The sequence below is a fragment of the Phacochoerus africanus genome, chromosome 6, assembly GCF_016906955.1.
Source record: "Phacochoerus africanus isolate WHEZ1 chromosome 6, ROS_Pafr_v1, whole genome shotgun sequence".
Lineage (NCBI taxonomy): Eukaryota > Metazoa > Chordata > Mammalia > Artiodactyla > Suidae > Phacochoerus > Phacochoerus africanus.
Genome location: NC_062549.1, coordinates 105988621 through 106460455, shown reverse-complemented (window position 1 = coordinate 106460455; position 471835 = coordinate 105988621). Strand labels below are relative to the sequence as shown.

At 39.2% G+C, this 471835-nt stretch overlaps 8 protein-coding genes and 1 long non-coding RNA gene across 20 annotated transcripts; 1 reads left to right on the top strand and 8 right to left on the bottom strand.

Annotated features, from left to right (window-relative positions):
- Positions 1-18309: 18309 nt before the first annotated feature.
- On the bottom strand, positions 18310-44774 carry LOC125128935 (uncharacterized). Its single transcript, XR_007135352.1, has 3 exons — positions 44511-44774; positions 19089-19211; positions 18310-18776 (listed from the first exon to the last, which is right to left on the bottom strand). It is a non-coding gene; the product is annotated as an uncharacterized LOC125128935 (long non-coding RNA).
- Positions 44775-50822: 6048 nt separating this feature from the next.
- On the bottom strand, positions 50823-63019 carry BCAS2 (BCAS2 pre-mRNA processing factor). Of its 2 annotated transcripts, XM_047784950.1 has the most exons (8): positions 62812-63019; positions 62610-62702; positions 59617-59733; positions 59447-59517; positions 58340-58501; positions 52993-53043; positions 52309-52389; positions 50823-51120 (listed from the first exon to the last, which is right to left on the bottom strand). In XM_047784950.1, exons 1-8 carry the CDS (start codon positions 62902-62904, stop codon positions 50994-50996), a joined length of 795 nt encoding a protein of 264 aa, XP_047640906.1. In that variant the 5' UTR covers positions 62905-63019; the 3' UTR covers positions 50823-50993. The 2 variants fall into 2 exon arrangements, with proteins under 2 accessions (XP_047640906.1, XP_047640907.1); XM_047784951.1 differs by lacking the exon at positions 59617-59733 and having other exon boundaries at positions 62812-63016.
- Positions 63020-66082: 3063 nt separating this feature from the next.
- DENND2C (DENN domain containing 2C) lies at positions 66083-160592 on the bottom strand. Of its 2 annotated transcripts, none has more exons than XM_047784948.1 (19): positions 160494-160592; positions 104762-105773; positions 104032-104168; positions 103504-103616; positions 102810-102980; positions 98524-98620; positions 93324-93368; positions 90611-90798; positions 86884-86993; positions 82300-82369; positions 81693-81770; positions 80981-81121; positions 80353-80501; positions 78584-78761; positions 72440-72481; positions 71103-71208; positions 67429-67668; positions 67104-67190; positions 66083-66390 (listed from the first exon to the last, which is right to left on the bottom strand). In XM_047784948.1, the coding sequence occupies exons 2-19, from the start codon at positions 105583-105585 to the stop codon at positions 66359-66361; spliced, it is 2808 nt and encodes a 935-aa protein (XP_047640904.1). In that variant the 5' UTR covers positions 105586-105773; positions 160494-160592; the 3' UTR covers positions 66083-66358. The 2 variants fall into 2 exon arrangements, with proteins under 2 accessions (XP_047640904.1, XP_047640905.1); XM_047784949.1 differs by having other exon boundaries at positions 67429-67665.
- A 2881-nt stretch (positions 160593-163473) lies between these two features.
- Positions 163474-188234, bottom strand: AMPD1 (adenosine monophosphate deaminase 1). Of its 4 annotated transcripts, none has more exons than XM_047784945.1 (16): positions 188073-188177; positions 186432-186443; positions 182523-182703; positions 180543-180708; positions 176464-176629; positions 172296-172515; positions 171694-171823; positions 170293-170487; positions 169868-169999; positions 169023-169186; positions 166920-167046; positions 166578-166741; positions 165787-165907; positions 164563-164736; positions 164276-164386; positions 163474-163650 (listed from the first exon to the last, which is right to left on the bottom strand). In XM_047784945.1, exons 1-16 carry the CDS (start codon positions 188092-188094, stop codon positions 163492-163494), a joined length of 2244 nt encoding a protein of 747 aa, XP_047640901.1. In that variant the 5' UTR covers positions 188095-188177; the 3' UTR covers positions 163474-163491. The 4 variants fall into 4 exon arrangements, with proteins under 4 accessions (XP_047640901.1, XP_047640902.1, XP_047640903.1 ...); XM_047784946.1 differs by having other exon boundaries at positions 186432-186440; XM_047784947.1 differs by lacking the exon at positions 186432-186443 and having other exon boundaries at positions 188073-188234.
- Positions 188235-199493: 11259 nt separating this feature from the next.
- On the bottom strand, positions 199494-210950 carry NRAS (NRAS proto-oncogene, GTPase). The gene is made up of 7 exons (XM_047784942.1): positions 210744-210950; positions 210106-210233; positions 207591-207769; positions 205038-205197; positions 203586-203709; positions 203231-203272; positions 199494-203127 (listed from the first exon to the last, which is right to left on the bottom strand). The coding sequence occupies exons 2-5, from the start codon at positions 210214-210216 to the stop codon at positions 203590-203592; spliced, it is 570 nt and encodes a 189-aa protein (XP_047640898.1). The 5' UTR covers positions 210217-210233; positions 210744-210950; the 3' UTR covers positions 199494-203127; positions 203231-203272; positions 203586-203589.
- Positions 210951-211000: 50 nt separating this feature from the next.
- CSDE1 (cold shock domain containing E1) lies at positions 211001-252183 on the bottom strand. Of its 6 annotated transcripts, none has more exons than XM_047784936.1 (21): positions 252084-252183; positions 243875-244269; positions 237421-237567; positions 235608-235806; positions 234043-234152; positions 233515-233607; positions 232798-232895; positions 229439-229520; positions 228993-229121; positions 228751-228876; positions 227914-228126; positions 225834-225974; positions 225584-225748; positions 221175-221282; positions 219978-220153; positions 219257-219369; positions 218154-218273; positions 215201-215379; positions 213548-213711; positions 212679-212811; positions 211001-212303 (listed from the first exon to the last, which is right to left on the bottom strand). In XM_047784936.1, exons 3-21 carry the CDS (start codon positions 237556-237558, stop codon positions 212256-212258), a joined length of 2535 nt encoding a protein of 844 aa, XP_047640892.1. In that variant the 5' UTR covers positions 237559-237567; positions 243875-244269; positions 252084-252183; the 3' UTR covers positions 211001-212255. The 6 variants fall into 6 exon arrangements, with proteins under 6 accessions (XP_047640892.1, XP_047640893.1, XP_047640894.1 ...); XM_047784937.1 differs by lacking the exon at positions 252084-252183 and adding an exon at positions 251966-251983; XM_047784938.1 differs by lacking the exon at positions 233515-233607.
- Positions 252184-269205: 17022 nt separating this feature from the next.
- SIKE1 (suppressor of IKBKE 1) lies at positions 269206-276363 on the bottom strand. Its single transcript, XM_047784935.1, has 5 exons — positions 276126-276363; positions 275787-275892; positions 274525-274667; positions 272663-272776; positions 269206-269914 (listed from the first exon to the last, which is right to left on the bottom strand). Exons 1-5 carry the CDS (start codon positions 276282-276284, stop codon positions 269813-269815), a joined length of 624 nt encoding a protein of 207 aa, XP_047640891.1. The 5' UTR covers positions 276285-276363; the 3' UTR covers positions 269206-269812.
- A 40896-nt stretch (positions 276364-317259) lies between these two features.
- LOC125128934 (heterogeneous nuclear ribonucleoprotein A3-like) lies at positions 317260-318253 on the bottom strand. The gene has a single exon (XM_047783077.1). It carries the CDS (start codon positions 318245-318247, stop codon positions 317273-317275), a length of 975 nt encoding a protein of 324 aa, XP_047639033.1. The 5' UTR covers positions 318248-318253; the 3' UTR covers positions 317260-317272.
- Positions 318254-322526: 4273 nt separating this feature from the next.
- SYCP1 (synaptonemal complex protein 1) lies at positions 322527-470963 on the top strand. 2 transcript variants are annotated; one of them, XM_047783074.1, is made up of 32 exons: positions 322527-322704; positions 323167-323296; positions 324865-324949; positions 325128-325171; positions 325342-325398; positions 326885-327049; positions 328219-328286; positions 332928-333001; positions 341945-342003; positions 343322-343391; positions 343998-344071; positions 351328-351436; positions 385380-385474; positions 385969-386153; positions 387349-387416; positions 397637-397698; positions 405662-405766; positions 406830-406933; positions 409084-409201; positions 410249-410319; positions 413583-413664; positions 423860-423922; positions 424077-424139; positions 434317-434433; positions 434847-434957; positions 436066-436158; positions 436964-437038; positions 447341-447409; positions 454149-454328; positions 462553-462696; positions 470298-470387; positions 470484-470963. In XM_047783074.1, exons 2-32 carry the CDS (start codon positions 323189-323191, stop codon positions 470619-470621), a joined length of 2946 nt encoding a protein of 981 aa, XP_047639030.1. In that variant the 5' UTR covers positions 322527-322704; positions 323167-323188; the 3' UTR covers positions 470622-470963. The 2 variants fall into 2 exon arrangements, with proteins under 2 accessions (XP_047639030.1, XP_047639032.1); XM_047783076.1 differs by lacking the exons at positions 322527-322704; positions 436964-437038 and having other exon boundaries at positions 323176-323296; positions 470484-470708.
- The last annotated feature ends 872 nt before the right edge of the window (positions 470964-471835 follow it).

Below are 471835 nucleotides of genomic sequence, written 5' to 3'. Positions count from 1 at the left end.
ATGGCACGGGTTTGGTCTCTGGCCCTGGAACTTCCACATGCCACAGGTGCTGCCACAAAATAAAAATTCCCTATATCTAAAATGCTGACTTTTAACTTAATGAAAGACATTTTAGTTTGGTTTATGTATGATATCAAAGGATATTTAACCCTTTTCACATTTTGTAGATAATCTATAAGGTCAGATGCTTTTAAAAATCATTGTGAGGGGTTCCCGTCGTGGCGCAGTGGTTAACGAATCCGACTAGGAACCATGAGGTTGCAGGTTTGGTCCCTGCCCTTGCTCAGTGGGTTGACGATCTGGCGTTGCCATGAGCTGTGGTGTAGGTTGCAGACGTGGCTCGGATCCCGCGTTGCTGTGGCTCTGGCGTAGGCCGGTGGCTACAGCTCCAATTCGACCCCTAGCCTGGGAACCTCCATATGCCACGGGAGCGGCCCAAGAAATAGCAAAAAGACAAAAAAAAAAATCATTGTGACAAGTCCTGTTGTGACTCAATAGATTAAGAACCCAACTAGTGGGACTTCCTGTTGTGGATCAGTGGTTAACGAACCCAACTAGTATTCATGAGGATGCAGGTTCAATCCCTGGCCTCGCTCAGTGGGTTAAGAAGCTGGCGTTGCCATGAGCTGTGGTGTAGGATGCAGATGTGGCTTGGATCCCTAGTTGCTGTGGCTGTGATGTAGGCTGGCAGCTACAGCTCCGATTTGACCCCTAGCCTGGGAACTTCCATATGCTGCAGGTGTGGCCCTAAAAAAAAAAATCAGTGTGACAAGATATGATAGCAAGTAGAGGAGATATACACAAATATCAGCACAAATTTATAACTTTTGTGCTCATAAGGCTTAAGATAAATAAAAACAAAATCATAGAAAAAATAAGGTTAACTTCTCAGCATTTCATGATGTTGTGCCAAGTGCACTTTGATTTCCAGGTGCTATGTCATCTGAGTTTGAGTACCACTAATACCAAGAAAGAGAGACATATGGCAGAGTCTGAGTCTAATTGCTAGTGCTTTGGCTTTTCTATATTTCTAATGCCTTCCAAGGGCACATTGGTAAGCGTATTAATAAATACAACATTTGAACATTAGTTTACAACTTACAAACATTTCACAAACATTCTCTCTAATTCTTGCAACCAGTATGATATGTTCCAGTTTAGACAATAAACAGACTTCATAACATGAATGTACTTTGATGTATTAGCTGCTTGTTATTACATAATAAGGTTGTTTTCAATTTTTTGCTATTGTAAAAAATACTGTGATAAACATTGTGATGAATAATACTTTGCATGTCTACAGTTTATTTTTTCTGAATATTCCTAAAGATAGAATTGCTGGTTCAGCAAATATACCCATTGTAAAAGTTATTAATAAATAAATTCAGAGGGTTCTTATTAGATTATTAAGTAACTAGTTGCATTTGATGTATTTTGCTACTATAAATAAAGGCAGATTAACATGCAATCTTTTTTCAAATTTGTTGCTCTCTCTGAAGTTCTCTATTTCTTCACATCACACTCATTTCTCAATCTACTCTGGCCTGGCTTCCATTCCCTTCACTCTCCTAAAAGAGCTTTTATGAAGGTCATCATGGTCCTTTCATGGTTTTGAAATCCAATAGATGTACTTTATTCCTAACCTTACTTCTCTCCTCAGTGGGATTTAACACTGTTGGCCATCTCCCCTTCTGGAACCACCTACTTCCATGGCTTTCATGATACTACAATCTGCTGGTTTCCCTCCCACATCTCAGACTGATGTTTATCTTTTACAGACAGTGTCAGCGTTCCCCAAGATGAGACTAGAAGAACTCACAGGACTCAGAAAAGCTGCTGTACTCATGGTTATGGTTTATTACAGTGAAATGATGCAGATTAAAATCAGCAAAGGTAAAAGGTACATGGAGAAATTTCCCAAAGAAAAGCAGGTACAGGGAGTTCTTGTCATGGCTCAGTGGTTAACGAACTTGACTAGGATCCATGAGGATGTGTGTCAGATCGCTGGACTCACCCAGTGGGTTAAGGATCCAGCATTGTCATGAGCTGTAGTGTAGGTCACAGACATGGCTTGGATCCTACATTGCTGTGGCTGTGGTGTAGCCTGGCAGCTACTGCTCCAATTTGACCCCAGCCTGGGAAATTCCATATGCCTTGGGTGCAGCCCTAAAAAGACAAAAAAAAAAAAAAAAAAAAAAAAATAGAAAGAAAGAGGCACAAATTTCCAGGAATCTCCTCCCAGTGGAGTGCACAGGTACTAATTCTCCCAGCAATGATGTGTGACAACACATTTGTGAAGTGTTGCCAAACAGGGATATTCACCCAAGCCTTGGTATACAGGGTTTTGATTGGGGGGGGAGGGTCTGTCTTATGGTCATGGATCACCCACATAACTGACCCCAGCTTCTCAAATTCCAGGCCACAGAGGTCAAAATGATTGAGCATGATTCATCATAAATCACATTGAAGCATAAACTATTGGGTCAAAGTTATACAGTGTCACCAAAGGCAGAAGGCATACAAACCAGAGCATTCCAAGGGCTCAGAGGTTATCTCCCAGGAGTCAGCCAAGGACCAGCTCTAAACACTAGCTTTTCTTTGGAATGGGCAGGTTTTGAGCAAGCCCGGCCTACTATAAAGTTAGCCCTTTATTGCACTTAGAGTTATTCAATGTTGTACTTTCTGAAATACCAACTCTAGATCCCCTTCTCTTCTCAATTTTCTTTCCCTAGGCAAACTCACCCATGCTGCAGCTTTACTTGCCATCCATACATTGATAACCACCAAGTGTATGACTTTAGCCCAGGTCAATTAATATCTCCACATGAATATCTCAAAGGCACCTCAAACTCAGCATGTCCAAGACTCAATAATCTTTTCTCCAAACCTCCTCAAGTAAATGGTGTTACCATTAACTTACTCGCACCAGAAAGGATATTTAGAAGATACATTAACTGATTTTATTGACATCCTTAAAACCTCCAATTTCTCATAGCTCATATTCAATCTATTACCCAGTCCTGACACTTTGACTTTCTAAATATTTCTCCAAATCCCTCCATTTGTCTCTATTTCCCCTGTCACCACCCTAAATCAACTTACCACCCTCAAGATATCACAACCCTCATCTCTGAATTCCCTGTGACGCCCCTGTAATCCATTGTCTAAACTGCAGTTAGAGTAAGCTTTTCAAAGGAAACTGATCCCTGCTTCCTCAATCTTTATCTTCATGGCTTTCTCTTGCTCTTAGGATGATAAGCAAAATCCTTAAGGGCCAATAAGGCCCTGTTTCAGCTGGCCTGGACCACCTCTCTAGCCATGTAAAATTCTACTTTTCCCTCTAGATTTCTACATTCCAGCTATATTGGCCTTTCAGTCTCTTCACTGTGCCATACTCCCTCTTGCCTCAGGGCCTTTGCACGTTCTGTCCTCTAGGTGAAATGATTGTTTCTACCACCACCATCACCACTTACTTTGCACATTTAATGCCTATTCAAACCTGGGGTCTGAGTACAAGCCATACTTCCCCAGAGAGGTCCTGTCTAGATTAGTTTTCTCTGCAGGATATTCTTATAGATCCCTGTTTCTTTCCTTCAAAGCTGCTTGTGAGAATCAGTATACTATAAGAGCAGGTGCTAGGCTCCCTGGGTTTGAATTCCAGCTCTATCACTTAATGGCTGTGCAACCTTGGATGAGTTACTTAACCTCTTCCTGACTTAGTTTAGTTATCTGCAAGTGGGTATAATAGTGTTGGGCATACTAAAACTAGATATATATTATAGTACATATAATACATTATTTTATGATTAAATTAATGCATAGAAAGAGTTTGGAATAGGGACCAGCAAATGTAAGTATATAATATTTTATCTTTAAGATCTCAATTTGCAATAATGCATTCATTACTGTATCTCACTGATATGTGTCTCTCTCATTAAGCTTCACGAAATGGTGATATCTGTTTCTGCTTATCATTTTATTCACATTCCCTGGTACATAAGTGCTCATAAATAGTCAATAAACTAATGAGTGATTATTACTATAGTCAATACCCTATAATAAACCATAATGGAAAAGAATATGAAAAAGAAAAAAAATGACTCTTAGAAGTCAGAGTTCCCACTATGGCTCAGAGGGTTAAGAACCTAACTAATATCCATGAGGATGCAGGATCGATCCCTGGCCTTGCTCAGTGGGTTAAGGATCCAGTGTTGCTTCAAGTTATAGCATAGGTTGCAGATGCAGCTTGGATCTGGTGTTGCTGTGGCTGTTGTGCCAGCCAGCTGCAGTTCTGATTCAACCTCTAGCCGGGGAACTTCCATGTACTGCAGGTGCAGCCATAAAAAGAAAAAAAAAAAGAATTATATTGAATCCAAAAAAAATTGTACATCTCAAATGTTTTCTGCTTGGAGGAAGATTTATCATGGTTTATAAGAAAGGAGAGACTTAACTATGTTTGCCCCTTAAAGAAAAGAACCAATAATAATCCAGAATTTAAAAATAAAGAAAGGAAACTTTTAACAAAGCAGACTTCCTAAGAATCTGGGAGAAAATTGGATAAACATAGATGGGTAAATTAGCTTTGGGTGAGAAAAAGAATATCACTGCCTGGGAGTTATGGGCAAGAAGATCCCTACTGTGGAGATGGAGACGGTGTTGTGCCTTAAGGGATGTGGAAAGAAGAGCAGGAAAAGCCTGCACAGCCTCTGAGAAAGAAGCAAGGCTGTGCGCCATGAGAGGGCATCAGTAGGCTTTGTTGGGCAGTTGGAATTCTTTTGGCTGCAGGTAATAAAAGATAGTGAAAAGAATAGTTACTGAGAAGGTAGTCAACTATCTGTTTTAATTGACAAATATTAAAAATAGTCACTGAGCTCTTCTGCTTCTTACCCTTTCCTTTTCCTTCGTCAGCCCCAAAGCCACTGAGTAGGGGTTCAACAGTAGAGATGTTTGTGCCTGAGAGGGAGGGCAGCTGTTCTCCAGAGCAGAGAGTCAGAGACTGAGCAGGGTTCCACCTCTGCGGGATGGGAGGGAGGCTTCTATACAGGCGGGTGGGCCATCACGAGTGTGGGGAACAAGCAGGGTGAAGAAGGGGTCCAGGCGGGGGATTATCACCTGGCACAGACAGTCAAAAACAGAGCAGAGTGGGGGCAAGCGGCATGGGACATCAGAGGCAGCACAGGATGCGGAGAGTGGCCAGGCCCAGGGGGAAAATGGTCTAGATGAAGAAGGCATCAGTGTGGAAGGAAAATCCAGTGTACAGGGATGGACCCTGAGCAGGTAAGGAAGACATCCAGGGGGAGGACAAATGGCCTTGCATGGGCAGGGGTGAGCCCAGCATGGGATAGCCCGAGAGGGTTAGGGAGAGCGTCATTGCAGGAGTGGGACCCATCACAGTGTGTCAGAGCCTTGGTGGGGTAAGGACATCCTCCTCAGTTACACATGCAGAAGGAGAAAACTAGAGTGAACTCTGCAGTTCTGGGGTGGAATTGTGGTATCTATGTGTCCTCACAGGGGTCATGGCACAGAGGTAGGTAGAGAAATCACAGAGAAATAAACACAGACATAAATGTGTGGTTGTGTGTGTATGTATATAGAAGGGGAGAAAAACTTTACCTCTACTCTCTTACGGTCTCTGGGGGACCCGAGAGTTAAATTGACATCAGATGCATTAAGAGGAGAAAAGCATACAGATCTATGTAAGACAGTTTTACATGGCATGGGCACCTTGGTAAGGAAGTGGAAAACTCAAAGCAATGACAGAACCTAAGGGCTTATATATTAGATTGAACAAAGAGAGGCAATTGGGGAAAAGTAACTAAAATCTGTGGGAAAACTAAAGGAAGATCAGGGTTATTTTATTTTAACAAGACCTGTTTGTATAGCATTCTCTCGGCCTCAGCACCCCGTCTCTGGTGATAAGAATGTTTCTTTCTTCCTGGTAAAGGGAAGCCAGCTCTCTCATGGGCGGTTCATCTCCTGCTTTCAGGTAGAAAAGGGGACATCAGAGCAGCCTTCTTGCACCTACTGTTGTTTAAGAGCCTTTTGCTTAAAATAATCCTGAGGCCACAGTAGCATATTTTGAGATGGCATATTCTGGCCCTTTTATGTATATGTGTGCATATAAAATATACACTTCTTGGGCCTGTCCACTGAGAGGCTTGGGGGTGACAATACCCCAATAGAAACATACTCCTAGCACATATTGTACATCAATAATACTTCGATCAAAAATTAAATTAAGGGAGTTCCCGTCGTGGCGCAGTGGAAATGAATCCGACTGGGAACCATGAGGTTTATGGTTCAATCCCTGGCCTTGCTCAGTGGGTTAAGGATCCAGTGTTGCCGTGAGCTGTGGTAGGTTGCAGATGTGGCTCGGGACCTGCGTTGCTGTGGCTGCGGCATAGGCCAGCAGCTACAGGTGCGATTCAGCCCCTAACCTGGGAACTTCCATATGCTGCAGGTGCAGCCCTAAAAAGACTGAAAGACCCCCCCCCCAAAAAATTGAATTGAAAAAATAAGATAGATGTGACAGATTCATAACCTCTTGTTTAAAGTTCCAAAACCCAGGAGTTCCTGTTGTGGCTCAGCGGTAAGGAACCCGACTAGTATCCATGAAGATGTGGCTTCGATCCCCGGCCTCACTCAGTGGGCTAATGATCCAGTGTTGCAGAGAGTTGCAGTGTAGCTCACAGGCACAACTCAGATCCCTTGTTGCTGTGGCTGTGGTGTAGGCCAGCAGCTGCAGCTCAGATTCAACCTCTAGCCTGGGAACTTCCATATGCAGTGGGTGCAGTCCAAAAAGCTAAAAAAAAAAAAAGTTCTAAACTTCACAGATTTTGAAAATCAGAAGGCTTTTTTTTTTTTTTTAAATAAATTTTGGCAGTAAAATCTGACTTTTGCTATTTAAAAAGAAAAGACACCTAGTACCCAGATCTTAGCCTTTTTTGGCTGTGCCTATGGTATGCAGAGGTTCTTGGCTCAGGGACCAAATCCACGCCACACAGCAGTAATCCAAGCCACAGCAGTGACAATGACAGATCCTTACCCTGTAGAGCCACCAGGAAACTCCAAAGTCTGGGATCTTGAATCCCTATCTATTGATCAGGAACACTGATTATGGAATTTATGGGAGTGATAAATAAACTTCTGCTTGAGCCACTACTCATTTGGAGGAACAAAAGCAAAGGTATCTAAGTCAGGAATATCAAGGGAAGTCTGATGAACTATTCCAGACTGAAGGAAATTAAAGATGTGACAGGAAATTAAAAGATGTGAAGGAAATTAAAGAGAGTTTTCTGGTGGTCCAGTGGTTAGGAGTCTATGCTTTCCCTGCTGTGGCCTAGGTTCGATCCATGTTCTGGGAACAGAGATCCCATATCAAGACGCTCAACACCATGGCCAAAAATAAAATACATTTTTTATGGCCACGCTCAAGGCATATGGAAGTTCCTGAGGCAGGGATTGAATCCAAGCTGCAGTTGTGACCTCAATCACAGCTGTGGCAACGCTGGGTTTTTTAACCCACTGTACTGGACCAGAGGTGGAACCTGCACCTCTGCAGCTACTTGGAGCTGCTGCAGTCAGATTCTTAACTCACTACACCACAGCAGGAACTCCTAAAATAAATTTTTAAAATATATAGGAGTTTCCGTTGTCACTCAGCAGTAAAGAACCTGACTAGTATCCATGAGGATATGGGTTTGACCCCTGGCCCCACTCAGTGGATTAAGCATCTGGCATTGCTGTGAGCTGTGGTGTAGGTCACAGACATGGCTTGGATCTGGCATTGCTGTGGCTGTGGCATAGGCCAGCAGCTGCAGCTCTGATTTGACCCTTAGCCTGGGAACTTCCATATGCCACGGGCATGGCCCTAAAAAGACAAAAAATACTTCTAATAATAAATAAAAATAAAAACATGTGACAAAATACAAATCCAAACTACCCTGAGAGAGCCCTTCACACATAATAGGGATAGATCTTACCAAAAGAAAAGAACAAGTGTTGGCAATTATGTAAAGAAATTTAAACTCTTGTATCTTGCTGATGGGAATGTAAAATGCAGCTGCTCCGGAAAACAGTATGGTAGTTCCTCAAAAGTTATACTCAGAATTACCATGTGATCTACCACTGCCACTTCTGGATATGTACTCCAAAGAATTGAAAGCAGGAACTCGAACAGATATTTGTACACCAATGTTCATCGCAGTATTATTCACGATACCTAACAGGTGGAAACCACTCAAGTGTCCACTGATGAATGAATGGATAAACAAAAGGTATATACAAACCATAGAATATTATTTCGCCTTAAGAAGAAAGGAAATTCTGACATATGCAACAACATGAATAGACCTTGAAGACATTATGCTATGTGAAAAAAGCTAAACACAAAAAGACAAATGTTGTATGATTCTACTTATGCGAAGTGCCTAGAGTAGTAAAATTTATAGAGACAGAAAGTTGAATGGTGGTTGCCATGGTTGGGAAGGAAAAAATGGGAGCTTTATGGGTATGGGATTTCATTTCGGAAAGACGAAAAAGTTCTGGAGATGGATGGTGGTGATGGTTGCACAACAATGTGAATATATTAATGCCGCTAAGCTGTACATTTTTAAATGGTTAAAATGGTAAATTTGTTTTGTTCGGATATCTGGTATAATTGGTAAAACTTGAATGGGTCTGAGGTAGTAGTGACGTATGGATATTAATTTCATAATTTTGATGGTTGCACTGAGGCTATTTGGGAGAATATCGGGTTTGGGTTTTTTTTTTTTTTTTAAGTTTTTGTTTGTTTTGCTTTTCAGGGCCATACTCGCAGCCTATGGAGGCTCCCAGGCTAGGGGTTGAATCAGAGCTGTAGCGGCCAGCCTACGCCACAGCCACAGCAATGCCAGATCCGAGCCACGTGTGCAACCAACACCATAGCTCACGACAACACTGGATCCTTAACCCACTGAGCGAGGCCAGGGATCAAACCTGAGTCCTCACGGTTGGGTTCGTTACCACTGAGCCACAACAGGAACACCCTTAAGTTTATTTCATCTTATTTTTTGGTTGCACACTTTGCATATGGAAGTTCCAAGGATCAAATCCAAGCAGCAGCTGCAACCTACACCACAGCTACATCAATACAGAATCCTTAATCCATTGCGCCACAGCAGGAATTCCTAGAATATCCTTGATGGCAGGAAATAGATGGAAATATTTGAGAATGATGGGACATTATATGTGCTCTCTGCTCTCAAATGACCCAGGAGAAAAAACAAAACAAAACATTTTTTGTGCTGTGCTTATAACTCTGCCACATACTTAAGATTATTTCCAAAAAACATATTTTTTTTCTTTTTAGGGCCATACCCAAGGCATATGGATGTTCCCAGGCTAGGGTCAAATTGGACTTACAGCTGCCAGCCTACACCACAGACACAGTAATGTCAGATCCAAGCCACCTCTGGGACCTACACCACAATTCATGACAACGCTGGATCCTTAACCCACTGAACAGGGCCAGGGATCGAACCTGCAACCTCATGTTCCTAGTTGGATTCCTTTCTGCTGCGTCATGATGGGAACTCCCTATTTCCAAAAAAAATTAAAGATAAAATAAATAATGGAAATTAGGGTAGTTCCCTAGTAGCTCAGCAGGTTACGTATCTGACATTGTCACTGCTGTGACTCAGGTCACTGCTGTGGCTCAGGTTCAATCCCTGGCCTGGAAACTCCCACATGCCATAGGCATGGCCAAAAAAAAAAAAAAAATGGAAATGAGCAGGTATCTGTTAAACAATTGAGAAAAATGAATCCTGGGTTAGTTTTTTTTTGTCTTTTGTCTTTTTTGTTGTTGTTGTTGTTGTTGCTATTTCTTGGGCTGCTCCCGCGGCATGTGGAGGTTCCCAGGCTAGGGGTCGAATCGGAGCTGTAGCCACTGGCCTACGCCAGAGCCACAGCAACGCGGGATCCGAGCCGCGTCTGCAACCTACACCACAGCCCACGGCAATGCCGGATTGTTAACCCACTGAGCAAGGGCAGGGACCGAACCCGCAACCTCATGGTTCCTAGTCGGATTCGTTAACCACTACGCCACGACGGGAACTCCCTGGGTTAGTTTTAACGTCAGGATTTGAGCACGGGTCTCCTGAGACATAGTCTGGAGCACTTTTGCATGTGGTCAATGCAACAGTAATATAACTTGGACTCCAAAATATGTATTTTTGTACATATGGGGTTTTATTTGTTCAAGGTTGGCTTTTTCTAACTACCTGGCACATTACTGTGTTATGAGTCCCCATCCTCCAGACAACACACCCTTCGGAAAGACAGCCATAGTTAATATTAACGAAAAGAGACTAGACATAGAAAAGCAAGTCTGATGGACAAAAAAAAATTGTATCTGGATTCTGAAACTCACCACAAATGATTTTTAATTTCTTTTTTTTTTTAGGGCCACACCTGCAGCATATGGAAGTTTGCAGGTCAGGGATCCAATTGCAGCCATAGCTGCCAGCCTACACCACAGCTCACAGCAACGCTGGATCCTTAAGCCACTGAGCAAGGCCAGGGGTTGAATCCACATCCTCATGGATACTAGTTAGGTTCTTAATCTGCTGAACCACGATGGGAACTCCAGTTTTAAATTTTTGTTGTTGTTGTTGTTTAACTTTTAAAAAAATTTTATTGGAGTACAGTTGATTTACAATGTTTTGTTAGCTTCAGATGTACAGCAAAGTAAATCAGTTACATATACATATATCCATTCCTTTTCAGATTCTTTTCCCATATAAGTTATTACACACTATTGAGTAAATTTCTCTGTGCTATACAATAAGCCAGCCTACACCACAGACACAGTCATGCCACCTGTTTTACATATAGTAGTGCATATATGTCAGTCTCAACCTCCTAATTTATCCTTCCCCCACCAATGTTTTTCTCCTTTGGAATGCCTAAGTTTGTTTTTGAAATCTTTGAGTCCATTTCTATTTTTAGTAAGTTCTTTTTATCAAATTTTTTTTAGATTCTACATATTAATGATCACATATATTTGTCTTTGACTTACTTCACTTAGTATGATAATTTCTAGGTCCATTCATGTTGCTGCAAATGGCATTGTTTTGTTCTTTTTTATGACTGAGTAATATTCCATTGCATATATGTACAACATCTTTTTTTTTTCAGTTTAATTTATATTGAATTTTATCTAAGCTCATAAAGCTGACATTGGATCATGTTTCTAAAATTAGCCATAGCACATCTCACTGCTGTCCTTCCCTCAAAGAAGCAAAAAGTTCCATCACTATTGATTTTGGTCACAAGTGGACTGCTTCCTTGAGAACTTCTCTTTGGAAAATTTACAGTAATCAAGATAGCTAATCTCCCCTTTCAGAGAAAGTCAGGTCAGCAGAAAATATTTCTCCTGGCAGCTTCTCCTTCAGTTTAAAGTTTTATTTTGTATTATACTTGTCATAGGAATGTGTGGAGTTACTAGAGGATGTGCTTTTTAACTTTCCTTAGTTGTAAATATATTCTGCAAAAACAGGAAGTGCTGTCCACCTATTTTAAGTTACTTTTACTTGGCTTTAAAAAGACAGCTTTTTATTATGACAATGTATAAATTTATCACTGAATAGTCCAGGAAGCTCATTTGGGATTGGAACTGAATTGCTAAATAGACTTATGGCTAATGTCACCGAAAAAGCAGGCAAGAATTTGGAAATGGAAATGGCCTTGGTGGGTAGGAAGGATGCTCCTAGGGCAGTTTTCCTCCAATAAATGGATAGAAGGAAGATGTCAAAAGTCAAGGGCTAAATCTGGCCTGTTTTTGCAAGGTCCCAGAAGGTCATAGTGATTTTAATGGATGAATATTTGCAACTGATCTGAGCCCCAATTAAGTAAAATGTTATTCCCCCCAAAAAATTTTTTTTCAGTCTTCTCATTAGAATGAATTACATAAAAACCCATGTAATATCCTCGATTTTGCCTCTTGGCCTTCAAAGTCTAACATATTTACTATCTGTCCCTTTACAGAAATGTTTGCCGAGCCCTATTCTAGAGGTAGATAGGCAATGGTCTGTGTTCATATGAAGAATAGATTTATCCCAAAATTTGGAGGCTTGCTGGTGTTCCCATTGTGGCTCAGTGATAACAAACCCAACTAGTATCCATGAGGACATGGGTTCGCCCCCTGGCCTCACTCAGTGGGTTAAGGATCTGGCATTACCGTGAGCTTCGGTGTAGGTCACAGATGTAGCTTGGATCCTGTGTTGCTATGGCTGTAGTGTAGGCCGGCAGCTGTAGCTCCAATTCAACTCCTAGCCTGTGAACTTCCATATGCCACACCTGCGGCCCTAAAACAAAACAAAACAAAAAAAAGTTACAGCCCAGGGATCAAACCTGTGCCACAGCTACAACCTGAGCCCCAGCAATGACAATGCCTAATCCTTAACCCATTGAGCCACCAGGGAACTCCAAAAGTTGGACTTCTTGACATACTTGATTATTTGTGAAGATCTGTCTGCTGAGAGTGATGGAAAAGTGGTTGACATGGGATAAAATAGGTATAAAGTTTTGAAATAATTGCTGTGGGAACTGACCATATATGATAAAGGGACAGTTCAAATCATAAGAAAGAGTTAAAATCTTTTTTTTTTTGTCTTTTTATCTTTTCTAGGGCAGCACCTGTAGCCCTAGAGGTTCCCAGGCTAATAGGAGCTGTAGCCACCAGCCTATGCCAGAGCCACAGCAACTCATGGCCTGCAACCTACACCACAGCTCATGGCAACGCCGGATCCTTAACCCACTGAACAAAGCCAGGGACCGAACCCGCAACCTCATGGTTCCTAGTCAAATTCGATAAGCACTGCGCCACGACGGGAACTCCAGAAAGAGTTAGAATCTTAATAAGTGATGTGTTATGTCACTGGCTGATCATATACAGCAAAAAGAAAATTAGGTTGTTGCCTCACTCCTTTGCCAAGTAACTTTGCATAGATGAAAATTTTATAGGTGAAAGAACAAAAACATTAAAGTATCAAGAGGAAGTTTGAGTAAATATCTTTCATAAATTTGAGATGCGAAACGTCTTTTGAATTTTTTTTTTTGTCTTTTTTTTGCCATTTCTTGGGCCGCTCCCGCGGCATATGGAGGTTCCCAGGCTAGGGGTTGAATCAGAGCTGTAGCCACCGGCCTACGCCAGAGCCACAGCAACACGGGATCCGAGCCGCGTCTGCAACCTACACCACAGCTCAGGGCAACGCCGGATCCTTAACCCACTGAGCAAGGGCAGGGACCGAACCTGCAACCTCATGGTTCCTAGTCGGATTCGTTAACCATTGTGCTGCGACGGGAACTCCTTTTTCTTTTTTATTTTTTTTTGTCTTTTTTTTTTTGAATCTTGATTAAGATTTAAGAAACGAAAGTTGAGGCTGTACATTTGACTCCTCCCAATTAAAAAAAAAAGGTATTCAAGGCTAAAAAGCAATTCAAATGGAAAAATATGTCACAATATACATGAAAAAGGGTTAGGATTGTATCTCTTAACATAATAGGGTTTTTTTTGTTGTTTATTTAAAATTTTTAATCAGATGAGGTTGATAGTCTTTGTTCTATGAAGAGTCAATTAAGTGACTGTTTTGGTTATGCAAATGTATTTGGAGAAGGTGCTCTTTGGACTGCAAAAATGTTCTAACAAAACTTTTGCGGGGGGGGGGGGGGGGGGTGTGCGTTTGTGTGTGTGTTTCTTTCCCACTTAGCAAAAACTGCCTCAGCTTTTGTTGTGCCTAGCGAGTCATGGGGAAGAAGGTGAGTCAATTTGCACTAGAAGCCTAGCACCATAGGAAAGAGGAGACCAAGAACCCAAGTTCTGCTCACCAAGTTCTGAAGTTAAAGAGGATCTATTTGGATGTGCAAAGACCCAGTGGCAAAGGAAGATTGAGTAGAGACCCGTTTTAGTTCTCTCTGTATTTTGCTATTAAAGGAGGGGTCTGTTGCCCTCTGGGCTGAGTAAGCCCCCGTCAGGATTCTTGGATGATCAGTGGAGCAGAGGAGAAACCACAGTGGGAAAAACTGGACTCTTCTAAGAGAGCAAGTAGGAGGCCTCAACCACAGCAGAGAAAATTAATGGATGTAACTGACCACATTTCTAACTTGAGTTTGTGAAGCATAGCATACTAGTTACACTAGTATAGAAAGAATTCTTTCAAAAATCGAGAAGAAAACACCATTCAATATAGAATAGATAAAAGCGTGACTAAGCAATTACAAATAAGACTAAAAATGGGAGGTCTCTGGTGGCTCAGCAGGTTAAGGATCTGGCATTGTCACTGCTGTGGCTGGAGTCCCTGCTGAATCCCTGGCCTCAGAACTTCCACATGCTGTGGGCATGGCCAAAAAAAAAAAAAAGGGAAGAAGAAGAATAAAAATAAATGGACGTTAATGGTATAAAAAATGTTTAAGGTGCACTGTTAATTAAAAAAAAAAAAAAAAAACCGGGAGTTCCCATCGTGGTGCAGTGGTTAACGAATCCGACTAGGAACCATGAGGTTGCAGGTTCCGTCCCTGCCCTTGCTCAGTGGGTTAACGATCCGGCGTTGCCGTGAGCTGTGGTGTAGGTTGCAGACGTGGCTCGGATCCTGCGTTGCTGTGCCTCTGGCATAGGCTGGTGGCTACAGCTCTGATTCAACCCCTAGCCTGGGAACCTCCATATGCCGAGGGAGCGGCCCAAAGAAATAGCAAAAAAAAAAAAAAAAAACCTAGGAAGTTCCCATTGTGGCTCAGCTGGTCAAGAACCCAACTAGTGGGGTTCCCATTGTGGCACAGTGGAAACGAATCCAACTAGGAACCATGGGGTTGCGGGTTCAATCCCTGGCCTTGCTCAGTGGGTTAAGGATCCGGTGTTGCCGTGAGCTGTGGTATAGGTCACAGACGAGGCTCAAATCTGGTGTTGCTGTGGCTATGGTGTAGGCTGGTGGCAACAGCTCCAATTAGACCCCTAGCCTGGGAACTTCCACATGCCACAAGGGCAGGCCTAAAAAGACAAAAAAAAGAACCCAACTAGTATCCACAAGGATATGGGTTCAATTCCTGTCCTCGCTCAGTGCACAGCAAAGGAAACCCTACACAAAATGAAAAGACAACCCACAAATGGGAGAAAATATTTGCAAATGAAGTGACTGACAAGGATTAATCTCCAAAATATATAAACACCCCCTGCAGCTCAATACCAAAAAAACACACAACCCCATCAATAATTGGGCAGATCTAAAGAGAAAATTCTCCAAAGAAGACACACAAATAGCCAAAAAAAACACATGAAAAGATGTGCAACATCACTAATTATCAGAGAAATGCAAATCAAAACCACTCTGTGGTACCACCTTACACCAGCCAGAAGGGCCATCATCAAAAAGTCTACAAACAACAAATGTTGGAGAGGGTATGGAGAAAAACCCTCTTACACTGTTGGTGGGAATGTAAATTGGTGCAACCACTATGGAAAGCAGTATGGAGACTCCTCAGAAAACTAAAAATAGAACTACCATTTGATCCAGCAATCCCACTCCTGGGCATCTATCCAGAGAAAACCATGACTTGAAAAGATACATGTCCTCCAATGATCATTGCAGCACTATATACAATAGCCAAGACATGGAAGCAACTTAAGTGTCCATTGACAGAGGAATGAATAAAGAATATGTAGTACATATACACAATGGAATATTACTCAGCCATAAAAAGGAATGAAATAATGGCATTTGCAGCAACATGGATGGACCTAGAAATTATCATGCTAAGTGAGTTAGTCAGACAATAAGACACAAGGGTGATATGCTATCACTTATAAGTGCAATCTAAAAAAAGGATACAATGAACTTCTGTTGTATAACAGATACTGGCTTTGAAAAACTTATGGTTACCAAAGGAGACAGGTTAGGGGGCAGAGATGGGCTGAGGGTTTGCGATGTAAATACTGTAAAATTGGGCTGTGACGATCGTTATACAACTATAATAAAATTTCTTGAGTTTGAAAAAAAAGAAAAAAAGAACCCAACTAATATCCATGAGGATGCAGCTTCAATTCCTCACCTCTCTCAGTGGGTTAAGGATCCAGCATTGCTATGAGGTGTGGTATAGTTCAAAGATGTGGCTTGGATCCCACATTGCTGTGGCTGTGGTGTAGGCCAGCAGCTATAGCTCCAAATCTACCAGTAGCCTGGGAACTTCCATATGCTGCAGGTGTGGCCCTACAAAGAGAAAAAAAAAAACCATACGAAAAGAAAGTGATATTATTTGTCACAGATCAGATGGTCCAGGAAAATATTATTCAGTGCTGTATGTGTGAAAAAATATATATTCCCATTTACTATAACAGTAAAACAAACTGCCATTATGGAGTTCCCGTCGTGGCGCAGTGGTTAATGAATCCGACTAGGAACCATGAGGTTGTGGGTTCGGTCCCTGCCCTTGCTCAGTGGGTTGACGATCTGGCGTTGCCGTGAGCTGTGGTGTAGGTTGCAGAGGCGGCTCGGATCCCGCGTTGCTGTGGCTCTGGTGTAGGCCGGTGGCTACAGCTCCGATTTGACCCCTAGCCTGGGAACCTCCATATGCCGAGGGAGCGGCCCAAGAAATAGCAACAACAACAACAAAAAAAAAAAGACAAAAAAAAAGAAAACAAACTGCCATTATGTATTAAAAATAGTATGCATATTTGTTTAAATTTAGAAAATAAATAGAAATAGAAGGATTTATAAGGAAATAATTGTGCAAGCACCCAAAGATATGAGAATATTTGCTGTAGCACTGTTAGATAATTTGTGCCTTGGAGTAGAGGTCCATAAAAGAGATTGGTGCAATTCCTTCCAAATTTATGAGCATCCCAAGATCTCCATTCAGTTTAATGTCTATATTATTGGAAGCTCATTCCTTGTCCTCCAATATCAACTCCTACCCCCAACTATGCCTAAGTTAAAGAAATTCTGTCAGATGTTCTAAACAAGAACAAAAGAAAGTTAAATGGAAAGAAAAGAGGGTGAATCTGAGGCTAATCATCACATCTATTAAATATAACTCGCTTAATAAGCAATAAACTGTAACCTGCTTTCACTGATCAAACTCACTTTGTTTTTATAAAAACTTGCATATCCTACAAGCGTCATGTCGTCTAAACAATAAGTCATGAGTCAAGATGTTTGCCCAAGTTGTTTTTCCAGGAGCTTGGAGTTAGCTGTTGTCCATTTCAAGCCAGTTCAAACTGGTTGGGGCCACAGACCCCAACTGGGCATGCTCAAGTGTCCAACGGTTGACCTTTTGGGGCCAGAGGGCAAACCTCCCCCCTCAGAACCCACTAATGCCGCCATTTTCTGAACATGTGTCCCATGAAGAAGCATGTAGCTTAGGTTCGCCTGTCAGTGCAACAATTACTTCATCTTTCCCTTAGTTCCAGTCTCGGTGTTTGGCTTGCTGTGTATCAGGCAAAGGAGCCTGGTTCGGTAACAGGAGGAACTGGGATTTCCCAGTCTACACAAATTGTGACGTTGTCTGTGGCTGTAAGGAACTGAAGGATGCCGCCTAGTCTTCTGTATTAGCACAAGGGAAATTCTAGTGTGCTTCACGTGACATGTAAAAGTGATTTACTCTTTTCTGGGAAGTAGACTCTTCAATGGCCCTTTCCAAGTCATTACCAAACAGTTCCACTTGGACCAGTTCATTTTTTTGGTTGTTGTCGTTCTTTAGATATAATGGAAACCATATAACTGATCATCTAAACCAAAACACTTAAGAATGAAAGGGGATGCTATTAATAATTATGCTGTGACTGTCCTGGGAAAAACAGATCTAATTGACTTTAGATATTAGTAGGTGTCAATTGAAGTAAATTAAAGCACAAATAAGATAGATCGTACCTAGCAAGGGAAAATGTTGACTGGTTTGTGAAAGATGTAGAGACATATGGCACAATAATTTTAATAGAGATCCATTTCATAGTATAATATAGTTCACTAAATTTTCTTCTTACCTGGATTCTGCTTCACAAATAGGCTGCTTTTTTTAAATTTTTTGTCTTTTTGCTATTTCTTTGGGCTGCTCCCGCAGCATATGGAGGTTCCCAGGCTAGGGGTCTAATTGGAGCTGTAGCCAATGGTCTACGCCAGAGCCACAGCAACGCGGGATCTGAGCCACGTCTGCAACCTACACCACAGCTCAGGGTAACACCGGATCATTAACCCACTGAGCAAGGGCAGGGACCGAACCCGCAACCTCATGGTTCCTAGTCGGATTCGTTAACCACTGCGCCACGACGGGAACTCTCGGCTGCTTTTATTATAAGCACTTTAACACTTTTGAAAAATGCTTGTTGCTAATTCTTTAGATTCCTGTCATTTCGTTACCAAACCATGTTCTTTTGCCTGACAGACGCTGACGTTTGCAGCAGTGAGAGGGTTTACTCATGAGACAGGAGAACAGATCTCGAAGTCTGCTCTCCCAAAGGCAAGAGGGTTGGGATATTTATGAGTAAAGGGCACAGTGCCGGCAGAGGTACAGGGCAAGGCGACTGTGGGTAAGAAACGTGAGGAAGGATTGAATGGTTGCTCTGCGCAGTGCAGATGGGCTTCATGCTTCTGGACAGGGTGTATGTTCAGAACACCAGCGGTGTTAGCATGATCCAATGGAATTTTCAGCCCTCTGACTCAAAAGGTCACCTGTGGAACACTCGAGCAGGCCCAATTGAGGGGTCTGTGGTCTCAACCGGCTTGAACTGGACAAGAGCTGACTCAGGGTTCCTGAAAAAAAAAAAAAAGCAATGTTAAGCACACATCTTAAGACTCATGTCACAGATGCTATCTATAGTCAGATGTGAAGGGAATCTCCTGATACATTGTCTGAGTTACGTGAAGCTTGAAGGGCGTGCAGTTTCGGAAGCTCGATCAGTGAAGACAGATTACAATTTACTATTTACTAGACAAGCAAGTTATAGTTTAATGAGTCTAACTAATGACCATCTTCAGTTTCACTTTTAAAAAATAAAAGGGAAGTAGTGGCAGATGCAGGAGGTTGGCTCATTCAGTCTTCCCTCCAAACGCTTTTTTACTCACCTTCATCTGACGTAGAGGGTTGTGCTCCCGGGGCCCTCTTGTTGCTAAGTGTGACCAGGTGACTCAGTCCAGGCTGATGCGATTAAAGTGGAAGTCTGCTGCTCCTTCTCCATTTCCTTCTTCCTGTTTGGAATATATAAAATATTTGATACACAATACCCATTAGCAAGAAAACAGAACAGGACTGTTAAGGAACTGGTTTCTTCTTGCTGCACATGTGTGTTGGGTTTTTTTTTTGGGGGGGGGGAGTGCGTATATTCATATTGCTCCTTTTTATTGCACAAAACTCAGCTTACCATATATACTATTTTGCAGCTTACAATTTCACTCCTCATTAGGACATAGAGATCTTCCTTGATCTTTTTAATGACTACACAGTACTCCATTATGTGAATTTTATTTTTAATTTTATTTATTTGTTTATTTTTGTCTTTTGTCCTTTTAGGGCCACACTTCTGGCATAAGGAGGTTCCTTGACTAGGGGTCTAATCGGAGCTGTTGCTGCTGGCCTACACCACAGCCACAGCAATGCTGGATCCTTAACCCACTGAGCGAGGCCGGGGATCAAACCTGCAACCTCAGGGTTCCTGGTCAGATTCGTTTCTGCTGCGCCACGATGGGAACTCCTCCGTCATGTGAATTTTAAAAGCAAATTTTAAATTTGAATAAGAAGAAAAATAAACTTAATTGTATATCAACTAATATAAGCTCAGAGAAAAATAATTCAAGTCATTTGAGTGCAAGCTTCTCACTGCATTCATTTAATGGGATATGATTTGAAGGCAAAAAGAACTAAAACGAAATCTTAAAATTTTACTTAGAAGATCCGTTGTTGGTAGTGATATAGGTGTTGCAATCTTGAAACTCTTGCGTATAATATAGGAAAGAGCAAATGAGTGATATTGAGACCCAGGGTTTTCCCTGTAGGGGGAGGAAAATGAAATATGGAGTGGGAGAAAGTGAGAAAAGACCTTGTGATGTTTGATTTGAATTGAAATCAGTGTTCCATCAAGGAACGCCTATATCCTTAACTATTTGCTTAGATCTGCCCTGAATTCTAAGAGTCCTTAATTAACGATAGTTTCTATTTCAGAAGGCAATCAGTACCATGGGTCCATGCTCACCAGGTTCCTTCTTAGACCTGGTTCTGTGAACAGTCATGGTGCCCAAATTCAAGTTCACTTTCCCTGCTCTTCAGCTGTTGTCTAGTCAGCTCCTTTAAACTTAGTGTAAATCAAACAATAGGCCGTCTTAAGACATCGGTTCCTTAAGTTCTCATTACACAACTATGCCTTCCTTCTCCAAAAATTAACATTTATTGACAAGTAACATGGTATCTTTATAAAATGTTGGAACATTACAAGTTAAAATGGCTGTGACCATTTATATCTTCTGCTTATTCTGGGCTGGGCACCGTCCTAGTAATAAATTAAAAAGACAAAAATCCTGGAGTTCTCATCGTGGCTCAGCAGAAACAAATCTGACTGGGAACCACCAGCTTGTGGGTTTGATCCCTGGCCTCAGTGAGTTAAGGATCAGGCATTGCCATGAGCTGTGATGTAGGTTGCAGAAGAAGCTCGGATCTGGAATTACTATTGCTGTGGCTGTGGCGTAGGCCGGCGGCTACAGCTCTGATGGACTCCTAGCCTGGGGACCTCCATATGCTGAGGGGTGCAGCCCTAAAAAACGACAAAAAGACAAAAAAAAAAGACAAAAATCCTTGTTCTTGTGGAATTTACATGCTAATATGGGGGAGCCAGATCCCAAAATATTTAAATTGTATAACTCATGATTGTTCTAAGAGCTATAAAGAAAATAAAGGAGGGAAGTGGAAAAGTGACCACAAAGGAGATTATTTTGTGTAATGTTCTATGTTTTTAAACTATAAGCCTCTTGGGTTAAATTTATTCCTAAAAATTTTAGTCTTTCAAATGGTATTATAAATGAAATTGTTTTCTTAATTTTCTTTTCAGAATGTTCACTGTTAGTATATAGAAATACAACTGATTTTGTGCACTGATCTTGTACATGCAAATTTCCTGAATATGTTTCTTTTTTTTTTTGTCTTCTTGCCATTTTCTTGGGCCGCTCCCGAGGCATATGGAGGTTCCCAGGCTAGGGGTCGAATCGGAGCTGTAGCCACCAGCCTAAACCAGAGCCACAGCAACGTGGGATCCGAGCCGCGTCTGCAACCTACACCACAGCTCACGGCAACGCCGGATCGTTAACCCACTGAGCAAGGCCAGGGACCGAACCCACAACCTCATGGTTCCTAGTCGGATTCGTTAACCATTGCACCACGACGGGAACTCCTGTTTCTTAGCTTTAATAGTTTTTTGGTGGATATTTTAGGATTTTCTGTATATAAGATCATGTCATCTGCAAACAGGAATAGTTTTACTTCTTCCTTTCTAATATTTTTTCTTTTTTGTTATTTTTTGTATTTTCCTTCCAATATTGATGCCTTTTATTTCTTCTTCTTGCCTAATTTCTCTGGCTGGAACTTCTAGTACAAGGTTGAATGGAAGCAACAAAAAGAGATTCCTTGTCTTGTTCCTGATCTTAGAGGGAAAAGCTTTCAGTCTTTTACCACTGAGTATGATGCTAGATCTCAGATTGCTATAAATGTCCTTTATTAGGTTGAGGAAATTTCCTTCTATTAGCAATATATGCCATTGATTGGATTATTCTGTTATAAAGTATATTATTGAGACAACTGTTGAAACTTGAAAGGGGTCTGAAGTTTATACAGTGTTAATTTCCTGATTTTGAGGACTGTGATGTAATTATATACGAGAACACCTTGTTTATAGGAAATCACACACCAAACTATAAAAGACAGATGGGCATCAAGTCAGAAAGATATGCTCAAATGAAAGTTCTCTATTGCTATATATCTTGAAATATTTTTTCCCATAAGCTCCAAATTGTTTTCAAATATATATATTTTTAATATTTTGTTCAAAGAAACCCACCACGAAGTTTAACAAATGAATGAATGAGATAATTGCAATCTAAATGCAATAAGGGGGAGTTTCTGTCAAGGCTCAGAGGAAATGAATATGACTAGTATCCATGAGGACACAGTTTCAATCCCTGGCCTTGCTCAGTGGGTTAAGGATCCAGCCTTGCTGTGAGCTGTAGTGTAGGTTGCAGACATGGCTCAGATCCTGTGTTGCTGTGGGTGTGGTGTAGCTTGGCAGCTCCCATTTGACCCCTAGCCTGGGAACCTCCATATGCCTTGAGTGTGGCCCTAAAAGACACACACACACACACACACACACACACACACACACACAAATTCAGTAAGGGATTAATTAATATCTAGAATACAGGTAATTCTGATAAATCAACAGGGAACAAAATCAGCAACCGCAAAAGAAGAATGAACAAAGGATATGAACAGATAATTTAGCAAAGAGGAAACTAAAAAAGCTACAAATCATATGATGTTCAGATTCATTGATAATCAGAGATATTTGGAACAAAAATAACTGGGAACCTCCATACCCTGCTGGTGGGGAGTGTGGCCTGGTGCACCCTCCTGGAGAGCACGTTTGCTCAAACAGTCAAATTACCCACCCTCTGTATCCAGCAAATTCCCTCGTGGGTATATCTCTCAAATTCTCCAATGGGCCCATGCAAGGAAATAATCAAGACTATTCACTACAGTGTTATTTAACTGTGAGTAACTAGAGGCTGCCCTCATGTCCCTGGCTGGGAGACTCTCACCATGGAGATCGGTGCATAAGTTGATAGCAACAGACTAGGTTTAAAGCTGGCTACACAGACGGTTCTCAAAATAGTAAGTAAAAATAGTAAGAAAAAGAATGATACTGTATATTTTAAAGTGGAGATAGTAAATTTTACTGTTTTTTTTTACAATAAAAAAATGGAATGAGAGGTATTATAAAACATAATTTTCCATCTTTGTTAATTAAAAATAACTCATACCAGGAATTCCCGTAGTGACTCAGCAGTTAATGAACCTGACTAGGATCCATAAGGATGCAGGTTCGATCCCTGGCCTTGCTCAGTGCGTTAAGGATCAGTCCTGCAGTGAGCTGTGGTGTTGGTCACTGACGCGGCTCGGATCCTGCGTTGCTGTGGCTGTGGTGTAGGCTAGCTGCTGTAGCTCTGATTCAATCCCCAGCCTGGGAACAGCCATATGCTGCAGGTGCAGCCCTAAAAAGATAGACAGACAATAAAAAAAACCCTCATACTAAAAAGGTATACACACTTGTTAGAACAAATATAAAATATGAAGATGCACTTTTTAAAATGTTTATTTAAAGTACTTATCATCTGTTCTAGTTCCTCTGCTTCCCTTGACAGATGTGGTTTCCTCCCCTACTTTTTCTTCCTTTCTGCTCAGTTCTACTCTGTTTTGATCTGTGAGTCCATATTTCCCTGCGTGTGATGGCCAGTCTCTTTGCCACTGCCTGTTGGAAAAGGCTGGGAAGCCAGACCACGGTCTTTGTCAACCCAGAGAAACTGCTAGGATGGGGAGCCCAAGGCACTAGCAAACCAGCAAATCACACCACATATCCTTGTTCTAAGCAGCAATCCAGCATTTGGACTTTACTGTCAAACCTTCTGGGAGAAGAATCACTGGGAGGAAGCACTCTCAGGATTGCCATCCACCAGCCATGGTGGCTGGAGGCTAAGAAAACAGGAGTCGTGCGCATGGCTGGCCCATCCACTTTTTCCTAACTCTTCACTCCAGCAGGGTTTTCCTACTGTCATAAATTGATCTCTGGACCAGAAGTCCTGGACAGTAAAGATTTCTACAGTAAAGGCTGGCAGTGACTGCCCCAATGCCAAGGGGATGGACAGGCGAGAGCAATGTAAACTGTTTTTCTCCAAGTTACCCTCTCATAGCCAAGGCAACATTCTGTCCCAGGATGCAACCACCACCACCACTACCCCCTCAGTTCACCACCCCCAACACACATACTACTTCACACAACCTTTTATCTGCTCAGGGGGTTCTTAGGGTTGGCTTGTTCCTGGAAACTCACAGTTTTCCCAAGGTTAATCTCAAGGGGAGGAGCCAGCAGCCTATTTCACCATACTGGTCAAAAGATGCATTAAACACATTAGAACATTACTATAAGAAACAAGGGGGGAGTCCCCCTCGTGGCTCAGTGGAAATGAATCCGACTAGGAACCATGAGGTTTCCGGTTCGATCCCTGGCCTCGCTCAGTGGGTTAAGGATCCGGCGTTGCCGTGAGCTGTGTTGTAGGTCACAGACACGGCTTGGATCCCGTATTGCTGTGGCGTAGGCCCGCAGCTGTAGCTCTGATTAGACCCCTAGCTTGGGAACCTCCATACGCCATGGATGCAGCCTTAAAAAGACAAAAGACCAAAAAATAAATAAAGAAAGAAAGAAAGAAAGAAAGAAAGAGAGAGAGAGAGAGAGAGAGAGAGAGAGAGAGAGAAAGAAAGAAAGAAAGAAAGAAAGAAAGAAAGAAAGAAAGAAAGAAAGAAAGAAAGAAAGAAAGAAAGAAAGAAAGAAAGAAAGAAAGAAAAAAACAAGGGGAGTTGGTACTGGGGTATGGAGGTAAAAGGGAATGAATGACTACTCAGTCATAAAAAAGAACAAAATAATGGTATTTGTGGCAAGATGGATGCAACTAGAGGAGATTCTCATCCTAAGTGAAGTCAGAAAGAGAAAGAGAGAAATACCACTGATATTACTTATATGTGGGATCTAAAATATGGCACAAATGAATCCTATCTACAACACAGAAACAGACTCACAGACACAGAGAAGAGATGGGCGGTTGCCAAGGGGGACGGGGAGGAAGTGGGATGGACTGGGAGTTTGGGGTTAGTAGACACAAAACTAGTACATTTAGAATGGATAAGAAATGAGGTCCTGCTGTACAGCACAGGGAACTACATCAAATCTCTTGGGATAGAACACGATGGAAGACAGCAATAGAAAAAAATGTCTACATGTGTGTGACTGGGTCACTTTGCTGTACGGCAGAAATTGACTCAACACTGTAAATCAACTGCAATTTTTTAAAAAAGGTAATGAACGAATAAACAAACAGGAGAGGGGCCCTGAATGGAGCAAAAAGCCACATATTATACCCAGGGTTTATTGTAAAAAATAGTAATTCCCCAGAGTACCCATTGTGGCTCAGCGGGGTAAGAACCCAACTGGTATCCATGAGGATTTGGGTTCGATCCCTGGTGTCGCTCATGAGGCTTGGATCTGGTGTTGCTGTTGCTGTTGCTGTTGCTGTGGTGTAGGCCTGCAGTTGTGGCTCTGATTTGACCCCTAGACTTCCATATGCCGAGCCGAGTGTGCAGCCCTAAAAAAAAAAGAAAAACTAGTAAATCCTTGCCCCAACCCACTCTATGCCAAGTCTCACAACCACAAATATTCAACTCTTTCAGGTTTTTCTTTTGGTACTTACTTATCATGTTTTTCTAAGGAAAGTTTTTCAACTCTTATTTCTTCATTTTCCAATTTTAGATGCTTTCTATTGACCGCCAGAGGGAGGTTTATTGTGAAACTAATACAGCTTAAGTTTCAGAGTGTCTCACTTTCAACAGGCCCTTTTCAAGGCCCCTTTCTTAACTTCAAACCTGTAATTTTGTACTACTTTTTTTAAAGAACCCCTCAAATCGTGTTTCTGGCCCTACAAATTTCTAATTCATTCCTCATTTACTTCTGATTTTGGACAATGAGGACTTTTAGCTAAACTACATTCCACTCCCTTCAATGCATACACAAAAACACACCTATTTCCCCTCCTCAATCTCCCACAATTATAATGATTAAAAAGCTTTAGAAGTTCCCTTGTGGCACAGTGGGTTAATTAAGGATCTGGTGTTGTCGAAACTGCAATAGGGTTCAATCCCTGGCCCAGGAAATTCCACATGCTACAGGTGTGGCAAAAAAACCAACAACAAAACCTCATCTACCATGTTTTAACCTTCGGATGCTCTTCCTTGTTATCTTTGCCACATTTTCCTGTGTTGTCCTGTGGATGCAATATTTCCTCTCCCTGGTAATATTGCAGGGTTTGTTTTGTCTCGGTTGGTTTTAGAGCTTAGTTAACTCCCTAAATAGTCTGTTTCCTTCTTTCCTCTCCCTTTAGGCCTCTCTCTTATACTGGAGACTTTTCCTAAATGGTGGTAATCCAATTACATGTATCAAGCCACTTAAAAACTGACAGGAACCCAGCCTGGGGAAGTTATGCGAATTTGGGGTGTGGCGGGCAGGCTCCAGGAGGTTCCCAGTGATCCTTATCTCCCTTACCCGCCTCTACAGTGAAGGATCCACCTTTTTCTAAAGAGGTCTTGGCCCTCAGTTCCTGGAAGCTCATTTCTATGCCCTTGGAGTATTCTCCCTGATAAGAGTATCTTGTTTACCTGGGGGCATAGGGCCATGCCAGATAGTCTGTGCTAACAATGTGATGGATGGTGGTGGCTCTGGGCGGCACAGTAACAGCTCAACCTCCAGAGGGGCTGGAGCCTGAGGCCAGCCAGGCAAGCAGTCAATCATATCTCCATGACTAAACCCCAGTGCAAATTCTGGACACCAAGGCTGGGGGAAGCTGCCCCAGCTGGCAGTGTTCCATGTGTACTGTCACACATCTTTGCTCTGAGAAGTAAGTGCTATCTGCACAATGTCTGCGTGTGGAGATGATCGATCAGATGCTCTGCCCTTACAATTCTCCTGGACACTGCCTTATGTGCCTCTCCCCTTGGCTGCTTTTGATCTCTGTCTTTTCATTGTAATAAACCGCAACCATGAACATAACAACTTTTAGTGATTTTTTTTTTTGCCTTTTTGCCTTTTTGCCATTTCTTGGGCCACTCCTGCGACACATGGAGGTTCCCAGGCCAGGGATCGAATCGGAGCTGTAGCCACCGGCCTACACCAGAGCCACAGCAACGCGGGATCCGCGGGATCCGAGCCGCGTCTGAGACCTACATCACAGCTCATGGCAACGCCAGATCCTTAACCCACTGAGCAAGGCCAGGGACCGAACCCGCAACCTCATGGTTCTTTGTCGGCTTCATTAACCACTGCGCCACGATGGGAACTCCCAACTTTCGGTGATTTTTATGAGACTTAGCAAATTATCAAACCTGAAGGTGGCCTTGGGGACCCCTAAATTTGCAATGCCTTTGTGTAGTCCTCTCCTTTTGAGAGTAGGCTGGACTTACTGACTCATTTCTAGCAAACGAAATATGAATGAAGCAATAGGATGTCAAGTCTGAGATGAGTTTATGAAGAGGCTTCCATCTGTGGTGCTCTTTCTTGCATTGCTTGCTCAGGGAGAAAGCTGTCACATCCTGAATCCACTCCATGGAGAGAGTCCAGCAACCACATAATGAACTTGGATGCGGATCTTACTTCACTTGAATCTTAAGATGAAACTGCATCCCTGGCTGACAGCTAGACTGCAATGCCAAAAGAGACCTTGAGCCAGAAGTACTCAGCTAAGCCATACCATGATTCTTAACACAGAAACTGGGAGGTAATAAATATTTGGGTTTATTTATTTTATTTGTATTGTTTGGCCACTCTCACAACATGTGGAGGTTCCTGCCAGGGATCAAACCCTCTCCGCAGCAGTGACCTGAGCATCCGCAGTGACAATAATAGATCCTTAACCCACTGCACCACAAGAGAACTCCACATGTTTGTTGTTTAAGCAGCTAAGTTTTGGAGTAATTTGTTACACAGTGGGCTACAATGTTAGGTGATCAAGAAGTTTTTATATATCGAGTATCCAGAATTGTTTTTCATCTGTAGGTATTTTTCCTGAGGCTATTCAATTTGTTCTCTTCAATCTCCCAGAGACCATATGCCTGGCTTCCTGAGTTCAGGTGCTAGAACTGAAAAAGGGACCAAACTTTCATCTATTCCTTCCATTTTTAGCCATAAGGCAAAGCCCTGCCCTCTAGTGTGTTTCCTGTGTCTCCTTTTGAAGACTTTCAGAAGCATCTATCTGGAGGTGACCCATCCATCTATCTGGAGAAGTTGTTGTAATCACACCCAGGGGGAGAAGAGACCAATGGATCTACCTGCTTTGCATACAGATTTTGAGCCCAGTCCTTATTCTCCCCTTTTAAAGTAACTAGCGTTTTTCACAAAAAGCAGTCCCAGAAGAGCTACAGATCTACCATGTAGAACAAAATTATAAAGCTGCAAAGATAATATAGAAGAATATGATAAATGTCTTCCTGACCTAAGGATAGAGAAAGATTTCTGTGAGTTTTAAAATACGTAAATTATTAAAAAATTATAAAATGGTGTACATGAAATAGAAGAACTTCTGTAATCCAAAAAACCCTAAAAAAGAGTAGAAAGACAAGACATATATGGTTACAACACATATAACTCAAAAGAAGTTCGTAACCTAACTATTAAAGGTATCTTTAAAATCAATTAGAAAACAAAGGCGACCCACTGGGGAAAAATAGGTGAAAAGCGCTCCACAGGCAATTCACAAATGAGGACATTTAACAATCATCGAAGAAATGCTCAGGAGTTCCCAGGCTCAGTGGTTAACAAACCCAACTAGTATCCAGAGGATGCAGGTTTGATCCCTGGGCTTGCTCAGTGGGTTAAGGATCCAGTGTTGCTGTTGTGGTGTAGGATGTAGACATGGCTTGGATCTGCTGTTGCTGTGGCTGTGGTGTAGGCCAGCAGCTACAGCTCTGATTTGACCCCTAGCCTTCGAACCTCCATATGCCACAGATGCAGCCCTAAAAAGACAAAAGACAGAAAAAAAAAAAGAGCGCTTAATGTTGTTGGTAATCGGTAAAATGCAAATAAAAACCTAGGTGAGGTACCAACACACTGTATAAAATGCAAATATCTATGAGCAGAAGCATGGTGAGTAAATTGCTATGTTCACACAATCAAATACTATCCTTCTAAGACAATGTACAAAAGAAAGCTATATGTGACATAATGGATGAATCTTGATACATGTTTTTGATTCTTTGTTTGTTTTCTCTTTTTAGGGCCACACCCACTGCATATGGAGGTTGTCAGGCTAGGGGTCCAATTGGAGCAACACCAGGTCTGAACTTTGTCTGCGAACAGCACCACAGCTCATGGCAACGCTGGATCCTTAACCCACTGAGAGACACCAGGGATGGAACCTGCACCCTCATGAACACTAGTCAGATTCGTTTCTGCTGAGCCATGAGAGAAACCCCCCTCCTTGAAATGTGTGGGGGTTTTTGTATATTTATTTTGGCTGAGCCCCAGGCATGTGGAAGTTCCTGGGCCACAACAATGACCCATGCCACAGTAGTGATGATACCAGCTCCTTAACTGCTACGTTACCCCGTTACCCCGGAACGCCAATACATTTGTTTCTGTTTTTCTTTTTAGGGCCTCACCCAGGGCATATGGAAGTTCTCAGGCTGGGGGTAAAACTGGAGCTGCAGCTGCTGGCCTTTACCAAAGCCTCAGCAAAGCCAGAGCCGAACAGTATCTGCGGCCTACACGGCAGCTCATGGCAACACCAGATCCTTTAATCCACTGAGCAAGGCCAGGGATTGAACCCGCATCCTCATGGATACTAGTCAGATTCTTAACCTGCTGAGCCACAACATGAACTCTCTCCAACACATCTTTAAATAAAAGAAGGAATTTATAAAAGAATATATATCATATGATTCTATTTACATAAAGTCCCAAATCAGGCAAAACCAGAAAAACATAGATAGTGAATACACATACACACATACACACACACACACACTCATACACATATATATACAGGCATACCTCAGAGATATTGTAGGTTTGGTTCTAGACCACCACAATAAAGATCACAATAAAGTGAGTCATATGAATTTTTTGGTTTCCCAGTATATATGAAAGTTATGTTTACACTATATTGTAGTCTAAGTGTAAAACAGCATTATGTCTAAAAAATACACATACCTTAATTTAAAAATTCTTTTTTTTTTGCTATTTCTAGGGCCGCACCCTTGGCATACGGAGGTTTCCAGGCTAGGGGTCGAATCAGAGCTGTAGCCACCTACGCCAGAGCCACAGCAATGCGGGATCCGAGCCGCGTCTGCAACCTACACCACAGCTCACGGCAACGCCAGATCGTTAACCCACTGTGCAAGGGCAGGGACTGAACCCGCAAACTCATGGTTCCTAGTTGGTTTCGTTAACCACTGTGCCACGACGGGAACTCCTTAAAAATTCTTTATTGCTGGAGTTCCAATTGTGGTGCAGCGTAAATGAACCTAACTAGTATCTAAGAGGATGTGGATTCGATCCCTGGCCTTGCTCAGTGGGTTTAGGACCGGGTATTGCCGCAAGCTGTGGTGTAGGTTGCAGACACGTCTCAGATCTGGTTTTGCTGTGGCTGTGGGGTAGGCTGGTGACTGCAGCTCTGATTCAACCCCTAGCCTGGGAACCTCCATATGTGGCTGATGCAGCCCTAAAAAGACACACACAAAAATTATACAGTGTGTATGTTACTTATGTCACAATAAAACTGGAAGAAAAAAATTTAAATAAATAAAATGAGGAAAAAAATGGGTCTGTTAGACATGTTCAACACAGGATTGCCACAAAACTTCAGTTTGTTAAAAAAAAAAAAAAACCACAACAAAACTGCAATATCTGCAAAACACAGTACACCTGAAGCACAAGAAAATGAGGCATTCTTGTGAAAAATCATCTCATTAGCATAAAAGTCAGGGTGGTGGTTATCTGTGTGGGGAAAGAGATTAGGATCAGAAAGGAATGCTAGTAATGCTGCATTTCCTGACTTGGGCAGTGTTCACCCTTTAGGTGCTCTGTGGTGTTTGGTTATTCTGCAATTCATATTTTATATATATTCTTTTATATTTAGTAACAAGAAGTTTAATTCTTTTGTCTCCTCTACATTTTTTTGTTACTGTAGTTCTACTATTTAAAATGTACTGTGATATTTTTCTCATGGTTGCCTTTACAATATATATTATAAGAATATAATACTACTTTCCCCCTTCTTTGTTTAAGCAATATTTATTACTTCCAACCCATGAACGATGTGATCCTGTAGCTTCTTCTTGTCTCATCTCCGTCTCTTCATCCAATTTCAATCAGTAATATTACCTGACTCAGGGCTTCCTTTTGTGCCATTATTTATCCTTTTCCTACCCGATTTGTCACCCTTAAATAATACCTTTTACTCTTCACTATTTCAGATGAGGTCTTCAAAACTTACTATACCTCCAAATTGTCTCTCTCTTGCGTTGCCTTCCAGATTTTTGGTGGTTCTCATTTTCCTACATTGTAAGAGCATGTATGTTTCTGTCATGCTCATTTCCATCTTTATTTTTCTTACATCTACCTTTAGTTTTGCATACTTGATTTTTATCTGAATTGATTCTCATGGCCAGCCTGTTAGCTATAGTTTGCCCATGTTCTCTGCTGGCTGCGGTTTTCTCAAGAAAGGTTCATTTGGAGTTCCTGTAGTAGCTCGGTGGAAACTACTATCCATGAGGATGTGGGTTCGATCCCTGGCCTCGCTCAGTGGGTTAAGGATCTAGCATTGCCATGAGCAGTGGTGGAGGTTGCAAACATGGCTCCGATCCTGAGTTGCTGTGACTGTGGTGTAGGACGGCAGCTGTGGCTCTGACCTGGAAACTTCATAAGCCACAGGGTGGCCAAAAAAGAAAATAAATAAATAAAACCCATGGCAGAGGGAGGTTCCTGGGCCAGGGATCAAATCTAAGGCACAGGTGCAAGGTACACCAGTGTACCAAGCCAGGAATTGAAATTGCACCTCAGCAGCAACCTGAGCCGCAGAAGAGATAACACCAGATCCTTAACTTGCTGCACCACACCAGGAACTTCCCCTGGGTTTTTATTTATTCATTTAAAAAGAATTTCTTTTTAGGGCTGCACCCCCGGCATATGGAAGTTCCCAGGCTAAGGGTTGAATCAGAGCTGCAGCCACCGGTCTATATACCACAGCCCATGGCAATGCCAGATCCCTAACCCACTGAGCAAGGTCAGGGATCCAACCACATCCTCATGGATACTAGTTGGCTTCATTATCACTGAGCCACAAGGGGAACTCCTGTAATTTTTTATTTATCTAGAATTTATGGTTATACAAAGAATAAAGAAGAAATTAAAGATATATATATATATATTTTTCAAAATGGCCTTACAATTTCAAGTAATCTATCTTTCCCTACTGATGTAAAAGAGATTTTTTTTTTGCTTTTTAGAGCTGCACTTGCAGCATATGGAAGTTTCCAGGCTAGGGGTCTAATTGGAGCTCCAGCTGCTGGCCTACACCACAGCCACAGCAACACCAGATCCGAGCCACGTCTGCGATCTACACCACAGCTCACGGCAATGCCAGATCCTTAACCCACTGAGCAAGGCCAGGGATCAAACCCTCAACCTCATGGTTCCTAGTTGGATTCATTTCTGCTGTACCACGACGGGAACTCCCTGAAAAAGATTTTTAATGCATCCTAAATTTTTGTGCATTTCGGTCTATTTTTCTACTTACAATGTTTTCCTTTGATTTGATTCAGGTCCATTCCTCCATCAGTACCAATATTCATAAATTACTACAGCTTTATAAGTTTTATTATCTGGTTATTTGGTTTGGCTTGCCACCTATTATTCATCTTTGTTAGCTGTTACCTGGCTCTTCTCAAACATTTACTCTTCTAGATAAACTATAAAATCATATCATGAAATCCTAACCAAATAAGCAAATAAACGTAAACCAATTAGTATCTAGATTTAGAGCTACACTGAATTACAGATTGATTTTGTGAAAAAAAAAAAAAGGTATACTTATAATCTATTTTAGCCTTCCTAGCCAAAAACATTTAAAAAAAATTTTTTTTTTTTTTTTGCTTTTTTAGGGCTGCACCCAAGGCATATGGAAGTTCCCAGGTTAGGGGTCTAATCAGAGCTGCAGCTGTCAGTCTACACCACAGCCACAGCAACACCAGATCTGAGCTGGGTCTGTGACTTACACTACAGCTCACGGCAATGCAGAATCCTTAACTCATTGAGCAAGACCAGGGACTGAATCCACAACCTAATGGTTCCTAGTCAGATTTGTTTCCACTGAGCCACGATGGGAACTCCTTAAAATTTTATTCAATTAAAAATATATATTTGTTTTTGTTTTTTGCTTCTTAGGGATGCATCCGCAGCATATGGAAGTGCCCAGGTTAGGGGTTGAACTGGAGCTGTAGCTGCCAGCCACAGCCACTTGGGTGCCAAGCTGCATCTGCGACCTACACCACAGCTCACAGCAACGCCAGATCCTTACCCCATGAGGCCAGGGATCGAACCCACCACCTCATGTTTCCTAGTTGGATTTGTTTCTGCTGTGCCACAAAGGGAACTCCCCTAAAAACATATATCTCATTTTATTTTATTTATTTATTTATCTTGTCTTTTTGCCTTTTCTAAGGCCACTCCCACAGCATATGGAGGTTCCCAGGCTAGGGATCTAATTGGAGCTGTAGCCGCCGGCCTTCACCAGAGCCACAGCAGCAAGGGATCTCAGCCGCATCTGCAACCTACACCACAGCTCATGGCAACGCCAGATCCTTAACCCACTGAGCAAGGCCAGGGATCAAACCCGCAACCTCATGGTGCCTAGTCGGATTCGTTAATCACTGTGCCACAACGGGAACTCCTATCTCCTTTTAATAAATAGTTCTTAAATGCCCAATATGTATTAGGTGCTGTACTAGGCATTAGAGAAATAAAAATTAACACATGGCTTCTAGGAACTCATATCCTGGCTGGGAGGAGGGACAAGTAAACAGGTAGTTCTGACATAATGTGTGACAGGCAAATACAAAAGTGTATCTAACCTTAAAGAATAGATATGAAAGAATGCAACTGGCACATGGAAATGGGTATTAGGGAAGGCTGCAAGGAGGCTATGACCCTATCCTGTTCCTTGAAGGATGAGCATAAATTCATCAGTGGCAAAAGGGGGAAGGTATTCTCCGGAGAGAACAAAGCATAAGACAAGGGACAAAATAATGAAAGGGCATGTTATGATAGGTTTCAGAATTAGGAAAATTTCACTGTGGCTTAAGAATTGTATTCAGATAATACATTGGTAGATGAGACAAAAGATAACTTGTCTTCAATTTAGGAATCGTAGCAGAACTTAATAACTATGTACTGTTCCACACACTTGATGTGTATTAATTCATGGGTTCCTTACAACAACTCTGGTGCATACATTTCACATGGGAAACAAACATAAAGAATAAATAAACTTGGAGTTCCCTCTGTGGCTCAGTGGGTTAAGAACCTGACTGTAGCAGCTCCGGTCGCTGCAGAGGTAAGGGTTCAATCCCCAGCTTGGCACAGTGGTTTAAAGGATCCAGAGCTTCCATATGCCGTGGGTGTGAAAAAAAGAATAAACTTGGAGTTCCTTTTGTGGCTCAGCAGTTAAACAAACCTGACTAGGATCCATGAGGATATGTGTTTGATCCCTGGCGTCGCTCAGTGAGTTGAGGATGCGGCACTACCATGAGCTATTGTGCAGGTCACAGACGAGGCTCAGAGTTCCTGCTGTGGTGTAGGCTGGCAGCTATCATTCTGATTCAACCCCTAGTCTGGGAACTTCCATATGCCATGGGTGTGGCCCTAAAAAGCAAAAAAAAAAAAAAAAATTTACTCCTGGAGGTTTGACTTAACCACTAAGTTCACTATCTGCCTCTCTCTTAAAAGCTTTGTATGCCATGGTAAAATGTTTCACTTTTAATTATTGGTAACAAAGAACCAATAAAGAATTTTCAAGAAATGGAGGCGTTCCCATTGTGGCACAACAGTAACGAACCTGACTAGTAGCCATGAGGTTTCGGGTTTGATTCCTGGCCTTGTTCAGTGGATTAATGATCTGGCGTTGCCTTGAGCTGTGGGGTAGGTTGAAGATGCAGCTTGGAACCTGTGTGGCTGTGGCTGGCAGCTGCAGCTCTGATTTGACCCCTAACCTGGGAGCTTCCATATGCCACAGGTGCAGCTCTAAAAAGTAAAAAAAAAAAAAAAAAAAAAATTTCAAGAAAGGAATGATTTACTAGGTAAATTTGGGTGGTGGGGGTAGGGGGAGGCAGATTACTTTGGTAGCAGTTTTGAGGGTGAGTAGAAGGAAAAGGTGGTTACAAGGGGCACAGAGAAGAAGCTGTTCCTATCATTCAGAGATAAGGAGGACCTGAATTCATAATAAATGGCAGTGAATACAGAGGATATACAGGATTAGTGCGGCATTTCCCAAGTAAATGAATAGGACTGTGTGGCCAGTTCAATGTAAGGATTAGGGAGATATCAGGGACAATACGTTCAGTATTAGAATCTTACAAAACATCCAGGTAGAGTTGGCTGAAGAGTCATCCAGCTTATTGGTGGTAATTGAAGCCTCTGGGAATGGAAGCCCCAGATAAAACAACCCAACAGAGCCTTAGGGAATTCCAGCATGTAAGCAATGGGCAGAAGAGAAGTAGTCTCTAAAAATACAGGTAAAGTAAAACAGGTAGGCAGATAATTAGCAAAAAATAGAAAGCAATAAATACTATAAAGAGGTACAAAGTCCTATGGGAGTTCAAAGGAGGATTACAATTTAATCTTTCTGAGCCTCTGTTAAGTCATCTATAAAATTAGGTTGGACGAAATGATCCCTGAAGTCTCTTTTGTCTCTAAACCTCTGAATCTATTCCATGCCTGTCATATGCCCACTAACAGGTCAGATGTTATGGGAAGGTGCAAGACAACACAACCTGCTACGGAGGAGCTTTCAATCTACTGGGGATCCTAGCCTATCCTCCTCCGCCCCATCCACACAGACTGGAAAAACACTGCAGATGGAGGTCATTTATATAAATAAGTAAGGGATTAATTTTGTGGCAGAGCCTATGGGATGCAAATTCAGCGAAGACAGTAAGATAATGTGTGTATAGAAGCTTAATGGAGAGTGGAATGGGGCTGGATTTAGACAGAGAAGAGTGCAGGCAGAAATAAAGATATGAGTCCACTTCCGAATGAACTTGAAGATCTCAGTTGGAAGTTCATGGGAAGTAGAGTTTTAGGAGGTAGCATAAGGTCAGATGATGGTGGTTTTTATACGCCAGAGAATGGGGTTTAAAACTGACCTGGAAGGAACAGAGTGCTACTGTGGGTTCTTGGGCAGGGCTGTGATATATTTAAGCTACAGGACATATATGATCTTAGCTAGTGTTACTGTACAAAATGTTTACTGCTATTACACTCTTTCCCACTGCCAGTTTCTGCGTTGTGGATGCTGTGGTTCGGCCCAGATCACCCCCCACCCCCACTCTAGGTCTGAAGCACTCCAGCTTCTGGGAGAGTAGACAGCTGGCAGCTCTCAGTTAAGTCCCTTTCTGGAAGTTGCCCTTGGCTAAAGACAGCCACCTTGTCCAATGTCAGGCTACCTCACCAGGTGCAGCCCACATTCAATAACTGGTTGACAGTATCTACAAAGGCCCAGAAAACACACACCAGTTCAGAAAAGCTGAAGTATCATCTCAGCTCCAGAGCTCCCAGTAAAGATGGACTGAGGTCTTTCTTGTAACTGTATCACAGTGTAACTACTCCTCCTGCCCACTCTTTTTTCCTGTCACTCCCCCACATATGTTGATCCTAAGAACATTCCCTAAGAAACTTATTACACAGTAATTTCAATCTCAGATTTTTTTCCCGGGGAATCAATCTGCAACACCCATGATAATTATATTTTCACTCAATTCTTCATCTATGCTACTTATTAGTTTAACAGAAAATTTGTGAACCCAGATTTTGGTTTGAGCAGTTTTCCTCAATACTGTTGACATTTGTTGGATAGAACATCAAGATCTACCTTTTATAAAATCATGGCTTGGCAGGATATATCCTGGGCTAAGTGAACACATTGCTGGGTGCCTTGTAGAGTACTAGCTATACTTGCAAGTCAAAGCTGCTTTGATAGGAGCATAGCCGAAGATTTTACAAAGTGCGGTTTCAGCTTACAAAGAAATTGTGACACGATTTGATTTTTTTTTTGCAGTTGTCCAAAATAACTTTCTTTTATATATTTTGCACTTAGCACCAGTTTTTTTTGTTTTGTTTTGTTTTGTTTTAAATCACCAACCATTATACTACAGATGGCTCTCAGCAGAGTGGATTACTGTCCTTCAGTCTAAAAGCACCATGAGGAGGGAGTTCCCATTTTAGCTCACTGGTTAATGAAACCAACTAGGATCCATGAGGATGCAGGTTCACTCCCTGGCCCCGCTCAGTGGGTTAAGGATCCAGCATTGTCACAAGCTGTGGTATAGGTTGCAGATGTAGCTCAAAAGCTGTGGTGCTGTGGCTGTGGCATAGGCCAGCAGCTGTAGCTCCAATTGGACCCCTAACTTCCATATGTCTCAAGGGTGGCCTTAAAAAAAGCAAGCAAACAAACAAACAAACAAAAAAACACCATGAGGAGTTCCTGTTGTGGCTCAGTGGTAACGAAACCAGCTAGAATCCATGAGGACTGGATTTGACCCCTAACAACCTGGGAACTTCCATGTGCCCTGGGTGCAGCCCTGAAACAAACAAATAAAAGCACCATGAACAAAGTTCATACATTTAAAACTTGGAATTAAAATGGGCAACAAAACACTGTCATTCTACGGAGTTCCCGTCGTGGCACAGTGGTAAACGAATCCAACTAGGAACCATGAGGTTGCGGGTTCGGTCCCTGCCCTTGCTCAGTGGGTTAACGATCCGGCGTTGCTGTGAGCTGTGGTGTAGGTTGCAGACGTGGCTCGGATCCTGTGTTGCTCTGGCTCTGGTGTAGGCCGGGGGCTACAGCTCCAATTCGACCCCTAGCCTGGGAACCTCCATATGCCATGGGAGCGGCCCAAGAAATAGCAAAAAGACCAAAAAAAACCCCAAAAAACAAAAAAACACTGTCATTCTAAATTGGTGGTAAGCCAAAGCAATCTTGAGAAAAAAACAGAGCTGGAGGAATCAGGCTCCCTGACTTCAGACTATATTACAAAGCTAAAGTTATCAAAACAGTATGGTACTGGCACAAAAACAGAAATATAGTCAGCAGAAGAGGATAGGAAGTACAGAGATAAACTCACATAACCTATGGTCAATTAACCTACGAAAAAGGAGGCAAGAATATACAACGGAGAAAAGAAAGTCTTTTCAATAATTGGTGCAGGGAAAACTGGACAGCTACATGTAAAAGAATGAAATTAGAACATTCTCTAACATCATACACAAAAATAAGCTCCAAGTGGATTAAAGACTGAAATGTAAGACTGGATGTTATTAGGTCCTTAGAGTAAAACATGGGCAAAACACTCTCTGACATAAATTGTAGCAGTGTCTTTTTGGACCTACCTCCCAGAATAATGGAAATAAAAACAAAAATAAACAAACAGGACCTAATTAAACTTAAAAATTTTGCACAGCAAAGGAAATCATCAACAAAATGAAAAGACAGGGGAGTTCCTGTCGTGGCTCAGTGGTTAACAAATCTGACTAGGAACCATGAGGTTGGGGGTTCAATCCCTGGTTGCTCAGTGGGTTAAGGATCCAGCATTGCCATGAACTGTGGCGTAGGTCACAGACGTGGCTTGGATCCCATGTTGCTGTGGCTCTGGCATAGACTGGCAGCAACAGCTCTGATTAGACCCCTAGCCTGGGAACATCTATATGCCATGGGTGCGTCTGTAGAAAGGACAAAAAGACAAACAACAACAACAACAAACAGAATGAAAAGACAACCCACACAATGGCAGAATATATTTGCAAATGAAGTGACTGACAAAATATACAAATAGCTCACACAGCTCAGTATCAAAAAATGGGCACAAGATCTAAATAGCTATTTCTCCAAAGAAAGACAAAAAGCGCAAGAAAAAATGCTAAGCACTGTTAATTAGAGAAATGCAAATCAAAACTACAATGAGGTACCACCTCACCCGTCAAAATGGCCATCATCAAAAAGCCTACAAGCAAGAAATGCTCAAGAGGGTATGGAGAAAAGGGAACTCTCTTACACTGCTGGTGGGGAATGTAAATTGGTATAGCCATTATGGAGAATAGTATGGAAGTTCCTCAAAAAAACTAAAAATAGTTACCATATGATCAAGTCATCCTACTTCTGGATACATATACAGAGAAAGACCTAATTCGAAAAGATACATGTACCACAATGTCCACTGCAGCACTATTTACAATGGGCAAGATATGGAAGCAACCTAAATGTCCATCACCAGAGGAATGGATAAAGATGTGGTACCTGTATACAGTGGAATATTACCCAGCCATAAGAAAGAATGATACAGTGCTATTTGCAGCAACATGGATGGACCTAGAGATTATCACACAGAGAAAGACAAATATATGATATCACTTATCTGTAGAAACTAAAAACATGATACAAAAGAATTTATTTACAAAGCAGAAAAAGATTCATAGATTTAGAGAACAAACTTTCAGTTACCAAAGGGGAAAGTAGGGGAGAGGGATAAATTAGGAGTTTGAGATGAATATATAGTCATTACTATATCAAAAATAGATCATTAACAAGGACCTATTGCATAGCACAGGGAGCTCTACTCAGTATTCTATAATAACCTAAATGGAGAAAGAATATGAAAAAGAATAAATATATGTAGGAGTTCCCGTTTCTGCTTAGTGGGTTAAGGATCTGGCATTGCCACAAGCTGCAGCATAGGTTGCAGAGGTGGCTTGGATCTGGCGTTGTTGTGGTTGCGGTATAGGTAATTCCTACCCTGGGAATTTCCATATGCTGCAGGTGCGGCAGTGAAAAGAAAAAAAAAAACAGAAAAAGGATAAAAACATGTTTATGTATACCTGAATCACTGCTGTACATCTGAAACTAACACAACACTGTAAATCAATTATATTCCAGTATAAAATAAAAATTAAAAATAGGGAGTTCCCACTGTGGATCAGTGGCTTAAGAATCTGACTAGTATCTATAAGGACACAGGTTCAATCCTTGGCCTTGCTCAGTGGATTAAAGGATCTGGCATTGCCACTAACTGTGGTACAGGTCACAGACCCAGCTCAGATCTGGCATTGCTGTGGCTGTGGCCTAGGCCAGCAGCTGCAACTCCAATTTGACCCTTAGCCTGGAAATTTCCATATGCCATGGGTGTGGCCCTAAAAAAAGCTAAAAATAAAATAAAATAAAATAGGTAGTAAAGTGGTTAGCATGGATAGACCTATTGCCTCAAAAAGCCTATAGCATCAAAGGGCCTGTGGATAAATATACTGATAAGACAATGATTGGTCTGACAGCTTTTGAAGGAAAGAAGTGGTATGGAAAAGATACAGAGAGATTGGTTGGCTATATTGCTGATAGGCTACAGTCACTTTTTTTGCCTTGTTTTACAAAATGTCCTTTTTTCACCGAGATTAATAGATGTAGTTTAGAAACAAGTAACATTCAGTACTCAGTGAAATTGTCAAGTTTTTAACCCTGAAGTAAATAGGCTTACAGTGCACTTTTCAATACATACAAATTCAGTAAAGGGAAACATCTATTGAAAATGCTGGATTTGCAATTGACATATTGCCAAAGAATAAATTATATCCTGTGCGGTAATTATGTATTCAGCAATAATGAATACTAGGAGAAAAGAGCAAAGTAGTAATTATACCAATTACAATTGATTAGTTGGTATTAACATTAAAAAATGCACTCATTTATTATACTATCTTATGCTGCAAGAAGGCTCTGATGTATGAAGATATCTGATTCCTCTTTAAAATCCCTTTTTATAACTGATTAAATTCAGTGAACTTGGAAGAATACTGGGAATCTGTATTATTACCCATGATGAAATTTATTTAGCTATGCTATAATTTTCACTGTTTTATGTTACTATGTTTTCTAACTTTCTTATTTCTTTTTCTTTCTTTCTTTCTTTTTTTTTTTTTTTTGCTTTTTAGGGTCGAACCCGAGGCACATGAAAGTTCCCAGGCTAGGGGTCCAATCCGAGCTATAGCTGCCGGCCATAGACACAGCCACAGCCGCAACAACGCCAGATCTGAGCTGCATCTGCAACCTACACCACAGCTCATGGCAACCCTAGATCCCAGACCCACTGAGCGAGGCCAGGGATTGAACCTGCATCCTCATGGAGCCTAGTCAGATTCGTTTCCACTGTGCCACAATGTGAACTCCCTGGTTTCTAACTTTCTAATCTGTTTCTACTGTGCTACTAGAATACTGTCATTGCCTTTGTTTTAATCACTGCTTTTTTTTTTTTTTTTTGGCTTGCCTGTGGCATACGGAAATCTCTGGGACTAAACCTGTGCCATAGCAGCAACCCAGTGACAATATCGGCTATTGTTTACTTTTTGTTAGAGATTGAGATTGAAGGTGGCAAAGTAATTGCTATTCTATATAAAGTAGAACACTGTTCCTTTGCAGATCTACAAAGTGTGAATTTAACAGTTTAGCAGGACAAGTTGATCCTCTGCTGAGTCTGGTGCCCTTTATATTTGTAACAATGAAAGTGAAGTCTACGTGAGATTAAATTTAACCTTGGGGGGGGGAAGTAAGTTTAACCTTGCAAAGAAACAGAAGAATCTTTCAATATGTGACGTATCAGAGTAAATTAATTATCTCCATTTTCTCAAGCCATGAAACGGGGGAACAGACAGGTATTATGAATTGGTGCCTATGTAACATACTTAACTTTTTAATGACCTTGTGCCCTCTGTGGTCAGACAAGAAAACTACAAGAAATATGCAGTTTCTCTGCTTAACAGAATGTGGATTGAAACCTTCAAATTTAGTGAAAAGTACAAGACATAAAATAACACAAAGGACATTTAAGCATGACTAAGTAGATGTTCTCAGGGCCAATTTTAGTGAATCGTTACGACTTAATTACAGCTATAAGCATAAATCTAACATATATGGTCATTAACAGAATTTGGTTTAAGAGTTATTTTCTAAGCTGTATACACATCTTTCTTTTGACAAAATTTAATCGTACAGTATGGAAGACAAAGGGAAGACTGAGGAAGGTGAAACTGAGGTTTTTACTGTCCTGAATTATGTAACCTTAAACTCCATACCCAAATTACTGGACCAAAAATCTTTAAGATCTAGAGAATGAAAATTTTATATTAGGCTATTAACCCCTACTGCTCCTATTTATTTATTTAATCTGTTTTTCTTTTTGGCTGTGCCTGCCACATACAGAAATTCCCAGGGCAGGGATTGAACCCACATAACAGCAGCAATCTAATTAACTACAATGACAGCTTAACTAGCTGTGCCACAAGGGAACTGCCTCCTATTATATACAAAGCATTTTTCACGTATTGAAATGTAATGGGACATTCTGCTTACCATTCATTTCATGTTTAGATTCTGTAGAGTGAGATTATATATTCACATGAACAAAGCTTGGTTATATCAAAATGTTATGCATTTTAAAGGCATTTTATCTGTAGCAAATTGTATATAAATTAGTATTACTGGTGCGTGTCTTTTGGCTGTACTCCTCATGGCATATGGAAGTTCCTCAGGCCAGGGATTGAATACGAGCTGCAGCTGTATCAGACCCGTAACTCTGCAGCGACCTGAGCTGCTGCAGCAGTCAGATTCTTTTTTTTTTTTTTCTTTCTTTTGTCTCTTTAAGGCCATACCTGCAGCATATGGAGGTTCTCAGGCTAGGGGTCTAATCGGAGCTTCAGCTGCTGGCCTACACCACAGCCACAGCAACGCCAGATCCGAGCCACGTCTGTGACCTACACCACAGCTCATGGCAACGCCAGATCCTTAACCCACTGAGCAAGGCCAGGAATTGAACCCGCATCCTCATAGATACTAGTCGGGTTCGTTAACCACTAAGCCATGATGGAAACTCCTGCAGTCAGGTTCTTAACCCACTGTGCCACTGTAGGAACTCCACTAGAATATTTCTTTCTATTCTCTTCAACTCTTGTAATTTTTTTAATGATAGTGCAAAATCAGCTTTGCAAAAACCAGAGCTTAACTGAAGGAAATTCTAAACATTGAGGCTGATATTAATGGGGTTTTTTTCTGTTCAGTAAAATCCCATTATAATGAATATGAATTACTATGTTGTATCCAAATCTCATTAAAATGGAAATTTCCTGCTACTGTGCACAGACTAATCATTTAAGTAAAATAAATACTAAGCATATTGTTCACATCATTATTAGCACAGAATTCTCCTTTTTCCTTGTTTATACACCACCCTTTCTTTTAATGAAGCCCGACAGTAATTTAGCGTGTGATGTTAGATAAGTCATCACTACCAGGGATAAGATTCCTGGTTGGTAAAATGTAGGAATCAAGAGCATGATTTGTGGAGTTCCCATTGTGGTGCAGGGGAAACGAATCCAACTAGGAACCATGAGGTCGTGGGTTGGATCCCTGGCCTTGCTCAGTGGGTTAAGGATCCAGCATTGCTGTGAGCTGTGGTATAGGTCCCAGACATGGCTCAGGTCTGGAATTGTTGCGCCTGTGCATAGCCTGGCAGCTGTAGTTCCGATTAGACCCCTAGCCTGGGAACCTCCATATACCGGGGGGGGGGCCCTAAAAAAACAAAAGCAATAACACGAAAAAGCATGACTTTCAAGTTGCATACATCACTTCAGTTCTTATCTCACCGAGCACAATCTAGTTACATGATGCACGCACATGATCAGATGGGAAATTGGTTTTAAGCTGAGCATCCACGTGCCCAGAAGCTAAAACTTCTAATATAGAAGGGGATAACACAAACTAGAGGATAAGTAGTAGTCCCTGCTACAGTAACTCACTGCAAGTGAGCTGAGTTTACCCCTTTCCCTCTCAAAAGACATAAGAATCCAACCAAGGCAGACAGAGATGAGAGGGGGTAATCTTGAATTTGCATAATATCTTTTTTTTTTTTTTCCTATTGGCCATGACCACAGCATGTGGAAGTTCCCGGGCTGGAGATCAAATCCATGCCCCATGCCACAGCAGTGACTCAAGCCGCTGTAGTAACAACACTAGATCCTTAATGCCAGATCCTGAATATTTTGCACCACCAGAGAATGCCTGTATAATATCTTTCGAAAGACAGTTATTAAAAAATTCAGATACTGACCTCCGTTTTTTTTTTCTTCTTCTTTTTTTTTTTGGCTTTTTAGGGCCCCCCTCCCCAAGGCATATGGAGGTTCCCAGATTAGGGGTCTAATTGGAGCTACAGCTGCTGGCCTGTGCCACAGCCACAGCAACACCAGATCCGAGCCGCTTCTGTGACCTACACCACAGCTCATAGCAATGCTGACCATATCCAGCTGCTGCCTATAGTACCCTGCCACAAGGCCACAGGCATGTGCCCTGAGTATGGGCAATCATAGTACCTCAAACCCCCAGCCATACCTCTGAGTCCAAGGATTGAACATGGAATCCAGACGAGGTCAACTGAAATTCTTCTCTGGAATTATGTGTACTGATAGCCTTGCTTTCCTCTGGGATTGCTAAAGTGGGATGATGTGCATCTGCAGCTGCCTCGTCTTTGGCTCAAGTTATCCTGAGGAAACCTCTCTGCAGGAGAAGAGAATAAGGTGAGAAAAGGAGAAACAGAAAAGAGAGATGAAAAACAATGAGGATGACAGGAATCCCTAGATTTCATTGATCCTGAAGGCACCTCCACTTCTCCATACCAGTTAAATGAGCCAATAAAGACCCTTTTACTGCTTTTTTTTTTTTTTTTTTTGCTTTTTAGGGCCGCACCCACAGCCTATGGCGCGTTTCCAGGCTAGGGTCCAATCAGAGCTACAGCTGCCGGCCTATACCACCTCCACAGCCACACAGGATCTGAGTTGCGTCTGCAACCTACACCACAGGTCATGGCAACGCCAGATCCTTAACCCACTGAGTGAGGCCAGGGATCGAACCCACAACCTCATGGTTCCTCGTTGGACTCATTTCCACTGCACCACAAGGGGGAACTCCTGCTTTTAACTAAGTTTTAGTTAGCTGTCACCTGCAAATAGAGTTCCAATATGCAGAAATACATTCGAAGGATGGAAGAAGCAAAGAGGATCTGATGTAATAAACACTAGTCCTTGGGGTAGAAAACAGAGTGAAACAGACATATAAACATCCATTCATAAATATTTACAAAGTGTCCCATTAGTCCATTTGATTAATTTTTATTCCGTGGTAGCCAATAAACTTGTATTGAAACTAAATGAAATGTAGGGTTTCCATCTGTGACTATGTGCTCTTCTGACATTAAATAATACCTTTGGATGCATAGAGTGACTGTCTTTTTTGGCCACACCCATCATATGCATAAGTCCCTGGGCCAGGGATTAAACTGGAGTCACAGCAGTGACAACACTGAATCCTTAACTGCTAGGCCACCAGGAAAACGCTGGAGTGGCTATCTTTGATTGGTGGGTTTATGAATAATTTTTTTGTACCTTCATTTTCTGAACTGCCTATAGTAAACATTTTTAAACCATTTTAGTTAGAGTTGTTAGTACTGTTGTATTAGCTTTCTATTGCTGCTGTAGAAAATTACCACAAATTTAGTGGCTTAAAGTAAAAACTATTACTTTACAGTTTTGGATATCTGAAGTTTAAAACCGAACGACAAGGCTGAGTTTCTTTGGGAGAACATTCTAGGGCAATTTGTTTCCTTTTCTAGTTTCAAGAAGCTACTCACATTCCTTAGCTCATGATCCCTTTCTATCATCTTTAAAGCTAGCAGTTCACATCCTCTGTCCTCTCCCACCTTCATTCAACCTTTGAAATATTGCCTCGTGCTCTAGCCTGAATATTTGTGCCTTCTGCCAAATTCACATGTTGAAACCTAATCCCCAGTGTGCTGGTATTTGGAGGTGGAGCCTTTAGGAAGTGATTAAGTCATGAGGATGGAGCCTCATGAATGGGATTAAGGTCTTTATAAAGGAGACCCCCAAAAAGCTCCCTCCCACCTTCTGTCATATGAGGACAGAGAAGCCTGCCCTGAACCAGGAAATAGGCTATCACCAGACACAAATCTGCTGACATCTCGATCCTGGATTTCCCGCCTCTTGAACTGTAAGAAATCAATGCCTGTTGTTTAATCCAGTCTGTGGTATTTTTGTTACAGCACCTCACATGAACTAAGACACCTTCTCTTTACACAGCTAAGTGCTTACCTCTCAGTTCTTGTGTTACCTTGCACATTCACTCACATGTAGATATTTACGGTACCCTGAATAATGGCCCCCAAAGATGTCGGGTCCTAATACCTGGCACCTGTAAACATGTTCCTTTCCTTGGCAAAAGGGATTTTGCAGATGTGATTAAGTTAAGGTCCTTGAGATGGGGAGATTATCCTGGATTATCTGGGTGGCTCAATGTAATCACGAGGGGGTTGGGGAGATGGCAAAGAGACAGAGGAAGATGGAACTTGATGTCACAGAACAGTCATGTCTACCAGATCTTTCTCTTTTTTTTTTTTTTGTCTTTTTGCCTTTTCTAGGGCCGCTCCTGCGGCATATGGAGGTTCCCAGGCTAGGGGTTGAATCGGAGCTGAAGCCGCCAGCCTACATCACAGCCACAGCAACTCGGGATCTGAGCCACATCTGCAACCTATACCACAGCTCACGGCAATGCCAGATTTTTAACCCGCTGAGTGAGGCCAGGGACTGACCCCGCAACCTCATGGTTCTTAGTCAGATTCATTAACCACTGAGCCACAACGGGAACTCCTACCAGATCTTTCTTGTATACAGACCTTTTGGGAACCTGATGTAAATTATACTATTTAAAATGCCTTCATGGCATTTTCTTGTGGCTCAGAGGGTTAAGGCTCTGGTTTTGTCACCACAGCAGCTCAGGTTGCTACTCTGAGTCCCTGGCCTGGGAACTTCTACATGTCCCAAGTGCAGCTGAAAAAGAAAAAAAAAAATGCATTCACATATACCTGTCCCAGGTGCGGCTGGATGGTATGACCTATGCTGCGGCTCAGGGTAAGGCCGGATCCTTAACCCACTGAGTGAGGCCAGGTATTAAACCTGAGTCCTCATATATACTAGTTGGGCTCTTAACCTACTGCACCACAATGGGAACTCCATCCCTATAACTTTTTTGACTACATTTTGTAAGTAGTTCATACATTTCTCTAATTTATTGTCCTCTGCAATTGAGCAGTCAACAGCTCAAGACCAATGAGCCTCTAACTGAGGCTAAAGATTTGCCAGTTCCAGCAAACTCGTACAGCTCAATATCAAAGAAACCAACAACCCAATCAAAAAATGGGCAAATCTGGAGTTCCCTTTGTGGCTCAGCAGAAATGAACCCGACTAGTATCCATGAGAATGTGGGTCCTATCCCTTGACTCAGCGGATTAAAGATCCAGCATTGCCACGAGTTGTGGTATAGGTCGCAGACACAGCTCTGATCCAGTATTGCTGTGGCTGTGGAGTAGGCCTGCAGCTGCAGCTCTGATTCAACCCCTAGCCTAGGAACTTCCATATGCCTCAGGTGCAGCTCTAAAAAGAAAAAAAAAAAAAAGGCACATCTAAACAGGTATTTCTCAGAGTTCCCATTGTGGTGCAGCAGAAATGAATCTGATGAGTATCCATGACAATGTGGGTTCAATCCCTGGCCTTGCTCAGTGGGTCAAGAATCTGGCAGTGCCATGAGCTGTGGTGTATGTCGCAGATGCGGCTCAGATCCCATGCTGCTGTGGCTGTGGGGTAGGCCAGCAGCTGTAGCTCGGATTGGACCCCTAGCCTGGGAACTTCCATATGCTGTGGGTGTGGCCCTAAAACCCAAAACTAAATAAAAGAAAATGAAATAATAGACATTTCTCCAAAGACATACAGGTGGTGAACAGGCATATAAAAAAATGCTCAACATTGTTACTTATTAGAGAAATGCAAATCAAAACCACAGTGAGGTATCATTTCACATCTGTCAGAATGGCCATCATCAAAAATTTACAAGAGGAGTTCCCTGGAGGCCGAGTGGTTAAGGATTCTGCCTTGTCACTGATGTGGTTCAGGTTTGATCGCAGGCCTGGGAACGTCTTCATGTCATAGGTATGGCAAAAAAAAAAAAAAGTCTACAAATAATAAATGCTAGAGAGGTTATGCAGAAAAGAGGAATCCTCCCACACAGTTGGTGGGAATGTAATTTGGTATAGTCACTGGGAGAACAGGATGGACGCTCCTTAAAAAACTTAAAAATAACAGATGAATGGATAAAGATGCATCAGAATATTATTCAGCCGTAAGAATGAATTATCTGGAGTTCCTGTCGTGGTGCAGTGGTTAACGAATCCGACTAGGAACCATGAGGTTGCGGGTTCAGTCCCTGCCCTTGCTCAGTGGGTTGACGATCTGGCGTTGCCGTGAGCTGTGGTGTAGGTTGCAGACGCGGCTCGGATCCCGTGTTGCTGTGGCTCTGGCGTAGGCCAGTGGCTACAGCTCCGATTTGACCCCTAGCCTGGGAATCTCCATATGCCGCAGGAGCGGCCCAAAGAAATAGCAATAAGACAAAAGCCAAAAAAAAAAAAAAAAGAATTATCTAATATCATTCGGAGCAACATGGACGGACCAAGAGATTATTACACTAAGTGAAGTCAGAGAAAGACAAATATCGTCACTTATACATGAATCTAAAAAAGTATGTGTGTACTTATGTGTGTGTATATACATACATATATGTAAACATACACACACAAAGAGAAAAGAACCTATGTTCAAAACAGAGACTCACATTGAAAACAAATGTAGGGTTGCCAACAGGGCAAGTGGGAGAAGAGACAAATTAGTAGGAGCAGATTAACTGCTATATACATAGTAATCAACAAGGACCTACTGTATAGCAGAGAACTATATTCCCTTTAGAACCTCTAAAGGGAAAGTATCTGAAAAAGTATACATGTAACTGAATTACTGTACTATACACCTGAAACTAACACACTGTAAATCAACTCTACTTCAACATACAGCTGGTGGGGGGAAAAAAGCACTGAGCCTTATTTTCAATTATACTTCAAAAAAAAGGCACTATCATCAACATAATGGGTTTTAAAAGTTCTAGATTTCATTTGCATTACTAATGCTAAACATCTTTTAATTTTTTTCTGGTGGGAGTCCACCTCTCAGTGATTTATAAAAGGTCTCTGTCCTTAAAGATTACTAATCCTTAGATATGTTGTAGGTATTTTTTTTGAATTAGGCAGTAATTTTTAATATTTTAATCCCTTAAAATATAGATGGTTAAGAACACAATCATGGCACTAGATTAGTGGGTTCAAAACCTGGATGATGGGGAGTTTCCATTGTGACACAGTGGAAATGAACCCAACTAGTATCCATGAGGATGTGGGTTCCATCACTGGCTTTGTGTTGCTGTTGCTGTGGCAGAGGCCAACAGCTGCAGCTCTGATTTGACCCCTAGACTGGGAACTTCCAAATATCATGGGTGTGTGGCCCTAAAAAGCAAATAATGGAGCTCCCATTGTGGCTCAGTGGTAACAAACCCAACCAGTATCCATGGGATGCAGGTTTGATTCCTGGCCTTACTCAGTGGGTTAAGGATACAGCATTGCCGTGTGGTGTAGGTGGCAGATGCAGCTCGATCCCACATTGCTGTGTCTGTGGCAAAGGCCAGCAGCTGCAGCTCCAATTCAATCCCTAACCTGGGAATTTCCACATGCCACAGTTGTGGCCCTAAAAAGGAATAACTGCAACAACAGCAAAAAAACTCCACAAAAAACCTGGATGATCCTCTCTAGCTTAACAAACTTTGGCAGATTAGTTAATCAGTACCTGTTAAATGTATGGGAACAAATTTTTTGTGAGGATCAATTTTTTTTGGAGCTCCCATCGTGGCTCAGCAGAAGCGAATCTAGGATCCATGAGAATGCAGGTTCAACCCTGGTGTTTCTCAGTGGGTTAAGGATCTGGTGTGGTCGTGAGCTGTGGTATATAAGTCACAGACCCGGCTTGGATCCTACATTGCTGTGGCTGTGTGTGGTGAAGGCCAGCAGCTACAGATCCAATTCAACCCTTAGCTTGGGAACCTCCATATGCCACTGATGCGGCCCTAAAAAGATAAAAAAAAATTATTTTTAAAATTCATGTAAATTTGGTTCATCTACCCAAAGTGCCTAGAAGAGTGCTAAGCACATACTAAGCTTAATGTAACTGTTACCTGTGGTGATCATAGGTGATATATGAAGCCACTGTATTTCTTACTGTTTGGTAATCAAGAATTTGTTTAGAACCACCTCTTTATTTCAAACACTTATAAACCAAAGGTTTCCAACTTCTCGTACAGGTTGAAAAAACTTTTTTTGTCTTTTCTTGAGCCGTTCCCGCAGCACATGGAGGTTCCCAGGCTAGGGGTCTAATCGGAGCTGTAGCTGCCAGCCTACGCCAGAGCCACAGCAACACGGGATTCTGAGCCGCATCTGCGACCTACACCACAGCTCACAGCAACACTGGATCCTTAACCCACTGAGCAAGGCCAGGGATTGAACCCGCAACCTCATGGTTCCTGGTTGGATTTGTTAACCACTGCGCCACAACAGGAACTCCAAAAAACTTTCAATAAAGATCTCTTGGGTACAAAAAATATGGTCCTAGTGGCTCAAAATTAATTATATAACCATTATTCTAAGGTCATACTTACTTGGAGACCTAAAGATTTTTTCTTTAATAGCAAAAACAAAAACACCACCATTTTGAAATTTTTTATTTTGCTTAAATGTACAAATAACATATAACAGTCCACATTATATGGTTTCCACATTTAACCTGGATGATTTTCATAGGATGTTATTGTTCCTCATAGCTCAGATGCCTGATCTTCTGTGAAAGCCTTCCTTCCTACCCGCCAAATTAATCTTTTTCAGAAGTCTTGCCGTATGTTTTCTTTGTTTGCCTCTCCATGTTGCTGCTTCATTTGAAAGAGTTCATTTTCTAATTGTACAATAGTCCTTTCAATCTCGTAATTCTTACTGACCAGGGATACCCAACTAAAAAAGAAGAAAAGGGGGGAAATTACTTAATCTCTCTTATAAGATTTTTTTTGGGGGGGGGTCATGCCCACAGCATGGGGAAGTTCTGGGGCCAGAGACTGAACCCTCCCCACAGATACAGCCTGAGCCACAGTAGTGAAAATGTTGGATCCTTAACCCCCAGCGCCAAAGGAATTCTTTCTTCTTTTTTTTGCCAGACAGCATATGGAGTTCCCTGACAAGGGATCAGCTTCGAGCCACAGTTGTGGCTGATGCTGCAGCTGGATCCTTTAACCCACTGTGCTGCGATGGGGATGGAACCTATGTTCAGGTGCTGCAGAGATGCTGCAGGTCCTGTTGCACCACAGCAGGAACTCCAGGAATTCCTCTTAGAAGATTTTTATAGTATATACATTTTCAGCTGGGATCATTAAACTCACTTTTACTTCTAGCTTTACATTTTCAAAAACAATTAAGGGAGAAAGTGAGTAAAGGGTGTACAGGATCTCTTTTATTTCTTAAAATTGCATGTGAACTTACACTTATCTCAAAACAAAAAGTTTACAAACTATCAAGAAATTATCTCCCTCCTGCAAGAATCAAAAAGTAAACTTTTTTTCTTTTAAAAGGAGAATATACATAGAATCCTATTCAGAGCAGAATTACTGAATGGATAACAGGGTGCTTAAGACCAGAATCAATTAGAAGTGATTCAGTTTTTGTTTATAACTCTCATTTCCTTCCAAGCCCAGACTTCACGAAGAGGCAGAGGCAATGAAGAGTGGGATTTAGAAAACAGCATTTTTAAGGCACTTTTGGGACCCCATTTGAATACTGTTTTCATTATATTGTTGAATTTTTATTTTTTTTTTGTTCTTTTTTTTTTTTTTGCTCTTTAGGGCCACACCCTCGGAATATGGAGGCTCCCAGGCTAGGGGTTGAATGAGAGCTACAGCTGCCGGCCTACACCACAGCCACAGCAACATGGGATCCAAACCATGCCTGTGACCTATACCACAGCTCATGGCAACACTGGATCCTTAAGCCACTGATCGAGGCCAGGGGTCAAACCTGCATCCTCATGCATCCTAATCAGGTTTATTAACCACTGAGCCATGAAGGGAAGGGAACTCCAATCGTATCACTGAATCTTGATGTTAAAATGTACTAAGCAATTTAAAAGATGATGGAATTGTAAATACTCACGTTGACTCCATTTCTCTTAATTTAGATCCAGCTGTGAGCTGCATGTTCTTTCGCTGCCAATTTAAATCTTGAATATGTTTTCTGAAAAAAAAAAATTTATATAACCCACCTACATTTTAACATAAGACCAAAATCAGCAGAAAAATCTATAATTAATACATCTTTAATCACTGAGAAGAACAGATACATAAAGTTATGGACTAATTCTAGGAAGTAACTTTCTTCTAATTATTTTTCAATTACAAATTTCATAAAACATGCTCACAGTGGAAAATACATACATATACACACATGTACAAATTAAAAATTGAAAGTCCCTCCTCCCATGTGTTTCTCCTTCTCCCTGATAACTTCTGTTCAGTTTTTGGTGAGTGTTCCTTCAGATTTTTTCCTGTATGTACATGTACATATAGAGATCAGGGCTTTCATTTTGACATAAATCAGGTTATACACATTATTCTACAACTTTTTCCCCTTCCAAAGGGGACCTTTCAACAACTGCAGACTTGCAGATAGCAAATGACTTGGTAGAGATGCTTTCAGACACCAGGTCTTTTGCTCCTCCATTCAGGTGAGGCAAACTCGACACTAAACACTGGATCATCAATTGTCTACTCTCATATGACAACAACCCATTGTTCCTTCTTCCCACTCTATTTATTAAGGATTCACCTAACAATTTACCTTAATTTCTGGAGTTCTTTCTGTGCATGTTCAATCATATGAACTAGATTTCTAAGGAAAAGAAAAAGGAAATCAGATTAATGTACATTAAAATCAAATACCACCAGCTAAAACCGAACTATCTAGTTGATACAAAGTCAAGTTTTTCTGCTAAAAATAGTTAATATCTATTGAGCTCTCTGTGCCAAACACCTTGTTAGGCACTCTATAATACTAGTTAATTTAATGCTAAGTGTCAGAGGTGAATTCTACTTTAGATCCAAGCTGTTCACCGATATTCTGATTTTGTGTACTCACATTACTCCTTAAACTGTTATTACTTTTTTTATAAAGAAGAAGGAAAATACTCATTTAAACCCCTTTTAATCTTTTTCATGCCAGAGCTCATGGCAACAACGGATCCTTAACCCACTGAGCCAGGCTAAGGATCGAACCTGCATCCTCATGGATACCAGTTGGATTCCTAACCCGCTGAGGCACAACGTGAATTCCTTTTTTATCTACATTTATTGCATTATTCTTCTCTCCTGTCTACTGCTAACTAAGAAGAGACCTGTTGTGGAGGGCTGCAGATTCAGATTCTAGTCCAAGCCTGCTCTAAGTACAGAGGGGAGAAGTTGAGTGATAACAGAATTCCATGAGATTATTATCATTAGAGAAGTGATTCAAGGCAGAGTTCAACTGTCCTCTTTTTCTTTTTTTTTTTTTTCTTATAGAAATTCCCTTACATTTTATTTATTTATTTTTTTTTTAATTTTCCCACTGTACAGCAAGGGGGTCAGGTTATCTTTACATGTATACATTACATTTTCCCCCCAGCCTTTCGTCTGTTGCAACATGAGTATCTAGACAAAGTTCTCAATGCTATTCAGCAGGATCTCCTTGTAAATCTATTCTAAGTTGTGTCTGATAAGCCCAAGCTCCCCATCCCTCCCACTCCCTCCCCCTCCCATCAGCCAGCCACAAGTCTCTTCTCCAAGTCCATGATTTTCTTTTCTGAGGAGATGTTCATTTGTGCTGGATATTAGATTCCAGTTATAAGTGATATCATATGGTATTTGTCTTTATCCTTCTGGCTCATTTCACGCAGTATGAGAGTCTCTAGTTCCATCCATGTTGCTGCAAATGGCATTATGTCATTCTTTTTTATGGCTGAGTAGTATTCCATTGTGTATATATACCACATCTTCCGAATCCAATCCTCTGTCGATGGACATTTGGGTTGTTTCCATGTCTTGGCTATTGTGAATAGTGCTGCAATGAACATGCAGGTGCATGTGTCTCTTTTAAGTAGAGTTTTGTCTGGATAGATGCCCAAGAGTGGGATCGCGGGGTCATATGGAAGTTCTATGTATAGATTTCTAAGGTAGCTCCAAACTGTTTTCCATAGTGGCTGTACCAGTTTACATTCCCACCAACAGTGTAGGAGGGTTTCCTTTTCTCCACAGCCCCTCCAGCACTTGTTATTTGTGGATTTATTAATGATGGCCATTCTGACTGGTGTGAGGTGATATCTCATGGTAGTTTTGATTTGCATTTCTCTCATAATCAACGATGTTGAGCATTTTCTCATGTGTTTGCTGGCCATCTGTATATCTTCTTTGGAGAACAGTCTATTCAGGTCTTTTGCCCATTTTTCCATTGATTGATTGGCTTTTTTGCTGTTGGGCTGTATAAGTTGCTTATATATTCTAGAGATTAAGCCCTTGTCGGTTGCATTATTTGAAACTATTTTCTCCCATTCTGAAAGTTGTCTTTTTGTTTTCTTTTCGGTTTCCTTTGCTGTGCAAAAGCTTTTCAGTTTGATGAGGTCCCATGGGTTTATTTTTGCTCTAATTTCGATTGCTTTGGGAGACTGACCTGAGAAAATATTCATGATGTTGATGTCAGAGAGTGTTTTGCCTCTGTTTTCTTCTAGGAGTTTGATGGTGTCCTGTCGTATATTTAAGTCTTTCAGCCATTTTGAGTTTATTTTTGTGCATGGTGTGAGGGTGTGTTCTCGTTTCATTGCTTTGCATGCAGCTGTCCAGGTTTCCCAGCAATGCTTGCTGAATAGACTTTCTTTTTCCCATTTGATGTTCTTGTTTCCCTTGTCAAAGATTAATTGACCATAGGTGTCAGGGTTTATTTCCGGGTTCTCTATTCTGTTCCATTGATCTGTCTGTCTGTTTTGATACCAGTACCACACTGTTTTGATGACTGTGGCTTTGTAGTATTTCTTGAAGTCTGGGAGAGTTATGCCTCCTGCTTGGTTTTTGTTTCTCAGGATTGCTTTGGTGATTCTGGGTCTTTTGTTGTTCTCTTTTTCTTAAATAACAACTTCACTGAGATATAATTCACATACTGTATCAATTTCCTCTTAAGGCAGCAGACAATCACTTTTGGAGTCCATTTCAACCATACTGACTACTATGCTCTTGCTGTAGATCTAGTATTGTTTCTCTGCTTTTGTGACTCAAATTTCCTGCTGTTCTCCTCTCTCTACTGACAAATTTTCTGTAACTAACCCCAATTCTCTAGAGTTGATCTTCAAACAGCTGTGCCTCTCCAGGCTTTCCTTTAGCTCATCCCACTTTCCTTGACTTTGACCATCATTCCATGCCAAGAACAATGAAGCTCAGTAGTCTCTTCCTGACCTCTAACCATTAACCTTTGCTTTTTTTTTTTGCTTTCCTTTGAATTACCTCTTCCAGAATGCCCACTTTGTTGTCGTCTCCCTTCTTCCAGCCTCCCTCTTAAGTACCTAGGTCCCTCCTCAAGTACTCTGAACCTGAAACATCTCACATTGTGCCATGGAGTCAGAAGACTTGGGTTCTAGTCCCAGCGCTTCCCTAAATAGGTATGTGTCCTTGAGTCACTTGACATCACTGGGCCCAAATCTGCTTATTTGTAAAACTGGGAGCTGACCTTGAAAGTTTACTCCTCAGTTTCATGTACAGAATTCTCTTATTAATGAATGAAATATACATATATATATATTCATACACATACATATGTTAGCAGTCCTGCTAAAAGCTAAAAGCACTCTGTCTAGCCTATTTGACACCCTCAAATCCTTCCACAAGGAAAGAAAATTTACTTTGTTAAGACATAGTACATTTCTAGAGAAGTATCCACTAGGTTTGGAGGAGAGAAAACACGGTGCACAGGAGAACGGCCAACACTATAAAGTGTTACATAATTAAATGGAAAACACGTGCATGATTATTTGTAAAGTTACTAAGAACATGAAGAGAGTATCAGAGGTAGAATTTCAATCAAGGAAGACAAGGAAGCAGATCAGAGTCGGGCTCTAAATAAGCTGAATCTGGGTAGAAGAGTTCAAGGTATTCCGGAAGGAGGCAATGCCTGAGTAAAGGCTCAGGGTTTATGATAATTACCAAAGACAGGACTAGTTTGGCTGGAGTCGAAGTCTACAACCGAAGTATAGCCTTTTGCTTTGAATACCATGTTAAAGAGCCTGGACCTTACCTTGTAGGTAAGGGAAAATTATTAAATGGTTTCTAGGCAAGTTGAAAGCAATGTTCTCTTCAATGTAATATTCCAGGCCCACCCTGAAATCTATGCCCTCCTCCATTCCTGGGATGTGCTCACTCTTTTCTGGAACGCTTGTGCACTGTTGGTGGGAATGTAAATTGGTCCAGCTACTTTGGAAAACAGTATGGAGGTTCCTTAAAAAACTAAAAAAAGTGTGATACAGCAATTTCATTGCTGTGCAATTATCTGGAAAAAATGAAAACTCTAAATTCAAAAAGATGCATGCACCCCAATGTTCATAGCAGCACTATTTACAACAGGCAAGACATAGAAGCAACCCAAATGCCTTTCAGGTGACAGGATTAAGATGTGGTATGCATATACACACACAGTGGAGTATTAGCCAGGAAAAACAATGAAATACTGCCATAGGCAGTGATGTGGATGGCTCTACAGATTATGAAGGTTAGTGAAATAAGTCAGACAAATACTGTATGAAATCACTTTTATGTGGGATCTAAATGTCCCTTCTTTGAATCTCAGTACTTTATGGACCACAACATGCAATGCAGCAGTTGCCCCCGTATCACCAAAATGAACTAGTGGTTATCTGCCACAGAATATATTGTCTCCTCAACTAGATAAAGCTTCTTGAGGATAAAGAGGACATTTTTCCACTTAGTGAAAAACAAACATTTTTGGGAATGATCTGCTCTTTTATATTTCTTAACCCTTCCAGCTCCATTTCCCCTTTATTCTGCTTGTAATATATTCACAGTAGAAAGTGAATTGTTCTGTAGCTTCTTAAATGCTGGATTTTGCCCACAAATCTCTATATGGCCACAGAAATTTAAACATAATTCTGAAAATTTGGAAAAAGGTTTTTATCATTTTGTAATTTTGCTTTACAGTTTTAGGAATCATATTCTTTAACAGTTTTATGCACACTCATGAGGTTCAATGGCCTTTTCTCCTTAAACTGTTAATAGAGACTTGGGATTTTAGGGCCCAAAGGGGCCATGGAAATCATCTAAGCACTGACTTACAAATAGGAACTGAACCCTAAATAAATAACAAAACCTAAAGCTAATTATATGGAACAGAAATAGGAACTCAGTGGCTTGTTTTGGGATTTTTTTGCTGGTGTTAATTCTCTACTTACAGTCGGGTCTCATTATTTGCAGATTCTGTATCTGTGAATTTGCCTATTTAGTCAAATTTTTCTGTAACCTAAAATCAATACTTGCAGTGTTTTGTGATCATTCATGGACATGAACATTTCTAGCTAGAGTGGAACAAGGTGATACTCCGCCTTCTTGTTTCAGGTCCCATACAGACATGACCAAAGGAAAGAGTTTAATTTCCAACTCTGGTAAATTACTTAACACTTCTCAACTTTGTCCTCTCTTTTATAAAGAAAATATAGAACCTGCCATGATAAGTTGCTTTAAAGTATTTAAGATTATAATCTATGTGAGAGACATGTATATCTACATATGTATGTATTTCTCCCAGGAGAACTGGTTCATTGTTTGCTAATTCAGTATTCAAGGCCACTTTATAAAGCAGAACATGCAACTAATGAGAGCTGACTGTATAAGCAATCCCCTACGTTCTACCATGCTGTGATTTGTAAATCTAGACCTCAGAACTCACTATTGCAATATTATACAATAAATGCATTAGTTTTAGGTCCCTTTAGTATTTTCAAATGTTGAGATGGGTCTCAAAGCAGTAGCCTTTAGTATGAATTCTAGTTCTAGGACATAATCCAAGTGAAAGTCCAGTTATAATATTTTTAATCCTACTTCCCCTAGCAAGACTATGGGTGGGATGGGTTAAAAAAAAAAAAAAAAAAAAAGCTTCTTACTCATTATATACTTTCCAGGCATTGCATCCATGCTGTGACATTAGTTCCAGATTCTCAATTCGAACTGCCTGATGCTCCAACTGAGCCATAGAATTGTTTACACATTCTTGCCATGCAGTAATGTCATTTTTCTGACCTGAGGAAGGGGCCGGAAGTTCATATCTGAAATTAAACAACAATGAAATAAAATCACATTATTCTTCCAAACCTTTTCTCTCCTCCCAACAGGATCATGGACCTATACACATTGAAAACTACAGAAGACTTAGGTTGCAGACCTTGCAATAATAAGAAACCTATTTATCCTAAGAAACAAGCAATTGACAAACTTCAATGTGAACTGATTAAATAAGCTGCAGTACATTCATATAAATGATTATTATAATAGCTATTAAACATTACTAAATACCTAAAACATTAAAATGTTTGTGATATCTTAAGGGGAAAAAAAGCAGGATATGAAGTTATCATTTTGTAAAACATACCTATATCCACCCCACTCTCACCACCACTTATCCACGCTTCTAGAGAAAAAAAATGGTAAAGGGATACAGTAATTTTTTACACTTGGAACTCAGTCTTTATCTTCATACTACTTCAATACTGCCAATATAGCCAGCAACATAACCTCTTCATAAATCTCTGTTCAGTACTGAATTACTACAAACTAACTTTTAATTTCTGAGTTTTTGGGGGGATGGGGGGGCCAGAGGGCGCCACAGCTTGCAGCAGCTTGATGTGGGATCTCAGTTCTCAGACCAGGGATTGAACCTTGGCCTCAGCAGTGAAAGTGCCAAGTCCTAACCACTAGACCACCAGGGAAATCCCCCCTTAGGAACTCTTAAACGTGAACTGTGTTTTAATTTACTCTTTCCCTGTTAGGTATTTTAAAATACTTTTTGTATTAAAATAACGGTGCAAAGAATATTTCTGAATATTAACACGTGATTACACGAACCACTATTATAACTTTTATACAGAAAAATGTAAATATATAAAAAACAGACAAGAATTTTTTTTCCATATTTAACAGTTTACAATAGTTTGACTGATAATTTAAAATTAAACTATGATTTGAGGGCATCTGAATGCAGAAATAGAACTTACCGTTTCATACTGAGCAATTCAATTGGTTGTCGAGCAGCCAGTCTTTCAAATTCATTTCTCATTATGTCAGTCTGATATATAAATCAGAGAAAGAATTATTTCCAAAATCATATCAATAAACTTATATTAACAACCATCAAATAACGGATCTAAGCTACTTAGGTATTTACTTTATGACTGTCCACTATAGCGGAGCACTTCCCTTCTCCCAAGTCTTCTCTGGGTTCAATGCTTTCTAAAGTCTGGAGAAATGCACAGGCACACACATACTTCATATGTAAAGGAGCCTATAGAGAAAAGGATTAATCCTAGATCAGTGGTTCTCAGTGCCAGCAGCACATGTAGAATCATACAGGAGCAAACAATTCTAATACCAGCCACATGTAGCTCCTCTTCCCTACTCCGAGAAATTGTTCTAAGGCAGAGACTGGACACTATAATAACTTTTTTAAAAAACTCACCAGTTGTCTGTAAAGTGAAGGCTGTGCTGAGAACCACGGCTCTAAGGATTCACTGGGGGCAGGGGAGAAAGAAGATGGCCTGGACATACATAATTTGCTTTAGAGCTATGAGCCTAAATTTACACTTCCTTTTTGATCCTTGCTGCTCTTTTTACACTTTACTCTTTGTAAAGAATGGAGAGAGAGTTCCCATTGTGGCTCAGCAGTAATGAACCTGAGTAGTATCCATGAGGATGCTGGTAGATCCCTGGCCTTGCTCAGTGGGTTAAGGATCCAGTGTTGCCGTAAGCTGTGGTGTAGGTCGCAGATGTAGCTTGGATCTCGCATTGCTGTGGCTGTGGTGTAGGCCGACAGCTGTAGCTCTGATTCGACCCCTAGCCTAGGAACTTCCATATGCTGTGGGTGCGGGACCTAAAAAGAAAAAAAAGAATGGAGACTAGAAGAAGGGACAAAAGGAACTGGTTCTGCTGTTTGCTCCAACAATTTTACTACTAAAAAAAAATGTGGTAAAGCTCTACCTCTTCAGGCCAATGTTTTGGTCAACATTCTATTCCGTTTAGACTAAAGAGTAAGCTAAAAAGGACTTCCAGAAGCCCACATTCTTTGTTTAAAAGTTCTGCATTAAGTATGTCTTGTTGGAGAAAGCTTTTTTTTTTTTTTTTGGAATACTGCTGAGCTGCACACACCTCTAAGAAAATGTGGTTATTTTGTTTCCTGCAGACACTAAGGCATTCTAGCTAGAAGGCTATGCACAGTGACAGATAAAGAGTAAACACTACTAATTAGGTGAGAGAAACTACAAAAATACAGCACACACAACCTTGAGCCACGTAACATAGAAGCCCTTACCTAACTCACATGGCCAATAAGTGAGAGATCTGGAATTTTAACTCAACTCTCTCCAAAGACTGAGCCAACACTCACAGGGCTGTCATATAAGAAGTCCAGGCATGAATGGCACACAGTAAGCATTCGTTAAATCAGAATGCCTTAGGAGCTCTTCATACATTCAACTGACAAATATTTGGGTGCCTATTGTGTGCCAGACACTGTCCTAAGGGATGAAAATACAGTGAAGAAGACAAAAAGGATCCCTGCTCATGGAGTATCATCTCAGATTACATAGGCCTTCCTCAACCATCCTATCTAAAGTAGTCACCCAGTCACTCTGTATCACATCATTACTTTAATTCTCCATGTAGCTTTACCAATAATCTAATAATTTCTGATCCATCTCTACACTCTAGAATGTAAACTCCTGTTCCCCAATAACTTAAATAGAATGTCAGAAATAGCTGTTAAATGAATTAATGAAAGAGCAGCTTCAAAGGCAGTTTGAAGAGTGGTTAAGATCACGGGGAAGTTAGTAAGCTGCAATTTTCCTATCCAAAAAACTGGCATAAAAAACATACAGTTTACAATTCACAGGACTGCTTTTAGGACTGAGATAGTGAGCTCAGTACACTATTAGCTCCTACTATTAAGAATCACTATACTAATTATAAAGATAGAAGTATAGGTTCTACTTAAGAGACCGAAAAAGAAAACCTGTTCAAGTGTTTAAAAGTTTGTGATTGAATGAAGTTATCTGAAATTTTCAGAAATCAGGCTAAGAAGGACTTATTATTACTGTACCTAGTTCTTTTTTTTTTTTTTTGTCTTTTTGTCATTTTAGGGCCACAGCCTTGGCATGCTGAAGTTCCCAGGCTAGGGGTTGAAACAGAGCTGTAGCTGCCAGCCTATGCCACAGCAACGCAGACTCAAGTGGCCTCTGCGACCTACATCACAGCTTACGGCAACACTGGATCCTTAACCCACAGAGCAAGGCCAGGGATCGAACCCAAGTCCTCATGGATACTAGTTGGGTTCGTTAACCACGTGAGCCAGGACAAGAACTCCTGTGCATAGTTCTTAATACTGTAACATCTACATTTGGGTGACATTTAGAAAAAGCATGGGAAAACAGGATGCCATAGGAACATCTCTCTCCTACTTAAAACTTAACCGATATATTTTTTTCATGTTATTTCAATAGAAATACTGCTTTTTATAAGAGATTTCTTTTGTAAATAAATGGTTACCAGATATGGGGGAAAACGGAACATGTATATACTAAAATGCCTAACAGAATCCATTAATTTAGAAATATTTTACATTTCATTTAGCTGATTAGACCCTAAATAGTATTACAGATGCACTTCTAAATATTTAAACGGTGCATTACTTAGATACGGTTTGTCTCTTCAGTCATTCTCACAGATTCAGAAAATACTTAAACTTTGGTTCAAAGACCGCCCTCCAGTGGTTCTCAGAAGCTTAGGTAACTAGGCTTTTGTGTATTTAAAAAACCCTAGATCACTTGTTTTGCAGTAGACCTTAAAGAGAAAAGGATCCCTTTGAGAATTTACGCAGTGAACCTACCTCGGAAAAACGTTAACATTCGTTTTTGCATTGTTAGATCAGTTCGCGAAGCCCTAGAAAGTCCTTCTGTGGCTCTAAGAATAAGAACCCGGGAGACAGTTTATCCATGAAGCTATTTTCAATTGACTGACACTACCTATACCAATGAGTAAGCTGTGGCTAGGCAAGTAACAGTTAAAGCTGGAATCTGAAATTCACTTTTGTGTGGCTAAGGCTCTCAATCCAAAACAAAGATTCACAAGATCCTGGTTTATAAGGTGGACTCAAAATATCACACTCACTTCAAAAGCGGAATAATCTGGGGCTGTCAGGTAGCTCAAGTAGTTCTTGGTAGGTCGGTACCTGCGAGTTTCCTCCTCTACCAACGCCGCGGCCTAAGAAAGAGAACAGAGGCCAGAATAAGAGGAGCACATTGTTAGGTCAGTCTTCCAGCACGAAGTGTCAGCGAGCGCTGAGTCAGTCACACAGACAACCGGAACTTACCGCTTCCCGCACACCAGGCGCTTCATAACCCTGGTCAAAATACGGCAGCGCGTCCACAACAACCTCTCCAGCCACCAAACCGGTGCCCGCCATTCTTGGGCTCGCCTGACTTCTCTGAGTCTGCGCGGGCTCAGGCTCGCTTAAATAGGCCTGAGCCCGATATTAACATAATCTCGTTGCCGACGTCCGACACCTACGTAATCACGTCTATAGTCAGCGCCGACACTGACCTAAGCACGTCGCTTGCGTAATAGCTTTTGGCGCATGCCCAGTTAATTCCGAGGGCGTGCTAACTAGAAATTGTCCAGCCTTCTTGTTTTGGTCGGACGTGACGTCATGTTGTGTGGCTCCTGAGTCTGCAGGAACGTTTCAATTTCCTGTCCCCACGGGCTGCGCTTTTTTGCCTCCGATTGGCAGCCAAGTGGAAGAGTTGGGACTTTTGGTTTCCTCCGGCTCGCTGATATCTGGGAGGGGAAACCCTTTAATAAAACTTTTGAGGGAACTCGCTGCAAGATTTAGCGAAGAGAAGGATCCTGGTTTCCCACCTCGGCTTTATTCCCCTAACCTTCCAGTCTTCGGTTAAACTACTCTCCCTTTTCACTTCCTTGCTGTATCTGCACTATTGTTCTCCGCCCCTTGAGAATCTTTGCACCGAATAAGTGCAGCTCTTTCGCAGACTCTAGAAGTGGGCGTTAGACTCCAGTGAAAACTGCGAAGCTTTGGAGTCTGGAGTGTGCCTAACAAAAGGAACCTGATCTTCCCCCGGGGCGAGATTGGTAACTGCCCACTAACCTCATCTTTTAAAAAACTGATTTTTGCCTTCAGGGCGTGTATAAAATCCAGTCATTTTGCTTTTAGGGCTTCTGGTAACAGGACAATCTTTCTCATTGCATCCTAACACTCGTGATACTGCCAGTACCTATTTCTAGTCCCTAGCTTCCAGCTCCCTTTGATTAAGCAGGGGAAGACTAAATAAGGTAGGTAGGACTCTATACCGTGTCCGGTGTGCAAATATCGACCCAGACTTTGCCAAGAGCCTGGAAATGTCGGCCACGGTTATTAAGCTTGAACCTAGGATTATCTTAGGTTAATTAACCTACCATTAATTAAGTGTGCTAGCTATATAGATTTAACTGAAGTAAAAAATCTACAACTTAAGCCATTTAAGATTCTCCCAAGAGGAGTTCCCGTCATGGCGCAGTGGTTAACGGATCCGACTAGGAACCATGAGGTTGCAGTTTCAGTCCCTGCCCTTGCTTAGTGGGTTAACGATCCGGCGTTGCCGTGAGCTGTGGTGTAGGTTGCAGACGCGGCTCTGATCCCGCGTTGCTGTGGCTCTGGCGTAGGCCGGTGGCTACAGCTCTGATTCAACCCCTAGCCTGGGAACCTCCATATGCCGCGGGAGCGGCCCAAGAAATAGCAACAACAACAGCAAAAAAAAAAAAAAAAAAAAAAAAAAAGACAAAAGACAAAAAAAAAAAAGATTCTCCCAAGAGATCCACGGAATTTTTTGTTTATTAAAAGATCTGTAAACAACATTTTATACAAATCTTGAGCAATTACTTTACAAACATGTCCAGAATTTGTAATACTTTACAAAAGCAAAATAAAAGACTTAAGAAAAGGAAGCAGCTTCAGATTGCAGGGATAAAATAAGACCCCCATCCCTGTAGCAAAGCAAAAGTCTCCTCACAGAGGGATGGCCAGGATCCACCAGTTACACCTTCTATCCCCATTTTATAAACACTCAATTCCCAATTACTAACTGTTCCCTCAGGATTGGAGTTCCCTCAGAAGTGACCAAATGGGGAGATGTCTGGTAAGATCCCCACTGGGGTAAGCTGCTTAACATGTTTTTTTTTAAAAGACATAGGCTCAGTTTTATTTTCTGGACCCACATATATAGGAGTTGTATTATACAGCACCCATCTTAAATGGTGTCTGCTTCAGATCCATTCAAGCAAACCTGAATGGGTTGTAAAGACAATACTGCACAGGTTAATAAGTTGTATCATACTGTAACTTACAAGGTTTTAAGTTTGAATAAATATTTTTTAATGCCAGTTCAAGCCGTCAGCAGGAGTTGAAGAAAACAAACTGACACTTGCTGGAACATATATCAATGAAAATTACACCACTGCTGACAAATTCTTCTCTCCAATCACTGTGACAGCTTTAAATATTAAGAGTAGGAGTGATTATGTGGTGTGTGCCTAGGAAATGTCCCTATTCTGAGTCCAATTTAATGAGAACAAAAAGCCCAACATTTCTAAGGGAACCAAAAAAAAAAGTCTCCTCTAGACACCAATAGCCTTATCCTCAGAGCAGCAAGTTGGCTCTGGTACAGTTCAGTTTAAAGAAAAAAAACTTTCAATAGCTATAATCCCATAGAGCTCAAATTTCCATCTGCAAAAGTAACCAACCTTCTCTATGTTCATAAACTAATAGTCCTAGCTTCAGTTGGGCAAATTATTTAATCTCTTTGAATTCCATTTTCCTTGTTAGTAACATGGAGATGCAAATACCTCATGAGATTATTTAAAGATTGAATAAGATGACATCCATTCATGGCACATGGTGGATACTAAAAAAGAAGGTAGTTCTCATGCCCTTAAAGGGCATTTTCCTATTAGATATAATTCCACAAAATTTAATGTTGACACATGAGGGACAAGCTACCCAAGTGCCACATAATATGGAAATGGAGCCTCAAGATGTCTACTTTTATAAGATAATTAACAGTGCTAATAAACAGGGTTTCCATGTAAGTGAGATTCCCCTAGACAGAACATTAGACTTATAAAAAAAAAAAAAAGGAGCTATATAATGAGTATATTCTTAGTTCAGCTCAAACAGCCCAGCTTTAAAGCTGCCATGATTATTTCGGTGATGAGAATTACGTATGAAGGGCGAGTGTCCTCTACTTCTATCATGCCCCTCTAGTACCTTAAATGCAGCACTTTTCTCACTGGGCTCATTGTGAGCTGTTTTTTTTAAATGCAACACCAAGTCATTCTCTTGTAGAAGACTAAGCACAAAACACAAAGAATGAATCCAAGAATCAAAAAGAAAAGGCCACTTAAAAAAAAAATCTGGGGAGGTCCCACCGTGGTACAGTGGGTTAATGATCTAGCTCATCTCTGTGGAGGTGCTGGTGCATTCCCTGGCCCAGTGCAGGGGGTTAAAGAATCCAGTATTGCTGCAGCTGCGGTGCAGGTTGCAGCTCTGGCTGGGATTTGATCTCTGGCCCAGCCCAGGAACTTCCATATGCCACGGGAGCGGCCAAAATAGAAAAAAAAAAAACAAAACAAAACAACCTGGAGGCAGAGTAAAGAGAGCTTTGGGCAGTGGTTGCAGACCACTCTCAACAATTCTCCAGTGATCACTACAGCAGCAACAGGAGAGTCCTCCTCCAAGAACTGGCCCGCTTGGTAACCTTTCAACTTTCAAAATTTTGTAGAATACTTCATAGCATCCTGACTCTTGGAAAAATAATTTCTTTAGCACTTTTTGTTCTATTTATGATGGAAGCAGTCAATCAAAGATTTCACTTCTTCTGAAGAAATTTCATTTTACTTCCTAAAGGGAGAAAAAAGTAGAGTGAACTCTCATTAGTTCATTTTTATATTGTATATTACTTGAGGCAAGGATTTAACCTAGTCATTCAACCAGGAGGAAGCTGACACCTCAAGCTATCAGTTGATAGGTTTAACCACCCAAAATAAAAACAAAACAAAATACCGCCCCCCCCCAAATGTGTCTAACTGCAGAGGTAGAAGAGAACTCAGGCTTCATGTAATTCCATGGTTTTCAACCCTGACTGTAGGTTAAAATCACTTGCCCTGCTCCCTGGAGATTTATTGTAGCCTGGTATTGGTGTGGGGTGGATTTTCAATATATTGTTAATCTGATTATAAAGCATTTTAAAAAACTTTTCTTTTCCTTCTTTTTAGGGCTGCACCCATGGCATATGGAAATTCCCAGGCTAAAGGTGGAATCAGAGCTGCAGCTTCTGGCCTACACCACAGCCACAGCAACACAGCTTGTGGCGATGCCGGATCCTCAACCCACAGAGCAAGGAGGCCGGGGACTGAACAGAGCAAGGAGGCCGGGGACTGAACCGCATCCTCATGGATATTAGTTGGGTTCTTAACCTGCTGAGCCCCAATGGGAACTCCCTGATAATAAAGGTTTTGTGATGAGGCATGTTTACTGCAGTTTTTTAAAAAACTACATTTATCTTAAAAATATAAAAAACTACATTTATCTAACAGGAAAACACAGCAACTTACCAAGACTTCGCAAAATTCTATTCACCCCACTGGGCTCAGACTCAGGAATTGTTTCCAAATACTGGAGGGCCCGGACTTCAAACAAACCTACAAGGAAACTTCATGTTAGTGAAGCTGTCACATATTCAAGACTGAAAATCAATTAAATAAAAGTCTGTGCTCACTACCAATGTACTTCTGTAGTCAAAACAATATCACAAAATGTTTCCCACAATAAATAACTCATAGTGAGCCTTTGTAGCTTTATGCTGTTTTTGTTTACATTATTTTCAAATCTTTCAAGTGCCCCCGAAATACAGAAGGAGAACGTCATGATGAAACTGACCTTTTACCCCACTTTTCCGAAGCTCTCGGTCCTGGATGAATCCTGCGAACATCTGAGTCTCCATGAAGAGATCCAGGAAGTGGCGTACACTTCGGGAGGTGTGGGATTTACGAAATGGCTCCCTTTGGAATACACGCTCCCCGCGCTCAGTGACAGTCATATTCAAAGAATAATGTCCCACCAGCTCCACAAAGAACCTGACAAATGCTTCAGACACCAGAGAGTTGAGTGTCACATCTTCTGCAAAATGAAAGAAAAAAGAAAGAAAGGGGGAAAAAAAAAAAACCCTAAGTTTTATGTGTATAGGGACACTGGCTCTGGTATGAAAGTGATGCATAAGGAATCATACATTAAAAGAGAATAAAGGCAGGAATCCTCATGCTTAGCTTTCTTGAACTCTCCATGACCTGAAAAAAGCAAAATGGCTTATATCTTAACCCTCATTTTCTTCCCACATATACTGTGGTTTGCACACCTGTGATTTCACTGTAACTGTTCTTTCAAAGGCCACCAGTGAGAACCAGCCAAATTTAACATGATTTCCTATTGTTATTGTCCTTTGAGCTCTCTGCTGCACTTGAGTGACCTCCTCATTCCTCGTCTCCCTTTCTACTCTCCTCGTGTCCCGATTCCTCTCCTGCCTTTATGACCAGACACTGCTTTGCTCCTGCCTCTTCTTCCTCTACCTCAGCATGGTCTTCAGACCCCTTCTCTTCAAGATTCCCTTCTGTAAAGAGCTAACTGGTATAAAGAGAGAGCTGGTTTTTTATGTTGATAATTCTCAACCAGCCCAGATCTCCAGCCCAGGCATTTCGCCAAAATACACCTACATTTTCAGGCTACCTACAGGTGATCACTGTTTGGCTGTCTCTTGAACACTTACATTCCATTTGTCTAAAAGTCACCATTGCAGCTCCTGTCATGGCTCAGTGGGTAAAGAACCTAACACAGTGCCCACAAGGACGTGGATTTTTCCTCAGCCTCCCTCAGTGGGTTAAGAATCTGGCACTGCTGCAAACTGTGGCCCAGGTCACAGATATGGCTTGGATCTCAGTGTTGCCGTGGCTGTGGTGTAAGCTGGCAGCTGAAGCTCTGATGGGATCCCTAGCCTGGGAACTTCTGCATGCTGTAGGTATGGCCCTAAAAAAAAAAAAAGTCACCATCTTAGGTCCTTTTGGAAAATTGTAGACTATGAATCAAATAAATAAACAATACATGCCAAAACCAAATTCATCATATTTTTCCACCAAATCTGTTTCTCTGTCAACTTTCCCATATTACATCATGATTATTCCATAAAAATAATAACAATTACAATTACAAACATGATAATCCAGTGAGGTAGGTATATTATTTCCTTTATATAGCTAAGGAAACTGTTGCTCAATCAAAGACATTCTCCAAGGGAGTTTCCATTGTGGTTCAGTGGTTAAGGATCTGACGTTGTCTCTGTGAGAGTGTGGCTTTGACCCCTGGCCTCGCTCAGCGGGTTGGGATCCGGCGTTGTCATAGGCTGTGGTGTAGGTCATAGATGCGGCTCGATCTGGTGGTGTTGTGGCTGTGGCAGAGGCTCCAGCTGTGGCTCCCATTCAACCCTCAGCCTGGAAACTTTCACATGCAGGTGCAGCTATAAAAAGAAAATGAGAGAGAGAGGGAAAAAAAAAAAAAGACACTCTCCAGGGTCACCTCATGTAGTGCAGTGGAGACGTTGCAGGACTCCCAAGTCAGGAGATTCTTTTTGGGGGACCATGCCCACTGTATATGGAAACTCTTGGTCCAGGGAGGGAGCCACAGCAGGGACCTGAGCCACAGCAAAGACAAGGCCAGTTCCTTAATTTGTAGGCCACTGAGGAACTCCAGTCAGGTCACTCTGAACCACTACAAGATATGCTGCCTTTCAGGTTCCAGGCTCAACTTAAGACTCCTCCTTTTTCTTTCATACCCAAATGGTATTTTTTTCCTTTTCTTTTTTTTTTTTTGTCTTTTCTAGTGCCACTTCCTCAGCATATGGAGGTTCCCAGGCTAGGGGTCAAATCGGCCTATGCCACAGCCACAGCAACACGGGATCCTTAACCCACTGAGCAAGGCCAGGGATCGAACCCGCAACCTCATGGTTCCTAGTCAGATTCGTTTCTGCTGTGCCATGATGGGAACTCCTATTTTTTTCTTTAGGGTGGACCCAGGGTATATGGAAGTTCCCAGGCTAGGGGTCCAGTCAAAGCTGCAGCTACACCACAGCCGCAGCAATGCCAGATCTGAGAAGTGTCTGAAACCTACACCACAGCTCATGGCAACACTGGATGGATCCTTAACCCACTGAATGGGGCCAGGGATCAAACCTGCATCTTCGGAAGTTCCCGTCATGGCTCAGTGGTTAACGAACCCAACTAGGATCCATGAAGATGCTGGTTTGATCCCTGGCCTCACTCAGTGGGTTAGGATTTGGCATTGCTGTAAGCTGTGGTGTAGGTTCCAGATGCAGCTTGGATCCTGTGTTGCTGTGGCTGTGGTGTAGGCCGGCAGCCACAGCTCCAGTTAGATTCCCTAGCCTGGGAATTTCCATATGCCTGGACTGTGGCCCTAAAAAACAAAACAAAACAAAACAAAACCAGCATCCTCATGAATACTAGTCAGGTTCATTACTGATGAGTCACCACAGGAACTCCTAATCTAGATTTTTGTTATAGTTTGTTCAACAGACTTCCTTCTCAGGTCTTTCCTTCTGGAGCTGAGAATCCATGGTCTGTCACAGCTTTTATTGTCAACACTTCTGCCCCACTCTCCATCCCCTCCAGTCCTATTTCTCCCCCACTCCGCAGCAAAAAATTTCTCTCGAAGAGTTGTTTACACCTGTTGCACTCACTTTCTTACACCTGATGCCATTTTTTTTAAAAAAAATTTTTTCTATAACTTATCTTCCACTCTTTGTTTCTGTTTTAAGGTATATACATTATACATTCTTTCACATACGTGAATATATCAGCAGTGAAATGACCACACAAGTACCCACCACAAAGCTTCAAGTAGAACTGCACATGCGTCACTGTAGTTCCCTGTGTGATGCGCTCTCAGGGGGGTTCTTCCCCCACCTTCCAGTAGAGGGTGATGATTCCTTAGAATCTTGTGTATATCGTTTGTTTTACATTATAATTTTACTATATAACACAACCTCAACAACGTACGGTTAGATTTCGTATGTCTTTGAGCATTATATAAAACTTTATGTTCTTCTGCTACTTACTATTTTATTCAATGTATGTTTAATGGCCACATCCACAGCATATGGAAGTTCCCAGGCTAGGGGTCAAATCAGAGCTGCAGCTGCTGGCCTACGCCACAGCTACAGCAATGCCAGATCCAAGCAGCATTTGTGACCTATGCTGCAGCTTTCAGCAACACAGGATCCTTAACCCACTGAGCGAGGCCAGGGATCGAACCCGCAACCTCATGGTTCCTAGTCAGATTTGTTAACCACTGTGCCACGACGGGAACCCCATAGGTGTATTTTCTATGTCTGCCATAGGTTTATTTTCTGTGTCTATGAATCTCTTTGTTTTGTAAATAAGTTCATTTTTATCATTAATGCTACTTTTTTATATGCTTTGGCAGGGTGCTAAGCATTTGGTAAATACTAACCACCTTAACCTTAAATCCTCAGACCACTTGTCTCATACCTTGTGAAAAATTCTGCTCCTGAGCCAAGATTTCATTTCGTTCTTCCAAAATCTGCATCAAGGCAGCCTGGAGTTTAGGTGGTAGAATCTCATCCTCATCAGATACCTTAAGAGAAGAAATTGAGATTTTCATGAGTTGTGAAAGAGAAAGTCTCAAACATGCACTAGTTAAGTCCCCCAAATTGTATACATTTTGGCTGAAGAATGAGTCTGAGTTAAGTCCTCTAAATTGTGTATATTTTGGCTGAAGAATGAGTTTGAAGCTTCCTTCCCCATGGTGAGCAGAATCCATGATGTCTATGGTGTATATATCTTAACTACATTTAAGAAAAATAAATAATACTCCTTATAAGATTTTCTGCCACTCTCCCACCAAATATTCCTCATCTCCAAATCTTACGCTATATTACAAACAATAATAAATGAAATGAAATATGATGAGCTGATGGACTTTTTTAAAAAGACAGTCTTGGGAAACATTCTTTTCTCTCTCTGTCCAGTGCTCACAAACCTCTATACAGGTGACATACAGAGGGTTGCTCTAAGGCTTCACTCTCTCCTCTACTTCACCATCCAGAATAAGTGACCACTTCTTTTCTACCCCTACTGTATTCGGTATAAGTATCTTCCCTTCCTTCCTTCTTTCTTTCTTTTGTCTTTTTAGGGCTGCACCCACACCATATGGAACTTCCCAGGCTGGGGGGCGAATCGGAGTTGTAGCCACTGGCCTACCGCACAGGCACAGCAATATCAGATCTGAGCCGTGTCTATGACCCACACCACAGCTCATGACAACACAGGATCCTTAACCCACTGAGTGAGGCCTGGGATTGAACCTGTGTCTTCATGGATACTAGTCGAGTTTGTTACTGCTAAGCCACGATGGGAGCTCCTATAAATTTCTATCACACCACTTTTAAAACTTTATGGATATGTCTTCTCCCCCTCCCCTTTCAACTACAAGGCCTGAGGGCTCAAAGTGTGTCTTACTCATGTTTAGTTTCTGACTGACAGAATATCTAGAAATAATTGATGCTATATGCTTATTAAATTTAATTAAATTGGAGGCCTACATACACTAACCCATGAGACTTGAAGGGAGGGTTAGCTCTTTTGAGAATGACATTTAATCTGCTTCCTCCTTCCTTAAATTGGGACAGATAGCTGTGAACCCAAGCCAAATGTTTCAGGTCAATCTTGTATGAATGGCCACCATCTCAAATCAAGTATGTATGGGAACCAAAAGTCTTCCCTGAGTCATCTTCTCTAACTACTTTCACATATTTTTCTGGCCAATTATTCCCAAACATTATGTAATCACCTCCTTTGTCACTTACCTCCTGTAAGAACTTGTCGGCACAGAGATCAACTATCAGCACCTACGGAATAAAGGAGCCAGGCAGGTTAAACCAGAGACCTTCACAGAGCAATATATTAGATACTGCTAGATCAGGAAGAATGTTTTGATTCTTTCATGCAATAGAAATAGCTTTAAACAAAATTAACTTACAGGGGTTTTTTTGGTTTGCTTTGTTGTTTTTTAAGTTGACTTACAATATTATATTAGTTTCAGGTCTATAACATAGTGATTAGACTCTATTATACATTTCCTGGCCCAGAGAACTTGTGCATGCTGTGGGTGTGGCCAAAAAAATTTTTTTAGCCTGTTTAAAAGGTAACTCCTCAACATGAGCAGGGCGGGGGGGGGACTTGGAAGAGGAGTTCCCATTGTGGCTAAGCTAGTATCCATGAGGATGCAGGTTTGATTCCTGGTCTTGCTCAGTAGGTTAAGGATCCGATGTCTGCTGAGAGCTTCAGTGTAGGTTGCAGACAGCCTCAATCTGGCATTGCTGTGACTGTGGCCAGCAGCTGTAGTTCTGATTTGACCCCTAGCCAGGGAACTTCTATATGCCATGGGTGCGGCCCTAAAAAAACAAAACAAAACTGCAAGCCAAAAAAAAAAAAAAAGAAAAAGAAAAAGAAAGAAATACAAGGAAAAAATGATGGCAGGCACACCAACAGATTAAAAGCAACTGAAAAACTACATCGACCAAATGCAATGCATGGACTTTACTTGGGACTTAATTCAAAAAGAAATAAACGAAACAATCCCATTTTCAATTGTATCAAAAAGGAATAAAATATGTAGGAGTTCCTGTCATGGCACAGCAGAAATGAATCCTACTAGGAACCATGAGGTTACAGGTTTGACTCCTGGCCTCCCTCTCAGTGGGTTAAGGATCCAGTGTTGCTGTGAGCCATGGTGTAGGTTGCAGACGCGGCTCAGATCTTGCACTGCTGTGGCTGTGGTGTAGGCCAGCAGTTTGTAGCTCCAATTCGACCCCTCGCCTTGGAACCTCCATATGCTATGAGTGCAGCCCTAAAAAAAGCAGGAAAAAAAAAAGTAGAAGTAAATTTAAACAAGGAGGTGAAAGATATTTACATTGAAAACCATGAGATATTGATGAGAGAAAATGAACAATACAGAAATAAATAGAAAGATAGTCTTTGCTCAGGGATTAGAAGAATAAATATTGTTAAAATGTCTAAAATACCCAAAGTAATCTACAGATGCAAGGCATTCCTTATCAAAATCCCAATGGCATTTATCACAGAAATAAATCTAAAACAATCCTAGGAGTTCCTGTCATGGCGCAGCAGAAAAGAATCCAACTAAGGGAGCTCCTATCATGGCTCAGTGGTTAACAAATCCGACTAGGAACCATGAGGTTGCGGGTTCGATCCCTGGCCTCGCTCAGTGGGTTAAGGATCTGGTGTTGCCATGAGATGTGGTGTAGGTTGCAGACGTGGCTCAGATCCCGAGTTGCTGTGCCTGTGGTGTAGGCTGGCAGCTATAGCTCCAATTAGACCCCTAGCCTGGGAACCTCCATATGCCTCGGATGATGCCCTAAAAAGACAAAAAAATAAAATAAAATAAAAATAAAAATAAATAAAATAAAAAAATAAAACAATTCTAAAATTTCTATGCAGCCATGAAAAGCTCGAAATAGTCAAAGCAATCTTTTTTCTTTCTTTTTTTTTTTTAGGGTCGCATCTGCGGCATATGGAAATTCCCAGGGCAGAGGTCCAGCAGGAGCTGCAGCTGCTGGCCAGAGCCACAGCCACTGCAATGTGAGATCTGAGCCATGTCTGCGACCTACCCTACAGCTCACGGCAACGCCAAATCCTTAATCCACTGAACGAGGCCAGGGATCGAACCCACACCCTCATGGATACTAGTTGGGTTCGTTACCACTGAGTCACGACAGGAACTCATCAAAGCAATCTTGAGAAAGAAGAACAAAGGTGGACGCCATCACATTTTATGCTTTCAAACTATATTACAAAGCTATACAGTAATCAAAGCAGTGTGGTTCTGACATAAAAACAGACACATAGATCAATGGAACAGAACAGAAAGTCCTTAAATAAAGTCCCACACATAGTCAACTAACTTATAACAAAGGAGGCAAGAATATACAATGGGGAAATGACAGTCTTTTCAATAAATGGTGTTGGGAAAATTGAATAGCTGCATGCCCCAAAATGAAGTTAGATCCGTATCTTACACCACACACAAAAACCAACTCAAAATGGATTGAGGGCTTGAACATAAGGCCTGAAATCATAAAATTCCTAGAAGAAAATATAAGGGGTAGCATCTTTTTAAATTTAATTTAATTTTATTTTTTGGCAGGTGGAAGTTCCTGGACCAGAGATTGAACCCTTGACACACAGCAGTGACCTGAGCCACTGCAGTGACGATGCGGGACACTTAACACAAGGAGCCACCTGGGAACTTCCAAGGAAGGTAGTGTCTTTACATCCACTGGTCTTGGCAATGATTTCTTTGATTTGACACCAAAAGCAAAGGCAACAAAAGCAAAAATAAACTGGGACTACATCAAACTAAAAAGCTTCTGTACATCAAACTAAAACGCTTCTGTACAGCAAAGGAAATCATCAATAAAATATAAAAGAAACCTAGAGGAAGGGAGGAAATATTTTCAAATCATATACTGGATAAGGAGTTAAATGCCTCAAATATATAAAGAACTCATACAATTCAAAAGCAAAAAACCCCCCAAACAATCCAATTAGGGCAGAGGAACTAACATTTTTCCAAAGAAGACATACAAATGGTGAACAGGCCCATGAAAAGGTACTCAGTCAGCATCAGGGAAATGCAAATCAAACCCACAATGAGATACAATCACCTGTTAGAATGGTTATTATCAAAATGTAAGAGATAACAAATACTGGCAAGAATGAGGAGAGAAGGGAACTATTGTGCTCTTGATGGGAATGTAAGTTGATTTAGCCACTATGGAAAACAGTGGCGAGGTTCCACAAAAAAATTAAAAATAGAACTAGCATATGATTTAGCAATCTCACTTTGGGCATATATCCAAAGGAAACAAAACCACTATCTTGAAGAGATCTCTGCACCGGCATGTTCACTGCAGTGTTATTTATAACAGCCATGACATGGAAACAACCAAAGTGTCCATCAACAGATGAATAAAGATGTGGTCTATAATTATACAATGGAATATTATTCATCCATAAAAAAGAAGGAAATCCTGCCACTGGTAACATGAATGCTAAGTGAAATAAGGCAGGCAGAGAAAGACAAATACTATACGGTCTCACTGACATGTGGAATCTAAATCAGCTGAATTCACAGATACAGGGAACAGACTGGTGGTTGCCAGAGGTGGGCATGGGGGATGTGCAAAACGGGTGAAGGGGCTCAAAAGGAACACACTTCCAGTTATAAGATAAATAAATCCTGGATGTGTAATGTATACCATGGTAACTATAGTTAATACCATATTGTATATTTGAAAGTTGAGACATTTCTACTGTGGTGCAAAGGGATCAGTGGCATCTTGGGAGTGCTAGGACGCAGGTTCGAAACCTGGCCTGGACAGTGGGTTAAGGATCCAGCATTGCTACAGTTGTGGCTTAGGTTGTGACTGCAGCTTGGATCTGACCCCTGGCCCAAGAATTCCATATGCCATGCGGCAGTCAAAAAAAAAAAAAAAAGAAAGAAAGAAAAGAAAAGTTGCTAAGAGTCCATCTTAAAAGTCCTTATCATAAAAAAAAGTTTTATAAACTAGGTAATAGATATTAACTAAACTCATTGTGGTAATCTTCTTGAAGTATACGCATGTCATACCATATCATTATGTTGTCCATCTTAAACTAATACAATGTTAGATGTCAATCAGCTCAATGAAACTGGGGGATTAAAAACAGTTAACCCAGCAGAGTTAACAGGGAAGAAGAGTTTTTTCAATAAATGGTACTGGGATAGTTGGCTATACATCTGAAAAAAAAATGAAATGACCTTTACCTCCTACCATACATATATAAAAGAATCAAGCACTAGGCTTAGAACCAAAAATTAAAGGCATAATAATAAAGCTTCGAGGAGATAATACAGAAGGATAGCTCTATGAAGTTAATATAAAGAAAAACTTAAACAGCTCACAAAAACACACAAAAACATTAACCATAAATAAAAAGATTGATAATCCTAATCACACTAAAACTAAGAACGTCTTGGAGTACCCACTGTGGTGCAGCAGGTTAAGGATCTGGCATTGCTGCAGCTGTGATATAGGTCCCAGCTACAGCTTGGATTCAATCCCTAGCCTGGGAACTCTATATGCTGCAGGTGAGCCATAAAAGAAAACAAAACAAAAACGAAAAACCAATTTAAGAATACCTCTGCATTGAAAACACATCATTTTGGAGAGTGAAAAGGAAAGCCACAAAGGGGTTCAAATTTAGAGTATAAAAAATCCTCTTAGAAATCAAGGGTAAGCGATTCAATAGAAGGATAGACGATGAATTTTACAAAAGATGATATTCAAACAGCCAATAAACATATAGAAAGATGCTCACCTTCAACGATAACCAGAGAATGCTAATTAGACCACAATGAGAATACAACTACATACCCACCAAACAGGCTAAATTATACAAACTGATAACAAAAGTTTAACTTGGCACAACTACGTTGGAAAAGCTTGATTTTGCTTACTGAAGTTGAAACTATGTCCATCCCATGACCTAACAATTCCAAATCCAAGCATATTCCCATAAAACCGCAGGCACATATGTACCAAGAGTCAGGTACAAGAATATTTGTAGCAACATTATTCATAATAACCCCAAACTGGAAACAACTCAAATGTCCATCAACTGTAAAATGGATAAGGAAATTATGGTATATTCACACAATGGAATGCTACACACGATAAAATGATCAAACTGCTGTTAAGCTCGTCAACATGGATGAATCTTACAGACATAATGTTGCTCAAAAGAAGTCACACTCCCTTCCCCCCAAAAAGAAAAGAATATATAAATACTATACGAGTCTATTTATATCAAGCTTAAAACCAGGCAAAACCAGGAGTTCCTGTCATGGCACAACGGAAACGAATCCTACTAGTGACCTGCAGATGAGGGTGTGATCCCTGGCCTTGCTCAGTGGGTTAAGGATCCAGCACTGCTGTGAGCTGTGGTGTAGGTCGCAGACGCGGCTCAGATCTGGTGTTGCTGTGGCTGTGGTGTAGGCTGGCAGCTGTAGCTATGATTCAACCTCTAACCTGGGAACTTCCACGTGCCACAGGTGTGGCCCTAAAAAGCAAAAACAAAAAACAAAAAACAACCCAGCCAAAACTGTATTACATTGTTTAGGGATACATGCCTAAAATGCTAAAATATAGAGAAAAACAAGAGAATTTGCATCATAAAAGTCAAGATAGCGGTTACCTTTTATGGGAGGAGGAGAGAGCAGTGATTAGAAGGCATGAGGGGACTTCTGTTTTCACTGCCGAAATGTTTTCATTCTATTCCAGTGTTGGTTATATAAGCATTCCCTTTGTGATAACTCACTCAGGTGTACATTACAAGTGTTTGGGGCACTTATCTGTATGTGTGTTATATTTGAAACAAATTTTTAAATTAACTCAAAGTCATTTTTACGTATGATTTTTAAAAAAAGACCTTCGGAATAATACAAGAATTAGCCCATGGTTCAATATCGTAAATATGATACAAGATGTAACTTTTTTTTAATGGCTCCACCCACGCACAGCATATCAAAGTTCTTGGGCCAGGGACTGAATTCAAGCTATAGATGTGGCAGAGCCAGATCCTTTAACCAACTGTGCCGGGCTGGGGATTGAACCCCTTCCTCCGCTGTGACCCAAGCTGCTGCAGTTGGATTCTTAACCCACTGCAACACAGTGGGAACTACTAAGATACAACTTTGCATTCATGGGTACTAAGAATTTTTCTTACTTAAATGAACAGATACAAAAATATGACAGCATAATGTATTAACAATAATAATCACAGATTATTATTAATTAATGACATATCCATCACTCTCAAAGATCACTTGTTTTCATTTGCCAGTGCTCCAATCTTTTCCACAGGTACCACTACCTCTCCCATCTCACCTCTTCAATGGGCAGGTCCTGGAGCTGTGGTAAGGAGCAAGACAGGATCCCAATGAGGAATGGCGTAGGTGAGCACACAATGTCGATCATAGATGCTGGCAGGACTGGGATGTAGGTGTGCTGCCAGGTGAACGGATACAGGGTGGCAACCACAGCGTGGCCACATTTTGACAGGGTGCTGGCCAGAAGATAAAGCAAAGGGGGTTACATACAGAGCAACATGCAGAGGGCATTTCAGATATCATGTTACAGAATTACAAATCCATGCCAGTTAGTGACCACAAATTAACAATTCTGTCATTGCTCATTAACTTTTAACATTTTATTTAAAATTTTAGGAGTTCCTCTCATGGCCCAGCGGAAACGAATCCAACTAGGAACCAAGAGGTTGCGGGTTCTGTCCCTGGCCTCAAACCAGTGGGTTAATGATCCAGCGTTGCCCTGAGCTGTGGTGTAGGTTGCAGATGCAGCATGGATCTGGTGTTGCCGTGGCTCTGGTGCAGGCCGGCAGCAACAGCTCCGATTGGACTCCTGGCCTGGGAACCTCCATATGCCGCGGGTGTGGCCCTAAAAACGACAAAAGACAAATGAATGAATGAATGAATAAATAAATAAATAAATAAAATTTTAATTTATTGAAAATCTTTAATCTCAACTCAGTTGTTTCCCACAATTTTTTTTTTGGTCATACCTATGGCACGTTGAAGTTCGTGGGCCAGGGGTTAAACTTGCACCACAGCAGTGACAAACAGGAGTACCCTTAACCTGCTGAGCCACCAGGGTACTCCTGTTTCCCACAATTTATACTGCTAAAAACCAGTGTGTACTTAGAAAAGCAACACCAATTTTTAACAACAGTTAAAGCAAAACACATTTTGAATGCTAAATTAAATTGGAACCCCCTAAAGTCATCGTTATAATCTAATCATCCATGTCACTATAGCGTCAGGTAATTGAGATCTGACAGTTTTTTTAAAATTTTATTTTATTTTTTTCCCACTGTACAGCATGGGGATCAAGTTATCCTTACATGTATACATTTTTTTTTCCCCACCGTTTGTCCTGTTGCAACATGAGTATCTAGACATAGTTCTCAATGCTACTCAGCAGGATCTCCTTATAAATCTATTCCAAGTTGTATCCGATAACCCCAAGCTCCCGATCCCTCCCACTCCCTCCCTCTCCCGTTGGGAAGCCACAAGTCTCTTCTCCAAGTCCATGATTTTCTTTTCTGAGGAGATGTTCATTTGTGCTGGATATTAGATTCCAGTTATAAGTGATATCATATGGTATTTGTCTTTGTCTTTCTGGCTCATTTCACTCAGTATGAGAGTCTCTAGTTCCATCCATGTTGCTGCAAATGGCATTATGTCATTCTTTTTTATGGCTGAGTAGTATTCCATTGTGTAAATACACCACATCTTCCGAATCCAATCATCTGTTGATGGACATTTGGGTTGTTTCCATGTCCTGGCTATTGTGAATAGTGCTACAATGAACATGTGGGTGCATGTGTCTTTAAATAGAGTTTTGTCTGGATATATGCCCAAGAGTGGGACTGCGGGGTCATATGGAAGTTCTATGCATAGGTATCTCCAAACTATTCTCCATAGTGGCTGTACCAGTTTACATTCCCACCAACAGTGCAGGAGGGTTCCCTTTTCTCCACAACCCCTCCTGACAGGTTTTTTTTTAATATGCTCAAATTTTAACATAGCAAGAACAAATAAAACACCAGTCTGAAGTGACACATTTTACTTATTTCTCACCTTAGGCTGTTGGCAACAAAGATTACCCTCCGCTCCAAAAGAAGAGACGCACAGACCCGGAGGAGATGGCACACACTCAGGCACTTAAAGAGGCATTCAAAGTCAACATGTTCCAATCGGGAATCCAGGGGTCGGCACAGTTCAATTGACTGAAATGCAAGAATTTCAATCAGGGGAGCGGAGGTAGGAAAACAATCCCTAGTGACCACACTAATGGATCCCCGTCATCCTTGTACAGGTTCCGTTCAAGAGAGAGGGTCTGCTACGAAGAGTCTGTGGAGCTGCCTACACTAATCCCAAAACCTAATACCTTATTTTCGTGCTGTAAACTTCTGGGAACATCTTCCATCCCACCTGACAATAGTAAGTATAATTTTCATTTATCACACTGAAGCTGTCCTCATGAAGGGCTCAATCCATGACGGGTAGAAAACCTCTACTTTCTGGGTCTAGGATCGACTGTCTCACAGATAACTGGCGATTTCCCCAGTCTTTGTGTGACTAAAACATTCTGGGCATTTTATGAAAAAGGGAAAACTATCCCCTGAGGCCTCTACCTGGTAAGGCCTATGAGCGTAAGGCCTACTTTTTGGCAGCTATCAAACCTTTTCAGGATGAATTAATTTACCTCATCTCCAGCCCCAGGGAGGTAGCTCTTCACTGTGATGGTGCGTCCGGGGGCTGGGAAAGGTGCTTCCATGACACTTCTCATGAATGGGTAAACCAAGGCCGGGGACATTTCTCTTCTCTTCTCTACTTCATCCAGAATCTGTATACACCAAAAAAAAAAAGTTATTTTTTTTATTAGGGACTCAATTAAAAAACATAAAAGAGTCCTATTAAAGGAACTGCTAAGCTGGAAGCACAAACTTGAAAATAACACCAACAGATTTTAAAACAGATAATCTTCTGAAACCAAGAGAAGTTCATTAAAGGCATCACTTCTCTTGGAGGTAGCTTTAAATCTTCAAGGAAAGTCACTAAAATAAATAAACTTAATTTTAGAAGAGGAGGCCCTTTTTATTTCCCTAAGATAGGGGCAGAGATAATCTCCTGAAGTCTGTGGTCTGGGGAGACATAAGATAAACTTCAGGTAATGTTTTTTAAGCTGAGAGGTTGAGCAAACCAAAATGAGGATGACAGGGAAATATCATCGGGATTAGAGATCCAAGTTGAAGCCTTTAAACCTGTGGTTCTAATCTACAAATGGGGAACCCTTTCTAAAGTAGTGTTAAAATCTATGCCACTTAACATTGTCTAGTGAAGTCATCAGAAACAAAAACTTACTCAGAGCTCAGAAAGAACACCGTTACTTTTTGTAAGGCCCATTCTCCACTCACCTTTGAAAAAAGGTTGAAGCAGCCAAGGCGACTGACCATGCAGTACACCTCAGGGAGCCGCTTTCCTTTGCCTTCTGGCTAAAAAGTAAAAGAAAAATAACAACAAAGCAAAAATTAAGCAGCACAAGTCTTTACTAATTTGGAGTATTAATACTCTCTTAATACTCTTTAATACAGAGTAGGAACCAAAGCTCTCATCCTCAACAAGCACTGAAAGATGGGAAAATGCTAAGAAAAAGTTAGAGTATCATTTATTCCAGTTTAGTGAAGGCATCTAAGCAAGAAAAAAGTAACTCAGAGCTCCCTCTATTGGCTCCTTGTACTCCAATCCTCAAATATACCCAGACTGAGAGCCAGCCACAAAATCAGTGCTTTCTTCATCAATTACAAACTAGCAAGTAAAATAAACCCATACTCTTTCTATTCTGGAACACTCGGTGGCTAACCTCTACCTTGATCTTACTGTTTAGAGCTAATGAGTCTTCTTTATAGTACACAGATCACTGAGAAGCCCCCAAATTCATCTAGAGGTTATATTTCTGAAGTTCCTAGTCTGACTCTATTGTTCCTCAACTAAACTTGCCTGTAGCACAAGTCTGGGACTTACCAGGAGCTTCTTACAGTAACCAAACCACCGGCTGCCATCTTCTCCAGTTAGGACAAAGGAGAATGTTTCACTGAAAAAAAAAAAAGGCAATAGTTTGAGATCCAAACAACTGCCTATGTTATTCCTTGGAATAAACAATTAACAATTAGAGTCCAACAGCAGACATTCTGAGATGGAAGAGGACGCATCGGTATTAGATTTACTGCAAGCCACATTCCTCCTGAGGGAGAATGTCCAGGCCTTGAGAATATCTTGCTTCATACTGGAGTGAAAGGAAAGGCATAGGATGAGCTGTTGGTGCCACTGCCCCCTTTTACTTTCTTATTTATCCAGTCTTGCTATTAATTGTCTACTTTCCTTTTGCTGACTGTCCAGTTTAGTCAAACATCTATGTAAGCTATATGGATTTTGATAAGCTATTTTCCCTTCCAAATTCTTCTATTTAGTTCTGAGAGGTCATATGGAACAGTGATAGGAAAAAGGTTGTATCCTTAGTATATAAAAATTAATGGAGAAATTATTATCTCTTCACTAGAAACACAAACAAAAGATATGCATGGATAACTTACAAAAAGAAGATGTAAAGATGCCCAAGAAATAAATTTACTAATAATTGAAAAATTCAGAAAACTACTATAGCTCATCAGTGAATTCAGTAAAGTTGCAGGATACAAAATTAATACACAGAAATCTCCTGCATTCCTATATATCAACAATGAAAAATCAGAGAAAGAAATGAAAGAAACAGGAGTTCCGTTGGGGCCCCTGTGAGATATGGGTTCGACCCTGTCCTTGTTCAGTGGGTTATGGATCCAGCATTGCTACAAGCTGTGGCATAGGTCACAGACGATGCTCAGATCTAGCATTGCCATGGCTGTGGCACAGGCCTCAGCTGCAGCTCTGATTTGACCCCTGGCCCAGGGACTTCCATATGCCACAAGTGTGGCTGTAAAAAGAAAAAAAGAGAGAGAAAAAGAAATTAAAGAAAAAATTTCATTTACCATTGCACCAAAAAGAATAAAATGCCTAAGAATAAACCTACCTAAGGAGGCAAAAGATCTGTACTCTGAAAACTACAAGATGCTGATGAAAGAAATCAAAGATGACACAAACAGATGGAAAGAAACACCATGCTCTTGGAATGGAAGAATCAGTATCATCAACATGACTATACTACCTAAGGCAATCTATATATTAATGTAATCCCTATCAAATTACCAACGGCATTTTTCACAGACCTAGAACAAAAAAAAATTTTTTTTTGCTTTTTGTAGGGCTGCACCTGTGGCATATGCAAAGTCCCAGACTAGGGGGCAAATCAGAGCTACAGCTGCCAGCCTACGACACAGCCACAGCAATGTGGGATCCGAACCACATTTGTGACCTACACCACAGCTCATGGCAATGCCAGATCCTTAACCTACTGAGTGAGGCCAGGGATCAAACCCACATCCTCATGGATCCTAGTCAGGTTCTTTAACTGCTGAGCCATGAAGGGGACTCCAGACAAAAAATTTTTTAATTTGTATGGAAATACAAAAGACCTTGAAGAGCCAAGGCAACCTTGAAAAAGAAAACAGAATTGAAGGACTCAGGCTCCCACACTTCAGATTATACTGCAAAGCTACAGTCATCAAAGCAGTATGATACTGGCATCAAAATAGAAATATAGATCAATGGAACAGGATAGAAACCCCAGAGACAAACTCATGCACCTATGCCAAATTAATCTATGACAAAGGAGGCAAGAATATATTATGGAAAAAAAGGCATCTTCAATAAATGGTGCCAGGAAAACTAGAAAGCTACATGTAAAAGAATAAAATTAGAATATTCTCTAACACCATACGTAAAAATAAACTCAAAATAGATTAAAGACCTAGACATAAGGCCAAATACTATATAACTTCCAGAGGAAGACAGGCAGAACAGTCTCTGACATAAATTGCAGCAATATCTTTTTTCGTCCACCTTCTAGAGTAATGAAAATAAAAATAAAATACACAAATAGGACCTAATTAAACTTAAAAGCTTTTGCACAGCAAAGGAAACCATAAAAAAAAAAATGAAAAGACAACCCACAGAATGGGAGAAAATCTTTGCAAACAAAGCAACCAGCAAAGACTAATCTCCAAAATACACAAATGTCTCACAAAGCTTTATATAAAAAAATCGAGCCCAATCAAAAAAGGGCTGAAGATCTAAAGAGACAATTTTCCAAAGAAGACAGACAGATAGCCAAAAAGCACAAGAAAACATACTCAACATCACTAACTATTAGAGAAATGCAAATCAGAACTACAACGAGGTCTCACCTCACATCAATCAGAATGGCCATCATCAAAAAAGTCTACAAACAATAAATGCTGTTCAGGTTGTGGAGAAAAGAGAACCCTCCTACACCATTGGTGGGAATGTAAATTGGCACATCCACTATGAAGAACAGTACAGCGGTTCCTTAAAAAACTAAATACAGAACTACCATATGACCCAGCAATCCCACTCCTAGGCATATATCCAGAGATAACTGTAATTCAAAAAGATATATGCACCACAATGTTCATTGCAGCACTACTGACAGTAGCCAAGACATGGAAACGACCTAAATGTCTATCGACAGAGAGGAATGGATAAAAAAAGATATGGTATAGCTGCTCCCTTGGTGGCACAGTGGGTTAAGGATCTGGCACTGTCACTTCTGTGGCTCAGGTTTGATCCCTGATCCCTGGAACTTCCACATGGCGCAGATATGGCCAAAAAAAAAAAAAAAAAAAGATATGGTACATATATACAATGGAATATTACTCAGCCATAAAAAAGAATGAAATGTCATTTGCAGTAACATGGATGGACCTAGAGATTCCCATATTAAGTGAAGTCAGACAAAAAAAGACAAATATCATATGGTATCACTTATATGTAGAATCTAATAAAAATAATATGAAAGAACTTATTTATAAAATAGAAACAAACAGATTTTGAAATCAAACTTAGGGTTACCACAGGGTAAACCATGGCAGGGAGGGATAAACAGGGAGGATGGGATTAATGCATACACTCTACTACATATAAAATAGATAACTAACAAGGATCTACTGGATAGCACAGACATCTACTCAGTGTTCTGTAATAATGTATGTGGGGAGAAAAGAATGGATATATGTATATGTAGAGCTAATTCACTGTGCTGTAAAGCTGAAACTAATACATCATAAATGAATTATACCCCAATAAAAATTTTTTTACATTACTCAAAGCTGGAGTTTCTGCTGTGACGCAGTGGGTTAAAAATCCAAATGCAGAGGCTTGGGTCCCTGTGGGGGTGTGGGTTCAATCCCCTGCCCAGCACAGTGGATTAAAGGATCCAGTGTTGCTGCAGCTACAGCATAGGCTGCAACTGTTGCTCAGATTCAATTCCCGGCCTGGGAACTTCCATATGCCGTGGGTTCAGCAATAACATCAACAACAGAAAAATTACTCAAAACTTCTTAATAAAGTAGGGCCTACACTTCAAAAAAAATGTAAAAATTCATATCTGAACAATAAATATGGTCTATCTAACAATAAATATGGTCAATAAATATGGTCTTGGTCTATATATGGCCAATAAAGATTGGAAGGGAATACTTCAAAACATTTACAGTGATTATCTATGAGTAACCATAATGCCAGTGATTTTCAATTTCTGCTTTTTCTTTACTCCTCTATTTCTTCCAAATATTGTAGAATAAACACACATAACTCTTGGGGAGGTGGGGAACAACCAGGCCAATAGTAAAAGAGCTGCCTATGCAGTTAGCAGTGCAACTGACAGAACGAAAGCATCAGATTGTTGGCTTAGAGATGAGAGTGGTAATCAGGCTAAACTGGTTACAAGAGAGCAGCTTAGTCTGGAGCAACATGGGCTGGACAGGCAGAGCTACTTAGACAACAGGTGAGGCTGTCTTCCAGCAGGTCACTGGCACATGATATGGTTCACATAATCATGCTTTTCAGCCTAAATACATGATCAATAATTAGTTTGAACAAAACAGTTACCTATTTATAAGGAGGATATGAAATTATGATGATTAGTTGAAAATGGTAATTTCCCCTAGATACCGGGAAGAAATTTCTCATAATTCCCTTCTCAATGTACTTACACCTTCTAAACTAGAGCCCCCTCTTTGTACAAGTTTGACAAGAGAACATATAATCCGGCTATGGCTTCTTCTAACAACTTGAAGGAGAAATAAGATGCAGAAATTGCCATGTTTTATCTCTGTTTCTGAGTCCCTGAGTTGAAGTCTTTTTTTTTCCTTTTTTGACCACTTGGTGGCATTTCTGATTGTGTGTAAAACGGAACTTTTTGCAGAATTGGCAAATTGAAGAAACTCTCAAACTTTTCCCTTTGACACTGTGTTTTTCTTTTTTGAGCCCTGAACAGGAAATGCCCTAATTCTGCTTCTTCCTTTCCTCCCACTGCATCCTTGATCTGCCACTGGGTCCATGTAGCTTCATTGTTTGCTCTACCCATTTCTCAAATGTTCTGAGTCTACTTTTGCAGTTCCAACAAACAGAAGTCAAATAAAGCAGCCTATTTACCTCTTGAGTTCTGAGGTTGGCACCCAGTCCTTTGAATCAGGAAAACAAAATTTGGGGATAACTTTGAGCCTCTCTTCAGTGTCTTTGGATTGCTTAAAGCCGTGATCACCCTGCAAAAAGATAACACTGTAAGTGACTAACATTCTATATAAGTGGAGAACAGAAATAATAATAAAAAAAACTCAGCCTGGTCTCAGGAAAAGAGGTCTCTGATAAGTCTAGGTAGTTGTCTCAGAGTGGTTTTGTGGTTTAACAAAATAGGAAGGCCAAGACTGGTAACCACTGAAAGTGCACTGAGGACAGAGTCACTAAGAATAAAGAATTCTGTTTTTACATAGAGAAGGTACTTAAGGAGATCCTATAATCTGATGTAAGAAGAATGCCGGAAAAATTTCTTATCTAGAGGTGGAAAAAAAAATTTTTTTTGGCCATGCCCACCCACAGAAGTTCCCAGGCCACAGATCGAACTTCTAGTAGTGACCTAAGCCACAGCAGTGACAACCCTGGATCCTTAACCCATGAACTCCTAGAGGTAGAATTTTAATTCAGAATTCACATAGTAGGGATAATATTTTTAGAAATCATGGGACATAAATGAGAGCCTACTCTATAATACACTGATAACAAAAACCTAGTCAGCTCAGGACACTCTCTGATCAATAATCCAAGATGTTTTGAAAAGGCAGATAGAAGAATATTATTTAGAAAAGATTCTATTTAACAAAAATTTTTTGGTAAGATTTTTATTTTTTCTATTATAGTTGAGGAAAGACACTATTTTTAGAATACATCCCATGTATAATCATTTCCCTTAGCATATAATCTTTGCAACCTAATTGGTGGTTTGCAACTTCCTGTAAAATTTTAGCATGGAAGACCCTTTTGTCCAAGTCTAGTATTGTACTTTAAAGGTCAGTCTAAATTTAGTTAAACCAAAAGCCATTTAAAAATCAGTATAAAAATGGAGTTCCCTTGTGGTGCAGCAGGTTAAGGATCTGGCGCTGTCACTGCAGTGGCTTGGGTTTGATCCCTGACCAGGGAATTTCCATATACTGCAAGTGCTGCCTCCAAAAAATTAGTATAAAAACAAGCAGATACGTTTAATTACCGTATTGCCTTCATGTAACTAATACAAATGATATATCCTTTAATTTTTAAAACAAAACATATAGCCATTCTAGGTCACTTAGATACTAAGTTTTGTTGTTGTGTTTTTTTTTTTTTTTTTTTTTAGGGCTATACCTTTAGCATATGGACGTTCCCAGTTTAGGGGATGAATCGGAGCTATAGCTGTCGGCCCACACCATAGCTCACCGCAATGCCGGATCCTTAACCCACTGAGCAAGGCCAGGGATCGAACCCAAAACCTCATGGTTCCTAGTCGGGTTCATTAACCACTGTGCCACGACGGAAACTCCCGATTTTCTATTTAACGTCATGCTCCCTTAGGTAGAAAGATCCCGGGGACAAATACAGACCCTTACAGGTGCCCATGGGCTCTGGCTTGCATCTGACACACAAGTGGCCCACCAGCTGATGGGGTGCTCCTCTGGCCAGCCACAGGACGGAAATTCTGTCTCTCTGACTAGGGGTGGGCAAGTTCAGCCAAGGCATCTCCTGTTGCCACGGGCCCATCACTCAAACCCACAGCAGCTGGGCAACCCTCAAGGGGTTGAAGCCTCCACACAGGGATGCCTTGGTACTTGGATTGGGGTGGTGAAAACATGTGCCCCACCAAGCCACCCACCGAATACAAGAGGCACTGCCCAGGCAGGGAAGGCTTTGCTATATGTTGTGGGCTTAATGCTTGCCTGATCCTGACCCTCTCTCCATGCCTGTGCAGAGGGAGGCAGCTGTCAATGAGTGGGGACAGGAAGGGGGAAGCCAGCCAGAACCCCAGAGCCTGAGGAACCAGGGCGTAGGCCTGAGGACAACTAGCGAAGCCATCTGGAGGCGGCAGAAGGTGAGTGCATCCATGAACCAAGGCTTTAAGACCTTGGCAGGGGCCCCACTGTCCCATCAGATCTCACTCCTCACTTACAAAACAAAAACATAAAATTATTAAGAAATTCAGTGGCGAGCAGGGCGCAGGGCCCTTCCAAGTGAGGGGCCCTGTGTGACCCCGCTGGTCACACGCCCACGAAGATGGTTCTGCTCCTTACTCAGCTTCAGCCAATTCATGACACTTAGGAATGTAGGCTGAGTGCTGGCAGTCTTTCCAGTTTCCCAACAAAAAGTAGATATACAGATTTGTATGTGAAATTTGATTTTTAAACAAAAAATAAGCAAAAAAAAAAATGTATTACTATTTTCACAAAAACACTGCAAACCCCAAAAACATGTCTGTGGCTCAATTTGCTCAGAGGCCACCAGTTTGCAAACCCTGATGTAATGATTATGTTTCTCTGTTACTGTCACAGAGCTCAGAGCCACATTTGGGGTCTACTTGGTAAGCTCTGTGAGGGCAGGGACCAAGAAGATCTATTTAAGTTGTGTTCCCAGTCCTAATCTCATCCAAGAGTAGGTATTTTGAAATACTGATTAAATAAATGAATGTAGCATTTTTTGAAAAAGGTGAGTGGGGTTCCCATTATGGCGCAGTGGTTAACGAATCCGACTAGGAACCATGAGGTTGAGGGTTCGATCCCTGGCCTTGCTCAGTGGGTTAAGGATCTGGCGTTGCCGTGAGCTGTGCTGTAGGCTGCAGATGCGGCTCGGATCCTGCGTTGCTGTGGCTGTGGTGTAGGCCAGCGGCTGCACCTAAGATTGGACCCCTAGCCTGGGAACCTCCATATGCCGCAGGTACAGCCCTAGAAAAGGAAAAAAAAAAAAAAAAAAAAAAGAAAAAAAGAAAAATAGTTACTATTTATCAAGTGCTTGCTATGTGCCAGGAACTGCATTAAGCACTTTACGTACATTATCTCATTAAACCCTTACTGATAGTGGGTAACTATTACTATATGCCAGACAGTGTTCTGTGTGCCTTGTGCTAATTATAATTACCTCATTTAAAAAACCTCACAACTCCGTGGGGTAGACACTATTACGATTACCTCCACCTTACTGATGAAGACACCGAGGCACAGAGCAGTGTAACTGCTCTAAGTCACAGAGCTTATAAGTGGCAACTGCAAATAGCTGGCTCTGAACTGCTACCCTATTCTGCCACATTTTTTACTTCCTTCATTAGGGATGAGAAAATTGAGGCTCTGTAACTTGCTAAAGGTCACTTAAGGAAACAGAACAAAAAGTAAAAACCTAACTTGGATAATGGGCTTTATTCCTCCTTAGCTGCAGCTCATGCCTGACGTAAGATGTCATCAGAGTCACCTACCAGATCCTACAAGAAGTATAATACTGGCGGAGTTCCTGTCGTGGCTCAGCAGAAATGAATCTGACTAGGAACCATGAGGTTGTGGGTTTGATCCCTGGCCTTGCTCAGTGGGTTAAGGATCTGGCGTTGCTGTGAGCTGTGGTGTAGGTTGCAGTCACGTCTCAGATCTGGCAGTGCTGTGGCTGTGGCATAGGCTGGTAGCTGCAGCTCCGATTCGACCCCTAGCCTGGGAACCTCCATATGCCATGGGCGTGACCCTAAAAAAAGCAAAAAAACAAAAACAGTGTAGTACTGGTAAAAGCTGATGGAGACAACAATAAACAAGAAGAGAGGGAATAAATATATGGAGACTCAAGAACTTTCCTGAATGCCTCACGGCTTCCTTGCACCTACCTTGCTGGGGAACTGCTGTATGACCTGGGGACTGTAGCTTATCTCTGATGGCTTCTTTTGTAGAGACACCACCACAAAAAGTTCAAACAGCTGCTGCTCCTGTAATTCAATCAGATCCCGCTCTAAGGTCTGGTAGTGAGGATTCCTCTTGGAAGACTGCTGCAGCTGTGCTATGCGCTTGTGGCGGTCTGCAATGACATCACAGAGTGTTGTTTTCCTTTGCAGCCCTGTCTTCCGTCCAGTCTCCAGCGGTCATGACCCCCGCGGGGCTCATCTTCACTCAGTCGTTGCTAATGAATGCTGACTAACCAACGTCTGCCACACAGACGGGCTTGTTAGGGCTGTGACACACCTGGAGGACAAGCACCTGGGGGCCCTGCAGTGGGACTGGTGTTCTGTGTCCCAGTCCGTACTCTACACCATCCCATCTATCACAGGTGACACCAGGACACATGGAAAACGTCAAGTAAAAGCACTGGCTGACAACAGATGCCACTGTTGGGACCATGAAATCACAGGTAGGGGGGAGATTTGATAAAAGGACCGAGTCCTATAGAAGGTAAGTACATAAAGGGATAAGTCTGATAAAATTAAAACAAAAACTATCCTCACATTAAAGAAACTATTAATTTCCCTTCTCTTCTTGGTATATATTACTAATAATGGACACATCTTGTATTAATAAATGGTGGTAAATACAAGAGGAAAAAAACTGAAGTATAAGAAGACATCCAATAGCAGACTATTTCTCAAAAGAAAGAATTGATGGAAGTGTATTATTTATTTATTTATTTATTCATTGGCTGCAACCACAGCATGCAGAAGTTCCTGGACCAAGGATCAAACCCACATCACAACAGTGACCCAAGCCATTGCAGTGAATGCCAGGTCCTTAACCTGGTGTGCCACCAGGGAACTCCAAAACAAACTATTTAAATAGTATGAGCAATATCACCCAAAAGTGGATAGCATTTATCTTTTATTTTCATTTATCTCTAAATTCTGAATAATTTGGGGTAGTCTCCACTAGGGAATAGGCCATAATTGCCAGAAGAAATAGTCTAAGCATCCCAGAGATTTACTAGGTGTCATTCTGAACCAAAGACTGAAAGACTCATCCTCTAATTATTATTATTATTATTATTTTTTGTCTTGTTGTTGTTGTTGTTGCTATTTCTTGGGCCGCTCCCGTGGCATACGGAGGTTCCCAGGCTAGGGGTCGAATCGGAGCTGTAGCCACCAGCCTACGCCAGAGCCACAGCAACGCGGGATCCGAGCCGCATCTGCAACCTACACCACAGCTCATGGCAACGCCGGATCGTTAACCCACTGAGCAAGGGCAGGGACCGAACCCGCAACCTCATGGTTCCTAGTCGGATTCGTTAACCACTGCGCCACGGCGGGAACTCCCCTCTAATTATTTTGCTTTTCTTTTGAGATATGATGCATTCTGCCCCCAAAGAAGTTACAATGTAAATCAAAATATTAAGAACACTTAAAACATAATTTTGGGGTGCCCCTCCAAGATTATTCAGTACATTTAGGAGTTCCTGTCGTGGCTCAGTAGTTAACGAACCTGACTAGCATCCATGAGGACTTGGGTTCAATCCCTGGCCTCTCTCAGTGGGTTAAGTATCTGGCGCTGCCATGAGCTGTGGTGTAGGTTGCAGATGCGGCTCAGATCTGGCGTTGCTGTGGCTATGGCGTAGGCCAGCAGCTACAGCTCCGATTAGACCCCTACCCTGGGAACCTCCATATACTGCAGGTGCGGCCCTAAAAGACAAAAGGACAAAATTACCCAGTACATTTAGTTCCTAGGCATAGCTTACTTATTCCACAGGGCTCAGTTCAAGTTAGGAAAGTTTTAGGGTCTGTTTCTCAGTAGCAGCAGCACTAAATTAGTCATCTTTGCATATCCAAGCTGAACCTGAGGAGATGATGACTTAAGTTTCACCTTCAGCTGGCTACAGAATCAAACGCTGGAAGCAACATAGGCTATTGGTAGGAGCACATGGTTATTAATCATAAGATGGGAGTATCAGACCTTCAACTGCCCTGTACTCAGCCTTTATAATTCACGTCTCCTATGTTTTCCATGCCTCAGTACGTCAGTCAAACAGAAACTAAATAATTTGCTGTGAAAATCTATAAGATGAAGGATACAGAGCACTACGAGTACTTGAACAAATATAGCCCCAAATGCATGGCATATTCTGCATTCTAACATAAAAGTGAATGGCACAATAATTTAGAATATAAGTGTCTGAATAAGAAACAGATCAGTGTTTCCTATCTCAATATCAGAGATATTTATGTTTTTACTTAAAAAAAAATCACACCTGAGTGACTATGAAAAATCAGATATTTAATGCTAAGTATTTGTCTGAGAAGATGACTCACACACTCTGTTTTGGCTGCTGGAAAACTACTGTACAACGTCTGAACATGCAGCTCTGCCACTCCCCAAAGAACATTCCATCTTAAGAGCCACACTGCTTTGCCTCCCTCCACCAGGGAAGGTATTTAATGCTGTCAAACACCTGACGGTGTTCTACTTAGGTCCCCAGATCTCAACAGGTTCTTATAATGAAGAAATCACCGACAAAGTGAAACTTGGTGTAGAAAAAAACATGCTTAATCACAAAGGTAGGTACCACCCCGCCTATAGCCAGGATTGTCATGAAAAAGGGAGCAGCCCCACTGACTCACTCACTCTTTGGCAGGTACTCGGCATCACTTTCGTACCCACTGGTTTCACCTGAAAAGAGAGGAGTTTCCATTTGTATTGGCCAACAACAGCAGGAAGTACATGGGGACGAGGACAATTTAACAGCTCCTGCGGGACCTGGAATAAGGAGTACAAAGGACCCTGAGCCTCTCTCCAACCACTTACAAAAAAGAATGAAGGCTCAGGGAAGAAACCACTCTTTTTCCTCCTCTTCCCACACCCACCTCCCTCCTCAGTTCCCCTCTCATGCCTAATTCTATAAATTAAAAGCAGTTCAGACCAGTTTTAGCAAGTCTAGGTCAGAGTGGATCCTATTTCTGCATTCTTACCCTTGCCTTGAGATTCTCCAGTAAGGTATCAAAGGTAGAACACCAACCCGGCTAAACGAAAATGTCAACATGGAACAAACTATGAATTTGGATTAATAGGAAAATATGTGAGGCTAAGAGAGATTACTGACTAAATTCACGAAGTAACATTCTGCCTCTTTTAGGATGCCTCTAAGCTACTTTTAAGGCCAAACCGAATGAACTTTACTCTGAATTCTTACAGTACTCAGATGGCTTTGAACTGCCCTTATTTGCCACAATCAGATTTTTAAGTATCTCGAGGATAAGGGGCTTTGCTTTTACAAGAGAATGGTTTGTACAATACTAGGCACATTGTAAGTTTATCAAAAAGGACCAAAACTTCATGAACAAGTGAGTGAAAAATGTCTTGATTAGATCTGAAAAGTCAGAGCAAAATTTAAAAATGTAAAGAAAAGGGAAAAAAGTTTAATGTATCAAGAAAAACAGGGAGTTCCCATTGTGGCTCAGCAGGTTAAGGACCCAATGCTGTCTCTGTGAAGATGCAGGTTCAATCCTTTAACCCCGCACAGTGAGTTAAGGATCCAGTGTTGCTGCAAGCTGTGGGGTAGGCCACAGCTGCAGCTCTGATTTGACCCGTGGCCTGGGAACTTCCATATGCTGTGGGTGAAGCTGTAAAAAGAAAAAAAAAGAACAGAAAAACAGGGACCAGGAGTCATAAATGAAAATATATGTAAGTTTGATTATAAAAAAATGTAAAATTTTCTAATCTAATAAAAAATCACTAGTAAATGCAAAAGGTGAACAATAAATTGTGAAAATATTTATAATACACACTGCAGACACAGGCTAAGTTTCTTAATATTCAAATAGCTGTTACAAATGAATAAGAAAAAAAAGCACAACAAAAAAATTAATAAAAGAATAGGAAATTTATAGAAAAGATTTCTAACTATTGATGAACATGATAATTATCCAAATGTATTATTAAAGAAATATAAATTAAAGCAATAAGATATAGTTTTCAGTGAAGATACTGGCAAAAAAAAAAGATTTAATAAAACATTATTAATGAAGATTAAAAGGAAAAAAGTAATTTTCAAAAGCTGTTCAAAGAAACATAAGTTTGTACAGTCAGTTTGTGGGACAATCCGGAAGCAGTTACAAAAATTTTAAATGCATAGATTCTTTAAGTCCACTGCTAGGAACTTATTCTACAGATGTATACTTATCAATATACAAAAATATAAGCAAAAAATGCAGGTTATATCACTGCTTTAAGAGCAAAAATTCAAAGTTCCCATCGTGGCACAGTGGAAACAAATCCAACTAGGAACCGTGAGGTTGCAGGTTTGATCCCTGGCCTGGCGCAGTGGATTAAGGATCCAACGTTGTCATGAGCTGTGGTGTAGACTGCAGAGATGGCTCGGAGCTGGCATTGCTGTGGCTCTGGCGTGTGCCAGAAGCTACAGCTCTGATGAGACCCCTAGCCTGGGACCTCTATATGCCATGGGTACAGCCCTAAAAAAAGAGAGCAAAAAATCCTACATCTGTATCTATTTATCTATCTATCTAAAACTTAAATATCCACAGGTTAAACAAAATGTTAGAAACAACCAAAATGTCTACCAGCTAAATAAAATTATTTTATATCTATATAAAGAAATACAGTACAGCTATGTAGATCTCTATGTGTTGATACTGAAAGAGCTCCAAAATATATTATACACACACACACACACACACACACACACACACACATATATATATATATATATTTTTAGAAAACAGGCATACAAAGTCAGAGTTTCCACTGTAGTACAGCAGTGTCTCTGCAATACCAGGACTCAGGTTCGATCCCCAGCCCCACACAGTGGGTTAAAGGATCCATCATTGCTGCAGCCATGGCACAGGTCACAATAGCACTCAGATCTGGTCCCTGGCCCAGTAGCTCCACATACCACCAGGCAGCCAAAAAAAAAAAAAAAAAAAGACATACAAAGTCTGAATAGTATAAAACTATCTGGGGAGAAAAAAATATTTGCATGTGCATAAAATCTTCTGGGAGTAGGAGGAGGTTTGGGAAACTTTGACTTTCCATTTTATCTATTCTATAGTATTGTAGTTTCTTGCTGTGTTCATTTTAATTTTGTAATAAGGAAGAAGAGAACATTAAAAAAATACTACCTCTTCTTATGTAGGAAAGGAACACAAGAGATGTTGCAGAAAAAGTAACTATATAAATGTTGCGTACTATATACATTTTACAACTTCAAACTAACTACAATGACAAAAATTGGGGCTATAAAATATTGTTCAAAACGAGAGAACAAACACTGTGAGCTCCTGAGTCCTATTTGTATCCTTAGCACCAGGTACCTCTCAGGAGCCTATGTAGTGTCTGGAAAGAAAAAAAGAAAAGAAGGGAGGAAAGGTAATTTACCCAGAAAAGACCTTACAAAAGATCATTTAAATAGTTCTAACATATTCACATCTGTGGGTTTTGATGATCTGCATTCCAAGACACTGAGTGAAAGTTAAGGGGTTTATAAGCCAGTAGAAAAATCTATTGAGAATCTGTAGGAATCAAAAAGGTACTAGCTTGTCCCTTTTTTACATGTGACTTTGACACACAAAATTATAATTTTGAAGAAGAGCAATAAATCATTTTGTGATACCTGATAACTAAAGTTAAGAAATGCTTAGGCTGGAACAGAGTCAGTAAAACTTAGCATGCACTGGCAGAGCAAGTAAATGTAATTATCTGGTATCTGGTTCTACAAGGCATTGTTTATATACCCAGACGAAAGCTTAAGGAGGAAAACCAAAATCCGAGAACTGTGACTATGGAGACACAAGATCCTCAGCCATTAAATTTCTCCAATGCATTGAAGAGGTTGGTCTTAAGAGACTGGGTAAACACATATGTTCTTTGAGCCATGCAAAAGGAAAAAAGCTGGTGGGGTCCACTCCTTTTTTTGTGAGGATGTGTTAGAAGTTGTCATTCCACACTGTTGAATTTTTTTCTTTTCAACGATACAGTGGAAAAAAAGGATTTGGCTCTTCAAAAACTTTTCTTAGAGCCAAATTTACTAAAGTTCCCAACCCATAAAGCATAAAGCATACAAATAAAATAAAAAATTGGTAATAATCTACCTCAAGCAGCATATCTGGAGAACATAGTTAACAACAGACTATGGTTTTTGTTTGTTTTTTGTCTTTTGTCTTTTTTTAAGGCTGCACCTGTGGCATATGGAGGTTCCCAGGCTAGGGGTTGAATCAGAGCTACAGTTGCCGGCCTACACTACAGCCACAGCAACGCCAGATCCCGAGACTCGACTGCAACCTACATCATAGCTCACAGCAATGCCGGATCCTTAACCTATTGAGCAAGGTCAGGGTTGGAACCCTCATCCTCATGGATACTAGTTGGGTTCGTTAACCACTGTGCCACGATGGGAACTCCCCAGACTGCTGTTAATCTGAGAAAATGATAATGTTTTCTAAGAATGTGTCCTGGTCCAATGTCTTGATACTTCACATAATCTGTAATTTATTATTTGTTTCCTTACTGATAAAATAATATTTGCTACCTGGAGGTATTTAGAAAATTAATCATTTAATGTATCTTAAAGTAGCCAGCTAATATCTAGCATCAGTTTTCATCTACTGTATGTCATCCTGAATTATACAAATAGAAAGCATTTAACCATACTTTACTGAAGATATGAAAACACATGGAGAGGGGATAGTTAAACTGCTAAAAATCAAGGTTTAAAAGAAAAATGAGAGTAACTGTTGGTGAGAGAGAAGAGTAAGACTTCGTGCTGTCATGCTCCTTGACTCAAAAGGATGCTTCCTCCTCTGGCTCAGCTGCCTTTGTAAAATTAGGATAGTCCCTACCTCCTAGTGTGGTCCTATGTTATAGGCCAGACAAAATGAAGAAACTACTACTTCGTTCCATAAACAGAACATTTTAGAAGACTGAAACGTTCCAATAATTGCTTTTGAAAATATGAAAACTCACATTTAAAATGGTGACAAGTTGATTTTAATCATCACAAAGTAATAAGAAAGAGTTTTGAATTACTGCACAGAAAAGATTATTTTCACATAGTAACTATTAGAATGTAGAATAGATTTTTAATGGAAATTCAGAAATTTCTGCCTTTGGAAATCTGTAAAAATCAGAAATATTCTTCTCTGGTATGACTTGACTGCTGTTTCTCACTCATGAATCTCATAGACAAAAACTGCTAAATTCTATATATTCTTTGCCAGACAATCAATTTCAAGGTATAAAGAAAATTCTAATTAATTCACTGTGGATGTTGAAAGTTCCTTAAAACAATATAAGTTTTATCTAGGCATTTGCAGGATAAAACTACTAAACTTAGATGACTATAGATTAAGTGGCACACATCTTCAGCATATATATATATATATAAACACACACACACATATATATATACACTTAATATTTTCATTTCTCCACTAAAAGAGTCTATACTGACAAAAGACTTTTTTAATAATGATTTTTATTTTTTCCATTATTGACAAAAGACTTTAAATCAAAGTAGGACTACAAAATAAGGATGCAATCTGCCTATGAAAATTAGTCTCATTGGTTTATAACTATTTTTTAGTTTTATTTATTCATCCAATAGTTATTACTTGGTACAGAACTGACTAAAAGGGATTTGAGGAAGAGTAGGAAATGGTGTCTTAGTGCAAGTAAGTTTTATATTTAAGTGGGACATACAGGAAAGTAAACTAAAAATTATAATTCACATCAAATGTTACATTATATAATGATTCTCCCCTGTGAGAACCATTATATAATTGTTCCAGCTATGGTCAGCTGGAACAATTCTTACCTTTTGAGGGAGGTACATCTTTTCCAGTGTAAGGGTGTAACTTTACTCTCTTCTTTCCTCTCTTAGATTCAAATATATCATCTATTTTCAATACAAGCTGAAAAAAGACCAGAAAAATACAAGTTAAAACCAATACCAACAAGTATTACAGCTTACCAACAAGTATTAACTTATCAGTCATTCTCATTTAGAGAAAGATTCATTTTATAAATAAAAACTCTTACATTTTTCAATTTTGAATCTAGAATTATCTTCAGTAAGATGACATGTTGTTCTAATACAAAGTCTGCTTAACATGGGTAAGAGAAGTGGGGAAAGGATATTTCTTTTCCAAAGAAACCCAGCAGAGGCTATTAGAGAGACTGCTGGGCATTCCATGCCACCACGTGCAGGAAATCTGGCTACTGCATTCCATATGTTGAACAAGCCTTATTCATGGACTCAGGTTTTTGCTTGCCCAGAGTAGGAAGTGGAGTATTTATTCACTTGGAAGGCAGGGTGATGCTCACTTATTTCTGTTCCTAGTAATTTTTTTGCAAAGAGAGGATAGTCATGCTTAGAAAGTTTTAGTCAAAAGGAATACTCTCTTTGCTCCTGGGAGCACTGATACTACAATTTATTTTAGACATGTTATAAATACAAGTGACTCTGAAATACGCCAAGCACAAAAACCATGCTCCATTTAATATGCATTAGTCATCACAATTCTTTCTTTCTTTCTTTCTTTTTGTCTTTTTTTTTGCTATTTCTTGGGCCGCTCCCGCGGCATATGGAGTTTCCCTGGCTAGGGGTCGAATCGGAGCTGTAGCTGCCAGCCTACGCCAGGGCCACAGCAACTCGGGATCCGAGCCGCGTCTGCAACCTACACCACAGCTCACGGCAACGCCGGATCATTAACCCACTGAGCAAGGGCAGGGACCGAACCTGCAACCTCATGGTTCCTAGTCGGATTCGTTAACCACTGCGCCACGACAGGAACTCCTACAATTCTTTCTTTGACAGACACAGAGATAGAAAGTTAATCAATAGCCACCCCCCACCTCCCCATTTTTTTTTTTTTTTGGCTGTGCCAGTGGCATGTGGAAGTTCCTGGGCCAGGGATTAAATCAGAGCTGCAGCTGCAACCTATGGTGCAGCAGCAGCAATGCCAGATCCTTAACCCACTGCGCTGGGCTAGGGATTGAACCCAAGCCTCTGCAGTGACCTGAGCCACTTCAGTAGGATTCCTAACCCACTGTGAAACATCAGGGACCACCCCCCAACAATAACCACTTTTTTTTTTTTTTGGTCTTTTTAGGGTTGCACCCAAGGCATTGGAGTTTCCCAGACTAGGGGTCCAATCGGAGCTGCAGCTGCTGGTCTACGCCGCAGCCACAGAAACATGGGATCCAAGCTGAGTCTGTGACCTATACCATAGCTCACAGCAATGCCCGGTCCTTGACCCACTGAGCAGGACAAGGGATCAAACCCACATCCTCATGGATGCTAGCTGGGTTCATTAACCACTGAGCCACAACGGGAACTCCAAACAGCCACTTTTTTTTTTTTTTTGTCTTTTTGCCATTTCTTGGGCCTCTCCTACAGCATATGGAGATTCCCAGGCTAGGGGTCTAATTAGAGCTGTAGCCGCTGGCCTACACCACAGCCACAGCAATGCCAGATCTGAGCCTCGTCTGCAACCTACACCACAGCTCATGGCAACGCCAGCTCCTTGACCCACTGAGTGAGACAAGGGATCGAACCTGTGTCCTCATGGATGCTAGTTGGGTTCCTTTCGGCTGTGCCACAACAGAAACTACTTTAACTGTTAATTTTGATTTAACAGACTGAATGCCCAGAATTACAACTGTTAGCAACATTATATAATATGAAAACCAACAAAGTTGCTTGAGAAAAATACTCTTGTTTTTTCCTTTGTCCTTCTTTCTCTAGCAGTCCTGGCAATCCATAGGCAGTGAATCAGTCCAGTGCAAAGAAAATAACAGGAGAGAAACATGTGCTTCCAATATGCAGATTATTCCCACATTTTTGGATGAGTTTATTCTTTTAAAGATTTTTATGGCTGTAATTCAAATGAAAAGTTACCAATATTCTTAAATACTAGCACTATAAAAAAATAAAAGAACCCAATATAAAAAGGTATTGTTCAGGCCTACAGGAAAGACATAGGAAAGTAAACACATATTTTGGGTACATAATGACCAAAAATTGTATAATTATTAATGTGCATTTGAAAAGTATACTCAAATGTTAAAAAGGAAAGGGAACTATGTATTCTAGAAGTATGAGCTAAAGTAATTGAATTTTGATGACGAGCTAGGAAGAGGAGCCTACAATTACCTTCTACTTTCAGGAAATAGTGTAGGATACTCGTCTAAGGAATGGTGGAACCCATACTGCTGTACACACTTGACACAAACAATATAAAACACTAGGAAATCAACTCTAGCAAACAGTCCCTCACAGACTTCCACATGAGAGAAAGAAAGGAAGGGTGGGGAAGAGGCATATGGACTATATCAGTTATTTTCAAGCTATGAAACCAGTTTCCCTTCCAGGGACAGCTCTAGTCATCAAAGAGGAAATTAATGAAAATGGCTTTCCTCATGGAATGCTGTTGCTGAAGATACTCCAAAACCAAAATTTGTATTGCAAATGGAACATCCTAAAAGGATGTCATCCAAAGAAGGTCAAGGGTAGAAATGCTAACAGTCAGTTCCTGCCTGAAAATCAAGAATCCATCACCATTTTTCTCTTCCCTACTTTGCCAAAAAACCTCTGGGAGAATATTGGAGCAGGAAAAGTTGGATCATCTCACTTAAAATCAGAAGGAGAACAAACTTTGAGTTCTCAAGGGAGCCACAGTACATAAACTCCTAAGGCATGAAATCAAAAGCACTGCAAATCTCCTTGGGTCTCATTAAGCTCTGCAATCCATAATTTCTAAATATTTGTTGATGTCATTCCAAGAACCACATCTTAAATGCAATCCCTTATGTGTCTGTGTTCCAGGCCCTGTGAACACATGATGTGTTGCTCCAGGGACACGGAGGAGGCTGCTTTCTTGTGCCAGCATGATTTATCAGAGGAGAGAACTACTGCAGAATGCCTGGCAAGTCTTTCTTTCTTTCTTTTTAATTGTCTGGTGTACGAGAAAGTGATTCAGTTTTATGCGCACACACACACACACACACACACACACACATAAACATACATCTTGTCAGTTTTTAAACCTCTGATTTTTAAGTATTCCTCACCATACACAGGCGAATAAACACCTAAAGATTTTTTTTCTACTCAGAGATCAGTTTAGTGCTTTTAAAAAACCGTGTGTCTTTAAAACTTCACACATTAAAGAGGGAGGGGCAGGAAATGGATCAGAAGAATTAAAGTAATTGTGGAACTAAGTATTTTGCAAGGAACCAATCAGCAATAACTAAACCAAGAAAGAGTTATGACTTCTGTTTAGTATTAAAATCTGGTACAAAATTCATGCGCTAAATGAATATATAGTTAATTCGGATGTGATTAAGGAAAGGAATATGATTTAAATAATGTTGTATCTTTATTTCTGCATAATAATCCTGAAAACATCCTGAATTATAGAACAAAGTAACATAAAGGACTTTAAAATATTCTCATGTGATATTCCTTAAATGTCTCTCCCGAAAAAACATACATTAGAAATAGTCCCAATTTCTTCATTTTGGTTCCATGGCTCTAGTTGGAAGGATTTATTTATAGACTTACTGCTTTTTCTCCTTTGAGACAGAGTCATTTATTTAGTTTAATTGGTAAAAATTTCTATTCTCAACTAGTAGTAGAATTTATTTTTTCCTTTCTCCGAATGGAAATTCTTGGCATATATGTTGTTATGGCTGAAAATCTATAAACTCAGGTTCAAAACTGAATTAACTTCAGCTATTATACAAATGAGTGAGACAACGCTGTGGCCATCTTAATAGAGGTCCTTTTATATGGAATTCTAGTGCTTCCTTCAAATATGCGGCTGTTTTAATGAGAATTAAGGTATAACGAAAGTAAAGTCCTCCACCCAAAATCAATTTTCCAAATATGCACACACACACACACACACACAAATCTTGGCAAAAGCCATTCATGCATTTTTCTTGCATGAGCAAAAACTTAAAGCTTAAGGTGGCCTTCCAAATCTTCTAATTCCAGTAGGTTAGTTCTAACCTATTATTCATTTCAGTTGAAAGCTTATTTCTTCTCATCTATGGAAATGCTGAAGAGTCAAAGAAAGAAAGTACTGGCATCTTTACCCTCGGAAGATTCTTCCTTTTCCTGTTTGCAACTTCTCCAGCTCGGAAAAGCTTCCATTCAGTTAAAGTGACAGGCAAAGTGGTTTCCTTTGAGAGCTTTGACCGTATATAAGCTTGTGAGTTCTTCAGTTCCATAGTCTTTCGGTGAAGGAACTGAGGTTTGGGAGGAAGCTAAAGCAGAAGACACACTGGTAAGCATAAGACCGTCTCGTTAATGCCTATGTTCTCAAAGTCAGAGCTATCCCCAGAAAATATTTATCTTGCCTTTAAAATCATCTCAAGTGCAATTTCTTTTTCGCCAATTGAAAAGAAGCGTCTCAAGTTTCTTTTACAACAACATAATCAAATTTCCAGAAAACAATGGCTCAGAGTCCTCATTAACTCAAGGTAGCCTTTTTGCTTTTGGGGGTGGTGAGCGCTTTCAGGGACCAGGCAGGTAACTGAGCCCACAGGTTGACCTGACACTGGTACAGAGCTGCAAGAACTGCAGTGAACTGAAGAGTTCACGGCCTCTCTAAAGAAACCCCTCCCAAAACCAAAGAAAAGGTTTTGTGCTGCCCCCCAAAAACAAAACAAAGAAGAATAAAACCCACATTTCCGTGCCTCTTAGTTTTGGCCTTCAACTATTTTAACCTTTCTGAATGAATCACAAACAAAACTCGAATGTCGTCTCAGATTAATTCTCTGGTTATACCTTGGGTGCTCTGAAAGTACTTTTAGGGGGCGGTAGCTTCCACGCTGAAGGGGATCTCCACATGGGCAGAGGCTGCACCGGAATATCTTCATATGGATTTTCTTTGGTGGGATCTTGAAAAATAACGAAAAAAATAAGTTTAGAGGAACATAATTAAATGGAAACAAAGTGACTACATAAATGGAAAAGAAAGAAAATCCTGACTAAATATGTTTAGTTTTCTACTCTACGTTGCTGTAGGGATGTAGGTCTTAAAAATCAATGGTACTTGACACCACTCAGGTGTCCAACCAACCTAAAAAAATTCTCAAAATACCATACCACACAAATCTACTTCTGAACTAAGGAGTCTGCTAAACTCGTTGTAAAATCCATTAGAGAATAAAAGTATCTATACAGCAAAGGTTTTGATGTTAAAAAGGAAAACCTGGAACGAGACATACTTGATTGTAAAAGAAAATACCATACTATAGCGAAGGGCCCCACCAACTATATATTCATTTAATCACAAACTGTATGGACACCTACATATGATATCTTCATAGATATTGTCCTCAGACTGTGTGTAATAAAGTGCCGAGCCAGAGTTTCTTCCAAGTTCTTCATGAATCTTCCGTGAGTTCCGATTTCGAAAGTGCTGAACGTCCTCAAATTCAAAGGATTTCCTAAATAAGGAGATATTTTAAAGTTGTACCTTTTTTTCTTTTTGTATTATTTTTAAACGTTGTACCTTTTAAAACTCTAGATTCTTTGATTTGGCATGAGAGACAGAACTTGATAAGTAAAGGACCTGTGTACAAAATTACAAAGGTATCTTATCAGATACCTAAGAATAATAAATTAGGCTGGTGTCCTATACCCACCATGAGAAACTTGGAGGCTTTTAGCCAATCACATTCATGTTCTTCTTTATTAAATTCGCTCCCTAATGAAAAGTGAAGCTAAGGGCAGCATGCCCTACATGACAAAGGAGAATGTACTTGTTTTCCCACACATCTTAAAAGATACAAAATGGAAGTTTTTCTACTGCTCTCATGTCAGCAGACTGTCTTAGATATCACCTATACTCCTACTATTTCTCTTTTTTTTCCCCCTACTATTTCTCTTGTATATATTTTCCCCTCAGGTTAGTCAACAACTGTATAATGAAATTAGAGGTATAATTCAGATATGAAATGGAAATTGGGTTTGAAAAGAAAAAAAAGCTCAATAGTTCTGTAAGGAACTTGCAAATTACACCCATCAAGTAAAAACATACCTTTTGGATCTCCCTTTGATTTTTCCACCATATTTCTTTGGTTCAGGTTCCTGAGAAGCGGTTAAAGAGGACTCTGCACAAGAATTCTTTTCACAGTATTTTCTGTCACAGTTTCTTTCTTTAAATGGTGTAACACCAGATTCAGATAAATATCTGAAAGTCCTACGAGGTTTTGGCAAAGGATTAATAGAAGGTCCACATTCTTGTCCCTCGGGTTCAGAGTAAATATTTTCCAAGCTCTTTGTTATTCCATATGAACTATCTAGAACTCTGAAATCCAGTTCTTTTTCTGAAGAGTCACAACGTTCTAAAGCCAAATTTAAGACTTTATCTGGAGGAAGTGCTTCTATTTTCTTCCATAATATTTGTGAGGTATAGAAATTTCCTGGAGGTAATGAAGTCTCTGGATCCAAAACTTCTTTCCAACTTTCAATTTGCTTGACCCGGGAACATACCCATTTGGATTCTGATTCACTTTTACAGAAGCGTCTATCATTATATTCATGTTTCTCGCTTTCATCCTCACTTCGATTTCGGCTTTTGGCATCTTCATCAAGGCCTGGATCAACATTGTGAGAGCCGGTTACATCTGACTTTTTGCTCTTTTCTTCAGTAACAGGATTTGTCTTAAGAAGAATCTCTTGATTATAGTTATTATATTTCACTCCAAAGTCCTTTGGATGCCATTTATCTGGACTAGATATACCATTAGTTCTTCCTTCCCACTGAGAAATTTTTTGTTTGATGTTTTTGCAGTGGCTTCTTGACAGTGTCTGAACAGCAGAACGAGAAAAACCAACATCCATGTTCCCAGTTGGGTGCATGACAAGCGATGAATTTCACTAAGGTTCCATTCCAAGTAACTGAAATACTGTATTCTTTATCCCATCAGTTAGAATCCAAACAATTCCAGTATTTTCCTTTCATCTTTAACTTGGAAACCTCTCTTTAAAAAGAAAAATTCTGATCATTGATCCTTGTTGAAATAGCTATAACTTTATCTTGAGTAATCCTATTAAAATGAGATAAGAATATGTTAAGAGTTTTGTAATTTTCTAATTTAAACTCCACTAAATCACTGCCCATATCCCTAAATAATTCATTTATACTACATATGTAAAAATGTACCTGTCAGCCATTAAGTTATTCAGATTCATAACAGTATTCCCAAGATAGTGATTTAACACTACAGAGAAAATGTTACTTAGGGTATTTCTTAAATTGTCTGCTTTAATGTTCTGCGTATTTAATTTCCTAAAGTTAGGTAGAATGAGGTTTTACAAGAGATTACACACAGTAATAGACAATATTATTTTGTAATAAATCAATTCTTTTTTTTGGAGGGGGGGTCTTTTTAGGGCCACACCTGTGACATATGGAGGTTCCCAGGCTAGGGGTTGAATCAGAGCTATAGTCACTGGCCTATACCACAGCCACAGCAATGCCAGATCCAAGATTCGTCTGTGACCTACACCCAAGCTCATGGCAACACCGGATCCTTAACCCACTGAGTGAGGCCAGGGATCAAACCTGCATCCTCATGAACACCAGTCAGGTTTGTTAACCACTGAGCCACAACAGGAACTCCTATGAAGCCTTCTCTTAATGAAATAAAGACCAACAATGTATTATAAAAAGTATACAGAATTACATCTCAAATAACCAAAAAGTTTATGTATCCATCCAAAGGAAGAGCCAGTTAGTCTGGAAACACACTAATAAGCTGATTTCCTTCTCCAGTTCTATGTTGAGAGGTAATATTGGCTCACCACATACCCTCACGTCAGCTTCACTACTGGCAGCAGAGTTCCACACACACAGGGCTAAAGACCAACCAAGGGGCCATTACCTATCTGTTGCTCTGAAAAGTAATAACCGAGTTTGTCACTGACTCTGAACTCCCCATATCTCTGCCACCACACCCTTGACCCAAATCAGCAAAAATACTTACAGTCCCTGTCACATTCCTTCCTTTCACATAGAGGCTTCACTCATGTAGGCCCATAAACTGTTTCCTCAAATGCAAAATTTGCCAGAGAACTTTTCCTATGAACTGAGTAAAGACCTGATCTCAAGTTCCACTGTCTACTGGTTATAAATAACAACTGATTCAATACTTCCTGAGGCAGGGGTCATCCTTCCTTAAGCTTTGTCTGTGTGGCCTTGATTAACAGGCAGGAAAATGTCTTGGGCCAGTTCTGTCAGTACAGCTGACCAAAACTGATACACACACAACATACACACAAATTGAGTCCAGGCAGAGCAACTGCTAATCAGGACTCCCATCAACTTCCAATTAAACCATTTCTGCAAGTTGTAGCTAAAACCAGCTTTGCTAGGAAACAAACTTTGATGAGGGTCTGAGGCAAAGAAAATCATTCCAAAAACCTCAAGAAATTAAACTCATTTGGGTAGAAAAACAACACAAAACAGCATGCAAAATATAAAAGCTATCATTATAGAACTCATGATAAAAGACTAATGCATAGAATTTGAACATCTACTCAGCTACTGGTCATTATTAAAACTGAAAATCCTTTTCTTGTTTCTGATGTTTACAGAGGATTCCTAAAGATTTTAGGGTGTCCCTGAAACTCAGGTTTTCCTCACTATAGATGAGATGGGAGTATTTTTCTCTCTCCTGAGAGCCTAGTCAAGGCTTTTGGCAGTCTTTGTTAACTCTTTCATTACTCTTCCCTTGTTAATGTGTTTTAAGTATGAATGGGTCAAACAAAGAAAAAGACAACTGCTTGGGCCGAAAAAAAAAAAAAAAGTTTAACTTGAAAAGTACTGGCAACAAATGGCTCAAAGTACAGAATTCACTTACAAACATAAATGATGTGTATTAATGGTGTTTCAGCGGCAAAAGAGCAGCATAGCGTCATGACACTCCTAAGCTAGGCAGGTATTACAAAGAGAAAACTCCACTTTCTTTGACTTGTATGTGTTAATACACTGGAGCTTTTTAAAAAATGACAAATTATTTCAAAACCAAAAGTTTTACGGCATTCTAATTAGATCAATGCCTGTATTGATATTATAGAGAGTTTGTCTTTATACCTGATTGCACAGCTCCAATTTTGGCCAAATTAACTTAAATGCTTTATAAAGCGGCTTGCCTATTCTTACATAGGAGCTGTAATTTTGTCCCATCCAAAAAATAAGATTCACTCACCAAACCAAGAGTTGTCTCAGTTTTTTTCTTTTTCTTTCTTTCTTTCTTTTTTTTTTTTTTGTCTTTTTAGGGCACCCGTGGCATATGGAGGGTCCCAGGCTAGGGGTCTAATCGGATCTACAGCTGCCAGCTTACACCACAGCCACAGCAATGCCAGATCCGAGCCTCGTCTGTGACCTACAGCACAGCTCACGGCAATGCCGGATCCTTGATGCACTGAGCGAGGCCAGGGATCGAACCTGCAACCTCATGGTTCCCAGTTGGATTAATTTCCACTGCGCAACGAGGGGAACTCCTAGTTTGTTTTTTTTTTTTTCTTAAAGGCATCTCACACTGGACTTTCTTTTCCTAATTAAATTCTGAGCCACTTTGATACCCAGCACCTTCTTTCCCATGGCTTTTCTAACTTGCAAGATTCTTTATACACCCCTCCCACCACCTCTCAAATTTCTTGCCTTGACCTCTACTGTCAGTAGACATTCTAATCCCTAAGTGCTGGCCCAGTGTTTAAGTCTTGGATGTCTCTAAGCTTCATCTTTTGAAAACTCCCTAAAGCCAACTTATTCACATATTTGTCCTTAGAGATTACCATCTCAAGCTTGCTTCAACAGTTCTAAAAGAATCATAGGTTGAGAAACTATAACAGCTTCAACAACTTCTAAAATGTTGTTTCTTAACACACAAAATGAGTTAAAGGCTTTTCCAACTGTTCAAGACTATATATCAGGCAGGATTCCCACAAAGAGAAGCTAGAGCTCATGATAACCACAATGGCAACTTCGACATAAGAAACAGCAACTCAGTTCCTCAGGAGCGAGCAAAAGAAGTATAAATGTGAAGATTAAGTATGATTTTAAAAGTATAATAAGAAGTTCCCTCATGGCCCAGCTGGTTAAGGATCCAGTGCTTTCACTGCCATGGCTCTAGTTACAGCTCCAGCATGGGTTTGATCCTGGCCTGGGAACCTCCACATGCCGTGGGCATGGCCAAAAAAGAAATTTGTGTGTGTGTGCGTGTGTGTGTGTGTGTGTGTGTGTGTGTGTGTGTGTGTATAAAACAGAACACCTGGAGTAAAGGGTGCGTGCGTGTGTGTGTGTGTGTGTGTGTGTGTGTGTGTATAAAACAGAATACCTGGAGTAAAGGGTACTAATCAAATTTGTGTCCTATTCTTTGTTGCCAGAGAGGTGATTCGTAATCATGTCCCTTTGTTTTTTATTTTCTATTGCTTTTCTGACTATTTACTTTCATCCAAGAAATATATCAACTGTAGTTTATCAGCTTAAGATGTTATTTATAGTATAGCACAACCTATCATATATAGGATTCTGTGTTCTTAGTACATTAAAAGAATTCAACCTAAACCCATTCAGGTAAATGAAATTCTCTTTAAGAAAGAGAATATTAATGCTCTATTTTACTAACTGACGTCTACGTAGGGAAAGTTTCTTGTTCCAAACCCTTTAAAATATTTTATTTGATTAAATATAATCTGGCAAAATAGGAAGAATTTGGAACATTCTAAAAGTTGACTTAAAAACCAGTAAGAGGGAGTTTCCATTGTGGCGCAGTGGTTAATGAATCCGACTAGGAACCATGAGGTTGCGGGTTTGATCCCTGGCCTTGCTCAGTGGGTTAAGGACCCGGCGTTGCCGTGAGCTGTGGTGTAGGTCGCAGATGTGGCTCGGATCCTGTGTTGCTGTGGCTCTGGTGCAGGCCAACAGCTACAGCTCCGATTCCACCCCTAGCCTGGGAACCTCCATATGCCACGAGAGTGGCCCTAGAAACAGCAAAAAGACAAAACAAAACAAACAAACAAAAAAACCCAGTAAGAGGGTATACTTTTTTTTTTTTTTTTTTTGCTTTTCAGGGCCACATTTGTGGCACATGGAGGTTCCCAGGCTAGGGGGCCAATTGGAGCTGTAGCCGCTGGCCTACACCACAGCCACAGCAACACAGGACCCAAGCCGCATCTGCAACTTACACCACAGCTTACAACAATGTGGATCCTTAAACCCTCTGAGCAAGGCCAGAGATTGAACCCACAACCTCATGGTTCCTAGTCAGATTCATTTCCATCGAGCCACGACGGGAACTCCAAAAAGGGTACACTTTTAAATGGTTACTTTTTCATTTTTACCTCAATTAGAAAGAAAACTGATGAAAGGGACCAAGAAGACTCCCATTCCTGGCATGACAGAATAACTGGACTAGACTGGCCTTCCCAACATAAATGACTATAAAACTGGACTTGTACATAAAATACCTTGGTATTTTGGATGACAACAAAAGATTGTGATCCCTGACAGACGAAAAACAAATGAGGTGGGCACCAAGATGGCCCTGGAGGCTCTTTTCACAAAACAGCTTAGAACATAGTAACTACGCCAAGTCAAAGACAAAGAGGTTGGGTGTGGAAGGGCAGAGGTAAATGAAATTTTCAGGGTGGAATATCAGAAAGAAGGGAACAACACAGAGGAACAACTCCAGAAACCTGCATAAGATCTACTTGAGTCTTGGGCTGAATACTAAGCTGGTAATGCAGAGAGTAACATTGCACAAGGCCGAACATCAAATTACTGGGAAAGAACAACTATGGGGATCCTATAAGTTGACTAATACGCGGAGCTCACAAAGATCTGGGAAACATTCAACTTCCAATGATCTACAGAAGAGAGGCCTTGTCAAACACCCGGGTAATTCCATAGAGACAGCAGGTCATGGCTTGCCAGTTAGATGAAACTAACTGGGTCGTGGCTGGCCCTAGAGTGAAGGCTACATTAGAGTCACCATGAAAAAGCTTTTAAAAAGCCTCAGAAGGATTGAGTTGATTCATAAGTAATTTAAGTGCCCATAGAAACAAAAGTCAGTAATTTTTACATAAGCACATCAAAATCAAGACATGCCATAAACCTAACATTTACAATACCTAGCATCTAGTCAAAATTACTAATCATGCAAAGAAGCCTAAAAAAGAGACCCATAATTAGGAGAAATATCAGTCAGTAGAAAGAGAATCAAAAATGACAGACATGCTAGAGAAGGAATTCATCAGATATTTCAAATATATTCGCAAAGTTAAAGGAAGACATGAAAATAGCAAGTAGATAAATGGAAGATGTAAAAAGGAAAACAAATGGAACTTAGAGTGCTTAAAAATATCCCATCTGAAATGAAAACTTCACTGGATTGTTTGAATAGCAGATTTTAGATACTACAGAAGAAATGATCAATGAAGTTGAAAAAGGTGCAACAGACACTGTCAAAAACTAAAAAACTGAGGCACAGGGAAAAGAAAAGGCTAAAACAAAAACAAAAGTCTCACTGGGAAGTTGGTGTCATTGCGCAGTGGGATAAAAATCTGACTGCAGGGAGTTCCCGTCAAGGCGCAGCAGAAAAGAATCCCACTAGGAACCATGAGGCATATGGAAGTTCCCAGGCTACGGGTCAATTTGGAACTGCAGCTGCTGGCCCACGCCACAGCCACAGTAAATTCTAAACACAGGAACCCCACATCTGAGCCACATCTGCGACCTACATACACCACAGCTCAAGACAACACCGGATCTTTAACCCACTAAGCAGGGTCAGGGATTGAACCCACATCTTCATGGATACTAGTTGGGTTTGTTACCTCTGAGCCACGACAGGAACTCCTGATAAAGAGAAAATTCTTAAGAGCCAAAGGAAATATATATATATTACCTATAGGGGCAACAGGTAAGAAAGTCAACAAGGGAAAATATTTAACGTCCTTAGAGAGAAAAACTGTTAAGATTCTAACATATCCTTAAGATGAAAATGAAATAAAGACATTTTCAGTTAAACAAAACTGTTGCATATTGACACAGCAGACCTGCGCTCAGGGCCAGTAACATAACTTCTGGGTCCTAGAGCAAATTCAAAATGTAGGGTCCCTTTTTCAAAGTGCTTTAAAGGAATATAATAAGCTTTTCCCTTTTTTCTGCAGTCTCCCTTTCAACCTGTCACGGTGTTCTAAATTTACTATTTAATATTTTATGTAAATAAGTTAAAATTTTAGTTCTTTTGTGGCTCAGCGGGTTAGGGATCTGGCATTGTCATTGTAGCAGCTTGGGTCACTGCTGTGGTGAAGGTTCAATCCACAGCTCTGGAACTTCCACAAGCCACAAGTGTGGCCAAAAAAGGGAAAAAAAATTAAACATTTAAATTGTTAGCATGAGTTCTACCATTCATATTGTGCAATGTCATTTTAGTTATTTTACTGCATGTGGAAGTTCCCAGGCCAGGAATCAAGCCTGAGTCACAGCAGTGACAATGTGGAATCCTTAGCTGCTAGGCCACGGGGGAACTCCTTGTACAATGTCATTTTAAAAGCAAATATCAGAACATTTAACTTGAATGCAGAATTTCTGAAAGTAAACAACTCCCATTTCATGGCCCGTCCTGAAGGGTGCCTCCAGCTGGCCGCAAGAGACAAACACAGCCAGATTTAGGAAGGTTGGAAGGAGGAAGAGAGGGTCCCCTCAGACATGGGAAGCAGCCAAGAGAAAGTTCCCAGGCCTAGGGATACTTGTGAGGCGAGTGAAGATCCTCACGTGGACCTGGAAGCCCAGCCCTGTGATGTGGGGAACACACACGCCGACTTGGGCCTAATAGCTGCTGGAATCCCCTCCTGTCAGCCACTAAACTAAGAGGCCATGCTCTAGCTGAAGTAGGATCTGGGGAAGTACAGCCAGGTTATCTCCCCATCCCACAGGCCTGCCTTCTAACTCATGACAGACGTGCAATCCTAAGGATCTTTAAACCTCTGTCAGAACATACCTGCTATCTGGATTGAGGTGGGTGACAGACTTGCCCCTGCAAAACCAAGGCCTCTGCTTGGCTGTTTACAAGATATACCATTGCTGCCAGCACAGTGTGGGAAAGCCATTCATTCTCCAACCCAAGACATCATGGAGTATACATGCCCAACCTCCACCCTCAAACACCCAAGCTTCTGTTGAGAACAGAAGGTAACAATGGTCGGAGGGTAACAGGGGGCAGGGAGGGGGGGACCAGACAGGGCCAGGGATGCCAGGGAGTCAGAGAGAGGACAGCTGAGACTCCATCCCAGGATTCAGACTGTGGGTGAATTCCATCCCCAAGCCCCTGGTGAACACTACGTTGTCCAATCAGACTTCACTTGCAAAACCAAAATTCAAAGATAAAATGATCAGAATTTCAAGATGGCTACTATATAGCAAAACCCCACAGGGCACTTCTGAGTGAGGGACCCAATGCAACTACACTGATCATATGCCCATGAAGCTGACCCTGTTTATACCGTAAGAAATGTTAAATAAAATTATTCATGTCAAGGACCTATATGCCGAGAACTATAAAACTTTAATCAAAGAAATCAAAGAAGATGTAAAGAAATGGAAAGATATTCCATGTTCCTGGATTGGAAAAATCAATATTGTAAAAATGGCCATACTACCCAAAGCAATCTACAGATTCAATGCAATCCCTAGACATTTTTCACAGAACTAGAACAAACAATCCAAACATTTATATGGAACAACAAAAGACCCAGAATCGCCAAAGCAATCCTGAGAAAACAAAAACCAAGCAGGAGGCATAACTCTCCCAGACTTCAAGAAATACTACAAAGCCACAGTCATCAAAACAGTGTGGTACTGGTATCAAAACAGACAGACAGACCAATGGAACAGAATAGAGAACCCGGAAATAAACCCTGACACCTATGGTCAATTCATCTTTGACAAGGGAGGCAAGAACATCAAATGGGAAAAAGAAAGTCTATTCAGCAAGCATTGCTGGGAAACCTGGACAGCTGCATGCAAAGCAATGAAACTAGAACACACCCTCACACCATGCACACAAATAAACTCCAAATGGCTGAAAGACTTAAATATACGACAGGACACCATCAAACTCCTAGAAGAAAACAGAGGCAAAACACTCTCTGACATCAACATCATGAATATTTTCTCAGGTCGGTCTCCCAAAGCAATCGAAATTAGAGCAAAAATAAACCCATGGGACCTCATCAAACTGAAAAGCTTTTGCATGGGGGAAAAAAATGTAATTGTAATGTATACATGTAAGAATAACCTGACCCCCTTGCTGTACAGTGGGAAAATTAAAAAAATTATTAAAAAAAAAAAAAAAAGCTTTTGCACAGCAAAGGAGACCCAAAACAAAACAAAAAGACAACCTTCAGAATGGGAGAAAATAGTTTCAAATGATGCAACCGACAAGGACTTAATCTCTAGAATATATAAGCAACTTATACAACCCAACAGCAAAAAAGCCAATCAATCAATGGAAAAATGGGCAAAAGACCTGAATAGACTGTTCTCCAAGGAAGATATACAGATGGCCAGCAAACACATGAGAAAATGCTCAACATCACTGGTTATAAGAGAAATGCAAATCAAAACTACCATGAGATATCACCTCACACCAGTCAGAATGGCCATCATTAATAAATCCACAAATAGGAGTTCCCGTCGTGGCGCAGTGTTTAACGAATCCGACAAGGAACCATGAGGTTGCGGGTTTGGTCCCTGCCCTTGCTCAGTGGGTTGACGATCTGGCATTGCCGTGAGCTGTGGTGTAGGTTGCAGACGCAACTCGGATCCCGCGTTGCTGTGGCTCCGGCATAGGCCAGTGGCTACAGCTCCAATTCGACCCCTAGCCTGGGAATCTCCTTGTGCCGCGGGAGCGGCCCAAAGAAATAGCAAAAAGACAAAAAATAAATATAAAATAAATAAATAAATAAATCCACAAATAACAAGTGCTGGAGGGGGTGTGGAGAAAAGGGAACCCTCCTACACTGTTGGTGGGAATGTAAATTGGTACAGCCACTATGGAGAACAGTTTGGAGATACCTTAGAAATCTATACATAGAACTACCATATGACCCCACAATCCCACTCTTGGGCATATATCCGGACAAAACTCTACTTAAAAAAGACACATGCACCCGCATGTTCATTACAGCACTATTCACAATAGCCAGGACATGGAAACAACCCAAATGTCCATGGACAGATGATTGGATTCGGAAGATGTGGTATATATACACAATGGAATACTACCCAGCCATAAAAAAGAATGACATAATGCCATTTGCAGCAACATGGATGGAACTAGAGACTCTCATACTGAGTGAAATGAGTCAGAAAGACAAAGACAAATGTCATATGACATCACTTATAACTGGAATCTAATATCCAGCACAAAGGAACATCTCCTCAGAAAAGAAAATCATGGACTTGGAGAAGAGACTTGTGGCTGCCTGATGGGAGGGGGAGGGAGTGGGAGGGATCGGGAGTTTGGGCTTATCAGACACAACTTGGAATAGGTTTACAAGGAGATCCTGCTGAGTAGCCTTGAGAACTATGTCTAGATACTCATGTTGCAACAGAACAAAGGGTGGGGAAAAAAATGTAAATGTAATGTATACATGTAAGGATAACTTGATCCCCTTGCTGTACAGTGGGAAAAAAAAAAAGTTATTCAAGTTGAAGAAAAATGATACAAGATGGAAATCTAGATATAAATAAAGGAATGATGAGAACCAAAAAAATGCTACACATGGGTAAATAATAAACACATTTTTCTCATTATTAATCTCTTTTAAAAATGACTTTAAAGTAAACATAAAAATGTACAGTGGCATTTTAAAACAATGTCAAAGTAAAGACAAAAGCGCAAAGGAGGGAAAGAAAATGGAACTGTAACACTGAGTTTCTTTCTTTATAAATGAAGTAGGTAGACTATAGGAAGGGGATAGGTCCGAGTAGTACGTTGCAAAATCTAAAGCTACTACTAAAAGGAAAGAGGAACAGCCAGAAAGTTAATAAAAAAGATTCCATGGAATTCTAGAAAATACTCATTGTAGAAAAAGATGTGGGAGTGAGGAGAGGAGGAAGAAACACAAGAACAACAGCAACCACAAAATAACCACAAGACAAACAGAAAATGAATAGTAAGATGGTACACTTAAATCTGACCATATCAATAATTACGTTAAGTGTAAATGAGCGAAGAAGCTCTAAATAAAAGGCGAAAATGATCAAACTTGAAAGAAAAAAAGCGAGACCTAATTCTACCCTTTTTTAAAATTGCACTTTGAATATAAAAACACAGATCTGGCTAAAGTAAAGAGATACAAACATTACCATAAGAACATTGGATTGCCTATACTGACATCAGACTCCTAGGCAAGAAATATTATATAAATAAAAAAGGACATTTCATATAGATAATAAGAGTCAATTCATCAAGAACTAGCAATCCTAAGAGTTCCTGTTGCAGCTCCATGGTATCAAACCTGACTGGTAACCATGAGAATTCGAGTTTGATTCCTGGCCCAGTGGGTTAAGGATCTGGTGTTGCCATGAGCTGGGGCGTAGGTTGCAGACATGGCCCAGGTCCTGTGTTGCTGTGGCTGTGGCCGTGGCCAGTAGCTACAGCTCTGATTTGACCCCAGCCCAGGAACTTGCATATGCCGCACATGCAGCCCTAAAAACAAAAACAACAACAAAAACAGCAGTCCGAAATGTTCATGCACCTAATACTAGAGTTTCAAAATGCAAGAAGCAGAAAAGGTCAGAACTAAAAGGACAAGACAAATCCACAACTTACAGTGAGGATTTCATCGCTTCTTCATTAGTAGTAACTGACAGAAATGTAGAAAATCAGTAAATATATAAAAGACTTGAATACCACTATCAATCAACTTAAGTAACATTTTAGAACACCATTCCCAACAACAGAATTGAAGTATACACAGAACATTTACCAAGATACTCTAAGTTGGGCCATAAAATAAGACTTGATAAATTTAAAAGGATTGAAATCATTCTGAGAATGTTTTCTAACCCACAATGGAACTGAATTGGAAATCAGTTCTAAACCAAAAGATATCTGGAAAATCCCCAAATATCTGGAAATTAATGCTTATATTACAAAAGAAAAAAGTTTAAAAACAATGAAGGAGGTTATTTTTCTTGGTATTTTAAACTGAAACACATTTTCTCCCATTAAGTTTCAAGTTCCAGATTAAATGCTCTAGCCTAACATTTGTTTAAATTATTATATGGTCAATCCTGAAAAAAAATGTACTATCCTTTTCTTTTCTTTCTTTCCTTTTTTTTTTTTTTTTTTGGTCTTTTTGCCATTTCTTGGGCCACTCTCACGGCATACGGAGGTTCCCAGGGTAGGGGTCTAATCGGAGCTGTATCCACCTGGCCTACGCCTCAGCCACAGCAACGCGGGATCCGAGCCACATCTGCCACCTACACCACAGCTCACAGCAACACCAGATCCTTAACCCACTGAGTGAGGCCAGGGATCGACCCCGCAACCTCATGGTTCCTAGTTGGATTCATTAACCACTGAGCCATGATGGGAACTTCCTGTACTATCCTTTTCAAAATTACATGTTTATAAACCATGCAGTGAAATTTGAGTGTCATTCCACCTAATACATGAAAAATAAATGATTTAAATAAGGCTCTTCCTTAAGAAGAAAAAAAAACAAACTAATCCCAAAGCAAGCAGAAGAAAGGAAATAATAGTGAAGACTGATGAAATAGCAACAGATGAGCAATGGAGAAAAATCAATAAAACAAAATAATTTAAAAAGACTAATAAACTGATAAACTTCTAGGCAGGCTGAACAAACATAAGAGAGAAAAAACACAAATTCACAACATCAGGAATGAAAAAGGGGGCATCACTGCGGATCCCACATTAAAGTATATAAAGGAATATAAGAATGAATCTACACTAATAAATCTGATGACTTAAAGGGACAACCTTCTTGAAAGAAACAAAGTTACTAAAACTTATATAAAAAGATACAGGAATTCTGAGTATCTCTATATTTTCTTAAAAATTAACTTTTTAAAAATGTTAATTAAAAACCTTTCCATAAATAAAACTCCAGGTCAAGAGAGAGTCACTGGTGAATTTTATTAAACATGTAAAGAAGTAATACCAATTGTACACAGACTATCTCAGAAAAGAAGAAACACTTTACAACTCATTTTATGAGGCCAGCATTACCCTGTCAGAAAACAAGACAAAGATATTACAAGAAAAGAAAAACAAAGAACATAACTCATGAAAGTAAAAGTCGTTTTAAAATATTAGCAAATAGGGAGTTCCCGTGCTGGCTCAGTGGTTAACGAATCCAACTAAGAACCATGAGGTTGTGGGTTCGATCCCTGGCCTTGCTCAGTGGGTTAAGGATCCGGCCTTGCCATGAGCTGTGGTGTACGCTGCAGACGTGGCTCAGATCCAGCGTTGCTGTGGCTCTGGTGTAGGCCAGTGGCTACAGCTCCAATTCGGCCCCTACCCTGGGAACCTTGATATGCCGTGGAAACTGCCCAAGAAATGGCAATAAATAAATAAATAAATAAATAAAAATAAAATATTAGTAAATAAATTCCATAAATAAATAAAAAAGGATACTAAGCCATGACTAAGTATAGTTTATAACAGAATACAAGATTACTTTAACATGAAAAGCCATCTCATTTATGTCATTAAGAGAAAAAACTCTCACACTGGTCAGAATGGCCATCATCAAAAAGTTTAAAATAATAAATGCTGGAGAAGGTGTGGAGAAAAAGGAATGCTCCTACACTGTTGGTGGGAACGTAAATTGGTGCAGCCACTATGGAGAACAGTATAGAAGTTCCTTAAAAAACTAAATACAGACTTACCATATGTGCCAGCAATCCTATTTCTGGGCATATATCTAGAAAAGATAAAATCTCTAATTCAAAAAGATATATATACTCTAATGTTTACAGAAGCACTATTTACAATAGCCAGGACATGGAAACAATCTAAGGGTCCATCACCAGATGAATGGATAAAGATGGAATATTCCACACAAAATGGAATATTACTTGGCCATAAAAAAGAATGAAATAATGCCAATATGATGGACCTAGAGATTACCATACTAAGTGACGTAAGTCAGAGTGAAACAGAATATTATATGATATCACTTATATGTGGAACCTAAATAACAGTACAAATGAACTTTTATACAAAATTGAAACACACTCACAGACACAGAAAACAAACTTACGGTTACCAAAGGGGAAGTAAGAGGAAGGATAAACTGGGAGTATGGGATTAACAGATGCATACTACCATATATAAAATAAACAATAATGATTTACTGTATAGCACAAGGAAGTATATTTAAAATCTTATAATAATGGGAAAGAATTGAAAAAATATAGATACATACATATATATGTATAACCAAATCATTTTGTTATACACCTGAAATGAAGACAATAGTGTAAATTATGTCAGTTAAAAAAATAAATATATGATTATCTTAATAGATGCAGAAAAAGTGTCCCAATGGCAGAGGAGAAAGACCCTACGTTCACCTCTTGTCACAGGCACACCAAAATTATAACTACTTACGGAACAAATATTGATGAAAAGACTGAGCCATACCAGAAAAGATATTCTACCACTAAAGATATAAAGAAGGAACCACAACAAGATGAGAAGGAGGGGCAGAGAGGCAAACTCTCTGCTAAGATTCTAACACTCATACCTCGGGGTGGGCAACCCACAAATGGGAGAGTAAATACAATTGCAGAGGTTTCCCAAGAAGCCAGGGGTCTGAGCCCCACATTAGGTCCTTGGTCTGGGGTTCCTACACCAGAAAGACAAGCCCCCAAAATGTCTGGCTTGGAAGACCAGCAGGACTTAATTTTGGGAATGTCAGAGGGCTATAGGAAATAGACTCCACTATTAAAGGGAGCACACAAAACTCCACATATTCCAGAACCCAGGGAAGAAGCAATAATTTGAAAGGAACCTGGGTTAGACCTACATCCTGATCTTGGAGAGTCTCCTAGAGAGGCAGGAGGCAACTGCAGCTCACCCTGGGGAAAAGGGTCCTGGTGGCAGCCATTTAGGGGAGATTTTCCTACCATGTGGACACTGGTGTGGCAGGCACCATTTTGGAATCCTCCTTCTAGCTCATTAGTCTCAGGATCCCGCTCACTAGAATATAGGCAACAGTACTGGGATACCTCAGGCCAAGCGATAAACTGTGTGGGGACACAGCCCCACCCACCGGCAGACAAGCTGCTTTAAGATCCCCTGAACACACAGCTGACCTTGGACACAGCCCTGTTCAACAGAGGACCCAAGATCTAGCCCCCTCCACAGGATCCAGGACACTTAGGGCCCAGCCAGACACCCTAGAACCCAACTCTGCCCACCACTGAGCAGGTGACAATCCTAGAACCCCCTGGGTCCCAGCCCCACACACCAGAAAGTCTGAACTAGCCTCAGGACCAGCCTCACGTACCAGTGGGCAGACACCAGCCCCTGGACAACTGCAGCTCTGCACCCTGCCATGGCAGGACCCAGCCCACCCACCAGCGGGCCAGCAACATCCCTGGGATAGGCTAGGAACTGATCCTGCCCATCAGCAGACCAACACAGGCATTGGGCCACTGTGGACCCCACAGTCAGCTGTGTCAGGAACAGGCCCCACCCACCAGTGGTCCAACACCAGCTCTGGGGCAACTGGGATCCTCAGACAGATTCCAGGACCCAGCTCTGCCTGCCGGTGGGCAGGCACTAGCTCCAGAATCTGGCTTCACTCACTGGTGGGTGAGTACCAGTCCTGGGACTTCCTGGACCCAGACTCCACCAGTGAGCCAACACTAGCCCTGGGGCTCTCCAGGGTTCTGAAGCCAGCTGACCCATGACCAGCCCTGCCAAACAGCAAATGACGGCCTCTTCACAAGGCAGAGCCTGGCAATCAACCAGACTGGGGGCCAGCCATGCCTACCAGAACTGACCACAGTAGTCAGCCCACCACAATAGAACTACCCACACAACCCAAAAAGGGGGCAACCCTAGTTCTGGTGATTAGAGAGAGCTGTACCTCCAGGGTGCATAGGATGTCTCTTTACAAAAGGACATTTTTTCAGCATTGAGAAGTATAACCAACCTACCAAGTACACAGAAATAAAAACAGCAAGTGACAAAGGAATCTATTCCAAACAAAGGAACAAGATAAAACCCCAGAAGAAGAACTAAGTAATGTGGAGACAGACAATCTACTCAAGAAAGAGTTCAAGGAAATGACTGTAAAGATGACCTCAGAACTCAGGGGAAAAAAAAGATGAACAGAGCAAGAAGTTAGAAGTTTTTTTTGGTTTGGTTTGGTTTTTTGTCTTTTTCCATGGCTGCACCCACGACATATAGAGGTTCCTAGGCTAGGGGTCTAATTGAAGCTGTAGCTGCTGGCCTACGCCAGAGCCACAGCAACGTGGGATCCAAGCTGTGTCTGTGACCTACACCGCAGCTCACGGCAACACCGGATCCCTAACCCACTGAGCCAGACCAGAGATTGAACCCGCAAACTTACGGTTCCTAGCTGGATTTGTTAACCACTGAGCCACAACGGGAACTCCATAGAAGTTAGAAGTTTTTAACAAAGATTTAGAAAATATAAAGAACAACCAAACAGAGATTAAAAATACAATAACTGAAACAAAAAAATATGCTAGAAGAAATCAACAGTAAACTAAACAATAAAGAGGAATGGGTCCATGAGCTGGCAGATAAAGTAGTGGACATCACTGAAGCTGAACAGAAAAATGGAAAAAGAATTAAAAGAAATGAGAACAATTTAAGACACTTCTGGTACAACATTATGCATACTAACACTTGCATTATAGGGGTCCAAGAAAGAGAAGAGAGAGGAAAAGGGGCAGAGAACATATCTGAAAACATAATAGATGATAACTTTCCTAACCTGAGAAAGTAAACAGAAATCCAAGCCAGGAATCACAGAGAGCCCCAAATAGAATCAACCCAAAGAGGATCACATCACTATACACTATAATTAAAATGACAAAATTAAAGATAAAGAGAGACTATTAAAAGCAGCAAGTGAAAGGCAACAAATTACCTACACGGGAATTCCCATAAGACTATCAGCTGGCTTTTCCACAGAAATTCATAGACCAGAAGGGAGTGACACAATACAATTAAAATGATGAAAGAGAAAAATCTACAACTAAGAATACTCTGCCCACCAGGACTCTCATTCAGATTTGACAGAGATAACAAAAGTTTTGATAGAGGCAAGGAAAAGCTAAAAGAGTTTAGCACCACCCAACCAGCTTTACAAGAAATGTTAAAGTGACTTCTCTATACAGGAAAGAAAAGGCCACAACTAGAAACATGAAAATAACGAAATGAAAAAGCTCATTGGTAAAGGCAAATATATAGTAAAAGCAGTAAATCAACCACATGCAAAGCTAGGAGGAAGGCTAAAAGACAAAAGTAGTAAGATCATCTGTAGCCACAATAAGCAGTTAAGGGATACATAAAACAAAAAGATGTCGAAAACAGTAATTGTGAGGAAAGGGGAGTACAAAAGCAGAGTTGTTAAAATGAGTTTAAACTGAAGAGATCAGCAACTTAAAATAATACATATTAACAATACATACTTAAAATACATACATATGTATGTAGGGACGTATGTGTCTATATATGTATGTATAAACCTCATAGTAACCACACACACAAATGAATCTTAGATAACAGACACAAAAGAGAAAGGAATCAAAACAAAACACTAGGAGTTCCCATCATGGCGCAGTGGTTAACGAATCTGACTTGGAACCATGAGGTTGCGGGTTCGGTCCCTGCCCTTGCTCAGTGGGTTAACGATCAGGCGTTGCCGTGAGCTGTGGTGTAGGTTGCAGACGCGGCTCGGATCCCGCATTGCTGTGGCTCTGGCGTAGGCCGGAGGCTACAGCTCCGATTTGACCCCTAGCCTGGGAACCTCCATATGCCGCGGGAGCGGCCCTAGAAATGGCAAAAAGACAAAAAAACAAAACAAAACAAAACACTAGAGACAGTGATCAAATCACAAGAGAACAAAAGAAGGAACAAAAAAGAACTACCAAAAACAACCCCAACACAATTAACAAAGTAAGTACATACATATCAATAATTACTTTATTTTTTATTTTTATTTTTATTTTTTTGTCTTTTTAGGGCCATACCTGCAGCACATGGAGGTTCCCAGGTCGAACTGGAGCTACAGCTGCCAGCCTATGCCACAGCCCGGCATTGCCAGATCCGAGCCATGTCTATGACTTACACTCATGGCAATGCCAGATCCACTAAGTGAGGCCAGGGACCAACCTGCACCCTCATGGATGCTAGTTGGATTTGTCACCACTGAGCCACAATGGGACTCCTAAAATTGATAAACTTTTAGCCAGACTCATCAAGAAAAAAAGAGGGCCCAAATTAATAAAGTCAGAAATGGAAAGGAAGTTACAACTTACAGCACAGAAATACAAAGGATCACAAAAGATGACTACAAATAACTACACGAATGAAATGGACGACCTGGAAGAAACAGATTCCTAGATATGTACAATCTCCCAAGACTGAACCAGGTAAAGACAGAAAACATGAACAGACCAAATACCAGTACTGAAACTGAATCAGTGATAAAAATAACAAACAAAAAACTGCCAACAAACAAACGTACAGGGCCAATGATTTCACAGGTTGATTTCACCAAAGAGTTAGAGAGGAGTTAACACTTATCCTCAAACTACTTCCAAAGGTGCAGAAGAAGGAAAACTTTCAGTCATTCTATGAGGCCAAAATCACCCTGATACTGAAATCAGACAAAGATATCACAAAAAAAGAAAATTATAGGTCAATAATACTGATGAACACAGATACAGAACCCTCACCAAAATAATGGCAAATGGAATCCAACAAGACTTTAATATTAAAAGGATATACACCATCATTAAGTGGGATTTATCCCAGGGATGCAAGGATGATTCAATATCTGAAAATCAATGTGGTATATACCACATTAACAAATTGAAGAATAAAGACCAACTAATCACCTCAGTAGATACAGAAAAGCTTTTGAAAAAATGTGACACTCATTTATGAAAAAAACTCTTCAGTAAGTGAGTACAGAGGGAACATGGCTCACATAATAACGGCCATATATGATAAGCCCATGACTGACTAATATCATACTCAATAGTGAAAGCTGAAAGCATTTGCTCTAAGATCAGGAACAAAACAAGGATGCCCACTCTTGCCACTTTTATTCAACATAATTCTGGAAGTCCTAGCCATTGCAATCACACAATAAAAGGAATCTAAATTGGAAAGGAAGAAGTAACAATGTCACTATTAGCTGATGACATGATGCTACACACAGAAAATCCTAAAGACACCACCGAAAAAAACTACTACAGCTCATCAATGAATTCGGTAAAGTTAAGGGATACAGAGTTAATAATCAGAAATCTGTTGCATTTCTATACAGTAACAATAGATGATCAGAGAGAGAAATTAAGGCAACAATCCCATTTACCATCACATCAAAAGAATAAAATACTTAGGAATAAACCTACCTAAGGAGGTAAGACTTCTATTCGGATACTATAATACATTAATAAAAGAAATCAAAGATGAAACAAACAGATGGAAAGATATATTGTGCTCATGTAATGGAAAAATTAATATTGTTAAAATGACCATACCATCTAAGGCAATCTATAGGCTTGATGGCAATTCCTATCAAACTACTAATGATATTTTTCACAGAACCAGAATAAATAAAATTTGTATGGATACACAAAAGTTCCCAAATAGCCGAAACAATTGGGAGAAAGAACAGAGCTAGAGGTATTATGCTCCCCGACCTCAGCCTCTTCCTCAAAGCTATAGTAATCAAAACAGTATGGTACTGGCACAAAAACAGACACTAAGTTCAATGGAACAGAACAGAACCACACACCTATGGACAATTAATCTACAACAAAGGTGACAAGAATATACAATGGAGAAATGTCAGTATCTTCAATAACTGGTGCAGAAAAAGCTGGACAGCTACATGTAAAAGAATGAAATTACATCATTCCCTAACACCATATACAAAAATAAACTCAAAATGGATTAAAAACCTAAATGTAAGACCAGAAATCATTAAGCTCCTAGAACAAAACATAGGAAGAACACTCTTTGACATAAATCATAGCAATATTTCTTTCATCTATTTCCTAAGGCAAAGGAAATAAAAGCAAAAATAAACAAATAGGGAGTTCACATTGTGACTCAGCAGGTTAAAGACCCAACATAGTATCCATGAGGATGTGGATTCAGTCCCTGGTCTCGCTCAGTGGGTTAAGGATCCAGCATTGCTGCAAGCTGCAGCGTAGGTCACAGATGCAGCTTGGATCCAGCATTGCTATGGCTATGGTAGCTCTGATTCGACCCCTAGCTCCAGGAGCTTCTATATGTCACATGTGCAGCTGTGAAAAGAGGAAAAACAAGGAACTTAATTAAACTTAAAAGCTTTTGCACAGCAAAGGAGACCACGATAAAATAAAAAACAAAAAAACAACATACTGAATGGGAGAGTATATTTGCAAATGATATGACCAATAAGGGGATAATACCCAAAGTATATAAGTAGCTCATAGAATTCAACATCAGGAAAACAAACAACTCAATTAAAAAATGGGCAGAAGTCCTGAACAGACATCTTTCCAAAGAAGACAAACATATGACCAACAGGCATATGAAACATCATTTATCATCAGGGAAATGTAAATAAAAACTACAATGAGATATCACACCTCACACCTGCCAGAATGGCTATCATCAAAAAGACCATAAATAACAAATGTTGGTGGGATGCTGAGAAAAGGGAACTCTTGGACACTGCTGGTGGTGTAAACTGGTGCAACCACTGTGGAAAACAGTATGGAGGCTCCTCTGTAAACTAAAAATAGAACTACCATATGATCTAGCAATTGGACCTGGGTGTGTATATATCCAGAAAAAATGAAAACACTAATTCAAAACATACATGCACCCCAATGCTCTTCGTAGTTTTTTTTACAATATCCCAGATATGGAAGCAACCTAAGTATCAAAAAACAGATGAATGGATAAAAAGGATGCTGTGTCTGTGTGTGTAGTGGAATAGTCCTCAATCAAAAAAGAATGAAATTTTGTCATTTTCAACAACAGGGACAGACCTAGAGGGTATTATGCTTAGTTAAATAAATCATCAAGAGAAAGACAAATACTGTATTTTATCACTCATATGTGGACTCCAAAAAATAAAACAAACCAGTGAATATCACAAAAAAACCCAAAAGACTTACAGATACCAAGATCAAACTAGTGGTTACCAGTGGGGAGAAGAAGGGATGGGGGAGGGACAAGATAGAGTTAGGGGATTAAGAGGTACAAACTACTATGTATGACTGAGTTCCCTGGTGGCTCAGCGGGTTAAGAACCTGGCACTGTCACTGTTGTCACTTGGGTCACTGCTGTGGCATGGATGTGATCCCTGGCCTGGGAACTTCCACGTGTCAAGAGTGTGGCCAAAACAATCCTACTATATATAAAATAAATAAGCTACAAGGACATATTGTACAATACAGGGGATATAGCCAATATCTTATAACAAGTATAAATGGAGTATAATGTATAAAATTTTTGAATCACTATGCTTTATACCTGAAACTAATACCATATTGTAAGTCAAACTATAACGAAGTACCACCTCACAGCAGTCAGAATGGCTATCATTAACAAAAAATGCTAGAGAGGGTGCAGAGAAAAGAGAACCCTCCTACACTACTGGTGGGAATGTAAACTGGTACAACCACTATGGAAAATAATATGGAGGTTCCTGAGAAAACTAAATATAGAACTACCGTATGATCCAGCAACCCCACTCCTGGGTATATATCCAGACAAAACTTTCATTCAAAAATATACATGCACCCCCATATTTACTGCAGCACTATTCAAAAGAGCCAAGCAAGCAAACTAAATGTCTACTGACAGATAAATGGATTAAGAAGATGTGGTATATTATTCAGCCATAAAAAGAACAAAATAATGCCATTTATTGCAACACGGATACAACTAGAGATTATCATCCTAAATGAAGTAAGTCAGAAAGGGCAGGACAAACACCTCATGATATCACTTATATGTGGAATCTAAAATATGGCACAAATGAACCTATCTACAGAACAGAAAGCGACTCACAGACATAGAGAACAGACTTGTGGTCGCCAAAGGGAAGAAGGGAGGGAGTGGGATGGACTGGGAGTTTATAGATGTAAACTATTACATATAGAATGGATATACCATAAAGTCCTACTGTATAGCACAGGGAACTATATCCAATCTCCTGGGATAGATCATGGTGGAAAATACTATTTTAAAAAAGAATGTAAAAAAAAATATAAATCAACTACACCCCAATAAAAACAAACATGCAGAAAAAGCATGTGAAAAAAATTCATTCTCATTCATAATTAAAAAAAAATAACCCTTTGGCAACTTAGTAATTAAATTTCCACAATCTCACAAAGGGCATCTATAAAACAAACTACTGGCAATATCATACTAAGCAGTAAAAGACTGAACATCTGGCATTCCCACTGTGGCACAATGGGATTGGCAATGCCTCTGCAGTGCCAGGATGCAGGTCTGATCCCCAGCGTGGCACAGTGGGCTAGAGGATCCAGTGTTGCCACAAGTCAAAATTGTGGCTTGGATCTGTTCCCTGGCCCAGGAACTCCATATGCCACAGGGCAGCCAAAAGAAAACAGAATGAAGAGTTCCTGCTGTGGCGCAGCAGAAATGAATCTGACTAGGAACCATGAGGTTGCAGGTTCAATCCCTGGCCTCACTCAGTGGGTTAAGGATCCGGCATTGCCGTGAGCTGTGCTGTAGGTCACAGACAAGGCTTGGATCTGGCATTGCTATGGCTCTGGTGTAGGCTGGCGGCCAATTAGACCCCCAGTCTGGGAACCTCCATGTGCCACGGGTGCGGCCCTAAAAAGACAAAAGACAAAAAATAAAATAAAAAATAAAAAATAAATAAAAAAAAGAAAACAGAATGAACATCTTTCCCTGAAGACACGGAAAAAGGCAAAGATGTCTTCTTTTTCCACTTTTACTTCTCATTTTAGGAGAATAAACTTCTCTGTTGTGAGAGAATAAACTTTTCACTGTATAAGAAGTCAAAATCAATGTCATCAGATTGGAAAAGAAGTAAAAGGTTTGTTTTACAAACTGTAAGATTTTGAATTTAGTTACTTCCAAGAAAAATATAACTACAAGCTACTAGGGAATTTAGCAAGATCTCAGTATACATGGTAAGTACTTAAGAATTAACTGTCTTTATAGATACTGAGAATAAACTACTGGAAAATAAAATTTAAAACAACATTTATAGTAGCATGAAAAACAGGATATACCTAGGAGGACAAGACTTTTACCCTTAAAACTATAAGATACTTCTGAGGAAAAAAAAAAGAAGAAGAAGAACTAGGAGTTCCCACTGTGGCACAGGGGTCAAGGACCTGGCATTGTCTCTGCAGTGGCTTAGGTTGAGGCGCAAGTTCAATCATCAGCCCAGCACAGTGGGTTAAGAATCTGGCATTATCACAATGGATGGCAGTTGTGGCCTGGATTGAATCCCTGGCCCAGGAATTTCCATATGCCTAAGATGCAAACAAACAAACAAAAAAAGAATAATTAAACAAAGAAATCTATCACATTAAAAAACCAAAAGATTCAATTGTAGATATCTTTCAAAATTGATTAGTAGATTCAATACAATCCTAATCATTCATAACAGGCTTTGTTCAGAAACTGAAAAGCTGTTCTTAAATTTATATGGAAATGTATTTACTTATTTAATTTTTTTTGCCTCCCCCCCTTTTTTAGGGCCGTACCCACAGCACATGGGAGGTTCCCAGGTTAGGGGTTGAATCAGAGCTACAGCTGCCAGCCTACATCACGGCCACAGCAATGCAGGATCCGAGCTGTGTATGGGACCTATATCACAGCTCTTGGCAACGCCGGATCCTTGACCCACTGAGCGAGGCCAGGGATCAAAACCTCAACTGCAACCTCATTGTTTATAGTTGGATTTGTTTCCACTGAGCCACACTGGGAACTCCACATATGGAAATCTAAATGACCTAGATTAACCTAAAAATTTTTCAGAAATACATTTCAAGGCATTATAAAGCTATGGTAATCATGACCATGTGTTAGTGAAAGCAGAGACAAATGCATCAGTAGAACAGTATAGAGTCCAGAAATAGACTCACGCTTATATAGATAATTGATTTCCACAAAACTGGGGAAAGAATAATCTTTTCTGTGAGTGGCACAGAAGAAATGGATATCCATACAGAAAAAGTGAGCCTTGACCCTAACTCATACCATTTACAAAAATTAACCGGAAATACAGTTACCTGCATGTAGTCTCCTCCAATAGCCATGATATACGGAGATACATTCTAAGACTCCCAGTGGATACTGAAACTGCTGATAATACCAAATTTTATATATACTATGCTTTTTCCTATACGGAGCAGCAGCATAATCGGTATAGATTTTCTAGACAAAGGAACTGTTCACGTCCCTTGAGGGACAGAGCAAGATGGTGGGAGATTTGATCATGCTACTCAGAACATCATGCAATTTAAAAGTTGTGAACTATTTATTTCTGGAATTTTCCATTTAATATTTTTGGATCATGGTTTACTGTGTGTCACTGAAACCACGAAATTAAGACCATAGATAAGTGGGAATTACTATATCATAAACCTAAACCTAAGAACTAAAACTATAAACCTTCTAGAAACAACAGAGGAAAAAAACCTTTGTAACTTTAGGGAGGGAAAAGATTTCTCACAGCACAAAAAGTATTAACTATAAAGGCAAAAAATGGCTAAAATGGACTTTATCAAAATTAAGATCTTATGCTCTTCTAAAGAAGATTTTAAGGAGTTCCCTGGTGGCCTAGCAGGTTAAGGATCTGGCATGGTCACTGCTGTGGCATGGGTTCAACCCCTGGCCCCCAAACTTTTGCATGCCATGGGCATGGCCAAAAAAAAAAGAGAAGATTTAAAAAAGAAATGCAAGCCACACACACACAGGGAGAAATTATACACAGTACATATATATGACAAGTATTTAAATCCTTAATATATAAAGAACTATAACAACTGAATAATAAGTCACACAATTAAAATGAACATTAGATACGAATAGACAATTCAAAAAAGATCTTAAGAGTTGGCAATAAGTACAACAGAGCATGTGAAAAATGCACACTATCATCAGTTATCAAAAACAAGCAAATTAAAACACAAGATACCACTATATACATACTAGAATGGCTAAAAATGAAAAAGAATCACAATACTAAGTATTGGAGCAAACAGAAGCCTCAAACACTACTGGTGTAATACTGTGTAACTACTTTGGAAAATAGTTTGGCATTTTCTTATAAAATTGAACATGACTGCCATATTAGATAGCAATTTTGAGGCTGGGACCTGAGACCCTTTACTGTGGTCCTTACACCTGGACAAACATCTCCTCCAGCAACAACATACAAAGAAACTACAAGGAACTAAAAATAACTGCATGCATGAGCAGTTGGGACAAATTGTGAACAACAAGATACAAAAAGGCCAAAAACTCAACTCCTACTTCTGAGGTGTCCTGAGAAACAGCAAGGTACTGCATACAATCCCATGGTCCACCACTACTCTCACCCCATTTAAGGGACCAGCTCACATCCCCTTCAGGAAGCAAGAAAACCTGTTACTTGTTTCCCCTCTATGGAGTCCCATTAAAGCCCTGCCTGAATTTCTCATCTGGCCCCTTATCAATATCCCATTGATTGAACAGTCCAAGAACACTCGTCAGTGACAATCTCACTTTTATGTGAAAGTATATGTTCACATAAATGCCTTTACATGAACATTCATAGCAGCTTTGTTCATATTAGTCCCAACCTAGAAACAACCAAAAGGTCATCAGGAAGTGAATGCTAGAGTTCCCTTGTGGCACATTGGGTTAAGGATCTGGCATTGTCACTCTATCAGGTTGGGTGCTGCTGTGGTACAGATTTTTTTTTCAGGGCTGTACCCGGGACATATGGAGGTTCCCAGGCTAGGGGTTGAAATGGAGCTACAGCAGCTGGCTTACACCACACCTGCTGGCTTACACCACAGCCACAGCAACACAAAATCTGAGCTGCATCTGCAACCTATACAACAGCTCATGGCAACCCCAGATCTTTAACCCACTGAGCAAGGCCAGGGATCGCATCCACATGGATACTAGTCAGGTTTGTTAACTGCTGAGCATGGCACAGATTTGATCCCTGGATGGAGAACTTCCACACGCTGTGGGCATGGCAAAAAAAAAAAAGTGAATGCATATGCACACTGTGATATATTCATACAATAGGATACTAATCATCAATTAAAAAGAATAAGCTAATGATATGACAATAACTTGAATGTCTCTCAAAAACACTATGCAGAAACAAGAGTACATACAGTATGATTCCATTTACATGAAATTCAAGAATAGCCAAAACTAATCCATTACAATAAAAGCAAATCAGGAATTGCCTAGGGCTAGGAGGGTAAGAATCAACCACAGAGAAGTATTAAGGAACTTTCTGAAGTGATGAAAATATTACATATCTTCAGTGGGATGGAAGTTGCATAGGTGTATATATTTGCCAAAATTAACTAATCATAGGAGTTCCTGCTGTGGTGCAGTAGGTTAAGAATCTGATTGCAGCAGCTCGGGTCTCTGCAGAGGTAGAGTTCAATCCCTGGCCCAGAGCAGTGGGTTAAAGGATCAGGCATTGCAGCAGCTGCGGCACAGGTTGCAGCTGCAGATTGGATTCAATTCCTGGCATAGGAACTTCCAATATTCTCTGGGTGTGGCCATTAAAAAAATTAACTAACCATATACTTAAAATGGGTGCATTTTACTGTTCGAAATTGTATCTCAGTGAAGTTAGTTTTTAAATGTGAAAAAAAAAATCAAAGATAAAATTTCTAGTACACTCTGAAAATCCCATGCATTTTCGCTCGTAATTTGAATGAGAAAATAATCCTGACTTTTATTTATTTTGTCTTTTCAGGGCTGCACCCGGGGCATATGGAAGTTCCCAGACTAGGGATCAAATTAGATCTGCAGCTGCCAGCTTATGCCACAGTCACAGTAAGGCAGGATCCAAACCATGGCTTCGACCTACACCTCAGCTCATGGCAATGCCAGATCCTTAACCCACTGATTGAGGCCAGGGATCAAACACTATTCCTCATGGATACTAGCCAGGTTTGTAACCCACTGAGCTACAACACAACTCCATCATCCTGACTTTTAAAACAGACTTAAAACATGTCATTGATTTCAACATTAATTTGCATCGTACTTCCAGTTACAAAGCAGTTTCAGCTTATCTTCTTTACTCCTCATAACAACTTTGATTAGTATGATATACTATTGTATACATTTTTATAGGTGAGAATACTTATGTTCAGAGAAGATAAATGACGTACTCAGGTCACAAAGCCCAGAGTTTTCTTCTATATCACAATGACTATTAAAAGTTGACAGATGAGTTTATTTCAACCTGTTTTTCCTCTCCAGAGCTAGAGACACTGAGCTCTTTAATTGTTTCCCAAGTCAAAAAAAAAAAAAAAAAAAGGCCAACAGGATTTAATTTCCTGAATCTGAATGCTTTAAGGGAAAATACTGCAATATCAAATTGAAAAATCTCTTTTGTTGAAGTTAATGCCCCAAAACAGGTGTCACTGGTCTTCTGGATCCTTAATAATGAAGTGACAATCATTTAATTAAATTGTGTTAATAAACTGGTTACTAAAGTAGACAAAATCTAAACATAGTGAATTTCACTTTGTGGAAAATCTGATTAGCTTTCACTTAAATAATCTTCTATTCAATTTTCACATAAAGCTTACTGCTTGGATGCAAAGGAAGCTTTGGACTTAACAAGGGTCCATTTATGTCATGAATTTCAGACCCATATACTTGTAATGAATATTAGACCTTTTGAGAACAGTGAATGTATGCTGGGTAAGACAAGTTAATTATTCCAAACAAAAATCACTCTGTATTCAAGCCTAAATTCTGTAGGACCAGTATTACCTTTCTCTGAACAACAGATTTTAGTCAGGAAATCTAAAACAAGTTGTCATGCAACCATATTTTTAAACATCTAAATAATCTGATTATTTTTCCTCATAAGTGAATTTAGCACCCAGGAATACCAATACTCTTCATTGCAGATTTACTTTAAGCTCTTAGCTCTTCCTTTGTCCAGGAAAAAAGGGGGCTTAAGGGGTAAAGATGCCTATTTTTTAAATGCCAGTTTCAAGTTTGTGCCAGAATGACTGGTGCTCTCTGAAGAAAATGGGTGCTAAAAGGATTCCAACTATTCAGATACTAGTTGGAACATAGCCGAATGGAGACAGACTCACTATTGGTGTCTTATTTCAGAAAAAAGTTAAGACTGAATATGATATTCCTAGGGAATAAATAAATGCATACATACATACATATGCAAAGTTAGAAAAAAAATTAAAAAAAAAGATAAACTCTCTTGGAAAGATGACAGTCGTCCCGCCCCCCCCAAAAAAAACCCTCCTCTATTGATTTTTTTAAAAAGACATCATAGTAGGAATTCCCTCTGTGGTATAGTGGGTTAAGAATCTGACTGCAGGAGTTCCCATTGTGGTGCAGTGCAAATGAATCCGACTAGGAACCATGAGGGTGCGGCTTCGATTCCTGGCCTCGCTCAGTGGGTTAAGGATCCGGTGTTGCCATGAGCTGTGGTGTAGGTCACAGACAGCTCGAATCCTGCATTGCTGTGGCTGCGGTGTAGGCCGGCGGCTGTAGCTATGATTTGACCCCTAGCCTGGGAACCTCCATATGCTGTGGGGGCAGCCCTAAAAAACAAACAAACAAAAAAAGAATCTGACTGCAGTGGCCTTGGGTCACTACAAAGATGTGGGTTCAATCCCTGGCCCAGTACAGTGGTTTTAAAGGATCCCTCATTGCCGAAGCTGTGGCGTAGGTTGCAGCTGCAGCTCAGATTCAATCCCTGGTCCAGGAACTTTTATATGCTGCAGGTACAACCATAAAAGAAACGAGGTATCATAGGAGAAAGAGGGGAAGAGTATTACTATTCATATCATTCCTACAGTATGCAAGATCCTTTAACAAACTTTACGATCCTCCTCTCAACCTTATGAAACAGAATAATCTCTGTGCATTTTCTCCATCTGAGAAATGGAAAGAGATTTTCTCAATAGTCCAAGGTCCCAGCAGTTGGAGGAGCTGGGATTCAGACCTGAATATGACTACTCCAAAGCCATTTGCTTTTCCCACTCATTATGTTACACTGTTCCCCAAACAAGAATCACTAGACTAGAAATCAGAAGAAAAGGACTTTAGTCCTAGCCCTGCAATATATTAGCTGTGCGACCTTAGGAAAGTCACTTTACCTTTCTGGGTTTCAATTTTTTCATCTATAAATTCTGATTAATCACTGCTCTCTGTGTACTTTCTTGAATACTTCTTGTCCTGCACATCTGTGGTGAACAAATTTCCTCCTATTTCATTAATCTAGAATAGTTGTTTCACTGTCATTTTTGAAAGTTTTCTGGATACAGAATTTCAGGTTGGTAGTGTTTTTCTATTTTTTAAGGTTATCGGTCTTCTGACTTGCACTTTGCATTGTTTCTATAGGATGAGAAGTTTGCAGCATTCTTAGCTATTATAATGTAGCTTTTTTCCTCTGGCTGCTTTTAAAATTTAATCTTTTATCTTTGTTTTTCAGCAATTTGACTACAATAATCTTTTTTTTTTTTTTTAGCTATTTCTTGGGCCTCTCCCGCGGCATATGGAGGTTCCCAGGCTAGGGGTTGAATCGGAGCTGTAGCCACCGGCCTACGCCAGAGCCACAGCAACACAGGATCCGAGCCGCGTCTGCAACCTACACCATAGCTCAAGGCAACGCCAGATCTTTAAGCCACTGAGCAAGGGCAGGGACCAAACCCGCAAACCTCATGGTTCCTAGTCGGATTTGTTAACCACTGCGCCACGACGGGAACTCCTGACTACAATAATCTTAAGTGTGGTTTTAATTATACTTATCTTGCTTGATGTCTGTAGAGCTTCTTAGTCTTGAGTTGGTGTTTTTGATTAAATCTGTTTTCCGCCCTTGGCTATAATTTCAGATATTTTTGGCCTAACCATTGGATTCAACACTAGTAGAGCATCGCTGCATAAATATAGGAGACTGAACAATTTCTTTGTGTCTCCCACACTCTCCTGCAATGCTGCTTTATTAGTAAAAATTTGAAGACAGCAGACAGAGCACATAATTGTCGGGCCAATTTATTTGTTTTTGCATTTGGGATCTTTCAAATTCCAATTCACATTCCAAGAGATCTTACTGTTAACTGAGGCTTGGCAGATCTCCCCTTGACTCTTTATAAGGCCTCAACATCTATGTCAGGGCTACTTGTATCCAGATCATGTGCCTGTCCCCAGGTATGAAAGTTGCTGTGGTTTTCCACTCACTTTAAAAGGAATCCATTTTGGAGCTCAGCTCATCAAAGTTTTCCTGTGCCCACTGCTATTCACTGGGGCCAGAGAAATATAGGATTTTTGTTTGTGCAGGATTTTCTTGCTAATACAATTTTTCAAGTCCTTCTAAATGCTAAGGAATGTTTCTGGCAAAATAGAAAACGTCAGGAGTTCCTGTTGTGGTGCAGCGGAAACGAATCCGACTAGGAACTATTGAGGTTGCAGGTTCAATCTCTGGCCTCACTCAGTGGGTTAAGGATCTGGCATTGCCGTGAGCTGTGGTATAGGTCGCAGACATGGCCTGGATCCTGCGTTGCTGTGGCTGTGGCATAGGCCGGCAGCTGTAGCTCCAACTCTACCCCTAGCCTGGGAACCTCCATATGCCGTGGTGTGGCCCTAAAAAGGAAAAAAAAAAAATCAGAATACACTGCATGTACATAAAGGAAAGTATTGCTTCAGAGATGTTTACTTCAGATGTATGTATATATAATGGATTTATAATGTGTTTAAATGTAGTTATTATGGTCCGTTGTGGTCAAAAAATTTTGGAAAGTCTGTTCTAGAGATATTAAAGTCCTCTTTAGTAAAAGCACACGTTTAGAGAAAGGATATTAGGATACCAATCTGTAAAGAGAACAGTCTACTGCTAGATCAACTTCATGCATTGCAACTTTTCAGAAACTCAAAGGCTTTTACATACCAACACAGAACCAAGTACGTTCCTATAAAAAATGTAAAACCATAAATTATCACAATAGGCAAATGCTATTAGAGAAGAATAAAATACATCCAGATATTTTATTTTTATAATGATTTTTATTTTTTCCATTATAGCTGGTTTACAGTGTTCTCTCAATTTTCTACTGCACAGCAAGGTGACCCAGTCACACATACATGTATACATTCTTTTTTCTCACATCATCATGCTCCATCACAAGTGACCACAGTTCCCAGTACTACACAGCAGGATCCCATTGTTTATCCATTCCAAAGGCAATAGTTTGCATCTATTAACCCCAAATTCCCAGTCCATCACTTCTTTCCCCCTCCCCCTTGGCAACCACAAGTCTGTTCTCCATGTCCATGATTTTCTTTTCTGTGGAAAGATTCATTTATGCCGTATATTAGATTCCAGATATAAGTGATAGCATACAGTATTTGTCTTTCTCTTTTTGACAACACTTAGTATGAGAGTCTCTGGTTCCATCCATGTTGCTGCAAATGGCATTATTTTGTTCTTTTTATGGCCGAGTAGTATTCCGTTGTGTATATATAACACATCTTCTTAATCCAATCATCTGTCGATGGACATTTGGGTTGTTTCCATGTATTGACTACTGTGACTAGTGCTACAATGAACATACGGGTGCATGTGTCTTTTTCAAGGAAAGTTTTGTCAGGATATACATCCAAAGGTGGGATTGCTGGGTCATATGGTAGCTCTATATTTAGTTTTCTAAGGCACCTCCATACTATTTTCCATTGTGGTTGTACCAATTTACATTCCCACGAGCAGTGCAGGAGGGTTTCCTTTTCTCTATACCATCTCCAGCATTTGTTATTTGTGGACTTGTTAATGATGGCCATTCTTTTTTTTTTTGTGTGTGTTTTGTTGTTGTTATTGTTGTTGTTGTTGCTATTTCTTGGGCCGCTCCCGCGGCATATGGAGGTTCCCAGGCTAGGGGTTGAATTGGAGCTGTAGTCACTGGCCTACACCAGAGCCACAGCAACTCGGGATCCGAGCTGCGTCTGCAACCTACACCACAGCTGACGGCAACGCCGGATCGTTAACCCACTGAGCAAGGGCAGGGACCGAACCTGCAACCTCATGGTTCCTAGTCGGATTCTTTAACCACTGCGCCACGACGGGAACTCCAATGATGGCCGTTCTGACTGGTGTGAGGTGGTACCTCATAGTGGTTTTGATTTGCATTTCTCTAATAATCAGTGATGTTGAGCATTGTTTCATATGCCTCTTGGCCATCTTTGGAGAAATGTCTATTCAGGTCTTTTGCCCATTTTTCAGTTGGGTTGTTGGCTTTTTTTGCTGTTTAGTTATGTAAGTTGTTTGTATATTTTAGAGATTAAGACCTTGTCAGTTGCATCATTTGAAACTATTTTCTCACATTCTGTAATTTGTCTTTTCATTTTTTTTATGGTTTCCTTTCCTTTCCCTTCCAACACTGCTGCCAGAGCACCATTTCTAAAACGTAGATATGATCAAGTCATAATTCAGTTTAGATCTTTTAGTGGTGCTCCATAATCTACCAAGGTGATATGCATTTTCAAGAACTGACCAAGTTCTGCTATCAAAATTGCATAATATCTCCCCTATCAGTTTGCAGAAAGAAGTTAAATTAGTGGGCATAATTTCCTCAATATTAAGTTTTTTCCTCCATAAATGTATCTTGAACATATGACCCTTGCTACTATTCATGGTGATAGTCAATACTAACAAAATGGCAAAACAGGAGTTCCTGTCATGGCTCAGCAGTAACGAACCCAACTAGTATCCATGAGGACACTGGTTCGATCCCTGGCCCTGATCAATGGGTTAAGGATCTGGCGTTGCCATGAGCTGTGGTATAGGTCACAGACACAGCTCGGATCCCACAGCATTGCTGTGGTTGCGGCTGTGGTCAACAGCTGTAGCTCCTATGTTAACCCCTTGCTTGGGAACTTCCTTCCATAAGTTGCGGGTAAAGCCCTAAAAAAAAAAAGAACCCAAAACAGGAGTTCCCGTTGTGGCACAGTGGTTAATGAATCCGACTAGGAACCATGAGGTTGTGGGTTCGATCCCTGGCCTTGCTCAGTGGGTTAAGGATCCAGTGTTGCCATGAGTTGTGGTGTAGGTCGCAGACACAGCTCAGATCCCATGTTACTGTTGCTGTGGTTGTGGTATAGGCCGGTGACTACAGCTCTGATTAGACCCCAGCCTGGAAACCTCCATATGCTGTGGGAGTGGCCCTCGAAAAAGCAAAAAGACAAAAAAAAAAAACCCAAAATGGCAAAACAAATAAATATATGGCCAACAAATATTAATGAAAACATTGGAACAAGCCAATAATGAAGTTACAGAGCTTTAAAAATATGTCATGAATACACACACATCTGTATTTTTACAGTGCATGCACACAAATGGTCACAATTTTGCTCTAAAATAGTTTCTGGTTTAAATGATAAAAATTAAACCTGTAGATATTTCATGGTTGTATCAGCGACAAGATAAAGTCCATACTCCTTAACATGACACAGGTCTTTCGCCCTCTGATTCCAGCTCTGACTCCCTCCACCTGCCTTGTTCACACGCCACGTTCTAACAACATTGAATCCTTGTCATCTACTAGTGGTTTAGAGCTAGAATATTAGAGTTAACACAGAGCTCAAACACCATCAGACTTGCTTCTGGGCTGTGTAACCTTAGTCAAATTACTCTATCCTTCTAAGCCTGCTTCTCTATCTACGGGATGGTCATAGTGATTATAGGTAATAACATATTGAGCACCTACTATGAGCCAGGAGCTACTCACTTTACCAGCACTAACTCATCTAATTCTCATGACAATCCATTGGTAAATACTATCTTCATTTTTCAGATGAGGAAACAAGGCACAAAAGGGTTAAGCAACTGATGTTTGGCTGAGTACTCTCTGCCACAAAAAGACATAGGTTTTTATTTATTCTATAAGATGGCTGTGGGAATTCAAATAAAATGTTTAAGACAGTTCCTACATTTAGTAACTGCTCAATAAATGTTAGCTACTATTAATTCCTTCGTGAACATATAATACACTTTCAAGATCAGTTCAGTTTTTCTGTGAGATCTTCCTTAGCTCTTTACCCAGAGTTAATCACTCTTTCTGTGCACTCCCATTACTCCCAATAATTTTCTGTAATTGTTTCCCAATTTTGAGTTCTCCTTACAATAAATACTTCTGTATAACTTTTCATGACCTTAAGAATCTTAATATTCTAGATTCATTCTAGAATACTTCACTCATTCTAAATTTATTTATTTATTTATTTATTTTGTCTTTTTAGGGCCGCATTGTGGCATATGGAGGTTCCCAGGCTAGAGGTCGAATCAGAGCTGTAGCTGCCAGCCTATGCCACAGCCATAGCAACAGCAGATCCGAGCCAGGTCTGCGACCTGCACCACAGCTCACAGCAACGCCGGATCCTTAACCCACTGAGCGAGGCCAGGGATCAAACCTCGTGGTTCCTCGTCGGATTCGTTTCCACTGCGCCACAATGGGAATTCCCTAAATTTATTTATTTGTCTTTTTAACTTCACTCATTCACTCTAGAATGATTCTTGAGTCATTCTTGCTGGGTAAATTTAGAAAAAAAAAGGAAACTCAGAGTTGCAGGGTTGAAAATGGAAAGAAAGACAGCATTAATAGCCAAGAGGGGTAAATGCTTTTGCAATGCTGTCTTGAAAGACCTAAAGTAAACCTGAATTTCAACATGTCACTTCTGTACTTGTTACAGCAGAGGATGCTAAGACATGAGTCAGAGAAAACTGAACATAATAAAATCTGCTCAGGAAGACAGGTAGGAATTTGAACTGCTCATGGTATTTGCTTTTTTTGAATTTTCTATTAGGTACAATTAATTAAAATATCAATATAGTATTTAATTTTAAAGCCTCTCTCTATATTTTTAATAAAACCCACAGGAGAAAATCTTGCCTAAATTTTTCATTAAATTTAACTAGAAATATTTTAAAGCCAAGAATAAAGGAACAAAGCAAGAGAGGAAAAAAAGTAAATGTCAGACAGGCTTCTGCCTTTCAAAACTTTTGCCATTTTGCTGACTGGTTCTGGAATAACAAATCTTCAAAGCAAGCACATACAGGATATCAGCCTTTTATCTCACTTCTATCAGAGGAAACAGCCTTATAGGTAACTAAAAATGACTCCCAAAATAGCAAAGAAACTTTAAAAAATGCCTAATATTATGAATAATAGACAACATAAACATCTCAAGCAGTTATTGTGCCTAAATGCAAAGCAAGAAATATGATTCTTGAAAAAAAATTGAATTTTAACAATTCTATCAACTCTGTTGAAACATCTGTCGTGGGAATGCTGTAAGGTTTTTCTAAAATATAGTTGATTTGTTTTTAAGAATTTTTTTTTTCCTTTTCTTTTTAGGGCCACACCTGTAGCCTATGGAAGTTCCCAGGCTAGGGGTTAAATTGGAGCTGCAGCTGCTGGCCTACACCACAGCCACAGCAACAATGGATCCGAGTGGCATCTGTGACTTAGGCCACAGCTTGTGGCAACACCGGACCCTTAACCCACTGAGTGAGGCCAGGGATCAAACCCGCATCCTCACGGACACAATGCTGGGTTCTTCACCCACTGAGCTACAACGGGAACTCCTAATAGTTGATTTATTGCAGATTATATTCAGAATTTTGAGGCACAAGCCAAAGACTTGGAATAATACTAACTTTGTGATTGTATGGCAGATGGTTATCCACATTATTCATAAGACTTCCATATGATGACAATTCTTCCTCTTTGCTGTTCACTGATTCTACTGGCACTGCTGGAGGTTTGTTTATCACAGCTGTGTGACCTTAGGAGTCATCCCTGTAACTAAACTAATGCTGTTATGGATTGAATGTTTACGTTCCCCTGAAATGCAAATATGCTGAAGCCTTAATTGCCAATGTGATGGTATTTGAAGGCAGGGCTTTGGGAGGTAATTAAGTCACGAGAGTGAAGCCCTCGTGAATAGGACTAGTCCCCTTATGATAAGAGACACAGCAGAAATGGTCCTTCTCTCCACTTTGGGAGGATACAGTGAGAGGATGGCCATCTCCAGACCAGGAAGAGGCACTTCGCCAGGAACTGGACTGGATGGCACCTTGTTCTTGGACTTCCCAGCCTCCAGAACTGAGAGAATTAACTTTTTGTTGCTCAAGCCACTTGGTCCACGGTGTTTTTGTAACAGCTGCCCAAGCGTACTAGGACAAATGGTAATTCTTCTTAGTTCCACCTTCAAAACATATCTCTGACTCCACTGACCACCTTCACTGAGGCCACACTAATCCAGGCCATCACCATCATTCCTCCCTTTCTCATTTTTTGGTTTCTACTCAGTTTTCACTTTCCCTGTCTATCTTATCTCAAATAAGGCTTCTTTCCCCAAATATTTCTTTCTTTTTTTTTTGCCTTTTGGCCTTTTCTAGGGCCGCTTCCAGGCTAGGGGTTGAATCGGAGCCGTAGCCCCCGGCCTACGCCAGAGCCACAGCAACGCGGGATCCGAGCCGCGTCTGCAACCTTCACCACAGCTCACGGCAACGCCGGATCGTTAACCCACTGAGCAAGGGCAGGGACCGAACCTGCAACCTCATGGTTCCTATTCGGATTCGTTAACCACTGCGCCACCATGGGAACTCCCTTTTTTTGTCTTTTCTTTTTTTGCCCAAATATTTCTCTATGCCTTCACCTAGCTATATTTTGTCCATAGAATTTATCATTTACCTGAAATTCTATTTTTTGTTTGTTTACTTGTTTGTCTCTTTCTTACTGGAACATATGCTTTTTCATTACTGTATCCCCAGCACCTAAGAGTATGTATGCATCATGCAGTAATCCCTCAGTAAATATTTGTCAAATGAATAAGTCCCCCTTTTTTTTTTTTGTCTTTTTAGGGACACACCCGCAGCATATGGAAGTTCCCAGGATAGGGGTCGAATCAGAGCTATAGCTGCCGGCCTACACCACAGCTCACGACAACACCAGATCCTTAACCCACTGAGCAAGGCCAGGGATTGAATCTGCATCCTCATGGATACTAATCAGATTTGTTTTCCGCTGAGCCATGATGGGAACTCCAAGTGACTAAACCCTGAACGTAAGTAGGTATAAAAAGGAAAGGTTTCTGAAAATTAGCTATGCCTACTACTTTAAGGGCCTCTAATGATTTGAAATTGCCTCATCTGTGGAATAGGAAAACATCTTAGACTACTTTAAAGTGAATAACACCAAAACAACTTATTTAAATGATTATAAGCACCACAATAATGACTTTTTTGTACATTTCTTATTTGACAGCCACTACATGCATAATCTCATTTAATCCTTATAATAATCCTTAGAGGAAGATATCTTCATTTTCTAGATGAGGAAACTCAGGTTTAGAAAGGTTAGATAACTTTTTAAGGTCATATTCATTACTATAAGTGGGAAAACTAGAATTTAAACTCAAAAACCCCTGTTTTTTTCTTTTTTTCTTTTTTTTTTTTTGGCTTTTTAGGACTGCACCCGTGACATACGGAAGTTCCCAGACTAGGGGTCAAATCAGAACTACAGCTGCCAGCCTATGCCACAGCCATAGCAACACAGGATCCGAGCCTCATCTACAACCTACACCACAGCTCCCCGACCCACTGAGCAAGACCCGGGATTGAACCTGCATCCTCATGAATACTAGCTGGATTTGTTTCCACTAAGCTATGAAGGGAACTCCTTGATTTTTTCTCCTGTTATTATTAATAGCACTTAACATATTCCCTTCAGAATAGAAACACATTTTTTTTTTTGGCCACACCCATGGCACACAGAAGTTCCCAGGCCAGGGATCAAACCCACCCCACAGCAGTGATATGAGCCACAGCAATGACAATCCAGAGCCTTTAACTCTTAATGCCACCAGGAAACGCCATAGAAAGACATTTTTAAAAGGGGGCAAGGAGTTCCTGTTGTGGCTCAGAAGTAATGAACCTGACAAGTATCGCTGAGGATGCAGGTTCAATCCCCGGTCTTGCTCAGTGGGCTATGGATCTGGCGTTGTCATGAGTTGTAGTGTTGGTCACAGATGCAGCTCAAGTCTGGCCTTGCTGTGGCTGTAGGGTAGGCTGGCAGCTGCAGCTCCAATTCGACCCCTAGCCTGGGAATTTCCATATGCTGAGGGTGCAGCCCTAAAAAGCAAAAAAAAAAAAAAAAAAAAAAAGGCGGAAGCAGGGGGCAATATTTAAGTCAGGGGTCTCCAAACTTTGATTCTAAGCTCCTTGAACAAAAAGAATGATTTCAACTCTAGTGCTCTTTTCACATCCTAATATATCATCTTGGGCACCCCCAGCAGACCATGAGTGTAGAGTAAGGTATTATAACTTACATGTGCGTTAACTTTAATGTTCACCATTTTACAAAGGTAAATTGAGGATATTCAGGGGTCTGCCAAAGTAACCAAGTGGTTAGACCCCTGAATTCTATGAACAGAAAATGTCAACAACTCTTCCTGCTGAGACTCAAGAGAAGTAGTGTGAAGCAGGAAACTATTTTCCCCCACCTTTTTTGAGATATAATTGACATATAAACATTGTGTAACTTTAAGCTACATAACACAGTTTCAAACATACATATACTGTGAAATGATCAGCACAATAAGGCTGGTTAACATATTCATCTCCTCACATAATGACTATTTTTTTTCAATGAGAACATTTAAGATCTACTCTCTTAGCAACAATATTGTTAACTATAATCACCAAGAACTATTTTTTGAAAGGTGCAAAAGTACATGCTCACAGGACATTTACATCTGGAGAGTGTGCAGGCTTTCCTCAATGATGGGGAAACACAAAGGAAGCCTGCAGGAGATGGGCGGACCTGCACTACAGGCAGAAGAAAAGAAGAATGTGATTCGAGAAAGCTTCCTCAGTCTAAATATCAACGAGGCTAGAAATCACAGCAGTAGCTGTACTTCTGCTGCAGCTGGACCTTAATCTAGCGTTCCAGCTAGTAACCTAGTTTAGAGACAACCTAGCTTTGGTTACTGCAAATGATTCGGTATCCAGAAATGTACTGGTCCCCAAATGCTGGATGGGCCACTGGAGAAAAAGGCCTTAAGTAATGTTGGAAAAGAACTAACTTCCCCAACTAGCTTCTTAGCCAGGATTATATCAGGACTTAAAGAAAAACGAACTTTATTTTATTTTATTTTTTGTTGTTTTTAGGGAGGTTCCCAGGCTGGGGGTCGAATTAGAGCCGTAGTCGCTGGCCTACACCACAGCCACAGGTCTCAGCCACGTCTGCAACCTACACCACAGCTCATGGCAATGCTGGATCCTTAACGCACTGAGTGAAGCCAAGGATCAAACCTCCATCCTCATGGACACTAGTCAGATTCGTTTCCACTCCAAGAAAAACTAATTTTCCTGCTCTAACGTATATGCTAACCAGTACACAGATTAAATCACATCCTTGAACTGAAACACAACAATTACACTGAATAAAAGAGTAATATAATGCAGTTGGCTTATAAGGTTTTACCAAATAGGAGCATTTTAAAGGTCTTTGACGACATTTACTCAAGAAAAATAAAGTTATAAAGATACTTTGAAAACTGGAAACTATATCGCATCAAAATTTTTAAAATATTTTCTAAATAATCTAATGATATGGTTCATTAACCACATCACTGCTCCTCTCCCATAAGGCAATACTTTAACAGGAGAGTGTTTAATGTTATCTAATTGCATGGTTGAGGTCAAAACAGTCTCTCAGTCTAATTCAATTCTTACATATTTCTGATCAGCAGTAGAACCTAATTACCACTACTCAAATGTTTTCAGCAAATAAAATGTAAGGAAAAACTCCAGACGATGCAGAAGAGATGTGTTTGTATAGCGATATGATATTTTAAATGATGATATTCTTATTTATTAAGTGCTTGTATGTCCCAAGCACTGTGCTTAGTACCTACTTTCATCGTTACATTTAATTCTCACAACTATGAAAGTCATTATTATCTCTATTTTGTGGATGAGGAAGCTGAGACTGGTTAAGTACATTTCCCAAAGTAACACAAATTTAGTTCCACTTTATTCCAAAGCTTGTGCATTTAACCACTATATATTACTTGTTTTGGTGGTAGACATAACAATAATATCAGCTAATATAACAGGATGTCAAATGCAACTTTTCCTGTCCTGAGTTTCAGCAGGGGCCTCACCGGCCAAAATCAAAACAATAGGAGTCAAACACGTTCCTATTGTAAAGAGAAGTGCAAGGCTTATAAGGTCGGGGGCCAAGATCTAGCTCTGCTGACTTCAGTTCATTACCCCTGTCAAGACTATACAAGAAGAATTTCAATTCCTTAATTGTAAAGATCACAAAAGACAATAGAGAGGACTTCTTTTAAAAAACTAGGAGGTATATGTTTCTCTGTCTCCTAAGGGAAGAGGGGGAGATATGTCCTGCCCACCTCAAGCCAAGGGACTGAAACCTCAAGATAACCACTCAGCCTACTTTCCTATGCATGCTGAAGGAGGAGGCACAGGGGCCAAGGATCAACTCCTGGCTAGAGCTGGCTCATAGCTAAATTTTAAAGGCTGCTTAGGTACCTCAGTCATATAAATGTCTCAGAGGAAGAGGAAGTTTTACAAACAAAAAAATAAATAAATAAAAGCAATTTCAAAAATAAAAAAAAAGAGGAAGTCTTACAAAATGCTTCGATGTGGAAAATTACACATAAAATTAACTTTTTTTTCTTTTGGCCACACACGCAGCATGTGGAAGTTTCCAGAACAGGGATTAAACCTGCGATACAGTTGCGATCCGTGCCACAGCTGCAGCAACACTGGATCCTTAACTGGCTGCGCCATGTGGGAACTTCTTAAGATTAACTTTAATAACATGAAACTTTAGAATTTTATTACATTAATGCAATGTTAGTAACTGCATAATTAAATGAAATTTATCTTTTTTTTTTTAATCTTTTTAGGGCTGCACCTGTGGCCTATGAAAGTTCCCAGGCTAGGGGTCGAATTGGAGTTGTAGCTGCTGGCCTATACCACAGCCACAGCAATACCAGATCCGAGCCGTGTCTGCGACCTACACCACAGCTCATGGCAATGCCAGATACTTAACCCACTGAGCGAGGCCAGGGATTGAACCTGCATCCTCATGAATACTAGTCAGGTTCATTACCACTAAGCCACAACAGGAACTCCAAAAAATAACCCAGTTTTTAAATCATAAACTCAAACTTGGCTAAATTCTTAGCAAGACATTGGAAAATAAAAACAGCAAAATTCTTCCTATAGTGTTCAAAGGTTGAAACAAATGTCCAGAAACTAAAAATATTTTTTCAAAGTTTTAAAGGTCATAAAGTAACACTACTACTTTTTAGAAATTTTGAAAATATAGAAAACAGGGGAAAAATATCTGTAAGCCTACCACATCCAGCATAATCACTGGTATATTTTGGTATATTTCCTTCCTGTCTTATTTCATAAGCACATTTTTTTTTGTCTTTTTAGGGCTGCACCTGCAGCATATGGAAGCTCCCAGGCTAGGGGTCGAATCAGCACTGCAGCTGCCGGCCATAAGCATATTTTTATATATTGCAATTACAGTGTATATGTAATTATATCCTGCTTTTCTTTTTAGTGTTGTATAAAAAGATGTACTTTTCAAGGTTTAAAACTAAGACATAACAGGCTCTCCTAAAAATGCATATTCATATCCATTATACAATGTGACTTCTTACTTCAAACTAAAGCTTTTTAAAAAGCCAGAAGAGGGAGTTCCCATCGTGGCGCAGTGGTTAACGAATCCGACTAGGAACCATGAGGTTGCAGGTTCGGTCCCTGCCCTTGCTCAGTGGGTTAACGATCCGGCGTTGCCGTGAGCTGTGGTGTAGGTTGCAGATGCGGCTCGGATCCCGCGTTGCTGTGGCTCTGGCGTAGGCCGGTGGCTACAGCTCCGATTCGACCCCTAGCCTGGGAACCTCCATATGCCGCGGGAGCGGCCCAAGAATTAGCAACAACAAGACAAAAAGACAAAAAAAAAAGCCAGAAGACAACTTCTCAAGTTTTCAAATCACATCCCCGAATTATATATCCACTGGATATTTGGTCACTTGACAACATAAAAGCAACAAAAGGTAAAACCGCATTTACATGGATATTAAACACATCTCCTATCCCTCAAACTACCATTTAAAACACATAAAAGTTCTGCCAGGGTAAGGAGCCTCTATGAGATGTTAGTGTTGGAACAGAACGAGGGGGAGACCAGCCTGATGGGTGGCCTGGTGTGGGTTTTCAGAGCCAGAGCGGGGTGAAGAGAGGATCCTTGTGTTAAGGGCAGACGGGCACAGCATTGACAAGTGGCCCTTGGGCTAAATTTCAGTCCCTCAGCTGGGTGTCTATTTGTAATACACAAACTATTCAATTACATAGGCATCCTGACTGAATATTATATGAGTATTAAAACAATGAGGTAGAGGAGTTCCTGTTGTGGCTCAGTGGCTAACGAATCCGACTAGGAACCATGAGGTTGCGGGGAACCCATGGCCTCGCTCAGTGGGTTAAGGATCTGGCGTTGCCGTGAGCTGTGCTGTAGGTCGCAGACGCGGCTCGGATCCCGTGTTGCTGTGGCTGTGGCACAGGCCGGGGGCTACAGCTTCGATTAGATCCCTAGCCTGGGAACCTCCATATGCCATGGGAGCGGCCCTAGAAATATCAGAAAGACAAAAAAATAAATAAATAAATAATAAAATAAAACAATGAGGTAGAGATTTGTATGTAGATATGGAAAGATGTCCAGAATAAAGTGGGGGGAAAGCAAGGGGAAAGTATTTCTCTATTATGGTTCCTTTTATATAAACTTTTAATTTATTTATTTATTCTTTGGCCATGTCTGCATCATGCCAAAATTCTCCGGCCAGGGATCAAACCCACACCACAGCAGGGACAACACTGGGTCCTTAACTCACTGAGCCACCAGGGAACTTCTCCAGAGACTTTTTAAAAAGGACACACGTATATCTATATGCATAATCACCCACCCACATACACATAGATATCTTGTAATAATGTGAATTTGTATGTTACACAAGTGACTCCTACCCTCTGTTGTGCCCTTTTTTGAAAGACGCCTGGGTGTGATAGATCAATCTTCCTCAAGGTGGAGGAAGGAGGTGGTTAGGAAGTGATCATCCTATCCCTTGGACATTAGCTCAGGATATGGTAGTTGGGTCAATTAAAGTTTCATGGCCTTCACAATGGTAGTTTTTATGCACTCAGATCATATTTTTTAAACAGTTTTTGAATACGGTCAAAAAAGGAAACAATTTTAAATACAACGCTTTAAAGCTGGGATTGAAAACTATGTATTTTTTAAAACTACAGCAAAAAAGTAATGAAGGATATAATAAATACATGGAAGAGGGAGGGGAAAGTTAAGTCACATGGAAGAAAGAGGGGTTAGGGGTCTGAAAAGGATGACAATCTTATGGAACTGGGAAAAAAATGAGAAGATCTGTTTATGCTTACGACCCAGACCAAATCAGTTAAGCTTGCTCATAACTTTAATCTATGAAAATGATAATAACCATGTTAAGAGATAGAGGAAAGCTCTTGAGGATAAAATTAAGAGCTGCTCAACAACAAGCAGCTGAGTAATTAACAGATTAATGGTAGGATACTCAATTGAAGGTGCAAACAGAATTCAGAGAGTCTGGCCTAAGTGGTTCTTCATCTGTTTCCTACAGCTGCGCACGAGAGTGAGCAAAGTAAACTGGGGCCAGAGATAGGAAACCTAGTAATTATGTCCAGTAGGGGGAAGGCCCTGCTCCTCAGCGTGTATGATGGAAGATCAGCGGAGCAAAGGAACCCAGGGATATAAGAGCAAAACCGAAGTCGAAGGCATTGGGTGAAGGAGAGGCATGCCTGCTGGAAGCACAAGCAAAGTGGGCACACATACTATCAACAGGAAAGGAGACGGAGGGAGCAATCATAATCGGCGGAGGAATGGAAAATCAAAAAGGAATCATCTAAGGGCAGTAACAGGCGAAGTGTATGTTGGTATGGTTTTACGGACTATAAAACACACACTATCCGCAAGGGCCTTGAGCCTGCTTAGTGGGAGAGAAGGATTGCTTAGCAAATCAAATCCTTTTTCTCTTGCACTGTAGGCCAGTGTTTCATGAATTTTCCTCTGACCAAAACCCAAGGTAAGAAAGACGTTTGATTCACCATACGCACACATACAACTGAAACAGAAGTTTCACAAAACAATAATTAACCTTACTATATATGATAAACATAAAGTTAACATCAAATATTATGTTATCATTATTTAACATAAATATTAAAATTAGAAAAGAGTCAATGCAATACAATGTGTGAACCTGCCTGTTCATAAATTATTTCCAGACTGGAAAAAACACAAGGACAATGCTGTGTACTTCTCAGGTTCCCTACAGTCTTGTATTCTTTTGATTAAAATTGGGTCAGGGTTGAAAACTCTAGATGAAACAATAAGTTGTTGTGAATGGTAAAAATAGTACCGTACTCATTCTGCTTAGTAGTGGAAATTCTTTGCTCTTAACATGAAATGACAGTTAGTGTCATTCATAATCACTTCAGGGTAAATTAAGAATAAATTGTACGAATTCATTTTCTTCTTGGAATACACAATGAACTCAATGTTTTTGGCCACAGCATGCATCTTAGCACATTAGAGCTAAAGACGGAATCTGTGCCACAGCAATGACAACAATTGATCCTTAACCCACTGAGCCACAAGGGAACTCCATGAACTCAATTACTGATACAAGGCAAAAGGATTTTTTAGCCAAATGTTTTTCTCTAATGTTTCAAACCTGCCCTCAGGAAAATAATAATTAATAGTGTGCAGAGAAAGAAATGAGATTCATAATATCCCTACATTTTATTTTGTTCAAATTTCCTTCAATGATAATGCTCTCTTCCAAATGTAGCAACAATGTCTAAAAGATATAGTGGCTAGAAAGTATTACTTGCCATAACAATATCTTGGAACTTTTAGACATATAGCTTCAAATTTAGTTCATTAGGTTGCCAAAAATATCAGTTAAATATTCAAATTTTGTTATTCAAAAATATTAGAAAACACTGCCAAATGAGCTTGCCTTTCAACTAGAAAAATTCTACATTCACACAATCTGCTTAGCTTATCTCTTAACAACTATTAAACTCTGCTGTGACATAGTAAATAAGTATGACTAGCTCTGAATAAAACATTTTTAAAACTTGGCCATTCAGTAAGTCTCCTTTATAATAATTAATAACATTTGATGTTTTTCAATATATCCAAGAGATTCAGAGAGTTTTTAACAAATACCAAAGTTTTGTGATACACAAACCAGAGATTCCCAAGAGCACTCTAAGCCCTTAGAACAAATGGAACAGAAAGAGAGACCAGCAATGATCTCCTGGCAGTGTGCTCACTCATGCCCCAGCCTGCCGCTTCTGCTGGAGGGAAAGCTTCCAGGAGACCAGTGGTCCTGCCGCTCTGGAGGTCCAGAAGAAAGCAGGAGGATGCCTGCACTGTCACTTGTGCTGCTTTGACTACTGTCTGTATGGCCATCTCTCTCAGTCTCTGTCTCTCTCTCTCCCTCTCTTTGAGTGCTAGAAGGGTGCTTGAAGGAAACACTCAATAAAATATTGTGTGCAAAAAAGGCAGCACTATTATCACTAGCTTCAAACAATGTTTAGATAACTCCTCTATGTTTTCTAATCATATTTGCTATGCCATTACAATTATTTCAAAAAATGTTCCCAGTTTAACTTACAAGGATCAACAATTAACTTTTCTATAAATATGCTCATTACAGCTGGGTTAAATTTAAACTACACAAGAAAATCTTCCTTATTAATTATACTACACAAGAAAATCTTCCTTATTAATTATCTCGCTTTCATATGGGGTAAACTAGAAGCATAGTGAAAGTTGTATCAGTGATCTCATTAATTTGGATTGTAAAATCTACATCAGACTGTAACCACCTTACAAGCATTGTTGAAATTTCCTATAATGATACAGAATAGAGGTATGTCGATATGAAGAGGTGTAATTTTCAATTTTCCATATCACAAACATAACTTACATGCATTCTAGACAAATACTTTTTCCAAGAAATATGCAGCCATTTTTCTCTTATGCCACTGATATGAAACTAAATTTAAAAAACTAATATTTCTCAGAAATGGCCCTTATATAAAAGGGAAATCAAGATAATTTTATATTCTCTTCTTTCTTTGAAAATATTTGAAACAGTTTCTTGAAAAATCCAATAAGTGAGTTAAGGATCTGGCATTGTCACTGCAGTGGCTCAGGCTGCCGCTGTGGCGCAGGTTTGACCCCTGGTCCAGGCATGCAGGTTTGATCCCTGGCCCAGGAACTTCCACATGCTGCGGGTGCAGTCAAAAAGAAGAGAAAAAAGAAAAATCCAGTACACTATTTCCAAGAACCTTTTCAATTTTAAAGATTTTAATTTTCAGAGTTCCCCTCATGGCTCAGTGGAAACGAATCTGACTAACATCCGTGAGGACACAGGTTCGATTCCTGGCCTTGCTCAGTGGGTCAAGGATCCTGAGTTGTTGTGAGCCGTGGTGTAGGCCAGCGGCTACAGCTCTGATTCAACCGCTAGCCTGGGAACCTCCATATGCTGTGTGTGTAGCCCTAAAAAGAAAAAAATAATTTTAATTTACAGCATGAATACAAATACACGGAGTCTGTCATTGTACTCAGGCTTTGCACATCTGATAAACTCATTTTTAAAATAATCTTCATTAAAGTCTTACACTTTTCCTCATGTCACCATTTCCTCAACATTTTTGTACTTCTAGATGCATCTATTAACATAGCTCTGTATTTTTTTTTCTTCATATTTTCTTCTCCTAATAATGAAACAATACATATTAAGGGCAAATTGATCTGGTTTGTTATTAAATAACAATTGTCATGGAATTCTTAAAAATACTGCACTTGAAGAATGCATTTAAAGATCAAAAATAAAGCCTGGTTAGACAGTGACTCACCATTTTTACCAACTGCAGAGAAAATCCTGCGGCATTCTGCTTGACCTTGAACTATGTTAATGTAAATTAACTGGGCGACGCATTGCATTATGATCATCATCAAATAGGCCATCACTCTAATTCACATAATGTTGTTCTTATGTTCCATGCTACCCCTTACAGTTTAAGTAGAAACCAGGGAAATGGTGATTTGTAGTAAATACTCTTGCAGAGCAGGCTGTGTCATTTCCTCACAGCAGGCCCTATTATCATCAGCCTTAATAGACTCTTATTTAATCAGAGTACCAAAGAATACAGATAAATATTTAAATACAAAATTATGCTTCATATTGCTAAGTAACCAATTCAAAACTATGCCAGACAGCTGGAGTTTCTTGGTTTTTTACTCAAATGGGAAAAAAGAAAGAAAAAAAGCACATCTCTTTTAAGTAGCATCAACACACACACAAACATACACACATCCCAATCTGTCCTACATTTCAACATACAACAGAAAAAAATCCACAAATATGCCATTTCTATGAATTTAAACTTTGAAATAAAATTCATAATTGTCCTCCACATCCCCTCTTATAAACATTTATTGCTATGAAAGCCATGAAAGTCAGAAATCTAACTTTAAGAAATAGAGCATAGGAGTTCCCGTCGTGGCGCAGTGGTTAACGAATCTGACTAGGAACCATGAGGTTGCAGGTTCGGTCCCTGCCCTTGCTCAGTGGGTTAACGATCTGGCGTTGCCGTGAGCTGCGGTGTAGGTTGCAGACTCGGCTCGGATCCCGCGTTGCTGTGGCTCTGGCATAGGCCGGTGGCTACAGCTCCGATTAGACCCCTAGCCTGGGAACCTCCATATGCCGCAGGAGCGGCCCAAGAAATAGCAAAAAGACAAAAAAAAAAGAAAGAAATAGAGCATAAATAATAACCTGTAACTAAGATAAATGGATTAATACTGCTTAAACAGAAGATTAAAAATGATATTTTCAGGCTGCTAACAAGGAATCTAAGATTTATAAGCAAAAAAAAAAAATCATAAATTTACTCCTCAAAAATAGGAGGTACAAGAGAAGCACTGGGATGGATGTAAAAATGTAAGAACTTTAAGTTTCCTTCTTTTATCTCACCATTATTTAATCCTTCAACCTTAAAACTTGGTGTAACGCCCATGAGGTGAAGAAAAACTGCATCTTTTCTTTTCCTTAGGGTAAAAATTATTCATGCAACTCAAAGAGGAAAGACAAAAGATTCCATCCTGCCCAACCCTCTGGGAACCAGTGCAGGACACTCCTTCCAGTTTTGGTCTTTTCAATGTCCCACTTTCACTGAGGCTGAAAGACTGCTGTTTTACAGTGTTCAGTAAGGAGTACTGAACACTGTAAAATATTTTCAAAGATGTTTTTTATTCTGGCAATGTACAAGTTAATCTGTGTTCATATTCACAACAGGTAAGTCATGGAAACAACCTAAATGTTCATCAACAGATCAGAATATTATTCAGCCATAAAAATAAACTGAAATAATGCCATTTGCAGCAACATGGATGGACCTAGAGGTTATTACACTAAGTGAAATAAGTCAGAAAGAGAAAGACAAATATCATGATATCACTCCTGTAATAAATCATAATGGAAAAGAATATGAAGAATATATATGTAAAACTTAACCACTTCGCTGTAGAGCAGAAATTAACACACTGTAAAACAATTCTACTTCAATAACACTTAAAAAAATAAAAATTTTGACTTTATAATGGTACCAAAGTAATACACATTCAGTAGAAACCATATTTCAAATTTTGAATTTTCATCTTTTCCCAGGCTAGTCATATGCAGTATGATACTCCTGATGCTGGGCAGCAGCAGGGAGCCACAGGATCGCAAGGGTCAAAAACCGATACGCTGGTCAAAAACCCTTCATGCTGTGGCGCAGTGGGTTAAGAATCTGACTGCAGGAGTTTCTGCTGTGGTGCAACAGGATTAGCAGTGTCTCTGAAATGCTGAGACACAGGTTCGATCCCCGGCCCAGTATAGAGGGTTAAAGGAGCCTGCGTTGCCACAGCTGCGGCATAGGTCACAACTGTGGCTCAGATCTGATCCCTGGCCTGGGAACTCCATATGCTCCAGGGCAGCGGGGGGAAAAAAAAAAAAAAAAGAAAAGAAAAAAAGAATCTGACTGCAGCAGCTCAGGTCTCTATGCAGGGGTGCCATAAAACAAACAAAAAAAACCGCAATACAATGACACCATTCTGCTTTCCATTTTTGGTATGGTATTCAATAATTTATTGAATACATGAGATAATTGCATTATAAAACAGACCTGTGTTAGATGATTTTGCCTAACTGTAGGCTAATGCGAATGTTCTGAGCACATTTAAAGCAGGTTAGGCTAAGTACAATGTTTGTTGGGTTAGACGTATTAAATACACTTTCAACTTAACGTTTTCACTTTCCCATTGCTTTATCAGGACGTAACCCAATGGTTAAGTGGGGGAAGACTCTGATGAAAGCCCATTCTATACTAAAGTGTTGAATACCTCATGTAATTTACTGAATACTGTACTGAAAGTGAACCACAGAATGACTGCATGGGTACGGAACGGCTGCAAGTGTCCTGGTTGTTTACCCTCCTGACCATGTGGCTGACTGGGAGCTGCTGCCTCTGCCCAGCATCAGGAGACAGCATCGTACCACATATTACTAGCCTGGGAAAAGATCAAAAGTCAAAGTTGAAGTTTCTACCGAATGAGTACCGCTTTTGCATCATCCTGTAGTTGAAAAATCAGAAATGGAACCGTCAAGTTGGGAACCATCTATATAAGCATGGAACCAGAAAGTACAGAGGAGGAAAAATAATCCTATAATAAAGCCAGAGACCTACTTTCTTGATTGGCTGTGAACCTGCTATAAGGGTTTTTTCTTTTTCTTTTTTTTTCTTACAAAGAGGCACTCCAATAATAGTATAAGCAATACACTTTGGGAATAAATGAGAGATTTCCAAGTGAAAGTTTAAAAGAACAGGATTCTTTGGATACAAAAGTTATTCAATCTCCAGTTAAACCCATTTAACTGCTTTATAATCACGATTAATAAAAAAAATTTGGCATAAATGAATTAACAATCCTTTCCACTATACAAAGCAAATCATTTATCACTGGCCCTCTTCTCTTCTAATTCTTTATGCGCTCCCTGAACAATTCATCTGCTCTTACAGCTTCAATGACTACTTACTGGCTAACTCTGAAATTTGAATCCCCAATCTCTGACTCTCTTCTGGGTTCTAGAACCTCTCTCCACCTCTCCATCTGAATGCTCCACAGACACTTCAAATTCATTGTGTTCAAAACCCAAAAAATTATCTTCCTCTCACATTAAAAATTAAATCAGGAGTTCCCTTCGTGGCTCAGTGGTTAACAAACCCGACTAGAATCCATGAGGATGAGGGTTCATCCCTGGCTTCGCTCAGTGGGTTAAGGATCATGGTGTTGCCATGAGCTGTGGTGTAGGTCACAGACACAGCTCAGATCTGTCGTTGCTGTGGCTGTGGCGCAGGCCAGCAGCTGTAGCTCCGACTGGACCCCTAGCCTGGGAACTCCCATATGCCATAGGTGCGGCCCTAAAAAGAAAAAAGAAAAAAAAAATTAAGTCAAAGATTTCCTGCGTGGGGCACCAGGACTGGCAGTGTCTCTGGAGTGCTAAGGATGCATGTTTGATCCCTGGCCAGGTATAGTGGGTTAAAGGATCCAGTGTTGCCACAGCTATGGTGCAGGTTGAAACTATGGCTGGGATCTGATCTCTGGCACCAGGGTGGCCAAAAAAAAAAAAAAAAAATTAAATCAAGTTCCTCACCCATAGTTTCCCAATATGAGAAACTAAGTTTTTACTTTTCTGTTGACTTTCAAAGCCAACCACTTTTTAAGCCCTATAAATTCTACATCTTTGGGAGTTCCCGTCATGGTTCAGTGGTTAACGAATCCGACTAGGAACCATGAGGTTGCGGTTTGATCCCTGGCCTTGCTCAGTGGGTTAAGGATCCAGCATTGCCCTGAGCTGTGGTGTAGGTTGCAGATGTGGCTCGGATCCCACGTTGCTGTGGCTGTGGCGTAGGCCGGTGGCTACAGCTCCGATTCGACCCCTAGCCTGGGAACCTCCATATGCCGCAGGAGCGGCCCTAGAAAAGGCAAAAAAGACAAAAAAAAAAAATTCTACATCTTTATCACCTATCTTCTCTTCATCTCTATTACTATTTTCCTACTCAAGGACCATATCCTATCTTATCTGGGCCATTTCAATAGCAACAGCCTTCTAACTTATCTCCCGTCTGCCTCTCTCCATCCAATCCAGCCTCTACACCATACCACCACCGTGCTACCTTTCCTAATTACTTAAAGTCCTTCACTGCTTCTCCATTGTCTTTGCAATCAAGTCCAAAGTCCTCAGCATGATACAAAGGCTCTTCATGTGGCACCACAGACTCCATTTTTTGAGTCATAACTTTTTACTCGCCTAAATCTGTATGTTGTTTTATAATATATCCTATACGTCAAAGTATTAACAACTACCTTTAACACCATGTTCTAGAGAGTTCCTGCTGTGGCAGTGAGTTAAGAATCCGACTGCTGTGGCTCAGGTAGCTGTGGAGGCATGGGTCAGTTCCCAGGCCCAGCAAGATGGGTTAAAGGATCCGGTGTTGCTGGCGGAGGTGTAAATTGCAGTTGCAGCTAGAATTCAATCTCTGGCCTGGGAACTCCCATATGCCTTGGGTTCGGCCATAAAACAAACAAACATTAAAAACCCACGATAATCTATAGTGAAAGATTTTGCCAAACTGGACAAATCTTTATTCTTTCAAATGAAAGGCACTGAAATCCCACACTTAACCAATTTCTAGAAATGTCAGTGATGCTAACATGATTGGCAACTACGCTCAGCAATTTTCTTTTTTCAGCTTATTTCCAAGTACCATCTCCTTTAGCCCAATCCTCATGTCTAGTCACGAACTTTTAGTGACAAAGTGGACCACAACACATTCCTCAAACATAAAATATAGTGTCACATAATATTCCTGGTTTTCATCCGTATCTTCTGTTCCCTTTCCCAACTCAGGAAACTCCTATTCATCCTTCAAAGCCAAATTCAAATATGGCTCTCTCTAAAATATATAGAAGTATTTTCCCCCATCAATGGCCCCATTAAATTCTATATCTGTTATAACTTTTATCACACTGAAATTGTAGGGATTTATTTCATGTCTGGTTATAAGCATCTTGAAGGCAGGAAAGCATTTTATTTTCTTGCATCTAACATTCAACTTATGGTCTAAGAACAGACATTTTAAACTTCTTATTGAAAAACAATCATCTCTTGTAGTATTAAGATAATGCCATAATTGTAGTAACTGAGTGACTGAGAGCTTAGAAACAAAAAAGAATCCCATGTCATTTACCAGGGGAAAAATTCTCCTATATATAAAGTATAATTTAATTGTAGCTTGGATATGCCTTAATCTACACCTTGCAATACCAGTTTCTTTCTTTCTTTTTGAAGAAGTTCTTTACATTACTTCCTTTTAAATACTTGTTGGATTTCATCTGTATCTCATTTACAGAATTTTATTTTATTGTCTTTTTTTTAAGGGCCACACCTGCAGCTTATGGAGGTTTCCAGGCTAGGGGTCAAATTGGAGCTGTAGCTGCTGGCCTACAACCACAGCCACAGCAACACAGGATCCAAGCCACATCTGCAACCTACACCACAGCTGATGGCAACACCAGATCCTTAACCCACTGAGCAAGGCCAGGGATTGAACCTGCGTCCTCATGGATGCTAGTCAGATTCGAATCCGCTGAGCCACGACGGGAACTCCTCATTCACAGAATTTTAAACTCAGTGTAGTGAAGAGGTTAAAGTCAGGATTTCTGGAACCCAACTGTCTGGTCTGAATCCTACCTAGCTCTGGTACCTCCGCTGATATGGGAGTTATTCAACCTTTCTATGTCTCTCAATGAGGAAATCACAGTAACACCCCTCAAGGTGCTGTTGTAAGATTAAATAAGCTAATGCATGTAAAGAATTTAGAACACTGTCTGGCCCAGAGCAGCTCCCAATAAATGTTGGTTGATGTTATTGTTATCATCAGGTTTCTTTTTTTTTTTTTTTTTGTCTTTTTGTCTTTTCTAGGGCCGCTCCCGAGGCATATGGAGATTCTCAGGCTAGGGGGTCTAATCAGAGCTGTAGCTGCCAGTCTATGCCAGAGCCACAGCAACTTGGAGTCCGAGCTGCGTCTGCAACCTACACTACAGCTCATGGCAACGCTGGATCCTTAACCCACTGGGCAAGGCCAGGAATCGAACCCTCAACCTCATGGTTTATCATGAGTTTTTAAAACTGCTTTCACTGTACTTATGTTGGTCTGCTTAGTACAGAGCACATGGAAGGAATTATATCCTGCCCATACATGAATATAAGTGCTAAAACTGCCTTGGAATGTAATAGGTGCTCAATAAATAATATGAACATAAAAGCTTCAGTCCTCCTAGATCAACAAATTATAAATCACAGCAAAATTTATATGTGAAGTACGTATTTGAAATTGGTGTTCCAAAATACCAATCTTACACTGAACTGTTGAAACATATAAAACTGTTAAAGCACACACAAACTATATTCGCCGAGAATTTTTCTCTATTCCACTTATCCAGAGGCCTAAAATTCTTGTCTACAATGTGAGATTCACTACAGATCACTTAAAATATAATTTCCAGCTTTAGAAAACTGTCTAATGTTACATCAGATAAATAATATTATCCCTTTATATCTGCATTTAAAAAAAATCTATTACCACATTCAACACACACACAAACAACTAATGAGAAGCCAAGAGACACAATTACTACATTTCCTGGTTTCTGCCTGGGAAACTACTTTAGAACATGCCTGTAAGTATCCTTAGTCAAAGTTTGCTGATTATAAACTTTTTAATTTCCAGTCTCCCCCACTTCTCCTCAAATGCTCACATACCCACAGAAAAGAATGCAAATGTCTATAATAAAGCCTCTACAAAAAAAGTTAAAAATGCAGCTACATATTAATTTTGTTTTGGAGGACTTAAATCTTACAAAAGCAAATACAAGTCTTGATTTGAAGCAATACTCCCTGCTTACTTTACCAGGTAACTCAAATTACAACTATTTACCTCAAGCAAGGCATAGATTGACTGCTACCAAACAAACTGCTTGGTAAATGAATCAGTAACAGTGTATGGATAAAGAGTGCTTCTAGAAAAATTGATTAATCAGTTAAAAGTGGACCACACTTCCAATAATGGTGATTTGTGGAAAATAAGCTTATTTACTTACAGAGTAAACAGAGATGTAGGACTTTAAAACACTCTAGGTGGATCACTAGCTTTAGGGTAAAGGTTTACAAAGTGCCTACTATGTGCCTGGCACTCAGTAGTTGTTTTACATAATACCTAATACCTAACATTTATAGAATACTCTCACTCATCTCATTTGACCCTCAGAATACCCCTAGGCATGAGCATCTCAGTTTTACAGCTAAGGAAAGAGAGGCCCAGAAAAGTTGACTTGACGCAGGTATCACACCTGGTATGTGGGTCCTGGCCGAGAGGCCCCTGACTCATAATCCCATCACCTCCTGCCATACTGTTAAAAGCTCTTAAGTGTTCCAATGTCAGATTTTTAAATCTAAATCCTACTAGACGACTTTCACTATTGTGTTCGTCATATTCTGTTGACAATCAAAACACAAAAAAAGCAAAAGTATTTTAAAGCCCATTCTCTCCGCCTGTCGAAGTTCAAGCTCCAAGGCTAATCCTGGCCAATGCCCCGCGTTTCCTCCTGTATGCCGTCGCTCCCTCCCACTTCCCCGGGACTGCCGAGCGCGCCCGAGTGCCACCCGGCCGACGGTTCCGGCGCTCCGAAGTGAGCGGCGAGGAGACCCTCAGCCAGGCTCCTCCACAACCGCCACGGCCGCCGAGCGGGGCTCGCAAAGCCCGGCGTCCCTCCAGGCCCGGGAGGTGCTAGGACAGTGCGGCCGACACCTCCGCCAGCCCGCTCCCGCACCGCCTGCGGACGGCGCCCGACGTCCCGCAGCCCGGCTCCCGACAGCCGGCGTGCGACACCCGCCGCCGCGAGAGGCCGAAACCCTTGTCTCACACCCCGCCCCGGGTCGCCGGGCTCCTACCTGCCCTGGGCCTCGACGCCACCTCCGCGGCTGGGCTGCCAGGCTCTAGTTCTTTTGGCGGAGGCGCCTGGTCTGCTCAGTCCCGCTTAGGGTGGGCTCTGTCCCGCCCCCGCAGGCCCGGCCGCAGGCCCCGCCCCGGCCCGGCCAAGCTCTGTCTTTATTGGCTCCTGTTCCCACCCTTCATGCTCGGGCCCGCCCCCCCGGCGCCTCCCTGGGACCTTCCAGAGGGGAACCGCCCCCGTCTGAGTCCTGCGTAAGTCCCAGAACCTTGCCCAGAAACCTGGGCACTGCCATGTACCGGCCTCAGCAGGTAGGCGACCCGCGCTACTATTATCCGGCCGACGCCTCTAGCCTAAGCTCCTTCGCGGTCGCTGCGCCTGCTGTCCGACAGGCCCACCAGTGATGGACCAGAACTTAACATGAAGGTTGACTCTTCACAGCCATAAGGAAAAAGCCTTGTTTAATTAAGGAATCCAAATGGCAACTCTCTCAAGGAAACCATAGAAATGTCTCCTGCCGCCGGAGGCAGAAGGCCTGGTGTTTCCAGTGAAAGAGTAGCACCATTTCTCTGGCTGAGCTCAAGGAGCAAACATTTCTCTGGCAGTTGCACTACAGCGGCAACTTGAAACGTAGACGGATGGAAGTAAAGCTCCAGACACCTGAGGCTTGAAATCCTGGAGCAGAGGTGCCTTGACACTCCTAGTGTCTGAGGTCGGCTCCCACGCCCTGTTGTGACACACATGCTTAAGCACTGCGCCTGCAACACGCTCACACTCAGGTATGCGCATGGCACAGTGCCTACTTCGAGCAGCAGCCCAGTTTCACTAAGGCTGCGAGTCAAGGATGAGTTGAGCCTGTTTCCCAAGCGCTCTCTAACCACCCCACCCCGCCTCGCCCCGCCCCATACCGCCCCACCCTACCCTACCCTACCCCACCAGAGCCTCTTGGATCTTTTGACCAAACTCTTCCCACATCTGTTCACAGAGAGGTACCAAAATAGAAGACGGCCAGAAAGAAAGTGTTTGGTCACACATCACAGATGACAGTCACAAGCCAGCTTAGCCAAAGCAATAAAAGCTGCATATCCCACACCGTCGTGAAACCACAAGCTGTGGACAGTAAGACAGGAATTACCTTCTATGATGGAGGAAAATAAAGAGGAACGACAGGTCTTTTTTAGTCATGTCCCAATGAGCAAATAAATGTGAATACTGTTTGTAGTAAATGTTGAACCCTGATCTTTATGGACTTCTCCCCGCTCCCCCCCACACACACCAAAAAACAAAACAAAACAAACACAAACACAAACAAACAAAAAACCTTACATATTTAGAAATCTTTCCAAACACTTGCCTAAAATAAAATTTGGGGCTAGAATAGCATAGTTCTGGAACTTATTTCAAAATTCAACTTTTATTTCAAAGTTCAAACTTTGCATTCAGGAAGGTCATCTGCCAAAATGAGCAGATTGAATTCCCAAGTACCAAATTTAAAACCAAATCTTCATGGATTCTATGGATGGAATAACTGAATTAATATGTATGTATTCTACTGCCCTCTCATGGGTAAGTTGGAGATATACATAATGGTGGTGCCTTTTAGAATCTGAGAATAGAAAGTTTAATTTGGCAATTTATATTATTTTGATGACAAAGAGGCCAAGGTAAAATAAAACCAGGTTCTCTAAGGGACCTACAAATACTCAGCAAACAGAACTTCAACTTCAGAAACCAAGGAGAGAATTCTTACACTAGGACTAGTACAGACATGCTGTTGAGATCACACCTATGCTTACGGCTACCTGTACAGAATGAGGAAGCATGCAGGAATCTGCTTTTTTTTTTTCCCCCATTTTAAATATCATTACTTTCTAAAATATTTCACAAAATGGTTTTTTTTTTTGGCTTTTTGCCATTTCTTGGCCCGCTCCTGCGGCACATGGAGATTCCCAGGCTAGGGGTCGAATCGGAGCCATAGCCACCAGCCTACGCCAGAGCCACAGCAATGCGGGATCCGAGCCGCGTCTGCAACCTACACCACAGCTCATGGCAACGCCGGATCGTTAACCCACTGAGCAAGGGCAGGGACCGAACCTGCAACCTCATGGTTCCTAGTCGGATTCGTTGACCACTGCGCCACGACGGGAACTCACACAAAGTGTTCTTTCACATTTGTATCCACTCATGCTGTACCTTCTGGCTGTGAACCTTTGCTGTTTAGAGTAGTACTGGATACTTTAGACCTCTCATCAGTTATCACGGTGAATGAAGTATCAGCCCAACCACTAGATGGCAACACAACTGCATGTGCATGCAAGTGGAGTCTGGCTAATTGGAATGCCACCTGACCTTGAGTGACAGGAATGTTTCTAAAAAGTTACACATGTATCTTATTTTGGTAAGTGAAATCATTTAAAATGTACCACTACAGCTAACTATAATTGTATTGTCAATTACATCCTTAAAACTAAGAATTCTTTCCTAAGATAAATTCTCCCTAAGTACTCTAACTCAGAGTTACAAATTTTCTATAGGGGGCACACCTGTTCCTTTTTTGTCCAAGAAAGCCACACTTCAGTTGTGTCCTGATAAAAGGACTTTTCATCAGTCTAAGTGCCTTTAGCAAGTTTCATTCTATAAGTCTAAAGCTTATATTCTCCCTGTAACAAATTGTTTGCTTCTATTTGTGCCCTGCCTCAATGACTGTTTTGCCTGAAAGTCAGGGAGACTCTCGAGTCAGACAAAACCAGGTTTTGCTACTTCTCACGAAGTGTGTCCTTATGCAGATTATTAACATCACTAACCTCAGTTTATTCATCTTCCACCGAATGGCGATAATAATATTTATAAAGTTGTGCAAAGAACTAAACAAAACAATGCCAACGGAACAATATCTAATACAATCTTTGGCTTATAATAGGGAATCAATAACTGGTAACTATTATTATTCACAGTCTACAACGAAAATTTCACCGATATTATTGATTGGTGTATTTGTTTTATTCTCCTGATTTAATGCCTTCAACAATTAAATTAAGTTCATAACACCAGGTTTCATAGCGATAGGCCATGCGGATTTGGGCCACATTTGTCTTTCGGATATCATTTCCGATAGGGCCTTCCTCAAGATAATTGGCACCCAGAAACTTTGCTTTCTCCTGTAAGAGAAAAAGAAAGAGAATGGCTGTTTTCTCTTTTCACCCTGATATAGACATTTACTACATCCCACAAAGATTCCTTCCTTATGTTCGCTACAGGCCAAAGGAAAACAATAAACCATTAAAAGCGCTCATCCAGTGCCTCAATGTGCATGGGCTGCTGAGAAATCCAGGGTATTTTCTTTCCCTTGCCCAAAAAGCATGGCCAGAAAAACAGAATAATTCCTTCTAGTCCCTATCCATAGTAACGTCATATGATTTATGAAATAAAAAATTTTTTGTGGTCTTTTTAGGGCTGCACCCTTGGCATGTGGACGTTCCCAGGCTAGGGGTCGAATCAGAGCTGTAGCCAATGGCCCATGCCACAGCCACAAACTCCAGACCTGAGCTGCATCTGCAACCTACACCACAGCTCACGGCAACGCTGGTCCTTAACCCACTGAGCGAGGCCAGGGATTGAACCCACTTCCTCATGGATACTAGTCAGGTTCATTACTGCTGAGCCATGACAGGAACTCCCTGAAATAAATTTTTAACATATGTTTCCCCAAGTAATTTTTCAATATTCAAGTTACTGGATTCTATACTCAGAAAAAGAAGAACAGTCAGTCAAGGGCAGGTCTACCTCATGAGAAATTCCACATTGCAAAACACTGTTTCTTGCCACTTCACACATATCACAGGTGCTCAGCTTGAAGACTTGTGCAGCAATGGCGTATTCTTCCATTAGGGGCTCCTTGGGTTATTTATTTAAGTGAGAAAAAAAAAATAGAAAAAGGAATGCATTAAAAGAAATAACAGCCATCCTGCACAAAAAGAATAGTGAAATGCTTTCATTTGGCTTTAAAATTCTGGGTGGTAAACCACAGTCAACAAAATATAGTTGCATTACTCACAATCCCATATGCATACCTTGGTGAAGTGGAATTGCATCGGGTCATCTGTCGACAGTGAAATCATTAGCCCTTTCTGGAGAAAATCTAAAAAAGGATTTTTGGCATATTCTAGAAATAAGCTGTTGTTACTTAATGGTGACATAGCGATAGGAATCTGGGCTAAGAAAAACAGGTACTGTAACACAGGACTCTGAAAAGGAAACATGAAAAAATATTTTAAAATAAATAAGGAACATAAGCCAGAAATGTTAAAACCCCACAGTCTACCTCAAGTTTTAGCTTTCAACAAAACTATCACCTATTCTTTAAATTCCCCTGTAAAGAAGAATAATGGTTTTTAAATGTAAATATATTAGGAATAGGTTTATTTGGAATCAATTTTCAGAAGCATTGAGTCAAACCAAATTGTTGGATTTTTAATTGTCTAAGTTAGATGGTCCATCTCAGGCAAAAGACTTCACCTGGAAACATTTTTTTTTTTTTTTTTTGTCTACAAGAAAGTTCTGACACTCACAAGAGGCATTTTAAGACATGCTCTAACAAGAAATCTGGCAAAAACCAATTTAAGGTAAGCCAAGCTGCCTCTGATTTCTCCCTTGTCAGAGTCCTAAAATGGAAACCAGGAGATTTGCATTAACTCTTCTCTGCCACCAACTAGCCAGGGAATCTTGAGCAAGTGCTTTTCCTTCTCTGCCTCTGTAAAATGAAATGCACCAAATAATCTTAAAAATCTTTTTTTGCTCTAATTTGATTCCAGCGTTGATAATGACTTGTGACAGAATGATAAGGGAAAAAATTCTGTTCCTCTAGTTCCAATATAAAAGCTAGCGTTGAAAAGAGCTCCAACTCACCACAGCATGGGGAAGTTCCCAGGCCAGGGATTGAATCTGGGCCATCACAGAGCCACTGCAGTGACAACACTGAATCCTTAACCCACTGTGCCACAAGGGAACTCCCAACTCATCGTTTTCATTGTTGTTGTCTTTTTTTGGGTCCTTTTAGGGCCTCACCCGCAGCATAAGGAGGTTCCCAGGCTAGGGGTCTAATCGGAGCTGTAGCCACTGGCCTACGCCACAGCCACAGCAACGCGGGATCCGAACTGCGCCTGCGACCTACACCACAGCTCGTGGCAACGCCGGATCCTTAACCCACTGAGCAAGGCCAGAAATCGAACCCGCAACCTCCTGGTTCCTAGTCGGATTTGTTTCCACTGAGCCACAACAGGAACTCTCCAACTCACCTTTTTTAAATTCAGGCCATGAGAGATATTATCGGCTGTCATGAATGCTGTCATGAGATGGGTGAGAGCTCCAGCTTCTCCACAGTGAGGTCGGAACAGAAACGTATTCATGCCTCGTTCCCTAGGGAAATGGAACTGCTATAGGAATCACAGGTGACTGGCTGGGTCCTGACAACAATTCTGGGCAGAGTGATGTATAAGCAAATCTGCTAGGAAAAATTAACACTCTGAAAGGGAGGAGGGCATCCAAAGGAAAACCGGCAATCCAAATCATAATCTTAATTTTTCCTAAACACAGACTTTTTGAAAAAAAAAAAAAAAAAAAAGAGTCCATATAGGCTATGAGGGTATGGAGGAAAGTTAAGATTTGATGACCTGGACAGAAACGTCTTTAGTTTCCCCTCCAAATTTACCGTTATTACATGGCATCATTTCTCCTACGTAAATTTAAGGGGGAAATGTTTCCAGAAAGCCCATTATAATATCCTTCTATTTATTCCTTACCCTGATATATCAAGAAGGATAAAATGTATGGAATTTTATAATAAACTGAACAGTGGTTAGTGTAAATTCTTAATTGTCCAAAGAAAAGACAAGGAAGTGTGAAAGTTACTGAAGCCTCCAAAGGGTCCATTCCTGCCCCCTAAAAAAGTAAAGAAACTGAAGAAAAAAGCCAAGGGGCCAGTTGGTGGCATCCTGGCAATGCAGCACCGGCCCTCAACCATGACAGGGCCAACGGAAGGCATGTGTCACAGAGATTCCTCTTCTAGCTCCAGTTCACGTGGACTTACTTCCTCAGGCTGTTGAGCACCAAGATGTTTGCGTACATGTAATAGGTATAATAAGTGTAAGATGGATTCTTTTCCATGGTCCACTCCTGGGGCTTGGGGCTCTTGGAGGAGAACATGTGGCCACTGTGTTTGGACTCATCATCCACGCTGTCGAAGCCAGTAATCTGTCAGGAAAGGTGAGCCACGCAGTGGGTTCAGTCTGAATGCAGGGTCCCAGCCCTCAGACAGACTTTCAGCTCCCAAAGGCACGGACCAAATGGCAGAAATAAGCATCAAGAATTATCATGGCTACGTAGGCAGACTGGTCCATGCGCAGCCATGAGAAGGCGGGGTCATGCTTACGTGCTTGAGAAAGACACTGAGGTCTGGGTGAGCCTGGGGGTTGATGGTGGCCTCAAACACTGGCATGAAAATGTTCTCCAGCATCTTTCCAAAGTGTGGAAGGAAGTTCTTAGATCGGAACACATCGCTAGAGGCAAGAATGAAGAGAATTTAGGAGGAAAAGATTTTTGGACTGATAGTCCCAGTATGAGGGAAGCAGAGGACCACATGCCATGAGCAGGAAAAGACCTAACATGTCCATCCTAGGTGCACTCTTCTTGGTCACCCCTGAGGAGGGATTCCATTAGAGTTTGGCATCAGAGGTACACATTTCTTGTTGGACAGCATGCCCTATCTCTTCTATAAACCCTCTACTGGTAAGAAAACCAGTAAAATCAATAAATTAGGTACTGATAGGACTTCACAGCTACGTCCGGATGGAGAATGAAGAGTTATAGGAGCTATGCCATAAAAGATTCGATGATTTTTATGTGTGTGCTATACAAGACGGTGAGAGGAAACAGTTATCAAGAAGACCTCTGATATGCTGTAGCCAGGGACAATCCAACAAGTTCTTTTTTGTTTATTTATTTGTTTAATGGCCACATCCTCAGCACATGGAAGTTCCCAGGCCAGGGACTGCATCTGAGCTGCAGCTGCGAACTACGCTGCAGCTGTGGCAATGCTGGATCCTTTAACCCACTGCATCAGACCAGGGATTGAACCTGAACCTCTGCAGTAACCCAAGCTGCTGCAGTTCCACAGCAGGAACTCCCTAACTCTTACACAGCCCTCGATATATGCCATCCACTCTTTCAAGTGGCCAGAAGTTATTATCTAATTTAAGCCTCATAACAACTCAATAAATTAGGTACGGATAGGACTTCATTTTTAAAATGAGGAAACCAAGGCACAGAGAGATCATGTGATGTGCCCAATAAGCTAATAAACGGAAGAGGCAGGATTCAAGCATAGCCAGTCCAGGTCCAGGGCCCATGCTCCCGGCCACCACACTCTGCCTTAATGGTATTAGACACAAAGTTTACCCCAGTCAAAAAGTTAACTTGGGGGAGGGGCTACAGAGACAGGATAAAACTCCTGCCTTGTTACAGGGCACACAGAACATAAAGGCAGTGGCCAGACCACATACAAATACTTCGATCAAAAAATCAGTGATATGGGAGTTCCCGTCGTGGTGCAGTGGTTAACGAATCTGACTAGGAACCATGAGGTTGCGGGTTCGGTCCCTGCCCTTGCTCAGTGGGTTAACGATCCGGCGTTGCCGTGAGCTGTGGTGTAGGTTGCAGACGCGGCTTGGATCCCGCATTGCTGTGGCTCTGGCGTAGGCTGGTGGCTATGGCTCCGATTCGACCCCTAGCCTGGGAACCTCCATATGCCGAGGGAGCGGCCCAAGAAATAGCAACAACAACAACAACAACAACAACAACAACAACAAAATCAGTGATATGAACATCCCTGAAGGCAATGAGTACTTAGCAGGTAATAATGCCGTTGATAAATACTTATTGATTACGGAGAACTTGAGCACTTGCCAATGAGAGTATCAGCAGACAGTGGTAGAGGTTCTGATACAAGAAAAATGCACCTAAGGACAGATGCACATAGGCAAGAATGACCTGGGCAGAGAGAGGAAGACCCAGAGAGAGAAAATATATAGTAAAATGTAAATAGTTCTTATCCTAGCTAAGTTTTAATCATTCACAATGTTATTGTGTAATCTGCATAAATGCCTGTGTTTTAAAAAACAAAACCAAAAAGTATGTTGTTAGAAAACTGAACTGAAATGATCTTTGTAGGTCCTGTCTATGAACAAGATTGCTGAACCCAGGGAGTTCCCTGGTGGTCTAGTGGATAGGACTCAGCGCTATCGCTGCCAGTTCAATCCCTGTCTGGGAGCTGAGATCCCACACTCAGCCACTGCACACCAAGGCAAAAAAAAAAAAAGTTCTAAACCCAGGGTGGACAAACCAGACACCCAGGACCAGTACAGTTTAACAAAGCTTATTTCTATACAGATGTGCTGCCTATTCCTTGGTCATGCGGAGGAGGTGAGACAGGTGGGATGAAAGCAGGCTTTAGGGTTTCCAGTGGGCAGGTACGTACTAGATCCTGGGGACCTGGATCATCCATGTCATGTTGGGGCAGTAGATGCGGTTTTGGACGAACCAGGTAGAGAGTTTGCTCCACTCGTCAGGACTGCGGCCATAGATTGACAGGCGAGGCTCAGCGTGCTGGTACTTGGCCTCCACCAAGTCTGCACCTACCTCCTGCAAAGCCAAGACAGGAGTCCAAAGCCAGGAATTCCCACCAGTCCCTCAGGGGTGTAAACCTGTGGGATCTAGGAAGATGAGTACTAAGAAAAACAGAGGAAATGTGAAAGGAAGTCAGAAGAAAACTATCAAGGTTAAGATCTAAGAGGACTGAGAGGTGAGGGAATCTAGTTCAAGTAAAAGACAATAGGAATGGACTCTAGAGAGAAAAAGCGTCAGACTAAGGATGATGAGATCCCAAAGCACTGCTGCAAAAAGGTCAGCTTTTCCTATGTCCCCTCTCTCCCAAAACACACATCTCCCAACTCCACATGTCATTCCTGCCCTCTAATGCTCAGATGTCACAAAGATCAGGGTAGATTCAGATCCTAACTCTTCCTGAACTGTAACTCCCCAAGGCTGCAAGAGCCAGTTCCATCATCCCAAATCCATACCCTTAGTTTCTCTGTCCTAGGAATCGAGGACTTTAAAAATCATTATAGTGAGTGTTTCACAAGAAATGATCACGTTCACTGGTTGCAGTGCTTCACCCTGGGAATAGCAGGAAATCATCCTTCAGCCCTCCCTTTCTTTCTCTCCTTCCTTCCCTCCCTGTTCTCTCCTTCCTTCCCTCCTTCTCTACTTCCCCCTCCTCAAGAACCAGGCCAGGTATCATAAATCTGGGTGGTTCCTCCTCACCTTGATGATAGTGGCAAAATACTCCCCATTAATGTAATTGTCTGTCTTCAGGTAGAGGTCTCGGAGCTCACTTGCTCCCACAGGATTGTACTTGTCATTGAACTTATCAAAACGCTGGAAAGTCTGACGTCCCTGCATCAGGACACAGGAGCACAAGTGTATCATTATCAGAGCTTCCCTGACACAGAGAGTTAGGGAATGACCACAAGGAACAGGGGTCTGGTAGCAGGGGAAGGGGTTGCTCTCCAAGAATGGAATCCAGGATGGCTGACAATGACAGAACCCCCAAAACGTCCGTGGGTTCTTTCAGCCAGCATGGTGCTTACCAACATGGTTAAGAGGGCTCTGAGAAGGGAGAGGTTGTAGGAGAAAGGCATGTGGCCTTCTAAGCATGAGATGAAACTGACATTAGCTTTTCAACCTACAGCATGAACATCCAGAGAATCAACAGTCAGGTCGTAGGGATGCATTTTTAATTTAACAAAAAGTTCCTTTAGGGTCAGATTTTTCTCCTTGGTGCTATAGACCACTCTGTCGGCATCAATTTGGTAAGATTTCTTAATAAAGCGAAGCAGATGTTTCTGGTTCATGCACGCAGCCGCGTGGATATGGGTGTCCACCTGTGTGTACATTCAGAGAAGGAAAAACCGACAATCAGCCTTAGTGATGCTGCTCTATTAGAGGCTAAGGGGGCTGCAGATCCCACTGTGATGGGAGAAAGGGGTAAATGGTAAGGGTGTGACCTGACAGCTGGTGGAGGTGGCCGAGCAAGAAAAGAACCCATGGTACTTTTTTGTGCCCTTGAGAGGATGTGAAAGTTTAGGCTGGATGCAATAAGGGTGCCTGCTTCTCTTGGACATCTGTACATCCAATTTAACTCCTGCATTTGATCCACACAAAATTCTTAGGGATAATTCTCCATTCCTGAGACATAACTGAAGTGAAGTAGCTGCCACAGCTTTCATCCCTAAAGTGAGAAAGGACTGAAATGATGAAGCTGTGGCACCACGATGGCACTTATGCATTAGATGGGTTTTTGCTGTTGTTGTGTCTTTGTTTTTTGGCCACTCCTGCAGCATGCAGAATTTCTGGGGCCAGAGATCCAACCTGAGCCACAGCAGCAACCTGAGCCGCTACAGTGACAACACTGGATCCTTAACCCACTGAGCTACCAGGGAACTCCTAGATGTTTTTACAATTACAATTTTATAAGATGAAGTTTTGACAGATTAAGTAATTTGCTCAAGATTATACAGGCGGCTCAGCCAGGAGTTGGTCCCGAACCTCTGCTCCTATTTCCTACTCCCACCTCCTTGCAATCACTTAAATGGTCAGAAGACATCCTGGAAGTGTTTCTAGTTGATTTGTTTTCCACAAGCATTAGCTTATTTGATATTCACAATCCTCTTGTGAGCTAGATGAGCAGATATAATTGCCAGTTTTACAACTGAGGAAACTGAAACTCAGAAATATTTAATCCCTTCCCCCAGTGCCTTACACTCAGGAAGCAGAAGAAGAGAGACTAGAATGAAGATCTTCCAAAGCCTAGAACAGCGGTTTTTGAGGTTTTATATATTTTGTTGTTTTGGTTGTTGATGATAACTATAATTTTCTATGGCAAGAATGTGGTAAACTTTTCCATGTAGGAAACAGTAGAAGTGGCATTTTAGTCTCTCTGACATAATCCATCTGCTTTCACTAAATTCCCCTGAGCATGCAGAAATCTTACATTAATCAGAAAAGCAGTACCTTTCTGGTCCTGCTCAAGAAGTAATTGGGACAGTGTTTTTGTCCAGGAGTGACCTCTGAACAACAAATGTACTTACCTTCCTGCAATTGTAAAAATCCCGGTGAGGATTGTTCTTCAGCTCCTTCAACTCATCCATCTCATTGAGCATCTGATGGACCTGGAACTTGGAGGAGAGGAACTTCAGGCGCCGGTGGGTATAGGTCTTACTGTGGAAAATTAAATCACATAATGTAAAAAATTCCGGACATTTAAGGAGGACAGTCACAATTTCAAAACCATCAGGACCCTTATCACTTACAGGAAATAATTATGTTTATTTTGAAACGGAACAAATAGTTTGGCTTACTCTGCAGTTAATCTAATTTGAAAACTATTGGGCTCCAAATACATAATCGTTTCATCAAAGTTGGACAAAACAGTAAGAGGGGGTTTGGGCTTAAATCCTGCCTCAGTCACCTGGGTGACTTTGGGCAAATTAACTCATCAGAGTCTCAGCTTATAAATCTGGAATTATAACAATTATAAAAGTACCCGCCTCATAGAACAATTGTGAGGAGTAAAAGAAATCATGAATATGAAGGGTTTAACATAGTGTTTGAACATTGCCAGCAATTGATAAATACTTAGTCTTACTATCAGCAGTAGTAATAGTAGCAGCAGATTAGGTCTTATACTTACACAGGCCCTTGGGCAATTAAAGCCAGTAAGAAATTCATATCATCTAAGAAGGTGTCCAGATTTGGGTAAGGAAGGGGCTTGGGCTCCTCTTTGCTGGCTGCTTCTTCATTAGGATAGACGTAAACCACACCGTCCTTCATTTTGAGGTGATAACCCAGGTTTTCCGGGAGGTTATCTGTTTGGAAGGGGTCTTCTCCCTTCTTCATAGGAGGGGTAAAGACTTTTTCAATAAAACACATGGTAATATATCAGCACATAGGATGAGTGACCACATAAAAATAACCAAAATTAAATACTATAAATCATTGTACAACTACAAATGTAATAAAATTCATTGAGTAATTAAAAAAATACTGGGGAGTTCCCGTCATGGTGCAGTGGAAACGAATCCGACTAGGAACCATGAGGTCACGGGTTCCATCCCTGGCCTGGCTCAGTGGGTTAAAAGATCCAGTGTTGCCGTGAGCTGTGGTGTAGGTTGCAAACGCGGCTCGGATCTGGCGTTGCTGTGGCTCTGGCATAGGCTGGCAGCAACAGTTCCGATTAGACCCCTAGCCTGGGAACTTCCATATGCTGCAGGTGTGGCCCTATAAAAACAAAAAAACAAAAAACAAACAAACAAACAAACAAAAACTAGAAGATCTCTTTTATTTGCAGTTCTGTACATCACAGGTTGTAATTATCCAGAGCTAAGCTGAAGTTCATTTTTATAATACTTTTCAAAAGTGACTCAATTAGTAGTATAAAATAATGATATTATTTTATCTAGTGTAGTAATGATTTTCAAGTTCTTTAGAAGTGCTATTTATACAATTGCTATATACTTACAACTAATTTTAATAATTTAATAAAGCTTATAAAAGTATTCCTGTTTAGAGCATTTTATTGTTATGAGATAATTGCATAGAAATAAAAGTAAAACTATAGTTAAAAAGTAGTTTGAGGAGTTCCCGTTGTGGCGCAGTGGTTAACGAATCTGACTAAGAACCATGAGGTTGCGGGTTCGGTCCCTGCCCTTGCTCAGTGGGTTAACGATCTGGCGTTGCCGTGAGCTGTGGTGTAGGTCGCAGACGCGGCTCGGATCCCGCGTTGCTGTGGCTCTGGCGTAGGCCGGTGGCTACAGCTCCGATTCAACCCCTAGCCTGGGAACCTTCATATGCCGCGGGAGCGGCCCAAAGAAATAGCAAAAAGACAAAATAAATAAATAAAATAAATAAAATGAAAAAAAAAAGTAGTTTGAACCTTTTCCTTGTTTAAACCTTTTCTATTAGTCTTAATTTAGAATGGCTGTTTTTTAGTAGACTTAATTTTCTAGAACTGTTTTAAGTTCACAGCAACACTGAGTATCAAACACAAGTTTGCATGTACCCCTGTCCCCACACAGGCACAGCCTTCCTCACTATTCACACCTCACATCAGAGTGGCTACAGTCAATGAACCTACACAGACACATCACTATCATCCAAAGTCCATGGTGTTGACTTTAGGGTTCACTCTTGGTGGTGTACATTCTATGAGGTTTGACAAATGTTTTTATAATGACATGAATCCACCCTTATAGTATCATACAGAATGGTCTTACTGCTCTAAAAATCCTTCGTGCTCTCTCTCTAGAGTGGTTTTAATATAAATGGAAATATAAAATAAATTCTTATTTTAAGAGTGGTCATTCTTGGAGTTCCCATCATGGTGCAAGTGGAAACAAATCCGACAAGGAACCATGAGGTTGCAGCTTCGACCCATGGTCTTGCTCAGTGGTTAAGAATCTGGCGTTGTTGTGAGCTGTGGTGCAGGTCGCAGATGTGGCTGAGATCCTGCATTGCTGTGCCTGTGGCGTAGGCCAGCAGCTGTAGCTCTGATTCGACCCCTAGCCTGGGAATCTCCATATGCTGTGGGTGAGGCCCTAAAAAGCAAAAAAAAAAAAAAAAAAAAAGAATGGCCATTCTTATTATATTCTCCACCTTTTAAAGCCCATACAATATTTGCCAAAGGATTTGAGGAGGAATAATGTGGATAAGGACCTCCTTCTTTCTACTGCTAACAGTTTCAACCTAAGAAAGTCAAGAATGAATTCCACACTGTCACAGCATTGAAAACACTCCTTTACTTTCAACAAGATGTGCCCAAGGCATCAGAAAGTCTCCGGTTTGTGAAGACAAAGACCACCAGCGTGAGAAAAATAATATAGAAAGAAAAAGTTTGCACATTTTCTATCTAAAAGAGAGATATGAAACATGAAAGAAGTGAAACAGTGCATTGCTACAGTTTTAACAACATAGCAGTTTAATAATTCAATAACCTTAAATATTTGCCTCCCCTGAAATTTCATTTCTAGAATCTAATCCTAAAGCTATAAAGCAATGGCTCAAGGATGTTTACCTAAGGATGCCTATTGTAGCCTTGTTAGAAATTAATTTTTAAAAGTCAGAAATCTCAATGCCCACAATGAGTTAAATGAATAATGATATGTCATAGACTAGAAATTGTTAAATTGCGAAATTATCAAAATCTGATGGTTTTAACATATGCACTCAACTTTTACAAGACAGTGTGGAAAAAATGAGATATATAAATAAAGTGCAATGGAAAGGATTTGAGGAGGAATAATGTGGATAAGGACCTAGAATCTAGAATCTTTTTATTTTACTTTTTTTTTGGCCATGCCCTTGGCATGCTAAAGTTCCCAGGCCAGGGATCGAACCCACTGAGCCACCAGGGAACTCCCATGTAGTTTACTTTTATCTACAGGTCAGAGGAAGGCAGGAAATGATGATGTTTGAGCTGCACCTTGAAGGATGAGATTGGATCTGGATATTCAGGCGTACAGCGAAAGTGTGAAGGGAAGGGCACTGCAGCACAGGGCACAGCATGGCAACAGTTCAGGGACAGCAATGTGCTGAACTAGATGGAGGACAGGGCATACTTCCAAGCAGAACAAAGAGTTCAAAGGTGGAGTAAGGAGGTAAGTCTATAAAGAGAGTGAGAAGTTTCCATCGTGGCTCGGTGATTAACAGATCCGACGAGGAACCATGAGGTTGCGGGTTCGATCCCTGCCCTTGCTCAGTGGGTTGGGGATCCGGCGTTGCCGTGAGCTGTGGTGTAGTTTGCAGACAGCAGCTTGGATCCCACGTTGCTGTAGCTCTGGCATAGGCCGGCAGCTACAGCTCCGCTTGGACCCCTAGCCTGGGAACCTCCATATGCCACGGGTGAAAGACAAAAAGACCAAAAAACAAAAACAAAAACAAAAACAAAAACAAAACAAAACAAACAGAGATTGAGTGTGCAATTCTGATAATAAATAAATAATAGATAAATAAAACAGAGTTAGTAGGCCAGATGGTGGTAGGCCTTGAATGCCAGGCTAAAGACTGGACTTTGAAAGTAACAGGGAGCGGTTGAAGATTTTTATCAGGAGACAGATGTGCTTAGATCCCTGTTATAATAGCTGGTACCAAAGTGAGGATGAACCAAAGGGGAATGATCAGAATTTCACAGAGCAGGGAGTTCCCGTTGTGGCACAGTGGAAATGAAGCTGACTAGTGTTCATGAGGATTCGGGTTTGATCCCTGGCCTCGCTCAGTGGGTCGGGGATCTGGTGTTATTGTGAGCTGTGGTGTGGGTTGAAGATGTGGCTCAGATCCCGTGTTGCTGTGATTGTGGCGTAGGCCAGCAGCTGTAGCTCTACAGGACCACTAGCCTGGTAACTTCCATATGCTGTGGGTGTGGCCCTAAAAAGGAAAAAAAAAAAAAAAAAGAATTTCATAGCGTAGTGAGGAAGCTATTGCAATAACCTGGACAAAGAGAAATACAGGCCTAAATTAGTGCTTGGGGAATGGTGGAGAGGTACATTCTGAGAGATAATGTACAGATTGAATCAAGTGATTGGGCACTTGGGCAGGACAGAGCATGGTGCCAAAGGTGAATATGGTATTTTTTTCCTTCTTTTTTCTTTTGCTGCACTCATGACATGGAGAAATTCCTGGCTTGGGAGCCACAGCAGTAACCTGAGCCATAGCACTGATAATGCCAAATCCTTAGCCACTAGGTGACCAGGGAGCTCTGACTATGGTATTTTAAAGCTGGGTTATTTATAATGACGGAGCACATTTAATAGCTAGTAGTTAAACCTAAAGCTATATTCCAGACATTATATAAGAAAATGACTCACCGGGATAGAAGCTCTCCTTTGCTACCCAAGCCTCACCGTCAATATTCCTCAAATACTTGGAAGGGGTTTTTGGAAACCTCTGAAACGACTTCTGCATGTACTTCTCCCGTATACACAATGCCCGATAAAGACCTTTGCAAACCATTTCAAAATCTTCCACTGTAACCTACCAAGAAAATTTCAGAGTAGCTCCTGTGAAAATCAGAGACATGCTAAAGCTTGTCTTAGGCACATCCCAGCTCTCCTGGGGTCGCAGCCCCTGCTGAGCCACCTCCACCCACTCGGCTGCTTCCCACTCGACCTGGGCCCTGGTCTCCCTCCAGGAGCAGCTCCTAAAATTTTTCTCACTCTTTCATTGGTATCAAAATGTATTTGTCCTTCGAGTCTTTCCTTAGAGTCTCATGTCCGGTTTTTGCTAGAAAGCAGTGATTATCTAGCAAGTATGAGTAAAAGAACCCATTCTAACATGGAAAATGCTTCCTCCTGATGACACAGAGATATTTTAGGTATGGGCTTCTGAAGATAGTATCTCAACTGAAAGATAAGGTTGGTCTAATTTGAGAATTCAAACCATCTGCTGCTCAGTGGGGGAAATATTGGAGAGTGAATGAGGTGTCACACACCCCTCAAATCTTGTCCTGCATGCATTGCCTTCTGTAGCTGTAAATGGCTCAGAACATCGTCCTGTAAGCAATCATTCTTTGGGATGGTTTTAAAGAGAACTTTCACAAAATGAAAATTAAATGCTATTTTAACTGTAAAAGAAATAAGCTGTGAGTGACAGTTCCTGACAAATGTTGAGCTTGAGAACGTACATTTCTGAAGTTCAACTGTGTAACATAATGAATTTTTTTAAATGTTATTGGAGTATAGTTGATTTATGATGTTCTGTTAGTTTCAAGTGTACAGCCAAGTGAATCATTACACATATACACACATCCATTCTTTTCCAGACTGTTTCCCGTATAGTTATTCCAAGGAGAACTTTGTGACTAAAAATAGATTCTCGAGTAAAATTTTCTCAGAACTGCTGAAAATTTCCTAAGCTGATCTATTTCCCCTGCCCCATTCCAGACTGCTGGTGGGGCCTGGCATGCCCAAGCACTTATAACTTGAAATCACTGCATACTTATCACCAGAGTTGGATGACTTTCTGAGACCCATATAAGTTTGTTTCCAGGGATTTGAGGTCCAGATATTGATTCTAATCAGTCGAAATTCTTTTTAAAGACCAGCTGACCTTGGCCAAGAGCATCTGGGACAAGTGATAGGCCTGGGAATCTGCTTCCAATGGCATGCTTTTTCCTTTGCCACTTAATAGGCTGCTAACCTCTCAGATCCCAAGGACAGTGCTGTATCTTTTTTTTTGCTTTTTAGGGCCGCACCTGCAGCATATGGAGGTTCCCAGGCTAGAGGTCTAATCAGAACTGTAGCTGCTGGTCTACGCCACAGCCACAGCAACACCAGATCGGAGCCGCATCTGTGACCTACACCACAGCTCATGGCAACGCTGAATCCTTAACCCACTGAGCAAGGCCAGGGATCGAACCTGCAACCTCATTATTTGTAGTCAGATTCTTTTCCACTGCACCACGACGGGAACTCCAAGAGCTGGATCTTATATACCTTCGCATCCTAGCACTTAACATGCAATGCCTGACACAAAGTAAGGTGCTCTATAAAGACTGATTAAATTGGGAGTTCCCATTGTGGCTCAGTGGTTAACGAATCCGACTAGAAACTATGAGGTTGCGGGTTCGATCCCTGGCCTTGCTCAGTGGGTTAAAGATCCGGCGTTGCCGTGAGCTGTGGTGTAGGTTGCAGACGAGGTTCAGATCTGGCGTTGCTGTGGCTCTGGCGCAGGCCAGTGGCTACAGCTCCGATTAAACCCTAGCCTGGGAACCTCCATATGCCGCAGGAGCAGCCCTAGAAAAGGCAAAGAGACAAAAAAAAAAAAAAAAAGACTGATTAAATTGAATTGTTGTTTATCTGGAATGAATGGCCTTGGAAATTTGGCCCTAACTCCCCATTTACCTCTCTGTTCAGTTACAAGGGTGAAGACTGACTCCAGTACAGACTACAACCAGGTGGGGCATTGCTCAGTAGCTCAGCCACCTTCAGCCAACAGGCGTAGCAACATACTTGTGTCTTCAAAGTCTCTATGGGACAAGGTTTCAGGCACCCTCCAGCTCTTACAGGAGGAGAAGCTGCTCCCTGACTTCTGTGAACCTTGTCCTTCCTCTCATTTTCTTTCTTTTTATTCCTTTTGCATTTCCATCAAGCACATAGGGATTAAGTCGATCGCCTAATATTTGTGGCTTTTTTTTTTTTTTTAAGGGTTCCGCAGCATATGGAGTCTCCCAGGCTAGGGATCAAATTGGAGCTGTAGCTGCTGGCTTATACCACAGCCATAGCAACACAGGATCCAAGCCGCATCTTCCACCTACACCACAGCTCATGGCAACGCCGGATCCTTAACCCACTGACGAGGCCAGGGATCCAACCTGCATCCTCATGGATACTAGTCAGATTTGTTTCTGCTGAGCCACGGAGGGAACTCCTAATATTTGTGGCTTTTTGAACTCTGGACCTTTCCAAACTTTGTTGTTCATAGTTGCTATCAAACATTTTGTTTGGGCTATTTAGTGTCTAAAACCCTTGCCATCTGTAGAACACTCAGGTTATCATACAGATAATGAATAAACAAAAATAGGGTCCATTTCATTGCTCTGTCACTTTTAAATATCTTAGGACTGACCCTAAGTGGGTCAGTTACATGAGAAGGGGGCTTAGGACTGGTCGTTAAAACTATATTTGGAGCATAGACTAATGGCTAAATAGCAGTTTCACCAATACGATGCTGATACTGCAAGTCCCTGTGGCAGAGATTTATTAATTGACCAACTGTTTTGGATAGGACAAGTGGGTCAAGTTGTTTGCAACCTGAATTTACTCTCCATGTGGCATCTTAGAGTCTGTTCCAAGCAATAATCTACTGTGTAAGCATGTGCGGTGAAATCGGAGAGGGCAGTTGGTGGAAAAACAATAGCCCCCTTAGAATGTTCCAACTTTTTTTTTTTTCCTTTTCTAGGGCCGCTCCTGAGGCATGCAGAGGTTCCCAGGCTAGGGGTCTAATTGGAGCTGCAGCCGCTGGCCTACACCATAGCCACAGCAATGCAGGATCCGAGCCACGTCTGCGACCTACACCACAGCTCACGGCAATGCTGGATCCTTACCCCACTGAGCAAGGCCAGGGATCAAACCGGCAACCTCATGGTTCCTAGTCGGATTTGTTAACCACTGAGCCACAATGGGAACTCTCAACTTATCTTCTTTTCTCTGGTCTCTCAACTCTTTTTTTCTCTTCTCCCTCGCTTTCCCCTGATCTGTTTTCTTCAATTGGTTTTTGGTACCTGCAGCCCTTCTCTCCATCCTAGGTCTGCTCTGTGTCCATTTTTGCTCAAGAGCCCTTCTCCCCCTCTCCCCGTACTTCCCGGTGGCTCCCTTTCCTGCTTTATGACCCCTTCGGTGGGACTAGTCCAGATGCTCCTCTCTTTGGCCAAAATCTGTCCACTGCATTCGTAACAACACATACACCACATTCTACTGCAAGCAATGAAATAAAGGAGGAGAAATGTGAGATGATAAAAGCAAAACATGGAGGGAGGGATAAATTAGGAGGTCGGCTTTAACATATACACACTACTGCATCTAAAGTAGATAAGTAACAAGGACCTACTGTATAGCACAGGGAAATCTACTTGATTTGATCTAATAACCTATATGGGAAAAGACTCTGAAAAGGAATGAATATATGTACATGTATAACTGATTCACTTTGCTGTACACCCGAAACTAACACAATGTTATAAGTCAACTCTACCCCAGTAATTTTTTTTAAAAAAAAGCAGAACAGAAATGGAAGTCCTAGCACATCAGTATCGAAATGCAATAATGCAATATAACAAAGGACAGGTGAGCAACACCTTCCTCAAAAGGAACTGAGGAAGGAAAGAAGCTGAAATAATCGAGCCGAGTATCTTCCCAGCAGATACAGCTGAGGGGCAAGGAGAACTCACCCCAGAGGCATAATCACCAGTGATCTGCACCCTCTGAAAATCAGGCACCGTCTGATATGTAGGAGATGTAGAGATGTACTCGTCAATGTGGGACAGCTTGGTGGAAGAGGCTTCACTTTGCGGAACAGACAAGCTAATGGTCTTCCGTCCGAAGAAACGCTTTTTTCTGTGTTTGAAATGGAAAAATAAAATGGCGTAACGTTATCTTCATTGGGAATTTCATGGCAATAAAATTTTTTTGGCCACTCCCATGGCATGCGGAAGTTCCTCGGCCAGGGATCAAACCGAACCGCAGCAGCAGCAACCCAAGCCACCACAGCAGTGACAACGCTGGATCCTTAATCCCCTGAGCCACAGGGACCTCCTCATTGCAATAAATTGATGTCCCGCTATACAGTGAAGATTAAATATGGGCTGGGTGTCAGAAAGAAGATCCGTCCCTTTGGGAGGAGATGTCAGATTACCGTGATCCCTTCTTCCTCTATGCCTTGGAACAGCGGACCCTAGGGAATGGACTAGAAGACAGCATGACACTGTCCTTCACAGGAGGTCCACTCCTAGCAGATAGACAGTCTGGGTGCTGCAGTAAACACAGGCCATGTCAGTTACTACCTGTGTCATTCTGTGTTCCTTAAATCCCATGAACTTCTGTCTCTCTAGCTAAAAAAATCATGTGATAATGTCTACCATATAGGATATCTTTCTTTTTTCTCTTTCTTTCTTTCTTCTTCTTCTTTTTTGTCTTTTTAGGGCCATACTTGCAGCATATGGAGGTTCCTAGGCTAGGGATTGAATGTAAGCTACAGCTGCAACCTACACCACAGCTCATAGCGACACCAGATCCTTAACCCACTGAACAGGGCCATGGATCGAACCTGCATCCTCATGGATACTAGTTGGGTTCATTAACCACTGAGCCATGACGGGAACTTCATGCCATATAGGATTTCTAAGGGACTTTTTTTTTTTTTTTTTTTACTATGCTGACGGCATATGGAAGTTCCCAGGCCAGGGTTTGAACCTTTGCCACAGCAGTGACAATGCCAGATCCTTAATTGCTAGACCACCAGAGAACTCCCGTGAAATTTAATGTTTATAAAATGCTTAGTGTGGTACCTGGAATTTAGAAATTGCATATTACTTCCGCAAATCAACAAGGATTTATTAAATTTCTACTCCGATGCTTGCTAGCCCTTTGTTAGGTCCTATGGAGGATGCCGAAGAAGGTGGATTGTTGTTTTTCTTTAAAGATACAAAACCAAGGGAAGCACAGCAGTATGATCTCTTCATCAGGAAGCTGGTGGGGGTGGGGGGGTGCTGTGAGGACAGGGTTCCACGTAAGTGGTCAATGACAGGTTTGAGGACTGGCCTGTGGCACAGAGTGACAGAAAGCACTAGAGTAGTTCAAACAAGGAAAAATGAACAGGCTCTGTGGAGAGGGATCTGTTCAGGGAGGGCAGTAATTATGCATCAGAGGCATAGGATGGGCAGGGCATGAGGGCAGAAACAGAGGGCTGTGTCCTTGAGACCAGGAGGAGTCAGACTGGCTGGAGGACAGGAGGCCTATCAGTCAGCCCAGCACTAAGGTTGACTAAGGACAAGGTCCGTAGATGAAGCTCTTGGGTTCCAGTTTCTACGCCTATAGTGGGGAAATTGACAGTGTGCACAGCAGCCGTCAGCCTGCTTTGGTTTGGACTAATCAAGGAGTAGATTGTGTCCTCTTGCTTGGGAGGATAGAGAGGCTGCAGCTAAAGGGAGATGTGGGTGACGGCAGCGGGAGGCACTGTTTTCTTGTCTAGTCATTGTAACTTTGCCCCAGCTCATTCTGTGTGGGTATGTGGGGCTCGGGAGGCGGGTGGATTTTTAACTCTGGCAGAATTTCTCCAAGTTGAAGCATCATTCAAACAGACTGAACCATCTTCCCTGATATTGCCCCTTCCTTGTGTCCCAACGCACTAAGCATTCCCCTTATACACTTACCTCCTGCTTTCTGTGGGCGTGGACAGAGCCTCCAGGTGGAATATGTGTGCTTGCATCTCATGATGAGAAATTGGACAGATCTCATCCACATCAAAGGGGGAGATCTCATGGCGGCCTCCCTCATCTTTGACTTCAGAGGCAAACACTTTTTCAGCAAAGCTACGCGTTGCGTCATCAAGGTCTAAAAGAGGTTTTCACATGTTAATATTCAAGCATTTTCTCAAAAGTCATCCGAGAGTTTTTGCTACGGGTAAGGTGCACGGCTAAGGACTACCCCGAGTACATGGCTCCCCTGCTCTCCAGCGAGAGTCCCAGACACCTGATGGAGCTTAACGCCTACTCTCTTTCTGTGTGGGTTGCTTGGAAATCTGTGCTCAGAATCATGGGTCAGATTCTTATAACAAACTTTAGGAGAGTCCTAAAGATGGGATTGGGCTCTTGCAGGACGAACACTTAATACAAGATCACCTGTTTCTGATGGGGCTAAGTTTGATTTCATAGTCACCATGCAGCACAGTCGTTCCCACTGGGTTTGTGGAGTTTTTCTGATGGTTTTAAAGATGTAGATAGGGTAGTTCGTCCTTGGCATTTTTCTTCCTAAAGAACCAGTGATCTAAGTAGTTCTGAGAGAGAAAGGTGTGCTTTAGGGCCTTTCTTCCTCTGTGGCACATCACAATCTTTTTTTTTTTTTCCCTCAAATCCTGACAACTTGGTGGTATGCCGGTGTCTGGGGGAAGGTGATAACTAAAATCCACTACCTCGTGTTGGGAGTCCCATTTCGTGTGAATGCGTTGCACTTCCATCATGAATGACCCTTGGAAGCCAATTTTATGTTTACATGCCTTAATTTTCCCATTCTTAACATGACTAGAAGGATGACTTTTATCTTGGCAATGAGCAACCCCAGGACCCTCAGGATATAAGAGAAAAGGTTTCATCATACAGGGTGGTGGTAGCCATTAAGTATCTGCCTTTCTGTTAAGTTCCATTGTATGTTCCAGATTCCCAAGTGTTTCCATCTGAATAGCCATTACCTCTAATACTTCTAAAAGTCTCTTGGTATTTCCAGAAAAGAGCAGGTGGCAAATAATGAGAATGGCAAACAGCTAGATATTTGAAACAACGGTAGAAGACAGAAACGTTGATGTGATGACAAAGCAAACTGCATGCAGAAAGATAGATTCTCCCCATCCCTGCCCCATCAATACCTCTAAGTCCTCCAAAATGACACATTTTCGATTATAATTAGGTAAGTGTAATGTGTTCAAGTATGGTTCTGCACTTATCACCTCCTTTACCTTCCTTGGTTTCAGTTTCCTTACCTATAAAGTGGAGCACTGATACCTACCAAGCCTCACTCACAAGGCTGTTGTGACATCAAGTGAGTTAATATGTGTGGAAATGCACTTTTAAAGCAATTATTTTTTTTAGGGCATATGGAAATTCTCAGGCTAGGGCTCAAATTGGAGCTACAGTTGCCAGCCTATGCCACAGCCACAGCAGTTGGGATCCTAGCTGCATCTGCAACCGACACTGCAGCTCACAGCAACACCGGAGCCTTAACCCGCTGAGCAAGGCCAGGGATCAAACCCATGTCCTCATGAATACTAGTCGGGTTCATTACTGCTGAGCCACAATGGGAACTCCTGAAGCAATTTTTTAAAGGAAAAGAAGCCACCAGATTAAAGTGAATGATATAGGTTGATAACATTAACTACACATGTATTTGGTATTTGGGGTTAGCTTTGGCTATTGAGGAAATGATAAATGATATGGCTTAGTACAGGCTGAAGCATACATTAGAAATAGTAACTGATTCATAACCTCACCAACACTTACACTCAGGTCAGCCAGTTTTTAAACCTGGCTTGTCACACCAGAGTAACAGAGAAGCCCACTGTGTTGGCTGAACTTCATGCATCTATTTGTCTCACTGAACTCAAGCACTTCCTGAAACTGAAAAGCAACTTTGGATGCTATACCTGGTTTTTTGGCAAGCACCATGAACCACAAAGGAACAAACAAAACACTAAGCAGATACACTTGATGGCCTGAGAATGCCTCGCCAACCTACTGCCAGCTGTTCCCCCCAAAATAGTATCATTCCTTCCTGAGCATCACAAGCAAGCACATGCACCTCAAGGATGAATGACAAGCAGAAGTTAGAAGAAGTTTCATGCACAATGGAGAGCAAGTGGAAGTAGGCCAGTTGGTTATGATGATGATGAAGAGGAAGAGGGTGAAGATGACAATCACCTGGCTTGTCATCAGTCTGTGGCAATGCTGTTAGAGGCCCCTGGGGGGACAGTCTGGAAAATGGATTCTCAGGAACCAAATCCTGCTTGCTGGAGAGATGGCTCTTCCAAAACAAGCATCTGTTATCTGGGATGGCATGTATCTCTGTATTTCATGGTTTTAAACGTTATTGTTTTTCCTAAGGTTATATCTCCCTAAGCCACTATAGAAAGCTGAAAAGTCTACTCTCAGGAAGTAGCTTACATTATCATCAGATATTATATGGTTGGATTATTTCCTTCCAATGCATCAACCAATTGTTTTGACTTCATGTAACCACAGCTGAAATTTGATTCCTAATTGAAGAGCTGTTGCCTTTTAAAAATACTTCAGGGAGTGGTGATGATTAGGGAAAGGAAAGAACGAAACTGGTATTTCACAAGACGAGCCAGTAAAATTTGGTAACCGTGAATACATGGACTAGAGGACAGATGACTCCCTTGGGTTTGTAGAGATAACTGCTGAGCTCATTTTTGAGCCTGTTTGAGATAAAGGAAACATCTGAGTGGCAATGTCTTGAGGTTAGGACATCCGCATTTAGATAGAAAATAGATAAGAGAATAGAAACCAGAAGGAGAGTGGGGATGGGGATGCAGAAAGGACACTAGGAGCGAGAGAAAGTGTCTGTGACAGCGGGAGACTTGGGCAAAGCATTAATGACTAGGAGCCTCAGTGTTCATCATCATAAAAGGGGGATGTTAATAATAATAATGGCAACTTCAGAGAATTGTTCTAAAGGTGAAATGACCCAGAAGTTGGGGATTATTGTTATTAACATAGAAAGTCCAAGACTCTTGAGAAAAAGAATATCATGCTTGCTTCTTCACCCAACAGATTCAGAAAAACATGTTTATTTCTCAGCAGTGCTTTATACACGTGGAGGAAAGACAGGTTGCCTGCCTTTCATCGGCCACATCTCATGTCACAGAGCAACTCAGAGGCACTATGAGATACTTGCAGTCAGTGAAAGGCCAACTCTGCATTTGAGATGGAGTGGAAGATACATAAAAAGTCAGGATTTTATTTTAATTTTATTTGTTTTTTCTAGGGCCACACCTGCGGCATATGGAGTTTCCCAAGCTAGGGGTCTAAGCAGAGCTGTAGCCGCTGGCCTATACCACAGCCACAGCAACGCCAGATCCTTAACCCACTGAGCGAGGCCAGGGATTGGCCTTGAAACCTCATGGTTCCTAGTCGGATTCATTAACCACTGCACCACCACGGGAACACCCGATTTTATTTTTTTTAATGGGGTTTCATTTTATCTGGCCCATGAAACTTTACCATAAATTTTTTACATTGGAGTTGAGGGTCTACAAAGGTAAGACTCAGTAGAGCCCCTTAGCTAATGTCTAAAGGACAATATTATTTTATTTCAAAATAGCAAATGAATGCTCCATGAGGTTCTCTTTAAAAGATGGATTTTTATTGGAGTCAGGAAAATCCATGAGTTCATTTGCTACACTCTGGGTGATCCATGGTCATTATAAATATTTGCTGGCTATCATTTAATAAACACTGCTGAAAAATAGCCATGTTTCTGAATTAAAGAGTAGTATCTTTTTAAAATTGATACGATGGCAAAGGGCAGGAAAAATAATCCAAAATACTCACGTTTTTCTTCTGCTGTATGAAGTAAAATAGAACAAGATAAAATATATGAACAACATTCAGAAATCATAGTGGCTGCTAATCAGTGCTTTGGAATAGAAATATGTAGGTTGATACAAGGAAGGGGTGTGGTGGAATGTGAGATTACATCTCTCTCCTTTGTTCTTCTACAATTTGCTGCCATTAGAAAACCCTGGGAAGACAGTCATTATGTACCTCTTCATTTTCTTTTCCTTTCTAATTTGTCTCTAAATTTATGTTTATAAGCTTATTGAGGTACTCTTTGTAAAATGTGATTTTATTTGATTTTTTATTTTTATTTTTGCTGTGCCTGCTGAATGTGGAAGTTTCCAGGCCAGGGATTGAACCCAAGCTACAGCCGTGACAACGCCAGATCCTTAACCTGGTGCACCATCGGGGAACTCCAAATGTGATTTTTAAAAACCTGATGGAGAGATGGAAACTCTCACACAATGCTGGCAGCAGGCAAACTAAAATAGATCATTTGGTAAACAATTAACACCTACAAAACAGCTATTTCTGAGCATCTACTCTACTGAAATAATCCTTAAACATGGAAAAATTTTTAGTTATAAATATTATTGTCAGAGAATAGTCATACTTAAAAAATCATAAAGAGGCGTTTCCGCTGTGGCGCAACAGGAGTGGTGGTGTCTCTGCATTGCCAGGATGCAGGTTCCATCCCTGGCCCAGTACAGTGGGTTGGAGGATCAGGTATTGCCACAGGTGTGGCTTGGATCTGATCCCAGGAATTCCATATGCCTCAGGGAAGACAAAAAAGAAAAAAAACAAAAACAAGAACAAAATCATAAAGGTTAGTTAAGAAAATCATAAAGGTTAGCTAAGAGGTTAGTTAAGAAAATTGGAATATTACATAGCCATTTAAAATCATGTTTAGGAAGAATCTGGAGTACCATGGTAAATGAGTAAGTTATAATATGAAATCAAAAAAGGGCAGGATTCATAATATAATCTCAACTGTATTTTTTTTAAATCTTTAAATTTGAAAGGAAACATTTCAAAAGAAAAACTCTAAGAGGTTAAAAGTGTTATCTTTGGATAATGGGATTGTGGTTGTATTTTATTTCCAATTTTTCTAAATTAGTGTTTATTACTTTTATTTTTCAGTGAAATTTCTTTTTATTTCACCTGAAACATGTGTTACTTTTATAATGAGAATAACCTATAACATTATTATTTTAAAAATTAATCTGTGTACAAACCTGGATTGTGAACAAGCAGAATATACAGATTGGGTTAATACTGCTGTTATTCTCATGATTTTCAGCTAATAGCATAGCTACAAACATTATATAGGACTCTTCTCAGAAGTGTAGCAGTACAAGTTTTGTTTAGACTAGCAGAGTAGATATGACATATCTCACACAGTTTTCTCCTGAGATCATCAAGGATGCTATCCCATGATACAGTTTTAGAAGATTACCTTCCTCCTAAAACTAAAAACCGAAACCCCCTTGAAAACTTTGTCTTGTCTCTTCCTGAAATGTATTCATTAAAACTACCATGAACCCTAAAGAAAGGATTCCCAGAGCTGACATGATAGTTAAAGGAATGAGTGCACATTAAAAGAACTGAACTCTCCAAACACTTTTGCACACCTACCTGGAAGTTTCAACAGAGGCATTGTGCTGGGATCCTTGGTTCTAGGATAGCACAGTAGAAAGGAAGAGACAGGAGACTGTGAGGATGACTGACTGACACTATAAAATACGCTGACATTTATTTTATTATTTTTGCTTTGCCCTGGTAACTTGACCCTTCTCTGCTAAAAGGAGAGAGATGAGCTTTAGACCTATTTATAGCTTTAGCATTGACAGTGAAAAACAGGTGAAGCCTTCCGTGTTTACCCTGGGATTTCAGACAAGATATCGGTGGTAGGCCAAGAATTTCATTTCAATACCCTCTAAATCTTCCTACAGATTGGATTCTCTTCAAGTGTACTTTTCTTGTCTGACTTGACCAGTGACGGTCAAGTATATTCCACCCTAGTGAAACACAATGAAGTCTTCCCGGCTCTGCAAAGTCAAGGTCCTCAGGATTTTAATCCTGAGTACGGCTAACCATGGTTGGTGAATATGCTGGTACATTCATCAAGCTCTCAACACACACACACACACACACAACCTCATAAGATATATCCCTGACTTGGCAGAAACTCACCTGATAGTATTTATTGAATGGTTAAGTCACACTTGTTTTGTGTGTGTCTTTTTAGGGCTGCATCCACAGCATATGGAGGTTCCCAGGCTAGGGGTTGAATCAGAGCTGCAGCTGCCAGCCTACACCACAGTCACAGCAACTCGAGATCCGAGCCATGTCTACAACCTACACCACAGCTCTCAGCAATGCCAGATCCTTAACCCACTGAGCAAGGGCAGAGATGGAATCTGCCCTCATGGATGCTAATTAGATTTGTTTCCACTGAGCCACGACGGGAACTCAAATAAGTCATAAATTTACTTCAAATCTTAGAGAAACACAACCACCATCTAGAATGCTCTGGTACCCTTACTCTATATATTCCTTCTCATGTGCAGCATTTTACAGTATATAAAGCACTTCCCAAATGTTGTCTATTCGATCCTACTTATAATCCTGTAAGGTAGGGAGTACCTTACCCTTGCTTCCCGAATGAGAAAACTGAGGCTCTAAGAAGAGACGTGTCTTGCCCAAAGTCATCCTGCTCGTTAATGGAAAGCCAAGGCTCTCTGGAGCCCACAGCATATGGAGGTTCCCAGGTTAGGGGGTCTAATTGGAGCTACAGCTGCCAGCCTATGCCACAGCCACAGCCACAGCCACAGCAGCGCAGGATCCTTAACCCATTGAGCAAGGCCAGGGATCGAACCTGCAACCTCATGGTTCCTGGTCGGATTAGTTTCCGCTCTGCCACCATGGGAACTGCTGACCAGTGATTTTGATGTTACTATTGTAACTGTTTTGGGATGCCTCAAACTGGTTGCATATAAGACAGAGAGCTAAACCGATAAATCTGTGTATTTGGACTGCTCCACTGACTGGCTATTCCCTCTCTCTCTGAGTTTCCTTTTCGCTGAGACATAAATGTATTGAAATTAGGTCCATGAATAACCCTACAATGGCCTCTAAGTGTTCCAAGGAAAGGAAAGTCGCACATCTCTCATTCTAAATAAAAAACTAGAAATGATTAAGCTTAGTGAGGAAGGCATATCAAAAGCCAAGACAGGCTGAAATCTAGGCCTCTTGCACCAAACAGCCAAGTTGTAAATGCAAAGGAAAAGTTCTTGAAGGAAATTAAAGGTGAACACGTGAGTGATGAGAAAGCCAAACAGTTCCATTGTTGATATGAAGAAAGCTTTAGGAGTTCCTGTAGTGGCGCAGAGGAAACAAATCTGACTAGGAACCATGAGGTTGCAGGGTCGATCCCTGGCCTCACTCAATGGGTTAAGGATCTGGCGTTGCCGTGAGCTGTGGCATAGGTCGCAGACGTGGCTTGGCTCTGGCATTGCTATGGCTGTGGTGTAGGCCGGCAGCCACAGCTTGGATTAGACCCCTAGCCTGGGAACCTCCATATGCCTCGGGTGTGGCCCTAAAAAGGACAAAAGACAAAATAAATAAATAAATAAATAAATAAATAAAATAAAGAGTTTTAGTAGTCCGAACAGATTAAAACAGCCACAACATTCCCTTAAGCCAAAGCCTAATCCAGAGCAAAGCCTTAATTCTCTTTAATTCTACAAAGGCTGAGATTTATGAAGAAGCTGAAGAAGTAAAGTCTGAAGCTAGCAGAGCTGGGTTCATGAGATTTAAGAAAAGCAGCCATCTCCATAAAAGTACAAGGTGAAGCAGCAAGTACAGATGTAGAAACTGCAGCAAGTTACCCAGAAGACCTACCTTTGTAATGAAAGAAGGTGGCTACACTAAACAAGAGATTTGCAATATAGATGGAATAACCTTACAGTGGAAGAAGATGCCATTTAGGACTTTCATAGCTAGAGAGGAGAAGTCAATGTCTGGCTTGAGGGCTTCAAAGCTTCAAAGAAAAAGCTGACTCTCTTGTTAGGGACTAATGCAGCTGGTGACTTGAAGTTGAAACCAATACTCATTTACCATTTTGAAAGTCTTAAGGCCCTTAAGAATTATGCTAAATCTAACCCACCTGTACCCCAGAAATGGAACAACAAAGCCAGGAGGACAGCACATCTGTTTCAACATGGTTTTCTGCTTACTTTAAGCCCACTGTTGAGACTTACTGCTTAGGAAAAACAAAATTCTTTTCAAAATGTTATTGCTCATTGGCAATGCACCTGGCCACCCAAAAGCTCAAATAGAGATGTACAATGAGATTTATGTTGTCTTTATAGCTGCTAACGCAACATCCATTCTTCAGTCCATGGCTTAAGGAGTAATTTTGACTTTCACTTGTTATTTACAAAATATATTCCATAAGGCTACAGCTTTCATAGATAGTGATTCCTCTGATGGATCTGGGCAAAGTAATTGAAAATCTTAGGGAAAAGATTCACCACTGTAGAGGCCATTAAGAACATTCATGAATCATGGGTAGAGATCAAAATATCAACATTAACAGGAGTTTGGAAGAAGTTGATTCCAATTCTCATGGATGACTCTGAGGGGTTCAAGACTTCAGTGGAGGAAGTAACTGCAAATGTGGTGGAAATAGCAAGAGAAATAGAAGTGGAACCTGAATTTGTGACTGAAGGAGTTCCCCATGTGGCTCAGCAAATTAAGAAAATAGTGTCCTGACAACAAAAGACCCAGAATCGCCAAAGAAATCCTGAGAAACAAAAACCAAGCAGGAGGCATAACTCTCCCAGACTTCAAGAAATACTACAAAGCCACAGTCATCAAACAGTGTGGTACGGGTATCAAAACAGACAGAAAGACCAATGGAACAGAATAGAGAACCCGGAAATAAACCCTGACACCTACGGTCAATTAATCTTTGACAAGGGAGGCAAGAACATAAAATGGGAAAAAGTCTATTCAGCAAGCATTGCTGGGAAACCTGGGCAGCTGCATGCAAAGCAATGAAACTAGAACACACCCTCACACCATGCACACAAATAAACTCCAAATGGCTGAAAGACTTAAATATACGACAGGACACCATCAAACTCCTAGAAGAAAACAGAGGCAAAACACTCTCTGACATCAACATCATGAATATTTTCTCAGGTCGGTCTCCCAAAGCAATCGAAATTAGAGCAAAAATAAACCCATGGGACCTCATCAAACTGAAAAGCTTTTGCACAGCAAAGGAAACCCAAAAGAAAACAAAAAGACAACTTACAGAATGGGAGAAAATAGTTTCAAATGATGCAACCGACAAGGGCTTAATCTCTAGAATATATAAACAACTTATACAACCCAACAGCAAAAAAGCCAATCAATCAATGGAAAAATGGGCAAAAGACCTGAATAGACTGTTCTCCAAAGAAGATATACAGATGGCCAGCAAACACATGAGAAAATGCTCAACATCGTTGATTATGAGAGAAATGCAAATCAAAACTACCATGAGATACCACCTCACACCAGTCAGAATGGCCATCATTAATAAATCCAGAAATAACAAGTGTTGGAGGGGTTGTGGAGAAAAGGGAACTCACCTGCACTGTTGGTGGGAATGTAAACTGTACAGCCACTATGGAGAACAGTTTGGAGCTACCTTAGAAACCTATACATAGAACTTCCATATGACCCCACAATCCCACTCTTGGGCATATATCCGGACAAAACTCTACTTAAAAGAGACACATGCACCCGCATGTTCATTGCAGCACTATTCACAATAGCCAGGACATGGAAACAACCCAAATGTCCATCAACAGATGATTGGATTCGGAAGATGTGGTGTATATATATACACAATGGAATACTAGTCAGCCATAAAAAAGAATGACATAATGCCATCTGCAGCAACATGGATGGAACTAGAGACTCTCATACTGAGTGAAATGAGCCAGAAAGACAACGACAAATACCATATGATATCACTTACAACTGGAATCTAATATCTAGCACAAATGAACATCTCCTCAGAAAAGAAAATCATGGACTTGGAGAAGAGACTTGTGGCTGCCTGATGGGAGGGGGAGGGAGTGGGAGGGATCGGGAGCTTGGGCTTATCAGACACAGATTAGAATAGATTTACAAGGAGATCCTGCTGAGTAGCATTGAGAACTATGTCTAGATACTCATGTTGCAACAGAACAAAGGGTGGGGAAAAAATGTAAATGTAATGTATACATGTAAGGATAACTTGATCCCCTTGCTGTACAGTGGGAAAATAAAATAAAAAAATAAATAAAAATAAAAATAAATCAGTGGTTTGAATAACAGTAAAAAAAAAAAAAGAAAGAAAGAAAGAAGGAAAGAAAGAAAATAGTCCTGGAGTTCCTGTCATGGCACAGTGGTTAATGAATCTGACTAGGAACCATGAGGTTGCGGGTTCGATCCCTGGCCTTGCTCAGTGGGTTAAGGATCCAGCATTGCCCTGAAATGTGGTGTGGGTTGCAGATGCAGCTCAGATGCCATGTTGCTGTGGCTCTGAAGTAGGCCAGCAGCAACAGCTCCGATTAGACCCCTAGCCTGGGAACCTCCATATGCCATGGAAGAGGTCCTAGAAAAGGGAAAAAGACAAAAAAACAAAAACAAACAAACAAACAAAAAACCTGTAGTCTTTTGGGGAATTTCACTGGATGCAGGCAAGAAAAATGTGATTGATTATGCTGTAGAGCTTCTAAAACTGCATATATTGTAAAAATTAGTTTTTTTTTCAAGAATTCTCAGCCTATTTTGTTTTCCCCATGTAATTTGAAGTGAATTTGGTTATAAAAAAGAACCAGTTTCTTGATAATACTCAATGGTTAATACATGGGGAAATAAATGGTTAATAGTTGGTGGAAATGTAAGATTTTAGCCTTTCTGGGAGGAAATTTGGCAATATATTAATCAAAAGCCTTTAAAAAATATACTTACCATTGATGAAACAATTTCATTTTTATGACTTAAGTAAATTATTATACAAGTCGTCAAAGATGTGTTTCAATAATGTTAACCTTCGCCAAGCTTATGAGCCAAGGAATAGAAATAATGGACACATCTGCAACAGAAGACTGATTAAAGTATGGTAAAACCATAATATAAAATGTCACTTAGTCATTAATATGATAATGTAGATGCATATGCATTAACCTGGAAATCATTCAAAAATTTTTATTAAGTAAAAAGGCATTTTGTAAGGATATATACATAGCATAATCTTGTTTTTATTAAAAAAGAAAGGCATTTAATTTATATATTGCTATGGATGTTGAAAACATCCTGGACAACTTGTACCAGTGTTCTGCCTGGGCAGTGGAATGATGGCAATTTTTTACTTCTTTCTTTTGTCTTATTTGCGTTTTCTACCACGATCAAGTATTATTTCTATTATTTAAAAAACTCTGAATTGGAGTTCCCGTCGTGGCTCAGTGGTTAACAAATCCGACTAGGAACCATGAGGTTGTGGGTTCGATCCCTGGCCTCGCTCAGTGGGTTAAGGATCCCGTGTTGCTGTGAGCTGTGGTGTAGGTCGCAGACGAGGCTCGGATCTGGCGTTGCTGTGGCTCTGGTGTAGACCGGTGGCTACAAGTCTGATTCGACCCCTAGCCTGGGAACCTCCATATGCCGTGGGTGCAGCCCTAGGAAAAGGCAATAAATAAATAAATAAATACATAAAATTAAAAAATAAAAAACTCTGAATTTAAGGCAAAACAAAACATACTCTGGTCCTATTATCATCCACAGCCCTTAAGGAAAGATATCCTTAAACAGGACAAGTCTCTATGTACTCACACTTTTTTTGTAATAAAATTTGCTTTTTGGAATTCCCGCTGTGGCTCAGCAGGTTAAGAACCTGACATAATCTCCATGAAGATGTGGGTTCAATTCCTAGCCTTGCTCAGCGAGTTAAGGACCAGGTGTTGCCATAAGCTGTGGTGTAGATCACAGATGTGGCTCAGATCCAGCATTGCTGTGACTATGGTGTAGGCTGGCAGCTGCAGCTTGGATTCAACCCCTAGCCTGGGAACCTCCATAAGCCACAAGTGCGTTCCTAAAAAGGAAAAAAAAAAACAACTTACTTTTTCTTCAAGCATTGGTATATAAACTAGTCTCATTTAGTTCTTTTCCTTTAGTTTCTAGTAAAAGAAAGTTATTATTTTCGGTCTTTAAAAAATTGTTAATGTGAATATTTCAGCCAAATTATGGACTACATTAGTTGGAGCTCACCTGGGAAGCTTCCTGTTATTCAAAACATTATTCCACTGGAAAACACTCTAAATAAATTTACAGACATATTTTTAAAGGGGAGATTTCTGGTATTTTATTGACTTAGAGACACCTGTAACCAGAGGCTCTAAGGGAAGATGACACTTGACAGGAATGAGCTGAACACAGATCACTGCTGCCTGGCCTCTTTTGCCCAGAAAGCCCTTCCACTAAAGCAGGCCTCCCGCCCTGCTATGGAACATGCTGGGAGGTCCCAGCCCTTTCCAACCTGCTCTTCACTCCCCTCCCCCATGCCTTCAGCCCCTTATAATTCAGATGCCAAAGCCTTCCATGGGGCTCAGGGTTGCCAGTAGTAAACTCTGAGGACGAGCTTAATCTTTTCTAACACTGCTTCAGTGGGAGCAGTTCAGAGTTCATTACAATTTTTGGTTTGAGGAACACAACTCTTTTGCCAGCAGCAACTATAGCCTTTTTTTGATATCCTGCGGAGGTGTAAAAGAGTTACCTTATACCTATGGAGTGAGTTTTAGTTTGGAATATAATCAAATGGTGAAATTTTAAGGTATCTTACTGGATTCACCTCATTTTCTTGTTAGTCATAATTTCCCACGCATGCCTAAAAATAAAGAAGTCTATAAGACTCATCCTTTTCCACGAGACAAACTGACTTTATTTCCTCTGTCTTGAATGGAACTAAAATTCAGCAATTTGCTTTTAACAAAGCAGTTGAAATTTCAACAGTATACTGTGTTCTGTTGGGAGAGGGAGGCATGCTGTGGGGTTTTTGCAATAACAGCAGTGCCAGGCACTATCCCACGTTGTTGTTTAAACATTTATTAATTCACTTAATTTTCACAATCGTCTTTTGAGAAACTATTATCTCCATTTTACAGTTGAAGAAATTCAAGTACAGAGACTGATTTGCCCAAGGTCTTACAGCTAATAAGTGGTAGAGATGGGATTTAAGTCCAGGTATTCTGGCCTCTGAATCGGGGCTCTTAACCACAGGGTCATGAACCTGTCCAGTTCAAACTCGGGTTGTTCAAGGGTCAATTGTACTAGTGAACCAGAAAGAGCACAGGACCTGAAGTCAGAAGACCCGGTCTCAAATCTAGAATCAATCCATCTATTTTTAGGGGATTAAGTTTTTTCTTCAATAAATGGAGACCATTCTTGTTTTACCTGACTTTTGTGGAGGGTTAGAAAGATGTACATAAGAGAACTTTAAAAACTGTGAAGCAGGGGGAGTTTCCATCGTGGCATAGGGGAAACAATCCGACTAGGAACCCTGAGGTTGTGGGTTCGATCCCTGGCCTCACTTAGTGGGTTGAGGATCTGGCGTTGCCGTGAGCTGTGGTATAGGTCACAGAATCGGCTTGGATCCCGTGTTGCTGTGGCTGTGGCATAGGCTGGCAGTACAGCTCCGATTTGACCCCTAGCCTGGGAAATTCCATATGCTGCAGGTGTGGCCCTAAAAAAAAAAAAAAATTGTGAAGCGGGATTTATCATCATGGCTCAGCGGAAACGAAGCCTACTAGTAACCATGAGAATGGGGGTTCAATCTCTGGCCTTGCTCGTTGGGTTAAAGGATCCGGCGTTGCCGTGAGCTGTCATGTAGGTTGTAGACATGGCTCAGATCTGGTGTTACTGTGGCTGTGGCGTAGGCTGGCAGCTGAAGCTCTGATTCCACCCCTAGCCTGGGAACTTCCATATGCCACGGGTGTAGCCCTAAAAAAAAAAACCCCAAAGATAAAATTGTGAAGTGACATAGTTTCCATTTCTGAGAGTCTTGACTTGAAAAGATTCCACCACCACCCCCCCCAGTCCCCGGTGGCACTGAGGCATGAGACAGGTTCTGGCGCATCTTGCGTAGTCTTGAGTAGTCTCAGAAAAATTGGCAAAGAGGTGACCCTGGAAGAGTCAAGACAGTGGCAACTGGAACACTGAGGCTAAGCAAGTTATGTCTCAGTAAACCATGTCCTTCTCCCTGGAAACAATTACCAAATTGCAACTAAGAAATTTTGTTTTTGAGATCCCTCTTCAATACAATATAAAAGATAAATGAAGAAAAAAATTAAAAATAAAAAAGATGAATGAAGAGCGAAAGTCTATCTGGTTCACTGCCCTAGGCCCAGAGCAGCACAGTGCCTAGGCACATGGCAGGCTCAGTAAAAACCTGCTAAATGGGCTAGGAAGTAAAGTCATTAGGAAAATTTACTGAGCCAACAAAACAAACATATTTTGGAGTTCCCTTCGCGTCTTGGTGGTTAACGAAACCGACTAGGAACCATGATTATTCAGGTTCGATCCCTGGGCTTGCTCAGTGGGTTGAGGATCCCGTGCTGCTGTGAGCTGTGGTGTAGGTCGAAGATGCAGCTTGGATTCTGCGGGGCTGTGGCTGTGGCTGTGGCGTAGGCGGGCAGCTGTAGCTCCGATTCGACCCCTAGCCTGGGAGCTTCCATATGCTGCAGGTGTGGCCCTAAAAATACAGAAAAAAAAACGTATTTTGTGAGTGCATGTGGCTATGCCTTACAGTGGAATCCCAATGTTCTTCTCTGAAAGGAAATGTCACACCAGCTTTAAGAACAATGGGGTGAAAGGGGCACAGGCCTTGGTAATTTCAGTTCATATGCTATGCTAGAGTTTCACTCTGGACTTTAAATATCAAACTCCTCAAATTTACAAGCAAAACAAGCATAAACTTAGATTTCTTAATCTAACTTTCAAGATGTCTTTCAACCTCATTCCAATGATTAAAAAAATTCCTATCAGGGATGTTGGGTCTCAATTACACATGTGGAAAATTGATTTACGCTGTTTTAAAATAATGTACAAATTTTCCTCAGACAAGAATCACACAGAATTCACACAACTCAAGCTCCTACGGAGTGTCAATAGTGCCAATTTTATCACTCCCACAGCGGCCATTCCAGAAGATTGCTTTTCCTAACCTGGATAATATTTCAGTCTCCTGCATCAGAAGGCTCTGGCAGACAACTGCTCAGTTCCAACCACATCCTCCCTGGTTAGGCATGTAGCTGCCACTATCTTTAGAAACATTTAATATCGCTTTAACCCTAAACATCACAGGCATTACCCCTTGTTCTCTTTATATGGGCACCTACAAATTGATGGCAATCTGTAACTAGTTTTAAGGAGAGATTAAGCATTCTTTAAAGTTGAAAAGTAACATGCCCTGTTTCCACCCCCAAGGAGGTTAATAAGAAAACTATTTTGGTATTAAGCGCAAAGTAAATCGTGAATACACTGTCTCCAGACAAGTATTGCTTCAGTAGGTCTATGTCCAGTTGGTGAATCTGTACCTTTGATGTTCCTTTCCGCATTGCAAAGGGTATTTATCTGTATTTTGTATGTTCCTAGTGTTCCAGTTTTCTTTTATTAAGGTATAGGGCCACATTTCACTGCCCAGAGTTATATTTAAAGCATTACAAAGCATATCCTTCCCATTTCGATACTGGACACTGATTCTCCCTGTGCTCTCGAGTCATGGAACTGGACATTCTCTTGAAATGTGCACTAAGCAGTTTTGCAAAATGATCACTAGCACAACCTCTTGGCCCTTTTACATGTATTTATGGATATCAAATAACTAACGCAACTCCACTGGCCTTTTAGTGACCTTGAGAATTGCTTATCATGAGACTAGAAACCTTAATAGCACAGAGACGCATAGGCGGTCCCCTTGTATTTCAAATAAACAAGCTTCTTTAACTAGTTTTGCATTGTTCATCCCTCTACAGCTTTATTTTGCCAAGCAGAACAGCATCTATCATCAGTAAGACAATATTATGTCCTCCATTCCTTTCTCAGTTACTGAGGAGTCAAGTATTAACAGAACAAAATAGCTGATGTGAGGCATCATTGTCTGAAGGAGGAAATCTGTTTTAGATACACTGTCTATAATTCTCTTTTTCATATGCATTTTACAACCTAAAATATTTACACTCATCCCAGTAGCTAGAAATAGTAATTTGCTGCCTAAATTTGGTTTTCTTAAGCTTAATTCAAATACTAATGAGCTATATCCCTGCCTTTTTAAAGAAAAATGTGAAAAAAAATTGATCTTTGATAGAATGAACCAAGGTCCTCATAATCACTAACTAGGTTTGAAATCATTCTTTTATATCTCTTTAATTATGATTGGGAAATCTGAAATGTCCTAATTCAACTTCCCTACTTTGCAATCAAGGAAACTATTGGCCACAGTAGTAAAATGATAGCTGGAGTCCATGTTCTTTGGCTCCTAAACCTATGTTCTTCCAACTATAACAAGATTGGTAAACTGTGCAATAACGTAAAAACAGACCAAAAGATCCAATGGTAGTTTTTAAGCACTTCATACTAATGTGTAAGAATTGACAAAACAGATGTAAACCATTCCTGATATAATAAAGCAGGCTCTGGAGTTCCCATTGTGGTTCAGCAGGTTAAGAATCCAACTAGTATCCATAGGCTTTGGGTTCAAGCCTTTGCCTGGCTCAGTGGGTTAAGGTCTGGCATTGCTGTGGCTGCAGTGTAGGCTGGCAGCTGCAGCTCCGACTGGACCCTTAGAATGGGAGCTTCTATATGCCATGGGTACAGACCTAAAAAGGCAATAAATAAATAAATAAGTAACAAATATGAGACCAAATGAGGAACTCAGATCTTCCAAAGTTGCCCAAATGTCATATCCAAAAGTCTGAATTTAATTATTAGCTTTCAATAAAGGCACATCAGCGGAAAAACCAATTATGACTAAGCAAAGAACTTCCAGTTTTTATTTTTAAAACATTTAACAAGAAAAACATTCAACCAAATTTTTAAAAATTAGGATGGATTAATTTACAATAAAATAGTCAACTTAAAATAGCCCTTTTATTTAGGGCCAAAGAGGCCAATAGTTCCTGTTTAAACAGCAGAATTGCACAATTGATATTTTTTACCTATATTTGATGGCACAGATACATAAAAGTCACACAACTTCCACTGAGATCCTCTCTTCCCTCCAGAGAATTCATACAATTGCTTCTTAGGTCAGTAAGTACTCAGGCCTTTAAAAATTATCAGTTTCACTTTGAAATATATCTACAATTACTCTGATAATGAGAACACTTTTAAAACAATTCGTATATGAAACACCTTAAAATAATTCTGTGGCACATCAGGTTTCTTAAAGAAACAGCAAAGATGAAAAATAATGTACAAGAATTATAGTCCCTTGTTTATAGAAACCACCCAAATAAAATATTTTCTCTAATTATCCTGCTTCTTATAATTTATTAGCAGAGATGAATTACAAGAAGCAGAACGCACCATTTTTTTGGTTCTTGGTTGTAGCTGCCAGCTTAAGAGTTCATGACTAAATATAAGCAAAATATGACTATGAGCATAAATTCTGGAATGGAAAAAAAAATATCTCTTTGAAGTGTTTCTCTATCCTTGCTTTCAAGTCAAGACAAAAAATTCACAGCAGTTTAAAGGATGATGAAAGACAAAACAGGGGACCCACTACCATACATACTGAAGATAATTTTACCTATTACACTTCTGAAGTGAAAACTGTTAATAAGTATGATATTGTATTACCAAGTAGCATTCTATAGTAAGCTGTGGGAGCAAATACAGCACTCAACAGATTCATTTACAGATAGGCAGGGTAGCCTTCAGAAAGACCATCTCATTTTCACAATCTTGAACGTGCAACCTTTAAAAAACAGACAAACATAAAGTAATATGATAGCTGGCCAGGCACTTATTAACTTGGGGAAAGAGACTTTCAGATTTTGAGGTAAACTATAATTGTTTCCAGAAATCACGAACATATTCTAAAAACTATTTTATACCACACTAACTGAAGCTACTCAGTGTTTAAGTCTGTCATTCTGTTGTGCCAACATTCACACCAAAGTGTAACTTTTTTTTGGCTTCACCTGTGGCATGTGGAAGTTCCGGGCCAGGGATCAAATCCATGCCACGGCAGTGACCTGAGCCGATGCAATGACAACACCAGATCCTTAACCTGCTGCATCACAAGGGAACTCCACCAAAGTGTAACTTCTTAAGAAGCTATTAAAAGGACATTTCCATGTCTGAATTTTGGCCCCATTTAGATACTTCTGTGCTTAGAACATACTTGAGAAAACTAAAAGATACAAACATACAAGGGTCATGGGCACAGGAGCCTCAAACGAGTAGCTCCCCCCGCCCCCCAATTTGACATTAAAAAAAAAAAAAAAAATCAGTCAGTCACAGAGACAAGAGGAAGAAGAAGAGGAAGACAATGATGACAATTAGGTGATAAGCCTCAATCTATCCTGAAGAAAATGACAGAGCAATGTTCCAAGAGGAACAGAAGCAAAGGGGCAGAGTTTGTTTCCTGGTGTGGACTGCGAGAACGCTCAGAATTGACACCAAAGAGCACAACTCTCTGAGTTATTTATCCTCTGGGCACAGTGTGTTTCTTCTCCTCTTGTGAATTCCTTTCCAGACAAGATGGAATTTGCTTAATAAATGACCATTCCTATTAGAAGACGGAGGACCTACTCAGTAAGTATTACACATTAGACTAGAACAGAAAGTGGCCATTTTGGAACTAGTCTTTTATCAAGTTATCCAAGTCTATTTTTCATTAAAATTATCAGGATATCATTTGAAAATGGAAAAGCCAAGCCCTCCAAGTCCTCATAACCATTAATTATATTTTCTATTTTCTTCTTAAACAGCAATTGCAGTCCAGAGGCTACTTCTTGTTCTGAACAAACTCATCTGCTTATTATCTGATATGCAGACTAATCAATCAACATCCTGTTTTACAACCTTCAAAGAACATTATGAATAAAGAAAATTAAAAATTTTTTGATCTGAGGCATCCTCATTCTCAAAAACATGAGAAAAAAAAAATGGCTTAATGTGGTCACCATGTGGCTAAAAACAAGAGTCTAGATACCTTATTTACAAAGACTTCTAAGCTGACCTTCCTCAGGATAACAGGTTTTTCTAATCACAGGGAAAAATTTGTGCTAACTGACCTCTTCTTTCCTTGCAAGACTAACCACATGCATCTGGCAAAATTACTAGCTGGAGTTAATGGTGCAATGGGCAAACGTGGAAGAATTTCTTCCTCTGTGATGCTATTTGGTTCCCTCAAGTTTCAGAACTGTGACCCTGGTCTACTAGCACCATGCTTTACTCAACTGAAATAATTATCCAAGCCACTGCTGCTATGGGATGAAGGACAGAAGGTGGGGTGGAAGGGGACTGAAGGCAATTATACACATTATTAATTACTATGATACGCAGTGAAAATGCGTCTGCTTTAACATTTTTGAGGCTTAAGTATTATTGATCATAGCTATTAAATAAAACAGCATTAAATTTTTATACTTTTGAACCCGTGAATGTAGACTTTCAAACACGACCCAAATTTAAATATGAATGGAAGTTCACTGAATGTTAGATTATCAGTAAGCTAGAAGAAACAAATTACATTTTGTAGGTAGTAAACTACCCCCCCAAAAGTGGAAATTACATAAAATCTAAGTGAAATTATTCCTAATCGTTTATAGTCTCATTCTTCTCTTGGAAGAGCTCAAAACCAGGTCTCTAAAAAAACCAATTTCATGTAAGAAATGGCATCTGCTATCATATTGGTATATTATTTTCCTCAAAGCTAGATAGGTCATAGTCATATCTCAGACATTCATTTTCATGTATAACGGTTTCCGAGACATGTATTCCACTGAAGTATTGTAAAGGAAGTCTACAAACCACTTCCAGGAAAAAGGCACTTCATCACGAAAGTTAGATTTAATTACCAGAAAGTCCAGACGAGGATAGACTCAAAAAGTCAGTATTCACTTTTGTATTTCTGAATACAGAGCAGATGCCAGTTTATAGAATACAGCTGATAACATTACAAACAAACCAAAGAGCAACAATAACTATATTCTTAGGAAAACAGTAATTTATGACATTCCTCTGAAAACCAACACAGTTCCAAGCTCAACATTCAAAAAAAAAAAAAAAAAATCACCAGCAGAGCTCAAGACATTTTTTCTACAGAATTTCATGTTTCTACAGTTTGGTTCTCTGTTTCAGAGCATTAATTTCTTTTCAAATGAAAAACCTGGGGTGGTGGAGGTGTGTGTGTGTGTGTGTGTTGGGGGAGAACCCAAGGTGGAAAACTACTGGGGAGTAACAAGAGGTTCATTTCTCTGGTCAGACAACCAAGTGAGGAGGTAGTTATTCTGAGAACTTCTCAAATAGAGAATATTATACTGATCTACTGAGAGATGGGAAAGTAGCAGGAGCTTCTTTGTGAGACTGAAGATAGCAACAGGAATACTTCTCCTCCAGGGAAGTCAGGACCAGGGTGTCAGTGCAGCTGAAATAAAGACGGAATGTGTATAAATGGCACATAGAGAGTATCAGACAGTGTTATGAAATCAGCATAAATGATAATACATTCGTTTCCAAACATGTCCTACCTTGACAGTGGCTCTTTTCTGATGCTAGAACTTTAAAAGTATCTATAAGAAAAGAATACACACCATGTCATTATCACCCAGTTTTGATGTAGTGATCCTTCAAGCTCCTGGTAACACACTTCATATACAATATGTTCTAATTTCTAATATTACTGTCTGTAAAATAATTAAGTATTTTAAACAGAGTTTAGGTTACAGTGTTCTCAGAAAGGGTGCCATAAGGAAAGTAGCTTATTTTATAGTTATAAGTGAGCAAAAACTCCCAGTTAAATAGCAACATTGAAAAAACAATAGCAACACTCCTCCAAATTGCCTAAATAATATTTATAATTATGTCAAGAGACCACATGCTCACCTTGTTACATCACCACACATGGCAACCCCATACAACCTTGAGTCCCATCATCACTGCTGTTGAGTTTTTTCATTCGGTACTGACGTATTTCTCTTACCAGTGTGTAAAAGGCATCTTCAACACCCTTTAAAAGAAAATGATAAAAGATAGCTTAACAGACACAATCCAAGTTGTAAGCTTCTCTAATTTGTACTTCTTCATGTGGATTTAAAATTCCAATTATTAAATTACTGGCTGATAAAGTAGGATGATTTAAGAAGAGGATACTAAATTTAGCATTCCTATTGAATCATATTAACAGGCTGATAAACAAATGACACATTTTGCAAAAATAACACTCAAGCAAAGGAAAATGGATAATGTGGGACATAAGAGAACTATCAGATCTAAAGATTCCATTCAGGAGTTCCTATCATGGTGCAGCGGTTAACGAATCCGACTAGGAACTGTGAGGTTGCAGGTTTGATCCCTGGCCTTGCTCCATGGGTTAAGGATCCAGCATTGCCATGAGCTGTGGTGTGTAGATTGCAGATGTGGCTCGGATTCCGCATTGGTGTGGCTCTGGCTCAGGCCGGTGGCTGCAGCTCCGATTAGACCCCTAGCCTGGGAACCCCCATATGCCACAGGAGCAGCCCTAGAAAAGGCAAAAAGACAGACAGACAGACAGACAGACACACACACACACACACACAAATAAAAAAAAATAAAGATTCCATTCAGAAGGGCTTATGCCTTAAATATCGGCTGGCGTTGATGGAGAAAGAACTAATGTTTTATTTTTTGCTTTTTAGGGCTGCACCTTCGGCAAATGGAAGTTCCCAGGCTAGGGGATGAATAGGAGCTGCAGCTGCAGGCCTATGCCACAGCCGCAGCAACACCAGATCTTCAACCTACACCACAGCTCCCTGCAATGCGGAATCTGCAACCTACACCACAGCTCCCTGCAATGCTGGATTCTTAACCAACTGAGCCAGGCCATGGACTGAACCTGTGTCCTCATGGATACTAGTCGAGCTCGATACCACTGAGCCACAATGGCAACTTCTAGGACTAATGTTTTAAGTATCTTTAATCAAGAATCTTTATTTTAGAAATATTTGTGCATGTTTATGTAGGAGTAAAAAAAAAAATACCACATCAGAATATTAATAAGTTCATTTGGGGTTTAAACAGAAGATTAAAAAAAAAAACACACAAAAACAGAACATTAAAAAATCCAAAACAGGAGTCAAGGATCCAGCATCATTACTATTGTGGCTCAAGTTGCTGCTGTAGTGTGGGTTTGATTTCTGGCCTGGAAACTATCACATGCCTCAGGTGAGGCCGAAAAAAAAACCCCAAAAGCAATAAAGAATTTGGATCATATCTCTAGTGAAGAATCAACCAATCACACTGTTTTTTTTCTTTTTGCCTTACACAAACCCTTGCCAGATGCTGTAAGTTGTACTATACCTGTCTGGTTTTGGCTGAGGTTTCAATGAATGGAATCCCATAACTCTTGGCCAGTTCATGGGCTTGTTTTGTGTCAACAGTCCTTGTTGGCAAATCACACTTGTTTCCTACTAGCACCATAGGTACATCATCTGAGTCTTTTACACGCTTAATCTGTTCCCTAAAAAAGAGAATGTTATCATAAGATTAAACTTTTAGGAAAGAACAAACAACTGAGACAATAAAGAAAATATAGTGAGTTTTATTTAGCCTTTTTAGCATCTAGTATTGAGGTGGACTTTTTTCCTCCTACTTATAAAAGGCCTTGTATATTGGGGAGACTGGTTTAGATTCGATGCAGCAGCCATAGGGAAGCCAAATTATCAGTTCACCTTCTATCTTGACACACATGCCTCTGTTAGGCTCCTTGATTCTCTAAAGAGCTTGGCTATGGATTTAACTGGCAACTTGAAATCACACTCTAGACTAAGGTCTAAAGTATAAAAAGTAAAGCTTCTGCCTCCAAGTAACTTTCTGAAGCTCCCTTGAGAGTGACAGTATTTAATGAAAGACAGTACATCACTTTTCCAGATGAGTGGTATCCAAACATTTTCCTTAAGTCCAAGATATGAAATAGAAAATACCAGAACTGCTCTTATTAATGGGGGACTAAAGGATCTGGAACTCCTAACTGATAGCACTCCCTTCCATGACATGTCAGACATACATACAGCAGTTTGGAAACTATTGCTCCAGGTTCTCTTGACCAGCCCTATCCAACAGAATTTTTTATGATGATGGAAATGTTCTCTAGCTGTATTGTCCAACTATATCCACTAATCATATGAAGTAACCGAACACCTGAAAAGCCAGTAGCTACTGACGCCAAAGAACTGATTTTTAAAATCTGTTTAATTTTAATGAATTTAAATAAACACATATGGTTTGTGGCTACCATACTGTACAGCACTGCTCTAGACTCTACCCTTGGATTGCATACAATGTCATGTACTTGAAATGCAATTTTGGTGTGACGGCAGTAGCTTATGTGAAGGGAAAAAACAGCATAAGAAGAAAAATGATTTATAAAGATTCGGCAATTTTTTTTTTGTCTTTTTGCCTTTTCTAGGGCCTCTCCTGTGGCATATGGAGATTCCCAGGCTAGGGGTCGAATCGGAGCTGTAGCCACCGGCCTACGCCAGAGCCACAGCAACTCGGGATCCGAGCTGCGTCTGTGACCTACACCACAGCTCACGGCAACACCAGATCCTTAACCCACTGAGCAAGGCCAGGGATTGAACCTGCAACCTCATGGTTCCTAGTCGGATTCTTTAACCACTTCGCCACGACAGGAACTACATCAGCAAATATTTATTAGGTACTTGCCAAGTGTTGAGCATTTTAAGTGCTGCTCTTAACTCTAGGAGAAAATGGAAAGTAGAGCAGGCTTAGGAGAAGAAAACCAGTTTTGGACTAATTTGTTTCTTGAGTCATTATCTTCATATGGAGCATACACCAGGACTCAAGGCTACAGGCAGAACACTTGCATGAGCATTTACTCTGTGCTAAACACTGTTCTGAGTGATTTACATATTTATTAATTTTCAAGCAACTACTGGTAGGTACAACTATCTCCATACTCAAGAAAACCTAGGCACAGAGATTTAGTACTCTGCATCTAAGTTCCAGGACATGACGGAGCCAAGTTTCAACCCAGGCAGAGTCTATATTCTTAACCTTCATGTTATTCTGCTTAAAGAACACTGAGCTAAGAAAAGGGAGCCCTGGGTTTTTGGTCCTGGATCTACCACTAATAACAATCATAATGACAAAAACTTAACAAGCGAACCTCTGAACTCTGTTTCTGATTCAGTAAAATAAGAATGCTGTACTAGAATTTTTTATGGTTCAAATTTTAAGGTTCTGCAGAGAAAGACCATCTTTACTTTCCTCTGCCCAATTTATTCCTTCCTGCTATCTTCTCTATTACTTAGTGAAGGCCGTTTTTCAGAGGTGTTTTTCCTCTCTAAAACCCCCTTGCAATCTCTCATAACAACACCTCTAGGTTTTTTTTTTGGTCTTTTTGCCATTTCTTGGGCCGCTCCCGCAGCATGTGGAGGTTCCCAGGCTAGGGGTCGAATCGGAGCTGTAGCCACCGGCCTACGCCAGAGCCACAGCAACTCGGGGATCCGAGCCACGTCTGCAACCTACACCACAGCTCATGGCAACGCCGGATCCCTAAACCACTGAGCAAGGCCAGGGATTGAACCCAAAACCTCATGGTTCCTAGTTGGATTAGTTAACCACTGAGGCACAAGGGGAACTCCAACACCTCTAGTTGTGGATCACTCCCATTAACAAGCTTCATTTATGTATTATTACGCATTCCAGCCGTAATAGGTTATACAAAATAAACTGTGACATTAACTTTCTTTTCTGTAATAACCCCAGATTCTCAATGTCACAATCCAATACCAATTCTTTTCATAATTAAAGAGATATATCTTCCCTAGTGTGGTACCCTCATCCCCAACCCAAACAAGATCCTTTCAGAAAAAACAATGCTCCTAGTACCTGTAGAGGTTAATATCTGCAAATGATTTGCTATTATTGATGGCAAATACACAAAGGAAGCCTTCGCCTGTCCTCATGTATTGGTCTCTCATGGCACTGTACTCCTCTTGTCCAGCTGTATCCAGTATGTCCAACAGGCAGGTTTCACCATCTATAACCACCTGTTTTCGGTAAGAGTCCTGGGGGTGTGGAAGGCAGGGGTTGGGGGGGGGGCAAGGAGAGAGGGAGATGCCATTTGTATTAAAAATCACAGGGAATGCAATACTACTGCCAAGGTTAAATAAGCTCCTAACCAAGTCCATTTCTGTCTCTTCCTCAAACTACTAATATATAGTCACAAACAGAAAGTACTTAATGCCACCCTAGAAAAGCCCCAAGTTCTGTATGTCTGCAGAAAGGAAAATGTGGTCACTCTGTTCCTGGAAAAGATGAAGAAAATGTGGTAATACAAAAGACAGTTCTAATCCACTTAGACTAGAGATTAGGTTCACAGTGTATTTCACTAAAGTATGGACTGGATCGCTCTTATTTGAGCTGTTTATCATCCGTTTGTAATTTTAAACATACCTCCACCAATTAGAACTTAGCCCTGGATATAGGGTCTTTTGCATTTAAGACTAAATACACAATTACCTTTTATTTCAAAATTATAATACCAAAATATTTTTCTCATCATGACAGATTATACCTTTGGGAAATATTCCTCAATCAAATTGCTAAAGGTTCCAAACACAGTATAGTTACATTAATTCCTCAGGAACATAGACATGCACAGATCATATTAAAAAATACTTTCGATTTGGCTCTAAGGCAAAAATTTTACTTGTATTTTAATATTTATGTTCTGGAGTTCCCGTCGTGGCTCAGTGGTTAACGAATCTGACTAGGAACCATGAGATTGCGGGTTTGATCCTGGCCTCGCTCAGTGGGTTAAGGATCTGGCGTTGCTGTGGCTGTGGTAGAGCCCAGTGGCTATAGCTCCGTTTAGACCCCTAGCCTGGGAACCTCCATATGCCATGGGTGCGGCCCTAGAAAATAGACAACAACAAAAAATACCAAAAAAAAAAAAAAAATTATGTTCTGGGAATTCAGTTCAAAGAAAATAACCTCATCACACTTAGTAAAGATCTAGCTCCAGAAATGGTATGCAAAATAGTTTGCCAGCCCACTGAACAGCTCCTCTGTAACTCACTCTGATGTGGGATTTTAATATACTTTTAACATAGAAGTCACACTGCCAAAATTTCTTTGAAGCATGAAATATGGTCCAATGTATGAGTGTTCTGAGGAAATGAGCAAAAAAAACAAACACAAAACAAAAACCATAAAGCTATGGTTTAGGTAAACTAATTTATGATAATACAAGTCAATGAAGTGGTTATTTCCTGGCAGGGTATGGGGGTTTGACTAGAAAGGAGCATGAAAAAACTCTCCTGGGCATTAGAAATAGTCTATATTTTTATCTACATGGTGGTTACATGGTATACACAAATTTAAGATATAGATAGAATAAAATATATTTTATTTATTTTATAAAATATAAAATAAATAAATAAATATTTTATAAAAAAATATTTTATAAAATACAAAATAAATAAAACTGGAAAAATAATAAAATGTTCTAACCATGAACACTAAAGCTATTAAGCCTAAAATAAATTCTGCCAAGGACTAATGACTAATTTTTAGTAATGACTCTATAAGAATTAGCTTGCCTTAAGCACTCAGTGGCTGGGTGGTAGGAAGACCAGGGTGTGGATTAAAATAAAATAATCTCTAGAATTAGACATTTCTAAATTGAATAAGATTACAAAATTCTGTACTTAAAGGACTTTAGATGCCATTTACTGAAGCCCATGTGTAACATGAACTCTCGCAAAAACAACAGAATCTTTAAATAAGTAATAGTTACAGCAGTGCTCTACCAATCACAAAATTTTAATAGTTTTTCACAACATCCCTTGAGTGGCAGGCAAAAACAAGTTTATTGTAATTTAATAGATGAGGAAAATGAGGCTCAGAGAGATTAAATGATTTGCTCACTATCACATAACTACAGAAACTGCAAAGAGGGACCGTATTCCTAGGCACAGTGACTCAAAATTTCATACTCTTTCTACCCCAACTCAGTCTCAGCTGCTTCAACTAGCTAAAAAACACCCATCTCTGAATCCTTTATCTCCATCCTGCTATTATTCAGTTATTCTATCTATGGCCCGTGCTTCTTTTTAACAGAGCTGTCATATATGTAGAAACTTAGAGTTCAACATTGATTCTGCAATAGTTTACAAAACTGATTTTAGAAAATCTTCAGTAGCTAATAAAGTGAACCCTTATTCACAAACATGGAAAGCTTTACTTATTGTATTACTGAACACAGTGTCCCAAACAATTTTTTACTTTCTCTCCAGATTACTCCTTTAGTTAAAGTATAGCTGAAGGGGATGGGAAAGGGAATGGCTAAGAGTAAACCTAGAGAGCGGCTAAGGGTCAGCGCACTACCACTGGGCCTCACCTCTATGGTGGGATCATATTCATCTACAAAGTGGTTCTGGATTAGCTGGATTGTCAGTGCGCTTTTCCCAACACCACCTGCTCCAACCACCACCAGTTTGTACTCAGTCATTTCACACCAGCAAGAACCTGTGGGAAAGCAGTAGTTAGGGTTAACTGGCGAACCACATCTACAGTACTTCAAAGCTTTCTGTAATCAATAGTAACTAAAACCAGAGTTTGAAATGTATCGGTTCCATACTTTCATTCCCACTTGGTTCTCAAAGTGATTCAGGAGTGCAAAAACATTTGCAGGTTACTGTTGGCCACAGAATTCTGGATTAATGTTCCAGCTACCCCCACCCTCATCTATTTTTCAAGTCTTTGGGCCCCGCCCTCAGCCTAGGGTAAAGGAAACCCTTCTTCCTACTCGTCCTGCAAATCTTCTCAGCTCTAGGGGGCGGCCTTCAGGTGGCCCCCTCTTCTTACTCTCCTACCCATATCCAAAGAGCTCCCCCATAAGGGATCAGAACGAAAGACCCCCCCACAAACCTCCCGCCCAGGGCCTTTGTCTCCAGCTCCCAGGTTCCGCTCGACTCCTGGCAACAAGGAGTCATCAGTATGCTCCAAAGCCGAATGCTACACACGCCAAAGCCTTACCTCAAGCTCCGCTGCCTCCGCTTGGGACAGATTAGAACCACAACCGGGAAAAATGTTGGAGACCCCGGAACCGCCATGAACAGCCCCCACCAGGGAGCGGCACTTCCGGCCCCGCCCGCTACGTAATCAGTCAGCGCCCCGGGCGCCGGAGTCCCCGCCCCGGCCACGTGGGCCTCCGACCCAGAGTCACGCGGCAGGCCGCACCCAGACCCGTCCCTCCCATACAGGACGCTTTAATAATGAAAGCGCTTAGGTGCTAGTGTCTCAAAAATCAGTAAAACTTTATTCGCTTCCATTCTTTCGCCATTAACAGAAAACCGGAGAAAGCAAAAATGTTATGTTTACAAAGATAAACGGCCTCTTTACCCAGAGAAGATCAAAACCTCAAACGACAACGGGGAAGACAGAAGCACCCTCCCCCACATCCCCTGAGCTGACCCTTGTCATCTTAAGACAAAGCCTTTAGTCCACTGGCCAGGGACCCTGTATATGGCCAATTCAAGATGAGGGCCAAGAAATCAAGACCAATCCGTTCCCGTGATATAAAGTTGAACATAAGCTACACCAAGGGTCAAGTGCCTGTATTTTTACAGGACACAGGAACCAGGCGGCTACTATAAAAAAAACAAGATTCATTTCAGGCACAACTTTTTTATTTTCTTGTTTTGTTTTGAAATCATTAAAAGAAACTGGGTCCTAGAAGCTGCAGTGATCTAAGCAGCAGCAAGTTTGTGCATTCGTCTTTTTTTTGTTTAAATATGTTTAAATTATCATACTGCTGGCACACCTCATTTGCATGAAATTCTGCACCATACATACTAATTGTAGTAAAGTTATCCCCCAATCCCGGGGGGGGGGGGAGAAAAAAAAAAAAAACCCTACTCTGGAAGATAATTTTCACTGAAATCTAACCAAACTTGGTTAAGTGGACTTTTTGACAAGATTATAAATGATATGAAAAATAACATTTTAACATTTGGCCATCAACTTAAGGAAATGGTTTGCCTATACAAATTTTTGTAATTTTTAATGTATTCTACCCTCATATAGTCCTCAGAATTAAAGCATAATGAAAAGGAAAGAAAAGGAAAAAGAATGCAACTGAGTGCTAAGGCAGAATATCTTGCCAGAAGTAATGAAGGTATATACTAAATACCAAGTGCAGAATTTCATTGGGCCAACACGATAACAGTCTGTATCACTTACACAGGCGAAGTGGATTTTGCAATTACCAGTTGCGTTAAATGCACCAAATAAAGCTCCTAAAATTGATACTATAAGGCGCCACCTTAAGTTTTCCAGGCTGCAACTGTGCATAATTTTAAAATGGTTTTCTTAAATTTATTTATTTTTTTAAACATAACACGAGGAAGGTGTTAAAACTGGTGTAATAGCTCAATATAATAAGTATTCCAGATTTTGGGAGGGATGAAAAGGGAGATATTCAGAACCCTTCACCAGAATCCCCCCAACTTGATCATAGTGGATTAATGATGTGCTTTGTGGATGTGGTTAGTCAATGACACCAGCTTGACGGATCTTTCTTTCTGCACCAAATCCCTGTGAAGAAATAAAATTGCAGTTAATGACACACAGTACATTCACAATTCCAAAATGGACTACAAAAGCATTAAACTGTCTCAGCCACCACAAATTCTTTTGCAGAAAAGAACTGGACATCTTACAGTAAGCCATCCTGATCTATTGCCTAAACTATGTTCAAAGCATCAAGAACACCACGAAATGTGCTTCTTATTGTAAACAACTGTTATGTTAGTGGCTGAAACAATGGGCAGGGAATCCTAACTCGTTATAAGTAACAGTGCAGCTTCTTGGTAAATTAAGCTCTCTGAGCTCTCTGAGTCTAAAATAGGACTTCAAGTAGAATATTGGTCTGTCAGTGGTTGTGCCCCCAAACCTTGTACACCTTCATACCATTGAGTTATCTGGTCCCCTTGGCTGACGAAGAACCATTAGGCGAGGAGCACTGGCATCATCCAGGGTGATGTTCTTCAAGCGATTGACCAGCCTATCAGGTCGTGGAGCTGCAACAGCCTTGGGGCCCTCACTGTGACAAAATCAAGAAGTGAGAAGTAACACTTGGTAAGAAGATGGTACTTGCAGAGGAGTGTATTTTCACCTAACCAAATGACTCAGTTTTAATGAGAGGGGACTCTTGCCTCACCTAGCTAAGCACTAGCTGGAAAGACAGGACAGACAAGTTCGTTGTTTTTATTCCCAACTCAAAGTTTATTACTGCGTAGGAGCTGGAAGAATCGTTTGAGTGAGGGGCATCCCTATACTGGTCTGCAACTAGAAAGACCAGTTCCACAGACATTACAAAACAAAGTAGCAGGTATGAAAAACCTTAGAAAAGGAAAATATGAAGAAATATTTCCAGAAACTCTCAGCTCTTCACATGCTAAAATGTTATTAACCAAAACAAAAACATAGTGTAAAAATTATAAAATTAGAATTTTATGCAGCATATAACCTAGAAATTGCTTGATGGAAGAAAAAGAGCTAAGCAGAATCCTTCAGAACTATATAATCTTTTTATACTTAAGACTTATTATACTGTAAGTACCCAATTAATGTTTCATTGGGCCACATTTATGGAACTAAAATTTAGACAAAGACAAGAGGTTCAAAAAGAGGACGTATCAAGAAATAAGCAGAAAGTGGCAAGAGGATAACAAAAAACAGTGATGGAAAAGTGAAGAAATACGATGAAGCAGAGATTACAAAAGTCAAGAGACAGTCCTGAGAGATTACTGATCAACAACAATTAACAAAAAACTCACCAGACTCGCCAAACATTACAGGCACTGCACTTGCCAGTGCGCTGATTAAGAATCACTGAGAATTCCACTTCATCTCCTGCCTGCAGCTCAATGCCATCCTGAACTTCTTTCACATGGAAAAAAAGCTTCTTGCTATCTCCTACTTCATAGTTAATGAAGCCAAACTGAAATTAAAAAGATAGTAGCTAAAAAAAATGACATACCACAGGTGAGAAAAGAAACTCATTTTGAACAAAGAACAATGCTTGATCCTAACTAGAAGGGGATCTTATAAAACATGGTGTCAATGCTGAGGTTCAGCCGCCTGAGCTGTAATACAACCACACTTGAGTCTGCAGATCTTATCAGGAAAGTAATATATCTGAAATCAGTGCCATTCATGCTATCACAGCTTGAGAAACTAAAAAAGGTGTCTTGTGCCTTAATACATTGCATAAACTAAGTTTCTGAATTAAGCAAAATTAATAGGAAGCTGTTACTTTAACATATGTATTGTTTTGATCCCTTTTAAAATTACTAAGCTGGGTTATCATATTATTAGAAACAGCCATACAAAAAATGTTGTGGTCTGCTGAATAGCACTGGGAACTGTATATAATGACTTGTAATGGAGTATGATGAAGGATAATGTAAGAAAAAGAATGTGTGTATCTGTATGACTGGGTCACTTTGCTCTACAGTAGAAAATTGATGGTTCTGTAAACCAAGTATAATGGAAAAAATAAAAATCATTAAGATATAAAAATGTTGGAGTTCCCATCGCGGCGCAGTGGTTAACGAATCTGACTAGGAACCATGAGGTTGCGGATTCGGTCCCTGCCCTTGCTCAGTGGGTTAACGATCCGGCGTTGCCGTGAGCTGTGGTGTAGGTTGCAGACGCGGCTCGGATCCTGCGTTGCTGTGGCTCTGGCGTAGGCCGGTGGCTACAGCTCCGATTCAACCCCTAGCCTAGGAACCTCCATATGCCGCGGGAGCGGCCCAAGAAATAGCAACAACAACAACAACAAAGACAAAAGACAAAAAAAAGACAAAAAAAAGATATAAAAATGTTGCAGTTTTGTGTTTTTATAATCATTAAAAAAAAGGGGATAAAATGAAAATTAAAAATCAAATGGGAGTTCCCGCTATGGCACAGCAGAAATGAATCCAACTAGGAACCATGAGGTTGCGGGTTTGACCCCTGGCCTCGTTCAGTGGGTTAAGGATCTGGCATTACCATGAACTGTGGTGTAGGTTATAAACACGGCTCAGATCTGGCACTGCTGTGGTATAGGCCGGCAGCTGTAGCTCCCATTAGACCCCTAGCCTGGGAACCTGCACATGCTGGGAGTGCGGCCCTAAAAAAAGCAAAAAAAAGCAAAAAACAAAAGAATATGACTATAGCAGTTCAGGTTACTGCAGAGGTGTGGGTTCAATCCCTGTCCTGGTACAGTGGGTTAAAGGATCCAGCTTTACGGCTGTGGCGCAAGTCGCAGCTGCGACTCAGATTCAGTCCCTGGCCTGGAAACTTCCGTATGCCACAAGTGTGGCCATTAAAAAAAAAAAAATGTTGATGGTTCCCCCCATGGCTGAAAAAATGTCAAGGTTTTGGTCATTATTTGGTTATTCACTTATAAAAGGATCAAATTCAGATGCAGAGATATTACCACTTACCTGATCTTTCACACACTCCACTGTGGCCCTACGCAGGGGTGTGATGTTGTAGGCCATAGTCTGTGCATTTTGGCCCAAGACACACAATTGGAACTTGACACTCTCCCCTTTCTGTAGGCAATCCCCTTTGTTGGCCATCCCAACTATGCCAAATGGATAGACCTCACCCTTCATATCCCCTGTAAAGAGAAACAGGTAAAAATCTAAAAGCTAGTATTTTACAACAGCCCTCTGCTAATGGTTCTAATAAATGTATAAACAGGTTGCTAAAAATACATTCTCTTAAGAATTTTTTTTATAACTGAGAATTTTTTTTGGGCTATGCTCTCAACATGTTGCCAGGCCAGGGACTGAATCCATGCCATAGCAGTGACTCAAGCCACTGCAGAGACAATGCTGGGTCCTTAAAGCCACTGTGCCACAAGGGAAACCTGAGAAGTTCTACCTTAAAGCTTCAATAAAATCCTAAATGCTAAATACCACCACAAAGACAAATGAGAATTTGTGCTTCTTCACCTTAGTAGCTAATGGACAGTTTTAAACCACATTTGTGTAATTAAAAGTAACACTATCACTCACAATCTTATTACTTTTGAGCTTTTTAAAGCACTATGGGTGGCTAATATGATCCACTGGATTATTCTCTTCTGAAGTTCACAATATGAGCCAACCAGTCAAAAACATTTATGATCCATACCCAATTGGGCATTAAACTACAAGCCAGGCATAGGCAAAAACTATGTAGATAACTTTCTTGGCACTCTACCTCCTTTCTTTTTTCTGATTGTGGCTCCTTCAAACCAATAGGCACCTTCTCCCTAGATCAGGGCTCATCAATTGTACTTTCTTAAAGGGCCAGATATTAAATACTTTAGCCTTGTAGGATCCTGTCACTGTCACAACTACTCAACTTTCCTGTTGCAGTGAGAAAGCAATCAAAGGCAGTATGTAAATGAATGGTTGTGGTTGTTTCAAGAAAACTTTATTTATAAAAACAAGCCATAACAAGAGTTCCCACTGTGGCTCAGTGGTAATGAACCCAACTAGGATTCACAAGGATGTGGCCTCACTCAGTGTGTTAAGGATCTGGCATTGCCATGAGCTGTGGTGTAGGTTGGCAGCTATAGCTCCAATTCGACCCCTAGATTGGGACCTTTCATATGCTGCTGAGTGTGGCCCTAAAAAAGCAAAAAACAGGAAAGAAAAGAAAACAAACACAAGCCACTGTATTTGCTGAGTTCCGCCCCGAAGTAAAAAGTTGGCTAGAGGTTAGTAAAGACAATGGATAAAAACTGGGCCAAAGAGTTCAGTTTCTTATCAGAAGATGAATTCACTGAATCAACAAGGTGGAAGAGAGGAGAAAAACATCAGAAAGAAGAGGAAACTTCAAAACCTGGAATGCTTTTAACCATTCTCTTCATGATTATAGGGCTAAGTGAAGATTTTCTTTTCAAACATACAGGAACTAAAAACTTTGAAGAGCATACTTCCAATAGAACAAGTCATGCAAAGGATTAGAGACAGCCATTTATCAAACACTTGTTCATATTATCTTCATTTTAAAGATGAAGAAACTGAGCTAGGGAAGATTTAATGAATGTGTCTAAGGTTAAATGGCTAGGAAGTGGAGAGCTGGTGTTCAGATCTAGGTCTGTCTGGCTCCAAAACCCTTGGTCTTGTACAGGGTTAGTTGTGTTCCTAAATAATAAGAGCTATTCCCCCCACAAAGTGGGGAAATGCGACCTGTCTAGTCTCAGAAACCTCTAGCCTTAGAGCTTTCAGGAAAGTTTCTGTTTCTACAAATCCTTGTTTTGGACTATATCCTTCCTTTGGACTATATCCTATATATAGCCGGTGGTGAACAAAAAGTGGATTGGAGGTTGGCGATGTAAAAGTAAAAATGGCATAAAAGAGGAGAAAAAAAGGGCATTTTGACATTATCTCATGAGTTTTAAAATTAGTTGCCCATGTCCTCACAGCCCTCTTAAAGGTACAGTGTCGCCATGGCATTAGTTTAAGACTTACTTGAGTCAATTCATATTTGGAGGTCCTAGTCCTCTGAAAAACAGAAATTCCTAAGAACCTCACATGGCCAAAATGTTTATCAAGGCTCATTTCCTTCTTTCAAATAGCCTGCTGTTCCCCACTTTATATTCTCCTATGACTCCCAGATGACACAAAATTTATTCTCTTCATGAGTTAAGGCATCATCTTTGGTCGGAATTTCAAATCCTCTCACCAACCCTACCCTTATAGTAATTCTGCTATACTAATCATCCAGTGTTCCCTACTACCATTTATACTGCAAATTTATTTTATGCAAAAAGTTGGTCTTTCTGGTGTTATTTGTTTGGGGTAAGGGATGGCACCAGAGTAGGAGTTACCAAAGATGGAGAGATAAAGGCAGAAAATGAAAATAGAGGGAGGCTTGACTAGAGACAAGTAGTAGGATCCTCATGGAACCCTAGCTATTAAGTAACGGATATAGAAAACTTTTATAGCAAGCAAAAATTTTTATAGAATTGAATGCTTACTAGGAAATTCTGTAAATACCGATGTAAATAACCAGTGAATAATAGAGGAAAACTATAAAGTTGTACTAAACCCAGCCAATTGTGAACGTCTGATTATCAAATATTAAATGTGTATTTTTAGTGTGAGATTTTGTTCTCAGACTATTTCAATAAAACTCAGAGTTGGGAGCTAGCTCACATATCAGCCATATGCTCATGGTAGTCATTTGATCACAACATAAATCCAAGCTAAAGGGGATCTCATTTCCAAGGGAATATAAAAATAAAAACAAAGCATGGTGAGAAAAAAAAAAAAAAACACTTTTTCACAATTCAGATCCTAAGGAATCTAAATAAGCACTATAACACCACATTCTTAAATCTTCAAAGCCCTCATTTGAAGGTTAAGGCAAATTACAGTCTGAAAGGGAGATTCTTACCTTCCTCCACAATCTCAATCATTCCTTGGTACTCAGTCTGTGTTGGATCAACACTCCTCAAGGGGCGAATGACTTTACCAGAGTAGATGGTGGGATCAGCTTCCTCAGTAATGCCATTCACTACAAAACAAAAGCATGTAAACCTCTCCCTGAACAATTTTATTTAGTTCTACTCCACAGGACAATAAAAGCTAAAACCATCAAAACAAATGTTATTAGACGTGGCTGACTGTCTTTGAAATACTTCTAAACTACTATTAAAATTAAGTTGTTTAAGGATTTAAGAAGCATTGTCATTTAAATGTCTTGCTCTCTTCATCTTTTCTAGGTGACCAAAGATAATCTTTTTAGCGGGGCCTTTCCTGGTCTCTAAAAGTATTGGAAAGGCCATACTAATATACTTCCCCAATTAATTTTATCTTAACATCTTTCTGAACATACTGCTTGTACACTATTTTCAATAATCTCGTTTGCAGATTTGTCTTCTATTCACTCCGGTATCTAAACTGTAGCAGCATTCACTTTTAGATCTATTTATTAAACTGAAAAAACATTCTTGGCTCCCCTTTCTCTGGAATTACACAAAGGAAAAGTACTACATGGGGAGTTTAGATGAGAGCCAAAAGTAAGGCACAGGTCTTTTAAAAGTCAGAGATCCTAAAATAGCAATGATTTTCTTAATTTCCCATTACTTTTCATAGTTAGACTCATTTTTCTCCAAAATGGTCTTCTAGAGAAATGCCTCCCTCCCCAATTCCATGGAAATTATCATGGGGTTATTTTTGAAAAAGAGATACTGAATTGAAAATACCCAAAGTTAATGACCTAGAATACCTATAACAGTGGTTCTCAAACTTTAGTGTTATCAGAACCACATGAAGGACTTGTTAAACCAGACTGCCCATCTTCAAATTTTCAGTTAGTCTAGGGTAGGGCGAGAGAACTTGTATTTCTATCAAGTGGCAGGTGATGCTGCTGGACTGGGGATCACACCTGGAAAAACACTGTTCTGGAATAATAGGTTTTTCACTCCCTCTCCCACTCTATCCCTTACCTCTCACTCAAAGCATAGGCTGAATAATTAGAAGTCATTAATTCATTACCTGAGTGTGTTTTGCTCACTTTTTCTGCACTGACTTTGTTGCCTTTGCCTTTGGACAAGCTGTATTCAACCATGTCCCCCAGTTCCAGGCTATCGACATCACCAGAGAACTCACTGTGGGGAAGAGGAAGGAGATGATATCTGAATAAGCATTTACCACAAACATCAACAGTAGCAAGTAGCCTTTATTTCTTGTATTATAATATTCATGGTGTGCTTACTTAAGCTGGATACTGTTTGAAGCACAAACTAATGTAATCTTCAGAAACATCCTATGAAGAGGTACAAAATCCCCAGCTTCAAGATAATGAAACTAAGATGCCAGGAGATTATTTTTATTTGATAAATTTACACAGGTATTAAGTGGCAGAGCCTGGATGCAAACCAGAACTGTATGGTTCTAAGCCCATGCTCTTAACCACCATGCTGTAACACTAAATCAAACGTAAGCACAACACTCTGGTAGCAGCATATGAAAACAGTATTCTTCTACTGAAGCAGAAAAGCTACTTACTATCCAATGTTCAAAGCAGTACAGGTCTCTCTGTATCTCTTGACCACATGTTCTTTATAAAGAGGTAGATAATTAACTTTAGTCTATATAATGCCGTAATTTACCAATATGAAATCTGGGATTAAAAAATACATAACCACCCAAAACCAATGTTTTTGACTCCAAAGAATGGATTGTAAGCTCTAAGTTCCTAAAACGCATTCCTCACCTGTAATGGAAAAAGATTTCCTTATCATGATTAGCTGTTTCAATAAATCCAAAATTATCCTTCAGAGTTGCCACATAACCCAAGAGCCTCTTGGAGTTGGAATTACGACCTAAGAGTCGTACACAAGTTGCAATCTGCTGTCCAGGCCTCTGTTTGTCACTAATACTGAATTCAACCTGAGAAAAATAAAGGTGCTCATTAATGCCACTTAAACACCAAGGTCTAACTGACCTACAACTCCCCAAGACCTTGCTTTCCACTCAAAGTATCTGGAAGAAATTTTTTACAAAAATTAGCACTTCTATTCCTCATTCCATTTTTCAAAAGGATCAAGTCTTGCTTTCCAGGGTGTATTCCTTATAAATTCTTCATTTCTCTCAAGATCAACTGGAAAATCAAACATACCAAGTATGATAAAAATGAATAGCAATGCAATGCTATTACTTTGATAATGTTTCAATGACTGTTTTAACTTTTTTTTTTTTGCTTTTTAGGGCTGCAACCGAAGCAAATGGAAGTTTCTAGGCTAGGGGTCAAATCAGAGCTATGGCTAACGGCCCACACCACAGCTATAGCAATGCGAGAGCCAAGCTGTGATCTACACCACAGCTCATGGCGATGTTGGATCCTCAGCCCACTGAGCGAAGCCAGGGATCAAACCCGAATCCTCATGGATACTAGTCAGACTCATTTCCGCTAATCCACAGACAGGAACTCCCTGTTTTAACTTCCTTCCCAATATTATTAATTTTATCTGAGGTAGCTGCCTTCGGCATATCTAACATTTAAATACTAACTCCTCAAAAAGCTTGCTAGACCCTGTCTAATTGAATAAGCTGCTTTTAAATAGGATGTTCTTTTTGGGGGGCCACCCCACAGCATATGGGTCTTGGACCAAGGATCAGATCTAAGACAGCTGTGACCCATGCTGTAAGTGTGGCAAGACCAGATCCTTTAACCCACTGTGCCAGGCTAGGGATCAAACCTGCATCCTGGGGCTGCAGAAACACTGCTGATCCTGTTACACCACAGTGGGAACTCTAGGATGTTAATTTATTAAACTTGCTAAGCCGAAAAGAATTTTAGCAAAACTTGAAAGAATTTTAGCAAAACTTTAAAGAAACCATTTTGTAGGATTTATAATTAAGATAATAACTTTTAACCCTCCAACTTTTCTCAAATAAAGAGTTATCTTGCCTTGTCTCCTATTTGAGGAGAAGTAGATCCTTCCACATCCTTGGCTTGAAAAGCAATGGTCAACTTCACCCCACAATCATCATAAGCAATTACACCATCCTCGGCTTCCTAAAGAAAGAGATACAGTCAGAAAACAGTGAAAGGAATGAAGAACAAAAACAAAAAAACAATGTAAGCACAATTACACTTATTACAGACCTCTGAGCCAAAAAACTGGCACAGCTCTAGACATTTCCTACTCAAGCATCTCTAAAATACATGCTTTTTATATAAATAAAAGATGGTCCACGGGAGTTCCCGTCGTGGCGCAGTGGTTAACGAATCCAACTAGGAACCATGAGGTTGCGGGTTCGGTCCCTGCCCTTGCTCAGTGGGTTAAGCATCTGGTGATGCCGTGAGCTGTGGTGTAGGTTGCAGACGCGGCTCGGATCCCGCGTTGCTGTGGCTCTGGCGTAGGCCGGTGGCTACAGCTCCGATTGGACCCCTAGCCTGGGAACCTCCATATGCCGCGGGAGCGGCCCCAAGAAATGACAAAAAGACCAAAAAAAAAAAAAAAGATGGTCTTGTCTTAACCAAGGGATAACTCAAACTACTGCAATTGGGTCTTTTTAGTCTTAATTTTATTGTTGCTGAGGGAGTGCTTACTGACAAGGCGTGCCTATTCTATACTTTTCATACCCAGTCAGAAATCAAACTGGGGATGTATTTTCAACCAGGCGGAAATTCCACAGGCCAAGAAGCTTCTGAATTGCCTGTTTTGAATCTCCCACAGTACTTTGCAGTTTTTTTGTACATAATATTATGTCAATGTATCTACCAATGAGTGGGAATTTAATTTGGTACAGTATCTAGCACAATTCAGAGCATGTAATGTTCAAACATATAATTAAGTTATGATATACTAATGTTTCCACTAAATCACTGTCAATACGAAAAGATTACCTTTTCAGGCTTTTCATACAGAAACACAGTAACGATGATGTAGAGCAACTAAATAAATCACATTGTTTCTATGGTTTCAACTATCATTTCTATGAGGTTTAATGCCTATATGCCTATTATAACTTCGACTATTTCCAATGCTCCAAAACTCATTACCAACTTTTACATATTAAAAACCAGAGAGTTCCCGTCATGGCTCAGCAGTAACGGACCCCACTAGGATCCACGAGGACACAGGTTCAATTCCTGGCCTTGCTCAGTGGGTTAAAGGACCTGGCGTTGTCCTGAGCTGCGGTGTAGGTCACAGACATGGCTTGGATCACTCTAATACATATTTTAGAGAAGCCTGGATAGCTGGCTGTGGAGTAGGCCAGCAGCTATAGCCCTGATTTGACCCCTAGCCTGGGAACATCCATATGCCATGGGTGAGGCCCTAAAAAGATTAAATAAATAAATAAATATGAACAAGCTTTAAAAAAAAACAAACCCAATTCCCACCCTTATGCCATTTATACTGCTAACTGCTATATATGTACTGAACATTTACAATGTACCAATCATTAAAATAAGTACTTTGTATTCATCAAACTTAATGCTATGACAAAGCCATTTCCATAGCTGGTTTGTATCCCTTATTTTATTTTCCTTTCATGGCAGCACCTGTGGCATATGGAAGTTGCCAAGCTAGGGGTCAAATCGGAGCTGCTGGCCTATACCAGAGCCATGGCAATGTGGGATTCTTAACCTGCTGAGCAAAGCCAGGGATCAAACCCACATCCTCATGAATATTGGTTGGGTTCTTAACCTGCTGAGCCACAATATAAACTCCTTTATCCCTCATTTTATAAATGAATAAAGTATTAGGAGGTTAAAATAAACTTGACTGAGGCTATATAGCCAGTAAAAAATGATGCCAAGGATTGGACTTGGGTTAAGTGAAGACTGACGTCATCAATGAATTCTACCTCTAATGGCATCAACTCTTTTGCAAGTCAGACTCAACATCTTAGCACTCGTTATTTTTTTTCTCCTTATGGCTGCACCTGCAGCACTCGGAAATTCCTGGGATAGGGGACAAGTTGAAGCTGCAGCTGCAGGCCTATGCCACAGCCACGGCAACGAGGGATCCAAGCTGCACTTCAACCTATACTGCAGTTTGCGATAATGCCGGACCCTTAAGCCAGGGATTGAATCTGCATCCTCATGCACACTATGTCAGGTTCTGAAACCTATGAGTCACAATGGGAAGTCCCTCAGTGTTCATTATTTAGTCCCAACTCTTTCCACCCATTTACTTCAATATCTGACAATATACATACTATACACCAACGATTAAGTAGAGATAAGACAAATCTTGGTCATTAAAGAACTCAATTAGTAGAGGAGCTAGATTCATAAAGCTAATAAGTGCAATCCATTGCAATAACCACAATGACAGAAGAACTTAAGTACAGTACTGGCCTAAGAAGAGAGCAGGAAACATCTCTAGCTCAAGAGCTCTCTTGATCAAGACAGCTTTGCCAGAAACATTTGGGAAGAAGGGCATTCAAAGAGTTAAAGTTCATTAATAAGCCCCCAATGAATATTCTTTAATAACATCACCTGCCACTTGTGATATTCCTCCTATAAGGACTAGGCACTATGAAAGAATTCTTCTTTTTTTTTTTTGCTTTTTAGGGCCACATGTGTGGCATATATGGATGTTCCTAGGATAGGGGTTGAATAGTAGGTGCAGCTGCCAGCCTACACCACAGCCACAGCAACACCAGTTCCAAGCCACGTCTGTCACCTACACAGCAGCTCACAGCAATGCTGGACCTGTAACCCACTGAGCAAGGCCAGGGACTGAACCCGCATCCTCACAGATACTAGTCCGGGTTCATTACTGCTAAAACACAAAGGAAACTCCTGAGGGAAATTTCAAAACAAAATAGGAGATAATCATTTTTTAAGTTTAAAAACTGAACTCCAACATTTCCAAGCTACAAAATAAGTAGTAAGCAAGATGCTATCTTTGCTCTTTCTGGCTCTTAAGTAGTTATTTCTGAAATTACATTCCTTTCCTATTATTACCCATGTATCTTCTCTTCTCTACATCCATTATCTCTGTTCCTAGTTCAAGGAGTATCTAAACTATTGAATAATTTCCTATAAAGCCTGTTCATCTTTTTGGCTTTCTCCACCCCAACCTAAGGGTCAAGCTATTGCCATTATCTGCCTCCAAGTATATATCGATGTAATTTTCCAACAGAAATCTTTTTCTGAGTACAAAACAAGGTCTAAACTCTTTAATAAGAGTAGCGACCCACACTTTTTCAATCTAGATGTATCCTCATTTTTTAATCTTTATTTCCCTTGTTCAGCTCTGTCAAAAGGAAAACAAAAACAAAAACAAAACCAACCACCCTATCTGTCAAACTACTTAGTGCTCTAAAAAGAAACTGAATTTTTCTAATCTATACCTCTATTCTGTGAGGAAAATCCTTCCTTCATTAATCTCCACCTATTAAATGTCAATGTCTTAGTGAAACCATACCAGATCCTGCGAGTTTAGATTTTTTGTCAGAGCTCTCTCACTGACCTTTTAAGCAGCACTTAAAACTGTATGAATTACCTGTTTCTAAACAAGTCTTAATTCGTTAAAACTTAAGAGCAGAAGCCGTCTTAGACAGCTTTACATTTAGGATTTTTATTCAGTGGATTTTTCAACAGATGGAGTTCAAATGTGTGAACTAAGTCTACCCAAATTTCATTTAAATTGCATGGATGACAAGTACTATCATTTTAGATGAGCAGTTCTAAACCAGGGGTGATTTGAGGACATTTGCCAGATTCTGGAGTCATGTTTGACGTCACACAGGAGGAAGAGATATTGGCCTCCAGTGGGTTAAGGCCAGAAATGCTGCTAACCATCCACAAATGTACAGAACAGCTCCCCTCTTTGCCTCACCCAAAGAATTATCCAGCTCAAAATGTTAATAATGCTGAGGAGTTCCTGACGTGGTGCAGCGGAAAAGAATCCGACTAGGAACCGAGACGTTGCAGGTTCAATCCCTGGCCTTGCTCAGTGGGTTAACGATCCAGCGTTTCCATGAGCTGTGGTGTAGGTTGCAGATGCAGCTCAGATCTGGTGTTGGCTAGCAGCTGTAGCTTCAATTTGACCCCCAGCCTGGGAACCTCCATTTGCCGGTGTGGCCCTTAAAAAAAAAAAAGACAGAAACAAAACAAAATAAAACAAACAAAAAACTTAACCTTTTTTTAAAATGGCTGTACCCACTACATATGGAAGTTCCCAGGCCAGGGACTGAATCCTAGCCACAGCTACAACCTATGCCACACCTGCGGCACTAATGGATCCTTTAACCCACTGCGCCAGGACAGAGGACAAGTCCGTGCCTCAGCAGCACCTGAGCCATTGCAGTTGGATTCTTAACCTTCTCTGTCACAGTGAGAACTATAAAACTTACCTTTTCTTTGCCTTTATTTGGGCTAGTGGTTTTAGGATTGGAAAAAGTGGCTTCTTTTTCTACAGTGCCCAGAAAACGATGATCTGAATGAGAGTGGAATGAAACCGTGCCCTTGGGAAGCTTTTTAATCCTAATAGCATGATTTCTTTGGGCAGAGAGCATATCCTACAAATGATAAACACAAGTTAACTTCAAACTGAAAAAGGAAGCATCAAGAAAACCTCTAATACTTGTCTCAAAAACTACTCACAGGAACCACAGTAAACTCTACTTCATCTGCAATATGGAGCTGGTTCCCATCCAGAATTTCACTGAAGTGGAAGAACATACGAGCATCACGATCCACACACTTGATGAAACCAAAACCATCTCTCATGGCAGCAATTACACCCTGAAATCAAAATAATACTTTCACTAGCCGTTAAGATTGTTAAGACAACAATACTGAAGCTTGGCGGCACTGTCAAGTTAAATTCAAAAAGAATTTTCTGTATTAAATAGCCAAACATTGTACCCATATTTAAAATGTTCAATTTAAATAAAAACCCGTCAATTTTGTAAATTAACCTCTAAAGTGGCAGTGTGAGACTTCCCAGATGCTATTTCTTGGCCAATATATTCTAGAAAAAGTTACCATTTCTGAAGTTAACATATGCACACAACATATTCCACTTAATTCTCAATTTTGTGAAAAACACCGATTTGCAAGATGAGGAAACCAAGGTTGAAAGAAGTTAAGCAATTCACACATTATGTGGAAGAAACCAGGATTCCAAATAAGACCCAAGCTTTATGATAGTGTAACTTCCAGAAATTAAAAATCTACAGGACAATGCTCCAAATACTTCAAAAGTCTACTAAAGCCAACTCTTTAGTTTCTACCTCAAAAATCTGTGAGCTAAGGCACAGAAGGACTTAAGATTTAGGTCTGGGAGGAAAAAAAAAAAAAAAAGGCAATCCTATACTCATGTTTTCCCCTTCTTTCCAAATTATCAGCTTTGTGAGGGCATTATATCCAGAGTTACTGGCAATTGGTAACTCACCAATAATCTACTCATGACATATTTACACATTAGAGAGATGATTATTCTATAATCAGTTTTGAATACAGCCTAAATAATATCCTAACATTTAATTCTTGCTAATTCTACAGCAGCCAAGCTATTCAACAATGTATTTAGGAGTTCCCGTCACGGCTCAGTGGTTAATGAACCTGGCTACCATCCACAAGGATGCAGGTTCCATCCCTGGCCTTGTTCAGTGGGTTAAGGATCCAGCATTGCCATGAGCTGTGGTATAGGTTGCAGACATGGCTCGGATCAGGCATGGCTGTGACTGCGACGTATGTCAGTGGCTACAGCTCCAATTAGATCCCTAGCCTGGGAACCTCCATATGCCACGGGTGTAGACCTAAAAAGACCAAAAACAAAACAAAACAAAAAAGTCTCAAGAAACTTAAATTATCATTGAATGTATACAGTTCTATTAACACCGAGATATACTACAGATGTTATGAACCCTAACAGAACTGATAATGTTAATTCATGAAAACTGAAGTTGTAAAATATTTTTGGGCAACAATTCTCCATCTGTCACTTCTGGACATATATCCATTAAAAAGGATTTGCAAACTCCTGCTGCAAAAATAAAAGTAACAAAGACTACTTAACTTCATTTAATCTAGTGTTTACTAAACATCTTATGGAACCTAAACATCTTATGGAAAACCTACTTTCTATAGTAATGCACTTAAATTTTTCTAGTCTTCAGATTTAATGGCCAGAGAATTACTGACTCTCAAAAGGCCTTAGAAATCATCCTCTCTAGCTCTTCACTCAAAATAAAATCTTTTCTCGGAGTTCCCGTTGTGGCGCAGTGGTTAATGAATCCGACTGGGAACCATGGGGTTTTGGGTTCGATTCCTGGCCTTGCTCAGTGGGTTGAGGATCCGGCATTGCCCTGAGCTGTGGTGTGGGTTGCAGACGAGGCTCAGATCCCGAGCTGCTGTGGCTCTGGTGTCAGCCAGCAGCTACAGCTCTGATTGGACCCCTAGCCTGGGAACCTCCATATGCCACGGGAAGCGGCCCTAGAAAAGACAAAAAAACAAAACAATACAAAACACCTTTTCTCATCTATTTCAAGACATCTAGCAGAGCTAGGAGTCAAACCCAGATTTGACTCAAATGTCTGTATTCTTATCACCTTAATGAGGTAATTACCCAATACTGTCATAACTCAAGAATTTTCAATACCGTATTACGAACTTGAATATAACATTGCCCTGCCTGCCCCTTACACTGAATACGTATCTAATAATAACCAATATTTACCATTTCTCTGGCTTCATTAGTGAACTGAAATGTATTTGATAGAACTTCTATGTTGGTTGCTCGTTCTAATTTGTCACGACGGTCTGTTGAAATATTAAACCTAACATGGTCACCTTCCAGCAGGGTCACCTTGGATTTTGTATCTTTGTCTCCAAAGGGAAGTTCTTTAGGAATCACAAAATCAACTTTGATGCGTCCTGGCAATGGGTCATTCTGATGAGAAGGAAAAACTATTTTAGCTGGAGATTTCTCATCCTTCCTAGTTTTAAGTCAAACAAGAAGAACACATAGCAAACCCACGTTATTTATAATAGATAATCCCCTAAAAAAAAAAAAGGTGTTGATAACATAAGTCCAATGTGAAAGCCTGGTGTTCTATGGTCACATGACACAATCATAAACCACAATACTGAAGTTACAGTCCTGCACTCTGATACTGAGAGATTTTATTTAAGAAAAAGAACTTCAGTATTTTATGCTTTACGTTTCCTTAGCAATACCACTGGTTTCATCTCCTTCCCTCTGAAAAATCAAAACTGGGAAATATACACTCGAACTATTTTTTTTTCCCAGTCCAACCAGCATTTTTTCTTTTGTCCCTTTCTCTGTATCATCCAGTTTTAAAAAAAGAAAGAAAAGCATATTCATGGATATAGCAATGGTTTCTTATTTAAACATACATATTAGGAAATATATGTTCTATAATCACAAAATTATATTACTTGAATGCAATACAAATTCTGTACACCGTAACCACCATATTATTCTATTACTGATGAGGCAAAAGATGATTCTTCTGAAGGAAACAAAACAAAACAAAGCAAAAAAACTATTCACCTGGTTTTTACTGGGTACTTTTGGGATAACTTTGGTTACAGTTCCTTCAAAATGTTCAATGCTAATATCTTCAAAAATGACTGTTCCTTGAGGCAAGAGTCTGACATCTGTTGCAACTTCTTTACCCTAAATCAAAAAGAGTTTAGTGGGGAGAGGGATCATGCCATTTTAACTGTTTCCTCAAATTTTAACTCATTATTAACCTTAAAAGAAGACCAAAGATCCAGTTAGTCAACTCTTACATTTCTGTCCTTGATTGTGAATTCCACGTCATCTCCAGGTTGTAAGGTTTCTAAGTCACCCTTAAATTCACTATAGTGAAAGAATATCTCCTTTACAACATCACCTCTTTCAATAAAGCCAAACGCCTCCTAAAGCGAAACAAGCATAAAGAAACAGCAAAAATATTATGTACTGTTCAACTTGTACACTTATGATTACCATTTACAATCAATAAGCCTTTTCATAAAACACTACTACAGTGGAAAAAGGGGTAAAGTCTAACATTAATACCACTGATGGCCCATTTTAAAGAATATAATTAGTAACCAAAAAAATCTTAAGATTACCTTTGAAGTTAATGAAATATGTTTAAAAAGAAGACAAAGAAGAAAAAGAAAAGACTTGTATCTGAAGTATAAGCAGTCAAAGAAAAAAACTCAAGTTTCTCAAATTTGACAACACTTACCTTCATGGCACAAACTACTCCCTGACAACGGGCTTGTTTCTTTTTCAACAGCATAATATTACGAGCACTTACAGCACCAGTACTGGAAAAAAAAAAAATGGGATGGGGATGGTGGGGACCAAACAGGGATGAAAAACAAAATGGCTTGGTTAGATCTGAGTTTAGAGAAACAATAAACAAGTTTTCTGAGGTCTCGAGAACTTCATATCATCACTAAGAGCGAATATAAAGCTTATAATACATAATTCTTTTCATATGATTCCTTATTCAAAAGACTTTTGCTCAAACTCCCTGGCCTTTTTTTTTTTTTGTCTTTTGAGGGCTGCACCCACGACATATGGAGGTTCCCATGCTAGGGGTCATATCAGAGCTTTAGCTGCCAGCCTACACCACAGCTCACGGCAACGCTGGAGCCTTAACCCACTGAGCAAGGCCAGGGATCGAACCCGAAACCTCATGGTTCCCAGTTGGATTCGTTTCCGCTGCGCTGAGACAGAAAGACCCTCCCTAGTCTTTTAAATAGGGCACACATACATGTAAATTGTTCTCTTGGACTATTAAAATAAGGCCATGAACTGGTTGCAACCAAAGACAGGGAATGCTAAGTTGAACAAACGTTGAACAGGTACTATGTGCTGTGAACAAAGGTATGGGGGATACAGAAGTAAATAACAAATGGTCCTGTCTGCATTGAATGCTAAATTTAGTAGCTATCCCATCAATTACTTCTGATTAAATAGCCATAAAAGAAATATGAGTCAACAGTGAGAAATATGCTATACTTTGAAAAAGAATGATATTCACTTCCAGTGAAAACAGATACATCACATGTTACTATACGTCCCCAACCTTCAGCAGCAGCAATGTAAATCTGATTCTGCTTTAAAGATGGTACGGACAGTATATATAAGATGTAATAGTATTTGTTGGTGTAGTTGTTTTCAATATCTACAGACCAAGCAATTACTTTCCTTAATTCTTTATGGACAAATTTTAGCCCAACTGTTCTTTTTACTTCAAAAACTTAACAGACCAACAAAGATACTAGAAAAAAAATCCTACTTGCTTTTGCAACTTACTACAGTGAAAAGGCTTTATGTAGAGCCAGACTGGCATTCCAATGTCAGTTTAAAAGCTGTATGACTTTAGGCAAGTTACTTTACGACAACAAAGCTCATTTTACAGATGAAGAAACTTATCTCAAGTGAGGCTGTTCTGAGAATTAACAACTGTACATAAAATATAGTGGTGCTTAGCACATTCAAGATCTTAACAAAGGTTATGAAGTTCCCATCATGGCTCAGTGGTTAATGAATCTGACTAGGAACCACGACATTGCAGGTTCGATCCCTGACCTTGCTCAGTGGGTTAAAGATCTGGCATTGCCGTGAGCTGTGGTGTAGGTCGCGGACATGGCTCAGATCCTGCATTGCTGTGGCTGTGGTGTAGGCCGGCAGCCACAGCTCTGATTAGATCCCTAGCCTGAGAATCCCCATATGCCACGGGAACGGCCCCAGAAAAGGCAAAAAGACAAAAACAAACAAAACTTACTAAAGGTTAAATAAAGCCCTTTCACTGGCTCCCCACTCCCTCAAACTCAAGCCCTTTTCCCTTATTTTCTACCTGAGATTAAATTTGGCCTCAGACTAGAACTACTATCCATACCTACAACAAGCAGATAAGGTTCAAGAGAACCTTACAAGAGATAAGGTTCAAAGTTAATAATTCTGCACATACTCTTGGGACTTTCCTATACTGCCAACCAGAGTCCATTCCTAACACTTTCTCCAGCTTTCTATTTTTAACTTTCTTCCCTACTTGTATCTGACTCTCTGGCTCCAAAGTAAAATAATTATGCTGGGGCTTTCTTAACTACATTTTCCCTAACTGCTTATACCAATGAATTCAACAGCTCTATTTCCTGCCCATCACTAGCCTATACAGACATGGAGCTGCATATTCAAGGTCTTCAGACACCTCAAATCCAAAATGCCAAAATAAGGATAATTCTTCTCCCCCTCTTAATACTTTGTTATGTATTAATTATTTCTGGACTTTCCTTACTCCAGTTAACAGTATCATCTATCCAGTAGCCAAAGCCAGAAAAATGGCACTTGGGACTCCCAATACCTTAGTTCCAGTACACACTTCTAAGAATCTGACCAGCATCCATTAAGACACAGGTTCAATCCCTGGCCTCACTCAGTGGGGGTTAAGGATCTGGCGTTGCTGTGGCTGTGGCGTAGGTTGGTAGCGAAAGCTCCAATTCGACTCCTAGCCTGGGAACCTCCATATGGCTCGGATGTGGCCCTAAAAAGACAAAAAAAAAAAAAAAACAAAAAAACAACCCCAAAACCAAAAACAACTTCTTTGGAGTTCCCTTTTTGTGGCTTAGCAATTACTGAACTGGACTAGGATCCATGAGAACGCCGGTTTGATGCCTGGCCTTGCTCAGTGGGTTAAGGGTCTGGCGTTGCTGTGAGCTGTGGTGTAGGCCAGCAGCTGTAGCTTTGATTCGACCCCTAGCGTGGGAACTTGCATACGCCACAAGAGTGGCCTTAAAAAGCAAAAAAAAAAAAAAAAAGTTAAACTTCTCAAGATGACCTACCTTCTACATCAAAACACCCATGGCCTATCTATATTAGTCCCTCATCTTTCATATTAACTCTCGTACCACTGCCTCTAGTCTACAGCATCCCTACTCTCCAAAAGCCTACCCTATCTCCACCACTTCCAACAATTAAAACCAACCATATACCCCCCATTTAAAATCCTTCAAAAACTGCTATGACTAATGAGTAAAGTTCAAACTTCATCTTTCTATGATACAGTCAATTCAAGCAACTCAAACTTTTGGCTATGTCTCCCAAATGATACTTCCTCTACACAGAAGGTTTTCCTTATCTCCCTAATGAGTCCTCATCTCAAAACTTACTTCAAGCACTGATGCTTTGGAAAAACCCTTTCTGAGCTCTAGACCAGCCCCTTGAAAGCTCTGGGACTATTTTAATGTTTTAATTAGAACATAATTTATGTTTTAATTATCTACCTATTTCTTTTTTTTTTTGGCCGCGTCCACTGCATCCAGAAGTTTCCAGACCACAGATCAAAGCCATGCCACAACACTGACAATGTCAGATCCTTAACATGCCAGGCTACCAGCGAACTCTCTTTATCTTCCTTTTTCGGACACCCTACAGTGCTTGTCATAGAACTGACCCTCAAATGCTTAGCTGATGAATAAAAAGTTTAAAAGATCATGAAAATTATCCAGATTTACAGGTCTGGTTTTTAATATGCCCCAAATTTCCTACTTCAAAAAGAAAAAAAAATCATTTAGGTGGAAAAAAAGAACTTACTGTTTATTGTTATCAATTACAAAGTTTATCTTATCTCCAGTTTCCAGCTGAACATTCCCTTCGACATCTTCAGGGGTGTAAGTCAGATAAAACACTTCCTGTGAATTAACAAGTTATTATTACTATACTGGCAGGATGCATGTTCACTGTATACTGTGATTTACTTTGTTAAATATTTCTTAAACTGGCATTTTAAGCCAGATTTTTAAAAATTAAATGCCTTTTGACAAGTACATAGTTTATTCATATAAATACACACTTCCCCTCCATGGTGCTGATGACTTCTGCGAGTCCACAGCTGAGTAGCAATCCAACTTCAAAAAGTTTAGACACGTGGAAGCATTTGCCCAAAGGCTATAGTTATATTTCAAAAAAACAATTTTTATATAAGGCATTCCAAACAAAAAAGCTGGAGTTAGTGCTTAAAAGAAACCAGAAAAAAGATCCCCTCCCACAACCCCCAAAAAAGTGAGTAAAAGAAGCATTTTACCTTAATGTTCTAACTAAGGTCACACTTGGGCAAACTAAACCACTTGGAAGTCCTATGGATTTTTTTCTTTTTAAATTTGATTATGCTGCACTCAACGCTTCTTCAAAACCAAATTTAAAACTGATTTTTATCAACTGCAGCTTACGTTTTCTATTTTGAATTTTAAAGTACGCTTATAGATCACATGGTGGATCAGGCAAAGGTTTAAGAAAAATACACAAGTTTACCCCATTACGTTCGTAGCATACACTCCCTGTTGGACTCTGACCCGGGGCAGCTGGAGATTTACTCTCTAAGTTGTGAGGAACAGCGCACACAACCTACCAGTCAAAAAAAAAAAAATTTCCATTGCTAATCATTTCAGGAGCAGCACTGTGCAATATAAACTGAATTTTAATATCCTCTCTACTATACATAGGGATGCATTTTAGTATGATCCACAAGAGGATGTCATGCTGCCAAGTTTCCAACTTACAGAACATTAATTGACTGTAAGTATAGACTCAGGGTTATATGTAAAAACCCAAATTGAGTCTTGACCATATTTTTATTTCAGGTCAAGAAATGCCAGTGCTTCTGATATAATTTTAAAATACTCTACTATAGTATTTTAATGTACTATAGCTTTAATATACTGTATATACTATAGCTTTCTTGCGTGCAAACTGAGGAGATGGGGAGAATCTTCCTTTTCTAATGTGAAAGATATGCAAATGCAGGGCCCTAAGAAAACATAAAGTATCAAAGTCACTAACTTGTCCATTAATTCGTTCTTCAGGGACGATTTCCTGCTTTATCTTCACCAGTTTAACAGCAATGGGTTTCCCAGTCCTACGGTCAGATGATACTTCAAATTCAACATCATCTAAAAAAAAGAGAGTGTTGTGTTTGTTGGATTAATTTTGGCAAAATGGCATCTCACTTTCAAGCTAAACTTAATACAGCCTTTGAGTTTCCTTAGACCAATGATTTTCTTCCTTTTTTATTTTTTATTTTAGGGCCGCACCCATGACATATAGAAGTTCCCAGGCTAGGGGTCAAATTGGAGCTGTAGCTGCTGGCCTACGCCACAGCCATAGCAACGTGGGATCCTAGCCGAGTTTTCGACCTACACCACAGGTCACGGAGAGGAAAGGGATCGAACCCGCGTCCCCATGGATACCAGTCGGGTTCGTTACCGCTGAGTCACGACGGGAACTCCAGACCAGTGATTTTCAAAGTGTGGTCCCTGGACCACTACCAGCAGCAACATTGCCTGGAGCATAGCAGAAATGCAAATTTCCAGATCCCATTCCGACCTACTCAAAAACAAACTCTGGGCATCAGATACAGCAATCTTTGTTTTAACAAGCCTTGTAGGTAATTCTGATACACACTAATGTTTCAGAACCACTGCTTTAGACTATGATAGCTATATCTTAGTCTTTGTTTTCATGATAATTATACATAATGAAAATGATGCAATGTAATGAGATTCGGTCAGCTTTATCCCCACTAAAATCCCTCTATATTCTACCATCTTCATCTGTAAATTAAGGATTAACCAAAATAGCCATTCTTACAGTTTAGAATATTTGGCTCGCCAAATATTCACATTAACTATTGCTCTTTTTCTCAAAGTTTTTTTTTTCTTTTTTTTTCTTTTTAGGCCCAAACCCACAGAATATAGCAGTTCCCAGGCTATGGGTCCAATCAGGCTACAGCTGCTGGCCTACACCACAGCCACAGCAACACTGAATCCCTGATCCACTGAACGAGGCCAGGGATAGAACCCACATCCTCATGGATACTAGTCGGATTGTTTCTGCTGCGCTGCAATAGGAACTTCCCTCAAAGGTATTTTTAAAAATACACACTGAGACTTTATAACTTTAGTCCTTTAATAAGCCATACATTTTCCATGTGAAATTACTTCCATGGTGTCGACCAAAATGAATTTCTATACAGTCCAAGTGGTGATATTTAAGTTATTTTTTGCAGGTACTACCCAAACTAGTACCTGGCAAAGTATTTAACATTATTAAAGTTTAATATTTTCACTGGCTTAAAATCTAATATACACCTAAATAGTCATAACTGGGGGGAATAACACATCTAAGAAGTGTCTATTTAAAAAATATTCAGAGATATCTTTCAGTCAATTACTCTTTCATCCCTCAAACAGACCTCCACAGAAGACATCAGGATTCTGCTAGTTGTACAGACAAACTTCAGTAATTGGTACAATTAAAAGGCCAAAATTATAACACTCTCATGAGTAAGTTAGATATGCAAGAGAAATTTGTGATTAGTTTTATTGAAAGGATAACCGACAGATTACCTCCTACTTTTAAGTCCTGCAGGTTGCCATTATACTGCGAACAGTGGAAGAAAAGTCTAGCTTGACGTTCTGAACACTGAATAAATCCGTAAGAGGTTAGCAGTTTTTCAATAACCCCAGTTTCACGCAGTGCTGCTGAAGTACCATTGGGGTACCCATTATGTCCATTGTTGTGGAGAAGGTTTGGATCAAAGCTCATCTGTTTTAAAAAGAAAAAACTCAGTAAGTACAGATCTGTATATTACCTCCAAAGGATATTCTGAGTAACAAATCACTGAATTTTTAATATTAAAAGGCAAAGAAAATAAAGGTAAAATAGGTAAAGGAAAGATTATCAGCTTTTAATAATGAAATAATTTAGCTAATAAAACATTTCAGAGGAAGTGATTCATATTACTATGGGTAACTGCCCCAATCTATGGTAAACTTTTCACATACCAGACAAACAGAACTACTGGAGTTTAAATATTAAGATAAAGCAATTACATAAGTAAAAGTTGCCTTTACATTAAATTACTAAGACAACAGTATCAGAACAAAGGTAACTAATATTCAAGAGATGAAAACTCAAAACTACCAGGACATGCCCTTAAATTTATTACACCTATTTTGAAAGTAAATAGAACCTGTGATACTATGTGGTAAACCATGCATCTTGATGGCCAATTATTTAGGTTAGTAGAGATTAATAAAAGAAACCTTCTAGGCAATACTTATTTCAAACTAGAAAACTTACGCATGCTCAAGTCCTTTAGTGGAAGACGATTTAAAACAATGAATTAGAAACCAAGAGATTTCTAAGAACTGCCAGGCAACAACAGCTCTTCAATTCTAAAAATGTTCAATCACTTCACAGGTACAATTAAAGAAGTCTTTTCAACTGTTTCAGACACTGATGAAATCTCTACATACTGTCATTTGTTTCTATGATCAGATAAAGCAAAATAAAATATTCTCTAGTGAAAAGAAGGGCTATTTAAATGCAATGCAGTGGGACCTATGTAATCATTAGATATCATCTATCACACTGGATATTTTGTTTAAATGAAGCATGAAATAGGACAAAACTCCTAGGAAAGGCTGGGCTTACTACAGCAACATATCTACATCTATACAACTTGTTTTAGACCCTTTCATTGAAAATTTGATTTAAGCATTTTCATTTAAGTGTGATATTGGTCATTAATAAAAAACTTTTTCACTAGGAAAAAAGACTGATATTCTAGAAAATCAAACCCAAATTATAAGTAAATGTGTGGAATAGCCAAATCATGCAAATCAAAGCCATCACATGCAGAGGTGGTTAGGTTCTAGTTCTTTCATGTTAGACAGTGTTCTGTGGTAGATGTTATCATTTAAATTTTACAAAAGCCCACAAAAAGTATTACTCTCCCCATTTTATCAATGAGGAAAGAGACACTAAGATTAAATGATTTGCCCAAGTCAAATGATAGAAGATTTAAACCAAAAAGGCCTAACTCTACCATACTGACTCTAAACTAGGGCTTCTCAAGCTTATTTACCTAGTGATCTGGTTAAAACACACAATCTGTTTCAGCGGGGACAGGAGTTTCAGATTCTCCACTTCTGACAAGCTCCCAAGGTGATACCAATGCTTTTGATTCTTGGACACCCTTTTGAGTAGCAAGACCCTATAACTATCAAACTTAATCTTTCAAGATTCAGTGAAGGAAATGCTTAGGGAAGTTAGAAAGCAAGTTTGCAGGGTATTTCAATCAAACCAAGTGACCCTTCTTAGTCATGCTCTTAACACAAAGAAAAATAAGCTGGGATGGCTGCTTCCCTGACTTACAGATCTCTGATAGGTGGGGGTCCTCTTTTGTTTTTTAGTTCCAGATGAGGTAGAAGATGAAGATAAAGGTAAAGAAAGTGAAGGAGGGGCTGCAGGAGGGGGATGAGGATCTGATGACACAGTAAAAACGTTCTCCATCTCAAACAGCTGTGATAACATAGCACAATGTTTGTAACTATAATCAATAACAATTTAACACACATTTGACAGCCAATTATATATCTTCAAAGATTTAACATTAGGCCACTTTGGCAAAACATAACTTAATTTAATCAGATTTTGATAGACAAAATAAATTACAGCATTAGCACTAAAAGGTCACATTGAAATGTATTGTTTAAAGTTTTTAACCAATCCCTACTGCATAAGTTACAATTTTTAAAATGCCAAAAATACTCTGGCGGTTGCTACAGTGCGACAATTCAGCCCAACCTCTTCTCAATATCCCACAACTTTACATAGAACCCAATATTCTCAATCACTTGTCTCCCTAAAGTAGGGTACACGCAGAATAATCCAATGGGGTGTGGAAGAAAATATCACAATTAGATTACCTAGTTTTGCCTAAACATTAGCTTTTTTTCTCTTTGGCCCTGCCTGCGGCATGTGTAACTTTCTGGGCCAGGGACTGAACCTGTGCTAAAGCAGCGACACAAGCAGCTAGTGACAACGTTGGACCCTTAACCTGCTGTGCCACATGAGAACTTCAGCACTAGCTTTTCTAGTTATTATGTATTTACAAGAGAGCCCTTGCTGAGGTGGTATGTCAGATCACATCACTAGTCACATAAGTATACTGAGCTAAGGGGGAGAACCACACAAGAGATTGTCAGGGAAGCCCTCACTAGTTTACTTACTTTCAGCATATTACAGTCGACATTTCCCCAATTCAGGGTGCGAACAAATTTAGCTATCTGGTTTAACTAAACTGCCCTCACAATAGACAAACTACTGAAAAAAATCTTTCAACAGAAGAATTTTAGATAGAAGGTAATAATAAGAGTTCTCACTATGATGCAGTAGGTTAAAAATCCGACTGCAGTGGCTCGGGTTCAATATGCTGCCACACACAGTGGGTTAAAGAACGAGGCAATGCTGCAGCTGTGGCTCAGATTCAATCCCTGGCCCAGGAATTTCCATTTACTGCAAATGCGGCCATGAAAGAGGAAGAATTAAAAAAAAAAAAAAAGAAAAGAAAACCCATGATAATGCTAATGAAGCAAGCGCAAGCAGAGAATGTGAAGCTGATGCTTCTATTTTTTTCCCCTTTTTTGGCTGCACCCACAGCATATGGAAGTTCCTGGGCCAGGGATCAAATTCAAGCCACAACCTATGCCATAGCTGCAGCAATGCCAGATCCTTAACCCACTGGGCCGAAGCGGGGATCAAACCCGTGCCTCGGCAGCAACCTATGGAACCAGAGACAATGCTGGTTCCTTAACCTGCTGCCCCAAAGTGGGAACTCCAGAAGCTGACACTTCTAATCCTGGTATTAGTTCTTGTAACCTCTACATTATGAAATAAATGACCAATAAGAGCTGACAAATCTGCCAAAACATTAAGATCATGAATATGAGGATTTCTTGCTATGGCACAATGGGATCTGGAGTGCTGGGATACAGGTTTAATCTCTCTGGCTCAGCACATCAGGGTAAGGATGGGTTGCCACAACTGTGGCACAGGTTGCAACTGAGGGCTGGATCTAATCCCTGGCCTGGGGAACTCTATATGCGGTGGGGTGGCCAAAAAAGAAGAGAAAGAAAAGAGTATGATACAGACTTATACTAGCAGCAATAAAACAGACAAATGCATATTTTCCCTCAGACGTTAACTCATGATAGTATAAAGTTTATAAATTAAGCATTTATAAACTAAGCATCTAGACATAATTTTTCTAGTGAGGGTGGAAAGTTTCTGCACTATTAATAAGCAAACTTTTTAATAATGTTGCTTATTTCATCTGAAACATTCCTACTGCCTTACAAAGGAAATGCAGCAGTATAATCACACAATTTATAAATACATATACATGTACATATTAGCCATACATGCCATTCTTGTTAAATAATGTGATAAAATTAATTTGAAGACCACTATTATATATATCACTTACTTAGATCAAGACTTTCAATCTGTGCTTTTTTTCTTTTTGTGTTTCCTTGGGGTTTCTTAATTTTTTCAATTTATTTTTTTCTCTCACAGCCACACCTGGACCCCTCCTGGGCTAGAGGTCAAATCTAAGTTGCAGGTGCAGCCTACAGCACAACCACAGCAACACCAGATCTGAGCCGCAAGTGCCACCTATACCGCACCTTACGACAATGCCAGATCCTTAACCCACTGAGCCAGGCCCCATCCTCACAGAGACCTTGGGTCCTTAACCCACTGAGCCACAACAGGAACTCTCCTTTCCTCATGTTTAGGGTGTAGTTCTTATTATCATACAAATAAGAACACAATGATAAAATCTGTAATGCACAGGCCAGAGAGCTGCAAAAAAAACACACTCTAGTCCTACTAGTCCTACCTGCAAGTAAGAGGTCACACTCCTGTTTTTCTCACCCTAAGGGAAAATGAACCAGACTCAGATGGGACCAGAGCTATAATTTCCTTCTAAGACTAAACTGTTCCCTAACAAGGGTATTAGAATTTAGGCTGTATTAAGTCTCATCTCTTTAGATGTGCACAACAAAACAGAACTGAAGTTCCTGTACACTGCAGTGGGTTAAAGACCCAGTGTTGCTGCAGTTGTAGCACAAGTCACAACTGAGGTGTCCCTGGCCCAGAACCCTTCCACATGCTGCAGGTGAGGCCAAAAATAAATTAATTTTTAAAAACCCCTAAAAATAGAACTGAAAAAGAACTTTTCCTTTCCCTTAGCATCTTTCCTGGCTTAAGTTTTTTTTCCTCTAGCCTTGATCCATTTGGGGGGGGGGTACTTTTTTCTGGCCAGCCCATGACATGAGAAAGTTCCAGTGCCAGGAATCAAATCTACACAATAGTGACCCATGCCACTGAAGTGACAATGCTAGATCCTTAACCTGCTGTGCCACAGGAAAACTCCTAGGGAGTTACTTTTTAAAAAGGGAAAATCATATTATCACTAAAGCAACTTTTTCTTTTTTCTTTTTTTTTTGTATTTGTAAAAGCAACTTTTTGTTTTTCACCATCACTTTATTTTTTTTGTTTCATTTTATTTTTATTTTTTTAATTTCATTGTTATTTCCCCAATACATTTTTTTTTTCTACTGTACAGCATGGTGACCCAGTTATACATACATGTATCAAGCAACTTTCAACACGACAATGTTAACATTGCTCCCTTAAAAGAATTCCTAATAGTTTCAGCTGAATTCTTCTTAACCAGCACCATCAAAACTTTAAAGCACCATTAACAAAATGGATGTTCATTAAAAAAAAAAACAATCCAACCCTCCAAGCAATTACATAAAAAGTCCAATGGAAAAAGGAGATACCTCAACAACAGATGCTTGTTTATAAAAAAATTAAGATAAAGACAACACCAAAAAAAAAAAAAAAAAAAAGGAGGGTGGAAGAAATGCAGCAGTATGGGAATGTTATTTGGCTTTCTTTAAATAGGGAGAAATCAGGAGTTTCCTGGTAGCCTAGTAGTTAAGGATCAGCATTGTAACTGCTGTGGCTTGAGTCACTACTGTGGCACAGGTTCAATCCATGGCCAGGATCTTCCATATGCACTGGGTGGGTGTAGCCATTTTAAAAAATAAAAGTAATGGAGTTCCGATGTGGCACAGTGGAAACGAATCCAACTGGGAACCATGAGGTTTCGGGTTCGATGCCTGGCCTCGTTCAGTGGGTTAAGGATCCGGCATTGCCGTGAGCTGTGGTGCAGGTCGCAGATTCGGCCTGGATCCCACATTGCTGTGGCTATAGCGCAGGCTAGCAGCTGTAGCTCCAATTCAACCCCTAGCCTGAGAACTTTCATATGCTGCAATGCATCCCCTGCCCCACCAAAAAAAAGTTCTGTAGTAAACTACTACTTGGAATACAAAAGATCAGGCTGAACAAAAAAGCACTTCTACCCATTTCTACAACTCATGCCAGTGAAATCAAAGTTGTAGCAGCCAGTTTTTTACTCTTCTGAATAGTAAAGATAAAATCATACAATTTCAGTCTCCCTTACTTTATCTAATTGATAAACATTTTTAACACAATTGATAACAGTCTAAGATTATTTTTTAGTTCCCATTGTGGCTCAGAGGTAACGAACCCAATTAGTATTCATGAGGATTTGGATTGGATCCCTGGCCTTACTGAGTGGGTTAAGGATCCAGCACTGCCATGAGCTGTGGTTCAGTCACAGACGTGGCTCAGAACCAGAGTTGCTATGGCACAGGCCAGCAGCACAGCTATGATTTGACCCCTAGCCTGGGAACTTCCATATGTTGCAAGTATGGCTCTAAACAAACAAACAAACAATTAAATAAAATTATTTTTTTAAAATCAGACAATGAGGCAGGAAGAAACAAAGAGAAAAAGCAAATGGTACAATAACCTTAAAACTGAGTAACTGAATGTCTGTTTACAGATTATTTAAATAAATTGGTATTACTGGTAGACTGATATTTTTTTTTTTTAATCTTTTTAGGGCCGCACCCGCAGCATATGGAGGTTCCCAGGTTAGGAGCCTAATCAGAGCTGTAGCCGACAGCCTATGCCACAGCAACACCAGATCTGAGTGGCGCCTGCAACCTACACCACAGCTCACAGCAACGCCGATCCTTAACCCACTGAGCAGGCCAGGGGTCGAACCTGCAACCTCATGGTTCCTAGTTAGATTTGTTTCTGCTGTGTCATGACGGGAACTCCTGATTGATTGATTTTTATGGCCTCACCCACGAATATGGAAACTCCTGGGGCCAGTGACTGAATCTGAAGCTGTGGCAATACCAGATCCTTTAACCCACTATGCTAGGCTGGAGATTGAAACTGAGCCTCTGCAGCAACCCAAGCTACTGCAGTCAGATTCTTAACCCACTGTACCACAGTGGGAACTACTGGTAGTTTTAAATTAAGGAGTAATTCCGGTCCACAGTAAGGTTATTATTACCACAGTAAGTCCTCAATCTTTAAATAAACTGAAGGCAAAGGAGTGTTTCTTGAAATGGTGATGAAGCTCTTATAAGACAACAACCTAAGAATGACCTGTTTAATTCCCTATTTTATTTGATCAATGCAGCATTTTACAAAAGGTTTACCACCTACTTCTCTTTGAAATTACATTCCTTGGCATTTCTTCCCAACTCTCTATTTCTTTGAACATTTTCTTCTTTGGCACTTCTTCCTTTATTACCTATAAAGCAATGACTCCTTTCTGAATTCCAAGCCTTTCTGATTTTATAAAAACTAGAAACTAAACACTATAAGGGAAAATTGCCCTTCACAATCTTATCTCCCGCAATCACTGTTTAACACTCCGTACTAGAATATTTTCTTGATTTTGGATTACTGTCTAATAAACACAGCAGAGTTCCACAAGTCCCTATTTGTACTTTCCTATTCCTATGAACAAAGGTTTCTAACTTGGACAACTAGGTATACTAAACCAATTCCCTCCAGCCTTGTCTTCACATTCAAATGGTCACCAGTCCTATTCTACCGCTAAAAATCCTAGCGTCTACTTCTTTCTCTGACTTTATCCTAGCTTTTATATTCCTTACACTCTGTCCACTGCTCTTAACAAGTCTTACCATCCTCAGCCTATTTCTTAAAAGTGGCACCATTTGTCTTTTAAAGATACACTTCTGAATATATAACTTTAAAATATGGAGCATTAAAGTATCTCATATTTTGAAATATAGAGTCCATTAAGTCCTTGCTTATAAACATCTGATGACTTTCCTAAAGAATAAAGTCAAATACAGTAGGCTTTCTGAACCTGCCTCCAGCAAGGCTCCCTTTCCAGTTACCATCTCTGCCCTACAAAACTGTATTCTCTATTTTCTTCACAACGGACTGCTCAATACTCACCCCATGCGTTCAGATCTCCCTGAATCTGCTCCTTCTGTTACCACTCTACCTCTACTGAAAGACTCTTCTCAACAAAGTACTACTCACCTTCAAATGTCCTGTCTCCGTAGCCTTTCTTTACCCAAGGTTACCTCAAAGACTGCAAAAGGGTATCTGAAACTTTAACTTCTAAAGAGTACAGACAGAATTTTCCTAAGAGATCAATAAATCAAGAGATCTGCATGTATTAATAAGTATTATCGTGAATGAAAAATCCCAGTTTTGACCATTAATACAATCCTCATCTAACAAGAGACAATAAGTTATTTTCATACTAGTAGTTCAGATTATAAATTGTCTTCGGATTACCTTTAGAAGAAAACAGATTAAGAGTTTATATTTAGCCAAATAATCAGGAAGTCCAGAATTATAAACTGATTCTTGCCAACAGAAACCATCCACCTACCTCGCAGTGATAATCAAATATTGCACTTTCAGTAGTATTTGCTGATTCTTCTTCTTCAGCACACGTTTCAAAGGATGAAAGTTGCTAGTATTAAAAAAAAAAAAAAAAGAGCGAGAGAAAATGATCTATCAAGCTAATAAAGAATACAACTGCTGCTGCACCGGGCAATCTCACAGTACAGCACTGAAGAAAACAAAGACTACTAGCAGCGTTGGGAAGTGCTCTTTCAAAGCTGTTGAGTAGGCACAAACTTCTTGTTTCAGATCAAGTGTTGTGTCTTCAACTTAAGTGTACTCTTCTTTGGTCTTGTTGGTTGTTTCGAGGTTTGTTCCTTGCCTGATCTGAACTTGAAGCAGCAGTTTCAGGTGGTAAAGTCTATTCTGTTACACTTCATACTAGAGATAAAAAAAAATTAAGTATAAATTTTTAAAGACATTAAGTATAACTTACATAAAGAATATGAAACAAAAGGTAGGTGGAGGGACAAGCTCATTTCATTAGCTTAGAATCAAGCAATGCAGGAAACCTGGAAGCATACTCAATGTCATTTGAACAAGCTCTCAAATGCTAACGGGTTATCTCCTTTGATACTACACAATCAAAACTGGAAATTATTTCAGTCCTCACCGACTCTCCATTCCCCTAAATTAGTTCTAGTTACACAGCACAATATTCAATTTAGTACAAGTGTTTTATAACTATGCAGTATTGTGTTAGGTACTGTGGAAAACACCAAAGAGGTTCCGCCACCAGGGAGTTTACTCTTGTTGAGAAATAGCAGATATACCTGGGGAAAAAAACAGAATATAGGACAAAATGCCAAATATTAGTTTGTTCAACCAATATATGGATATCTACCATGTCACATATAGTAGAAATACTAGTTACTGTTTGTTAAGCACCATCTGTACATCAAAGTAACATGGTCAGAGAAAACTTTTAATAAGAGGTGGAACAGTTCAATTTGGAGAAACAGGCAGATTTTTAAGGGAAAGAAAACAACTGGGTATTCCAAGCACAAAATCCAGGCAACTAGATTCTAAGTTCTTTGAGAGCAGAGACAATTACATGATTTTCCTATGCCTAGCATCATGGAAGCATCGTTGCATGAATGGCAAACAAGTGTGGCTCGCTGTCTCAGAGGAATGAATAGGCTAGCCTGACTAGAACAAAGGGCTGGGTTAAAGTGAAATGAGATATGTGGTGTGACAGGTGCAGTAGAGCCAGATTATGAAGCATTTCAACTTGATATAACAGGAAACAGAGAGACTCAGTTCTTGATGAAAGGGTATTAAGTCTTCAAATCCTATGAGTGATGACTTAGTGAAGGAAACACATTTCATTTGAGCTATTGGTATAAACAGATGAAAAATACCAATAGAAGAGAAACAATTAAGATGAGAGGGAAGAGAAATAAAACATGCATAAATAAACCCGTGGAATTGTGCTTTATATTAGCTATGAAAATGATTATTTTGCAATGACTCAAATGTTAGCTAAAATGGTGATGTTAACCAAAATGATTTATATTGGGAGAAGAAAAGGTGGATTTGGTCTTATGAAGGATAGATGGCATACTTTAAGAACATCAGAACTTAAGAATGACTATAAGGTGAGAGACCAGAGCTGCCGAAATAGCTAACGTAGAAGAGCTCAATTCTAATTCAATCATACCGATCCTTACCAGTAAAACGCTACAAACGAGTTATTTACTCTCCCTGAGTTTCAGTTTCTCCTATGCAAAATGAAAACTCGGAAAGAGCTGATCTGTGGCCACTGGGTATATCTAACATTCCATAACCTTAGACTGTTACTTCAAATATCTAATGTTAATTTGTTCTTTCAATTTTATTTGGATCATTCTTCTATTACCCAGACTAGATATTTTTTAGAGCAATTGTTCTCAAAGCTCTTGGGAAGCTTTAAGAAATACTTATGCCCAGTGTCTACTCAAAGAGTAATTTCACCAGCCTAACATGGGGCCACTTCTGCAATGATCTTTGAGTCCTCCCTCTCTACATCCACACCCACATACTACAAGTCTTATCAATATTTCAAGATATCTTTGTATTCATCTTTTGTCCTAAATGACATGCTGTCTCAGTCCAGGTATCTGACACATCTGCTAACTTCCAGTGTCAAAACTTTTCAATTTCTGTCACATAACACTACCGAACTGGTTTACCTAAAATCCCAACTTCATCTCATTCAACTCCCGGTCCAAAACCCTCAGTGACTTTTCCAGAACTCTAAATGGAAGTTCTTAATTCTGGCTGTCCATCCAACCCACCTGGGCAACTTAAAAAACAAAACCTGGATTCCACCTGGAGATTCTAATTTAATAGAGGAGTTAGGTCCCAGGCATTGGTATATTTTCTTTTCCCTCTTCCTGCGAGGTGTTTATTTATATATTTATTTATATTAACCATCCTTCAAGGATAATATAAAGATCTTTCAATCTTTATCTGCTACTACTCTCCAGTTCTTCCAGATAGGTGCAACTTCCTCCTTGATTATACATATATATATTTGTTTTGCTTTTTAGGGCCACACCCACAGTATATGGAAGTTCCTAGGCCAGGGACAGAATTGGAGCTACAGCTGCTGGCCTACACCATAGCCACTCGGGATATGAGCCACATGTGCAACCTACACCACAGCTCACAGCAATGCCAGATTCTTAACCCACTGATCGAGGCCAGGGATTGAACTCGAATCCTCATGGATACTAGTCCAATTCATTTCCACTGTGCCACAACAGGAACTCCTCCTCCTAGATTTTTTTTTTTTGGTCTGTTTGCCTTTTCTAGGGCTGCTCCCGGGACATGTGGAGGTTCCCAGGCTAGGGCTCTAATTGGAGCTACAGCTGTTGGCCTACACTACAGCTCACAGCAGCACAGGATCCTTAACCCACTAAAAGAGGCCAGGGATCGAACTCACAACCTCATAGTTCCTGGTCAGATTCATTAACCACTGAGCCACGATGGAACTCCATCCTCCTCGATTCTTAAACACAACTCTTGGGAGATTTCTGAATTCCAGTCTTTCTGCATATGGGTCTTTCCAAAAAGAATATATTTTGTCATCTTTCATACGACGAAAAAAAAAAAGCCTTTTTTGACCATCCCAGCACAGACTTATTACCTTAATTCCCAATATAGGAGGCATTAACTCCTATTGCCTGTATCATTCTTTTTGGTACCACATCATTTATGCACTTTGTTTCATATTTATGTATCTTTTTTCTTCAATTATATTTCAAATTTCTGAAAGGGAAATTCAGGTTTATTTCCTTATCATAGCCTCCTTTAGTGCCTAACCCAACCCAGTACTGCTAAACTTAAACCACAGCAGGAACTAATATAGCAAAACACTATTAACCTATAATATACTAAAGACACAAACCAAGTTGGTATACAGTTCCACCAAATTTAGAAAACTTTGTTTTGGTTAACTGCATAAAGTCTAAATTATCTAATCAAGAAATAGATTCTTTTAAAAGGTACTCATTGGGCATTTTAATAAATTAGCTATCCACTCATGCCAAGATTATTAACATTCACAGGCGATGCTGACAAATTCTTTTACTTTAATCCTCTGAAGTTAAGTGTATCCTTTACATCCCCCCAAAGCTAGGCAATTCTTAAGTCACATAAAATATAGACTACTAATAAAAAAAACTAGGAACAACTTAAATGTGGGTCTGAGAGTCTCCCTGATTGCTAAGTAATCAACTCCTTTTCCCTTTTCTCTGTATGGGAACACTATTGCCATTAGCTAATTATCAACTACTAAGTCATGCTGTTTTAGGAGTTAAAGTTAATTCCTTTAGTTGAACTAATAAATCCAAATAATCATGCCCTATTTCACCTGCTTTAAAAATGATCACCACCTGTTTTTTTGTCTTTTTTTTTTTTGTCTTTTTAGGCCCACACCCTCAGCATATGGGGAGTCCCAGGCTAGGGGTCCAATTGGAGCTGTACCTGCCGGCCTATGCCACAGCCACATCATATCTAAGCGAGACCTATGCCATAGCTCACGGCCACACCGGATCCTTAACCCACTGAGCGAGGCCAGGGATCAAACCTAGGTCCTCATGGATGCTAGTCAGATTCAGTTTCCACTGAGCCACAATGGGAACTCCCATCACCACCTGTTTTGTTATCTACTGTCTCCTCCAGTTTGCTGCTTTATCTCAAAGGCCCAGCAGAAGCCAGGCACACAGTAGGTGCTAAGTTAATACAGGCTGAATTAATACATTTATATGGCATTAATCCATCTAAAACATATCACATAATCCAGGTAATCATTTTGACAAGTTATCCTCAAAAGTCTGTACAGCGTTCACTTGGGAAGAATGTTAATGAAATGCTAATAAGCCAGTCTATGAAAGCCTCTCCCCCCAACCCACTTTCTTCAAAGAATACTTTACTTTGAGAAGAGCAAAGACCCCAAAAGGCAGTACAGGACTGAAAAAAATTTCTATTGTTGATTCATATTAATAATATTCATTCTTGCCTTAACTCCCTAGTTCATATTTCTTCATGCATTAACTCCACACAAGTTGAAGTGTATCACATTTTCCCCTAATCTGGATAAATGAAGTGCCTAACAGGTTTTGATTTGGTATCCAAGGAAAATGATAAAGTTTAGATAATTAGCCACTTTAAAAAAATTTAAGTCATCACCATGTTGAGGGGAAATAAAAGAAAACCAAATTGCTGCAACCATGTTTTTGTACATGTTTACTTTAGTAATAACAATTATGCCAAGTTGTTAGTTACTAAGATATTTCAAATTATATACCCACCAGCACTAAAGGATTTTACATATACTAATACTTTAAAATAGGAAAAATGCCAATGTGGGAAGAAGTTGAAGAAAGACACAAAAAAATCAGAGAATAGTGTAGACCAACACTGTCCAAAAGAAATACAGTGCAAGCCACACATGTAATATAAAATCTTCTAGCAATCATAGTAACGTGAAAAGAAACAGGTGAAACTAATTTTACTTATGTCTCTTATTTAACCAAATAAATCCAAAATATCATCACTTCCCACAGGTAACTGACATTTTAAAAACATTCGTTGAGGAGTTTCTGCTCTGGCACAGTGGGTTAAGAACCTGACTGCAGCTGCTTGGGTTGCCATGGAAGCATGGGTTCGATCCACCACCCAGCAGTGGGTTAAAAGATCCAGCACTGCTGCAGCTGCAGCTAGACCACGAGAGAGGCCATTTAAAAAAAAAAAAACAAAAAACAAAAAACAAAAACCCCAAACCCATATATAACAAAAAACATTCTTTGAAATCCAACGCTTACTTTATAACACAGCACAATGAACACAGTTCACATGCACAAAGGCCACACATGACTAGTGACTACCACACTGATCAGAGCAGGTGTAAAATGATGAGGGGGAAAAAGGCATCAGCATGCCCAACAAAACAAAAGTAAATATAAGGTCCCTGGGTGAACTTTCACTAATAGGAGGAGGTAGTACCTAGCAAATGTGACCATAGCAGAAGTTTGTACTTATTAAATCTGAGAAGCAGAAGTGCAAATAACTGACTGGTTATATACTGACTGTAACTGAAAACCAATGGAACTTACAGGTTCAATGTGAATAAACTGCTGAAAAATTTATTTTCAACTATAATGTTTTACCTCAGCATAAAAGGACATATTAGAATGCTCACAAAATAATCATTCAATACACTATACTTAAATACCCCAAACAGAAAATGTCACACAATGGAAATATCTAACAATTCCTCAGGCTTGGTAGTATGAACTGAAAAAGTTTTCATTTTTCTTTTTAACTAGATGTTCACACATGCAAGTGGAAAACATTTTAATACCGAGACAAAGGAATTTTAAGAAATCCTGATTTAGCACAAGAATTTAAAAGCAATAAATGATGGGAATCAAAACAAGCCACTCCCACCACAGTTGTTTCATCACTGAAGACATTCTAGCTATTTGGTCTTAAAAAAGTTATAGTTCTTTTAGTTTAATCATTATGAAAAATCCTACAAATTTTACAGCTCTCTATAAGACAGTCTGGGTCAAAGATATCAAAGCAGTTTCCTCTTCGTTTTCTGAAAAGTCTAAACTAAGAAAATCAATGCCCTGTGTTTATTTAAAAAGATCTCAAGATTTTTATTTTGTAGTACAGTCCTCATATTCAACGCCTTAAAAATCTATCCACGCTGCATTTCCATGTTTAAACTTCCTTGTCAAAGGTATAGTTCTCACAATAATGTGAATGAATTTAATGCTACTGAACCATACACTTTAAAAAAAGTGGTTAAAATGCTATGTATATGTATATCTTACTACAACTAAAAAAAAAAATTCTTTAAATGTTGTACAGCCCTGCAATGTCTGTCTTTAGATGAAAGGAGAGGAAAACAGGAATGGGATAAAGCAGGACTACATGTTAGCTTTCACATTCTCATTTTTGATTTGCTAGGAATTTACCAGAATTTAACTATACTCTGAAGATCATACTTATTAAGTCAGAACTTATTTACAAAAAAAGAAAACCTATCTTCTGTGCCTCAAATACTTTACTTTTCAACTCAGCTGCTATAAATACTCATCTCAAGAGTAAACATCCAGAGCAGCTGCAAAATCACTCAAACCACTACCATCTTTTATTTCGGGCCTATGGCTAAAAGGAAAAAAGAAGAAACATGGCTGAAAATTTATCAAGATTTTATGACTCCACCCCTTTACCTACACCAACAATACACAATATTGATTAGTACTAAAAGGACACCAAATTATTTCCCCTCAATATAGTATTGAAAATGCTTCAAACTAAAAATGAAAATTACTCAGCGTTTTGATATGGAATACCTTATATTAGTGGCTATAATTTGGTACTTACATTTTATTGATTTGAAGCTCTGGCCAAGAGCTGCCAGTTCGAACCATTCTGATAAAAAGCTAAGTCCTTCAGATTTAAATATTTAACTATCACAGTGCCTTTGGGCGTTCTCCATCCCTCTCCACGCTGTCCCTCAACTGTTTAAAAAGAGGACTACATTCTTCTGCTCTTTTAGGTGCAAAACAAGAAATTAATCGCACAATGTTCAGATTTTTTATTTGCAGTCTGAGATCTGTTTTAGAGACCATACCCTGCCTCACTTGAGAGTCAAGCAAGAGAGGAGCCATCTGAATGTTTCTAAAGGAAAACCTTAAAGCAAAAACACCCGTGGCACTAAGATTTCGGACTGATGAAACATCGGGGGGTAAAAACCTCCAAAGTGTCTCTGACCAGGGCTCCAGAAAAAACTAACTACTTAGAATGATGAAGCCAAGCCGTTCTCTGCACAATGTGGGCCAGGCTCCTGCACCATAAGAACAAGAGAAGGTGGTAAGAACTCCATTGACCTCTCAGAGTTCGCCCCAACCCCAAGGACAGGGGGTGAGGAGCCATGTGACTAAGGTTCCTTTTCTTAAGAACCTAAGGGAGGCTTAGGTGGGTGTTGAGACCCAAGACAGACAGCTCTAGGTGAATGGAAAGAAGGATGACAATTTGGCCGCGCTACAGTGCCAGATGTGGCCGAGGAAAGGGGTGTCTCTAAGCACTTAGGTGGAGTGAGGTCTCAGTCCGTACACAAAGGAGGCGCCACTACCGCAATGCGCTCTGGTACTCGTAGTCAGATGCCCAAGCCAGGAGGTGGCAAGAAACTATGGGGTCCAGAGTCAGAGCAGGCCCCTCTCCTCAGCCTCCGGCTCTTCCAGCAACACACAAAGGACCGCGCCACCACCCCCTCACCCCGCCCGCCGGGACTTGTAGTTCCCGTTCCCCTATCAAACCACAGAGAAGGAATAAGCCAGACTACAACTCCCAGCAGCCTCCGCGCCCGAGCCCCGCACCCCTGCCTCCATCTTGGCTGCGGTCGGAGCCTCCATTTTCGCTCCCTCCCCCCACTTTAGTCACCACCACTGCTACCACACGCGGCCGTCTGGCCTCGATTCTTCTCTTCGACTCTGCAACTTAACGTGAGGCCTAGACAGCCGAACTAGGAGGGAATGGAAAAACCTGAGGTAGGGACTCAGGCTGAGTTCTTTCCTACCCGGAGCTCTAGGAGTGCCCAGTCTAACTCTGAAGTCTCTCCCGTTCGTCTCGGTCTTCACATCCGCCTTTAACCCGGGTCCTTGCTGCTCCCAATTAGACCCTGAGGTCGAACTTACCCCAACAGCTCAGCGCCCCCTCTCCAGCGCCGCCATAAGCAGCACGGCCCGGTACGTAGGAATAAATCTCGCTTCTCTCGCGAGAGTTGCGGGCTCCGAGCGCGTGCACAGGAAGGGGGGGGTGGAGCGTATCCCTAATACGCCTGCGCGCGAAGGAAGAGTGACGCCAGCTTGTACCCTGCATTTAACCACAACCAAGATGGTGTCTACGTTCCCTAAGATTCCCTACGCCGTGAGCTGCGGGAAACGATCTCAGTGTTTGCTGACTCCGCTGGGACGCAAGGGGCGGGGCGGCGGGTGACTTTTGGCCTCTCTGATATTTGCACACCTGAGTATGCTTCAGGCAGAGAGACCTGGGTAAAACAGCCACGAGGGCGAATAGCTTGGAGGGCATATCAGGAATGTCATATAAAAGATTTCTCTTTTCCCAGAGATAATCCCGAAGCTCCCAAACTCCAGTTTCTCTTTATGTACAGTGTAAGCTTTCTCTCATCTGCTGCTTTAGACTGGAATTTTCATTAGTATAGAGTTGGTTTTTAGCAAAGTGATTTGGATGCCTTAAGTGAGAAATTTGTCTCCCACAAACTGTATTGTGTGCAACAGACGGACAAGAGGGAGCAGGGTAGCATAATCATTAAAAAACCCCTTCGGAGATCCCGTCGTGGTGCAGTGGTTATCGAATCCGACTAGGAACCATGAGGTTGCGGGTTCGATCCCTGCCCTTGCTCAGTGGGTTAACGATCTGGCGTTGCCGTGAGCTGTGGTGTAGGTCGCAGACGCAGCTCGGATCCCGCGTTGCTGTGGCTCTGGTATAGGCTGGCAGCTACAGCTCCGATTGGACCCCTAGCCTGGGAACCTCCATATGCCGCGGGAGCGGCCCAAGAAATGGCAAAAAGACAACCCCCCCCCAAACTCCTTCAACTGACCTTTCAAGTTACCAGAAGATGTTATTAGTGTGTCAGGTAATCAAAGAGACTGAATCAGTAACCAAAAGGTTGAAATCAGGGCAAATGGATGATTCATCTAAGGGAGAAAGAGGAAAGGAAGAAAATGGTTAATTCTGTCCACAGAAAAGTTCAATGAATTATCCCTTGACAAGCTTTAGAGCAGTCCCCTCTGGTGAGAGGAATGCTTTTCACATATTCTGTGGCTCTCTTACTTGACAGTGTTGGATCAAAAATGACCAGTTACTCTTCTGAGAACTCTCCCACCCATTTTATTTTCTCTTTGAACATATATTTGTCTGGCATCTCCTACGTGACATCGCTGGAATGCATACAGTAGTAACAACAAACGGATATGGTTCTGTCCTCAAAGAATTTGTAGTCCAGCACCATTCAATAATAAAACAAAATCTAAACATACGCATTGAAATAAGTGCAGGGAAGGAGAGCGTATAACCTCCAATTCTGAGCAAATCATCTTGAATTATAAGAGGAAGCAATATCCTACTTCTGATGTTCAAAGATTTTTCTCTCTGCCTCTGTTGTTATTGGTCTAATCTCATTAAAGAGCAGCCTCTTTATTGCCTTCCCACGCTTTCCCAGGCACACATATTTGCTTCACTTTCAGTGCTTTCACAGCTCATTCTACTATAATTATTTATACTAGCTAGTGATACTTTAGAACAGGACTTGTGACATTCATCGTTGCATCACTGGTTCCTGACAACACCTGGCATAGACAGCTCTCGAAAGCTTGTTGAATGAATAGGACTGGACAACAGTGTAAGAAGTTTTTAGAAAGTGGAATGTTCACTTGGGAAGTACAGAATGTAAATATATCAAACTAGCTCTTCTTTTTTTTCCTTCTGATCTCTCTGCAGCAATAGATCTAGTTTGGATATTCTAACTGAGAAACTGTCCTGGGCTCTTGCACTAGAAACAAAGTCATGTGAAGCTGAGCTAAAAGTAGAATTAGGTCTAAGAGCACACATTCTCAAATATCACAGCAAAGGAAAATGTAAAAAATAATAGTATCACTACATTCTATAAAAACAATTCATATGAATAAGAATAAAGTCTCAATTTCTACCATCTAACTATAGCTTCTAAAGACCTTCTTAAATTATATAACTATTTCATCATTCTCCTTTTATCTCAATTGCCTTTATTCCTCCCTGATCCATAATTAGTATCAATTTACATTTAACATGAAATGCAAATATGTATAAACCCAGAAGCACATATTTAAGTTCCAATAAAGTAAGACAGTAATTTTATTTAAATCACTAGCTTAAATGATTTATTCATTCTACAATTACCACTCATAGAGGTAGGTTTCATTTTTAGAAGATCACATTTTTAGGGCAACAATATTTTTTCAGATTAATGTTGAAGTAAAAAAAAAAAAAACAACAACAACAACACAACCCAGGGGAAGTTCCTGTTGTGGCTCAGAAGTAATGAACTTGACGAGTATCCATGAGGACTCAGGTTTGACCTGTGGCCCTGCTCAGTGGGTTAAGGATCCGGTGTTGCCATGAGCTGTGGTGTAGGTTGCAGACACACAGACATAGACACAGCTGGGGCTGTGGCATGGGCAGGCAGCTGGAGCTCTGATTCAAACCCTAGCCTGGGAACTTCCAAAACCCCAAAATGTAGTTATCTTTTTATTTTATTTTTTAAACTGAAGTTAATAAAAGCAGAAACTTCTTAAGTTACTTGGGAAACCATTTCCTATACAACAGGGTAGTTATTGATTTGGAGAAGATATTTAGTTTTTTAAGGAATAATCATCAGAATTTTAAAATTGCATATATTATTTTTGGTTATTTATCATACAAATTTTTCTCTCTCAGAATCTTAAATAGATAATGAGATTGATTATGTTTTTTTTTTCCCTCTACAATTATCAATTTGTAATTGATATTCTCTGGAGTCTATTTGAGACACAAAAGTAAGCATCCTTGGAGTTCCTGTCATGCCTCAGTGGTTAACGAATCTGACTAGGAATCATGAGGTTTCGGGTTCGATCTCTGGCCTTGAGCTGTGGTGTAGGTCACAGACCCCGCTCAGATCCCTTGTTGCTGTGGCTCTGGCATAGGCCGGTGGCTACAGCTCCTATTAGACCCCTAGCCTGGGAACCTCCATGTGCCTCGGGTGCGGCCCTAGAAAAGACAAAAAACAAAAAAAAAAGTAAGCATCCTTTACACAGTTATGAGGTTTTCTTGAGCAGTGATGGATGAGATTTTTGTGAGTTCTCTGTGAAATGAGAAAAATTAGATAATGTAGAGATTTTTTTTAAAGCTAAATTGATTCAAGATTTATGGGCTGTTTTTATTCTGACTAGTGAAGTTAAGAGGAACATCTATTATACAATTATGGGAATATTGGATTCAAGATTTCAAAGTGGGAAGTTCCTGTTGTGGCTCAGTGGTTTGAGAGGCCAACTGGTGTCCATGAAGATGCGGCTTCAATCCTTAGCCTCACTCCGTGGGTTAGGGATCCGACGTTTTGGTGAACCTCGGTGTAGGTCACAGATGTGGCTCAGAACCCGAGTTGCTGTGGCTGTGGTGTGAGCCCGCAGCTGTAGTTCCAATTCCACTCCTAGCTTGGGAACTTCCATATATCACAGGAAGTGTGTGGCCCTAAAAAGCAAAAAAAAAAAAAAAAAAAAAAAAAAGAAAATTTGAGAACGGGAAAACACAATTTGGAGCAAAAACTTTTATAGGGAATAATAACTTCCCAGAGTTCCTGCTGTGGAGCAGTGGGTTGAGGATCTGGCATTGCCTAGTTGCCACAGCTGTGGCATAGGTGAACAATTGTGGCTTGGATTGGATCCCTGGCCTAGGAACTTCCATATGCCATAAAAAAATTAAAAATTAAAAAAATAATTACTTCCAAAAGAATGTAAATATGATTTTTTTGGGCCACACCTACAACATGCAGAAGTTCCTGGGCCAGGGATCAAGCCCAGGTCACAGCTATAACCAGAGCCACAGCAATGACATAGGCTCCTTAACCCACTGAGCTGTCAGGGAACTCCTATAAATAAGATTTAATCCTAGAACCCTACAACCCAAAACTTGTTATTTGTTAATAAGCCCCCAAACAGTTAAACTGATTGTTTAAATAAGAATAATATATAAAATAACAATTATGCAATAAAATATTAGAATTTAAATAAGAATAAGGTAAAAACTTTAACATGTCAACATTGCATTAATGGAAGAATGTGGACATGCTAAGCTGCCACACTAAAAGTAATCACCACATACAGTAGAAAACTGACAGAACACTGTAAACCAACTCTATTGGAAAAAGTAAACATCATGAAAAAGAAAAGAAAAAAAAGTAATTACCATAACATTTTAGCTCAGGAAATCAGCCAGAAGGAAGTATGGAGCAAAAGCCTATTTTAGGAGTTCTTGCTGTGGTGCAGCAGGTTAGGATCCAGTGTTGTCACAGCTGTGGCATAGGTCTCACCTGGGATGCAGACTCAATTCCTGGCCTAGGAACTTCCATATGCCTTGGGTGTGGCCAAAAAAAAAAAAAAAAGAAGAAGAAGAAGAGGAAGAAAAAGAAGGAAAAAAACTATTTTAAATTTAATTAAAAATAAAAACCTCCTGGAGTTCCCGTCGTGGCGCAGTGGTTATCGAATCCGACTAGGAACCATGAGTTTGCGGGTTCGGTCCCTGCCCTTGCTCAGTGGGTTAACGATCTGGCGTTGCCGTGAGCTGTGGTGTAGGTTGCAGACGCGGCTTGGATCCCGCGTTGCTGTGGCTCTGGCGTAGGCCGGTGGCTACAGCTCCGATTGGACCCCTAGCCTGGGAACCTCCATATGCCGTGGGAGCGGCCCAAGAAATAGCAAAAAGACAATAAATAAGTAAATAAAAACCTCCTGCTGTGTAGCACTGGGAACTATGTCTAGTCACATGATAATGTGAGAAAGAATGTATACATGTATGTGTAACTGGTCACCATGCTATCTATACAGCAGAAAACTGACAGGACACTCTAAACCAGCTATAATGGAAAAAAATAAAAATCATTATAGAAAAAATAAAAAAATAAAATTTGGTTAAGCCTTTCATTAAAAAATTAGATTCTACTAGAAAATAAACTCTACTAAGGTAAAACAAAAAACAAACAAAAAAACAACAACCAACTGCACTTAGAATAAAATCCAGGAGTTCCCGTCGTGGCGCAGTGGTTAACGAATCCGACTAGGAACCATGAGGTTGTGGGTTCGGTCCCTGCCCTTGCTCAGCGGGTTAACGATCCGGCGTTGCCGTGAGCTGTGGTGTAGGTTGCAGACGCGGCTCGGATCCCGAGTTGCTGTGGCTCTGGCGTAGGTTGGTGGCTACAGCTCCGATTCAACCCCTAGCCTGGGAACCTCCATATGCCGCGGGAGCGGCCCAAGAAAATGGCAAAAAGACAAAAAAAAAATTAATTAAAAAATAAATAAATAAATAAAAGAAAAGAAAAAAGAAAAAAAAATCTTAAAAGAAAAAAAATCTTAAAAAAAAAAAAAAGAATAAATCCAAACTCTTTTACCATGACTTACAAGGCCCTAAGTGACCTAGTTCCCACTAAGTCTCTAACCCCTGGTTAACTGTGACTCATTTCCACTGCCATTTTAGTTCCTCTAACATTGCAAATTTGTTCTACTTCAGAATACTTGCCTTTACTCTTGCCTCTGCTTGGAATGTCTCTTTCCCCAAATCATCACATATTAGGCACTCTCTCATCATTCACGTTTCAGCCCAAATGATACTGTCTCACAATGATCTTTTCTAAAGTAAAAGCACCCCCGTTACCATTACTCTCCACGATAACGTTAGCTCGTTTTATTGTCTTTATAACACTTATTGCTATCCAAAATTAACACATTTATGAATTTAATTGTTTGTTGCCCTGCTTCCTGAACAGTAACAAAAGATTCAGTTCTCTGGTTCATCATTGTATCCCCTAAACCTAGAATGGTAGCTGATAGAACAGTAAATACTTAATACATATTCACTGAATGAATGACTTAATTAAATACTTAATTAAATCTAAGGCAGTATTGATTGTGTGATACATCATATTTATGCACCAGCAGGAAGAAAATATGTTTCACTGTGACATAATACTTTTATTACTTAAAATTTTAATTTATATTTATTAAAAGAGCTCTTTTAAACTAATTTAGACCTGTCTTTGGGGGTTTGTTTTTTGTTTTTGTTTTTGGCTGCAGCATGCAGTGGCTTGATGTGGGACCTCAGTTCTCAGACCAAGGACAACTTGGGATACAGTAGTGAAATCACCGAATTCTAACTGCTAGACCACCAGGGACCTCTCTAGACCTAGTTTTTTGGTTTTGTTTTGTTTTTCATGTGTTACTCTTCTGTATATATAAAATAAAAAAAAAAATAAGCAAAGCAAATTGGTTAAGATATTCCTAAAACTTCTTTACAAAGTCCAATCCTTCTGAATCTCTTTTTGTTAATAAGTTTGAACTTTTTTTTTTTGCTTTTTGCTTTTTGGGGCTGCACCTGCATATGGAGGTTCCCAGGCCAGGGGTTGAATCCGAGCTGCAGCTTCCGGCCTACGCCACAGCCACAGCAATGCTGGATCCAGTCTGCATCTGTGACCTACACTGTAGCTTGAGAGAACACCAGATCATTAACCCATTGATCGAGGTCAGGGATCAAACTCGCATCCTCATAGATACTAGTTGGGTTGGTAACCCGCTGATCTACAATGGAAACTCCTGGACTTTTTTTTTTTTTTTTTTTTTTGTCTTTTTAGAGCCGAAACTTTGGCATATGGAGGTTTCCAGGCTAGGGGATGAATCAGAGCTACACACAGGAACACAGGATCCGAGCCACATCTGCAACCTACACCACAGCTCATGGCAATGCTGGATCCTTTTTTTTTTTTTTTTTTGGGTCTTTTTGTCTCTTCTAGGGCCACACCCGTGGCATATGGAGGTTCCCAGGCTAGGGGTCTAATCAGAGCTGTAGCCACCGGCCTATGCCAGAGCCACAGCAACGTGGGATCTGAGCTGCGTCTTTAACCTACACCACAGCTCATGGCAACACCAGATCCTTAAGCTACTGAGCGAGGCCAGGGATCAAACCTGAAAGCTCATGGTTCCTAGTCGGATTTGTTAGCCACTTTAGCCACAATAGCAATGCTGGATCCTTAAGCCACTGAGCAAGGTCAGGGATCGAACATGCATCCTTGTGGATGCTAGTCAGATTCATTTCTTCTGAGCCACGGTGGGACCTCCTGAACATATTTTTTTAAATGCCATACATCAAGAGGCAGCATAAAATAATTTAAAAAATAAACAAATTAGGAGACTACATATTTGTAATATATAAAAGTAACAATGTATTAGTATCATGAATATACAGTAAATTAATACAAATCAATTAAAAAGAAAAAAATCAAAAAAAGGAAAATGGAGGAAAGACTTGAAAGTCTATATTTTTATTATTATTATTATTTTATGCCCAAACCTGTGGCATATGTTGATTACTGGGCCAGGGGTCAAATCAGAGCTGCAGCTGCTGGCCTATATGCCACAGCCATAGCAATGCCAGATTCAAGCCAAGTCTGTGAGCTACACCACAGCTCATAGCAACGCTGCATCCTTTAACCCACTGAGGAAGGCCAGGGATCAAATATGCATCCTCATGGATACTAATCGGGTTCTTAAACCACTGATCACAATGGGAACTCTGAATGTCTATAGTTTTAAAAAGCCCTGTGCAGGAAAACAAACATTTGAAATTATGCTCAGCCTCGTTAGTAATCAGGGCAATGCTTATTTGTTTTGAGATTATTTTATTTTTTGGCCATGCCTGTGGCATATGGAAGTTCCTTGGGGCAAGGATCAAACCTGTGGCACAGCAGTGGCCCAAGCTGCTGCAGTGACAATGCTGGATCCTTAACCTGCTGTGGCACAATAGAACTCCTGTGTTTTGACATGCTTTTAGACTTAGAAAACAATTAGAACCATAGTACGGAAAATTCCCATAGGCTCTTATGTTAATCTTACCTCAACATAGAATAATCTTCAAAACCAGGAAATTAACCTCGCCACATAATATTAACTACAAAATTAATTGGGGCTTCACAGTTTTTTTCCCTGCTATCCCATTTTCTCTCCCAAAACCAAATCCAGGCTCCTACCCTACATTTAATATTATGTCTCCTTAGTCTCCTCCATTCCATGGCAGTTCCTCAGATTTTTCTTGTCTTTTGTGATCTACCTGCTTATGGTCAGTTAGTTTGTAAATAGTCCTTAGTTTGGTTTTATTTGCTGTCTCCCTTGATTAGACTGAGGTTATTATGCATTATTTGGAAGAATGCCACAGAGATGATATATTCTTCTTATTGTATCATATCAGGGATTATATGATGCTGAAAAGTATTACTAGAGGATGTTTACCCAACCAATCGGTCAAAGTGTGTCTGCTAGGATTCTTCATAGTAAAATCACTATTTCTCCCTTTATAATAACTAAATATTGTGAGGGAGATACTTTGAGACCATACTTGATTGAATAGCGTCCTCTCAAAATTCACATCTATCCACAATTTCAGAATGTGACCTTATTTGGAAATAGGGTCTTTAGAGATAGAATCAAGTTAAAATGAAGTCATATTGGACTAGGGTAAACCCTAGTCTAAGGAATAATGTCCTTAGAAGAGGGAAATTGTTTGTTCGTTTGTTTTTTGTCTTTTTGAGGGCCGCGCCTGCAGCATATGGAGGTTCCCAGGCTAAGGGTCAAATAGGAGCTGTAGCCACCGGCCTACACCACAACCATAGCAATGTCAGATCCAAGCCGCGTCTGCGACCTACACCACAGCTCACAGCAATGCCAGATCCTTAACCCACTGAGCGAGGCCAGGGAATGAACCTGCAACCTCGTGGTTCCTAGTCAGATTCGTTTCTACTGTGCCACAACGGGAACTCCGAGAAGAGGGAAATTTGGACATAGAGTTATATAGGGAGAACACCATGTGAAGACTGAGGAGGCAGAGATTGCAACGATGCATTTAGAAGTCAAGGAATGACAAGAATTGCTAGAAGCTAGAAAAGTGGCATGGAACGACATTGTCCTTCAAAGCCTCGAGGAGGAACCAACCTACCAACACCTTGATCTCAGGCTTCCAGCCTCCAGGATTGAGAGAGAATAGACTTCTATTGTTTTAAGTCATCTACCTTGTGGCTACTTGTTATGGCAACTTGAGGAAAGTAATACAGACCATGCAAAAATCCTTCTGCTTGAACTTTATTTTTAAATCTTTGTGTTTTAAATATCCTTTGTTTTTTTTTTCTTTCCTTTGTTCTGCTTAAACTTTAGTCTGCTAATTTTTGCACGCATTCATGGATCTTGCTAAATCCCTTTTTGTCTCATAGATATGCAGGTTTTTCCACATAGAATTATTCTTGGGCCACTAAGATTTACTGGTAATGCAGCATTTTCTAAGAGTGTTACATTGTTGTCTCCAGGATCTTCTTCTGAGCTGCCAAAAAACACTGTGGTAGGCAGAATTTTAAGGTGACGCTAAGATTCCCATCACCTGGTATACTTGCCTTGTATAATTCCTTCCTCTTGAGCATAAGCTGGGCTTGCACATATTAGAGGATATCACTTATATCTCCTTTATGGCAAGAGGGATCACTGCAGATGTAATAAAGATATCCAATCAGTTGGGTTAATCAAGAGGGAACTTAGTGTGTTTCTGTGTGAGCTCTTAAAAGGGAGTTTAGGGGTTGTGGGGGTGGCATGGCGCAAACGAATCCAACTAGGAAACATGAGGTTGAGGGTTCAATCTCTGTCCTCACTCAGTGGGTTAAGGATCCGGCGTTGCAGTGAGCTGTGGTGTAGGTTGTGGGTTTGGCTTGGATCTGGTGTTGCTGTGGTATAGGCTGGCAGCTGTAGCTCCGATTTGACCCCTAGCCTGGGAACCTCCATATGCCATAGGTGTGGCCCTAAAAAGACAAAAGAGGAGTTCCCGTCGTGGCTCAGTGGTTAATGAATCCGACTAGGAACCATGAGGTTGCGGTTCGATCCCTGCCTTGCTCAGTGGGTTAAGGATCTGGCGTTGCTGTGAGCTGTGGGGTAGGTTGTGGACCTGACTTGGATCCCGCATTGCTGTGGCTCTGGTGTAGGCCGGCGGCTGCAGTTCCAATTAGACCCCTAGCCTGGGAACCTCCATATGCCATGGGAGTGGCCCTAGAAAAGGCAAAAAGACAAAAAAAAAAAAAAAGAAAGAAAGAAATAGATAAAATTGTTAAAAAAAAAAAAAAAGGGAGTCTAGAGATGAGACAAGGTAAGTCAGAGAGATGATCTCCTATTGGCCTTGAAGGCCTCTTAGTTCTACATCTGCAAGGAAATAAATTTTGCCAACCGTGTGAGGTTGGGAGAATGTCCAGACCCTCGGATGAGATGCTACCCTCAGCTGACACCTTGATTTCAGTCTTATTGAGAGCCTGAGAACACAGATGAACCCTGCATGGACTTCTGACTTACAGAATTTAAGATAATAAATGGATGCTTTTTTTTTTTTTTGTCTTTTTTGCCTTGTCTAGGGCTGCTCCCACGGCATATGGAGGTTCCCAGGCTAGGGGTCTAATTGGAGCTGTAGCCACCAGCCTACACCAGAGCCACAGAAATGCAGGATCCGAGCCGTGTCTGCAACCTACACCACAGCTCACGGCAATGCCGAATCCTCAACCCACTGAGCAAGGGCAGGGATCGAACCGCAACCTCATGGTTCCTAGTCGGATTCGTTAACCACTGAGCCACAACAGGAACTCCAAAATGGGTGCTGCTTTAAACTGCTATATTTGTGGTGATTTGTTACATAGTAAGATAAAGCTAATACAGTCATACTCCAAGTTCTTATGCTGGCACTCCTGATTTTATAAGAAGTGTTAATGTAAAGGTCACAAAAAAAACAGCTAAACCCCCATTCTTTTCTCTAATGGTTCTTATTTTATTTTGCTTTTTAGGGCTGCGCCAGTGGCACATGGGAGTTCCTAGGCTATGGGTCCAATTGGAGCTACAGCTGCCGACCTACCCCACAGCCACAGCAACATCAGATCTGAGCCGAGTCTGTGACCTACACCACAGCTCACAGCAATGCTGGATCCTTAACCCACTGAGGGAGGCCAGGGATTGAACCCACAACCTCGTGGTTCCTAATTGGATTCATCGCTGCTGCGCCACGACAGAAACTCCCCAGTCCTTAGTTTTTTAACTGAAATATCAAGACCTAGTCTTTGTCTAGTCACACACCAGGAACGCAAACCAGTTGTGCTTATGCTTAGAATGAGCCCGACCAGGAGTTCCCATTGTGGCTCAGGGAAAACGAATCTGACCAGTATTCTTGAGGATGTATTGATCCCTGGCCTTGCTCAGTGGGTTAAGGATCCAGAGCTGCAGTGAGCTGTGGTATAGGTTGCAGATGTGGCTCCGCCTCCGATCCCGTGTTCCTGCAGCTCTGGTGTAGGCTGGCAGCTGTAGCTCTGATTCAATCCCTAGCCTGGGAACTTCCATATGCCATGGGTGTGGCTCTAAAAACAAACAAACAAACAAAAAACCCCCCAAAAGCCAGATCACAATCCCTACATGTGTTAAGTCATACCTCCAACTTCAAAGACAAAATGTGAAATAAAAATGAACTTTAGGATCAGTGACATACAGAAATCCATTTCTAGGAGGCTAGATGAAATAATGAGTGAATTGTAATTCACTGAAGCTCTGAGGGTTCCACCTCCTATTAGCATTCTTGCAGAGTGGCAAAAGAAAAAGCATTATTTGCTTTCCACTATTTTAGTGGATAATAGTCTTTAATTTAGGAATTCCCATTGTGACTCAGTGGTTAACGAATCTGACTAGGGATCATGAGGTTTCAGGTTCGATCCCTGGCCTCACTCAGTGGGTTAAGGATCCAGGGTTGCTGTGAGCTGTGGTGTAGGTTACAGACATTGCTCGAATTCCGTGTTGCTGTGGCTCTGGCATAGGCCAGCAGCTACAGCTCCTATTAGACCCCTAGCCTGGGAACCTCCATGTGCTGCGGGTGCAGGCCCTAAAAAAGACAAAAAATACCCCACAAAAAACAAAACTCTTTAATTCACTATGAAAACTGCCATAAGACAACTGCAAGTGAAATAACTGCAGAATATGAAATACAACTGCTTACAGTGAAATGTGTCAATGAGGCAGGTGAAGGGAGAATTAAAAATTAGAAGTCAGGGAGTTTCCAAAGTGGCACAATAGGTTAAGAATTCAACTGTAGTGGCTTGGGTCACTGCGGAGGTGAGGATTTGATCCCTGGCCCGGCATAGTGAGTTAAAGAATAAAGCATTGTTGCAGCTGCTGCACAGCTCACATCTGTGGCTGGGATTCAATCCCTGGCCTGGGAACTTTTATATGCTGTGAGTGTGGCCATAAAAAATAAAATAAAATTAGAAGTCAGATACTAGCAAAGGATTTTTTAAAATGTATAATTTATTATTTTATGTGTATGCATCCCTTAACAATCTATTGTAGTCACATGAGATCTTGTACATCAATGAAAATTAATGACAATTATACAACAAAATGAATCTTAGAAACATAATGAAGAGTGAAAAAAATCAAGTCACCATAGACCACTATACAGTCTGATACCATTTTCATAGAGCTCAAAAAAAAAAAAAAAAAAACTAAAAAAATGCCACTTTAGGGTTACAGACATATTTTCAGGTCTTTTTATGTGTGATAAAACTATTAAAAACAGGAAGCAGGGGGTAGGGAGAGTGAGGAGAGGAGCTCGAACAAATGCAGTGTGTGGGTAATGTTTAATTCTTAAATTAGGTGATGAATTATTGTCATGCTGGATAATTTATTTGCTTGTCACATTTATCCTTTTTTTTTTTTTTGGTCTGGCCACACCTGAAAGCATGTGTAAGTTCTCTGGCTGAGGACTGAAGCAGTGCCGCGGCAGTAACCCAAGCTGCTGCCACAAAAGAATTCCACATTTATCCTTTTATAAATGTCAAAAGTTACATTAAAATATATGTGCAAAATTACGCATAAAGTGTTGGCAAAATTTATATTTGCATGGTTGTTTTTTAAATTATGTTCATCAGAATTCTTAATTATAGGTGATTCAGGTTAATTTTAACAAAAAGTGATTTTATTAAAAGCTAGTAAGTAATTCTCAGGATCTCTGAACAGCCAGAAAACCACAATGTAAATGCTATGCAGGCTCTAATCACTTCAGGTAACTGCTTCAGTGAAGATCCCACTGTGTCCACTGTTGGGCAGAAACATTGCAGCTTACACTATTGACTCTGATGACACTGGAAACTGAAAGTTATCAGTAAAGCCACTTGTGCTGGTCTTCTGTAGAGCTGGATGTAGTAGCCAGTGTACACCACTGCCTTTACTCAAAAGAATTCTGCATAGTTCCCTGCTTCTTTGTATCACTAACTTTTAGGACAAAGAGGTACCTTCCCTGGTTGCAAAGAGGCTGGGAAAACAAATATCTGACACTTTCAAATTTTTTAGGAAGGAGGGAGATTCTGCCTCATTAGGTAAGGGATTCCTTAAATACAGAAGTTAGGATAATGGGCAGCAAAAAAAGAAATGATGGATGTTTTCCTCAAGCCCATTTTTTGGCCACTCAATATCTACACGGTCCTTCAGCTAACACTTAACACTTGTTAAGAACTAATCATTATAAGAAGACTTGTATGAGGGAGTTCCCATCGTGGTGCAGAGGAAATGAATCCGACTAGGAATCACGAGGTTGCAGGTTTGATCCCTGGCCTTGCTCAGTGGGTTAAGGATCCAGCGTTGCCATGAGCTGTGGTGTAAATTGCAGATGCGGCTCAGATATGGCATTGCTGTGGCTGTGATGTGGGCTGGCAGCTACAGCTCTGGCAGACCCCAAGCCTGGGAACCTCCACATGCCGTGGGTGTGGCCCTAAAAAAGACGAAGAAAAAAAAAAAAAAGAGGTGTCAGATATTATTAGTTGCTTTCTCAATACTCTTTCCTCTTCGGTATTAGAAGAGTGATTTTATTTGGGGCAGCTATGTACTCAGCCTCCTTTACTGCTAGAAGTGACCATTCAATAGGTCAGGCAAACAAGATAAGGGGAAATCTGCCTGAGTCACATAAAAAAGAATACATGCGGCTGGCATTCCTCCCCTTTTTTTCCTGCCTGGAACATGGATATGACATCTGGCACAGCAGCAACCTTCTTGCAGCCAGAAAATCATGAAGGATGAAAAACAACATGGTAAGAAGGCAGATCTGAAAGCCAGAACCACACCCTTTCCTGTACGTAGTAAGGACCACTGATTAAGCATTATTCTTTCAGTTGCACATATACGTATACTTTTAGCTGAACCATTCTAGAAAACAGATGACAACTATGTCTTATTAGTTAAGACTATTAAATTTGATATTTTCTAATATATGGGCTGTGGTATTTCTTTTGCACTACTAATAAAAAAACTTTAAAGATTAATCAAGAACCACTTGAACTCTCTGAACAGTACTTGGCACAAAGGAATCTCAGCTTAATGGTTAAGAATATGTTTAAAAGTCTGGGTGTGAATTTCGGTTTCAGTTTGGAAAAATAACCTCCTTGTGTCTGGGTATATGAAGGTATGGTTGAAATGAAGATTATATAATAACTAAAAGCACCAAGCTTTCTAGTTCTCCTACCCATTTTTTTTTTTTTCTCTGTTGGATTCTCAAGTTGTAAATAGACCCTGCTCTGTACTCTATGCATCCTTATACTGGAGTTATCACATTATTTGCCTCCTCTACCAGAAGATTTTTCTTTGAAAACAGTCAATGTCTACCTCTCCTTTATGAAATTCCTAACTCAAACTAGTGTCTTTAGAAGTTACCTGGGATGGTTATTAAAACACAAGTTCTGGAGTTCCTGTCGTGGCGCAGTGGTTAACAAATCTGACTAGGAACCATAAGGTAGCGGGTTCAATCCCTGGCCTTGCTCAGTGGGTTAAGGATCCGGCGTTGCCATGAGCTGTGGTGTAGGTGGCAGACGTGGCTCGGATCCCACGTTGCTGTGGCTCTGGCATAGGTAAGTGGCTACAGCTCCAATTAGATCCCCTAGCCTGCAAACCTCCATATGCGGGAGCGGCCCTAGAAAAGGCAAAAAAAAAACCCAAAAGCAAAAACCATAAGTTCCTAGATTCCATCCTTAAACTTCGATTTCAGTAGGTCAGTAAACCACATTTTGAGGAATACTGCAATACTTCTAAAATGTTTTAATTTTGTAATTTGACTTGTAATCATATAATTTATGATTTCTAACCATAATAACCATGAGGAAATCTCTAAAAGATTGTTCAGAAACAATTACTTGTAGTTTTACTGTTGGATACACTGTGCTAATTACAAAATATTTATGACAATCCCTGTCTACCTGACAGGTTGCTTTTTAGGTGAAAAATAAACCTTTGCACTTTCTAATAATTAGACTCATTATGGAGTAAAACTAGCTAATAGTCTCAAAATTAGACTTTTATTAAAAAGTTTGTATTAAAATTTTGCAAATCAGTGAAGTTCCATCATCCACTGTAAAAGAAACTTTAATACCCACTCAAACCAAAATCAAGAACATTCCTTCCCCACTTTAATCTTCTAACTACACACCATTTTCATAGTAACACCAGCTAGAATTTATATTATATAGGGTGCTGAGAGCTCTTGAGACTCATGCTTCGAGCTTTTGATTTGCCAGGGGGAAAAGTTAACATATAGATTTATTCTGATATCTGAGATGGAAAGAACTTTACAAACAACTCTAAAGGAATATAAAGGAGATAAAAGGACACTATGTTATACTTTCATAGGCCATCTGATCACATTATCATTTTCGCCGAAAACTGGCCATGGCAGCTGACAAATGTTACAGGGTACATGCCTCCTGAATGGAACTGGGGTACATACAGTGGCACTTAGGGCATATATTTCAAGGCAAATGGCTAGACTGAAAGTTTATATACTCTTAGGAAATTTTCCAAATTCTCTGCAGGACTTTGAATACAAAGTTGACAAATTCTAAAATGACTTAGACTGATTCATTACAGCCTACCACTGACGGCATAGGCCATTAATATTACTGGGATCAGATGTTTTTAGGATATCTTGGAGAAACTTTGTTTTAATTGGAATTAACTTTTATGACAGTACAAAGGAAAGTTTACACCACATAAAGCACTAACCAAAAACTGTCTCTCCCAAGCAGTATAGTGCTTAGTGTTACAGGAAAATACTGACAAATTTATCATTCATTATTTCAATTATTTTTGGGCAAACCTAAATCGGTAGTATTACATGAAATGATTTGTAAACTGAGTATTACATGAAATGATTTGTAAAATGAGTTAAACCGAGATGGGAGAATGAACTGATGGGTGACCCTAGCTGATCAATTAGCATCTGAATCTCAACACTGCTATGAATATAATAACACACAGCACTATGAATATAATAACTCATTAGGTGAGAAAACTTTGTTTCCATGTGAAAAATGGATCTAAAAAGATGACAGGACTACTAATACTAGTAATGAATAACATCCAAATAAGTGATGGTTCTTAATTATAAAACAGAAGGTACATATAAACTGAACTGTAGAATGTAGTACCTAAGAACTATGATGTGAATAAACCTATTATATGTTCTTCACACTGGGTAACTACCCAAGTTAAAGATTTCCTGGTAGGACAAAATTAAAAAATTGACTCCTAATATCTAATAGAATAAATAAAACATACTTATAGCATCTGAACTAAGAGCACACGTATGCATACACACATACACAGGACAAATTTCTCAGCATTCTTTGAACAATACAATGGTTATACCACCACTAGAAAAAAATAGTTGACTGATTTTCAAGTATGTTTCCTGGATACTAGCAATAGGTTCTTTCAAATTAAAAGACACCAGGCCATAAAATGGCAGCTCTTAGCACCAGAGAGACCTAAAACTTCATAAAAGGTGAATGAATGACATTACAAATCAGAAAATTTGGCAATCTACTTCTCTGGAATTGTATTACTCTTCTCAAATGGAAAAAAAAAAATCCAGGTTTATGCCAAATTGATTTATAAAGCTAATCTCTTAAATTTTTTTTTTTCTTTCTTTTTAGGGCTATACCTGTGGCATATGGAAGTTCACAGGCTAGGAGTCAAAATGGACTGCAGCTTCTGGCCTAAACCACAGTCACAGGAACTCCAGATCCAAGCCACATCTGTGGCCTATACCACAGCTAATGGCAAAGCCGGATCCTTAACCCACTGAGTGAGGCCAGGGATCAAATCTGCATCCTTATGGATACTAGTTGGGTTCTTAACCCGCTGAGCCATGATGGGAACTCTCTCTCTAAATTTTTTAGAATTGTAATTTACAAGCCTATATAGAATAAAAGAACTGGCTTTTAACAAAATGCTCTAAGTTTCAGAGATATGAAAGAACAAAAATGAACTGAAAACACAGTTTATATAAATTGAGGTCCCAGATATGAAAATTAATAGTCTCTTAGAGAAAGGAATGGTGAAACTCAGTGTGTTTCACCCAAAAACTGTTCTGTGGACAGAACTTTTGACTGTGAATTCTAAAATGCCACTTGATACATTTAATCGACATTAAATCAAGTCTGAGGCAAGACACTAAATGGACAACACTAGAATAGAGAGATAATAACTTCTTTCCTTAATAAACAATCTCCAGCCGTCATTTAGAAGCTGAATTATTTGATGGCTTGGGAAGCAGTGTCCATTGAATTGTCCTTCCTGACCTGAAGAGACTCACTGCTGATGGACAGTAACTCTCGAAGTTCCTTATTTTCAAGCTGGAAAAAAAAAGTACATTGTTAATGTCAGGTATTTTGACTGTCAAACTGTTATCAGAACACATTGTTTTGGCCCTGAAACAGAAAGCATATTGTTATTTTTTTTTTCCTTTTTTTTTTTTCAGGCTGCACCCGTGGCATATGGAAGTTTCCAGGCTAGAGGTCAAGTGGGAGCTGCAGCTGCCAGCCTATGCCACAGCCCACAGCAACGCTGGATCTGAGTCACATCTATGACCTACACCACAGCTCATGGCAACACCGGATCCTTGACCCACTGAGTGAGGCCAGGGATTGAACCCGTGTCCTCATGGATATTAGTTGGGTTTGTTTCTGCTGTGCCACAACAGGACTCCAGAAAGCACATTGTTTTAAATATTTTAAAAGTTTCGAGGAAACAAAAGAACTGAGAATTTCCTAAAATACTATTTTTTAAAATTCATTTAAGAATTTGAGTAAGTTCTATATGCCATGTGTTAGGACTAAAAGGAAAAAACAAGGTCCCTCTCCACTTCAGGAACTGACTGGTTGTCAAACTCTTCATAGTTCCCACAAGTTTTACTTTTGTTTCTTTTATCTCTTAAATTCCTAACAATACTTTCATTCTGCTCAATTTTCTCTCCTAGATGTCTGACAGTTTTGGAGAAAGGAAGGAAATGCGGAGCAGAATTACCGGGCACATAGCAAGGTACTGCATGGACGTACTGCATACATCATCTCACACAACACAGAGGGTAGGTACCATTGCCTATGTCTGTGTTCTCTTTGAGATGAGGACACTGTGGCTCACAAAAGTCCCAAAACTTGTTCAAACTCAGATGTCATATTGCTGGGGCCTCAATCCAATACCCATGTTTGTCAGCACTAAAAGTATTAAGTAGGAGTTCTGTTGTGGCACAGCGGAAATGAATCCGACTAGGAACCATGAGGTTGCGGTTCGATCCCTGGCCTTGCTCAGTGGATTAAGGATCCAGCATTGCGGTGAGCTGTGGTGTAGGGCGCAGATGCAGCTGGGATCTGGTGTTGCTGTGGTATAGGCAGGCAGCTGTAGCTCTGATTTGACCCCTAGCCTGGGAACTTCCATATGCCTAAAAAGCAAAAAAAGAAAAAGAAAAACAAAAAGTATTAAGTAAAATGTGTCACACATTTCCTTAGGCCTGTTTCCATAACTAAGATAAATTAGGGATGTAGACAAGGTCATTCTATCATTTTAACTAACTCCTAGTTCCTACTTGGGACCTTGTCACTCCCTTTGATTTTCAGATAGGGCCGCTTGCACTCTTCACCCTTATTCTCTCAGCAGGAAATTCTAAGTAAACCACAGCATTTTCAGGTTTCACTAAGGGTTAGAGCCCATGCTCATTAACACTTCTGCCATACAAAGTGCTTCCCTCAATACCCTGTGTCTCTCTTTTAGCATTTATATACCATTTTGTACCAAAACAAGTACTAGTACAATTCCTTTCATTAGACTCTGAGCAGGGACCCTATCTTTTTCTTGCTCATATTCGTCAAAGGTCCATGACAGCACCCTGTAATTAGAACATTTAAGTCATCTATTATAACATTGTTGCTTAACCATTTTACAGGAACACTAACATCCCAGGCTCTTCTTTGTAAATTATTCCCATCTTAATCAAAATATTAGACATTATCTATTTGAATTCTTTTTGCAGCAGATGAGGGGATTTTTTGCTTACATGCAATCTGTTCCTTGTCCTCTCTCTGCCCTCCTGATGTGACATCTCAATTTCTAGCCAATACATACTTGGCATTTTCAGTTTGCTGCTGATTACATTTCCTTTCATGAAAAGGGTAAGGAAGATGTGCTTTTTTTTTTTTTTTTTTATGGCTACACCCACGGCATATGGAAGTTCCCAGGCTAGGGGTCGAATCGGGGCTACAGCTGCCAGCCTACACCACAGCCACAGCCACACAGGATCTGAGCCGTGCCTGGGACCTACATCACAGCTCACAGCAATGCTGGAACCTTAACCCACTGAGCGAGGCCACATCCTTATGGATACTAGTCAGATTCATTTCCGCTGTGCTACAATGGGAACTCCCAGAAGATGTGCTTTAATTTTAAATCAGAGCACAGAGAAAACATCAATACACTGCAGTGATAGGACAGTGAAGACATACCTTCCAGACTCTAAAAACTCCCTAAAATATTGTGAACCTGGAGTTCCCACTGGGGTGCAGAAGGTTAAAAATCCAACTTTAGCAGTCTGAGTTGCTGTGGAGGCATGTGTTTGATCCCTGGCCTGGTATGGTGGGTTAAAGGATCTGGAATTGCTGCAGCTGTGGTATAGGTTGGAGCTGGGGCTCAGATTCGGTCCCTGGCTTGGGAACTTCCATATGCCACAGGTGCTTCCATTAAAAAACACACACAGGAGTTCCCGTTGTGGCGCAGTGGTTAACAAATCCGACTAGGAACCATGAGACTGCAGGTTCGATCCCTGGCCTTGCTCAGTGGGTTAACGATCTGGCATTGCCGTGAGCTGTGGTGTAGGTTGCAGACGCAGCTTGGATCCCACATTGCTGTGGCTGTGAGGAAGGCCATTGGCTACAGCTCTGATTAGACCTGTAGCCTGGGAACCTCCATATGCTGCAGGAAGCGGCCCTAGAAAAGGCAAAAAGACACACACACACACAAAAACAACACACACACAAATCTCCAACAACCCAAACCCCCACCAAACAATAACAACAAAAAATATTGTGAACCTAAAATAGCAACAATTTTACCTCTAATTGTGCTAGTTTTTCCTGAATCTTACAAAATTGGTCATCATCCATCTGAACTGCTTTCCTCATCACTTCTCCCATTTCACAGATTCTGTCGATCTGACTCTCAATTTCCTGTGATGACATTAAAAAAAAAAAGGTGGAAAAGTCATCTTTTTTTACAGATAGGAAGTTCATGAGAACATGTGCACTATGATGTTAAAAGTTCACTTAATCTATGTTACAGAGGTTACACAGAAGTTTCACTATAATCTAAGTCCTCAGAGGTAAAGCCACAATAAAGTTACCTTGTGATATTCACAGGTAATTTGTTTCCAGAAAATCGATTCTGGTCTAAACACTCATTGCATGTTGGAGAATATCTCTAAATGGCTATTTAACTTAAATTCAAATATTTTTATTGGCACCAAACTTACCACATTCCAAGCTATCTTATTGTATCTTTGGTCACATCTCTTAGCAAGTTTTGTTTTGCTTTGTTTTTGGCTTTTTAGGCTTGCACCCACGGCATATGGAAATTCCCAGGCTAGGGGTCCAATCGGAGCTTCAGCTGCCAACCTACACCACTGCCACAGCAATGCCGAGTGAGGCCAAGGATCGAACCCACATCCTCATGAATCCTAGTTGAGTTTGTTAACCACTAAGCCACAAAGGGAACTCCCAGCAAGTTTTTAATATAAACTAAATTATGTCTCCTTCAAGGTTCAAGTTTTTGCTTCTGGATTACAGATTATTATTTTGTCCAGATGAAAGCCATTTGCGTATTTAAAATACCTATTTTCAGAGTTCCCGTTGTGGCTCAGTGGTTAACGAATCTGACTAGGAACCATGAGGATGAGGGTTCGATCCCTGGCCTTGCTCAGTGGGGTAAGGATTTGGCATTGCCGTGAGCTGTGGTGTAGGTCGCAGATGCAGCTTGGATCCCGTGTTGCTGTGGCTCTGGTGTAGGCTGGTGGCTACAGCTCCAATTCAACCCCTAGCCTGGGAACCTCCATATGTCACACGAATGGCTCTAAAAAAGGCAAAAAGACAAACAAACAAACAAAAAAACAACCCCCCAAAAACACCCATTTCCTCTGAGTTTTTTAACTAAAGTCAGTAAAATGTTTTCAGTGGAATCTAAGATGAAACTAATCTTCCAGAAATTCCACTGCAGCAAAGAGTGAGATATCAATATATTAATCTAGGATTAAATGATATAGTACATGTGAATATACAATGAGAACTGTGAAACACTCCACAAACTTATGAGCAAGTACTGTGTAAAGCAACTATAACAGAAAAAATGAAAATCTTAAGAAAACAGAATAATCACTAGGTCTCCCAAATTAAATCATAAGTAACTAAAGTATAGATACTGATGTTGTATAGTTTACAGACTGCCTGCTATGTGCCAGGTACCACGTTAGAGATAATAGACAGAATTCAAGCTCCTTACAACCAAAGAGCTTAAAGTCTAGTGAAATATACAATAATAACCACTCAAGTATTTACTGAGCCCCTTCAACATTAACTGGCATTCTGTCTGGTGGAAGAACGAAGCATTCATTAACATCTTGAAACAAGATCTCAGTGAGGGAGGGAGGAACTTTGGAATTACTCAAATAAAAGGCCCTGAGCAGCTCTTTACCCGTTTTTTACTTTAAAAAATTTTTTTTATTAAAGTACAGTTGATTAACAATGTTGTACCTTCCCCAGTTTTCTTATTCATATCTTTACAAAGATATACTAAAACCAACAGCAAATGTGATAAAACACAAAAGGAAAACAGCTTAGTTTTCTTCAAAAGTGAACACACAATCCAAAACAATTTCAAGATTTAAATGCAGTTCACTTAAAATTTTTTCACAAAAGTTTCTTACTGCAGAGTGAGACTGGTGAGCTTTCAGGACTGGTTCAGCATCCACTGCTTTTTTAGCAACCATTAATTGTAACATCTGTTTCCGGTATTTGCTCATGATGAGTTCCAAAGCATCCTGGTGTTCCTCCAAGGAAACCCATAGCTCTATCAAAAAATAAAAAAACTTGGCAGTGATGTCTGAGAGATACCTCCTAAAGCCACACTCAAACAGTTGGAAGTTTATGGCATTCCATGGGATATTAGGAATCCAAAGTTGTAAATCAGTGTTGAAGTCCCCAAAACTCAACTATGTGAAAAATATCTGTCTAGGCAGAAGCAGCATCAACTGATAGAGCCATGGGATGTGGAATTGGAAGACATAAGTTTAAGTCCAGTTCTTTGAGTTATTAGCTTACTACTCTTAAAGCAAATCATTTAACCTCTATTTCTTATCTGCCTTGTAATAATAAATACCTGGCTTGTTTACTTCAAAATAAAGCTATGAGAATACAAGTGCATGGTATATGTAAACGCCCTCTGAAAACTGATATACAAATAGCTATTCATACTACTACCATTAGCAATGTATTCATTAAGCCCAAGAATATACACCAGAGGATAAAACTTAGCTCTTCCACCTTGCACAAGAACATAAAAAAACCCCTTTGATCTTAACTTTAATGTTTATTTCAATTATTTAAAAATTAAATTTTAAGCCCTTAAGGATATTAACGCCAGGAGTTCCTCTCCTGGCTGAGTGGTTAACAAATCCAACTAGGAACCATGAAGTTGCAGGTTCGATCCCTGGCCTTGCTCAGAGGGTTAAGGATCTGGTTGCCCTGAGCTGTGGTGTAGGTAGCAGACGTGGCTCAGATCTGGTATTGCTGTGGCTGTGATGTAGGCTGGCGGCTACAGCTCCAATTAGACCCCTAGCCTGGGAACCTCCATATGCCGTGGGTGCGGCCCTAGAAAAGACAAAAAGACACACACACAAAGCATATTAACTCCATCTGGGGACACCTAATAAGCCATGCAGTATTCAACTCTACTACACACCTTTCTGATGAGCTGCCTGTAAATAAAAAATCAGTTATATGACCTTGAAAAGGGAATGTAACACATTTTATTGCTACTGGGCCGGCACAGGACAACTTTCCTGTTAAAAGTACTGACTTGGACAATACAGCATGTGTATCTTTGTGAATGGTTTGTCAGTTCTGCAAGAATTCTTTAAATATTACTGCATATGAGAAAATCATAACTACACAAAAAGGCCTGACTAACCTCTGTTTTCCTGCTGCAAGTCTCTAATCTGTGTATTCTCTTGGGAGAGCAGAATGTGAGGTTTGTATTTGGACATGTCCTTTATATCGGATGCATCCTCTTGATACTGGACAAACAGAGACATACTAATCGCGCCGTAAACAAGACAGCCGCAAATGCAACTGAAGAGGCAGGAGGCAGTGTTCCAGGGTAACATTCTCATCCCCGACCCCGCAAAAAGGTTTCACCGCTGCCCTCGGGGACCAGGAATAAATTCCAAGTCGCGTTCCCACTTTATCTCACCCTCCACCCCTAAAGTGCCCAGAACCCGAGGGCACGGACCCCTACCCTCTGCCTGACCTGGTCCGGAAGGGCTGTCCCCGCCTCCCGCATAGCGGCCACCCGCCGGTGCAGCGCCGCGGACTGGTCCACTAGCGACTCGGCCGCAGCATCGTGCTCCCGCAGCCTCTCCAGTAGCGTCTTAGCATCGGTCAGAATCTTCTCGATGGTGCAGCTCATAGCCTCCACAGGAACACAGCCCCAGCGCCGGTCAGCTGTAGGAACCTCTCAGATCCGTCCTGAGCCTGTCTCAGCGTTAGTGACGTCACTTCCGGGTACGTTTAAAGGCGCCTCCGTGATGGCCTACAGCGCTTGCGCAGTGGAGCCAGGTCAGCTGGTGACCCGCTTTAAGCCGCGGTTTCCCCGCAGCCTTTATATGTGCCCAGTGGCGGAGGCCTCCCCTTGCCTCGCCCTTGGCTTCCTGCAAGGCCTGATGGTCAAGTTGAGTTATGGCTGGGCTAGTCCAAGTTTCTCCTTTCCTTTATGGTTTTGATTAATGTGTATTGTTATCGTCATTCTTTTAAAAATATTTTCTTTTTTTAAGTTGTGGTAAATTATGCATGAGATTTACCATCTTAACCATTTTTGAAGCATAGTTCAGTAGTATTAAGTGCATTCAAATTGTGCAGTTATCACCATCCATCTCCAGAACTCTTTTCATCTTGCAAAACTGGAACTCTGCAGTCAAATTTTTAACTTCCTATTCTGCCTTCCTCCTACCCCCTGGCAACTACTCTTCTATTTTCTGCCTCTGGATTTGACTACTTTAGGTACCACTTATAAATGGAGTCATGTAAATCATAACTGTCATTTTTGTGACTGGTTTATTTCACTCAGCATAATGTCCTTAAGCTTCATGCATGTACAACAGAATTTCCTTCCATTTAAGACTGAAAAATATTGGGAGTTCCTGTCGACTAGGAACCATGAGGTTTCGGGTTTGATCCCTGGCCTTGCCCAGTGGGTTAAGGATCCGGTGTTCCTGTGAGCTGTGGTGTATGCCGCAGCCGTGGCTCAGATCCCGAGTTGCTGTGGCTCTGGCTAGGCCAGGGTCTCTCAGCCCTGATTAGACCCCTAGCCTGGGAACCTCCATATGCTGTGGGAGCGGCCCTAGAAAAGGCAAAAAGACAAAAAAAAAAGACAAAAATATTAACTGATATCTATATTTACATCTATATTTATGTACATATCATGTTTTGTTCATCCATTCACCCATTAATGGACCCTTGGGTTGTTTCCACCTTTTGGCTGTTGTGAATAATGCTGCTATGAACACATGTAATAAATACCCATTTGATTTTTTTATATGCAATGATTTTTATTTTTTTCATTATAGCTGGTTTACAGTGTTCTGTCAATTTTCTACTGTACAGCATGGTGACCCAGTTACACCTACACATATAGATTCTTTTTTCTCACATTATCATGCTCCATTGTAAGTGACTAGACATAGTTCCCAGTGCTACACGGCAGGATCTCACTGCTAATCCATTCCAAAGGCAATAGTCTGCATCTATTAACCCCAAGTTCCCAATCCATCCCAACTCCCTCCCCCTCCTCCTTGGCAACCACAAGTCTGTTCTCCAAATCCATGATTTTCTTTTCTGTGGAAAGGTTCATTTGTGCCATATATTAGATTCCAGATATAAATGATATCATATGGTATTTGTCTTTCTCTTTCTGAGTTACTTCACTCAGTATGAGTCTCCCATTTGAGTCTTTCCTTTCAGTTCTTTTGAATGTATACCCAGAAGTGGAGTTGCTGGGGGTATACAGTAGTTCTATTTTAAAATTTTTGAGGATTGACCATACTGTTTTTCATGGTGGCTGCACCATTTTACATTTTCACCAGCAGCGTGCTCCCTGTTCTTGTCATTGTTGTTGTTTTAATAGCCATCTTAATGTGTGTAAGAGGGAGTCATTATTTTCTGCTTACCTATTTTTTCAATTTTAATTCAGTTATTAATTGAAAACAAATTTAACTAGAATAGCATGACTTTTGTGCTGTTTGTTAATTGCTTTATTAGTTTACCTTGTCAAGTGTGTATGTCAAACTCTGTTCTCTTTTTAAAATTATTATTATTATTATTTTGGTTTTAGGGTCACACCTGCAGCATATGGAAGTTCCCAGGCTAAGGGTTGAATTGAAGCTGCAGCTGCCAGCTTACATCACAGCCACAGCAATGCTGGATCATATGCCACATCTGTGACCTACACAGGAGCTTATGGTAATGCCAGATCCCTAACCCACCGAGCGAGGCCAGGGATTGAACCTGCAACCTCATGGTTCCTAGTTGGACTTGTTAACCACTGAGCCACGATGGGAACTCCAATTCTTTCTTATTTTTTCATTAACTACTTTAATAAATACTTTTGGAGAATCTCTCTTTCCCCCCCCCCCCACCCTCAGCATGTGGAAATTACTGGGGCCAGGGATTGAACCCTCATCACCACACTGACATGAGGTGCAACAGAGACATCAGGTCCTTAACCCACTGAGCCACCAGGGAACTCCCTGGAGAATCTTTTGTGTTTCAGGCATTGTTTAGTGTCTGTGAATACAGCAAACAGTATTTATATATATACTATATATAGTATTTTTGTCTTATTAGGGCTGCACCCACAGCATATGGAGGTTCCCAGGCTAGGGGTCCAATCAGAGCTGTAGCTGCCAGCCACAGCCACAGAGACACCAGATCCTAGCTGCGTCTGTGACCTACACCACAGCTCACAGCAATGCCAGATCCTTAACCCACTGAGCAAGGCCAGGGATCAAACCCACAACCTCATGGTTCCTAGTCAGATTCATTTCTGCTGCGCCATGATGGGAACTCCAGCAAAGAATATTTTAATGGGAGAAAGAGTTCATACTCATAAATAATTCAAGGTAATGACAGGGTTAGGAACAAACGAAAGGGGCAAGAGTGTCACAGATGTTTATCAAATTGTTTGACCTTTTCTCTAGAAAGAAGAATTCTTCGTCAAGTAATAACATCTTCCATTTGTTGGGGGCTTTAATTCTTCAGAAGAGCTTGAAGATATTTTTATGTGTATTCCTTGAGGGAGAACTAGGATCCTGGCCTAAGGCAACATTTCTTAGCTCCTCCTTTTTCTCTGCTTCCTCTCCCCTCCCTGATTAGCAAATGTTTGAACCTGCCCTCAGGGAAGATGTAGGGGACAAAGCAAGGCTTCTGTGACCTGGAGTCCCGCAGGGTCCTGCTCAGTTTCATTTCTGCAGGGACAACCTATAGGAACCACAGATGCAAAAGCAACCTAGCTAGGGCCCTGTGGGGCTCCTGGACACACAAGCCTGTGTCCTACATTTCTTACTTTTAGAGAATAAGCTTCAGCCTCCATGATCTTCCCTGAGTTCCAAAGGGCAGTTGCTAATCAGGGATGGGAAGGGATGCAGAGACCAGGGAGGAGCAGTCAAGGGACTAAAGTGCAACCTTGGGGCAGGGTCCTGGTTCCTCCTAAAGGAATACACACAACAATATTTTTGAGCCTTTCTGCAGAACTAAAACCCCCAACAAATGGAAGAACTCCTTGATGAAGCATTCTTCATTCCAGGAAGAAGAAGGACCACCAGAACAAGTCCTGGGGCCACTAAACACCAGCTTTGAGGGGAGTTCCCATCGTGTCTCAGTGGTTATTGGATCTAAGAATCATAACGTTGCGGGTTCTATCCCTGGCCTCGCTCAGGGGGTTAAGGATCTGGCACTGCTGTGAGCTTTGGTGTAGGTTGCAGATGCAGCTTGGATCCCCCGTTGCTGTGGCTCTGGTGTAGGCCAGCGGCTACAGCTCCGATTAGACCCCTAGCCGGGGAACCTCCATATGCTGTGGGAGTGGCCCTAGAAAAGGCAAAAAGACAAAACAACAACAACACCAAAAAAAAACTCCCCAGCTTTGAGAGACAATGCAAACTTGCCTCTACCCTGATCCTTATCTACGGCCCTATTTTCCACTCCCCAAACTATAAAGCCACCTTCTAATCTCTCCCAAGGTGGGCACATTCTTTTGTTGCGGAAACCGCAAAAACTGTGGCAACAGAAGGAGACAAACAGCACTCGGAGATATGGAAAAGCAAGGTTTATTCAGCACCGGTGCGGGCTCAGAGGAGTCACCTCCAGAGTCTGAGCACCAGGTCTTTGTTCTCAGTAACTTTTATACACTACAAGGTCTTGATTTTCCCTTGTAAGCATCCCGGACCTCCCCCACCCCCAAGCAGACAGTGTTCCTCCCTAAGAAACTGAGCAAGCAAGGTTACAGAAGCAGAACTGATAAGCAATGCTAGGTACCTAATTAGCAGGGCTGCTGGCTTGGACAGAGAGCACACAGTTGTTACATTATTACAAGAAGGGTGGCATAGTGATTAGCGCAGCTGGAAAGGCTTGCAGCTGCCTTCTTAGCCAAGGGGGGGTTGTTCTTTAGTTAAAACTCCATTTCACTTTAAGGCATTAGCCTGCCATGGCCCCCTTTGCCTGGCAAAGCAATAAAGTCTATCTTTTTCTTCTTCACCCCAAACTCTGTCTTTGAATTTCTATTTGGCACTGGTGGATAGAGGATGAGTTTTGGCAACAAAACAAAGTCTAAAACCAACGTCAGTATCTTTGCTTCTAAACTTGCTTCTATTCTTGTTTCAGTGAAGAGTACATTCATATACCCATTTGCCCAAATCAGAGTTCTGGAAATGATCTTTTGTTTTCCCTATTATTCTTCATACTTTATCAGTTACCAGTTACCAAAGCAATCTGTCTTTATTTTTAAGACAAACTTCATCCTTTGTATTCTCATTGCTTCTGGGTAGGTTGAGCCACCATCCTTTCTCATCCATATAAAACAACTGTCTTCATGTCCTCTGCCTACTACAAGTCTTCTCCTTTATTTATTCATTTATTTACTTTTGGTCTTTTTGCCATTTCTTGGGCCTCTCTCTCGGCATATGGAGGTTCCCAGGCTAAGGGTCCAATCAGAGCTGTAGCCACCAGCCTAAGCCAGAGCCACAGCAACGTGGGATCCGAGACGCATCTGCAACCTACACCACAGCTCAGGGCAACACCGGATCCTTAACCCACTGAGCAAGGCCAGGGATCCGGATCCTTAACCCACTGAGCAAGGCCAGGGATTGAACCCGCAACCTCATGGTTCCTAGTCAGATTCGTTAACCACTGCGCCACTAAGGGAACTCCAAGTCTTCTCCTTTAATAGCTCTCCTTCAAGGACCCTATAACTCCTTACTGACTTTTGGGTAGTGGGTAATTACTCTTCTATGTTCCACTTATGCTCCACTTATGTTGATGGCTAAGAATTGGACTGGTCATTCTCATTCCCCAATGACACTGCAGTTACTCTTACTTGCTTGTGTAAAACCTCTACTTTATTTGAAGTTTGTATCATCCAGCTGAAGGATCTTCTACCTCTCTTTATTGCTGTCAATTACTGACCTTCTACTCAGGCATTCTCCTATTCATAGATTTGAGGAGTTGGCATACAGTCTTTTTGATTATTTCATATTTTCTCTCATCTTGGGTGACATTCATGTCCATGTGGACAAGTCCTCCAATGTTCTAACCTTCCTCGGCCTCCTCACTTCTAGAGGCATTCATTTTATTTGGCTATCCATGGCCACACCCTTGATCATTCACCAAAATTTTCTCCTCAGCAGAAATTTTAAGCTTTAATATCTAACTCTTTGACTGCAACCTTTGTTTCAATCTATCAAAATTTTCTCCCACAATTGTCTACGACGTCATTCAACTCTTTGATTTCTGAATATATCTGTATTCTCCCTGCCTATAGAACTCTTTTTCTTGGGCTATAATTTTCTTCCCCTGACCAGTCTGGGCTCTTGTGATGGGCTCTCTGAACCATAGTCTCTCTTGCACCTCTAATTCTTTTGCAACTATCTTTTTAGGCCATATGCAAGTTAATGAACTCCAACCCTTGACTAATCTTATGATTCTAGTAATGATTAAAAGGGGATACAGAAATATAAGGGTGGGTTTTTGTTTCCATTCAGCTTTTGTTTTTCATGAACAAATCTTGAGCATGTTTATAGGCTTCACAGGGAAAGGATCCCATAGAGAAAGAGATACAAGACAGTAGGGGGACATTTGAAGGAGGAATAACAAAAGAAAGGACATAGTAGCTACTTAATAAATGTTGCTGTATATTGATTGGGATGATGGCATAGGGTTAAGGGTTAAGAGTATGGGTGAAAGTGCTGGACTTGAATGGAATGAAACATTTCACTCCTCTTAACTGGAAGGAAAATAAAAAGCATAGGAACAAATATAGATTCTAGGTGGGGAAAGAAGTTGGAGAGAGTTCTAATCTTCAAGCCATCCCAGTACTTCCACATTCCATTCATAAACTCAAGACACCTTAAGTGTTCCTCATGTGATTACATGAGTTGCCCAAGACCTGTTTAACTAGTTCTGACTCTAAAAAAAAAAAAAAAAAAAAAAAAAAAGACAAAACTTGTTCTAACTCATTTCCATTCTGATCTAATTTCTTTCTGGCTTCTACTTCTTGGCTCCATTTTCTCCTTATTATTTCACTCTTACTCTTTGGGCCAGGAAGTGATTTTGGGTCTCCCTACCTTATTTTCAGGTATCAGACTGCCCTAACAGAACTTCCACTTCACCCTCCCTCAAGAGTATATACCTTATTCCAGTGATCATCTGATGATCCAAGTACCAAATTACATCACAGTGCAGAGTTCTTACCACACTTACGTGAACCCTAACAAGGGAGGGACTTAGGCATTTTATTGGAAATACCTGCTGTAGCCATACTACATAGACAGGATGGCAGGTTTACTCCTGTCCCTGAGCCTGAGAAACTCTGCCTAGAGGTGCAGGAGTCTGGGCTTATTGATACAATATCGGCTGCATCTATACACCCATGCCAAATAGAAATGTGGAGACAGAGTTGGAGGAAACAGAAAAAGCAGCTTTAATTGCCAGGCCAAGAGGGAACACAGCAAGTTAGTGGCTCAAGGACTATGCCCCCATTGCGGGGGGTGTTTGAGGAGCAGGGCATGATCAGCTCATGGACAGTTCCCTGATTGTTTAGTGGTGAGGTAATTGGGAGTCAGTGTTGTCATCAACCTTCTGGTTCCAACCAGTATGGGGTCTTTATGCTTGTGGGAAGCATACAGTTAACTTCTTCTACCTGGTGGGGGCCTCAGCACCTGCAAATCAGCTCATAGGATGTGACTCAGAATATTATCTGTAGTCCTCGAGGAAGAACCAAAGGTCCTTGACTTTGTTGAATGGCTAAACTATTATTATTCTGTTGTGTTTGACTGTTTTCCTTTTTTTCTGTATTTTCTCACTTCTCAGATTAAATTGATTCTCCGACTAAAGTTCTTCTACAGACGAAAGACAGGCAGAGGACATGAGTAGGGATCCACTCTGGGAAGCCCTCATAGGGTCCTGCTCCGTTACAGGTTCTGGGAGGAGATGCTGGTCGCAAAGGTCTACATCAGAGGCATGGGAAGAAAAGCAAAATTCTGTTTGGCCCCTAGGATCCTCACGGCATCCTTGAGTCATTGGCCATACATCCATACTGTGCTTTATTGATGCCACCCCTTTGATAACTGAAAAATTTTTGCAATAATTTGAAATGCAAATTTTTTAGACACTTAGAATCTATAGTTAACAAGTATAGATGTAAAGCGTCATGTCACATGATGTATTTATTAAGTACCCTATTTACTTCTTTGTCCTTCTCCATATGGTTGGTAAATATTGAGCTCTCAGACCTATTTTTTTCCCCTGTTGTTGCTAACTAATGGCTTTTTAGGTTGGCCTTGAAAAACCACAGACCCTCATAATTATGGTGAAAGAAATCTCAACCAGAGAAGAAGAAATGTTTAGTCTTCTCCTAGAAAGTCAGAAAAGCAGATAATAGCTTGTATCATAAAACTCTCCTTGTAAATGTTAGTTCTCATTAGGAAACACTGTTAATTCAGAGATTATTGCTGTGTATTATAAAAGTAAGCTTTAACACCTAAAAACTCCATAATTTTGATTGGTTGTCTTAATAATTTATTACCTTGGTAATAATATTTAAATTGACATCCCAATTGTCTAAAGGTTTAAATACACTTTGTAATGAGTAGATTTGTATCCCCCACAAAAAAAGTTGTGTCCAAGCCTTAACTCCCAGTACCTGCAAATGTGACCTTACTTGGAAAAAGAATCTTTGCATTTGTAATTAAGAAAAGAATCTCGAGATGAGATCACCCTAGATTAAGGTGAACCCTAAATCCAATGACAGGTGTCCTTAAAAGTGACAGAAGAGAAGACAAATGAGACACTTGGGGAGAAGGTCATGTGAGGATGGAAATAGAAATTGGAGTAATGTGTCTAGAAGCCAAGAAATGCCAAGGATTGCTTACGGCCACCAAAAAGCTAGGAGAGAGGCATGGAACGGATTCACTCAGCCTCTAAAGTGTGTCAGCCCAACTGACACCTTGATTTCAGACCTCTAGCCTCCACAGCTGTCACAGATTAAATTACTTTTTTTTTTATAGTCACCCCCAGTGATAATTTCTTATGACAGCCTTGGGAAACTGATACACACATATAGTTTTGTTTGTTTGTTTGTTTGTTTGTTTTGGTCTTTTTGCCATTTCTTGGGCCGCTCCCACGGCATATGGAGGTTCCCAGGCTAGGGGTTGAATCGGAGCTGTAGCCACTGGCCTACGCCAGAGCCACAGCAACGCGGGATCCGAACCGCGTCTGCAACCTATACCACAGCTCACGGCAACGCTGGATCCTTAACCCACTGAACAAGGGCAGGGACCGAACCCGAAACCTCATGGTTCCTAGTCGGATTCGTTAACCACTGCGCCACGATGGGAACTCCATAGGTTTTTTTTTTTTTTTTTAAATGAAATAATATCATTGGTACTGTCCTCTTCTTCATCATGTATGGCGATTAGAAGCAAACAAAATCTATGACTGGTGGATTTTTAAAGTAAACAAAGAGTCTAATCTTATTCAAATTAGTAAGAGAGAATCCAATAAACAGGCATTTTTGGTATTATGAAATGTTGGGGAAGACAGCAAGGTAGATGGTCCTAATGATGAAACCCAAAGCACTTCCTGTGAACCCTAAATTAGGCATGGGATGCTGAAGCTGCTCACTGGGCAGAGTGGGAAGACAGGTAAATGCAGCCCCAAAGTCCTATTAATAATGATAGACTTACTGTGGGACCAAAGGGTAGGTAATTCTACTTTTATTTTAATGGAATTTGCTATTTGCTTATTTTTAAAGCATTTCTTCATTCACTCCAATGATTCTCATCTAATGCGCTCTAAATCTTTGACAGGCATGCTAACAAATTTTGATAAAGATGTAAAAATATGTGGGGTTCTTTTGCGATGCAGCAGTTAATGATATAGTAGTTGGCACTAGAGTGGCTTGGTTCACAGGTTCGATCTTGGCCCCGGAACTTCTGCAATACCTCAGGGGCAGCCAAAAAGTAAAAATAAATAAATAAATAAAAATGCAGTAGAGTTGCAAATTTACTTTTACTACACAAATGTGTAAAGAAAATATAGCTCTTTTATAGTCTACATTTTCTTATGAACCAACATACCCACCTCACTAGATGATATAGGGGGAAAAGAAACCTAGCTTTTAGTTGTGTCTGATAACTCAGTTTAGTTAAGTAATTCCTTTAGGTAAGTCAGATTTTTATGTATGATTCAGTCTTTCATATTTCCACCCCTCTTTCCACTTTGATCTATGAGGGAGAAAGGGTGTTTAGTGTTGAGGCAAAGAATTTCCCCACTCTATCCCCCACACCAGCATTGTGGGGGTGTGGTTGGTCTGGCTCCATCCCCCAGCAAGTCTAGTTTATCCTCTCTAGGCTGGTTTAGGACCTGGTGGTCCTCTCTGACCATATTGGGTGGTGAGAAAGGGTTTACCGATCTAAAATCTCCCTAGGGCTGTAATTATGGAGAACAGTTTGGAGATACCTTAGAAATCTATACATAGAACTTCCATATGACCCCACAATCCCACTCTTGGGCATATATCCGGACAAAACTCTACTTAAAAGAGACACATGCACCCGCATGTTCATTGCAGCACTATTCACAATAGCCAGGACATGGAAACAACCCAAATGTCCATCAACAGATGATTGGATTCGGAAGATGTGGTATATATATACACAATGGAATACTACTCAGCCATAAAAAAGAATGACATAATGCCATTTGCAGCAGCATGGATGGAACTAGAGAATCTCATACTGAGTGAAATGAGCCAGAAAGACAAATACCATATGATATCACTTATAACTGGAATCTAATATCCAGCACAAATGAACATCTCCTCAGAAAAGAAAATCATGGACTTGGAGAAGAGACTTGTGGCTGTCTGATGGGAGGGGGAGGGAGTGGGAGGGATCAGGAGCTTGGGCTTATCAGACACAATTTAGAAGAGATTTACAAGGAGATCCTGCTGAATAGCATTGAGAACTTTGTCTAGATACTCATGTTGCAACAGAAGAAAGGCTGGGGGAAAAAATGTAAATGTAATGTATACATGTAAGGATAACTTGATCCCCTTGCTGTACAATGGGAAAATAAAATAAAATAAAATGAATTCAAAATCAAATCAAATCAAATCTCCCTAGGGCTGTAACTCCCATTTGGTCCGTGGCTGAGCCAGTGCTCCCTGGGGTCCCCAAGCTACAGGATAATTTTGGTACCTCTTGACTTTGTAGTGAACTCCTCTGGTAAGCTCTCTAGTCGAATTCTCAACTACTGCGGTGTGTGTGTATATATACCCTTCGCATGCTGAAGTTCCAGGCCAGGGTTTGAATCCAAGCCTCACCCATGCCACTGAATTTGGCCCATGCCTCACCCATGGCAACGCTGGGTCACCCAACCCACTGTGCCAAGCTGGGGACTGGACCTGCATCTCTGCAGTGACCTAAGCCCACTGCAGTCAGCTTTTTAATCCACTGTGCCACAGCCTGAACTCCATCATCTCTTTATATGGCTACAGCAGCAATGGTTGTTGTGGGGGCAGCTGGCAAGGAGTCCTCCTCTTTAATTAAAATAAGACACAGATTAGCAAACTCTTTGTTCAAAAAGAAATCTAGCCCAGTCATAAGTTTTATTTTTTTCCTCCATGCATGTGGGGAGAGAAGGGAAGAGCCAATGGTCCTACTTATATTTGGAAAGAAAATCCTACAGTACTTTTTATGAATGACAATTACAACATTTTTCCTATGGCAAATATAATGTTATCACTAAAAATCTATCAGATATATGTCACAAGACATGTTTCTTTGAAAACTCCATCTTGTCCTTCTTTACTTTATCCCATCTTCTTGCCTTACTTTATCCCATCTTCCTGCTTGGAAAAACAGTAAATGACTTAAGCTTAAGAACTGTTATGTGCCTAGAGGTCAGAGTAAGAGCTTAACCTTTTACCCCCAAAGTGGCTTTTAAAATAGTAAAAGAGGGAGTTCCCGTCGTGGCATAGTGGTTAACGAATCTGACTAGGAACTATGAGGTTGCGGGTTCGGTCCCTGCTCTTGCTCAGTGGGTTGACGATCCGGCGTTGCCATGAGCTGCGGTGTAGGTTGCAGACACGGCTCGGATCCCGCGTTGCTGTGGCTCTGGCGTAGGCCGGTGGCTACAGCTCCGATTGGACCCCTAGCCTGGGAACCTCCATATGCCGCGGGAGCGGCCCAAGAAATAGCAAAAAGACAAAAAAAAAAAAAGTAAAAGAACTTATATAATACTAAACAAACCCTGTATCATCCACCCATAGCCACTTCTCACTTGATCTCATCTAAAGAACACAATAAAAGCGGTATGGTTTCTTGAGGCAGGGCTCTTGGTCCCTGAGACCTTGAGTCCCCTGGTTCCCACCTTCACTAAAGGTAAATGTCTCTGTTTCTTGTTTTATGTTAACTTTTTTTTCCTTAAGCTCCACAGCACCCGTTCTTCAGCCCCATCCTGCTGAGCTGGCCTCGGCGGATATATTGATGAATTTTAAAAAAATTATAAATTTTATTTTTTAGAGCAGTTTTATGTGCATAGCAAAATTGAAGGAAAAGTATAGAGAGTTCCCATATGCCCCCTTCATGTAGATGATTTAGAGGTTAAAGCAGAGTTTCTCAGATCCTGCACAAATGACTCTTTAGAGTAGATAATTCATTGTTGAAACCTGTTCTGTGAGTGGTAATTGTCTGCTACAAATAAGTGTGTCTGGGTCTGAGGAAGAGAGTGAGAGCTTGGGGTTTGGGAAGGAGAAAAACAATGCTAAGGTGACTTCTATTTTGGGAGGAGAGCTGTCATTCTCCAACACTGTGGCCAAATGAAGGATAAGGAAAAAGATCAGAGGGTTCCCTACCAGTAGATTCTGGGGCAATAGAGTCTTGAGCAATTATATGCCAGTAGATTCTAGGGCAATGATAACCAAAATTTTGTTTTAAATGATCATCTTTCACCATGCTATAGTCCCTTTTATCTTTGAATCAGCAGTTAAATTTGTAAACATAAAGCCTCAGGTAACTATACTTAAGGATTTTAGGGAACACTTGGGGCACAGTCTACACTTGGGGCAAAGTGTTAGGGGGGTAATCCTGGCAGGATGTTGAAATGATTTGGGGATAGTAGGAAGAGATCTTGTGAGAAACACAGGCAGTAGTCTGTAGTAAGAGATGGCAAGAAAAAATAAGGATATATTTGTGGAACATGTAAGCATTTCCCAAGGAATCTTAGAAATACCTGGGGAATGGACCAAACTCCCAGAGGGCTTAGGATGAGGGCTTAGACTATGTTAGCCAGACTTTAAAGAGAAAGATGATTTTTCTCGATTCTGGAGAACTCAGGGAACATTTGAAGTTTATACTTGTAATCCATAGACCCTTAACTAAAGCTTACCAGGATATGTTTGGATCTTTTTAGAAAACAGAAAGCTGGGGCAATCCTGGCTTTGCCAGTCTTGACAGAGTAGGTCTGATTGTGGGGAGTGAAAAGCTTCCCCTAAAAAATACCTTTAAGCCCCACATACATGATAATGTTGGCTGGAGACAGTCTCGTGCTGTTTGTGTCTAAGTATTAAATCTCACTTCCTTTCCAACCCTGTTTCTAACTCACTATGATTCTTGGCTTCACTTCTTATTTACAGTTCTGCTCCTGACCATTGGCCTGTCATCAGTATTTGGTCTTACCTGTTGGACCCTTGGCCTTTCCTCAAGGATTTGGCTCAGAGCCACCTTAGTATTTCAGGCCTCAAAAATCAAGGTTTGTTTTGGGGTGATGAAAATGCTTTAAAATGATATTGTGGTGATGGTTGTACTCCTCTGTGAATATGCTAAAAACCACTGAAATGTACTCTTTAAATGCATGAATTTTATGGGATATGAATAAGTATGGTATATGAATAAAACTTAAAAAATCAAGCTCTGAGGAATTCCTGTTGTGGCTCATTGGGTTAAAAACCTCACATAGTGTCTGTTTGACCCCTGGCCTTGCTCAGTGGGTTAAGGATCTGGCATTGCCACAAGCTACAGTGTAGGTCGCAGATGTGGCTCAGATCCAGTGTTGCTGTGGCTGTGCTGTAGGCTGGCAGCTGCAGCTCCTATTTGACCCCTGGCTTGGGAGCTTCCATATGCTGTGGGTACAGCACTAAAAATAAAAATTAAAAAAAAAAATCCCCTTTGGATCACTGGTCAGTGCACAATAAAAATAATAGTAACATTTTTTTTAGAACATTCACTACATGTAATGAAATGATCTAAAGGCTATATTCATAATTCTCACAACAACCCTATGAGGTAGGTATTATTGCTATCTCTAACAGAGAAGGAACATGGAATTTTCTCAAGGACTTACTGCTTATGTGTGTTAGAGCCAAGATAATAATCTGTACTCTTTACCACTAGTGCTGTGTTAGGGCAGGTTGGGAGTTAAGTATGCTTGTTTTTCTCTTTGAAAAAGGAGGTAGGAGTTCCATTTGTGGTGTAGAGGAAACGAATCTGACTACTATTCATGAGGATGCAGGTTCGATCCCTGCTCTCAATCAGTGCGTCAGGGATCCAGTGTTGCCCTGAGCTGTGATGTAGGTTGCAGACACAGCTTGGGTCCCATGTTGCTGTGTCTGTGGTGTAGATGGCGACTACAGTTCCAATTCAACCCCTAGCCTGGGAACTTCTGTATGCCACAGGTGTGGTCCTAAAAATACAAAAAAAAAAAAAAAGAAGATATACTAGTGCCCTTTACTAGCACAGATTTCTGGAAGGGAAAGAATGTGCGTCCATTTTTGCAATCTACCTTAGAAGATTTGCAGTTTCTCATAGAAGGAGACATATCAGTAGTTAAGGATAAATGAGAGGTGTGAAGGGTCTGACTAAAATTAGAAATCATATTTTGTGGTGGCAGTGTCTCCATGATTTTATAATTTTCTGTAGCATAGTTCAGTGTCTTTTCTTTCTTTCTTTCTTTCTTTCTTTCTTTCTTTCTTTCTTTCTTTCTTTCTTTCTTTCTTTCTTTCTTCCTTTTTCTTTCTTTCTTTTGTCTTTTTGCCTTTTCTAGGGCCACTCCTGCTGCATATGGAGGTTCCCAGGCTAGGGGTCTAATGGGAGCTGTAGCCACTGGCCTACACCACAGCCACAGCAATGCCAGATCTGAGCCCCGTCTGAAACCTACACCACAGCTCAAGGCAATGCCAGATCCTTAACCCACTGAGGGAGGCCAGGGATCAAACCAGAAACCTCATGGTTCCTAGTCCGATTCATTAACCACTGAGCCACTACAGGAACTCCTAGTTCAGTTTCTTAGAGACAAAATTTAGTCCTAGCAGTGGAAAAGAGTGAGGTCTTTGGGAATCAGTAATGAGGACCAGCTGAAGAAGAAGGGGGATGGTACCCGGTGAAAGGCAAGAGAGGTGGCAATGGTGCTTGACAGAGGCAAGATCATCCAATAGAAAGCACCCAGTAGAGAAGACTACTTACAGTGAGACAGAAGCGGCAAAACAACATGGATTCTGTGGAATTCTTTTTGTACACAGGAGGTTAAGGATCTGGCATTGTCACTGCAGAAGCTTGGATCAATGCTGTGCTGTGGGTTTGATCCCTGGCACAGGAACTTCTGCATGCCATGGGTGTGGCCAAGGAAAAAAACAACAAAAACATGGATTCCAGATAGCCTTTGACTGGTCTTGTCTGTTATCATATGTAATGAGTTCTTTAGGACCCCCCCATAAATATGAGGGTGAATTTTGCTGGAAGACAGGGGTCTAGGAAGAGCAAGTGAAGGCAAAGTCAGTGATACATTAGGTTTTAAAATTTCATATACAATATAAACCACAAGAAGGCAGTGTCTCCCAAGAAGACAGCGGCTTCAATTTTTAATAAACTGGAAAGTTGTTAAGTAAGCATGCTTGCAGAGTTCCTGTTGTGGCTCAGTGGTTAACGAACCCAACTAGGAATCATGAGGTTGCAGGTTTGATCCCTGGCCTTGCTCAGTGGGTTAAGGATCCAAGCCGTGTCTGGTCGCAGACACGGCTTGGATCCTGCGTTGCTTCGGCTGTGGCTTTGGCTGATGGCTACAGCTCCGATTAGACCCCTAGCATGGGAACCTCCATAAGTCCGGGTGCAGCCCTAGAAAAGACACAAAGAAAAAAAGTAAGCTTTCTTGCTTTATTTTTTCCTTTCTTTTTTTTTTATACTTGTGAGTGTGTGTGTGTGTGTGTGTGTGTGTGTGTGTGTGTGTACAGTACTGGCAGGGTTATAACTTTAACTTTGTTATTCCCAAATGGAGGTAGTAGTCATTATGCAGTTGATTTCCTCTACGGGACTGTTGCCAAAGTTTTAGCTTTTTCATTTATAAGGTTCTATATACTATTAATGAAGGTTTAGGACTACAATGTGTAGTTTCTAAACAATGTGAACATTTTTCAGATATCAATAGACATCTTTTTTTTTTTTTTTTTGCTATAGGGATTCTTTGGTAAATTTGAATTAAAGGAACTTTTTTTTTCCCCCCTGTATTTTTAGGGCCGCATCTGCAGCATACGGAAGTTCCCAGGCTCGGGGTCAAATTGGAGTTGCAGCTGCTAGGTCTATATCACAGCTGCAGCAACTGGGGATCCAAGCCACATCTGCAACCTACATAGCAGCTTGCAGCAATGCCGGATCATTAACCCAGGGAGGCCAGGGATCAAACATTATTGTTAGAAAAAAAGTAGCAACAAAACTTAAACCAAATATGGAGTTCCCATTGTGGCTCAGGGGATTAAGAAATAATCATACAATTGTGTTCTTTCCCACATTTATTTCATTTATAATGATGTATTCATCAGTATGACTACGAGGTTACTTTGTTTCTCCATAAGACAGTAATCTCCATGAGAGTAAAGATGTTTGTTTTAGCTACCCTGGGCCCTTACCACCTGAAAAGGGCCTGAAAAATTGTAGGTATAAAATAAATGTGGGCTGAATGAATGATGCCATCAGGTCCTCCTCATCAAGTTCCATTAGCTTGAATTTGAAAGCTCCTCAGTTCTATTCTGATGGTTAGCCAGACTTGGGGACCATCGCATTGCATATGCTGAGAAGGTCCTGTTTAACATCCTAGACTGGGTCAGCAGATGGAAGTATGACAGAAGAAAACATGCTCCCATTTATTAAGTGCTGTATCCACCAACTTCCTTAGATTCTAGTTATAGAAACGAACTACGATTGGTTTGAATGGAGAATCATTTATTTTAAAGATATTGAGTTGCCTGCAGATCCAATTGGAAGACTGAAAAATCATGTTCACAGTTGTGCAACCAGGAACAATGTTCAAAATCATGTTGCAGAACTGGCCTAGTAAGAACATTACAACCACTATCCTTATCACTTAGATGCTTCAGCTTGCTTGGCAGAGTTTTCAAATATCTCTGTTGTAGTTGATCCAAGAAATTTATTTGCAGCTGAGACACTACTACAGAGAGAGTTCTTTGCAGTCTTTGCTGTTGGGAAGAGTTGGGTGGGAGTGATATCTGGTCAGGTGAGCCTACATCGTGGGCCAGTGTTCTAGATGCAAGAGAGGATGCTGCATTTTTAGTTTCCATAGTGAAACCAAGGGTCTGCCTGACAAAGAATCAAAAGGAGATGGACTTCTATAAACATAATAAAAAGTTTCAGAAACAAAGTGGCTAGAAAGACTGATAAATGTCATCTACAAACGCTTATTGTGGGCTATGATAATTATTTATTTCTTCCTCTGTTGTGTCTTCACAGTACTTTGTCTGCTGAGCACTTAACATTCTCCCCTGTGTAGCAATTACTTACATACATGTCCTAGTCCCTCCCTAGAAAACAATTGTTTCCTTTATCTTTGCTCTGCTTTAGCAGTCCCTTAAGTGCTTGATTTATAGTCAGGTGGCAAGAGATTCGGGGCAGTCATTAATGTTTGTTGAGAACTCCCTATTGAGGTATGCTGTGAATGGTTGTAAACTGAACTTGATTAAATTTTTTTTTTTTGTCTTTTGTTGTTGTTATTGCTGTTGTTGTTGCTATTTCTTGGGCCGCTCCCGCGGCATATGGAGGTTCCCAGGCTAGGGGTTGAATCGGAGCTGTAGCCACCGGCCTACACCAGAGCCACAGCAGCACAGCATCTGAGCCGTGTCTGTGACCTATACCACAGCTCACGGCAACGCGGGATCGTTAACCCACTGAGCAAGGGCAGGGACCGAACCCGCAACCTCAGGGTTCCTAGTCGGATTCGTTAACCACTGCGCCACGACGGGAACTCCTTGATTAAATTTTTAATTAGTGGGGCTACTATCTAAAATATTCTAATTTGGGAGTTCCCGTCGTGGCGCAGTGGTTAACGAATCCGACTAGGAACCATGAGGTTGCGGGTTCGGTCCTTGCCCTTGTTCAGTGGGTTAACGATCCCGCGTTGCCCTGAGCTGTGGTATAGGTCACAGACGCGGCTCGGATCCCGCGTTGCTGTGGCTCTGGCGTAGGCCGGTGGCTACAGCTCCGATTCAACCCCTAGCCTGGGAACCTCCATATGCCGCGGGAGCGGCCCAAGAAATAGCAAAAAGACAAAAAAAATAAAATAAAATAAAATAAAATATTCTAATTTGATTTTTTTTTTTGGCTTCACTCTCAGCATGTGGAAGTTCCTAGGCCAGGGACTGAACCCACACCACGGCACTGCAGTGATGCCAGATCCTTAACCCCACTGTGCCACAAAGGAGCTCCTGAAAATTCTTTATTTATTTATCTATTTTTAGGGTCACAGCCATGGCATATGGAAGTTCTCAGGCTAGGAGTCGAATCTGAGCTACAGCCGCCCGCCTATTCTACTGCCACAGCAACGCCAGATCTAGGCCGCATCTGCGACCTATACCACAGCTAATGGCAATGCTAGATCCTTAACCCACTGAGAGGGGCCAGGGAACCCGCATCCTCATGGATGCTAGTCATGTTCATTACCACTGAGCCACAATAGGAACTCTGTGAAAATTCTTTAATCTAGAGTTCTCATATAATGTTTAATAAACCAAGTCCTGATGCTATCAAGTTTATAATCTTGAAATTCTGAAGATTAAATGATCATAATAGTGAATGTTTCAGAACAGTTCCCTCTCTGACACTTTAGTTTCACCAGTCATAAATAATTAGAACTATATTAAGTAACACTAAAACAACTGTTTACACTGTCCTCTTTCTTCTAATGCCTTTACTTTCTGTCACATTTATTCTTTTTAGGCTGGAGAGAATGGATTAGGTGTTTACTCTAATTTTTGGTGTTTAACTTCAGTTTGATAAAATACTTAAGGGTGCCAAGTAAAAAATGAGGTTGCTAAAGGTTAATGTTTTAATGCTTTTAATAACTATTAGCACCACTTCTGCATCTTGTCAAAATGATACAAATTCATTCTGGGAGGACTCAGAAGAGCTGCTAACAAAGAATTATTTGATTTAGTTAAAAAACAAGAAAAAGCAACTATCCTCCTCCATAGATACTTTTAAAAATACCCATTCTAACTCAGTCATAAACACCATATAAAAATGTAAATATTTTATCCCTACAATTAGAACCTGAGCTAATCTATCAATGCTCTATTAAACAAAATAATCTGATAAAGCAAAAAAAAAAAAAACAGTTTTGTACAAATCATGTGCATTTCTTTTTTTTTTTTTTTGGTGCATTTCTAATATCACGCCAAACATAATATTGATTAAAGAAAAGTGGAAGTGTAATGAAAAGAAATCTTAGAAGATTTATTTCTATATTTCAAAATGCATATACACAAAATTTCTGAGTCTAAAACCTGTAGTGAAATTTCTAGGTAGAGTGTCTATCATAAGTGGTGACTTTCACTTTCTCTCTGATATTATGCAGTTCTTTAATTTGTACAAAGGGGATTCACCTGGCTATTTAAACAGGTGATTTTTTCCCCCCTCAAAATAAGAAGCCTTAACAAGTGCTCCTATAACTTTCCCACTTTGGAGGAAAAAGTAGTACTTCCCCTGCAGATTTTCACTAGTATTATAGAAAAACATCAGACAGTATTATTTTACAAATTGTCTAGATAGAAAAGTTGTAACTAGGAGTTCTTGCTGTGGCACAGTGGGTTAAGAATCCGACTACAGAGGCTCAGGTTGCTGAGGAAGCATCGTTTGATCCCAAGCCCTGTGCAGTGGGTTAGGGAGCTAGTGTAGGTCACAGCTGCGGCTTGGATTCAATCCCTGGCCTGAATCCAATGCTATGGATGTGGCCATTAAAAAAAAAGTTGTAACTAGAACACTTTAGAAAATTTTTCTGCCCTTGAAATTGAGATTGTTATAAAATTTAATTTTTCATTGGTTATTTTACTGATATGATTTTTTTTTTTTTTGTCTTTTTGCTATTTCCTGGGCCGCTCCCGCCCGCGGCATATGGAGGTTCCCAGGCTAGGGGTCCGATCGGAGCTGTAGCCACTGGCCTACGCCAGAGCCACAGCAACGCGGGATCCGAGCCGCGTCTGCAACCTACACCACAGCTCACGGTAATGCCGGATCCTTAACCCACTGAGCAAGGGCAGGGACCGAACCCCCAACCTCATGGTTCCTAGTCGGATTCGTTAACCACTGCGCCACGACGGGAACTCCTGATTTTTTTTTTTAAAGTATAGTATTCTGCAAAAGCTGAAGACATTTCATAAAATGTTATTTAATGTTAATTAGAAGCCATAAATTTTTGGAGCTGTTTCTTCATAAGCCAGAGCTAATCAATAAAATTAAAAAAATATACTAAGGATATATTTTAAATAGGTAGAAATCTTTCTGCCATTAAGTACAGTTTCTGTATTCTGAAAGTCCTGTACTACATTAGTATACTAGAAACAACATAAAAATGAAAAGAAAGATATTTTAGAAAAAGTGTTAACTTTGGATTTAACAAGCATCTATTGAATATCTCTTATGTGCCAGTCACTCTATTAAGCATCAGGAGATAAAAATAAATATGGTCTCTGCTTATAAGATATACATGATTAATTCATTAGATAAACATGAATAAAAACAATTCTAGCCCAGGGAGATAAAGCACTAATAGATACATAAACAAAGAGTCAACTACAATTGCTTAGTTTTCCTCCTGCAAAATGAGAATAAATAAAGCTCGAATTGAAAATAGGTGTAAGATAACGCAGTCCTTAATTGAGTAGTCTGACTTTCCTGAATGTCAGAGGCATTACTTTATTACATCTTTACTTTCACTCTCTGAATAGTTAGTTCAGCTGGTTAGTGTAGTAGCCATTTAGTCTTCATTTATTTATTTAATCGATTAATACACATTGAGCATTTATTATGAGCCAGGCGCTGTGATGGGCACTGGGAATTCAACAGCGAAAAAGATAGCCGCAAACTCAGAGTCTAATGGAATGGTAATGAGCAAAGTTTATAGACTGAGTCACTCTAAGAGCCCTTTCTGTTCTATAGCTATAGATTGACTTCTTTAGTCAGCAAAGTGCAATGGTGAACTAGAAAAGAAGCTCAAAGGACATGCTTAATTGATGATCAATCATTAGGTCCATTTTTATACATAAAGCTTGCATCTCATCATTATCCCTTATATTTTGAATTAGCATTCTATTTTTTTGCCTTATTTTTTTAACATTCTCAACTCTGTAAAATATGAAGACTTGGAGTTCTCTTGTGGCTTAGTGGGTTAAGGATCCAGCATTGTTAAAAGCTGCTGTGGTGTGGGTTCGATCCCTGGCCAGGGAACTGCTGCATTCTGTGGGTGCAGCCGGAAAAAAAAAAAAAAAAAAAGATTTGAGGAGAAAGGATTACAAGAGTGGAGCATATTTTCCTATAAATCACCTAAAACTTTGTGGCATTCTTATTAAATTCCAATAGAACAATTGTTTGGGATTGAATATTTAAATCTAACTTGTTTTTGGATACACAAAACATAATTTTACTTGTGCAATCTCATAAATGTATCATAAACTAAGAAATATGTCTTAAACTGTCTCCCATGCTCTTTATCAATCAACTAAAAATTAAGTTGAATAGAAAGTAATGTCTCTAAAAGTGGCTTGATTAAATATGAATCTGATTTTTATAAGTTATAGATGTAAATATTAGCAGCTGAAATCTCTGCTTTTCATATCGGTGAAAATATTGTTAAAATAATTTCTCTTGTATAAAAAATTCAGATAACTATGTCAAGAGAAATGCTGTAGGTCTCCAAGATTATTTCATAATAATTGGAAAACAACAACAAAATAACTTGGAACATTCTTGGTTCCTAGTTGGATTCAGTTCCACTGCACCACAGATGGGAACTCCCTGGAACATTCTTATAATTAGTTTCAGAAGTTTTAAAGATATTTAAAGCATTAGAGAGATGCTACTTTGCCCAGATCTTATTCTGTGTTTAAATTTTGACAAGCATTTTACAAATCATTAGAGGATGTGGTTTCTCTTTCATTAATGAAGCTGATAATGGTTAACTACTAAAGTGGGGTAAAAAGTTCAAAACCAGATGAAGAATAAAAAGCCAATTATGCAGAAATGATCCAGCTGTAATAAATATGATTTCCTATTAAAAGCCTCAAAAATGTTTTAAAACACCTGAGAAGGAGTTCCCATCGTGGCTCAGTGGTTAACGAATCCGATTAGGAACCATGAGGTTGTAGATTCTGATTCCTGGCCTTGCTCAGTGGGTTAAGGATCCGGCGCTGCTGTGAGCTGTGGTGTAGGTTGCAGACGCAGCTCGGATCCTGAGTTACTGTGGCTGTGGCGCAGGCCGGCGGCTACAGCTCCGATCGGACCCCTAGCCTGGGAACCTCCATGTCCCGAGGCAGCGGCCCTGGAGAAGGCAAAAGGACAAAAACAAAACAACCAAACCATCTATCTTGTAACTTTATTTCTTACTGTTTTGTTTAGAATTGAAAGCCATATCTAGTTTTCAAATTCAATGAAGCAGCTCCAAAACACAAAATGGAATTCACTCGATCTTAAGATAAATGAAAATCAGTACAACATAAAGAGACATTCTTTTTGTTTGTTTAACATGAACTGTAGAGCCAGGCTTCTCTTGTTTTTAAATTGAGGCAAGATTCATGTAACATAGAACTAACCATTTTAAAGGGAATATTTCATTAGTATTTAGCATATTCAGTGTTGTGCAACTACCACCTCTGCCTAGTTCCAAAGCAGGTGGAAAGGAAAGCCCATACCCATTAAATTCTCCATTCATACTACCCCCAGCTCTTGGCAACCACCAATTTGCATTCTGTTTCCATGGATTTACCTACTATGGATATATCATGCAAGTGGAAACCTATAATTCATGACATTTTGTATTTACTTTTGTTCACTTAAAGTTTTTGAGGTTCAGCCACATTGTAGTATATACCAGTATTTCATTTCTTTCTTTTTTTTTCCTTTTTGGCAGCCCTGTGGCATATGGAATTCCTGTGCCAGGGACCAGATCTGAGCCACAGCTGTGACCTAAGCTGCAGCTGCGGCAATGCCAGATCTTTAACGCACTGTGTTGGGCTGGGGATTGAAACTGCGTCCCAGGGCTCCCAAGATGCCACCAATCCCACTGTGCCACAGCAGAAACTCCAGTATTTCATCTCTTTGTATGCTTTAATATTTCATTGTATGTTTATATCAGTATTTATCCACTGGTGGCCATTTATGTTGTTTCCATTTTTTGGCTAAAATGAATAGTGCTGCTATGAACATGTATTTATTTGAATACTTGTTTTCAATTCATTTGTGTATGTACTTCAAAGTAGAATTGCTTGGTCATGTAGTAATTTTATGTTTAACTTTTTGAGGAATCACCAAATGATTTTCTACAACGCTAAATGATTTTACACTCCCATCAGCAGCATAGGAGGGTTCTAGTTTCTCCACATGCTTGCCAACACTTATTTTCTTTTTTTAGCTACCCTAGGTGCAAAATATGGCACCTCATTTTTGGTTTTGATTTGCATTTCCATAGTGGCTAATGAAATTCAGCATCTTTTCATGTCTTAGTTGGCCATTTGTGTATCTTCTTTGGGGAAATATCTAATCAAGCCCTTTACCTATTTTTATTTTTTAAAATTAATATATTTTTTAAATGCTTTTTTAGGTCCTCACTTGCAGCATATGGAAGTTCCCAGGCTAGGAGTCGAATTGGAGCTGTAGCTGCAGACCTACACCACAGCTCATGGCAACGCTAGATCCCCAACCCAATAAGCAAGGCCGGGGATTGAACCTGTATCCTCATGGATACTAGTCAGGTTGGTAAACTGCTGAGCCACAACCGGGAACGCCAATCCTTTGTAACCTTATTTCAGTTTCACCACACCATTAAAGCTGTTGTTAAGGCCATCACGGCAGGCACTTTTGATTGCTTAAACCATTCATTCTCATCTCTACTTTCTCTTGTCCATTTTCATTGTAGAGGCTATAAAACTTAAATTCTCACCTTCCCAGAGTTTTCCTTGCAGTTCAGGGTGATTTTGTTACACGGTTTTCACTAATGAGATGCAAAATAATTCTGAGGGTGGGGAAATTTTTTCTATTCTTGATAAAGGGACATATATTGCTGGCACCATACATTTGCTTTTTAATTTTCGGGCCTTGTATATTAGTCTAGAGCAATGACACTCACTTCCCAGCTATGAGAAGAAGTCCAAGGGAGTCACAAAGAAGCAGGCTCTTACAATTGTATCCCAACTAATGCCTTTAGCTGTTTACATCTAGACTTTTTGTTTTGTGGGAAAAAAATAGAAGATTTTTATTTGGGTATAACTGGATTTTTTTGTTTGTTTCTTGACTCTGAAATCAGTTCTAATTAACCCAATCATCAATTACTTTCACTCTGCTAAATTCAGTGGAAATTTTTTCTTTCTTTATCTTATTTAGCTTCTCAGTAGTGTTCTATACTCTAGAATGCCTTCTCCACGAAACACATTATCTCCATTTATTTCTTTAATGCTTCTTTCTTGGTTTTTCTCTTACCTTTTTAGCTACCCAGCCTATTTTGCATGTTCACTTTTCCCAAAACGATACTTAAGTACTGGAGTTTCTCAAGCCCATGTCATACTGTTTTTTTTCTTTCTAGGTATCTTATGTAGTTCAACAGCTTTAAATACTATCAATATCTTGAAAAGTTTCAGATTATTACCTCCAGCATTGACTTCTCCAAATCCAAGCCTCATATATCTAATTCTCTGCTTTACATTTCATATGCTTCACAAACATTTTGGGATCTCTTGTTTTTTTTTTCAGGGCCACACCCACAGCATATGGAGGGTCCCAGGCTAGGGGTCTAATCAGAGCTGTAGCCGCCAGCCTACACCACAGCCACAGCAACGACAGATCTGAGCTGAGCCACATCTGCGACCTACAGCACAGCTCACGGCAACTCCAGATCATTAACCCACTAAGCAAGGCCAGGGATCGAACCTGCAACCTCATGGTTCCTAGTCAGACTCGTTTCTGCTGTGCCATGACAGGAACTCCTCATATGCTTCACAAACATTTTAATCTCAACAAGTCCAAAGTTCAGCTATCACTTTCCCTTAAAAGTCCATGTCTTTTCCATTCTTAAACATCCTAGTAAACTGAAATATAATCCATTAACTAGGAACCTGGGAGTAGTCCATGATTCCTTATTCTCCATTATCCCTAATATGGTGGGAACTATGGGTTAGCTCACTCAGCACCCATTACAATAAACTTCTCTCTACTTTTGCCTACTGTAGAAATTGGAAAACAAAATATTCATTTCCTGGCCTCCCTTGCAGCTGAGTGGCCAGTGACATAGTTTTGATCAAAGAGATGTAGATGGGTGTTTCTGGAAGTGCTTAACTTTCTTTTTTCTTTCTTTCGCTTTCCCCCCTCCTTCCTTCCTTCTTTCCTCTCTCCCTCCCTTTCTTCCCTCCTTTTACTTTTTTGGCTGCACCAATAGCATATGGAAGTTCTCAGGCCAGGGATTGAATCCAAGCCCCAGTTGTGACCTGTACCACAGCTGTGGCAACATCAGATCCTTAACCTACTGTTCTGGACTGGGGATCCAACCCACTTGCCTCAGAGACAACTCTGGATCATTAACTCACTGCACCACAACAGGAGCTCCTCCCTCTGTATTACTTACTGGAACTCATATGTGGTACCCAGAAGTACAACATCCATCTTATAACTGTATGGTTCAAAGTCATATATTGATGAGAGAGCAAAGAATAGAAGGATCTTGATACATTGATGACTACAATAGAACTGTTTACATTCAGACTTTTTTTTTTGGGGGGGGGGGCTGCACCTGGAGCATGCAGGGATTCCCAGGCTAGGGATTGAACCAGAGCTATAGCTGCTGGCCTACACCACAGCCACAGTAACGCCAGATCCTTAACCCACTGAGCAAGTCTAGGAATCGAACCTGTATCCTCATGGATACTAGTCAGGTTTGTTTCCACAGAGCCAGGACGGGAACTCCCCAGATTTATTTTTATATGGGGAGTGGGGGGAACCTCTACTTAAGTCATTATAGTAAAATTTTCTGTTACTTGTAGACAGATGCACTTTCTGACTCTAACCATCCAATCCATCAGCAAATCCTACAGATTATACAGCCAAATGTATCTTGAATATATCCACTTACCTCCTAGTCCTTATCTCCATCATCATTTCTAGTCTATGCTACCATTACCTCTCCTGGAGGACTGTGATAATTACCTTACTGGTTATTTCACTTGTTTTCTTTCTTCTCTCCCCGTATAGTATCAGAATGACATGAAAATAAAACTCATGCATACAGTAGTTTGGTTAGCAATAGAGGAGAATTACCTTAACCTGATAAGGAACATCTATAAAAGTATTAGCTAACATCACAATTAATGGTGAAAAACTGAATGCTTTCTTCCTAAGATTGGAAGAAATGTAAGGATGTCTGCTCTCATCACTCCTGTTGAACATAGTACTGGAACTTCTAGCCATTGTAATAAGTCAAGAAAAAGAAATAAAAGGCATACACATGGGAAAGGAAGAAATTAAACTTTCTACTCACAGATGGCATGATTGTCTACATAGAAAATTTCAAGTAATAGAAAAATCACTTTAGAGCTAAAAAGTTCAAGTTTGCAATAAAAAGATCAACACAAAAATGTAATCATATTTCTATATACCAACAATGAAAATGAAGAAAATGAAATTAAAAAAACAATACCATTTATAATCCCGCCAAAGAAAATTAATTACTTAGGTATTTACTTAGCAAAACATGTACAGTATTTGTAAGCTGAAATTTATGATGAAAGAAATCAAAGATCTGGGGTTTCCATCATGGTGCAGCGGAAGTGGATCCGACTAGAACCAGGCGGTTGCGGGTTCAATCCCTGGCCTCGTTCAGTGGGTTAAGGATCCCACGTTGCCGTGAGCCATGGTGTAGTTTGCAGATGCACCTCAGATCCCGAGTTTCTGTGGCTGTGGCGTAGGCCGGCAGCTACAGCTCTGATTAGACCCCCTAACCTGAAAACCTCCATATGCCGTGGGTGTGGCCCTAAAAAAACAAAAGACAAAAAAAAAGACAAAATTTTAGAAATGGAAGATAAATTAGTGGTTGCCAGAGGTTGGGAATGGGGAGAGGGATGTGGGTATGGTTAAAACAAGGTGGCATGAGGGATTCTGATATTGGAGCTATTCAGTATCTTGACTGTCTGATGGCTACAAAAACCTGCAGGAGATAAAACCGTACAGAATTTAATTCACATGAATAAAGAAATACAGCTAAAACTGGGGAACTCTGAAAAAGGTGGTTGTATCAATGTCAATATCCTGATATTGATATTGTACCATAATTTTGCAAAATGTTACCATTAGATTAGGCACATGATCTATCTCTCTGTGTTATTTCTTACAATTGCAAGATGTAATGATTTCAGTAAAAATCTCACTTAAATAAACAATAAAAGAAAACAATAAGAAATATACTTTAGATTATATGTCTTTTCTGCTTAAATCCTTTAATGATTTCCTATTATATCCAGAATAAAATTCAGACTTCTCCCTAAAACTCTTACAATATGGTTTTATTTTCTCTCAAGTCTCATCCTGTTCAATCCCTTCTTCTCTCACTATTCACCCAACTGGCCTTCTTTGGGTATTGCATAAGCTGACATACAAGAGTGTGTTGTTCCTATTAAAGCACTCCATCACTTCTTCCTGTGGCTGACTTTTCTTCCCTCCTCAGGTCTTGTCTTGGATGTCACTTTGTCAAAGAACTTTCACATATGATGCTCCTAAATTTATAGCAAACAATTGGGTTAGATTTTTAAATCTTTAGATTGTTTCTTACTGATAAGTTAACAATGTTAATATTTATTTTAAATGACATGTGATCTATTTATATAGGCTAGATGTGGATTGGGTGACAGTATAAAAAGAATAAATTTCAAGAAATTTCCTCATTTATGCTTATTAAGGAATATCAGTGAACTGTGTGATTATAAATAGAATGCTCAGATGACAGTAGCCTGTGTAAAATTAAAAAATGTGTTCTGCTTTCCTTATTTTAAAATGTTAACATATATTTGCACATATCTTTAAGTACCTTGGAATGAGTACTATGCTAATGTCACAGTAAGTCTAGAAAATTACCATAAACCAGGGAAGTACATGTAGGAATTTGTGGCTGCAATGTTCTAGATGAATTATTCTTTGCAAAACTAAAGGAAGCTAATTGCCAATGAATTGTAATATCTCAGATAAAATCAGGGTGGGATTGAGGGTGAGTGGTCAGGATGATATAAGTGAAAAGTCAGAACCATTGAGCAAATACATTATTTGAATACAGAAACTGATAATTATGCTTGTAGGAGTTCCCGCTGTGGCACAGCAGAAATGAATCTGACTAGTATCCAGGGGACGCAGGTTCTATTTCTGACCTCGCTCAGTGGTTAAGGATCTGGCGTTGCCATGAGCTGTGGTATAGGTCGTAGACATGGCTTGGATCCCGCATTGCTGTGGCTATGGTGTAGGCCAGCAGCTGTAGCTCTGATTTGACCCCTATCCAGGGAACTTCTATATCCTGTGGCTGCAGTCCTAAAAAGCAAAAACAAACAAACAAAATTATGCTTATAAACAAAGGTTAAAATTGGTAATTATCTAAATGATTAAAATAATAAATCATTCCAGATATTTATACACTACTAGTGAAAGAGTTAAAGTTCTTTAAAAATTATGTTCTGTTAAGAAACAAATCTCTGCAACATATATTTAGAAGTTAAGTATTGCTTTAAAAAATGTCAAGTACTCTATGTCTATTTTGCTATTTTTCAATGCAAGGTTGCTGGTAGAATGTCACTTTTTTTACTTTATTTATTTATTTTTTGTCTTTTTTTTTTTAAGTCTGCACCTGCGGCATATGGAGGTTCCCAGGCTAGGGGTCTAATACTAGCTATAGCCATCGGCCTACGCCAGAGCCACAGCAACGCCAGATCCAAGCCGAGTCTGCAACCTACACCACAGCTTACAGCAATGCTGGATTCTTAACCCACTGAGCAAGGCCAGGGATCAAACCCGCAACCTCATGGTTCCTAGTGGGACTCGTTAACCACTGAGCCATGACGGGAACTCCTGAGTGTCACTTTTTTAAAATACATAATTTGGAGCCTATTTTATTTTATTATTTTTTAATGTAAGGTTGCTATAGAGTGTCACTTTTTTTAAAGGCATAATTTGGAGCCTATTTTTGGAATATTTTAGAATCAACACAAATGAATTATAATTCTATTATTATTATTCTTTGGTTCACTAATTAAAATTCACCAATACAAGGCCTATTACATTAAAAAGTAAACAAAGCTCCATGTGACATAGCTTGCAGATTTTATCATGAATTCTTCCCTGTAGTAGATGAGGACACTTGAAGAATTCATCAGTATTATAGACTGAAGTCAGAAACTGGAGGCGGGCAAGATCAGAGGCTAGAAAAGGTAGGGATGTATACTGAAGCTGTTCCATGTTTATGTGAAAGTGGAACAGGACAGAACTGAGACAAGAGTGTAAAGTCAGGTAAAAAATGTAAGTCAGCAGTTCAGAGGAGACGTGACCAGGAGAATGGAGTTTACCTTTGTAAACTTGTCTCTGTAGAAATGCCTTAGAGTTGGATACTATGAGCCTAGTATCCAACAGATTTTACTTATGTGACATTAAAAAATTCATAATGAAATTATTTATATTTCCTGTTTCAACTGCTTGGATTTTCATTGAATTTCATCTCTGCTACTAACTAGCTATGATAGTATCTATTTGCATTGCAGTTTTTTCTTAACCAAAAACATGACAGAGTTGGATTAGATGACCTGTACACATCTAACATTGTAGCAATCTATGATTTATTATTCACACTACTAACTGGTTTAACAAATTCCCCCCCTTTTTTTGTAGGTTATGAAAAGATAAACTTCAAGTTGAATTGTTATAGCACCTATATTAGTGGAGTTTGAATTTAATGTTTTTTCCTTCCTGCATGTATTACTCAGTAGTTTGTAGAGACGTGATGTTTTGTAACCAAAATGGGAGAATGTCAAATTCAATCAAGAAAACAAAATATTCATTAAACAAACAATAGGAACTATGAGAGAGTGTGACCTGAGGGTCCCAAAGGCTTCTGTCCCTGATGATGTGGTTATTATTTGATTTACATCATTTTGTTACTGCCCTTCTTTTGACATGAGAGGATTGTGTGGGAAGTTTGTGCCTGAATAGAGCTGCATTGCTCTGCATTGTGTCTGGATCCTAAATGTGTGCAGAGTGCTCCTCTTTCGACTACTTGATAAATAGGGAAAAGTCTCAGTCAGCCATTGCCAAAGTTAAAGTTATTGCTAAATCTGCCTACATTCTGTGAGAAAAAGGTTAATTTCTAGTAATATCATTGAACTGTGAGTATTTTGTTTTCTCTAAAATAAGAAAAATGTATTTTATGGTATTTAAACTAAATATGAATGTTAATTTTGTTGAAAGCTTATTTTAAACTATTGTTAAACGGTAAGATATTAATAAATTACAGGGTACTTTTTGAGATCTTTGGTTTCCACTGGCATAATTTAATTTTTGCAAGGTGAATAAGCCAATTATTGTTATTATGAGAGTAAACTAAAAAAAAAAAAAACATTCTCCTCTTGAAAATAAGAAATTTAAGTAAAGTAGATCATATGATAATTTGGTTCTTTACAAAAGAATGAAAATGTAATTTTGGACTGTAGTTGGACTTGACATTTGATGTAATGATATGTCATGTCACCATAATGTTTACTGGTATATTTTAAAAACTTGGGTTTTTTTTGTTTTTTTGTTTTTTTTTCGTTTTTTTTATTACTCAAATGAATTTATCACATCTGTAGTTGTATAATGATCATAACAATCTGATTTCACAGGATTTCCATCCCATAAAAACTTGTTTTTAAATCAAGAACTTGATAAAATATATTTTATTTTTTGAAGCAATAAGTTATGTGTAAATTCAAACCAACTTGAAATAAATTCTGATAAAGATGTCTTTGGTGAATTATACTTCTGTTGAAAATTATATGATGCTATAACTATAAAATTATTCCATATTATAGAAATAAACACAAAATATATTTCCATACCCCTGAAAGTATATAAAATATTAATTTCATAGTCATGAATTTTCTAAATATTTAACCTATTTTCTCTTTTTAAGTTGTGAAAATTACTTAGCATGATATTAATACTTCTTTTCATTTAAAACTATATATGGATTATATGATTCCACTTATATGAAATGTCTAGAAATAGAATGTTGCTTAGTGGTTGTCAGGGATTGGAGAGAGGAGGGAATTGGTGTGATGCTTACAGGTATGAGATTTAATTTTGGGGTAATGAAAATGCTCTGGAATTAGATGGTGGTAATACCTGCACACTCTGTGAATACTCTAAAAACCACTGAACTATACAGTGAATTTGAAAGAATGAATATTTTATTATGTAAATTACCTCTTGATAAAGGTGTATAACAATCCTATGAGAAGACTTCACAGTGTAAAATCTTCCCTGTAGTCTAAAGTTAAAGGATAGATTCTTATAAAGGACTTAAAAAACCTTAGTTTGTATTATTATTATTTTTTTGTCATTTCTTTGGGCCGCTCCCGCGGCATATGGAGGTTCCCAGGCTAGGGGTCGAATCAGAGCTGTAGCCACCAACCTACGCCAGAGCCACAGCAACGCGGGATCCGAGCCGCGTCTGCGACCTACGTCACAGCTCACGGCAACGCGGGATCGTTAACCCACTGAGCAAGGGCTGGGACCGAACCCGCAACCTCATGGTTCCTAGTCGGATTCGTTAACCACTGCGCCACGACGGGAACTCCCTTAGTTTGTATTATTATTCAGATACATTCTTTTCATTTTTCCTGGTTCCGACATGCTCAGAGAATTTTGGCTCACAGAAGCACTTGCATAACAAAGTGTTTGTTATAGGAGTTCTCATCGTGGCTCAGTGGTTAACGAATCCGACCAGGAACCATGAGGTTGCCGGTTCCATCCCTGGCCTTGCTCACTGGGTTAAGGATCCGGCATTACCATAAGCTGTGGTGCAGGTCGCAGACGTGGCTCGGATCCAGCATTGCTGTAGCTTTGGCGAAGGCTGGCAGCTACAGCTCTGATTAGACCCCTAGCCTGGGAATCTCCATATGTTGTGGGTGCAGCTCTAAAAAAAGACCAAAAAAAAAAATCTTTATTATAATTATGTATCACATCATTCATTTTTTAGCAGAGGCCCCGATGATGACTACAATGTTTTTCTTGTGAAGCAATCTACTTTTCAGTTACATCAGTTTTAAGCAATGCATTATCATGATTCAAATGAGTAAAAATGTAAAATGTAAAACTCTAACATATAGATGTAATTCTCAGGAATCAATGTTTTTCTTGTTAAGTGTTTACACATAGGAAGATTTACTAAGATAAATTTATGGTTAAAGCAGGAGAGATACAAATCCATCTATGCAGAGTTCTTGTCAGTGGCTCAGTAGTTAATGAACCCGACTACCATCCATAAGGACATAGGTTTGATTCCTGGCCTCACTCAGTGGGTTAAGGATTGGCATTGCCATGAGCTGTGGTGTAGGTCGCAGGCACGGCTTGGATCCTGCCTTGCTGTGGCTGTGGTGGGGCCTGGGGGCCACAGCTCCCATTAGACCCCTAGTCTGGGAAACTCCATATGCCATGGGTGTGGCCCTAAAAAGACAAAAAAAAAAAAAAAAGAAAAAAGACCAAATTCATTTATGCAATTAAACACCTTTTCAGTAAAATAGCTATCATAATCTGTGAAAAATATAGTATTTTATTGTTATATTTATTATTGAAAAAAATAGACTTTGCCCATGCCAAATTGATGCGCTTGATAAAAGCGCCTCTCTTAACTAAGGTTTTTTTTTAAATAAATATTTACTAGGAAAGATAATGAAACAGAATCATTCCAAGCCCACTGTAACTTCTGTTTTTAACAGGATAGGAAGTTTTTGACTATATCCCTGAGTTATTAATAATTAATGTAGGTGTTTTAAACTAATTTTATGAACACATTATTTCTGAAAGTTTTTTTTTACAATGCATACATATTATAATACTTCTATTAAACATTTAAAAATCTGATGAAAAATTTAATGAAAATTTTATGCATAAAATAATGCAGCTATTACTATGTACATATAAAAGAGAAATATTTCATATTTTTTATATAATTATTTTTTTCCATAATATTTCATATTTTTAAAAGGCATATTTTAATCAGTGTTTTATTTATGTATATGTTCCACATATGTCTTGGATTATAACTACAAGTATACCTTATTTTATTGTACTTTGCTTTGCTGCCCTTTGCAGATACTGAATTTTTTTACAAACTGAAGTTTTGTGGCAACTCTGCATGGAGCAAGTCTATTGGCACTATTTTTCCAACAGCATTCTCTCACTTTGAGTCTCTGTGTCACATTTTGGTAATTCTTGTAATATTTCAAACTTTTTCATTATTATTATATTTGTTATTATGATCTGTGATCACTGATTTTTAACGTTACTGTTGTAATTGTTTTGGGGCACCATGAACCCACACCCACATAAAACAGTGAATTTAATCACTAAATACTGTTATGTGTTCTGATTGCTCCAGTGACTGGCTGTTTCCTGTCTCTGATCCTCTCCTTGGGCCTCCCTATTCCCTGAGACACAATTATATTGAAATTAGGCCAATGAATAGTTCTACAATGTCCTCTAAGTTTTCAAGGGAAAAGAAGAGTATCATTTCTCTTACTTTGAATCAAAAGCTAGAAATGATTAAGCTTAGTGAGGAAGGCTTGTTGAAAGCTGAGATAGGTCAAAAGCCAGGCCTCTTCTGCCAAACAGTTAGCCAAGTTGTGAAAGCAAAGGAAAAGTTCTTGAAGGAAATTAAAAGTGCTTTCCCAGTAAACACATAAATGATAAGAAAATGAAATATCCTTATTGCTGATATGGAGAAAGTTTTAGTGATAGAAGATCAAAGCAGCCAACATTCCCTTAAGCCAAAGCCTAATCCAGAGCAAAGCCTTAACTTTCTTTAATTCCACAAAGACTGAGATTGATGAGGAAGCTGAAGAAGAAAAGTTTCAAGCTAGCAGAGGTGGGTTCATGATGTTTAAGGAAAGAAGCCATCTCTATAATGTAAAACTGCAAGATGCAGCAGCAAGTGAGGATGAAGAAGCTGCAACAAGTTACCCAGAAAACCTGCCTAAGTAATAAATGACAGTGGCTACACTGCCGTTGTGGCGCAGTGGTTAACGAATCTGACTAGGAACCATGAGGTTGCAGGTTCAGTCCCTGGCCTTGCTCAGTGGGTTAAGGATCTGGCGTTGCTGTGAGTTGTGGTGTGGGTTGCAGATGCGGCTTGGATCCCGCGTTGCCGTGGCTCTGGCAGTACAGCTCCGATTTGACCCCTAGCCTGGGGACCTCCATATGCCGCAGGACCGGCTCAAGAAAACACAAAAAGACGGAAAAAAAAAAAAGTGGCTACACTACACAAAAGATTTTCAACGTAGATGAAATAACCTTACATTGGAAGAAAATGCCATCTAAGACTTCATAGCTAGAGTGAGGTCAATGCCTGGCTTCAGAGCTTCAAAGGAAAGGCTAACTCTCTTGTTGGGGGTTAAGGCAGATGGTGACTTTAAGTTGAAGCCAATGTTCATTTACTATTCCAAAAATCCTAGGGCCCTTGAGAATTATGCTAAATTTATTCTACCTGTGCTCTATAAATGCAAACACAAAGCCTGGAGACAGCACGTCTGACTACTGAATTTTTTTTTTTCAGGCCCACACCTGTGGCATATGGAAGTTCCCAAGCTAGGGGCCGAATCAGAGCTGCCCCTGCTGGCCTACACCACAGCCCAGCAATGTCAGATTTAAGCCATATCTGTGAACTATGCCACAGCTTGTGGCAATGCCGGATCCTTAACCCACTGGGCTGAGCCAGAGATTAACTAGCATCCTCATGGATACTAGTTGGGTTCTTAACCAGCTGAACCACAACAGGAACTCTGGTTTACTGAATATTTTAAGTCCATTGTTAAAACTTACTGCTTAGGGAAAAAAAAGATTCTTTTCAAAATATTACTGCTCATTGACGATGTACTTGGTCATCCAAGAGCTCTAATGATGTACAACAAGATTAATGTTGCTTTTATGCCTGCTAATACAATGTCCATTCTGCAATCCATGGCTTTTGACTTTCAGGTCTTATTATTTAAGAAATACATTTTATAAGGCTATAGCTGCCACAGATAGTGATTCCTCTGATGGACCTGGGAAAAGTAAATTGAAAATCTTCTGGAAAGGATTCAGCATTCTAGAGTTTGGAAGAAGGTGATCCCAACCTTTATGGATGACTTTGAGGGCTTCAAGGCTTCAGTGGAGGAAGTAACTGCATTTGTGGCAGAAATAACAAGAGAACTAGACTTGAGAGTCAAGTGTGAAGATGTCACTAAATTGTTGCATTGGAATTGATAAAGAATTGCTTATTATGGAGTTCCCATTGTGGCGAAGCGGAAACGAATCCCACTAGGAACCATGAGGTTGCAAGTTTGATCCTGGCCTTGCTCAGTGGGTTAAGGATCTGGCGTTGCCATGAGCTGTCGTGTAGGTCACAGATGAGGCTTGGATCTGGCACTGCTGTGGCTATGGTGTAGGCTGGCAGCTGTACCTCCGATTTGACCCCTAGCCTGGGAACCTCCATATGCCATGGGTGTGGCCCTAAAAAGACAAAAGACAAAAAAAAAGAGTTGCTTTTTATGGATGAGCAAAGAAGAAATTAGTTTCTTGAGATGGAATCCTTCCTGGCAAAGATGCTGTGAAGGTTGTTGAAATATCAACAAAGGATTTAGAATATGACATAAACTTAGCGGATAAAGCAATGGCAGGGTTTGAGAAGAGTGATTCCAATTTTGAAAGAAGTTCTACTGTGGGTAAAATGCTATCAAACAGCATTTTATATCATTTAAACTTTCATATCATTCATGAAAGGAAGAGTCAATTGATGCGCAAACTTCATAGTTATCTTAAGAAATTGCCACAGCCACCCCAACTTTCAGCAACTACCACTCTGATCAGTCAGTGGCCAACAACATTGAGGCAAGAACCTCCACCAGCAAAAAGAGTATGACTTGCTAGAAGCTCAGATGATGAATACTTTTTTTAAGCAATAATGTATTTTTTAATAAGATATGTATTTTTTTAGACATAAGGCTATTGCACACTTAATAGACTACAATATAGTATAAACATAATTTTTTTTTTTTGGTCTTTTTGTCTTTTTGACTTTTTAGAGCCGCACCCACGGTCATATGGAGGTTCCCAGGCTTGGGGTCTAATCAGAGCTGTAGCCTACGCCACAGCCACACCGACTCAGAATCTGAGCCGCGTCTGAGAACTACACTACAGCTCACCGCAACGCTGGATCCTTAACCCACAGAGCAAGGCCAGGGGTCGAACCTGCAACCTTATGGTTCTTAGTCAGATTCATATCCACTGCTCCATGACAGGAACTCCTAAATATAACTTTTATATGCCCTTGGAAATAAAAAAATTCATGTGACTCCCATTACTGTGGAATTTGCTTAATTTTGGTAGTCTGGAACCAAACCTGCAATCTCTCTGAGGTATGCCTGTAATCCATAAACTGAGAAAAACATTTCTGCTTTAGACAATATTTTGGGGCATTTTTTTATAGTACTGGAAAGATTTGGTTTCAGAACATTGTTATTTATGATATAAACTCTGAGAGTAGCAATGTCTAAGACGTGTATATTTGCCAGGATATTACCAGCTTTGTTTTAATATACTACCTCTGCTTTATTCAGTATTACTAACTTTTCTTTTTTTAAACTGAAGTATAATTGATTTATAATATTGTGTTAGTTTCAGGTGTGCAGCAAATTAATTCAGATACATACCTATATTCTTTTTCAGATTCTCTCTCTCTCTTTTTTTTTTTTTTTTTTGCTTTTTAGGGCCACACCCACAGCATATGGAAATTCCTAGGCTAGGGGTCAAATTAGAGCTGAAGTTGTCGGCCTACACCATAGCCACAGCAACCTGGGATCAAGCCTTGTCTGCAACCTACACCATAGCTCAGGGCAATGCTGGATCCTTGACCCACTGAGCTAGGCCAGGGATTGAATCTAAATCCTCATGGATACTACTCGCCAGGGATTGAATCCAAGCCAGAGCTGCAACCTATGCCACAGTTGGAGCAAAACTGACTGGATCCTTAACCCAGAGCTCTGGGTCAGGGATCAAACCAAGCTGGTGCTGCCACAGAGAGAAGCTGAATCATTAACCCACTGCACCACAGTGAGAACATCCCAAATACTTTAAAATTTTTAGCTTCTTTCAGATATTTAATATTATATGAAGCTAATGGTAGAAGCAGCAAATTTTAAAAGAAGGGTGAGTGAAAATAAAACCAATATGTTATAAACTAAAAAAAAAAAAAAAAAAGAAGGGTGAGTAACAATTCAAGTTTTCATATTCCTTTGGAATTTTCTAAAATCTAATTGGATTCAAAAGAGAAGTTTGGAAAGAACTAAAGAGGATTATCGCTAAAAAGTATGACACAAACTAAACTGATAGCATTCATAATTATTTTTATATGGAGAGCCAATTAACTTTAACATAGGACAAACAGAAGTATGTACTGACTTGTCTTATTGATTTTAGTTCTTACTTTTCAAGGAAAACTTTGTGTTGAAATTGCACTTATTTGGGGGCACTACTTTTGGTTCATCTGTTCCATCCAGTGCTTCCTCTATATGCCTGCTGCTGTGCTATCAGACTGGGAGATTCAGGTGCCTTTAAAGGAACCTAGAGCCTATTAAATAATAAAGGAGACAAATTTCAGAGATATTACTATTCGAATCATCTTCATGGATGTAGAAACCTTAGCTCTGAACCCATCAAATGAGAAATAAATGTAAATTTTTTCAATATAATCTCAGAAGCTGTCTCATAAGTTTGTCATGCATAACTCTTGGCATAATTTAAAAACCATTTTCTTCTTTTTTGGTTCTTTTAAAAGGTGAAAACAATTTTCATTTTCTAATAGAGAGGATAAAGCTATAAAATGTCATGGATTCTAGAGTGACCTTTATTTTCTTCTTATAATTTCCAGTTTCTTTATTTGTGATTTCCTATTTAAGTATATTCAAAGATGCATTATTTTTGGAGTTCCTTCCTAGGAAATAACAAAAATAGTTTTTCCCAGTAAAGGATAGTCTTAGATTTTGAATAATTTTTCCTCCTAACAGCTTATGATTTTTAGGCTTTAAAGTAAAACACTTTTATCAGTAATCAAAAGTATTTTCATTAGTCAAGTAGAAGCAAAATTAATTTTTTAATGTTTAGCATATCTTAGTGCTATGAAAAATATTTACAAAGGATTTAAAAGGTTAAATAAAGTGCTATGAAAGTCACTCTTTTCTTTTTTTTGCAGCCACACCCTGGCATGTAGAGATTCCCAGGCTAGGGTCAAATTGGAGCTACAGCTGCTGGCCTATGCTACAGCCACAGCCACAGCAACAGCAACGCAGGATCCGAGCTGTGTCTGTGATCTACACCACAGCTCAAGGCATCACCAGATCCTTAACCCGTTGAGCGAGGTGAGGCCAGGGATCGAACCTGTGACCTCATGGTTCCTAGTTGGATTCGTTTCCGCTGCACCATGACAGGAACTCCCCCTATGAAAGTCATTCTTTTCCTACTCTTTAATTTCCTTCATGAAAAAGTACACTTTTTCTTCCTAATTCATCTAAATTTAAAACACTGAGATCTTCAAATTATTAGAATAATAATTATAGGACTCAGTTATTAAGAACTGTGCTGGATTTTATACATTAATTAAACTCTCCCAACAACTTTGCCAGGTATGTTTTATTTTTTCTCCTTTACAGATGAGGAAACACCTAAGGTTCAGGGTGATATAATACATGACCCATAGATAAGTGGTGAAGGCTGTGTATGAAGTCTATCTCCAAAGCTTGGTACACTTTCTTTCTTTTTTTTTTTTTTGACAATTTAGCTTAATTTTAATTTTAAGGTTTCCCAAGCATTACTTTGACCATGTACCCAGGTTTAAGTTATGAACATTGACAGTGTCCATTTATATAACCACACGAAGTTAACGACTTAACCATTTTCTAATAATTAGCCTATTTTCTACACTGCTTATTCACATGTGTCCATTAACAAATGGAATGTTGTCTGTTACATTTATTGGTTTGTGAGTGTTTTCTGGAAAACTGCAGTGTCTGTGGAGACAAATTTCCATGCTGGCGTTGCATGCATCCAAATATTAATGCACAGAGGCACAGAATTAGAGCAACAAGAGAGCATATTCAAACACTAGCATGCCCCATCCCCCCTTTTATTGCTTGTTTTGCTTAGTACTTCTTAAAACAAAAATAAGAATCTCAAATTCAACGTTCAACTGCCAAAGAAATAATTACAGCAGGGCACATACTTAGGGCTCAAATGAGATTGTAAGCACTAGCTGGTGCAAAACAGTAGATGTTGGTTTTTATATATATGACCTTATTATCCAAAACTCTTCTCAACCGGGGTCTTCCAAACAAATTGTTAATTCATACCAACATGATTTAGGTTCAAGCATATACATGGAATAAGAGTGTGTTTTTTGGGATTTTAAGTGAATACAACTCTGACTATCTAAATTTGAATTCAGGTCTCTGGGAAGTAAAAAGCTTATTTGTACTAAGCAACTGTGCTACACTTCTAATGCAGTTAAGTCATTTGTGATGATTATATCTAGACTATCCTTGGTTTCATCCAATAAAATGCACAGGGTACAAACAGGAAAGCATGCCAGCCAGTTAAGAGTTCAACAATGCATGACTTTTATTCTCTTGCTCTGAGAGCTTGTATCAAAAAATATATATATTAAACTAAGGAAAATAACCAAAGATTTAAGGGCCTCTTGTGCTTTAAAAAGGAAAAAAAAGGCAGCCACTAATTTTCTCAGATGTAGCAGGCTTAGTGGTCCTGTATTTGAAAATTTTAAAAATGTTTTATAAGATAGGAGGAAGGGGAAAACATTCACTACCCCTTTCCCGAATTTAAACAGGGCAGCAGACATTCTTTACACCCAAATAAAACTATGGGAGCAGTTCGCATGTGACCAAGGTGAATGCAGAATGAAGATGTTCTAAACACAGCTAGGACTCTCAGCAAAGCTAATACACTAAAATCACATGATTACATTTTGAAAGAAAATGCACAAAAACCAAATAGGAATTTTGAGATTTTTCATTTGAAGGTAAATCTTAATGCTATTAAATTCACAAATATGATAATTTAAATACCCAATTCTATTATCTAAAACACACATTGCACATACAAATATCTATTCTCTCCACATGTCAGAGCCCACTCATTTCATGGTTTGGAAATGGGGAGAATAGATTCCCCTTAAACTGCAAGTCAGCAGGTGTTTCTTCACAGTTAACTTTAGCAAAATTCATACAAAATAGTAATTAACATTGATCTTCTTTACTTGTTAACTCACAAGGAAACACCTTCAAAACTGCATTTTGTTAGAGTTTCTGTACTAAAATGTAGAAAAACTGAACTACATGAATATTGAAAAGTTAAAAATTCCTTAATTTTTTATTCCTGGTACCACTACCACAATTTACAGGGCAATATACCTGATGTAATGAAAAGAAAAAGACAAAGCTACAACAGATAAAAGACCTCAGGAATGTACATCTAATTGACACTATAATGCATTAATCAATAGCTGTACTTTTTTGCAAACTGTGGCTATGACAGTCCTGAACAAGAAGGGTTTCCTGTTTAAGCTGCAGTAACTTTTCTGACTATGGATCATCGTTCCTTCTGTGGCAGATTTTTACAGTTCCTCTAATGCATTTGGGACGACTGTCTCAAAATAACCTGCAGCTTTCCTGACAACTCCTCGCTCTTTCTCCTGCTAAGAACTGTAGCCCTTTTCTGCTGATTTTTTTGAAACTTCTGCTACCATATCCACCACTTCCACCACCAGATCCATAACTACCACCATAGGGACTGCCTGATCTTCTTCCACCAAAACTGCCTCCCTTCATGTGTCCATAATTTGATTGTTGTTGTCCACTATAATTTCCAAAATCATTATAGTACCCACCGTCACCATAGTTACCACCTCCAAAATTTCCTCCTTCATTGTAACCATCATATCCTCCACCACTGCCACCATATCCACCACCTTGGTTCCCATATCCTGGTCCACCGCCACCGTAGCTTCCTCTACTACTATAACCAGGACCACCACCATAGTTGCCACCATCACCTCCAAATCCATTATATCCACCATCACCTCCTCCATAACTACCCCTGCTGCCACCACCTCCACCACCATAACCTCCTCTTCCACCAAAGTTTCCGCCACGGCCAAAGTTGCCTCTACCACCTCCGAAGTTTCCTCACGACCCATAAAGTTGCCAGATCCCCCTCCATGACCTCTCTGTGATCCGGCAGATTGCATTTCTTGTTTAGAAAGGGCCCTTTTCACTTCAGAATTATGCCCATTTATAGTGCAGTATTTCTGAACAACAATTTTATCAACTGTATCATGATCATTGAAAGTTACAAAAGCAAATCCTCTCTTTTTCCCACTCTGCCTATCTTCCATAACTTCTATGGTTTCAATTTTGCCATACTTTTCAAAGTAGTCTCTCAAATTGTATTCCTCTGTATCTTCTTTAATACCACCAACAAAAATTTTCTTCACTGTCAGATGGACACCAGACTTTAGAGAATTCTCTCTAGAAACAGCTCTCTTTGGTTCCAATACACGCCCGTCAACCTTGTGTGGTCGAGCACACATTGCTGCATCCACCTTTTCAACACAAAAGTAAGTCACAAAACCAAATCCCCTGGAACATTTTGTTTGGGGGTCTCTCATCACCACACAATCTGTAAGTGTGCCCCATTTCTCAAAATGTTTTCTTAAACTATCATCTGTAGTTTCAAAGCTCAGACCACCAATAAACAGTTTTCTCAATTGCTCTGGTTCCTTTGGATCATGGCCCTCCATTTTGAGACCAGACTTGCCTCTTCCAACTCGAGTTCAATATGGGCAAAGCTTGGTACACTTCCAAAAGCAATTATTATTATTACCAAGATTTAAGCTATTTATAAAGACCTGGGCAATAAGAAGTTGTCAGAATTAAGTAATTTGGTATGCAGAGAGATGAAAAATCAATATTCTTCCAGCTAAAGTGTGCATATAAATATCTCTTGTATAAAGTCTTCTAAATTCTTTATTTTTCAAAAACAGTATTGTATTTGTACAAAATTATACTAATTTGATAATCATACTTTCAGATAGTCCCCCAAATTTTTGTTTCTTTCAGGTCCTATTTCAGTATTCACTAATGAAGAAATAACAATTGGACCAAAGAATGGCTAATATGTCACTACATCTGATGGGTATTGCCTTGCTGAACCAGTACATACAGTACAATGGTATGTAACAAAAAACTACAGTATAGTAGTTAATAAAACATTTTTTGATGGTGGGAATTATGATTAGTCAGGGCTTTTTTTTTTTTTTTTAAAGAAATTAACAAACGGAGTTCTCCTGTGACTTAGAGGGTTAAGGATCTGGCCATTGTCACTGTAGCACTTTGAGTCTCTGCTCTGGCACTGGTTCATTCCTTGGCCCAGGAACTTCCACATGCTGCAGGTGCATGAAGAAGGAAAAAAAGCACAACAGTCTAAAATTGTATTCAATATTTTTTTCTTTTGGGGGCCACATGTGCTGCATATGGAAGTTCCCAGGCTAGGGGTCTAATCGCAACTACAGCTGCCGGTCTACACGACAGCCACAGCAACGTGGTATCCGAGCCTCCTTTGGGACCTACTCCACAGCTCACAGCAATGCTAGATCCCTTAACCAACTGAGCCAAGGCCAGGGACTGAACCCATATCCTCATGGATCCTAGTTGGTTTTGTTACTGCTGAGCCGCAACAGGAACTCCTGTATTCAATTTTTTAAAATAGCATTAACATGCACATTAGAAGTTATTTTTAGGTATTTGCTGAAGCTAGTTCACAACTTAGAAAATGTAGTTTGGCATAGCTATTCAATGTTTATTTATTTATTTATTTATTTATTTAGGCATTTTAAGGCTGCACCCACAGGATATGGAAGTTCCCAGGCTAGGGGTTGAATGGGAGCTGCAGCTGCTGGCCTACGCCACAGCCACAGCAATGCAGGATCTGAGCCATGTTGGCTACCTACACCACAGCTCATGGCAATGCCAGATCCCTAACCCACTGAGCGAGGCCAGCGAACCTGTATCCCCATGGTTACTAGTTGGGTTTGTTATTGCTGAGCCACAATGAGAACTCCACTGAAATTTTAATCTTAATATAAGATTTTTTTTGTGTGTGGTGGAGGGCTACACCCATGGTATATGAAATTTCCCGGGCCAGGGATCTAAGCTGCCACAGCAGTGACCCAAGCCGCTGCAGTGACAAGGCCAGATCCTTAATTTGCTGTACCATAAGAAAACTTCTTGGTGATAGAATTTTGAGGCTAAGAGTAAGTCTAATCACCTGGTGATTCAGCATCAGTACAAATATTACTAGATACAGACCTAAGCACTCCTGGGTCTTTTTGGAGCCTATTTTCTGGATTTAGATTCAGTCATTCTCCTGAAAACAGAAAGTAAGTTTGTGTTTGGGAGATTCTGATGATGATGATCATGATGATGATAGAGATACTCATTAAGTATCATTTTGTATTTTGTATATCCTTTTGCATATCAGATTTTATTTCATCCTTACAGTCACCCTATAGGGTAGGTGAATTTATCCCCAGAAAATTTCTAGACAGCAAAACAAAAATAAGAAACTAGTAAGTTAAGTCAAATCTACAAATGGCAAGGGAGTATTAAGTGGGGAGTTCAAATAAAAATTTTTTTGCTTGAAAGTCATTTTCGTCACAAATAGTCACATTGGTATAACTGTATTTTAGTTTGATTTTTTTTTGATGTGGGGTGGAATAATTTACTAGTTCATCTATTTCCTGATTTGATGGCACTGAAAACAATTGTATCCACAACAAAGAAAATGCAGAAAATCGGGGAAAGTTTTCATTCCAAACTACGGGAAATATTATTTTCTACTTAAGGAGATACACTGGATTGGTATAAGCCATCAACAACCCGTTTCCCAGCTCTTGAGCAAATTGCATACTTCTGCGATGGCAGCATTTATCATGCATTGCAATTCAGTTTACTGTCTGCCCCTCATCCTGGACAGCAAGTCCCTGGGATGTAGTGGACATGTTGAACTCTGTTCTTTGAGCATAAAACTCTTTGAAATTTGAAAATTATGCATTTTGACTTTTGTTTGTGTGTGTGTTAAACTAGATGTTTTGCCAGAACAGATCAAGTATCAGCTGCACGACACTGATTTTCAAGAATCACCATATTGCCAGTATTCTACTGTCCAGTTTCCTCCAGCTCTACAGTCTCAGTCTTTACAAAGTCATTTCAATACTTACTGTTTGGATCCACAGTTCAGTGGTGGTGAGTACGGACTTGTTTCCTGTGAATTAAGTAAATCCATTTGTGTGGTTGCTCACCATGCTGAAGATGGTTACCCTGGAATAAAAAGGTCCAGAATAACTCATTCTTCCATTTGAGTTAAGGGACAGGAAGAACTCTGTGCAGTGTGTGGTGATAAAGCTTCAGGATATCACTATAATGTGCTTACTTGTGAAGGCTGCAAAGGTAAGGATAAAGTTAAAACAAAACTTTAGTCTTAGTGTTCACTGAAGAGTTTTGGTCTTTTGTCTTTTTAGGACCAAACCCTCGGCATATGGAGTTCCCAGGCTAGGGGTCTAATCGCAGATCCAAGCAGCGTCTGCGACCTACACCACAGCTCACGGCAACGCCAGATCCTTAACCCACTGAGCGAGGCCAGGGCTCAAACCCAAGACCTCATGGTTCCCAGTCGTATTTGTTTCCGCTGTGCCACGATGGGAACTCCGAGAATACTCTTACTTTTTTTAAATGTGAAAAATAAAACCAGGGAGAGCCATTGATATATTTAAATGTGATTAATCTGTAGGATCAGAGAATTGATGATGGAATGCAATAAAGTTTTCATTTTCATTTTGATGAAGGCTTTTACATTTAAATATAAAATTCAAAATATATATGTGGCAGAAAGTTTCCATGCTCCTAAATGAATACGATCTTGGAATAGAACATATCTTTTAAAAAGACCTGAATGTTACCATTACATCTTTTTTTTTTTTGGTCTTTCTGTCTTTTCTAGGGCTGCACTCGCGGCATATGGAGGTTCCCAGGCTAGGGGTCCAATCGGAGCTGTAGCTGCCAGCTTATGCCACAGCCACAGCAGCACCAGATCTGAGCCGCGTCTGAGACCTACACCACAGCTCAGGGCAAGGCAGGATCCTTAACCCACTGAGCAAGGCCAGGGATCTAACCTGCGTCCTCATGGATGTTAGTCAAACTCATTAATCACTGAGCCACTAGGGGAACTCCTTGACATCTTTTCTTCAACTTCACTGGCACAGTCATAGCTCGAGTCCTCATACCTTCCTTACTCAGGTTATTAAAACTATCTCCCTAACTCCAGCCACATAAGCCTAAACCATTTTTCATACTTAAACATTTTCTTCTCAGCTCGATCATACCTCCCTTTCCGCTCAAAAGTGTCATCCATAAAGGCTACAATCCAAAAGCCTTTGCAGGCCCTTCAAATCTGCTAAGTCTCCAGTCTCCAGTCCAGCGTTTCCCTACTGCGTCCTCACACACCTACATCACACTGGACTCACTCACTCTTGGACTTCTCTCTCTCACAACTCCAGGCCTTTGCCTACTGCCCCTCAGCCAGGAATACCCCTTCCCCCATCACTGTCTAGCCAACGCTGTATTCACCTTTCCATTCCTTACGGAAGCAGTAACAGAAGCGTGCCACATCCGTCAAGACCTCTCCTGAGTCTCAGGCCACTCTGTAAGGGCCGCTTTCCCTGTATTCCAACGACCCTTTGACAATTACTACCATTAAATGATTACAGGCAGCTACTATCATTTGTTGGCACTTCGGTATCCTTTCTAAGACTCTGAGGTCTTGGAGGACAGAAATCGATTTCGCACTCTTAGCTTAAAGCACCTGAGAGTTTTGCTTGCGTTCTTTAACAATAGCAGAAGCTCAGAGAATGTCAACTCTGATGAGAAACAGAACCCCGGGCAGGAATTGTTACTAACCTGAAGGGAAATCTCGCGAGATGTAGGTCTTCACACGGCGCCAACGCACGTGGCTGACCGTTATTTAGCCGTTAAACGAGCTTCTGCCCCTCCTTTCGCTCCCGGCCGTCGGCGTGGAGAGATTTCCCGCCTTTTCTGAGGTTCGGAGACGGAAGCTCTTGTTGCTTCTTTTTGCTGTCCTCATAGACAGCAGGTGGCAGTTCGCGTGGGCACGGAGCCCGCGTTTCCCGCTAGTTTTTTAAAGGTAAGGGTAAGTGTGCCGCGTTCCTCTCCTGAGGACGAACCCGGAGCTGGGCGACGTTTTTTGATCCTGCCCTTCCCTCAAGCTGCAGGCAGCCCATGCTCCTCTCGGTATTGGTCCAAGAAGTTAAGCTAGTTCTTCCCGGCGGGGTGATGCAATTTAGCAGGGCTGGTGGAGGTAACGGGCTTTCTTTTCAGGCTGTCGCAGTGATGAATCCTAGTTTGCGTTTCTCGATTATTTACATTGCGAGGCCACTGGTGGTGCGGGAATGATAGGGGCACAGAGGGGGTGTTTTTTGGCTTTAATCACCGCGTCAATAAGCGACGCTGTAGGCTTACATGGCAGCAGAGGTTTCGCCCGTGCCTTTAAATATCCGTTTATTATACAAACGTCAACTCTGAAGATAATGAATAAGTAGTGCATTAATGAGACAGTATCATTTTGCCTTCTACTGCCCAGGAGTAGATAATTACGACTGGAAAAGAAAATGGAAAAGCAAAAGCCCTTTAAATTGTTTGTACCACCAAGATTAAGTAGCAGTCAAGTGTCTGCAGTGAAACCTCAGACGTTGGGAGGAGATTCTAAGTTCTTCAAGGTAAATTTGCAGATCAGTCTCGATTTGACTTTTTTTTTGTCTTTTGTCTTTTTTTTTTTGTTGTTGTTGTTGCTATTTCTTGGGCTGCTCCCGCGGCATATGGAGGTTCCCAGGCTAGGGGTTGAATCGGAGCTGTAGCCACCGGCCTACGCCAGAGCCACAGCAACGCGGGATCCGAGCCGCGTCTGCAACCTACACCACAGCTCACGGCAACGCCGGATCGTTAACCCACTGAGCAAGGGCAGGGACCGAACCCGCAACCTCATAGTTCCTAGTCGGATTCGTCAACCACTGCGCCACGAAGGGAACTCCTCGATTTGACTATTTTTGACTTTTAGGAGAATGAGGCAAAGTGAACTTCCTTCCTGGTGATATTTTATAATTTGCCTTCAATGAATATGATCTGATTTAACTCAAGAATTGTGAATAACATTGCTTTAAATGAATAATGAACACAATGTGTGTTCAGGCATCATTCATTAAAGAAATAATCGTTGCTGCTTTTAGAACTCTGCATAAGTAACAGGACCTGCTTTTTTTTTTTTTTTTTTTGTCTTTCGTCTTTTTTGTTGTTGTTGCTATTTCTTGGGCCGCTCCCGCGGCATATGGAGGTTCCCAGGCTAGGGGTTCAATCGGAGCTGTAGCCACCAGCCTAGGCCAGAGCCACAGCAACGTGGGATCCGACCCGCGTCTGCAGCCTACATCACTGCTCATGGCAACGTCGGATCCTTAACCCACTGAGCAAGGCCAGGGATCGAACCTGCAACTTCATGGTTCCTAGTCGGATTCGTTAACCACTGCGCCACAACGGGGAACTCCCCCAGCTGCTTGTTTTTAAGCCTCTTTATTTAAATGATTTGACGCAATTTATAAACATATACAATGAAATGATAAAATACAAATTAGAAGAACATTGAGGTAAGGAAAAATTAAGAAAATTTCGACAGATATGTCAACATTCTGGTAAAAATTAGTGTGTGGTTGCACTTAAAATTTGAGCCTTCTGGTTGACAGGATAAAGAGGGAAATTCACTTATATGGTAGATTGTTATCGAAAAGGAGGAATTATACCAAGTTTCTCAGGTGAAATAGGGCTTTTCCTGGTGATTTATTTACATTTCTCACGTCGAACTTTACGTTGGAATGGGGTGAAGCAATGAGTATTTTAATTTTATCAGCCGTAGAAAAATCTTTGTCTCTGTAGCGAAGAGTGTAACATTAAAATGCTATGCAGTGAAGATAATTCTCATTTCTACCCGGGGAAGATCATAATGAAATTGAAGAAAATATTCTGTGCTACTCATGAAAATTACTAATGTTATTCCTGAGTACTTACCAAGCACATATCATGTAATTTTAGTTTAGCTTTATCTTATAAGCGAAAATGTAAAGATTTTGCTTTGTTTACATAACAAAAGCATTTGATATTTTAAACACTATTTATATAAAAGGATTTACAATTATAGTCACTTTAAGTAGATGTATATTATGTATGAAATCGCATATTACATTGCTAGTTATTAAAGTAGTATGGGACAGTATGTTTAAGAACTTCTTTTTGATTCTAGGGTTTCAACAAATGTGTTGAAGATGATTTTGGTTTTCCATTTGTGGTGACTAATCTCTCCAAAAATGGGGAAAACATTGATTCAGGTAGGAAACTTGAAAAGCAATGTATCACCTTTCATAGAAACATTTTAAAATACACATTGTTGGACATTGCAAATAATATATGTATCTTATGATAGTCTTGACATTAAAGCTAGATATAACACTTAATATAAAAAATAAGATGTTGCATATTTAATACTAGTTGTCTTTTATTTTGCAGATCCTGCTTTACAGAAAGTTAACTTTTTGCCTATGCTTGAACAGGTTAGTTATGTATAGTGAATACAGATGTAGTCTGTTTAGATATTGAATTGCTTGCTTGAAAAAGAAAATTCTTTAGTTGTTAGATTACTAGTCTTCAGTATTTAATTGCTACTATTTGAAAACTCTCATCAGAAATACTTTCTTACAGGGAAAATTTATTCATTTTTTAGGTTGATAATTCTGACAGTTGTCACTACCAGGAAGGACTAAAGGACTCTGATTTTGAGGTCAGAAGATTTCCTATCTGTATGATATTTCTTGTAATTTGAGTATCATTATTATTTGTATCTGTCTTTCTTTTGAAGTTTAAAAGGATTAATATTTGGTTAATGTTTTAAGTTATATTCTTTGTAACATTTTTCCTCCTTTTTCTGAAGTTGCTAAAATAACTAGGCCTGTGTATTTTCCTGGGTTATAAAAGCATCCATTCTTCAGGGGCAATTTAATTTTAAACCATATAAATCAAGAATATAAAAGGGGATCTGGATACAATGTGTGAAAAAGCTGAGAATTAAGCCAGTATTTTACAAACAATTCTTGAATTGATAGGTTTGATTGCTTATTCCTAAGAAACTTGTAGGATATGTTATACTTTTGATTTAGTTATAATAGTCATTTCTACTTATGGCACATAACTGTCTAAAGCAAAGAGAAATTCCATGACCTGATAAAGTGCTATAGGTTTGTTGCTGGGATTATGGTATTATAAATTTAGAAATAGGAAATTTATTCATATAGTTTGATAATAAAGAGCTATTATCAAGCAGAAAATAGCGTGATTAAAAAGAGAAAAAACTATCTCTGGAGTTCCTGTGTGGTGTAGTTGGTTAAGGATCTGTCTTTGCCACTGCAGTGGCTTGGGTAGCTGCTGTGGCTCAGCTTTGATCCCTGGCCTGGGAACTTTTGTATGTTGTGTGTGCAGCCAAAAAAACCCAAAAAACCACCAAAAAAACTTCTGGCATTTACCTTATAATGTGGAAATGGATGCTCTAGGAAATGCAATTAAAATACAAATAAAACTTCATGCTAAATGAAAGTTAGATCTTGTGTTCTCTACTTTTTTTTGTTGTATTTTAGCTTTATTTTAATCCTCAAGCTGTTTATATAACCAAAATGTTTCAAGACCACTGCTAAATTTATAGATTTCATTAGAGTGATTTATTTTAGCTTTTAATAGCCAGATTCTCTCATTGACTTAAATATTTCTAACTTCCGGCTTAGGTACAAAAATTCTGAAGTTGTTTGATTTTATTCAACAAGGACTAACTTAATCAAGTCTGGTAACCTTAGTGAAGTTAATATTGCCTTAGTCAAAAAAAAGTTAAGGAGTTCCTGTTGTGGAGCAGCGGAAACGAATCTGACTAGGAACCATGAGGTTATGGGTTTGATCCCTGGCCTTGCTCAGTGGATTAAGGATCCGGCGTTGCTGTGAGCTGTGGTGTAAATCGATGACAAGGCTTGGATCTGGTGTTGCTGTGGCTGTGGTATAGGCCGGCAGCAACAGCTCCCATTAGACCCCTAGCCTGGGAACATCCATATGCCTCGGGTATGGCCCTAACAAGACAAAAAGACAAAAAAAAAAAAAGTTAAAAGCAGCTTTCAGTATGCTATTAGGTCATAAAATGAGAGATTTAGTCTCAAATGTTAAGATATTCATGGATATTTTCAACAGGCAGCTAAATTAACAATCTTTGAAAATGTATTTTATAATAGAATTCAGAGCCAATGAGCAGACTATATTCAAAACTATATAAGGAGGCTGAAAAGATCAAGAAGTGGAAAGTAGGTGTAGAATCTGAACTGAAGCAGAAAGAAAACAAGCTGCAAGAAAATAGAAAGATAATTGAAGCACAGCGGAAAGCCATTCAAGAACTACAGGTATAATCAGATTTGGAATTGAAAATATAATATAGTAAATGTTATACTACTATTTAGACTATTATTTCAGTGTTAGTTGGGTTTATCTTGTTTCTGTGATACGGATTTTATAACAGTGCTTTTTGACGTTTCATTGATAATAGTTCCATTTCAACTTCAGGATAAACACAGTGGACAGGTTTCACAAAACTTAATGCAGGTGATTAGGGAAATAGTATCTTAGGGGAATAGTAACTTATTTTAGATAAAGATGATTTAATGATTTTTTTGTTGTTGTTGTTGTCTTTTTAGGGCCACGCCTAGGGCATATGGGAGTTCCCAGGCTAGGGGTTGAATCTGAACTGTAGTTGCCGGCCTACCCAACAGCTGCAGCAATGCCAGGTCTGAGCTGCTGTGTCTGCGACCTATACCACAGCTCATGGCAATGCTGGATCCTTAACCCACCAAGTGAGGTCAGGGATTGAGCAAACCTGTATCCTCATGTATACTAGTCAGATTTGTTTGCGCTGAGCCACGTTGGGAACTCCCTGACTTAATGATTCTGGTTATAGAGTTTTAATTTTTATTAGTTCCTGTTACTGAAGATGTCTCGTTTGATATAAATATCTTTTTATTATATTAGAATATGACATTTGTAGATAAAACTTTTTTAATTTGGGAATTTCCTATTGTGGCTCTGTGGGTTAAGATCCCGATGTTGTCTCTTTGAGGGTGCAGGTTCAATCCCTGGCCTGGCTCAGTGGATTCAGGACATGGCATTGCCATAAACTATGGTGTAGGTAGCAGCTGCAGCTCCAATTCAGCCCTTGGCCCAGGAAGTTCCTTATGCTGGCAGGTGTGGCTGTAAAAAGAAAAAAAACAACTTTAAATTTGAAACTGTGTAGCTTAAATTTTATGGCATAGTGAAAGAAAAATTTTGCTAAAATGCAACATTGGGATATCCCAATGTTTGGAGGTGGTTCAGCAAACCTAATTTTAGATTGATGGAAGTGAGACCCATATTCTTATAGGATATCCATAATTGTGACAAAAAGTTCTTTTTGTATTCAAGGGAAATAATTCTTTTAGACCATTGTAACATGTTAGCAAAGAAATATTGCTTAATAATTATACTCATGTTTATTTTGCTAAACAAAATGCGATGAATTGTTCTTCTGTCTTGTAATTAGTTTGAAAATGAAAAAGTAAGTTTGAAATTAGAAGAAGGAATTCAAGAAAATAAAGATTTAATAAAAGAGTAAGTAATTTAATGAATTTGTTTTTTACAAATTTATTTTTTATTCCAAGCTTATTATTAAAATAATTTCCAAAAATTTAATGAGTAATTTTTATTTTGTAATGACTTATAATAGTATTCTGTCTGGGTGCTGTGGAAAAAAGGAAGACATACCTATTTTACCTTCTTGAATTTGGCAAACCGTGATCATTGACTGAAAACATCTTACTTTTTAAAATGTCAGACAGGGCAAGCCATACTTGGTGTTAAAAAGGTACCTGATAATCCTATATATACAACTGCCTATGTGTATTATACACCTTTCTGTTGGACTGTTGTTTCAGGTGCAGCACATGCAGAATGGGGCTCAATTGATTTCCAAGCTAATTCTTTCAAGTTCCTGTTTTTGCCAGTGGCCCATTTATTCTACCATTAACTTTGACTTAAAACTTTAGTATTGTCATTGACTGTGTGGACCTTTGAGTCTACACAGAGTGTCAAATTTGTTCATTCCTACTTATTTTAAGCATCATGCTCATCATGCTAAATGAGGTTCTAAAAGGCTTATCACCTTGTCACTGAAGTTTCTAATAAGTGAAAAGTGCTTTTATAACATTATTTTAGCCCAATTGAAAGATAACCTATGATTTTCTAGAAAAAAAATCTAAATGTTATACCTTGTTTTCTGCCTAAATGAGATTTGGTTACTTGAGGGAAGGGAGGGAGAAGAGGAAGGTTCTAACATTGTGTGCCTACTGTATTTTTGGTACCTGTCTTTTATATGAATATGTGATTGAGTTTCTGTGGTATAAGAGATCTAAAGTCTGCTGTAGCCCTAATACCAGTATTTGGTAACTTGTGAGCTTTCTTAAAATGGGTACTGCCTCTATTAGTAAACATTTTTTGAGTTTTTGTGAGTACTGTGACTACTTAGTTTACTTATATAACATGCAGTGTAGTGTAGAATAGAGTAGTATAACATAGTATAGAATTAATACAATTTTTTTTTTTTGCCTTTTCCAGGGCCGCTCCTGCAGCATATGGATGTTCCCAGGCTAGGGGTCTAATTGGAGTTGTAGCCACCGGCCTATGCCAGGCCACAGCAACGTGAGATCTCAGCTGAGTCTGCGACCTACACCACAGCTCACGGCAACACCAGATCCTTAACCCACTGAGCAAGGTGAGGGATCGAACCCGCAACCTCATGGTTCCTAGTCTGATTTGTTAACTCTGTACCACAACGGGAACTCCAAGAATTAATACAGTTTTTTGAGGTGGGAGAGAATGACTTTAGTTTTTGGTGTGCTGTTGTTCTACTTTAAGTACTTGATTCAGTTGAGTGTCAGTTTTGGTTTCAGATACTGAATTGTCAATTGTCATCTGAAAGAACCTAACATTTAGTTAAGAACCTTGTCAGAATATAGGTAAGAAACAAAGTAGTACTTAAGATTCTTGAGTGACTTGATTATTGGATGACAAATTTAAAGTAGCTCAGGCCAGCCCATTATTCACTTGATCATGATTTCCGGAAAAGGATGTAGATATTAGGGTATTATTTATTGTTTTTTTTCCTTGAGTTTGAAAGAGACTTTGGATATTTCCAAAACATGTGCCTGACCTGTAATAGAGGTTTGAGTGGGAATGGACACTTCGGTTCATTGACATTTTTGAGCAGGCAGAGAGTTTTGAGATAATTTAGATAATTTTGGAGACGTTATTTTTTTTGAATGAAACAAGACCTTATTACATATGATCTGATTTCTAACATTAGAGGTAAAAGTGTCTAAAGTTTCAGATTCCAGGAATCAAACCTGAAATATCATCAAACCTGAAATATCAACAATTACATATTTTCACAAACTACTTTAAAAAGTAACATCGGATTTTGTCACAGTTTTATCTGGGATTTATTTAAATACCTTATCAAGCCCTGGCCCATGCTATGGGGACGGTTGTCAGAGGCTTTCATCCTCCCCCACTTCAAGATAAAGTCAAAATTCCTTAGCATGGCATGAAATACTAGAGTAGCAACCTTTAGTCCCCCCCCTTTTGTCTTTTTGCCATTTTCTTGGGCCCCTCTCGCGGCATAAGGAGGTTCCCAGGCTAGGGGTCCAAGCAGAGCTGTAGCCACGGGCCTACGCCAGAGCCATAGCAACAAGGGATCCGAGCCGAGTCTGCAACCTACACCACAGCTCATGGCAATGCAGGATCCTTAACCCACTGAGCAAGGGCAGGGATCGAATCTGCAACCTCATGATTCCTAGTCGGATTTGTTAACACTGAGCCATGATGGAAATTCCTCCCCTTTTGATCTTTCTGAAGATTACTTTGGCTAATTGGGGCCTTTTGTGATTCTATACAAATTTTGGTATTGTTTGTTCTATTTCTGTGAAAAATAGCATTGGAAATTTGAGTGGGATTGTATTGAATCTGTAGGTTGCTTTGGATAGTGCAGTGTTGGGATTTGTAAGAAAAAAAAACTTTGGTCATTCAAATGACCAAAATATATATCACGTATTTTTTGGTTTATCTTTTTTGACTCACAACTTCTCAAACCCTTGGAATTTCCTAAATTTTGAGAGTGATTAAGATGTCTTGTTATGTTAATGAGGTGACTTTTGGACCCTACCTAAGGATAGGGGCTGGTTGTCAGGAGAGTCATCCAAGTGATTTGAGAGTTTCAGTCCCACCCCTTTACCTTCCTCAGCTCTGGGGAGAGGAGAGGGCCTGGAGGTTGAATCAATTGCCACTGGCTAAAGATTTAAATCAATATGACTATGTAATGAAGCCTTCGTAAAAACTAAGAATATAGGGTTTGAGAGCTTCTTGGTTGGTGAACATGAGATTTGGGGAGAATGGTGAGCTCGAAGAGAACATGAATGTTCTTGCCCTTTTCTTATAACCTTGCCCTGTGCATCTTTTCCACTTGGCTGTTCCTGAGTTATATCCTTTTATGATAAACCAGTAATCTAGTAAGTAAATCGTTTCTCTGAGTTCTGTGAGCTGCTCAAGCAAATTAATAGAATCCAAGGAAGAGGTTGTGGGAATCTTTGATTTATAGCCAGATGGACAGAAGCACAGTAGTAATCTGGGCTTGCAACTGTCATCTGAAGTTGCTAGGGCAGGGGAGGGTAACAGTCTTGTAGGACTGAAACTTTAAATATGAAATCTGATGCTATCTTCAGGTAGATGGTATCAGGATTGAGTTGAATTGTGGGACACCCTGCTGCAGTGTCAAAAATTGCTTGTTGGTGTGGGGAATCCCCTCCCAAAATTGAAATTGGTACCACAGTCCTTTTGGGTAGTATGGGCATTTTAACAGTATCACTTCTTCTAATCAATGAGCATAGAGTATTTTTCCATTTATTTGTGTCTTTAGTTTCTTTCATCAGTATTTTATAGTTTTCAGTGTATAGGTCTTTTACCTCCTCTGTTAACTTTATTCCTAGGCATTTTATTCTTTTTGATGTAATTGTGAATGAAATTATTTTCTCAGTTTATCTTTCTGATAGTTCATTATTAGTGTCAGAAGTGTAACTGATTTTTGTATATTGGTTTTGTGTCCATAAGTACTGAATTCGTTTATTAGTCCTAACAGTTTTTTGGTGGAGTGTTTAGGGTTTTCTATATACAGTGTCATGTCATCTGCAAATAGTGACAGTTTTACTTTTTTCCGACTTGGATGCCTTTTATTTCTTTTTCTTGTCTATTGCTCTGGCTAGGAGTTACAATACTATTTTGGATAAGGTGGCGAGAATGGGCATCCTTGTCTTGATCTTGATCTTAGTGGACAAATTTTCAGCTTTTCATGGTTCAGTATGATGTTAGCTGTGGACATATTATACATGGCTTTTATTACGTTGATGAATACCTGCTTTGTTAAGAGGGTTTTTAAAATTTATTTTTATTTATTTATTTATTTTTTATTTTGTCTTTTTACCTTTTTCTAGGGCCACTCCCACAGCATATGGAGTTCCCAGGCTAGGGGTCTAATTGGAGCTGTAGCCACCGGTCTACACCAGAGCCACAGCAACTCCGGGATCCGAGCCGTGTCTGCAACCTACACCACAGCTCACGGCAATGCCGGATCGTTAACCCACTGAGCAAGGCCAGGGATTGAACCCGCAACTTCATGGTTCCCAGTTGGATTCGTTAACCACTTCACCACGACGGGAACTCCAGAGGGTTTTTTTAATCATAAATGGATTTTGAATTTTGTCAAATGCTTTCTCTGCATCTATGATATGATCAGAGGTCTTATTCACATAGTGGATGACTATTCAGAAAATTGCTTATATTTTAAAGGTGATATAGCTAGAATATTTCTGGGGTAATTATAAATGAAAACCCCAATCCTCTCTTCTCGTTTTATTTCTTAGGTAAATCTGGAACTGTTTACTGAAAGGTTATTGAAAGTTACTTGGGTAGAAACTTGTTAAGGAGCCTTTTACTTTAAAAGGAGTCAGTTGTTAAATCATAGTTAATAGTGCATTCAACCCATTTTTTTCTTCATATAGTCACTTATGAGTGATATATGATACATACAAAATATAACATTTTAGGAATTTCTTTAAAATTGTAACAATAATGCTTCATAACTTTTATATATGATTTTTCTTTGAGATCAGATTACACTTACTCAAAATCTTTCCTTTGTTTCAGGAATAATGCCACAAGACATTTATGTAACCTACTCAAAGAAACATGTGCCAGATCTGCAGAAAAGATGAAGAAATGTAAATAGCTTTCTCATTTATGTGATTTTATCAGTTTGTTATTATTATTTTAATAGTAGGGTGAAGAGGGGAACAAATTGTCTTTTCATTTTTTTTGGAACCAGTTTGATTATTTGAACAAGTTGTATGTGCCTCATAACAGTTTTTTATATAGGCAATGACTAGAGCCTCAGTTCTTTGAGCTTTTTTTTTTTTTTTTTTGCTTTTTAGGGCCACACCCACAGCATATGGAAGTTCCCAGGCTAGGGGTCAAATCCTAAACCACAGCTGCAGGATCCAGGATCCGTGGGCCGTGTCTGTGACCTGCCCCAGAGTTCACAGGCAACACCAGATTCTTAACCCACTGAGTGTGGCTAGAGATTGAACTCACAACCTCATGGTTACTAGTCGAATTCGTTTCTACTGCGCCACAATGGGAACTCCCTAGCCTGTATTTTAAAAATTTTAATTCATAGCACACAGCTTACCGTAAGATCAGATCACATGGTGGGAGAGATTTGAAGAATCTTCTTTTTTTTTTTTTGTCTTTTGTCTTTTGTCTTTTTTCTTTTCAGGGAGACACCCACATCATATGGAGGTCCCCAGACTAAGGGTCTAATCGGAGCTGTAGCCACCGGCCTACGCCACAGCAATAGCAATGCCAGATCCGAGCTGTGTCTGCGACCTACACCACAGCTCACAGCAACGCCGGATCCTTAACCCACTGAGCAAGGCCAGGGATCAAACCCGCAACCTCATGGTTCCTAGTTGGATTCATTTCCGCTGTGCCACGACGGGAACTCCTGAAGAATCTTTTAAACATTTTTAAGTGATCTCAAGTGAAACCGAAGAGTGTATCTTGATGTGACAATGTAGATTCTTTTTTTCGCTAAAAAACCCTAATACTTGCTTTATCATTAGTGTAAACTCCATCTAGATTCTTGCCTTAAGCCTTTGTTTTTGTTATTGTGATTTTCTGTCATTTATTCATTCAGCATTTTAAAAAGTGCCTACTATGTGTCAAGAAATATTCTAGATGCTGAGGAAAAACAGTAGTAAATACAGTTTCTGCTATTATGGAGTATGTACTCTAGTGGAGGGACATATACCATAAATGAATAAGTAAAATATATTTTGAGTTATGATAACTAAAAGAGAATATTTTGGGATAGGGTGTTTAGGGAAGTTTTTGCTAATATTTGAGAAGAGACCTAAATAAGTGAGGGGGTGCACTATGTAGCTGTTTTGGGATTGAATATTTTCAGCAGGGGAAACAGCACATGAAACATCCCTTAGATAAGAACCTGTTTAATCTTTTCAAGTCATAAACAGTGAGGTCACTGTGCGATGCTTTCCATATTTTTTACCTAATTTGTATTTTTCATCTGTTTTTCTCATTGTATTCCCTTCAGCACAATTTCTACTAACCTTTTTTTCCAGTTCACTAATCCTCTAGCTATTTCTAAATTGTATTTATCTTTATTTATTTTTTTTTTTGTCTTTTTAGGGCTGCGCCTGCCGCATATGGAGGTTCCCAGGCTAGGAGTCTAATTGGAGCTGTAGCTGTTGGCCTTCGCCATGACCACAGCAATGCAGGATCGGAGCCTAAACCACACCTCAGGACAATGCTGGATCCTTTACCCACTGAACGAGGCGAGGGATTGAACACACAACCTCATTATTCTTAGTCGGATTCGTTTGTGCTGCGCCAAGGCCAGAACTCCTGAATTGTTTTTAAATTAATCTGTTAGGTCTTAATTTCTGCAATTGCATTCTCTGAATTTGTTATTAAAAAAATATCTGTAGAGAGACTTAGAATGTCACATTTTCTTAGTTCTTGGAATGTTGAGAAATTTTTGATTACATCTCAGACATTTTTTTTTTCCCTTGGCAGCACTTGCAGCATATGGACGTTCCCGGGCCAGGGATTGAATCTGAGCTGCAGCTGTGGCTTGTGCTGGGTACCCACTGTGCTGGGCGAGGGATCTAACTTGAGCATCCGGAGCAACTTGAGCCACTGCAGTTGGATTCTTAACCCACTGTGCCACAGTGGGAATTCCCATCTTTGACATTTTGAATATTATGTTGTGAGATTCTGGGTCCTTAAAATCCCCTGGAGGAAAAAAAAATTGCCTAGAGAATGTTTGTTCCTTTATATTTTAGCAGGTAGTCAACTCAAGTTTAGAGCATAAGTTCTATCTTACCTTTTATGTGCTGGGGTTTCATTATCTGTTCAGTTTGCAGAACTTTTGCCTTACTATTCTGGATTTATTTCATGTATGCTTCATTCAAGGTCAGTTCTGGGACTTAGTGATTTTGGAGCCTTTGCTGTATTTACTGTGGGTCTGTCTTGTACATGCATATCCTCCCTTTTCCCTATGGGACTTGTGCCAATTCAAACAAATAGGGAATCCCCTTCCTTCTACAGCTCTCTGTAGAATTACCCATTCACTCTCCATCTTAGAGGAGCCCTGTCCCCTTGTCCTTTGGCCAGGAACATGGAGTTTCTCTTGAGGTTTTGTCTGTCCTTCCTGCCATAGCTGCTGTAACTCTACTACTGGGGCCACCTTTGGGGAAGGGCTGGAAGAGAAAAAAAAAAAAAAATCAAGATTTGGAGTTCCTATTGTGAGTTAGCGGAAATTAATCTGATTAGTATCCTTGAGGAATGCAGGTTCAATCCTTGGCCTTGTTCAGTGGGTTAAGGATCTGATGTTGCCATGAGCTGTGGTGTAGGTCTCAGACATGGCTTGTATCCTACGTTGCTGTGGCTGTGGCATAGGCTGGTGGCTGCAGCTCTGGGAACTGGGAACCTCCGTATGCCAAGGGTTCAGCCCTAAAAAGAAAAAAAGACAAAAAATAAGTCAAGATTTCTTTTTGCTGCTTATATGTCATGTTACAGTTCTGCGGGGGCTTTACACTTTAGTAATGCTAAGAGAGAAGTTGGGAAACAACAAACAGGAAACTCACCTTCTTATGAATCACTTATTTAGGATTTTACCTTTTTTCTGAATCTATCTACTTTTGCCTACTTTTCAAATTCTTCAAGTAATTGCTTTATGTATTTCATCTGGAATTTTTAGTTGTAATCAATGTGAGATTACTCCATCTTGACTGACACTGGAATTTGGTTTGGCTTTTCTGAGTTATAATCCTCAACTTATTCTTGGCCTAATGGTTCATCATTATCTTTTTAGAATCTTTAGAATCTTTGATTCTTTTAATAATTAAAAAAATTCCTCCAGGTGTTCGCATCGTGGCTCAGAAGAAACGAATCTGACTTGTATCCATGAGGATGCAGGTCCAATCCCTGGCCTCACTCAGTGGGTTAAGGATCCAGCATTGCAGTGAGCTGTGGTATAGGTTGCAGATGCCGCTCAGATCTGATGTTGCTGTGGTGTAAGCCAGCAGCTACAGCTCTGATTGGACCCCTAGCCTGGGAACCTCCATATGCTGCAGGTGTGGCCCTAAAAACAAACAAACAAACAAATTTCCTCCAGATTTTTAATTGTCTTTAGGAAGAAGTTTGGTCTGGATTACTTAGACTTTACCAGAAAACAGAGTCCTGGATGCTTTTTCAAAATATAAATCAAGTTATGTCACTGTCTGATTTCTTCAGTGGCTTTTCGTAATGTTCCAGATAGTATGGTGTTTGCCACTTCTTTTCATTTTGTCAAATGTTTTCCTTGTGCCGCACATACTCAAGATCATAGAGAACTCATAGTTAACCCCTAAACAGATTATGCTTCTGAGTTTTTGCATATATTGTTTCTTATATTGGCTAATCCTTCCTTATGCATTTTGTTAATTCCTATTTGTCCTTCAAAACTCAATAAATATTACCACTTTTGGGAAATATTCCATGATATTTCACTCTGACTTAGATGCTCCTTTTTTTTCACTTAATACCCTTAGTATACCTTTACCATGTATTTTGAATTCCTTCAACAAATATTTATTGAGTACCTACTATGTGCTAGACATTTCACTGTAAGCTCACAGGCAAGGGATCATGTCTTGTTTACCTCAGTATATTTAACACTTTGTACAGTGTCAGTGAAGATAGTAGGCAATACATAAATTAATGAATGAATAAGTAGAGAACAAATTTGGAGTTTCTGCCATGGCTTAGTGGTTTAAAGAATTTTATTGCAGCAGTTTGGGTTGCTGCAGAGGTACGGGTTCAATCCCTGGCTTGGTGCAGTGTGTTAAAGGATCCAGCATTGTCTCAACTGCAGCATGGGTTGCAGCTGTGACTTGCATTCAGTCCCTTGCCTGGGAACTTACATATGCTGTGGGTGTAGCCATTAAGAAATAATAATAACAATACCAACATTTAAAAAAAAGAACAGATTTGTTCTTAGATGTTTCTTAAAAAAAAATAAACACCCTGTAAGTAGTTGTCTGTTGTACATAAAAGTATGCTGGAATTCTTTAGCCTGCCATTTGATATACTCTGTACATTTTTTTTGTAGCCTTACCCCTTAATCTAAATTACTTAGTGTTTTTTTTTTGTTTTTTTGTTTTTTGTCTTTTCTAGGGCTGCTCCTGCAGCATATGGAGGTTCCCAGGCTAGGGGTCTAATTGGAGCTGTAGCTGCTGGCCTACACCAGAGCCACAGCAGCACAGCATCTGAGCCGTGTCTGTGACCTATACCACAGCTCATGGCAATGCTGGATCTTTAATCCACTGAGCAAGGGCAGGGATCGAACCTGCAACCTCAGGGTTCCTAGTCAGATTCGTTAATCACTGCGCCACGACGGAACACCTAAATTACTTAGTGTTGAAAGGACTTTAAAACTTTTTTGGTCTACTTGTATTTCAATTGTTTTAATTCTCCTTATAGGACATTCATAATTTCCTTTTTGACTACTAAGTGGTGGTCTTTCCCGTCTTTGAATACATTCAATGATGGCATCACTAACCCCAAGATTGTCATTTAAGGACAGATCTTATTTTTATACTGGAATCTCTTTGTGTTTTCTTTCTTCTTATTGCTGTTCTTTTCCTTAAGGCATACAGAAGAAGTCTAAGCCATTTTTTTTATGTGTTATCTCTTTAGATCTTTAAAGATGGCTATTCATCACTTCTGAATCTTGTCGTCTCTAGCCTAGATATTTCAAGATTCATGCTTTTGTTATTTTGGTTGATCTGTTGAAAATCTTTGTTATTTAGGAGTCTGTAACTGTGTGAGATTATCTAATGTATAACTTGACCTGTGTAAAGGTCTGTTTCTTGTCTAATTGTCCGTGTCATTAATGAACTCTAAAGTCAACTTATTTGATAGTCACATTGCATTATTAATTAAAATCTTTAACTCTTTATTTTTTCAGCATTCTTTGCATGTGCATTTAGATTTTTGGATCCAAATAGCATTCCTTGCATTTTCCTACTGGACCTCATTAGGCAGACCTTATGTTTTAATCATGTACCACCACTAATTATTTTGGGATCCCAGCAAATAACAGTTTTTCTCTGTCACACTTTTTTTTTGTTTTCTGTGAAATAGGGATAATTACAGTTCCATATATCTATATCTAGATTTCTACCTGAAATAAATAGTATGTGTATTTATGTGTATATTTTTCTCCTTGCCAGGACTCTGGAATTTTTTGATTTTATAATTCATGATTTCATCAGATCACTGTTTCAATCTATGTATTCCAGTTTTTCTTTAGACCAGGAAAGCCTTATAATATCTTTGACCACTTATTCTGATTTCTGTTTGGGCCTACTTCCTTTTTTGTTGGCCCTCACTTCTCTAACTTTTTAATGTTTGTTTTTCCCCCATCTTTTTTTTTTTTTAGTTATGGACTTTTAAAAATTTTTTGTCTTTTCTGGACTGCACCCATGGCATATAGAAGTTCCCAGGCTAGGGGTTGAATTGGAGCAGTAGCTGCTGGTCTATGCCACAGCCACAGCAATAGAGGATCCGAGCCCTGTCTGCAACCTATACCACAGCTCATGGCAATACCAGATCCTTAATCTGCTGAGAAAGGCCAGGTACCAAACCCACATCCTCATGGATACTAGTTGTCACCACTGAGCTGCAACAGTATCTCCCCTCAACCTCATCTTTCTCTTTACATTGGGTTACAACTTGATTTTTTTTTGGTCTTTTTGCCATTTCTTGGGCTGCTCCCGTGGCATATGGAGGTTCCCAGGCTAGGGGTCTAATTGGAGCTGTAGCTGCTGGGCTACGCCAAAGCCACAGCAACTTGGGATCTGAGCCACATCTGCAACCTATACCACAGCTCACAGCAACGCCAGATCGTTAACCCACTGAGCAAGGCGAGGGATTGAACCCAAAACCTCGTGGTTCTTAGTCGGATTTGTTAACCACTGAGCCATGACGGGAACTCCCCCAACTTGACTTTTGAAGTATCAATTTTTTTCTTGTCCTGTCTCTAACCTGTAGCTCCTTTGCAGTCTCTCATCATCTAATCCATGACCCCTTTCCTCATTATTTGTTTTTCTATTTAATGCATCCATTTCTTGCATTTTTGTTGTGACCTGTTCTTTCTTTATGGATGTATCTTTGTCTTTAATTGAGACAGTATTTTCTTGGTTCTGTTGAGAATACTGAATAATTTTCTGAATTTTTCATCTGAATTCTTTAGAGTTTGTTTCAGAGATAGGCTGTTCCTTTTAACACCTTTCACGTTCCTTCTTCTTGTGTGACAAGTGTTTTATCATAAGCCTCGTAAAGGTTTTCTGACATATACATCATTGAAAAAAGCAAGAACTATCTAAATAAACAAACTAGGTGATAAACCGACTTTGGTCCTAGTATAGTGATTGAATCCTCTTTCTATTTTTACATTTGTAAGGCAGGTCATTGAGCAGTTTCCAAAGTTTTTACCCTTGTATAACCTTATTTTATGGTAGCTAAATCACCTTTATGTCCCTTCTGCCTGGTTTTCTGGTACACTGATAAATTTTGTAGAATATACAGTTCTGAGTAATTTTTGTCAACTAATTCAAGCATGCACAATATTTTATATCTTAAAATGTTAAAAAATCTTTTTTTTTTTTGTCTTTTTGCCTTTTCTGGGGCCACTCAAGTATGCTGGTTCTCTGTGCTTTATGCAGCCATGCTCAGTTGCCCAGGGTGTTGGAACAAGGGAAATTGAGAAGCTGTTTAAGACCCCATATGTCTACATATGTTTACAGGCATTTTTTTTCTCAAGTTTTGTCATTTTCTTAGAGTTCTATTGAAAAAAAAAAAAAAAAAAACAGTCTCACTGCTCTTGGTTTGCCCAAACTATCTGGGATTTCTATGGTTCCTATTCCTGAGGCTTAGCTTGGTAAGTATAGAGGGCTGTAGAACCCCTTCTTAATAAATACCTGCCATTACCTCAGCTTCCTCTTTTAAAGGCCTCTTCCCTACAAAGTAGTAAATATTTCTTAGGTCTAGAGAATGGGAAACTTTGTTCTGACTTGTGTATCTTGAAAATTTATTACTTATTCATGTCCTGACTTTTCTCTAACTCCAACACCGGGCTTTTGAAACTCAAAAGACTTTTTTTTTTAAAAATTTTGGTTGAATAATCTCTTTTTTAAGACAATGAATCCAGCAAGATCTGGTTGGCCAAATTAGGGCAAAATAATTGTGTGTGTGTGTGTGTGTGTGTATGTTTATGTGAGAGAGAGAAAGAAAAAGAAAGAGGGGAAGGAGAGGAGAGAGAAAAGGAAGGGAAGAGGAAAGGAGGAAGAAAGGAGTGAGATGGGGGTAAGGAGATAGATATCAAGAAAACCAAAAATGTAGGTTTCTATTATTACAATATTATATCATTATATTAGAATACTCTGCTACCAAAATCCCTTCTCTGTGCTACCTTTTTGCAACTTGCTCCTGACAACTCTTAAGTACATCTATAGCAATTTATTTTCTTTTTTTGTCGTTTTATTTATTTGCTTTTCAGAAAGTACTTGCCTATTGGAAGAATGGTGAGGTTATTTTGGAAGTACTGGTGGTGGTGGTTATGGGAAGATTGGATGTGTTGGCAATTCTTTGGCACAAAGAGTTTCTGAGGAATAGAGAAGGTTTGTTGCTAAATGTGTTTAGTAGTGAATAGATGGAGAAGGTGGAACTACCTTTGTTTTGAAACACTGATTTGTTTGGTCTCTACTTCCTTAATTTTTCAATCTCATTAATATTCATAATATTCAAATAAAAGTGATTTAGCTCATATTCCATTTGTTCTCTCCAGACTTAATTTTGAGGGGTTTAGGATACTTGTATTCTTCTAGAGTCAGTTCATGTACCCTCTTTTTAGTTATTTGGCATTGACATTTGAGTCTATCATAGCTGCCATTCTCTTGTTTTGCAGTTTGTTACCAAGAATCTGGGAATTAGTACTCTCCTTTAGCTGAACATGGTTTCTGTGGTGTTTGGCCTCACTTGGAGAAATGATGAAGGGGCAGCCACATTTTCTTTTACTGCCTTGTGACTCACAGGGCTACCTACCAACACTAAGTTCTGCTGACTTTACTCAAGGTTTGAGGACAGCTAGAGGGAATCATTGCTCAGGCAAACAAACAAGCAAACAAACAAAAAAACCTTAAAAAGGAGTTCCCGTCGTGGCGCAGTGGTTAACGGATCCGACTATGAACCATGAGGTTGCGGGTTCGATCCCTGCCCTTGCTCAGTGGGTTAAGCATCTGGTGATGCCGTGAGCTGTGGTGTAGGTTGCAGACGTGGCTCGGATCCCGCGTTGCTGTGGCTCTGGCGTAGGCTGGCGGCTACAGCTCCGATTGGACCCCTAGCCTGGGAACCTCCATATGCCGCGGGAGCGGCCCAAAGAAATAGCAAAAAGACAAAAAAAAAAAAAGTCTCAAAAGATATACTAGAGCCCTTTAATAGCACAGATTTTTAAATATTTTGGGTTCACCTGAGATATTTGAGTATTATCTTGTTGGAATTATAATTGTTTAAAAATTTAATTTTGAAATATTTTACAATAGATGAATATGAACGGGAAGAAACTAGGCAAGTTTATGTGGACCTAAATAGTAACATTGAGGTAAGTAGTAGTAAAAATCTGAATATTTTCAGTAGAGACATTTCTAACAAATTAATAGCTACAAAGATAGGGATTATTGTTCTTGCTCAAGGGATTATTATTTATCTTTTGATATATGATTATATTCAATAAAATTCTCAAGGTTCTATAAGCATTAATGTTTTATTTTTTAGTAGTTTTTGAATTGACATTTTAGTGACACCAGTTAATTTATGAGATATTAACTCTTTGTCAGAGACTAGCGCATTGTGACAGATAACCATTAATTTGAAAAACATACCAAGTATTAATCTGCCTGGTTCCTATTTACCTTTTTTATCCTATCCCCTATCATTCTCCACTTTGCTTCTTACTATAGTTGTTCTTTTTTTTTTTTTTTTTTTGGCTGAAGCGTGCAGTGACTTAGTATGCTATCTCAGTTCTTACACCAGGGATAGAACCTGGGCCGCAGCAGTGAAAGAGCTGAGTCCTAACTACTGCACCACCAGGGAACTCCTCAGTTCCTTTCCTTTTTGTTTCTCAAACTTGCTAAGTTCTTTCTAGCCTTGCTTCTTTGAATTTGTTTCTTCTATCTAAAACATTTGTGTTCAAGATCTTAGGCAAACTCGTCAGCTTTATTCTGCTTTTTATTACTCTTTACTATTTTACCTAAAATATCTTTTTATTCAGTTAGCCTCTGTCTCTTCACCTTGTCTAAACTTTTCTGAAGAGCACTTAAAAAATACATGACATTTATTGATACTCATGTGTGTATGTGTTTTCTTTCTTACACCGAACTATAAGTTAGTTCCAGTAGGGTAAAGACTATGTCTTATATCCTAGGTGTCTAAAAGAGTGCCTGGCACATAATAGGCACTCAGTAAGTATTTTTTAATGCATAAAAGAATTCATCCAATTTTACAAATCAGTATTTGTTGAATGTACTCATGCTTCCAGATAATGGAAGTATGATTTGGACTCTTATGAGAAGAGACAGCACAGAAGTTACACTTTAGTGAAGACAGAAGTAAACAAAAATCAATGTAAAATTGTAGACTTTGATATGGGCTTTTAAAGTAAATGACTAGAGTACCAACATTTTTTTTTTTCCTATTTGTTTATGTGCCTTCAGTACCTTTAAGTATCTGGGAAGTTACCGTAATAGACACTCTTAATACATTTAGTAAATTGTTTAATTATTAAAAATTCAAGGGTTTTTATTATTCAGAGTTGTGCAGTTTAAATTTAATGATCACATGATGCAAATTTATTTTTATTGTTTGAAGAAAGCTATTTAAAAAGTCTTAAGTATGATTCTTAAAAATTAAATGTATTTCAGAAAATGATAATAGCTTTTGAGGAACTTCGTGTGCAAGCTGAGAATTCCAGACTGGAAATGCATTTTAAGTGTACGAATTTTTATTTTTTATATTACTCTTCTGATGTTTGTGTTTTTATTAAATACTGTTAATGCTTTCAAACCTTAAGCTTTTTGCCAAAACTATTGAAAATTTTTATATTGTATATAGTTTTATAAGCCCTTCTAAATCTTGTGGAATGTGGCAGAGAACTAGTGTATGTTAAAAATACTCTTGGTTTCAAAAGCTACATTTTCCCTGAAATTGAATTATGGTTTGTATTTAAGTTTTTAGAAGTGTGGTTTCATCTTATTTTTACATTCCTTGTCTTGGTCAAGCAGTATGTTAAAGTAATATATATTTAAAATCTCTTATTTCATATTAGTGTTATAAAGAAGAAACTTAGATATGGCTATTAAAGAATTATGGAATTTTCTCAAGATATTGTACCTGTATATTATTTGAATTTATTATTTTACTAAACAGAAAGCAGCAGCAAGAAAATTGCAGTTTTAGCTTGTTAGAAACTTTTAGGGTTTAATATCTAGGTAAATAAGGAGGTGAAGTAAAATATTAGAAACTTAAAGTTTTATTTGTTATATAATTATATTGATATTAAAGTATAATTGTTTTCTTTTAATTTTTTTCTTTTTAAAGTAAAGGAAGATTACGAAAAAATCCAACACCTAGAAGAGGAATACAAGAAAGAAGTAAATGACAAGGAAAAACAGGTGTTTTTAAAAAATCAACTCTCTATAATCTTTTTTTTTGGCTACCCCGTGGCACCTGGAGTTCTTGGGCCAGGGGTCAGATATGAGCTATGTTCCCTAACCCCTTGTGCTGGGATGGGGATGGAACCTGCATCCCAGCACTCCCAAGATGCTGCTGATCCTGTTGTGCCACAGTGGGAACTCCTCTCTGTATTCTTTCTTCCTTTATTTTTTAATTTTTAAAATTTTTTAATTTTTAAATTTTTTATTACTCAAATGAATTTATCACATCTGTAGTTGTATAATGATCATAACAATCTGATTTTACAAGATTTCCATCCCACAGCCCAGGCACATCCCCCCACCCCCCAAATCTGTATTCTTTATATTTACTAATTTATAATATACTTAAAATTTTAAGAGAAATTTGTATTTGTTGCTTGCACAATAAATTCCTGGGAGATTTTAACATTTTATTTATCTAAATATATTTTCCATTTGCCTTAATTTCCATTGACTCAAATGTGCATGCACTGAACGCTAGCCCTTTTTAAAAATCAGTGAATCTGAAGTTCCCGTTGTGGCTCAATGGTAAGGAACCTGACTAGGATCCAAGAGGATTTGGGTTCAATCCCTGGCCCTGCTCAGTGACTTAAGGATTGGTCTTGCCGTGAGCTGTGGAGTAGGTCCCAGAGGTGTGGTGTAGGTCATAGACACAGCTCGGATCCCGTATTGCTGTGACTGTGGTGTAGGCCAGCAGCTGCAGCTCCGATTTGACCCCTACCTGGGAACTTCCATATGCCACAGGTACAGCCCTAAAAAGCCAAAGAAAAAAAATATTTAGATGAATATTAGAACATTACTGCAAATATATAGTTTTGTGAGAACTTTTATTCAGACAAAAAGCTCATAAAATGTTAAAGTGATCATTGACCGCTCGAACCATGTTTTGCAGTTTATTTTGAGATATACGATTCATGAAACCAATGAATGGGAAGTAAAACTTTCTTTTGCTTTTTTCTATTAATGTCACATAGTGAGAGACTTGAAAATGGTGAATGTGTTCTTTTACTTTCTTTCACAAGAATGTTGGTTTCAGATGATTATTATGCCAAATTTATCAATTTCAAGTCTTTTGAATCCAAAATGGAAAGAGAAGTATAGAAAGGAGTCCTCTCTCATTTCCCTCTATTTTTTCAGAGGTGGTTTTTTTTTTTTTTTTTTTTTTTGGTCTTTGAGGCTTGCTTCTGTGCTATGTGGAAGTTCCCAGGCTGGGGGTCAAATTGGAGCTGCAGCTGCCCTACACAATAGTCACAGCAATGCAGGATCCAGGCCTCGTCTGCGACCTACCACAGCTCATTGCAATGCCGGATCCTCAACCCACTGAGTGAGGCCAGCGATTGAACCTGCATCCTCATGGATACTAGTCAGATTCGTTTCTGCTGAGCCACAATAGGAACTCTTTTTTTCATCTGACTTGCCACAGATACCTTGTGGCAAGGTATTTACTTAAACAGTAATGACAAAGGATATTTACTTAAACAGTAATGACAAATGTTAATTGAAAGTACAGAGAAGATTCTTAGAATTTTCTTTAAGTTCTGGTTAAATGATGGAATTCTGATTGATGTGTTATACTTAGATCTTTTGAAAGACTTAATTTTTTTTCTGTATTTTTAAACCAAGTTTCTGAAAGAAGAATGTCTTTTTAAAAGTTAAAATGTGCTTACACAAAAATAAAGTGCTAAGAACCTTATTGGAGTCCTGGGTACCTAAGCAGAGCTTACACATTTTGGGGATTCCTTGTAAATTGATGGTGTGGCTGGGGACTCCTTTTTTTTTTTTTTTTTTTTTTTCCTTTGTCTCTTTCTAGGGCTGCACCCATGGCATATGGAGGTTCCCAGGCTAGGGGTCTAATTGGAACTGTAGCCACTGGCCTATGTCATAGCCACAGCAGCACGGGATCCAAGCTGCGTCTGCAACCTACATTATAGCTCATGGCAACAATGGATCCTTAACCCACTGAGCGAGGCCAGGGATCGAACCTGCAACCTCATGGTTCCTAGTCAGATTCGTTAACCACTGAGCCACGACGACAACTTTTTTTTTTTTTTTTGTCTTTGGGGACTCTTAAATGTTATTATTTGTAAGACTTATTTTTCCTACTGGGGATATAAACTTTGCTGATTACATTTTTTTGTTTATTTTTTTTATTTTCCCACTGTACAGCAAGGGGATCAAGTTATCCTTACATGTATACATTACATTTACATTTTTTTCCCCACCCTTTGTTCTGTTGCAACATGAGTATTTAGACAAAGTTCTCAATGCTACTCAGCAGGATCTCCTTGTAAATCTCTTCTAAGTTGTGTCTGATAAGCCCAAGCTCCTGATCCCTCCCACTCCCTCCCCCTCCCATCAGGCAGCCACAAGTCTCTTCTCCAAGTCCATGATTTTCTTTTCTGAGGAGATGTTCATTTGTGCTGGATATTAGATTCCAGTTATAAGTGATATCATATGGTATTTGTCTTTGTCTTTCTGGCTCATTTCACTCAGTATGAGATTCTCTAGTTCCATCCATGTTGCTGCAGATGGCATTATGTCATTCTTTTTTATGGCTGAGTAGTATTCCATTGTATATGTATGTATATATATATATATGTATATGTATATATATATGTATATGTATATGTATATATACATATACCACATCTTCCGAATCCAATCCTCTGTCGATGGACATTTGGGTTGTTTCCATGTCCTGGCTATTGTGAATAGTGCTGCAATGAACATGTGGGTGCATGTGTCTTTTTTAAGTAGAGTTTTGTCTGGATATATGCCCAAGAGTGGGATTGTTGGGTCATATGGAAGTTCTATGGATAGATTTCTAAGGTATCTCCAGACTGTTCTCCATAGTGGCTGTACCAGTTTACATTCCCACCAACAGTGGAGGAGGGTTCCCTTTTCTCCACAGCCCCTCCAGCACTTGTTATTTCTGGATTTATTAATGATGGCCATTCTGACTGGTGTGAGGTGGTATCTCATGGTAGTTTTGATTTGCATTTCTCTTATAATCAGTGATGTTGAGCATTTTTTCATGTGTTTGTTGGCCATCTGTATATCTTCTTTGGAGAACAGTCTATTCAGGTCTTTTGCCCATTTTTCCATTGATTGATTGGTTTTTTTGCTGTTGGGTTGTATAAGTTGTTTATATATTCTAGAGATTAAGCCCTTGTCAGTTGCATCATTTGAAACTGTTTTCTCCCATTCTGCAAGTTGTCTTTTTGTTTTCTTTTGGGTTTCCTTTGCTGTGCAAAAGCTTTTCAGTTTGATGAGGTCCCATGGGTTTATTTTTGCTCTAATTTCGATTGCTTTGGGAGACCGACCTGAGAAAATATTCATGATGTTGATGTCAGAGAGTGTTTTGCCTCTGTTTTCTTCTAGGAGTTTGATGGTGTCCTGTCGTATATTTAAGTCTTTCAGCCATTTTGAGTTTATTTGTGTGCATGGTGTGAGGGTGTGTTCTAGTTTCATTGCTTTGCATGCAGCTGCCCAGGTTTCCCAGCAATGCTTGCTGAATAGACTTTCTTTTTCCCATTTGATGTTCTTGCCTCCCTTGTCAAAGATGAATTGACCATAGGTGTCAGGGTTTATTTCCGGGTTCTCTATTCTGTTCCATTGGTCTGTCTGTCTGTTTTGATACCAGTACCACACTGTTTTGATGACTGTGGCTTTGTAGTATTTCTTGAAGTCTGGGAGAGTTATGCCTCCTGCTTGGTTTTTGTTTCTCAGGATTGCTTTGGCGATTCTGGGTCTTTTGTTGTTCCATATAAATGTTTGGATTGTTTGTTCTAGTTCTGTGAAACATGTCCTGGGTAATTTGCTAGGGATTGCAATGAATCTGTAGATTGCTTTGGGTAGTATGGCCATTTTTACAATATTGATTTTTCCAATCCAGGAACATGGACTATCTTTCCATTTCTTTACATCTTCTTTGATTTCTTTGATTAAAGTTTTATAGTTCTCGGCATATAGGTCCTTTACCTCCTTGGTCAGGTGTATTCCGAGGTATTTGATTTTGTGAGGTGCAATTTTAAAAGGTATTATATCTTTGTATTCCTTTTCTAATATTTCATTGCTGGTATACAGAAATGCAACTGACTTCTGAATGTTAATCTTATATCCTGCTACTTTGCTGAATTTATTAATCAGTTCAAGGAGTTTTGGGGTTGAGTCCTTAGGGTTTTCTATGTATAGTATCATGTCATCTGCATACAGTGACAGTTTTATCTCTTCTCTTCCTATATGGATGCCTTTTATTTCTTTGGTTTGTCTAATTGCTGTGGCTAGGACTTCCAAAACTATGTTGAAGAGCAGTGGTGAGAGTGGGCATCCCTGTCTTGTTCCAGATTTGAGTGAGAAGGCTTTCAGTTTTTCCCCATTGAGTATTATATTTGCTGTGGGTTTCTCATAAATGGCCTTGATTATATTCAGGAATGTTCCCTCTATACCCACTTTGGCGAGGGTCTTGATCATGAATGGATGTTGGACTTTGTCAAATGTTTTTCTGCGTCTATTGAGATGATCATATGATTTTTGACTTTTTTTTTTTTTTTGTTAATGGGGTTTATGATGCTGATTGATTTGCGTATGTTGAACCATCCTTGTGAACCTGGGATGAACCCAACCTGGTCATGGTGTATAATTTTTTTGGTATGTTGTTGGATTCGGTTGGCTAAGATTTTGTTGAGAATTTTTGCATCTATATTCATCAATGATATTGGCCGATAGTTTTCTTTTTTGGTGGTATCTCTGTCTGGTTTTGGAATGAGGGTGATGGTGGCATCATAGAATGTCTTTGGGAATATTCCTTCTTCTTCAACCTTTTGAAAGAGTTTAAGGAGGATGGGCACCAATTCCTCTTTATATGTTTGATAGAATTCGCCTGTGAAGCCATCTGGTTCTGGACTTTTATTTGTAGGGAGTGTTTTTATGACATCTACAATTTCATTTCTAGTGATCGGTCTGTTCAGTTGGTCTGTTTCTTCTTGATTCGGTTTTGGCAGGCTGTAAGATTCTAGAAAATTGTCCATTTCTTCCAGATTGTCAAACTTTTGCCGTATAGTTGTTCATAGTCTGATTGCATTTTTGGGTTAAGTTGGACAGCCTGTCTCATCATTCCATATGCTGACTTCTCAGTTATATCCTTTTCCTGTGCCTGGAATGGTTTTAGACCCATCTTTTCCTGTGCCTAGAATATCCAGGTTTAGAATTTTTTGGGGGGCCACATCTGTGGCATATGGAAGTTCCCAGGCTAAGGGTTGAATCAGAGGTGCTCCTCCCAGCCGCAGCCACAGCCACAGCAATGCCAGATCCGAGCTGCATCTGTTACCTACACTGCAGCTCATGACAACACTGATCCTTAACCCACTGAGTGAGGCCAGGCATTGAATTAAATATAGGCTTACACCGAATGCTAGCCCTCTTTAAAAATCATTGAATCCTGAGAAATACTAGTCGGGTTCCTTACTGCTGAGTCACAATGGGAACTCCTAGAGATTCTTTTTTTTTTTCAATTTAACCATGCCAGTGTCTCTTAAAAAGATGGAGTAAGTCAGTCCTCTGATTACATTGGCATTCTGGGAGTAGAGTCTAGGAAATGAGGGTTAGGGGGCCTAAGAGCTCTTACTAATCTTTACAGACTTCTAAGCACAGTCTCACTTTCCTGTTTAATACCTATTTGGCACTTCTAATTATTGAAACATTCTGGGTCTCTTTAGAGTTGAGTTATCTTGCTTCTCATTTGTAACCTATCCTGTGTAGACTCTTAGTTTTGCTTTTCTTTCTTTTTTTTCTAATTTTAGTGTTGCCCCTGTGGCATATGGAAGTTCCCTGTCTAGGGGTCGAATCCGAGCTGCAGCTGCTGGCTTATGCCACAGCCACAGAAATGACAGGTCTGAGCTGCACCTGAGACATATACCACAGCTTGTGGCAATGCAGGATCCTTAACCTACTGAGTGGGGCCAGGGATCAAGCCCGTGTCCTTCATGAATAGCAGTCAAGTTTGTTATCGCTGAGCCACAACAGGAACTACTTGACCTTACTTTTTTAAGTCTTTTTTAAGTCTTTTTCCTTCCTTCCTTCCTTCCTTCCTTCCTTCCTTCCTTCCTTCCTTCCTTCCTTCCTTCCTTCCTTCCTTCCTTCCCTCCCCTCTCCTTCCCTCTTCTCTCTTTCCCTCCCTCCCTTCCTCCATTCTTCTCTCTCTCTCTCTTTTTTTGGGGTGGGGTGGGGCTGTACCTGTGGCATACAGAAGTTCCTGGGCTAAGGATCAAACCTGCACCACAGTTGCAGCCTGCACCACAGGTGCACCAATGCTGGATCCTTAACCTGCTGTGCCACAGGGGAACTTCCTATAATTCATTTTCTGTTCCTTCTAACTGCTTTTCTTTTTTACACACTGTGGTTTGGATTATAGAAGTCTCATAGTGTCATGGAAGATAAAGTCCATCTTTGTTGTCTTCCTGGTTATTTTTTGGGTAATTTGTAGATTAAAATAGGGTGGAGAGGTCTTTCTGCCATCTTGAATCTGCAAGTCTTTAGCCTATCTTTGTAAGTTTATCTTTCACCTTTTCTTTATGTGTTCTCTATATGTTAGCCATCTGAATATTTTCAGCTCTCTGAATGAAGCATGATCTCTTGATTCTTTGTGTTTTTTTAGTGAGTCTAGAATGCTCATTTCCCCCCAGCTTAGCCTGATTAATTTGTACTTGTCTATCAAGATTCGATTCAGTCTCTGAGAAGGATTAATTTATGATTACATCCCCCAAGATTGATTTAGGTTTTCCTTTCCTGATTCCTATAACATTTTTCTCCTATCACTAATAATATTCAAGTATAGTTGTTTGTCTCCTAGTCTAGACTTTTGAGTTTCTTGAAGGTGAGTTCCATCATCTCTATATTCAATGCTTATCATGGTTTTTGGAACAGACTAGGTGCTCAGTAATATTTATAGAATGAATGATACAGTAGATTTCAATATATAATCTTCTAAATTATAACTTAAAATGCATACTGTAATATTGGATATATCACATTAATTTGTTTATTCCTTCATTCAATAAATAATTATTGTGCAAGCAAGTACTAAATGCTAGGCACAGCCAGCTGAAAAGTGTCTAGGTAAGTACATAAAATATGATCATGTACAGTGATAAATGGTAATGTGTCCTATTTAATTTTTCATATCTATAATGTATTATTGAAATGTTTCATTTTAGGTATCACTGCTGTTGATCCAAAATACTGAGCAAGAAAATAAAGTGAAAGATTTGACATTTCTGCTAGAGGAGTCCAGAAATAAAGTTAACCAACTAGAAGAAAAGACAAGTAAGAATTTAAATTAGAAAATATAAGAGTGTCTTGTGTACTCCTCATGTTTTAAATTTTAGCTTTCTTTATAGTTTTGCTATAATGCTTTCTAATGTTTTAATTCTCAACCTATGTTGGACCAGTTGGAGAAGAGCATAATAGAGTCACCAAGGAAGCTTTTTTTTTTTTTTTTTTTTGTCTTTTCTAGGGCCGCTCCTGTGGCATATGGAGGTTCCCAGGCTAGGGGTTTAATCGGAGCTGTAGTCATTGGCCTACGCCAGAGCCACAGCAACGCAGGATCTGAGCCGTGTCTGCAACCTACGCCACAGTTCACGGCAATGCGGGATCCTTAACCCACTGAGCAAGGCCAGGGATCGAACCTGCAACCTCATGGTTCCTAGTCGGATTCGTTAACCACTGCGCCACCATGGGAACTCCGCCAAGGAAGCTTTTTTAAAGTATTATGTGCTCCCCTTTTCTCTTTCCATACACTCACCCTCCTCTAAGTTTCAATAAGGTGCATGAAAGTAGGAATCTTTGTCTCTTTTATATTTTTGATATATTTCAAGTGCCTAAAACAGTACCTGGCATATATTAGGCACTCAAATATTTTATAAATAAATGAATACTCTGGGAGCACTAGCGTGGGAATTATTAATTATTCTTGGAGCAAGGCATTTGGAAAGGCATCCAGGAAAAATTGTTGAACTAGGCCTTAGATGATTAAGGGTCACTAGATAGTGAATTGGAGGAAGGAGTGTAGGCAGAAGAAGTGTCTTGTGCAAGTCAAGGAACTGTGAAAATTAGGGTATATTTTAAACAGTGATTGGAGTGTATCTATCTTAAAGAACTTGGGTATATGAGACTGGAAAAAAGTATTTAGATCAGATTATGAGGATCTTTAGTGTCATGTTATGTTTAGACTACCTTATTAGTGAGTATTTTTCAAACCCATTCAAGTATTAAGGCATTTGAAAGGCATAAGACACTTTGTGAAATACTGTATCAGGTTCAGAATATCATAGAGATCTTGTGTCATTTTTCACTTTTCTCTTAAAAACATTCTTTCTTCTTTACAAATAATTATCTAGTTCTTGCTAACCTATGGGTGCTCATTTCACTTTACTGTCATGTAGATATTCTGTCTCCAGATATCCACAAATTTTTTAACTTTCCTGAGATATTATGTTCTTCATATGTCACCATCATGCTTTTGGCTACTTCTACCCAAAATGAACCTCCTATCTCCTCTCCAAAACCATTGGTTAAGTTCTAGGGAACTCCTTACTGTTGAGAATGGCTTAAGCATTACTTGTGTGTCTCCTGTGACCATGAGTGTCTTGAGGGCAGGGGCTGTGTACAAATATCTTTGTAACTCTAGCGCTCAGCATGTTGCTATGTATATGTAATAGGTGTTCAATAGGTTTTAAGATGAACAAATGAATATTTGATCTTATTATATAAGGTGGAAACAACTTACTGTTAATAAATAACTAATACTACTTGATTCTGCAGAATTATAACCACTGAAATTTATTCATATAAGTTACTTTTTGTTGTTTCCCAGATATATGTCTCTTCCATCTGTTTATCTCTTTGTTTCAACTTACAGATCTTCTATTGACCTGTTACTTAACCTTGCCTTACGCTGTGTCTAATTTGCGTTTAAACACATATACTCAATTCTTAATTAACGTCAATCATATTTTCTCCTTTTAAATTTCCATTTTATTGTTTTTCTTAAGATTCCAATTCTTGGGTTAAATTCTCCTTTTAAAAATGGTATTTCATATTTTTAAATAAATTAATCATTGATATTTTAGAGCTATTCTCTTATTACTTTAATATCTGGCTCACCTGTTGGTCTGTTTCTTTTTTTATTTTATTTTATTTTATTTTATTTTTTTTTGTCTTTTTGCTATTTCTTTGGGCCGCTCCTGCGGCATATGGAGGTTCCCAGGCTAGGGGTCAAAGCGGAGCTGTAGCCACTGGCCTACGCCAGAGCCACAGCAACTCGGGATCTCAGCCACGTCTGCAACCTACACCACAGCTCACGGCAACGCCGGATCGTTAACCCACTGAGCAAGGGCAGGGACCGAACCCGCAACCTCATGGTTCCTAGTCGGATTCGTTAACCACTGCGCCACGACAGGAACTCCTGTTTCTTTTTTAAAAAAAATGTGATAAAATACATAAAACATAAGAAATTTACCATCTTAATCATTTTAAAGTGTAAAATTCAGTGGCATTGATACATTCATATTGTTATGCAGTCATCACCAGTATCTATCTCCAGAACTCTGTTCGCCTTAAGCAGTAACTCCCCATTCTCTCATCCCCCTAGCCCGTGATATCCACCATTCTACTTTGTATTTCTTTTAATCTTACTTTTTAGTGATTTGTCCTTATCCTTTGGTGTCCAGTAATTTTTTGATTGAATTCTATACATTGTTATGAGAAAAGTTAGAGGTTCCAGATGATGTCCTTTTTTTTTGCTAGGGAGAAATTGGGAGTCTGGTAGGCTGATTATTGTAATCCAGTTAAGAAGCTGAGCTGAATGAAGGAAAATAAACAAGTTTATGAGGTTTTTCAAGTCTCTTATTTTGTTTCTCCAGCTCTTTGAGACCCATAAGTTTATGCTTTTTTTTTTTTTTTAAATCCCCTGGCAGTGGTCCTGTTAGGACCAAGCCAGCATTTAGGCCTTTTACTCATGCCTAGACTGGCAGATGTCCACTGTACTTTGTCATTTCACTTCTCAGGAGTTCTCTCTTGGGAAGCTTTCTGTTTTGATTTGTTTCTGGCTTTTCTAGTTATTTTTAGCAGGAGAGATTTGTCCATTGCATACTACTTCATTCTCCTTGAAACTATCCATATAAATTAATCATGATTAGCTAATTTTTCTTTTTCTTTCTTTTGTCTTTTTAGGACTGAATCAGCGGCATATGGAGTTCTCAGGCTAGGGGTTGAATCGAAGCTGTAGCTGCCAGCCTATGCCATAGACATGGCAAAGCAGGATCTGAGCTGCATCTGCGACCTACACCACAGCTCATGGCAATGCCAGATCCTTAACCCACTGAGCGAGGCCAAGGATCAAACCCCCGTCCTCATGGATGCCAGTCGGGTTCTTTAACCACTGAGCCACGATGGGAACGCCTCTTTTTCTTTTTAGTATTTTCTTATCTAATATTTGTCACTTGCCAATAGTTGCTGCTTGCTAAAGAGTATCAGTGATCAGAGATTTAAGAAAAAATTTGAGGAGAAAATTTTGGCTATTTTCTCTGTGTTATTAAAAGTACTGAACTTTCAAATAGGATTCTGTTTGGAGGCAGTTTGGTTTTTTTTCATGAGGCCATGTATTAATCATCTTTGATTAAAACCCCATTACTTTTCTCATTCTCATATCAGTGTTGGCTTTTCTCCCTGTCTTAACTTTCTGTTGTTCCTCTCCTTTTCAAACGGTATCTTGGAAACTCTTCTCTTTGTATGTAGCATATAAAATTTCTTTTTTCACCAACCTATTAATGCAAGTTTTCTTTACCTTCTGGCTTTAGTAAATTTGAGATCGCTGCTTCCTCTCCTCTCCGTTTGAATGGAGGCTGCACATCGTCCTACATTCCATGTATAATGGAATTGGAAGGCAGTGGAAACTTTCTTTTGGACCTGTATTGCCACTTTCAAACCATTACTCATTCATTAATCAATTCAGCTTTTATTAATCTCCTTTCTGTTTTATGTGAGACACAAATCTAGTTACTAGGAGTGCATTTTTTTTTTTCTTTTTGCCATTTCTTGGGCTGCTTCTGCGGCATATGGAGGTTCCCAGGCTAGGGGTCGAGTCAGAGCTGTAGCCACCAGCCTATGCCAGAGCCACAACAACGCAGTATCCAAGACACATCTTTGACCTATACCACGGCTCATGGCAACGCCAGATCCTTAACCCACAGAGCAAGGTCAGGGATCAAACCTGCAACCTCATGGTTCCTAGTCGGATTTGTTAACCACTGAGCCATGACGGGAACTCCAGGAATGCAGTTGTTTATTATTGAATCCCTGTTTTCTGGAAGAGAATTACTGCCTTTTTCTAATATATCAAGGAGTTTTATAATGAATGAAAATTGACTTATCAAATGCCTTTTTTGTATATATTGAGATTGTCATATGATTTTTTCCTTTAATATTAATTACTTTCCAGTGTTATACACTTGTTTTTAAAATTGAATTTTATTAGAGTATAGTTGATGTACAATGTTGAATTAGTTTCAGATGTACACAAATCCAATGTTATTATCTAATGTTAAACATAATTTTATAACATTAACTTTCTATTCCTGGTTATAAATCTACTTTTACTATTATTTTTATATATTGTTTTATTCAGTTTTACATATAGTTTAAGATTATTTTTAAGGAGTTCCTGTCATGGCACAGTGGTTAACGAATCCGACTAGGAACCATGAGGTTGCAGGTTTGATCCCTGGCCTTGCTCAGTGGGTTAAGGATCTGGCGTTGCCGTGAGCTGTGGTGTAGGTCGCAGCTGTGGCTTGGATCCTGCGTTGTTGTGGCTCTGGCGTAGGCCAGTGGCTACAGCTCCAACTCAATCCCTAGCCTGGGAACCTCCATATGCCATGGGAAGTGACCCTAGAAAAGGAAAAAAGAAAAAAAAATTAAAAAAAAGAGTATTTTTAAGACTTTTTTGGCATCCATGTTCATAAATTTGATTGGTTTGTCATTTTTCTTTCTCATACTTTTTTTTTTTCTTTGTCTTTTTAGGGCTGCACATGCAGCATATGGAAGTTATCAGGCTAGGGCTGAATTGGAGCTGTAGCTGCTGGCCTATTCCAAACCCAAAGCCACAGTAACAGGACATTCAAGCTGCTTCTGTGACCGTAACACAGTTCACAGCAATGCCAAATCCTTAACCCACTGAGAGAGACCAGGGATCAAACCCACATCCTCATGCATACTAGTTGGGTTCGTTACTACTGCTCCACCATGGGAACTCCACTCATACTTTCTTTACCAGATTTTTTTTTTCATTTTTGGACTCCCCATGGCATATGGAGTTCCTGGAGGCCAGAGATCAGATCTGAGTTGTAATTGTGACCTAAGCTGCAGCTGCAGCAATGTTGGTTCCCTAACCCACTGTTCTGGGCCAGGGATTGAACCTGTGTCCTAATGCTCCTAAGACACTGCCTTTCTCATTGCACCACAGTGGAAATGCCCAGATTTTAATATTAAGTACCTCCTAACCTAAAAATTAGTATGGCAGTGTTTTCTCATTTTGTATATTCTGGAAGAGGTTAAGTATGATTTAGATTATTTTTTCCCTGAATGTTTAGTAGAATTTACTAGTTAGGTAATTTGTTCTAGATTTTTTATTATTATTTACTAATTTTAGGGGGAGTGATTTTTAAATTTCTTTCTTTCTCTTTTTTTAGGGCTGCACCCACGGCATAAGGGTGTTCCCAGGCTAGGGGTTGAATTGGAGCTGCAGCTGCCGTCCTATGCCACAGCCACAGCATTGGCAGATCCGAGTCATGTCTGTTGCACTGCAGCTCTTGGCAATGCCGGATCCTTAACCCACTGAGTGGGGCCAGGGATTGAATCCTCATCCTCATGGATACATTTGGGTTCATTACCACTAAGCCACAGTAAGAATTCCATTTTTAAATTTCTGATTTCATGCCTCTAATAGTTTGGAAATATACAGGTTTTTTTTTTTTTATATCTTCTGGAATCAGTTTTGTTCCATTAGTTTTTTCCTAGGGGTTTTATTTTTAAATTTTAAAATTTTTTTGTCTTTTGTCTTTTTAAGGCCGTACCCACAGCATATGGAGGTTCCCAGGCTAAGGGTCTAAATGAAGCTACAGCTGCTGGCTTACACCACAGCCACAGCAATGTGGAATCTTTAACCCACTGAGCAAGGCCAGGAATTGAACCTACAAGCTCATGGTTTCTAGTTAGATTCATTTCTGCTGAGCCATGATGGGTACTCCGTTTTTTTTTTCTAGGGGTTTTAACTTTTCTTATAATTTTTCTAAATTTTTTTGCATAAATTTGTTTTTAGTTTCTCTTTAGTCTTTTTAAATATTGGCTTTGTGATCTTTTCTGGTATATATTTGATTTCTATTTCATTAACTTTGTAATCTTATCATATTTCCTTCTACCTACCTTGTGTTTATTTTTCTAACTTCAGATAAATTTTTAGCTTATTTTATACTTGTTTTAATATATGCATTTAAATCTGTAATATTTTCTCTAAATACTGCATTAGCTGTATCTCACACTTTTAATATATATTATTTTAATTATCAATGAGTTAAAACTATTTTCTTTTCTTTTCTTTTTTGTCTTTTTGTCTTTTCTAGGGTTACACCCACAGCGTATGGAGGTTCCCAGGCTAGGGGTCTATTTGGAGCTGTAGCTGCCGGCCTATGCCAGAGCCACAGCAACGCCAGATCCGAGCAGCGTCTGTGACCTATACCACAGCTCACGGCAATGCTGGATCCTTAACCCACTGAGTGAGGCCAGGAATAGAACTCACAACCTCATGGTTCCTAGTTGGATTCATTTCTGCTGAGCCATGATGGGAACTCCAAAAGTATTTTCTTATTTCCTTTGGGATTTCTTCTTTGACCATTAGGTTATTTGGAAATGTACTTGTTTTTCAAACATATGGTGATTTTCTATTTGTTAGCAAAAGTAGATTTATAGCTTAATTGCATTGCATTTTCTAATGTTATTGACTGGAATATTCCAAAAATATCTACTAGATGAAGTTTGTTAATCATTTGTTCAAATTCTTTGAGTTCTTATTAATTTTAAAAAATCTAATTCTCAATGAATTTAAAAAAATATTAGAATCTTTTATTGATGGTCTTTAAATTCTTGTATTTCAATCGGTTTGTGTTATTAGGTGCATAGAGATTTAAAAATATTGTCCCTGGTTAGTTGTATCTTTTATCACTATGAAATGATTCTACTTAGTAATGCTATTTGTCATAAAGTTTTTTTTCTGATATTATAACTACATGTTTTATTTCTGACTATAATTCTGAGATGAATATACAGGAGTGCAATTGATGGGTTATATGGTAATTGCATGTTTAGTTTCAAAAGGTATTGTCAGACTGTTTCCAGGTTGGCTGTATGTAACATTTTATATTTCTACCACATATTTTAGGATCTTCCAGTTTTTCTTTCTGTTACAGATTTCTAGTTTAATTCTATTGTGGTCTGAGAGCAGACCTTGTAGGATTTCTATTCTTTTAAATTTGTTATGGTATGTTTTATGGCCCAGAATGTGGTCCATCTTGGTAAATTTTACCTATGAGCTGGAGAAGAATGTTTATTCTGCTGTTGTTGGATCAAGTAGTCTGTAGATGCCTACTGTGTCTAGTAGTTTCATGGTGATGTTGAGTTTATGTTCTTTCTAATTTTCTTTCTTTTCTTTTTTTTTTTTGTCTTTTGTCTTTTGTCTTTTAAGGCCGCACCATGGCATATAGAGGTTCTGAGACTAGGGGTGGAATCAGAGCTGTAGCCACCTGTGACCTAGGCCACAGCCATAGCAATGCTAGATCTGAGCTTACACTGCAGCCTGCGGCAATGCCAAGATCCTTTAACCCACTGAGTGAGGCCAGGGATCGAACCCGCATCCTCATAGATACTAGTCAGGTTCTTAACCAACTGAGCCACAATGGGAAATCCCAGCTTTCTTTTGATTAGTGTTAGCATGGTTTATCTTCCTCCATCCATTTTCTTTTAATCTACATGTTGTTTGTATCCAAAGTAGATTTCTTGTAAATGTACTTGAGTCTTGTTTTCTTCATCCACTCTATCTCTGTCTTTTGATTGTTCTATCTAGACCATTGATGATTAAAGGAATTATTGATAGAGTTGGATAAATATCTACCATATTGTTACTCTTTCTGTTTGTTTCTGTTGTTCTTTTGTTCTTCCTTTTATAGTTTTAATTGCTCTATTTGTTTCTCTTGTTCTTTTTTCCTGCCTTTTGTAGTTTTATTGGAGCCTTTTTTTTTTTAGGATGGCCACACCCATGGCATATGAAAGTTCCTGGGCCAGGAATTGAATCCAAGCTGCAGCTGCAGCAACACTGGATTCTTTAACCCACTGTGATGGTCTGGGGATCCAACCTTTGCCTCCACAGCCACCGGAGTCACTGCAGTTGGATTCTTACCCACTGTGCCACAATGGGAACTCCACACAACTCCTTAATTGAACATTTTACGTGATTTTGTTTTTCTAGTTTCTTAACGTATAGTTACACTTCTTTTTTTTTCACTTTTTAAAAAGCGGTTGCCCTAGATTTTGTGTTATACACTTGCAGCTAATCTAAGTCTACTTTCAGTTATCACAATATCAAAATGATCTCATTTCCTCCCTCCTTTTCCTTGTATCATTTCTGTCATTCATTTTTTCTTATATATAAGCATACACACACAGCAGATTCTTAAGCATATGTAAATGAATATATTGTTGCTGTTTTATTTCAAACAATCTTAAATTAAGAAAAATAAAAGTTTCTTTTCTTTTTTCTTTTTTTTTTAGGGCTGCACCTGCAGCATATGGAAATTCCCAGGCTAAGGGTCGAATTGAAGCTGCAGCTACCATCCTACATGACAGCCACAGCAATACGAGATCCAAGCTGTGTCTGCTACCTACACCACAGCTCCTAGCAATGCTGCATCCTTAACCCAGTGAGTGAGGCCAGGGATGGAACCTGCATCATTTCAGAGGCTATGTTGGGTTCTTAACTCACTGAACCACAATAGGAACTCTAAGAAAAATAAAAGTTTTTATTCTGTTTTACTTATTCCTTTTTCTGTGCTTTTCCCTTTTTAATTTTTAATTTTTTTTTTGTCTTTTTAGGGCCACACCCATGGCATATAGAGGTTCCCAGGCTAGAGGTCGAATCAGAACTGTAGCCACTGGCCTATACCACAGCCATAGCCACATGTGTGACCTACACCACAGCTTACAGCAACATTGGATTTTTAACCCACTGAGCACGGCCAGGGATTGAACCTGCATCCTCATGGATGCTAGTTAGATTTGTTTCTGCTGAGCCATGACAGGAAATCCTTCCTTTTTTAATGTAGAATCAAATTTTCTGCCTATATTATTTTGCTCTCCCTAAAATTTCTTTCCTGGCAGATATGTGGAAATAAATTTCCTGGATTGTTGTTTGTTTGAAAAAGGCTGTATTTCTCCTTTACCTTTAAAGGAAGGATAATTTTGCAGAATTCTAAGTTGTGACTCTTTTCTCTCAATTTCCTGAGAAAAATTGAAATTTGAATTTCTACTTACATTTCACTCTATTCTCTTCTTGCTTGCACAGTTGCTATAGAAAAGTTAGATGTCAATCTTATCCAGGAAGGTGTTTTTTACCTTTAGCTTCTTTCAGGATTTTTTTTCTTTATTTTTGATTTTCTGTAGTTTGTGTATGACTGTCTAGATATATTTGTTTTTCACATTTTTCCTGCTTATTTAGTGTTCTCGTCCTGGATCTGTGGTTTGTTGTGTGACACTGATTTGGAGGAGATTCTCAGTCATCATTGTTTCAAATATTTCTTCTGTTCTTTTCTCTCTTCTCTTTCTGATATTTCCATTATGGATATGTTACGTCTTTTGTAGTTGTCTTTTGGATAGTCTATTTTGTTTTTGTTTTTTTAAATCCTGTTTCTCTTTGCCTTTTAGTTTTGTAGGTTTCTATTGATTTATCCTTAGGCTCAGAGATTCTTTCTTCAGCAATTCCCAGTCTACTAATAAACATATCAAAGGCTTTCTTCATTTCTTTCTTTCTTTTTTTGTCTTTATATCTAGGGCCCTATCCATAGCATATGGAGGTTCCCAGGCTAGGGGTCTAATTAATAGGGGCTGTAGCAGCCAGCCTACTCAGCAGCCACAGCAACTCGGGATCCAAGCTGCATCTGCCGCCTATGTCACAACTCACGGCAACACTGGATCCTTAACTCCCTGAGTGAGGCCAGGGATCGAACCTGCAACCTTATGCTTCCTAGTCAGATTCGTTAACTACTGAGCCACGATGAGAACTCCTGGCATTCTTTATGTCTGTTACACTGTTTTTGACCTTTAACATTTCTTTTGGGTTATTTCTTAGGATTTCCATCTCTCTGCTTATATTGCCCATCTGTTTTTGCATGGTGTCCTCTTAATCTATTAGGGCTGTTGTCATATTCATCATAGTTGTCTTAAATTCTCCGTCTGATAATTCCAACATCTCTGATGTGTGTGATTTTCATTTTTAAACTATCTCTCCAAAGTGTATTTTTGCCTTTTAGTATATTTTGTAGTTTTTTTCCTGATAGCTGGACCTACTGGGTAAAAGTAGCTTCTGTAAGTCGGGCTTTAGCGATTTGGTAAAGTGTTGGGGGAGGGAAAGCATCCAATAGTTCTCTGATTAGGTCTCATTTTTTTAGTGAGTCTGTGCCTCTACACTGTTAACATCAAAAATGTTGTTTGGTCCTCTCCCCTTTCCCCACTTTTCCTTTTTTGGTGGAACATGATGGCTAGAGTGGCCTAGAATTGACTTTTCTCTTCTCCCACATGGAAGGCTGAAGGTTGCTGGAGTTGGGTATTTCACTTCCTCCAGGACAGTTAGGCTCTGACAAAACCCTGCAGATTAGGCTCTGGTAAAATAGTTTATCTTGACAGTAGAACTTAAGAAGACCAGAGTATTCTGCTATATTTCAAAATGATTCCTTCTCTCATCCTTGCTTAAAGAGGATTTTTCTCCAATATTTATTGTCAGAATTCTCCACTCTTGAGCCTTCAGCAATTTGTATGTTACAATTTTGGCTAGTCTACCATAGCATTGGTTCTCATGGAGGTGTCAGCTTGTGAATTTCTGCTCTGGTGAGTTGTGATTCTCTGTATTTTCTTGTCAGTCTTTCCGATTTTGAGGGTAGCTATCCTATGACCTCATTTCTCTTATGGATCTAGGAAGAGTTACTGATTTTTAGTTTGCTAAGACTTTTTTTACCTGTTAGGGTGAGTGGCAACCTCTAAGCTCCTTAAGTGAAACTGGGAAGTGTGTTAATTTTTTCACAGTCTTTTCTATCTGTTGTTTGGATTGGCTAATTTCTGTTGTCATTATTTTCTAGTACATTGATTCTTTCCTCTGATCCCATCATTTTTCCTTTAAATCCATGCACTGAGGTTTTAATTTTATTTATTGTTTTCTTTAAGTTCTAAAATTTCCATTTGTTTCTTTTTTACATCTTCTGTTTCTTTGTTGAAACTTTCTATTTATTTACTGAAGCTTTCTAATTTTTTATTTCTTTTAATAATTTGTTATTTCTCACTGAAGCATTTCTATGATGGCTGCCTTAAAATTTTTTTCCAGGTAATTCTAACATTTCTCTTGGTATAAGCATCTACTGATTGTCTTTTTTTATTCAGTTAGAAATCATTCTGTGTGATAATTGTTGTACAACTATAAATATAATAAAATTCATTGAGCAATAGAAAAATAAAAAATAATACAATGAGAGTTTTAAAAATAAATCAATTTTACTGATTATTATTATTTCATAATAAATAATCTTCTCTAGGTCAAAAAAAAATCATTCTGGTTCTTGTTATGACAAGGTTATTATTGAAGCCTGGATGTTTTTGTATTACATAATGAGACTCTCAATCTTATTTCTTTTGTTTTAGCTGGTTTTCTTATACATTAATTTGGTAGAGAGAGGGGGGATGTTGCCTTGTTACTGCAATGGTGGAGGTTGAAGATAAAGTTTCTCATTTGACCTTAGTTGAAACCTGAGTGCAGTGGAGTCAGGGTAGTCCTTGTTAATCCTGGTTTAGTTGGGAGTTCCAGCTCCCTATGTGGTCTGTAGTGTCATGTCCTTGTTACTCTGAGTTTTGGTGAAAGTTGTTGCTCTCCTAGGCCTTCTCTGACACTACCCCAGTAGGGATTAGGATTAATGCTTTTCTATTACTGGATGGATACGGATAGCAAGGTTCCCTGTGTAATCTCTATTGCCACTGTTTGAGTCCTGGGCTTACTACTGGTTGATGGAGATGAAAGACATTCCTCCCTGTTTGACCACTGACACCACTTTGATGGAGGTATTAAAGTTCATCATCACAGACTCATTAGGTTGGAAGCTTAGGATCACCACTTGGTCTTTGTTGACATGGGTTGGGTGGAGGCAACATAATTTTCTTTGGTGTTTGGCTGGGATAAAGTCCTGTTGCTGTCCCTTTGTCCTTTTGCTAGAGAGAGCAGACTTTTGGGGAGCTGTTTTTGTCACATGGGTATTTCCAGTTGTTGGCTTTATCAGCTCTAAGTTTAGGATATGTGAGGCAAACAAACAAATGCAAAAACACAACAACCCTTCCCCCCCAAAAAAAATCCCCAGAATCTTACCACTCTGTTGTTTTCAGGTCCAGAGGTCTCTAGCTGGTCTGGCTTCTTATCTCCATTTTTCAAAGCCTTTTTATATTTGTTTTATAGGAGTTCCTGTCATGGCACAGTGGAAGTGAATCTGACTAGGGACCATGAGGTTGCAGGTTTGATTCCTGGCCTCGCTCAGTGGTTAAGGATCCAGCATTGCTGCGAGCTGTGGTGTAGGTTCCAGATGCGGCTTGGATCTGGTGTTGCTGTGGCTCTGGCGTAGGCCAGCAGCAACAGCTGTGATTAGACCCCTAGCCTGGGAACCTCCATGTGCTGTGGGTGCAGCCCTAAAAAGACAAAATACCAAAAAAAAAAAAAATATATATATATGGATATATTTGTTTTATATATATCATGTTGATGTTTTTTGGTTGTACTTGGGAGAGTAGGGAAAAGAATATCTACTTCTTCTTAGAAGTGGAACTCCTAGTTTAATTACTGTTTTGTTATTCTAATTTTTTCCCTTGACTACTTTTTTTTTTTGTCTTTTTGCCTTTTCTAGGGCCGCTCCCACAGCATATGGAGGTTCCCAGGCTAGGGGTCTAATCAGAGCTATAGCTGCCAGCCTAGGCCAGGGACTGAACCCGAAATCTCATTGTTCCTAGTCGGATTTGTTAACCACTGCGCCACGACAGGAACTCCTCCCTTGACTACTTTGAAAGTTACTAAACTGTTTCTGTATTTTCAGTGGTTACTAGAGAGATTACAACATGGATTGGTTACTCTTCAATGTGTAAAATTAATTAATACATTTACCTTTTTCCTGGTTTATCTAAAGACTTTAGAATGTGAATTTTATTTGTTCTGACACCTCTAGAAGAGTAGTCCTCTTCTACTTTTGTTGTGTATTTTAACTCTATAAACAAGATATTATTATTACTGTTTTTCGTAGACAATGTTTTATTTGGTGTTACCTATATACCACTTGTTTTGTTTTTAATTTTTTTTTAATTGAGGCATAGTTGATTTAACATACTAGTTTCAGATCTAGGACATCTTTTTTTTTTTTTTTTTTTTTTTGCTTTTTAGTGCTGCACTTGCAGTACATGGAATTCCCAGGCTAGGGGTTGAATCAGAGCTGCAGCTGCTGCCTACACCACAGCTCATGGCAATACTGGTTCCTTAACCCACTGAGAAAGGCCAGGGATCAAGCCTGCATCCTCATGGATACTAGTTGGGTTTGTAACTGCTGAGCCAAAATAGGAACTCCCCTGTACAACATCTCGATTCGATATTGTTATAGATCATAACTCCATTTAAAGTTACTACTAAATAATGGCTGTATTTCCCTGTACTCTACAGTATATGATTGTTCCTTATGTATTTTATACATAGTAGTTTGCATCTCTTAATCCCCTACCTATGTCTTTTTCCTCTCACATTCCCTCTCCACACTGTTAATCACTAGTTTGTTCTCTATGTCTGTGAGTCTGTTTCTGTTTTGTTATATTCCTTCATTTGATTTATTTTTTAATATTCCACATTTAAGTGGTAACATAAAGTATCTGCTTTTCTCTGCCTGACATATCATTAAGCATAATGCACTCTAGGTCTGTCCACATTATTACAAATGGCAGAATTTCATTCTTTTTATGGCTCAGTAATATTCCATTGTGTATAACTCTACCACTTTTTTTATTCATTCATCTGTCAGTGGATAAATTCCTTGTTTTTTGGGTAGTCTTTGTCTGTTTTTGATATCAGGTTAATGGTGGCCTCATAGAATGAATCTGAAAGTGTTTCTTCCTCTTCAATTGTTGCGAATAGTTGAGGAAGGATAGGTGTTGCCTCTTTATTTGTTTATTAGAATTCCTCTGTGAAGCCATCCAGTCTGGGACTTTTATTTTCTGGGATTTTTTAAATTACAAATTTTATTGCACTGTTAATGATTGGTCTTTTTAGATTGTCTGTTTCTTCCTGACTGAGCCTTGACAGGCTGTATGTTTCTAGACACTTGTCCATTCCTTTTAGATTGTCAAGTTTGTTGGCATATTCTCTTCAGGTTTTTTTATATCTGTGTAATATCAGTTTTTATTTCTCCTCTTTCTTCTCTTTTTATCTTGATGGTCTGTCTAAAAGTCAGTCTATCAATTTTTAAAATCTTTAAAAAAAAACAGGCTTTAGTTTCGTTGGTCTTTTCTATTGCTTTTTTGGTCCCCATTTTATTTATTTCTCTCTGATTTTTATTATTTCCTTCTTTCTATTGAATTGGGGTTCTGTTTCTGATTTCTTTAGATGGTGTTTAGTTGTTTATTTGAAGGTTTTTTTTTTTTTTTTGGCTTTTGTCTTTTTAGGGCCATACTCATGGCATGTAAAGGTTCTCAGGCTAGGGGTCTAATTGGAGCCATAGCAACACCAGATCCGAGCCATGTATGCGACCTACACCACAGCTCATGGCAACACCAGATCCTTAACCCACTGAGCGAGGCCAGGGATTGAACCCACAACCTCATGGTTCCTAGCTGGATTCGTTTCCACTGAGCCACAACGGGAACTCCTGAGATTTTTCTTATTTCTTGAAGTAGGCTTGTAGCACTATAAAATTCTCTTCTTAGAGCTTTTTTAGCCATATCCTATAGATTTTGGCAAGTTTTGTTTCCATTTTCATTTTTTTGAGGTATTTTCTGATTTCCTCTTTGACTCATTGATTTCTTAGTTTAGTCTCATGCATTTGTGTTTTTCCCTATTTTTCATCCTAAATTGACTTCTTGTTTTGTATTGTTGTGGTTGGAAAAAATGCTTGATAAAATTTCTATCTTCTTAAATTTGTTAAGACTTGTTTGTGGCTTAGCATGTGATCTATCATAGAGAATGTTCCATGTGCACTTGAAAAGAATGTATATTCTGCTATTTTTGGATTGAATGTTCTGTAGATATCTATTGAGTCCCATGGGCTTAACCTGCCATTTAAAACCATTGTTTCCTTATTGATTTTCAGTCTGGATGATCTGTACATTACTATAAGTGGGTTTTAAAGTTCCATTCTATTACTGTATTTTTTTCTTTTGCTTTTGAGGGCTGCACCTGTGGCATATGGAAGTTCCAAGGCTAGGGGTCAAATTGGAACTACAGCTGCCGGCCTACACCACAGCCACAGCAACTTGGGATTCGAGCTGCCTCTGTGACCTTCACCACAGCTTAAGGCTACACTGGATCCCTGACCAACTGAGTGAGACTAAAGATCAAACCTGCATCCTCATGGACACCAGATGGATTCGTTTCCACTGTGACACAACAGGAACTCCCTCTATTATTGTATTATTGTCAATTTTTCTTTATGTATGCTAATATTTTCTTTATATATTTAGGCACTCCTGTATTAGGTGAATATCAGTTAGTGAGTGCTACATCCTTTTCTTGTATTGATACCTTTATCATTATATAATGCCCTTTGTTTTTTGTTATAGACTTTGTTTTAAAGCCTATTTTGTCTTGTATGTGTATTGTACCTTTGCTTTCTTGTTTCCATTTGCATGAAATCTATTTCCATCCTCTCATTTTCAGTCTGTGTGTGTCTTTAGCTCTGAAGTGAGTTTCTTATAAGCAATATATAGATGGGTCTTTTTTTTTTTTTTAATCCAATCAGCCACCCTTGCTCTCTTGATTGGAGCTTTTTTTTTTTTATTTTTATTTTTGTCTTTTTGCCTCTTCTAGGGCCGCTTCCCATGGCATATGGAGGTTCCCAGGCTAAGGGTCAAATCGGAGCTGTAGACTCCGGCCTACGCCAGAGCCACAGCAACGCGGGATCTGAGCTGCATCTGTGACCTACACCACAGCTCATGGCAATGCCAGATCCTTAACCCACTGAGCAAGGCCAGGGATCAAACCCACAACCTCATGGTTCCTAGTTGGATTCATTAACCACTGTGCCACAGTGGAAACTCCTGATTGGAGCTTTTAGTCTATTGACATTTGAAGTGATTGTTGATCGATATCTACTTCTTACAATTTTCTTATTTGTTTTCTGGTTGTTTTTGTAGTTTTTCTGTGTTCTTTTAGTTTCTTCCTTTGTGTTTTGATGATTCGCTTATTGATAGATTTGTGTTCTCTTCTCTTTAGTTATGTATCTGTGTAGGTTTGTAATTTGTGGTTACAATGGGGCTCATATTTGTCAACCTATAGCAATAGCTGCATCTTTTAAACTGGTAATTACTAAGTCCAAACATCTTTTAAATTACCTATCTTTTGGAGTTCCCTTTGTGGCACAGCAGAAGCAAATCTGACTAGGAACCATGAGGTTGTGGGTTTGATCCCTGGCTTCGCTCAGTGGGTTAGGGATCTGGCATTGCTGTGGCTCTGGTGTAGCCTGGCAGCAGCAGTTCTGATTAGATCCCTAGCCTGGGAACCTCCACATGCTGTGGGTTCAGCCCTAAAAGGACAAAAGACAAAAAAATAAAATAAAATACCTGTCTTTTTTACTCCTCTCTCCCACGTTTTGTGTTTTGTGTTTTTGATATATTATTTTACATCTACATATTTATCCCTTTACTGATTATTGTACTTATAGTTGATTTTACAATTTCCTTTTTTATTATCATCTTTTTTTTTTTCTTTTAGTGCTGTACCTGTGATATATGGAAGCTCCTCAGCTAGGGGTCAAATTGGAGCTGCAGCTGCTGGCCTGCACCACAGCCAAAACAGATCTGAAGCACATCTACCTATGCACCTATGCTGCAGCTTGTGTCAACGCTGGATCCTTAACCCACTGAGCAAGGCCAGGGATCAAACCTGTATCCTCGTGGATACTAGTCAGGTTCTTAACCTGCTGAGCCACTGCGGGAACTCCCAAATTTCTGTTTTCTTTTTTTGAAGGTTTTTTTTTTCTTTTTTGGTCTTTTTAGGGCCACAGCTGCAGCATGTGGAACTTCCCAGGCTAGGGGTAGTATCAGAGCTACAGCTGCCGTCCTGTGCCAAGGCCACAGCAATACAAGATCCATGTCTGTGACCTATACCACAGTTCATGGCAATGCCAGATCCTCAGCCAACTGAGTGAGGCCAGGGATCAAACCCACATCCTCAGGGATCCTAGTTGGATTCGTTACCACTGAGCCATGATGAGAACACCCCCAATTTCTTGTTTTTTTAATTTTCCTGCTAGCATATTTAGGTGGTTATTGCTTAGTCTTTACTATATATTTGCCTTTAGTAGTGGGATTTTTCCTTTCCTAGCAATACTTCTTGTTACAGCCTTTTCTCTTCCACTTGGAGAAGTCCTTTTAACATTTCTTTTAGGGGAGGTTTTGTATTGATGAATTATTTTACTTTTTGATAGAGAAGTTCTTTATCTCATCTCTCCTTCAATTCTAAATGATAATTTGCTGGATAGAGTATATTAGGTTACAGGTTTGTCTCTTTGATCACTTTAAATATATCATGCTACTTTCTTTTGGCCTGCAGAGTTTCTGCAGAAAAATCAGCTTATAGCCTTATGGAAATTCTCTTGTAGGTGACTCTCTTTTTCTATCATTGCCTTTAGAATTCTCGCCTTATTTTTAACTTTTGCCATTTTAATCATGATATGTCTTGGTTTGGGTTTGTCTTGTTTTGTACCCTCTGTGCTTCTCTACCTGAATATTTGTTCTTTCTTTAGGCTCAAGTAGTTTTCGGCTATAATGTCATCAAATACATTTTTGACTTCTTTTTCTCTCACTTGACCCTCTGGGACCCCTATAACGTGAATGTTGGTATACTTGGTGTCTCAGAGTTCCCTTAAACAATTGTCATTTTTAAAAATTTGTTTTTCTTTTTGTTGTTCTGATTGGGTGATACATTTTTCTGTCTTCTAGATCACTTATGCATTCTTATGTATCACCTAATCATTTGTTAAATCATCCTAGCATATTTTTCATTTTAGTTATTCCATTCTTCAATTTTTACTGGTTCTATCTTGTAAAAATTGTTACATTTTTGTAATACCTATCTTGTTAAAATTCTCACTGTGTTCATCTATTCTTTTCTCTAATTCACTTAGCATTCTTATTACTAATGCTTTAAACTCTTTTATCTGATAAATTATTTATTAGTTTCATTAGTTGTTTTTTAGGAGTTTTGTTATATTGTTGAAGCAAATTCATCTATCAACTCATTTTGCTGTTTTTTTTTTTTTGGCTCGATATAATTAGGTAAGAAAGTTAGCTGTTGAGGTCATGAAGTGATATCCTTGTATAGTCGCATCTGTGTATGCCCAGTGGCTGTGGTGGAGAGCACGATCTGATGTGAGCATGAGTCATGTCTTTTCTCAGCTTGTGTTGGCAGCTGTCACCTTGGTAGGAGGTAGTGCTATATAGATGGAGAGACTAGAGCCAGAACCAGGTGTGTTCTGGGTTTTCTCCTCTGCTCAGTATCCAACACCACCCCATTAGGGGCAGAGGCAAGGGTATGTTCAGGTCCCAAGTTGTTCAAGCAGAAGTCCTAAGGATTGGGTCCTAACTGTATCCATTCCTTATAAGTATGTGTTCTCCTCCCCAACCCCTAGTATTGGCATGCTCACCCCAGGGGGAGCAGTGCTGGAGCAAGAGGGACTGGTGCAGGTGCTTGGTGTGGGTCTAGGTGTGGGCTGTGGCATCCATGACCACAGTCAGGGTCTTGACTACTTTTGATGCACTGCCTCTCAAAGCACCGTTAATAGCTGCCCTGCCCCATTCAGATGGTGTTGTGGGTCTGAGCTGCCTTTGTCCCTCATAACTATGTACTCTCTTTGGCCACTACAACCATCACTCTAGCGTGGAACTGGGGTGTAGAACAGGCAGGGCTGTGGGGGTATTAGCTTGCAGTCAGAGCCTGGGACTGCTTCTGATGCATCACTTCTGTAAGTGCGGGTAATGGTTGCTCCTCTCTGTTCACATACCCTTTTGCATCTATACCGGCATGGTCCTGCATGACTGAGCACTCCCCTTGGCTTCAGCAGCCCTTGCCCTAGTGTGGAGCAACATTTTGAAGCAAGTGAGACCTGAGCAGGCACTCGGCTCAGGCTGGGTGGCACATTATGGACATCTTGGGAAACAGGCCATGGTCCAATGCAGTTTAAATTTGCTTTCTCTACCTTGTTTCAGGAGTAAGCAAGTGTTGTGCTCTTTTCATGAGTTGAGTCTATGTTTCTTACAGCTGTCTCACTGGTTTTCTAAGCAGTTAAGGAGATTTGTCTTCCTGCCATTAACCCCAGGGCTAGGGTGCCTAATACTGGTTTGAGTGGTTCACTCCCAAGAAGGGTTCCTCTCTTCTGTGTTTCCTCACAGGGACCCAGATCCCAATCTAATTGCTTCTCTTCTTTTCCTATTAGATTCCATGTTGATCTTTCTTATAGCTTTGGTTGTCCAAGTTTTTCTGGCAGTGCCCAGTTAGTTTTCAGCGAGAATTGCTCCACATGTAGATATATTTTTGTTGTATTCCTGGGGAGATTTGAGTTTTGTATCCCCCTACTCTGCCATCTTGATCTTGATTTCCCTTAATTCTCAAATCTTTTGTTTGGATCCTCTTTCTACCTTGAAGAGGAATATTTAGAATACCCTTTAGTGAGAGTATGCTTGTGATGCTCTCTCTTCTATTTTATTTGTGTTAACATTTTTTATCCTTTCTCATGTGGAAAGGATGTTTTAAATGATACATATTTCTAGTTGGCACACTATATGCTATTCCTGGAAATTTCATTTAGCACACTAAAGGTATCATCCTGCTTTATATTGGCTTCCTTTTTGTCATTGGTCAATCTAACTGTTGAACCTTTGAAGATAAGGTATCTTTTCTCTTGGGGCTTTTCATATTTTCTTTGCCTCTTGATTTTTTTTTTTTTTACTATTTTCAGTATTGATATGTTAAGATATATGCTTAATTTTATTTTACAACTTCTTGAATCTGTAAATTAGTATCCTGTATTTTTGCTTTTCTTCAAGCATTTATTTGCTCTATTCTTTGTTCCCTCTCCTTTGGGAAATCTGATTAAAAATCATGTTACTTTTCTTGGAGTTCCCGTCATGGCTCAGTGGTTAACGAATGCGACTAGGAACGATGAGGTTGCGGGTTCGATCCCTGCCCTTGCTCAGTGGGTTGAGGATTCGGCATTGCCGTGAGCTGTGGTGTAGGTTGCAGACACGGCTCGGATCCTGCATTTCTGTGGCTCTGGTGTAGGCTGGTGGCTACAGCTCCAATTAGACCCCTAGACTGGGAACCTCCATATGCCGTGGGAGTAGCCCTAGAAAAAGGCAAAAAAAAAGACAAAAAAAATCATATTGCTTTTCTTTTTCTTTCCTTTTCTTTTCTTTTCTTTTCTTTTCTTTTCTTTTCTTTTCTTTCCTTTTTCTTTTCCTTTCCTTTCCTTTCCTTTCCTTTCCTTTCCTTTCCTTTCCTTTCCTTTCCTTTCCTTTCCTTTCCTTTCCTTTCCTTTCCTTTCCTTTTTCTCCTCTCCTCTCCTCTCCTCCCTCTCGTCTCCTCTCCTTTCCTCTTCTTTCTTTTTCTGGGGCTGCACCCACAGCATATAGAGGTTCCCAGGCTAGGGGTCTAATCGGAGCTGTAGCCACTGGCCTATGCCAGAGCCACAGCAACACCACATCCAAGCCGAGTCTGAGACCTACACCACAGCTCCGGGCAACGCTGGATCCTTAACCCACTGAACAAGGCCAGGGATAGAACCCACAACCTCATGGTTCCTAGTTGGATTCATTAACCACTGAGCCATGACAGGAACTCCTACTTTTTTTTTCAATTTAATTTTTATTTTACATTGGAGTATAGTTAATTTAAAATGTTGTGTTAGTTCCAGGTGTACAGCAAAGTGATTCAGTTATACATATACATATATCCATTCTTTTTCAGATTTTTGTCCCATATAAGTTATTATAGAATACTCAGTAGAGTTGCCTGTACTATACAGTAGGTCCTTGCTGATTATCTATTTTATATATAGTAGTGTGTATATGTTAATCCCAAACTCCTAATTTATCCCTCCCTCCAGTCTTTCCCTTTTGATAAGTATGTTTGTTTCTGAAGTCTGTGAATTGGTTTCTGTTTTGTAAATAAATTCATTTGTAACACGCTTTTTTAGATTCCTCATTTAATGACATCATATAATATTTGTCTTTCTCTGACTTCCATCACTTAGTATGAAAGTACATCCATGTTGCTGCAGTGGTGTTATTTCAGTTTCTTTTATGCCTGAGTAATATTCCATTGTGTACATGAACAACTTCTTTATCCCTTCTTCTGTTGATGGACATTTAGGTTGTTTCCATGTCATATCTATTGTACGTAGTGCTGCTATGAATATTGGGGTGCATGTATCTTTCTGGCTTTTTTTTTTTTAAGGGCTGCACCTGAGGCATATGGAGGTTCCCAGGCTAGGTGTCGAATTGGAAGTGTAGCTGCCAGCCTACACCACAGCCACAGAAATGCCAAATCTGAGTCACCGTTTGTGACCTACAGCATAGCTCATGGCACTGCTGGCTCCTTACCCCACAGAGGAAGCCAGGGATTGAACCTGCGCCCTCATCGATACTAGTCAGGTTCTTTTCTACTGAGCCAGAGTGGGAACTCCCTCATCTATCTTTTTGAATTATGGTTTTCTCTAGATATAGGCTCAGCAGTGGAATTGCTGGGTTAAATGGTAATCCTTTCTCTCTCTCTCTCTCTCTCTCTCTTTTTTTTCTTGGTCTTTTGGTCTTTTTGTCTTTCTAGGGCCGCACCCGTGGCATATGGAGGTTCCCAGGCTAGGGGTCCAATTGGAGCTGTAGCCACCGGCCTACACCAGAGTCACAGCAACGCCAGATCTGAGCCACATCTGTGACCTACACCACAGCTCACGGGAATGCCAGATCCTGAACCCACTGAGCAAGGCCAGGGATCAAACCTGCAACCTCATTGTTCCTAGTCAGATTCGTTAACCACTGAGCCCTGACGGGAACTCCCTCTTTTTTTTTTTTTTTTTTTGGCCATACCCTTGGCATCTGGAAGTTCCTGAGCCAAGGATCGAACCACCACCACAGCAGTGACCCAAGCTGCTACAGTGACAACGCCAGCTCCTTAACCCACAGCACCACAGAAGAATTCCCTGTATTTTTAGTTTTTTAGGGGCACTCCATACTCTGCTCCATAGTGGTTGTACCAGTTTACATTTCCATTTACAGTGTAGGGGAGGGTTCCCCTTTCTCCACACCTTCCCTAGCATTTATTGTTTGTAGACTTTTTGATGATGGCCATTCTGACAGGTATGAGGTGATACCTCTTTGTAGTTTTTATTTGCAGTTTTCTAATTACTAGTGATGTTGAGCACCTTTTCATGTGCTTTTTGGCCATCTAAATAGAAATGGTCTATTTAGATTTTATGCTATTTTTTTTAATAATTTTTTTTATTTTCCCACTGTACAGCAAGGGGATCAAGTTATCCTTACATGTATACATTACATTACATTTTTTTCCCCACCCTTTCTTCTGTTGCAACATGAGTATTTAGACAAAGTTCTCAATGCTATTCAGCAGGATCTCCTTGTAAATCTCTTCTAAGTTGTGTCTGATAAACCCAAGCTCCCGATCCCTCCCACTCCCTCCCCCTCCCATCAGGCAGCCACAAGTCTCTTCTCCAAGTCCATGATTTTCTTTTCTGAGGAGATGTTCATTTGTGCTGGATATTAGATTCCAGTTATAAGTGATAGCATATGGTATTTGTCTTTGTCTTTCTGGCTCATTTCACTCAGTATGAGATTCTCTAGTTCCATCCATGTTGCTGCAGATGGCATTATGCATTCTTTTTTAGGCTGAGTATTTCCATTGTATAGTATGTATATATATATATATATATATGTATATGTATATATATATGTATATGTATATGTATATATACATATACCACATCTTCCGAATCCAATCCTCTGTCGATGGACATTGGGTTGTTTCCATGTCCTGGCTATTGGAATAGTGCTGCAATAACATGTGGTGCATGTTCTTTTTTAAGTAGAGTTTTGTCTGGATATATGCCCAAGAGTGGGATTGTGGGTCATATGGAAGTTCTATGGATAGATTTCTAAGGTATCTCCAGACTGTTCTCCATAGTGGCTGTACCAGTTTACATTCCCACCAACAGTGGAGGAGGGTTCCCTTTCTCCACAGCCCCTCCGCACTTGTTATTTCTGGATTTATTAATGATGGCCATTCTGACTGGTTGTGAGGTGGTATCTCATGGTAGTTTTGATTTGCATTTCTTTATAATCAGTGATGTTGAGCATTTTTCATGTGTTTGTTGGCCATCTGTATATCTTCTTTGAGAACAGTCTATTCAGGTCTTTTGCCCATTTTTCCATTGATTGATTGGTTTTTTTGCTGTTGGGTTTATAAGTTGTTATATATTCTAGAGATTAAGCCCTTTTCAGTTGCATCATTTGAAACGTTTTCTCCCATTCTGCAAGTTGTCTTTTTGTTCTTTGGGTTTCCTTGTCTGTGCAAAAGCTTTTCAGTTTGATGAGGTCCCATGGGTTTATTTTTGCTCTAATTTCGATTGCTTTGGGAGACCGACCTGAAAATATTCATGATGTTGATGTCAGAGAGTGTTTTGCCTCTGTTTTCTTCTAGGAGTTTGATGGTGTCCTGTCGTATATTTAAGTCTTTCAGCCATTTTGAGTTTATTTGTGTGCATGGTGTAGGGTTTTGTTCTAGTTTCATTGCTTTGCATGCAGCTGCCCAGGTTCCCAGCAATGCTTGCTGAATAGACTTTCTTTTTCCCATTTGATGTTCTTGCCTCCCTTGTCAAAGATGAATTGACCATAGGTGTCAGGGTTTATTCGCGGGTTCTCTATTCTGTTCCATTGGTCTGTCTGTCTGTTTTGATACCAGTACCACACTGTTTTGATGACTGTGGCTTTGTAGTATTTCTTGAAGTCTGGGAGAGTTATGCCTCCTGCTTGGTTTTTGTTTCTCAGGATTGCTTTGGCGATTCTGGGTCTTTTGTTGTTCCATATAAATGTTTGGATTGTTTGTTCTAGTTCTGTGAAACATGCCTGGGTAATTTGCTAGGGATTGCAATGAATCTGTAGATTGCTTTGGGTAGTATGGCCATTTTTACAATATGATTTTTCCAATCCAGGAACTGGAATATCTTTCATTCTTTACATCTTCTTTGATTTCTTTGATTAAAGTTTTATAGTTCTCGGCATATAGGTCCTTTACCTCCTTGGTCGGTGTATTCCGAGGTATTTGATTTGTGAGGTGCAATTTTAAAAGGTATTATTTTGTATTCCTTTTCTAATATTTCATTGCTGGTATATCAGAAATGCAACTGACTTCTGAATGTTAATCTTATATCCTGCTACTTTGCTGAATTTATTAATCAGTTCAAGGAGTTTTGGGGTTGAGTCCTTAGGGTTTTCTATGTATAGTATCATGTCATCTGCATACAGTGACAGTTTTATCTCTTCTCTTCCTATATGGATGCCTTTTATTTCTTTGGTTTGTCTAATTGCTGTGGCTAGGACTTCCAAAACTATGTTGAAGAGCAGTGGGTGAGAGTGGGCATCCCTGTCTTGTTCCAGATTTAGTGAGAAGGCTTTCAGTTTTTCCCCATTGAGTATTTATTTGCTGTGGGTTTCTCATAAATGGCCTTGATTATATTCAGGAATGTTCCCTCTATACCCACTTTGGCGAGGGTCTTGATCATGAATGGATGTTGGACTTTGTCAAATGTTTTTCTGCGTCTATTGAGATGATCATATGATTTTTGACTTTTTTTTTTTTGTTAATGGGGTTTATGATGCTGATTGATTTGCGTATGTGAACCATCCTTGTGAACCTGGGATGAACCCAACCTGGTCATGGTGTATAATTTTTTTGGTATGTTTGGATTCGGTTGGCTAAGATTTTGTTGAGAATTTTTGCATCTATATTCATCAAGATATTGGCCGATAGTTTTTCTTTTTTGGTGGTATCTCTGTCTGGTTTTGGAATGAGGGTGATGGTGGCATCATAGAATGTCTTTGGGAATATTCCTCTTCTTCAACCTTTGAAAGAGTTTAAGGAGGATGGGCACCAATCCTCTTTATATGTTTGATAGAATTCGCCTGTGAAGCCATCTGGTTCGGACTTTTATTTGTAGGAGTGTTTTTATGACATCTACAATTTCATTTCTAGTGATCGGTCTGTTCAGTTGTCTGTTTTCTTCTTGATTCGGTTTGCAGCTGTAAGATTCTAGAAAATTGTCCATTTCTTCCAGATTGTCAAACTTGTTGCCATATAGTTGTTCATAGTATTCTCTTATAGTTTTTATTTTCGCAGTATCCATTGTATTTCTCCTTTTTCATTTATAATTTTAGTTATTTGGGTTCTTTCTCTCCCTTTTAGTGAGTCTGGCCAGGGGTTTGTCAATTTTGTTCACCTTTTCAAAGAACCAGCTCTTGGTTTTATTAATTTTCTCTATTGTTTTTGAGTCTGTATTTTATTGATTTCTTCTTTGATCTTTATAATTCCTTCCTCTGCTGACTTTAGGCCTTTTTGTTTCTTCTTTTTCTAATTCATTTAGGTGGAGGGTTAGTTGTCAATTTGGGATCTTTCTTCTTTTTTGAGAAAGGCCTGTATTGCTATAAATTTCCCTCGAGCCACTGCTTTTGCAGCATCCCATAGATTTTGAGAGGTCGTGTCTTCATTACATTTGTTTCAAGGTAGTTTTTAATTTCCTTCTTGATTTCCTCATTGACCCATTGGTTTTTTAGTAGCATGTTGTTTAGTCTCCATGCAGTAGGTTTTTTCTCTTCCTTTTCCCATGGTTGATCTCTAATTTCATGGCATTGTGTCAGAGAAGATACTTGAGATAATTTCTATGCTCCTAAATTATTGAGATTAGCTTTGTGCCCAATATGTGGTCGATCTTTAGAATGTTCCAGGAGCATTTGAGAGAATGTGTATTTTGATTTTTTGGATGTAGTGTCCTGAAGATATCATTAATTCTAACTTTTCTATTGTTTCCTTTAGGATCTCTGTTGCTTTATTGGTTTTTTGTCTAGAGGATCTGTCCTTGATGTGAGGGGGGTATTAAGGTCTCCTACTATGATTGTATTCTCTCAATATCTCCCTTTATGTCTGTTAATATTTGTTGTATGTATCTGGGTGCTCCTATATTGGGGCATATATGTTGACGATAGTTAACATCCTCTCCTTGGATGGATCCCTTAATCATTAAGTAGTGTCCTTCTTTGTCTTTCTTTATGTCTTTTGTTTTAAGTCTATTTTTCTGATATGAGTGTTGTGACTCCTGCTTTTTCTCTTTGTCTATTGGTGTGAAATATTTTTCCCCACCCTTTCACTCAATCTATATGTATCTTTTGTCCTAAGGTGAGTTTCTTGTAGGCAGCATATTGAAGGTTTTTGCCTTTTTATCCACTCAGCCACTCTGTGTCTTTTGATTGGGGCATTCAGTCCATGGACATTTAAGGTGATAATTGATAGATTATTATTATTGCCATTTGAACCTCGTGTTCCAGTTGATTCTATGGTTCTCCATTCTTCCTTTCTTTTTTTTTTTTTTTTTTTGTGATGGTCTCCTGTTTTATCTGCTTGAGTGTATTTTTTTTTTCATTTTTTGCAAATGCAATATTTGGTTTTGGCTTGTGGTTGCCCTGTTTTTTAAGTATGCTAACCCCTTCCCATAATGGTGTGTTTTAGCCGGATGGTCCTGTAAGTTCAAACACTTCATACTGTATTAAAATTAAGAAGAGAAACATACAAACAAACAAAAAGGGTTATTTACTTCTCTACCCTTGCCCACATTTTATGGTTTTGATGGCTCTTTTTTATTTTTTTCTTTTTAATTTTATTTTGTTGAAGCATGTTCATGATTAAATCGTATGCTGGCTTATTTGAGTGACTGCTCTCTGATTGCGGTTTCCTCAGTCCTAGTTCTTCCTCTTCTTCTTTTTTTTCTTTTCTTTTTTCTTCCCTTTCCTTCCTTTCTTTTTGGTTTAGAGAAGCCCTTTCAATATTCCTTTAACCTGGGTTTTGTGTTGCAGTATTCTTTAAGTTTTTTGTTGTTGGAAAAAATTTTTATTTCCCCTTCTATTTCAAATGATATTCTTGCGGATAGAGTATTCTAGGTTGCATATTTTTTCCTTTTAGCACTTTAAAATACTCTTGCCATTCCCTCCTGGCCTGTAGTGTTTCTCGTGAGAAATCAGCTGATATGGGGGTTCCCTTGTAAGGAACATTCTGTTTTTCTCTTGCCGCCTTTAGGATCCTCTCTTTATCACTAACTTTTGCCATTTTTATTATGATGTGTCTTGGTGTGGGTCTGTTTGGTTTCAGTTTGTTTGGGGCCCTCTGTGCTTCTTGTATCTTGAACCCAGCATCCTTTAGATTTGGGAAGTTTCCATCGATAATTTCTTCAAATATATTTTCCATCCCCTTATCTTTTTCTACTCCTTCTGGAATTCCTATTATGCGTAGATTGGCCCGCTTTATATTACCCCATAGGTCTCTTATATTGCTTTCCAGTTTTTTGATTCGGTTTTCTGTCTGTTGACCGGATTCAGTGATTTCCATTATTCTATCTTCCATATCACTGATTCGTTCTTCTGCATTATTCATTCTGGTTTTTACTGCCCTTAGTTCAGTTTGCATCTCTGCAAATGAATGTTCTAGTTTTTCTTGGCTCCTTCTTATATTTTCTAGTTCCTTTCTGAGGGTATCTGCATTACTGTTCATATCTTCTCTTAATTCCTTCAGTATTTTCACTATTTCTCTTTTGAACTCCAGGTCTGTCAGACTGCAGAGATCTGTTTCATTTTTGACTGTTTTAGGTGAGTTGTCCTGTTGGTTTGACTGGGGGTGGTTTCTCAGCTTCTTCATCTTGCTTGTTGTTTTCTTTCTCCTGAGGGAGTTGTACTCTCCGTTATCGGGCAGTGTTTGCCTTGTCACTGCCGTGGAATATTTCCTGAGGGCTAGCGTTGTTGGTCAGTCTTTTTTGAGGCAGTGTGGTTTTTCTGGAGTGTTGATGGGGCTAACAGTGTTTCTTTGAAGCAAAGGAGGACTTCCTGAGGGCAGACAGGACTGGGAGGTCCACACCACGATGGTAGCAGATTTCTCTTGGTCATGCAGAGCTTGCTCTGGTGTTTTTAGGCTGTGGGGTTCTTGCAGGGGGTTGGCGGTGTTGGGCAGCTGTTCCTTAGGGGTGCAGCACCCCCTGGGGGCTTGAGCAGCTATCTGGGTCACTGAGAACCTAAGAGGCTCTTCCCTAGGGCAGCCCAACTCAGAAGGACGGCCTGAGAATGTAGGCAGATCTTTTCACAGTCTGGCCAAGCTTGTTGCAGCTTTTCTGGGCTGCAGGGGCTCTTCCAGGGGGCTGGTGGTGCTGAGCATCTATTCTGCAGGAGTGGGGCACCCCCTGGGGGCTTGGGCGGGTAGCAGAGCCGCTGGAAACCCAAGAGGCTCCTCCCCAGGGCAGCCCGACTCAGAAAGACCGTCTGATATCTTTTCCTGGCTCGGCCAGGCTTGTTGCAGCTTTTCGGGGCTGCAGGGGGTCCTGCCTGGAGCTGGCAGTCCTATGCAGCTGATCCACTCAGGCACCCCCTGGGCGCTTGGGCAGGTAGCAGGGCCGTTGGGAACCCAAGAGGCTCCTCCCTGGGGCAGCCTGACTCAGAAAAACTGTCTGAGATCTTTTCTCGACTCGGCCAAGCTTGTTGCAGCTTTTCTGGGCTGTAGGGGGTCCTGCCTGGAGCTGGCAGTCCTATGCAGCTGATCCTCTAGAGTTTGCACCCCCTGGAGGCTTGGGCGGGTAGCAGGGCCACTGGAAATCCAAGAGGCTCCTCCCCGGGGCAGCCCGACTCAGAAAAACCATCCGAGAATTAGGCAGATCTATTCATGGCCTGGCTAGGCTTGTTCTAGCTTTTCTGGGCTGCAGGCCTTTTCTCGGGGGCTGGTGGTGTTTGGTGCTACTCTGCGGAAGTGTAGCCCCTCCAAAGGGCAAGCAGGCCTGTGCAGGGACAGCCCCTGTGGTGGTAGGCTTCAGGCAATTGTTGAGGCCAGCCCTCCTGGATGGCAGGCAGCCCCAGGTTTGCCGAGAGCGTAGGGGGTGGTGGGGGTGGGGGGAGGGGATGTACTGGGAAGCACAGCTTTCAGCTAGCTAGCGGGCCTGTAAGCTTGCTGTGGCGTGGGGGGTATTCTATGGGGACCCACCCCTTCTTCTCTCCCCTCCCCAGCACGGGCCGCAGACCAGGCTCTTTTCCCAGGTTCCCTCTGATGCGGCTTTCCACTTCCCCGCCCCTAGAGTATTGCTCCCTTCCTCTGCGACAGCTTTGTTTTCTAGTCTCCCAGGCAGTCTCTGCCCCGTCAAATGGTTTCTAGACCTCCCAAGCAGTTTCCACTCTGCCCCGCCCCCCCAGCCCGGGGACTATCCTCTGGAGCCTAGGTCTCGGTGCCCAGCCCCCACCCAGGCGTCCCCCGGCCCTTTCCCGGGGACTAACCTCTGGAGCCGAGGACTCGGTGCCCAGCCCCCACCCAGGCGTCTCAATTTTTGGTGACTGTGCCCGTAGTTCAGATGGTCTGTTCGGTTCTTGATTGGCTTTTCCGTACTCCAACTTACTGCTACACTCTTCTCTGCATCTGGAGATTCCTCCGGTTCGTTTGATCTTTCTCCCATGTAGGTGACTTTCCAGGGTGCGGGATCCCTTTCTCCTCAGCAGTTCCCTTTCGGGAGCGCCCGTCCCGCTAGGATTCACCTTCTCTCACTCTCCTCTTTTCTCCCGTTCTGCCCAGTAATGTCACGAACTTCTTGCCGTCATTGGAGTTTAGGTTCTTCTGCCAGCGATTGGTTGCTGTTCTGTGCGAGTCATTTATTCTGTAGATGTGCTTTTTTTGTTGTGTTTGTGGGAGAGGGCGAGCGTGTCCCCCTACTCCTCCGCCATCTTGTCTTCTCTCTTATGCTATTTTTTGATTGGGTTGTTTTTTTGAGATTGATTAAGCTGTTAGCGTATTTTGTAGATTAATCCTTTATTGGTCACTTTGTTTGCAAATGTTTTCTCCTATTCTCCCTTTGCTGTGCAAAAGCTTTTAAGTTTATTTAGTCCCATTTGTTTATTTTGTTTTTTATTTTCATTACTCTAGGAGTTGGATCCAAAAAGATATTGCTGTGATTCATGTCAAAGAGTGTTCTGCCTATGTTTTCCTCCTTTGCTATCTGGTCTTACGTTTAGGTTTTTTTTTTTTTGTCTTTTTGCCTTTTCTGGGGCCGCTCTTGCAGCACAAGGAGGTTCCCAGGTTAGGGATCTAATTAGAGCTGTAGCCACCAGCCTACGCCAGAGCCACAGCAATGCCAGATTCAAGCCAAGTCTGCAGCCTACACCACAGCTCACATCAACGCTAGATCCTTAATCCACTGAACAAGGCCAGGGATCAAACCCGCAACCTCATGGCTCCTAGTCGGATTCGTTAACCACTGAGCCACGACGGGAACTCCATGTTTAGGTCTTTAATCCATTTTGAGTTTATTTTTGTGTATGGTGTTAGAGAATGTTCTAATTTCATTTTTTTCCCAGTAGCTGTCTAGTTTTCTCAGCACCACTTATTAAAGAGACTGTCTTTTGTCCATGGTATACTCTTGCCTTCTTTCTTGTATGTAGATTAATTGACTATAAGTGTGTGGGTTTATTTCTGGGCTTTCTATCCTGTTACATTGATCTGTATAACTGTATCTTCTGTGACTGTTAATTTCTTTTCCATATTTTCACAGTTTGCCTTTCTATTCCTTATTCTGGGTGATTTCTTTGACTTACCTTGTCCTTCTCTTCATTTGTTTCTCATTCAGTATGAACTCTTCCAATTTTATTTTTAGTTGTTAAGATGTTTATTTTAAGGTTCTTACTTTTCAAATCTGTTATTCTACTTTATGTAGTTTTCTGTTATCATTTTCAGGGTTTTTATTCTTTAAATATACTCAGAAGAGCTGTTTCTTTCTGACAATTTTTTATCTTAAATGTGCGCCTCATACTGTCTTTTGTTTCTGATTTTTTTTTGTTCAAAATCTTTGTTTTATTGAATGCCTTGTCTTTGACTCCATGTTCATTATTTTTCTTGAAAAAAAATTAGTAGGTTTAATAAGGCTGCCTTGTATATAGGTAAATTAACTTCCTCCTTGGAGGATTTCCATTTACTTTTACCATGTGTATGGTGGCTCTGGTCATTTTAAGTCAGTTTCATGTCTTGGAATTACTTGGACCACTCAGATGATGTGAATCTGTGCTTCATATTTGCTTGATCCATATATAATGATTGTCCTAGCTTATTGTACAGTTCTGGGACTCTCTACCCTATGCAGTCTTTTGATTTTTCATATTTCTTTTCCTCACTTCATCATAATTTAAAATCAAAGTTCAGCTTTGCCAGAACCTGCAGATTCCCTTGGAGCAAAAGCAGGTTTTATGCTTAGCTTACTTTTCCAGGTTTCTAACTTCTTTTCACTTTGTAACTATTAATTTCGTATTATTTTGTCAGGAGTTTAATGATTTTAATGCCCTTAATATTTGATCCCGAGTTTTTAATTCCTTTTTAGTGGAATGTTGGTTTGAAAGGCATACCTCACCAATAATCCAATGGAGTTTTCAGTTTCAATTTTATATATTATTTCTAGATAAGTTGTAGTTTATGGACATTTTCCTTCTTTTAGTTTTTAAAGAATGATATAGTACTAATTTTTAAAATTCACCACCAGTAATTCTAACATCTGCAATCTCGCAGTCAAATACAGGTCTGTCTTTTGTTCATTCTTGTGACTTTGCTCATGGTGCTTTATTTATTACTCTTGTGATTCTTGATTGTGATAACATGTAAATTCATCTCTGGAAATTGTTTCAGGCCTGAATTGAAAGTTTATTTTTCCTGAAAAAAAATTTATATTTGTAGTTTCTGGGATCCTGGGAGAAAACTTAGGAGAACTTACAATTAATTTTTGGCTTGGAGATTTTTAGGATATTCAAGCGGCATATAATCAGTTCCCGTAGGTGGCTGAGTACTAGTTTATGAACATGATTTCTCAGAGGGGACATGTACTAGCAGACCATAATAAACAGTATCCTAATGGACAGTTTTAGTTATCATTTCCCTCTCTCCACATCTACTTTTCCTGTTTTTTTCCTCAGGGCAGGGTCACTAACTACGTCATTTCTACACATGTTTTAAGAATGGAATTTTTGAAAATATAAACCTGAGACATTATTCTGTTACTTACATCCTTCATTGTTTTTCCAGACTTATGAAGCATACACCTCTGAGCAAGCTGTATAAATCTTGTTTTAATTTTGTGATTTCTCCCTTGTTCTTTAAGTTTCATGCTTTTAGACTCCAGAATGTGTAAGTCTGTCTCTTCGATTTTACCTTTGTCTATGTTCTTTCACCTCTCTTTCCTCTTCTAACTCTTATTACACTTGTTAATTGTTGCTGGCTTTGGAATGTTTCAACTCAGCTCTCACTTTCTGGAAGCCTTTGTTGAACTTTTCCTTGATGTCTGTCTTCCCTTACTTTTAACCCTTACTCATCCTATTTGGCTTAGGTGCCCCCTCTATGTATATTCCCAGAACTTATAGTGAGTACCCATCAACACTTATCTTTGATTGTTTGTCTGCTTGTCCAATTGTATTGTAAGTATCTTGAATTTTAAGGTCCAGTTTCTGTATACACCGTGCCATCTGTTGACCATATGCTAGATACTGTGGTTAAAGTGTTTTAAGTTGCATCATCTTATTTAATCTTAATAGCAACCCTTCAGTACATGAATAAATATCATTTTCCATGTGAGAAAAGTAGAGACAGACTGGCTAAGTATCATGCCCAAGTCTGGATAGCTGGTAAAAGGAATGAGAATAATTCGAATCCAGAGAAAGAACATGAACTTTTTTCCCATAGTGTTTTTATGAAGTTTAAAAGTGAAACACAGATATAAAGCATATAGGCTAGTACCTGGCACTTAGAATTTAGTAAATATTAGCTGTCAGGTGGAGTCAATAGCTCTTTTCATAATATTAAATGAAGTAAGTGTAATAATATAGAAAAATCAAGAGAGGAAATAAAAAGTAAAATCAAGAATAATTTTACCATTAGGAGATAAATTACTTTTGAAATTTTTATGTGTATTCTTTCCTTTCACATGAGCTAGTTATATAAACACTGCTTTTAAGTTGTTTTTATTCTATGACGTATGAATATCCAAATTAGTAATAAATAAATAAACACCTGTATCATCATTTACAGTTTCTACATGGTATACCCATTGTATACATATATCACCATAATTCTCTCTCCTATGGGATATTTAAATTGTTTCCAGTGTTTAGTGATGAATAAAAATGTAGTAACAAAAGTTTTTATATATTCATCTTTGAGTGCTTGGGTGATAACAGTCTTGAAAAGTCAATAAAAGTCTATGATGACCAATACCAGCGCGTCTATAGTTGCAGAATTCTCCCTCATTTTGGGGTTTTTTAATAGAGGAAAAAGTAATTGTTACAAATAATTTGTTTTCTTGGTATTTTCTATTAAGTACTACCTATGTTCAACTTTCTCTTTTAGAATTACAGAATGAAAACTTAAAAGAATCAAATGAGAAGCAAGATCATTTGACATCAGAACTCGAAGATATTAAAATATCTTTGCAAAGAAGTGTGGTATGGTTTAAAAACTGATTTGTGTGTGATAATTCTCATACCGTCAGTCAGTCAACAAATATTTATTGAATGCTAATACTATGTACAAGGACCTGAAGCTTCAAATAGAGAAGATACAATCCAAGTCTGCAAAATGCTTATAGTTTAATTAGAGACATTTGATAACACATCAAAAGTATAACTAAAATACAAGTCTTTGCTAGGTACAGACATGATTCAGGCAAAAATTCTACAGTAGTTAAGAATTGAAAGAACACTATGGGCTAGATTGGTTAGAAAGACTCCATGGAGAGATTTGGACTATAGTTGGGCTTTGAAAGAATGGTGAATTAAGAGTAGTGATGGGGCATTCCAGATTGGTAATGGAGTAGAGGGGAGGGTGAAGGATAAGGAGAAATGGAGGGAGAGGCAGCAAATTATAGAAAGTGAATGAATTCAGCTTTTTTCTTAAGGCCCTTTGTTTATAAATTTTGTTTGTACTTTATTTCATTGAGGGTACTCAAAAGGCTTTTGAGGAAGATTTACAAATAGCAACAAAAAAAATATATCAGCTCACTGGAGAAAAAGAAGCTCAAATGGAAGAATTTAATAAAGCTAAAGCTTCCCATTCATTTGTGGTTACTGAACTTAATACTACTATCTGCAACTTGAAAGAATTATTGACAACAGAACAACAAAGGTAAAAATACTTCTGATAGTTGAATAAAAACAGTTTACTTCTAGTATTCAATAATTTCTAGAGTATCTATAGTCAAGTTTCTTTTTTATGAATGTAGTGGAAACATTTTAAGAGTTTGTTTTCGGGAAGCAGTTTTCTTAGGAAAAAATAGCGCATATTCTCTAGGATAGTTCTCATGCATGCTTTTCATAGAGTTAAGCAATATGGAGACTCTCATAAGGGCTGATGCAGTGATGTGACACATTTGATTAAACTGTGGATTATTATATAGAAATAACTTAGGCTCTTGGTTTGTTTTACTGGGGTCTGTAACTTCTTTTCTGATTTATAAATTTAGCCACTTGCCTGGTACAGAGTTAGTTACTCAAAAGTTTTTGTTAAATTGATGGATTAATGAATATGGTTAAATAAATATAAAATAACTCATTTGCATTTTATCTAAATAGTTTCTCTAAAACTTGAGTTAAAAACTTGCTCTGTTTTTTACTACTTTGTATTAAGGAAATATTTATATAAAGCTGTGTTATGAGGCCTAGGTAATTATTTAGGTCCCATTGGTATATGGGTTAATTAAGTCTGGAGTGTGAAAGAAAGGAACAAACCTCCCTGAAGTCATGGTCTGTGCCTAGCAGAATTTCTTTTCTGTTGATTGTATATGGTAAAGGAAGAAAATCTAAATTTTCTAGTTCAGCTAACCTTATATGTTCTATCTAGGTGATTTTCAGATTTTAAGATGTAAGCGACCTTAGATATCATCTGTTCCAATTACTTCAGTTTTATAGATGAAGAAACGGAAATCTAGAGGAGTGAAGCAAATATTGCAGTTCTCATATTTATATTGTTCCTAAGGCAGGCAGAATTTGGTATAAAGTAGTTACATACTCAGTTTCTTTCTAAGTTTTAGAATACATTAATTTGATTACCATCAATAGCTAAGAGATAAATCATGATAGTGAGCTTTAAGGTCTTATGTAGATATAATTAATATACTACTATGTATGTACAATATTAATATCTTGTTTTGAAATGTTACACTATCTGACACAGTTAAATCAAAAAATTGTAATTTCAGTGTAATTACTGAATAAGTAAATCTATGTTAAGATATATCATTGCTAAATTGTGCCAGTTTTAGTTATTAGATGAATTCTGACTAAAAGAATATTTTACATTGTGAACTAATATATTTTACAAGATTGGAAAAAAGTGAAGATGAATTGAAAGTACTTACCATGGAACTTCAGAAGAAAGCATGTGAACTGGGTAAGATTTAGAGAATAACATGTGCAAATGATGATATTAGCCAGTTATAAAACCATCAACATTATTTCAGAATAAAATATAGTTTCTGTTATTTACCAATAATGATTATCTGATAACTTTTTATTTGACTTTTCAAAGATAGAAAATTTAAATCTTAAAATAGATGGAGTTCCCCTCGTGGCTCAGCAGAAACAAATCTGACTAGTATCCATGTGGACCCAGATTCTATCCCTGGCCTTGCTCAGTGGGTTAAGGATCCAGTGTTGCCATGAGCTGTGGTGTAGGTCGCAGATGTGGCTCAGATCTGGCATTGCTGTGGTGTAGGCCGGCAGCTGCAAAGAACTTAAAAAAGACTATTCACTTTCATTATGCAGCTCAGGGATATCTAGAAGTGTAAGGAGCCTAAGTGATGTTTTTGCAGTCTTTTTTCTTATTTTAGGATTTGGAGGCCTTAATAATAATTCTTAGTGGGAAATGTCTGTTATATTTAATTTATTTATTTATTTTGCTATGTTAGGGTTGCACCTGTGCATGTAGAGGTTCCCAGGCTAGGAGTCGAATCAGAGCTGTAGCCACCAGCCTACACCACAGCCATAGCAACATGGGATCCGAGCCACGTCTGAAACCTACACCACAGCTTGTGGCAAATGCCAGATCCTTAACCCACTGAGCAAGGCAAGGGATTAGATCTGCATCCTCACTGATCCTAGTTGGGTTCATTAACCACTGAGCCATGAAGGGAACTCCCATATTTTAACTGAATTTTAAAATTTCAGGATTAGTCATGTTGGCTTATAAACTGATTATAGGAATATAACCTGATTTTATCATATAGTGTTGTTAATATTCAACTTTTATGGCCAAAAGAAAGAAATTTTGTAGTTGTTTTGTGAATTTATGACCATAGAGTTAGTAATCCTAATAACTCTATGTTTCATATTTATAAAGTTTCATATCTACAATTGCGGAGATTTATAAAGATATGAAAGCCTTTTTTCCCTGAATTTTGGTTAAAGAAATTAATTTTTTTTTTGCTTTTTAGGACTGCACCTGTGGCATATGGAAATTCTCAGGCTAGGGGTCAAATCGGAGCTACAGCTGTCAGCCTGTGCCACAGCCACAGCCATGCCAGATCTGAGCCCAGTCTGTGACTTATAGCACAGCTTATGGCAATGCCAAATACCCAACCCATTGAGCGGGGCCAGGAATGGAACCCACATCCTCATGGATACTAGTTGGATTCATTTCCGTCGTGTCACAGCGGGAACTCAAGATAAATATTATTTTCATAAATTAAAATTATTCAGGAGTTCCTGTCACAGACTTGGCTCAGATCTGGCATTGCTGTGGCTGTAGCACAGGCCTGCAGCTGTAGCTCTGATGCAACCCGTAGCCTGGGAACCTCCATATGCTGCAGGTGCGGCCCTATAAAGCAAAATAAATAAGTAAATAAATAAGAAATTCATGGATTGGCAGGTGTTTTTCTATAAATCTCTAATTTTCATTAATCTTTATTATTAGCTTTGAATACTTATATAATTAAAATGATTAGAAATTATACTGCCTTGTTAGGATGTTTGGTTATACTTTGAAACTCTATTTACGATTTTCCTTTTGCAATGCTTAATTTCCACTATAGACTAGACTAACTTTTGGACATCCAAAATTGTACTGTTCAGTGGTAAATATTTTATTTTTTATTCATTGCAGGTTTATTTGCTTTTTTATTATAGTCGATTTGCAGTGTTGTGCTTTATTTTTTAAGAAATACTTTTTAGGGAGTTCCTGTTGTGGCTCAGTGGTTAACGAGTCCAACTAGGAACCATGAGGTTGTGGGTTCTATCCCTACCTTTGCTCAGTGGGTTAAGGATCTGGCTTTGCTGTGAGCTGTGGTGTAGGTTGCAGACGCGGCTTGGATCCTGCGTTGCTGTGGCTCTGGTGTAGGCTGGTGGCTACAGCTCCGATTCAACCCCTAGCCTGGGAACCTCCACATGCTGTGGGATCGGCCCAAGAAATAGCAAAAAGAAAAAAAAAAAAGAAATACTTTTTAGTATGATTTTATATTAGAATGATTATAAATGTATTTTTACCCAATTTTTAAATCTTTTTTTAGAGCATAACATACCGCTTTAAATCACTGCATATAACTGTGTTCTTTAGAATTAGTTTAATTGAATGTTGTAGACTTAGGAGTTATTTCAGTCCATAAAATATCTTTAATGGATATTTATTTATAACAATTCAATCTGACATTGAATATAAGTGGCTGTTATTGTTATATTAAAAAAATGCATGATATGATTTTTCTCTTAGTACTAAGAGCAATATAAGAAGTTTGGGGAGTTCCCGTTGTGGCGCAGTGGTTGACGAATCCGACTAGGAACCATGAGGTTGCAGGTTCAGTTCCTGCCCTTGCTCAGTGGGCCGCCCAAGAAATAGCAAAAAAAAAGACAAAAAAAAAGAAGTTTGGATAAGGAATTCTAAAACTGTCAAACAGTTCTATGTGTGTTTCTTAGCGTTCCTTAGATGTTGTGGAAACATACAAGATGTGAAATACTGTGTTCTTGAGAAATTTCTAATGATTGTAGGAGAAAGTTTAGACATAAAATGATTAGGAGCAATGTTTTCAAAATTAGAGGAGCAAGAATTCTATTTAGGATAAAGGACTTCTATTTCTGTTTATTTCTATGCTTTACATATGTTTTATAATGATAATACAATACACATATAGTACAATTATATAATACACATAGTTATATTTTATAAATTTGTATAAAATATAAGGATGTATTTATACAAATATTTGTACAAAATTTGTATTGTATATATTTGTACATTTGGGGTAAATGCTCACAGATTTCATATTGATGGAAATGTGTTAATGCTAATAAGAGGAAGTTAAAGGTATCGATGTGGACTGCAGAGCTGAAAAAGGCTTTATGGAAGAAGTAAATTTTAAAAGTAGACATTAGGGTATAGACAGGCTTTGGGTAGTTGTAGAGAATGATAGAGTGTGCAGAGTATTATGTGTAGGAGAGTATCATTAACAATGATGCAAGTACTCAGTGTTAGTTTATTTCCTTTTTAGTTAATAGTATAGTTTTCAAAATCAAAAAATCTTTCTCCCTTATCTTTCACTTAACTTATGATTGGTTATCCAATGCTGCTGTTTCTAAAAATGTAACTAATTTAAGAGTTTCTAAAATTTTTTTTCCCTTTTTGGGGTCGTACCCTCAGCCTGTGAAAGTTCCCAGGCTAGGGGTCTAATAGGAGCTACAGCTGCCGGCCTACGCCACAGCCACAGCAATGTGGGATCTGAGCCGTGTCTGTGACCTGCACTACAGTTCACGGCAATGCTGGATCCTTAATCCACTGAGCAAGGCCAGGGATTGAACCCGAATCCTCATGGATCCTAGTCACATTCTTTAATGGCTAAGCCGCAAAGGGAACTCCCAAGAGTTTCTAACTCTTAAAATATCTCTTAAATGCTCCCCCTTTTCTTCATTGACCTTGAACAGTTTAAGTCCTCATTTCCTCTCCTGGTTTTTAGAGTTTTATGCACATTCTCTTAGCCTAGCAGATGGATGCAGTGAGTAACATAATGGAACACAAATTGTATATGACAGATTAATCATCAAAACATGTTTCCAATTTCCCTCATTTGTCCTTGTCTTTGTTTATCCCTTTTTGTATTTACTAGGCTTCTGTTGCTTTGGCTTTCATTCATATCCTTCTTTCTTAATTGCAATAGCCCTCATTCTTACTGCTTTTGTTTCTGGCTACACTTTGCATTCTTCCTTGCTGGTATTTTCTTAGCTTATATCTTGGTTAGAGTATGCCTCCATTTTTCCCTCAGCTATCCCATTGACTTATCCTAAGATCACTTTTTTTCTATGCACTACTCAGATATAGCTTGCTCTACCCCTTCTAGCTTAACATTAGGTTGGGATCAGATTAGATCTCTGGCCAGAAGTAATTGCACTATCTTCAGAATCAGTTTTTTGTTTCTAGTGTTGTCTACCTTTTGCTCATTTTCTGCATTTAAGCTAGCATGTTCCTTAAATACAAATCTGACTGTACTGTGTTGCAAATTTAAGAGCCATCTAATTGCCTAAGTTCAAACTCTAAATATCAGCTGTCTTTTCATTGTTCATTTAAAGAATGAGGTAGTGCATATTAAATGTTAAAACCAGCTGTAAGTACAGAATCTTTGTCAGTAATTTTTTCTCAGTTTCTTTACTTGGTACAATTTGCTTTGCTTGTTTATGTGTCTCCTATATTTAATTCATTTAATATAGCTCTAAACAGGTTTTACTCCTATGGTTTTTCTTCTAAATCTGTATCCACATTTATTTTCACTCTGCTTATGTAACAGATTCTCCCTCTAGTTTTTTCTACTGCTTCGTCTTTGGTTATAAGATATTACAGTGGGGCGTTCCCATTGCGCCTCAGTGGTTTAAGAACCCGACTAGTATCCATGAGGATGTAGGTTCGATCCTTGGCCTCACTCAGTGGGTTAAGGATCTGGTGTTGACATGAGCTGCAGTGTAGGTTGCAAATTTGGCTCACATCTGGTGATGCTATGGCTGTGATATAGGCTGGCAGCTGCAACTCTGATTTGACCCCTAGCCTGGGAACTTTGATATACTGCAGGTATGGCCCTAAAAAGTTATATCGAATTAATACCTAGATGTTTATTTCTCATTTAGCTTTGGATATAAAATTAGGAACATAACTATGTGGTCTTTGTTCTTAACGAGATTTTTCACTCTACTTGTGGGACATAAAATGAATAATCAAATTGAGATAAGTGCTATGAAAGAAATGAAAATTACAAAATATAGAAAACTGGAGGAGTTCCTATCATGGCACAGCAGAAACGAATCTGACCAGTATCCTTGACGATGCGGGTTCAGTCCCTGGCCTCCCTCAGTGGATTGGAGATCTGGCACTGTGGTGAGCTATGGTGTAGGTCATAGACGCAGCTCATATTCTGCACTGCTGTGCTGTGGCTGTAGCTGTAACTCCGATTTAACCCCTGGGAGCCTCCATATGCCATGGGTGTGGCCTTAAAATGCTATCTATCTATCTATCTATCTATCTATATAAAAAAATAATAAGGCCTGATTTAGATTTGGTGATCAAGGTTGGCCTTAAACTGAGACCCTCATAAGTGAGATTTAGTTAAGGGTAAAGCATGTGAGTTGGAGAGAGCATTTCAATCAAAGAGGAAAAGCATGTGGAAATGCTCTGAGGTATGAAAGAGCTTGTTCAATTCATATGACTGAATGAAAGCCTTTGTGACTGAGTATAAGAAGCAATATGGAAAGAAGAATGAAGTAAGTAGGGGATGATAAGGACCAAATCAAATAGGGTCAAGGAAAGGAATTTTTATTTTATTCTAACAGCAAAGGAACACCACTGAAAGATTTTAAGTAGAGGAATGACATGATCTTGTTTACATTTTAAAGGATCACTGTAACTTCTGTATGAAAGATAAATTTGATGTTGGAAAAGGAGTGTTGGTAGTGGGGAAAAATTAGAAGTAGAAAAATCAGATTGGAGGCTCTTTGAGTGGTATAAGTGTGAAAGAATATCTTTTAAAAATGGAATAATATCACACTTATGCTAGCATTTGGTGAGCCCATTGAGGATATCTTGTCTGTCTTCAGCTCTGAAAATTTTTCTTTTTTTTATTCTCTTCTAGTGTTATTATTTTCTCTACCTTTCTCTCTTTCTTTCTTTGTCCCTCTTCAAGTTCTGATAGGTGGATTTTGCAAATTCTTTTTTTTTTTTTTTTTGGTCTTTTTGCCTTTTCTAGGGCCACTCTCAAGGCATATGGAGGTTCCCAGGCTAAGGGTCTAATCGGAGCTGTAGCCTGTAGCCTGCAGCCTATGCCACAGCCACAGCAACTCGGGATCTGAGCCACATCTTTGACTTACACCACAGCTCACGGCAACGCCAGATCATTAACCCACTGAGCAAGGCCAGGGATCGAACCCACAACCTCATGGTTCCTAGTTGGATTAGTTAACCACTGAGCCGCAACAGGAACTCCGGATTTTGCAAATTCTTTTTTTTGTTGTTGTTGTTATTGTTGTTGTTATTGTTGTTGCTATTTCTTGGGCCGCTCCCGCAGCATATGGAGGTTCCCAGGCTAGGGGTTGAATCGGAGCTGTAGCCACCGGCCTATGCCACAGCCACAGCAACTCGGGATCTGAGCCACATCTTTGACTTACACCACAGCTCACGGCAACGCCGGATCGTTAACCCACTGAGCAAGGGCAGGGACCGAACCCGAAACCTCATGGTTCCTAGTCGGATTCGTTAACCGCTGCGCCACAACGGGAACTCCTGCAAATTCTTAATTGATCCTTCATGTTTAAATTTTTTTCTCTTATACTTTCCACTTTCTAGTTCTCTCTCTCTTTTTTTTTTTGTCTTTTTAGGGTTTCGCCCACGGCATATGCAAGTCCCTAGACTAGGGGTCGAATTGGGCCTATGCCACAGCCACAGTAATGTAGCATCTGAGCCGTGTCTGAGACCTACACAACAACTTATGGCAATGTTGGATCCTTAACCCACTGATCAAGGCTGGATATTGTACCTGCATCCTTATGGATCCTAGTTGGATTTGCTAACTGCTGAGCTACAAAGGGAACTCTATTTTTGCAGAATTTGGGGAAATTTTTTTTGTGTGTATTCTCTCTCCTAATTCAATCTTTTTTTTTTTTTTTTTTTTGGTCTTTGGTGCATACGAAGTTCCTAGTCTGGGGGTCAAATTGGAGCTATATTGCTGGTCTGTGCCACAGCCATAGTGGCGTCAGATCCAAGCCTCATCTGTGACCTATACCACAGTTCATGGCAATGCTGGATCTTTAACCCACTGAGCAAGGGAAGGGATTGAACCTGTGTCCTCATGGATACTAGTTAGATTTGTTTCCATTGAGCCGCAACAGGAACTCCCTAAGCCAATCTTGAGGTATGTTTATTTCACTATTTTAAAATTTTTGGTTATCTAATTTTAAATGTTCAAGGGGTCTAGCTAATTTTTTTTTTTTTTTTGCTATTTTAGGGCCACACCCATGGCATATGGAGGTTCCCAGGCTAGGGGTCTAATCGGAGCTGTAGCTGCTGGCCTGTGCCACGGCCACAGCTACGTGGGATCTGAGCTGCCTCTGCAATCTACACCACAGCTCAAGGCAGTGCCGCATCCTTAACCCACTGAGCAAGGCTAGGGATCAAACCCTCATTCTCATGGATCCTAGTTTGCTTCATTAACCATTGAGCCATGAAGGGAACTCCTGGGCTCTAGCTAATTTATCTTGTGAATATAGTATCCTGTTGGAATATACTACACTTAGCAAAATATGTACTTCTATTATTTTTTCCCCTTGAGTTCTATTTTAATTCTCTTAATTGAATTTGATGCCTCTTTCATGGGTATACTTTTCTTCACTGCTGATTTTTTTTTTTTGTATGGCCACATCTGTGTCACATGGAAGCTCCTGGGCTAGGGGGCCAATTTAAGGTACAGCTGCTGGCCTGTGCCACGGCCACAGCAACACCGGATCTGAGCCAGTGCAACATTCACTGCAGCTTGCAGCAACACCAGATCCTTAACCCACTGTGTGAGGCCAGGGATCAAACCCATGTCCTCATGGAGACTATGTTGGGTTCTTAACTCACAGAGCCACAGCAGCAACTCCTAATAGTTGATTCTTGATTGTTTACTCCTCTAAATATTTGAGAATCCATATTTATCCGTGTGTATATTATAATCTGATTCTTCTGATTGTGGGGAGAGATGGGAGGTGCTGTATGGAAGGGTGGACTTGGTAGCTTGTCTTTTGGGTATAGGGAATACTTATCTTGCTTAGAGATTATGAGCAGTTAGGGGCAGTGCCATGTCCCTTTGGCTCCAATTCCCAGAATCCTTGATTTAATCTTAGGTGTACTATGTGGTGAAGAGGTTACCTTGTCTAGTTGTTCACATAGCCTTATTAAATTAATATGAGTTCTCCCCATCTCAACCCCTAAGGATCCCTCAACTCTTTGATTTATTAATGGTAGGCTGTCTGGTTTTGTTAATATTTATATGTATGTTTTTTTCTTTTTAAAAATTTTATAGGATTTGTGGTGAGAGAGAGCCCACTATCTTATTTATTTTTTTGGCTTTTCTAGGGCCACTCCCATGGCACATGGAGGTTCTGAGCCTAGGGATCTAATCGGAGCTGTAGCTGCCGGCCTACGCCAGAGCCACAGCAACTCAGGGTGTGAGCTGTGTTTGCAACCTACACCACAGCTCATGGCAACACTGGATCCTTAACCCACTGAGCAAGGTCAGGGATCGAACCCACAACCTCATGGTTCCTAGTCGGATTCGTTAACCACTGAGCCACGATGGAAACTCCACAGCCCACTATGTTTTAACCAATCCTCGAGTTTTAAAAAATTAACTACTTTTACCTAAAATGAAACTTTGTAGTTAAGTTTTGCATGTGACAGGTTTTTCTTTTATACTCTCTACTGGCATTTCTCTCTCTCTCTCTCTCTCTTTTTTTTTTTTCTTTTTTTTAAGGCCACACCCTCAATATATGGAGGTTCCCTGACTAGGGGTGGAATTGGAGCAGTAACTGCCAGTCTTCACCACAGGCAGTGTGGGATCCAAGCTGTGTCTGTGACCTACACCACAGCTCATGGCAATGCCAGATCCTTAACCCACTGAGCGAGGCCTGGGATCAAACCCGCATCCTCATGGATACTAATCAGGTTCATTTTCCATTGAGCCACGACAGGAACTCCTTTTATTTTATTTTATTTTTTGTCTTTTTTAGGGCTGCTCCTGTGGCATATGGAGGTTCCCAGGCTAGGGGTCCAATCGGAGCCATAGCTGCCGGCCTGCACCACAGCCAGATCTTTAACCCACTAATAAGCGAGGCCAGGGATCGAACCCGAAACCTCATGTTTCCTAGTCAGATTCGTTTCCACTGTGCCACGGCGGGAACTCCTCCATTGGCATTTCTTATTTTGTTGAGTTTTCTTAGAGACTTTCTTAGAAACTGGGTAATTATTACAATTTTTTATTTGTTTTTAATGTACAGTCTGGACTCTTCAGTTAATCTATCATATGTCTAATAATTAATAACTCTTAAGAGTGAGGGAAGACAGTGTTTCAGATATAAAAAATTTTAGTGACAACCAGACTCATTTGGGAACTTTGTAGGTGTTTTAAAAATTTAAGAAATGAAAAACAGGAGAGTTGAGCTGAAAGTTTTTCTAATTCATTAGCCTAGTGTTGAATTCATGGAAGTATAGAAAGAAAAGCATTATAAATCATTGTTATTTAGGGTGACAAGAAGGAAGGGTGTTGGCAAAGAAAACAAGAGCAAGAGGTAGGAAACAGGAAATCTTAATAATACAAGGTTTTGAAAATTGAAGGAAGATAAGTAAAGAGTGGGCTAATAGTATCAAATGTCAAAAGTTCCACAATGATAAGAATTGTACCGTAGAATGATTATTGGTGATCTTTGAGATCATAATTTTATTAATGGAGATAGGTATTAGTTTTTCATGGGATTAAGAAAGAACTATAGAAGACAACAAACAGGAATTTGGTTACAAAACAAAGTAGGAAATTTGACAATAGTATGAAAAGGGCAGAAAGGTCAATTGGATATTTTTGTTTTGTATTCAAATAGATGTTTAGATGGGATGGAGGAAATTAAAGATTCCTCTGCAGAGAGTCATTGTGTGTATTAGTAATATAGCAACCGAAGTCTTAGAGGAGGTGGGAATGTTGAGATCTAGAACAATGGTCAGAATTAGCTTGAAAAAAGTGAATTACTTCTCTTTTTAAGTTTGGAGTGAAGAGTAAGAAGCCAGATGTTTAGATAGTGATGAATTGAAGGTAAAGGCACATGCTTTGTGACTTCATTCCAAATATATTTTATATAGATCCAGTGCTTATTTTGTTTAATGAACTTTGGGCTCCTTTGGTTGTGGAATTAATTTTACAGAAATATCACTGTTAGTACTTACCCATTATTACTTTGCATATAGTTCCATTTGAAATTCCTCTGTGCTTTTCAGTGCTCTTGTTGCATCAGCCCATCTCTTTTAATTTTTCCTTTTCAAATGGTATTCTTTTTTTCTTGTCTCTCTTTTCCTATTCTTTTAATCTAGCCTTTAACACATTTATATTCTTTTACTTTTTCTAGAAGAGATGACTAAGCTTAAAAATAACAAAGAAGTAGAACTTGAAGAAATGAAAGAAATCTTGGTAAGTATATTGTTTCTTTTATTAATATATAGCAATTATTTTTCAAAATAGTATTGAATTCAATGACTTAGACTCTCATTATATAGATTTTTTTGGTAGTTTTTTCAGAAAAAATATAAAGAAATTACCTTTGGCTTTAGTAAATCCATTTTTCTTTTTTTTAATGATTTTTTATTTTTTCCATTATAGTTGGTTTACAGTGTTCTGTCAATTTTTACTGTACAGCAAAGTGACCCAGTCACACACATATATATACATTCTTTTTCTCACATTATCCTCCATCATGCTCCATCACAAGTGACTAGATATAGTTCCCAGTGCTATTAGGATCTCATTGCTTATCCACTCCAAATGCAATAGTTTGCATCCCAGATTCCCAGTCCATCCCAATCCCTCCTCCACCACATTTCTTATCTGTACCAATTTTTATACATTTTAATAACTGTCTTAGTGAAGGTACTTATATTATTTGAACATATGTTGCAGTATACTTAAGTAGGATCAAATATGCATATTCTGCAGCTGATTGTAAGTTTGGTGGGGCTTTGATACTTTTGAGCCACAAAGCTGCAACTTTGAGAAGGATATGTATGGTATAAATTAATTATCTGTAGGGCTTCATTTTTATTTTAATTGAGCATGGGTTGGTAAACTTTTTTGGTAAAGGACTAGATAGTAAATATTTTAGGCTTTGTGGCTGTATACAGAATGTTAATTTTTTCCTCCTCCTTCTTTTTTTCATTTTTAACATTCTTGTAAAAATGTAAGAACCATTATTCAAGGGCCTACAAAAGAAGTCTGGGTTGATTTTGTCTCAAGGGCTATAGTTTTCCAGCCCTTGCTTATTGAAGATAGTGTTGTTTATGATTATGCATATTTGATTTTGGCTTTAACCTATCACATTTTTACCTGATTTTGCTACTCCTAATTTTTTTAATCTCTTAGGAAGCACTGTTTCCAAATGCTTGTCCTTTCTTCAGTGAATAGCTTTTGTACAAATTCTTACAAATAATAATAATGATTACATTTCTCTCAAATTTGATCATGCAAAATTATACTTCAGGTCACAGCTTAAATATCAATTCTTTAGAAATGTCTCTTGGTATTCTTGGCTAGTTAAGTCTCTTTAGAGTTGTTCCTATAGCACCCTGCATTTTTCTTTTATAGCACTTATCAAAAATGATATTTATTTTTGGTATAAATGAAGCTTTTTAATAGCTTTATTTGACCTTTAGAGTCCCTCTTTCTTAAAACAGTGGATGGCACATAGTAGATGGTCAGTAAATAAATAGTAAAATGAATGTATACTCCAAAAAGAGCTAAGATCCTATGTCCTGTTTGCCCTGTAACCTCAGTACTTGGTACATCACTGACACTTTGTAAGTTCTTTATAAGTATTTGTCAAATGAATTAATACTACAGTATTATTTTTACACTCCTACATGGGCAAGGGTTAGTTTAGGCTTTTGTTATATGTGAACAGCCACAGAGCATCAGAAGACCTTCATCCTTAGAATGACAATGCTTGTTTGGTATCCAGCTCTTTTCTTCTTAGCTGTGTGACCTAGCATAATTTACCTAAACTCTTGATGCCTTGGTCTTTCTATCTATGAAAGGGGGAAAATAACTGTACATATCTCATAGGATGGTTGTGAGGGATGAATAAGAAAATACATTTATTCATTTAACAAACATTTTTGAGTCCTTTTTATGATATACACTGGGGATGCAGTGGAGAGCAAATGGATGCATATTCTGCTTGCATGGAACTACAGTCGTGAAATAATCACACTTAAATACAAACAGTCATTTAAAGGTAATGATACAATGGTGTCTGGGTAATAAAGGATTAGTTCCCAGTGCTATGAAACCTATAATAAAAGGATTTGAACTATTGAGAGAGTTCAGGAGAGGCTTTTTTGAAAAAAAGATTGAACTGAAATCCAGAGAAGGAAAGAAGTGCTTATCAGGTAGAGGAAATATTAAAATGCAAAGGTCCTTTGATAGGAAGGAGTATGATGACTACAACATGGAGTGAAAGGAAGAATGTGGTGCAAACTGTGACTAAAGAGGTAGTTAGCCTGACAGTTCACAACCCTTTAAGTCATATCAACACAATTTTGTATTTACCCTAAGAAGAATGAGAACCTCTAAAGAATCTCATCAGGGAGTGACCTGGTTAGATTTGCATTTTGAAAAGCTTACTTGTCTAGCACTACAGAGAACAAAATACAGTAAGACAGGAAAGTTAAGAATAGATGGATGAGAGGTTCTTTTGTGGTGTAGCGCTTAAGGATCCGGCGTTGTCACTGCTGTATTGTGGGTTTGATTCCTAACCCAGGAACTTCCACATGATGTGGGTGCAGCCAAAAGAAAAAAAGAAGACTAGGCAGATGATCACAAGACCCAGAGAAAACTTAGGCTGGGAGGTGGTGGTAGTATGATGAAAATGTGGATGGTTTTGAGATATATTTAAGATATAAGTATTTTGCATTGATATAGAATGATAATAATACCATTTATTGAAAAGATTATCATTGTTCTTTTTCTTTTCTTTTCTTTTCTTTTTGGCTGTGCCTGGAGCACGTGGAAGTTCCCAGGCCAGAGATTGAACCTGAGCCAGAGTAGCAACCTTGGCTGCTGCAGTGACAATGCTGGATACTTAACCTACTGTGCCACAAGGATACTCTGAGACTCCTTTTTCTATTGAGTTGCTTTTACACATGGATTAAAAAAAAAAATCACTTGACCATATTTGTTTGGGTATGTTTCTGGACTATTTCCATTTAATTGATTTTTTTTTTTTATTTTGGTCTATCTATTCACCAGTGTTTGGATTACTGTAGCTTTATAGTGAGTGTTATGTTTGGGTAGTGTGATTCCTCCAGCTTTATTATTCTTGTGCATATAACATTTATTTTTTAAATGTATTTTTTGAATATAATTGTATTTTTTTAAAATTTTTTAATTAATTTTTTTATGTATATAATAATTTGTATTTTTTTCCATTATAGCTGGTTTACACTGTTCTGTCAGTTTTCCACTGTACAGCATGGTGACCCAGTTACATGTATATATATTTTTTCTTCTAGGAAAAACATATGTTTTTAGGAATTTGTCCATTTCTTCTAGGTTATTCAGTTTATTGGCATATAACTATTCATAACATTCTCTTACGATTTTTGTATCTCTGTGGTATCAGTTGTTTTATTTCCTCTTTCCATTTCTTATTTTGCTTATTTGGGTCCTCTTATTTTTCTTGGTAAGACTGGCTTAAGGTTTATCAATTTTATTTTTTCAAAAAATCAGCTATTTTCCTTGTTATTTTCAATTTTTTTTTCCTTTTTTTGGCTGCACCCATGGCATATGGAAGTTCCAAGGCCATAGCAGCAAACTGAGCCTCTGCAGTGACAACACTGGATCCTTAACCTGCTGAGCCACAAAAGAACTCCAGTCGTTTCTATTTTTTTGATCTCTTATTTATTTATTTCCTCTCTGATCTTTATTATTTCCTTCTACTGAGTTTTGTCTTTATTTTTCTTTTCCTAATTTTATTAGATGATAGGCTAGGTTGTTAGAGATTTTTTTGTTTGTTTCTTGAGGAAGACCTATATCACTATAAAATTCTCTCTTTAAAACCTGCTTTTGCTGCATCCTGTAGATTTAGGAAAGTTGTGTTTTCATTTTCCTCAAAGCATTTTGATTTCCCCTTTGATTTCATTGCTGACCCATGTTTTTAGTAGCATGTTGTTTAGTTGCCATGTGGTTGTTCTTTTCCTGTTTATTTTTCTGTAGTTGATTTCAGGTTTCATACCATTGTGGCTGGAAAAGATACTTGATGTAATTTTTGTCCTCTTAAATTTGTTAAGGCTTCTTTGTGACCTAGTATGTGACCTATCCTGGATAATGTTCTGTGTTGATTGATTGTGAGAATGTTGACTTGAAAAGAATGTGTATTCTGCTCTTTTTTTTTTTTGGATATAGTGTTCTGTAGATAACAATTAATTCTGACTGAGATGTTGTGTCATTTAGGACCTTTGTTGCCTTACTGATTTTCTGTCTGGATAATCTGTCCATTGATGTCAATAAGGTGATAAAGTCTTGTACGGTTGTTGCATTGTTATCAGTTTCTCCCTTTATGTATGTTAGTATTTGCTTTATACATTTATTTATTTATTTATTTATGTCTTTAGGGCCACAACTCTGGCACATGGAGGTTCCCTGGCTAGGGGTTTAATTGGAGCTGTAGCTGCCGGCCTATGCCACAGCCACAGCAGTGTGGGATTGAAGCCGCGTCTGTGACCTACACCACAGCTCATGGCAATGTGGGATCCCCAACCCACTGAGCGAGGTCAGGGATTGAACTCACAACCTCATCGTTCCTAGTTGGACTTGTTAACCACTGTGCCACAATGGGAACTCCACTATTTGCTTTATACATTTAGTGTTTCTGTATTGGGTGCTTATATGTTAACAGGTATCCTTTTAAAATTCTATGAACTATTTTTTAAAGGGTAGTTGGTTTACAATGTCATGCCAGTTTCTGATTTACAGCAAAGTGACTCAGTCATACATATATATACATTATTTTTCTCATGTCATTCACCATCATGTTCTATCTAAAGAGATTGGATACAGTTCCCTGTGCTATATAGTGGGACCTCCTTGCTTACCCATTTTAAACATAATAGTTTGCATCTACTAACCCCAAACCACCAATCCATCCTGCCCTTGGCAACCACAAGTCTGTGCTCTATGTCTGTGAGTCTGTTTTTCTTTTGTAGATAGGTTTTATTTGTGCCATATTTTAGATTCCACATATAAGTGATATCATATGGTATTTGTTTTTCTGTTTCTGACTTCATTTGGTATGAGAATCTGTAGTTATATTCATGTTGCTGCCAGTGACTTTATTTCATTCTTTTTTGTGGCTGAGTGGTTTATTCCCTTATGTATATGTACCACATCTTCTTAATCCATTCATCTGTCAGTGGATATTTAGGTTGTTTTCATGTCTTGGCTATTGTGAATAGTGCTCCTATGAACATATGAGTACATGTATCTTTTTGATTGAAAGTTTTGTCTGGATGTATCCCAGGAGTGGGATTGCTCAGTCATACGGTAGTTCTATATTTAGTTTTCTGAGGTACCTCCATACTGTTTTTCCATAGTGGTTGTACCAATTTACATTCCCACCAACAGTGTAGGAGGTTTCCTTTTTCTCCACACCTTCTCTCTTTGGCATTTGTTATTTTTAGGCTTATTAATGATGGCCATTCTGACTGGCATGAGGTGGTTCCTCATGGTACTTTTGATTTGCATTTCTCTGATTTTTTAAATTAGTGACATTGAGTATTTTTTCATGTGCCTGCTGGCAATACACCTGTCTTCTTTGGAGAAATGTCTTTTTAGGTCTTCTGCCCAGTTTTCAGATGAGATATTTGTTTTTTTGTTGTTGTTGAGTGTATGAGTTGTTTGTATATTTTGGAGATTAAGCCCTTGTTGGTTACATCATTTGCAACTATTTTCTCCCATTCTGTTTGTTGTTTTTTCTCTTTTTTTTATGGTTTCCTTTGATTAGGTTCTATTTGTTTATTTTTGTTTTTATTTGTATTGCTTTGGGGGACTGACCTAAGACAACGTTTGTACAAGTTATGTCAGAGAATGTTTTGCCTGTTTTCTCTTCTAGGATTTTTATGGTATCTTGTCTTATGTTGAAGTTTTTAAGTCATTTTGAGTTTACTTTAGTGCATGGTGTGAGGGTTTGTTCTAGTTTCATTGATTTACATGCAGTTCTGCCAGCAGCACTTGCTGAAGAGACCATCTTTTCCCCATTTTATATTCTTGCCTTCGTTGTTGAAGATTAATTGGCCATAGGTGTCTGTGTTTATTTCTGGGCTCTATTCTGTTCCATTGGCCTGTATGTTTGTTTTTGTACCAGTACCACACTGTCTTGCTTACTGTAGCTTTGTAGTAGTATCTGAAGTCAGGGAGAGCTAATATTTGTTAAATATTTCTTATAATTTCTCATTTTGTGGTCACATTTCTTGTCTGATATCTTGGGTCATCTTTACTATCATTACTCTGAATTCCTTTTCAGGTTGGTTGCCTTTCTCTACTTCATATGGTTGTTCTTTTGGGATTTTGTCTTTTTTTTTGTGTGTGTGTGTGTCTTTTTGCTATTTCTTGGGCCGCTCCCACGGCATGTGGAGATTCCCAGGCTAGGGGTCCAATCGGAGCTGTAGCCACCGGCCTACGCCAGAGCCACAGCAACGCGGGATCCGAGACGAGTCTGCAACCTACACCACAGCTCATGGCAACGCCGGATCATTAACCCACTGAGCAAGGGCAGGGATCGAACCCGCAACCTCATGGTTCCTAGTCGGATTCATTAACCACTGCGCCATGACGGGAACTCCTGGGGTTTTGTCTTATTCCTTCATCTGGCACATATTTTCCTGCCATTTCATTTTATCTAACACTCTGTGTTTATAGTATCCTTTATGCATCCTGCAGGGTTGTAGCCCCTCTTGCCTCTGGTGTCTGTCTCCTAGGGGGTAAAATGGATCCATGCCTGGTGTAGGCTTCCTGGTGACAGGGACTGATGGCTTATCACTGGTGATGGTGCTGGGTCTTGTCTGGGGTGTATGGCTGTGTCAGTGGGTGTTTCTGTAGTTTCCAGGTCTCTGTGGCTTTGTGCACAGGATGACTTTAGGCAACCTATCTGCCAAAGGGTGGAGCTGAGTTCCCACCCTATTTGTTGTTTGGCCTGAGACTTCCTAGCACTAGGGCCTGAAGGTTGTTGGGTAGAGGAGCCAGCCAGGTCTTGTTTCCAAAATGGTGACCTCCAGGGCACTTCATGCCAATGATTATTTCCTGGGGCCTCTGTCTCCAGTGCCCCCACAATGAGCCAAAGCCAACCCCTACCTCCTTAGGAGACTCTTGGAGACCTGCAAGTAGGTCTGGCACAGATTCCTGTGGAGTCACTGCTGTGCCCTGGTACCCAAGGCACATGAAGTCTTGTGTATGCCTTTCAAGGGTGGAGTCTCTATTTCTCTCAAACCTGTGGAGCTCCTGAACTCAAGCCCTGCTGGCCTTTCAAGCCAAATTCTCTGGGTACTCCTCTTTCCAATGTCAGACCATCAGGTTGGGATACCTGACATGGGGTTTAGAACACTCACTCCTGTGTGAGAACTTATGTGATGTAGTTATTTTCCAGTTTGTGAATCGCAGACATGACAAGTATGGTATTTGTTTATATCGTGAAAGCACTCCTCCAATGATCTCATTGTGGCCTCTTTTTCTTTGGGTGTAGAATATCTTTTTTTGGGAGTTTCCAGATTTTTTTGTTGATGTTTATTTGGCAGTTAGTTGTGATTTTGGTGTTTTTGTGCGAGGAGGTGAGTCCTTTTATTCTGCTATCTTTTCTCCTTCTCCTCTAGCTCACTTCTTTTTTTTTTCTCCATCTCCATTTATATGGATTTTCCTATGTCTTCATTAGGATTCTGTAGTTTCCAGGTCTCTGTCCATTAAATCCTCTGTCATATTTAGTTTTTGAATTTACTTAATAATGACTTGTTGCTTTTCTAAAAATTTTTTTTGTGAGTTCCTATTGTGGTTCACTGAGTTAAGAACCCAGTGTTGTGTCCCTGAGGATGCAGTTTTGATCCCTGGCCTTACTCTTTAGGTTAAGGATCTGATGTTGCTGCAAGCTGTGGTGTAGGTTGCAGATGTAGCTCAAGTTTGATGTTGCTGGGGCTGTGGTATAGGCCTTGGAAATAGCTCCTATTTGACCCCTAGCCTGGGAACTTGTATATGCTGCAGGTGTGGCCATAAAAAGAAAAAAAAAATTTTTGTCCCAAGGGAAATTCATAATTGTTTTTGCAACTCTATTCGGGCAGTTTGAATGTATTGAATTGTGTTCTTTGGTTGTCATGATTTGTTAATGCCTGTTCTTAAATAGGCAGAAAAGCAAAAGCTTTTAGATGAGAAGAAACAATTTGAGAAGATTTCTGAAGAATTAAGACAAGCAGAACAAGAACTTACTGGACTTCTCCAAACCAGAGAGGTTTGTTTAAAAAAGATACATTTTTCTTTCAAGTATTTTGTTAGTAGGGTCTAGATTAGATTGTGGATTATGGTGTGGCTCTTTGCTTTATGAAAGATTGCTTCACAAGGAGTTCCTGGGTGGCTCAGTGGAAACGAATCTGACTGGTATCCATGATGACGCAGGTTTGATCTCTGGCTTCAGTGAGTAGGTTGAGGATCTGGTGATGCCATGAGCTGTGGTGTAGGTCACAGACATGGCTCAGATCCTGGGTTGCTGTGGCTGTGGCATAGGCCAGTGGGTACAACTCTGATTCGACCCCTAGCCTGGGAACCTCTATATGTAGTGCATGCGGCCCTAAAAAGATTAAAAAAAAAAAAAGATTACTTCACAAAATTCCTTTTACAGATATTTTCCTACTATATTAAATATGCTAGTGATTGATTGAAAACACATCTAGAGAACTTCCATATTATAATAAGGTAGATAAAGATCAACATTTAATATAACAATAGAATGTGCAATGCCACGGTTTATAAAAAATTACATTTCTTGATATCATGAGTATTTCTATAATTGATACATTTAAATTTTGGCCTTTATTAAGTTCTTAGTATACAGTAGTTTTATAGTGCTCATGTTGTAATTTTAGAATGTCTCTTATTTTTAAAAGTATGTTCTTAGTGCATGTTACAATATTACATTTTAACTGCTTTAATTTATCAAGAACTGCTTAGCTTTTCAGGTATTGCCTGATTTCATTAACTAATGTATTTCTTCTTAATGTCATTTTAACTGAAAGTAATTACTTGGCACTATAAAATTGATAACAGTATTTTATAATATGTAATATAATTTTCTAGTTAAGCTTCAGAATATCAAGATGGAATTTACTTATAGTATTGCATCTGTCATTGCTCATTGTTTTAAAGTTAGAATGGTTATTGCATGAAATTCTACTTACATTTTTAAAATATGACATATTTTTGACCAAATAAATAACTGACTTACATAGAGTGACCATAATTCTTAAATGGGAAAATTATAAAAATACTTGCTGTGGAAATACATGTTTATTTTCCAGAAAAAAATACATGATTTGGAAATACAATTAGCTGCCATTGCAACAAGTGAACAGCATTATTCAAAACAGGTTAAAGAGCTGAAAACTGAACTGGAAAATGAGAAGTATGTTTTCTGTTTCTAAAGTAGTTTACATATTCAGTTCCTAAGCTTTCTGATAGTTAATAAATCAGTAAATTATGTTAATACTTGTATTTATTTATTTATTTATTTAATTATTTTGTCTTTTGTCTTTATAGGGCTGCACCTGTGGTGTATGGAGGTTCCCAGGCTAGGGGTCTAATCGGAGCTGTTTCTGCCAGCTTACACCAGAGCACAGCAATACCAGATCTGAGCCGTGTCTGCGACCTACACCACAGCTCACAGCAATGCCAGATCCTTAACCCACTGAGTGAGGCCAGGGATGGAATCTGCAACCTCATGGTTCCTAGTCGGATTAGTTTCCGCTGCACCGCGACGGGAACTCCCAATACTTGTAATTAATAGGCTTAAATTTGTGTTTTACTTCTGATTAAATGTTAAAATAATTTATCAGTTTCATTGTTAAGGGAAGTACATATCACTGACATAAAAAAGAGTATATCACAAAGTTGAGAACTGCTATGCAAGAACAATAGATTACTCTTCTCAGAGATTATTTTTGTTGTAACTCTTTATTTTTATTTTTTTACTAAGTTACTTCATAGGTTTATATTGATGAAGTGACAATATACAAATTCATTTCTTACATTGTCAAAACATAATGAATATTTAGTTGATTCACATACTTAGTAAATTTAATTCCTAGAGAAAGTGGGACAAAATAATCATTGTTATTATTCAGAGAGAACTGAACTTGAGTAGGAAATATAGTGGTGAGCATGATTTTTACTTTCTTATTGCTTCTCAACTTTAAGTAAAAATGAGAAATAGGTAGTTTACTCAGCATTTTGTCCCTTCTGTTTCAGCTTACATTCCCAGCTTCTAGTACCTTTTCAACAGTACTTTTATAGGGGCCCTGGGTTAAATCCATCTGTTCACCAAAATCTTTTAATGAATGAAATGAATAGTATAAATTTGTATTATCCCAGTTATAATTGCTTTCTTAAATTTCCTTTTTTTTTTTTTTTCGTCTTTTGCCTTTTCTGGGGCTGCTCCTGTGGCATATGGAGGTTCCCAGGCAAGGGGGTCTAATCAGAGCTGTAGCCTCCAGCCTACGCAGAGCCACAGCAACGCCAGATCGAAGCCACGTCTGCGACCTACACCACAGCTCACGGCTGGAGCTTAACCCACTGAGCAAGGCCAGGGATCGAACCCACAACCGCATGGTTCCTAGTCGGATTCATTAACCACTGAGCCATGACGGGAACTCCTAAATTGCCATTTTTTAATTGAAACATACCTCCTCCTTGATGAGTTTCCAGTATCAGTAAGTAGGAAGGGACAACAGATGCTTCTGAAATCATTCAGTAGAGCCACACACTTTCCTTCCCTCATTTAAAACTGATCCTGGTTTCATCCAATAACAGCAGTAATCTCTCTTTCAATATAGAATATTTGATATCTTTTAAGAGCAGTTTAGGTGTTGTGAACAAAGATTTATTTTAATGAAAATATTTTAATTAAAAACAGTTAATTTTTGAAGTTCCTGTTGTGGCTCCATGGGTTAAGTACCCAACATTGTCTCTGTGAGGATGCAGGTTCAATCCCTGGCCTTGCTTGGTGGGTTACAGATGCAACATTGCCACTAGCTGTGGTGTATAGATCATAGATGTGGCTCAGATTTTATGTTGCCATGGCTGTGGCGCAGGCCGCAGCTGCAGCACCAATTCGACCCTTGGCCCAGGAACTTTCATAGGCCCCAGGTACGGCCGTAAAAAGGAAAAAGAAGTTAATTTTTTTGTGCTACTTAAATAATCAGAAATTTGAAATAGTTCTAAGAGATAACCTACTAGGGAGAAAATATTATACGAAGAGTATAATTCGCTTTTCAAAAATTGTGGAAAGGTAAAGGGGGAAGAGTGTGGGAAGTATGCAAGGAAATATATGACATCTTAAAAACTTAAAAGTTTTCAAATATATACAACATGAAGAGAGAATAATGTAATGAACTGGCATATACCTGTCCCTCGGCTTCAAAAATTCTTAACTAACGGTCATTCTTATTTATAGCCCCAACTCTTCCTTTCTTTCCTCTAAGATTATTTTGGATAAAATTCCGCATCATATAATTTTATATATAAATATTTTGGTATGATGTATTTTTTAAAAAACAGGTTTAAGAATGCTGAACTAACCGTAAGCTGCAACAAGCTTTCACAGGAGAAGAAAGAACTAGCACAAGAAGCAAGTGATATGGCCCTAGAAATCAAGAAGCACCAAGAAGATATTAAAGTGAGTTGAAGAAGAAGTATCCTTGACTTAATTTTCTTACTGTAAAATTGGGGATTTAGAATAGATGATCTCTAAAGATACTCTCAGATTTTAAAAGTCTGATTATCTTCGAGTTAATACTTTGTTTTAGAAGAAAAATATTCATATAGATCTTAGATGGTAATAACAGTCAACAGAGGATAGAGGCTTCCCATTGATAAAATTACTTTAATTTTAAGCATCAAGATTTATATTTATAAAGAAAGTATTTATTAAATATATTATAAGATACTGTAGAGGATACAATGATGAATAAAATATCATCCTTCATTTTTAGGAGTTTGTGACTCAGTAGAAAAATAAGTGCTCAAATAAGTTATCATATGTATTGTTTTGAGGCAAAGTGTTATCAGAATGAAGGCTTAAGAAATAATATAGCATTGATTTTTGCCTTAAAAAATGAATAATTATGAGTTCAGTAGGTAACAGTGAGTGGAAAGCATTCCTTGAAGCCACAATAATATAAACAAAAGACACGAGTCTCAAAGTGTTAGTGGGAAACATCAAGTAAGACTTATTTTCTATTATGTAGAGATTGTTACGGGAATAAAGTCAGTCTGGAAAAGTGTGAAACTTATACAAGTTAGGGGTTCCCATTGTGACTCATTGGTTAACGAACCCGACTAGCTTCCATGAAGACATGGGTTTGATCCCTGACCTCATTCAGTGGGTTAAGGATCTGGCGTTGCTGTGAGCTGCGGTACAGGTCGTAGATGTGGCTCAGATCCTGCGTTGCTGTGGCTCTGGCATAGGGCAGCGTCCATAGCTCAGATTTAACCCCTAGCCTGAGAACCTCCATATGCCTCTGGTGTGGCCCTAAAGGACAAAAAGAGAAAAAATAAAACAAAACCTTATACAAGTTAAATAGCCCATTCTCTTAGGGCTTTTATATATATATTCATAAAATTTTATAAATATTAAGACAGATAAAGGTCTTAAATATTAATTTCAATTTTATTTCTATTGACACAAAATAATTAATACAAACAATACTTTTTATTTCTTTAGAATAGCAGAAAGCAAGAAGAAAGGATGTTGAAACAAATAGAAAATCTGGAAGAAACAGAAACCCAATTAAGGCAAGACTAATGTGTTTTTTGCCTATATGAAGGTTTCAGTATTTCTTTTCTATTAGTTTGTTATAGTTAATTAAGATCAATCTTATGTTGAATGTAGTATAAAGTGAAAAATTATGAAACTTAAAACTATGATTATAATCATGCCTGTTTTATACTTAGTGTTGAAATAGTGGTTTTAGACAAATTAATTTTAAAGTATGACACTTTCTAATATTTAATATTCATTTAGTTGAGAAAGTATACTAATCACATGCCAGAAAATTTAGAAGAGATTTTAAAAAATTAATGTTATTTTAAGCATTATCTTTGTTTCTAGGTGTTTTCACAATTACCTATTTTAATGCCTGTATGCCAGTCAGTCAAGTGGATATAACATTATGTTTAAAAATTTTGATGTTAACATTTTCCAGTTTTTCACTATCATAAGTAATACTGTAGTGAATATTTGAGCACATACAGAATTTTTTGCCTACAGGATAAAATTCAAGTGGTGAATTTATGGAGTCATAGGAGTAGTTATTTCAGTTACTTTTGATAGATAAATAGTTTTTGATGTGTTTTATCAGTTATAAACCATACAGTACAACCAATATTGTATGAAAATGTTGGTTACAAAATGTTTTAATTACTTTTAGGTGTTTTCACTAATTTTTGATAATGTAACAGATTAAAAACAACTCATAGTTCTTATGATTTATAATTTTCATGTTTGAGTAAACTTCCATTTTTCAGGTGTGCTTTGGAATTTTTCATCTCTTTCCTTCTTCTCTTCTCTTCATGGCTGCTCCCATGACATATAGAAGTTCCCAGGCTGCGAATCTAATTGGAGCTGCAGCTGTGGCTTACATCACAACTTAACCTGCTGAGCAAAGCCTGGGATCAATCCCGCATCCTCACATTGACAACATTGGGTCCTTAATCTGCTGAACCCCATTGGAAAGTTCTAGAATTTCTTCTTTCTAAATTGCCTTGGAGTTCCCGTCATGGCACAGTGGTTAACGAATCTGACTAGGAACCATGAGGTTGCGGGCTCCATCCCTGCCCTTGCTCAGTGGGTTGAGGATTCGGCATTGCTGTGAGCTGCAGACGCAGCTCAGATCCCAAGTTGCTGTGGCTTGGTGTAGGCCGGTGGCTACAACTCTGATTGGATCCCTAGCCTGGGAACCTCTATATGCCATGGGAGCGGCCCTAGAAAAGGCAAAAAGACAAAAAAAAAATTGCTTATACCTCTTGCCCATGAATACTTTGAGATCTTGATTGTTTTCTTACTGATTTATTTAAGCTTTAAAAAACATATTAATTCTTTATCTTGTTTTATTTACAGCACATATTTTCTCCAGTCTGTTTTCCTTTCACTTTGAGTAATTTTTTGTTGTATAGAATTTTTTTTTAAATTTCGTATGAAATCTAATTGTCTTTCCTTGTGAATTTTTTTCTATTGCTTTCACACTTATAAAGTTTTTTTCTGCTTGCAGTCAAATACTAATCTTTTCCTTAGTTATTTAAAAAAACCAACATATTGATATTTGGTTTATCTTTCTCTTTTGCAAATACTAAGAACATTTCAGGATATCAGTATATTGCCTAACACTACTGTAGATCTATGACCTGGTTTTTGATATGCAGTGTTTTCATTTTCATTATTTTCTAAATAATCTGTTTTTGTATTTCAAGTTTCATTTTAATTCATTAATAATTTAGAAAATTTCCAAATATTTGGGGTCTTTTGTTTTTACTTATTTCTGTACAGTTGTTTTTATTTCTCTTTGGTTAAGGAATTTGGTCATTAAAATTTATTTGATATTTTCAATTATTTGAGATTGCTTTTAGGCCTAATATACATCCCTTATAGTACTGTTTGAGGATTATTATATAAATAATGAAATGTGAATAACATGCTGCACACAGTGCCTGGCACTTAACTGTTACTATTTTCCAGATTTGGAAAGTCATTTTTTATTATGCTTCTAAAGATTGCTTTTGTCCTTTCTGTTCACTTTGTTCTTCAGAAGTAGCTGTTATTTATAGATTAAATCTCTGTGATATAGCACTGTACATTTTGGGAATAAAAAGTGAAGATAGATTTTAGGGAAAGGCTGCTTTTAATTTAAGAGAATTCAAATTATTTGAATAATATCTTTCTGTATATCTACCTATTTTGTGGACTTATAGAACTTTAAATAAAAATATATTGAGGAATAGTGGAGTTCGTGTCGTGGCACAGCGGAAATGAATCCGACTAGGAACCATGAGGTTCCAGGTTTGATCCCTGGCTTTTCTCAGTGGGTTAAGTATCCGGCGTTGCTGTGAGCTATGGTGTAGGTTGCAGATGTGGCTTGGATCTGGCATTGCTGTGGCTGTGGCGTAGGCCGGGGGCTACATCTCCGATTAGACCCCTAGCCTGGGAACCTTCACATGCTGTGGATGCGGTCCTAAAAAGACAAAATATATATATGAATGGCAAGAATATGCCAAGTAAAAATTTAAAACTCAGTTGAAAGAGTAAACATCCTCAATTCAGTTTTCATAAGACCAGTATTCCACATGATTGAATACTATTCCATGCATTCAGGTTAGACCCAGCAACATATCAGTTGTAGCAAGAGAGACTATAATTAGAAATAGCTTCAAACATCCATCTGAGAGAAAGCACCATTGTTTTCATATTTTTAATTTAAAAAAATTTCAAAGGACAATTCACCCATATGATATAAAAATCAAAGGGACAAAGAGACATGGGGAAAGAACATTGTCTTTCTTGCCCCTTGTATTCCTGCATCCATTTTCCCTCCCCAGAGGTATCACGTTTTCTTGTGTATGTTTCCAGAGATACAGTGCACATATATAAGGATATATGCATATGCAAATATCTGTCTGTAGTTTTTCATTAAAATCACTTGCATTATGTCCTTAATTTGTTTGTCCAACATCATAATTATGTTCTAGAATGATGATTAACTTATGACTAAGAAAACAGTAAAGTAAAATCTTGACTCAAATTAGAAATAAGTGTTTCTATATAGGAATTTTGTTAATGGAAAAATGACTATAAGGATCTAGATAATTTCAAATTAAATGTATAAATTAATTTAAATATAGATGTATAACTATACTTATTGATATTAATACATGAAAAGTTATCAAACAAAATGAAAATATAAACCAACAAAATATTAAGTAGTCAACCATTTTAGGAATTCCGGAAAGGGAATAAAATGAAAATATAAATTTTATTACAATGTCACTCTTCCATTTCCTTTAAGGAATGAACTGGAATCTGTGAAAGAAGAACTGAAACAGAAAGGAGATGAAGTTAAATGTAAATTGGACAAGAGTGAAGAGAATGTATGTTGTATTTAATAATAGGTTGCATCACAAAACTTTAAATCTTAAATGCAACACCACATGTCTAAAAAAAAAAAATAAGGTATACTATTATATAAATAACTAGTGTTTCAGGAACTCTTGTAGGCTGTTCACTTTACAAATATAAACCAGGTTGGGTTATTTTGCTTATGTGGCTTACATCTAGAAGAAGTTGTGGCATAATTCCTCAGTTCCTCAAATACTGAACATTTATAAATATTGATTTATATTTTAGGGTAAATAAAAGGATCATACTTTAGTGATGTGAAATATACTGATAAATTGGTTAATAAGTTTATGTTGTGCTTTGGTGGATATGATTTCAGAGTTGAGATAGGAAGAAGGCTTTCAAGGAAGATTATTACAAGTGGAATAGTACAAGGTGTATATGATTACAGTATATAATATACATAGAGAAAATTGTGCCAAAATAGAAAGATCAAACTAGATTGTGAAGGTTGTCACAGTGTTTTTTTCATTGAACAAATGAAATGATTACCTGTGATGTGCTAGGCACTGTTCTGGATACCATGTTTGGATTTAATTTGTTTTGGTGGACAATAGTGTTCCAGTTAAGGTTTTTTATTAGATAAGTAACATTTAAAATTTTTAGGAATGGAATAGGGAGAGGTGAAAGACCCTTGGAATCAATTGGAAGGTTATAAAAAATAGTCTTGAAAGCTCTGAAAAAAATCTTAGAGAGGACTCTGGCCTAGTTTATACCTGAGCCATTCTTTGTAGTTAGGGAATAGAGTAATATGGCCAAGTCATAGCTGCATTCTCACTCTTGGAGACAGATCAGTGGCCATCAAATTAAACTGAAGTAAGCAGGATTACTGTTAATTTACACTAAAAGAATCTTTGCAGGAAAGGGTGGTGGCCAGACCAAAACATAGGTCTTCCATTTAATTGCTACTAGAGCCCATAGAAAGGGCATCTATCTAAATCTGAGTCAGGACAAGCTTCCTGGAAGAAGCACTGTTCATTTCAAAACCTCAGATTAATAGTAATTAGTGGAAGACAGAGGGATGGATACAGTATATCAGGGAGAAAAAGAATATTCCAAGTTACAAAAAGACCCAGACACAAATACATTATATATGAAGTATGAGAGAGCCTGTCAGACTTACGCAACTATACAAAGTTTATCGTGGCTGAGAGGTGGAGTTTAAGTTACTGGTGGCAAAGATGAAAGTAGGGAGAAATGAGAGTAGAGAGATGAGGATGGAGAAAAATGAGGGTGGGGAGAAGTGAGGATAGATCACTTGAGGCCTCATTAATTGTATTTAGGTTTTTGAAGTTATTGAAGAGTTTTGACCTGAGACATGTTATAAGTATATTTACACTTTGGAGAATTTTAGGACTGTTGGAGTAGTTCAAGGGTGAGATGAACTATACTTTTAAGGGCTTGAAATGAACCAGGAACATTCTAGATTCTTTATATATATTATCTTACTTAATTGGAAGTTGTTTTTGTCCTCATTTTATGAATTAGGAAATAAGGCCTCCAAAGGGTAAAAAACTTTGAGAGTCTACATGACTAAGAAGTGGTAGAGCTGGCTCTCTATCATTCTTCATACTGTATCACATTTTTTTCCCTCAAAAAGTTATCTTTCTTTTAGCTTCACATTTATTTGCTAAACTCAGCCAGAAAAAAAATGAATTTAATCTTGTAAAGACTTTGGTTTTTTAATAGAAAAAATTTTGTATCAGAGGCTGCTTCAGAACACTTACATGTTGGTGTGGGGCAAAACATGGATTTAATGTTTAATGTAAAATAAAAATCTTTTACTAAGAACTTTATTTTACCAATGTAGAAAATATTAATGATGTGTTAAGGAAAAAAAACAAAATGCAAAACAGGTTGTTACCATGTTTAAGCTTTCCACGATTGGATTTCATTTTTATTTATTGAAAGACTTACCTGGAAAGAATTCAAGTTGCAAACATTTCTCAGATATTTTGCCTGACATTGAAAGTTATTACACTCCCTCCCCTGACCCCAGTCCACTACCTTAGGTCAGATATTTATTATTTCATCGGTACTTTATCTGAGCCTCTCTTTCCTCGTCTCTAAAATGGGGATAAAAATACTGATTTTTTGTCCATATCATTGGGTTGTTATAAGGTTCAGTTTAACAAATGCTTGTGAAAGAAATTATGAACATTTATTTATAAAATAATTTTTAAAAATTCAGTATAAGCTAAGAAAGCTAATAAAATATTGTAGAATGATACTAGGCTAAGGTAAAATGTGAACATTAATATATAGACTCAAAACAATTTCTTTTTTACAAGTAAACTGGGAGAACTGATAAAAGTTTTTGTAGAAATAGAGGACTAAGCTTTGTAATTCCATTTCTAAAAGAAACTCATAGAATAAAACAGAAATTCTGTTAACATTTTAAATCTGATGTCAATATTTTTTAGGCTCGAAGTATTGAATGTGAAGTTGTTAAAAAAGATAAACAAATGAAGATATTAGAAAACAAGGTATTATCAAATGTGAAAAATGTTTGGGAATAGACTTTGTAACAGTACGCATATGACTAGTTTCTTTGGGGCTAGCCTTTGCATATTCCTGTAAAAAGAAATCTTCCTACTTTGAAGGCTTTCAGTAGTAGATTTTTTACTGCAGGTTTCTTTGAAGAGCGTTGAGTTCAGGAGTTTTTCATAATGGTTCAAAGAGCAAATCTTCATTAAACTGTTCTTTAGCTATCTCTTCCCTTTCCTAAAACTTCATACTCTCAGCAGCTGCATTTGTTGTAACTATCTTTAGAGTGGTAAGATGCTTTTTAAAAATTTTTTAGATCTTTTGTCTTTTTAGGGCCTCACTCACTGCGTATGGAGGTTCCCAGGCTAGGGGTCAAGTCAGAGCTACAGCTGGCGGCCTACACCATAGCCACAGCAACTTGGGATCTGAGCTTCATCTGGAACCTATACCACAGCTCGCGGCAATATCAAATTCTTAACTCAACTGAGTGAGGCCAGGGAATGAACCCGCAACCTCATGGTTCCTAGTCGGGTTCGTTAAACACTGAGCCATGACGGGAACTCTGGTAAGATGCTTTTAAAAATCATTCTTAGGAGTTCCCGTCGTGGCGCAGTGGTTAACGAATCCGACTAGGAACCATGAGGTTGCGGGTTCGGTCCCCGCCCTTGCTCAGTGGGTTAACGATCCGGTGTTGCTGTGAGCTGTGGTGTAGGTTGCAGACGCGGCTCGGATCCCGCGTTGCTGTGGCTGTGGCGTAGGTAGGCAGCTACAGCTCCGCTTTGACCCCTAGCCTGGGAACCTCCATATACCACGGGAGTGGCCCAAAGAAATAGCAAAAAGACAAAAAAAATAAAAAATAAAAATCACTCTTAGACATATCTTCTATTCCTATAATTACTCTTATAATTTCTGCTTTCTTTATGTGAAGTGTTTTTACTGCCTGCTGGTCATACTAATTCACTTTTCCCTTCTCTGCCCCTGACCCCACACTTGTCCTAAACTTGACCTTTTGTATAGTGAGTTAGTAAGTAGTCCTTTGGATAGTGTAGTACACTTTCAGAAGTTGTGACTTCTAATAATTAAAACTATTTTCTTCTACCTAGAATTTTAGTAAATAACCCCCCCCTTTTTATACGCATGAATTATTTTACTTTTTTTTTTCAGCCATGCTAGTGGCATATTGAAGTTCCTGGGCCAGGGATAAAACCCAAGCCACAGCAGCTACAGGAGCCACAGCAGTGACAATGCCAGGCCCTTAACCTGCTATATCCCAAGGGAACTCCATGAATTATTTTACTTAAAAATGAACTGTGATAGTTCAAAATCTTTTCAAGAATTTCTGGGCATGCCACCAAATATATTAATTAATCCCAAGTTTGGAGATTATTAAAATTGAAAAAAAAAGAAAACTTATGTTACTTTAATTTTCACTAGTTTACTTAGAAAAAAAGGAGAGTGAGATGGGACAGTCAAAATAACATTCAAAGTTGATAGAACTGATGTCATTATCCTTTTAAGAAATTATACACATTTTTTGAACTGTAGTAATGCCAGTTATAAAGACAGTTTTTATAATGTGTAGTGATGTGAGTTTTAAAAAAGGCTTTTTATGAAAAGCTTAGTAGGTGAAAAGTAGAGTCATCAACATTAACTCTCAGTGGAATAAACTTTTTTTTTTGTCTTTTGTCCCTTTTTTAGGGCTGCATATGGAGGTCCCCAGGCTAGGGGTCTAATCAGAGCTGTAGCCGCCAGCTCCTGAGCCACTACGGTTCCTAGTCGGATTCGTTTCTGCTATACCACAATGGCACCTCCTGGAATAAATTTTGATGTCTGAAGAATAGAGAATATACATAAAACAAGTGCTTCCTCAGGCAAAGATAGAATCTAGTGATATTTCAAACATTTAAAAAGCTTTTTTGGCATTCATTTGTTAAAGCCAAGAAGTAACCGATTTTCCAGTCTCTATTGAGTTTTGAATTTCAATTACATTTTTCATTACTGAAGTTTTCATTACTTCTTTTTATTTTTTTATTTTTTATTTTTTTTGTCTTTTTGCTATTTTGTGGGCCGCTCTCGCAGCATATGGAGGTTCCCAGGCTAGGGGTAGAATCGGAGCTATAGCTGCCAGCCTATGCCAGAGCCACAGCAACGCAGGATCCGAGCCGCATCTGCAACCTACACCACAGCTCATGGCAACGCCGGATTGTTAACCCACTGAGCAAGGGCAGGGATCGAACCCGCAACCTCATGGTTCCTAGTCGGATTCATTAACCACTGTTCCATGACGGGAACTCCTCCATTACTTCTTTTTAAGATGTGCTTAATTGGAGTTCCTGTCCTGGCTCAGCAGTTAATGAACCCAACTATTATCCATGAGGAAGCGGGTTCAATCCCTGGCCTCATTCAGTGGGTTAAGGATCCAGCATTGCTGTGAGCCGTGGTGTAGGTTGCAGACACGGCTCAGATCTCGTTGTTGTGGCTGTGGTGTAGGCCTGCAGCTATAGCTCCAATTGGACCCCTAGCCTGGGACCCTCCATATGCAGCTGGTGAGGTCCGAAAAAGACAAAAAATAGATCTGCATAATTGTCTTTTATGATTCCCATTTTTTCATAGTTTCAAGTCTTTAACTTAAAAATATTTAACATATTTCGATTTGATATTCTTTGTCTCATAATTTTAATATCTGAAGTCTATTCAAATCTGATTTTGTTCTTTGTTCTTTCTGCTGACTTTTACTCTTTGAGCCTTATTTATGTTTTTGATTTCTTGGAATTTTTTTGTATTATTTTTATTAAAATATAGTTGATTTACATGTGCCAATTTCTGCTGTAGAGCAAAGTGACCCAGTCACATATATATATATATATGCACATTCTTTTCTCTTATCATCCTCCATCACATTCTATCTGAAGACCTCAATGCCCTTCAATTCTAAGTGTCATAGTTTACATCTACCAACTCCAAACTCCCAGTCCATGCCACTCCCTCCCCTCTCCCCCTTGGTTCCCACAGTCTGTTCTCTATGTGAATCTGTTTCTATTCTGTAGATAGGTTCACTTGTGCCATATTTGAGATTCCACATATAAGTGATATCATATGTATTTGTCTTTCTCTTTCACTTAGCGTGAGACTCTCTAGTTCCATCCATGTTTCTGCAAATGGCATTATTTCATTCTTTTTTATGGCTCAGTAGTATCCCCTTGTGTATATGTACCACTGTCTTCTTAATCCATTCGTCTGTCAGTGGACATTTAGATTGTTTCCATGTCTTGGCTGTTGTGGATAGTGCTGTGATGAACATAGGGGTGCATGTATCTTTTTCAATGAAAATTTTGTCCAGATACCTTCCCAGGAGTGGGGTCGCTGCTGGATCGTATGGTAGTTCTATATTTAGTTTTCTGAGGTACCTCCATGCTGTTTTGCATAGTGGTTGTACCAAATTACATTCCCACAGCAGTGCAGGAGGATTCCTTTTTCTCCATATCCTCTCCAGCGTTTGTTATTTGTAGACTTATTAATAATGGCCATTCTGTGAAGTGTAAGGTGGTACCTCTTTGTAGTTTTGATTTGCATTTCTCTAATAATTAGTGATGCCGAGCATTTTTTCACGTGCATGTTGGCCATCTGTATGTCTTCTTTGGAGAAATGTCTGTTTAGGTCTTCTGCCCAGTTTTCAATTGGGTTGTTTGTTTTTTGTTGTTGTTGAGTGTATGAGTCGTTTGTATATTTTGGAGATTAAGCCCTTGTCAGTTGCATCATTTGCAACTGTTTTCTGTCATTCTGTTGGTTGTCTTTTCTTTTCTTTCTTTTTTTTTATGGTTTCCTTTGCTGTGTAAAATCTTCTAAGTTTGATTGGATTCCATTTATTTATTTTTGTTTTTATTTGTATTGCTTTGGGGGACTGACCTAAGACAACGTTTGTACAGTTTGTATCAGAGAATGTTTTGCCTTTTTCCTCTTCTAGGACTTTTATGGTATCTTGTCTTATGTTGAAGTTTTTTTAAGTCATTTTGAGTTTATTTTAGTGCATGGTGTGAGGGTTTGTTCTAGTTTCATTGATTTACATGCAGCTGTCCAGTTCTGCCAGCAGCACTTGCTGAAGAGACCATCTTTTCCCCATTTTATATTCTTGCCTTCGTTGTTGAAGATTAATTGGCCATAGGTGTCTGTGTTTATTTCTGGGCTCTATTCTGTTCCATTGGCCTGTATGTTTGTTTTTGTACCAGTACCACACTGTCTTGCTTACTGTAGCTTTGTAGTAGTATCTGAAGTCAGGGAGAGTTAGACTTCCTGCTTGCCTTTTTTTTTTTTTTTTTTTTTGGTCTTTTTAGGGCCACACCCACAGCATATGGAGGTTCCCAGGCTAGGGGTCAAATTGGATCTGTAGCCACTGGCCTATCCCACAGCTACAGCAATGTGGGATCTGAGCCACATCTGCAACCTACACCACAGCTCACAGCAACGCCAGATCATTAACCCACTGAGCTAGGTCAGGCATCTAAGCTGTGTCCTCACAGATACTAGTCAGATTGGTTTTTGCTAAGCCACAATGGCAACTTCCCTGCTTGGCTTTTTTTCCTCAGGATTGCTTTGGCAATTATGGGTCTTTTATAGTTCCATATAAATTTGTGGATTATATGTTCTAGTTCTGTGAATAATGTCATGGGTAATTTGATAGGGATTGCCTTAAGACTGTAGGTTGCTTTGTGTAGAATGGCCATCTTAACAATATTGATTCTTCAAATCCAGAAGCACAGGATATCTTTCCATTTCTTTGAATCTTCTTTAATTTCCTCAATTAATGTTTTATAGTTCTCAGTGTATAAGTCTTCACCTTCTTGGTCAGGCTTAGTTCTAGGTATTTAATTTCCTTTGATACCATTAAAAGGTTTTTTTTAATATTCCTTATCTAATATTTCATTTTTAGGTTACAGAAATGCAACTGATTCCTGAATGTTAATCTTGTGTCCTGCTACTTTGCTGAATTCATTTGTCAGTTTTAGTAGTTTTTGTGTGGAGATCTTAGTGTGTTCTATATATATTATAATGTCATCTGCTATAGTGACATTTTTGGCTCTTCTAATCTGGATACCTTTTATTTCTTTTTTGTCTGATTGCTGTGGCTGGTACTTCCAATATTACATTGAATAAACGTGATGAGAGTAGGTAGGCATCCTTGTCTTGTTCTAGATTTTAGTGGGAAGGCTTTTAGCTTTTCTCTGTCGAATATTATATTGGCCATTGAGATATGCTCCCTCAATACCCACTTTGGCAAGAGTTTTTATCATTAATGAATGTTGGGTTTTGTCAAGTGCTTTTCTGCATTTGCTGAGATGACCATGTGGTCTTTGACTTTCCTTTTGTTAAGTGGTGTATGACATAGATTGATACGTGTATGTTGAACCATCCTTGTCATTTTGGGATGAATCCTGCTTGGTCATGGTATATGATTTTTTTATGGGTTGTTGGATTTGGTTGTCTAAGATTTTGTTGAGAATTTTTGCATTTATATTCATCAGAGATACTAGTTTATAATTTTCCTTTTTGATAGTATCTTTGTCTGGTTTTGGTGGTCCTTGGAATTTTATATATGGTAATAACTTTGAGGCTTGGGTTGAAGTTAATATCCTCTCCAAAAGATTTTCTTGGGGGTGCTACCAACCAGGAACCCATTTTAAATTAAACTCCCCATTTGAAGTTTTTGAGATCATAGATATAGCAGGAATTCAGCTATAAATCCCCCTTATAGGACCACCTTATGGCTACAGATTTTCAGTGACAATTTGTATACCTTTCATTCAGTGCCAGGGTCAAGACAGACAGCTTTCCTTACTGTACCCCTCTGTGTGCCACATTTATTTCTTGTTTATGTTTTCACTAAGTAGGTGGTCCTTTGAGTTTGTGGCTTCATGCAGGATTGTTTTACTGGATTCTCTACCTTGAGTGACCTCTAAGTTTTATCTCCTATCTTCCTTAATCATGGTAGGTTCAGAAAATATCCTTAGGCTGTATGCTGGCTTTGGTGCTAACCCCAAACCTACTGTTATTACACTTTAAGTTATAATTCCAAGTAAGCAGATCCCTTAGTTTCTAGACATTTACTTTTAAATTATTTTTATCAGAAAGATTGTTCAGAGTATATAGGTAGCTTTTCTGTGAAAAATGGAAATCCTTGATTTTTTAAATAAATAAAAATTGTATACACAGATAGTTTCACCTGGTAATATGTATATACCAGCCAAATTGGCGTGAAAATCTGTGAAATGTTTCTTACTTTTATATAGCATTTCTTCTTTAGTTTTCATTTGAGTTTCCTGAAATAGACCATTAAGTTTTGGTGGGGCACGTTAAAATATAGATAGAAGTTCCGTTCATGGCTCAGTGGTTAATGAACTGGACTAGGATCCATGAGGACGCTGGTTTGATCCCTGGCCTTGTTCAGTGGGTTAAGGACCTGGTGATGCCTGGTGTAGGTTGCAGACGTGACTCAGATCCTGAGTTGCTGTGGCTGTGGCATAGGCTGGCATCTGTAGCTCTGATTCGACCCCTGGCAGGGGAACTTCCACATGCCATGGGTACAGCCTTAAAAAGCAAAAATAAATAAAATAAAATAAAATAAAAATCACTTGTAAACAGCAGTGTCAAATCTTACTCAGTTTCAGAAAAGTAGCTGATTGTTATTGCACGTGAGTTGGAAGAAAAATATTTAGCTCAGTGTTTTGTGATAATGAGGGAGATTAAAACTTTTTTTCCATTAGAGTTTCTTTCTGCTTTGATGGAAATTAGAACAACTTATATATCTGTAATGTTTTAAGACCCTTTGGAATTCTGTGCTGCTTTTATAATACTCCAAACGTTTCTGGAGCTGGTACCTCTTAATCCAGTTCTATATGTGTAGCCAGGTAAATAGTCCCTCAAAGTGAGATACAAAAAAATCATTAAGCTGGTATTTATTTAAGATGAATTAGAATGTAGTTGGGAGGAGATAGAATATCATATTATCATCCTTCCCCCAATATAAAAGGTAAAAGTGATCTCAGAAATTATAAATGAGAAATAATGAATAAGGAAGAAGATCAATTATAGTTTTAGGGGTTTTTTTTTGTTGTTGTTGTTGTTTGTCTTTTTAGGGCCACATCCATGGCATATGGAATTTCCCAGGGTAGGGGTCAGATTGGAGCTGCAGCTGCCGGAATACGGTACAGCAATGCTAGATCTGAACCATGTCTGTGACCTAGACTGTGCTCACGGCAATGCCAGATTCTTAACCCACTGAGTGGGGCCAGGGATTGAACCTGCTCCTCATGGATACTAGTTGGATTTGTTACCGCTGAGCCACAAAGGGAACTCGTGGCAAATTATAGTTAATCTTATCTTTGGCTGGCTTTTCAAAATTCAGTTAATTATTTATATAATTCAGCCATTGTATGGTATTAATAGGTATATTTTCCTTAAAGTAGTTGAATTCATGTGTTTTTAAAGTAGATTATATCATTTTGAGAATATCAAATTTGTCTGAGATAGTCTATTAAACTCTGTACTTACACAGTTTTTGAAACTAGCATATTATTTAATGATGAGATTTTTGAAATGATCTCTATGTTAATGTCTTTATTTGAAATTATTTATTTTGACTGGAATATTAAATAAAATAATTTTTAATTTCTCATGGTTTTTTAGTGTAACAGTTTAAGAAAACAAATTGAAAATAAAAGCAAGTTTATTGAAGAACTCCAGCAAGAGGTATGTACTAATTCTCAAAATTAAACTATTTTTTAAAAGCCTTTTTTTTATAGTTTTAGAGAATAATGCTTTCCTTTTGTAATTTTAGTCTAAGTCAGTGGCAGTACAAATTTGAATCACTTTGGCATTAAACGTAATTTTTTATTTTTAACAGAATAAGGCCTTTAAAAAAAAGAATACAGCAGACAGCAAGCAACTGAATGTTTATGAGATAAAGGTATTTAGAATGCTTATTTTATTTTAAAAATTCTAGTACATAAATGAGAATTCAGGGATTTTAAGCCCTTTATTGTCACAGTGATTTTCAAACATTATCTTTTGAGATTGTGTGGATCAATCCTTTCAGTTGTAATAGGGTGCACTTCTGTGGTTTAATGTTAAAAATCATTTAATCAGCTTAAAATATATGTATGTGTATATACATCTACCCATAAGTTCAGATTTGAGGTTGAATAGGTTTGGTGTGGAGCCTTGGAATTATTAGTCTGGATAAAAAAAAAATTCAAGGTCACACTATATATTGTCTACAAGAGACACTTTATTTAATATAAAGACACAGGAAGTTGAAAGCGAAAAGATGTAAAAAGAAGATATCATATATACTATACAAACAGTAGGAATGGAAAAGCTGGAACCATGATTTTAGTAACACCTAAAATAGATTGAAATATAAGAAGTATTATAAGAGTTCCAGAGAAGCCTCTGGTAATGATAAAGGTATCAATTCATGAGGAAGTGATAACAGTCATGAATGTTTTCGTACTTAATAGCAGAGCTTCAAAATAATATGAAGCAAAAACTTAAAAAATTAAAATGAGAAATAGACAATTTCATAATTATAGTTGAGGGTTGTAATACTCCTCCTTCATCCATTGATGCAACTTGAAAAAAATTGGTAAGAATATAGAAAATGTGAACAACACTCTTAAACTACCTTTTTATTTTTTAAATTTTTTAAATTAAATTAAATTAAATTAAATTTTATTTTATTTTATTTTATTTTATTTTATTTTATTTTATTATTTTAGTCTTTTTGTCTTTCTGGAGCTGTACCTGCGGCATATGGAGGTTCCCAGGCTAGGGGTCTAATCAGAGCTGTAGCTGCTGGCGTACACCACACCCACAGCAACGCCAGATCCTAGCCACGTCTGCGACCTATACCATAGCTCACAGCAATGCTGGATCCTTAACCCGCTGAGCAAGGCCAGGGATCAAACCTGCAACCTCATTGTTCCTGGTTGGATTCGTTTCTGCTATGCCATGACGGGAACTCCCTATTTATTTATTTTTTATTATAGTTGATTTACAATGTTCTGTCAATTTCTGTTGTACAGCAAAATGACCCAGTTATACAAATACACATATTCTTTTTCTCACATTATCCTCCATCATTTTCTGTCACAGGTGATTAGATATAGTTCTGTGTGCTATACAGCAGATCTCATTGTTTATCCACTCCAAGTGCTATAGTTTGCATCTAGTAACCCCAAACTCCAAGTCAATTCCACTCCCTCCTCCTCCCCCTTGACAACCAAAAATCTGTTCTCCATATCCATGAATATTTTCTTTTCTGTAGATAGGTTCACTTGTGCCATATTTGAGATTCCACATATAAGTGATATCATATGTATTTGTCTTTCTCTTTCACTTAGCGTGAGACTCTCTAGTTCCATCCATGTTTCTGCAAATGGCATTATTTCATTCTTTTTTATGGCTCAGTAGTATCCCCTTGTGTATATGTACCACTGTCTTCTTAATCCATTCGTCTGTCAGTGGACATTTAGATTGTTTCCATGTCTTGGCTGTTGTGGATAGTGCTGTGATGAACATAGGGGTGCATGTATCTTTTTCAATGAAAATTTTGTCCAGATACCTTCCCAGGAGTGGGGTCGCTGCTGGATCGTATGGTAGTTCTATATTTAGTTTTCTGAGGTACCTCCATGCTGTTTTGCATAGTGGTTGTACCAAATTACATTCCCACAGCAGTGCAGGAGGATTCCTTTTTCTCCATATCCTCTCCAGCGTTTGTTATTTGTAGACTTATTAATAATGGCCATTCTGTGAAGTGTAAGGTGGTACCTCTTTGTAGTTTTGATTTGCATTTCTCTAATAATTAGTGATGCCGAGCATTTTTTCACGTGCATGTTGGCCATCTGTATGTCTTCTTTGGAGAAATGTCTGTTTAGGTCTTCTGCCCAGTTTTCAATTGGGTTGTTTGTTTTTTGTTGTTGTTGAGTGTATGAGTCGTTTGTATATTTTGGAGATTAAGCCCTTGTCAGTTGCATCATTTGCAACTGTTTTCTGTCATTCTGTTGGTTGTCTTTTCTTTTCTTTCTTTTTTTTTATGGTTTCCTTTGCTGTGTAAAATCTTCTAAGTTTGATTGGATTCCATTTATTTATTTTTGTTTTTATTTGTATTGCTTTGGGGGACTGACCTAAGACAACGTTTGTACAGTTTGTATCAGAGAATGTTTTGCCTTTTTCTTCTTCTAGGACTTTTATGGTATCTTGTCTTATGTTGAAGTTTTTTTAAGTCATTTTGAGTTTATTTTAGTGCATGGTGTGAAGGTTTGTTCTAGTTTCATTGATTTACATGCAGCTGTCCAGTTCTGCCAGCAGCACTTGCTGAAGAGACCATCTTTTCCCCATTTTATATTCTTGCCTCCTTTGTGGAAGATGGATTGACCATGGGTGTCTGGGTGACTTAATTGTTTATTATCAAGATGGGCCATATTCCAGGCCATAAAAAAATTCTTCATACATTAAAAAATATTAAAGTCTTATTGAGTATATTCTTACACCACAACAGAATTAAAATTAGAAATAAGTAACCATATGTTATCTGGAAAAACCTAAATACTTGGATATAAAACTAAGTAAACATTATACTGGTAAGTAATTCATGGACCAAAGAAGAAATCACAAGGAAAATTATATGTTATTTGAAATTGAATGATCATAGAAATATATAAAAATTTGTGGGATGCGACTAAAACAAGTTCTTATAGGAAAATTTATAAATAATATTTATTTTGTAAAAGAAGAAATGACCTAGTTTTCGTCTAGACACTGAAAAAAGATGAGCAAATGAAACCCAGAGAAAGTGGACCAAAGGAAGTAATAAAGATGAGAAGAGAGATCAAAGAAATGAGCTACATAGAGAACAATTAATAAAGTCAAAAGTTGAGTCTATAAAAATATTAATAAAATTGATAAGCCTCCAGCAGGATGGATTACAAAAAGAATAAAATTCACTGAAGGTAGAAATGAAATAGACCAATACCATATAGATACTGTAAATATTAAAAGGTAACAAGGGAATGACTTGGACAATGTTACACCAATAAATTTGAAAGTTAAATGAAATGGGTAAATTTCTTAGAAAACCTTTCTAAAACTGACACAAGATGAAATAGAAAATCTGAAGAACCATAAGTCTGGGAAATTGAATTTGTCATCAGAAATCTCCTAGGGAAAAATCCAGATCTGAAAGTGCTCGCTGGTGAATTCTAACAGAAGAAATAATACCAGTCTTCCACAAATTTTTTCAAAAAATAGAATTGAGGGAAAAATTTCCAACTAGTTTTTAAATACTAAATCCTGATTAAAAATAGTATACAAAAAATTAGAGTAATATCTCTCATAAATGTAGATATAAAACCCTTAACAAAATATTTTTATATATAATCTAGCAATATATTAAAACCTTATTACATTGAATAAGTGTGGGTTTTAGAAATGTAAGTTTGGTTTAAAATTTGAAACAGTGTAATATGCTATATTAGGTAATAAGGAAAAATCGTATAATCAGCTCAGTGGTTGCACAAACAGTATTTGACAAAATTCAACACTTATTCCTTTTTTTTTTCTTTTTGCCTTTTCTAGGGCCACTTCCCGTGGCATATGGAGGTTTCCAGGCTAGGGGTCTAATCAGAGCTGTAGCCGCTGGCCTACGCCACAGCCACAGCAATGCAGGATCCAAGCCACGTCTGTGACCTACACCACAGCAATGCCAGATCCTTAACCCACTGAACGAGGTCAGGGATTGAACCCGCAACCTCATGGTTCCTAGTCAGATTCATTAACCACTGAGCCACAACGGGAACTCCTCAACACTTACTCTTGATAAAAATTTTCAACAAATGGAGTAAAAGGAGACTTTGTCAGTCTAATACAGAATATCTACAAAATATTTAAAACTAGCATCATCTTTAATGATGGAAGACTGAATTCTTTCTCTTTAATTTAAAGAAGAGTGTCTGCTCTTACTACCCCTATTCAACATTGTATTAGGCATTCTAGCAAGTACATTGAAGCAAGAAAAAGAAATAAAGTTATACAGGTTGTGAAAGAATATGTGAAACTGTTTCTTCTTAAGTAATGTGATTGTCTATATGTTGATAAATTCTAAGGTTTCTATGAAGTCACTAGTATACTGCTAAGTGAAATAGCAGTATTCCTAAAATATGATAAATTACACTTCATCAAAATCTGAAAGATCTGCTTATCAAAAGGTGTTATTAAGAAAATAAATAGGGGAGTTCCCGTCGTGGCGCAGTGGTTAACGAACCCGACTAGGAACCATGAGGTTGCGGGTTCGGTCCCTGCCCTTGCTCAGTGGGTTAACGATCTGGCGTTGCCGTGAGCTGTGGTGTAGGTTGCAGACGCGGCTCGGATCCCGCGTTGCTGTGGCTCTGGCGTAGGCCGGTGGCTGCAGCTCCGATTTGACCCCTAGCCTGGGAATCTCCATATGCCGAGGGAGCGGCCCAAGAAATAGCGGGCCCAAGAAATAGCAACAACAACAACAACAACAAAAAGACAAAAGACAAAAGACAAAGAAAATAAATAGGTAAGGTACAAAGAAGGTGAAAATACTGATAAAAATATTTGACAAATGACACATACCCAGCATATATAAAGAATGCTTAAGGGGGTTCCCATTCTGGCTCAGTGGGTTAAGGACCCAATGTTATCTTTGTGAGGATGCGGGTTTGGTCCCTAGCCTTGCTCAGTGGGTTAAGGATCCAGCTGCAGCATAGGTTTCAGATGCAACTCAGATCTGATATTGCTGTGGCTGTGGCGCAGCTCTGATTTGACCCCCTAGCCTTGGAATTTCCATATGTATGTCTGTAAAAAGAAAAAAAAAATGCTTAAAACTCAAAAATATAAGATAAATATTTCAATCCAAAATGGGCACAAGACAACAAACAACCTGATTTAAAAATAATTGGAAGTTCCCGTTGTGGCTCAGCACATTAAGAACCCGTCTAGTATCCATGAGGATGCAGGTTCAATCCTTGGCCTCGCTCAGTGGGTTAGGGATCCAGCATTGCTTTGAACAGTGGTATAGGTTGTAGACACTGCTCGGATCCTGCATTGCTGTGGTTGTGGTGTAGGACAGCAGCTGCAGCTCCAATTCCTCCCCTAGCCTGGGAACTTCCATATGCCATGGGTGTGGCCCTAGAAAGCGGAAAACAAATAAACAAAAAATAGTCAAAGGACTGGAATATATATTTCTCTAAGGAAGATATTCAAATGGCCAATAAGTACATGTAAAGATGTTCAGCATCACTAATCATTAGGGAAATCACAATCACGAAGGGATGTCACCTCACATCAATTATGATGGGTACTATTAAAAGAAAAGAACATAACAGGAGTTCCCATTATGGTTCAGTGGGTTAAGGACCTTCCATAGTCTTCCTGAGGATGTTGGTTCAATTCCTGGCCTCATTTAATGTGTTAAGAATTTGGCATTGCTGCTAGCTGTGGTATGGGTTACAGATATGGTTTGCATCCAGTGTTTCCCTGGCTATGCCCTAGGCCCCAGCTGCAGCTCTGATAATGACCCCTATCCTGGGAACTTCCATATGCCGCAGGTGCAGCCATAAAAATTTAAAAAAAAATTTTTTTTAAATAATGAATGTTGGCGAAGTTGTAGAGAAATTTGAATTCTTGTACACTCTTGGTGGAATATCAAATGGTGCCATTGCTATGGAAGCCATCTGGTGGTCACTCAAAAATTAAAAGTAGAATTAACATATGAATCAGTAATTCCACCTCATATATACATATAGAATTGAAAGCAGGGTCTGAAAGAGTTATGTATACACCTGTGTTCATAGCAGCAAAGGTGTTTACAACAGGCAAAGGTAAAAGCAGATCAACATTCATTGATCGTTGAGTGGAGAGACAGTGGTATGTGCATACAATGAGATGTTATTTAGCCTTAAGAAAGGACATTCTGATATATGCTATAACATACATAAACATTGTATATCCAAAGAAATATTCTAAGTGAAATTAGCCAGTCAGAAAAATATAAATATGATTTGTAGGAGTTCTGGGGATTGGTTGTACGATCATGGAAATGAACTGTATGGTTTAAGAGGGTTATGATGGCAAATTTTATGTTATGGGTGTTTTACCATAATAAAAATTAGAAAGTGTGCCAAAGAATTGAATAGATATTTCACAAAAGAAATATAGTTGTAAGAAATAAAGATAAAATCACAGTGGGATATCGCTATTCCCCTAAGCAGGACTAACCACATAATTTGCAGGGTTCAGTGCAAGATGGAAAGATGGGACACCTAGTTAAGTTATTAGTAAAAATTTCAAAATGGGCTGGAAACTAACTACAGCTAATTGTAATTGTGACTACAGAGGTCTCACACCTATGAAACCTTGACTGCCTACTAAGAATGGCTGAAATTTAAAAAATCCATTATATCACGTTAGTGAGGATATAGAGTAACAGAACTCTCATACACTGCTCTTAATAGTACAATCACTTTGGAAAATGGTTTTGGATAAAATGCTTTTTTTAAATTTTACTGGTGTATAATTGATTTACAATGTTGTGTTAGTTTTGGGTGTATAGCAAAGTGAATCAGCCATACACAGACATGTATCCATTCTTCTTCAGATTCTTTTCCCGTATAGGTTATCATAGAATATTAAGTAGGTTTTCCCTGTGCTTTACAGTAGGTCCATAATAGCATGTATATATCAGTCCCAAACTCACAATTCATCCCTCCCCTTCATCCCCTGCCCCACTTTATCCCTTTGGTAATTGTAAGTTTGATTTCAAAATCTGTGAGTCCGTTTCTGTTATATGAAAATGTTCATTGCATCATTTTAAAATTAGATTTCATGTGTGTGATATATAATATTTGTCTTTCTCTGTCTGACTGACTTAGTGTTATCTCTGGGTCCCTCTGTGTTGCTGCAAATGACATTCTTTTTTTTTTTTGTCTTTTTATTTTTTTAGGGCCGCACTCCGTGGCATATGGATTCCCAGGCCAGGGTCTAAACAGAACTGCTGCTGCCGGCCTACACCACAGCCACAACACGGGATCTGGGCCATGTCTGCAACCTACACCACAGCTCACAGCAATGCCAGATCCTTAGCCCACTGAGCAAGGCCAGGGATTGAACCTGTAACCTCATGGCTCCTAGTTGGATTCGTTTCTGCTGCGCCAAGACAGGAACTCCTATTTTGTTCTTTTTTATGGCTGAGTAATATCCCATTGTATATATGTACCATATCTTTATCTATTCCTCTGTTGATAGACATTTAGGTTGCTTCCATGTCTTGGCTATTGTAAATAGTACTGCAATGAATATTGAGATGCATGAGTTTTTCTGAATTAACAGTTTTCTCTGGATAGATACCTAGGAGTGGGATTGCTCAATCATATGGTAGTTCTATTTTTAGTTTTGAAGGAACATCTATACTGTTCTCTATAGTTGTTGTGCCAATTTACATTCCCACCAGCAACATAGGAGGGTTCTCTTTTCTCCACATCCTTTCCAGCATTTATTATTGTTTGTAGATTTTTTAATGATGGCCATTCTGACTGGTGTGAAGCGATGCTTCGTTGTAGTTTTGATTTGCATTTCTCTAATAATTTGTGATGTTGAGTTTTTTTTTTTTTTTTTTTTTTTTTGCTTTTGGGCCATATGCTGTCTTCTTTGGAGAAATGTCTCTTTACATTAATAGACATTAATTTTGTTGTTTTTCGGTATTAAGCTGCATGAGCTGTTTGCATATTTCAGAGATAATTCTTTGTTTGTCGCATTGTTCGCAGGTATTTTCTCCCATCCTGTGGGTTGTCTTTTTTGTTTTATTTTTTATTTTTTAAAAATGATTTACATTGTTTTCCATCATAGCTGGTTTACAGTGTTCTGTCAATTTTCTGCTGTACAGCAAGGTGACCCAGTCACACATACATATATACACATTCTTTTTCTTACATTATCATGCTCCATCGTAAGTGATTAGATATAGTTCCCAATGCTATACAGCAGGATCTCATTGATTATCCGTTCCAAAGGCAATAATAATTTGCATCTATTAACCCAAAAATCCCAGTCCATCCCACTCCCTCTCCCTCCCCCTTGGCAACCACAAGTCTGTTCTCCATGTCCATGATTTTCTTTTCTGTGGAAAGGTTCATTTGTGCCATATATTAGATTCCAGATATGAATGATATCATGTGGTATTTGTCTTTCTGACTTACTTCACTTAGTATGAGAATCTCTAGTTCCATCCATGTTGCTGCAAATGGCATTATTTTGTTCTTTTTAATGGCTATTATTCCATTGTGTATATATACCACATCTTAATCCATTCATCTGTCGAAAAACATTTAGGTTGTTTCCATGTCTTGGTTATTGTGAATTGTGTGCAATGAACATGTGGGTGCATGTGTCTTTTTCAAGGAAAGTTTTGTCTGGATATACGCCCAAGAGTGGGATTGCTGGGTCATATGGTAGATCTATATTTAGTTTTTTGAAGTACCTCCATACTATTTTCTGTAGTGGTTGTACCAATTTACATTCCCACTAACAGTGCAAGAGGGTTCCCTTTTCTCCACATCCTCTGTAGCATTTGCTATTTATGGACTTATTAATGATGGCCATTCTGACTGGTGTGAAGTGGTACCTCATAGTAGTTTTGATTTGCATTTCTCTAATAATCAGTGATATTAAGCATTGAAAATGTGCTTGTTGGCCATGTGTGTATCTTCTTTGGAGAAATGTCTATTCAGGTCTTTTGCCCTGTCTTTTTTGTTTTATTAATGGTTTATTTTGCTGTTCCATACAAATTAAAATAATTTTTTTGTTCTAGTTCTGTGATTGTTTCTTAGAAAACATAAATCTACTTTATGACTTAGCAGTTCTTTTCCTAAATATTTACTTAAGAGAAATGAAAACATGTCCACTAAAAGTCTTGTGTAAGAATATTTATAGAACCTTCATTCATGATGATAAAAGTATATGTATAACTGAGTCATTTTTATGTACAGCAGAAATTGGCACAGCATTATAAAGCAACTATACTTCAATTAAAATTTTTAAAAAACTAGAAAGAATTCAAATGTCCGTTAATAGGAGATTAGCTAAACAAATTTGTCTTCTTCATACAATAGAATATGACTCAGCAGTTAAAAAAAAGGCACCTGTTGATACCTAGAGGAACGTGGATAAATCTCTGAACATGCTGAGCAAAATAACTCATATAAGAAGAGAATGTAGGGAGCTTGTGTTGCGGCTCAGTGGTAACAAACCTGACTAGTATCCATGAGGATGTGGTTTTGATTCCTGGCCTCACCCTCACTTTGTGGGTTAGGGATCCAGCATTGCCATGAGCTGTGGTGTAGCTTGCAGATGTGGCTTGGATCTGGTGTTGCTGTGGCTGTCATGTAGGCCAGCAGCTACAGCTCCAATTCAACCCCTAGCCTGGGAACTTCATGTACAGTGGGTGTGGCCCTAAAAAAAAGACCAAAAAAAATGTATATATATATATTTGGTATGATTTTGTATGATTCCATTTAAATGAAGTTTTAGAATATACAAAACTAAATTTATAAAGACAGGAAGCAGAACATTGATTGCCTTTAGAGTGCAGGATTTAGAATATAAAAGGACATGAGGGAACTTTGTGGGATGGTGAAAATTATCTATATGTATGTATTGATTAATGTTGTCAATACATGATTGTAAACAATGTATTTCATTTATCAAACTTTACACTTAAAGTTGTGCATTTTATTGCATGAAAATTATATCTTGATAAAGTTGAATTCACTGATGAAATCTGGCCTAGAGTTCTCTTTATGTGAAGACTTTTAATTTCTGAAACAATTTCATCAATAGTTATATTATTTAGTTGTCCTATTTCTTCAAAAAAATTTTATTGAAAATTCAGATAGATTTTGTTAAAAATAAAGCATATCTCACTATATGAAAAATGTAAGGAAAATGATCCAACCATAATATCTGTGAATAAATCATCTTTTAAGATTCACAAAACCACACAATGAATACAATATTTTCAAGTAATCCATAGTATTTTCTAATGTTCATATTATTTCCTTTACTCAAAGGTCAGTAAATTAGAGTTAGAACTAGAAAGTACCAAGCAAAAATTTAAAGAAATGACTGACATCTATCAAAAAGAAATTGAAGACAAAAAGCTATCAGAAGAAAATCTTTTGGGAGAGGTAGGAAGAACTAAATATGTTTGAGAATTTGTTATGGTAAAACCCTATATTTGTATGTTAATATTTTAAGAGAAAAACAATAATTCTTAATTTAAAAATTTGCTTTTTTAGAAGAGTTAATAAATTTATACTAGATGTAATTAATTTTTTGATAGAAGTTGAAACTATATTATTCTAAGGATTCAAGTATTGAGTAGTATAAAATTATTTTGAAAAGATTAAATGATCCTTACAGTGTTATACTGTCATCTCACTTGATGGAAGACACTAACTAAAATAAACCAAAACAGTAATGCATTTTCTGTTTGGCTTTCCTAATTTCCTGGTGTTTTATTTCTGCATTTTAATTAAAATTTAATATTTAAATTTATTTTGTACATTAATTTTAAAAAACCTTTAAATTTATTTGATAGGTTGATAAAGCAAAAGTAATAGCTGATGAAGCAGTAAAATTACAGAAAGAAATTGATATACGATGTCAACATAAGATAGCTGAAATGGTAGCACTTATGGAAAAACATAAGGTAATTTTTTTCCTTTTGTGATAAAAAAAGGAGCCATATTTATGCATAAAATGGTAAAATACAGCATTCTGATTTATCAGAGAAAATTATTCTCTATACATCAATGATTGATTATAGCTGGAATACCCTTGATCTCTTACTTCTCCAAGTTCAAGTCTTAACCACACAAGGCTGAGCTTAGGTTTCACTTCCTTGTGGGAATCTCTCCTTTTAATTTGGATGAGTAGAGGTAATCACACTTTTTATGAATTTTCGCAGTAGTCTCTTACAGCATTTCTACCTTATATTTATTTAAGTACATACCCAGGATATCATTAATATTGGTGTCCTTTACCTGTGTCTAATACATACTAGGCTAAATAATAATAAATGGATGAAAGACAATGTTTGTTGTGTTGGTGAGTATGCTTTATTTTTTATTGTCGTTTTAAAGTAATCATTTTGTTAGGAACTAAGCTTTATTCCTTTCAAGATTTGGAGAGGAAGTGGGCTCTGTCTACCAATTCAGCTTTTAAGTTGTTGCTAGGATATTATTGTGAAGTAACCAATGAGATTTTAAAAAAATATTTTAAGTAATGTTGTGAACTAATAGATTTAAGCATATTTGGTATGTCTCAATCCAGTACAGTTTTTAACCTTATTGATTGGCAAACTGTCTCATCTTTGGCCAGCTAAAGCCTCTTCAAAGTGGTTGACAGGTTCTTTTGACTTGACCCTAATAGTCTCTGATAGCTTTCTTGCTTTCTGTTATGACAAAATGTTCAAGAGAACACATAATTCAAGACTCATCTTGTATGTCCTGCCTGAGATCTGGAATTCACCATTTTTCTAAAAGGTCCTTGTGTTTCTAGCCTATTTTAAAATTACAAAATTCTAATTTAAAAAGTTATTTCTTGCTCTTGGGTTAGGTTATTTCCAAGACCAGTTATCTATGCTTTATTGTTTTTATTATTAGAATTACAAAACATAATTGAAAAAAATTTTTAATAGGCTCAAGTATGTATATTACTGAACTCATAAACATCATTTTCTATAAATATTAAATGCATTAGGATACATAATTGTTTGGGGTTCTAATATACCTAAATGGCTTTTCTTTTGAATACAGCACCAGTATGATAAAATTGTTGAAGAAAGAGACTCAGAATTAGGACTTTATAAGAGCAGAGAACAAGAACAGTCATCAATAAAAACATCTTTGGTGAGAACAAATAGCAGTAGAAGCTAATTTTCATGTCAGCATATCTGTTAGGAATAATAAATAAAATCATAATTTTTGAACTGTAGAGTCAAATAATAAATAATCATTGATCTGAAAGGGATATTATGGATCTCATTGGTAAGTTGTTTTCCAATTTATTTTTCAAAATGATAGAATAAACCCTTTTTTCAAATGAAAAATTATAAACTCCAGTTCAAATGAATTTTGAGCTCTGATTGAGATTGGGAAAGGAGGGGTGTGATAGATTGGGAGCGGGTGAGGAGGATATATATATATATATATATCTGTTAAATATTTATTTAGAGCAAACTATGAAAATTGTCTAAATGAAAATCTTTTTTTTTTTTTTTTCCTTTGGCTTTTGTCTTTTCAGGGCCACGCCTACGGCACATGGAGGTTCCCAGGGAAGGGGTCTAATTGGAGCTAGAGCTGCTGGCCTACACCAGAGCCAGAGCAATGCCAGATCTGAGCTGTGTCTGCAACCTACACCACAGCTTATGGCAATGCTGGATCCTTAACCCACTGAGCAAGGCCAGGGATCAAACCCGCAACCTCATGGATCCTAGTTGGATTTGTTTCCAATGCTCCACGACGGGAACTCCTAAATGAAATCTTTATATTCAGCTAGCAACCTTCATATCAGTATGCTTTTAAAAATATATGTATTTTATGAGTGAATCTATTTCTGTATGAAACTAAAATTTTTTGAAACACTAGTTTGCAGTTTCATTGTCTTAAGAAATATATGAATTCACTTATACATTTCATGTTCCTTTTTCTTTAGGAGACTGAGCTATCCAATCTTAAAAATGAAATTGGCTCTGTTAAGAAACAACTTAAAATGGAAAGAGAAGAAAAAGTAGGTTTTGTGGTATTATTGATAACTAATTTTAAGTTTTAAATGTAACTTTAAGTTTTTATAAACTTGTCATATTAAAAATAACAGGATAAATTTGAGTAGAGATTAAAAATACAATTTTTCCCCATTAGCTTTTCTTCAGAAATATTTGCTAAATATGGTGGGAAGGATGGTAAAAACACCTATTCTCCCATTTTGCTGTAATCATTCTCCTTTTTTCCCTAATGTAAACATTTAGTACTATAAATTTTTCTCTCAGTACTGCTTTAGTTGTGTCCCATATGTTTTGATATGTTGTGTTACTGTTTTAATTCAGTTCTTACAATTTTATATTTCTTTGAGAATTCTTTGACCTATTGATAACTTAAAAGTTTGTTTTAAAATTTTCATATGTTCGAAGATTTTCCTCTTGTCTTTCTGTTATTGATTTCCATTAAGGTCAGAGAACACAATCTTTAAGATTTCTGTATTAGTCTCCAGGCTACTGTAGCAGAAATATCATAGATTGAATGGCTTGAACAATAAATATTATTTCCCAAATTCTGAAGACTGCAAGTCTGAGATCAGGGTGCCAGTATGGTAAGGTTCTAGTCAGGGCCCATTTTCTGGCCTGTAAAGAGTTGCCTTCTTGCTGTGTCTGCACATGCTGAGAGAGAGCTCTGGTTTCTTCATCTCCTTATAAGGGCAGCAATTCCATCACGAGGACTTTACCTCCAGGACCTCATCTGAACCCAATTACTTCTCAAAGGCCCCATCTCCAAACACTGTGCCACAATGGGGATTAAGGCCTTGGTATGAATTTGGGGGGACACAAATATATATATATTGCTATGGACTGAATATATATGTGTGTATATATATATATATATTAGGGATGCACCTGTGGCATATGGAGGTTCCCAGGCGAGGGGTCGAATTGGAGTTGCACCTGCTGGTGGTCTACACCACAGCCACAGCAGCACAGGATCTGAGTTATCTGCAACCTACACCACAGTTTGCAGCAACACCTGATCCTTAACCCACTGAATGAGGCCAGGGATCAAACCTGCATCCTCATGGATGATGGAAATTTGTTGATGTTTGTTTTATGGCCCAGGATGTTGTCTATCTTGGTGAATAATCTAAAGGTGCTTGAAACAAATGTATGTTATGCTGCTGTTAGTAGAATGTATTGTAGATATCAGTTATATCTAATTAGTTGGCAGTGTTCAGATTTTGTATATTTTTGCTGATTTTCTGCCTAGTAATCCTGCCTAGTAATTCTATCAGTTGCTGAAAGTGGGATGTCAAAATCTCCAACTTTGTCTAATTCCCTGCTCAGCTCTGTAACCTTTTAAAAACAGTTTCATTGATTTATGCAATATACAGTTACCCATTTAAAGTGTGTACTTGGATGTTCCCATTGAGGCTTAGTGGTAATTAGCCCGAATGGTATGAGGATGTGGATTCGATCCTTGGACTTACTCAGTGGGTTCAGGATCTGGTGTGGCTGTGGCTGTGGCATAGGCTGGCAGCTATAGCTCCAATTCCACCCCTAGCCAAGGAACTTGTATACGCCGTAGATGTGGCCCTAAAAAGCAAAAATAAATAAATAAAGTGTGTAATTCATTGTTTTTTAATATACTGACATTGTGCTACCATCACCACTGCATCATTTTAGAATATATGTATCAACCCTTGCATCCTTCCATTTTGCCCCCCCAAAAAATTCACAAGTTCTAGTCGATTACTAATTTATTTTCTGGAATTGTATAATATATGGCCTTGTGACTGGCTTCTTTCATTTAGTATAATGTCTTCAGGGCCCTTCCTTGTCCTAACATATATCAGTACTTCATTCCTTTTCATTGCTGAATAATATTCTGTTATATGGATATACCATAGTTTATTTATCTATTAATCAGTTGATGGAAATTTAAGTTGCTTCTGTTTTGAATATTATGAATAATGGTGTTAAGAATATTTGTGTACAAGTTTTGTGAAGATACCTGTTTTATTTTCTGTTGATTATTTATGTAGGAGTAGACTTCTTGGGCAATATGCTGTCTCTGTGTTTCATATTTTAAGCTACTGCCCAACTGTTCTCCAAACCAACTGTACCATTTTGGATTCCCATTAGTAATGCATGAATGTCTCAATTTTTTCCACATTCTCACCAATGCTTGTTATCTTTTTTTGGATTTTAGTCATCCCAGTTGGTGTGACATGGTATATTGTTATTCTGATTTATATTTCTTTTTTAAAATTAAAGTGTAGTTGATTTACTATGTTTCTTCAATTTCTGCTGTACAGCAAAGTGACCCCATCACACACAGTTCCTTGGGCTGTACAGTAGGGCCCCATTGCCCATCCATTCCACATATAATAGTTTGCTTCCAAAAACCCCACGTTGGCTGTCCATCCCTCTCCCTCTGCCCTACCCCCTGGGAACCACAAGTATGCTCTCCTTGGCCGTGATCTGTTTCTGTTTTATAGATAGGATCATCTGTGCCATATTTTAGATTCCATAAATAAGTGATATCATGTGGTATTTGTCTTTTTCTTTCTGGCTTACTTCACTTAGTATGAGAATCTCTAGTTCCATCCATGTTGCTGCAAATGGCATTATTTTGTTCTTTTTTTATGGCTGAATAGTATTCTATTGTGTATATGTACCAAATCTTCTTAATATATTCATTGGTTGGTGGACATTTAGGTCGTTTCCATGTCTTGGTTAAGTGAATAGTGCTGTGATGAACATAGGGGTACATGTATCTTCTTCTTTTTTCTTTTTTTTTTTTCTTTTTAGGGTCACACCTGTGGCATAGGGAGATTGCCAGGCTAGGGGTCAAATCAGAGCTACAGCTGCTGGCCTACACCACAGCCACAGCAATGCAGGATCCAAGCCGCATCTGTGACCTACACCACAGCTCATGGCAATGCCAGATCCTTAACCCACTGAGCGAGGTCAGGGAATGAACCCGAAACTTCATCGTTCCTAGTCGGATTCGTTTCTGCTGTGCCATGACGGGAACTCCAATGTGTATCTTTTTCAGTGAAAGTTTTGTCCGGATATATACCCACGAGTGGGATTGCTGGATCTTACGGTAGTTCTATATTTAGTTTTTTGAGGTACTTCCATATTGTTTTCCATAGTGGTTGTACCAATTTACATTCCCACCAGTAGTGCAGGAGGGTTACTTTTTCTCCACACCTTCTCCAGCATTTGTTATTTGTTGACTTGTTAATTATGACCATTCTGACTGGTGTGAGGTGGTACCTCATTCTAGTTTTGATTAATAATCAGAGATGTTGAACATTTTTTCATGTGCCTATTGGCCATCCATATGTCTTCTTTTGAAAAATGTCTATGTAGGTCTTCTGCCCATTTTTCTGTGGCAGTTAGAGGAGAAAAAGAAATAAAAGGAATCCAAATTGGAAAGGAAGAAGTAAAAACTGTCCCTGTTAGCAGATGACATGATACTATACCTAGAAAACCCTAAAGACAGCACCAGAAAACTATTAGAACTCGTCAATGAACTTGGCTGAATTGCAGGCTACACAATTAATACACAGAAATGAGTTCATTTCTATATACTAACAATACAAAATCAGAAAGGGAAATCAGAGAAACCATCCCATTTATCATTGCATCAAAAAGAATAAAATACCCAGGAATAGGGAGTTCCTGTCGTGGCTCAGTGGAAATGAATCTGACTGGTATCCATGAAGACACAGGTTCAATCCTTGGCCTCACTCAGTGGGTTAAGTATCCAGAGTTTCCCTGAGCTGTAGTGTAGGTTGCAGACAGGGTTCATATCTGGCACTGCTGTGGCTGTGGTGTACCAGCAGCTGTAGCTCCTCTTGAACCCCTAGCCCAGGAACCTCCATATCCCTCCATGGGTGCAGCCTTAAAAAGACAAAACAGGAGTTCCCGTCGTGGTGCAGTGGTTGACGAATCCAACTGGGAACCATGAGGTTTTGGGTTCGGTCCCTGCCCTTGCTCAGTGGGTTCACGATCCGGCGTTGCCGAGAGCTGTGGTGTAGGTTGCAGATGCGGCTCGGATCCCGCGTTGCTGTGGCTCTGGCGTAGGCCGGTGGCTACAGCTCCGATTCAACCCCTAGCCTGGGAACCTCCATATGCCGCGGGAGCGGCCCAAGAAATAGCAACAACAACAACAATAACAACAACAACAAAAAAGACAAAAAAAAAAAGATGAAACAAAAAACAAAAACAAAAAAACAAAAACAAACAAACAAAAAAACACCCTAGGAATAAATCTACTTAAAGAGACAAAATAACTATACTCTGAAAACTATAAGATGCTAATGAAAGAAATCAAAGATGACACAAACAGATAGAAAGATATACCATGCCCTTGGAGTTGGAGAATCAATATTATCAAAATGATTATACTACCCAAGGCAGTCTACAGATTCAGTGCAATCCCTATCAAATTACCAAGGACATTCTTCACAGAAGTACAACAGAATATTTTTAAATTTGTATGGAAATGGAAGAGACCCTGAATAGACCCCAAAGTAATAGCGAAAAAGAAAAACAAAAATGGAGGAATCCAATATCCTGACTTTAGACAATACTACAAAGCTACAGTTATCAAAACAATATGGTACTGGCATAAAAACAGAAACATAGATTGATGGCATAGGTTAGAAAGCCCAGAAATAGTAGTTCCCCTTGTGGCTCAGTGGTAATGAACCTGACTGGTATCCATGAGGATAGGGATTCAATCCCTGGCCTTTCTCAGTTTGTTATGGATCTGATGTTTGATCCCTGGCTGGGAACTTTTGCATGTCACTGCCAATAAATAAAATAAAATAAGTTTGTTTTTTTCATATTGAGTTTTAAGAGTTCTTTATACATTCTAAATACAAGTCCTTTATCTGCAATAGGATTTTCAAGTATTTTCTCCCATTCTTTGAATTGTCTTTTCAATGTCTTGATAGTATCATTTGTAGCACAGTCTCATATTTTGATGAAATTCACCTTATCTAGATGCCTTTTATCAGATTGAGAAAGTTCTTTTCCTAATTTGTTGGATGTTTTTATCATAAAAGGATGTTGCATTTTGTCAAAAGATTTCTATTGAGGTGATCATAGGGTTTTGTCTTTTATTTTGTTAGTGTGAAGTATTTATTACATTAATTGATTTTCAGATGTTTAATCTGTTTTATATACTTGGGAGAAGTCTGACTTGCATGACATATCTTTGTATTCTGATAAATTTGGTTTGCTCAGTATTTTGTTGAGGATTTTTTACATCTATATTCATAAGAAAGATTGATCTGTAATTTTCTTGTGATTGTTGATTTTTTTATCCTTAGGCTTCGCATCTTCTTCTCCTTCCTTTTTTTAAAATGGCTGAATCTGCAGCATATGGAGTTTCCCTGGGCTAGGGGTTGAATCAGACCTGCAGCTAAGGTCTATGCCATAGCCACAGCAACACCAGATCCAAGCCACATTTGCAATGTAGGCTGAAGCTTACAGCAGTGTTTGGATCCTTAACCCACTGAATGAGACCAGGGATTGAACCCACATCCTTACAGAGACGATGCTGGGTCTTTAACCTACTGAATCAGACTCCTAGGCTTCACGTCTTTTAACCAACTCAGTGTGAAGCCCTGGAGACCATGTGTCTGTCTGAGAGGGTGAGCTATGGTTATTCATTTTTGCCACTTTTCCAATCTCTCATCCAAGCAGTATTTCCTCACTCACCAACTTTTATGAGGGAGAAGAAAAGAATATCATCATTTGGTACATTCTATTTATAGGATGGTTAAGAGGCAGACCCAAGAATAAGGACAATATTCAAATGGTTTCTCAGTGAATCTCTTACTTTTATATTTTCTGTTCATTCAGGAGGGTCTTTTTTTTTTCCTTCTTCTTCCTCTTCTTTTGGCTGCACCCAAGGCAAGTGGAGGTACCTGGGCCAGGGATTGAACCTATGCCCCCCCCGCCCCAGTTGTGACCTGTACCACAGTTGTGGCAACACCAGATCCTTAGCCTACTGTACCACAAGGGAACTTCCAATATTTTCTTTTTTAAAAATCTTGTCTTTTGACTTTATTTCTAGCATGTTTTGTTTATTGGCAAGGGTGATTAATTCTATACGAGTATGGTTCTTTTGCTTTTTTTGCCCAGACTAGAGAGACAAAAATGATAATATTTAGTCATTTTCCCTGCATTTCCTAGGTCTCTTTTTTCTGGACTGCCTACTTATCTCTTCAGATCTCTTATAAAATTCAGATATATTAGTGACAATTATTATTCTATGTGTTCACTTTCACCAATACCATGTAAGTGGTGGTTAGGTTAGGAACCGCATTGAGTCAAATCAGCACAATAACACAACTATATTCTGTGTCTTATGCTGAACCTCACTAGAATCAGAGATTATGGCCTGGTACGGTATGTTTCTATAGTTGAATTCATCTTTGCCAGTTCTTAACTACTTTCTTCCTTCCCTTCATACTTTTTTGTTATCTTAGGGAGAGGAAGCTTTTATAATCTGACTTCACTCTTCCACCTTTACCAAGAAGTTTGATCTTCTGTGTCAATTATTTTTTGACATCTACTTTTTAAATTTTTTTTTAAGAGCCGCACCAGTGGCATATGGAGGTTCCCAGGCTAGGGGTCTAATCAGAGCTACAGCTGCTGACCTACACCACAGTCGCGGCAACGCCAGATCTGAGCTGCATCTAAGACCTACACCACAGCTCACAGCAATGCCAGATCTGAGCTGCATCTAAGACCTACACCACAGCTCACGGCAATGCCAGATCCTCAACCAACTGAGTGAGGCCAGGGATGGAGCCCACATCCTCATGGGTGCTAGTCAGTTTCATTACCACTGAGCCATGAGGGGAAATCATACTTTAACTTTGTTATATATTTTTTTTCTGTTTGATAATCATGAGCTGAAATAAGGATTTAAGGATTCTGTTACTGTTAGATTTCACTTTTTCTTGAATTCTCAGCCTGTTTTGCTTTATGTTTTGTTGGTTTTGTTTTGCTCTGTTTTGTTTTTTCTGCACCCTCAGCATGTAGAAGTTTCTGGACGAGGGACTGAATTTGCACCTCAGCAGTAACCCAAAACTGCTGCAGTGACAATGTCAGATCCTTAATCTGCTGAGCCATAAGAGAACTGCTTGATGTTTTGATGAATACTATTCATTGTATAAAAGTTTGATACTAATTGATTGTTCCTTAGAAACTGTATCCACTATCTTTGTCCTTTTTGCTTTGAAGTCAGCCTTGCCTGATACTCATATTGTGATCCTAACTTTCTTTTGGTACTTGTTTGTCTTACATGTTTTTGTCCATTTCTTATTAACCTTGACTGAGTCTTTAATCTTAGAATATCTTTTCCTTTAATAGCTTACTTTTCTTGGTAGTATGTATTGATATTATATAAAATTGAGGTGAGTTGACTGTACTAAGATCTCCAGACCAGCAAAAGACAGAGTTGTAGAGAAAGTGCAGTGGTGGGAGGTGACTTCTCCCTTCTCTCCTCTAGAAGTCAAGATGTGTATTCTGAGAGTCAGTGTACTTTTGCTGGTTTAGAGGATATACTTTAGGTTTATGGTTTCACATGCTCACCATGAGGTGGACTTGAATTAAATGCTATTATCACCTGACCTCAATATACCTTTGCCCAAACTAGTGAAAAAATAGTAACTTTATGGATTATAAGAATCGTTGTTAGCTAATATCAATGTCCAGTTACCCATAAGTCTTAGTATTTCTCTCAGTGCACATGGTACTAAGGAGGATGCAGTATGTGTTGTGATATTTTTAAAAAATCCTTCCACAAGAGTATCAGACTTCCGTTGCCGTGGGCTGTGGTATAGTTTGCAGACGCGGCTCGGATCCCGCATTGCTGTGGCTCTGGCGTAGGCCAGCAGCTACAGCTCCGATTAGACCCCTAGCCTGGGAACCTCTATGTGCCGCAGGAGCGGCCCAAGAAATGGCAAAAAAAAAAAAAAAAAAAAAAAAAAAGACAAGGGTATCAGACTTCTTTTTAATTTTGGAGGTTCTGGGTTTGTAAATTTATTCAAGTCTGAAATTTGGGCACAGGGCTGTTATTCTCTACTCCTGTGGCTCAAAAAACACCTGTAATATGGTCTGGTGAAGAAATGACTGGCTTCAGGATATATTTTATCCTAGAAGACAGCATTTCATTCCTATAGAGTAGACTCCAGTTATCGTCTTTTATATGAAAATTTTTCTTCTCAATTTTGATCCTAGTCAATATGCCAATCCTGATTTTGACCTATTTTACATACCAATTGGTATGAAGAAATTGTTGCCAGATGACAGCCTTAGCTTCCACCTAAAATGGGTTGGCTTTGTAAAATGAGGTGAACCACCTTTCCTACATCTTTCATAAAGTGCTTGGTAGCATCTTAATTTTTTCTGAGGTGAGATGTGGCACTTCGTATATTTGTTTACATTCTTGATATGGAAGGAGAGTTTTAGAGTCTTACAGTTGGTGCTTCCCAATATAAAAATCTTTCACTGTAGCCAGAACCAGCATGGGGGTTAAGCCACTGACTGAGTTTATCTATTCAGCTGTATACTCAGAATCTAAAGAAATGGCCATAGCATAGGTTTGTGGTATTTTTTAGTTACTCAGATTAAATAGGGACCTTAATGGACTGCCCATCACTTGGGTCTTAGGAAACTCTTAGGGAATGATCAATTAGATAGTTATCAAAGACCCAACTTTGTATGTGAGGTAATTCACACTGGGGAAAACACACGTTGTATTAAAATAGATTGTTCTAACATATCCAGAGCAGCAAAAGTCAGAGTTGTAGAGAAAGTACAGTTGTAGGAGGTACTTTCTCCCTTCTGTCCTCTAGAAGCCATGATATGTATTCTGAGTCTGTACTTTTGCTAGTTTAGAGGATATACTTTGTCCTAGAAGACAGCATTTCATCCCCATAGAGTAGACTCCAGTTGTCATTATAACTGAAGATCAACTATTGGTAGTAGGTAGGATACATAAGAACAGTGACTACTGTTACATCAGAACTTATTGCCAGCTTCTTTCATGGTGAAGTGCATTTTCTGCTTAGTAGCAACACTTTAGAAGAGATACCATGGTATACACAAGGCATTCAGAGAGTGCAGGCATTGGCACAGGGTGTCATGGGCAGGCATGTCAAGTTTGCTTGAAGTTTTGCACATTGGAACTTTCACTTCTCTGAGAACTTTGAGGTTCCCTGAGGCTGTAACAATTCCATTTACCATACAACTGTCATATTAAAGCATTGTACATGTTCTTTTCTTTAGGTCAGGTTAATTTTTCTTTCTTTCTTTTTCTGCTGAATACACACATCGTAATCTCCAGCAAAATGTATTTTTTCCTGGAGTACTAGAGTAAAGATGTATTATTTTCTAAGTATTTTATACTTTTTTGTACTTTCTTTTTATTCCCCCATCCCTGTTTATCTCATGTTAAAAATTCATTATTCATTGTCCAGCTGAAATGCTTTTCTAAATACACAGAAAAAGTAAACTCTGCAACTAGAGATTACTTAAGTGAAGTAAGTCAGAAATAGAGACAAATACCACAGGATATCATTTATATGTGGGATCTAAAATATGACACAATAAACCTGTCTATGAGGCAGAAACAGGCTCGCAGACATAGAGAACAGACATGTGGTTGCCACAGCAAATGGAGTTGGAAAGGGATGGAGTGGGAGTTTGGGTTTAGCAGATATAAATTATTATATATAGAATAGATAAATAGCAAGGTCCTACTATGTAGCACAGGGAACTATAGTCAATATCCTACGGTAAATCATAATGGGAAAGTATTTTAAAAAGTGTATGTATGTGTTCATAACTGAATCACTTTGCTGTACAGCAGAAATTAACACAATATTGTTCAACTTTGTACTTTAAAAAAATGAATTCTGCCTGTGAAAGCTTATGATATTTTGGTTCTCTTTGCAGCTCTTTACAGTTAGTTATTTGTGTATATCCTTGACTTTTTAATTTGGTCTGTCCACTTCATTTTACAAATAAGAAAGGTGAGATTCAGAGTTTTAAAGGACTTAAAATTCCACAGATACTTGCTAGGGACATATGAGAGTTTTTTAAAAAGATAAACCCAAATAGAATATTTATGTAGAAAGGAATTGATTTGTTTTTCTCCCCCCCCCCCTTTTCATTAAGTTTAGAAGGCAGTATTCTTTGTTAATACTTAGGAAAAATTTGATAATAGGAACATTAATATTTTTATGATAGTAATGACTACATTCTATGTACTTGTTATTCATTTCTAATAGGAAAAGCTGAAAAGAGAGGCAAAGGAAAACATAGTTACTCTCAAAGGAAAAAAAGACAAGGAAGACAAGGTAAGAGTTTTATATAATTCTCAGAGATTTCTTTATAACCATTTCATTTTCTAACATCTACTTAGTAAAATTTTTTGTTTGTAATTGGGAAAATAACATCGAAAGTATTTCACACAATTTCATTTCTAAAATTGTTTCTTGCTATTAATTTAAAAGCAATAGCTGAAAATTTCAAATCCTTTGTCATTTAGAGAAAATTTTAATTTTCTATAGTTTTTTTCTTTTCTTTTTTTTTTAATAGTTTTTTGCGTTTTAGGGTCGCACCCTCAGTATATATAAGTTCCCAAACTAGAGTTCGAATCGGATTCATTTCCAGTGTGCCACAACAGGAACTCCAATTTTCTATAGTTTTTATTATACTATTACCTTAAACTAGTTAGATACTTGTTTCTCTCTTGAGAAATTTCACATGTTGAAGGCAAAATATTTTCATTAAAATTTCTAAATCTTATGTTTAGATTTTGTCTAATTTTGAATTTTGAGAGGGCCAAATAAGTGATGTCTTGCTTTCCTTACTTAAGTCTGAGGCAATTGAGAAAGGCAGTGAAAAACAGAGTTTCCATAGTGGCCCAGCAGAAACTAATCCGACTAGGAACCATGAGGTTGTGGGTTCAATCCCTGGCCTCACTCAGTGGGTTATGGATCTGGCATTGCTGTGAGCAGTGGTGTAGGTCACAGATGCGGCTCGGATCCTGCGTTGCTGTAACTGTGGTGTAGGTGGGCAGCTGTAGCTCTGATTTGACCTCTATCCTGGGAACCTCCTTATGTCACAGGTATGGCTCTTAAAAAAAAGCGAAAAAAAAAGTGAAAATCAAAATAATATTTTTATTATTAAAAGCTAATATTGGAGAAAGTGGCTTATATTTGAGGGTGAGAGGATTTCTTAATCCCAAAATTCCAAATTAAACAGTTTATCTGCTGTCACAGGCAGAGCTTGGACTGGCACAAATATACTGCTTGACTGGCATGCTCTTGTGAATAAAATATGTGTTGCCTCTGGTATCCAAGAGGAGGAGCAAGGAAGGGGCTGAACTATATGTCCTCAGTTTCTCCTTCCAAATTCAACAATCCCATTAAATTTTGCTCCTCCCTAGGGAGGTTAGGAATGTTCCCTGCACATGGAAGAAAGTACCAGGTATAAGAAAGAGAGATTCTATTCAGCTTCTAATCCATTTGGTAATAAAGGATTATTACAGAAGAATTTTAATGGTAAATTTTAGTTAAAATGATTAAATATTCTTTGCACACAGTGATATAGTCTCCTAAGTACCTACCCCAAAGGTGCTTAGACTCTAAACTGAAAGTGACAAAGTAGTTGAGAACAGTTTAGTTGTTAGGTTTAGATAGTGCTACAATTTTGTTACATTTGGGTTCACAGAAAGCGAAACATAAAGAAATATTGTACCTATGAGTATTGAGTACTTCATATGTCCAGACATGGTGATAGACACTTGAAAACATTATATTTGGAAAATTATTGTTATACTAAAATTAACCAGGAGTGTTAGATATTAGTCTAAAGGAAGTGTCTGATGAAGATAATAAATTGGTTGAACTTCAATGTTCATTTCTAAATATAGAATGTGGTCATATTATGAAAGTATTTATCAATATTATTTTGGAGGTTTTGTTTGTTTGTTTTTTTGTTTGTTTGGTTTTTTTTTAGTCTTTTTGCTGTTTCTAGGGCCACTCCCGCAGCGTTTGGAGGTTCCCAGGCTATGGGTCGAATCGGAGCTGTAGCTGCCAGCCTATGGCAGAGCTACAGCAACGTGGGATCCTAGCCACATCTGCAATCTACACCACAGCTCACGGCAACGCTGGATCCTTAACCCACTGAACAAGGTCAGGGATGGAACCCACAACCTCATGGTTCCTAGTCGGATTCGTTAACCACTGAGCCACAACGGGAACTCCTATTTTGGAGTTTTTGATTCATGTATAGTTCCAATAATATGTCCATTATTTATATATGTTATCAAATAGTTTAGTTAATTCCCTGTATTTTATCTGGAAGTATAGGTATATAGCAAATAATGAGAAAATGATAAAAGAAAGGAAAGGATTTAAATAGGCTTTGTGTGCTATGCTTTATTCCAACAGTATTGAAGTATCACAAGCCTTATATATAATAATTATTAAATTTATCAAACATTTCTGAGTTTGGACGTGTTACTTCTTCATGCTTCAGCATGTTTCATGCTTTTATCATCTATTAAGGGGTAATAATAGTATCTTTTTCCTAAAGTTATCATGAAGATTAAATAAGATAATATTTGTAAAACATTTAAAATAGTGCTTGTACACAGAAAATGCCATATAAATGTTTGTTTAAAAAGTACGACAGATGGAGTTCGCATTGTGGCTCAGTGGGTTAAGTTAAGGACCCAATGAAGTCTCCACGAGGATGTGGGTTCAATACCTGGCCTTGTTCAGTGGGTTAAGGATATGGCGTTGACACAGGTTGTAGTGTAGGTCACAGATGTGGCTCGGATCTGGTGTTGCTGTGGCTGTAGCATAGGCCTGCAACTGCAGTTCCAATTCTACTGCTAGTCCAGAACTTCCATGTGCTGTGGCTGTGGCCAGTAAAAAGAAAAAAGTATATAGAGAAAATCATAAATGTTTTGTATATTTGCATCCTTGGAAAAGTAATATTCAGAAGAGAATGTAACTTGTCAGAAAGTACATACATTTCCATGATATATTACAAAGAGAGTTATTTCTGTAGTCTAGAATGGGGGTGCATTTTCTTTAGGCTACTAGAAAAATGTTAGAATACCAGATATGACCACAAGATGGTGTAGTTGCCATTCTCAGTTCTTTTTTTTTTTTTTTCCTTTCATTCCTTTTGGGTGGGAAAAATTTGTTCATGAAAACAGTTACATTTTGGAAATTCTAAGGATGACTCTTGATGAGTCCAAAGAGCATAAAAATTATTTTCATTATTTTTTTTATCAACTGTGATGATCTTTAGAAAAAAGGATATAGAAATGCAGCTCTGAAAAAATGCTACCAAAATTCCTACATATTGGAAAAAGGATTATGAAGTGAGATCACTAGCACTGGGCAAGAAACCTGAAAATCACATCATTTAGCTCCTTTTAAAAATTTTTGTATTTTTTAATTTTTAATTGCAATGCATTTAATTTACAGTATTATATGTTTCAGGTATACAACATAATGAGTCACAATTTTAAAGGTTATACTCCATTTATATTTATTATAAAATGTTGGCTTTATTCTCTGTTCTGTAGAGTATTTTCTTGTAGCTTGTTTATTTTATACACATTAGTTTATACTTCTTAATCTCCTAACCTTGTCTTACCCTTCCACCTTTACTTTCTAACACTGGTAACCACTAGTTTGCTCTCTATGTCTGTGAGTCTGTTTCTTTTTTTATTACACACTAGTTTGTTTTGTTTTTTATAGTCCACATTTAAATTATACCATACAGTATTTGTCTCTCTCTCCGATTTACTTCACTGAGCATAGTACCCTCCAAGTCCATCCATCTTATTGTAAATGGTGGAAATTCATTATTTTTATGCTTGAGTAGTAGTAGTAGTGGTTGTGTGTAAGTAGTACTTATACACATACTACATCCTTTGTATTGATCTGTTGATGGACGCTTAGATTGCTTCCATATCTTGGATACTGTAAATAAAGCTGCTATGAACATTGGGGGTGAATATATCTTTTTAAATTAATATTTTCATTTTCTTTGGATATATGTCAAGGAGTGGAATTGCCGGATCATATGGTAGTTCTATTTTTAGTTTTTCAAGGAACATCCATACTGTTTCCCACAGTGGCTGTACCAATTTACATTCCCACAAACAGTATATAGGAGTTCCCTTTTCTCCACATCCTCACCAACATTTGTTATCTGTGATCTTTTTGATAATAGTCATTCTGGCAGGTGTGTGGAGTTCCCATTGTGGCGCAGTGGTTAACAAATCACACTAGGAACCATGAGGTTGCAGGTTTGATCCCTGGCCTTGCTCAGTGGGTTGAGGATCTGGTGTTGCCGTGAGCTGTGGTGTAGGTTGCAGACGCGGCTCCAATCCTGCGTTGTTGTGACTCTGGCGTAGGCCTATGGCTACGGCTCCGATTTGACCCCTAGCCTGGGAATCTCCATAAGCTGCAGGAGTGGCCCTAGAAAAGGCAAAAAGACAAAAAAAAGTCATTCTGGCAGGTGTGAAGTAGTATCTCATTGTGTTTTTTATTTGCGTTTTTCTGATAATTAACAACTGACAAGTTATTAAAGTCGAGCACCTTTCCATGTGCCTATTGGCCATCTGTATATCTTTAGAAAAAATGTCTGTTCTGGGTCTCAGTGCATTTTTTTTTTTCCAGCTGTACTCCTAGCATGTGGAAGTTCCTGGGCCAGGGATTGGATCTGAGCTGTAGCTGCAACCTATGCCACAGCTGCAGCAATGCGGGATCGTTAACCCACTGCACCAGGTTGGGGATCTAACTGGCACTCCCAAAGAGACAAGCCAGATCATTCACCCACTGTGCCACAGGGGAAACTCCCATGTGTCTATTTTTTAATTGGGTTGTTTTTGAGGTTTAGTTGTATGAGCTGTTTATATGTTTTTTGGATATTAACTCCTTATCAGTCATGCTATTTGAAAATATTTTCTTCCATTCATTAGGCTGTCTTGTTTTGTCAGTGGTTTTCTTTGCTATGCAAAAATTTTAAGTTTAATTAGTTCTCATTTGTTTATTTTTGTTTTTGTTTCCTTTGCCTTAGGAGACAGTCTCAGAAAATATTGCTATGGTTTATGTCAAAGAGTGTTCTACCTATGTTTTCTTTCAGTAATTTTAAGGATTCTGGTCTTATATTTAGGTGTCTAATCCATTTTGAGTTTATTTTTGTATGGTTTTTGAAAATGTTCTAATTTCATTTTTTTACCTGTAGCTCTCCAGTTTTCCCAGCTCCACTTATTGGAAAGACTGCCTTTTCTCCATTGAATATTCTTGCCTCCTTTTTTGTAGATTTTTTTTTTTTTTTTTTTTTTTTTTTGCCACAGCATGCAGCAGCTTCATGTGGGATCTCAGTTCCAAGACCAGGGATTGCACCTGGGCTGTAGTGGTGAAAGCACTAAATCCTAACCACTAGACTTCCAAGGAACTCCCACCTTTTTTGCAGATTAATTGACCATAAGTGCATGGGTTTATTTCTGGGCTTTCTATTCTATTCCATTGATCTGTCTGTTTTTGTGCCAGTAACATATGGTTTTGATTGCTTAGCTTTGTAGTTCAGTCTGAAGTTTGGAAGTATGATACCTCCAGCTCTGTTCTTCTTTCTCAAGATTGTTTTGGCTATTCAGGCTCTTTTGTGTTTCCATACAAATTTAAGATTTTTTTTTCTAGTTCTATGAAAAATGCCATTGGTATTTTTTTTAAGTTATTTTATTTTTTAAATTTCCCCAATACATTATTTTTTTTCTGCTGTACAGCATGGTTACCCAGTTACACATACATGTATACATTCTTTTTTCTCACATTATTGTGCTCCATCATAAGTGACTAGACGTAGTTCCCAGTGCTATATAGCAGCCATTGGTATTTTGTTAGGTATTTCACTGAATCTGTAGATTGCCTTGGTAGTATGTTCATTTTAATAATATTAATTCTTTTAATCCATAAACACAATATATCTTTCCATCTGATTGTGTCTTCAATTGCTTTCATCAGTGTTTTATAGTTTTCCAAGTTATTTGGTTCCTTGATTATGTAGATAGATAAATTTAAGCCTGGAGATACTTAGAGATTTATTTAAAATCATCAGGCAGGATAGTAAAAGCCTCAGAAGAAAAGAGCATATTACTTGACTCAACTCTGATGTTTTTTATAGCATATGTAGTCACCTCTTAATCCTCTACTATGTACCTTCCTAATTTAAACTGCAGATTTAGCTACCAAGCTTTTGAGAGTAGCTCTTGTGTGTATGTGTGCTGCATTTTTTATGTGGGTAATAGCTATTGTTGTATTCATGGAGGTGGTCATGACTGAAGGAGGTGCTTAAATAGAAACTGATGAGCATAGGTTTCATGTAGAATTCCACAAAAGCAACTATTACTAGTTTTTACTAGAAAGCTAATTAAGTCAAATGCTGAAGAAAGGGTATGTATAAAGGTAGAAAGAGAACTTAAAGAAAACGAGTTGAAGTAAAATCTAGTACTTAGAATAAATTTGCAGTATGTTTATTTTCAGAATTGAAGCAAATAGCCATTTTCTCATTTTTTTCCCTGAAAAAATTTCTCTAGTTCTTTTTTTTTTTCATATTTTCCTTCTCCATTTTTTTTTTTTGAAAGGGAGTAAGGATGGTAGATAGGGAAAGGCTGATATTTTTATAGATGATAGAGGAAATATGAAAGCATAAAAGAGAATGCCCTTTGGCTTTTAAGCTATTGGAATGAACCACAGATTAAGATTTTTTGCCACCAGGAATAGAGATTTTTCTTTGGAGAATCCCCAACTTTTGGTCAAATGGCGAGTTGAAATGTCTTATTTGTTTTCATAGCAGCTATGTGAAGACAAAGAAGGGTAGATACCATTTTCATCTTAAATAGGAAAATAAAGTGACAAGGAAGATAAATTTAATTTTTTCAAAGTTATCTAGTCAATAATAAACTTGGGGGTAAATTCTAGTTTATTCCAGTGTTATTTCTGGTAGTTGCTGCACTTAAAATGACATTTAATGATTTTTATTCACTTTTATTTTTCAATATAGAAAACACAGACATCTTTAGTGGAAACACCTGAAACTGGTTATTGGAAATTTGATTCTAAAGCAGCTCCTTCACAAAATAGGTCTCGAAACTTCTCATCAGCTCATCATGGCAAATCAAAAGATAATGGAGACTATCTGTGGACATCTGCCAAAAATACTTTATCTACACCATTACCAAAGGTTTGTTGCTAAAATTTCTAAGAAAGTAATTTTTTTAATAAAAAAGAAATCTCTGATATATATGCGGCATACCTGGTATCACACATATAAGGTATAAAACTGTTTGCTTCAGTTTCAGTTATTTGTTATGGCAGCATGAAATGGTTTCATTTTTTTTAACCTATTGCTATTCACAATTCAATGACATCTTAGGCAAATTCCATCACATTCTGGCATTTACCAGTATATAGGTCCCTGATGTGCAGAATCTGACTTTTATTTTCCAGTATCATCTCAGTTACCTCCCTGTGTTATTTACTCCTCATGATCTCGCTTCTGGAGTCTTTCACTTAGCAGTGAGCTTTCATGGAGTAGGTGCCACTAGCAAAGTGGCTTATTTCTATTTATTTTCAACATTCCCACTTAATCCATGGGGAATTCATTCAATCTTTCAGTGCTAAATGGCAGTGCATAATGCCATAATGCTCTAGTTCTGCTTCCCCCTCCCCCTTTTCTTGCCATTTATTTCTCTAATTTCTTTTTACTCTGCTCGGGCAGACATAAAGAGAGATAAGCAAATTCTCTGCCTAGGTTTATATCCACCTAGGGAATGAGATGCTGGTCTCCCCTTCTTAAAGGCACCACTAGGCTTTATAAGGCTCCTTTATAAAGTTATTGCCTCACTTGTCTTGGGAGTTGAGGGGAAGAGTATGTCAACCCATCTCTAAGTTGAAATTTCGTGCCTCTTCCTCCCAGTTTTCTTGAAATAGCTGGGAATAAGGAAGGCATTTGGTGATCATTGGGCCTATTCTACCACTTTTCAATAAGCTTTAGAGAAGGAGCTGACCTTAGTCATAGGTGGCTTTCTTTAGAGTATGTGTTAGTAGCATTTTCCCCTCAGCTTTTTTTGCTTTAGTTGACAATTCCAGAGCAAAAGAAAGAGTCCCACCCCCTCATATTCTGTTACATATACAGTATTATCTATCCACCTTGTGGAAATTACAAAAATTACATAGCTTAGAGAAGCTTTTATATAAAATTATTTTGTTGTATTTACTATAGTATTATTCAGAATATGAAATAATCTCTTCTATAGAATGCTCTTATTTAAAAAATTTTTTATTGGAGTTCCCATTGTGGCACAGCAGAAATGAATCTGACTAGTAACCATGAGGTTGTGGGTTCAATCCCCGGCCTCGCTCAGTGGTTAAGGATCTGGCATCGCCATGAGCTGTGGCATAGGTCACAGACGCAGCTCGGATCCTGCGTTACTGTGGCTGTGGCATAAGCTAGCAGCTGTAGCTATGATTCAACCCCTAGTCTGGGAACCTCCATATGCCATGGTGCGGCCCTGAAAAAAAAAAAAAACTTTTTATTGACATATATACAAAAAATGCAAATATAATTATACAATTTGATAAATCTTTACAAACAAAACATAACCTTATTATCAGCACTTAGATTAAAAATACAGACTATTACTGTTACCTCAGAAGATTATTTCCTCTTCTAGTCACTAGCCCCTCCTCCAAGGCCAACTACTGTCCCAACTTCTGACATTAGATGTACCTGTTTTTGCATTTTCCATAATTAGAATCATATTCTTTTCATTTTGATGCTTTCCACCTAATATTATGTTTATGAGATTCATCCATATTGTTGCTTGAAGTTGATTTATTTTTTTTGTTTCTGTTTGTTACTTCATTATGTGACTCTACCACAGCTTATTTATCCATTGTGATGTTAATGGACATTTGGTTAATTTCCAGACTGGGCTTTTATGAATAGCATTGCTATAAAAATTCTAGTGCTTGACATGTATACATCTTAGTAGAGTATGTCCCTAGAAGTGAAATTGCTGGATTATAGGGTTATGCATAATGCATTCCATGTTAACAGATACAGCTTAAGCTGTTTTTGCTCTGATAGAAAACTTGTGTGTACTTTTTCCTGCACCAATGAATTCTCCAGTTCTGTAGACATCAACTGGGTGTCCTGTGATTTGGTTCAATTCTGACACTATCTGTATGTGGCTAATGTAGACCATATAGGTTAAGGGCTCAGTCCCACAAGTCTACTCCCATTTTAGACACAGTTCTGGCTTGCCACTTGTACCACTCACCAGTGACTCTAAAATGGAGCTTCCCACGACCCCCTTCTCAGGTTTGATAATTTGCTAGAATGACTCACAGAATTTAGGAAATTACTTGATATTACCAGTTTGTTATAAAGGATACAATTCAGGAAAACCCAAATGGAAAAATTGCACAGGGCACAAGGTATGGGGGAAGGGACACAGAACTTCCATGCCCTCTCTGGGAGTGCCACCCTCCAGCACCTCCATGTGTCTACCAACCTTGAAGCTTCCTGTTGCTTCAGGGTTTGAATGGAGCTTTCATTACTTGACCTGATTGGTTGAATAATCAGCCATTGGTGATTAAGCTAATCTTTAGCCCTTATCCTCTCCTAGGAATTCAGAAGGTAGGATTGAAAGATTCCAAACTTGAATCATGCCTTGGTCTCTCTTGCAACCAGCCACATCCTGAAGCTATCTAGGCATCCTCTACTACTAAGTATTTCATTAGCTTAAAGTCAGTACAGTTGAAAGGAGCTCATTATGCATAATGAAAGATTCTCCTATCACACCACTGGGAACAAAGACCAAAAGATGCCTCCATCAACTCTGTCACTCAGGAAATTACAAGGGTTTTGGAAGTTCTGTGTCAGGAACCAAGGACGATACCAGATATATATTTCTTATAGTATTACACTGCCAATCATTTTTTAAAATTGTACCAATTTACATTCTGACTATCAATGAGTGAGAGTTCTGATTGTTGTATATCCTAGCCCACCACATGGTATTTTTCATCTTTTTGATTTTGGACATTCTGGTGGTGTGGTGACCTTACTTTTTGTTTCAAATGAACTTTAATTTTGCAATTAATTTCAGATTTACAGAAAAGTTACAAAGGTAGTACAGAGAATTCCTTTATATTCCTCACCCAGTTTTCCCCATTAACTGAATCTTATATTACTATGTTCATTTATAAAAACTAAGAACCATACATTTGTACATTACTATTAATCAAACTCCAGAGCTTTATTTAGATTACACATTTTTTCCATTAATGCCCTCTTTCTCTTCCAGGATCCAATCCAAGGTACCACATTGTATTTAATTGTCATGTCTTGATCTTAATTTTTAATGTAGGCATTACAGTTATAAACTTCTAAGGACTGATTTAACTATGTGATGTGTATGTTGTATTTGCCTTTTCATTCTTCTCAAAAATACTTCCTAATTTCCCTTGTAATTTGTTTTTGACCCATTGGCTATTTGGGAGTGTTACCACATTTCTGAATTTTCCTAAGTATCTTTCTAGCTGGTTTATAGTATTGTTCAAGTATTATATTTCCTTGCCAAACTTATGTCTAGTTGTTCTTTTCATTATTGAAAGTAGGAGTATGGAAGTCTCCTACTATTATTGTTGAATTATCTATTTTCCCCTGTTTTTAGTTAACGTATTTGAATGGGGCTATATTGTTAGCTGCATATATACTTATCCCAGTTATCTTTTCTTGATGGATTGACTCTTTTACCTTTATAAAATGTCATTTTTGTTTCTAATAATCTTTTTTAAAGTCTGTTTTATCTGATATTAAGTTAGCTGCTCTAGATCTCTTTTGCTTACTATCTGCGTGGTATATCTTTTACCACCTCTATATAGCCAACCTATTCATGTTATGAAATCTGAATTGTGTCTTTTGTAGATAGCATACAGTCGGATCACGCTTTTTTCTATCATTCATTCTGATAGTCCCTGCATTTTGATTGGACTGTTTAATCAACTTATATTTTCTGTAATCACTAATAAAGTAGAACTTAAGGCCACCATTTTGCTCTTTGTTTTCTGTATGTCTTATGTCTTTTTGCTCCTTTGTCTTTCCATTGCTGTTTTATTTTGTGTTAGATAGATATTTTATACCATTTTAATTATCTTGTTTTTTCACTATACTTTTAGAATCATTTTCTTAGTGATTACCTGGGAAGTATAGTTAACACTTTAACTTAAAATGATTAGCTTCAATTATCATCAGTGTAATTTCAATGCTGTATAAAAACTTTGCCCCAGTCAATCGGCTTAATTCCATCTTTTCTGTTGTGCTATCATTGTCATACAAATCACATATTTATACATCTTAAGCCCATTAGCATAGTATTATTACTTTATATGTCTTATGTTTTAAATCAGATAGGAAAAAAGGAGTTATAAACAAAAATATAATTATAATATCTTTTTAAATTATCTATGTAATTTCCTTTTCTGGGGCTCTTTATTTCTTCATGTGGATTTGAGTCTTGTGTTTTTTCATTTCAGCCTGAAGCACTCCTATTAGTGTTTCTTATGAGGAAAGTCTGCTAGTGACAGATTTCTCTCAATTTTTATTTATCTAGGAATATCATAATTTCTCTCTCTCCCTCTCTCTCTCTTTTTCATCTTTTTAGGGCCTCACCCTAAATGGCATATGGAAGTTCCCAGGCTAGGGGTCAAATCAGAGCTGTAGCTGCCAGCCTACACCACAGCCACAGCAATGCCAGATCTGAACCACATCTGCGACCTACACCACAACTCATGGCAATGCTGGATCCTTAACCTACTGAGTGAGGCCAGGGATTGAACCTGCATCCTCATGGATACTAGTTGGGTTCATTACTGCTGAACCATAATGGGATGTCCTCTCTTTCATTTTTGAAGGGTGTTTTTGCTAGATATATGGATGGTTTAGTAACAGTTCCTGCACTTTGGACATGGCAGCCCTTTTTTGATTCCCTGGTTTCTGGTGAGAAATCACTGTTAATATTATTGAGGATCCCTTGTATGTGCTAAGTCACTTGTCTCTTGCTACTGTCAAATTTCTCTCTTTTTTTTTTGACAGTTTGATTGTGATGTGTCTAGGTGTGGTTCTCTTTGATTTTACCTTCCTTGGAGTTTGTTGAACTTCTTGGACATGTAGATTAATTTTTATATCAAATTTTATATCAAATTTTTATATCAAATTCAGCAATTTTTTAAAAAAATATTATTTCTGGTCTCTCTCTCTCTGCTGTCATTCTGAAACTCCCATTATGTGTATATTGGTAAGTTTGGTGATGTCTCACAAGTCTCAGAGGCTCTGTTTATTTTTCTTCTTTCTTTCTTTTTTCTTTTTCTTCTTTCTCTCTCGCGCTCTTTTTTTTTTTTTTTTTTTTTTTGTTTCTCAGACTGGATTATATCATTTGATCTTCATGTTCATGGATTCTTTCCTCAATCTGATCAAATCTGTTTTTGAGCCCCTTTAATGAATGTTTCATTTCAGATTTTGTACTTTTCAACTCCAGAAGTTCTACTTGTTTCTTTTAAAAATAATTTCTGGAGTTGCCATTGTAATTGAGTAGGTTAAGAACTCAACATAGTATTTGTGAGGATGTTAGTGTGATCCTTGTCCTTACTCAGCGTGTTAAGGATCTGGTGTTGCTGCAAGCTGTGGTGTAGGTGGCAGATGCAGTTTGGATTCAGCTTGGCTATGGCTGTGGCGTAGGCCAGCAGCTACAGCTCCAATTTGACCCCTCGCCTGGAAACTTCTGCATGCCACAGGTATGGATGTAAAAAAAAAAAAAAAGTCTGTCTATTGACACCCAACTTGGTTTGACATTGTCTTCATACTTTTTTTTTTTTAGTTCTTTAGACATGATTTTCTTTAGCTCTTTGAACATATTTAAAATAGCTTATTTAAATTTTTTGTCTAGGAAATCCAATAGTGAGGATTCCATAAGGATAGTTTCTATTGTTGCTCCCTTACCCATTTATGGGCCATAATTTCTTATTCTTTGGATGTCTTAAAAGTTTTCTGGAAATCTAAACATTAAAAATAATGTAATGTGACAACCTGGAAATTAGATTCTCCTCTCTCCTCAAAGTTTGTTGTTAATGCTTCTACTAGTTTGTGTTTGTTTAGTGATTTTTCTAAACTAATTCTTATACAGTTTATATTCTTTGAGTGTGGTAAAGTCTCAACTTGGTTAGCCAATGTTTAGCTAATGTTTGAATAGAGATTTCCTTAAAAGTCCAGATCAATAAATCTTACAATCTTTGTCAAAGGAAAAAATGTTAGGGCATGCTTTTAACACAGCCAGATAGTGGACAACTCTATCTTAGCCTTCAGTTTCTGCTTTTATAGACCCTCAAGATGAGCCATAGGTAAGAGCTTAGGGCCTTCTCATGTCTTTCCTGTGCTTACTCACAGCCTTATCCGTGAACATGGTTTTCTATATTTCTAGGAATATATCAGAACTTTTAAAATCTCCAGTGGACATCTCATTTCTTGACTGTTTTTTTTTTTAAGGTTTTTGGTTAGTCTGTTTTTTGCTGCAATTGTCATTAATTGCCTCAGGGAACTGTGAAATTAAAACACTTGTTAGTAATTGTTTTTGACAAATGTTATTCCCTACCCCACACACCTCAAAGAGAAAGTTTTTTTTCCTTTTTTTTCATTTATAGTGATTTTTATTTTTTACATTATAGCTGGTTTACAGTGTTCTGTCAATTTTCTACTGTACAGCAAGGTGACCCAGTCACACATACATGTATACATTCTTTTTTCTCACAGTGTCATGCTCCATCATAAGTGACTGGACATGGTTCCCATTGCTATACAGCAGGATATCATTGATTATCCATTCCAAAGGCAATAGTTTGCATCTATTAACCCCAAAATTCCAGTCCATTCCACTCCCTCTCCCTCCTCCTTGGCAACCACAAGTCTCTTCTCCATGTCCATGATTTTCTTTTCTGTGGAAAGGTTCATTTGTGCCATATATTAGATTCCAGATATAAGTGATATCATATGGTATTTGTCTTTCTCTTTCTGACTTACTTCACTTACTATGAGAATCTTTAGTTCCATCCATGTTGCTGCAAATGGCATTATTTTGTTCTTTTTTATGGCTGAGTAGTATTCCATTGTGTATATGTACCACATCTTCTTAATCCATTCATCTGTCGAAAAACATTTAGGTTGTTTCCATGTCTTGGCTATTGTGAATAGTGCTGTATATATATGTATATTTTTTAACTGAGCGAACTCTTGAGTTGCATCAAGCAAAGACAGCCGTATAAATGAAGTCTTCCAGAGAACCACTAGACAGGTCAAATAATGACAACTCTGGAAAGTTTTGAAAGAGCTCCTAATTCTGTTTATCTATGTCCAGTGGCCAGGAATGTGGGCTGTTAATTTTTAAGGGTAACATAGAGCTAGAGACCAAGGCATGAGATAAGGAGCAGTTGAAATACCATTAATTTCCTGTTTTTACACAGGTTCAGCTATGGAAAAAAAAAACACTCTCCAAGTTGTGGTTAGCCTTTTGTTAATTTCCAGAGTTCTGAACAAGTTGATTCTGACTACTTTTATCGGCATTTTTATTGCTTTGTGGAAGAGCAAATTTCCAGAGCTCCTTACTCTGCCATTTTTGCTGATATCAGTGACTTAATTTTTAAAGATATTTTAAAAATTATAAAACTTACATATTACTATTTCAGGGGAATACTAAATATTGACTAATAGAATTACTTTACCAACAAAAGGTAAGCAAACTTATTTTCTCCTAATCACTAAGGATTCTTATAGAGAGAACCGAGCTCTCAGTTCTTTGGTCTTGATCATTGTTAGAAAAAGTAATGTCTCTCTTAAGATTGTTGACTTCTGAAGTTGAAGTTGGTCTATTTGTTTTTCTGTCTTTCTCCCCCTCATGTACTTCATATATATGTGAAGAATACCTGTCTATATATGTCTACTTCATATATACGCCAGTAGTAATGGAGAGTTACCGATTGCTAAAGCTTCAACTTGCCTTTATTTTTTTAATTAATTAATTTATTTATTTTTTGTCTTTTTGCCTTTTCTAGGGCCGCTTTTGCGGCATAGGAGGTTACCAGGCTAGGGGTGTAATCGGAACTGTAGCTGCCGGCCTCTGCCACAGCCACAGCAACGCCAGATCCAAACTGCGTCTGTGACCTACACCACAGCTCACAGCCATGCCGGATCCTTAACCCATTGAGCAAGGCCAGGGATCAGACCCACAACCGCATGGTTCCTAGTCATATTTGTTAACCACTGAGCCACGACAGGAACTCCCATCACTTGCCTTTATTAATAAATATGTTTTATTGGATGGGATAATGTATTGTTTTTCTTTTTTGGATAGGCGTATACTGTGAAGACACCAACAAAATCACAAATTCAGCAAAGAGAAAACAAGAATGTACCCATGGAAGAAAGTAATAAAAAGAGAAAAATGGTCTTTGAGTTTGATATTAATTCAGATAGTTCGGAAACTACTGATCTTTTGGTAAAATTATTACAAATAATCAGCATTTATTACTTGTTTACATTATTATAATATTTACATTATTTCTTTATATATAATATATGTGCATAGTATCTATTATTGCAAAACCTAAAAAAAGTAGAACTCTCCCATAACACAGACCCTATGCTTTTGCAGCATTTTTTTTAAAAAATGAGGGTTAGAAATAATCTTCCTAAAATTCAGAATACATGACATTTTGAAATACTTGATATATTAGTTGGGATATGAGATGACTAACCATCTTTTTTCCAGCAAAGTGTTATTTTCTGTTCCTTTTTTTTTCAAAGGAAGGTTAGGCAAATATTTTTGATTTTGCTGCAACAAAATTTATTATTCAAGCCTCATCTTGATTTTGTATATTATATATGTTCCTTGATTTTATAGCACTTATTGGTTGAAATCTATACCAAGGTATTGGTTGACAACTATAGCATTTCTATGATTCTTAAAGAGTTAATGTATTAAAGATGGCATGTTTAAGGAGGAGATTTCCCCTAGCAGTTTGTATCACCAGTTGCTCCCTACTGTGAGTATGTTCACACATATCCATATTTTCTAAAGGCATAACAATGATTTATTGGGAATAATTAAACTTCAACTTATTTAATTTAAAAACAGATAAGCCTCATTACACAAAATGGAGCAATATACCAAAGATTCTTAATTGCATCGTTCCTATTAAAACTGTTTGTATTATATCTCATAAATATGAGATCCTTCAAGCTTTTATATTGTTTTGGGATCCTCTACTTTCATTTTTTCTACAATAAGGAGTAGCTGAAGTCTTAAAATTGTAATTATTGACTTTACCTTATAGAAAAGCCCTACTCTAATAACTCTTTGTTTTATAGATAATGATTGACATTTTAATGATTAAAACTGTGAACCAGGCACTGTTTTAAAGAATTTACACAGATTATTTCAGTTATTCCTTAAAACAATCTCATGCTTTAGAAGTATAGAAAGAGTTTCTATTCCAATTTTACAGATGAGGAAACTGAGTCACACTGGTACCTTGCCCAAGGTCACATAGCTAGTAAGGCATGGAGCCTTACAAAAATTTGAACACCAACAGTCTGGCTCCATAGCCTGTGTATGTCATTGTACATAAATTGCAAATTGAAGGTAGTGGATTAGGAAATGCCAGGAGTCCATTTCTCCACCAGACAACAGTTGTACTTGCAGAAGCTGTCTAAAGTAGTTTATTTTGGAACTCTGATGAGTATTTGAATGCTTGTGCCTTCCAGAGGGAAACTTGGCAAGTAAAATTATGGTCAATTTTGATCAATTTCAGCATTAAAAGTAGTAGTAGCTATGTATCACCCAACCCATAGCCATATCATAAGCAGCTGTGCTCATGTATTGCTGGAGCCAGGGTGACCAATAAGGACCTTGTCCTCCAAATATCAGGGTTCAGTGTTCTGATTGCTGATTGCTCCATCTTATCATTGAGATACAGATAACAGAAACTGGCTGCTTGTTTAAACCTTATTGGCTGAAGTGTCTTCAAGAGGATTTAAACAAACTGTAGTTATCTCTTTTTTTCCCCCTCTTTGAGGACCCAGACATTTAAGGATTAGAACATTCAAAATCAATCACCTTTACAGGGCATTTAGAAAGCTATTATACATGCCTAGGGAAAGGCACAGGCTCAGAAAAAATCTTAGAAGATCTGAAATTTTCACCACAGGCTTATCTGAGGCACAGAGATACCTTCAACATTAAAACAAAAAGCAAAACAAATCTAAATAAATAACAGACCCTGGGGAAGAGGAAGAATTTCATTTGCAGATATTTTAGTTTACAATATTAAGAAAATCTAGTTTTCAACAACAACAACAAAAAAATCACAAGGCATGCAAAGAAAAGGAAGGTATGGCCTACTGAGGAACAAAAGCTATCAACAGAATGTTCTTGAGGAACCTCAGTTATTAGACTTCCTAGACAAAGACTTTAAAACAACTGTGTTAAAGATGTTCAAAGAGCTAAAGGAAGACATAGACAAAGGCAGAAAAATGTATGAATAAAGTGAGAATACCAATAAAGAGAAATTATATAAAGAACCAAGAAGAGGAGTTCCCGTCGTGGCGCAGTGGTTAACGGATCCGACTAGGAACCATGAGGTTGAGGGTTTGGTCCCTGCCCTTGCTCAGTGGGTTAACGATCCGGCGTTGCCGTGAGCTGTGGTGTAGGTCGCAGACGTGGCTCGGATCCCGTGTTGCTGTGGCTCTGGCGTAGGCTGGCGGCTACAGCTCCGATTCGACCCTTAGCCTGGGAACCTCCATATGCCGCGGAGCGGCCCAAAGAAATAGCAAAAAGACAAAATAAAAATTTTAAAAAAAATAAAAAAAAAAAGAACCAAGAAGAAAGTTTACAATTGAAAGTAAAGTAATTGAAATGAAAGGTGTATTAGGGGATTCAAAAGTAGATGTAAGTAAGCAGAAGAAATAATTTATAAATTTGAAGACAGGGAAATAAACTATTGAATATGAGCACAGAAAAAAGAATGAAGAAAAGTGAACAGAGACTTGTGGGACACCATCAAAAGGTCAGTATGTTGGTGTGGAAGTCCAAGAAGGAAAAGAAAGGAAGAGAAAGGATATTTGAAGAAATGCCTGAAAACTTTTCAAATCTTAATGAAATAAATTAGTCTACAAATCCAAGAAGCGCAATGAATTCTAAGTGGGTGGACTCAAATAGACTCACATGAAAACACATAACCTATTGAAAGACAAAGAGAATCTTGAAAGCAGCAAGAGAGAATCAACCTACCACATACAAGTTACCCTCAGGAGGATTATCAGCTGATTCCTCATCAAAAACCTTGGAGGCCAGAAGGCAGCAGGTTTTATATATTCAAATTGCTGAAAGAAAAAAAAGTTGTTAACTAAGAATTCAGTGTCTGGCAAAACTGTCCTTCAAAAATGGTGGAGAAATTAAGATATTCTCAGATAAACAAAGCTATTCTAAGTTGCCACCAGACCTTCTTGTCAAGAAATGCTGAAAGGAGTTGTTCAGGTTGAAATGAAAGGATGCGACCAGAGTTCCTGTCATGGCTCAGTGGTTAACGAATCCGACTAGGAACGATGAGGTTGTGGGTTTGATCCCTGGCCTTTCTCAGTGGGTTAAGGATCTGGCGTTGCTGTGAGCTGTGGTGTAGGTTGCAGATGCGGCTCAGATCCTGCGTTGTTGTGGCTCTGGTGTAGGCCAACAGCTACAGCTCCAATTAGACCCCTAGCCTGGGAACCTCCATATGCCATGGGAGCAGCCCTAGAAAAAGTAAAAAGACAAAAAAATAAAAATAAAATAAAAGATCTCTGCTAAAGTTAAATACATGGGAAATTACAAAAGCTGGAGTTCTTATAATTTTGGTTTCTATCTTCACTTTTTATTTTCTACATTTAATAGACAAGTGCATAAAAGTTATTAATCTATGTTACTAGGAACACAATATATAAAGATGTGATTTTTTTTTTTTCATTTTTGACTGCCCTGTGGCATATGGAGTTCCTGGCCAGGGATCATATCCAAGCTGCAATTGCAACCTAAGCCCCATCTGCAACCTAAGCTGCAGCTTTGGCAACTCCCAGATTCTTAACCCACTGTGCTGGGCCATGGATGGAATTTGTGCTCCAGAGCTCCCAAGATGCTGCTGATCCCATTGCCCAACAGTGGCAACTCCAAGATGTAATTTTTGATATCAGTAATGGGGAATGTAGCTGTATAAGAGCAGTTTGTGTGGGCTATTGAAGTGAAGTTCGTATAAATTTAAAATAGATACTATAATGTTTGGTTATTAAACATAATCCCCATAATAACCACAAAAAAATCTATAGAACATACACAAATGGACATGAGAAAGGAATAAAAACATTTAAATGCCAAAAAAAGTCACCTAAATACAAAAGAAGACAGTAATGGAGAAAATGAGTGACAAAAGAACAACAAAAATCCATTTAAACCTTATAGAAAACAAATATCAAGAAAGGCAAAAGTTGGTCTACCTTTTTTTTTTCTTTCTTTTTTTTTTCCTTTTTAGGGCCACACCTGTGGCATTTGGAAGTTCCCAGGCTAGGGGTCAAATTGGAGCTGCAGCTACCAGCCTATACCACAGCTTCAGCAATGCAGGATCTGAGCCATGTCTGTGTCCTACACCACAGCTTGTGGCAATGCCAGATCCTTAACCCACTGAGCAAGACCATGGATCAAACCCTTACCCTCATGGATACTAGTCATGTTGGTAACCCACTGAGCCACAAGGGGAACTCCCTTTTTAATCTATTCTTACTCAGTAATTAGTTTAAATGTAAATTGATTATATTCTCCAATAAAGAAACATAGGTTGGCAGAATTGATTTTGGGTTTTTAAAATTATATATATATAGTTATATATATATATATCTAGTAGAGACTAATGATAGATCTAAATTGGCTACATGTGAATGTATGAAAAAGATATTCATACAAATAATAATCAAAAAATATGTGGTAGTATCTGACAAAATAGAGTTTTAAGTCAAAAACTATAAGCAAATAAGGACATTATATATTTTTAAAAGGTTCAATACAGCAAGAAATTATGGCATTTTTACATTTACACACATAATAAGAGACCCTTAAAATATATGAAGCAAAAGCTTTATAGAATTGAATAGAGAAATAGACTGTTATACATTAATAGTTGAATACTTCAATACCCCACCTTTAGTAATGTATAAAACAACTAGGCAGAAGATAAATAAGGAAATGGAAAACTGGAACAACACAAACCAAACATTTAACAGACATGTATAGAACTCTCAGTCCAACAGCAGAATATACATCCTACTAAAGTACATATGGACATTCTCCAGGATAGACCATATAGGTCCCAAAATAAGTCTCAATAGATTTAAAAAGATAGGCATCATATTAAGTATTTTCTCAGACTACAAAGAGATGAAGTTAGAAATCAATAAGGAACATTAAAAAATTCATGAATTTAGTAAGTTAACACACTACTAACCAATGGACATGAGAAGATTTCACAAGGGAGGTTTGACTTAGTGATGAATGAAATGAAAACTATACACCAAAACCTATGTGAGACAGAAAAAAACTGCTCAAAAGGAATGTATAGCTATAAATTCCTAGATTGAAAAAGAAAAAAATCAATAAACTATTTTTACACCTTGTGGAGCTATGAAAAAAAATCAAACTAAATCCAAAGTTGAGAGAAGGTTAGAGTGGATATAAGCAAATTAGAGAAAAGAACACAGCAGAAAAAAAAAATCAATGAATGCAAAATTTGTTTCTATGAAAACATCAACAAAATTGACAAATTTTTAATTATACTGACCCCAAAAAAAGAGATGCAAATAACTAACATCAGAAATTTCAGAGATATAAAGAATACTGTGAATAATTACATAATAACAAATTCGGTAATATAGGAGAAATAAACAAATGGAGAAATTACTTGAAACATAAATTACCTAAATGCCTCAAGAAGAAGCAAAAAAAACTCATCAGACCAATAACATGCAGAATTTCATTTAGTAACCCAGAACCTCCCAACAAAGTGCTGGACCAGATGATGATTTTATTGGTGATTTTTATCAAACACTTAAAGACCTAACACCAATCCTTCTCAAACTCTTCCAAAAAATTGAATTGTAATTCATTCAATAAGAGTAGCATTACCTTCATACCAAGGCCAGATAAGGATATCACAAGAAAGAAAATTGCGGACCATTATTCTTTTTGAATGTAGATGCAAAAATCCTCAACAAAATATTAGCAAGTCAAATACAATAGCATTTTAAAAGGATCATTCACCTTGACCAAATGAGATTTATCCAAGAAATGCCAAGGTGGTTCAATATAAAATCAATGTGATACATCACATTAATAGAACAAAGGAAAAAAATTCACATGATCTTCTCAATTGATAAAGAAAAGACATTTGCCAAAATCCGACATCCTTTCAATATCAAAACTCTCCTAAAGCTAGGATAGAGGGAAAATTCCTCAGCATGGTAAAGGATAGGAGTGAAAACTTAAGCTCACATCATACTCAATGACGGAAGACTGAAAGCTTTCCTCCTAAGATTATGAAAGACAAGGATGCCCACTTTCACCATTGCTAGTCAACATTGTACTGGAAGTTCCAGTCATAGGTTTTAGCTATTAGACAAGTAGAAAAAAAAAAAAAAGTCATTCAAATAAACAAAAGGTAACACTCTAACTTGTGTATGCCATGATTTTATATATGTGTGTGTGTGTGTGTGGAAAATCACAAAAAGGCCACAAGAAAGCTTCTAGTGCTAATAAGGGAACTCAACAATGTTGAAGGGTATAAGAACCAACAAATGAAAATCAGTTATGTTTCTATACACTAGCAATGAACAGTCCAAAAAGGAAATTAAGAAGATAACTCCATTTACTATACCATCAAGAATAATTAAATACTTAGGAACAACTCTAGCCAAGAAGGCATGATATTTATACACTGAAAATTATAAAACACTGCTGAAAGACTTAAAGAAATTTTAAAAAATTCCATGTTCATGGATAAGAAGACTTGTCATTGTCAAGATGTCAATACTACTGAAAGCAGTCTACAGTTTCAACACCATCCCTATGAAATTTCCAACAGCCTTTTTGTCAGAAATGGAAAATTTGATGTTCATATTTATACAGAATTGCGAGGGGCCCCAGATAGCTAAAACAAAGATAACATTAGAGGACTCACAGTTCTTGACTGAAACTAACTGCAAAGCTAGTAATTAAAACACTGTAGTACTAGCATAAATATAGATATATACATCAATGTGATAAAAGAGAGAGCCAAGAAATAAATCTTCACATATATAGTGAGTTGATTTTTGACAAGTGTGCCAAGATTATTCAATGGGGAAAGGACAGTTTTTCAACAAATGGTGCCAGGAAACCTAGATATCAACATATCAAAGAATGAAGTTGGATTCTTAACACTGTATATAAAAATTGACTCAAAATAGATCAAAGATCTAAATCTTAGGGCTAAAATTGAAATTCTTAGAAGAAAACATCGGAGAAATCTTTGTGATGTTGAATGGCAAGGACTTCATGGATATGGTCAACCAGCATACATAGACAAAGAAAAAAGAAAAGGCATTCCCTGACATACGATACTAAATAATTATTAGCTATTATTATTATTTGGGAAAATATAAATAAATTGATAATTGACCATGTTTGTAATTATAGGATTATAGATGCTTTTTATAAAGCCTAAGTGTTTGAATAAGCTGGGGAAAAGGGGAAGTAGTAGTGTAAAGACTCTGAAACTGAAATAGAAATAAGTTGAAAAACACTATTCATAAACAACTTGTATTCCGTATAACCTTTCAGGTACATAGTTAATAGAATCAAAAATTAGGTCCCTTTTTGGGAGATTGAAGATTTATTTTGTCATTGTTGTCTTTCTTCAGTCTTTTTATCTTTTTTCTCCATCCCCCTTCTCCTCCATCTCCTCCTCATATGTGGTATGTAGACATTTTAATAATACAATATTATCGGTGGCAGTCCCCAAATTATATTTTACATTTTTCTTTAAGAGCATGGTTTCAGAGGAAGATACATTGAAAAAACTATACAAGAATAATAATCCACCAATTTCTCATCTTTGTGTCAGAACACCAAAAAAGGTAGTTTTAAAATTTTATTTCAGAGAGCAGATTTCAAAAGCTGTATTTAATTCTTTCTTCTTAGTTAAATACATTGTGATTTTATTTTCTATTCAGACCCCTTCATCTCTGACAACGCCTGGATCTACACTGAAGTTTGGAGCTATGAGGAAAATGCGAGAGGACCGTTGGGCTGTAATTGCTAAAATGGATAGGAAACAAAAACTAAAGGAAGCAGAGAAGCTGTTTGTTTAATTTCAGAAAATCAGTGTAGTTAAGGAATCTAATAGCATCAAATTAATTTTTTTAATTCTTATTTTCTAAAGAGCCAACATTTTCTGAAACTGAGACTTTTCAATATTTGCATAAGTAATTTGTTTCTTAGATTTTGGCCTAAATGCAAAGTAACCACAAGTTACTTGAAAACTTGTAATTCTATTCAGATAATTAGATGATTATAGTTTGTTTTTACCTTTTTGTATTCATGAAAGCTGTTTAAGCTAAGTTTTCACATTTGTAAAGTTATTCATTGAGTACACAAACACATTATTGAGATTTACTACTTATTCTTTACTATTAAAATATTTTGGATGCAAATAAATACATCTCATTGACTCTGTGAGGTCATCTTAACAGCTAATCTTTATAATTTTACTAATATTTATTTTTAAAATCTTGAGGTCATCTTAGTTAAGTTTCACAGTTCTGAAGCAGGTTTGGTTTATCTATTTATAAAATTAACAAATGCCTTGAAGTTGCAGGAAAAAAAGGCTCAATCAGTATGACTTCCTAAAATTATTTATTCAGCATTCATTAGGCAAGTATTTATTGATTGTCTCCTAAGAGTTAAGCACAGTTCTAGATAGTGGGGATGTAACTGTCGACTTAAATACAAAACCACAACCTGGAAATTGAGAGTTAAAGTTTTATTTGAGATAAAATTAGGGCTTAAGCCTGGGAGAAGACAGCATCTCAGGTAGCCCTGAGAAAACTTCTCCAAGGAGGTGAGGAGGGAGCTAGGATATATAGCAGTTTTTGCAATAAAGGGAATGTGGTAGGAAGAAAGGATTTACAGAAAACCAGTTTCTATGGGAAGATGAAAAGGTCTGGGCTTATCAGAATCACTTCTTTGATGTGCACTTTAGCTATGGGCCAGTATTCTTTGTTTTCCCTGAGTTCCCTTAGGGCTCACCAGATCACCCTTGGGAGTGGCTGCACTCGTGGATGACCATGACATCTTTTGTCCACTTAACTACAGCCCAGGAGGCAGTATTTCAGATAGCTCTGAAACACCATCCCAAAGAGGAAAGGGGAAACATCAAGATATATGTGATAAACGTGAAGGGGGAGGTGCATGCCACCATGCACACATTTTACAGAAGTTTGCTGCTGGTCTTTTGAAGGTTACTTCTAGTCACAACAGTCGTCATGAAGGATTTTAGTGTTTTTCTAGATATGAGGAGATGCAA

What these genes read in the sequence shown, in the direction of transcription:
- BCAS2 (XM_047784950.1), bottom strand. Translation starts at nt 62,904, where the DNA reads ATGGCGGGCACCGGTTTGGTGGCTGGAGAGGTTGTTGTGGACGCGCTG. An exon ending in GAATTGCTCAGTATGAAACG is followed by an intron (nt 58,502 to 59,446) that starts GTAAGTTCTATT and finishes GTTTAATTTCAG; the next exon opens with ATATGAACTTCCGGCCCCTT. An exon ending in TTAAGAGAAATGGAGTCAAC is followed by an intron (nt 51,121 to 52,308) that starts GTGAGTATTTAC and finishes CTTCTTTTTTAG; the next exon opens with TTGGGTATCCCTGGTCAGTA.
- DENND2C (XM_047784948.1), bottom strand. Translation starts at nt 105,585, where the DNA reads ATGCACCCAACTGGGAACATGGATGTTGGTTTTTCTCGTTCTGCTGTT. An exon ending in ATCAAAGGGAGATCCAAAAG is followed by an intron (nt 104,169 to 104,761) that starts GTATGTTTTTAC and finishes CTCCTTATTTAG; the next exon opens with GAAATCCTTTGAATTTGAGG. An exon ending in TATCTATGAAGATATCATAT is followed by an intron (nt 103,617 to 104,031) that starts GTAGGTGTCCAT and finishes TTATTTTTCAAG; the next exon opens with ATCCCACCAAAGAAAATCCA.
- AMPD1 (XM_047784944.1), bottom strand. Translation starts at nt 183,111, where the DNA reads ATGCCAAGGACGAACTACCCTATCTACATCTTTAAAACCATCAGAAAA. An exon ending in TTAATTGCCCAAGGGCCTGT is followed by an intron (nt 171,824 to 172,295) that starts GTAAGTATAAGA and finishes AATTTTCCACAG; the next exon opens with TAAGACCTATACCCACCGGC. An exon ending in ATGGCCTGAATTTAAAAAAG is followed by an intron (nt 164,737 to 165,786) that starts GTGAGTTGGAGA and finishes TTTCCTTTTCAG; the next exon opens with AGTCCTGTGTTACAGTACCT.
- NRAS (XM_047784942.1), bottom strand. Translation starts at nt 210,216, where the DNA reads ATGACTGAGTACAAACTGGTGGTGGTTGGAGCAGGTGGTGTTGGGAAA. An exon ending in AATATGATCCCACCATAGAG is followed by an intron (nt 207,770 to 210,105) that starts GTGAGGCCCAGT and finishes CCACACCCCCAG; the next exon opens with GACTCTTACCGAAAACAGGT. An exon ending in GCAGATATTAACCTCTACAG is followed by an intron (nt 205,198 to 207,590) that starts GTACTAGGAGCA and finishes TCTCTTTTTTAG; the next exon opens with GGAACAGATTAAGCGTGTAA.
- CSDE1 (XM_047784936.1), bottom strand. Translation starts at nt 237,558, where the DNA reads ATGGAGAACGTTTTTACTGTGTCATCAGATCCTCATCCCCCTCCTGCA. An exon ending in CAAATAAAGGCAAAGAAAAG is followed by an intron (nt 221,283 to 225,583) that starts GTAAGTTTTATA and finishes CTCTTTCTTTAG; the next exon opens with GAAGCCGAGGATGGTGTAAT. An exon ending in GGGGACCAGATAACTCAATG is followed by an intron (nt 212,304 to 212,678) that starts GTATGAAGGTGT and finishes ATTTCTTCACAG; the next exon opens with GGATTTGGTGCAGAAAGAAA.
- SIKE1 (XM_047784935.1), bottom strand. Translation starts at nt 276,284, where the DNA reads ATGAGCTGCACCATCGAGAAGATTCTGACCGATGCTAAGACGCTACTG. An exon ending in GGACAGCCCTTCCGGACCAG is followed by an intron (nt 275,893 to 276,125) that starts GTCAGGCAGAGG and finishes CTGTTTGTCCAG; the next exon opens with TATCAAGAGGATGCATCCGA. An exon ending in CTTGCAGCAGGAAAACAGAG is followed by an intron (nt 274,668 to 275,786) that starts GTTAGTCAGGCC and finishes ATTTTTTGATAG; the next exon opens with AGCTATGGGTTTCCTTGGAG.
- LOC125128934 (XM_047783077.1), bottom strand. Translation starts at nt 318,247, where the DNA reads ATGGAGGGCCATGATCCAAAGGAACCAGAGCAATTGAGAAAACTGTTT.
- SYCP1 (XM_047783074.1), top strand. Translation starts at nt 323,189, where the DNA reads ATGGAAAAGCAAAAGCCCTTTAAATTGTTTGTACCACCAAGATTAAGT. An exon ending in TGGGGAAAACATTGATTCAG is followed by an intron (nt 324,950 to 325,127) that starts GTAGGAAACTTG and finishes TTTATTTTGCAG; the next exon opens with ATCCTGCTTTACAGAAAGTT. An exon ending in CCAACTAGAAGAAAAGACAA is followed by an intron (nt 351,437 to 385,379) that starts GTAAGAATTTAA and finishes TTTCTCTTTTAG; the next exon opens with AATTACAGAATGAAAACTTA.